Source organism: Triturus cristatus, chromosome 11 (assembly GCF_964204655.1).
Source record: "Triturus cristatus chromosome 11, aTriCri1.1, whole genome shotgun sequence".
Taxonomy (NCBI): domain Eukaryota; kingdom Metazoa; phylum Chordata; class Amphibia; order Caudata; family Salamandridae; genus Triturus; species Triturus cristatus.
The window spans coordinates 1,061,737,803-1,062,247,720 of record NC_140594.1 but is presented as its reverse complement, the minus strand read 5'-3'; the positions used below and the strand labels follow the sequence as shown (position 1 = coordinate 1,062,247,720).

Here is a 509,918-nt window from a genome sequence, read left to right as displayed (position 1 = left end):
AAAATGTGAGCCCCTAAGGTTGCTTCGCTGTAGGTCACTTTACCTTTTCTAGTTTTTGTGTTGTACTTTGGGACTTGGTTACATTTTCAGAGCTTGAAAGTTCAATACGATCAGATTTCTCTGACTTAATTTTTGAGCACTTTGTAAATGCAAAATATACAACAGGTTATTAACTAATTTGAAGGCCTGCATGTGCAGAGCTAAATTGTTTTAAATTGAGTGAGAGCCGAGATACCTTTAGTAAATGTGGTCCCTTGTTTTCTTGATCCCGTTAAATTGTGCTGCAAAAAAGCACATAGCTGGTTGAAAATGGAAATCCTGACTTAAGAACGCACCTAGGTCTAATACAGATTTAAAAGTCCCAACTTCACAGAAGAATATCTTCTTCTCATCACTCCTACAATTCCAAACCTCTCAGCAACCCTTCTCTCAAAAGCAAGCCGTATATAGAATAGCCATAGATAGGCTTCTAAGCAAGCTTTTCAGCAAGGGCTCCATCCAGTGTCCGATTATCCTAGCCTGCTAGTTCTTCTTGACACAGCTGCCATTAGTTCTTTATCTTCCTGTGGAATTTCCTGATCATTGAGAATGGTTTTCAATCCTGGAGACTGCTGTGCAAGCAAGATTTTTTTTTTAGTCCTTCCTCAGGCGATGAGTATATTTCAGCTGTCTTTTCTTCAGGATTATACACATTCTCTTTCGACAGGACGGGCAATCTTCTTTTATAGCGGCAACTCAGTAGTAATTGGTGGTAACCTCAAAGCCTATCACTCTGACGTCCCTTGCCGTTGTCGCCCCTTCAGTAAGCAATTCCTTTACATGACGACTATATCTCGGAAATCAATATTTCGAAATGGGAGAGGAGAGGCTTCAATCTTAGCTGCCTGAGCTCCCAAAACCCCTGAGTGTACACAGTCTAATGACGTGCCTCCTTTCACCATTGAAAACCCGCCTCCCCCCTGAAACTGACCATCTCGTCACCCCTACCACCTGGTGCAAGAAACAAGTGTGTGTAGATCTGCCTCTAAGTCTCTTCCTTACAGGTTTTTTTAAATGTGATTGATGAAGCGAGATAACCAAAGTACCATGTGATATAAATGGGGTAAAATACCGCCTCCTGTATGTTATGAGGATATTGCTAGCTACTGAGGAGTTCCGTGACCATATAGAGGAATGAGGCTGAAGGGGGTACTTTATCTCTCATAATACATGGTCACACCATCACCTGTCAAACTGTTTAAATTGTTACTGTGTTGCTGCTTCAAATTAAATAAATAGGATGTTTGCAGACATGAAGAATCTGTAGCGCGCAATTAAACACACCAAAAAGCATTAACATATATGTTGCAAAAATAATTTAGAGCTTGTTCGAGTAAGCAGAGTAAAAATGTGTTCGAGGCATATGAGCTGCAGATCACACACTTAGGATAGTAGATCGCCATCTGGTGTTGGGCTCGGATGCTTGCAGGTTGTTGTTGTCTTCGGAAGAAGTCTTTGGTCACGAGATAGGTGACTCCTCCCTTGGACTACAGTGAGCATGGGCATCCACCCAATCCTCAGATTGTTTTTTTCCGCCATTGGGTTCGAATGTAACTTTTCCAACTCCGGTTGAAAATCTCAAATACAAGCTTTTCGAAGCGAAAAAACTTCTACAACTACATCGAAGCACCTTCACTCGACATCGAATTCATCGGCTCTATTCCGGACGTCGACGCGGGCTGCTGGGCCTATCCACGCCGTGAGGCCTACGGCTCATGGTAAGGACGGCGTTTAAAAAAATGCCCTCAGTGTGGAGCAAAATTTCCGCACAGTGACCATCACAAAGTCTGCAACCTGTGCCTATCACCGGAACACGACGAAGCCAGCTGTCCAGCCTGTGCAGCATTTCGATCCAAAAAGACTATTCGGGATCGAAGAGCTCGCGCCATATCATGGCACACAGACCAGCCCCGGAACCAGTAAACATCTTCGATGAAGGTCCCGATGTCCCAGAAGACGATTCCGAGGAACTTCAAATCATCTCAGAAGCAGATGACTCAGAAGACCCCATTACTCCGGGGCAACGCGTGAGTACCACTACCCCTGCCCCAACCCCTCCAAAACCAAAGGCATTGGTCAAGACTTTGCCAGCTGGCCTCAGTCGAGACCGAAAACATCCTTCAGAAGCCCCGCCTCTGGGCTCGGCTCCGAAGAAACCTAAGCCTTCCGGTGGCTCGAGCCCGAGTAAGACGCATGTCATTGTACCTTCGGCACCGAAGACAAAAGACCTCTCTGCATTGAAATTGGATCCGACACCTTTGGCACCGAAAACATCGAGGCCCATAGATAAACCGGCACCGAAAGTTCCCAAGCCGAAAGATTCAACTTCGGCACCAAAACCTTCATCGGCACCGAAACCACCGACTAAGGACTATAATACACCTCCTAAAGCCAAAGACTACCGATCAACCAAAACCTCGATCGGAACCGAAAAAATTGGCGCCAAAATCTGTTCCTGAAGAACAAGAACTTTTCCATCCAGATCCAACACAAAAGAGGATCTATATTAATCCAAAGATTGAACATGTCACTGCAGTGCCATGTAAGAAACGGAAACTGGACACCTGCCCCAGTTCCTATAAAAAAGAAGGACTCGGAAACATCGCCTATTCCTCCTTCCTCTCCCATACAACCTTCTACCCCACCCCCTCTGCCTACACCACCCTTACCTCTACCATCTCCATCACATACACCACCTCCACAGGAGGATGATGATGACCTAGGGGGAGGGGGTGATCCTTATAATACTAATGATCTGTTCACGGATCCAGATACCGCACTATTGGATGATTGGGCATACCCTCTACCAGATATACCTGACCCTACACCATATCCCTCCAAACCATCACCTCCAGATGACCACCTGGGGTTTGGACAACTAGTAAACAGAGCAGCACTTTACCATGGCGTCACCATGCACTCTGATGCACCCGAGGAAGACTTCCTCTTAGACACTTTTGAACAGTCTCAGAAGTCGGTACACATTTTACCTATGCTTAAAGGGGTGATTCAACACGCCACAGAAGTATTTGAAGACCCTGTCCGTGCCAGGGTGCTTAACCCAAGAATTGAGAAAAAATATAGACTTGCCTCAGAAGATCCTTGTTACATCAAAGGACAGCTCCCTCTGGATTCTTTGCTCGTTTCCAACGCAAGGAAACGCGCCAACTCCCAAACCACGAGAGATACACCACCCCCTGACAAAGTATCCAAACTATTAGAAGCCTCGGGCAAACGAGTAGCAGCACAAGCTGCTACTCATTGGCGGATTGCCAACACCCAAGCCCTATTAGCACGCTACGATAGGGCTCACTACGATCAGTTTGAGAATCTGCTACAACACCTGCCAGACCAATACAAGACCCAGGCAAATGACCTTGTACAAGAGGGAAAACTTATCTCAAAAGCGTCAATTAAATGTGCACTTGACGCGGCAGACACCGCCTCTCGAGCACTAAATACAAGTGTACTCCTTAGACGCCATGCCTGGCTACGCATTTCAGGCTTAAGCCAGAAGTACAAAGTACCATACTTAGCCAACCTTTTAACCAAGAGCAGCTGTTTGGGCCAGCAGTTTACACTGCACTTGAAAAAAAGACACCGAGACTGCCAAGTCCATGGGAGCATTGCAGTCTCCACAACCACGCGGCTCCTTTCGACGCTCCTTCTACAGAGGAGCCTCCAAGAATATGGGAGCAGACACCTCTACGTTCAAAACCACTACACAAACATCCCACAGTAGAGGATATTTTAGAGGAGGATATAGAGGAAACAACAAGGGACGAGGTCGAGGCAATACCAACACACGTACCTCCCCCGCCACAAAAGGGTGACTTTCCTCCACTCCCCCAGACTATTCCACTCCAGTCGGGGGAAAGACTCAAACAGTTCCTACCTGTCTGGAACTCCATCACAACAGACAAGTGGGTAAGACAAATTATCCAGTATGGTTACTGCCTGGAACTCACCACTACCCCTCCACACATACCACCCAAGCAGCTTTCCATGTCACCAGACCATCTTGCGCTTCTCTAACAAGTTCTCTCATTGCTTCAAAAACACGCAATAGAACCAGTTCCCTTACAACATCAGGGTACCGGGGTATACTCACTGTACTTCCTAATCCCCAAAAAGGACGAGACTCTAAGACCAATACTCGGGCTCAGACTCCTAAATCTGTACATAAACTCAGATCATTTCCACATGATCACTCTTCAACAAGTGCTCCCACTACTACAACAAGGCGATTTCCTTGCCACACTAGATCTCAAGGACGCTTATTTCCACATTCCCATACATCCTGCTCACAGGAAGTACCTAAGGTTTGTGGTGGACGGGGTAACAACTGCGCCCAGAGTATTCACCAAATGTCTAGCAGTAGTAGCAGCGCATATCAGAAGACAACAAATTCATGTCTTCCCGTATCTAGACGACTGGCTAATAAAAGCCAACTCATTCAACAAATGCGTTCTACACACTTACCGAACTATTCAAATCTTACACAACTTGGGATTCACAATAAACTATCACAAATCTCCTCTCCAACCCTCCCACATACATCAATATCTGGGAGCCACCATAAATACCTCCAAAACCCTAGCATATCCCAGCCCAGCTAGGGTAGCCAATATACAAGCTCTCATCGTAAAATTTCAAACCCAACACTCTCTTCCAGCAGGAGTGTTCATGCAACTCATAGGCATGATGGCGTCCTGCATCTTCATTGTGCCTTATGCAAGACTTCAAATGCGTCCCTTGCAAGAGTGTCTAGCACGTCAGTGGAATCACGCTCACGACAACTAACAGATCTGGTGTTAGTGGACAGCCGCTCACATTGCTCTCTAAAATGGTGGAACACAATAAACCTGTCCAAAGGGCGGCCGTTCCTCGAGCCTCTTCCACAAATAGTGCGAACAACGGATGCATCACTCACGGGATGGGGAGCCCATCTCCTAGGACATACCACTCGGGGCAAATGGACCACTCAACAGAAAGTGCACCATATCAATTACCTGGAACTACTGGCAGTATTCCTAGCACTAAAATCATTCCAAATACATCTCCAGAACAAAACTGTCCTCATCCAGACGGACAACATGACAGCCATGTATTATATACAAAAACAAGGAGGCAGACATTCTCTCCAGCTGTCCTAGCTAGCACAGAACATTTGGAGATGGGCCATTCCCCAGAACACCTTCCAGGGGTTCACAATCAGATTGCCGACCTGTTAAGTCGACAGACTCAACAGATCCACGAATGGGAATTACATCCACAAGTCCTACTCCCCTTTTTCCAAAAATGGGGCCAACCAGACATAGATCTGTTCACCACACACGAAAACGCAAAATGCCCAACCTTCGCCGCCAGGTTTCCCCACCCACAGTCCAAGGGCAATGCGATATGGATGAACTGGTCTGGCACATTTGCGTACGCTTTTCCGCCTCTCCCACCCATTCCATTCGTGGTACGCAAGCTCAGGCAACAGTCCCTCAAACTGATCCTAGTAGCCCCCACATGGGCACGCCAGCCCTGGTTCACAACACTGCTGGAACTCTCTCTAGTTCCACACCAAAAACTGCATCTCTCCCTGTCCTTACTAACCCCGAACCATGGAGAAATAAGACACCCAGATCAACTGAATCTAGCGATCTGGCTCCTGAAGTCCTAGAGTTCGGTTACCTCAACCTACCACCAGACTGCATGAATATTATAAAAGAGGCCAGACGACCTACCACTAGAGTTTGCTACGCTGCAAAATGGAAAAGATTTGCCATTTACTGCACTAACAATGATATACGCCCACTGGATGCATCCATACAGAACATCATTTGCTACTTACTACACTTGCAAAGATGTAATTTAGTGTACTCATCCATACGTCTCCACCTAGCAGCATTAGCAGCCTACTTGCAAAATCGACAACACTTGTCACTATTTAGAGTACCTGCAATCAAAGCCTTCATGGAAGGCCTTAAGAGGATTATTCCTCCCAGATTACCACCCTCTCCAGTGTGGAATCTAAACATTGTTCTTACAAGGCTCATGTGACCCCCATTTGATCCTCTGCATAAATGCAAACTACAGTTCCTCACATGGAAAGTGGCTTTCCTTATTGCTATCACACCCTTAGATGGGTAAGTGAGATCCAGGCTTTAACCATATAAGAACCATTCCTACAATTACACCGCAACAAAGTGGTTCTTAGAACAAATCCGAAATCCCTGCCAAAAGTCATATCTCCGTTCCATCTTAACCAATCAGTAGAGCTACCAGTGTTCTTCCCAAATCCGGACTCGGTAGCTGAAAGAGCTCTTCATACCTTAGACGTTAAAAGAGCTCTACTTTACTACATTGACAGAACCAAAACATTCCGCAAAACCAAACAATTGTTTGTTGCTTTCTCTCCACCACATAAAGGCAACCCCATTTCCAAATCCGGGATAGCCAGGTGGATAGTTAAATGTATCCAAATATGCTACCACAAGGCTAAACTCTCACTAACAGTTCCCCCTAGAGCGCATTCCACATGCAAAATAGGGGCTTCCATGGCATTCTTAGGAAACATTCCCTTAGAAGATATTTGTAAGGCAGCCACATGGTCTACAACACACACCTTCACTAAACATTACTGTGTTGACGTGCAAGTAAAACAACAAGCTTCTGTAGGTCAGACTATCCTTAAAACTTTATTCCAAACTGCTGCAACTGATACAGGTGACCACCGCTAGGGGAGACACTGCTATATAGTCTATCCTAAGTATGTGATCTGCAGCTCATATGCCTCGAACGGAATATGCTACTTACCAGTATCCATCTGTTCTTGGCATGTAGAGCTGCAGAGCCACGCACGCCCACCCACCTCCCCGGGACCTGTATCTGTTCCAGCATAGTCTTACTTAGACATTACACATGGACATCTCTCTCTCTTTTTACAAACTCCATCATTTCCCATCATGGCGAAAAACAATCTGAGGATGGAGTGGATGCCCATGCGCACTGTAGTCCAAGGGAGGAGTCACCTATCTCGTGACCAAAGACTTCTTCCGAAGACAACAACAGATGGCGATCTACTATCCTAAGTGTGTGGCTCTGCAGCTCTACATGCCAAGAACAGATGCATACTGATAAGTAGCATATTTTTTAATTTTTTAAATGCTGTGGCTCAGAATGTCTGGAAACATGCATAGGGATTCTCTTTCCTGTAATTACCCACAACATGCCAAAAAACATAGTGCCATTAATATCTCCTTTTTGCCGATTGATTGCTGTTCATGTAGAAAATCAGATCAGAAGAAGAAACAGCCAGGTTTCATTTTCATTGTTTAATTATGCTACATGTATTGCCTTTCCTGTTCAATGCTGGCTCTTGCAGCAAGCAATGTGATGTCAGAACTCCTTTGCTACAACTGATAACAGTTTAGCAGCTTTGTCATTTGTTTATTACAGGCGACTAGAGAAGTCACAACTTTCCTGAAATAAGGAAATTAAAGACAGGGATTGAAAATTTATAATATAAAAAAACCTTGATAAGAGAATGTTGCTATTTGTTTGCTTTCAGTATTGAGCCGGGTTTTCCTGGCTTTTTACATATTTTATTACTTTCACAGTCTATAGAATGCTCAGGTGGATTCATCTGCAATAATGCAAATGAGGCGAGTTCTAAAAATGTAACTGGGACACTAATTTCATGTCTTCGCTCTAAGCATTTGGTGAGAGCCTCTTCGGTATTCCGAACATGCGATTGAAACTGGTCACAATAAAAGTTTGTTGAGATACTATATATCGACAGATGCAAATTGTGTGATACTGTCATATGTCCTCTCTGGAAATTAATCACCAAAACCAAGGTATGATGTTCCAATTCAAATAATACTTCTAAAGTCTGTTTATGTTGACCGGAAAAGAGAAACTATTCTGGACTATCCCAGAACAAAGGGGCATCCCTATTTAGGAGACAGGGACACTCACTCACTGAATTAGAATGCTTCATTGGATCCTGCTCCTAGTCTGGTGCAAATCCCCAATGGACATCCTTTACGGAGCTCTTTGTAGAGATCATTTTCATCCGTCGTTCAGCATGACCTAGAGAGCAGTTGAACTTCCCCACTTTAAGGTGTTCTCTTCTATGCAGATGACTAGATAGATGAAGATAGGGGCCAATGTGAAGTACTAACATTACCTATAGAAACCCTAATACTAATTTATTAGACAATCGGTTCCATGATAAGGTTCAAAACAGACAACAGGAAACTCGCGACCATGATTTTCATTAGTCTCAGATGGAAGTAACATGTTTCTTGCCCTTAATGACTGGTGTAGGGCCCTTGGGATTGCTGGATAGCCCTAATTTATCATTAGGTGGGAAGAACTATAGCAGTGAAAGACCCATAACATTCCTCTCCAATGTGGGAGTATGATGCAACAACAAGACTGCTAAATTCAGATGAAATCACTGGTCTGCTGCTGGAAAGAAAATTCTTTACTCCGACTGGACCAAGCCCATTTTCCCTGAGGCCCTAACAACTTCTGGCTAGGGCTCCACTAATAATACATATGAATTACCTGTCAGTCACCTTAAGGCTCGCAGTAGACTGGGGAGGGCTCCCAATTTTGAGGCTTACTATTTAGACGGCTGGTTGCACTAATTGGCTCGATGGCTCTCGGGGTGGCTTTGGATTAGACTGGGGACCTGCATCTCTTGATCCCAGAACACAAACTGAATCTGCAGGCTAGTTGACTGGCCTGATCTGAAGCCTCTGGGACATAACTGGCTTTCAACAACCTTGCACCTGGACTCTGCCACCCTGCCAAGTGGTGCCACCCCAGTCCTGGATCCTTGGAAGTGGGCCTATGGTGCTTAACAACAGAACCAACGCATCGTCCCTGGTGAGCAGCGCGTCCTCCAGCCAAACCAACGCATCTCCTGGGCTGAGTGGCACATCCTCAAGCAGAACTGATGAATTGCCGCTATTGCGTGGGTTGGGCCCGGGGCAGATTGGATATACATTTTGGTCTTGTTTATTAAACTAAGCTCTATTTTCTAACCTGGTGTGAAGTTTTTGTGTGGCGTTTTCACTGTCTTTACTGGTTGAAGTATTGCCCAGATACTTTACAAATTACCTCTAAATGTATCATGACTGCTCTGTGCCAAGCTAACAGATGGTGAGCACAGGTTAATTAAGGATTTGCTAGTGCCTTACCCAGACTCTGATTGTGGTTGCTGCTTGACTAGGGCTCACACCCCAGTCAACTAACAACCCGATTTCTAACGGATGTATGTCGTTACAACGCACACTTTTACAACGCATGCACTTACAACGCATTTTTTACAACGCAACATCCACTACAACGCATTCCATTACAACGCAGGACACTACAACGCATTTTTAAAAACTACCTTTACAACGCATTCCATTACAACGCATACTACCTTTACAACGCATAATATTATATTGGATTTAAGGTAAGTGTTGGATAGTATAGGGGTAAAAATTACTATTCTAACTCCAGGGGGTGCAACAGTAGGGCAAGTGTTGGATAGTATAGGGGTAAAAATTACTATTCTAACTCCAGGGGGTGCAACAGTAGGGCAAGTGTTGGATAGTATAGGGGTAAAAATTACTATTCTAACTCCAGGGGGTGCAACAGTAGAGTAAGTGTTGGATAGTATAGGGGTAAAAATTACTATTCTAACTCCAGGGGGTGCAACAGTAGGGCAAGTTTTGGATAGTATAGGGGTAAAAATTACTATTCTAACTCCAGGGGGTGCAACAGTAGGGCAAGTGTTGGATAGTATAGGGGTAAAAATTACTATTCTAACTCCAGGAGGTGCAACAGTAGGGCAAGTGTTGGATAGTATAGGGGTAAAAATTACTATTCTAACTCCAGGGGGTGCAACAGTAGGGCAAGTGTTGGATAGTATAGGGGTAAAAATTACTATTCTAACTCCAGGGGGTGCAACAGTAGGGCAAGTGTTGGATATTATAGGGGTAAAAATTACTATTCTAACTCCAGGGGGTGCAACAGTAGGGTAAGTGTTGGATAGTATAGGGGTAAAAATTACTATTCTAACTCCAGGGGGTGCAACAGTAGGGCAAGTGTTGGATAGTATAGGGGTAAAAATTACTATTCTAACTCCAGGGGGTGCAACAGTAGGTTAAGTGTTGGATAGCATAGGGGTAAAAATTACTATTCTAACTCCAGGGGGTGCAACAGTAGGGCAAGTGTTGGATAGTGTAGGGGTTTTAATGTAATATTATGCGTTGTAATAGTATGCGTTGTAAAGGTAGTATGCGTTGTAATGGAATGCGTTGTAAAGGTAATTTTTAAAAATGCGTTGTAGTGTCCTGCGTTGTAATGGAATGCGTTGTAGTGGATGTTGCGTTGTAAAAAATGCGTTGTAAAGGTTGTTCCCCATTTCTAACAGATACCAGTTGATTCTGAGAGCTGTCATGTCCCATATACCTCCAGGCTATCAGCCTAATTTCGGAGGAGCTCTCTAAATGACTACAGGTCCAATGACATGATCTTACTGGCCCGACCTCGGACGCCTTCCTAGGGGAGGCACTGGGGCAGTGCAGCTAAGCACTTTGTGTAGCAAAGCAGTTGATTCACCACATCACCTCACTAGAGCATCGAAAGGGGCCTTCAGTTATTATGATGGATGGCTGTAGACAATGGTATGTGTAAAATGCTAAAAAAAAAAACAAGTAGCACTAAATTCTGCCTACACCTGGAACTAAGTAGTGCTGCTTGTAGCTGGTATGAAGAACTGTTTCGACTGGGCACGTAGTAATAATAAATGCAGGTAGTTTGTTTTTGGGATGTGGGAATCTGAATGTATAATATACATATTTGTTACAACTCCATTTAAGAATATGGACAGCACTGTTCACTCACCATAATACTATAATGTAACTACTCTAAGTGGAATAATGCAACTACTGACAAAAAAGGGTTTTGGAGAAAAGATGAGGAACTAAGGGGGAGTCGATGCCTGTCTCAACACTGCTTTTTAAAGCTCATTTCAGCGAATTCATGAGCTTGAGCAGACATTATATTAAAACTGTACACAATGAAAAACAGTGCCCTTGCCCCTCCTGAAGAACAAGTTGCTTGTATACTCTAGCCACAGATTCCTTACCTTTAGAATATCTCCAAGCACCAGACTAGATCCAAAAGCTTTTTCAGCATAGCCCTTGAGCACCAGTAAGTGGCGTCTTGCCGCTAAGTCTCAACTTCACCACCCCTGGAACCGACGACTGGAGTCTCATGTAAGCTCCACCGTCAAGTTTATTTCTGGACATTGTCTGCGTCATTTGATGCAGAGCCCAAACACTAATTGTTTGTGCCAAAGTACAGACCTCTATTTTGGGACAGTTTTAGATAAATTTAGACCATTCCACAGAACAGGGAGATGAGAGGGCAGGAGGTCGGTGAGGAATCTGCAATTAGATTAGAGTATCTACTAGAAAAGCATTATCGAAGTTAGGCAAGTCGTTCTTCTGATTGATCCTAAGCGCAGATTCCTCACCTTTAGAAAAGGTAGCAAAGCTGTACCTTCTCCGGTGGGGTGGGGTGGGGGGGGGGGCCTCTGGAATGACTGGCCAAATTGTACTGTAGGACTGAATAGTCAAAATAACCTAATCGACGGATCTGGCTGTCGAGACAGTAATGCTTTGTGAACATGTGCATTGATGCCCTCTTGGCAGCTTGACAGTGATCCAGGATAGGCACTCCCTATGCTAACGTAGTGGTAGCAGCCTTTCCCTGGTGGAATAGGCCCTTGAACCTTCTGTAGGCTGTTTTGTGGCTGACACAGAGCAGATCTTGATTCAGAGGACTTTCCATCTGGACAAAGTCTGTTTTTGCATTGATTGCCTTTCTTTGCACCTGAGAAAGCAACAAAGAACTGATTATCTATGATGGTCTTTGGAATGATTGATGTAAATGCGAGTGCTCTTTTGTGTGTCCAAACGATGGAGTTTCTCTTCCAAGTGCTGATGGATTGCCTGACATGAAAAGTCACATCTTTCAGGAGAAAGGCTACTCTAGTCGGCAGCATCAGTTTATCAGGGATTAAGGTGGTATAAGGTGGCTTGACACACAGGGCTCACAGCTCACTCACACAGTGAGCTGATGCTATTGCGATGAGAAAGACCTTTAGGGTAGGGAAATGTATGGAATAGCAGTTTAAAAGGAGTACATTAAAGAAAGTAAGGACCAAATTGAGGTCCCACTATGGCATCACAAAAGGTTTAGGAGGAAACCTATAGAGGGCCAATCCTTTGACAGAAAACATCACAAAATGTGATTTGAACAAGGACAGTTGGTTCAGAAAATGTCAAAAGGCCTGACAGAGAACCTTTAACTGTGTCCACAGCAAGTTCTTAAAATGCCAACGACAGAACAAACAGTAATACATCTGTCAGTTTAGCTTGCGAGAAGTCAGTGTTTCAGGTACCACACCAAGGCACAAACTTTTTCCAGTATAAAAAGACTTTGTAGAAGGAAGCTTGGCCGACAGGTTGGTATCCTCTACTCAGAGGCAGATCGAACCCAACTGCGGCCACTCCGTCTCCACACATGAAGGTGTAGGTTGCACAGGCCTGCATGTTAGACAATGCCCTGCTTCTGCGACAGAAGGTCCCTCTGAAGTGGTATTTGAATAGTAGGGCAGAAGCTCACGCCCAGAATTTTCGGGTACCACACACTTCCAAAAGTGTTGACACTGCTTTCTCTTCAAGAACAAAATATCTGCCAATACTGATAATGAATTTTAATTAATAATCCAAAATCGGTGCGAGAAAACTCAAACAAACCACGCCGTCACTACCTAATAGTGTTTATTTAAAGAATATCTTTTCTTGTTCATTTGTATTTTTTGTCCATAATTAATTTGAACACAAGTAACACAAACAGTTTTTTCTCTCTAAAACAGCACAATCCTACAAAATTTGCGACCATGACTAGCCAAGAATTTGGCATATCTTAACATTAACAAACATACTAGATCATTCATATACCATTCCTCATTCATCAAGCAAACACTCTCACATATCTAAACCTTGGTACCGTATATCTTTTCAATTTTATTGACCAAGGGCCTAAACCAAACAAGGACAACATTAAACAACTTGTTTAAGTGTACCTAAATTCTACTAATGATAATTGATTTTGTAATTAGTATACAATTGTTTTGAAATGCACACCAAGAACCGCATTTAAACCATTGTTTGGTATATCAAAAGAAAAGGTCTACGCGTTTCGAACCCACTGCTTTTTACAAGAGGTTCTCCTCAGGACCAAGATACTGTGGAGTAAAGAAAAGAAGAAAAGTTTTATGTTAAAAAAGTCAACCATCCTCTTGGCTATTACGAATATGGAAAGAGGACTAAATATGTGAAACATAACATCACAAAAGTGGAAAGAGATGCTATAGCCACACAAAAAAATGATTCATCCATCACCATAAAACAGGCGGATAAGGGGGGTTCCATTGTGGTCTGGGGGACCCCAGAATACACAGTGGAGGTGCTTAAACAACTAAATGATCCGGCCTGTTATAAACGCATTCGTAAAGATCCCACGAGTGAACTCCAAAGTAACCTTTTTGCCTTTCTTCGAAAAAGGCTTCGAGCAAGGGTTCTTGGGGCCCTAAAGAGTATAATTTCTTACAAAATAAGCATCCTCGAATTCCAGTATTGTATAGTTTACCCAAAGTCCATAAGAATGAGACTTGTCCGCCAGGAAGGCCGATTATCTCAGGGTGCGATTCCCTGAATGAGCCTATTTCAAAATATGTGGACTATTTTTTTTAAACCATTCATGGAGGAGGTTCCATCAAATCTCCAGGATACCACAGACTTCATCAATAAACTTGAAGATGTTACTTTTGAAACTAATAAAGATATAATGGTGACACTTGATGTCACTTCATTATATACTCAAATCCCACAGGACGAAGCTAGGGCTGTTTTGGCACATTTTCTGGAAAAAAAGATCAAAACCTGTGAGGGTTCCTACAGAATTTATTGTTGAACTTGCAAGAATTGCTCTACAAATTTTTTTTGTCACCTTTGGAAATGAGTTCTTCTATCAGACAAAAGGTGTAGCAATGGGTTGTACATTCGCTCCAGAACTAGCGGTTCTGTACATGGCAATGTATGAAGAAAAGTTCATATATAACAACAATCCGTTTAAGCAATTAATTACAACTTGGTTGCGGTTCATCGACGACATTTTCGTGGCATGGTCAGGAAATGTTGAGCAATTAATGCAGTTCTTTGATTGGCTCAACCAAAGATCACCGGACATCAAGTTTAGCATCAATCATTCATCTCAAAAGATACCTTTTCTTGATGTTGAGGTCTATCCAACTGAAGGGGGCCTAGTAACTACATTATACAAGAAACCTTCAGATAGGAACAAGGCCTTGTTATTTTCGAGTAATCATCCTAGGAGCCTAAAAGAGAACGTGCCCTATGGACAGTTTTTAAGGATTCGTCGGAATTGTTATTACAAGGACGAATATACTGCACATGCTAATATCCTTGTTGAAAAACTAAGAGATCATGGCTACCCTAAAAAATTTGTGAGGTCAGCGATGAAGAGAGCCAGGTGGACTCCTAGAGAAACACTATTGAACAAGAAAGAAAAATCTCCTACAGAGCGACAAGTATTTGTCACCACTTTTTGCCCGAATTCTAATCAACTCAAAAAAGTCATCAATCAGAACTGGCATTTGTTAGAGAACTTGGATCCAGCTCTGGCGAGTAAACCTCTATTTGCTTTTAGAAAAGAAAGAAGTATATCTGATCAGATAGTAAGGGCAGCAGCCAAAAGAAACCCCGAACCAACATTAAGACAAATGATGGGTTTAACACAGGTGATAGGACACCACAAGTGAGGCACATGCATGTGCTGCCATCAAACTATCAAAGGATCATTATTTTCTCATAAAGGTATTCACTGGAAACATGAAACCTTCTCAAATTGTAAGACCAAGTATGCAATTTATGGGATTGTATGGCCATGTCGTACATAGGCAAAACAAATCAAGAGGTCAGACATCGAATAACCCAACATAAGTCTCGAATCAGTAAAAATGTGGAAACTGCTCCGCTTGTCAATCATTGGCATAAGAAAGGACATACAAAAAAAGATCTATCCTGGAGGGTCATTTCTAAAGTAGAACGTGACCCTAGAGGAGGTGACTTAGATTTAAAATTATCACAACGAGAAGCAATGTTCATTGTGAAATTTGACACTGTGATTACAGGCTTGAATGAACTTTCAGAAATATATAAATTATAAGGAGTCAATTTGTGGAACTTTTTGTTCATGTTGAAATATATTTCTCCTTTTTCAACCTGTTTCCATTTTTGAGCATTGGGCGACTAGTGTTATTCATTCTGAATTAGTCACGACATACATTTGGTGTGGTTTGAGTTGATTCATGAATTCCTGAAATGCTGTCATAGAATCCAGTGTTATTACATGCGGGCTGCAAAAGTGTGTTTACTTTAAATAGAATTTGTTTATACAAGATGTCAGCCACGGTGGAGTGTTGTGACACCTTTTCAGATTTAGATTCTTTGCAATGCGTAAGAAGTTCCGGTTACACGAACCAAGTTGGTGAACTACATTTCCCATATATCCTGTTTTCCCCACAATCCTTAATGAATATCAGACGAAAGTGCCAATCGGTGAAAACACACGCTGCGTGTCCCAATCGTTTCCCCGCAACGGATTTTGAATCCGCCTGTGAGCAGGTAAGCCGCGGGTAATACGGATGATATTTTGTGAGGTCCCCGCCCCACCTTTCATTCCAACTAAGCCGGTCTGCGTCTTAAAGCCCGAAACCGGTCCTAGGATGCTTGTTTCCAGTCCAGGGAGGACCTGGCTTGGCAGTTCGGGCTGGACAGTTCCCATGGGGCACAGGGTCAAGACTGATTTGCATATGGCTGGGTTCAAACTGGAATGGCATGGTGAGCAAAAAAACGATGGATTTAGGCCCAGATCTCTGTACTGGGGTGAATGTATGACATTGTTCTGCATTCTGTCCATCAATTGTTGTTTTTGCATTTGTCACCCCGAGTGGGAAGGGTATGCTCAGACGTGAGTCCCTTGCTCTCCATGCCACTGGAATCAAGCTATCCTGGCTGACGAGGGCTGAAAGCCCGAAACCGGTCCTAGGATGCTTGTTTCCAGTCCAGGGAGGACCTGGCTTGGCAGTTTGGGCTGGACTGTTCCCATGGGGCACAGGGTCAAGACTGATTTGCATATGGCTGGGTTCAAACTGGAATGGCATGGTGAGCAAAAAAACGATGGATTTAGGCCCAGATCTCTGTACTGGGGTGAATGTATGACATTGTTCTGCATTCTGTCCATCAATTGTTGTTTTTGCATTTGTCACCCCGAGTGGGAAGGGTATGCTCAGACGTGAGTCCCTTGCTCTCCATGCCACTGGAATCAAGCTATCCTGGCTGACGAGGGCTGAAAGCCCGAAACCGGTCCTAGGATGCTTGTTTCCAGTCCAGGGAGGACCTGGCTTGGCAGTTGGGGCTGGACTGTTCCCATGGGGCACAGGGTCAAGACTGATTTGCATATGGCTGGGTTCAAACTGGAATGGCATGGTGAGCAAAAAAACGATGGATTTAGGCCCAGATCTCTGTACTGGGGTGAATGTATGACATTGTTCTGCATTCTGTCCATCAATTGTTATTTTTGCAGCAACGGCGCCAGTCAAAAGAATTGTACCGTCGGAATACATACAGAGATCGGTCATTCTACTTAAAAATTAAATGGCAGGTATGTCGTTTTACCATTGGTACGTATTCTGTAGTAATATTTAGTGACCTGACATACATTTGAGATGCCTTTATTCTCAGTTGCAGCTGCGGGCTTACTTACAAATGATTTAAGTGAAGAGAGACAAAATAAGTCTTCCGAGGCGGATGCCTCGACTTGTATCGTGAATTGCCCTGCTATTGATATAGTAAGTGACATTTTGGAGTCCTTTGTCGTTGGCAACTCAATGACTAAAACTGACATTGTTTGATTTTGTAGACATTTAGTTTTATTTTTTATTATTATTTTTTTTGTAGTGGCTCAATATTAGACAATTGTGAAACATTGGTGAGCGTCGATTCGGTAAGAGCTTTCCCCAAATGGTGGTTAGAGGTATCTCAATAATGGTGTTGCGTTTTAGGGTGTCGAGGTTCTTTTTTAAAGTAAAACTTTTCTTCTTTTCTTTACTCCACAGTATCTTGGTCCTGAGGAGAACCCCTTGCACAAAACAGTGGGTTCGAAACGCGTAGACCTTTTCTTTTGATATACCAAACAATGGTCTAAATGCGGTTCTTGGTGTGCATTTCAAAACAATTGTATACTAATTACAAAATCAATTATCATTAGTAGGATTTATGTACACTTAAACAAGTTGTTTAATTTTGTCCTAGTTTGGTTTAGGCCCTTGGTCCATAAAATTGAAAAGATATAAGGTACCAAGGTTTAGGTATGTGAGAGTGTTTGCTTGATGAATGAGGAATGGTGTATGAATGATCTAGTATGTTTGTTAATGTTAAGATATGCCAAATTCTTGGCTAGTCATTGTCTCAAATTTTGTAGGATTGTGCTGTTTTATTGAGAAAAAACTGTTTGTGTTACTTGTGTTCAAATTAATTCTGGACAAAAAATACAAATGAACAAGAAAAGATATTCTTTAAATAAACACTATTAGGTAGTGACGGCGTGGGTTGTTCTTGATGCTAAGTGTCTCAGCCTTACTGATTAGAGCCATACCCATTTTTGTTCTTGTTGACACTGCTTTCCCAGCAGTGACGAAGAGCTCGAACCCATTGCTGAAAGACATCCTGTGCCACTTCCGGGTGTAGTGCTAGTTTTGTTCCACAAGGCATCATTCTACCGAGTTCATCTGCCCTGGCAATTAAGGATCCTGTCAGGTGGTGTATGATAGGGGAGATGCCCCGGCGAGTAAGCCAGGTCCGAAGGCACAGGGCCTCTTGGCACTGAGCCCAGGACCCCACCCACCCTGCCTATTGCAGTATGACATGGTAGTGTTGTACGTGATGACATGAACCAGCCTCCCCTTGATTAATAGTACGAATGCTTTTGACACCAAGTGGATGGCCGGAAGCTCTAGTGAGATAATATGGTATGTCTTCACCAGAGTCCTCTGATTTTCACCTCTCCCAGATGACCTCCCTAATCCAGCAGTGATGCGCAGGTCACCTTTGGGTGGGGTGGAAAGGAGAGTATGGCCAGTCACTGTCCAATAGCGATCGAGCAGCAACCAATGCAGGCCTTTTGCAATCTCCATTGAAACTTAGATGGAGTCCAACAAGTTCCCTTGGTGCTGGGCTCACAGAACCTTCAGATCCCACTGCAGAGCACGCATATACTACCTGGCATGGTCTACAAACAGGATACTGGAGGGGAGTAGGCCAAGAAGAATCAGAGCCATCCTCACTGAGACTCTGGATCATAGCCTGAAAGTTCTGGACTTGTTCCAGAAGGAAGGCACAAAAGTGCACCGTATCCAGAATAGCTCCAATGAAAGGGAGCTTATGTGTAGGAGTCGGGGGTGATCTTGCAGGATGACGCCCCGTGGAAATTTGCCATTTTCTGGAAGTGGTCTGAAACGGACTATGGTGAGTCTGTCTTCAGCAACCAGTCGTCAAGGTATGGTATGATTGTTCTCCCAACCAAAGGAGTGCTGCACCACCCCAGCACGTTCTCCGAGGGGTACTAATGAGACCGAGAGGGGGCATGGCAAACTGAAAATACATGTGGCCCACTTTGAACTACAGGTATCGCTTGTAGGATGGGAATATGGAAATAGGCATCCTGCAGGTTAACCACCATCCAGTCTTTTGGATCAAGGGAAGATAAAACCTAAGCCGTCACAAGCATCTTGGATTTGTCCTTGCACAGGAAGTTGAGAGGTCAAAGATCTAAAAAATAGGGCAAAGGCCCATTTTCAGCCCTTAGAAAGAACTGGAGTAACACCCAGTTCCATTTCTCAGAGGCAAGGACCATGCCTATGGATGCTCTCTTTAAAGAGCCTTAATTTCCTGCCAAAAAATAGACAAATGGTCTTCTGAAATCCACTCTGAAGAAGGTGGAATAGATGACAGGATGGAAAGGAATAGTAGGGCGTAGCCCTGTTGGATTATCTGCAGCACCCCCTTGTCAGATGTTTTGGGCTGACACCGTTGAAAGAAAAAGAGTGATCCTGTCTCCCATGGGATGTTTTTGTGTAGCTAAGGGCAAGCTAAAGCTGCTTGGATGCTGCTGCAGGAGGGGACTGGGAAGTAAATTGCCTCTGCTGGCTTGGATGCTGCCTGCCAAATCTCCTATACCGACTCCAAAAGAACTGTGGTGTTGGGCCTTGATTTTTGTCTGTAGGTGTAGATCCAAGCGATGCCTCAAAGGGTAAAAATTGTTGAGCAGACTTCTTTGCAGAAGTGGAAAGATGAGGGAGCGCTCAGTAGCTCTACTCTCTTTAGAGTTCTCAAGGGCAGTGTACGAATTCTTGACAAGGAGCGAGACCTGTCAAAGGGCATATCCATGAGTGATGCCTAAAAGCCACCCGAGAAGCCCATGGATCTCATTTGTGGGTGGTGCCAGTGTACCACACCATGTTCGAGCGCTCTGCCTAAGCAGTCTGCCGTGTACAGAGCTGATCAGATGACATGTTTTGCCACATCCTGGCCACCTTTTAATGGTCTGTGACAAACTGGCATGGAATTTCCCTGGGACTACTGGTAAGATCTCGGCAAGAGTACCATAATGGGTGGGAGTACCTTCCCAGGATGCAGCTGGGGTTGACTGACTTGATGTCAAGGCAAGTGGAAAAAAACATGCTCCTACTAAAAGCCTCAATTCTTGTCTCTCTGTCCTAGGGGACAGCGGAAAAATAACTTTGGTTAACCCTTTTTGGAAGTTTATACTACCAGATTCTTAGGAAGAGTGTGCTGTGTTAGAAAAGTAGTATCACCAAGGGCAATGTGCCATCTGTCTACATACCGATGGACAAGAGCAGAGTTTTGTCTAAGTGCCCATGAGAGTGTAGGTCAGGGCCCCATAGAATGGCAGCAGCGGTTCAGATGAGTATTATCCAGGTTGAAACACTTCCATGAGGATACTAGTTTTTTCCTCAATGGAAAGTAATTGTAGATCTAATATTTAGGCATCCCGTCTCATGATCATGGTGAATGAAGCAGACTCTTGCGTTAAGGAGGGACCGGGTGGTGTGTGGGGGCAGGACGGGAGGGACCAAACCAGTGTCAGGAGAAGTATTCAGCCCACTGGCCTCTTGCAGGTTCATATTTAAATTGTCATCATATTGTGGGTAGTATTTATTGCTATTATCGCCATCTGCCAATTAGCTTTTATGAGAATCCAATCAGTTGCTGGAGCACTGGATGGTGGCCGATAGGAAAAGGTGCAGTCATATCCGAGTCAGAATGTATGGGAACCAAGAATGTAGGAACCAAACATGGTCAAGGTTTAGACGGATTTGGCTCAGTCAGCCAGAACCATGGGCATGGCATTGACAGTGTCAGTGCTGGCATCAACACAACAGGAACCTGACATGGACTATAGTGCCGGTTGTGAAGTTGGCACAGATGGTGCTGAAGGCGGACCTGCCGGCCATTTCCCGTCTCAGTAGATCGAAGGCACACCAAAGGGAACCTGTACGGTTAAAATGCTGAAAAAGGCCTCCTTTAGCACCTAAAAATTTGTTTTTTAACAACTTTTATTAGCATTTTCATTGTTTCACCCAGCACAATTCCAATTTTGCAGAGGCAATACGTTATCCCTTTTTTCCCCCCTAATGTCTTATTAACTTTACCCCAAAAAAAATTCCCTCTCCTTTTTCCTCCACCCTTCTCACCACCAGAGAGTAATGCTGCGGATTGTCCAGCAAGGTCTTGGTGTTGTGCGGGATCTACTTGATCATTTCTATCATGGGTCCATCTTAATGGGTAGTGTCCTCTTTCATCTCAGGGGCACCACAGCCGTAATAATCCTAAAGAGAGTGTCAACCCACTGTTTATCGCACTAGGGGCTCCCTCAAATCCACCTAGGAGAGAATTTGTTTTTCTTTTGTATAAAAGACCTTTCACCCACTGATTAATACAGTGGCATGCTTCATCATAGAGGTCTCCCTGATACAGAGTTCATTGGGGTGTGCTTACGACCTCATTGGAGCACTAGGTATATTTGGAGGGATCTTGGTAAATAAAATTGTACACTGCGTTTGAATATTAATGCAGGTTTGTGTGGCAGGATTAAAAACAAAAGGGGATATCTTCGAGGTGTTAGTCCTCAAGCATCTACTGCAGTGTACGTGTTTCAGCCAATTTTTTCACCAACTTATGGTCATGAGTTTTTCCTCAGGACAGTTTAGATCCCTAGATGCTACAGAATCCTTATGTAATTATTTGTTCCAAGCAGAAAGTTTTGCCCAGTCACAATCACACCAAACATTCATACAAACCTATCTTGAAGGACTTTCTTTGAGTGACAAAAATTATCATGTTTTCTTTACAGTCATACTCGTATGTTACTGTGCCATGCCGGTAGGACTTAACATACTGTTACGTTGTGTATTGGTGTATAGCCAATAGAGCTGTTCCTCTCCAGACACAGACTTGGCAAGCGAAATGGTATGTCGCAGATAAGCACCACAATCTTATGTCATTGCTGTCTGGCTTGGGAATTCGGGGTGCATCGGGATCAGCTGCGGAACTGGCTCCTCAATAGAACACTGGGAGTGAGACCGCAGGCCACCTTGACCGACCTGTCGCAGGACCAGTCCCGGAGAGGGTGAATAGATCTGTGCCCTGACATTGAGCAGTTGCGGTCTTTACGCAGCTTCTGACCGTGCTCGGCGACATAGATCTTGGCTTCACAGTCCCAGATCACCTACGGGTAGCTTAGGGCACACTTCTCGCAGGACTCAAAGTTGTGGCACAACCCCAAGTACAAGAGACACATCTCATGGGGATCTATCATAGAAATGTAATTTGCTTGTGACTTTCCCTACAAGACTTGGGGATTTTAGAAGAGGACATGCCTATTCCCTTGCATTCTGGAAAGAATTTACAAAAAAAAAAGCTCACCAACTGTTAATGGAGTACACCGTGTAAAACCCATTCATATTTCAAAAGTTCGCAATGTAAAACTCCTTCGTGGTGCATTTGTAAGAGAGTTCACAATGAAAACCTCCTTAGGACTATATTGTCATTGGGTAAAACCATACAAAGCCCTTTTCTGCTGTATTTGGCAGCAGGTCTGAGTGAACAATTTATTTTTCATTTATGAACAATGGAACTACTTAATAAGAGGAAGGACACAACTGATGACCAATCAAATGCCTGAGGAGAAAAAGATCATTGTGGAGCAGAGCCAAAGTCCAGTCTGATACTGGTTCATAGTAGGGAATATTTAAAATAAAAAAGTGATTTTGTGAAACGTTCAATGCACTGTCAGATGTATAAGAAACTATCCATGGTCGATTCCAATGTGTACCGGGTCTGCTTTTTTTTATTCCTACCTCTGCTGTGCTTTTTATATCTCCCTACTTGAGTTTAATATTTTTTCATTTAGAGATGACAGAGAACAGCTTTGAAATAATATCAGTCATCAATGTTTTTGATACAGAGACCTCTGGGACTTATTTGGACCTCTTACGCTAGGTCTGCCAACCCCACTTAACTCAGAGGCTGGGTACAGTGGCAACAACTTCCACCGCCTCCAAACATGAATGTGTTGGCCACTGGAGGAACACAACCTATCACTTCTACTACAAGGGTTTTGTGGAGCTGGTCTGCTAACCCCCTGTATGCCCTTTACCCGCAGTACTAGGAAACTGCCCGGCTGGGATAGATTTCCGGAGGTTTCATGCACTGCCTGCTGGAGCAACCACGTCTGTTAGAGATCCCTGCCTCTAGGGCCTCCCTTAGCAGAGACTTGCTACTCTTGCTTATTCCTAAAATCGTGGTGAAACAGAGGAACACATTTTATTACCAGCAGAGCATATGGTGAATATTATGCATTTTAAAAAAAATCACACAATTTAATATTGTACTCAAGAAATGTTTTTATTGCATACAGATGTGTATTAATATACAAAGGAACATGGTTTAAAAATGCTTATAGACAAATTTCGCCTTACAAGCTTGTTTTACAGGAGCACTTTACACATTTCCTTTTTTTGTAACTGACATTTAAACAAAAATGAATTACTTTTCTTGACAGCCGAAGGATGAGAAAATTAAATTTTACTTCTTGCATTCACAAGAGGTCAAATAATATATATATCTTTCAGGTTGTGCATAGCAGCACTGTAAATGTATATTTTTTATAAAATAAATACTTGCTAGGTCCTCATAAGCAGGGGCTTTAAGATATGTGGAGAAAAAGAACAAATGTAACTTAAAAAACAAATTTCCTCAAAGTTTGGCGGCCAACATTTTATTCATAAAAATGTTTTCCCTGTTGGTAATTTGTCATTTGGAGAATCCAGTGCATTATTACAACTCATTCACACAACACAGATATTTCTTGAAAGGAGGAGGTAGGGGACTTGTAACTGATCAGGGAAAAAATCTCTTGCGAATTGTGGGGTGTGGATTGTCTTTATACAGGAAGGTGCCTTCCTGCACAAAAACAATCCTTAGAGGCATTTTCCTCTTTCTGTGTATGCTGCAAAATGCAGCAGATGTGGCAAGAGGAAATAACAATGAGAAACAAAGATTTTTTTTCCCCCGGTATGCCTCACTTGGGAAGGCGTAACATTTTGATGCATTCCCAGGTTTAAAAGTCTTTGTAAATCTGAGAACGTGCCAACATCCATAGGTGGATGCAGGGGAATGCCCATGCCACACCAATGGAGCTCTTCCCAAGTTGAAATTTAATGTAAGGCAGCGCAAACAGCTGCCTTGCGTTCCATTTCTTTACAAAGCCACGCAAGGCCATACAAAGCAGGCCTTGTATGACTTTGTAAATATAACTGAAGCGGTTGCGTTGTCCATGCGTCGCCTTGTCTGATGCAAGGATAATGCAAAGGCTTCAAAAATATGAGCCCAGGGTTTTTAAAAGCCCATTCCCACATGAAAGTAAGAACAACTGAGGCATCTTCCTTTCACCTATTTTTGACTTTTTCTGCGTGCACTACTGGTGCTGCCAGCAACGCTGGACGACTTTGAGCTTTGAGAAGATGATGACGAACCACTTGGAGGACAGACAAAAGGCATCTCTACAACTTTAACTGATGCTTGCTGATTTGAACTTGTACTGCTTTTAGAGGTAGAAGATCTGAAACAGAAAGTGATAAAGCAAAAGTTTAAATACACTTAGTTCACAGTTCAAAACAACTTTATTCGGTTTTAAATGTTAAAACCATAAAAGTATAGACACAAATTAAATGACCTGATTCTACAAATAATAGAGCAATGTTAATAAAAGTAGATAATATAGTGATTTATAAAGCAAGAATGTATTCACAAACACTTGCCTAAAACAACCCCGCATTAATCACCAAGGCGCTTTCTTATGCGAATTGCATGCCAAATGTAAGTTAAAACTGTAAAACAGACTTATTGAGTTTAAATTTTGTAAGAAGTTCAGGGCTATGTGGAATGTCTAATCTTGGTTTCCTTAAGAAGAAAAGTAATACATTTAGTACTGGGAATCTTATAAAAACTACAAAAAAAAAACAAAAGTGCGGTATATCTTGCGTGCCATTATTTTCACATGGGCAAGGGTCCAATGAACTTCACCAGGGTTGCAATGAAACAATGCAGCAAGCCATATTTAATCATATCTTTGTTGTCTATTAAGCAGCCAAGCCAGGTAAGGTTGCAATCCTGGCTCACCGGTTAATGAGCAATAACACATATTAGAAACTTTCTGTCTGCCAGCTAGACCTCTTTCCTCTGCAAAATGCTTTAGGCATAGGTGCTTAAGTTCTGTCTTGTGTATTTGAGCATAAGTCATGGGGTCGTCAAAAAAATATGTCTGCTCCACACAGCCTCAGGCTTAGTCCACGTCCTGTACCACACAGCAGAGGTTGGAGCGTGAAGAGATCTTCTATAAATGGCACTTCAATTTTGCCACTGTGACACAAAACAGATGCGCAGCAGGATGGAGCTGACACCATCCTCTGCAGGCAATCATTTTGTGCCATTTGAAGCATGCCCCCACCCCCTCCAGCTCAATAAGTGGCCACCAATATACATTTTATCTGATAAATGGTTCACACTTCCTTCACAGGTGGCATCCCCAACTTGTGGGAAAATACATAGGGACATATTTAGGATCCTGTCACACAACGCAGCGCTGCACCCAAAGTTGCTGCGTGACAGCGAGAGAGGGGGAAAGCTCACTATATACAGAGGTATGACACTCTCCTTCCCCCTCCCGGGTGCAGGCACACAATCAGGCTGCTGAGCAACACACACACACCTTTGTATCATGATGCAACGGTGTCTGCGTGCGTCTAGCATAGGTTTTGTAGTGGAAGGGTACCATATCACTACAAAATACTATGCTTAGACAAACTGTAGAGCTTTTCTTACCTTGTATGTGAGCTGTACAGTGCAGCACATGTGTAAAGTAGGAAAAGATAGAAGAAATAAAAGTGCTTCAAAGTGGCATTATTTGTTGGTGCAAAAAACTGTCTGCGTTTGTTAGTAGATAGTTATACCCCCAAAATAATGTTGGTACCGTGGGAACGCCTATGTACCCCCTCATGTAATGCGCCTCGGACACAGAATAATGCAAAGGAGTGGTTTGTGTTACCCGTAGGCAACTTTCCAGCGCAAAACAATTTTTTGCGCTAGAAAGTAAATCCAACAAAAAACGTTTTGCACGGGTTTGCTTCACTTTTGAGATACAAACTCAGCGCAAAAGGTACATTAACTGACCTTTTGGTCATGCCAAAGTTTAATCTGTTGTTTGCAAATGTCTGCTGCATTGAAAAGTAACCCCAAATAAGAAAAAGTGCTTAGCTGTTCAACCGGAACATTCTGAATACAGAATTAACAAGGATCCATCAATTCATCAATTAGTAGATTTGCAGAGTGCTACTTGTCACACATGAGGGTATCTAAGCACTGGCAGGGTCCAGTTGATTAGCTGAATAGCCAGGTCTTCAGGGACTTTCAGAAATCTGGTAGAGATGGGAGGTCTGTAGATAAAAGGGTATCTTGTTCCATGTCTTTGCTGCTAAGTAGGAGAAGGAGCAGCCTCCACATCTGCTACGGTGGATTCGGGAGTGAGGGTTAGAGATGCGGAGCTGAGGTGTCTGGTGGGCTGATGGACGTTCAGGTTGTGGTTCAAGTAGGCGGGTCCAAAGTTGTGTGGGGCCTTGTATGCCTGGGTCAGGAGCTTGAACTGGCATTTCTTTCTGTACACGTAGCCAGTGGAGTTTCCTGAGATAGGGGAGGAATGTGGGTTCATCTAGGGAGATCCAGGACTAGTCTGGCTGCGACGTTCTGTATGGTGTGTAGTCGTCCAAGGAGGTAAGCTGCGATTCCTGTGTAGAATGCGTTGCTGTAGTCCAGTCAGCTGGAAATGAGGGACTTGGTGATGGTGCTTGAGTTCCTAGCATGGTCAGTGGAGGTAGGAGTAGTTCTGAGTGGGGAGCTTTTGTTTCCGAAAACCAGTACCTTCCTTCATCCAGTTGGCTGTCATGCAGTTGTGGAAGTTGGTCTTGGTGGTGTCTTCAAAAAGGGAGAGGATGAGTTGTGTGTTGTCGGTATAGGATATAATATTGAGTCTGTGGGTTTTGGCGATATGGCCAGAGATATCATATAAGTGTTGACGAGTGTGCGGCTGAGCGAGGATCCTTGGGGTACTCCACAGAATAGTTCCTTGGGTTCAGCGGCAAAGGCAAACGTTTTGCATTTTTCCAGGGAGGAAAGAGGTGATCTCAGAGCGGCTCCTTGGACGCCTATGTTGTGCAACTTTGTGATGAGTGTGTGGTGGGAGACAGTATCGAAGGCTGCTGAGAGGTGTAGGAGGATCAGAGTCGCAGTCTCTCCTCGGTCGAGTAGGGCTCGGATGTCGTCCGTAGCCATGCTGAGGGCTGTCTCGGTGCTGTGGTTGCTGCGGGATCCGGAATAGGAGGGGTCGAGTGGGAGGTTCTGTTCCAGATGTGAGGAGAGTTGTTGGTTGCTGGCTTTTTCTATACTTTGGCCAGGAACGGAAGTAGGAAGATCATTCAGTAGCTGTTGAATTAGCTGGGGTCTGCTGATGGTTCAGTTGATCTTAAATTCTAAATCACACAAGAATAACACAAATATGTCTAATAAAGTTTGCAGAACCTTTTGTGTGCCTGCCAAGATTGCGTCATCTGCTTTAAGGAGAGCAGAAACAAGGCAATGCCCAATTTGTGGCATATTACAGCACCTCTCTACCAATTGCCCCTGTAAATTGTTAATGTACAGGGTGAAGAGGCAGGGAGACAGAACAATGCTCTGCATCCCACCTCTGCAATATGGAACATGTTGGGGCAGTCCCCATTCACTCCATACCTGACCCATGCTGTGGTCCCAGTTTAGATTACTCTCAGAATGTTTAGGATGCTGCCATCTACCCCATGCTCTCGATCAAGTGCCACAATGTACTGTGCGGGACACAGGTAAAAGCGCTTGACAGGTCGATGAAGGGAAGGTATAGGGCACCCTTTTTTGCAATCTTATAGTTGTTGAGCAGGAAAGATAATTTAAGACATTGTTCGACTGTGCCAATGCCCCTCCGGAACCCATATTGTATGTCTATCCATTCCTCCAGCTTCACTAATAATATTCTCCCCTTACCCTTGGCCATTGCATCCAATAGAGAGATCAGCTGATAGCAACTGGGATCACTGCAATTACCTTTCTTGAATAATTGTGGATTCTGACCAAGTTTCCAATTTACAAGCTCTGCATGCAGATTTCAACATATTTGTAAGAAGTGGACCTCAGAATTCAAAATAAGCATTACAAAGATCAGATGAAATCCCATTGGGCTCCGGGACGTTAGCCTTGGAACATTTAACTATGGCATTGATCAGCTCTTAGAGGGTCAGCTCAATGTACCCCCAACCCTCAGATAGCCCAGGAAAAATAAGGGGAGACTCACAGAGCAAATTAGTCCACATATCCACACCAGGCTGCCAATATACTCATCGAAAACAGGCTATTTACTCGCAGGCTGGAATTGCCACCTCAATTGAAGGGGCCCCCGTTTCCTTAACATCTGGATGGTTGATCACCGGCCAGAATAATGTATCACCCTTAACATTGCTGGTTTTCACTAAGGCATCCCAAGCCTCACCCTTCATGATTTTCTTCCTCCTGGAGAGTGCTGATTTATATCTCCTCCTGCATTAAAATTACCTCATATCATATACAGTATTTGTAGAGCGCCGCTTATCACCCATGAGTGTATCCAGGCGCTGTGCTGATGAGTCAGTCGAAGAGTCCGGTCTTGAGTCCCTTCCTGAAGTGGGTCAGCGAGGTTGATGTGCGGTGGTGGAGGTGGAGGGGAAGGGGAAGGGTTGGATCTTGGTTGTGTATTCAGTGCGGCCTTTATGGTCGCCCTGGCTTTAGAGCATTTGTGATCAAATCATCAATTTTTAGTTTCCCCTTTTCCTGTGATGTTACCCGTTAAGGCCTCAGTAATATGCCTTGAAATCTCAGCAAAGGCCCTCTTGATTTCCTCATCTCCTGCGTTCTTATTCAGGGAGATACTAAGATTTCTCCGATAACCCCCGACATGAAGCCCTCTGAGTTAACAGTTTCCCATTTAATTCAGAGGCTGTTTTTTCTGACTGTCAATATCCTTAACTATATGGGACGGCTGAGAAAGCCCTACCCACCCCCCACACCACTGAGCTGACCTCCATACTTTTAGATTTCAGGTCACCATGACAGATGGGGTGTGTCTTAAAGTATGTATGTAGAGACTAACTTTTAGGCTCCACTTGTGCTGACCTACTAGCCGCTATCAGTGTAAGATAGTAGTTGTATCTAGTGCTTTTTACGAATTTTAACTTCATTTTAAAAAATATGATCAGAGCCTTGTAGGCCACTCTCACACAGCCTCTCTGCCTTCTATTTTGGCTTTGTGCCATTGTTGCCTCTTCCGCTGCATTTCGTGCCCCGCACCCTCTCTGTTCCACCACGGGACTTCCCGTTTGAGTGGAGAGAGCGAGCGAGCACGAACCCACCCCACTTGCGAGTTTGGGGAGGAGCTACAGGAGTCAGCAGTAAAGCTGCTCCCTGGCTCCTATTTAAGATGCATGACTCCGCAGATGTACATCTGCTGGGACAGACATTGTTTTTTAGAGAAGATTTATCTATTCGGCTAAGGAACTCCTAGGTATTTGACTTTTGAACAGGGCTCACTGCTCAAATAACTCTTGTGGCATGTCGGGGGCCTTTTTTAATATGGAGGGTCAGTTTTCCAAAGCTCTGAGGCAGAAGGCAGTTATACAGCCTTTCCCTGACCAGGTGCTTAGGAATTACATTCTAGATACTTCTCCTCCCCCCTCCGACATTCTGCCTATCAAGACGGCTCAGTTGTGGAAATGCTTCTTGGGTAATGTTAGATCTTTGCCTAACCATGCTGCAGAAATCTAGGACTTGCTTACTTCTGAAACACCTGACCTCGGGTTTCTCACCGAGACATGGCTCAAATCTACCTCTACACTCTCCATTACCGTGGCACTCCTGAGAACTATCACATCCAAAGGATTGATAGGGAGAACAGGGTGGGCGGAGGTATTGCCATTGCCCATAAAGATTTTATCAAGGTATCTATACTTGAACATTTCTCTGAAGATAAGATAGAGATCTGTATTTTTAGAATTGATCTCTCGCCCCATGACTGCTGGAAAGGTGCCCTTGTGTACCCCCCCCCCCGACCCCTCTGTGTTTTTACGCTCCAACTGATGGCATTGATCTACCCCCCCATACCATTTCTACCAAATACTTTCTTTTGTTAGGGGATTTTAATATACATAGTGAAATTGCCTCTAACGCAGAAGTTTCTCTGCTTCTTGCCGATTTGGCAACTATAGGCCTGGAAAAGACTATGTTATGTTATGTTAAAGTCTCTTGTAAAGCGTACGCACACCGATTGGTTCTTGGCGCTGATTCTAGGATATGCTAATGAGGCCCCAAGCCATTCCGCAGGACATACGCTGGATCTTATCCTGACCAACTCACAGCACATTCATATTGAGGCCCCCCGCCCTCTAGTATGGTCCAACAATTCACTGATTGATTTTCAATTTTTTGGGGCCAAGGTGGAGTCCACCCCCTCCAATATCTCCTATAGTTTTAGGAGACAATGGCGTAAAATTACACCGGACACCTTCATGAACACATTTTTGGGACATTTGAATTGGGAATTGAGGAGTACCAACGTTTGCTTGAATGATTACCATAATGCGGTAAATTCAGCTATAGATAGTTTGGCCCCTGTGAAACGTCAACTTAATGATACACAACGGCCATATGCTGCCTGGTATTCTCAGGAACTGCATAAGTAGAAACCCCTTTGCAAAAAACTGGAGAGACATTGACGCCACTCACACGGCCAGAATGATAAAGAAACCTGTAAGACTTCCTTAGCTCTCTATCAAAAGAATTTAAATAATGCCCGCAGAGCCCATATCGATTTATGGCTTAACCAGGCAAGGAATTCCCCATAAGAATTATTTCAAATTCTTAAATCTTTCACTAACCCGAGGGCCTGCACCAATGATATCCCCCCGTCTTAAGAACTTTTTAAACATAGTTTTTATTCGTCAATATACACATAAATTGCAGGCCCCTGAAATCCCAGAGGTACCTGCCGAAGCATTACAAACATAATATCATTGACGTTTTACATTAGAAAAATAAATGAAGAGGCAATTCATATGAAAAACAGACCCCCGACCCCCCCCACCCCAAACTCCCGGATCCCCCCCCGACCGCACCAAACCATGACCAACAAGCAACATCCTGCATGAGCATAGACTAGACAGTTCTGACCCCGGGCCCAGATTAAGCCTTCCCTCCCCAGGAAAACTAAAGGGACCCCTCTTCCCGCTCCTCCGGGACTGGCTCCAGGGGGATACCTCTGTAATCAGCCCAACGCTTCCATATCTTATAATGTTTACGTGGACACCCCCTGGCTGCAAATATGGGGAGCTCCAAACCCATTCTAAAGTGCACACCCCTCTTCCACACATTCAGAGAGGGATCCACCGGAGCCTTCCATGCCCGTGCGACATCCCTCTTGGCCAGCGTGAGGCCCAACAGTAGCAGGTGCCTCTTATATATGTTTCCTCCAATATCAGCCATGACATGCAGGAGTGTCAGCTTAGGGTCCGTGGGAAGATCCCAGCCCAGCACCTCAGATAGGCAGGACAGCACCCCTCTCCAGAAACGGGATAATGAAACACAGAGCCACACCGTGTGAATGAAGGAACCCTTCTCCCGCCCACATCGGAGACACTCCGGAGATGCGATCAGCCCCGCCCGCCACAGCCTCCTACGTGTAAAATAAACCCTGTGCAAGTATTTAAATTGAATAAGGCGTAGTCGAATGGCTATGGCTGCCCCCCGAGGTGAGGCCAGCGCCTCCATCCAGTCGGTCTCATCGAGGGGACCAACATCCCCCTCCCATTTCCCCTTTAGATACTGGAGCGAGGAGGAGCTGTGAATGACGAGCGTTCGGTATATCTTGGAAATTTTCCGCTCTTGGAGGTCCCCCATGAAGAGCTTCGCTTCCACGGGGCTAAACTCAGTTATGGAATCCAATCCCGCTAGGCTGGGGGAGAGTGCATGGCGGAATTGGAGGTATCTATAAAACTGTGTGCAGGGCATGCTGAATTCTTGTTGTAGATCTTGAAAGGACTTCAAGGTGCACCCCCGTACCACATCGCCTTTGGTGGAGATGCCTATCCGATCCCACCCCTCAAACCCGGCAGGGCCGCCATCTGTGGTAGTCGCCCATTGTGCCACAGGTGGGTTTCCCGCGTGAGCATGTTCCACCACCCAATTCGTGTCAGCGCCTGGCGCCAAATCTGAAAAACAACCTGCGTCACCGGTGGCAACAGTGCCCGATACGGGGCGGAGTATAGCAGGGTATGTAGTGTATGTGGGGCCATAAGTCGCCGTTCCACCCCGTAAGCCGAATCCCCCCTATCCCCATACCACCACTCGTTCAGGACCAACAGGTGGGAGGCCTGGTAGTAGGAAAGCATATCTGACGTGGCCAGCCCCCCCTCGTAGGTTGATAGGAAGCACGTCCGCAGGGCCACCCGAACCGCCCCACCCTCCCACAGAAACTGACCCAAGGTCGAATTCACCTGACGGAACCAGCCCGGTGGAATAGTATAAGGATGATTCTGTAGCTGGTACAGAAGACGGGGAAGGGCCGCCACCATCTTAAAGATCGCGGACCGACCGAATATGGTGAGCGGCATGCGAGCCCACAATTTGATGTCTTGGCAGATACGATCCCATATGGGCACCACATTACGCTCCTAGGAAACCGCCGGGGTAGCTGATAAGAACACCCCTAAATACCTAAGTCCCGCCGCAGCTATCCACACCGTGGAGGCCCACCCCTGCAACTGAGTCGGACCCCCCAATACCCACAGGGTAGACTTCTGGGGATTCATGAAAAGACCCCAAGTCTCTCCAAAGAGCTGCATAATACGGAGTAGCCGGGGCCCCGTGCGGTCAAGATCTGTTAGAAAAAATAGGACGTCGTCCGCATAGAGAGCTATGCGATCGAACAGTTCATTCTCCCACTCAAAGCCGGAAATTTGCGCGTCTATCCGCACCCAGGCTGCCAAGGGTTCCATGGCCAGGGCAAATAAATAGGGGGACAGGGGGCACCCCTGGCGTGTTCCACGTCGTACGGGGAAAGTCATTGAGGTTGCCCCCACTACCCTAACCAAAGCCGTAAGCTCCGTGTATAGAAGCTGCATGTAGGATATGAACCGCGGACCAAAATTCAAGCGTTTCAGCAGCAGGAACAGATATCGCCAGCTAAGGGAGTCAAATGCACGATCCATATCCGCCAACAACAGGGCTGCTGGAACCCCCAACCGCTGCACCGCGGCGATCGCAACGTGGGCCCGCCGAATGTTATGCCACGTTGCGCGGGATGGCATAAAACCCGCCTGGTCCGGGTGAACCAAAGAGGTAATGTATGGCAAGAGGCGGTTAGCCAGGGCTTTCGCCAACATTTTTGTCTCCACGTTAAGGAGGGAAATTGGACGATACGAGGCGTGTTCCCCCGGGGGTCTGCCTGATTTGTGGAACACCACAATTTCCGCATGCCTCCAGTCCCGAGGTAACAGCCCACAGTCCCAAGCCTCCTCCACCACCGCCTTATAATGTGGACCTAATTGGAGGAAATACTTCTTGAAGAACTCACTCAGGAACCCATTTGGGCCCGGGGCCTTACCTGGGTTGAGGCCACCCAGCGCCTCCCCGAATTCCTCCACGGGAGATCCAGTTTAGTCTGCGCCGTCTCTGATAGAGCCGCTCTATGTCTTTTTCCGTGAGACATTCACTGGGGCTATACAGGCCTGCATAGTATGTAGCGAAACTATTAGCGAGCGCACCCGGGTCCGCAAGCGGTGTGCCCTCCGGATCTACGATCCCTGGGAGATCCTGGGTATGATATATGCCCTGGCACAACCTGTGCAGGATCGTGCCCGATTTATCCCCCCCATTGGTATACTCGGCTCCTAGTGGCTAACCAGGCCTGACGTGCCTCGTCGAGCAAGAGAAAAACGTCTGCTGTGCGTAGAGTAGCTGCCGGTGAGTCACCTCTCCCCCATCCTCCCGGCCCTTACGCTCCAATTCCACGACTTCGGCCTCCGCTTGAACCAGCCCCTCTCGGCGCTTGCGGCGGGCCGCTGCGCAGTATGAGATATCAGCCCCGCGTAGTGTTGGTTTGCACGCCTCCCACAACATGTCCGCCCTAGACACGGATCCCACATTCTGTGTCAAGTATTGATCTAATGCAGTAGTCATATGTGCCCTGTAGTCACTTTGTTGCAGGTGCCACACCGAGAGCCGCCAACGGAATGGCCGGCCGCGCCCCCCATCTGGAAGACAGCAGACACTGGGGAATGATCCGAAGGCCCTCGCGGAAGTATCTCCGCTTCCTCCAATCGGGACACCGCGGCCCCAGAGTGGAAAATGTAGTCGAGGCGGGAGAAGGAGCCATATACTGCAGACAGGTAAGTGTATTCACGGGCATTGCTGTGGCGGCGCCGCCAGGCATCCACCCATGCTAGGCCACCGACCAGTGCATTGAGTTTCGTAGGCCCACCCTCCCCTTGCCCCCGGACTGTCAGTCTCTTGAGAGATCCATCACATCATCCAAGCCCCCCCCATAATCCCCAGAACATCCGGGATGTCCGCCCAGAGCGCCATAAGTTGTTCAGCAAATGTCCAGGACAAGGAGGGGGGGGGGGGCGTACACACTACCAAAAACTACCTGTTCTGCCCGATCTGCCCCTGAGCGAAGATATATCTCCCATGTGTGTCTGTCCAAGTCCGATGATGCGTGAATGGGACCCGTTTGTGTACCAATATGCTTACGCCCCTGGAGCCCTGAACAAACCCTGAGTGAAACACTTGAGTGTAGCCATAGCGCTGGAGGCACAGGACTTTCGTCCCCAAAAGGTGCGTCTCCTGTAGGAGCAGTACATCAGCAGCGGCCCTCTTTGCATATTGCAGGATAGCCCCCCTCTTGATCTTGTCCAGGGCGCTCCGGACATTCCAGCTCAACACTTTTATTGTGGCCAATCGCCCACTAGCCCCCCGGGAATCCGCCGCCATGGGAGGTATGACAATAGTATGGTAGCAACAAAGAGACTCCGATGTCTGCCGCTGCCCATGCTCAGCTCTGTACAAAAGTGCGGTCAACACCCAAACTAAAACCCCGGCTAACCAACAAACCCCCCACCCCGCCTCCCCCACCCCATACCTCACAAACACTGAAGTACCTGTCACGGTGAGAGACATCCCAAGGCCCCAACCGTGGACCTCAGGAGTTCCCAACCAATGGATCCCCAACCTGCCTCCCACAACTAAAACACAGAATCCCCACCCGCAACCTGCTACGGTGGTATCTGCCCTTCACAACAATCTCCGGGGCCAAGGCAACCCCGCGCACAGAGGAAGTTGAACCAGCCGAAGGCTAGCACATGAGGCAAAGCAAACATAACTCGAACCCAGGTAGCTCCCGGGCCCTCAGGACCCAGACGTCGGACGACCAGTTGCCAGGCCAACCCCATGCAGGGCCCCCCCGGACTTATTGCGACGGCGAGATCTGGATTGCCATTGTCTCTTCGATAGTCCCTGCGAATGATTTCCTGACGTCTCATTCTGGGACAAGTCCGACTCCCTACCAGGGGGTGTATGAGGGCGCAGCTTTACTGTCTCATCCGTCCATTTGAATACTTCCTCCGGCAAATCAAAGAACAACGTACGGGACTCATAGACAACCCTCAGGCGAGCTGGATAGAGAAAAGCGTAGGAGAGATGGAGTTCTCGCAGCCGAGCCTTGGCTGCCAGGAAACATTGGCGCTGCTGTTGGACCATGCGCGTGTAATCCGGGAAGACGAGGATGCGGGAGTTGTCAAAGTGAAGAGGCTCCTTCTCTCTGGCTTGGCGGAGAATGACGTCCCTGTCATGATAATTAAGGATTCTAGCGATGATTGGCCACGGACGGGCACCCACTGGCGGCTTCTGGATAAGTGCCCGGTGTGCCCGCTCCACCACGAAACAGCGGGACAGTGACTCAGGCGGAAGCCAGCCCTCCAGTCATTGGGAAAGAAAGCGCTCCATATTGCTCCCCTCGCAGCCTTCCGGAAAACCCAGAAAGCACAAGTTGTTTCTGCGGGCCCGCCCTTCTGCATCCTCGACCCTGCCCGCTAGGCCCCGCTGGGTCGACTTCAAGGCCGCAACCTGCTGGGTCGACTTCAAGGCCGCAACCTGCTTCCTCAGCGTCGCCACCTCATCCTCAACCCCCAACACCCTAGCTTCAGTCTCCGTGATGCGGGCAACCGCATTGCGCAGATCCTGGCGCAGCAGCATCACATCCGACCCAACTGCCCCAATCTTGGCATCCAGCATGTCTTGGGATTGCGTTATAGCTGCCAGGAGAGCTGCGTTATCCGGCGTCGCGGCCGAGGAGCCCCCCGCGGCCGCCCCCGCCAGGCCCGGGCCCGTGAATTTATCTATCGGCCCCTGCTTCGCCGCGCCTCCACCATGCTTGTCTTTGGTCGTCGTCTCAGACCCCGCTCCAAGGCCACAGCCGTGCAAAACCAGACGGGCCCGAAGGTAAGTCTCCTCTGCCACCTACAATGCCGCTTCCGGGATGCTGCCCCTGAGAAGAGTCAAGAGCGCCAACCATCTGGTGGGAGCTATAGGGATCAGGGTCCTGGCCTCCCCGCCCAGGCGCCAGGCCGCCGCCGCCCGATCTGTGTGCCACAGGCCTTCACTGGACTAGGTCCAATCACCACCAGCAGGATCCAGGCGCCACCTCTAGGATAATGCCCCGGGGGGGGGGGGGGGGCGCGACATCCGCACCCGCCCAGCCGGCCGACTGGGTCTAGCCACACCGTCTCAGGGGTCAAGAATGCTGCAGTCTGCCCTGTCTGGGCCCGATCTCTGTCGGTCCGTCTCGGCAGCCCCCAACAGGTCCCCTCTCCCCCTGCGACCCAAAACGGCCGCCGAACCCCCGCATCACTGGTGTAGGTGTGGGGGGAAGCGGTGCACAAAGAGCCGGGGAGCGACGCTGACGTGGGGCCCACAGCCTGGCCGGGTCACTCACCGCACCTCACCGCCTCGTATGCCCCTCCGGGCAAGGGCGCTCCAGGAAGCCACCACAGGACCCCTCCAGGCTGGGCTGTCTCTTCTGCCTCGGGGCGCCGCTCCGCCGCCAGCCGCTCACACCCCGCCCGGCGACTGCTAGGCTCAATGCGGGTCCCTGCCGCTGCTTCATGCGCGAAGGCCAAGCCCCGCCTCCCGCTCACTGGAGGCCGCGGCTCACACCGCCGCACCAGGCCAGAAGCGCCGTGCGATCATCCGGCGGCTCACAGGCGACCCCAGACCTCCAGGATCACTCGGGCTGCCGCCGCTGCCGGTCACACCCCACAGCCTCGAATCAGGGCGCCTCAGCTCCAGGAAACAGGATAAGTAGACGGATAGATGTAACGGGCGGGCGGGAGCCGGCTCAAAGCACGTCCACCATCTTGACTCGCCAAGTCACGCCCCCCATCACTAATCATTTTGAACACAAAATCAATCCGATTTATGATAAATTCACAGGAGCCCGGGATTCTCCGAGTGAAACAATAAGTCATACTCTCCCTACCTTGGACAATGTCCAGTTTTTGGATAATTTTACCCGGCTCACAGTAGGCACAGTTGAGGCAATGTTGAAAGCATCCAAATCAGGGACACCTATGGATTTAATTACAGCTAGGGTCTCTTCCCTGCTACATAAACAACTGGCTCCCTCTTTCTGCACGTTACTCAATCTCTCTATGAGGGAAGGCTAACTTCCATTTGAATGGAAAGCTGCACAGATAATCCCCATTCGAAAAAAGGCGAATGTCCCAGTAATAGAGTTATCTAACTACCGCCCTATCTCCCTTCTGCCCCTACTGAGTAAACTCTTGGAAAAACACACCAATAAATTACTCTCAGAATACATTGAGTCTATATGATGTCTTGATTCCTCACAGTCTGGCTTCAGACCAATGTACAGTATGGAGTCAGCACTGATTGCTGTTACAGACAACATAACACATTCCCTTGATAATGACCAGGCGGTCTTGTTGGTGCTGTTGGATTTGTCGGTAACTTTCGACACAGTATCCCGCCTTATTCTGCTCCAGAGACTTAAGGAGATCGGGATCTGTGGACAAGCCCTATCATGGTGTTTGAGCGTCTTATCCCACTGATGACAGACCATTAATCTTGGATCCTTCCGCTCCCGAACTATGGAACTTACCAAGGGAGTGTCACAATAATCAGAGAATTCGGCTTCACTCTGATTTCATATGCTGATGATTCTCAGCTTTTGCTATCATTCAATATGAACACTCAGTCTTGTTTCTCGGAAGGTATGAGAGCAATTGCTCCTTGGATGATGGAGACTATTATCCAGCTGATTGCTGAGAAAACAGAGATCATGCTCTTTGGTGATGCCCATTCGCTCTGGTCTCCAGAGTGGTGCCCCCCTGAGTTGGTTAATGCCCCTGCTCCTAACCTGGGCATCCGGTTAGACCAGACACTCACTATGAAAGATCAGGTGGTGGCCACTGCTGGTTCTTGTTTGTATAGATTTAGCTTTTTGCGCAGAGGTTTTCAGTTTCTTCCTCTCTGTGTGCGAAAAAAGCTTGTTCAGGCACTAGTGATTAGTTGCCTGTACTAATGTAATGCCCTCCTGATTGTGGCAAGCAAATCTTCCTTAAATAGATTCCAGGTGGTGCAGAATACTGCTGCCAGACTTGTTAGGAACTCACTAGCCAGAACAACCTCTCTCCCCCTCTTGCGACAACTTCATTGGCTGCCTATACGCAAGAGAGTTAAGTTCAAGATATGCTGCATTGCGCATAAGGTTTTGAATGCCAAAGGACCCGGTTACGTTACTGAAAAACTCATCCCCTACCAGCGAAATAGATCTCTACGATCAGGAGAGAAATCCCTGCTTGTGATTCCCCGTTTTTGAAAAGCTTGTATGGGTGGTAAAACCTTCTTCTATTTAGCCCCCTACTATTGGAGTCAACTCCCGATCCACCGTCGAAAATGCCCAGACTATCTTCCTTTCAGGAAACTTCTTAAAATAGAGCTTTTCTGAATATTTTCCCTCTGGTCTGTTCCAGCTGCTTTGTTTCCCACAGTGCTGGGATACCCCTTCGGGGGTGATTCAGGCGCTTTATAAACTTAAACTTATGGACAAAGGGCGCCATAGGAAGGCTGACTTCACTGGCAAAGGATAAGTTATATTTGACCAAAATTTGACTTATCATGTTACCATAGTCATCATGGGTGAAATGAGTTTGGCTATTATCTGTTGTGTCGGCGAGCCCAAAAATGTCCTTGGTCAGTAGTTGACATAAGTGAGCATTAAAGTCACCTTCCCAAATGACATATAAATCATACCCTTCTTTAAGTTTCATTGCTGCTAAACCTGCATGCAACCTGTGGATAACATTTAATTTATCTGTGTTAATAGCATTGTTATAAAAATGTACACAGACCAGGCGAAGACCCCCAGAAAATTCTCTAATGCAAAAATTTGATAGAAAAGTCCACCATCTAAATATGTATACATCCTCCCTTGGGCCAGGGTAGAAATGGAAATCGCCAAACCCCTCCTTAGCCCTCCCCAATTTAGAAGTCTAAGTAGGCAAATGGTATTTTAACCATTCGTATGAAGAGAGTCAACTGTCAATTTTTTTTGAAGGCATAAAAGCATATAGTCTGAAATGAAGTCACCTCATGCCACATTATCCAAATTGCTTTTCAGGCCTGAAACATTCCAGCATAACATGCGTAGCTCGGGACCAGAGACCTCGTCACAGATATTGGACCCAGGCCTCTGGGAGTTTAGCGTCCTGTCCTGCTATCTGGGTTGTTGAGTTCAGCCATAAAGGCCTGTTTGGGGGATGAGCTCTACAGGACCCCTCCCCCCCCAAAAGGGGTAGTCATCTATTCCTTAAACTATGGTTCTGAGTGCAGTAAAGAACCCTGCATAACTCCTTCGTCTGTACCCCACTTGAGTTCGTAACGTTCGCATCAATGATGTCACATGCAGCCAGTGATTCTAGACCATCAAAAACACTCAGACATGAAAACTGATTGGAAACTGGATAGCTAAACCATGACTACAAAGGTTGCTGTGATAGAAATCTGTTAGAGATTGTTGATTTCAACATATGGTTCTGATGAGCTTTACAGAAATTGCCCAGCACGACACCCATCATTTGGGAGAACAGTGGGCCTGATAAATTCTACCTCTTTCTACCATCCCTACCATGTCTGGAGATCTAAAATTCAAGTCTACACAGTCGCCTGGACAAGACTTTTTTGCCTCTCCCCACCCAGCTCACTCTCCGTGCTGTTATGATGTCATTATAAAGATCAATAGCGAATCCTACCTTATTCCCCAAACAGTGAATGACCTTGTTCTTCAAATCTAACCAGCTCTCTCTTTTCGTCTGTGTGCAAGGCTAGACACATTCTTCAAAGTTAATCCCTGGTAAGGTCGCTACAGATATTTGTGATGCTTCTATTCTGGCCTCAGTGTTGGTAATTATTCCCATAGCACCCGAAAAGAAGTTGGCCAGAGTATTGGTCTGAGCGGTGGTTTATCAACAACGGTGTAAGTAAATTTCCTCTTACTTATGTTTATGAAGAAAAATACACTGGCCAAGAGACGTGACCCAGCATCCTCCGGGCTCTGACAGGCAGAGACGGCCCTGCTCCTCACATGGGCAGCACCCAGACATGTCCCGAGTGCTGCGGGCAAATGGATCGCGCTAATTAGCACCCACAGGTGGGAAATGACCTTTACAACGCGGGCTGAGCCATGCGTGCCGTTCCCACGCAAGCGGAACCACGCTTGACTTAACCACACATATGTTTTAACCACGCATATGCATGGTGAAGGCAGTGCGCCGTTTAGATGCGTGGATGTGCGGGCTCAGGAAGAGGAAGGATTGGGAGAGGGAGCTCTGGGACATGGTCTGGTAAATGGGGCTGGGACTAGGTTCTGAGGGGTGGGGGGTAGTTTTTAGGGTTCGGGGTAGGGTTGTTGTCAGGGCTCTGGTTGTTTTTAGGGCTGGAGGGGTTGAGTTTGTTTTTAATGCTCGGGTCAGGTTGTTTTTAGGGCTGGGGTGGTCGAGTTGTTTTTAGGGCTTGGGGGGTTCGGGTTGTTTTTTAGGGCTCAAGGGGGGGGCTTGGGTGACATCTTTACCACACAAATTCCTTTAGCCGGTCATGCCTTTTCTACGAAATTGCATGGTAAAGGCATGCGTGTAAAGGAATGCGTTGTTAAGACACATTCTTTGTTCGGGCAGCGTTGTAGAGGCATGCCTGGTTTAGCCATGTGTGCCTCTGTCATACAACCCCCACAGGTGTTTAACAGGGCAGGCGCTCCTCCACTGGTCCTCCTGACAGCAAGTCACACTGAATGATAGAGTCTTGGGCCCGGCCAGCCCTTCTCCAACAATGCAGAAAAGAATCTTAGTTAATTATTAAACACCTTTGCTATATTGCAATCAGAGGAGTTGAAAATTGAGAAAGCTGAGCCCTAAAAAGGAAAAAAAAACTATTGGAGAATAAAGTAGCTGATTTGTTTTATAAGCAACTTTTGATTCTGAGCAATTGCTGAGATGTGTCCCAGTGATCCGATGATCATTTGCCTTTCCTTAATTTGCTAATAAAGTTAGCTTCTGGGAGGGGTAAAACAGTTTTTCCTATAGGTAGGTGGTTTAGATGCCTGTTTTAATCATTCTTTTGAAGACCCCACCAGCCTTATGCCTTCCTCCAAAAAGTTTTTGTGGTGGTATAGACAGGTGGAAACCTTACCTCCCACACTCAAGACACTGATTGAAACCCACTAACTGTTTTGAAGAAATACTGATTTGGATTTACAATGCTTTATTCTACGAGTAGCTCTCTCTTACTATATTCTTAGGTGTGAATTACTTCAAAAGTTTTAGGCTCTATTCACAATGCACTTTCTGTGACAATGTGTTGTACTGCATACTTAGGCTTGACTTACTCATCAATTTCATGGGGTCAGACATGCTTACTCGTGGTAAAATATGAGGGAGTATCTTACTCCTGAAAATTCTTACGTCTGGGAAATAAGACACAACTAGTCACAAAAATGTTTTGTTAACCAGGCCTCGAGTAATGTACCCCTAAAACAAGAGACTGCAACTCACAGGAACAAATATGTAAATCGAGTACATTTTTCTTTGAAGCAAAACCATGGCCTTTTACATGGAAATTTACTTTATATGTCATCTAGACATTTAGCAGGCATAGATGAGCAATAACCACATTTGTAGTGACAAAATCAGCTGATGTAACGTCAACTCCTAAAACGTCGACATGTTAAGTTTGACATATAACTAAAAATTTCAGCTGATATCTTTATAATGATATACCTGCCCAAAATAGTTTTGATCATCAATAAAGTACTTTGTGAAGGTAGATACTCATTTAGAAGAACACCGGAAGGGTGGTGGTGTTCTCCCAGACATACACTGTGGTAGCTTGGCTCGAGTGGTCAGGGGTCAGGCACCGTGCTAAGCATACGTCATACCCACACAATAACCATGCGTGCATCCGTTCCAAAAACGACACTACACCTTAAAAATTATACTGAAAATATATCTCTTTATCTTCTTTTCTCTTAGTTGCTGATTAAATAAATAATAATACAATCACAGTACACAAGGCTTTTCCTGTGGGAGGGTAAGTCAAATAAATAATACTTCAACGATTCAATAAATAAGGTAGATCATAAATAATCAAGGCATAAATATAAGTGCATTACATAAAAGGCAATTAAATATTACGAGGCAATAAATACTGCGAGACAATAGATACTGTGCGACAATAAATACTGTGAAACAATAAATACTGTGAGGCAATAAATACTGTGAGGTAATAAATAGGATTAATACAATAAATACAGTGCTTTCAATAAATAATAAAAGCCAACAGTGACACTTGAAAATCAGTTCACATTCCTGAGGTACTATGGGATGATTTGACCCAATCCCAGCTTGTAGAGATTTGGATGGCCTGAGGGGTATACTCCCTGGCTTGGACAAGGCTGAGGCCTAAACTGAGGTAGATCAAGGGGGAATCTAGAGATCTGGCTCTCCCACACTACACAACCCCTCTGTATTAGTCTCAGCTCACCCCTGGCACTATCAAGCTGGTTCCAGCACCTCTCTAGCCTCTAGGATGGTCTCTTAGGGCTTCACAGGGCCTTCGGCACCCTCTATTCCACTTACTGCCCTTTTTATGAAGTTCCGACGCCGCTGGAGTCGTGTCGACGCCGTGAGGCGGCTCCGGTTCGATGTCGGCGGCCTCGGCGCAATGACAGTTCTTGACGACGCCGGTAGGCGGTTCCGGTTCGATGTCGGCGGCCTCGGCTCGATGTCGACCTCCGGTTCGTTGACGTCGGCCAGTCTTGGCTCGATATCGACTTCGGGCGGCTCCGGTTCGATGCCGGCGGCCTCGGCTCGATGTCGACCTCCGGTGGCTCCGGAGTGCGATCTCCACTCCCGACCTCCGGTGCTCCTTTCCTCAGGTTCCGGCGACTCCGGAGTGCGACCTTCACTCCCGACCTCCGGCACACTTCACCTCGGTCTCCGGCGACTCCGGAGGGCGGACTTCACTCCCCCGTCGACGCCGCACACTCGACCTCGGGTGACTTCATCCTCGACCTCTGGTACTCTCCACGCCCTCCGTCGGCGCCCTCTCTCGACCTCTGGCGGCTCCGGGTACGACGTCTGCTTTCCAGTCAGCGCCGCTTCTCCACCTCGGGCTCCAGGTCTCCAGGCTTCTCGACGTCGGACTTCAAGAAGTTACCAGTAACCAGGTCAGGAACTTGCTATTCTTTACTTTTAAGGCCTGTTCCTGCTGTCCAGGTCCTTAAGATGGTTTCTCTTGCTTTCTCCCACACAGGGCTCCAGGCTGGGCTCAGTCAGTAGGGACTAGTATCAAGGGTGGGTTTATGGACCCCACTCCAGGCACAAGTTTCCACCCCTGCTGCCTCACTCCTTCCTCCTTCAGTTCTGTGCTCCTCTCTCTTCACCAGTCAGGTGCCAACTGCCAACTCCAACTGTCAACTCTGACTTAGCTTCCCAACATTCTAAACCTGCCTCTCACTGTCACAGGGTTCTGGAATGTTCTGGAAGGTGCTGGTAGGTTCCAGTGATGTCACAGGTGACAATGGGTGGCCACCATTTTGTGTTTCAGGCCCTCAGACAGAAGTTCCAGGGGTAGATAAAATGGCTCCCTGAATCTGCATCAATACTAAAAAGTCTGGTGGTTCCCAAAAAGGAAAAATACTAACAGGGTTTGAGGCAAAAGTGGGACAAAATAAATAATGATGAGGAGGGGCCACCCAAAGGGCTGACAGGTCTAACACGCGTCCCCCCCAGCTGAAAGTGGGGAGAGCTACCCAACCCCTTGGGAGTTCTCATCACTAAGGCGGAAATACCTTGAGAGACCGTCTGCATTGGCGTGGTCCACTCCAGGCCGATGTTCCACCTGAAAGTCCATTCCCTGTAGGGAGATAGACCACCTCAACAACTTGGGATTCTCCCCCTTCATCTGCATCAGCCAACGAAGGGGTCTGTGGTCGGTCTGAACTAGGAAGTGCGAGCCAAACAGGTATGGCCGCAACTTCTTCAGAGCCCATACCACGGCAAAGGCTTCACGCTCTATGGCACTCCACTTCTGTTCCCTGGGAAGTAGTCTCCGGGATAGGAAGACCACGGGTTGATCCAGACCCTCTTCATTGAGTTGCGATAACACTGCCCCAATGCCATGTTCTGATGCATCTGTCTGGACAATGAACTTCTTGGAAAAGTCTGGGGCCCTTAAGACCGGGGCCTCGCACATGGCTTGCTTCAGCTTCACGAAGGCCTGCTGACAAGCCTCCCTCCAGACTACCCGTCGAGGTTGTTTCTTGGACGTGAGCTCCGTGAGGGGGGCTACAATGGTTCCGTATCCCTTCACGAAGCGGCGGTAGTATCCGGTGAGGCCCAAAAATGCTCGGACCTCAGTCTGAGTCTTGGGGGGTTCCCAGGCCATGATGGCCTCGATCTTCGCCTGGAGGGGTTGCACCGCTCCCCTACCCACCAAGTGTCCAAGGTACACTACCGACCCCTGCCCGATCTGGCACTTGCTGGCCTTGATCGTTAACCCAGCTTGTCTCAGGGCCTGGAGAACAGCTTGCAGGTGACGCAAGTGATCCTCCCAGCTGTTACTGAAGACGGCTATGTCATCCAGATAAGCAGCAGAGAAACTCTCCATTCCGGTGAAGATCTGGTTCACCAGACGCTGAAACGTGGCAGGGGCGTTCTTGAGCCCAAAGGGCATCACACAGAACTGGTAGTGACCCTTGGGTGTGGAGAAGGCTGACCTTTCCTTGGCTCCATCAGTCAGCGAGATCTGCCAGTACCCAGAAGTAAGGTCAAAGGTACTTAGATATTGGGCAGCTCCCAGCCGGTCAATCAATTCATCCGCCCTAGGGATCGGATGAGCATCAGTTTTGGTTACTGAATTCAGTCCCCGGTAGTCCACACAGAACCTCAGTTCCGGTTGGCCACCCGGTGGTGCGGCTTTTGGTACTAACACCACCGGACTGGACCAGGGGCTGCTGGAAGGTTCGATCACTCCTAGCTCCAGCATCTTAGTGACTTCACTGTTAATGCTGGCCTTCACCTTGTCTGACATCCGGTAGATCTTGGACTTCACAGGTGGGCTGTCTCCTGTGTCCACATCATGGACGCACAGGTGAGTCCTACCCGGAACAAGGGAGAACAACGAAGAGTACTGTCCCAGGACCTGGCGGCAGTCCTCCTGCTGTTCAGGAGTTAGAGATGGGGAGAGAATCACTCCCTCCACCGACCCATCCTTCTCTTGAGACGCAAATAAATCGGGGAGAGGCTCGCTTTCCGCGTCCTCTGCTCCGTCAGTCACCATCATCAAAATGACTTCGGGCCTCTCGTGGTGGGGTTTGAGGCGGTTGGCATGCAGCACCCGTAGGGGCTGACGAGGGGTCTTAAGGTCCACCAAGTAGGTAGCCTTACCCTTCTTCTCCAATACCTCAAGGGGTCCTGACCAGCGATCCTGGAGGGCGCTAAGCTCTCCTGGTTCGATCACCCACACCTTCTGGCCAGGCTCCAACTCCACCGGGTGAGCGTTGTGGTCATACCACGCCTTCATTACTGCTTGGCTGGCCTCCAAGTTGTCAGAAGCGTGCTTCCACAACTTAGCCATTTGGCTCCGGAAGGCCAGCATGTAGCTCACCACATCCTGGGGAAGCTTTCTGGGAGTTCTTTCCCATCCGTCTCTCACCAGGCTGAGAGGTCCACGCACAGGGTGCCCGTACAAAAGCTCGAAGGGGCTGAAGCCCACTCCCTTCTGTGGCACTTCCCTGTAAGAAAACAATAGGCAGGGTAGGAGGACGTCCCATTTCCTCCGCAGGCTTTCAGGCAGACTTCTGATCATGCCTTTCAAGGTTTTGTTAAACCTCTCCACCAGACCATTGGTCTGGGGGTGGTAAGGAGTTGTGAACCGGTAGGTCACTCCACACTCCTTCCACATCGCCCGCATGTATGCTGACATGAAGTTGGTCCCCCTGTCGGACACAACTTCCTTGGGAAAACCCACTCGGGTAAAGATTCCCATCAGGGCCCTAGCCACAACAGGTGCTGTTATGGTCCTCAGAGGTATTGCCTCTGGGTACCGTGTGGCATGATCCACCAGAACCAGGATAAACCTGTGACCAGCTGTAGTAGGCGGATCTAATGGACCCACAATGTCGATGCCCACCCTTTCAAAGGGGGTGCTAACGACAGGAAGTGGTTCCAGGGGAGCTTTCAGCTTCACCCCTGTTTTCCCACTGGCTTGACAAGACACACACGTCCGGCAGTAGGTGTCGGACGACACTTTCATCTGAGGCCAATAAAAGTGGGGGACAAGACGGGCAAAGGTCTTGTCTTGCCCCAGGTGTCCTGCCAAGGGGATCTCGTGAGCCAATTCCAGTAGGAAGGCTCGGTAACGTTGAGGGACTACTAAGGCTCGTGACGATCCATGTAGGGGTGCCTTGGGTTCACTGTAGAGGAGGCCATCCTCCCAGTAAAGGTTGTAGTTCCCCTCAACGTTCCCTGCTGCCTGGGCTTCGGCCTGTCGCCTCAGTCCCTCAAGGGTAGGGCACTCCCTCTGGCCCTTGCAGAATTCCTCCCTGGTCGGCCCTCCCTCCACGTGCCACTCGGCCGGGATGGGTAGGTCCTCCAGTTTGGTAACATCCCCCACCGCGGACTCCTGGTCCACCACCTTCGGTGGCCTATCCGTCACACGGGGCGCGGATGCCGAGGCAGGCTCCTCCTGTCCTCTGTTCTTCCCTTGGTCGGCAGCCGGCTGTGCCTTTGTTCCAGGCTCCAGTCGAAACAAACTCCCTCTCCGGGTAGTCGCGGACCCTGTGCTAACACAGGCCCAGTCAGGTGTACCCAGCATCTCAGCATGAGTCCGGTATTCCACCTCCTTCCAAGCATTGTGCTCCATGTCATTCCCCAGTAGACAATCGACCGGCACGGCAGGGCTTACGGCAACTCGAAGTGAACCTGCAACCCCCTCCCATTCAAAGGGAACCTCGGCCACCGGATAGTGGCCGGTTCTGCTGTCAGCTATCGCGGCTGGGTGGAGTACATCGGGAATTACCTGCTCTGGAGACACCAGTTGGCTACGTACCATAGTCATACTGGCTCCTGTGTCTCTCAGAGCCTCCCCTCTTTGGCCGTTGATGGTGACCCACTGCCCATACTTTATGGTATTTGCGGGCACCTGGATCTTAGGAACCATCTCCCGTTCTCCCAGGGACACTAAAGTGACACCCGCCCACTCCCTTCCCTTAATTAAAGGCATCTCCTCCCCGAGCACTACACTAGCTACTCCGGGGGTCTTTCCTCCAATGGGAGGGGGTGGTCGTTTTGGGCACTTCGCATCTCCCTTATAGTGTCCAACGCCACCGCACTCGAAGCAATGGACAACCCTTGGCTGCTGACTCTGGCCAGGATTAGGGTTTCTGGGTGGGTTAGCCCTAGGGGTGAATCCTGTTCCCTTACCTTGGAAATTATTTTGGGGGCCTTTGGAGAACTCCTTTTTCTTTTCCCCTCCCTCTTTCTTCTGGGGGGCGCCCTGTCCGGCCTTTTGAGTATCCCCTCCAGTCCCCCTTGTGGACACCCGGGTACTAGCCCAAATGTCCGCCTCCTCAGCAAGCTTACGGGGATTGGTCAGCTTGCTATCCACCAGGTGCTGACGCAGTTCAGGGAAACATTTTTCGAGCAGGTGTTCCTTCAATACTAAATCAAACAACCCCTCGTAGTTCCTCACTTCACTGCCCTGAATCCAACCCTCTAATGCCTTCTTTGCATAATCCAGGAAGTCCACCCAATTCTGTGTGCCCAGTTTGTGGCTACCCCGGAACTTCTGTCTGTATTTCTCGGGTGTTAGTCCAAACTTTCGTATGAGCGCCACTTTCATGGTGGGGTAGTGGGTCTGCTCATCCTGCTCTAGGGCCAATAATGCATCCCTACCAGCTGGAGGCATGTACCTGTACAATCCCCCTCCCCAGTACTTCTCTGGAACCCCATGGGCCCTTAATGAGACCTCATAGGCCGCTAGCCACTTGGCAATATCGTCGCCCACACCATAGCTAGCCACTATGTCTTTCGGCAAATAGGGTTTGGGTTCCCTGGTGAACTCTCTTTCTTCGCTGCCACCATTAGGAATAGGGTGTGCTCCGGCTCGTAGGATCTGGAGATCTATCTCCCTTAACCTCAGCTCATGAGCCATCCTCTGTTCCTCCTTCTCTTTCTCCAGCCTTGCTAAGTCCCATGTGAGCTGTCTTTTCTCCCTCCGGTCTGTTAACTCCACTTCAGACAAGCCACCGCTAGAGGCACTGCTGCCCTTCCTAGAAAGTGTCCTGGGCCCCGCTAACAGGTTCCCCACCTCAGGTTGGTACAAACCAGCTCCCTCACTGTCGGGCTCTCTATCCCTGTCCTCCTCCTCAGCCTTGCTTTCTCGTCGTGCCTCCTCCCAAGCCCTTAAGCTGGTTTGGAGTGCACCCTTCTTTGCTCCTGGGGGACAATACACCCCCTCCCGCTGACAAAACTCCCTGAGTTGGGCCACAGTGTACGTTTCTAAATTCTCCAGTACAAACTCCATCTTGCCCACTCAGGTCAGAGCACAGTTATTTGCAGAAGCTATGCAGGGGGGTACCTTTTATAATACCTCCTCCCACCACCAGAGTAAATTTGAAAAAAAGACAAAAACTCACAATTAGGAAGTCCGCTTGGAGAAAACTCCCGGTGTAGGCCTATGGACTACCCACAGTTATTGTCGAGTATACGTAGGCACAGCTCTATCCCACCGCTGAACACCAATTATGTTAGAAGAACACTCCCACACCGGAAGGGTGGTGGTGTTCTCCCAGACATACACTGTGGTAGCTTGGCTCGAGTGGTCAGGGGTCAGGCACCGTGCTAAGCATACGTCATACCCACACAATAACCATGCGTGCATCCGTTCCAAAAACGACACTATACCTTAAAAATTATACTGAAAATATATCTCTTTATCTTCTTTTCTCTTAGTTGCTGATTAAATAAATAATAATACAATCACAGTACACAAGGCTTTTCCTGTGGGAGGGTAAGTCAAATAAATAATACTTCAACGATTCAATAAATAAGGTAGATCATAAATAATCAAGGCATAAATATAAGTGCATTACATAAAAGGCAATTAAATATTACGAGGCAATAAATACTGCGAGACAATAGATACTGTGCGACAATAAATACTGTGAAACAATAAATACTGTGAGGCAATAAATACTGTGAGGCAATAAATACTGTGAGGTAATAAATAGGATTAATACAATAAATACAGTGCTTTCAATAAATAATAAAAGCCAACAGTGACACTTGAAAATCAGTTCACATTCCTGAGGTACTATGGGATGATTTGACCCAATCCCAGCTTGTAGAGATTTGGATGGCCTGAGGGGTATACTCCCTGGCTTGGACAAGGCTGAGGCCTAAACTGAGGTAGATCAAGGGGGAATCTAGAGATCTGGCTCTCCCACACTACACAACCCCTCTGTATTAGTCTCAGCTCACCCCTGGCACTATCAAGCTGGTTCCAGCACCTCTCCAGCCTCTAGGATGGTCTCTTAGGGCTTCACAGGGCCTTAGGAGCCCTCTATTCCACTTACTGCCCTTTTTATGAAGTTCCGACGCCGCTGGAGTCGTGTCGACGCCGTGAGGCGGCTCCGGTTCGATGTCGGCGGCCTCGGCGCAATGACAGTTCTTGACGACGCCGGTAGGCGGTTCCGGTTCGATGTCGGCGGCCTCGGCTCGATGTCGACCTCCGGTTCGATGACGTCGGCCAGTCTTGGCTCGATGTCGACTTCGGGCGGCTCCGGTTCGATGTCGGCGGCCTCGGCTCGATGTCGACCTCCGGTGGCTCCGGAGTGCGATCTCCACTCCCGACCTCCGGTGCTCCTTTCCTCAGGTTCCGGCGACTCCGGAGTGCGACCTTCACTCCCGACCTCCGGCACGATTCTCTTCAGGTTCCGGCGACTCCGGAGTGCGATCTCCACTCCCGACCTCCGGCACACTTCACCTCGGTCTCCGGCGACTCCGGAGGGCGGACTTCACTCCCCCGTCGACGCCGCACACTCGACCTCGGGTGACTTCCTCCTCGACCTCTGGTACTCTCCACGCCCTCCGTCGGCGCCCTCTCTCGACCTCTGGCGGCTCCGGGTACGACGTCTGCTTTCCAGTCAGCGCCGCTTCTCCACCTCGGGCTCCAGGTCTCCAGGCTTCTCGACGTCGGACTTCAAGAAGTTACCAGTAACCAGGTCAGGAACTTGCTGTTCTTTACTTGTAAGGCCTGTTCCTGCTGTCCAGGTCCTTAAGATGGGTTCTCTTGCTTTCTCCCACACAGGGCTCCAGGCTGGGCTCAGTCAGTAGGGACTAGTATCAAGGGTGGGTTTATGGACCCCACTCCAGGCACAAGTTTCCACCCCTGCTGCCTCACTCCTTCCTCCTTCAGTTCTGTGCTCCTCTCTCTTCACCAGTCAGGTGCCAACTGCCAACTCCAACTGTCAACTCTGACTTAGCTTCCCAACATTCTAAACCTGCCTCTCACTGTCACAGGGTTCTGGAATGTTCTGGAAGGTGCTGGTAGGTTCCAGTGATGTCACAGGTGACAATGGGTGGCCACCATTTTGTGTTTCAGGCCCTCAGACAGAAGTTCCAGGGGTAGATAAAATGGCTCCCTGAATCTGCATCAATACTAAAAAGTCTGGTGGTTCCCAAAAAGGAAAAATACTAACAGGGTTTGAGGCAAAAGTGGGACAAAATAAATAATGATGAGGAGGGGCCACCCAAAGGGCTGACAGGTCTAACAAGCAGGCATAGATGAGCAATAACCACATTTGTAGTGACAAAATCAGCTGATGTAACGTCAACTCCTAAAACGTCGACATGTTAAGTTTGACATATAACTAAAAATTTCAGCTGATATCTTTATAATGATATACCTGCCCAAAATAGTTTTGATCATCAATAAAGTACTTTGTGAAGGTAGATACTCATTTGTTAATCAACTCTAGTAGGTATGTGGTGGGGCTAGACCACACCTCCACCCTTCTTTTAAACAGTCTTGCACTAGTTCTGTCAGACTTGTCAGTAATTTGTACAAATAGAGTGTGTTGCTTCTGTGGATGTCTAAGGATCAAAACAGGCTGTAGGCCATACTGAAATCAGTCATGAAGGTATGCACTCTGATCCAGTAATAATTTCCCCCAGCAATTAGGCAGCTCTAGATTTCAATGGACACACTTTGGAAGGAGCTGGCTCCAGACATTAGTGCAATGTCTTTATTCAGGCCAAAACAACATCTAAAAAATATTTATCTTCACCTAATATTTCATGATGCGTTTTTACCATGATACTGCTCTACCCTCTTGAAACCCTTAGTTCTAAATTATATTGTTAGGTATAACCTATGATCCCCTAGAAGGAACAAGAGGAATGTGTGGGCTGTTTACGTTTGCGTCCTTCCAAAAACATGTAAGCATGTAAACATTATCCGTTTGCACTGTGTTCCTTGAAAGTACTTATAAAAAAATTAATTCACAAGGTATAGTCGAAAAACTGAAATAACCCTCAACTCTGGCTGTGGCACAAGAACAATTGATGGTGGATCTACAATGGCGTCTGGTCGACACGTGCACAACCGTTATTAAGGGAGGCTCCCTTTATCAGTGGGGGAGCCATGACACAGGAAGAGAAAACCAGTGACACAGATCGGAGCAAACTGCAAAAAAGGCTCTTGTGGTCAGTAAAATGAAACACGGTGTGAACTCAGATGCTTATAAGTGCTCATATGGTCTGGTTTCCCACATTTATTAAAAAGAGAAAGGAAAGTGTACTTACTTGTAATCCTAGTTCTGCATCATAGGTATCTTCATGGCAGTCATAAACACAAGAATAATTTCAACTGCTTGTGAGATGACTCTAGTAATGTTGTGTTTTCTGGCTGCTCTGCTTGTCACGTCATGGAATGTTACCAAATTATAACTGAAATGCTACTACATCATCCACTGCAGAGATCGTTGTGAGGACTAAGTTGAGCATTTCTGATGAATACCATCTTAAGTCAGTTGCGTCCGGCATTAATCGCGGGCGGGGTCGGGTGGGCGTGGGTGGCGGTAAATTTAATAATTAATAATAAAAAAAGTACCTGTCCGCCGGCCGGGCCCGCGTTTTCTCAGCTCAGGCTCTCCTATCCTGCCTGGAACAGGATGCAAACAGCCTCCCTCCCCTCAGCCAATGACAACACTGCAATGGCAGCGTTGTGATTGATGGGGACGCTGCCCAGCCAGGCGCCTATGGGGAGGCCATTTGCTCCATGTAGGTTGCATTGCAGTCTGCATGGAAAAAGGGCAGCGTGCGCATGACTGGTTTGGGCGGCCCCAGAAGGCCGACCAAACCAGTCATGCTCACTCAGGAGTGGGCACACCACTCCTCCCCTGCCCAGCCCTGCTCATACAGCAGCACCACCCGCCCGCAACCAAACACTTCTGCTTTCTTGCAGTGCCAGAAGCAGAAACATAAAATTGTAGTTTTACCATTTTATGTTTCTGCTTATCGCACTGCGACAAAGCAGTGGGGCAATTCTCTTCAGCCCTAGTGGAGAAGCAGCCCCTGTCTCAAGTCCAAATCGGTATTCTGACTAGCAATATGATGGGTCCTTTTGGATCTAGACCATGGGATTCGAAGGTGTGCTTATAAATCTAGATTTTATCTGGACATGCCTTCGCTCCTCATCTACTGACCTGCTCCCCCGATTCTTGCCACCCATGCCTTTCTCATAGCTTTGGGTGGCCTGGAATACCTTGAATTGTCACACCTGTATGAGTGCAGTGGTTATTTGTTATGTTGGTACTGTCATTGGCAGCACTGCTGCACAAAAGCTGCAGTGGCCTCCAGAGAAGGGCAGTGGCAATTAAATTAAGCACTGGGTTGGTAGATGGAGTACTACAAAATGCAAATTAGAAACACCTGTTATATAAAGATAACAAAACATTGGGATGAAGCAATATACAAAAACATATTGTTCTAACGCTTATAAAAAATAATGCTTTTTTATTTCTTTCCTGTGTCATGCCAACCAAAAGTCTTTTGGTCAAGCACCTCAATTGTGGACAAACTCATTAATAGTTTCTTCACAATTTTAAAAGGATCTATGTGGGACCTTTTCAGTTGACTACGACAAACAAACCCCGATGAATAAGTTGTAGTGTTTTTTACCTTCCGGAAGACAATGAGCTCCGAGCAGTAGAAAGGGCCGAACTTCGGACAGAAAGCGGGGCAGAACTGCGGCGGCTGCTGGGAGTGGATGTTATCGTCGGCAACTCTAGATCAAACTACAGAGGAAGCTTGTGTCACAAATTTGCACATATAAAGCTTTACAACTTGTCACAGTCTTAATAGTATTTCAGCCAGAACATTAATTCTTGCAGTGGACAATAACTCTTTCCTCAGTAACCTGGGAACTCTTTTGAACTCCACACAGAAAGGGGACCATCGTGGTTGATGGTCAAATGATTTTCTTTTTATGCGACTAAGAGGGTTTTGAGTTTATTGTCCTCTGAATTCATGGTGTGCACCCTCAGACCCCATTCAGCCACCGATAACAGAGTATAACTTTGAGAGTTCTCTCTTGGCAGTCCTCACCGTGTCCTTCCTGCTTTAAAAAGACTGTTATGCTTCCTGTGATATAAAAAAAAACCCTGCTGCTGATCATCATTCCACCTGTAACTGATGTGAGAAGGTGGCCTGATATATGCTGTCCACTAGTTTTAGTGGGCACCTTGTATCAGTCCAAACAACCCCTTATGGTGATAGGTTAAAGACAACCTTATGTGAAAGCTATCCTAGTGGTAGTAATGGAGAGCAGCCTTCAGGCTAAGTCTTGAAGGAATGTAAAGCAGCTTGTTTTACCAGTCTATAATCTCTTGAATGATCAAATGAAAAGACAACCACACCAGATATATATTCAAAATATATGTATTTAAGATAAATCACACCCCTCTAGTCTCTTTATGAGACTGGAGTTCGAAGTACTTCAGTTACAAGTGTTTAAGCATCAGTAAAAGCACAAATACACGTTGGGCCCTAGGGGCGTACCAAACCATATACTAAAATAGTGGTATAAGAACGACGACTGAGATAGGCAAGGTGCCTATCACCTCTAGAATCGCTGGCACCCCAAGGAACCACCCAAGTTAGGGACGTCGGGGACCCACGGGAGCCGTATGCAGTGTGGAAACACAACCGCGGGTTCCTATTACTTTCTATGGGGAATGTCGCAGTTGGAATTTTAAAGATTAGGGACACTTCAAATCGAACTAGGACCAAACCCTTTTGGACTTAGACAGTTCTAGGGCTAGCACCCTCGAGAGTACCGGAGTACTTGAGTTACCTCGCCCAGGGAAGCCGGGTGCATAGGTGCCTTTTGGTGTCAGGTCACGTCGTCGATTCCAAGGGAAGCCTGCAAAGAACTGCTGCTGCCGCGAAGATGAGAAGTGTCCGGAGAGATCCAAGCCTGGATCTAGGATGTAAAGAACCTGAAAGCAGAGCGGACAGAGTCTGGGTCACTTGCCAGTGACCTAGGGCAGGATGGACCAATGCCCACAGATGTCGGGTGCTTCAGGTGAGTTGTCGAGTGTCTTGACTCTTCAGCCACGAGGTCCAGGAGGCGTCGACAAAGTCCACGAGCCGGATTCGAGCTGTCCCACGAAGTCTGACGAGTGCTGCGGTGTCGGCGACCAGAAAGGACCCAACAAGCCTTGGCAACGGCAAGTCTCAGGAAATCAGAGAAAGGACTGCGGTGCAGACCAGCAAGGTCTGATGGACTCACCCAGCGAGGGTAAGTAAGCACAAGTCTGGAGCAACCAGAAAAGCACAAGTAGAAGTGGAGTTGCCTTCGTGGGGACCTGCTAGCCAACGGGCTAGTGATCGCGAAGGAGCCTCAAGCGGTCGCACTTGGAGCTGGCCCACGGGTCACTTGTGGAGTGAAGGCCAACAATCTTCGGTGCAGGAGGTGCTCAAGGCTGGGGCTACTCGGAGCCCAAAGCACAACTTCGAGGATGACCAGGAAGGTGTTGTTGCTGCAAAAGTTCAATGTGTCCAGGGGTCACGGTTCCACGTTACCCACGATAGCCATGGGCCTCAGCTTTGCTGTGGACTCAGGGTAGCCTCGGGGAAGTCTGGAAATCCACCTCTGGTGATGCAGAGACTTTGGCGTCCGGCGGGAGCTTCAGCAATGCAGACCGGTCAGTTGCTTCTTTGGTGCCTGCCAAGCAGGAGAGTCACTCCTTGACCCTAAGGGAGATTTCTTCCATCTTCTAGTCGAGATAGAAAGTCGAAGGTCCAGGATATATGTTTCAGAGGTTCGTCCAGGGTAATCTAAAGTCCTAGGGACGGGGTTCCTATACTTATACTAAGTTTAGGGGATGGACTACCTCTAAGGCGTATAATCAGAAGGGGGACGTCAGAGCGGGTTATTTATGGAGGTCCTGTTCCTATGCTCCTCGGTGCATCAGTGTATATCAGAAGGGAACAGTTCCTCTCTTGGGGTCTGAGTAGAGAGTGTCAATGGCTTTCTACACAAATGTAGGTGGTATCTGGGGGGATCTGACAATCCAGATCATAATGCCCTCACACACCTGTTAGGGTGTCATGCTTAATCATTGGGCGCTCCTCGTCGGACCGGCGCTGCAATGTCCAACGGGCCGGGTGGCATCTTTATCGGAGATCTTTTTGATCTGGGAACGCCGTATTGTGAGTGAGGTGTGTGGGGCAATAAGAGGACAATGTCTTCTAATGTATGTGGAAAGTGATTTAAAATAGGCTCTAACCTTGTTGATTCTCTTTAATAAGCATTCAAGGTAGCGGCTAATTAAAAACAGTGAGGCTACGTTGATGAGTTAGGGTATTCTGATAGCCTTTAGTTGATTGGGGTCAACATGTTTCGTGTCTTGTGCTCAGAGATAGAGTGACACTTCTTCAGGACCAATGTGTACTGCCCCTGAGTGGTCAGTGTGGGGATGTGGACTCCCCTTCTTAGAATCACAACCCTATATTTTAGGGTATTGGATTTGACGTTCCACCTCCTAGAGGAGGAGTGGAATACCTCATAGAAGAGGAAAGGCGACCTGACCACTTGAACGGGTTTGCCACTCGAGGAAGCGGGTCCGTAATAGATCCTGCTAGTCTTCACCTCTTCTGGATACCTCTAAGGCTCCACCTATGGGTGGGCCTGGGGTGGGGGTGGTTACACCCCTTCCCCTTTGTCCAGTTTCGCGCCAGAGCAGGGGCTGAGTGCCCCTGCAACCAGTTTGAACCGGGCTATGCACAGGGACACCTTGTGTGCCCCAGGCAGTGTCTCAAAAGCATTCACTGAATGCACCCACCCTGCCCCAATACACATCAGCCTGTCTGGGGAGGTGGTTACACCTCCCTGTGACAGGAAACCTATTGTCCAGGCCTCCCCTGCCAGAGTTTCCCCCAGCAGCAGGAGGCCAGACCCGTGTCTGTGGCAGTGGCATCCATTTTGTGATGCCAGGGCTTTGAAAGGTTTTAACTGGGTTAAGCCAGTGTGAACATGTCTCTCCCTCTAGAAGGGTGGAATGCTACCCCCGCCGCCAGAACTGGCGGGGGGGGGGGGGGTAGTATTCCAAAGCGTTTGACACCAAACACAACATGTTTTGATGTAGCCATTCCAAAGATGGCATTTACCACGAGGTTATAATGCACTTAAGAGTATATGGTATGGGTGTATCACAGAACAGCCATAAGGAAGTATTTCCGAATGCTGCAGAGGGGCTCAGCTCATGCTTGGGCACCCTCTCACATAAAACCAAGCACTCTGCCTTCAGGATTGTCAAGGCCTGCCATAGGAGTGGCTTATAAGTTTATATGTGTCTGTATAAGGTAGTGATATAGGTAGCCTATTCCACAGTAAGGGGTGCAAGCACATCCTTACCCAGGTTGCAGTAGCAGACCTGTGGTGTCATTTTGGAGTGCTTCCCAGGGGTGGCGTAATACATGCTGCAGCCCCTGGTAGGCCTCTGAGGTAGCTATGCCCTAGGAACATAGTATACCATATACTAGGGGCTTATAAAGCACTCCAGAATCCAATTAGATATGTACCTAATGTACATGAAAACCATTTTAGAGAGGAAGCAGCTAGGCTGTGGTCCTGATTAGCAGGGCCACAGCCAGACTAAAGTCGAAAAACAGTGAAACACCAGCAAAAAGTGGGGCTACCCATGTGAAGCAGATCCTACTCTCCTACAACTGACACTCCAGTTCCTAACTTTGTTGGTTTTCCTAAAACGTGGTGTCCCACAAGGATCAGTTATGATTCTCCCCAGCCTCTTCATGACTGTGTGACTTTACTTCCGTCTTTCATCTTGTCCTACAACCTCCAAGCTGGCCTTTTTTTAGTTTTCACTCTTTCACGACCATCCTCCTATCCGAAATGTCAGGCTGCTTGCTATCAGACACCCATGGATGGCTTTGTGTACACTCATGCTGCAGTCTTCCAAAACTGAAATAGTCTAGGGGGCATATTTACAACAAAATGGCGCGGCGTTGCAAGCAATTTAGCTGCGCCGCGTCATTTAAAAAACACAGGGATGCGCTGTATTTACAAGAATACGGCGCACCCCTGTTTTCCCCTGCACCGGCGCTAAAAAAGCTGCCTTGTGCTAGCGCAGGCAGCTTGCACCATGGTGTAAGTGTGCCTGTGTTCCAGGGATGATTGTGTTTGTGCAGGAAGGGACACCTTCCAGAACAAAAACAATCCTTAATGGTGTTTTGCTCCTCTATGTGTGCTGCAGAATGGGGGCGTGGCCAAGATGGCCGCCGAGACGGACGCGTCCTGCTGAGGCTCCGGGATCGGGCTTTACCCTCGCCCGTTATCAGCCCGCCTGGGGGAGCCCCATGACCCTCTGAGGCTGTCCTGAGAAGCGGGGAGCCCAGCGCTGCAGACCCGGTGGCAGAGCGGCTCTCTGGCGCGGGAGCTGCTCGGACGAGGAGGCGCCGGTCCCAACATGGCGCCCGCCTGACGCTGCCGCGGCCGCTGACGACCTGCGGGCCCGGGACCGAGGCACTGGTGGTGGCGATTCCGCTCCCCGGCTGCATGCCGCGGGAGCAGAGTGCCTAGAGTGAGGGCGATGATGCGGAGGGCTACAGGTTCCGGGGCTGCGAAGGTGCCGGTGGGCTCCCCGTGAGTCCCCCCTCCCCCCTGTGTGGCGGACACTGGCGACGAATCGGAGTGCCGACGGCGCTGTGGAGTGGAGGGATTCGACGAGAGGGCGCCGATCGGCGAGGACTGCCGCCGCTGCCAACCAATGCGGCGGTGAGGCGACCTGAGGAGGACCAGGAAGCGGTCGTGCCGTGAGATCCCGGCGGCTGGAGTACAGGTGGGCCCGCGCGGCGGTGATCCGGAGTGGTGGCGGTGCTCTCTCCGGGGGGGGGGGTGACTCCCGCGTGGGGAGGCCTCCGGTGCAGATCACGAGGGTGCCTGCCTGACCTTAAGATGGCGGCCAGTGGCGTCCCGGCCTACTGAATTGATCGGCGAGCTCAAGGGGAGCTGCGCGCCTGCTGCTGCGACCCGGAGGTGCTGCCCGGCTCCCGCTCGGACAACGGCGGAGGCTCCGAGAGATACAGAGACTGTCTTGGGCTCCCAGGCACCACTGACCCAGCGGCGGAGCCTGGTCAGGGGACACGCGGCGGAGAACGCTGGCCGTAGCGGACAAGGGACTGGCGGCGACGCCGTGGGAGGCATCTGCCGCTCGAGCGGTTGCTCTGCCCTCCGCGGCCCTACCTGCCCCACGAGTGATACGGCCCGGAGACACCGCCGGTTGGGGGCGAGAGGCGGCGGAGTGCCAGGGGGTCCGGGACCGGCCACAGCCACATCAAGTCCGGAAACTGCGCTTGTTCCACGCCTGCGACAGCCCTCTGGGTGGACGTTATGGGCAAGTCCAGGACGGGGCAGTCGGCCCCGGGGGCGGCGGCGGGGGTCCAGGCCGGCACGCATGGAGGGACCTCGGTGGCCGCAGGATCGGATGGGGAGCCTTCCTTGTCGACCAAGCTGGATCAGGTTCTGGTGGCGATTGAACAGTCACGTCTCTCATTGGAGCAACAATTGGGCACCCTAACCACGGACGTCAGTCTCCTCCGAGATGACCACCGTACGCTAGCCGATAGGGTCACAGACCACGCCAAAGCAGTCGCTGACATCCAACCTATGGTGGACACACACCGGGACTCGATGCAAGCTTTGATGAGTCGCATGTCCACCATGGAAGAACGCGTTGATGACTTGGAGGGGCGGTCTCGACGCTGCAACATCAGAGTCCTCGGGCTGCTGGAGGGAATCGAACGGGCAGATGCGGTGGAGTACGTTGAAACCTGGACAAAGTCGTTCACCCCTGATGAAGGCCGCACAGCCTACTTCTCAGTTGAGAGGGCGCTCCACGTGCCGGCTCGTCGGCCGCAGCCGGGTCCCCACCCCGCCCGATGCTGGCCAAATTCCTCCACTTCAGGGACCGGGATGCGGTACTGCGAGCGGCCAGGCAGGCGGGCCCACTACGCATCGAGAATAAAACTGTCATGATCTTTCCCGACTATTCACGAGCGGTCCAACGCCAGCGCGCGTCCTTTCTGGAGGTGAAACGGCGCCTTAGAGCAGAAAACATCCAGTACTCTCTCCTATTCCCGGCCCGTCTGAAGATTATCCACGGCGGCGTCACACACTTCTTCACGGCGCCAGAGGAGGCGCACGACTGGGTAGACCAGAACTGTACCGGGGACCGGAGGACCGGGCGCCCGCTCGAACAAAGAGCGGCTGCGGGAGGACGCAGGAGGCAGCGCTCGCGGAAGAGGCACCGCCCAGGCACTCCCGGGGGCCGTCACGCACTCTGGGGTCACCAGACTTAGAGCAGATCGTCCAGGAACGGCGCCAGGCCCTCAAAGCGGCGGCGGGCCTTTGCCCGGCTTCCCCGGCAACGGACTTGGAGCGGGCCCCCCATGTCTTCACGTCAGAGGAGGAAGAGGACAGTGAGGCGACACAGTCCGGGGTGGACTCGGGGGCCCTGCCCTCAGTCACCCCGCGGACAGCGGACGACCTGATATGATGGGTTCTGTGTAGAGGGCCACACATTCGCAGCCCGGTGTGATGCTCCCCACCCCATGCAATTGCAGGCCCGGCGCTCCTGGCGTTTTCCCTGCGGCCCGGGACACTTTCCTCCCCAGAAGCGCCCACTTTCCCCCAGTGGCTAGCCATAGATACCGCGCACAGCCCGCTTGTAGAGCCTACAGCAGACGCTAGCCGACCCCCCTTTCCTAATAGGTTCATGCTCCCCTGCAACTTGGGAGTCAGTTTGGACGTATCGCGCTTGGCGATGGGTCCCTTGTGTTGGGGCAAGTTACGTTCGCCTCACCCTAGTTTCCCCTTCCCCTTCCACGTACACTTTCTGCACTGTGTCCCTGCCCACGCACCGATAAGATGCCACACCGCTGCGCTGGACCCGTGGGGGTGGGACGAGGGGATTGGTACCGGGGGGGGGGCCCCGGGGGGTCCCGACTGCCCAGTCCTGAGACTTGCACTAGACACATGTCCTGATGGCACAAGCAGGTAAACTTACACTCCTTACACTAAATGTGCGAGGCATGCATACAGCGCGCAAGCGGTACTCCGTATACGCATACATTAAGCGCCACCAGGCACAGATTGCACTCCTGCAAGAGACACACCTGGCGGCGGGGGAGGTGACAAAGCTGCGCAGGCGCTGGCGGGGGGCCCTTTATGCCACAACTTACTCTGCATTTGCCCGCGGTGCTCTCATATGGGTGCGCCCGGGAGTCCCCTTTCAGGAATTGTCACACGTAATAGACCAAATCAGTCATTATTTCAGAGAGAATGCTGGCACCGCCAGCACCCGAGCCTCAGAATGGAATGCTTTTAAGGTGGTAATGCGTGGCAATTGCATTCGTCATATTACGGGGGTCCGGCGGGTTCTGGAGGGGGACATTCAGCAGACGGAAGGGGCACTGGCCGCACTTACTAAGGAGACGGACCCTGCGAAAGCCACGCCGGCTGCGTTAGCTAGTGCTGAGACTGCGTACGCAGCAGCGTTGGCAAGCATGCGTCGGTTTAATTTCGCGGCATACGCAGCTAGGGCCCATACGGAGGGCGATCGGGCGGGCGCCCTGCTGGCGTGGCTCATAAAGCGGGATTCGAGCCTCCCGACCATCACGGCCATACGCGACGTCCAGGGCACCCTGGTGTACTCGCAGGGGCAGATACTCAAGGCCTTCCAAGAGCATTACATGCGCTTGTACACTAGCCCCCGGCCCTCGGGGTCGGCTTCCGCCCCGGCTGACTTCCTGGATCGGGTTCAGCTTCCCCGCATTGACCGGGATACGCGCCTGGACCTCGATCGCCCTCTCAAGGCGGCAGAGATTCGGCACGCCATGGAGGCGCTGGCCACCCACAGGGCCCCGGGGCTGGATGGCTTCCCCCTTGAAGTTTATCAGACTTTTGCGTCCCAGCTGGTCCCCCAGTTGCAGTTCCAAGCGGCTCTAGACGTGGGAATCCTACCGCACTCCATGCGCGAATCCGTTATAGTATCCCTCCTTAAACCAGATAGAGACCCGCATCAGCTAGGCTCCTACCGACCCATTAACTCTATTGTCGGCGGATTATAAAATCTACGGAAAGGCCCTGGCGGACAGGTACACCACGATCCTCCCGCGGCTTGTCTACCCCGATCAGAGTGGATTCGTGCCTGGTAGGCACACCTCTTCGAACATCCGGCGGCTGTTTCACGTGCAGGACCAGGTGCAGGAACGGTTCCCTCGGGCAGCGTGTCTGGTGCTGGACCTCGAAAAGGCGTTCGACACGCTCTCTTGGGCCTATCTGTTTCAGGTCTTGTTACGCATGGGTGTCGGGCCCAAACTGCTGGCCTACACTCGGCTCAGCTACTCCTCGCCCAGTTCCAGAGTGCGCATAGGCTCTCTCATCTCGGACTCCTTCCCAATCCGGCGCGGTACTAGACAGGGGTGCCCCCTCTCCCCCCTACTATTCGCGTTGGCGATGGAGCCGCTGGCAGCCCTGCTGCGAGGGGGGGGGCAAGGAGTGGGGCATCCCGATAGGCGATTATACCCACGCAGTATCACTGTACGCTGATGACGTACTCATATATGTCCGGGACATCACGATTGACCTGACCCCGATATCACGATTTCGCAGAAGTGACGGGCCTTAGGGTGAATTGGGCCAAGTCCACTGTTTATCCCTTAACACAGGTCGTGCCCCAGGGTCCGATACGAATCGGAGGCATTGCAGTCTCGTGGAGTCCCCAAGCGGTTCGATATCTCGGCATTAAGCTATTTCATACGCCGCAAGATATCTATGAGGGGAATTACCGCAAGATGATGGGTAACATCCGATCCTTAGTCCATTTCTGGAAGGGTCTCCACTTGGCTGTTCCGGGAAAGATAGCCGTTGCGAAAATGATCCTGGTGCCGCGCCTGCTCTATCTCTTCTCCAATCTCCCGGTGGTTCCCCCGAGATCCCTGTTCCGGGAATTGGATACCCTGCTCGGGACCCTCATCTGGGGCAACGGCTGCCGGCGGATAGCCCTGGCGAAACTGCAATTGCCCCTTGATCAGGGCGGGTTGGCGGCTCCCTCATTCGAGGCGTATTTCCTTGCTGCCCAATTACAATGGGTGTCGCGTTGGACGGCGGGCAGGGCGCAAGAGGAGCTGTGCACGGCGACAGGGCGGATTCCAATCCCCGCTGTCCACCGCATGTTGCTACCGGGGGCGATACCGCCGACATCCCGGCCCCTCCAAGTCATGACGGCGCGTGCCTGCTTGGCGCGTGTTCATCGACTTGGCCGGGGTATTCCCCTGTACTCCCCGTTGTTGCCATTGGTGGGGCTACCTAGGGGTCGGGCATACTATACGGAGCAAATGATGCAGGTGTGGACGGATCACGCGGTAACAGAGGTGGGGATGCTGTTCTCCGGGGAGAGCCTGCAACCCTTTGAGGCGCTGGTCGGAGACTTCGAGCTCCCCGGGGGCCAATTCCTGCGGCATAGACAGCTTCTCATGGATTGCCGTAGGCAGTTGGGGGGGATTGATGCAGAGCCCCCTCCACACCCGGTCATCCATGCGATACTCCAGATGGGGCCCGGCCGCCATCTAGTCACATGGATATACAAAGCGGTGAGAGCCCTGCGGAGTCCTACGCTGGCGACCCTTAGAGAACACTGGGAAGATGACTTCCAATGGCCCCTGCATGATAGGGAGTGGACGAGGGCTCTGGAATACACCAAGAAAGTGTCCCGCAACTATCGGTTTAAGAACATACAGTTGCATTTCCTGCATAGGGCGTATCTAACCCCCGAAAAGTTGCAGAAATATTTCCCCGAGGGGGTGTTTGGCTGCCCTAGATGCCTGGAGCCTGCTGCCTCGTTTAGGCACATATTTTGGTACTGTCCGACGCTCTACAGTTACTGGCACACAATTCACGCTGCCCTAGAAACGGTTACAGGGTTTCAGGACCTGGGCACATGGGAGGCGTGTGCGCTGGGAATTCATGGACGGCATAAGCGGCAGAAGGTAGAGAGAGGTTTGCCTTCTTAATGTTGATCCTCACTAAACGATGCATTGCTATGCATTGGAAGGCGCCAGGGGGGCCCCCCATAGTGGCATGGGTGGGGGCTGTCAGGAAGTGGGGCAAGGCGGAGGAAACCACACTCAGAACGGAGGAGGCCCGTGGGATGCGCAAACACCTGATCTCCATGCCCTGGGCCATGTTAATGCACACATTCACGCTGGAAACTGAGGCTGCGGCGAGCTTGAGACTGATAGACCCCTCGGGGGCGTCCACCACTCCAGAGTCCACCCTGGGTAATGCGCAGGCAGGTCCAGCGCCCGGTGTCTCGCAGAGGTTGTCACCACCACCACCCGCCCGCCATGCCCCCTCCCCATCTCCGCGATCACACCGGCCCTCTCCCACATGATGGTCCAGCTCGAAAGCGCGCAGCTACCGGTACTCCCGATGGGCGACACAGTGCACCCCCTTTCCCTGGTTTTCTACCCCCAGTTAGTTCGTGGTTACTCAATGGCCGCACTTCTATAGCCTCTGCGACGCCCCTCACAGGGGGTTCAGTCACATTGCACGGCACCCCTGCGGCGAGGCGATCATGGCGCACTCCAGTAGGGCACACCCAGAGGCTGGACCCGGGCACACATCTGCAGCCCCACTCAGGACAGCGAAGAACGGCCTGAAGGGCCGAGAGGCTGCTAGATCGTAAGAACTGTGACTGGGCGCACTTGAAATGTAAATCTATGTGATAATGGCGATATCGCATGTGCCTGTGTGTTTCACTATCTATAAATGCCAATAAAGAAAGTTTAAAAAAAAAAAAAAAAATGTGTGCTGCAGAATGCGGCACACATAGAAAGAGCAAAAAACTAGAAGAAATAATAGTATTTCTCCTCGTTGCACCACTCTAACACCTCCTTTTCAAACTCATTATATTTTGGCGTTGTCTCAGATTTACAGATCCTTGTAAATCTGGGGCAGTGTCAAAAAGCAATGGGTGTTGCGTGGGAACGTCCAAAACAACACCCATTTCACCACCTTTTGCCACAGAAACTGCGGTAGGGAGGGCCATATTTACAAGGCGGGGTTAAGTCATGCCAAGTGGCTTAGCGCCGCCTTGTAAATATGGAGTAGAGCATTGTGCCACTGGTGCGTCAGAAAAAGTGACGCTCGGTGGCACAATGCCCTGGTTTGTGCAACCACAACACCCATCACCACGTCCGACTTCTTTCCCTTCCCACCCGACATCCAAAAACCCTCACCCTCTCTGCAAGAAACCTTAGAATTCTACTTGGCGCAAAAACGTATCTCCAAAACTGCCATGTCTGTAAGATTTCAGTTTCTACACACGTGCAAAATCCATTTTAAATCCCATTCCACAGGTAATGGTCTGTCTATGGAATGTGTGGTTTGTTGCATGCACTATTTGCGATGAAGAGAACACAATGGTTGTGATCAAAGTCCACTGGGTGAGGCAGTACTTACTAGGGCACTTTTCGTTGTAGGCTGTCTCTTTAGTTTTTGCTGGCATAGTGTCTGTCTACTCAGATTCAGTTAAATCAGAATTGAGAAGAGCTGGAGGGTGCGCCCACTTTATCTTCTAACCAGTAAAATGGTTGCCCATTGCCAGTGTATGCATTAGATGTTTGTAAAGTACAACATTGTGTTGGCATGCTCTAGAATGCAAGTCAGCAAATTAATAGCGTGTGCTGTCTGATGGGTAACGTGGGGACGGGTCCAACCAATACGATGCTCTTATAATGGCTTTTGTGGTTGTGATGCAAGCAGGGTGGAGTGGTGCAACAGTTGCACATTCGGTTTGCGGTTGGTCTTTGGAAAGCAACAGGGTACAACAATCTGTATAGCCTTTGGCATTGTTTTGTGCATGGGAAAAGTTGTGATTGTGCTGGGACATCTAGACTTATCTGTTTCATTGCTAACACCCTTGGTTGTGCGTTTTGTTTGTGGTAAATGCAGGGTTACACATTGTCCAATGTTTGCCCAATTGCACTGTGTTGGTCGCATAGGAGACTGGTGTAGTGTACCTACTGGATTATATTTTTCAGTAAAAAAAAACAGGAAAACAGCTGTAATTATCACAAAACTCGGAATTCCGATTCAGGCGCAATCCCCTGTTTGCAACTGAATCGGGATATACATGGTATTCAGAATCAAGGCCCATTTGCCTCATTTTGCCTTTCAGCTAAGCCTTGTCAGCATATAGGATAAACAGATGCCTGAAGGCCGGTGTTTCTGCTGAACCTCTGAACTGGATTGAAAGCAGAATTTAAACTTTGCCAGGTGGTGGCACCCACTTATATTACTGAATGACATATGTATTTTTATCTGCAACTCACATACCTGAAATTAGTTTGGTGAAATACCATTCCTGCACTATATTTCTTTAATCGCAGGTTAAAATTAAAGTTACTTGACCTACCTGGTATTATGGATGTGGTGTCAATCTAGAAAGGTCCATCAGGGTCGTAAACAGCCCAAATGACAAGGGCATTGTTCTCCGAGAGATCTTGGCAGATCACAAGATTCATGTCTAGTGGGTGGTTACCTCAGCTGCTCCAAACGACCAAACACATTTTCTTTGATTATTAACAGGTAGGAAAAATTGACGTGACCCATAATGGCAGGAATAAGAAATGTAGTGTGCAAACATTTGCAGCTCAGTCCAAATCCCCTGGATTGTAGGACACATTAAAAGGAGTGTATGACAGTTTCTGAAAAGCTCTAGAGGTGGCCCCTTGCTGCTTTGAAAACTGCACCAACAGGGATATAGATTTTCCCTATATAAGTGTCACTCTATAGACAGGAACACTGCAGTTCATTTGGAGAATTCTTTATCTCCCCTGCATAAGAACAGAAGAAGTATTCTTAGTAGACCTTCTCTGACTGAATTGTAATACCAGATTTTTCCGACTTTAGCTTTCTGATCTACCTTTAAAGAAAGACGTTCTCTGCCTGTCTGAAATCACTGACTGAGTGCACTTTCTCAAACTTTTTGTGGGTGTTGAATAATATATATATACATCCTATGCTTAAAGATTTTGATAGAAAAACAGATATTTGAGGTGAGCAGATCTAGAGTGTCGCTGGTGTTGAGAGTGCTCCATACAGGAGCTGCTTTCCACCTAAACTTAAGAACTACCCAGAGTTCTCTGCTTCTTTTTTGCATAATTTATTCGTCACTCTATGCCTGAAAGGGTATTTCTTTGACTTATACTGGGTGCTCCCTTGTGTCTGGACAAAGCTATACCTCTCTGAGAGCTCTAATTAGAGCGAAACACTGTGTCAGGGGTTGCTTTTACTCATTTCAGGTTGGCTTGATTGGTATTTTACCAACTCAAAGCTGTAATACTGTGCCTGGAGTGGTAATTGGCTTTTGTCATTTTACAGCTCGGCAAGGACAGCACTGTGCTAGTCCTATGCTTAAAGACTTTGCTGTACAAATGGCAAAAGACTTTGTCCTTTTCTATCTCGGCGTGGATGGCACTGTGCTCATCCTATGCTTAAAGATTTTGATAGAAAAACAGACATTTGAGGTGAGCAGATCTAGAGTGTCGCTGGTGTTGAGAGTGCTCCATACAGGAGCTGCTTTCCACCTAAACTTGAGAACTACCCAGAGTTCTCTGCTTCTTTTTTGCATAATTTATTCGTCACTCTATACCTGAAAGGGTATTTCTTTGACTTATACTGGGTGCTCCCTTGTGTCTGGACAAAGCTATACCTCTCTGAAGAGCTCTAATTAGAGCGAAACACTGTGTCAGGGGTTGCTTTTACTCATTTCAGGTTGGCTTGATTGGTATTTTACCAACTCAAAGCTGTAATACTGTGCCTGGAGTGGTAATTGGCTTTTGTCATTTTACAGCTCGGCAAGGACAGCACTGTGCTAGTCCTATGCTTAAAGACTTTGCTGTACAAATGGCAAAAGACTTTGTCCTTTTCTATCTCGGCGTGGATGGCACTGTGCTCATCCTATGCTTAAAGATTTTGATAGAAAAACAGACATTTGAGGTGAGCAGATCTAGAGTGTCGCTGGTGTTGAGAGTGCTCCATACAGGAGCTGCTTTCCACCTAAACTTGAGAACTACCCAGAGTTCTCTGCTTCTTTTTTGCATAATTTATTCGTCACTCTATGCCTGAAAGGGTATTTCTTTGACTTATACTGGGTGCTCCCTTGTGTCTAGACAAAGCTATACCTCTCTGAAGAGCTCTAATTAGAGCGAAACACTGTGTCAGGGGTTGCTTTTACTCATTTCAGGTTGGCTTGATTGGTATTTTACCAACTCAAAGCTGTAATACTGTGCCTGGAGTGGTAATTGGCTTTTGTCATTTTACAGCTCGGCAAGGACAGCACTGTGCTAGTCCTATGCTTAAAGACTTTGCTGTACAAATGGCAAAAGACTTTGTCCTTTTCTATCTCGGCGTGGATGGCACTGTGCTCATCCTATGCTTAAAGATTTTGATAGAAAAACAGACATTTGAGGTGAGCAGATCTAGAGTGTCGCTGGTGTTGAGAGTGTTCCATACAGGAGCTGCTTTCCACCTAAACTTGAGAACTACCCAGAGTTCTCTGCTTCTTTTTTGCATAATTTATTCGTCACTCTATGCCTGAAAGGGTATTTCTTTGACTTATACTGGGTGCTCCCTTGTGTCTGGACAAAGCTATACCTCTCTGAAGAGCTCCAATTAGAGCGAAACACTGTGTCAGGGGTTGCTTTTACTAATTTCAGGTTGGCTTGATTGGTATTTTACCAACTCAAAGCTGTAATACTGTGCCTGGAGTGGTAATTGGCTTTTGTCATTTTACAGCTCGGCAAGGACAGCACTGTGCTAGTCCTATGCTTAAAGACTTTGCTGTACAAATGGCAAAAGACTTTGTCCTTTTCTATCTCGGCGTGGATGGCACTGTGCTCATCCTATGCTTAAAGATTTTGATAGAAAAACAGACATTTGAGGTGAGCAGATCTAGAGTGTCGCTGGTGTTGAGAGTGCTTCATACAGGAGCTGCTTTCCACCTAAACTTGAGAACTACCCAGAGTTCTCTGCTTCTTTTTTGCATAATTTATTCGTCACTCTATGCCTGAAAGGGTATTTCTTTGACTTATACTGGGTGCTCCCTTGTGTCTGGACAAAGCTATACCTCTCTGAAGAGCTCTAATTAGAGCGAAACACTATGTCAGGGGTTGCTTTTACTCATTTCAGGTTGGCTTGATTGGTATTTTACCAACTCAAAGCTGTAATACTGTGCCTGGAGTGGTAATTGGCTTTTGTCATTCTACAGCTCGGCAAGGACAGCACTGTGCTAGTCCTATGCTTAAAGACTTTGCTGTACAAATGGCAAAAGACTTTGTCCTTTTCTATCTCGGCGTGGATGGCACTGTGCTCATCCTATGCTTAAAGATTTTGATAGAAAAACAGACATTTGAGGTGAGCAGATCTAGAGTGTCGCTGGTGTTGAGAGTGCTCCATACAGGAGCTGCTTTCCACCTAAACTTGAGAACTACCCAGAGTTCTCTGCTTCTTTTTTGCATAATTTATTCGTCACTCTATGCCTGAAAGGGTATTTCTTTGACTTATACTGGGTGCTCCCTTGTGTCTGGACAAAGCTATACCTCTCTGAAGAGCTCTAATTAGAGCGAAACACTGTGTCAGGGGTTGCTTTTACTCATTTCAGGTTGGCTTGATTGGTATTTTACCAACTCAAAGCTGTAATACTGTGCCTGGAGTGGTAATTGGCTTTTGTCATTTTACAGCTCGGCAAGGACAGCACTGTGCTAGTCCTATGCTTAAAGACTTTGCTGTACAAATGGCAAAAGACTTTGTCCTTTTCTATCTCGGCATGGATGGCACTGTGCTCATCCTATGCTTAAAGATTTTGATAGAAAAACAGACATTTGAGGTGAGCAGATCTAGAGTGTCGCTGGTGTTGAGAGTGCTCCATACAGGAGCTGCTTTCCACCTAAACTTGAGAACTACCCAGAGTTCTCTGCTTCTTTTTTGCATAATTTATTCGTCACTCTATGCCTGAAAGGGTATTTCTTTGACTTATACTGGGTGCTCCCTTGTGTCTGGACAAAGCTATACCTCTCTGAAGAGCTCTAATTAGAGCGAAACACTGTGTCAGGGGTTGCTTTTACTCATTTCAGGTTGGCTTGATTGGTATTTTACCAACTCAAAGCTGTAATACTGTGCCTGGAGTGGTAATTGGCTTTTGTCATTTTACAGCTCGGCAAGGACAGCACTGTGCTAGTCCTATGCTTAAAGACTTTGCTGTACAAATGGCAAAAGACTTTGTCCTTTTCTATCTCGGCGTGGATGGCACTGTGCTCATCCTATGCTTAAAGATTTTGATAGAAAAACAGACATTTGAGGTGAGCAGATCTAGAGTGTCGCTGGTGTTGAGAGTGCTCCATACAGGAGCTGCTTTCCACCTAAACTTGAGAACTACCCAGAGTTCTCTGCTTCTTTTTTGCATAATTTATTCGTCACTCTATGCCTGAAAGGGTATTTCTTTGACTTATACTGGGTGCTCCCTTGTGTCTGGACAAAGCTATACCTCTCTGAAGAGCTCTAATTAGAGCGAAACACTGTGTCAGGGGTTGCTTTTACTCATTTCAGGTTGGCTTGATTGGTATTTTACCAACTCAAAGCTGTAATACTGTGCCTGGAGTGGTAATTGGCTTTTGTCATTTTACAGCTCGGCAAGGACAGCACTGTGCTAGTCCTATGCTTAAAGACTTTGCTGTACAAATGGCAAAAGACTTTGTCCTTTTCTATCTCGGCGTGGATGGCACTGTGCTCATCCTATGCTTAAAGATTTTGATAGAAAAACAGACATTTGAGGTGAGCAGATCTAGAGTGTCGCTGGTGTTGAGAGTGTTCCATACAGGAGCTGCTTTCCATCTAAACTTGAGAACTACCCAGAGTTCTCTGCTTCTTTTTTGCATAATTTATTCGTCACTCTATGCCTGAAAGGGTATTTCTTTGACTTATACTGGGTGCTCCCTTGTGTCTGGACAAAGCTATACCTCTCTGAAGAGCTCTAATTAGAGCGAAACACTGTGTCAGGGGTTGCTATTACTCATTTGAGGTTGGCTTGATTGGTATTTTACCAATTCAAAGCTGTAATACTGTGCCTGGAGTGGTAATTGGCTTTTGTCATTTTACAGCTCGGCAAGGACAGCACTGTGCTAGTCCTATGCTTAAAGACTTTGCTGTACAAATGGCAAAAGACTTTGTCCTTTTCTATCTCGGCGTGGATGGCACTGTGCTCATCCTATGCTTAAAGATTTTGATAGAAAAACAGACATTTGAGGTGAGCAGATCTAGAGTGTCGCTGGTGTTGAGAGTGTTCCATACAGGAGATGCTTTCCACCTAAACTTGAGAACTACCCAGAGTTCTCTGCTTCTTTTTTGCATAATTTATTCGTCACTCTATGCCTGAAAGGGTATTTCTTTGACTTATACTGGGTGCTCCCTTGTGTCTGGACAAAGCTATACCTCTCTGAAGAGCTCTAATTAGAGCGAAACACTGTGTCAGGGGTTGCTTTTACTCATTTGAGGTTGGCTTGATTGGTATTTTACCAATTCAAAGCTGTAATACTGTGCCTGGAGTGGTAATTGGCTTTTGTCATTTTACAGCTCGGCAAGGACAGCACTGTGCTAGTCCTATGCTTAAAGACTTTGCTGTACAAATGGCAAAAGACTTTGTCCTTTTCTATCTCGGCGTGGATGGCACTGTGCTCATCCTATGCTTAAAGATTTTGATAGAAAAACAGACATTTGAGGTGAGCAGATCTAGAGTGTCGCTGGTGTTGAGAGTGCTCCATACAGGAGCTGCTTTCCACCTAAACTTAAGAACTACCCAGAGTTCTCTGCTTCAGTTTTGCATAATTTATTCGTCACTCTATGCCTGAAAGGGTATTTCTTTGACTTATACTGGGTGCTCCCTTGTGTCTGGACAAAGCTATACCTCTCTGAGAGCTCTAATTAGAGCGAAACACTGTGTCAGGGGTTGCTTTTACTCATTTCAGGTTGGCTTGATTGGTATTTTACCAACTCAAAGCTGTAATACTGTGCCTGGAGTGGTAATTGGCTTTTGTCATTTTACAGCTCGGCAAGGACAGCACTGTGCTAGTCCTATGCTTAAAGACTTTGCTGTACAAATGGCAAAAGACTTTGTCCTTTTCTATCTCGGCGTGGATGGCACTGTGCTCATCCTATGCTTAAAGATTTTGATAGAAAAACAGACATTTGAGGTGAGCAGATCTAGAGTGTCGCTGGTGTTGAGAGTGCTCCATACAGGAGCTGCTTTCCACCTAAACTTGAGAACTACCCAGAGTTCTCTGCTTCTTTTTTGCATAATTTATTCGTCACTCTATGCCTGAAAGGGTATTTCTTTGACTTATACTGGGTGCTCCCTTGTGTCTGGACAAAGCTATACCTCTCTGAAGAGCTCTAATTAGAGCGAAACACTGTGTCAGGGGTTGCTTTTACTCATTTCAGGTTGGCTTGATTGGTATTTTACCAACTCAAAGCTGTAATACTGTGCCTGGAGTGGTAATTGGCTTTTGTCATTTTACAGCTCGGCAAGGACAGCACTGTGCTAGTCCTATGCTTAAAGACTTTGCTGTACAAATGGCAAAAGACTTTGTCCTTTTCTATCTCGGCGTGGATGGCACTGTGCTCATCCTATGCTTAAAGATTTTGATAGAAAAACAGACATTTGAGGTGAGCAGATCTAGAGTGTCGCTGGTGTTGAGAGTGCTCCATACAGAAGCTGCTTTCCACCTAAACTTGAGAACTACCCAGAGTTCTCTGCTTCTTTTTTGCATAATTTATTCGTCACTCTATGCCTGAAAGGGTATTTCTTTGACTTATACTGGGTGCTCCCTTGTGTCTGGACAAAGCTATACCTCTCTGAAGAGCTCTAATTAGAGCGAAACACTGTGTCAGGGGTTGCTTTTACTCATTTCAGGTTGGCTTGATTGGTATTTTACCAACTCAAAGCTGTAATACTGTGCCTGGAGTGGTAATTGGCTTTTGTCATTTTACAGCTCGGCAAGGACAGCACTGTGCTAGTCCTATGCTTAAAGACTTTGCTGTACAAATGGCAAAAGACTTTGTCCTTTTCTATCTCGGCGTGGATGGCACTGTGCTCATCCTATGCTTAAAGATTTTGATAGAAAAACAGACATTTGAGGTGAGCAGATCTAGAGTGTCGCTGGTGTTGAGAGTGCTCCATACAGGAGCTGCTTTCCACCTAAACTTGAGAACTACCCAGAGTTCTCTGCTTCTTTTTTGCATAATTTATTCGTCACTCTATGCCTGAAAGGGTATTTCTTTGACTTATACTGGGTGCTCCCTTGTGTCTGGACAAAGCTATACCTCTCTGAAGAGCTCTAATTAGAGCGAAACACTGTGTCAGGGGTTGCTTTTACTCATTTCAGGTTGGCTTGATTGGTATTTTACCAACTCAAAGCTGTAATACTGTGCCTGGAGTGGTAATTGGCTTTTGTCATTTTACAGCTCGGCAAGGACAGCACTGTGCTAGTCCTATGCTTAAAGACTTTGCTGTACAAATGGCAAAAGACTTTGTCCTTTTCTATCTCGGCGTGGATGGCACTGTGCTCATCCTATGCTTAAAGATTTTGATAGAAAAACAGACATTTGAGGTGAGCAGATCTAGAGTGTCGCTGGTGTTGAGAGTGCTCCATACAGGAGCTGCTTTCCACCTAAACTTGAGAACTACCCAGAGTTCTCTGCTTCTTTTTTGCATAATTTATTCGTCACTCTATGCCTGAAAGGGTATTTCTTTGACTTATACTGGGTGCTCCATTGTGTCTGGACAAAGCTATACCTCTCTGAAGAGCTCTAATTAGAGCGAAACACTGTGTCAGGGGTTGCTTTTACTCATTTCAGGTTGGCTTGATTGGTATTTTACCAACTCAAAGCTGTAATACTGTGCCTGGAGTGGTAATTGGCTTTTGTCATTTTACAGCTCGGCAAGGACAGCACTGTGCTAGTCCTATGCTTAAAGACTTTGCTGTACAAATGGCAAAAGACTTTGTCCTTTTCTATCTCGGCGTGGATGGCACTGTGCTCATCCTATGCTTAAAGATTTTGATAGAAAAACAGACATTTGAGGTGAGCAGATCTAGAGTGTCGCTGGTGTTGAGAGTGCTCCATACAGGAGCTGCTTTCCACCTAAACTTGAGAACTACCCAGAGTTCTCTGCTTCTTTTTTGCATAATTTATTCGTCACTCTATGCCTGAAAGGGTATTTCTTTGACTTATACTGGGTGCTCCCTTGTGTCTGGACAAAGCTATACCTCTCTGAAGAGCTCTAATTAGAGCGAAACACTGTGTCAGGGGTTGCTTTTACTCATTTCAGGTTGGCTTGATTGGTATTTTACCAACTCAAAGCTGTAATACTGTGCCTGGAGTGGTAATTGGCTTTTGTCATTTTACAGCTCGGCAAGGACAGCACTGTGCTAGTCCTATGCTTAAAGACTTTGCTGTACAAATGGCAAAAGACTTTGTCCTTTTCTATCTCGGCGTGGATGGCACTGTGCTCATCCTATGCTTAAAGATTTTGATAGAAAAACAGACATTTGAGGTGAGCAGATCTAGAGTGTCGCTGGTGTTGAGAGTGCTCCATACAGAAGCTGCTTTCCACCTAAACTTGAGAACTACCCAGAGTTCTCTGCTTCTTTTTTGCATAATTTATTCGTCACTCTATGCCTGAAAGGGTATTTCTTTGACTTATACTGGGTGCTCCCTTGTGTCTGGACAAAGCTATACCTCTCTGAAGAGCTCTAATTAGAGCGAAACACTGTGTCAGGGGTTGCTTTTACTCATTTCAGGTTGGCTTGATTGGTATTTTACCAACTCAAAGCTGTAATACTGTGCCTGGAGTGGTAATTGGCTTTTGTCATTTTACAGCTCGGCAAGGACAGCACTGTGCTAGTCCTATGCTTAAAGACTTTGCTGTACAAATGGCAAAAGACTTTGTCCTTTTCTATCTCGGCGTGGATGGCACTGTGCTCATCCTATGCTTAAAGATTTTGATAGAAAAACAGACATTTGAGGTGAGCAGATCTAGAGTGTCGCTGGTGTTGAGAGTGCTCCATACAGGAGCTGCTTTCCACCTAAACTTGAGAACTACCCAGAGTTCTCTGCTTCTTTTTTGCATAATTTATTCGTCACTCTATGCCTGAAAGGGTATTTCTTTGACTTATACTGGGTGCTCCCTTGTGTCTGGACAAAGCTATACCTCTCTGAAGAGCTCTAATTAGAGCGAAACACTGTGTCAGGGGTTGCTTTTACTCATTTCAGGTTGGCTTGATTGGTATTTTACCAACTCAAAGCTGTAATACTGTGCCTGGAGTGGTAATTGGCTTTTGTCATTTTACAGCTCGGCAAGGACAGCACTGTGCTAGTCCTATGCTTACAGACTTTGCTGTACAAATGGCAAAAGACTTTGTCCTTTTCTATCTCGGCGTGGATGGCACTGTGCTCATCCTATGCTTAAAGATTTTGATAGAAAAACAGACATTTGAGGTGAGCAGATCTAGAGTGTCGCTGGTGTTGAGAGTGTTCCATACAGGAGCTGCTTTCCACCTAAACTTGAGAACTACCCAGAGTTCTCTGCTTCTTTTTTGCATAATTTATTCGTCACTCTATGCCTGAAAGGGTATTTCTTTGACTTATACTGGGTGCTCCCTTGTGTCTGGACAAAGCTATACCTCTCTGAAGAGCTCTAATTAGAGCGAAACACTGTGTCAGGGGTTGCTTTTACTCATTTCAGGTTGGCTTGATTGGTATTTTACCAACTCAAAGCTGTAATACTGTGCCTGGAGTGGTAATTGGCTTTTGTCATTCTACAGCTCGGCAAGGACAGCACTGTGCTAGTCCTATGCTTAAAGACTTTGCTGTACAAATGGCAAAAGACTTTGTCCTTTTCTATCTCGGCGTGGATGGCACTGTGCTCATCCTATGCTTAAAGATTTTGATAGAAAAACAGACATTTGAGGTGAGCAGATCTAGAGTGTCGCTGGTGTTGAGAGTGCTCCATACAGGAGCTGCTTTCCACCTAAACTTGAGAACTACCCAGAGTTCTCTGCTTCTTTTTTGCATAATTTATTCGTCACTCTATGCCTGAAAGGGTATTTCTTTGACTTATACTGGGTGCTCCCTTGTGTCTGGACAAAGCTATACCTCTCTGAAGAGCTCTAATTAGAGCGAAACACTGTGTCAGGGGTTGCTTTTACTCATTTCAGGTTGGCTTGATTGGTATTTTACCAACTCAAAGCTGTAATACTGTGCCTGGAGTGGTAATTGGCTTTTGTCATTTTACAGCTCGGCAAGGACAGCACTGTGCTAGTCCTATGCTTAAAGACTTTGCTGTACAAATGGCAAAAGACTTTGTCCTTTTCTATCTCGGCATGGATGGCACTGTGCTCATCCTATGCTTAAAGATTTTGATAGAAAAACAGACATTTGAGGTGAGCAGATCTAGAGTGTCGCTGGTGTTGAGAGTGCTCCATACAGGAGCTGCTTTCCACCTAAACTTGAGAACTACCCAGAGTTCTCTGCTTCTTTTTTGCATAATTTATTCGTCACTCTATGCCTGAAAGGGTATTTCTTTGACTTATACTGGGTGCTCCCTTGTGTCTGGACAAAGCTATACCTCTCTGAAGAGCTCTAATTAGAGCGAAACACTGTGTCAGGGGTTGCTTTTACTCATTTCAGGTTGGCTTGATTGGTATTTTACCAACTCAAAGCTGTAATACTGTGCCTGGAGTGGTAATTGGCTTTTGTCATTTTACAGCTCGGCAAGGACAGCACTGTGCTAGTCCTATGCTTAAAGACTTTGCTGTACAAATGGCAAAAGACTTTGTCCTTTTCTATCTCGGCGTGGATGGCACTGTGCTCATCCTATGCTTAAAGATTTTGATAGAAAAACAGACATTTGAGGTGAGCAGATCTAGAGTGTCGCTGGTGTTGAGAGTGCTCCATACAGAAGCTGCTTTCCACCTAAACTTGAGAACTACCCAGAGTTCTCTGCTTCTTTTTTGCATAATTTATTCGTCACTCTATGCCTGAAAGGGTATTTCTTTGACTTATACTGGGTGCTCCCTTGTGTCTGGACAAAGCTATACCTCTCTGAAGAGCTCTAATTAGAGCGAAACACTGTGTCAGGGGTTGCTTTTACTCATTTCAGGTTGGCTTGATTGGTATTTTACCAACTCAAAGCTGTAATACTGTGCCTGGAGTGGTAATTGGCTTTTGTCATTTTACAGCTCGGCAAGGACAGCACTGTGCTAGTCCTATGCTTAAAGACTTTGCTGTACAAATGGCAAAAGACTTTGTCCTTTTCTATCTCGGCGTGGATGGCACTGTGCTCATCCTATGCTTAAAGATTTTGATAGAAAAACAGACATTTGAGGTGAGCAGATCTAGAGTGTCGCTGGTGTTGAGAGTGCTCCATACAGGAGCTGCTTTCCACCTAAACTTGAGAACTACCCAGAGTTCTCTGCTTCTTTTTTGCATAATTTATTCGTCACTCTATGCCTGAAAGGGTATTTCTTTGACTTATACTGGGTGCTCCCTTGTGTCTGGACAAAGCTATACCTCTCTGAAGAGCTCTAATTAGAGCGAAACACTGTGTCAGGGGTTGCTTTTACTCATTTCAGGTTGGCTTGATTGGTATTTTACCAACTCAAAGCTGTAATACTGTGCCTGGAGTGGTAATTGGCTTTTGTCATTTTACAGCTCGGCAAGGACAGCACTGTGCTAGTCCTATGCTTAAAGACTTTGCTGTACAAATGGCAAAAGACTTTGTCCTTTTCTATCTCGGCGTGGATGGCACTGTGCTCATCCTATGCTTAAAGATTTTGATAGAAAAACAGACATTTGAGGTGAGCAGATCTAGAGTGTCGCTGGTGTTGAGAGTGCTCCATACAGGAGCTGCTTTCCACCTAAACTTGAGAACTACCCAGAGTTCTCTGCTTCTTTTTTGCATAATTTATTCGTCACTCTATACCTGAAAGGGTATTTCTTTGACTTATACTGGGTGCTCCCTTGTGTCTGGACAAAGCTATACCTCTCTGAAGAGCTCTAATTAGAGCGAAACACTATGTCAGGGGTTGCTTTTACTCATTTCAGGTTGGCTTGATTGGTATTTTACCAACTCAAAGCTGTAATACTGTGCCTGGAGTGGTAATTGGCTTTTGTCATTCTACAGCTCGGCAAGGACAGCACTGTGCTAGTCCTATGCTTAAAGACTTTGCTGTACAAATGGCAAAAGACTTTGTCCTTTTCTATCTCGGCGTGGATGGCACTGTGCTCATCCTATGCTTAAAGATTTTGATAGAAAAACAGACATTTGAGGTGAGCAGATCTAGAGTGTCGCTGGTGTTGAGAGTGCTCCATACAGGAGCTGCTTTCCACCTAAACTTGAGAACTACCCAGAGTTCTCTGCTTCTTTTTTGCATAATTTATTCGTCACTCTATGCCTGAAAGGGTATTTCTTTGACTTATACTGGGTGCTCCCTTGTGTCTGGACAAAGCTATACCTCTCTGAAGAGCTCTAATTAGAGCGAAACACTGAGTCAGGGGTTGCTTTTACTCATTTCAGGTTGGCTTGATTGGTATTTTACCAACTCAAAGCTGTAATACTGTGCCTGGAGTGGTAATTGGCTTTTGTCATTTTACAGCTCGGCAAGGACAGCACTGTGCTAGTCCTATGCTTAAAGACTTTGCTGTACAAATGGCAAAAGACTTTGTCCTTTTCTATCTCGGCGTGGATGGCACTGTGCTCATCCTATGCTTAAAGATTTTGATAGAAAAACAGACATTTGAGGTGAGCAGATCTAGAGTGTCGCTGGTGTTGAGAGTGCTCCATACAGGAGCTGCTTTCCACCTAAACTTGAGAACTACCCAGAGTTCTCTGCTTCTTTTTTGCATAATTTATTCGTCACTCTATGCCTGAAAGGGTATTTCTTTGACTTATACTGGGTGCTCCCTTGTGTCTGGACAAAGCTATACCTCTCTGAAGAGCTCTAATTAGAGCGAAACACTGTGTCAGGGGTTGCTTTTACTCATTTCAGGTTGGCTTGATTGGTATTTTACCAACTCAAAGCTGTAATACTGTGCCTGGAGTGGTAATTGGCTTTTGTCATTTTACAGCTCGGCAAGGACAGCACTGTGCTAGTCCTATGCTTAAAGACTTTGCTGTACAAATGGCAAAAGACTTTGTCCTTTTCTATCTCGGCGTGGATGGCACTGTGCTCATCCTATGCTTAAAGATTTTGATAGAAAAACAGACATTTGAGGTGAGCAGATCTAGAGTGTCGCTGGTGTTGAGAGTGCTCCATACAGGAGCTGCTTTCCACCTAAACTTGAGAACTACCCAGAGTTCTCTGCTTCTTTTTTGCATAATTTATTCGTCACTCTATGCCTGAAAGGGTATTTCTTTGACTTATACTGGGTGCTCCCTTGTGTCTGGACAAAGCTATACCTCTCTGAAGAGCTCTAATTAGAGCGAAACACTGTGTCAGGGGTTGCTTTTACTCATTTCAGGTTGGCTTGATTGGTATTTTACCAACTCAAAGCTGTAATACTGTGCCTGGAGTGGTAATTGGCTTTTGTCATTTTACAGCTCGGCAAGGACAGCACTGTGCTAGTCCTATGCTTAAAGACTTTGCTGTACAAATGGCAAAAGACTTTGTCCTTTTCTATCTCGGCGTGGATGGCACTGTGCTCATCCTATGCTTAAAGATTTTGATAGAAAAACAGACATTTGAGGTGAGCAGATCTAGAGTGTCGCTGGTGTTGAGAGTGTTCCATACAGGAGCTGCTTTCCACCTAAACTTGAGAACTACCCAGAGTTCTCTGCTTCTTTTTTGCATAATTTATTCGTCACTCTATGCCTGAAAGGGTATTTCTTTGACTTATACTGGGTGCTCCCTTGTGTCTGGACAAAGCTATACCTCTCTGAAGAGCTCTAATTAGAGCGAAACACTGTGTCAGGGGTTGCTATTACTCATTTGAGGTTGGCTTGATTGGTATTTTACCAATTCAAAGCTGTAATACTGTGCCTGGAGTGGTAATTGTATTTTGTCATTTTACAGCTCGGCAAGGACAGCACTGTGCTAGTCCTATGCTTAAAGACTTTGCTGTACAAATGGCAAAAGACTTTGTCCTTTTTTATCTCGGCGTGGATGGCACTGTGCTCATCCTATGCTTAAAGATTTTGATAGAAAAACAGACATTTGAGGTGAGCAGATCTAGAGTGTCGCTGGTGTTGAGAGTGTTCCATACAGGAGCTGCTTTCCACCTAAACTTGAGAACTACCCAGAGTTCTCTGCTTCTTTTTTGCATAATTTATTCGTCACTCTATGCCTGAAAGGGTATTTCTTTGACTTATACTGGGTGCTCCCTTGTGTCTGGACAAAGCTATACCTCTCTGAAGAGCTCTAATTAGAGCGAAACACTGTGTCAGGGGTTGCTTTTACTCATTTGAGGTTGGCTTGATTGGTATTTTACCAATTCAAAGCTGTAATACTGTGCCTGGAGTGGTAATTGGCTTTTGTCATTTTACAGCTCGGCAAGGACAGCACTGTGCTAGTCCTATGCTTAAAGACTTTGCTGTACAAATGGCAAAAGACTTTGTCCTTTTCTATCTCGGCGTGGATGGCACTGTGCTCATCCTATGCTTAAAGATTTTGATAGAAAAACAGACATTTGAGGTGAGCAGATCTAGAGTGTCGCTGGTGTTGAGAGTGCTCCATACAGGAGCTGCTTTCCACCTAAACTTAAGAACTACCCAGAGTTCTCTGCTTCAGTTTTGCATAATTTATTCGTCACTCTATGCCTGAAAGGGTATTTCTTTGACTTATACTGGGTGCTCCCTTGTGTCTGGACAAAGCTATACCTCTCTGAGAGCTCTAATTAGAGCGAAACACTGTGTCAGGGGTTGCTTTTACTCATTTCAGGTTGGCTTGATTGGTATTTTACCAACTCAAAGCTGTAATACTGTGCCTGGAGTGGTAATTGGCTTTTGTCATTTTACAGCTCGGCAAGGACAGCACTGTGCTAGTCCTATGCTTAAAGACTTTGCTGTACAAATGGCAAAAGACTTTGTCCTTTTCTATCTCGGCGTGGATGGCACTGTGCTCATCCTATGCTTAAAGATTTTGATAGAAAAACAGACATTTGAGGTGAGCAGATCTAGAGTGTCGCTGGTGTTGAGAGTGCTCCATACAGGAGCTGCTTTCCACCTAAACTTGAGAACTACCCAGAGTTCTCTGCTTCTTTTTTGCATAATTTATTCGTCACTCTATGCCTGAAAGGGTATTTCTTTGACTTATACTGGGTGCTCCCTTGTGTCTTGACAAAGCTATACCTCTCTGAAGAGCTCTAATTAGAGCGAAACACTGTGTCAGGGGTTGCTTTTACTCATTTCAGGTTGGCTTGATTGGTATTTTACCAACTCAAAGCTGTAATACTGTGCCTGGAGTGGTAATTGGCTTTTGTCATTTTACAGCTCGGCAAGGACAGCACTGTGCTAGTCCTATGCTTAAAGACTTTGCTGTACAAATGGCAAAAGACTTTGTCCTTTTCTATCTCGGCGTGGATGGCACTGTGCTCATCCTATGCTTAAAGATTTTGATAGAAAAACAGACATTTGAGGTGAGCAGATCTAGAGTGTCGCTGGTGTTGAGAGTGCTCCATACAGGAGCTGCTTTCCACCTAAACTTGAGAACTACCCAGAGTTCTCTGCTTCTTTTTTGCATAATTTATTCGTCACTCTATGCCTGAAAGGGTATTTCTTTGACTTATACTGGGTGCTCCATTGTGTCTGGACAAAGCTATACCTCTCTGAAGAGCTCTAATTAGAGCGAAACACTGTGTCAGGGGTTGCTTTTACTCATTTCAGGTTGGCTTGATTGGTATTTTACCAACTCAAAGCTGTAATACTGTGCCTGGAGTGGTAATTGGCTTTTGTCATTTTACAGCTCGGCAAGGACAGCACTGTGCTAGTCCTATGCTTAAAGACTTTGCTGTACAAATGGCAAAAGACTTTGTCCTTTTCTATCTCGGCGTGGATGGCACTGTGCTCATCCTATGCTTAAAGATTTTGATAGAAAAACAGACATTTGAGGTGAGCAGATCTAGAGTGTCGCTGGTGTTGAGAGTGCTCCATACAGGAGCTGCTTTCCACCTAAACTTGAGAACTACCCAGAGTTCTCTGCTTCTTTTTTGCATAATTTATTCGTCACTCTATGCCTGAAAGGGTATTTCTTTGACTTATACTGGGTGCTCCCTTGTGTCTGGACAAAGCTATACCTCTCTGAAGAGCTCTAATTAGAGCGAAACACTGTGTCAGGGGTTGCTTTTACTCATTTCAGGTTGGCTTGATTGGTATTTTACCAACTCAAAGCTGTAATACTGTGCCTGGAGTGGTAATTGGCTTTTGTCATTTTACAGCTCGGCAAGGACAGCACTGTGCTAGTCCTATGCTTAAAGACTTTGCTGTACAAATGGCAAAAGACTTTGTCCTTTTCTATCTCGGCGTGGATGGCACTGTGCTCATCCTATGCTTAAAGATTTTGATAGAAAAACAGACATTTGAGGAGAGCAGATCTAGAGTGTCGCTGGTGTTGAGAGTGCTCCATACAGAAGCTGCTTTCCACCTAAACTTGAGAACTACCCAGAGTTCTCTGCTTCTTTTTTGCATAATTTATTCGTCACTCTATGCCTGAAAGGGTATTTCTTTGACTTATACTGGGTGCTCCCTTGTGTCTGGACAAAGCTATACCTCTCTGAAGAGCTCTAATTAGAGCGAAACACTGTGTCAGGGGTTGCTTTTACTCATTTCAGGTTGGCTTGATTGGTATTTTACCAACTCAAAGCTGTAATACTGTGCCTGGAGTGGTAATTGGCTTTTGTCATTTTACAGCTCGGCAAGGACAGCACTGTGCTAGTCCTATGCTTAAAGACTTTGCTGTACAAATGGCAAAAGACTTTGTCCTTTTCTATCTCGGCGTGGATGGCACTGTGCTCATCCTATGCTTAAAGATTTTGATAGAAAAACAGACATTTGAGGTGAGCAGATCTAGAGTGTCGCTGGTGTTGAGAGTGCTCCATACAGGAGCTGCTTTCCACCTAAACCTGAGAACTACCCAGAGTTCTCTGCTTCTTTTTTGCATAATTTATTCGTCACTCTATGCCTGAAAGGGTATTTCTTTGACTTATACTGGGTGCTCCCTTGTGTCTGGACAAAGCTATACCTCTCTGAAGAGCTCTAATTAGAGCGAAACACTGTGTCAGGGGTTGCTTTTACTCATTTCAGGTTGGCTTGATTGGTATTTTACCAACTCAAAGCTGTAATACTGTGCCTGGAGTGGTAATTGGCTTTTGTCATTTTACAGCTCGGCAAGGACAGCACTGTGCTAGTCCTATGCTTAAAGACTTTGCTGTACAAATGGCAAAAGACTTTGTCCTTTTCTATCTCGGCGTGGATGGCACTGTGCTCATCCTATGCTTAAAGATTTTGATAGAAAAACAGACATTTGAGGTGAGCAGATCTAGAGTGTCGCTGGTGTTGAGAGTGCTCCATACAGGAGCTGCTTTCCACCTAAACTTGAGAACTACCCAGAGTTCTCTGCTTCTTTTTTGCATAATTTATTTGTCACTCTATGCCTGAAAGGGTATTTCTTTGACTTATACTGGGTGCTCCATTGTGTCTGGACAAAGCTATACCTCTCTGAAGAGCTCTAATTAGAGCGAAACACTGTGTCAGGGGTTGCTTTTACTCATTTCAGGTTGGCTTGATTGGTATTTTACCAACTCAAAGCTGTAATACTGTGCCTGGAGTGGTAATTGGCTTTTGTCATTTTACAGCTCGGCAAGGACAGCACTGTGCTAGTCCTATGCTTAAAGACTTTGCTGTACAAATGGCAAAAGACTTTGTCCTTTTCTATCTCGGCGTGGATGGCACTGTGCTCATCCTATGCTTAAAGATTTTGATAGAAAAACAGACATTTGAGGTGAGCAGATCTAGAGTGTCGCTGGTGTTGAGAGTGCTCCATACAGGAGCTGCTTTCCACCTAAACTTGAGAACTACCCAGAGTTCTCTGCTTCTTTTTTGCATAATTTATTCGTCACTCTATGCCTGAAAGGGTATTTCTTTGACTTATACTGGGTGCTCCCTTGTGTCTGGACAAAGCTATACCTCTCTGAAGAGCTCTAATTAGAGCGAAACACTGTGTCAGGGGTTGCTTTTATTCATTTCAGGTTGGCTTGATTGGTATTTTACCAACTCAAAGCTGTAATACTGTGCCTGGAGTGGTAATTGGCTTTTGTCATTTTACAGCTCGGCAAGGACAGCACTGTGCTAGTCCTATGCTTAAAGACTTTGCTGTACAAATGGCAAAAGACTTTGTCCTTTTCTATCTCGGCGTGGATGGCACTGTGCTCATCCTATGCTTAAAGATTTTGATAGAAAAACAGACATTTGAGGTGAGCAGATCTAGAGTGTCGCTGGTGTTGAGAGTGCTCCATACAGAAGCTGCTTTCCACCTAAACTTGAGAACTACCCAGAGTTCTCTGCTTCTTTTTTGCATAATTTATTCGTCACTCTATGCCTGAAAGGGTATTTCTTTGACTTATACTGGGTGCTCCCTTGTGTCTGGACAAAGCTATACCTCTCTGAAGAGCTCTAATTAGAGCGAAACACTGTGTCAGGGGTTGCTTTTACTCATTTCAGGTTGGCTTGATTGGTATTTTACCAACTCAAAGCTGTAATACTGTGCCTGGAGTGGTAATTGGCTTTTGTCATTTTACAGCTCGGCAAGGACAGCACTGTGCTAGTCCTATGCTTAAAGACTTTGCTGTACAAATGGCAAAAGACTTTGTCCTTTTCTATCTCGGCGTGGATGGCACTGTGCTCATCCTATGCTTAAAGATTTTGATAGAAAAACAGACATTTGAGGTGAGCAGATCTAGAGTGTCGCTGGTGTTGAGAGTGCTCCATACAGGAGCTGCTTTCCACCTAAACTTGAGAACTACCCAGAGTTCTCTGCTTCTTTTTTGCATAATTTATTCGTCACTCTATGCCTGAAAGGGTATTTCTTTGACTTATACTGGGTGCTCCCTTGTGTCTGGACAAAGCTATACCTCTCTGAAGAGCTCTAATTAGAGCGAAACACTGTGTCAGGGGTTGCTTTTACTCATTTCAGGTTGGCTTGATTGGTATTTTACCAACTCAAAGCTGTAATACTGTGCCTGGAGTGGTAATTGGCTTTTGTCATTTTACAGCTCGGCAAGGACAGCACTGTGCTAGTCCTATGCTTAAAGACTTTGCTGTACAAATGGCAAAAGACTTTGTCCTTTTCTATCTCGGCGTGGATGGCACTGTGCTCATCCTATGCTTAAAGATTTTGATAGAAAAACAGACATTTGAGGTGAGCAGATCTAGAGTGTCGCTGGTGTTGAGAGTGTTCCATACAGGAGCTGCTTTCCACCTAAACTTGAGAACTACCCAGAGTTCTCTGCTTCTTTTTTGCATAATTTATTCGTCACTCTATGCCTGAAAGGGTATTTCTTTGACTTATACTGGGTGCTCCCTTGTGTCTGGACAAAGCTATACCTCTCTGAAGAGCTCTAATTAGAGCGAAACACTGTGTCAGGGGTTGCTTTTACTCATTTCAGGTTGGCTTGATTGGTATTTTACCAACTCAAAGCTGTAATACTGTGCCTGGAGTGGTAATTGGCTTTTGTCATTCTACAGCTCGGCAAGGACAGCACTGTGCTAGTCCTATGCTTAAAGACTTTGCTGTAGAAATGGCAAAAGACTTTGTCCTTTTCTATCTCGGCGTGGATGGCACTGTGCTCATCCTACGCTTAAAGATTTTGATAGAAAAACAGACATTTGAGGTGAGCAGATCTAGAGTGTCGCTGGTGTTGAGAGTGCTCCATACAGGAGCTGCTTTCCACCTAAACTTGAGAACTACCCAGAGTTCTCTGCTTCTTTTTTGCATAATTTATTCGTCACTCTATGCCTGAAAGGGTATTTCTTTGACTTATACTGGGTGCTCCCTTGTGTCTGGACAAAGCTATACCTCTCTGAAGAGCTCTAATTAGAGCGAAACACTGTGTCAGGGGTTGCTTTTACTCATTTCAGGTTGGCTTGATTGGTATTTTACCAACTCAAAGCTGTAATACTGTGCCTGGAGTGGTAATTGGCTTTTGTCATTTTACAGCTCGGCAAGGACAGCACTGTGCTAGTCCTATGCTTAAAGACTTTGCTGTACAAATGGCAAAAGACTTTGTCCTTTTCTATCTCGGCGTGGATGGCACTGTGCTCATCCTATGCTTAAAGATTTTGATAGAAAAACAGACATTTGAGGTGAGCAGATCTAGAGTGTCGCTGGTGTTGAGAGTGCTCCATACAGGAGCTGCTTTCCACCTAAACTTGAGAACTACCCAGAGTTCTCTGCTTCTTTTTTGCATAATTTATTCGTCACTCTATGCCTGAAAGGGTATTTCTTTGACTTATACTGGGTGCTCCCTTGTGTCTGGACAAAGCTATACCTCTCTGAAGAGCTCTAATTAGAGCGAAACACTGTGTCAGGGGTTGCTTTTACTCATTTCAGGTTGGCTTGATTGGTATTTTACCAACTCAAAGCTGTAATACTGTGCCTGGAGTGGTAATTGGCTTTTGTCATTTTACAGCTCGGCAAGGACAGCACTGTGCTAGTCCTATGCTTAAAGACTTTGCTGTACAAATGGCAAAAGACTTTGTCCTTTTCTATCTCGGCGTGGATGGCACTGTGCTCATCCTATGCTTAAAGATTTTGATAGAAAAACAGACATTTGAGGTGAGCAGATCTAGAGTGTCGCTGGTGTTGAGAGTGCTCCATACAGGAGCTGCTTTCCACCTAAACTTGAGAACTACCCAGAGTTCTCTGCTTCTTTTTTGCATAATTTATTCGTCACTCTATGCCTGAAAGGGTATTTCTTTGACTTATACTGGGTGCTCCCTTGTGTCTGGACAAAGCTATACCTCTCTGAAGAGCTCTAATTAGAGCGAAACACTGTGTCAGGGGTTGCTTTTACTCATTTCAGGTTGGCTTGATTGGTATTTTACCAACTCAAAGCTGTAATACTGTGCCTGGAGTGGTAATTGGCTTTTGTCATTTTACAGCTCGGCAAGGACAGCACTGTGCTAGTCCTATGCTTAAAGACTTTGCTGTACAAATGGCAAAAGACTTTGTCCTTTTCTATCTCGGCGTGGATGGCACTGTGCTCATCCTATGCTTAAAGATTTTGATAGAAAAACAGACATTTGAGGTGAGCAGATCTAGAGTGTCGCTGGTGTTGAGAGTGTTCCATACAGGAGCTGCTTTCCACCTAAACTTGAGAACTACCCAGAGTTCTCTGCTTCTTTTTTGCATAATTTATTCGTCACTCTATGCCTGAAAGGGTATTTCTTTGACTTATACTGGGTGCTCCCTTGTGTCTGGACAAAGCTATACCTCTCTGAAGAGCTCTAATTAGAGCGAAACACTGTGTCAGGGGTTGCTATTACTCATTTGAGGTTGGCTTGATTGGTATTTTACCAATTCAAAGCTGTAATACTGTGCCTGGAGTGGTAATTGGCTTTTGTCATTTTACAGCTCGGCAAGGACAGCACTGTGCTAGTCCTATGCTTAAAGACTTTGCTGTACAAATGGCAAAAGACTTTGTCCTTTTCTATCTCGGCGTGGATGGCACTGTGCTCATCCTATGCTTAAAGATTTTGATAGAAAAACAGACATTTGAGGTGAGCAGATCTAGAGTGTCGCTGGTGTTGAGAGTGTTCCATACAGGAGCTGCTTTCCACCTAAACTTGAGAACTACCCAGAGTTCTCTGCTTCTTTTTTGCATAATTTATTCGTCACTCTATGCCTGAAAGGGTATTTCTTTGACTTATACTGGGTGCTCCCTTGTGTCTGGACAAAGCTATACCTCTCTGAAGAGCTCTAATTAGAGCGAAACACTGTGTCAGGGGTTGCTTTTACTCATTTGAGGTTGGCTTGATTGGTATTTTACCAATTCAAAGCTGTAATACTGTGCCTGGAGTGGTAATTGGCTTTTGTCATTTTACAGCTCGGCAAGGACAGCACTGTGCTAGTCCTATGCTTAAAGACTTTGCTGTACAAATGGCAAAAGACTTTGTCCTTTTCTATCTCGGCGTGGATGGCACTGTGCTCATCCTATGCTTAAAGATTTTGATAGAAAAACAGACATTTGAGGTGAGCAGATCTAGAGTGTCGCTGGTGTTGAGAGTGCTCCATACAGGAGCTGCTTTCCACCTAAACTTAAGAACTACCCAGAGTTCTCTGCTTCAGTTTTGCATAATTTATTCGTCACTCTATGCCTGAAAGGGTATTTCTTTGACTTATACTGGGTGCTCCCTTGTGTCTGGACAAAGCTATACCTCTCTGAGAGCTCTAATTAGAGCGAAACACTGTGTCAGGGGTTGCTTTTACTCATTTCAGGTTGGCTTGATTGGTATTTTACCAACTCAAAGCTGTAATACTGTGCCTGGAGTGGTAATTGGCTTTTGTCATTTTACAGCTCGGCAAGGACAGCACTGTGCTAGTCCTATGCTTAAAGACTTTGCTGTACAAATGGCAAAAGACTTTGTCCTTTTCTATCTCGGCGTGGATGGCACTGTGCTCATCCTATGCTTAAAGATTTTGATAGAAAAACAGACATTTGAGGTGAGCAGATCTAGAGTGTCGCTGGTGTTGAGAGTGCTCCATACAGGAGCTGCTTTCCACCTAAACTTGAGAACTACCCAGAGTTCTCTGCTTCTTTTTTGCATAATTTATTCGTCACTCTATGCCTGAAAGGGTATTTCTTTGACTTATACTGGGTGCTCCCTTGTGTCTTGACAAAGCTATACCTCTCTGAAGAGCTCTAATTAGAGCGAAACACTGTGTCAGGGGTTGCTTTTACTCATTTCAGGTTGGCTTGATTGGTATTTTACCAACTCAAAGCTGTAATACTGTGCCTGGAGTGGTAATTGGCTTTTGTCATTTTACAGCTCGGCAAGGACAGCACTGTGCTAGTCCTATGCTTAAAGACTTTGCTGTACAAATGGCAAAAGACTTTGTCCTTTTCTATCTCGGCGTGGATGGCACTGTGCTCATCCTATGCTTAAAGATTTTGATAGAAAAACAGACATTTGAGGTGAGCAGATCTAGAGTGTCGCTGGTGTTGAGAGTGCTCCATACAGGAGCTGCTTTCCACCTAAACTTGAGAACTACCCAGAGTTCTCTGCTTCTTTTTTGCATAATTTATTCGTCACTCTATGCCTGAAAGGGTATTTCTTTGACTTATACTGGGTGCTCCATTGTGTCTGGACAAAGCTATACCTCTCTGAAGAGCTCTAATTAGAGCGAAACACTGTGTCAGGGGTTGCTTTTACTCATTTCAGGTTGGCTTGATTGGTATTTTACCAACTCAAAGCTGTAATACTGTGCCTGGAGTGGTAATTGGCTTTTGTCATTTTACAGCTCGGCAAGGACAGCACTGTGCTAGTCCTATGCTTAAAGACTTTGCTGTACAAATGGCAAAAGACTTTGTCCTTTTCTATCTCGGCGTGGATGGCACTGTGCTCATCCTATGCTTAAAGATTTTGATAGAAAAACAGACATTTGAGGTGAGCAGATCTAGAGTGTCGCTGGTGTTGAGAGTGCTCCATACAGGAGCTGCTTTCCACCTAAACTTGAGAACTACCCAGAGTTCTCTGCTTCTTTTTTGCATAATTTATTCGTCACTCTATGCCTGAAAGGGTATTTCTTTGACTTATACTGGGTGCTCCCTTGTGTCTGGACAAAGCTATACCTCTCTGAAGAGCTCTAATTAGAGCGAAACACTGTGTCAGGGGTTGCTTTTACTCATTTCAGGTTGGCTTGATTGGTATTTTACCAACTCAAAGCTGTAATACTGTGCCTGGAGTGGTAATTGGCTTTTGTCATTTTACAGCTCGGCAAGGACAGCACTGTGCTAGTCCTATGCTTAAAGACTTTGCTGTACAAATGGCAAAAGACTTTGTCCTTTTCTATCTCGGCGTGGATGGCACTGTGCTCATCCTATGCTTAAAGATTTTGATAGAAAAACAGACATTTGAGGAGAGCAGATCTAGAGTGTCGCTGGTGTTGAGAGTGCTCCATACAGAAGCTGCTTTCCACCTAAACTTGAGAACTACCCAGAGTTCTCTGCTTCTTTTTTGCATAATTTATTCGTCACTCTATGCCTGAAAGGGTATTTCTTTGACTTATACTGGGTGCTCCCTTGTGTCTGGACAAAGCTATACCTCTCTGAAGAGCTCTAATTAGAGCGAAACACTGTGTCAGGGGTTGCTTTTACTCATTTCAGGTTGGCTTGATTGGTATTTTACCAACTCAAAGCTGTAATACTGTGCCTGGAGTGGTAATTGGCTTTTGTCATTTTACAGCTCGGCAAGGACAGCACTGTGCTAGTCCTATGCTTAAAGACTTTGCTGTACAAATGGCAAAAGACTTTGTCCTTTTCTATCTCGGCGTGGATGGCACTGTGCTCATCCTATGCTTAAAGATTTTGATAGAAAAACAGACATTTGAGGTGAGCAGATCTAGAGTGTCGCTGGTGTTGAGAGTGCTCCATACAGGAGCTGCTTTCCACCTAAACCTGAGAACTACCCAGAGTTCTCTGCTTCTTTTTTGCATAATTTATTCGTCACTCTATGCCTGAAAGGGTATTTCTTTGACTTATACTGGGTGCTCCCTTGTGTCTGGACAAAGCTATACCTCTCTGAAGAGCTCTAATTAGAGCGAAACACTGTGTCAGGGGTTGCTTTTACTCATTTCAGGTTGGCTTGATTGGTATTTTACCAACTCAAAGCTGTAATACTGTGCCTGGAGTGGTAATTGGCTTTTGTCATTTTACAGCTCGGCAAGGACAGCACTGTGCTAGTCCTATGCTTAAAGACTTTGCTGTACAAATGGCAAAAGACTTTGTCCTTTTCTATCTCGGCGTGGATGGCACTGTGCTCATCCTATGCTTAAAGATTTTGATAGAAAAACAGACATTTGAGGTGAGCAGATCTAGAGTGTCGCTGGTGTTGAGAGTGCTCCATACAGGAGCTGCTTTCCACCTAAACTTGAGAACTACCCAGAGTTCTCTGCTTCTTTTTTGCATAATTTATTTGTCACTCTATGCCTGAAAGGGTATTTCTTTGACTTATACTGGGTGCTCCATTGTGTCTGGACAAAGCTATACCTCTCTGAAGAGCTCTAATTAGAGCGAAACACTGTGTCAGGGGTTGCTTTTACTCATTTCAGGTTGGCTTGATTGGTATTTTACCAACTCAAAGCTGTAATACTGTGCCTGGAGTGGTAATTGGCTTTTGTCATTTTACAGCTCGGCAAGGACAGCACTGTGCTAGTCCTATGCTTAAAGACTTTGCTGTACAAATGGCAAAAGACTTTGTCCTTTTCTATCTCGGCGTGGATGGCACTGTGCTCATCCTATGCTTAAAGATTTTGATAGAAAAACAGACATTTGAGGTGAGCAGATCTAGAGTGTCGCTGGTGTTGAGAGTGCTCCATACAGGAGCTGCTTTCCACCTAAACTTGAGAACTACCCAGAGTTCTCTGCTTCTTTTTTGCATAATTTATTCGTCACTCTATGCCTGAAAGGGTATTTCTTTGACTTATACTGGGTGCTCCCTTGTGTCTGGACAAAGCTATACCTCTCTGAAGAGCTCTAATTAGAGCGAAACACTGTGTCAGGGGTTGCTTTTACTCATTTCAGGTTGGCTTGATTGGTATTTTACCAACTCAAAGCTGTAATACTGTGCCTGGAGTGGTAATTGGCTTTTGTCATTTTACAGCTCGGCAAGGACAGCACTGTGCTAGTCCTATGCTTAAAGACTTTGCTGTACAAATGGCAAAAGACTTTGTCCTTTTCTATCTCGGCGTGGATGGCACTGTGCTCATCCTATGCTTAAAGATTTTGATAGAAAAACAGACATTTGAGGTGAGCAGATCTAGAGTGTCGCTGGTGTTGAGAGTGCTCCATACAGAAGCTGCTTTCCACCTAAACTTGAGAACTACCCAGAGTTCTCTGCTTCTTTTTTGCATAATTTATTCGTCACTCTATGCCTGAAAGGGTATTTCTTTGACTTATACTGGGTGCTCCCTTGTGTCTGGACAAAGCTATACCTCTCTGAAGAGCTCTAATTAGAGCGAAACACTGTGTCAGGGGTTGCTTTTACTCATTTCAGGTTGGCTTGATTGGTATTTTACCAACTCAAAGCTGTAATACTGTGCCTGGAGTGGTAATTGGCTTTTGTCATTTTACAGCTCGGCAAGGACAGCACTGTGCTAGTCCTATGCTTAAAGACTTTGCTGTACAAATGGCAAAAGACTTTGTCCTTTTCTATCTCGGCGTGGATGGCACTGTGCTCATCCTATGCTTAAAGATTTTGATAGAAAAACAGACATTTGAGGTGAGCAGATCTAGAGTGTCGCTGGTGTTGAGAGTGCTCCATACAGGAGCTGCTTTCCACCTAAACTTGAGAACTACCCAGAGTTCTCTGCTTCTTTTTTGCATAATTTATTCGTCACTCTATGCCTGAAAGGGTATTTCTTTGACTTATACTGGGTGCTCCCTTGTGTCTGGACAAAGCTATACCTCTCTGAAGAGCTCTAATTAGAGCGAAACACTGTGTCAGGGGTTGCTTTTACTCATTTCAGGTTGGCTTGATTGGTATTTTACCAACTCAAAGCTGTAATACTGTGCCTGGAGTGGTAATTGGCTTTTGTCATTCTACAGCTCGGCAAGGACAGCACTGTGCTAGTCCTATGCTTAAAGACTTTGCTGTACAAATGGCAAAAGACTTTGTCCTTTTCTATCTCGGCGTGGATGGCACTGTGCTCATCCTACGCTTAAAGATTTTGATAGAAAAACAGACATTTGAGGTGAGCAGATCTAGAGTGTCGCTGGTGTTGAGAGTGCTCCATACAGGAGCTGCTTTCCACCTAAACTTGAGAACTACCCAGAGTTCTCTGCTTCTTTTTTGCATAATTTATTCGTCACTCTATGCCTGAAAGGGTATTTCTTTGACTTATACTGGGTGCTCCCTTGTGTCTGGACAAAGCTATACCTCTCTGAAGAGCTCTAATTAGAGCGAAACACTGTGTCAGGGGTTGCTTTTACTCATTTCAGGTTGGCTTGATTGGTATTTTACCAACTCAAAGCTGTAATACTGTGCCTGGAGTGGTAATTGGCTTTTGTCATTTTACAGCTCGGCAAGGACAGCACTGTGCTAGTCCTATGCTTAAAGACTTTGCTGTACAAATGGCAAAAGACTTTGTCCTTTTCTATCTCGGCATGGATGGCACTGTGCTCATCCTATGCTTAAAGATTTTGATAGAAAAACAGACATTTGAGGTGAGCAGATCTAGAGTGTCGCTGGTGTTGAGAGTGCTCCATACAGGAGCTGCTTTCCACCTAAACTTGAGAACTACCCAGAGTTCTCTGCTTCTTTTTTGCATAATTTATTCGTCACTCTATGCCTGAAAGGGTATTTCTTTGACTTATACTGGGTGCTCCCTTGTGTCTGGACAAAGCTATACCTCTCTGAAGAGCTCTAATTAGAGCGCAACACTGTGTCAGGGGTTGCTTTTACTCATTTCAGGTTGGCTTGATTGGTATTTTACCAACTCAAAGCTGTAATACTGTGCCTGGAGTGGTAATTGGCTTTTGTCATTTTACAGCTCGGCAAGGACAGCACTGTGCTAGTCCTATGCTTAAAGACTTTGCTGTACAAATGGCAAAAGACTTTGTCCTTTTCTATCTCGGCGTGGATGGCACTGTGCTCATCCTATGCTTAAAGATTTTGATAGAAAAACAGACATTTGAGGTGAGCAGATCTAGAGTGTCGCTGGTGTTGAGAGTGCTCCATACAGAAGCTGCTTTCCACCTAAACTTGAGAACTACCCAGAGTTCTCTGCTTCTTTTTTGCATAATTTATTCGTCACTCTATGCCTGAAAGGGTATTTCTTTGACTTATACTGGGTGCTCCCTTGTGTCTGGACAAAGCTATACCTCTCTGAAGAGCTCTAATTAGAGCGAAACACTGTGTCAGGGGTTGCTTTTACTCATTTCAGGTTGGCTTGATTGGTATTTTACCAACTCAAAGCTGTAATACTGTGCCTGGAGTGGTAATTGGCTTTTGTCATTTTACAGCTCGGCAAGGACAGCACTGTGCTAGTCCTATGCTTAAAGACTTTGCTGTACAAATGGCAAAAGACTTTGTCCTTTTCTATCTCGGCGTGGATGGCACTGTGCTCATCCTATGCTTAAAGATTTTGATAGAAAAACAGACATTTGAGGTGAGCAGATCTAGAGTGTCGCTGGTGTTGAGAGTGCTCCATACAGGAGCTGCTTTCCACCTAAACTTGAGAACTACCCAGAGTTCTCTGCTTCTTTTTTGCATAATTTATTCGTCACTCTATGCCTGAAAGGGTATTTCTTTGACTTATACTGGGTGCTCCCTTGTGTCTGGACAAAGCTATACCTCTCTGAAGAGCTCTAATTAGAGCGAAACACTGTGTCAGGGGTTGCTTTTACTCATTTCAGGTTGGCTTGATTGGTATTTTACCAACTCAAAGCTGTAATACTGTGCCTGGAGTGGTAATTGGCTTTTGTCATTTTACAGCTCGGCAAGGACAGCACTGTGCTAGTCCTATGCTTAAAGACTTTGCTGTACAAATGGCAAAAGACTTTGTCCTTTTCTATCTCGGCGTGGATGGCACTGTGCTCATCCTATGCTTAAAGATTTTGATAGAAAAACAGACATTTGAGGTGAGCAGATCTAGAGTGTCGCTGGTGTTGAGAGTGCTCCATACAGGAGCTGCTTTCCACCTAAACTTGAGAACTACCCAGAGTTCTCTGCTTCTTTTTTGCATAATTTATTCGTCACTCTATACCTGAAAGGGTATTTCTTTGACTTATACTGGGTGCTCCCTTGTGTCTGGACAAAGCTATACCTCTCTGAAGAGCTCTAATTAGAGCGAAACACTATGTCAGGGGTTGCTTTTACTCATTTCAGGTTGGCTTGATTGGTATTTTACCAACTCAAAGCTGTAATACTGTGCCTGGAGTGGTAATTGGCTTTTGTCATTCTACAGCTCGGCAAGGACAGCACTGTGCTAGTCCTATGCTTAAAGACTTTGCTGTACAAATGGCAAAAGACTTTGTCCTTTTCTATCTCGGCGTGGATGGCACTGTGCTCATCCTATGCTTAAAGATTTTGATAGAAAAACAGACATTTGAGGTGAGCAGATCTAGAGTGTCGCTGGTGTTGAGAGTGCTCCATACAGGAGCTGCTTTCCACCTAAACTTGAGAACTACCCAGAGTTCTCTGCTTCTTTTTTGCATAATTTATTCGTCACTCTATGCCTGAAAGGGTATTTCTTTGACTTATACTGGGTGCTCCCTTGTGTCTGGACAAAGCTATACCTCTCTGAAGAGCTCTAATTAGAGCGAAACACTGAGTCAGGGGTTGCTTTTACTCATTTCAGGTTGGCTTGATTGGTATTTTACCAACTCAAAGCTGTAATACTGTGCCTGGAGTGGTAATTGGCTTTTGTCATTTTACAGCTCGGCAAGGACAGCACTGTGCTAGTCCTATGCTTAAAGACTTTGCTGTACAAATGGCAAAAGACTTTGTCCTTTTCTATCTCGGCGTGGATGGCACTGTGCTCATCCTATGCTTAAAGATTTTGATAGAAAAACAGACATTTGAGGTGAGCAGATCTAGAGTGTCGCTGGTGTTGAGAGTGCTCCATACAGGAGCTGCTTTCCACCTAAACTTGAGAACTACCCAGAGTTCTCTGCTTCTTTTTTGCATAATTTATTCGTCACTCTATGCCTGAAAGGGTATTTCTTTGACTTATACTGGGTGCTCCCTTGTGTCTAGACAAAGCTATACCTCTCTGAAGAGCTCTAATTAGAGCGAAACACTGTGTCAGGGGTTGCTTTTACTCATTTCAGGTTGGCTTGATTGGTATTTTACCAACTCAAAGCTGTAATACTGTGCCTGGAGTGGTAATTGGCTTTTGTCATTTTACAGCTCGGCAAGGACAGCACTGTGCTAGTCCTATGCTTAAAGACTTTGCTGTACAAATGGCAAAAGACTTTGTCCTTTTCTATCTCGGCGTGGATGGCACTGTGCTCATCCTATGCTTAAAGATTTTGATAGAAAAACAGACATTTGAGGTGAGCAGATCTAGAGTGTCGCTGGTGTTGAGAGTGTTCCATACAGGAGCTGCTTTCCACCTAAACTTGAGAACTACCCAGAGTTCTTTGCTTCTTTTTTGCATAATTTATTCGTCACTCTATGCCTGAAAGGGTATTTCTTTGACTTATACTGGGTGCTCCCTTGTGTCTGGACAAAGCTATACCTCTCTGAAGAGCTCCAATTAGAGCGAAACACTGTGTCAGGGGTTGCTTTTACTCATTTCAGGTTGGCTTGATTGGTATTTTACCAACTCAAAGCTGTAATACTGTGCCTGGAGTGGTAATTGGCTTTTGTCATTTTACAGCTCGGCAAGGACAGCACTGTGCTAGTCCTATGCTTAAAGACTTTGCTGTACAAATGGCAAAAGACTTTGTCCTTTTCTATCTCGGCGTGGATGGCACTGTGCTCATCCTATGCTTAAAGATTTTGATAGAAAAACAGACATTTGAGGTGAGCAGATCTAGAGTGTCGCTGGTGTTGAGAGTGCTCCATACAGGAGCTGCTTTCCACCTAAACTTGAGAACTACCCAGAGTTCTCTGCTTCTTTTTTGCATAATTTATTCGTCACTCTATGCCTGAAAGGGTATTTCTTTGACTTATACTGGGTGCTCCCTTGTGTCTGGACAAAGCTATACCTCTCTGAAGAGCTCTAATTAGAGCGAAACACTATGTCAGGGGTTGCTTTTACTCATTTCAGGTTGGCTTGATTGGTATTTTACCAACTCAAAGCTGTAATACTGTGCCTGGAGTGGTAATTGGCTTTTGTCATTCTACAGCTCGGCAAGGACAGCACTGTGCTAGTCCTATGCTTAAAGACTTTGCTGTACAAATGGCAAAAGACTTTGTCCTTTTCTATCTCGGCGTGGATGGCACTGTGCTCATCCTATGCTTAAAGATTTTGATAGAAAAACAGACATTTGAGGTGAGCAGATCTAGAGTGTCGCTGGTGTTGAGAGTGCTCCATACAGGAGCTGCTTTCCACCTAAACTTGAGAACTACCCAGAGTTCTCTGCTTCTTTTTTGCATAATTTATTCGTCACTCTATGCCTGAAAGGGTATTTCTTTGACTTATACTGGGTGCTCCCTTGTGTCTGGACAAAGCTATACCTCTCTGAAGAGCTCTAATTAGAGCGAAACACTGTGTCAGGGGTTGCTTTTACTCATTTCAGGTTGGCTTGATTGGTATTTTACCAACTCAAAGCTGTAATACTGTGCCTGGAGTGGTAATTGGCTTTTGTCATTTTACAGCTCGGCAAGGACAGCACTGTGCTAGTCCTATGCTTAAAGACTTTGCTGTACAAATGGCAAAAGACTTTGTCCTTTTCTATCTCGGCATGGATGGCACTGTGCTCATCCTATGCTTAAAGATTTTGATAGAAAAACAGACATTTGAGGTGAGCAGATCTAGAGTGTCGCTGGTGTTGAGAGTGCTCCATACAGGAGCTGCTTTCCACCTAAACTTGAGAACTACCCAGAGTTCTCTGCTTCTTTTTTGCATAATTTATTCGTCACTCTATGCCTGAAAGGGTATTTCTTTGACTTATACTGGGTGGTCCCTTGTGTCTGGACAAAGCTATACCTCTCTGAAGAGCTCTAATTAGAGCGAAACACTGTGTCAGGGGTTGCTTTTACTCATTTCAGGTTGGCTTGATTGGTATTTTACCAACTCAAAGCTGTAATACTGTGCCTGGAGTGGTAATTGGCTTTTGTCATTTTACAGCTCGGCAAGGACAGCACTGTGCTAGTCCTATGCTTAAAGACTTTGCTGTACAAATGGCAAAAGACTTTGTCCTTTTCTATCTCGGCGTGGATGGCACTGTGCTCATCCTATGCTTAAAGATTTTGATAGAAAAACAGACATTTGAGGTGAGCAGATCTAGAGTGTCGCTGGTGTTGAGAGTGCTCCATACAGGAGCTGCTTTCCACCTAAACTTGAGAACTACCCAGAGTTCTCTGCTTCTTTTTTGCATAATTTATTCGTCACTCTATGCCTGAAAGGGTATTTCTTTGACTTATACTGGGTGCTCCCTTGTGTCTGGACAAAGCTATACCTCTCTGAAGAGCTCTAATTAGAGCGAAACACTGTGTCAGGGGTTGCTTTTACTCATTTCAGGTTGGCTTGATTGGTATTTTACCAACTCAAAGCTGTAATACTGTGCCTGGAGTGGTAATTGGCTTTTGTCATTTTACAGCTCGGCAAGGACAGCACTGTGCTAGTCCTATGCTTAAAGACTTTGCTGTACAAATGGCAAAAGACTTTGTCCTTTTCTATCTCGGCGTGGATGGCACTGTGCTCATCCTATGCTTAAAGATTTTGATAGAAAAACAGACATTTGAGGTGAGCAGATCTAGAGTGTCGCTGGTGTTGAGAGTGTTCCATACAGGAGCTGCTTTCCACCTAAACTTGAGAACTACCCAGAGTTCTCTGCTTCTTTTTTGCATAATTTATTCGTCACTCTATGCCTGAAAGGGTATTTCTTTGACTTATACTGGGTGCTCCCTTGTGTCTGGACAAAGCTATACCTCTCTGAAGAGCTCTAATTAGAGCGAAACACTGTGTCAGGGGTTGCTTTTACTCATTTGAGGTTGGCTTGATTGGTATTTTACCAATTCAAAGCTGTAATACTGTGCCTGGAGTGGTAATTGGCTTTTGTCATTTTACAGCTCGGCAAGGACAGCACTGTGCTAGTCCTATGCTTAAAGACTTTGCTGTACAAATGGCAAAAGACTTTGTCCTTTTCTATCTCGGCGTGGATGGCACTGTGCTCATCCTAAGCTTAAAGATTTTGATAGAAAAACAGACATTTGAGGTGAGCAGATCTAGAGTGTCGCTGGTGTTGAGAGTGCTCCATACAGGAGCTGCTTTCCACATAAACTTAAGAACTACCCAGAGTTCTCTGCTTCAGTTTTGCATAATTTATTCGTCACTCTATGCCTGAAAGGGTATTTCTTTGACTTATACTGGGTGCTCCCTTGTGTCTGGACAAAGCTATACCTCTCTGAGAGCTCTAATTAGAGCGAAACACTGTGTCAGGGGTTGCTTTTACTCATTTCAGGTTGGCTTGATTGGTATTTTACCAACTCAAAGCTGTAATACTGTGCCTGGAGTGGTAATTGGCTTTTGTCATTTTACAGCTCGGCAAGGACAGCACTGTGCTAGTCCTATGCTTAAAGACTTTGCTGTACAAATGGCAAAAGACTTTGTCCTTTTCTATCTCGGCGTGGATGGCACTGTGCTCATCCTATGCTTAAAGATTTTGATAGAAAAACAGACATTTGAGGTGAGCAGATCTAGAGTGTCGCTGGTGTTGAGAGTGCTCCATACAGGAGCTGCTTTCCACCTAAACTTGAGAACTACCCAGAGTTCTCTGCTTCTTTTTTGCATAATTTATTCGTCACTCTATGCCTGAAAGGGTATTTCTTTGACTTATACTGGGTGCTCCCTTGCGTCTGGACCAAGCTATACCTCTCTGAAGAGCTCTAATTAGAGCGAAACACTATGTCAGGGGTTGCTTTTACTCATTTCAGGTTGGCTTGATTGGTATTTTACCAACTCAAAGCTGTAATACTGTGCCTGGAGTGGTAATTGGCTTTTGTCATTCTACAGCTCGGCAAGGACAGCACTGTGCTAGTCCTATGCTTAAAGACTTTGCTGTACAAATGGCAAAAGACTTTGTCCTTTTCTATCTCGGCGTGGATGGCACTGTGCTCATCCTATGCTTAAAGATTTTGATAGAAAAACAGACATTTGAGGTGAGCAGATCTAGAGTGTCGCTGGTGTTGAGAGTGCTCCATACAGGAGCTGCTTTCCACCTAAACTTGAGAACTACCCAGAGTTCTCTGCTTCTTTTTTGCATAATTTATTCGTCACTCTATGCCTGAAAGGGTATTTCTTTGACTTATACTGGGTGCTCCCTTGTGTCTGGACAAAGCTATACCTCTCTGAAGAGCTCTAATTAGAGCGAAACACTGTGTCAGGGGTTGCTTTTACTCATTTCAGGTTGGCTTGATTGGTATTTTACCAACTCAAAGCTGTAATACTGTGCCTGGAGTGGTAATTGGCTTTTGTCATTTTACAGCTCGGCAAGGACAGCACTGTGCTAGTCCTATGCTTAAAGACTTTGCTGTACAAATGGCAAAAGACTTTGTCCTTTTCTATCTCGGCATGGATGGCACTGTGCTCATCCTATGCTTAAAGATTTTGATAGAAAAACAGACATTTGAGGTGAGCAGATCTAGAGTGTCGCTGGTGTTGAGAGTGCTCCATACAGGAGCTGCTTTCCACCTAAACTTGAGAACTACCCAGAGTTCTCTGCTTCTTTTTTGCATAATTTATTCGTCACTCTATGCCTGAAAGGGTATTTCTTTGACTTATACTGGGTGCTCCCTTGTGTCTGGACAAAGCTATACCTCTCTGAAGAGCTCTAATTAGAGCGAAACACTGTGTCTGGGGTTGCTTTTACTCATTTCAGGTTGGCTTGATTGGTATTTTACCAACTCAAAGCTGTAATACTGTGCCTGGAGTGGTAATTGGCTTTTGTCATTTTACAGCTCGGCAAGGACAGCACTGTGCTAGTCCTATGCTTAAAGACTTTGCTGTACAAATGGCAAAAGACTTTGTCCTTTTCTATCTCGGCGTGGATGGCATTGTGCTCATCCTATGCTTAAAGATTTTGATAGAAAAACAGACATTTGAGGTGAGCAGATCTAGAGTGTCGCTGGTGTTGAGAGTGCTCCATACAGGAGCTGCTTTCCACCTAAACTTGAGAACTACCCAGAGTTCTCTGCTTCTTTTTTGCATAATTTATTCGTCACTCTATGCCTGAAAGGGTATTTCTTTGACTTATACTGGGTGCTCCCTTGTGTCTGGACAAAGCTATACCTCTCTGAAGAGCTCTAATTAGAGCGAAACACTGTCAGGGGTTGCTTTTACTCATTTCAGGTTGGCTTGATTGGTATTTTACCAACTCAAAGCTGTAATACTGTGCCTGGAGTGGTAATTGGCTTTTGTCATTTTACAGCTCGGCAAGGACAGCACTGTGCTAGTCCTATGCTTAAAGACTTTGCTGTACAAATGGCAAAAGACTTTGTCCTTTTCTATCTCGGCGTGGATGGCACTGTGCTCATCCTATGCTTAAAGATTTTGATAGAAAAACAGACATTTGAGGTGAGCAGATCTAGAGTGTCGCTGGTGTTGAGAGTGCTCCATACAGGAGCTGCTTTCCACCTAAACTTGAGAACTACCCAGAGTTCTCTGCTTCTTTTTTGCATAATTTATTCGTCACTCTATGCCTGAAAGGGTATTTCTTTGACTTATACTGGGTGCTCCCTTGTGTCTGGACAAAGCTATACCTCTCTGAAGAGCTCTAATTAGAGCGAAACACTGTGTCAGGGGTTGCTTTTACTCATTTCAGGTTGGCTTGATTGGTATTTTACCAACTCAAAGCTGTAATACTGTGCCTGGAGTGGTAATTGGCTTTTGTCATTTTACAGCTCGGCAAGGACAGCACTGTGCTAGTCCTATGCTTAAAGACTTTGCTGTACAAATGGCAAAATACTTTGTCCTTTTCTATCTCGGCGTGGATGGCACTGTGCTCATCCTATGCTTAAAGATTTTGATAGAAAAACAGACATTTGAGGTGAGCAGATCTAGAGTGTCGCTGGTGTTGAGAGTGCTCCATACAGGAGCTGCTTTCCACCTAAACTTGAGAACTACCCAGAGTTCTCTGCTTCTTTTTTGCATAATTTATTCGTCACTCTATGCCTGAAAGGGTATTTCTTTGACTTATACTGGGTGCTCCCTTGTGTCTGGACAAAGCTATACCTCTCTGAAGAGCTCTAATTAGAGCGAAACACTGTGTAAGGGGTTGCTTTTACTCATTTCAGGTTGGCTTGATTGGTATTTTACCAACTCAAAGCTGTAATACTGTGCCTGGAGTGGTAATTGGATTTTGTCATTTTACAGCTCGGCAAGGACAGCACTGTGCTAGTCCTATGCTTAAAGACTTTGCTGTACAAATGGCAAAAGACTTTGTCCTTTTCTATCTCGGCGTGGATGGCACTGTGCTCATCCTATGCTTAAAGATTTTGATAGAAAAACAGACATTTGAGGTGAGCAGATCTAGAGTGTCGCTGGTGTTGAGAGTGCTCCATACAGGAGCTGCTTTCCACCTAAACTTAAGAACTACCCAGAGTTCTCTGCTTCTTTTTTGCATAATTTATTCGTCACTCTATGCCTGAAAGGGTATTTCTTTGACTTATACTGGGTGCTCCCTTGTGTCTGGACAAAGCTATACCTCTCTGAGAGCTCTAATTAGAGCGAAACACTGTGTCAGGGGTTGCTTTTACTCATTTCAGGTTGGCTTGATTGGTATTTTACCAACTCAAAGCTGTAATACTGTGCCTGGAGTGGTAATTGGCTTTTTTCATTTTACAGCTCGGCAAGGACAGCACTGTGCTAGTCCTATGCTTAAAGACTTTGCTGTACAAATGGCAAAAGACTTTGTCCTTTTCTATCTCGGCGTGGATGGCACTGTGCTCATCCTATGCTTAAAGATTTTGATAGAAAAACAGACATTTGAGGTGAGCAGATCTAGAGTGTCGCTGGTGTTGAGAGTGCTCCATACAGGAGCTGCTTTCCACCTAAACTTGAGAACTACCCAGAGTTCTCTGCTTCTTTTTTGCATAATTTATTCGTCACTCTATGCCTGAAAGGGTATTTCTTTGACTTATACTGGGTGCTCCCTTGTGTCTGGACAAAGCTATACCTCTCTGAAGAGCTCTAATTAGAGCGAAACACTATGTCAGGGGTTGCTTTTACTCATTTCAGGTTGGCTTGATTGGTATTTTACCAACTCAAAGCTGTAATACTGTGCCTGGAGTGGTAATTGGCTTTTGTCATTTTACAGCTCGGCAAGGACAGCACTGTGCTAGTCCTATGCTTAAAGACTTTGCTGTACAAATGGCAAAAGACTTTGTCCTTTTCTATCTCGGCGTGGATGGCACTGTGCTCATCCTATGCTTAAAGATTTTGATAGAAAAACAGACATTTGAGGTGAGCAGATCTAGAGTGTCGCTGGTTTTGAGAGTGCTCCATACAGGAGCTGCTTTCCACCTAAACTTGAGAACTACCCAGAGTTCTCTGCTTCTTTTTTGCATAATTTATTCGTCACTCTATGCCTGAAAGGGTATTTCTTTGACTTATACTGGGTGCTCCCTTGTGTCTGGACAAAGCTATACCTCTCTGAAGAGCTCTAATTAGAGCGAAACACTGTGTCAGGGGTTGCTTTTACTCATTTCAGGTTGGCTTGATTGGTATTTTACCAACTCAAAGCTGTAATACTGTGCCTGGAGTGGTAATTGGCTTTTGTCATTTTACAGCTCGGCAAGGACAGCACTGTGCTAGTCCTATGCTTAAAGACTTTGCTGTACAAATGGCAAAAGACTTTGTCCTTTTCTATCTCGGCGTGGATGGCACTGTGCTCATCCTATGCTTAAAGATTTTGATAGAAAAACAGACATTTGAGGTGAGCAGATCTAGAGTGTCGCTGGTGTTGAGAGTGCTCCATACAGGAGCTGCTTTCCACCTAAACTTGAGAACTACCCAGAGTTCTCTGCTTCTTTTTTGCATAATTTATTCGTCACTCTATGCCTGAAAGGGTATTTCTTTGACTTATACTGGGTGCTCCCTTGTGTCTGGACAAAGCTATACCTCTCTGAAGAGCTCTAATTAGAGCGAAACACTGTGTCAGGGGTTGCTTTTACTCATTTCAGGTTGGCTTGATTGGTATTTTACCAACTCAAAGCTGTAATACTGTGCCTGGAGTGGTAATTGGCTTTTGTCATTTTACAGCTCGGCAAGGACAGCACTGTGCTAGTCCTATGCTTAAAGACTTTGCTGTACAAATGGCAAAAGACTTTGTCCTTTTCTATCTCGGCGTGGATGGCACTGTGCTCATCCTATGCTTAAAGATTTTGATAGAAAAACAGACATTTGAGGTGAGCAGATCTAGAGTGTCGCTGGTGTTGAGAGTGCTCCATACAGGAGCTGCTTTCCACCTAAACTTGAGAACTACCCAGAGTTCTCTGCTTCTTTTTTGCATAATTTATTCGTCACTCTATACCTGAAAGGGTATTTCTTTGACTTATACTGGGTGCTCCCTTGTGTCTGGACAAAGCTATACCTCTCTGAAGAGCTCTAATTAGAGCGAAACACTATGTCAGGGGTTGCTTTTACTCATTTCAGGTTGGCTTGATTGGTATTTTACCAACTCAAAGCTGTAATACTGTGCCTGGAGTGGTAATTGGCTTTTGTCATTCTACAGCTCGGCAAGGACAGCACTGTGCTAGTCCTATGCTTAAAGACTTTGCTGTACAAATGGCAAAAGACTTTGTCCTTTTCTATCTCGGCGTGGATGGCACTGTGCTCATCCTATGCTTAAAGATTTTGATAGAAAAACAGACATTTGAGGTGAGCAGATCTAGAGTGTCGCTGGTGTTGAGAGTGCTCCATACAGGAGCTGCTTTCCACCTAAACTTGAGAACTACCCAGAGTTCTCTGCTTCTTTTTTGCATAATTTATTCGTCACTCTATGCCTGAAAGGGTATTTCTTTGACTTATACTGGGTGCTCCCTTGTGTCTGGACAAAGCTATACCTCTCTGAAGAGCTCTAATTAGAGCGAAACACTGAGTCAGGGGTTGCTTTTACTCATTTCAGGTTGGCTTGATTGGTATTTTACCAACTCAAAGCTGTAATACTGTGCCTGGAGTGGTAATTGGCTTTTGTCATTTTACAGCTCGGCAAGGACAGCACTGTGCTAGTCCTATGCTTAAAGACTTTGCTGTACAAATGGCAAAAGACTTTGTCCTTTTCTATCTCGGCGTGGATGGCACTGTGCTCATCCTATGCTTAAAGATTTTGATAGAAAAACAGACATTTGAGGTGAGCAGATCTAGAGTGTCGCTGGTGTTGAGAGTGCTCCATACAGGAGCTGCTTTCCACCTAAACTTGAGAACTACCCAGAGTTCTCTGCTTCTTTTTTGCATAATTTATTCGTCACTCTATGCCTGAAAGGGTATTTCTTTGACTTATACTGGGTGCTCCCTTGTGTCTAGACAAAGCTATACCTCTCTGAAGAGCTCTAATTAGAGCGAAACACTGTGTCAGGGGTTGCTTTTACTCATTTCAGGTTGGCTTGATTGGTATTTTACCAACTCAAAGCTGTAATACTGTGCCTGGAGTGGTAATTGGCTTTTGTCATTTTACAGCTCGGCAAGGACAGCACTGTGCTAGTCCTATGCTTAAAGACTTTGCTGTACAAATGGCAAAAGACTTTGTCCTTTTCTATCTCGGCGTGGATGGCACTGTGCTCATCCTATGCTTAAAGATTTTGATAGAAAAACAGACATTTGAGGTGAGCAGATCTAGAGTGTCGCTGGTGTTGAGAGTGTTCCATACAGGAGCTGCTTTCCACCTAAACTTGAGAACTACCCAGAGTTCTCTGCTTCTTTTTTGCATAATTTATTCGTCACTCTATGCCTGAAAGGGTATTTCTTTGACTTATACTGGGTGCTCCCTTGTGTCTGGACAAAGCTATACCTCTCTGAAGAGCTCCAATTAGAGCGAAACACTGTGTCAGGGGTTGCTTTTACTCATTTCAGGTTGGCTTGATTGGTATTTTACCAACTCAAAGCTGTAATACTGTGCCTGGAGTGGTAATTGGCTTTTGTCATTTTACAGCTCGGCAAGGACAGCACTGTGCTAGTCCTATGCTTAAAGACTTTGCTGTACAAATGGCAAAAGACTTTGTCCTTTTCTATCTCGGCGTGGATGGCACTGTGCTCATCCTATGCTTAAAGATTTTGATAGAAAAACAGACATTTGAGGTGAGCAGATCTAGAGTGTCGCTGGTGTTGAGAGTGCTCCATACAGGAGCTGCTTTCCACCTAAACTTGAGAACTACCCAGAGTTCTCTGCTTCTTTTTTGCATAATTTATTCGTCACTCTATGCCTGAAAGGGTATTTCTTTGACTTATACTGGGTGCTCCCTTGTGTCTGGACAAAGCTATACCTCTCTGAAGAGCTCTAATTAGAGCGAAACACTATGTCAGGGGTTGCTTTTACTCATTTCAGGTTGGCTTGATTGGTATTTTACCAACTCAAAGCTGTAATACTGTGCCTGGAGTGGTAATTGGCTTTTGTCATTCTACAGCTCGGCAAGGACAGCACTGTGCTAGTCCTATGCTTAAAGACTTTGCTGTACAAATGGCAAAAGACTTTGTCCTTTTCTATCTCGGCGTGGATGGCACTGTGCTCATCCTATGCTTAAAGATTTTGATAGAAAAACAGACATTTGAGGTGAGCAGATCTAGAGTGTCGCTGGTGTTGAGAGTGCTCCATACAGGAGCTGCTTTCCACCTAAACTTGAGAACTACCCAGAGTTCTCTGCTTCTTTTTTGCATAATTTATTCGTCACTCTATGCCTGAAAGGGTATTTCTTTGACTTATACTGGGTGCTCCCTTGTGTCTGGACAAAGCTATACCTCTCTGAAGAGCTCTAATTAGAGCGAAACACTGTGTCAGGGGTTGCTTTTACTCATTTCAGGTTGGCTTGATTGGTATTTTACCAACTCAAAGCTGTAATACTGTGCCTGGAGTGGTAATTGGCTTTTGTCATTTTACAGCTCGGCAAGGACAGCACTGTGCTAGTCCTATGCTTAAAGACTTTGCTGTACAAATGGCAAAAGACTTTGTCCTTTTCTATCTCGGCATGGATGGCACTGTGCTCATCCTATGCTTAAAGATTTTGATAGAAAAACAGACATTTGAGGTGAGCAGATCTAGAGTGTCGCTGGTGTTGAGAGTGCTCCATACAGGAGCTGCTTTCCACCTAAACTTGAGAACTACCCAGAGTTCTCTGCTTCTTTTTTGCATAATTTATTCGTCACTCTATGCCTGAAAGGGTATTTCTTTGACTTATACTGGGTGCTCCCTTGTGTCTGGACAAAGCTATACCTCTCTGAAGAGCTCTAATTAGAGCGAAACACTGTGTCAGGGGTTGCTTTTACTCATTTCAGGTTGGCTTGATTGGTATTTTACCAACTCAAAGCTGTAATACTGTGCCTGGAGTGGTAATTGGCTTTTGTCATTTTACAGCTCGGCAAGGACAGCACTGTGCTAGTCCTATGCTTAAAGACTTTGCTGTACAAATGGCAAAAGACTTTGTCCTTTTCTATCTCGGCGTGGATGGCACTGTGCTCATCCTATGCTTAAAGATTTTGATAGAAAAACAGACATTTGAGGTGAGCAGATCTAGAGTGTCGCTGGTGTTGAGAGTGCTCCATACAGGAGCTGCTTTCCACCTAAACTTGAGAACTACCCAGAGTTCTCTGCTTCTTTTTTGCATAATTTATTCGTCACTCTATGCCTGAAAGGGTATTTCTTTGACTTATACTGGGTGCTCCCTTGTGTCTGGACAAAGCTATACCTCTCTGAAGAGCTCTAATTAGAGCGAAACACTGTGTCAGGGGTTGCTTTTACTCATTTCAGGTTGGCTTGATTGGTATTTTACCAACTCAAAGCTGTAATACTGTGCCTGGAGTGGTAATTGGCTTTTGTCATTTTACAGCTCGGCAAGGACAGCACTGTGCTAGTCCTATGCTTAAAGACTTTGCTGTACAAATGGCAAAAGACTTTGTCCTTTTCTATCTCGGCGTGGATGGCACTGTGCTCATCCTATGCTTAAAGATTTTGATAGAAAAACAGACATTTGAGGTGAGCAGATCTAGAGTGTCGCTGGTGTTGAGAGTGTTCCATACAGGAGCTGCTTTCCACCTAAACTTGAGAACTACCCAGAGTTCTCTGCTTCTTTTTTGCATAATTTATTCGTCACTCTATGCCTGAAAGGGTATTTCTTTGACTTATACTGGGTGCTCCCTTGTGTCTGGACAAAGCTATACCTCTCTGAAGAGCTCTAATTAGAGCGAAACACTGTGTCAGGGGTTGCTTTTACTCATTTGAGGTTGGCTTGATTGGTATTTTACCAATTCAAAGCTGTAATACTGTGCCTGGAGTGGTAATTGGCTTTTGTCATTTTACAGCTCGGCAAGGACAGCACTGTGCTAGTCCTATGCTTAAAGACTTTGCTGTACAAATGGCAAAAGACTTTGTCCTTTTCTATCTCGGCGTGGATGGCACTGTGCTCATCCTAAGCTTAAAGATTTTGATAGAAAAACAGACATTTGAGGTGAGCAGATCTAGAGTGTCGCTGGTGTTGAGAGTGCTCCATACAGGAGCTGCTTTCCACATAAACTTAAGAACTACCCAGAGTTCTCTGCTTCAGTTTTGCATAATTTATTCGTCACTCTATGCCTGAAAGGGTATTTCTTTGACTTATACTGGGTGCTCCCTTGTGTCTGGACAAAGCTATACCTCTCTGAGAGCTCTAATTAGAGCGAAACACTGTGTCAGGGGTTGCTTTTACTCATTTCAGGTTGGCTTGATTGGTATTTTACCAACTCAAAGCTGTAATACTGTGCCTGGAGTGGTAATTGGCTTTTGTCATTTTACAGCTCGGCAAGGACAGCACTGTGCTAGTCCTATGCTTAAAGACTTTGCTGTACAAATGGCAAAAGACTTTGTCCTTTTCTATCTCGGCGTGGATGGCACTGTGCTCATCCTATGCTTAAAGATTTTGATAGAAAAACAGACATTTGAGGTGAGCAGATCTAGAGTGTCGCTGGTGTTGAGAGTGCTCCATACAGGAGCTGCTTTCCACCTAAACTTGAGAACTACCCAGAGTTCTCTGCTTCTTTTTTGCATAATTTATTCGTCACTCTATGCCTGAAAGGGTATTTCTTTGACTTATACTGGGTGCTCCCTTGCGTCTGGACCAAGCTATACCTCTCTGAAGAGCTCTAATTAGAGCGAAACACTATGTCAGGGGTTGCTTTTACTCATTTCAGGTTGGCTTGATTGGTATTTTACCAACTCAAAGCTGTAATACTGTGCCTGGAGTGGTAATTGGCTTTTGTCATTCTACAGCTCGGCAAGGACAGCACTGTGCTAGTCCTATGCTTAAAGACTTTGCTGTACAAATGGCAAAAGACTTTGTCCTTTTCTATCTCGGCGTGGATGGCACTGTGCTCATCCTATGCTTAAAGATTTTGATAGAAAAACAGACATTTGAGGTGAGCAGATCTAGAGTGTCGCTGGTGTTGAGAGTGCTCCATACAGGAGCTGCTTTCCACCTAAACTTGAGAACTACCCAGAGTTCTCTGCTTCTTTTTTGCATAATTTATTCGTCACTCTATGCCTGAAAGGGTATTTCTTTGACTTATACTGGGTGCTCCCTTGTGTCTGGACAAAGCTATACCTCTCTGAAGAGCTCTAATTAGAGCGAAACACTGTGTCAGGGGTTGCTTTTACTCATTTCAGGTTGGCTTGATTGGTATTTTACCAACTCAAAGCTGTAATACTGTGCCTGGAGTGGTAATTGGCTTTTGTCATTTTACAGCTCGGCAAGGACAGCACTGTGCTAGTCCTATGCTTAAAGACTTTGCTGTACAAATGGCAAAAGACTTTGTCCTTTTCTATCTCGGCATGGATGGCACTGTGCTCATCCTATGCTTAAAGATTTTGATAGAAAAACAGACATTTGAGGTGAGCAGATCTAGAGTGTCGCTGGTGTTGAGAGTGCTCCATACAGGAGCTGCTTTCCACCTAAACTTGAGAACTACCCAGAGTTCTCTGCTTCTTTTTTGCATAATTTATTTGTCACTCTATGCCTGAAAGGGTATTTCTTTGACTTATACTGGGTGCTCCCTTGTGTCTGGACAAAGCTATACCTCTCTGAAGAGCTCTAATTAGAGCGAAACACTGTGTCAGGGGTTGCTTTTACTCATTTCAGGTTGGCTTGATTGGTATTTTACCAACTCAAAGCTGTAATACTGTGCCTGGAGTGGTAATTGGCTTTTGTCATTTTACAGCTCGGCAAGGACAGCACTGTGCTAGTCCTATGCTTAAAGACTTTGCTGTACAAATGGCAAAAGACTTTGTCCTTTTCTATCTCGGCGTGGATGGCATTGTGCTCATCCTATGCTTAAAGATTTTGATAGAAAAACAGACATTTGAGGTGAGCAGATCTAGAGTGTCGCTGGTGTTGAGAGTGCTCCATACAGGAGCTGCTTTCCACCTAAACTTGAGAACTACCCAGAGTTCTCTGCTTCTTTTTTGCATAATTTATTCGTCACTCTATGCCTGAAAGGGTATTTCTTTGACTTATACTGGGTGCTCCCTTGTGTCTGGACAAAGCTATACCTCTCTGAAGAGCTCTAATTAGAGCGAAACACTGTCAGGGGTTGCTTTTACTCATTTCAGGTTGGCTTGATTGGTATTTTACCAACTCAAAGCTGTAATACTGTGCCTGGAGTGGTAATTGGCTTTTGTCATTTTACAGCTCGGCAAGGACAGCACTGTGCTAGTCCTATGCTTAAAGACTTTGCTGTACAAATGGCAAAAGACTTTGTCCTTTTCTATCTCGGCGTGGATGGCACTGTGCTCATCCTATGCTTAAAGATTTTGATAGAAAAACAGACATTTGAGGTGAGCAGATCTAGAGTGTCGCTGGTGTTGAGAGTGCTCCATACAGGAGCTGCTTTCCACCTAAACTTGAGAACTACCCAGAGTTCTCTGCTTCTTTTTTGCATAATTTATTCGTCACTCTATGCCTGAAAGGGTATTTCTTTGACTTATACTGGGTGCTCCCTTGTGTCTGGACAAAGCTATACCTCTCTGAAGAGCTCTAATTAGAGCGAAACACTGTGTCAGGGGTTGCTTTTACTCATTTCAGGTTGGCTTGATTGGTATTTTACCAACTCAAAGCTGTAATACTGTGCCTGGAGTGGTAATTGGCTTTTGTCATTTTACAGCTCGGCAAGGACAGCACTGTGCTAGTCCTATGCTTAAAGACTTTGCTGTACAAATGGCAAAATACTTTGTCCTTTTCTATCTCGGCGTGGATGGCACTGTGCTCATCCTATGCTTAAAGATTTTGATAGAAAAACAGACATTTGAGGTGAGCAGATCTAGAGTGTCGCTGGTGTTGAGAGTGCTCCATACAGGAGCTGCTTTCCACCTAAACTTGAGAACTACCCAGAGTTCTCTGCTTCTTTTTTGCATAATTTATTCGTCACTCTATGCCTGAAAGGGTATTTCTTTGACTTATACTGGGTGCTCCCTTGTGTCTGGACAAAGCTATACCTCTCTGAAGAGCTCTAATTAGAGCGAAACACTGTGTAAGGGGTTGCTTTTACTCATTTCAGGTTGGCTTGATTGGTATTTTACCAACTCAAAGCTGTAATACTGTGCCTGGAGTGGTAATTGGATTTTGTCATTTTACAGCTCGGCAAGGACAGCACTGTGCTAGTCCTATGCTTAAAGACTTTGCTGTACAAATGGCAAAAGACTTTGTCCTTTTCTATCTCGGCGTGGATGGCACTGTGCTCATCCTATGCTTAAAGATTTTGATAGAAAAACAGACATTTGAGGTGAGCAGATCTAGAGTGTCGCTGGTGTTGAGAGTGCTCCATACAGGAGCTGCTTTCCACCTAAACTTAAGAACTACCCAGAGTTCTCTGCTTCTTTTTTGCATAATTTATTCGTCACTCTATGCCTGAAAGGGTATTTCTTTGACTTATACTGGGTGCTCCCTTGTGTCTGGACAAAGCTATACCTCTCTGAGAGCTCTAATTAGAGCGAAACACTGTGTCAGGGGTTGCTTTTACTCATTTCAGGTTGGCTTGATTGGTATTTTACCAACTCAAAGCTGTAATACTGTGCCTGGAGTGGTAATTGGCTTTTTTCATTTTACAGCTCGGCAAGGACAGCACTGTGCTAGTCCTATGCTTAAAGACTTTGCTGTACAAATGGCAAAAGACTTTGTCCTTTTCTATCTCGGCGTGGATGGCACTGTGCTCATCCTATGCTTAAAGATTTTGATAGAAAAACAGACATTTGAGGTGAGCAGATCTAGAGTGTCGCTGGTGTTGAGAGTGCTCCATACAGGAGCTGCTTTCCACCTAAACTTGAGAACTACCCAGAGTTCTCTGCTTCTTTTTTGCATAATTTATTCGTCACTCTATGCCTGAAAGGGTATTTCTTTGACTTATACTGGGTGCTCCCTTGTGTCTGGACAAAGCTATACCTCTCTGAAGAGCTCTAATTAGAGCGAAACACTATGTCAGGGGTTGCTTTTACTCATTTCAGGTTGGCTTGATTGGTATTTTACCAACTCAAAGCTGTAATACTGTGCCTGGAGTGGTAATTGGCTTTTGTCATTTTACAGCTCGGCAAGGACAGCACTGTGCTAGTCCTATGCTTAAAGACTTTGCTGTACAAATGGCAAAAGACTTTGTCCTTTTCTATCTCGGCGTGGATGGCACTGTGCTCATCCTATGCTTAAAGATTTTGATAGAAAAACAGACATTTGAGGTGAGCAGATCTAGAGTGTCGCTGGTTTTGAGAGTGCTCCATACAGGAGCTGCTTTCCACCTAAACTTGAGAACTACCCAGAGTTCTCTGCTTCTTTTTTGCATAATTTATTCGTCACTCTATGCCTGAAAGGGTATTTCTTTGACTTATACTGGGTGCTCCCTTGTGTCTGGACAAAGCTATACCTCTCTGAAGAGCTCTAATTAGAGCGAAACACTGTGTCAGGGGTTGCTTTTACTCATTTCAGGTTGGCTTGATTGGTATTTTACCAACTCAAAGCTGTAATACTGTGCCTGGAGTGGTAATTGGCTTTTGTCATTTTACAGCTCGGCAAGGACAGCACTGTGCTAGTCCTATGCTTAAAGACTTTGCTGTACAAATGGCAAAAGACTTTGTCCTTTTCTATCTCGGCGTGGATGGCACTGTGCTCATCCTATGCTTAAAGATTTTGATAGAAAAACAGACATTTGAGGTGAGCAGATCTAGAGTGTCGCTGGTGTTGAGAGTGCTCCATACAGGAGCTGCTTTCCACCTAAACTTGAGAACTACCCAGAGTTCTCTGCTTCTTTTTTGCATAATTTATTCGTCACTCTATGCCTGAAAGGGTATTTCTTTGACTTATACTGGGTGCTCTCTTGTGTCTGGACAAAGCTATACCTCTCTGAAGAGCTCTAATTAGAGCGAAACACTGTGTCAGGGGTTGCTTTTACTCATTTCAGGTTGGCTTGATTGGTATTTTACCAACTCAAAGCTGAAATACTGTGCCTGGAGTGGTAATTGGCTTTTGTCATTTTACAGCTCGGCAAGGACAGCACTGTGCTAGTCCTATGCTTAAAGACCTTGCTGTACAAATGGCAAAAGACTTTGTCCTTTTCTATCTCGGCATGGATGGCACTGTGCTCATCCTATGCTTAAAGATTTTGATAGAAAAACAGACATTTGAGGTGAGCAGATCTAGAGTGTCGCTGGTGTTGAGAGTGCTCCATACAGGAGCTGCTTTCCACCTAAACTTGAGAACTACCCAGAGTTCTCTGCTTCTTTTTTGCATAATTTATTCATCACTCTATGCCTGAAAGGGTATTTCTTTGACTTATACTGGGTGCTCCCTTGTGTCTGGACAAAGCTATACCTCTCTGAAGAGCTCTAATTAGAGCGAAACACTGTGTCAGGGGTTGCTTTTACTCATTTCAGGTTGGCTTGATTGGTATTTTACCAACTCAAAGCTGTAATACTGTGCCTGGAGTGGTAATTGGCTTTTGTCATTTTACAGCTCGGCAAGGACAGCACTGTGCTAGTCCTATGCTTAAAGACTTTGCTGTACAAATGGCAAAAGACTTTGTCCTTTTCTATCTCGGCGTGGATGGCACTGTGCTCATCCTATGCTTAAAGATTTTGATAGAAAAACAGACATTTGAGGTGAGCAGATCTAGAGTGTCGCTGGTGTTGAGAGTGCTCCATACAGGAGCTGCTTTCCACCTAAACTTGAGAACTACCCAGAGTTCTCTGCTTCTTTTTTGCATAATTTATTCGTCACTCTATGCCTGAAAGGGTATTTCTTTGACTTATACTGGGTGCTCCCTTGTGTCTGGACAAAGCTATACCTCTCTGAAGAGCTCTAATTAGAGCGAAACACTGTGTCAGGGGTTGCTTTTACTCATTTCAGGTTGGCTTGATTGGTATTTTACCAACTCAAAGCTGTAATACTGTGCCTGGAGTGGTAATTGGCTTTTGTCATTTTACAGCTCGGCAAGGACAGCACTGTGCTAGTCCTATGCTTAAAGACTTTGCTGTACAAATGGCAAAAGACTTTGTCCTTTTCTATCTCGGCGTGGATGGCACTGTGCTCATCCTATGCTTAAAGATTTTGATAGAAAAACAGACATTTGAGGTGAGCAGATCTAGAGTGTCGCTGGTGTTGAGAGTGCTCCATACAGGAGCTGCTTTCCACCTAAACTTAAGAACTACCCAGAGTTCTCTGCTTCTTTTTTGCATAATTTATTCGTCACTCTATGCCTGAAAGGGTATTTCTTTGACTTATACTGGGTGCTCCCTTGTGTCTGGACAAAGCTATACCTCTCTGAGAGCTCTAATTAGAGCGAAACACTGTGTCAGGGGTTGCTTTTACTCATTTCAGGTTGGCTTGATTGGTATTTTACCAACTCAAAGCTGTAATACTGTGCCTGGAGTGGTAATTGGCTTTTGTCATTTTACAGCTCGGCAAGGACAGCACTGTGCTAGTCCTATGCTTAAAGACTTTGCTGTACAAATGGCAAAAGACTTTGTCCTTTTCTATCTCGGCGTGGATGGCACTGTGCTCATCCTATGCTTAAAGATTTTGATAGAAAAACAGACATTTGAGGTGAGCAGATCTAGAGTGTCGCTGGTGTTGAGAGTGCTCCATACAGGAGCTGCTTTCCACCTAAACTTGAGAACTACCCAGAGTTCTCTGCTTCTTTTTTGCATAATTTATTCGTCACTCTATGCCTGAAAGGGTATTTCTTTGACTTATACTGGGTGCTCCCTTGTGTCTGGACAAAGCTATACCTCTCTGAAGAGCTCTAATTAGAGCGAAACACTATGGCAGGGGTTGCTTTTACTCATTTCAGGTTGGCTTGATTGGTATTTTACCAACTCAAAGCTGTAATACTGTGCCTGGAGTGGTAATTGGCTTTTGTCATTTTACAGCTCGGCAAGGACAGCACTGTGCTAGTCCTATGCTTAAAGACTTTGCTGTACAAATGGCAAAAGACTTTGTCCTTTTCTATCTCGGCGTGGATGGCACTGTGCTCATCCTATGCTTAAAGATTTTGATAGAAAAACAGACATTTGAGGTGAGCAGATCTAGAGTGTCGCTGGTGTTGAGAGTGCTCCATACAGGAGCTGCTTTCCACCTAAACTTGAGAACTACCCAGAGTTCTCTGCTTCTTTTTTGCATAATTTATTCGTCACTCTATGCCTGAAAGGGTATTTCTTTGACTTATACTGGGTGCTCCCTTGTGTCTGGACAAAGCTATACCTCTCTGAAGAGCTCTAATTAGAGCGAAACACTGTGTCAGGGGTTGCTTTTACTCATTTCAGGTTGGCTTGATTGGTATTTTACCAACTCAAAGCTGTAATACTGTGCCTGGAGTGGTAATTGGCTTTTGTCATTTTACAGCTCGGCAAGGACAGCACTGTGCTAGTCCTATGCTTAAAGACTTTGCTGTACAAATGGCAAAAGACTTTGTCCTTTTCTATCTCGGCATGGATGGCACTGTGCTCATCCTATGCTTAAAGATTTTGATAGAAAAACAGACATTTGAGGTGAGCAGATCTAGAGTGTCGCTGGTGTTGAGAGTGCTCCATACAGGAGCTGCTTTCCACCTAAACTTGAGAACTACCCAGAGTTCTCTGCTTCTTTTTTGCATAATTTATTCGTCACTCTATGCCTGAAAGGGTATTTCTTTGACTTATACTGGGTGCTCCCTTGTGTCTGGACAAAGCTATACCTCTCCGAAGAGCTGTAATTAGAGCGAAACACTGTGTCAGGGGTTGCTTTTACTCATTTCAGGTTGGCTTGATTGGTATTTTACCAACTCAAAGCTGTAATACTGTGCCTGGAGTGGTAATTGGCTTTTGTCATTTTACAGCTCGGCAAGGACAGCACTGTGCTAGTCCTATGCCTAAAGACTTTGCTGTACAAATGGCAAAAGACTTTGTCCTTTTCTATCTCGGCGTGGATGGCACTGTGCTCATCCTATGCTTAAAGATTTTGATAGAAAAACAGACATTTGAGGTGAGCAGATCTAGAGTGTCGCTGGTGTTGAGAGTGCTCCATACAGGAGCTGCTTTCCACCTAAACTTGAGAACTACCCAGAGTTCTCTGCTTCTTTTTTGCATAATTTATTCGTCACTCTATGCCTGAAAGGGTATTTCTTTGACTTATACTGGGTGCTCTCTTGTGTCTGGACAAAGCTATACCTCTCTGAAGAGCTCTAATTAGAGCGAAACACTGTGTCAGGGGTTGCTTTTACTCATTTCAGGTTGGCTTGATTGGTATTTTACCAACTCAAAGCTGAAATACTGTGCCTGGAGTGGTAATTGGCTTTTGTCATTTTACAGCTCGGCAAGGACAGCACTGTGCTAGTCCTATGCTTAAAGACTTTGCTGTACAAATGGCAAAAGACTTTGTCCTTTTCTATCTCGGCATGGATGGCACTGTGCTCATCCTATGCTTAAAGATTTTGATAGAAAAACAGACATTTGAGGTGAGCAGATCTAGAGTGTCGCTGGTGTTGAGAGTGCTCCATACAGGAGCTGCTTTCCACCTAAACTTGAGAACTACCCAGAGTTCTCTGCTTCTTTTTTGCATAATTTATTCATCACTCTATGCCTGAAAGGGTATTTCTTTGACTTATACTGGGTGCTCCCTTGTGTCTGGACAAAGCTATACCTCTCTGAAGAGCTCTAATTAGAGCGAAACACTGTGTCAGGGGTTGCTTTTACTCATTTCAGGTTGGCTTGATTGGTATTTTACCAACTCAAAGCTGTAATACTGTGCCTGGAGTGGTAATTGGCTTTTGTCATTTTACAGCTCGGCAAGGACAGCACTGTGCTAGTCCTATGCTTAAAGACTTTGCTGTACAAATGGCAAAAGACTTTGTCCTTTTCTATCTCGGCGTGGATGGCACTGTGCTCATCCTATGCTTAAAGATTTTGATAGAAAAACAGACATTTGAGGTGAGCAGATCTAGAGTGTCGCTGGTGTTGAGAGTGCTCCATACAGGAGCTGCTTTCCACCTAAACTTGAGAACTACCCAGAGTTCTCTGCTTCTTTTTTGCATAATTTATTCGTCACTCTATGCCTGAAAGGGTATTTCTTTGACTTATACTGGGTGCTCCCTTGTGTCTGGACAAAGCTATACCTCTCTGAAGAGCTCTAATTAGAGCGAAACACTATGTCAGGGGTTGCTTTTACTCATTTCAGGTTGGCTTGATTGGTATTTTACCAACTCAAAGCTGTAATACTGTGCCTGGAGTGGTAATTGGCTTTTGTCATTTTACAGCTCGGCAAGGACAGCACTGTGCTAGTCCTATGCTTAAAGACTTTGCTGTACAAATGGCAAAAGACTTTGTCCTTTTCTATCTCGGCGTGGATGGCACTGTGCTCATCCTATGCTTAAAGATTTTGATAGAAAAACAGACATTTGAGGTGAGCAGATCTAGAGTGTCGCTGGTGTTGAGAGTGCTCCATACAGGAGCTGCTTTCCACCTAAACTTGAGAACTACCCAGAGTTCTCTGCTTCTTTTTTGCATAATTTATTCGTCACTCTATGCCTGAAAGGGTATTTCTTTGACTTATACTGGGTGCTCCCTTGTGTCTGGACAAAGCTATACCTCTCTGAAGAGCTCTAATTAGAGCGAAACACTGTGTCAGGGGTTGCTTTTACTCATTTCAGGTTGGCTTGATTGGTATTTTACCAACTCAAAGCTGTAATACTGTGCCTGGAGTGGTAATTGGCTTTTGTCATTTTACAGCTCGGCAAGGACAGCACTGTGCTAGTCCTATGCTTAAAGACTTTGCTGTACAAATGGCAAAAGACTTTGTCCTTTTCTATCTCGGCGTGGATGGCACTGTGCTCATCCTATGCTTAAAGATTTTGATAGAAAAACAGACATTTGAGGTGAGCAGATCTAGAGTGTCGCTGGTGTTGAGAGTGCTCCATACAGGAGCTGCTTTCCACCTAAACTTGAGAACTACCCAGAGTTCTCTGCTTCTTTTTTGCATAATTTATTCGTCACTCTATGCCTGAAAGGGTATTTCTTTGACTTATACTGGGTGCTCCCTTGTGTATGGACAAAGCTATACCTCTCTGAAGAGCTCTAATTAGAGCGAAACACTGTGTCAGGGGTTGCTTTTACTCATTTCAGGTTGGCTTGATTGGTATTTTACCAACTCAAAGCTGAAATACTGTGCCTGGAGTGGTAATTGGCTTTTGTCATTTTACAGCTCGGCAAGGAGGAGCACTGTGCTAGTCCTATGCTTAAAGACTTTGCTGTACAAATGGCAAAAGACTTTGTCCTTTTCTATCTCGGCATGGATGGCACTGTGCTCATCCTATGCTTAAAGATTTTGATAGAAAAACAGACATTTGAGGTGAGCAGATCTAGAGTGTCGCTGGTGTTGAGAGTGCTCCATACAGGAGCTGCTTTCCACCTAAACTTGAGAACTACCCAGAGTTCTCTGCTTCTTTTTTGCATAATTTATTCATCACTCTATGCCTGAAAGGGTATTTCTTTGACTTATACTGGGTGCTCCCTTGTGTCTGGACAAAGCTATACCTCTCTGAAGAGCTCTAATTAGAGCGAAACACTGTGTCAGGGGTTGCTTTTACTCATTTCAGGTTGGCTTGATTGGTATTTTACCAACTCAAAGCTGTAATACTGTGCCTGGAGTGGTAATTGGCTTTTGTCATTTTACAGCTCGGCAAGGACAGCACTGTGCTAGTCCTATGCTTAAAGACTTTGCTGTACAAATGGCAAAAGACTTTGTCCTTTTCTATCTCGGCGTGGATGGCACTGTGCTCATCCTATGCTTAAAGATTTTGATAGAAAAACAGACATTTGAGGTGAGCAGATCTAGAGTGTCGCTGGTGTTGAGAGTGCTCCATACAGGAGCTGCTTTCCACCTAAACTTGAGAACTACCCAGAGTTCTCTGCTTCTTTTTTGCATAATTTATTCGTCACTCTATGCCTGAAAGGGTATTTCTTTGACTTATACTGGGTGCTCCCTTGTGTCTGGACAAAGCTATACCTCTCTGAAGAGCTCTAATTAGAGCGAAACACTGTGTCAGGGGTTGCTTTTACTCATTTCAGGTTGGCTTGATTGGTATTTTACCAACTCAAAGCTGTAATACTGTGCCTGGAGTGGTAATTGGCTTTTGTCATTTTACAGCTCGGCAAGGACAGCACTGTGCTAGTCCTATGCTTAAAGACTTTGCTGTACAAATGGCAAAAGACTTTGTCCTTTTCTATCTCGGCGTGGATGGCACTGTGCTCATCCTATGCTTAAAGACTTTGATAGAAAAACAGACATTTGAGGTGAGCAGATCTAGAGTGTCGCTGGTGTTGAGAGTGCTCCATACAGAAGCTGCTTTCCACCTAAACTTGAGAACTACCCAGAGTTCTCTGCTTCTTTTTTGCATAATTTATTCGTCACTCTATGCCTGAAAGGGTATTTCTTTGACTTATACTGGGTGCTCCCTTGTGTCTGGACAAAGCTATACCTCTCTGAAGAGCTCTAATTAGAGCGAAACACTGTGTCAGGGGTTGCTTTTACTCATTTCAGGTTGGCTTGATTGGTATTTTACCAACTCAAAGCTGTAATACTGTGCCTGGAGTGGTAATTGGCTTTTGTCATTTTACAGCTCGGCAAGGACAGCACTGTGCTAGTCCTATGCTTAAAGACTTTGCTGTACAAATGGCAAAAGACTTTGTCCTTTTCTATCTCGGCGTGGATGGCACTGTGCTCATCCTATGCTTAAAGATTTTGATAGAAAAACAGACATTTGAGGTGAGCAGATCTAGAGTGTCGCTGGTGTTGAGAGTGCTCCATACAGGAGCTGCTTTCCACCTAAACTTGAGAACTACCCAGAGTTCTCTGCTTCTTTTTTGCATAATTTATTCGTCACTCTATGCCTGAAAGGGTATTTCTTTGACTTATACTGGGTGCTCCCTTGTGTCTGGACAAAGCTATACCTCTCTGAAGAGCTGTAATTAGAGCGAAACACTGTGTCAGGGGTTGCTTTTACTCATTTCAGGTTGGCTTGATTGGTATTTTACCAACTCAAAGCTGTAATACTGTGCCTGGAGTGGTAATTGGCTTTTGTCATTTTACAGCTCGGCAAGGACAGCACTGTGCTAGTCCTATGCTTAAAGACTTTGCTGTACAAATGGCAAAAGACTTTGTCATTTTCTATCTCGGCGTGGATGGCACTGTGCTCATCCTATGCTTAAAGATTTTGATAGAAAAACAGACATTTGAGGTGAGCAGATCTAGAGTGTCGCTGGTGTTGAGAGTGCTCCATACAGGAGCTGCTTTCCACCTAAACTTGAGAACTACCCAGAGTTCTCTGCTTCTTTTTTGCATAATTTATTCGTCACTCTATGCCTGAAAGGGTATTTCTTTGACTTATACTGGGTGCTCTCTTGTGTCTGGACAAAGCTATACCTCTCTGAAGAGCTCTAATTAGAGCGAAACACTGTGTCAGGGGTTGCTTTTACTCATTTCAGGTTGGCTTGATTGGTATTTTACCAACTCAAAGCTGTAATACTGTGCCTGGAGTGGTAATTGGCTTTTGTCATTTTACAGCTCGGCAAGGACAGCACTGTGCTAGTCCTATGCTTAAAGACTTTGCTGTACAAATGGCAAAAGACTTTGTCCTTTTCTATCTCGGCGTGGATGGCACTGTGCTCATCCTATGCTTAAAGATTTTGATAGAAAAACAGACATTTGAGGTGAGCAGATCTAGAGTGTCGCTGGTGTTGAGAGTGCTCCATACAGGAGCTGCTTTCCACCTAAACTTGAGAACTACCCAGAGTTCTCTGCTTCTTTTTTGCATAATTTATTCGTCACTCTATGCCTGAAAGGGTATTTCTTTGACTTATACTGGGTGCTCCCTTGTGTCTGGACAAAGCTATACCTCTCTGAAGAGCTCTAATTAGAGCGAAACACTGTGTCAGGGGTTGCTTTTACTCATTTCAGGTTGGCTTGATTGGTATTTTACCAACTCAAAGCTGTAATACTGTGCCTGGAGTGGTAATTGGCTTTTGTCATTTTACAGCTCGGCAAGGACAGCACTGTGCTAGTCCTATGCTTAAAGACTTTGCTGTACAAATGGCAAAAGACTTTGTCCTTTTCTACCTCGGCGTGGATGGCACTGTGCTCATCCTATGCTTAAAGATTTTGATAGAAAAACAGACATTTGAGGTGAGCAGATCTAGAGTGTCGCTGGTGTTGAGAGTGCTCCATACAGGAGCTGCTTTCCACCTAAACTTGAGAACTACCCAGAGTTCTCTGCTTCTTTTTTGCATAATTTATTCGTCACTCTATGCCTGAAAGGGTATTTCTTTGACTTATACTGGGTGCTCCCTTGTGTCTGGACAAAGCTATACCTCTCTGAAGAGCTCTAATTAGAGCGAAACACTGTGTCAGGGGTTGCTTTTACTCATTTCAGGTTGGCTTGATTGGTATTTTACCAACTCAAAGCTGAAATACTGTGCCTGGAGTGGTAATTGGCTTTTGTCATTTTACAGCTCGGCAAGGAGGAGCACTGTGCTAGTCCTATGCTTAAAGACTTTGCTGTACAAATGGCAAAAGACTTTGTCCTTTTCTATCTCGGCATGGATGGCACTGTGCTCATCCTATGCTTAAAGATTTTGATAGAAAAACAGACATTTGAGGTGAGCAGATCTAGAGTGTCGCTGGTGTTGAGAGTGCTCCATACAGGAGCTGCTTTCCACCTAAACTTGAGAACTACCCAGAGTTCTCTGCTTCTTTTTTGCATAATTTATTCATCACTCTATGCCTGAAAGGGTATTTCTTTGACTTATACTGGGTGCTCCCTTGTGTCTGGACAAAGCTATACCTCTCTGAAGAGCTCTAATTAGAGCGAAACACTGTGTCAGGGGTTGCTTTTACTCATTTCAGGTTGGCTTGATTGGTATTTTACCAACTCAAAGCTGTAATACTGTGCCTGGAGTGGTAATTGGCTTTTGTCATTTTACAGCTCGGCAAGGACAGCACTGTGCTAGTCCTATGCTTAAAGACTTTGCTGTACAAATGGCAAAAGACTTTGTCCTTTTCTATCTCGGCGTGGATGGCACTGTGCTCATCCTATGCTTAAAGATTTTGATAGAAAAACAGACATTTGAGGTGAGCAGATCTAGAGTGTCGCTGGTGTTGAGAGTGCTCCATACAGGAGCTGCTTTCCACCTAAACTTGAGAACTACCCAGAGTTCTCTGCTTCTTTTTTGCATAATTTATTCGTCACTCTATGCCTGAAAGGGTATTTCTTTGACTTATACTGGGTGCTCCCTTGTGTCTGGACAAAGCTATACCTCTCTGAAGAGCTCTAATTAGAGCGAAACACTGTGTCAGGGGTTGCTTTTACTCATTTCAGGTTGGCTTGATTGGTATTTTACCAACTCAAAGCTGTAATACTGTGCCTGGAGTGGTAATTGGATTTTGTCATTTTACAGCTCGGCAAGGACAGCACTGTGCTAGTCCTATGCTTAAAGACTTTGCTGTACAAATGGCAAAAGACTTTGTCCTTTTCTATCTCGGCGTGGATGGCACTGTGCTCATCCTATGCTTAAAGACTTTGATAGAAAAACAGACATTTGAGGTGAGCAGATCTAGAGTGTCGCTGGTGTTGAGAGTGCTCCATACAGAAGCTGCTTTCCACCTAAACTTGAGAACTACCCAGAGTTCTCTGCTTCTTTTTTGCATAATTTATTCGTCACTCTATGCCTGAAAGGGTATTTCTTTGACTTATACTGGGTGCTCCCTTGTGTCTGGACAAAGCTATACCTCTCTGAAGAGCTCTAATTAGAGCGAAACACTGTGTCAGGGGTTGCTTTTACTCATTTCAGGTTGGCTTGATTGGTATTTTACCAACTCAAAGCTGTAATACTGTGCCTGGAGTGGTAATTGGCTTTTGTCATTTTACAGCTCGGCAAGGACAGCACTGTGCTAGTCCTATGCTTAAAGACTTTGCTGTACAAATGGCAAAAGACTTTGTCCTTTTCTATCTCGGCGTGGATGGCACTGTGCTCATCCTATGCTTAAAGATTTTGATAGAAAAACAGACATTTGAGGTGAGCAGATCTAGAGTGTCGCTGGTGTTGAGAGTGCTCCATACAGGAGCTGCTTTCCACCTAAACTTGAGAACTACCCAGAGTTCTCTGCTTCTTTTTTGCATAATTTATTCGTCACTCTATGCCTGAAAGGGTATTTCTTTGACTTATACTGGGTGCTCCCTTGTGTCTGGACAAAGCTATACCTCTCTGAAGAGCTGTAATTAGAGCGAAACACTGTGTCAGGGGTTGCTTTTACTCATTTCAGGTTGGCTTGATTGGTATTTTACCAACTCAAAGCTGTAATACTGTGCCTGGAGTGGTAATTGGCTTTTGTCATTTTACAGCTCGGCAAGGACAGCACTGTGCTAGTCCTATGCTTAAAGACTTTGCTGTACAAATGGCAAAAGACTTTGTCCTTTTCTATCTCGGCGTGGATGGCACTGTGCTCATCCTATGCTTAAAGATTTTGATAGAAAAACAGACATTTGAGGTGAGCAGATCTAGAGTGTCGCTGGTGTTGAGAGTGCTCCATACAGGAGCTGCTTTCCACCTAAACTTGAGAACTACCCAGAGTTCTCTGCTTCTTTTTTGCATAATTTATTCGTCACTCTATGCCTGAAAGGGTATTTCTTTGACTTATACTGGGTGCTCTCTTGTGTCTGGACAAAGCTATACCTCTCTGAAGAGCTCTAATTAGAGCGAAACACTGTGTCAGGGGTTGCTTTTACTCATTTCAGGTTGGCTTGATTGGTATTTTACCAACTCAAAGCTGTAATACTGTGCCTGGAGTGGTAATTGGCTTTTGTCATTTTACAGCTCGGCAAGGACAGCACTGTGCTAGTCCTATGCTTAAAGACTTTGCTGTACAAATGGCAAAAGACTTTGTCCTTTTCTATCTCGGCGTGGATGGCACTGTGCTCATCCTATGCTTAAAGATTTTGATAGAAAAACAGACATTTGAGGTGAGCAGATCTAGAGTGTCGCTGGTGTTGAGAGTGCTCCATACAGGAGCTGCTTTCCACCTAAACTTGAGAACTACCCAGAGTTCTCTGCTTCTTTTTTGCATAATTTATTCGTCACTCTATGCCTGAAAGGGTATTTCTTTGACTTATACTGGGTGCTCCCTTGTGTCTGGACAAAGCTATACCTCTCTGAAGAGCTCTAATTAGAGCGAAACACTGTGTCAGGGGTTGCTTTTACTCATTTCAGGTTGGCTTGATTGGTATTTTACCAACTCAAAGCTGTAATACTGTGCCTGGAGTGGTAATTGGCTTTTGTCATTTTACAGCTCGGCAAGGACAGCACTGTGCTAGTCCTATGCTTAAAGACTTTGCTGTACAAATGGCAAAAGACTTTGTCCTTTTCTACCTCGGCGTGGATGGCACTGTGCTCATCCTATGCTTAAAGATTTTGATAGAAAAACAGACATTTGAGGTGAGCAGATCTAGAGTGTCGCTGGTGTTGAGAGTGCTCCATACAGGAGCTGCTTTCCACCTAAACTTGAGAACTACCCAGAGTTCTCTGCTTCTTTTTTGTATATATATATATATATATATATATATATTACCTAGGTAGTTATAGTTAGGACCACGTTTCCATAGGAAATCCGCAACATTCTATTTTGAATAACTTTTGCGCCGGTCGACGAATCCTCGCGAATTTTTCAAAATAGGTGGGGCGCTACGCTCCGCTCCTACCGTGAAAGTCTCGGGGGGTTTCTTCAAGCGGGGGCTGAGATAAAAGGGGGTCCCAAAACGCGTTTTTCCCATGCATTTTTCCATAGGACCTTTAGACACAGCTACAGCCCGAACGGCTGAACAGAATTACTTGAAATTTGGCAGAGAGGTAGTCCTCAGGTCAAGGAAGTGCCTTTTGTAGGTTTGGTGTAAATCTGTTCAGTAGATTCTGAGAAAATAGCCTTTAAATCAATATATATATCTGAGCCAGCTTACGGTGCGCTTACGGTGCGCTTACCGTACGCGTACGGTGACGTGCGCGATTCTGATTGGCTCTTAGATCTTAGTAAACATTCGAATCGGCCGAAACCAGGAAGCGGCGGCCGCCATTTTCTCTCTCGCACTCTGAATAGGGCAGCATAAATGAAGCCCAAAAATGGGTAATGGGGCAGTATATTGAAATAATAATCACCCAGCAATGATATACGGGCCCCCAAACAACCCACAAGGCCAAAAAAAAATTTTTTTTTTTGTTGAAAAATCGCCGATTACGCTTACCGTACGCGTACGGTAAAAAATTTTTTTTTTTTTAAAAAGTATCCACACTCTCCCCACCCCATGTGCAAATGGTGCCCGAAGGGCACCATTTGTGCATGGCGTATGAAATAATTGAAATTAATAAACAAAACATTTCACAACGATGCGCATAATATGTCCCCCACGTGCGCACGGTGCGCGAAGCGCATCGTGCGTACATGGCCCATCTCGCATAATGTGGGCACGCGGTGCGCGCAGCGCACCGCGTGACCACCATGCGTGCATGGCACTAACTGCGTAAAGTGGGCGCGCGGTGCGCCAAGCGCACCGTGCGCGCACGGAACGAACTGCGTTAAGTGGGCGCGCATGCCACAAATGGCGCAAAGTAAGTTAGCATTTAAAAAACCGTACAAATTCACTGAAAAAACCATAGGTTTCACACACGTTATAGTTAGGAATTAGCATTTAAAAAACCTTGCAAATTCACTGAAAAAACCATAGGTTTCACACGTTATAGTTAGCTGTACATTTTACTGATAAAAAACCAATGAAATTCCCCCGTTATAGTTACTGTAGGCAACTATAACTCACGCGACCGTAATCCTCTGCTGATGACATATGTGTCTTTATGAAAAAAAAATATTTGTAATATATGTATAGCTAAAATTTAATGGAAGAAGACATGGGCAAATAAGTGTCTAAATACAGTATTAGCATCAGCAGAGGATTGTGGTCGCGTGAGTTATAGTTGCCTACAGTAACTATAACGGGGGAATTTCATTGGTTTTTTATCAGTAAAATGTACAGCTAACTATAACATGTGTGAAACCTATGGTTTTTTCAGTGAATATATATATATATATATATATATATATATATATATATATATATATAATGAAATTGGCTTTAACTTAACATTGTTTTTTCTTTTAATTGTGTCTTTTAAATTGCTGGTCATTGCATTGCCCAGCTCCAGCCAAACAGCAAGTCTTGAGCTTGGTCCATGCAAGGGTTGAGATTAGGATAATTTAGGGATACCTTTGGGATATTTAGGGATACCTTTGAAGAGTTTTGTGTGGGGGTTAGCTATTGTACATTAAGGGGTATTGACCGCTGTCCAACCCTCAACGTGCTTTGTAAGATTTTACAGTGGTCATGTGAAGAGGACTAGGTACGTCAGCACAATATCTAGGCTGAGAGACCCAAATCTGTTTGATGAGTCTTTGCTTGCAAAATAGTAATACAGCACTTTGGGAAAAAGCAAGGAATTAAAACACCTGTCTTAAGTTATTTTGTGAAAGAAGGAACCACTTAAGGCACCAGGGCAAGATTGGTTCCCTGTGGATACCCAATTTCTTTATCATATTGAAAGGGCAGAAGACTAAGGAAAGGGTGATGATGGAAATGATGGAAAACTACGTTTCAGCTTCTTTGTCATGTTTAAGTTTAGCTTGAGATGACTCTGAGAGACCTAGAGGTTGACTTTGAGTTGGCATCCACTCAAACATTGGTGAATGTGATGGGGTTTTGGAGACTTAGAGGATCATGTGTGTGTGTCATCAGTAGATCTGTAGCAGATGTGTCCTGTTGGCTTGATTGGGAATTACATGTGCTGAGCTACATATTGACCACAGTAGCTGTAATGATGAAAGTCACCTGGAATCTGTGAAGATGATACATCCCTGTCCTTTTTGCTTTGTCCATAATAGTTTTTTTTATTTTCATGGACCCAAATCACAAACAATATCTTAAGCTGCTGATGCGAATCTCTATGGCGCACCTTTGGTGTGCGTTATGACTGGGGAGACCCATCCTGTAGTCTCAAGATGGTAAGTTCCTCCTAAACCACTTGCCAAGGCCCTGGCTGCTGGTGGCATTTACTAATATTTTAGGCGCACTACTTATATCCAGTGTTCACGACCTCTGGCCTCTCCATGTAAATTAAGTCTGGATACCTATGGCAAACGAGGCTCTTTCACAATTACCTTCAGAGCACCTATCATTAGTGTTACACTAAGATGACAAAGTGTACTTTTTCAAGGTGAAACCGTGAGCACAAGATGAAGAAAGGCTCCTCTGCATATCCTTCCCCTATGGATCCTTTGTTTCTAAGTCCTTTCTGAACAGAATATATAAATAAGGTAGTTACCCATGGAGAATGCAATTGCACAGTGTCACTTAGGCACCAACCCAAACCAAGCTGCCCTTCTGGGAGAAGATACATAGCTGTTGCCCTTTCTAAATGTGCTTCTCCACAAACCGGGTTGGTTGGAAACACAAACTTCCAGAATGTACTGGCAGTTACTGGGAGTAGGGTGCTGTCCAAATGCCAAGGGATGTAAATCCAAGCTGGAGCTTCTCTTCAGCATAGCAAAGATCTACACCAAATCTTCTTGCAAATACCCTGCTGTAGTGCTTCCTGAATGTGGAGCATGTATGATTAGGCATTTCCTCAAGGACAACTCTAAACCTGAAACCCTGCTGAAGCTCTGCTAGCCAGGGCTGTTGCTGACAATGCTGTGTGTAAGCACCCAGCCATTCTAGAGTCCTTTGACATGGACAGAGAATCCTAAGAAGCACTCTCTACCCTTCAGCTGGAGGATGAGTGCCCAAGAAACTATAACCTACAAGTAACACTGAACTTCATGGTGAATACACTTGGCGGGCACAATCGCTCACTATATCAACCTTTGCATTTGTGCCTTTATTTATTTTTGAGCCCTCTCCCACTTGTCCTTTCATACAACCCACAAGCTCCACTTGGTGTGGTTTATTGTGAGCAAGGGTCCATCTCCAGCCTAAAAGGGCCTGGTTACCAGAAACAAATCTCTGAGGCACATCTGAGCACCCTTTAACACTGGATTGCAGTGTAGATGTACAGCACCAATTGGATTACCTGCTAGCCACATTCTGCAACCTCAAAGGTGGTCTTTCTGTTCCAAGGGTGTGCCAGTGTGCCTTTGAGCTAGCTTACAGACAAACTGTCCCCATGTGTTTTTTTTTGGGCGGTGGGGTGGGGGGGCAGTTTTATATAGCGCGAACTAGACCCGAAGGTATCAGAGCACTTTACATGAGCACCAGTTTCATTACAGACAGACACATTCGTTTTTGTTAGGCATGGGGAGATTACGTGATTTGCCCAGCATCACAGATTGTTGAGTGTCCCTGCTGAGACTTGAACCCGGTTCCCCAGCTCCCAGGTCAACAGCCCTAGCTGTTTGGCCACATTCTCTCCCCAGATGGTTCAGACAGCTGTCTACTATCTCCAATCAGTTGCAAGGTCTGACACTTTTACCGTGAGGCTGGTGACTCACAGTTGATAGATCCACCATTCCATGAGATATTCATTTTGCAAGGGACTAGCAGAACCTATCCCTAACCTGGGAAATAAGTATATTTTCACACTTTCATAACTTCAATCCCTGCACACTGAGACACTTAACTTTGCTCCTGCTGGACCCTCTTGCATTGTCATATTTGGGTGAGCTTTTCATCATTTAGGTATTATTTTTGCTACATTTTTTCTGTATTTTATAGTATTATTAAATGAATGTACTTCATAAAATAAATCCTTCTTTGACATTCTCATCTTTGTTGCAAAAATTATAATTGTGTTGTATTGTATCTTGGCTCAGTTCTCACACTGCCGCCTTTGCAAGTGTAAGGTTGTGCCTGTACCGCAAGGATCGGGAAAAGTCTTACAGTAGGGGCGGAGCGGAGCTAAAGGAAGAAGAGGATGGATGGGAAAAGTAGCAATGAAAAACAAAATACCCAAAAAGATCAAGAGCATCAGTGCTAGGCCTATGTTATTAATTCAATGATGACAAGAGAAACAGTTTCAAATCCACAACATCCAGAGAAAAAAGGTAACCGACAGGGTTGCACCTATGTACTGGATGGGGTGGAGGGCATGGAGCTCATGGCGCCATACTAGTATGAAAAGTATCAACACACACAACATTATACTAGCAGCAAGTGCCAGGCTATCAACAAAGCTGGGACTGAGCCAGGATTCAAGAGTAAGTTTAATTATCTTGTACAGACCACTACCTTTGTATCTACAAGCGTTATATCATGGAAATAAGCAGGCTGAAAATAAACAACGAAGAAAGGTGATACTACCAATTTCACTTTAAAGGCTATAAAAGCCTGTATGCAGGGTAAACAACCTGTTATATTTAACAAGCAGAAAACTATATCATTAGCATGCTAAAGTAACTAGAAACCTCATGTTCTCATCACTTGAAGGACCATGACATATCCATGGTCAGGCACAAAACCTCTTTGATAATGTTTTGAGACAAGCTATTGACGGAAATCTAATCATTGACAGGCACAAGGCAATCAGAAATGTTTATAACTTACTGCCAATGTCATACAAAAGACATCCTCAGAAACATCATGACCTTTCTCATTCACCTTTCAAGTGAGCAGGTGGGCAGCTGAAGGCCAGGTGGAACACCTTTCACAACATCTACTGACTGTGAATCAGAATGTCTGAAACGCGATACATCACGTATCGTTGATTACCCCACCAGCCTCAGGACCACTAGCAAGAGGGGCATCCAAGAAATCATGGAGGACAGTTCAGATAACCAGCTAGCTAGAAAGGTAGCCCTAAAGCTCTCCTTCTCAAAAATTCCATAAAGCAAATAATTTTTTGTGGTGACTGACAAAGGTCCACTTGAGGAATCTCTAAAACCACAAAAATCGTACTCACTGCCTTGTGACCAACAGTCCATTTGTGGGATGATTCGGAATGTGCTTACAATGTTTACTTTGTGTTACTTTCTCTGCTACATGGACACTTTGTATGGTGATGCTATATGAACATACTCAGAATCATGGGGCCCTTGCTATGTTGCATAACGTGAGAAATAGTTAATAAAAAATCTGTTCATATAATACATGGTATCATTTTTTAGCATTTGGAAAGACAATATGAAGGGAGGGCGCGGAACCGTTCAACGCTTCAAACAATTTATATGTGTTGTGCCTTTGCGTTGAAGTACTCTCCGCTTAGGAGATTGAAATGACTGGTTCAACTGTGAGGATGCTCCTTCAGAGAAACCACAATGTCCATTAAATTGTTTGAGGGCCCCATACACAAAGATTTTGCTGTGATTTACTCTTATAGTACTCCTGACTTAGTCTTGGAATTCAGTAGTAAGCAAGGAGTACAAGATGCGCTTACTCATAGCAATAATCTTGTGAATCAGGCCCTAAAGTTTGAGACGAGTGAAACATCGGTGCAAAGAAATGAGAGAGACATTCTCATCTATGGACTTTCCGCTAAACACCACAGCTTTGGATTTTAAGGAGTGGTCCCATTTACGCTTATCTCTTTGGGATTGCATCCAGACGATCAAAATGGTCACAGTGCCATGTTTCAGTTCCTTTTTTGGAATGATCCCGGTGGGTGTCCTGAGACACCTACTTCTCAAATTGAATAAGATGATCAAGGATTACGTCTGGGATGGACAGAAACCCTGCCTTGGACTCTTTAAACTGGGTCCTGATAGAACAGGGACTCTTGGACAGCCCGTTCAACCCTGACCTTCTATACAAAGCCCTAGCCCCGGGTGAATGCACCTCTAATACTCTACTACAGAAGACGGTTCAGGTCTGGGACGTAACACACAAAAATCTTAACGTACACGCTTATTTACACAAGAAGGCCCAAATATGGGACAACAAAGCATTTAGAATAGGTGGAGCGCCAATTTACTGGGGACTTGGCTCACCAATGAATCCTTAAAGTGGGCCAACTGCTTCACAGTGGGACCTTCAAATTGTTTCCCTCTTGCCAGGAGGAATTTCACCTCAACGCAAGTCAATGTTGGCGCTACCAGCAAAACTGCAGCCGCTGCCACTCGCACTCCCTAGGTCCTCTGCCATGACTATTTACACCTCAGGAGCTCCTATATTGGAGTTGTCTCAAGACTGTATAAAACAAGATCCCTCTGATTGCTTCTGAAGGATAAGTGGTGTGGTAGCTAGCCAAAAACTACCCAGATGAGGACTGGAAGGAACTCCCAAACACCCACAATAGCAGTCTATGAGAGGCGTGCCTAAAGCGAGGTTTCTTCAAACTCCTCCAGGATTAATATTGGTCCCGGTAGAGACTGTGTTGAGTCAACCTGGTCCCCAACGCGGCCTGCATATCCAAGGATATTTTGAACACCTGATCTATGTCTGTGACTCCCTCCAAAGCAACTGGACCCAAGTTATAGACGCCATGAACACTCCCAATGCTTTGAGACTCTGCATCTCAATCAGGAATGAATCTTTCTTCATGGCTTTACAAGAGATTACCTGTCACACCAAGCAGTGGATAGACACAGCACTCTCGGTGGCCACCATGGCCATTTTAAGAAGATGAAACAACACTTTCCTCCGATGCACATGGACTGGATGAGTGTCATGGTGGTTGCCACCTTCCACGATCAGACCATTTACTGCTTTCAGGGCTAACTAGACCTTTTCGAGGACATATGGTCCCCCTTTCTCTGACACCAACCTTGCTGACTATCCCTGCTGCTTCTCCCCCTTGCTCCCTCTTCCATCAGTGGAAGCACTGCCCGGAGCCGATGTGACACCATGCTAGGGCCTCATGAAGTTGTACTCCACCTCTCAGGTCAGATTGGTTCATGTTTATGATATTGTACTGTTTTATATGTTCCTCATGTGCCGAATGGTTGACTCTGTATCAATTAGTCTCTCTTTGTTTTTTCTTTGGACTCTTAGTTCCGCCTTGGCTGTTACTTGCTTTTATAACGTAGTATGTGTTCTCTTTACTGCAGTCTCATTTAATTAATTTTCATGTTTAAGTCACTTTCTTCTTCTACATTGTACTTGATTTGAAATATATAATAAAGGATGATTGACAAAAACCTTCAGTCAAAGAAAAGAGTCATAGACCGCAAAAGAAATACAGTTTAAAGAATGAAATGCCTGGTATACATTTCAATGGGCTAATCAAAAACAAGACCTGAACTAATTGCTTTGGCAGGTTTCTGTCTCAAAAGAGCATGGTCCCCATTTCAATGAACAGTCGCTGATTCAAAAAAGGAAACTCCTAACCTGCAGGAACATTCAAATAGTTTCAACAATTTTGAGTACAATGTATACTAGCTGACATGACATCCCAAAACATATCTGAACTGAAATATTTTAAATACAGTTAGGAGCAACCTCAAGTAAACTAATTGGACGGGAAAGGAATGAAAAATCGATTGATCTAGGAGTCTATGGTGGTCTATGGTGAAGAAAAAACTGCTACAGCTGCAATTTGTAAAAGACAGACCTGGTTCCGCTGGCAGAAACTCAGCAGGTTCCTCACCTCTTAATGGATTGTGAACTGTGTGCTAAGTGAGGTGGTAGCCCTACCAGTTTATAGCAGAGCTCTCACTTTGCTGATTACCAGATAACATCCATATTTGTTTCTTTTCATGCATACACATATTTGTTTTCATTATTTTATAAGCAAACAATCAAGTAACATACAACTTGAATAAACAAGTTTTGATATTTTAACATACACACTTAACAACTTATCGTAAAGTTTTGCTTTTGTCCTATTCTTAACAGTGACCAAATCCATTCCACATGGCTCTATTTGACATGTTTTATCAACTTCTTTCAACTTTTTCTTATTGCATATTGCATAAACAGATAGTAAATAAGTGTAATCAAGGCATTTCAAGTTTTTAATAGTAAAGAAAAGCAGTATACCTGTTGAAAGTACAACTCCAGGGCTGTCAATAAATCAGGACATTCTTCCGATGCTTCAACCAACATCTTGTTTATGGATCTGTTAAATTCTCTCAAGTCACGGAGATCTATGTCTTTTTCTTCTTTTGTTGCTCCTTTGCTTTTCTTAGCTGACCGGATTTCTTTAACCAGTTTAGCACACTGTTTTAGGACGGAATGTAATTAGTATTCAAAAGAAACGAATTAAGTACAAATAATTATTTAAACAACTGAAGTCATCGGTCTAAAAAAGAATTTCTCGTGCATTGTCAACTCTCCAACCTTGGTTTTATGCGAAGGAGTTTTTTGTCTGAGGTTTTACATCTGTTGTCTGCCATCTTTGATTCAACTTTGCTAACAAGGACAATGAAGGCATGGCTGCCTCCTTTGTGAGGGAGGTAATGGGCAGGTTCATGCATCTATAAAGCATTCCAATCCTAGAGAATTCCATCATCATAAAGTGCCTACACAGACTTCGAGGGATACAATGTGTTGGGGATTTTAGCATAAACAATATATAGCCAAATGGCCTATTGCACCATTCATATTGATTATATGTGACTTTAACTCATCAATACCAAGTATACAATTTCTCAGAGCTTAATGGGATTTGTCCTACAAACCATCCGCAAGATTAACCATTCACCCAAACAGTTTGTTGAACAAATTTGCTCACCTGAGCATCTGCTCTGTAATCTCTTTCCAGGCAATAATGTTTCTGTAATGTGGTCAATTGCTCACCAAAAAGAAAAATACAACTGCTAATGCCAGGGCAAGAGATGAATCTAAAATACCAAAGTTTGTTGAAAATAACAATGAAAAATTAATATGTGAACTCAAGGTCATGGATAATTTTTCTTCCCCTTTTAGGAGCAAGGATTCCTAAGCCCCTTTATTTTCATACCCAAACCAATTCCTAGTACTCTGATGAAGTGCAGGTGCATTACTTACCTTTTGCTAAAACCATATCTAGTAGATACTCTATCTAGCTGCAGATTCCTTACCTTAGAATGATCCCCAGATGTCAGACTGCATTCGGAAAACTTTTCATGAGCAGCACCCCTGCGCGCTGGTAGGTGGCGTTGTTTGGCTCCATGTGGCATCGTCGGCGTCATCCGAGCCGGTAGTGACGTGCACAGTGCTTCTATAGACGCCACCCCAGTGCTCCGACGTCAGTTTCTTTTTGCAATTTTCCACACCAGAAGCATGGGGCGACGAAGAACACTGACACCTGATGTGTGTAACTAGTGTCCTAAAAAGGGGAACAGCCCTTAACTCTAAAATCCATTTGCACAGAGGGAAGGACGGGTGGATCGGTAAGGAATCTGCGGCTAGAGTATCTACCAGATAAAGTGTTACCGAAGGTAAGTAACTTGATCATCTGATAGAGACTTCTAGCCGCAGATTCCTTGCCTTAGAATAGATACCCAAGCAGTACCTTTCCAGAGGTGGGTCTGCGAACATAATTTAAACCAGAAAGTCCTGCAGGACAGAACAGGCAAAGTGCCCATTCCAACGGACCTGACTGTCCAGGGAGTAGTGTTTGGTGAATGTGTGCAGTGTGGCCCACGTTGCTTTCTGGCTTTGCCACTGATTGCTGTAATTAAGGTGTCTTTGTATCTTGCCTATGTGTGTGCCATTGAGGTTTCTTTCCTTCCTCTTCCTCACTTGCATATGTGAGTTTGGAGCACCATCTCCTCTTTGCCTTGCAGGCATTTATGTCTTGGAGACACGGTTTTGTTTTTTCTTACCTGAATTGCGCTCTTGTTCATGTGCTTCATCTCCCTCCCTTTTGGGTATTTTTCTGTCTTCTCTCTGCACTTTTCCTATCCCTGCCCACCTAATCTCACTTTGGTGTGTATGAATTCCCTCACCCTGTACTCCTAATCTCCCTGCAATAGTGCATCACATCTATGTCCCTTCCAGTAACCATGAAGAATTATCAGTTTAAACACATCCTTCCTAGTTCCCAGTAAAGAAACACGATTCCCAGAAAGAGCACATCATAGCAAGTTACTGGGAAGCACACATCCTTGCCAATATACTCCTTATCAAAAATCATTACCAGTTTCAGGTAAATCCAAGACATTATTAGTTGCCAGCTGCCAGAAATTCAAAATGGTCTGTGGGCACCTAGACTTCCTGATGTGAGATTCCAGCACAGGAATAGAACTAGAAGCAATAGTATAAGCTTCTCCCACACACTCAGAACAGGTAATACACAAGTACCATCTGTATCTGCATATGCACACATCCAAAAAATAGGTGGAGTGGGCAAGAGTAGTGTATTTTTCATGCTCATGCTCTCACATGCCCACACCCACAGGGATAGGTAGCAGCAATGTTATGTTATGCAGAATTGTGGAGTGCACTATGATCCTGGAGGGTATCTTGGTGCTGAGCAGGTGTGAACCAGTGAGAGTACTCGAAAAACCAGGTCTTTAGCTTCTTGTAGAATTCAAGAAGTGAAGAAGAGTGGCTTATGTGTAGTGGCATGTAGTTCCATGCTATAGGAACGATGTAGGAGACGTATCGACTGCCGGATGTTTTTTTGTATATGTGGGATGTGTGCAAGTATGAGTCTGGATGATCGGAGGTTTCTGGAAAGTTTGTGAAAGCAGATGAAATTGTTGAGGTATGCTGAGCCAGTGTTAAGTAGTGCCTTGAAAGTGAGGGTGAGGAGTTTGACTGCTCATTTGTGTATAGGGAGCCAGTGGAGCACTTTCTGGTGTGGTGTGAGTGCTGTGTGGGAGGTTGAGAGAGATTCTGGCTGCCAAATTCTGAATGGTCTGCAGCATTCTGTTGAGTTTGTTTTGCTGATCTCGGCATAGAAGGTGTTTCTGTGGTCTAGCTTGCTTGTGACAAGGGTGTGTGTGTGATGGTTTTCCGGGTATTGATAGGGAGACATTTAACAATCTTTCTCAGCATCTTCAGGGTATAGAAGCATGAGGTGGTGACAACATTGACTTGGGTGGTCATGTGGAGTTTGCTGTCAGTGACGATCCTGAGTTTCTTGGCGTGGGTAGTAGGGGTGGTTGTTGGTCCAAGCTCTGTTGGCCACCAGTGAAAGAGCTCTTCCCGATTTCACTATTGTAGGTGTTCAGCTTTAAACAGTTGGTCTTCATCCAGTGGGCGATTTCAGTCATGCAGCATTGAACTTAATCTGGTTACTAGGCGCCTTGTCCATGAGGGAGAGAAGGAGTTGCGTGTTGTCAGTGTAGGAGAGGACGTTGATGTTGTGAGAGCGAATGATGCTGGCTAAGGGGATGAAGTATGCATTTAAGAGGATCAGGCTCAGGGAGGATCCTTACAGAATTCTGCAGATGAGGTTGCGGGAGGCCGAAGTGGAAGGTACCAAACTGACTGACTGGTTCCTTCCAGTCAGGAAGGAACAGATGCATTGGAGTGCAGTGCAGGTTTCACTCACACACAGAAAAGTTGCTGCATGGGAGGCAGTGGCAGTGCATGTTTTCTGCAAACAAAGAACAGGTGTAGCATGGAGAGCAGTAGTGCATGCTTCCCTCAATAGGCACAACTGGGGAAGAGGCAGCGAGGATACTTAAATCCTTTTTGAGTCATAGTCTGGTTTCAGGGGTTGGTGGTCTCTGTAGCTAAACTAGCAAGGGTCTACAAGAGGTATGGATGATCCGGGCAAGGGAAGCCAAAGATGGCCTACAAATGTGGGGAGAGTCCTAAAAATAAAATAAAATAAAATTTGCCATTCTGACACTCCCCTATCATTCATTCCTTAATTGCCAAATAGTCCCACACTGTTTTTTGTGGGGTTGTGATCTCTGTCCTGCTAAAGCAAAAATCAAAACACTATACTGATTCTGGCATTTGCAATCTATAGTAAATAATAGAGCTTATGAATGGAACCTTATATTTAGAGATACTCCGGTCCATTAAATGCAAGAAGAAATGAATTATATATTCTAACCAAGATTACCTATGCATTGAGATTAACAAATTAATGAACATTGTAGAAAACCAAATAAGGATCTGCAATTTCATTACATTTCCCTAAAGACTGGGTAGAGTTAGTAGCCTGTTTGACTACAATTTCAGGGCTGAACCTAAAATATTAATTTGTTTAATGATTTGAGATACCAAAGGTGGTAGTTAAAGAACATGGGAGCATGAATTATTAGAGCCTTAATGTGAGTAGAAAACATTGTGAATAATTGGAAAGTCTCGGTGATGGAGAATCTTTAATTAGTTCATGGGTAAAAACATTAACATCATTAACATCAACAATACATTTTACATTCCAACCTGCATGCCCTATTTCTCACAGATCCCATCTCCACCAATGATCAGACAGTATTGACTCTCCCTTCAAGCTACACTTTCCTCTGCAGCCCTAGCTCCGTACCAACACATTACCAATATAACACTCTCCAGCGACCTTTAACCTGTAAATTGGGCAAATCCTCTCACTGTTATACAAAACCCCTTGTGAACACATTGACCTGGTCAGCTACCATGTTTTCACTTACCATCCTTTCATGGCAAAGTCTTAAAAACATCAGAGGTACCCTAACTCGTAACCACTGTCAAAAGATCAAGGAAGAAGAAGAACAGTGCAGTTCTTCTTTGACAGCGCTCATCCGCGGCAGGGCTTTTTTACAGATCTTTTGACAATGGTTATGACACTGATCATTGAATTGACTCTTCTTTGACCTGCTTTCCTGAAACTTCTAAAGTAAAGCCATTTGGTCCTGATGATGACCCTGTATCAATCATCTGGTGTTGAAACGTCAACTTATTACATGTGGACTGCTATTTCAGGAATTGATTTACACAGTGTACTCTAAGTTTGAGTCTTGTTACAGTTGTACCAATATTGTATATAGCACTTGCACACTTTACTCACTCATGTCACTATTCACTGCACCGTTTTTTGTTTGAGCACCTACAGTATCAATTAACAGTCCTGGATTTGTTATATTGATACAACAAATTGACAATAAATTGTGTTTTCATACTGTACTAAACATTTGTTTGAGCAGTTTTTGCTAGCCAAGGGAGGCTAGGTCTATTCCGATCATTGGTTTGTATTTTGACAAGTAAGCTGCAAGCACGCCAGAGGCACAGCTATGGTTCAGAAATTAAAGAGGAGAGTGCGTGGTTTAAGGGATGAAGGAAGAGAAAATTAGAGCTTTCTAAGCCTTTTGTCAGGCACTATAAGCATCAGATGCTTCTGACACCCACCTTATGAATAAATATTTAGATCTCTGTGACCCTCCCAAACTTACCAGTTAGATGCTTTGCTATCCAATAAAAAAGTGCTAAAGACGATTGGAAACATAAAGCTGACCACATTACCAGGCACAGACAGCTTTTCAATCATTCTTACAAGATCTTTGCACTGCAGCTAGTCACCCTGTTAACCATATTATTTCATGGCTTTATTTATGAACCGAGGGGTTACTCCATACATGTCAAAGGCAGCAATTTAATTAATTGTGAAACTGTGCAAGGATCCCTCTCTGCGACTGATATTGCTCTATTTCATTACTCAAAATCAATGTGAAAATGTTCAAAATAGCCTGGGTTAGCAAGCTAGATGAGGAGACGCCATCTCTGAGGCACACAGATCAAACGGGGTGCATTCAAGGGACCAATGCAAGCAGTGATACCAAAAAGAAATCTCACCTCAATGATTTAGTGAGAGATCGAGGGAGAGACACTGTCCTTCTCTCACTTGATACTGAGAAAGCTTTGACTGGGTGGACTGGAGCATGATGGCAGACACTTTGCAGTCACTACAAAGCATTGTTGGCCAGAACTGGGCTAAATTGGCAGTGCTTAAAACGGGTTGTGATTCAGAGAGGAACATGTCATGTCTCTCCCCCTGCTATTTGTGCTCACCCTGGAATCTCTCTTACAGAAAATTCCAGATAACCTTTACTCAAGGTTATGCACTTCTTAATGGCCTTGTTCAAACTCATGGCATTTAATGATGATGTTCTAATAACTCTAGCACACCCGTGGTGTCCTCTGACAGAGCACCTTTCTAAGTTAATGAGTTTTAAGAGAGTCACTGGCTTCTGGGTTAAACTGCCCGAGTTCTAAAAGCTTGATACTGGCCGGAGGCACAAGACTTCTGCAGCAACTACAGGTTTTCACTCCCTTTTGTTGCATACATATGGACTCTGCCATTTGGTCTTAGGTTGAACCTAAACCTATGCATCTGAGCTGCAGAAATTTCTCTGCCTTATTGCGAGTGGAGGGAGCTGGGTTCAATCATGGTGTCACCACATGCTCTCCTCGGTGGGTCAGATTGTGGGCCCTGAAAATGATGAATCTACCCAAGATCCTTTCTACTTCTCAGGCCTTACCACTGCCTCTAAAACAGGATCGCATCTCTCGTCTTCAGGTGCTATTCAACACTTGCATTTGGTCCTACAAGCTGCCGAGAAAAGGCAGGTAGCAATGCACTAATCATCCTAACTGGGAAGACTGGAGGTGCCTCACCTTATACACTATTAATGAACATCACACCTTAGGTAAATTATGGAAAGACTGTGAGAGTAAATGGATAAACTCTGGTGCTTTATAGACCAGAATTTGGTCAATCAACCAGTAGGTAAAGTCGCCTGGGTCTTGCAAATCCAACAAGGGCGAAATCTGTATACGTCTCCATCTATAAATGTCACGTTGATAATTTGGGACCAACTCACAAGTGAGGCAACTTGACCACACACCCTGGCAATGAGGACTTCTCCCTTTGAAGGGAGAGAACCCTCCTCGAACCTTGAAGGGAAGGGGGTTGCTTTAGGCTGAGAGTTCTACTTTACCTGGGGTTCAGCAGGTCCTTTCAATACATCGAAAGGGTGCATGGCTTCCCAGAAACAGACCTCTTCCATTAAATACAATTGATGCACTAAAGTGGTAAAGTAGTGAGCAACTAGAGACATCATGCCCATCAAAGGATTTCATCAAGAGCTCTGAAAATACTGGAAAGAACAGCTAGGGATCACCTTTGATGAGAAACATTCAGGGAATGTTTTTCTCTGAGCAAATAACTACACTAGACATGCCTAGGGGAAAGTATCATTGATGCATTTATCAATGGCATTACACCCTGGCACAACTACACTCTTTAGACCTGTGGTGCTTAACCGTTTGACTTCTGTAGACCTCCACTTAATTATTACAGGAATCTGAGCCGTACACTGAATCATGATTGGAATCCAGAGACTCCCACTAAGTCATTATTGGGATCTAGGGAGCCTAGCCTAAACAATTTTGATGATTTGAACAGCAAAACAATACACAAAAAAACAGCAATATGCATTCATCAAACAAATAACAAAATATTGTATTTAATTCACAAACAAATATAAAAGGAATGAATATTAAAGGAAATGTTGGAGCTTTTCTAAATGTAATTGTGGTCACCTATCGTCCATACTATATTCTGTTTGATGTACTTGCTCTGCTCCCATAAATTAATCCGAGCATATCAAGTTAATTCTTAGTCTCCAATTTCAAATTCCTTCACATTTACAGAATGTTTTAAAATGTTCAATTGTACATTTTGCTTCTTTATTTAATACGTCATTCTGTTAATGTTATTTAAATTTCTAAGCACTTGCGGACCCCCTGAGTAGACGTCGTGGATGCTCACTCGTCCCTGGACCACAGCTTAAGAACCACTGCTCTAGACTGAATAAGAGCCCGGGGACTGTTGAAGGGAATGTGGAGTTCAGGTTCACTCCTGCATATGTTTAGAACTGTCAGAAACTGGAGAGGTTCTGGACAGACATCTTAGAGGGGAGTAAGTATGCTTCAGGAAGCGAGATGAAGAGATGCCCTAAGATGGTAATTCTGGTTTGGCTATCACAAATATCATACCCTCTACACTCTGACTAGGATACAACTATCCCACACTTACTGCTGACTGCTATAAAAGGGATCTTATCACTATGGGGTAAGGGCAAGGCACAGAGAATTGAAATGTGACTACAGAGGATTTGGAAGTTACAGGGCCATGAGAAACTGATCTCCAATACCTAACCCAAAATGTATATTGAATAAGATGTGAAACCTGGTACTTGTTGGCCGATGAACTGCAGGCACTGAGCGTATTGCTAAGAAGGGAATGGGACTGACCTTTTTAGGTAGTGCGATGGGGAAGAGGAGGGAGCTATTAGTACCTATATTGGTGAGATTTTCCTTTGGTGGGTATGTCGGCCCTACTGTTGTATGGGTGATTTAAAAAAAAAATGATTGAAATGTAAAAAATGTTTTGTTCAATTCATTATGCAATCAACAATAAAGATGCAAATGGGCTTGCTGTTTCTTTGTTCAATGCAAGTTTAACTGGTCGATTTATTTTCTTGCCAATGTGAAACAAGATATTAAGATAGACTCTTCCAAATTCCCCACGACAAGCATTGGCCGTACAATATTTAGTCTTAACTTGGAGCCTCTAGGGGTTCTACAGTAGAAATATACATAACCCTACCTTAGTCAGCCAACTAACACAGCTATGCCATCGTTAGCAATAGAAATAATGTGATTAAGATACCACATAAACAATATTCAATTCTAGATGTCTTCCACCTACCTGACGTTACAAGCAAGGGTTTCTTAGTAATAGGGCCAAACTACAAACACAAATCAAAGAATGGGTCAACCCCTTGCACCTCAATAAGCTTCTCAGAAACCCTTTTCAAAGCATCAAATCATATCTCCAGGTATCAAATTCTGCTTCACTATGTTGGTGTGGCCACGGAGAACCCCCAAACTTTTACATCCCAAAAAAATACCTCAACTGTACGTCCACGGATTGATGAATCAATGTGTTTCTGTAATAAGGCACCCAAAACATATCAATAATGCTGTCAATTAAATATGGGCCCACTCAATGATTGAGTTCAATATCATGAATACAATTTTATAGATTTATTACATAAATTCAAAAGGTGTGACACAGAAATCATAAATGAAAGTTCATAACATCGGTGCCATGAAGACTCTCAGTTAATGGGACAAAATCTAAATAATTGAAGTCTCAAATGAGAGCAAAATAAAGGAGAAAACGGACAGCATCCCTAGCATTATCCGAAAAGTCTTAGGAAAACTCTGTCTCCACCAAAGTCAGGGGTTTATATACAAATTCTGCATAGGAAATCATAGACTTCTGCATACTCATGGTGTGAGAAAAAGAATCGCATCCTCAGCAAATTAGACCACAATTTACAAAAAAACGTAATATTGCCTTAGCATCTTAGCACTATCCCACAACATGAATACTAATTCCACCCGCTCCATGCTAATGTCACCGGGAGATGGCAGGACAGACGAGTTACATGAATAACAGTTTGCTATCGTGAGAGGATAAAATACAGACAGCAAGCCGAAGGGTCTTGAGAAAGGCAAAGTATTCTTTGAGACCAGAAAGAACAATGTTAATGGAAATAAACAAACATAACTCTGCTTGACTGCATGCTACAGAAATATTTAACACTGTACATGTATGGGGAGACATACATTTTGAACAAAATGGCTAATGGGCTATATTGAGGCCTACTTAACATAGGCCAGAAAAAACACACTTTAGTGCATCATAGCAAATTTGTTTCAAATCCATTAGCACCATGTCAATGTGTACATGTACAATTGAGTAATAAGGAGGTTACATTGTGCTGGGTGTGATCAACTTTTTTGACTTTTGGAGATTTCTGGACTGAATGTCGAGCTTCTAGATAATTGTATAATTGGGTCCCAAGGAATTTATCCATTTGACTTTATTTTCACAGTCTGTTTTCATGAAATAGAAAGCACTTGCCGATTCTATCCAGACATAACGTCAACACACTATTATGTGTACCAAATAATGCATAACGTTGGTTTATGGAAAAACAATATGTCCAGTGAGAATTTGCATTGTATCATTTTTGGTGTATATATTTATCATCATGATTGGTTTCTGGACGTCCGGGCACTATGCCGACTTTATCCTTTTGCTCAGAAAATACCTTTTGCATTTCTGTCTTTCAGTATGTGGTTCAATTAGGATTGCATATAATACAACAGTAATTTCTGTTTATAAGAGCTAACATTTGGTTTTTTTTAGACAGTACATGTTTAATTATCAGCTCTTTTTCAGCCACAAGTATAGCGCTGACACATAATCATGTGCACTAATTAATGCGTACTGTTGGTCTATGGAATAATATCATATCCAGTGGGATTTTCAATTTTCATTTATACCATTTTGGTGCATACATTTATCATTATGAGTGTATTTTGGACCTTGAGAAATGGCCGCCAAAGTCACAGATACTATTTGACAAACATTTAGTCTGTCCTTTGTTTCACCAGCTATGTAATACCTCCTATTGTTTGCAACAATTTGTGTGATCAAGTCAGTGTGACTGACGAAACGCATAACGAATAACAAATAAATCTTTGGTTTACCTTCTGAGTGCGAGTCCTTCTGTGAAGAAGACGCTGTGTGTTATGTCCAATTGAGGATACATACACACTCTGCACTTTGTTAATAATACACACAAATATAAAATGCACAAACCACAGACTTATTGTATCCCATATTGACAAGGACAATGTCCTAATGACCAGCTACCCAGCTTCCACACTCTTCCCCTCTACCTTTCATGTAGCCACTTAACTGATTAGTGGTTAATGCAAATTCAGCCACATCGTTTTCTCTTGCAGAGACACCACTACCCACCATGCTCTGGCACTCATCAAATGCAAATTACTCTACATAATCAACAAAGCCATGAATACCTACAAGCAGATTACTTGGCTGAACTTACATCGTCTGTAGCATCAATCTTTTGGTACTGGAATACCCTAAGCTCTCAAAATACTCACTTAAATGGATTACGTTGATATTAAACGTGTGTGGGTTTGTGCGAGCGTGTGTGTGTGTATATATATATAAAATCACAGACCACCTTCTGTAGACTTCATTTCACTATACTTACCTGTTTCAATACTCTTTCTAGTTTTTGTTTCTGCTCTTCTATTTCTTTATTTAACTGTGTAGAGTGAGCCACCTTCTCATCAACTATGTTCTGAATTGAAGCCTCGTCTTTCAACATACAGTCAAGTGTATTTGTCATGGCCTAAAAGAAAATATTAAGGCGTTAATGTTATAATAGTGAAATATAAAAATGTTTTTGCTAAGCATGTGATCCAATACTGACTATTTCCGTGATGACGACCAGATTTATAATAATCAATATACAATTCTGCAGGGCATGTTGATTAATCTCGAGAGAACCGTCTTCTCAGTTTTGGAGTGTCAAAACTATAAAAAATAAAGTATTGGTTTTTAGTAAGGTTATTATTAATGATAAGGTAAACGTATTTGGTTTTAAGTAAAGTAGTTTCCATTTTATTCAATCCACTGAAGTGGTGTTCTTTTCTCTAACTTCATATTTAAAGCCTAAAAAAGGCAAATACACAGGAACACAAAACCCTGCTAATTTGCATTCCTGCACTGACAGCAAGGTGAACTATAGTCATTTGTGAGGTGACAGCTCATGTTTCGTTTATGCATGTAGGTTCTCTGAATTAACATTCATCCAGCACCTACACCACGCACCCAAGCAGTGGAAGCATAATCATTAATATACTGCAATTTTCTGCTCATGTGTAAGACTTCCTAAGTGCTTATTTCATTGAAAAGAAAATCTCTGAAAAAATAATTTTACATTGTATGTCCAAAGTCACAATTCATATTTGTGTTGTTAATGTTCTGAAAAGAATGATAAGTCATGAATTAGATTAAAAGGTAATAATTTGGTTTGAAATGTGGGTAGTATAACCCATAAGATTTGAAAAAGCAATTACCGAGACAACAAACAGTAGTAAGGGAAATCAGTTAAAAACATTTGAAGCAGATAGTTTTGGTGTCAAGGTTAGGACGTGAATGAGTTTCCCTGTTAAGGGTAGAGCTGTATTGGCTAAAAAGAAGGAAGAAACATTTTAAATATTTTCATTCAGTGAGATCTGAAATTTGTTGCCACATGAAAATGCACTGCCTGACTCTAAAGCTTTTGATGAAGACTGAATTATACCGCTACCAGAGCCAAATCAATGGACAAAGCAAATACCATAGAAATAACACAGTAAACAAGCAGAAATCCTTCCCTTTAGCCTGATGCTGCATCTCACACAATAGCAGGGTCCACAGTACCACTTTGCACATCACCATGCATGATGCTTTGACAAACAAATGATGCAAGATGCATTCATAAAGCCAATCCTTAAAAAGAAGTGCTAAGTAACTAGTAACTTTAGTTTGCTTATGGACGTGGATTATCACATTTAAGAAGTCATAAATCTATTATATTGATACACTATGCAGCCATTTTTTTTTCACTTTATTTTAACAATGGTGAGTCAAATCACTGGTTTTGATGATCTAAGCAGATACGTTGATGTTAATGGACAATATTTACTGTCAACTCTCTTAAATATGGATTTTAATTACAGTCAAGACTCACCTCTAACGTGATACAATCCCAGCATATTTAATTACAGTGATTTAATGACAATCACATTTACTAAAGGTCGAAAAGTATTATCAAATGTAAGAATGCATAAAAAAAATCAAATTCAACCCATTCTCGAATGCTCAGAGAAGTTGGCATCTGCTCATCCTTGCATCAATCACCGGTTTCACTCAACACTCATTCTGGTACAAGGTATTTATATCCCATCATTTATATTCTGGACATACCAATAAACAAGAAGCTATTGGCTGTTGTATTCAGAAAAGGGTTGTACAGAAACATTTAAAGACTGAGTAATGATAGCAAAGCGTGCCAACTTAATCTCCACAGGGAAATCACACTTTTGTTACCTGGATGTCTTCTTGAAGCTCCTTAATTTGTCTCCGTTTGTATCTGAACTTCTCTTCAGCAGCTCTTTTCTGTTCCTCTAATTTAATTTTTTCTTCATACTCCTCACCTGCAATGCAGGGTCATCACTGTTATATTTGAACATTTCCTGGCTCAGACCAAAACATATTTAGAAATGTACATTGATGTATACTCATTTACCTGTATCAAACTTTTTGTTCCAGTTAAGAACAGTACACATATTTGACCCATGGGAAGCATGACGAGGATTATAAAGAAATCTATTCCAACGTGACACAATGAAGCGTTGGATTTGCTAAAATGGTACTGGCTATATATGGATATGGGAAACATGGGATTGGAAGGATATTTGTTTAAATGGGTGGAGGTGATGTATATAAAACCCCGTGAGCTTGGTAGTTGGTAAAAGATCATTGATTCATCGAGGGACCATCAACAGTAGTTGTCATCACCGGTGTGGTTATGATCAAAGTGGTCATCGTCAACATCGTAGTCATCAGAAAAGAGAGCCACGGAGCTTCTCTTAACAATGATGACGGGGCACTGCCTGTCAACTGGGCAGTCTACTTTTTCATCAATGGAGGGGTCTTCCTTAGAGTTGCCACATTTCCCAAAGAAAAGTACAAGGTATTCATGTTTTAAGATTCTATAAAGGCTCTGGCATGATTCCGAAATATAACTCTATATAAAAGCATCTGTATTCACTTTAAACATGGCTTTTATGTGTTAGTGTACTTTAATTATTAGTTATGGATAATTAAGGCAGCTTTAGAACACATTTTAAAGTGATTTTTTCTCATGTTTACAGTTTAAAGCATGTACTGATAAGGGGCAAAAATACCAGCCTAAGATGATTTTTATACTGTCCAGAACATAAAAATACAGGTCAGGCCAGTAAAAAACTGGCCAGGAGGCAAACCCAGTCTTCCTAGATGACGATTTGGGCGGGACTACTGAAACGGTATCACAAGAGCTGGATTTTCATGCCACTTTGAATGCAGGTTGTTACTAGCATTTTCCTAAAGTCTTCTATGACAAAGGCTTGATTGTGTCCTTTGCCAAGGTGGATGTCTGTACTTCTGAAGTAAATTGCAGCTGAGAAAGTGCCACATGCTTCCTTTTTTGTAAAAACTGTGTGGAAGTGCCTAAGGCAGCACTTTTCAGAGAATCAGACACAAGCCATCCTCTTTGAAAGTTGGAATTTACTTCTTCTCAAGAAGATAGAGAGCCAACCTCCTTTCCCAGTCCTTAAGTGTTGTGGAGGGAAATGCCTTACAGATATCACAGCGTGAAGCCTTGTGTGAAAGAATAAAGACACTGAATTCACTGACAGTGAGGATAGTCAACAGAACTTGCAGAGCGATCTTTTTCCAATTTCTGCCACAGTTACAGCAGTGAGGGTTCTCTTAGGCCAGAAGATGAAAACACGGAACAAATCCTAAAAAACTATTTAGTTTCTGGAAGCTGAAATTAGAACCAGCTGATGTTCAAGGAAGACCAAGTAGAAGTCTAGACGTAGCAAATGTATGGTCAAACATAGGTAAGAACAGAGACTTTCTTGGGGCCAACTTCACACATGATGTGCAGTAGATATCTGAACTATGGTGGCCTCTAGGGGGAGTAGAGAGCTCAGACCCTTCACCTCCTTGTGTGAAATTTGGGTTGTCTCAAATTAGATGGATGTGCTAACAAACACTATTGATGTGCCTACGGCCATTTTAACACAGTTGACTGATATTTAAAGTTACTGGAGATTCGCATCCTGACAACGGGCAATGACTCATGTATGGGCATCGATGAAAGATCCAATACTGGAGGAGTAATACTCTTCTTCAAACCAACAAGAACAAATACATTCCAGAGCAGTAGAACAGTTAAAAAATGCATATAAAATAAGTCTTGCCTACTTGTTTCAGTGACTTTCTTAAATGACTTCTTGTATGTATCATTACAGCTGTTTATTACTTGCAAAGTATTTTCTAAAGCTCGAATTTCTTTTTCAGCTTTGCGAATCTTAGCATCTAGCTCATCTCCTTCACACTGAAGTTCTTCTTTTTCCTGAGCAGCCTATACAAGAACAAAAATATAGTTTTGTTAAGAAATGCTGTCTAATCCGCATGTTTTATATTTATCAGCAAGTATAACAGTAGTCATAAGACGTTATGAAAACAAATCAATGTGTCAACTGAAGCTCAAAATGTTTTCCATTGGCTAACACCATGCAGGTATCTTGAGCCACACAAAAAAAGATCAATCAAACAAGTTAAAAGGGAGTTAACATTTGATTTTGGTCCATTAGAGGGAGGATGGAGACAATTTAGGATGCAGGTGTACAGTTTAAAATCGATATACTTTTAACCACAGTGCGTGGCAGTCCCTATTGTGAGTTAAAGGTCCAGGAAAGCTATAGTGTTGCTACAGGAAAGTTTTAAAACCTACCACCCATGAATGGAATTTTCATTACGATAGAATTTCTGATACGTCAAGAAAAGAAGAATATAGCAGGGTAGTGCAATGGAACTGCGGACATAGTAACTATTTTTGCTGAGTTACAAGCTTACAGTAAAAATTGTAATGCAGACTAGAATAACAAAAATGAGACAGCGTGTTCCTGAATACTTAGTAATACAGATCGTACAGGGAAATTGCATGAGCAGATTTAACAGACTATCATTGATACAGCCCAAGGGCTGCTACTTTTTCAGAGAGCTTCAAAATATATTATTAGATTGCAAAACATGCATGCCCTCTTTTATTAATGCTCAGGCAGCTAAAACAACAAATGGTACTATATAGCATAAAAAGATGGTACTATCATGGTTTCTCTTTTCCTTAAGACATGTTTTTACATTACAAACAGGTGCTTGTGCTCATTAAGGTTTTGATCTTGGCCATGCCAAAATTTCCTACATGTTTGGCACCATCCATACTTAGATAGCTCTCTAGCTTTTTTCACGGATAATCACTAATTTGTTTTACTTCAATTGTATTCTGGTTGGGTCCCCTACCTTGCTATTAGACTTATCACCTTATCAGGGAAAACAAAGACAAAATTAGTGTGCCACTTCATAAGATGATAAAACTTAAAGTGCAATTGAAATGCGTTTTTCACGTTCTCAACGTTTCTATCTATAAATCATAAGTAGATATATAAGTGTTCTATGGGAAAGTAAGGGGGGGTTTGGTGTGTGTGTGTGTTTACACAAAACAATAATTTACATACATAGTGCACAATACAAATTGAATTTCATTGGGTCTCTTAATATGGGGGCAACACAAACACATCCCAGTTTGGTCTGGTAAAATCATGGCAACAAACGACCAATCATGTAAAAACACATGATATTACAAACAACCATTTGCAATGCAACAGGTCTCGCATTTACGTGAGTTTGAACTAGTGACATTGCAAATGACAATGCCTTTTACTTTGGTCCCGTTTTTAAAACATAAATAAAAGGCATTGTTATTTACAATGTCAATAGCTTAAACTCGTGTGAACGCGAGACCTATTGCATTGCAAATGCTTGTTTAGAACTTGTGCCCTGCTGCAGTCTATTTACCAACTGTTGTATTATTGAATTACCCAGATGCATCCATAAAATGCATCTTTTATCCTGAATTTTGACAGTCTTTGTCCATAATTTTGCCTCTATGGCAGGTAGACAACATTGAGGTAGTGGGGAGAACTATCACTTATCTCTTGACACCAGCCCCCTCCTTACATGGGGAAATATATTTTTAGCTGGAAGGTCTGGAATCCCCTAATGCTGTTGCAATTGTTTGTATATATAAATGCTGTTCTACCGTGCTCCGGGTTGTATCGGAAGACAAAACGGAAGCGATATCACGTGACACTGACTCCAGGAAATTGTCAAATGAAGTCCTTCTTCAGTTCCCGTGGCTCAGGGGTCTAATTTTAGTGATGTAGTCACTTCCTAGGGCCGAGTCCTCTTTTTATGTCTACCCTGCTTGTCAGTGGCGTGGGTTGCTGTATGCATTATCCAAGGGCACACGCCGAGTTCAGCCAGTTGCAGGAGGATGGCTCCAATACCTTTGCTTTCTGTTTGGCTTCTCAGGGCAGTGTGGCGGGGCGCGCTGGAGGCTGAACTGCGGTTCTTTCAGGTCCTGGGGCTGCACCGACCACCTGGTGAGTGTGTGTAGTCTGTGTGATAGTGATAGGCAATCATCTGGACCCAAACCGATTAACAAGATTGCTTGACTTTATTGGCCACAGTGGTCGAAGTCTCTTTCCAATCAGACTCTTCCCTTTATGATGCTCACGGTGTCAGTTTTCACTTTTAATTTTCTACTTCAAATAACGCGTGGAATGGGAATAGTCTCTACAAAGTGAAAACGACATAACTGCTTCATCAGTGTGTAGCTCCGCATCTTTTTACTCACTTCTTAACAACTAAGAAATGAAGGGCAGATTCCGATGGAATACACAAATGAGAACAAAGTGTGCATCCAGTATTTTTCACTGACTCTAATTATGTGGTAATACAGGGCCAAATTATACGGCAGGCTAGACCAAGTTATATGGCAAGGAAAGGGAATTTATGTGTTTTTTGTTTTATCTTGCTACTGTAATATTTCAACACCCGCCTTGAAACCGGACGGATTGAAGCTCTGTAGAAAACGCAAATGTGTAATGAGAAAGAAAACTGCAAATTCAACAGATCCCGCAAAAAATGTTACTCAACAAATAATGGTTTTGTCTGTCTTGGAAGCACCTGAAAGACTCCCTTTTATCACTGTGCTTTCTAACTGTTAGAGTAATAATTTGCGTGTGGAGCCCACACATACTGTTCCTATAATAAACAAGTGGCAGTGAAAGGGATCGCGAAAGCGATTGCTATTGTAAAACAAACACGCCCACGAGTGGTGCACGCGCCACAGCGAAACATGTGTTTCCACATGGCCTTTGGTACGCGTAATAGATACCAATAGGCCATGGGCGGAGCAATGTGCCCGCCTTTGGCCAATTGCGTGCTGTCTTTCATAAAAAGACACACGCAAAGGCCAATAGCGTGGCACAAAAGGAATCGCACACGCACAAGCGTGTGCGATTCCTGGCACTATTTTGAAACCACGTACAAGAGGTCTCTCGCTGCGCGAGCAGTGCTGCGCACTGCAACGCTAGGCTCGAGACCTAAAAAACGGATATTGGACTATCACCACCAGATAAGAATTACTTCCCACACCGAGGAGAATGGGAGGCCGTGTTACAGAGGTGTTACCAATCAAACAGAGATCAGCTCGAGAGGATGCTAATTAACATCAACCTACACCACACCACAGCAACATGAAAGACCTAGACTAGAATCAACAACCTGAAAACTCAGCCCCCTGCTTGTCTCGCGCACCGCACACCAGAAACAATGACTTCCAAAAAAAACCATCTAAACAGATATTGCTACCCCCACATTATGTATCACAGGGACCACAAGATTACTTAAACAGAGGAAATTACCTAAACCTAATGGCAGCCATCCCAATGTTAAACCACCTGTCCTCGCCGGATCTGCTAGCAATAGAGTTCATTAATCAAGGGGATAATAACCAAAATGAGAAAACGCTCTCAACTTGGAGGACTGCAGAGATCGTCCCACTAATTCGAAATGCCACATCGCAGTTTGAGGCTTGGGGTGTAATGCTACCCATCACCTCTCCTACACCGGCAAAATATTAAGTCAGACAATCACGAGCCAAAGCTAAAGACATATGAGAAAAACCATAAAGATTCCAGCAGGACTAGGATAGACATATGAAATGTATTACGCACTAGCAAATACAGAACACCACTCTCTCATGGAATCTAGCAGGTGCAAAACAAGAACTGCGGGACAACTCAACACCTGACCACTGGAAGAATCACAATATAGTAGCTCTTCAAGAAACATGGCCGATTACTCCAGTTCAGGTTGTGGGGTATATTCTTCACTTTGTGAAACCTATAAGACCCCAACAATACGGTAGACCAAAAGGCAGTCTTGCCATCTATATCTCCACTGCATTAAACATCGTATCAACCCAAATGTCCGCCACAACAACAGATATGCAAATAATAAAATTGGACTTGGGAGACAAGAGAGTGGCAAATACTATTATCGTATTCAAAATCTACGCACACCCGAATCAAGAGATCAAAAAAACTCTATTGAACAATCTGATAACTGCAATAACCGAGATACGGTTTGAACATCCAGCATGGGACATAATAGTAACTGGTGATTTTAGCTCAAATTTAATACACACCCCAGAAGAAGACGACAACATAACAGCAGCAAATGTAATATCAGCAGTTACACCTCAAGACCGTCTCACCCCCAAACCACACGATGCAAACGGACAGAAATTAGTGATAGACCTAGAACATCTAGGGTTGCGAGTATTAAACGGAAGAATTCAACAGGACAGACCCACGACCTACACTTATCACAGCCCTAAGGCCCGCTCCATAATAGATTATACAATCCTTACTCTGCCGTTGCTCGCACAAACAAATTAATTTTCAATCAGATACTCTACTGAAAGTGATAATTCATGTCAACATATTGAGCTGACAACCTCTTTTTCGAGGCACACGATAGTGCCACCAGAAGCAGGGTCAGTAAAAACGATTAACCTAAAACTCCTAAAATGGACAAGCAGGTCCATCCCAAAAATAGTCTTGAGGGCAAAGGAACTAATTACAACAGATGACCCACAGGAGGGCCTGGACCACCTTCCTAATACATTTATTAAAGGAATCCCCCGCAAACAAATCAGCCTAGACCCATGAGGGTAGGTTGTGACAAACATCTAAGTAGAACAGCAATGAGCCTAAGAAAAGAGCCAAGAAGAGCAATCACATCCACAAGGGCCACTACTGTTCCTGAAGCTATATGTGAACAAATAAAAAAACTGAAGCTGCCGTATAAAAAACACATTTGGGAAGACAAAAGAACACAAACAGATAATCTATGGTCAAAGCTTCTATTTAATGCCAAAAGATCAAATACAAGAGCCTTCTGGGAGTTACTTAACGGCCTCACGAGACTGGCAGAGGTAATCAATAATGTCTGTGTAACGGAGTTAGCCTGGACATGCCACCTAACCTCCACCTCTGATACACCAATTGACAAAAGGATTGAATCCCTGGACAGATCTAAACACTCCATTGTTAAAGACCAAAACACACTGATACAGCCTTTGCCAAGAAACTTGACCACATCCATTGCATCTGTTAAAACAGCAAACCCAATAAATCAGTCTCATCCACCAAATAGTACAGTCGGGATATCTAAAGAATTAGGAATCTACCTATATTGTACAATGGCAGTAGAACAGCCACCACTACAATACTCAGAATAAAATATTTCTAAGGTTATTAGTGTGGGCAGATTAGACGGGGCACCTGCTCCAAACTGGATACCTCAAGTGATCTACAAACTGGACCCTAACTTCTGGGCCATCCCGCTTTCTCGCCTGTTTCATGAGGTTGGTAACACAAACAGTGTTCCAGAGAGTTGGAGAGGCTCAATAATTAATCCTGTATACAAAGGAGCGGACCGAGCAGATCCAGCTAATTACCGAATCATCGCACTTACTAGACTCAGAAGCAAAATGCTATGTTTCGCTGAGCCTTGCCGACTTGTTAGATTGGTATTAGACTAATAAAAAAATCCCTCACAGCCAATCTGGATTCTGCAAAGGCGTTGGTACCACTACTAATATATTCGCCCTAGGCTTAATGGCTGTATCTATGTTTCATATACTTTAAAGCGGCATTCGATCGAGTTAACAGATGCCTACTATGGTATAAACTGAGGCAGTGGGGTCTCCCGGAACCAATACTTAAAGCCTTATTACAATTATACACAAATACTTGGATGCAAGTCAAAATAGCAGACGGCAAGATACTCACTAGGAAGATTTATAAAAATGCAGTGTCAAAACAAGGGTGTGTCCTGGCCCCACACCTGTTCAACCTTTTTATGGCTGACCTCTCCCCAAAGTTAAATTACGTGAATTCACATCCACCACGCTTGGGCACTCTGCCCATCACCCATCTATCTTACGCGGATGACATAGTGTTACTAAGTTACGCACGAATAGGCCTTCAAAGGGCGATCAATGAACTGGCGCAATTCGCCATGGTAAACATGATGGAAATAAATACAACAAAAGCCATGATTATAAGTCGTCGCGCACAGAAACATCTGCCATTAAAAATCAGCAATACAATATTGGTAGTGGTCAGCAGCTACAAGTATCTAGTTGTGCTCATGGACAACAGTCACACTTTTCGAAAACATAATGAGAGCATAACGAAAAAAGGAAATGGATTAATATTTGCCTTCTGCTCAATGGCAAGGACCCTAAAAGACTGCATCCCGGATATCCGTTAGAGCAGGGAGGCCGGTGTTAATTATACAGATTTTAAAACCTTGCAGCATAATCAGTATATAATCTGATTAGGATCTCTAAAATCAACAGATAACGTAGCTAAGTTCATAATGCCTGCTTTGACAGTTATTTCATTCATTCAAATAGTATTTCTTATATAAAGGGATCTACATCAATAAAACCCTCCACCTTAAAATATAATACGGTGGCTCTAACGGATTTAAGAAAAGGATCCACACATTTATAGAGGCTCCTTCAGTGAGGCCCTAACGGTGGTGAGATATTTTACCTCCACAGATTATGTAATTGAATAGATATAATCCATCTCATAATCAAGATTTTATGAAAACTTTCTGTCCTGAAGAAGGTGAAAATATCAAACTAACACCGAAACGCTGCGTCGACTTTTTTAATGTTTTAAGGTTTTTTATACAATTAGATTGTAACCTATAGCGGGAGGAAGGCCACAAATGATAGATGACTGAATATATAATATGATATTGTTTTTTCTGTAGTAAACTGCTTTTTTAATATATTCGTGATTGAATTGAATAGTATCTCTGTGAAACTGTATGCTGTACTGTGTCATTGTAGACAATAGTTAGAGAAAGGTTTTTTGAGATAAAGGCACTTACTGAGGAGAAAAATACCTTCAGAATTATTCATCATTCGTATAAAATATTTGGCCCAGAGAGAGGTATTCTTCCTCTCATACATTATGATATAGGGACTTTCTGTGTTTTTTAGTCTAAGGACCCTAAAAGTCCCATCATTTACTCCGTTGTTAGAAGTTATCAAAGCAAAACTCCTACCAACAGTGGCTTACACAAGCTAAATCCAGCAAGGGAAAGACACGGCAACCCTGGATGCAATACAAAATACGGGCCTATAAAACAATATTCTCCTTACCCTGCAACTTCTCACCGGCGCAGGTGAGGTTGGAATTTGGGTTGCAGCAGCAGTACCTACACAGAAGCTATATAACAATAAAAACATGGTACAAAATCTGGCCCACCCGGCAAAATACAATCAACAATGCCGTCTGGATGAGGATCCCCAGTCTGTATCCTCCAAATATTTACAATCATCTCTAAAACTTACAAATACTACCAGTCTTCGGCAACTAAATCTCCCATTCTTTGTCTTTCAACAAACACTAAAGAAAGCGGCCATAAAGCACTCCTTAACGGAAGATAAAAGAAGATTAGGTAAGCGATCCCATGCACGGATGGTCTTGCAATCATACATTAAACTGCAACTGGCAACATATTTGGGTCAGACGTACTCCCCATATTTAAAAACAAAGTTTCTAGCATTACGTCTTGCTTCAATACCATTGAACGCTGACCAACCAAGCTGGCACTACAAAGGCCCGAAGGGATGCATCCTTTGTGGTGCATCATAGCAGGATTTCATCCATTTAATATGCATCTGCCCAATCTTAAAACCACATCCTCTGCTATTGCTGAAAAACTGTTCAACGCAAGGGGCATTCTTACCTGTGGATCAGCAATACTGAAATGTCTTGATCCGAAGGAACCACAGCTCAACTGTAATCTAGTAAAATACTTGCTGGGCACACATACGTATATGCAACATATGCTTTCAGCCTATAAACTATTTTAAAATGATTGCTGTTGTAACCAGAACAGTTTTATTGCTTTTTTCTTGTTTCAGTTTCTGCAGGGACAGAGTTGACATATGTACTGGTAGATCATAGGCGAACTTCCCAGAATAAAGTTGGTCTTCAAGGCCCGGGCATCAGTTAAGGAGGTAAGGCACAACAACCTTTGCAATCCAATTTGCTGTTCGCCTTCTTTTGCACACAGTTAGAAATTTTTAACAGTGGGCAGGGAAACTGGAAAGTAAAAACTAGGGAACTTTCAAGAAGCATTATCAAAGCCACTAGGTCTCACCTTTAAAATAAAAGTGTGACCTAGTAGCTTTATAAATGCTCACTTGCTTTGGTCTTCTGTACAGCTAAAAGCATTCCATAGCAGCCGTTTGTCCAGGTACATATGTGCAGAAGTTTGAAATACCATTTGCAATGTTTTTTGTCAGAATATACCAAAAACAATTATTCTAAGATGGCCGCAGTCCGTGGGCATGCATGCGCACGCACTGGCAGCCATCTTGCAATGATTTTGTGATAGTTTAACAAAAAGCATTCCAAGATGGCTGGCTGTTTGCACCCATTTTAAAGATTCCATTAACAAACAGTGGGATAATGGCCCAGATTACAAAGGGTTTCACCGCAATACCGGTCACAAGATACTACGTACAAGTATACGTCCTAGTAGGGTTATGAAACAAAAACAGGACTCAATTTTAAGGGTATTCCAAAAAACGATGAAGGCAATAATCATCGGCCCCTCCTCGTGATGGTGACTGCAGGTTAAACATGGCAGGCTTCCCCTGGAGACCTTTTAAAATAAGTGACTTTTGGAAATGAAGTCCGAGAGGGATTTGTGAGAGGAGTCCCGGTATCTAGGATCTTGCAACGGGTATTGTGGTCACACATATTACAAAGGGAGGATCTACCTTAACACAATACAGTAATCATTTTCCAATTCCTTCCACATGTTTGTGCACCAATCCCAAAATATAATCCAGGTGCCAACATTACAACCACTTTTTACATCAGCACAGAATTCGCAAATAAGTGGCTGCGTAACTGGCACCCGATTACAGTTCTCATATCTATGACCTGGGAACAATTGACGAATGACTCAACCCTTTACTACGTGCGCAAATTGTAATTTTGAGCAGTTTACTCCGCAATTTCCTGCAGGTTGTCCGTGCAGTAATCGCAGGGTAAAACTCACAAGTTTGATGCAATTCACACCACATTTGTAATCCTGTTTCGGGTGCAAATGCAAGTCTTCACCCATAAATGGGACGCGCAGCCGGATTGTGTTCATGGCTTAAGCGTTTAAGTGTGTTAATACCTTGATGATATAATAGGCCTGAGTCTTCTCCTCTTCCCCTTCTGGTGGCATCATGGAAATCGTCACAACTTCATATCGCTTCCGCATTTTATCAATTTTTGCAAGTCTATCATGAAGTTCCAAACTGTTAAAAAAAATGGTAATGACTTATTTAGAATAACTGTGTTCAATAACATTTTCAGAATTAGACGTCGCTACACAACTCAGTTTAAGGTAGGCTTAATGGAAATATTAATTTGTAATCAGCAAAACAGCGGAAAAGCAACTATGAACATTCCAGCAAAACACACAAAAACACATCACCCACATACCCAAACTATACGCTTACTTCATTGGTGCTCCACATTGCTTTGCCATTTTCAATACTTGCTTTGTATGTTCTATTATTTATTCATGTAGTACCATTATTTTGAACGTGGTGTAAAGTAAATTAGAGTAAATGTGTAAAGTGAAAAAGTGGTCTGACATTATTTGAGCTAAAGTGCAGGTAATGTACAATAGAATACATTTCTAAAGCGAACAGCTACCTAACAAGGTGTCCCGGCGCTGGTGAGAAAAAAGTCCACATTGTCTACAGACAAAGGCGCGCTTAAAAGAAGGTTAGAGCAGAAGCATAGAGAAGGGTTTTAAGTCCATTTCTGGAAACCATTTCAGATGGACAGCTTCTCAAAGCGAGAGTTAAGGCATTCCACAGTCTGGCCGTCAGTAAGGCAAAGGAACGCCCCCCTCTTCTGGATTTAACAATGCAAGGGGTTTGAAACAATTTGAGGTTGTTGGAATGCAGGGAGCGCGAGTGATAAGAAAGCTTGAACCAGCGCCTAAGATTGAGGGGTCCCCTTAAGTAAAGATTCTAAAGGCAATAGTAAGGGCCTTAAACTGGATACTTCTGCTGATCGGTAGAGCTAGCCATATATTTATTCATGTTTTATTTTTCTTGATATGTGGTTTTATATAATGTGAACTAGAGCGGAGATGTGTCAGAATGTCAGAACACAAAATATTGGATAGAACTCAATATTTGACATTCCTTTCGGCATTTTACACTTTTTGACAAGCATTTTACCTAATGCAGTTTGTAATTAATTTAAATAAGTTTTAATCTTATAACTCCTTTTGCTTTGTTGTTTTATATTAATTGTGTCATGCTCAAGGTATACTCCAAAAGCATTATTAAATGGATTGATTGACCTAGAGCAGTACTATCATTAGGTCCAATTATAGCTTAATAACGAGAAAACCAAAGAATATATAAGCAACATGACCTGACAGTCGGTGCTGCAAGAGCAAGTAAAAATATTTTTAAATGACATAGTGGCACAAGGATACGGTACATTTGCAGGATCTTTTTGATTAGTACTTTCAAGAGCATAGTGGATGGGAATTAATGTAGCGTAAATTAAGAGGAGGGAATACAGTAGAAAGAAAATCGGAAAATCCTTAGGTCTTATACTCAGTACTACGGTAGGTTCAGGTGAAGTGTCCTTTGAACAGCGGTGGCCAAAGAGCTTAAACCTTAAATCAGTGGAGGCTGAATGGTGGAAGTAGGAGTTCCAATACACGGGATGCAGTCTGAGAAGCACTAATGGGCTTTTTCCATTCCGGAGCTAGAGTAGACCAAGTAAAGAGGTTCCTTGCTGCTATAGATGTTTAATTCCAGAGACAAATATTTCAGGTGACTTCCTGTGAACCAGGGTATAATCCAGACTTTAGCTAACTAGGCCAAGTGATTGCCAAATCTGGTGCAGATCTGTTCAAGGGGTCAAAAGTTACAGACCAATACATAAGACACCTTTTCAATAGAAAGTGCAGCTAAGCCATAACTACACAGCAGTGACCACCACTGTGAATATATATAAGATCCGGTTCCATATCAAAGGCAATTTTAATAAAGACGTGTTTCAATGAAACATAGCCTTTCTCAATTTTTCAAATCGCCATTTTGAACGCCATTGCGCATGCTCAAAATATATTTCTATTTAGTAAACATGAAAGAGAAACTATCACATTATCGATGTTAGCACAATCATACATGCATTTTTGTAACCATTTCATTTTACTGCACGCTTAGATATAATTATAGTCCACATTTCATAGTCTCTATGCACCGTAATAGGCTATTTCCAAATAATAATGCACACGATTCGTATTCTGAAATATCAAAGTTCCATTAATGTTGAAGAAAATGAACGTTTCATCAGCCACAATCAGAATGAAGCAAACACAAGGAGATGATGGACGGAGCACTGAACCTTTTCAGACACTCACCCCTAGTCACAGATCTGGATTGAATCCATCATCATTCTTTAGCACACTTCGCCACCCCAGTTCAGACACAGCTATATGCAAATCAGTCTTGGCATTGTGCCTCATGGTAACAGTCCAGCCCGAACTGCCAAGCCATGTTTTCCCTGGCCTGGAAACAAGCATCCTGGGACCGGTTTGGGGTAACACCCCTCTTCAACCAGGCTAGCTTTAATCCAGTGGAAAAGTGAGCAAGGGACCCACGTCTGGGCATACCCTGCCAACTTAGGGTGAACAAAGCAAACACAAGGAGATGATGGACAGAGCGCTGAAACAGGATGCTTGTTTCCAGTCCAGGGAGGACCTGGCTTGGCAGTTCGGGCTGGACTGTTCCAACAAGGAACAGGGTCAAGACTGATTTGCATATGGCAGGGTCCAAACTGGGGTAGCGTGGTGACCAAAAGAATGGTGGATTTAAACCATACCTTTGTAACTGGGGGTGAATGTTTAAATTGTCGAGCATTCCGTCCATCAACTGTTTCTTTTGCATATTCGCCCTAAGCGGGAAGGGTATGCCCAGACATGGGTCCGGTGCTCACTACACCACTGAATTCAAGCTAGCCTGGCTGATGAAGGGTGATGGCCTGAAACTGGTCCCAGGATGCTTGTTTTTGGTCCAGGAAGTACCTAGCTTGGCAGTTCGGGCTGAACTGTTCCCACAAGGAACAGGGTCAAGACTGGTTTGCATATGGCTGGGTCCAAACTGGGGTGGTGTGGTGAGCAAAAGAATGATGTATTTAACCCAGATCCTTCTGACTGGGGGTGAATGTTTGCATTGTCCAGCATTCCGTCCATCAACTGTTTCTTTTACAATCAGAATGAAGGCACACGCCTGCGACTGTATTCATTGTGCTGTGTCACTAATAGCATTTAAATGAAACTTTTTACTGCCTGATGCACCAATGAATTGCATGTCCCCAGTCTTGTGCCATAAGGCAAATGCCTCGGCTAATGAATTGTTCATTTTTGAGAGAAAACTGTTTTATCATGATTTTCCCATGGAGGTTATGGAAGGTGCTGCAGAAGCTAAAATGAGAGCATATATTCTGTAAATTCACACTATCTTTCTCAGTCATTTGAGAATAAAGTCTGACATTCTCAGTAAAACATGTACTTCCAATAGGAGCAGCCAATCATGACTGATGTAATATGTGATGTCATAAGCAAAACCTTGCAGGGCGTAAGTTATAGTTAGCTCAGGTAACTATATGCTGAATTTCATTGGTTTTGCACAACTGAATTCTGAGCCTAACTATAACTTCTCTGTAACCTTTGGTTTTTTCAGTGAATATATATAAAAAACATGAGCAGGGCTGAATGAGCTGCTCACTCCTTATAGGAAACAGTGTGAGATCTCTACGAAATCACACTGTGCCACCAACTTCACATCAACATGTGTTCTTATCTTACTTCATAATTCACCCCAGATGTACATCACCCTGTGCCCCCTAATGCGCAGAGCTCTGTGCCCCTGAACTCTGCTTCCATGATGACAACACCCAATGCTCACTTAATGAACAATACCTAGTGCTCCCATAAAGTACTATAATACACACATGTATTGAAAAGATATATGGGACCAGAAAGATTGGTGCTTGTGCTAGATAAAGAATTGCTAGAATTGCTACTCCTAAATGAACATCATTCTATCCATGCATTGTCTGAAATCCTTAAGAAGATAAAATCTCTCACTACTATTACTTACATTCAGTTTATAATGTTGACATTTAATCTACGGCACCATACCCATCAATATGACAAATCGAAAGCCCCATAGACTCAAATAGGTATTCATACCTTCTTAGGAAATTACCTTATGCCTTGCCGTTCCTGTTCCACAAGTCTTAGCTGTGCCTTTAACATCTCCTTGTGTACCCCAATTTCTTCAGTTCGTTCTTTCATTGCATTCTCTAACTGCAGCTTTCTTTTTGCCAATGAATACACATTGTCTGCCTTACTATGCAGCATGTCGCGGAGCCGTTTAGTTTCCAGTTTTAGAATATTTTCATCAACCATTAATTCCTAGTAGCAAATGCAATAAAAAAATACTACATATTTCATTGTCTTTCTTGTTAGCTGTGCAATTTAGTAATTCCAATACTGCAGTAATTTAACAGAGTGCTTGAGCTTTTAAATAGTGTGATAGTACATTTCAAATATGAATTTAAATACGACCACAGATCATAGAAACAATTTCTAGTTAAACAAGTCACACAAATGTAAAGTTGTCTTGAGAGCGCCAACAGCACACCACCATAGGAGAGACATACCAGATGCAGGATTTCTTGTCTTTCAACAGAACAGCCACTTACCACAGAAACTCTGATCCTACTTGTAAGTAAACAGGCTTTTTGCCGGTTCCTCCTCACATTTGCTCGCCATTTTGAGTACTGGGTACTGGCGTAAGGACTCTGAAATGCCCTGAGCCCTGCTCAACAGGACTCAGTACACGATTAATTGGCTTGTCCCCAATTGGCATAGCCTAACTTACTTGTAAGTCCCTAGTATATGGTACCAGACCCAAGGCCTGTAAGTTAGAGTGTCCTTGAGAGACTTCAGCGCTTGTTGTGCCATGCTGAGTGGGACAAAGTAAAACATGGCTCCCAGTCTGCCACTGTAGACTGGAAGGGCAGTTTTAAACTGCTAACCCGACTTTGCCATTTAAGGTAATGGCAAAGCCCAAACCTCCCTTTTAAGGTCTTGCCTAGGCAGCTCACATGCGCTGCTCTAAGAAGGCCTTTAGCCATCGGTCTTCACTTTTAAAGCACTGCACTCGTGCTCGTGGCGGCATCCACCTTGCGGGAGCGAGCAGCGGCGCGCCACAAGCACGAGTGCAGTGCTTGAAAAGTGAAGCCTGCGCGTGCACGCACGCACCACTCCCGGGCTTGTTTTCTTTTCGCTGACGTTTCCAATTTGCTGCTTGGATTGACATGCTGCTCTCCCCTCCCTGCTCTGCTGCACTTTTCTATTCATGCCACTGGGTGTCGCTGCTCTTCTCACAACAGCTACTTTTCCCTCCTACACTCACCATTAGGAATCAATGCCCTCCTTCCCGCAAGTCTCTTTCTCTTTGCTACTGGTCTCTTCCCTCGCACACGCCTGACATTTCTCCGCTCGTTCCCTTGTCCTCGCCCCTTGATTCCTCCCCGTTGCCTCTTACCTCAGTACTGGGAGTTGGGATGGGAGCTGCATGTCAGCGCTTTCTCTTGTTTTAAATGCATTTGAAGGGGTCAGTTTTGTGCACTCCGGGGGCTACAGGAAACGGTTGAAGTTAATGATTCTCTGGACTTGCATTGGCTGAAGTGGATCGCCAGAGAGCAGCAGCAGGTGGTCACCTACAAGCCCAGTGAGCATAGAACCCCGTGGAGGCAGCTGTGGTCTGTGCATGTGGACGCGGTCACTAATCCCACATCTGTCTAGACTGCGCGCTCTGTGCCAACCAACCCTCTATTGTTCCAAGCCTCCCAGTTCCTACTCGTGGCTCTGTAAAATTAGAAATGATCAGCCGTCTGTACGTACGCGTGTGTGTGTGTGTGTTCTCTCATTCACTCTCTCGCTCTCTCTCTCCTTTTCTCCAGATATGCACATACAGTGTATATATATACACACACAATACATACATATATATCTCATATGTATCTATTAAGCTGACAGCTGTCATGTGGTACATCTCGGACTTAGTTCAATATCTGCCCCTGGGGCTGGATTCGATGTCTTTAGCAGTATATCTAACCACAGTTAACCTGATCTGCACCCCTAACCCCTTCCCCACCTGTTGCTCACCTTTCTCCCCCCGCAGGGTGGATTCGCAAAATGCTATGAGCTGACCGACCTGACCACGAACAAAGTGTACGCTGTGAAGATCATCCCGCACACTCGAGTGGCCAAGCCCCACCAGAGGGAGAAGGTGGGTGTTTTGTTTTCTCTCGTCCTGTGTTTCTGTGGACCCCTGAGGCGTCCGTGCATGAATTAATCTGTCCCGTCTCCTCGCTGCTACCCCGTGGAGCCCCTGCCTGTGGACTCTTGCAGCGCCCATTCATGAATTAATGTGCGCTCCCTTCCCTGCCTCCTATTAGGGTCCTGTGGACCCCTGCAGCACCCATGTACGAATGAATCTATCCGGTCCCCTCACTGCCCACTCTTGGGGCTCATGTGTGTTTCCGTGGACCATAGAGTGCCCGTGCATGAATTAATCTGTTCGGTTCTCTCACTGCCTCCTCTTGGGGTCCTTGTGGACTCCTGCAGCGTCCGTGCATGAATTAATCTGTCCCCTCTTGGGACTCCTGTGTGTTTCCGTGGACCATAGAATGCCCGTGCATGAATTAATCTGTTCGATTCCCTCGCTGCCTCCTCTTGGGGTCCTTGTTGACTCCTGTAGCATCCGTGCATAAATTAATCTGTCCCCTCTTGGGACCCCTGTGTTTCTGTGGACCCTGGAACTCCTGTGCATGAATGCATTTGTTCGATCCCTCTTGGGGCCCCTATGTGATTCTGTGGACCCTGCAGCGCCCCTGCATGAATGAATCTGTTTGGTTCTCTCGCTGCCCCTCTTGGGGCCCTTGTGTGATTCTGTGGACTTGCAGCCCCTGTGCATGCTTCGATCTGTCCTTCCTCCCTCTTGGGGGCTCTTTGCACCCCTACATGAATTAATCAGTCCGGTCTCCTCACTGCCCTGTCCTTCCTCACTTTAGGCGCCTGTATGTTTCAGTGGACCCCGCAGCGGCCGTGCATGAATGAAACTGTCCGGTCCCCTCGCTGCCCCTCTTGGGGTCCCTGTGTGGTGTGGTTGACTCTATGCCTTGGTACTATATTTTGAAGTCCCCCTTTCCACATCAAGTCCCCCTCCTGTGTTCGTGCCCTCCTCGCCCCTTCAGTATTTGTCTGGTTACACCCGTGTACTTAAAACGCTATTTAGCAGCAAGTCACACTACCTGCAAGGTCTGTGAAGTACAATGCCTTGGGATTGTCTGTTTATTTGAAAATAATCGACTAAGGCTTGGGCTTCGAGGGCTAGCGTTCAAGCAGGGCTCGAGGCGGCGCTTGGTGACAGTCACTAGGATTAGGTTTCGGATATGGCGAGCTCTGCCTGCTCATTTGCATGCCTAGATTTGCATTTGACGGCTCTGCGCTAGGCTGGGAGCGAGCATTGCTCTCCAGGGAGAGGCCGCATTCCAGGGTCCTCTCCGCCTTGCATCCGAGCGCGCATTACAAGGCGATAATTGCATCGTGGGAACTCTGGCGGCTTGGGCACAGCACTGCGCCTCGCTCCGCCGGTATGCCAGTCAGCCTGAAATGCATGCATGCCTTTGCCACCCTGCAATTACTCTCGGTGTTGTGTTTGGCTCTGGAGTGTAGCTGTGAACCGGGCGCTGTTGTACCTCAGACGCCCAGATTTTCACACGCACTCTTAAGATGCATCGCGGCCTTCCTTCCTCGAGGTTCGGGTTCACAGCCTCCGAGTACAGGTGGCAGACACCACCCGGTATATTACTAAAGCTGCTTAGCGGTGAAGAACGGTGAAACAAAGGTGCCACTTGCACTAAAGGAAGCTAAGACCGCCTCCCTACCCTAACCCCAATACACTGATTTCCCCTTTTGTGCTTTATGGAATTGTAACAATGCTGAATATATTGTTCTTATGCATTATGCTGCTCGTATTGGCTAGAGTACTGCACCTTAGAGCACGTTAGTTAAAAATAAACATTTTAAACTATACAGTGGCTCTGATTACTCATGTTGTGGACAAGTAGGAGTGTGAACGAAAGAGTGTTCTTGTTTCCCACTATTTCTGAGAGTTTACTAAATCGCATGTTCTAGGTTGTCTAATCATTGGTAGCTTCGCTGTAGTACGGAGAACGAATGAGACACTATTGCTAGTCGGATTGGGGTTCTGGGCACTGAGGTGGCTTTTTTGGTACACAACAATACACCGAGGTCCAGGTTTCCTGCGCATAGTTCTGTGCATGAGCAGAATCCCTGCAACATGGCGCCCATAACGTTTGGTCTGGTACTTATTTACGAGACGCTTTAGTAGTGCTTTTACTTGTCCACAATACCCTCACTCCTGCTTTCCGGTAAACAGTGGTGATGGCATAACCTACCTTTATTGATACTTTATAGGTCTTTTCAAGCTTGATATTATAAAATGGTTTTCTCATTCATATGAATTACGAACCTATTACGCTGCCATGCTTTTAAGTTGTATTCCTTTTCTTAGTCCTTATGGCTGAAGTCGATATTGCGGCCCATAGCCGCACACCAGTCCGTCATCATTTGGCAGCATATGGCGTGCCAGACGAACAAGTTACTTACCTTCGGTAAGGCTTTTTCTGGTGGATACAGTATCTGCCTGTGGATTCCTCACCTTGTGAATATCCCCTGAGCCAGCAGCATTCGGAAACTTTTGTAGCTCTCCACGCCGACGAGGACGACGTCACAGAAGCACGGCTCCGCTCGCGGCTCCACTGACATCACTGGATCCATAAGAGGACCTCGTCGGCGTGATGACGTCAGTTCCGCTCCTTTTTTCCGTGCTTTCGAGGCACACAGACAGACAGACACCGATATATATACAGTATACACAGTACATAATATACATACCAACACACACAGTGTGAAGGACAAAGCAGGAAGGCAAAAGAAATAGCACACTTCCTTTGACAGTAATAACTAAATTTCGAAACATCATCACTATTGTAGGTATACAAGGGTGGACAACGGGGAGGCGGGTGGGTCAGTGAGGAATCCACAGGCAGATACTATATCCACCAGAAAAAGCGTTACCGAAGGTAAGTAAATTGTTCTTCTGATGGATACATCTGCCAGTGGATTCCTCACCTTGTGAAAAGATTCCCACAGCAGTCCCACTCCCGGAGGCGGGTGTCCACCCTTCTATACCAGAAAGCCCTGAAGGACGGAATGAGCAAAGTGTCAGTCCCTCCTCACCTCGGAATCCAAGCAGTAATGCTTCGCGAAAGTATGGAGGGAGGCCCAAGTTGCCGCTCTACAAATATCCTCCACATGAACACCTCTAGTCAAGGCAGATGTAGAAGGCTTTGCCCTGGTAGAATGAGCCCTTATACCCTCTGGAGGTTCCTTACCGGCCAAAGAGTAACATATCTTGATGCATAAGATAATCCGTTTGGAAAGTGTGCGCTTGTGCACTGCTCTGCCTTTCCTGCAGCCAACAAAGCCCACGAAGAGCTGGTCATCCACTCGAACGTCTTTAGTCCTATCGAGGTAAAAGCTCACCACCCTCTTAGGGTCCAAGCGGTGAAGCCGCTCCTCCTCCTTGGAAGGGTGAGGGGGGAGGATAGAAGGTAGGAAGGGTAATGGACTGCCCAGATGGAAAGGAGTTACCACCTTAGGCAGAAAAGCAGCTCTGGTCCTGAGTACCTGTTAGACCTGTCAGCCCTTTGGGTGGTCCCTCCTCATCATTATTTATTTTGTCCCACTTTTGCCTCAAACCCTGTTAGAATTTTTCCTTTTTGGGAACCACCAGACTTTTTAGTGTTGATGCAGATTCAGGGAGCCATTTTATCTACCCCTGGAACTTCTGTCTGAGGGCCTGGAGCACAAAATGGTGGCCACCTGTGACATCACCAGCACCCACTGGAACCTACTAGAACCTTCTGCAACATTCTGGAGCCCTGTGACAGTTGGAGGCGGTTTAGAATGTTGGGAAGCTAAGACAGCGAGTTGGCAGTTGGAGCTGGCAGTTGGCACCTGACTGGTGAAGAGTGAGCAGCAGAAACCTGAAGGAGGAAGGAGTGAGGCAGCAGGGGTGGAAACTTGTGCCTGGAGTGGGGTCCATAAACCCACCCTTGATACTAGTCCCTACTGACTGAGCCCAGCCTGGAGCCCTGTGTGGGAAGAAGTAAGAAAAACCATCTTAAGGACCTGGACAGCAGGAACATGCCTTAGAAGCAAAGAACAGCAAGATCCTGACCTGGATACTGGTTTCCCTGGAGTCCGACGTCGAGTAGCCTGGAGACCTGGAGCCCGAGGTGGAGAAGCGGCGCTGACTGGAAAAGCAGACGTCGTACCCGGAGCCGCCAGAGGTCGAGAAAGGGCGCCGACGGAGGTCGTAGAGAGTACCAGAGGTCGAGGAGGAAGTCACCCGAGGTCGAGTGAGCGGCGTCGACGGGGGAGTGAAGTCCGCCCTCCAGAGTCGCCGGAGACCGAGGTGAAGCGTGCTGGAGGTCGGGAGTGGAGGTCGCACTCCGGAGTCGCCGGAACCTGAGGAGAGAAGCGTGCCGGAGGTCGGGAGTGGAGGTCGCACTCCGGAGTCGCCGGAAACCTGAGGAGAGGAGCACCGGAGGTCGGGAGTGGAGATCGCACTCCGGAGCCGCCGGAAGTCGACATCGAGCCAAGGCCGGCCGACGTCATCGAACCTGAGGTCGCCATCGGACCGGAGCCGCCCGAAGTCGACATCGAGCCAAGACTGCCCGACGTCATCGAACCGGAGGTCGAGATCGAGCCGAGGCCGCCGACATCGATCCGGAACCGCCTACCGGCGTCGTCAAGAACTGACATTGTGCCGAGGCCGCCGACATCGAACCGGAACCGCCTCACGGCGTCGACACGACTCCAGCGGCGTCGGAGCTTCAGAAAAAGGGCAGTAAGTGGAATAGAGGGCGCCTAAGGCCCTGTGGAATCCTGAGAGACTACTCTAGGGGCTAGAGAGGTGCTGGAACCAGCTTGATTGTGCCAGGGGTGAGCTGAGACTAATTCAGAGGGGTTGTGTAGGGTGAGAGAGCCAGGTCTCTAGAATTCCCCCCTTGATCTACCTCAGTTTAGGCCTCAGCCTTGTCCAAGCCAGGGAGTAGACACCCTCAAGCCGTCCACCTAACCACAAGCTGTGCCTGGGCCAAATCAGCCCATAGTAATCTCAAATGTGATCTGATTCTATAAGTGTCACTGTCAGCTTTTAATTATTTATTGAGAGCACTGTATTTATTGTATTTAACTTATTTATTGCTTCACTGTATTTATTGTTCCACAGTATTTATTGTCGCACAATATTTATTGGTTTGCAGTATTTATTGCCTCAGAATATTTAATTGCCTGTATGTATTGCACTTATATTTATGCCTTAATTATTTATGATCACCCCTATTTATTGAATCATTAAGACAGTATTTATTTGACCTGCACTATTTAAAAAGCCTTGTATATTGTGATTGTGTTATTATTTATTTAATCAGCAACTAAGAGAAAAAGAAGATAAAGAGAAATATTTTCATAATTTTTACGGTGTAGAGTCGTTTTTGGAACGGATGCACGCATGGTTATTGTATGGGTATGACGTATGCTTAGCACGGTGCCTGATTCCTGACCACTCGAGCCAAGCTACCACTGTGTATGTCTGGAGAGACCCCGTTACCACCAACCTCTTCAGGCGTGGGAGTGGGGTTTTTCCAACATTAATTGGTGTTCAGCGGTGGGATAGAGCTGTGCCTACTGTGGTAAATATTTAAATTACCTGTACTATTTTTTATGCGGTAAAATACAATAAGAATAACTCAGTAAAATAAGAGGCAGAATCCGTGGTATTAGAGGTTCTAAAAAGGACTTTATTCCTTACAAAGGAATGATGGTTCGAACCAGGCAATCGAGTTCCGTCACCACGAAGGTTCAGGAAGGGATCAGCAATACATTATAGACAAGTAATAATATATATATGAAATGCATTACAGTAAGACAGATGCAGGAGGCGTAACAGCTGATAATACAGATAAGAATACACATACGTAATGAAAAAGGCGTAATAATAGGCGTGCATAAAGGCGTATACTAGAAACGTCATTTAAAATGATGTCACAAATGGGTGGATCCATAAGAGAATCCTGAAAAGTCAGCAAAAATTACATGGCAGAGATGCGCGCGCAGTCGCATGACGTGTGATTGACGTGTAACTAGAGGGTGAAGGGAACTTGACATTTAGCCCTACATGAGGAGACAGAAGTCTGGGGTGTCAGGACAACCTAGTCCTAAATCATATCTAATATCTTGTGTTTAAAGAACTATATTATCTAGAAGGAAAGGTCTTCTCGGACAAATCCTATTCTATACTGACTGCTAGTGCGTGTACAGGCGTCTAAGTGTCTACATGAGATGCGAGGGGGGCATGGGCCTTCCATGGTAACAGGGACTATGAATTACTTGCATAAAGACAGTGAGGCCGGGCCCTTTGCTCGGTAGCTGGAAGGATGTTTACCTAAACTACTAGACAGGAATGCATTGAATGAGGAGCGGAGCAGATAACTTGAAGGCTGAATACAGTTTTTGGCAGGCAACAGGCCGCGTCAGGCACCGTTAGCCGCGCAGGGAGTGAGACAAAGTTCATGGATACAGATGCAGGTCCAGGCTGGAGCATTCAGAGGCAGAAGCAGGAAAAAGCTCGATGGCAGAATTCAGGGCCTACCTTGCCAGAGCTGGAAAACGTGAAAAGTATACCATATAAAGACGGTGGCAAGGCATACTTAGGTACGGAATATCTGGCCCATTCATGGCAGATATGAAAGAGTACATATTAACGTTGGACACAATTGTATTTGCGTCTTCATAGCTTGAAGTGGAGGGAACATACATGTACTCGTAGCATGTACATGGAGCCGTTGGGGTCTAGATAGGGGACACAATTGACCATAAAAATTCATATTTCCTCATTCCCTCCTTGTCCCCTACGGACCCTCATGAAATATCGATCTTCAGGAATCCATCAATCTGTTCATGTAACATCATTTGCTCTTCTTTCTTCTTCCGGGATCTTGAATGAAAATTTGAACGTGGAATACACGATGTGGCACACAGGCCGCAAATCGCTGGTCCACATTCTAGACATAGGCAGCAACTGAATACTATGAGAAGGCCAATACCTAGGACGGATAGGACTTTCCATCCCCAGGCTGACAACACGCTCCAGAACCAACCGGACCATGTCCAGGTGCCTGCATTCTGATGTATCTGGTTTGCAATCTTGTGAAGACGAGTTATGGCTTTATATACGGATGGCGCGTTTTCTGGAATGAAAACACAGCAACTTGATCCGATGACCCTACAAGCTCCGCCCCTATCTGCTAGGATGACGTCAAGGACAAGACGATTTTGAAGAACAACAATCCGCATCGCAGACTGCTCCTCTGTTAAGTTGCCTAGGGCAGATGTAGTTTCATTCACTACTGCTTCAAGGGTTCTGGTTAATCTACGTATCAGTTTACTGTTTGAGACAACACCTATGTAAGGAAAGAGACCTTTATTGAAGTCGGTATATTGTTCCCATGCTGTTTCGGTGTAGTCAACAATCGGGGTATCTCTCTGGGGTCTATGGTGTACTAGATTGTTATTTCTATGATAATCAGGAGGGGCTAGGAAAACAGGTGGCAGAAGGAATGCAATGTAACAGGTACCATCCCAATCTAGGGGTAGGCGTATATATGCGGTGTGACCACAGATGAAGTAGGAGTGACGGGAAGCTCTAAATGTAGACTTGCCTTTATCACTGAATTCGATCACAGTAGTACATTTACTATGACCCAGGTGTACTGAACCATTCTTTCTTACACAGAATTCACCTTTGACTGGTAATACGGACATAGCAGGCAAGACTAGTGTAGCTTTGGATTCAACATTTAGAATCATGAGGTTAAGTGTAAAATTACCTAATCCATATACTTCATTTTCTAGGTCAGTTCCTGTTCTTTTGGGAAGTCCCTCCTTGTTAGGATAACAGGCTTTAAGCAAAACTAAGTTCAGGTTTCCCCATACCCAGTTGCTCTGGTATACTACAGTGTTTGAATCTAAAAAGTTAATTAAACTAAACCATGCTCCACAGGAACCATTGTGTGTGAACGGATATGGAAAGAGAGGCAGAACTCCTTTGTATTTCTGATAGGGAGGGAGTCGGCCACATATCCAACAATTCGTAGCGTTGCTGGTCTGATGGGAATGATGTAACATACTAATGAATGTGTTGTTGCGCAGTGCAAATCTATAGGACAACTCATGTGGAGGTAGTTCACTAAAAGAATGTTCGGCTGTAACATTGTAAGCACGCTTGAAAATAGGGTAATACATGTGTAATAGTATACTTGCGACAATGATCAGAAGACTTAGAAAAAACATAATTAATAATGTCACTATACAGTGACTACGAAGTGATTTACAGTACGCATGTTTCTTGAGCTGTTTCTGTCTATTTCTCTCTCTATTTCGGTCTAGAGGATACATGTCAGAGACAAATTCAACCGATTCACCTTGGAGAGGACTTAAACAATCAAATTGTCTGACTTGCTAGACCTTAGTTTCAGTTTATAGTTCTCTTTTTCAACCAGGGGGAGTTTTGAGTCTGTCGGTGAGGGAATGCAGGGCTGAACGTTTAAATCCGATGGTAGTCCATGAAATTTCTTGATATGGCTCGAGTGCAGCCACCCTTTGCGACCCTCAATCTTCACGGCTGTCCTCGTGGTCAGTAAAACGAGTTTCGGTTGTTGCCAGCGAGGCTCCAACGGGCTCCTCCTGTCGAAGTTTCTCACAAGCACCAGGTCACCTGGAACCACTTCATGAGGCTTTACCTCGGTGTTGTCGGGAAAGGCTGCAGCTACCTGTGAACGGCAAGATTGTAGTGCAGACATCAAGGAAGCCAGGTAATCTGTCAGCATATTACAATCAACATCAGTTATTTTACGAGGTATAGGCGTCCCCCACATATTTGGTGGCCTACCGAAGATCACCTCATACGGGGATAGCCCTGTTCGAGAATGTGCTACCATTCTCATGTAAAAGAGCGCAACTGGTAAGGCTACTATCCAGTCGACACCTTTGTCTCTACAGATTTTGGACAATCTAATTTTCAGAGTTTGATTATGGCGTTCCACGAGACCTGCTGCCTCGGGATGTCGGACACAGTGGAATTTCCATTGATAGCCTAACAGAAGTGAAACGTTTTTCATTAGCTCGGATGAGAACGGTTGGCCGTTATCTGAGTACACGACTCGGGGCATACCATACCGTGGGAAGAATTCTCGAACTAACTGTTTGGCAGTAGTCGGGGCAGTGTAATCTGAGACGGGATACGCCTCTGTCCAACGGGAAAGAGCGCATACAACTACGAGGACATATTTGAATCCTCGACATCGTTCCATCTGGATATAATCCATCTGGAGGACTTCAAAAGGGTGATCGGGAGGTTGAAATCCACCCTGCTCTACAGGTACGCCTTTACCTGGATTGAACTGACAACAAATCATACAAGTTCGGACTTTCTGTTTGGCTGCAGCTCGTAAGTGTTTGTTGAACCAAATGTGTTGAATACTGTCTAACATGGCTTTTTCTCCTAGATGTGCTGGACTATGTATTGTGTTAATGATAACTTGAACCATTGAGTCGGGGAGAAACCATATAGATTTTCCCTTCGTCATCCATCCCTGATCTGTCTGGATCCCTCCTAATTCAGTCCATTTCTTTATTTCCTCTGGTGTAGCATGTGTCTGTATGTCAATTACATCAAGAGCGGGATCCTTAACTGTCATGCAGTGTGTCGGCGTCGGAACTATTGTCTTTGTCAAGTCAGTTGCAGGAGTCTGATTCTGTGCTGTTTGTTTAGCTGTTCGGTCTGCTAGGTCGTTACCCTGGGAAATAATATCGGTGATTTTTGTATGGGCTTTGCACTTCATGATAGATATTGAAGTAGGTAGATGTATTGCATCTAATAGAGCTTGAATGAGGGGACCGTGTTGAATGTTGGCACCGTGAGAAGTCAAATAACCTCTCTCTCGCCAAAGGACTCCAAAGTCGTGTACGACTCCGAAAGCATAACGTGAATCTGTGTATATGTTAACTTTTCTATTCTTGGCTTGAATACAGGCTTGTGTCAGAGCAATAAGCTCTGCTGCTTGAGCTGATAATGTGTCGATACAATTTGTTTCAATGACTTCGGTGTCTGTCGTGACTGCATAGGCGGCCACTAACTTTCCTGTACTTGTTCTCATACATGAACCATCTACATAAAGTGTCAGGTCGGGGTCTGGTAATGGGACATCTGTCAAGTCTTGTCTAGGTTTCGTCGTAATAGTAATGACTTCAATACAATCATGTGCCAGTGGGTCTGTTCCACTTAAAGGCAAAAGTGTGGCGGGATTTAATGTACTACAACGTTTGATTTCTATGTGTGGCTGAAACAATGTCAATTCGTAACCAGTCAGTCGTGCTATAGTCAAGTGTTGTGTTTGTGTCCGGTTCAAGAGAACCTCTACTGCGTGGGGTACTTGTACTGTCAATTGATGTCCTAATACTATGGAATCGCTTTGTCTAATCGCTAGAGCTGTCGCTGCAACTGATTTCAGACACGCAGGAAGAGCTTGAGCTACGGGATCTAACGTGCTAGAAAAGTAAGCACATGGCTTGTGTGATCCTGCTTGTTCCTGCGTGAGTACTGACAAAGCAGTACCTTCACGTTCTGTAACAAAGAGTGTAAAAGGCTTACTGTAACATGGTGTCGCTAAAACAGGTGCTTGGCATAAAGCTTTCTTTAAGTCCTTAAAAGCTTGTGTATGTTCTGGAGTCCAAGGTAGGACAGTCGATGTCGCTGCCTCCTGTGTTGTCAACTGAATGAGTGGTTTAGCTAAAAATGCATATTGGGGGATCCACTGCCTACAGTAAGAAGTGAGGCCTATGAAGGCCCGTACCTCCTTTTGTGTCTTGGGTGGTGGCATGTTTACAATTAACTGGATGCGGTCAGGTGTGAGCTGTCTCCCCCATTTGGACAGCAAGTGCCCTAGGTACACAACTTGCTGGGCACAAAATTGCAGCTTCGAAGGGGACACCTTGTGCCCCTTGTCGGCTAGGAAATGTAAAACCGTCAGTGATGCTTTTTCACATTCGGGTTCGCTTCGGGCGGTGATCAGCAGATCATCGACATACTGAAGCAGTGCAGTGTTAGCAGGCATGTGGATACTGTCAAGTTGTCTTTTCAGTGCTTGGCTGTAGATGCTAGGACTTTCTGTAAATCCTTGAGGTGCGCGTGCGAATTTAAAACTTCGTCCATTTAAACTGAATCCGAACAAATATTGGCTTTCCGGATCGATTGGGACGCTGAAGAAGGCGTTCTTGAGGTCAATTACAGTAAAGAACGTTGCCTCAGAATCAATAGCTGTCAGTACTGAAGAGATATCTGGGACCACGGGGTATTGTGGTACAATGCATTTATTTAATTCTAGCAGATCAATAACTAATCGATATACTGGTGGTGCTTTTGGATCAGTTCGTTTAAGAATCGGAATAATCGGAGAATTACATACATTGGAGTCAGTTTCTACAACCACTCCTTGTGCAATGAGCTCGTCAATGATTTGCAGTAAAGCCACTACAGCATCTGGCGGTAACTTGTATTGTCGCATTCGTGGTAGTACCACTCCTGTTTTGAGTGTGACTCGATATGGTGTAATGTGCATACAACCTACATCAGTGGGGCCTTGCGCCCATAAATGTGCAGGTAGATTCTGTAACCGGTGATCCATGTCTCTAGACACGTAGTGACCTTTAAAGTCACGCAAAAATAGTCGTACTCCGTCCGGAGAGCAACATATTATAGCTCCTAGAGCTTTCAATGTTTTTATACCTAACAAGTTTTCTGGGCATGATTTCGTAAGCAATAGATCTGTAGTCCGTGTTAATGGACAGACTGTAAATGCAAGTGGTTGCGATACTTCGTTAATAGTGGGCTTTCCTGAAAAACCAAGGGAAATATTTTGTGAGCCTGAGAGGGGTGCCCCTGGAACTTCATCGTGACTTATAGTTGTTCTGCTTGCCCCTGTGTCGAGTAGGAACTTTCTGTCTTTCCCTAATACTTGACTCTGTATATAAGGACCCTCTTGATCTACAGGGACCTCAATAAGGGGTAAGCCAACTTCCCTCTCTAGGCTATTTCATGTGTAGCGCTGATACTCTGGATAGTCATTTTGTGCATACTGGTACATCTGTTGTGTCGTGTTCTGTGTTGCAGCAATAGGCTGTGGCTGTTGTTGTGGTACGGTCTGTTGTGCAGCTTGCATAGGCTGTATATTCTGAGGTACTTTTTGTTGGATCTGATCCTGTCTAGGCGGACGTGGTCTCTCCTTGGTTTTACCCGTGGAGATATTATGTTTCAGAACTGCACAATCGTTTATATAATGACCTGGCTGTTTACAATAGTTGCATGTCCCTTTAACGGGAACCGCTGAGTTACTTGCCGCACCCTTTTTATGACCATCAGCTGGAACTGACTGAGCGACAAGCATTTTCATTTTCGTGTCTTTCATACGTCTTTGTTCGTGTTCTTGTTCTTCTCTAATTCTATTCTGGTGATACTGTAACATTTGTAACATTTGCGAAGGAGTGTTAGCTTGCCAAGTGCTCTCAACTTTCAATACTCTGTTTTTAACCTGCGGCAGGGAATTCTCGACTAGTTTTGTTACAAAAAGATGTGGATATGATTCACTATTTGCTTTCAGGCCGCTATTAATACCAAAACATTTTTCAAATCGGGAATAAAAATCACTGGTGTCTTCCTCGGGTTTCTGTTTACAGGCTGAGATTGCTCCCCAATCTTCCTTTTTCGTAGTTAATAAACGTGGCAATACTTGCACTAATAGACCTGGCAATGCTTTTGTTTTGTCCCCAAGCCCTACGCCTGCAGTTCGGTTATTTTCTTCATTTTCTAATGCGGTCCAATCAATCTTTTGGTCTCCCACCTCCCATTCTTTTTCCTTGAGTTTCTCATAAATACCGGCAGGCAATAATACTTTCAATATTTTCATAATGTCAGGATAGGTATAATCACCCATGAGTAACATGTCCTTTAGTTCACGGTGAAAACCTGCTGGATCTTTGTCATGGCTAGGCACTAATTTTTTCATTTCCAATAGTTCTATTTTGGTTATGGGCGTGTACACAAACACGCGTCTAAACGTATTGTCATCATTTCTGACTGGGTGTACTTCGCGTAAGGGGTTCTGTCTGTCCATGTGATACGTTTTTCTTTCCACGGTGGGAACTGAAACATGTTCTGGGCATACGAAGACAATGTACTGGTGTCGATATTCTAGAATTTCTTTAATTAAATCAGTACCTGAACCTCTCCATTTATTCGTGAGTAATTCTATCAGTATATCAGGTAGGGGACCAGGATCGGAGTGTTGGCTTCTATACAATATAAGGAGGTGTTGTATCATGTATATACCAGCTAAACGCTGTTCGTCTGGGGTAAGATTCAGAAACGTGTGTGCTAGCGCATCATCACTATATTTTTCAGAACTGTCAGCCCATTGTACTGCTGACCTGGCTAATTCTTGTTCATCCATAGAATCAAGCATATGATACCCCCTTCGGTCTCGGAGTAATTTATCAGCAGCCTGGAATAGGTGTTCAGGGGACCTCGTATTTAACATAGGGGCTTGAAAATGTCTGTTACATTCTGGACGTATCGGACGTATTGGATCATTAAGGTATCTGGTATTGTTACAAGATCTTCCCCTACCTACATAAGCTATCGTTTCTAATTGTCCCGTGGACATTTCTGATTCTTCCTCCTCCTCTCCCTCTGATTCAGTTTTGTCTGCCTCTAATCTTATTTTATGTATTCGTTCTACTTCTTTGCGGATCTTTCGGCACATGGCTACTATACACTTCTGTTTATCATGTTTCCCTTCTGATATATTCTGACCCCATCTGGTAAGCACTTGCATTTCATCCTGATCCACCTCAGGCCTATCTCTGTTTCTGATCAAGCAGTTTATGAGGAAGCTTAACAGTAGTTTCTGTATATCTACTTTCTGGTATTCCATGGCTTTGTCAATACTTTCAGGGCCTCGCCCTGATTGGACAAAGTGATATATATTGTCCAGATGAGCAACCATTCCTGGTAGTGTCATTAAATATGTGGACGCTCGTCGTATACGTAGTGATGACAGCAGCATTCTGTCATTTTTACCGGGCACTGGATCATATCTACAATCCACAAGATGTTCCTTAAACCTATCGGATCTTGCTGTTTGAGGTGTATGTTGGTATGCTAAATCTCTAAAGGACAATTTATTTCCTTGCGGTGGCGTGGAAAAAATCGCTGTCGCACCTCCTGTTGCGCCTTCTGAGGTGCTAGGCGCGAAAGGATTTGTTGAATGTAAAGTAGAGACGGTAGATGTAGGAAGAGTGGTAGAAACAGATGAAACTGTTGGAATGTGAGGAGGAGTTTGTTGTTGCGGAGTTGGGGGCGGATGATCTTGGGGTTGAGCACCATCGACAGGTGGTGTGTGTGGTGGAACATTAACATATTCGGGAGCTACATCGTCTAAATAGGAAGAAAGGAAAATATCTTTTGCGGTTTTGGGATGTGCTTTAATCGGGAGTAACGGAGGTGGCAGATCTTTTGGTACCTCCAAAGTGGCCTTAGGCAAACCCTCGGCCAGAAGAGGATACATACCATTCATAAGAGTGTTTCGTTGTCTGTCTACTTGTTCTGTTTTTACTCGGGTACCTTCGTCAATTAATATGTTTTCTCGGGCCTTTTCGGAATCTTCCCTACTTTTCTCTTCTTTTCTGAGCGCTTTCTCTGTGCGTCTATGCGATTCTTTACGCCATAGTTCAATGGCATCTTTCTGTGACTGTCTGGCTTTCTTTTTCCATAACGCTTCTTCTATTCTCATGATGCAATCTGCATCCCATGTTCCGGCAGCGGGCCATCTCTGACTCTCTGCTAAATCCTTGGTGTAGTCCTCCCATAGATCAAGATATAATACGGCATCTAGGCCATGTTTATGGTACATAAAGTACCCTGGAGTGTCCCTAGGTGGGATAGGAACAGCTTCCTCGAGTATCCCTTTTCTAGTTTTTATCTGTCTTAATTTTGAAAATAACGGCATCTTGAACCTTGCTACTTAATTCTTACTCGGTTTTTGAACACAATAATTACAATAAACACAATAATGAAGATCAAACAATCACTCATACCACGACATTTAAAACATATCAAAACTTTTAGAACGAACAATAATAATTAGAATAAAACTAGTTAACTGCATGATACTAAATATACTATATACTATATGTACTGCTAAACAGTACAGATACACTGCTAAAACAGTGCAGACCAGGTCTGTGTACCCAGACCCGTCTTGACCGGCACAAACTAATGTGCACGTCTAGATACGTCCCCAGCAACGGTACTCACCGGGAAGCACGGAATGGAAGGCCTCGGAAGTCTGGACTGGACTAGACCAAACTGGACTGGACTCGACTCGTGACTTAGATACTTCGGAACTTCGGAATCTGGTGGGCCTCTGTATACCTCGGATCTTGCTCTCTCAGCTAGGCTCTGGTCGGGATTCTCCGCACTCCTCACCGCCTCGTCTGGGTGTTGATCGCAGCCTCAGTCGCCCCCGTTGGCCTGAGGGAGATACAGGAAATCCTGCGGGTACGCGTAATTGTCCGTCCGGCTGTGGCAGGAGACCGGGTCTGCAACGCACCTCCGGCGCGTGGGGTGTGAGAGGTGTCCCTGTTCGGGCGCCAATTTATGTGGTAAATATTTAAATTACCTGTACTATTTTTTATGCGGTAAAATACAATAAGAATAACTCAGTAAAATAAGAGGCAGAATCCGTGGTATTAGAGGTTCTAAAAAGGACTTTATTCCTTACAAAGGAATGATGGTTCGAACCAGGCAATCGAGTTCCGTCACCACGAAGGTTCAGGAAGGGATCAGCAATACATTATAGACAAGTAATAATATATATATGAAATGCATTACAGTAAGACAGATGCAGGAGGCGTAACAGCTGATAATACAGATAAGAATACACATACGTAATGAAAAAGGCGTAATAATAGGCGTGCATAAAGGCGTATACTAGAAACGTCATTTAAAATGATGTCACAAATGGGTGGATCCATAAGAGAATCCTGAAAAGTCAGCAAAAATTACATGGCAGAGATGCGCGCGCAGCCGCATGACGTGTGATTGACGTGTAACTAGGGTGAAGGGAACTTGACATTTAGCCCTACATGAGGAGACAGAAGTCTGGGGTGTCAGGACAACCTAGTCCTAAATCATATCTAATATCTTGTGTTTAAAGAACTATATTATCTAGAAGGAAAGGTCTTCTCGGACAAATCCTATTCTATACTGACTGCTAGTGCGTGTACAGGCGTCTAAGTGTCTACATGAGATGCGAGGGGGGCATGGGCCTTCCATGGTAACAGGGACTATGAATTACTTGCATAAAGACAGTGAGGCCGGGCCCTTTGCTCGGTAGCTGGAAGGATGTTTACCTAAACTACTAGACAGGAATGCATTGAATGAGGAGCGGAGCAGATAACTTGAAGGCTGAATACAGTTTTTGGCAGGCAACAGGCCGCGTCAGGCACCGTTAGCCGCGCAGGGAGTGAGACAAAGTTCATGGATACAGATGCAGGTCCAGGCTGGAGCATTCAGAGGCAGAAGCAGGAAAAAGCTCGATGGCAGAATTCAGGGCCTACCTTGCCAGAGCTGGAAAACGTGAAAAGTATACCATATAAAGACGGTGGCAAGGCATACTTAGGAACGGAATATCTGGCCCATTCATGGCAGATATGAAAGAGTACATATTAACGTTGGACACAATTGTATTTGCGTCTTCATAGCTTGAAGTGGAGGGAACATACATGTACTCGTAGCATGTACATGGAGCCGTTGGGGTCTAGATAGGGGACACAATTGACCATAAAAATTCATATTTCCTCATTACGCATACTCGACAATAACTGTGGGTAGTCCATAGGCCTACACCGGGAGTTTTCTCAAAGCGGCCTTCCTAATTGTGAGTTTTGTTTTTCCAAATTTACTCTGGTGGTGGGAGGAGGTATTATATAAGGTACCCCCCTGCATAGTTACTGCCAGTAACTGTCCTCTGACCTGAGTGGGCAAGATGGAGTTTGTACTGGAGAATTTAGAAACGTACACTGTGGCCCAACTCAGGGAGTTTTGTCAGCGGGAGGGGGTGTATTGTCCCCCAGGAGCAAAGAAGGGTGCACTCCAAACCAGCTTAAGGGCTTGGGGGGAGGCACGACGAGAAAGCAAGGCTGAGGAGGAGGACAGGGATAGAGAGCCCGACAGTAAGGGAGCTGGTTTGTACCAACCTGAGGTGGGGAACCTGTTAGCGGGGCCCAGGACACTTTACAGGAAGGGCAGCAGTGCCTCTAGCGGTGGCTTGTCTGAAGTGGAGTTAACAGACCGGAGGGAGAAAAGACAGCTCACATGGGACTTAGCAAGGCTGGAGAAAGAGAAGGAGGAACAGAGGATGGCTCATGAGATAAGGCTGAAAGAGATAGATCTTCAGATCCTGAGAATCGGGGCACACCCTGTACCTAACGGTGGCAGCGAAGAACGAGAGTACACCAGGGAACCCAAACCCTACCTGCCAAAGGACATAGTAGCTAGCTATGGGGTGGGTGACGATATCGCCAAGTGGCTAGCGGCCTATGAGGTCTCGTTAAGGGCCCATGGGGTTCCAGAGAAGTACTGGGGAGCGGGATTGTACAAGTACATGCCTCCAGCTGGTAGGGATGCATTATTGGCCCTCGAGGAGGATGAGCAGACCCACTACCCCACCATGAAACTGGCGCTCATAAGAAAGTTTGGACTAACACCCGAAAAGTACAGACAGAAGTTCAGGGGTAGTCACAAACTGGGCACACAGAATTGGGTGGACTTCCTGGACTATGCAAAGAAGGCACTAGAGGGTTGGATTCAGGGCAGTGAAGTGAGGAACTACGAGGGGTTGTTTGATCTAGTACTGAAGGAACACCTGCTCGAGAAATGTTTCCCTGAACTGCGTCAACACCTGGTGGATAGCAAGCTGACCAGTCCCCGGAAGCTTGCTGAGGAGGCGGACATTTGGGCTAGTACCCGGGTGTCCACAAGGGGGACTGGAGGGGATACTCAAAAGGCCGGACAGGGCGCCCCTCAGAAGAAAGAGGGAGGGGAAAAGAAAAAGGAGTTCTCCAAAGGCCCCCAAAATAACTTCCAAGGGAAGGGAACAGGATTCACCCCTAGGGCTAACCCACCCAGAAACCCTAATCCTGGCCAGAGTCAGCAGCCAAGGGTTGTCCATTGCTACGAGTGCGGTGGCGTTGGACACTATAAAGGAGATCCGAAGTGCCTGAAACGACCACCCCCTCCCATTGGAGGAAAGACCCCCGGAGTAGCTAGTGTAGTGCTCGGGGAGGAGATGCCCTTAACTAAGGGAAGGGAGTGGGCGGGAGTCACTTTAGTGTCCCTGGGAGAACGGGAGATGGTTCCTAAGATCCAGGTGCCCGCAAATACCGTAAAGTATGGGCAGTGGGTCACCATCAACGGCCAAAGAGGGGAGGCTCTGAGAGACACAGGAGCCAGTATGACTATGGTACGTAGTCAACTGGTGTCTCCAGAGCAGGTAATTCCCGATGTACTCCACCCAGCCGCGATGGCTGACGGCAGAACAGGCCACTATCCAGTGGCCGAGGTTCCCTTTGAATGGGGGGGGGTTGCAGGTTCACTTCGAGTTGCCGTAAGCCCTGCCGTGCCAGTCGATTGTCTACTGGGGAATGACATGGAGCACAACGCTTGGAAGGAGGTGGAATACCGGACTCATACTGAGATGCTGGGTACACCTGACTGGGCCTGTGTGAGCACAAGGTCCGCGACTACCCGGAGAGGGAGTTCGTTTCGGCTGGAGCCTGGAACAAAGGCCCAGCCAGCTGCCAGTCAAGGGAAGAACCGAGGACAGGAGGAGCCTGCCTCGGCGTCCACACCCCGTAGGACGGATAGGCCACCGGAGGTGGTGGACCAGGAGTCTGCGGTGGGGGATGTTACCAAACTGGGGGACCTACCCATTCCGGCCGAGTGGCACGTGGAGGGAGGCCCGTCCAGGGACGAATTCTGCCAGGGCCAGAGGGAGTGCCCTACCCTTGAGGGGCTGAGGCGACAGGCCGAAGCCCAGGCAGCAGGGAACGTTGAAGGGAACTACAGTGTTTACTGGGAGGATGGCCTCCTCTACAGTGAACCCAAGGCACCCCTACATGGATCGTCACGAGCCTTGGTAGTCCCTCAACGTTATCGAGCCTTCCTTCTGGAGTTGGCTCACGAGATCCCATTGGCAGGACACCTGGGGCAAGACAAGACCTTCGCCCGTCTTGTCCCACACTTTTATTGGCCTCAAATGAAAGTGTCGTCCGATACCTACTGCCGGACATGTGTGTCTTGCCAAGCCAGTGGGAAAACAGGGGTGAAGCTGAAAGCTCCCCTGGAACCACTTCCTGTCATTAGCACCCCCTTTGAAAGGGTGGGCATCGACATTGTGGGTCCGTTAGATCCACCTACTACAGCTGGTCACAGGTTTATCCTGGTTCTGGTGGATCATGCCACACGGTACCCAGAGGCAATACCTCTGAGGACCATAACAGCACCTGTTGTGGCTAGGGCCCTAATGGGAATCTTTACCCGAGTGGGTTTTCCCAAGGAAGTTGTGTCCGACAGGGGGACCAACTTCATGTCAGCGTACATGCGGGCGATGTGGAAGGAGTGTGGAGTGACCTACCGGTTCACAACTCCTTACCACCCCCAGACCAATGGTCTGGTGGAAAGGTTTAACAAAACCTTGAAGGGCATGATCAGAAGTCTGCCTGAAAGCCTGCGGAGGAAATGGGACGTCCTCCTACCCTGTCTACTCTTTTCTTACAGGGAAGTGCCACAGAAGGGAGTGGGCTTCAGCCCCTTCGAGCTTCTGTATGGGCACCCTGTACGTGGACCTCTCAACCTGGTGAGAGACGGATGGGAAAGAACTCCCAGAAAGCTTCCCCAGGATGTGGTGAGCTACATGCTGGCCTTCCGGAGCCAAATGGCTAAGTTGTGGAAGCAAGCTTCTGACAACTTGGAAGCCAGCCAAGCAGTGATGAAGGCGTGGTATGAACACAACGCTCACCCGGTGGAGTTGGAGCCTGGCCAGAAGGTGTGGGTGATCGAACCAGGAGAGCTTAGCGCCCTCCAGGATCGCTGGTCAGGACCCTTTGAGGTGTTGGAGAAGAAGGGTAAGGCTACCTACTTGGTGGACCTGAAGACCCCTCGTCAGCCCCTACGGGTGCTGCACGCCAACCGCCTCAAACCCCACCACGAGAGGCCCGAAGTCATCTTGATGATGGTGACTGACGGAGGAGAGGACGTGGAAAGCGAGCCTCTCCCCGATTTGTTTGCGTCTCAAGAAAAGGATGGGTCGGTGGAGGGAGTGATTCTCTCCCCATCTCTAACTCCTGAACAGCAGGAGGACTGCCGCCAGGTCCTGGGGCAGTACTCTTCGTTGTTCTCCCTTGTCCCGGGTAGGACTCACCTGTGCGTCCATGACGTGGACACAGGAGACAGCCCACCTGTGAAGTCCAAGATCTACCGGATGTCAGACAAGGTGAAGGCCAGCATTCACAGTGAAGTCACTAAGATGCTGGAGCTAGGAGTGATCGAACCTTCTAGCAGCCCCTGGTCCAGTCCGGTGGTGTTAGTACCAAAAGCTGCACCACCGGGTGCCCAACCGGAACTGAGGTTCTGTGTGGACTACCGGGGACTGAATTCAGTGACCAAAACTGATGCTCATCCGATCCCTAGGGCGGATGAATTGATTGACCGGCTGGGAGCTGCCCAATATCTGAGTACCTTTGACCTTACTTCTGGGTACTGGCAGATCTCTTTGACTGATGGAGCAAGGGAAAGGTCAGCCTTCTCCACGCCCAATGGCCACTACCAGTTCTGCGTGATGCCCTTTGGGCTCAAGAACGCACCTGCCACGTTTCAGCGCCTGGTAAACCAGATCCTCACCGGAATGGAGAGTTTCTCTGCTGCTTATCTGGATGACATAGCCGTCTTCAGTAACAGCTGGGAGGATCACTTGCGTCACCTGCAAGCTGTTCTCCAGGCCCTGAGACAAGCTGGATTGACGATCAAGGCCAGCAAGTGCCAGATCGGGCAGGGGTCGGTAGTGTACCTTGGACACTTGGTGGGTAGGGGAGCGGTGCAACCCCTCCAGGCGAAGATCGAGGCCATCATGGCCTGGGAACCCCCAAGACACAGACTGAGGTCCGAGCTTTTCTGGGCCTCACGGGATACTACCGCCGCTTCGTGAAGGGGTACGGTACCATCGTAGCCCCCCTCACGGAGCTCACGTCCAAGAAACAACCTCGACGGGTAGTCTGGACGGAGGCTTGTCAGCAGGCCTTTGTGAGATTGAAGAAAGCCATGTGCGAGGCCCCGGTCTTAAGGGCCCCAGACTTTTCCAAGGAGTTCATTGTCCAGACGGATGCATCAGAACATGGCATTGGGGCAGTGTTATCGCAACTCAACGAAGAGGGTCTGGATCAACCCGTGGTCTTCCTATCCCGGAGACTACTCCCCAGGGAACAGAAGTGGAGTGCAATTGAGCGTGAAGCCTTTGCAGTGGTATGGGCTCTGAAGAAGTTGCGGCCATACCTGTTTGGCTCGCACTTCCTAGTTCAGACCGACCACCGACCCCTTCGTTGGCTGATGCAGATGAAGGGGGAGAATCCCAAGTTGTTGAGGTGGTCTATTTCCCTACAGGGAATGGACTTTCAGGTGGAACATCGGCCTGGAGTGGACCACGCCAATGCAGACGGTCTCTCAAGGTATTTCCGCCTTAGTGATGAGAACTCCCAAGGGGTTGGGTAGCTCTCCCCACTTTCAGCTGGGGGGGACGCGTGTTAGACCTGTCAGCCCTTTGGGTGGTCCCTCCTCATCATTATTTATTTTGTCCCACTTTTGCCTCAAACCCTGTTAGAATTTTTCCTTTTTGGGAACCACCAGACTTTTTAGTGTTGATGCAGATTCAGGGAGCCATTTTATCTACCCCTGGAACTTCTGTCTGAGGGCCTGGAGCACAAAATGGTGGCCACCTGTGACATCACCAGCACCCACTGGAACCTACTAGAACCTTCTGCAACATTCTGGAGCCCTGTGACAGTTGGAGGCGGTTTAGAATGTTGGGAAGCTAAGACAGAGAGTTGGCAGTTGGCACCTGACTGGTGAAGAGTGAGCAGCAGAAACCTGAAGGAGGAAGGAGTGAGGCAGCAGGGGTGGAAACTTGTGCCTGGAGTGGGGTCCATAAACCCACCCTTGATACTAGTCCCTACTGACTGAGCCCAGCCTGGAGCCCTGTGTGGGAAGAAGTAAGAAAAACCATCTTAAGGACCTGGACAGCAGGAACAGGCCTTAGAAGCAAAGAACAGCAAGATCCTGACCTGGATACTGGTTTCCCTGGAGTCCGACGTCGAGTAGCCTGGAGACCTGGAGCCCGAGGTGGAGAAGCGGCGCTGACTGGAAAAGCAGACGTCGTACCCGGAGCCGCCAGAGGTCGAGAAAGGGCGCCGACGGAGGTCGTAGAGAGTACCAGAGGTCGAGGAGGAAGTCACCCGAGGTCGAGTGAGCGGCGTCGACGGGGGAGTGAAGTCCGCCCTCCGGAGTCGCCGGAGACCGAGGTGAAGCGTGCCGGAGGTCGGGAGTGGAGGTCGCACTCCGGAGTCGCCGGAACCTGAGGAGAGAAGCGTGCCGGAGGTCGGGAGTGGAGGTCGCACTCCGGAGTCGCCGGAAACCTGAGGAGAGGAGCACCGGAGGTCGGGAGTGGAGATCGCACTCCGGAGCCGCCGGAAGTCGACATCGAGCCAAGGCCGGCCGACGTCATCGAACCTGAGGTCGCCATCGGACCGGAGCCGCCCGAAGTCGACATCGAGCCAAGACTGCCCGACGTCATCGAACCGGAGGTCGAGATCGAGCCGAGGCCGCCGACATCGATCCGGAACCGCCTACCGGCGTCGTCAAGAACTGACATTGTGCCGAGGCCGCCGACATCGAACCGGAACCGCCTCACGGCGTCGACACGACTCCAGCGGCGTCGGAGCTTCAGAAAAAGGGCAGTAAGTGGAATAGAGGGCGCCTAAGGCCCTGTGGAATCCTGAGAGACTACTCTAGGGGCTAGAGAGGTGCTGGAACCAGCTTGATTGTGCCAGGGGTGAGCTGAGACTAATTCAGAGGGGTTGTGTAGGGTGAGAGAGCCAGGTCTCTAGAATTCCCCCCTTGATCTACCTCAGTTTAGGCCTCAGCCTTGTACAAGCCAGGGAGTAGACACCCTCAAGCCATCCACCTAACCACAAGCTGTGCCTGGGCCAAATCAGCCCATAGTAATCTCAAATGTGATCTGATTCTATAAGTGTCACTGTCACCTTTTAATTATTTATTGAGAGCACTGTATTTATTGTATTTAACTTATTTATTGCTTCACTGTATTTATTGTTCCACAGTATTTATTGTCGCACAATATTTATTGGTTTGCAGTATTTATTGCCTCAGAATATTTAATTGCCTGTATGTATTGCACTTATATTTATGCCTTAATTATTTATGATCACCCCTATTTATTGAATCATTAAGACAGTATTTATTTGACCTGCACTATTTAAAAAGCCTTGTATATTGTGATTGTGTTATTATTTATTTAATCAGCAACTAAGAGAAAAAGAAGATAAAGAGAAATATTTTCATAATTTTTACGGTGTAGAGTCGTTTTTGGAACGGATGCACGCATGGTTATTGTATGGGTATGACGTATGCTTAGCACGGTGCCTGATTCCTGACCACTCGAGCCAAGCTACCACAGTGTGTTGAGGAGGACACCACCACCCTTTCAGTGTGGGAGTGCGTTTTTCCAACAGTACCATTCTTTCAGCATGAATGGTCAAGAACGGGGGTTTCGAACTCAGAGCTTGAAGCTCACTTTCCCTCCTTGCCGAGGTAATGGCAATGAGAAAAACTGTTTTGAAAGACAACAGCCTTAAGGGACACTTGTGCAAGGGCTCGAAGGGAGAACCCATCAGGTAAGTTAAGACAAGATTTAAGTCCCATTGAGGCAAAATAAAGGTAGTAGGCGGAAATTTGTTGGTAAGGCCCTTAATGAACCGCAACACAATAGGTGACTTAAACAAGGACAACTTATCGGGCAAGCAAAGGAATGCCGACAAAGCTGATAAATATCCCTTTACAGTAGCTACAGAAAAGCCCTGCTGAGCAAGAGAAAGAGCAAACTGAAGGATGTTGGATAAACGAGCCCTCAATGGGTCAATAGACTTCTCTCCGCACCAAAGAACAAATTTAGACCACCTATAAGAATAGATAGATTTGGTGGAATGTCGTCTGGCAGACAATATTACACCTACCATGTCAGGCGGGAGAGAAAAAGAATTCAGGTTGCCCCGTTCAATCTCCAGGCATGAAGGTGTAAGCTCTGGAGGTGGGGGTGTAGAACCTGCCCCTCCGACTGCAAGAGGAGGTCTGCCCTCAGAGGGAGACGGAGCAGAGGGCACGAAGAGAGGTGGAGAAGATCTGTATACCACACCCTTCTTGGCCAATCCGGGCGATCAATATAACTTGAACCCGGTCTTGGCGAATCTTCCTCAGAACCCGAGGAATCAAAGGCATGGGAGGAAACGCGTAAAGGAGATGCGAGTCCCATCTCAACTGAAACGCGTCCCAAAACGCTCCCTGCATCGGATACTGGAGACTGCAGAATGACGGGCAGTGAGCATTCTCATGAGTGGCAAACAGGTCCACACGAGGAGTTCCCCACATCCGGAAGACGTGACAAACCACCTCCGGATGGAGCCTCCACTCGTGGTCGGCAGAGAACTGCCGACTGAGACTGTCTGCACGCACGTTCAGAACCCTGGCCAGATGATTTGCCATCAGACAAATCTGATGATCCTGAACCCAGGACCAGAGACGCAGAGCCTCTCTGCAGAGACAATGCGACCCCACTCCTCCCGGCTTGTTGACATTCCACATCGCGGTAGTGTTGTCCGTCAGGACTTGAACCGACTGACCGCGAAAGGAAGGGAGGAAGGCCTTGAGTGCCAAACGTATCGCCCGCAACTCCAAAAGGTTGATGTGAAGCAACCTTTCCTCTGGAGACCAAAGACCCTTGATCTCCAGAACCCCAGATGCGCACCCCACCCTAAAGTGGATGCATCCGTTATTACTGTGGCCACCAATGGAGGTAGATGGAAGGGCTTTCCTTGAGACAAATTGCGCTCCACAAAGACACATCCGCTGCAGCTTCTCTGGAGATCCTGACTGACTCCCTGAGATCTCCATTGTGCTGATACCACTGCCTGCGGAGGCACCACTGGAGCACCCTCATGTGCCAGCGTGAATGGTTGAACAACAGAATGCAGGAAGCAAACAGACCGAGCAGACAAAGGACCTTCAGAACTGGAACGACCGCTCCATTGTAAAACAAGGGAATCATTTCCTGTACGTCGAGAATTCTTTGAGGAGGAGGGAATGCTCGACACACAGTAGTGTCCAGTACCCCCCCTATGAACAGGTTGCGCTGAGAGGGCACCAGGTGAGATTTGGGCAAGTTTATCGAGAACCCAATTTGTACAACAGCTGGGTTGTAACCTGCAGATGATGAAGCACCTTCTCCGGCAACTCCGCTTTGATTAGCCAGTCGTCCAGATAGGGAAGAACTGGAATCCCCGATCTTCTGAGATGGGCTGCCACCACTGCCATCCCCTTGGTGAAGACTCGAGGTGCAGTAGTAAGACCAAACGGAAGGATCGCAAACTGATAATGTTGCGACCCTACTGTAAAACGGAGATATTTCCGGTGCGACTTCAGGATGGAGAAGTGGAAATACGCATCCTGCAAGTCGATTGTCACCATCCAGTCCTCCAGTAGCAGTGCTTGAAGAACCTGCGCAAGGGTGAGCATCTTGAACTTCTCCTGCTTCAGAAAAAGGTTCAAGATCCTGAGATCCAGGATTGGACGTCGTCTGCCATCCTTCTTCGGAATCAGGAAATACCGGAAGTAGCATCCCTGACCACTCTCCTGCTCTGGAACCACCTCTATCGCACCCTTTTTTAATAATGTAAGGACTTCCGCCTGCAGGAGAAGAAGGTGATCCTCCGAGCAAGCACCTTGGCAAGGAGGGTCATTCGGAGGGAATTCCCGAAAGGGAAGAGCGTACCCATTTTCTACAAGATCTAGAACCCAAAGGTCTGTAGTGACCGATTCCCAATCTTGTAGAAAATGGGTAAGCCGACCTCCCACAGGACCAACATGATCCAGAATGGTGGATCTAGGGCTGCTTTGCAGTGGTGGGAGGGAGGGAGAAAGAGGAAGAGGAGGAGGAGAGCTGTCGACCTCGAGCACTACCCCTGATCCTGCCCCTGTAGCTCTTATACAGGGTATTTTGCTGCTGCTGTTGCTGCTGCTGGGGCTGCCTGTAGGTCCGAAAGGACGACCTCCCAAAACCTCTGTATCTCCCGTAAGAAGAACCTCTAGGCCAGGGGTCCTCATAGTATGGCCTGCGGGCCGCCAGCGGCCCGGCAAGCCTTCCTTGGCGGCCCGCAGACCTTGCAGACATCGTACCTGTGCAAGCACCGCCGGTTGCAGCAGCGTGGAGCTATGGGGGCCGGGTGAATCTTTTAAAAGCCATTCACTTGTTAATAAGGCTTTGTTGTATTTCACCTCTTCTTAGCGCCCCTGCATCTCCCCTCTGAATGAGTGGAGATGCAGGGGCGCTAAGAAGAGATGAAATACAACAAAGCCTCATTAACAAGTGAATGGTCTTTAAAAGACCTGTGAAGTACTTGGGTGCGGCGGCTGTGTGCGTTCCAGGGAAGCTGACTCCGTGCGGGGTGAGGTGCGTCTCCTATCTCTGTTTCAAGGCACGTGTTTGACATTGAATATTGCAAACTTCCATCGTCACCAGGAAGTAGCCCGTGCATTATAATCAGTGCACATATTCCGCAGTGACAAACCACCGCTTCCCGAGCCATTGCAGAGGTTGTAAAGTTTCCTCAAGCAAAATCTATCTTTGTTAATAAATTGTACAATGTTTCTAGGCCTCCTTTATGGATAAATTCATTGAATAATATCAGTAACAGAATTATTGTCATAATAAATGAAATCTTCCGAATACTGTTCATAGACAAATCTTAACGTAACCCAAACATATATATTTAATTCCTTTTAACGACTTGCTGGCATCCACGTTCATCTTCAAATGTTCATGAATGTATGTTATTTAATCCACCCTAAGGACAGCTGCTTCACGTTTCATTCGCAGTGTAAAGGAAGCTATTGTAAGTGATCAGACTCCAGAATGGTTTGGTTGTTTTATTCTGCACATAATGGTTTCCTTTTTTGTATGTCAGAAAATTGTGCCAACATCTTTTTGCCTCTCGACATGCAGCTCTGCGAGAAAACTTGTGCTTCCATTGGATTAGGGCAGTTGTGGTGTTCCCAGGATTCCCTGAGCACAAGAAAAACAAAAAATATCAAAAGACCATATGTCTGCTAACTTTAAGCGGGAAATAGGGATAGTCAAGAGCGCCTCTGGGAGCAGGTGTGCCTCAGCGGTAAAGTATCCGGGATTTACATCAGGAGTTTTGGGGTGAATTTGTTTCTACGAAAACATTGTGTGCCTTGATAGTAGGCAATTCCATGAGCAAAAATTTCTCAGAATATTGTTAACCAATATTCTTCATCTTAAATATACACAAAAGAGGTAAGGTAGGGGTATAGTACAGCTTGAGCAGAATGAGTGAGCTGCAGAGCACAGGGGAGAGCCACAGATAGGAATGAGGAACTGATTGAGAGAGAGGGAGACAGGGAGAGAGAGAGGGAAGGAGAGAGAGGGAAGGAGAGAGAGGGAAGGAGAGAGAGGGAAGGAGAGAGAGGGAAGGAGGGAGAGGGAGGGAGAGAGAGGGAAGGAGGGAGAGGGAGGGAGAGAGAGGGAGGGAGAGAGAGAGAGGGAAGGAGGGAGGGAGACAGGGAGAGGGAGGGAGACCGGGAGGGAGACAGAGAGGGAGGTAGACAAACGCAGTGAGTGAGGCAGAGGGCGAGAGAGAGATAGAGGAAGAGAGAGAGATAGAGGAAGAGAGAGAGAGAGAGATAGAGGAAGAGAGAGAGAGAGAGATAGAGGAAGAGAGAGAGATAGAGGAAGAGAGACAGGGAGAGAGTGATAGAGGGAGAGTGATAGAGGGAGGGAGACAGAGTTAGATAGATAGATAGATAGATAGATAGATAGATAGATAGATAGATAGATAGATAGATAGATAGATAGATAGATAGATAGATAGATAGATAGATAGATAGATAGATAGATAGATAGATAGATAGATAGATAGATAGATAGATAGATAGATAGATAGATAGATAGATAGATAGATAGATAGATATGTGTGAATGCCGGGTCTGGTGGCTCAGTGGACGAAGGCGTCTGCTGCAGGGGCCTGTGTTCAACCTCATGGTCACCTTTTTTTTTTTTGCTCTAGCCCCGCCCCCTCCCACACTGACCCCGCCCCCACCGGTGCGGTCCTCGGCCACAAACCACACTGTAAATTTGGCCCCCGAGAGAAAGTTTGTGAGTACCCCTGCTCTAGGCTGTGCCTGCAGACCCAGACATTTGGCCGTGGCTTTGCTGTCCTTGAACATTTCCAAGGCCGCATCAGCCTTTTTCCCAAACAGCCCTGAACCGTCAAAAGGCAGGTCCAGAAGCGTTGCCTGCACATCAGGGGAGAACTCAGAAGATTTCAGCCAAACACTCCTCCTTGTGGTGACTGAGGAGCCCATAATCCTGGCAACAGAGTCCGCAGTGTCCAGGCCACTCTGGATAACCTGACGCGCAGCCGCCTGAGTGTCTGACAGGACTTCATTAAAGTTCTGCCTGTCCTCCTCAGATAACTTAGGAGCCAGCTGTTTAGCAGAATCCATGAGAGCATGGATATAACGGCCCAAGAGAGAGGTGGCATTTGTTGACTTTAAGGCCATACTCGCCGAGGAGAAAACTTTCTTGGCCGACTGGTCGAGCTTTTAGAGTCCCTGTCACTAGGAACCTGTGGAAAGACCCCGGAAGACCTCTTTGAGCAGGCAGCCTGAACCACCAGACTTTCCGGAGAAGGATGAGAAGTAAGAAAGTCTGGATCACCTGGAGCCGCCCTGTACCTTCTAGCTACAGTCTTAGAAACTGCAGGAGCTGAAAAGGGCTTACGCCATACCTCGATGACTGGTTCAGTGATAGCCTCATTAAATGGAAGTAAAGGCTCTGTCACGGTGGAGGGAGAATGCAGAACCTCAGTAAGGGTGTTAGGTTTAAATTCAGCAGTTGGTAGCTGTAAATCCAAAAGCTCTGCTGCTTTCCTAAGGACCGTGTGGTAAGGAGCCACATCTTTAGAGGGAGTATCAGATGGAGGAGTAATCTCCCATTCTGGTGACAAATCAAGGCCACTAGCCTCCTTCAATTCCTCAAACAAGTCATCCAACTCCATAAGCTCCCCCTCTTCCATCTCTTCAACCTGGTACCTTTGTTCCTCCAGAACCCTTTGTGCTTCTCGCCTGGACCTAATCCTCAGGACCGGCGTCGGCGGCGCCGCAACCGACTCCGACGGAGCCGGAGTCGGCGTCGAACACAGATCCGGAGGAGCAGCCGGAGTCGAAAGAGGTCGAGCTGGAGCCGGAGAAGATGGAAGCGGCGTCGACGTCCTCGGCGTCGGGAAATGCCAAGACGGCGTCGCTGGGAAAAATGGCATAAATGGAGCCTGAGCATAGGCTTGAGGATCCCCCAGATTAAAAGCCATTGGACCCATGGGACCCGAAGGTGCTCCAGAGGGGTACATCGCTCTCGTAAAGACGCCATACATAGCATTTAAATAATGTGATGGGTCTTGTCCCGGGCCTGGAAAGGGGGGGGTAAGGCTCAGATTGAGGCATTACCGGACTCTGGCCAATCGGCGCTGACGGTGGAGCCAGCGGAGTCGAAGACTCATCACGAGCCGGAGCGTCTTTGTAGGAGAGTAGGGTCTGCTTTCTATGTTCACCCCCACTTTTTGCTTTACTGGTTTTCGACTTAGATGTGGCTGTGGGCCTGCTAATCAGACCCACAGCCCTGCTGTTCTCTCTCTAAATTAATACTATGTACTTTAGGTGCATAACCCATTTGGATAGGATCACCTTATTGGCCCCTGTACAGTGTACCCTAGGTACCCAGGGCATAGGTGTACCCTAGGCCTACCAGGGGCTGCAGCATGTATTATGCCACCCCTGGCCTGGCCTTCCATTTTGACACAACTGGCTGATCACTCAGCTGGGGCAAGGTCGTGTAATCACCCCTTGCTTAGGTGTAGTATTCCTATACCTAACTTACATATAGACACATGTGTACCTATTAGTCACTCCTATGGCAGGCCTTGACAATCCTGGAGGCAGAGTGCTTGGTAACATGTGAGATGGTGCTCTAGCATGAGCTGAGCCTGTCTGCAGCTTTCGGAACCTTGTCCTTATAGCTGTTCTATGATATAGCCTACCATATACTCTTAAAGTGCCTTATAATCTTAGACGGTTATGGTAACTATGGTTTGGCTTTATCAAAACATGTCGTGTAAGGTGTCTAACACTAGGGAATAATACCCCCATGCCATTTCTGGACATGAGAATATTATTCCCCCCTTCTAGAGGGAAAGACATGTTAAAATCATACTTCAACTGTTAGCCTCTGACCAAAGCCTCAGCATCACAAAATGGATGCTGCTGCCACGACACAAGTCTGACCTCCTGCAGCTGGGAGTGATCCCAGCCAGGGAGGCCTGGACAATAGGTTTCCTGCTTGGGGAGGTGCTAGCACCTCCCCAGACAGCCTTTAGTGTATTGGGGCAGGGTGGGCTGAAAGGAATGAGACATGCCTGGGGCACACAAGGTGTTCCTTGCATAGTCCAGTTCAAACCGGCGCTGGGGCACTCCAGCCCCAGCTCTGGCGCGAAACTGGACAAAGGGAAGTGGGTGTAACCACCCCCTCCCAGGTCCCACCCATAAGGCGTGACCTAGCAGGTATCCCAGCCCCCCAGATTAGTATAAGAGTGGGAGTTGGGCCTCAAGACTTTAGATTATCCTGAACCTGCAAAACTGAACAGAAACTCTGGACCTTCGACATTCGACGAAAGAAGAAGACTGAAGAATCTCCCTTGTAGCCAAGGAGTGGCTACCCTGTGCAAACAGGCACCATCAAGAGACTACCCTTTGCTTTGCGACCGTTCTACGAGGAACCGACTGCAGAGCCCGACCAGAGCCTTGACTTCCAGACTTCTCCGACCCTCATCCACATCTGCAGCAGAGCTGAGATCCGTGGAGGCGACGAGCGACGTGGGACCGGCTACCTGGGAAAAGTGGCTAGTAACTTACATCGCAGCTTCTGAGGTACCCTCGAAGTTGTGCACCGGGGATTGAGAAGCCCCAACCCCAAGCACCATCTGCACCGAAGATCAGCCCCCCACACTCCACGAGTGCTGCGTGGGGCCCTTCAGCATTTTCCTGCTTGCCGCGTCTGTCTGGTTGCTTGCCCGCTGGCTAGTGGCCTCTGTGACGACGCACCCTGAAATCTTCTGCGCTGGTTTGGCTCCTCCAGACTGGCTCCCGCTTCTCTGCAAAGAAGAAGCACCCCAGACCTTCCTGGTCTGCACCAGAAGCAAGTCCTTTGTTCTTCGTGGGTTCCGCTTGCCAAGGCTTGGTGAGTCCTAGTCCAACTTCGACGCCGCCGACAGCAAGAGCCTTCGTGGGACAGCTCGCCTCCTGGTCCTGGTCGTCCTCGACGCTTCCTGGTCCTCCTGGCTGCAGCGACAAGCTTCACCTTCACCTGCAACTCTTCACGACATCGCCTGGTTCCTTCCTGGTTCCACGTGGTCACGGGCTAGTGACCTTGACTCTGTCCCTTCTGCTTGCAGGTTTCTTCTCTTCTTGATCCCAGCCTTGGGATCCACCGGACACTCTTCACTGACTGCCTGTCAGCATCTTTCTTCAGGCATCCATAGGAGTCGACGACGAAAACGACGCATCTTCACCCCTATGCACCCGCAGCCTGTGGGCTAGGTAACTTGGGTACTCCGGTGCTCATCAGGATAGTGACTATCCTAGTGTCTAGTTTTCAAGTCTCAACTTCCTAGCTACTCCGGAAGTGTCCTAAATCTACCGTTTTCTAAACTGTACTATTGCTATTGACTTTTACGCATTACGCGTGAGTGTTTCCACTCTGCACACGAATCCCGTGGGCCTCCCACTTCCTAACTAACGCTAGTGTAGTGTAGCCCCAGCGATTCCCTAGGCCTAGGCCTATTCTATTTCCGTGACAGTGGTTCTTATACCACTTACTTAGTATATGGTTTGCGTGGCCCCTAGGGCCTAACTGTATTACTTACCTGTGTGACTTACTGTATGCATTAATAAGACTGTGTTGTACTTACCTCTAATCTCATAAAGAGTGCTGAGGGTTTGCTTAGAATAAATACACTTTATTTTATATATATATCTGTTGTGGTGTCCTTTCATTTGGTATTCAAGGGATTATATATGGTATCACAGCTGGCTTCACATGCCATTCAGACTTTAGCCTAAGACTGCTCTTGTCCATGCTACCACTAGGATAGCTGGTCTATAAGGTTGACTTTACAACCAATCACCATAAGGGTATTTGGACTGATATAAGGTGTACACTATAACTAGTGACATCATACATCAGGCCAACTTCTCACATTGGTGAGCAGCGGTTGGGATCTGAGCTTGCTGTTGTAATACCATTGTAATCTTGAGATACTAAATTGAAAGATCACACAGATATTGTCTAGGTACATATAACATAGATTATTATACTTAAGTCCTACTGGACTTTGTAGTTGTAGGTTGAAGGGAGTAACACACCCTGACTACAACTACTAGAGAGGTTTAGTAGATACAACTAGTGTAGGTAGGTGCACACACCACACCCTCACTAGATCATGTCTCTGAGAGTAGATCAAGTAGATGCTCTCTCAGGAGGATCAGGTCTGCAAAAGATCCCCTCTAGATATGATACCTTAACATTCCAGGAGATGAGACACTTGTGTACCTCCAGAGGAATAAAACAGGGTGCAAACCCTACCCTCCTTCAGTTAAGACAACTCCTAGAGGAGTATGATGCTCATAGGGAATCTCAGGCAGGTGCCCTAGGCACAGAGGAGGGTCTACCCACCACAGAGGAGTCAGATGGGGCTTCAGATGGGGAGGTAGACAGCCAGAGCCAAGTAAGGAGACTTAGCCAGGCTAACTTAAGTTTACATGGGAGTTTGCATGGGGTCCCCCCATACAGACCCACAAGTAGGCATTCACAGAGAAGCAGGAGGGACAGATCCCCTTCAAGGGAATCCATCCACTCCCATGTCTCTAGCATCTCTAATGCTTCCTCTCACAGGGGAAGGACTTCACCTGAGAGAAAGGAGCATGCAGCCAGAATGAGGGAGGCTAATCTGAGGATTCAGAGGGAAGAACTTGCCCTTGCCAAAGAGAAGCTTGCTCTGGCTAGAGAGCAAAAGTTAAGTGGGTTAGAACCCACTGGTGGCAGCAACATTCCTAGAGATAGAGACAGGCACTATGATAATAGAAACCTGAGCAAGATTGTCCCTCCCTACAAGTGTGGGGATGACATCCACAAATGGATAACTGCTTTGGAGAGAGCTTGCAAAGTACAGCAGGTACCCCAAAGTCAGTGGGCAGCTATCTTGTGGCTCTCCTTCTCTGAGAAAGGAAGAGACAAGCTCCTCACAGTTAGTGATGAGGATGCAGATAATTACACTGTCCTGAAGAGTGCTCTGATTGATGGGTTTGGCCTAACCACTGAACAATACAGGTTGTTGTTCAGGGATACCCAGAAGACACAGACTCAGGACTGGACTGACTTTGTAGATTGTGCCACTAAGGCTCTGGAAGGCTGGCTAATGGGAAGTAAGGTTAAGGACTATACAGGATTGTATAATTTGATCATGAGAGAGCAAATACTTAACAACTGTCAAAACCAGCTATTGCATCAACACCTGATTGATTCTGATCTGACTTCTCCCCAAGAATTGGGAAAGAAGGCAGATAGATGGGTCAGGACTAGAGTTAAGCAGAAAAACCAGAACCAGGGCGGTGATCAGAAAAAGGCAGACCAGAAGGGTAATGAGCAGAAACAAAAAGACCAGAAGTCTTCACCAGGCCCCCAAAAGGCTCAGGGGGAGGGTGGTTCCAAAAAGGATAAAAAGAAAGATGGCCAAAAGAAACCATGCTGCAACTATTGTAAGTCCAACTCACATTGGTTTAGTGAGTGCACCAAAAAGGATAAGCCCCCAGCCACCATTGCCCCTAAGGCAACTGTACCCCCTAGTTCAGCTGTAAGTGGTGGTTCCCAGCAAAAGGGTGTAGTAGGGTTAACCCTGGGAACTGAGGAGGATTCTGGCCTAGTCAGAGTACCTACTCAGGCTGTTCTGATCTGTGATGGGGACTTAGCTTTGTCCTCTACTGTAGGCCCCAGTAACCTGGGCAAGTACAGACAGACACCTTTTATCAACCAAAGAATGGCTCAGGCCTACAGGGACACTGGAGCTAGTGTCACAATGGTGACACCTGCTTTTGTGGACCCTGGACAGATCATACTAGGTGAGAATTACCTAGTGACCAACGCTAGCAATGCCACTACCTCCCATAGTGTGGCTATTGTTAACTTCTCCTGGGGAGGGGTAACTGGCCTCAAGAAAGTTGTTGTTAGTTCAGACCTTCCTGTAGAGTGTTTACTGGGCAATGATCTTGAAACTTCAGTTTGGTCTGAAGTGGAGTATAGGACCCATGCAGAAATGCTGGGGATAGATGCACATGTCCTTGCTGTGACCAGGTCACAGGCCAAAAAGTGCCACACTGAACAAGTGCTGGATCCTGAAACTATGGACCAGTCACAACCCAAGAGAAAGAGCAGTAGGGTTAAGGCTGTGCCTTCCCCCCTGCCTCAGGTGGTGGATCAGCCCTCCCAGGAGGATGATTCTGAGAGCCCTGAAGGAACTGTCCTAGAAGAACTTGAACCTGATCAGGTTGAGTTTCTTGGGACAGGGGGACCTTCCAGGGCAGATCTGAGGCAGGCTCAATTAGACTGCCCCTCTCTTGAACCCCTCAGACAGCTGGCTGCTGCTGAGGCTGCAGGGAATGCTCAAGGTACCCATAGAGTGTATTGGGATGAAGGGCTACTGTACTCAGAGGCTAGAGACCCCAAGCCTGGTGCATCCAGGAGGTTGGTCATACCACTGAAGTTCAGAGGCTTCCTTCTAACCTTGGCCCATGATATTCCCCTTGCAGGACATTTAGGCCAGAACAAGACTTGGGACAGGCTTGTCCCTCACTTTCACTGGCCCCATATGTCAGAAGATACTAAGGAGTTTTGTCGCTCCTGTGTCACCTGCCAAGCCAGTGGCAAATCAGGTGGCACCACAAAGGCCCCCCTCATACCACTACCTGTGGTGGGGGTCCCCTTTGAAAGAGTGGGCATAGATATTGTAGGACCAATGGACCCACAAACAGCATCTGGGCACAGATTCATACTGGTGATAGTGGACCATGCCACCAGGTACCCAGAAGCAATTCCCCTGAGGACCACAACAGCTCCTGTTGTGGCAAGGGCCCTGCTTGGAGTATTCTCCAGAGTGGGCTTTCCAAAGGAGGTCATTTCTGACAGAGGTGCCAACTTTATGTCAGGATACTTGACTGCAATGTGGAAGGAGTGTGGTGTTAACTATAAGTTCACCACACACTATCACCCACAGTGCAATGGGCTTGTTGAGAGATTCAACAAGACCCTAAAGGGAATGATAAAAGGATTACCAGACAAGTTTAGGCGAAGATGGGACATCCTTTTACCCTGCCTTCTGTTTGCTTACAGAGAGGTCCCACAAAAGGGGGTTGGCTACAGCCCTTTTGAGCTTTTGTTTGGGCATCCTGTAAGAGGACCCCTGTGTTTGGTGAAGGAAGGATGGGAGAGACCTCTCAGACAACCCAAACTAGACATAGTGGATTATGTACTTGGTCTCCGCTCCAGGATGGCAGAGTATATGAAGAAGGCTTCTAAAAACCTTGAGGCAAGCCAAGAACTCCAAAAAGCTTGGCATGACCAAAAGGCTGTACTGACTGTTTACCAGCCAGGACAGAAAGTGTGGGTGTTGGAGCCAGTGGCCCCAGCAGCACTCCAAGACAAATGGTCTGGACCCCACACTATTGTTGAGAAAAAGGGAGAAGTCACCTACTTGGTGGACCTTGGGACTCCCAGAAGCCCCCACAGGGTGCTTCATGTCAACAGATTGAAGGCATATGTTGACAGGGCAGACATGGGGCTACTCATGGCTACAGATGAGGGGCAGGAGGAAGAGAGTGACCCTCTCCGAGACCTGTTGACTCAGAACCCTGATGATGGCTCAGTTGATGGTGTGGTCTTTTCTGACAGCCTCACTGTCCATCAGCAACAGGACTGCAGACAAGTTCTGCAGGCCTACAGACATATGTTCTCTCTGACCCCAAGTCAGACAAACTGGTGCACCCATGAGGTGGACACTGGTGACAGTCTGCCTGTGAAGAGTAAAATCTACAGGCAACCTGACCATGTCAGGGACTGCATAAAAGTTGAGGTACAAAAGATGTTGGAGCTGGGAGTCATTGAACCTTCAGAGAGCCCTTGGGCTAGTCCTGTAGTCCTTGTGCCAAAACCTCACACCCAAGATGGTAAGAGAGAGATGAGGTTTTGCGTGGATTACAGAGGTCTCAATGCTGTCACTAGGACAGATGCCCACCCAATACCTAGGGCAGATGAGCTCATTGACAGACTGGCAGCTGCTAAGTTTTTGAGCACATTTGACCTAACAGCAGGCTACTGGCAAATCAGACTAGCTGAGAGTGCAAAGGCCAAAACTGCTTTCTCGACCCCAGGAGGACATTATCAATTTGTGGTAATGCCCTTTGGTTTGAAGAATGCACCTGCCACTTTCCAAAGGCTGGTGAATCAAGTCCTTACTGGGTTGGATGATTATTGTGCAGCTTATCTTGATGATATTGCTGTCTTTAGCTCCACCTGGGAGGATCACCTGGTCCACCTGAGGAATGTTTTAGAGGCCCTGCAAAAGGCAGGCCTCACTATCAAGGCCACTAAGTGCCAGATAGGGCAGAGCAAGGTTGTATACCTGGGCCACCTAGTTGGTGGGGGTCAGGTTCAACCACTGGAGAGCACGATCCAGACCATAAAGGACTGGGCTCCTCCAACTACCCAGACTCAGGTCAGAGCTTTCTTGGGCCTGACTGGGTACTACAGAAAGTTTGTTAAGAACTATGGGTCCATAGTGACACCACTTAATGACTTGACCTCCAAGAAGATGCCAAAGAAAGTTCAGTGGACAGTAAGCTGTCAAAAAGCATTTGATGACCTGAAGCAGGCCATGTGCAGTGCACCTATTCTGAAAAGTCCAGACTACTCCAAAGAGTTCATTGTCCAGACAGATGCTTCTGAGTTAGGTGTGGGAGCTATTCTTTCACAACTGAATGTAGATGGTCAAGACCAGCCCATTGCTTTTATAAGTAGAAGGCTGACCCCTAGAGAGAAACGTTGGTCAGCTATTGAGAGGGAGGCCTTTGCTGTGGTTTGGGCCCTGAAGAAGCTGAGGCCATACTTGTTTGGCACTCACTTCAAGATTCAGACAGACCATAAGCCCCTCTTGTGGCTAAATCAGATGAAGGGTGAAAATCCCAAACTTCTTAGAGGGTCCATTTCCCTACAGGGGATGGACTTCACAGTGGAACATAGACCTGGGACTGACCATGCCAATGCAGATGGACTCTCCAGATATTTCCACTTAGAACATGAAGACTCAACTGGTCAAGGTTAGTTTAATGTCCCTAAGTTTGGGGGGGGGGTTGTGTAGGAGAGTAGGGTCTGCTTTCTATGTTCACCCCCACTTTTTGCTTTTGCTTTACTGGTTTTCGACTTAGATGTGGCTGTGGGCCTGCTAATCAGACCCACAGCCCTGCTGTTCTCTCTCTAAATTAATACTATGTACTTTAGGTGCATAACCCATTTGGATAGGATCACCTTATTGGCCCCTGTACAGTGTACCCTAGGTACCCAGGGCATAGGTGTACCCTAGGCCTACCAGGGGCTGCAGCATGTATTATGCCACCCCTGGCCTGGCCTTCCATTTTGACACAATTGGCTGATCACTCAGCTGGGGCAAGGTCGTGTAATCACCCCTTGCTTAGGTGTAGTATTCCTATACCTAACTTACATATAGACACATGTGTACCTATTAGTCACTCCTATGGCAGGCCTTGACAATCCTGGAGGCAGAGTGCTTGGTAACATGTGAGATGGTGCTCTAGCATGAGCTGAGCCTGTCTGCAGCTTTCGGAACCTTGTCCTTATAGCTGTTCTATGATATAGCCTACCATATACTCTTAAAGTGCCTTATAATCTTAGACGGTTATGGTAACTATGGTTTGGCTTTATCAAAACATGTCGTGTAAGGTGTCTAACACTAGGGAATAATACCCCCATGCCATTTCTGGACATGAGAATATTATTCCCCCCTTCTAGAGGGAAAGACATGTTAAAATCATACTTCAACTGTTAGCCTCTGACCAAAGCCTCAGCATCACAAAATGGATGCTGCTGCCACGACACAAGTCTGACCTCCTGCAGCTGGGAGTGATCCCAGCCAGGGAGGCCTGGACAATAGGTTTCCTGCTTGGGGAGGTGCTAGCACCTCCCCAGACAGCCTTTAGTGTATTGGGGCAGGGTGGGCTGAAAGGAATGAGACATGCCTGGGGCACACAAGGTGTTCCTTGCATAGTCCAGTTCAAACCGGCGCTGGGGCACTCCAGCCCCAGCTCTGGCGTGAAACTGGACAAAGGGAAGTGGGTGTAACCACCCCCTCCAAGGTCCCATCCATAAGGCGTGACCTAGCAGGTATCCCAGCCCCCCAGATTAGTATAAGAGTGGGAGTTGGGCCTCAAGACTTTAGATTATCCTGAACCTGCAAAACTGAACAGAAACTCTGGACCTTCGACATTCGACGAAAGAAGAAGACTGAAGAATCTCCCTTGTAGCCAAGGAGTGGCTACCCTGTGCAAACAGGCACCATCAAGAGACTACCCTTTGCTTTGCGACCGTTCTACGAGGAACCGACTGCAGAGCCCGACCAGAGCCTTGACTTCCAGACTTCTCCGACCCTCATCCACATCTGCAGCAGAGCTGAGATCCGTGGAGGCGACGAGCGACGTGGGACCGGCTACCTGGGTAAAGTGGCTAGTAAAACTTACAGCGCAGCTTCTGAGGTACCCTCGAAGTTGTGCACCGGGGATTGAGAAGCCCCAACCCCAAGCACCATCTGCACCGAAGATCAGCCCCCCACACTCCACGAGTCCTGCGTGGGGCCCTTCAGCATTTTCCTGCTTGCCGCGTCTGTCCGGTTGCTTGCCCGCTGGCTAGTGGCCTCTGTGACGACGCACCCTGAAATCTTCTGCGCTGGTTTGGCTCCTCCAGACTGGCTCCCGCTTCTCTGCAAAGAAGAAGCACCCCAGACCTTCCTGGTCTGCACCAGAAGCAAGTCCTTTGTTCTTCGTGGGTTCCGCTTGCCAAGGCTTGGTGAGTCCTAGTCCAACTTCGACGCCGCCGACAGCAAGAGCCTTCGTGGGACAGCTCGCCTCCTGGTCCTGGTCGTCCTCGACGCTTCCTGGTCCTCCTGGCTGCAGCGACAAGCTTCACCTTCACCTGCAACTCTTCACGACATCGCCTGGTTCCTTCCTGGTTCCACGTGGTCACGGGCTAGTGACCTTGACTCTGTCCCTTCTGCTTGCAGGTTTCTTCTCTTCTTGATCCCAGCCTTGGGATCCACCGGACACTCTTCACTGACTGCCTGTCAGCATCTTTCTTCAGGCATCCATAGGAGTCGACGACGAAAACGACGCATCTTCACCCCTATGCACCCGCAGCCTGTGGGCTAGGTAACTTGGGTACTCCGGTGCTCATCAGGATAGTGACTATCCTAGTGTCTAGTTTTCAAGTCTCAACTTCCTAGCTACTCCGGAAGTGTCCTAAATCTACCGTTTTCTAAACTGTACTATTGCTATTGACTTTTACGCATTACGCGTGAGTGTTTCCACTCTGCACACGAATCCCGTGGGCCTCCCACTTCCTAACTAACGCTAGTGTAGTGTAGCCCCAGCGATTCCCTAGGCCTAGGCCTATTCTATTTCCGTGACAGTGGTTCTTATACCACTTACTTAGTATATGGTTTGCGTGGCCCCTAGGGCCTAACTGTATTACTTACCTGTGTGACTTACTGTATGCATTAATAAGACTGTGTTGTACTTACCTCTAATCTCATAAAGAGTGCTGAGGGTTTGCTTAGAATAAATACACTTTATTTTAAATATATATCTGTTGTGGTGTCCTTTCATTTGGTATTCAAGGGATTATATATGGTATCACAGCTGGCTTCACATGCCATTCAGAGTTTAGCCTAAGACTGCTCTTGTCCATGCTACCACTAGGATAGCTGGTCTATAAGGTTGACTTTACAACCAATCACCATAAGGGTATTTGGACTGATATAAGGTGTACACTATAACTAGTGACATCATACATCAGGCCAACTTCTCACAGTCTTCAACCGGAGCCGGCGAATGCATCAGGAGAAGCAGGATTTGAGACAGGAGAGGGAGAAACATAGTCCTTACGACATCGAGGAGTAGGCAAAGTCGATCTCGGAGCCGCCTCCTTATCCGAACGGCGTCGAGATCCATGCCTCTTCTTCTTTTTATCCTTCTTAGACTTAGAAGCATGACCCGACGTCGACTTCGACCCCGACCTCGAGCGTCTTCGACTTCTCTTCTCTTTTTTCATTCTCGCTATAAATAACTTAGCTTCTCTTTCTTTTAAGGCTTTTGGATTCATCTTGCGGCAGCAAGAGCATCCCTCGATGTCGTGATCCGACGACAGGCACCAGACGCAGTCCTCGTGTGGATCCGTGATGGACATGTGCTTACCACACTCTCTACACGGCTTGAATCCAGACTTCTTATTCGACATCTTGGAACAAGAAGCAAGAAAAAAGAGAATCACCAGCAGAAACACAAAGTAACTAGCCAAAGCTACGGAGAGTCCCAGAAAACCATTAGCGTCGATGGCGCGGAAAAAAGGGAACTGACATCATCACGCCGACGAGGTCCTCTTATGGATCCAGTGACGTCAGCGGAGCCATGAGCGGAGCCGTGCTTCTGTGACGTCGTCCTCGTGGGCGTGGAGAGCTACAAAAGTTTCCGAATGTTGCTGGCGCAGGGGATATTCACAAGGTGAGGAATCCACTGGCAGATGTATCCATCAGAAGTTGGTATTGCACTAATGTTTGTGGTTTGAGCCAATTCGGCTTTCCACTTTGAGGTATTTTACTCTTGGGTAACATTTCCGGCAGTGAACGGTGATGATAATTTATTCCATACATACACTCCCACTGCAATACCTGTAGCATATCGGCCATATACGACTCTCGAGGTTCCGATTTCAGCATGGCAACACCGTATTTGGTTTAATGGCGCCCTCCCCCACACAGTGACTCCGGTCCATTTAGGCCCTTTGTCGATTCAAGGTACCACTTGGCCAGTTTTGGCCAGGTACACACAACATCCGTGTTAACTAGCAGCCACTATAGACGAATTGCGTGTCTTGCACACCTCCTTGATTGATGTGCATAGGGCTCTAGTACAATACGTATTCCGCAATCTCCAGATGGGAGCACCTGGGGTTGCAGCGCAACCAGCTGGCCCGGCCGGGATGTCTATTAGTCCTGTCATGGTTAATTCGGTTATGGGCAAGCGACCACAGAATAAGGATGATTTACCTTACTGGCTTGCTGAGAAATTTTACCAGCTGGAAGCGGTATTTCCTAATACCTCTCCTGTGGAGAAACACAGGATCTTAACAATAAGTTTGCAGAAAGACTTAATACCAGAGGTAAACGATTGTGAGAATTGGGTTAAAGAGTTTGCAGCAGTGTATGCGAAGAGTTTTGGCACACCATCTATGACTGTGCTGCCCTCCGTGATTAAGTGTGTTCAGGATGAGCACGGCCTGGAGGTGGCAGTGGAGTTGGGGATGAATCTTGTCGGAGTGTTTGACGTAGTTGCTGATCTCATACTTACGCCGTTTGAGACGACACGGAGCTGGCGATGCAAGTACCGCAGTGCTACCGCCTCCCATGACCGCCACCGAGCCAGTTCCCAACTGCGGCTCGGCTTGCGGCTGCCATCATGGGACTTTCATCAATTGCTGGAGACGAGCACGGAGACTCCACCTGGATGGCCTGCCTAACGGTCCGGAGTACCGGCGATTGCCCTGTCTGCGATTCACCACACCGCACAACTGACGGTGAGATCGGGGGTGGGCATGGCTCTTTAGTGACAGCTCCGGGAGGACTTTGCGGACCGCCATCTTGAGACGGGGTCTCTCTCCACTTCAGTCTGACCCCGATTCCGAGTTTAAATTTAAAGCTCCTATTATCTGCCCCAAATGGTTGACCCAACTCTCCCGCCGGAAAAAAGCATTCTTTGATTCCTTGGTTCCCTTGTTTTCTGGGCATTATTTCCCCTCGATACAGACTTCCGTCCTGCCTGGCTCGCCTGACCCTGATGCCGTATCTAAAATTGCGGATTCCACCGCTTTGCTTATCACTGCCTTTGTGTCTGACAGGCGATCTTGATCTTTAGGCGGTTATTTTACTTACAAAGAGAACCAAGTAAGCCCTTCTCTTGCTTTCTTCCTTGCCTAATGCTATCAAGCCCTTTCACATCACCAACCTCCGTCCTGCCTCAGATGCCTGACCTTAATATGTCGGACCTACCTGCAATCGACCACCACCAAATTGGCCTTCACCCACCCCTTTCTCGCTCCACCGGACTGCAGCAGAGAGAGAAGCCCCGCCAACGACACCGGACTACATGGACTGGCTCACCGAGCTTACGCCAGCGAGGCTATGGATGCTCTCCCACCATCCTCCCCCACTCGGCTCTCCCATCATGACACTGAATATGTGATTCATCTATTTGCTTTGAATGTTTTACTAGTAACGGATGTAACTTTTTAACCGATATTAATTTCGTAACATTTTGAACCTCATGTACAGCACTCTGATACCTTCGGGTCTAGCCAGCGCTATATAAAACTCATAACCCTTTAACTCACTTTTTACTTCTAGCCCTTTCACTTTAGACCTTGAGGGTAACTGATTTTTTTAGCTACATTTTGGCAGACTACTCATTTTATTTTCTTGGATTTTTCCTACTACCTCCTACGTTAGCTGCTCTAGGGCAGTAGGCATTGTTACCAGTGTACCCACTATCATTTCCCCCATTCTGCTGTTTAGGTCCTCCCCTTCCGCTCAACTGTCCCTTAACTGTCTCCATGAATGTGCCCCTTGCCAAAGCACTCCCTCTCCCCTTGTTGAGGAGGGATCCAGCATTTTAGGCCCGGAGTCTCAGATTCCTCTCTGAGAGAGTCCACAGTGTTAAGGGATTCACACATAGCGGAAAATGCCTAAACGGCCTCCTTTAATGTGCCCCTTGCCAAAGCACTCCTTCTCCCCTTGTTGGGGAGGGATCCAGCATTTATGCCCTGGAGTCTCAGATACCCCCTCTGAGAGAGTCCACAGTGTTAAGGGATTCTCACATAGCGGAGGTTTGGGACTGTTCCCATTAGCGCTGGGATCTCAGCACCGTACACCGTGAAAAGGTGCTCTATCTGAAACCTTTTTGATGATCTCCCCTAGGCTGATACTTTAACCCTCTGATGTACTTCGGCGACCGAGCAACCTTTGGCTGATGACCGGTGGAGTTGCCCTACGCAGCTATTGAGGAGTTTGGCTCTGGTTCTCCCCCCCCTTGGCCGTCTCCTATCCATCCGATCGTCAGACTCTGTCTCTTTCCTCATTGCACTGCTGTGTTTCCTACCCCCTCCCGCACCTCTTCCCTCCCTCACTCTTTATTTTCCTCTTCTATTCCTTCCCTCTCTCCCCCAAATCTCTACCCCCTGCCTGCCTTTTCTTCCCCATACCTGAGCCATGCCTTTGTAACTCATGTATCTCCAGTAACTACGTACCTGAAACTGTTGTAACTATGTAACTATGTTTTGAAGCAATTGTACCTCCTCATGTAAAGCGCTCGGATACCTCTGGGTTTAGCCAGCGCTATATAAAACTTTTCAAATACATAAAAATAAATAAAATAAAAATAAAACAAATAAATACTTGCAAACATCAAAGGGGATGCAGTTAACTTTCAGGTGTCTAATGCTTTGCGTCTTGTCCCAGAGGAAGAGAAACTTCGAGTGTTACCAAAAATGATTGCAGATGCCTAGAAGACCACTGGACGCAACAGTTTGGTTTGAAGCCTTTTGCTAAAATACCGGCACAACAGCAAACTCCGACGGTGCAGTCTAATAAAGACGACCGTCCTATTTTTCCTAAAAGGAATTGGAAAAATAAAAAGCAGGGAAGCAACAACAGAAACAAGGGTCACGAGCAGCATCTCCGGTACCCGAGCCCTCTGAGCGCACTTATGATTTGCACGACCGTGCGAAAATTAGGTCTCCTGACAGGTTTCAGGTCCCTGATCAGCATTCTCCTCGTTCTTCACTGGAAACATCGCGCTCACAAGCCGGTGGAGGTGATCGCCAGGATCGCGGCAGAGGTCGAGGTGCCCCGCAGGGACGCGAGCCACCTCGACAGACTGATTTAAAGATAAGCAGGACAATTTTCCCCGTCAGCGCCCTCCGTTTCAGAAGAAGAAAGTTACTGCTTTAACAGCAATCTATGCCACAGACGGTGAGAACCCGCCTTCGGAATCTAAATTGGGCAGTAACACTGCTAGACAGCGCAGCGGGGTTACCATAGTGCAGCAAGCACTACGTCCATTTCTGGAGGCAACAGCAACTGACACTTTCATCTCAGTAGAAACTGCTGATACCTGAGTGGCTCCCCCTGATAGATTATATGAAATTTTATTTTTAATTGAAGGTGATATACAACATGTTATTAAAGGGATTTTTGGGGAAAATCGGACTTCTTCGTATGACATCTTGTTAGCTGAGGCAGACTGGCCCCCGCCTTTTGTTTTAGCCGCTCCTCGAGGAGAGGAGGTAATCCCCCCTAGTTTTTCACTTAACATATCCATGGAGCAAGCAATGGCTTTTGCGAAAGAGTGGGCTTTGGTGCTTGCACTGGCTCTGTACCGTACTCAGGTGGGCTGGGATAAAACCTCTCCGCCTCAAGAGATACCATTGCGGTCTATGCCACAGCCACAACCCCAATATCCCCTCCGGCGGGAAGCAAAAGCACTCATTTCTGAATCTCTTGAGCAATTAGAGTATCAAGGAGTGATTGAGACATGTGTGTCACCGATGAATAACCCTCTTTTTACAGTAACCAAACCAGATGGGTCGTACCGCTTTTTTTTTGGATTACTGACATTTGAACTCTCATTGTCATAACTGTGCAGTTCAGAATACCCATAGCTCAGATCTTGTAGACAGTCTTGGGCGTAAAAAAATATAAAACTACACTTGAACTGGCTTTTTTAGCCACAATCTGTCCTCTATAAGTAGTCAATGGACAGCATTCACCTTGGGCGGTAGACAAAAACAATTTACAAGATTAGCCATGGGCTACAAAAACAGCCTGGGCGTTTTTGCCGCACGTGTTGTCTCTTTGTTAGACGACATAGACCCTGATGCGTACTCGTACGTTGATGATATTTATCTCACGGACGACGAATTATGGCCGCATCTTTGTCACGTGGACCGCATCATAGTTTTGCTTGCAGACTACGGTTACAAATTTAACTTTGCAAAATCACACATTGCAGAGTATACAGTGTTGTTCCTGGACTATGAGCTCAATAATGAAGGTAGAGGCCTGGCGTCTCACTTCTTGGAGAAATGCGCACATTTGCGCTCTCCTACAACCCTGAAAAAATTGCAATCTTTGCTGGGATTCTTAAACTTCGGATGAACTTACATTCCCGATTATGCCCAGCATATCAAGCCGCTGTATGCCTTGATACAACCTACCTGTACAAAAGCCTGCTGGCTTCCGGAACATTGCGCTATTCTGCAATCCTTGCAGTCTGATCTTCTTGAATCTAAATACTTGTTAACGCGTGATAACCACACAAACCTGGTGATAAGAATTGTGCCAGGGGCAGTGGGTTTCACCTACTTGACATTTAATGAAGGTGACACAGTACCTATTGCTTACAAGTCACATTTGTACACTTCGGCTGAACTGCGTTTTTCAACGGTTGAAAAAGTATTGACCGCAGTCCAGATGGCGATCCTGAAGGAACCTAAACTGGCGCAAGGAAAACGCATGATGGTTGTAACACCATATCCTGCTCTTGAGGCTGTGACAAATCCAGCGTACCAAACTCAAAAGCTTTACATCCGCGTTGGATACAATGGGCTACTTCGTTGTCATCATCTGATGTCCCCTATAACTTTGACTCCTCATTGCAAACTCAGGAGTTCTTACAGTATGAATTTGTTCATCCTACTCCTCTGTCAATGCGACCGCTCGAGGGCTACCATTGTATCATTTATACCGACGGTTCTGCGCAACCGGCGACCGGATTAAAACATTCTCACTTGGCAGCATGCGCTATAGTGGCAGGTACCATAGTGAACGGTGAGTTCAAGTCCAGTGTCGTGCACACGCAGGCACTAGGGGACTGTACAGCCAAGTTAGCGGAGCTGCGTGCTCTGGTGCTAACACTGGAGTTTGCTGATCCTAATGGGACTACCTTGATTGTGAGTGATTCTTACTACTGTGTACAGTCTTTTAATGACAACTTATTCTTTTGGTCTCAGAATGACTAATCGTGATTCTAAAGGCAGCGCAATTAAGCATAAAATGCTTTGGGTTCGAGTTGCAGAGCTGAAAGAACGTCTGCCTCTCACACAAGTGATTCATACTCTTGGCCACCAGCGTGAAGGAGTACACGCAGTTGGTAATAGTTTGGCTGATGAAGCAGCTAAAACAGCAGTAGCCACATATTCAGTAGCAGCAGTTACAAGATCCATGACTGAGATCGATGATGACATCTTGGCAGCTATAGCTGCTACAGAGAAGGGAAGTAAGTACCCACAGGGTTTCCCTTTGAAATACTCTTATCATTTAAGTCTCGATAAAGTTCCCTAAGTGAGAATTAATGACGTTGGTGACAGGTTGATTCCCAACGAGGACCGCAGACTAGCATTGATAACAGCAGCGCACAAAGGCATGGCCTCGGCTCATGCAGGCGTTTCGGCGACTGTCTCTATCTTGCAGCAACGTTACTGGTGGCGTGGGTTATATAAACAAACCAGTAATTATGTGCTTTCTTGTGACATTTGTCAGCAGATTAAACCTTCAACAGCAGCATGCCCGCCACAAACAAAGCTGTACATTTCTAATAAACCATTCAATTGTGTTTATTTAGATCACTGTGGTACGTTTTCTTCAGATACTGCGTATACATTTATCTTAGTTGCAGTTTATTCGTTTACACGTTTCTTTGGGTTTGGCAACAACGCAGTGCTGACACACGAACTGTCATCAGGGATTTGCGTGTCTTTGTGGGAATTTTTGCATGTGGCACCTTTCATTCAGACCAGGGTCCAACATTCGCCTCTAAGGCGTACAAGGATGTCATGAGGTCTTTGGGGGTGCAAGTCAAATTTTCGTCTCCATACAGGCCTGAGTGCAATTCGGTTGTGGAGCGAATGAACCGTGACTTAAAGCAATCCTTGACAGCTAGAGTTATAGGTACTGGAAGGAACTGGTTTGCCCATTTGTATAGCGTACAATGTGCACTAAAGAATCTCCCTAGAAGATCTCTGGGTGGGTGGACCCCATACAAAATGCACTTTGGCATGAAAATGTTTGTTCCGGACCTTGATTGTCTAGACATGGCGGCGACAGCCGCATCCTTTGACATAGATAATCATTCTGATGTGTTACAGAAACTACAGGTGACTCGAGACAGTCTTGCAAAGGAACATTTACCCTCCGCCGCTGAAGTGACGTTGCAGATTCCGGTAGTCGGCTGGCTACCCAAGATCGGAGACCTGGTCCGTGAGAAGGTGGAGAACAAGAAAGAGTTTGGCCCCTCTTATCGTGCACCTGTCCCAGTGCTTGGCGTGAAGGGTACTCGTACAGTAATTTTACCACCACTTCCTGGTCGCAAAGACAACAGATACATCTTAGTGGACAATGTCAAACTACAACGCCTGGCCGATTCTACATAGTATGACACCTGCTGCTTCCTGTCCAACAATATCCAGGAATACAGTTTTGGCCAATTCCAACAACATCAGGCCTGACACTGCCATAGAGATGCCAACTGCTACTGATCCTTTGCTAAACCCTTCGGCTTGCATTCTTCTTGAAGAAACTGAATATGCGTATCCCACTACAGAGTCATTGCCTGGTTTACAAGACAACACTCTTAACCAGTCACATTTTTCTTTTGACACTAACTCCACATCATCGAGTACCCTGTCCAAATGTTCTATTTTTGTCACCTGGTTTAAAATAAATTATTTGATTCCTCCTTGGACATACATTTGGTTGATGCTCATCACCATTTTTTTGTTCATGTCGTTTGGATTTGTAACGTTTTTCTTCCTTTTAATAAATGGTCACTACCTCACTGAACGCTCTGCAGTAAAAGTAATTGATGGAACTTTGGCACCGCACTCCTCATCACACATCATGAAAAGGGACCAGACTTTTGTCAACATGTCTGCCAGGCCAGTTGCTAATGGAATAGTTTGGGATGGAGTAAACTACCAAATTCATGGCCCCAATGAGGTGGTTAACGTTCCGAATGTACTTCGTGTTTCTATGGGGGATGTAGTGAAATACGATCTGATGATTGGGACGTACAAGCTGTTCAATCTTTATTTTGTGATTTAAAGTATTATGCTTCATTTGATGCTGAGGATTTGTATTTAAATACTGCAAATTATGCTGATTTATTTTGTTACCAGCATTATGGCCATCATTGCCTGCATAAAGCTGCATAAAGCTAATACATTTAGAAATGTTTTAATTACACACAATGGGAACATTGCCCAGCTCACATTGAAGGCAGTTCGAAAACACTTTTGAAAAAATGTGTATATTTCACTGATTTCAATAAATCCAATCCGGATTCATTTTATTTTACATTTAATACTACGTCCAATTCTAAAGTCATGCTCACCCACACTAAACTAGTGTATTCCAAATTCTTTATTGGTCAACGGGCAGTGGGTGGCTATGAGCTGTGGAAGGATACAGTAGGTCTTAAGTCTGTTTGGGGTTCTAAATTCTGGCAGATGCAAGGCTCTGAAGCTTTGCATCGTGCGTGCCATATCCCAAAACAAATCCTATTTTTGAATAGTTCGAATTATCAATCAACCTATTTAATTTTAGCCACTGCAAAACAAATGAATGCACATAAAATACCTACACTAGCTCCTTATGAGAACTGGATAAATCATACTGATTTGGCCATTGATGATTTGCAATTGTTGCTTACCAATATTACTTTTAATATCTCTAGCCTGGACACCCAGGGTTGGTTGGTTTGGCAAACAAGTTCAGATTCTTGCCAACGCCGTTTTCTAGGCAAGGCCCCAGGATACATTCAGGATAGACCTGATTCTCGTTTTTCTTACTCCCATTCAGTAGGAAAATTATGTCAAAATTGGTTGCAACACTCGACCCTTACGTCAGTTACACGGCATTTGTCATTGTTGTCAAGTGACGTTGACTTGACATATTTTATAAAAGGGCCTGCTGGTCCTAGATCAAAAAGATTTATTTATGCCACTTACAATGAAATCTGGAAGCTGTCCCAAGTTGAAGCTGCTTCGCGTCTAAGGGTAATAGACCAAGCTAATTTGGAAAAACTGCTGGCTGTTGTTGATAATAGTATTAACACTCTTTCTTCCCGTATTTATACATTAGACAATATTGTTTCATCTGTTGTGGATATTGTTCATGATGAAGTATCTGTTTTGTATCATGGTCAAAATCAATTGCGTTCAATTATGCAGTTTGCATTGCCATTGCAAACTTTGAAGATGGGGAAAGTTCCTTGGGATTACATGAACACGTCATCGTTATTTAGGCCATTTAACTTAACACATAGACAACAGTTTATGTCCATGAAGGATTCCACATACACTTACTTTTTTCTGTTGCTGAAACTAATTCAGCAGTGTGGCTCATCCATGGGTAATAACTGCCATTTTCCTTGGTTAAAATTAGTTCATGTATGAAACATTATCCCTTGGGCCACTATGAACCTTCAGGTAGTGCATTTCTTCACAAGAGAGGGAGAGAGATAGAGAGAGGGAGGGAGACAGGGAGAGAGAGAGGGAAGGAGAGAGAGGGAGGGAGAGAGAGGGAGGGAGACAGGGAGAGAGAGGGAAGGAGGGAGAGGGAGGGAGAGAGAGGGAGGGAGAGAGAGAGAGGGAAGGAGGGAGGGAGACAGGGAGAGGGAGGGAGACCGGGAGGGAGACAGAGAGGGAGGTAGACAAACGCAGTGAGTGAGGCAGAGGGCGAGAGAGGGATAGAGGAAGAGAGAGAGATAGAGGAAGAGAGAGAGAGAGAGAGATAGAGGAAGAGAGAGAGATAGAGGAAGAGAGACAGGGAGAGAGTGATAGAGGGAGAGTGATAGAGGGAGGGAGACAGAGTTAGATAGATAGATAGATAGATAGATAGATAGATAGATAGATAGATAGATAGATAGATAGATAGATAGATAGATAGAGATGTGTGAATGCCGGGTCTGGTGGCTCAGTGGACGAAGGCGTCTGCTGCAGGGGCCTGTGTTCAACCTCATGGTCACCTTTTTTTTTTTTGCTCTAGCCCCGCCCCCTCCCACACTGACCCCGCCCCCACCGGTGCGGTCCTCGGCCACAAACCACACTGTAAATTTGGCCCCCGAGAGAAAGTTTATGAGTACCCCTGCTCTAGGCTGTGCCTGCAGACCCAGACATTTGGCCGTGGCTTTGCTGTCCTTGAACATTTCCAAGGCCGCATCAGCCTTTCTCCCAAACAGCCCAGAACCGTCAAAAGGCAGGTCCAGAAGCGTTGCCTGCACATCAGGGGAGAACTCAGAAGATTTCAGCCAAACACTCCTCCTTGTGGTGACTGAGGAGCCCATAATCCTGGCAACAGAGTCCGCAGTGTCCAGGCCACTCTGGATAACCTGACGCGCAGCCGCCTGAGTGTCTGACAGGACTTCATTAAAGTTCTGCCTGTCCTCCTCAGATAACTTAGGAGCCAGCTGTTTAGCAGAATCCATGAGAGCATGGATATAACGGCCCAAGAGAGAGGTGGCATTTGTTGACTTTAAGGCCATACTCGCCGAGGAGAAAACTTTCTTGCCCGACTGGTCGAGCTTTTAGAGTCCCTGTCACTAGGAACCTGTGGAAAGACCCCGGAAGACCTCTTTGAGCAGGCAGCCTGAACCACCAGACTTTCCGGAGAAGGATGAGAAGTAAGAAAGTCTGGATCACCTGGAGCCGCCCGGTACCTTCTAGCTACAGTCTTAGAAACTGCAGGAGCTGAAAAGGGCTTACGCCATACCTCGATGACTGGTTCAGTGATAGCCTCATTAAATGGAAGTAAAGGCTCTGTCACGGTGGAGGGAGAATGCAGAACCTCAGTAAGGGTGTTAGGTTTAAATTCAGCAGTTGGTAGCTGTAAATCCAAAAGCTCTGCTGCTTTCCTAAGGACCGTGTGGTAAGGAGCCACATCTTTAGAGGGAGTATCAGATGGAGGAGTAATCTCCCATTCTGGTGACAAATCAAGGCCACTAGCCTCCTTCAATTCCTCAAACAAGTCATCCAACTCCATAAGCTCCCCCTCTTCCATCTCTTCAACCTGGTACCTTTGTTCCTCCAGAACCCTTTGTGCTTCTCGCCTGGACTTAATCCTCAGGACCGGCGTCGGCGGCGCCGCAACCGACTCCGACGGAGCCGGAGTCGGCGTCGAACACAGATCCGGAGGAGCAGCCGGAGTCGAAAGAGGTCGAGCTGGAGCCGGAGAAGATGGAAGCGGCGTCGACGTCCTCGGCGTCGGGAAATGCCAAGACGGCGTCGCTGGGAAAAATGGCATAAATGGAGCCTGAGCATAGGCTTGAGGATCCCCCAGATTAAAAGCCATTGGACCCATGGGACCCGAAGGTGCTCCAGAGGGGTACATCGCTCTCGTAAAGACGCCATACATAGCATTTAAATAATGTGATGGGTCTTGTCCCGGGCCTGGAAAGGGGGGGGTAAGGCTCAGATTGAGGCATTACCGGACTCTGGCCAATCGGCGCTGACGGTGGAGCCAGCGGAGTCGAAGACTCATCACGAGCCGGAGCGTCTTCAACCGGAGCCGGCGAATGCATCAGGAGAAACAGGATTTGAGACAGGAGAGGGAGAAACATAGTCCTTACGACGTCGAGGAGTAGGCAAAGTCGATCTCGGAGCCGCCTCCTTATCCGAACGGCGTCGAGATCCATGCCTCTTCTTCTTTTTATCCTTCTTAGACTTAGAAGCATGACCCGACGTCGACTTCGACCCCGACCTCGAGCGTCTTCGACTTCTCTTCTCTTTTTTCATTCTCGCTATAAATAACTTAGCTTCTCTTTCTTTTAAGGCTTTTGGATTCATCTTGCGGCAGCAAGAGCATCCCTCGATGTCGTGATCCGACGACAGGCACCAGACGCAGTCCTCGTGTGGATCCGTGATGGACATGTGCTTACCACACTCTCTACACGGCTTGAATCCAGACTTCTTAGTCGACATCTTGGAACAAGAAGCAAGAAAAAAGAGAATCACCAGCAGAAACACAAAGTAACTAGCCAAAGCTACGGAGAGTCCCAGAAAACCATTAGCGTCGATGGCGCGGAAAAAAGGGAACTGACATCATCACGCCGACGAGGTCCTCTTATGGATCCAGTGACGTCAGCGGAGCCATGAGCGGAGCCGTGCTTCTGTGACGTCGTCCTCGTCGGCGTGGAGAGCTACAAAAGTTTCCGAATGTTGCTGGCGCAGGGGATATTCACAAGGTGAGGAATCCACTGGCAGATGTATCCATCAGAAGTTGGTATTGCACTAATGTTTGTGGTTTGAGCCAATTCGGCTTTCCACTTTGAGGTATTTTACTCTTGGGTAACATTTCCGGCAGTGAACGGTGATGATAATTTATTCCATACATACACTCCCACTGCAATACCTGTAGCATATCGGCCATATACGACTCTCGAGGTTCCGATTTCAGCATGGCAACACCGTATTTGGTTTAATGGCGCCCTCCCCCACACAGTGACTCCGGTCCATTTAGGCCCTTTGTCGATTCAAGGTACCACTTGGCCAGTTTTGGCCAGGTACACACAACATCCGTGTTAACTAGCAGCCACTATAGACGAATTGCGTGTCTTGCACACCTCCTTGATTGATGTGCATAGGGCTCTAGTACAATACGTATTCCGCAATCTCCAGATGGGCGCACCTGGGGTTGCAGCGCAACCAGCTAGCCCGGCCGGGATGTCTATTAGTCCTGTCATGGTTAATTTGGTTATGGGCAAGCGACCACAGAATAAGGATGATTTACCTTACTGGCTTGCTGAGAAATTTTACCAGCTGGAAGCGGTATTTCCTAATACCTCTCCTGTGGAGAAACACAGGATCTTAACAATAAGTTTGCAGAAAGACTTAATACCAGAGGTATACGATTGTGAGAATTGGGTTAAAGAGTTTGCAGCAGTGTATGCGAAGAGTTTTGGCACACCATCTATGACTGTGCTGCCCTCCGTGATTAAGTGTGTTCAGGATGAGCACGGCCTGGAGGTGGCAGTGGAGTTGGGGATGAATCTTGTCGGAGTGTTTGACGTAGTTGCTGATCTCATACTTACGCCGTTTGAGACGACACGGAGCTGGCGATGCAAGTACCGCAGTGCTACCGCCTCCCATGACCGCCACCGAGCCAGTTCCCAACTACGGCTCGGCTTGCGGCTGCCATCATGGGACTTTCATCAATTGCTGGAGACGAGCACGGAGACTCCACCTGGATGGCCTGCCTAACGGTCCGGAGTACCGACGATTGCCCTGTCTGCGATTCACCACACCGCACAACTGACGGTGAGATCGGGGGTGGGCATGGCTCTTTAAGTGACAGCTCCGGGAGGACTTTGCGGACCGCCATCTTGAGACGGGGTCTCTCTCCACTTCAGTCTGACCCCGATTCCGAGTTTAAATGTAAAGCTCCTATTATCTGCCCCAAATGGTTGACCCAACTCTCCCGCCGGAAAAAAGCATTCTTTGATTCCTTGGTTCCCTTGTTTTCTGGGCGTTATTTCCCCTCGATACAGACTTCCGTCCTGCCTGGCTCGCCTGACCCTGATGCCGTATCTAAAATTGCGGATTCCACCGCTTTGCTTATCACTGCCTTTGTGTCTGACAGGCGATCTTGATCTTTAGGCGGTTATTTTACTTACAAAGAGAACCAAGTAAGCCCTTCTCTTGCTTTCTTCCTTGCCTAATGCTATCAAGCCCTTTCACATCACCAACCTCCGTCCTGCCTCAGATGCCTGACCTTAATATGTCGGACCTACCTGCAATCGACCACCACCAAATTGGCCTTCACCCACCCCTTTCTCGCTCCACCGGACTGCAGCAAAGAGAGAAGCCCCGCCAACGACAACGGACTACATGGACTGGCTCACCGAGCTTACGCCAGCGAGGCTATGGATGCTCTCCCACCATCCTCCCCCACTCGGCTCTCCCATCATGACACTGAATATGTGATTCATCTATTTGCTTTGAATGTTTTACTAGTAACGGATGTAACTTTTTAACCGATATTAATTTCGTAACATTTTGAACCTCATGTACAGCACTCTGATACCTTCGGGTCTAGCCAGCGCTATATAAAACTCATAACCCTTTAACTCACTTTTTACTTCTAGCCCTTTCACTTTAGACCTTGAGGGTAACTGATTTTTTTAGCTACATTTTGGCAGACTACTCATTTTATTTTCTTGGATTTTTCCTACTACCTCCTACGTTAGCTGCTCTAGGGCAGTAGGCATTGTTACCAGTGTACCCACTATCATTTCCCCCATTCTGCTGTTTAGGTCCTCACCTACCGCTCAACTGTCCCTTAACTGTCTCCATGAATGTGCCCCTTGCCAAAGCACTCCCTCTCCCCTTGTTGAGGAGGGATCCAGCATTTTAGCCCCGGAGTCTCAGATTCCTCTCTGAGAGAGTCCACAGTGTTAAGGGATTCACACATAGCGGAAAATGCCTAAACGGCCTCCTTTAATGTGCCCCTTGCCAAAGCACTCCTTCTCCCCTTGTTGGGGAGGGATCCAGCATTTATGCCCTGGAGTCTCAGATACCCCCTCTGAGAGAGTCCACAGTGTTAAGGGATTCTCACATAGCGGAGGTTTGGGACTGTTCCCATTAGCGCTGGGATCTCAGCACCGTACACCGTGAAAAGGTGCTCTATCTGAAACCTTTTTGATGATCTCCCCTAGGCTGATACTTTAACCCTCTGATGTACTTCGGCGACCGAGCAACCTTTGGCTGATGACCGGTGGAGTTGCCCTACGCAGCTATTGAGGAGTTTGGCTCTGGTTCTCCCCCCCCTTGGCCGTCTCCTATCCATCCGATCGTCAGACTCTGTCTCTTTCCTCATTGCACTGCTGTGTTTCCTACCCCCTCCCGCACCTCTTCCCTCCCTCACTCTTTATTTTCCTCTTCTATTCCTTCCCTCTCTCCCCCAAATCTCTACCCCCTGCCTGCCTTTTCTTCCCCATACCTGAGCCATGCCTTTGTAACTCATGTATCTCCAGTAACTACGTACCTGAAACTGTTGTAACTATGTAACTATGTTTTGAAGCAATTGTACCTCCTCATGTAAAGCGCTCGGATACCTCTGGGTTTAGCCAGCGCTATATAAAACTTTTCAAATACATAAAAATAAATAAAATAAAAATAAAACAAATAAATACTTGCAAACATCAAAGGGGATGCAGTTAACTTTCAGGTGTCTAATGCTTTGCGTCTTGTCCCAGAGGAAGAGAAACTTCGAGTGTTACCAAAAATGAACGCAGATGCCTAGAAGACCACTGGACGCAACAGTTTGGTTTGAAGCCTTTTGCTAAAATACCGGCACAACAGCAAACTCCGACGGTGCAGTCTAATAAAGACGACCGTCCTATTTTTCCTAAAAGGAATTGGAAAAATAAAAAGCAGGGAAGCAACAACAGAAACAAGGGTCACGAGCAGCATCTCCGGTACCCGAGCCCTCTGAGCGCACTTATGATTTGCACGACCGTGCGAAAATTAGGTCTCCTGACAGGTTTCAGGTCCCTGATCAGCATTCTCCTCGTTCTTCACTGGAAACATCGCGCTCACAAGCCGGTGGAGGTGATCGCCAGGATCGCGGCAGAGGTCGAGGTGCCCCGCAGGGACGCGAGCAACCTCGACAGACTGATGTAAAGGAAAGCAGGACAATTTTCCCCGTCAGCGCCCTCCGTTTCAGAAGAAGAAAGTTACTGCTTTAACAGCAATCTATGCCACAGACGGTGAGAACCCGCCTTCGGAATCTAAATTGGGCAGTAACACTGCTAGACAGCGCAGCGGGGTTACCATAGTGCAGCAAGCACTACGTCCATTTCTGGAGGCAACAGCAACTGACACTTTCATCTCAGTAGAAACTGCTGATACCTGAGTGGCTCCCCCTGATAGATTATATGAAATTTTATTTTTAATTGAAGGTGATATACAACATGTTATTAAAGGGATTTTTGGGGAAAATCTGACTTCTTCGTATGACATCTTGTTAGCTGAGGCAGACTGGCCCCCGCCTTTTGTTTTAGCCGCTCCTCGAGGAGAGGAGGTAATCCCCCCTAGTTTTTCACTTAACATACCCATGGAGCAAGCAATGGCTTTTGCGAAAGAGTGGGCTTTGGTGCTTGCACTGGCTCTGTACCGTACTCAGGTGGGCTGGGATAAAACCTCTCCGCCTCAAGAGATACCATTGCGGTCTATGCCACAGCCACAACCCCAATATCCCCTCCGGCGGGAAGCAAAAGCACTCATTTCTGAATCTCTTGAGCAATTAGAGTATCAAGGAGTGATTGAGACATGTGTGTCACCGATGAATAACCCTCTTTTTACAGTAACCAAACCAGATGGGTCGTACCGCTTTTTTTTTGGATTACTGACATTTGAACTCTCATTGTCATAACTGTGCAGTTCAGAATACCCATAGCTCAGGTCTTGTAGACAGTCTTGGGCGTAAAAAAATATAAAACTACACTTGAACTGGCTTTTTTAGCCACAATCTGTCCTCTATAAGTAGTCAATGGACAGCATTCACCTTGGGCGGTAGACAAAAACAATTTACAAGATTAGCCATGGGCTACAAAAACAGCCTGGGCGTTTTTGCCGCACGTGTTGTCTCTTTGTTAGACGACATAGACCCTGATGCGTACTCGTACGTTGATGATATTTATCTCACGGACGACGAATTATGGCCGCATCTTTGTCACGTGGACCGCATCATAGTTTTGCTTGCAGACTACGGTTACAAATTTAACTTTGCAAAATCACACATTGCAGAGTATACAGTGTTGTTCCTGGACTATGAGCTCAATAATGAAGGTAGAGGCCTGGCGTCTCACTTCTTGGAGAAATGCGCACATTTGCGCTCTCCTACAACCCTGAAAAAATTGCAATCTTTGCTGGGATTCTTAAACTTCGGATGAACTTACATTCCCGATTATGCCCAGCATATCAAGCCGCTGTATGCCTTGATACAACCTACCTGTACAAAAGCCTGCTGGCTTCCGGAACATTGCGCTATTCTGCAATCCTTGCAGTCTGATCTTCTTGAATCTAAATACTTGTTAACGCGTGATAACCACACAAACCTGGTGATAAGAATTGTGCCAGGGGCAGTGGGTTTCACCTACTTGACATTTAATGAAGGTGACACAGTACCTATTGCTTACAAGTCACATTTGTACACTTCGGCTGAACTGCGTTTTTCAACGGTTGAAAAAGTATTGACCGCAGTCCAGATGGCGATCCTGAAGGAACCTAAACTGGCGCAAGGAAAACGCATGATGGTTGTAACACCATATCCTGCTCTTGAGGCTGTGACAAATCCAGCGTACCAAACTCAAAAGCTTTACATCCGCGTTGGATACAATGGGCTACTTCGTTGTCATCATCTGATGTCCCCTATAACTTTGACTCCTCATTGCAAACTCAGGAGTTCTTACAGTATGAATTTGTTCATCCTACTCCTCTGTCAATGCGACCGCTCGAGGGCTACCATTGTATCATTTATACCGACGGTTCTGCGCAACCGGTGACCGGATTAAAACATTCTCACTTGGCAGCATGCGCTATAGTGGCAGGTACCATAGTGAACGGTGAGTTCAAGTCCAGTGTCGTGCACACGCAGGCACTAGGGGACTGTACAGCCCAGTTAGCGGAGCTGCGTGCTCTGGTGCTAACACTGGAGTTTGCTGATCCTAATGGGACTACCTTGATTGTGAGTGATTCTTACTACTGTGTACAGTCTTTTAATGACAACTTATTCTTTTGGTCTCAGAATGACTAATCGTGATTCTAAAGGCAGCGCAATTAAGCATAAAATGCTTTGGGTTCGAGTTGCAGAGCTGAAAGAACGTCTGCCTCTCACACAAGTGATTCATACTCTTGGCCACCAGCGTGAAGGAGTACACGCAGTTGGTAATAGTTTGGCTGATGAAGCAGCTAAAACAGCAGTAGCCACATATTCAGTAGCAGCAGTTACAAGATCCATGACTGAGATCGATGATGACATCTTGGCAGCTATAGCTGCTACAGAGAAGGGAAGTAAGTACCCACAGGGTTTCCCTTTGAAATACTCTTATCATTTAAGTCTCGATAAAGTTCCCTAAGTGAGAATGAATGACGTTGGTGACAGGTTGATTCCCAACGAGGACCGCAGACTAGCATTGATAACAGCAGCGCACAAAGGCATGGCCTCGGCTCATGCAGGCGTTTCGGCGACTGTCTCTATCTTGCAGCAACGTTACTGGTGGCGTGGGTTATATAAACAAACCAGTAATTATGTGCTTTCTTGTGACATTTGTCAGCAGATTAAACCTTCAACAGCAGCATGCCCGCCACAAACAAAGCTGTACATTTCTAATAAACCATTCAATTGTGTTTATTTAGATCACTGTGGTACGTTTTCTTCAGATACTGCGTATACGTTTATCTTAGTTGCAGTTTATTCGTTTACACGTTTCTTTGGGTTTGGCAACAACGCAGTGCTGACACACGAACTGTCATCAGGGATTTGCGTGTCTTTGTGGGAATTTTTGCATGTGGCACCTTTCATTCAGACCAGGGTCCAACATTCGCCTCTAAGGCGTACAAGGATGTCATGAGGTCTTTGGGGGTGCAAGTCAAATTTTCGTCTCCATACAGGCCTGAGTGCAATTCGGTTGTGGAGCGAATGAACCGTGACTTAAAGCAATCCTTGACAGCTAGAGTTATAGGTACTGGAAGGAACTGGTTTGCCCATTTGTATAGCGTACAATGTGCACTAAAGAATCTCCCTAGAAGATCTCTGGGTGGGTGGACCCCATACAAAATGCACTTTGGCATGAAAATGTTTGTTGCGGACCTTGATTGTCTAGACATGGCGGCGACAGCCGCATCCTTTGACATAGATAATCATTCTGATGTGTTACAGAAACTACAGGTGACTCGAGACAGTCTTGCAAAGGAACATTTACCCTCCGCCGCTGAAGTGACGTTGCAGATTCCGGTAGTCGGCTGGCTACCCAAGATCGGAGACCTGGTCCGTGAGAAGGTGGAGAACAAGAAAGAGTTTGGCCCCTCTTATCGTGCACCTGTCCCAGTGCTTGGCGTGAAGGGTACTCGTACAGTAATTTTACCACCACTTCCTGGTCGCAAAGACAACAGATACATCTTAGTGGACAATGTCAAACTACAACGCCTGGCCGATTCTACATAGTATGACACCTGCTGCTTCCTGTCCAACAATATCCAGGAATACAGTTTTGGCCAATTCCAACAACATCAGGCCTGACACTGCCATAGAGATGCCAACTGCTACTGATCCTTTGCTAAACCCTTCGGCTTGCATTCTTCTTGAAGAAACTGAATATGCGTATCCCACTACAGAGTTATTGCCTGGTTTACAAGACAACACTCTTAACCAGTCACATTTTTCTTTTGACACTAACTCCACATCATCGAGTACCCTGTCCAAATGTTCTATTTTTGTCACCTGGTTTAAAATAAATTATTTGATTCCTCCTTGGAGATACATTTGGTTGATGCTCATCACCATTTTTTTGTTCATGTCGTTTGGATTTGTAACGTTTTTCTTCCTTTTAATAAATGGTCACTACCTCACTGAACGCTCTGCAGTAAAAGTAATTGATGGAACTTTGGCACCGCACTCCTCATCACACATCATGAAAAGGGACCAGACTTTTGTCAACATGTCTGCCAGGCCAGTTGCTAATGGAATAGTTTGGGATGCAGTAAACTACCAAATTCATGGCCCCAAAGAGGTGGTTAACGTTCCGAATGTACTTCGTGTTTCTATGGGGGATGTAGTGAAATACGATCTGATGATTGGGACGTACAAGCTGTTCAATCTTTATTTTGTGATTTAAAGTATTATGCTTCATTTGATGCTGAGGATTTGTATTTAAATACTGCAAATTATGCTGATTTATTTTGTTACCAGCATTATGGCCATCATTGCCTGCATAAAGCTGCATAAAGCTAATACATTTAGAAATGTTTTAATTACACACAATGGGAACATTGCCCAGCTCACATTGAAGGCAGTTCGAAAACACTTTTGAAAAAATGTGTATATTTCACTGATTTCAATAAATCCAATCCGGATTCATTTTATTTTACATTTAATACTACGTCCAATTCTAAAGTCATGCTCACCCACACTAAACTAGTGTATTCCAAATTCTTTATTGGTCAACGGGCAGTGGGTGGCTATGAGCTGTGGAAGGATACAGTAGGTCTTATGGCCTGTTTGGGGTTCTAAATTCTGGCAGATGCAAGGCTCTGAAGCTTTGCATCGTGCGTGCCATATCCCAAAACAAATCCTATTTTTGAATAGTTCGAATTATCAATCAACCTATTTAATTTTAGCCACTGCAAAACAAATGAATGCACATAAAATACCTACACTAGCTCCTTATGAGAACTGGATAAATCATACTGATTTGGCCATTGATGATTTGCAATTGTTGCTTACCAATATTACTTTTAATATCTCTAGCCTGGACACCCAGGGTTGGTTGGTTTGGCAAACAAGTTCAGATTCTTGCCAACGCCGTTTTCTAGGCAAGGCCCCAGGATACATTCAGGATAGACCTGATTCTCGTTTTTCTTACTCCCATTCGGTTACTACATATTCAGTAGGAAAATTATGTCAAAATTGGTTGCAACACTCGACCCTTACGTCAGTTACACGGCATTTGTCATTGTTGTCAAGTGACGTTGACTTGACATATTTTATAAAAGGGCCTGCTGGTCCTAGATCAAAAAGATTTATTTATGCCACTTACAATGAAATCTGGAAGCTGTCCCAAGTTGAAGCTGCTTCGCGTCTAAGGGTAATAGACCAAGCTAATTTGGAAAAACTGCTGGCTGTTGTTGATAATAGTATTAACACTCTTTCTTCCCGTATTTATACATTAGACAATATTGTTTCATCTGTTGTGGATATTGTTCATGATGAAGTATCTGTTTTGTATCATGGTCAAAATCAATTGCGTTCAATTATGCAGTTTGCATTGCCATTGTAAACTTTGAAGATGGGGAAAGTTCCTTGGGATTACATGAACACGTCATCGTTATTTAGGCCATTTAACTTAACACATAGACAACAGTTTATGTCCATGAAGGATTCCACATACACTGCCTTTTTTCTGTTGCTGAAACTAATTCAGCAGTGTGGCTCATCCATGGGTAATAACTGCCATTTTCCTTGTTTAAATTTAGTTCATGTATGAAACATTATCCCTTGGGCCACTATGAACCTTCAGGTAGTGCATTTCTTCACGAGGTGTGGTCTTTACCATTCACATACAGATGTTTTCGGGATGACAAATAGAGGTGTACCCCACTGGGGAGTCATGTGATTCCTCGCCTGATCATTCTCTTGTGTGTAAGAATATACAATTGCACAGCGCATGTAATTTAACAGCACCGAATTTGGCGTGTCTTTTAAAGGGTCATCCAGTACCAACTATCACACCTACGTTTACCTTGCTAGCAAACGGTAGCTATTTGCTTTTAAATAATGAAGATTGCTGCGGCTTGCTTGCTGGCATCGCTTACTTTGTAACAGTCTCAAAACGTGTGGTTTGCTGTAAAAATGTGCTTTTTCCTCCCCCGCATGGGAGGCTTGACATCTCGATTTGGCCTTCCATTCTGACCTTAAAGGCAGAGTTCAACAAATTGAACAGAATAAGAGCATTATAGTCCCAAAAAGAAGTTGCTCTCACATCTGCCCGTGAGACATTCGTCCTTCACGTGGCTAACACCCGTACAGAGGTACATGCGCTTCTTAATACCGATCTCCCACTACATTTCGGTGCGTTGATTCACACTATCTTCAATGCTTCCAACACTACAGGCATTGCCCATTTTTTTAAAGCTCTGGTCTCTGGCCTTGTGACCTCTTTTCAAACTATATTTGGTGTGATACCAGAATTTATCCATTCTATTTTTTCCAGTGTCTTCGGTGGCTTGCCACTATTACTTGCCCTAGCCGCTGGGAGTCTGCTGTTAATTTGCTTGCTCCGAAATGGATGCTCTTCCTGTGGCACCAAACAGCCGAGACCGGCTGCTGCTGCTTCGTAGTCGTATGCTTGAATGCTACGGTACTTTACCACTGGCCACTCTGAGCGTGGCTTATGGATTATCCTTTCGGTTTGGTTATTTCACTTGCGTGCAACCAGTCTTCCACTACCTGGAATGTTCATTTGAATGGGTATTGGATCTTTGCCTCTCCAATACGGTGTCTCCTGCCCCGGATTATGACCTGCTAATGAGTCCTCTAGTGGCATATGAGCTGGAATGTTCTGGTGTTGGGATTATGGCCAGCGCGGCTGCGCTTGGAGTTTCAGTGGAATGGGATGTCTGTGCAGCTGCACATTATTTCCTACAACAAAGTTTTCTTGAGGAACACGCAAGTTGTCCACTGATGGTGCTAGAAGCTCCCGTTGTTGATGAACATATATGTTCATTCTCTTTGCTGGAATGGATGGTTACTCTCTTTTCTGACGATATCAATGACTTCCTCTTGGAGGCTGTTGCAACTTACTGCTCATACACCTTAATGGATTAACGTGGATGACTTCCATCAGCTGCCGGATATTTTTTGTAATGGTTTTTCTTTTTCACTTTTTTCTCTCTAATCGAGTTTTTACACACGAATTAGTGCACCATTTGACTCTTTGTCCAAATATGACTGCTGCTCTTAATTCTTGCTCACTCTGACTTGAACTCTGTGTTCTATTGAGTCCACTGTCCGTTGGCCTGACCAAGAGGAGGGTGTAGTAAGAAAATGGGGTTAACTGCAGACATTTCTAAGTTAGCATAAGTAGTATATGCTTGGCTGCCATTCTGCCGCTTTTGCACATGACACTACATGACTCTGTTCTCGTGAAATACTTTGCTGGCGCTGCTTCACATAAGAACTGTCTACCTTTCACATATCCAGCTGGGCACCGCACTCTCTCTCTGCACAGCGTGTTCAAGGTCGAATAACAATGTATGCTGTTGATTCACTTTGGTCAGTCCCACGCACATAGACATAACATGAAGCACAGCGGCCCAACTGAAACTCGGGTGCTTTTAATATGGCATTACATGCATTAGAAGGCACTTGGAGAAAACCTTTCCACCATAGAAGAGCTGTGCTGATCCGGGGATGTAATTCATTGCATCTGATCTCGTAGGTATGGGGTCTCGCTGACAAAGCCCAGAGGTCTTCTATAAGTATTTTTAACTAGCTCATAAGCACGGGGCGGGTGGTAAAAGGCGCTATAGTTTCCACTGTCATTATAATATGATTTCCCCTTTTGTGCTTTATAGAATTGTAACAATGCTGATTATATTGTTCTTATGCATTATGCTGCTTGTACTGGCTGAACCTTAGAGTAGGTTAGATAAAAATAAACATTTTAAACTATACAGTGTCTCTGATTACTCACGTTGTGGATAAGTATGAGTGTGAACGAAAGAGTGTTCTTGTTTCCCACTATTCCTGAGAGTTTACTAAGTCGCATGTTCTAGGTTGTCTAATCAGTGGTAGCTTCGCTGTAGTACGGAGAACGACTGAGACACTATTGCTAGTCGGATTGGGGTTCTAGGCACTGAGGTGGCTTTTTGGTACACAACAATACACCGAGGTCCTGGTTTGCTGCCGCATAGTTCTGTGCATGAGCAGAATCCTGCAACATTTTGCGATGTGCAAGTGCAGTAGATGATAGCTCTTCCCCCTCATTAACTTAGAGTGGCCCATACCGCCAACACCTAGTTACCATCAATTGTTCTTTTTGCATTTGTCCCCCCAAGTGGAACGGGCATCTCCAGATGTGGGTCCTGCTCTCGTCATGCCACTGGATTCAAGCTATCCTCGCTGATGCCTCACCTAGGATGCTTGTTTCCGGTCTAGGGAGGACCTGGCTTGACAGGTCGTGCTGAACTGTTCCCATGGAGAGCAGGGTCAAGACTGACTTGCATATGGTTGGGTCCCAACTAGGAGGACGAGGTGAGCAAAAAAAACAATGGATTTAGGCCCAGATCTCTGTACTGGGGTGAGTGTTTGACATTGTTCAGCATTCCATCTATCAATTGTTCTTTTTGCATCTTTATAAAAGTGGCATTTTCAGAATTGTGATTAGAAATCCACTTTTACTATTGAAGAGGGTTTTTAAATACAATTTTTAGACACCAAACTCAACCAGTTTTGCTGCTCCCAATTTGAAGGTATCGCTTATTAAATGTTATAAATTAACTCCAATGTTATCCTATGATAGAGGTAGGCCTTGCAGTAGTGATAAACAAGTTTAGGAGTTTTTCACTGCCAGGACATGTAAAACTTAACCTTAGACTGTCAAGTCAAAATGGCAGTTTAAAACTGCACACCCACGCTGCAACGGTAAGACTGAGACATGTTTAGAAGGGCGAATTAAGTGAGCGGCACATTCAGTACCACAGGCCCACTAGAAGCATTTAATTTACAGGCCCTTGGCACATGTGATATCACTCTACGAGGGATTTACAAGTAAATCAAATGTGCCATTTGGGTATAAATCAATTCCACCATGTTTTAAGGACATAGCACAAGTACATTAGCACTGGTTAGCATTGGTAAGACCCCTAAGGCCAATAAAAACGAATGTAGCAAAAAGTAGAGGGCAAAGGCAAAAGGTTTGTGGGTGACCCTGCAGAGAGGGCCAGGTCTAACATTTCTCATTGATGAAATTCACATATTCAGTAATAAACAGGTGTAATTGGAGTAGCAATACCCAATAATAATGAACACTTGATTTAGAGTGAATATACTTAAGAGTTCTTGGAGAGCCCGAACTATATCTACAGAGAGAGAAAGTTAAAAATACTCCATAATAAGAGCCTGTATGTCATAAGAGAAAGGCACACAACAGCGAAGCACATTCACAATGGCTAGCTGTAATTTAGGGCATTCATGTGGGTTGCTCCTCTGTTACTCCTGGGTGGATTCTCTACAGCATTTATCATAGCTTCCATTAATGAGTACATTCATGTGGGTTGCTCTTCAGATACTCAAACCTAACCAAGATTAGGAAATGTTGCCCTCTTTAGGACTGTGGGAAAATCCACGTTTCTAGCTATTGCTCAGTCTATCACATTCCAGGCATAAGTGCAGCTACACGAGCGGAGCAAAACTAGGAGTGCATGCTACAGCACATCATACATGACAGCAAAACACTTCCCTTTTAGGCCACACATATAAACCACAACCTTTCAATTAGACACAACAGTAAGTTAATTTACCACTCTGGTCAATTAGCACAACCCTGAAATTCTTCATTCAAGGGCTGTAATTAAAACACACACAAGGTGATGGGAGGAATGATTACACATAGTGTAGTTATTTTATCCACCAAGCCATATGCAAATCAACCTTAATCCAGCTGTAGCTCTAATAGGAACAGTCCAGCCTGAACTGCCAAACCAGGTGCTGTCTGAAACAGAACACAAGCAACCCCAGACCAGTTTTGGCCTATCTGGGATTCTTCAGAAGGTGCAGCTTGGTTCTATGGGCACAGTGAGTATGGGACCCCCACATTGGGTCACTCTGGAACAATATGTCACTTTAGATAAGACCCAGTCATATGCAAACCAGCCTTCGTCCAACTTCAAAAGGAATATTTCAGCCAAACTGCCAATCCAGGTCCTCCCAGAACCAGAGGAAATGCAACCCAAGAGTTAGGCTTCTTCAGTTGGGTGCAGCATGGTCGCCCTGTAATTTAACACACTTCCATCCAAGCATACCCCCTTGGAATGGCATAATACCTGTCCGTTAATGTGCTTCATTGCCTTTTTAGGGTAAAGTCAAGACTGAAGCTAATGAGGAAGAAGGAAGGATTATCACAGGGCCCTACTTTTGCTCTTGTTGCACTGAAACGTTATCAGTGTGGGTGTGAGTATTGTCACAGGAGGGCTAGATCAATTGGTTGAGTTTGAAAAAGTACTACCTGAATACCGCTAACTGTAGAGTATGTTTGAAAAGGTATGTTTTTTAGATTTTATATAAACTGTCTTTGTAGACCTGTCCCGTTTGTTCAAGAGCGTTCATGCTCTTACACATAGTGCTTCTCCTCTCTGTTCCTTTCCCTTGAAGCTACTGTGTCTAATAAAGCTAACATGGCCAGAAAGTAGATACCTGGTAAGATCGTATGGTGCTCCTGTGTTTTTTGGGTAATTAGGGCTATGTTCCACAAGGTATTAATGTAGTCTTTGATGCACTGAAAACCAGTGGAGTGTCGATGATCAGTGTTAGGCATTTGTGCCTTTTGAAATTGATGCACTTTCAAGCTGCCTGATTTTGGAATCTATGAAGTATCTATATTTGGTAGTTTGGGAGGTTCATGTATATATCACTGGAATAGTCCAGCCCAGTCCAGATAGCATCAAGGATTTTAGAGTTCTACTTAACTGTGATCAATTGCCGTAATTCAGTATACAGAGTGGCATCGTTAAGAGATCAATTGGTGGTACTCACAGTCCTTAGTACCATAGACATTGGATGAAGACAATACAGAATCAAAGAGGAAGCTTAGGATTTTTGCCAGAGTCAGCAGGTAGGTGGTTTGTTCAGTGTCTGAAGGCATGAAATGGCAGGATCTTAATATTTCTGCAGCCCAGTTAAAGAATTTCATTTTTAAGTCATCCACAAATACACAGCTCTTTCTCATCCACTGACTTACTTGTCAATGGCATGAGAAGACACGGAAAAGAAATTTCATTAACTCCACAGGGCATTCAGATTTGTAGACCTATCACCCAGTCTGAGGTGGATCTGAGTATTATCTGCTTATATTTGAAGCTGTGAATAGTAACATTTAAGGTTAGCTATGTAGATTATGTATAGTAGCAGGAAAAAGCTGGGTTCATCATGAACTCCACGGATAAGCCTCAAGTAGTTAGTGTTAACCAATCCAATTTCAACTAGATTATTTTAGTTCTTTAGGAAGGTTTGGGCCATTTCAAGACACTTTCATTGATGCCTACCCAGGTTTGGAGTAATTCTTTTAGACATTTGATATTTAAGGACGGATAATAAACCAGCTGCCCCTCCAATCACTCATTGACTGTATCTTTGCCTTTGAACTTGCACAGGGCTCCAAGGAGTTTTGGCTATGTTTGGTGCTATGTAAAAAGTGCATACATATATTTGATGGTATTCAATTTCATAGGAAGAAAAATGGCAAGATGTTTAAAAAGTTGTTTTTCATATTAAGACCTTAGTATGTCCTTGTGAATATTGACTCTGCATTCTTGACCGGTTGACGCAGTGATTGGCAGTTTGGAGGCAACAGATCCCCTATTGGTAAAGATGCCAGTTATTTCCTCATCTAAGGTGCTTCTCCACTTTTTTAACCAGATGTCAAAGGGTTCGGAATTAAGAGTCTGTTTCTATGGTAGTATGTTAACAGTTTAATCTATGGTAACAACACTATTGCAAGACATATACTCATTTTTTTTGTAATAATCTTTTATTGGCATCTTAGGGATGGACAGAGAAGCATCCATTATGCAAACTAAACCTATAGATTTTAATAAATAAGTGATACCAAATCAACATTCAAAACTCCGGTCATGAGTTCCTAATATCTGTAGTTTTTAATAGGATTTAGAGAAATACAGCTGTCGCTACTTAATACTTGTCCATATTATGACACTGACATAAATACATTCTGTAATAATTGTTTTATTTACCCAGTGCAATAGGGGGCATGGGTCATAGTATTGCAACATTGAGCTCGTGCTTTAGACAAGATATATGCATCTAATAAGTAGAAAAATTCAGTGGTATGAATTTGAAAATTATAGAAAACAAAAATGCAACACTATAGCACAAAATCAAATGATGTTATTTAAGAGAAGTAGACATACTCCAGAACTTGTACCCCCTTAATCTAAAGCCAAAGCACTTTCCGTTGTATTACACGTTGATCACACAAATTGAAGTAGAAAATAATCTACTTGTTAATGGTATCAATTACATTACCTGCTGTACTGGTTAATAAAATTAAAATATCCATACCTGCTTAGCGACTCTGATCTTTTTAAGTGCTTTGTCCGACATGGCATTGAACAGAGTAAGTTCTTCCGTTCTGTTGACAAGGCAACTCTTCTCATGTGCTATTTTCTCTAGCTCTCTTTTGCCATGTGCAACATCACCCTGTTTAAACATACAGACAGAAGTCATGAGATTCCCAGAGTAATACATTTTTCAAATCAAAATGTAAACCAAACTGTCTTTGTAAAATAACAATGGGCCAGGTGGCCTTTTAGGTTCTATACAGTTTCTCAGTCAACTATTTCCAAGTTATGAAGTGGATGCCTGGAATGGACATGTTTCAATAAACTGTATAGGCTTCATAGAAGTATGTGGAAGTCAAATAACTGGATGTGTCTGGTGTGGTGATCTACACATACCAGCTATCATCTTTGATTGGCAAACTCCTCTCCTCAGTCCGATTTCTACACTGATATTATTTGCAAATCTCTAAATTAATATTATGCAGAATATATTAAAGCTAGCGAAAATATAAATGACTATTCACAGTGGAAGGTCTATGCAAGTCTAAATTAAATGTTCATGAAAGCCTAGAGAATCAGAAGCATGTATGTGTGAAGTTCTGTGAACTCACATTAAATATTTTAACATGAGGGAGCTATGAAGCTATGTGCTGTACAAAGGCCCTATCACAGATGCATTTCTTGTATACTTCTGCAATTTGGTAGAAGTTCTTATTGATGCTTTGCTGCTGCTTCCAGGGTGTGAAATTCCTTTTCTTCATTTTTTAGGCCTCTCTCCCATTCTCAGTCTCTACTATTAGAGTACAATTTTTGGGACACCTCTACACTGTTTTGATTTGTAATATGAAAGGTTTTACTGACGGGCATTTGTTTATGTTAACTTCTTGCCATTGTATAGATTTTACTTTAAAAATATGCTATATTGTAAATTAACTGTACTTTTTATTTCTATTGCATTTTGTACTGTTTTAATTTTTTTCTGCAGAGCTCCAGTTGCCGTTTTTGTCTCGGTTGATGCGTTGTTAAATATACAAATGCCTAGTAAGATTTACAACAATAAATATATATCTAAGTATTCACTTTATTTTAATGTTAATAAGCCAGCTTGATTCCCAAGTTATTTCTCTGTAGGAGAGATGACAATTGCATTTTATTGAAAAGGAGAAAATAAATTAGATGAGGTTTTTAATGTGAACCCTTATCCTTGCAAATCAATGTTCCAGAAAAAAAGGAAACCACTTTGATATGAATCAGCATGGATTGAATGGGTGCTGCCTAAAATATGTATTTGTAAACTATAGTTCTGATTTTGCATAAATGCACACATTATGGCACCTCAATTTATTTGAAATATTTTCAAGTCAATATGTTTTAAATCAGTAAACAAAATTCACTAAAACACCAAACCTGAAGTTTATTGTGCTGGATGTTTAAAAGAGTTAATGCACTCTTTTTGTCACCACATATTCTTGTAAGTTCTGCCACCTTTAATTCCAGTGCATGCTTTTCATCTTTATTTCCTTCTCCTTTTAAACGAGACAACCTTCGCTCTAGTTGCTGAATTTGAAAATCCTGTGTAGCAAAATAGAAAACACACACATTGTCAATTTTTAATGGAAATAAATAGTAATATAGCTTAAAATTATAACAAAAGAAATTAGCCCAAGCTACTTTAAAAAGACTGAGGTTGACTGAGGTTGACTGCACACGCCTGAAAGTAGATGTCTTGGAATTCATAGATACCTTTTTTCCCAGCTTTCAAAGGGCTCCCTCGGGGGTGCACCGATTATCTGCCACTTCACTGAAGATCACAGTCAGTTCGGCTCCTGATGGCCTCTTTGTCTATGCATCTAGGGGGCATATGTATCAAAACCCGAATTTGCGAATCTCAAATAGCGATTTTTTGAGAATCGCTATTTGAGAATCGCAAAATGGGATGTATTCAAAATATCGCTAATATTTAGCGATTTCTTAAAATTCCTTAATTGCGATTAGCAAATTGCGAAATCGCAATTAAGGAATACCTGCCCATTCATTTCTATGGGCCAGGAGACCCATAGGAATGAATGGGAAGTAATTCTCAAATTGCGATTCGCAATTTGCTAATCGCAATTTGAGAATAATTTCAAAGGTGCAAGGGTGTCAAGATGACACCCTGATGCACCCCTGAAATCAGCATGTGTGGACATATGGCGCACATACATGCCCTAAGGGCATGTATGTGCGCCACGTGGCACTTATTAAAATTTAAAATAGTGCATTTTTAAAAGAATTCGCAAATTTGCGATTTCTTACGGATTTTTCGCAAAACTTTGTTGCCTGTTGCATTTCATTTAAGAAATCGCAATTTGCGATTTCTTAAATGCTTGCGAAAAGTTAGGAAATCGCAAAATTAGCGATTCCTTAAATTTGCGCTGAAAAATGGCTCATACATACCGTTTAGCGATTTTTTATTCGCAAACGCTGTTTTTTGCGAATCGCAGCGTTTGCGAGTAAAAAATCGCTTGATACATATGCCCCTAGGTCTTTAATACAGAGGCAGAGTGTTTCCTATTTTGCAAGGTGCCCCGCCCCCATGCAAATGAGGAAACACCCTTTTGTGATTGTGTTGCCACTACGTGCATGTGGTGCAATCTATATAACAGAAGGGACAGTGCAAGTGTCTGCTGCTTCTTCTGTAATACTAGAGTGCTCTGGGGAAACAAAAGGAGGCCGTACAAAGCAGCTGTGACCCACTGGCACTTTTGGTATTGCTGTCCCCGGTTGGGAATTGACTACGCAGTTAGGAACGACTAGAAACGTATCACAAAAAAGAAAGTGATTACTATTAAAACATTTTAAGCTTTCATCTGTGAGTTGGCCTAAAAGAGATTGGGATTTGCCCCCCTTACACACACGCCACCAATTGTCATACCCAGTTCATGCACAATGCAATGTTGTAGAGTAGAACTTCTGTTTATACAGAATGGTTCAGAGGGTTTTGTGAAGAACGGAGAGCAAGGTCTAAGAAGCACCATGAGTGTCATTTTTCCTCACTCTGCCGTCTTGCTCTTCCTCCTTCCCAACTGGTTGGGAAACAGATACCCAAATCTAGTCTTGGCATAGTGGTCAATAGGTCTTTGTAACCTTGTTTTTCCAAAGGCATACTAGTCCCAGCCAGATAGGTTTTGCTGATGTAAACACCATGGGTAAATGAAGACGCATTTGAAGGTGGAATATATAAATGATTTATAGTTAACTGCAAGTTTTGCCCTTGTGTGAGCATATTGGGTCAGGTCCATCAAATGCCAGCCTGGAGATGAAGCAACCTTTCCTGAATTTGACACCTCTCTAATTGCTTCAAAAACTGCAAGCCAGACTGTTGGTCACCTTCGTTCAAGGACTATTGAAGACTGACCCCCACCTCCATAAAATGCATAATGGAACCCTTCTTCCTTAGGTAAACTCCTGCTACTGATTCCCTGGAGGGAGGTTTCAGCAGGTAAGAACTGCTACAATGATCTCTCTTCAGCTTCTTCAGCTCCTCTGGAAAACGAAAGCAAAGGGATGGATTTGGTCAACAGGGTATGTCAGGCTTCAGCAATCACAATAAGAGCTGGTAGTTCTAGCTCTACAGTGCTATTAGGAATGTACAGAAACGAACTGGGGATTTCATTGTACTGCTTTATTGAGCTTTTAGAGAAAGAGAACAGGGATGACATAGAGAACATTCTAAAGGCATAATAACATTGAACAAAGCCATTTCATAGTCTCTCTCTGGGGTGTTCCTCCAGGCTCCACTTGATGATACTATCCCCTAAAGCCAACCAAACAATTCTAGACGTGTAATTAAACTTTGATAACCACAAGGAGTGCCCCAATTTCCAAAGCACAGACTATGATAGAAGCCAGCAAATAGCCTTTATTACTTGCCTAAAATACAACAGCAATTGCAACTTCGAAAAGAGCAACAACCTACTAACAAACAGTATTTTAAAAGGCAGAAACAATTTCTTACCATTTCCTTTTGTGGTAGAGCAAAGCAAAACACAATTAGCTTTGAAATATTTTTAAGAATTGATAGAAATCAGATTACGTTCTTCTCCATCATCCATACCTCCAACAGAGTTGAAACATTTGCTTTTGAACTATTAGGTACATAAAGTTTGAATCCTTCGTACAGCAGTTTCACAAACTCCAAACAAGGGCATATGGTCCTGTTCCTTTTAGGTATAGAAAAAGAAGTGCGCCTCAAAATTACCATTAAATTCTAATTCTGATATTCACCACCAAATGGGTGAAAAGGGAAACATTCAAGATGCAAGCCCCCCCCCCCCCCCCATCATATCTATCCTGGTCTCCATCAAGGAGACTGGATAGCTTTTAGAGAATTACAAGAAGCTACTTCCACATACCAATATTCAAGAATCCCATGAAATTCTCCTAGTTCCTAAAGGGAGCTTTCACTACCAAATTCAAGTTATTCTGTTTAGCCTCAGATTAACCTCAAAGGTGTTAAGAAAGTACATGGCCACAATAGTAAAAGCAATAATGTGGAGAGACTTCTTCGTCTATCTGTATGTGGATGGTTAGTTCAACAGGAACAAGTCAGTGCTGTATCGTCTTCTAGGCTGGGGCTGCAGATCTCTTTCAAATCATCCTCTAACCAGTTCAGAGAATACAGAGTTTTGGGGACACAATTGATTCATATATGGCATCTGTCTCTTTTGTAGAACAGAACGTAATTTCTGTGCTGAAAATACTTTTTCTAAAGAAGAATAACTCTATTTTTCAGACCAGAGTCCTCTCACTTTGACAGCATGGTCTCCTGCATCTTCCTAGCATCCAATACCAGTCTGCAAATGCATCCTCTTCATAAGTGTCAAGACGTCCAGTGGTTGCAGCAGACAGGAGACCGTGAGGGGAAGATTAAGGTGCCTAGCCGTGCTGTCCAATCTCTACCAGGGTAGTGCAAAGATTGGAATATGCCTCAATGAGTTCCATTCTGGAAACCTCGGTCAAAAGCTGTAATGGGTGGTTCAATGAAGAATTGGGAGAGCACAAGAGGGAACACTCTGCTCATGGGAAGCGGTCTCCGGTGCAAAAGTTGTACCTGGTATGCTGGAGCTGAGGAAATTTCACCTAGCTCTAAAATCATTCCCTCCACCAATATTCACATCACCCATTCTTTTTCAAAAGGCCAACAGAACCACAATTAATTACTTAAAAACATTGGGCAGCCAGAGCACTGTCAAGAGAAGTAGAGACAATCTGACACTGGCCTCTTGTAAGGAACATCAATATGGTGGAGGCACATATCTTTAATCTCAAAACCAGACAAGCTCTGCAGAAGCAGACAAGAAGACAATGAGTGGGTGCTAACTGACACCTTCCTGCAAGACACGGTGAGAGCTACTTATGTCTTTACTAATCCTTTTATACAGAACTGCTGCTTCATATTGACATTAACGTGTTTTATACCACATATATATTTATTTCTACCACAGAAAAAGTAATTGCAAAAACAAAGTAAAGTATCAGACTACAATAAAGAAAGAAAAGTGTTAGAATTTTAGCGCAGAGGTAAGGTTGGAGGGAGCGGTTGAGTTTGTCAGCAATGGTATTTCAGGAACAACCTGAAATTTCGAGTTTTTAAATACTGCCTGAACTTTAGAAGAGAGGGGTGACTCTTAAATCAGGAGGAGAGACCATTCCAAAATAATGTAGCTGCCTTGTGAAAATCTAATTTTGTGCCTGAGAGCTTGTTATTCACAGTCCCTTTTGGTTTCAAGGGAGAATCCTTAAGTGTCTTGCTTTGTAAGCCAGACACCAACACTGAAATGTAATTCTTCATTAAACTGCTAGCCAACTTAAAAAAGGGACGACGTCTCGCCAAAGAGAAGAGGATTGATTCAGAGGTGGATGAAATGATTGTGGAATGCCTGTTAATAATACACTCCCAAAATGTTTCTGCACAGTGACAATAGCATGTGCTGCAGTTGGATGGGGACAGTTAAGTATTCTGTATTTTGAAGAGAATGAAGGTACTAACTGAATACTTTTGCTATGATGGTGATGAGTGGACATAGTTAGAGAGTGGAGCCAAGAGTATAACCTAAAACTTTTACTGAGAAGAGATGGAGGGAGGAAGCATCTGTCTTTAGCTCATCACTGAGCAAGGGATCAAATTTGTTTTTGTGTCTGGGTAAGATGAGGAGGAGCTCAGTTGTTATGTGGATTTAGCAGCAAAAAGGTTGAATGACATTGAAGTTTGTTGCTTTGTCAAACACGAGCTAAAGATATATATCACGTTGACTGAGTATGTTTTCAAGTAAAGTTGAGTGTCAGATGGATTCCGATGAATGCAGATAACTTGAACGTTAAATGTTATACTCAGCTGATTAAGATAATGGCTTCCATTCTTAAGTGCTAGGTTCGTACCTTAAGGAACACTGCTTGGCATCAGAGCTTTAGGTATTCTTCCCAATTGTAACCAACCCTAAATACAGTCAATAGAGGTTTGGAAGATATGACTGCAGACACTATTACAGGCCTACTAGAAAAAACAAATGAACATTTACTCGAAAGGCCAAAATTAAAAATGTCACAATAGGGGAAATGAGTTTAATTGAAAATGATCATAACACCAAACCAAGAGTATAACTATCAAAAACTATATGCCATTATCATTATACTGGGGCTTAGATGACTGAGCTCTGGAATGTATTATATAGCAATACTTTTCTCAAAACCTTCCCAAAGAAATAAGTGATAACGAAGATGATCTGGCATACATCTATAATTCCGGTAAAATTCCACCTACTGGTAAACGCACAGTTTAACATTCATTGGAAACTAATACTATGCTTGTATCTCCACACCTCAGCCATCTTTTGGAATAATACAAACATAGTGATTGGGGTACGCCCATCTTGTGACCCTGCTGAAATCAATGAGACTTGTAGTAATATGTGAGTTGATAAGATACTGTCATCTTTATGGATTTGAAAGATACGTTCACTTCTCTCAAAGAGAGAGAGGTTTTGGATTGAAACATTGTGTACAAGGCATGATGAAAACTATTCAAAAAGTTCAATATCTTCTCCTACTCATAGGTTTGTAAAAGAAATTGGGCCCGTTTAAGGTCCATGTAACAAAATGGCTTTTTCTCCAAGTCTACAGTGTTGACTACTGGCAAGTGTAACTGTCATTCACTACAGAAGAACATGGAATTACACTTTATAAGTTCATGATAAATATCATGGAGAAACTGAATTAAAGGGAACTTCCAGTGTGGGGAAAGCAGTTCTCTTTGCCCAGCACTGCCTTTCAAATAATTGCCAGCATTTCTAGAATGTTTGTTTGTTTGATGATGTCAACTGGGGTTTTGAGATCAATTGTGGCATCATTGACCGGATTGCCCCTTTAAAGTACAGCTATTGTAAAAATCTTTATAACTAGCATTTTTCTCCTAAGCACTTCTTCAAGGTGTGGCTTCATCCAGTTTCAGATCATCAAATGGACTACGGTATTGTCAATGTTTTGTGGAGCAGTGTTCTCATAACAGAATAGTAGAGTATTATCTGGAATGAAGAGTCAGAAATAAATGCATATACATTCGTAAGAGATCCAACATTTGGTATTATTCATGACTTCATTTCAAGCATTCACAGTATTAGGATACATTGGAAAAGAAAAATTGCAATCTTTTTGTTATAGAGATGGAGAACTCCTAATGCACTAGACTGGATAAAAGAAATGATGTGATTGCACATTTTAGAGATCAATATAACAAATGGTAGTCAACAAGAAAATATGGTTTCCACTTCTAATATACACACGGGAATCTCTGTAAACTAAAACTGTCTAATAGAAATCCTTCATAATTGAATTTTAATCTTTTAAAATTAACTATTACTTATTCATTGTACTGTTTCTTAAGACTGAATGTTGGCTGAAAAATTGAAGAATTAAATAGTTATTATGTATGTGTATATTCTTATACATCACATCACATTACATATGTATGTACTGAAGGATGAGCAAATTTAAAAGAAGACCTTATTATTTCTCTCATGGAAATTATGGGAATACAGAATAGAAATATAGTAATAGTAAACTTAAATTTTTTATACTTCTATTAATGATTTCTTTACTACTGTTTTGGCACTATTACGTTGCTTAGATGTATCGTAATACGAATACTCTTGGTTATTGACTACATATCCTTATCTCTATAAATTTGCATATATATATATCATTTTTTTTTTAATTAATAAGGTCATGTCAATGTTACTGCATCCTGATTAAACAATAAGAACATTTTACAAAAAATAAATGAGGTGTAGAGCTTCGCATTAAGGAAGGCAACCTGCAACTCACATAAACAAAACTCTACACATGGGTATATTTGTTAAAATTCATGTATGCCCAATATAGTAGCAGATGCAATTATGTATACCTGGTTATAAAGGATTTTTTGTTGCTTTAGAGCATTCTCATCTAGTTTATGCAAAAAAGAACTGCGATTTCTCAAAGTTGCGTGGCTTCCACTGATTTCTGAAAGAAGAGTCTTCTCTTTTGTGTTCTGGTTATGCAACTCTTGAGTTTTTTTGAAATGCAGCTCCCGCAATTGTTTCAACTGAAATTCAATTTCCTGAAAACAAAAATAAACTTTGGGGTAAGAAATGGAGCCGTATAACAATAAACATTAAAAAAAAAACATACACATCTACAGCATATACGGAGTGAGAGGTAACAGATCAGATAAGTTATCTTTACGTTATAAGGCTAGTGAATTGTTTACATACACTATGACTCCTAGCAAAGACATATCTGTAATATTCTCATACTCAAGTTGTAAGAGTTGCCCTGAACATATTACAGATCTACAAAAGGAAGCACCTTTCTCATCAGACATCAAAATGTACTTGCCCCTTGAGTGAAGGATTGGCTTAGTTTATGCCATTAGTTACATATGGTGAGAACCAGCAATCTTTTTTGGGGACTGTGACTTATTTTTCCTAGTCAGACTTTGACAGTGAGCGTAAGACAGACCAAAAAGAATGAACGAGGAAGAGAAAGAAAAGAAAATGATGACTAATAGAGAAAGCAGGGATTAAAAACAACTTGCAAGAATGAGATAAAGTAACATAATAAAGTAAAATGGCACAATAAAGAGGCATGGGATGAAATCAAAACTAGGCAGCCTTGGTATTCAGCAATTATGCATTCAGCAGCAGGCTCCTAAACTTTGGGTCATGCACTTAATTTTCAACCAATTAAGAAGTAGCTGGAGGTTATTATTTACATTTGTCAACTGTGACACTTGAAGTTAGATGCCCAAAGTGGACTGTTGAAGCCAGCCACATACAGATATCAAACACTTGTATTTACAGACACCTGTAGGAAATTGCACATTGAACATTCTGTGCTAGCACTAATTTGATTTCTGTGTTGATGGTGCACAACATAAATTGAAAGCAACAGGAAAGCATATTATTGACACATGGCTAAGGGACCATAACAAGCTTGATGCAACATGGATATCAACTCTCAGAGAATCATTTTCTAAGTTTTAATATTCTAGGTCTTCTTTTCTGTAATTTTGACAAAACAAAACAGAGTTTCTGAATGACAGTAAGACTCTGTTACATGCTGCAACTATTCCAATCACTCCCCCTTTGCTCTCTGCATTCAATGAAGGTGTGTTTTTGTGTTGTGCATGTTTTTTAAAAACACATTGTGGTGATGCACAGTATTATATCTGTCAATGGGATTATTTACTGAAAAAATCAAATGTACACACATACATATGTATGTATACACACACACACACACACACACTCACACTCACACACACAAACACGTTATCAAAATAAACTGGTTTGCTTCATGAAAATGTTTCTGTACCATCACATATTGTTCCTCCTGCTTTAGCATTTCCTCTATCTGCTTAGCTTTTTCTTCAACACTTAGCGTAGACATATTCGTACATTTCAGTTTTTGTGACAGCGCATCATTTTGCTCCTTTGCAACTTCCAATCTAAAGAAAAAAATATTTTAGCAAAATTGTTAGTTTTACTGATAGAGTTAATGGGAATTTCACTTCAACAGCCTTTCAGAGACACCAGATAAAAATATAAATGCCTGTCCAAGTCATCCCCATCTGGCATAGGTAAAACAAACATGCAACCGAATCTACACTTAGGAGCAGGTTAAAAAAATAAGAAATGATTCAGATTGACTACTTTAGGAATTCTCAAACATTCCCAGTCCAGTAACCCTCCAGACGCAGGTTTACAGGGGTACTACAGGGTATATCACGTGACGTGTTGCCCAGGTTCCCGTTTTGGACAGAACTGAGGTGTACAATACTGGATTGGGATAATGCAATCTGATGAGCAATTGTATCCAAATGTGCCATTACACATATCACTTCCACTAAACAATGTGAAAGTGATCTGTTCCTTTTCATCCCGTGGAAAGGGAGCTAATTCAGCTCTGTGATGGAGTAAAACTCCAACCATTATTAGGTTAAGAAAGGATCAGGTCTGAATTTATGAATGCTAACAAATTCACAAGTAGGTGGTGTTCATATTTATTTATTTAAAGTTTTGTTTAGCGCGAACATGACCCAGGCGGGTATCAGAGCACTTTACATAAGGGTTGAGGGAGACATTGATCGAACGCTATGGGAGAAATTTAAGTCAGTATACATCAGTGACGGAGTGGACTGGACCATTACATTGGCCAGTTAGCAATTACAACAAGATAGATAAGGAATGTCAGTGGACTGATAGCGGGCGACAGTGGGCCGTATCATAGGCCAGGTGGCACCTTTGACAGGTAAAAACAGGCAGGGCGACAAAGGAGCAAAGCTTCTAGTTCAGGTTAGTGTTCATCAATAGAGCTTTCACTTGCCTTTTGAAGGCAAGAGTTGAGGGAATTAGTCTTATTTCCACAGGTAGGGAGTTCCATATTCTCGGGGCAATACCAGAGAAAGTACGTTTGTAGGTTTTCAGTTTTTTGAATTTCTTTGGCTTGAGGAGCAGTGTGCTGGTGCTCCTTGAGGGCCTGGCGCTACCAGATAGCTCAAGCTTATTTGTCAGGTAGATAGGGGTATTGAAGTGTAGTGCTCTATGGGTCATACACGCAATTTTTAACAGGATCCTTGCCTCAAATGGGAGCCAGTTGAGCGCTTTAATGTCAGGAGAGATGTGATTCGATTTCTTGGAACCCGTGATAAGTCTAGTCGCAGCGTTGAGAGTCTTTTCGGGCGATGTTTGGCTTTGTCATGTTGAGATTTGAAGAAGGTTGCTTTTGCCGTTCTGATGAGTTTATTGTATCTGCTCCTTTTTTGTCTAAGAGTTCTGAGTAGATCAATGGATGGAGCAGCTCTCCAGGCGCGTTCTGCTAGTCTAAGGCTGCGTTTGTCCGTATTAAGGCTGTCATTGAACCATGGTTTGGAGTCTTTGAAGGGCTTTCTTTTTAGTTGAAGGGGAGCAGTTGCATTCAGGGCAGAGAGCATGGCGTTGTTGTAGTGATCAGTGAGGTCGTGAAGGTTTGACATGTTAGCAGGGGGCAGTAGGGAGGTAGTGCAGTGAGATTTGATCTCATTGATGTTGGTATTATGGAGGGATCTTTTCCAATGCTTCTGTTTTAGAGGTTGAGATCTGTTGGAGTTCCAACTTTCAAGGATACGGAAGGTGCTATAGTGATGGTCCGACCAATCACAGGGGAGAATCGAATCAAGTTGGATGGAATTGGGATTTGCGATGATTAGATCAAGGGTCAAGCCTAGGATGTGAGTGGGACTGTCACAGTATTGGGTCAGGAAGAGATCAATTAGGAAGTTTTTGAGAGTATTAACCTCCTGGTCATGTGGGTCATTCCAGTGGAGGTTGAAGTCTCCAAGGAAGATATGGGGGTAGTGTCGTCCCAGGTTGGAGGAGATGGTTTCCATGGTATGTTCAATAAAGGGGGGATTGTCTCCCGGCGGGTGATAGAAGATGAGCAGGCTACAAATGGGTCTATGCTTGCTTGAGATATCTATGCATAAATATTCGCAGGAAGAGAGCATAGCTGAGGGGGACTGTTTAGCTGTAAGAGAGCTGAGGTAGATGCAGGCTATGCCTCCTCCCGTTTCTTCTCGCGATCGAGTCTGATAATGCCGTGGCTGGGCGGGACTAGAATGTCAAGGATGGGGCCTGATGAATCAGTGAGCCAGCTTTCGGTGAGGATTAGGTCAAGTTCCTGAGCCTGGATGAGATCGGCAAGGTCTGTGGCATGTTTTACCGCTGATCTACAGTTAAGTAGCAGGCATTTCAGGTGTGTTTTGTGTTCAATGTGTGATGGTAGTGTGATGGGTATCTGTATGAGATTGTTGGAGTTTAGGATATTGGTGTTGAGTCCAAGGGCTCTATGCGGGTTAGGTGTGATGCATTTAATAGCCTTCGTGCTGTCTTGTTTGTGATTTTTTGTTTCAGGGGGGATATATAGGGGAGGATTGTGAGGATCCATAGGGGTCAGATATGGTCAAAAAGAGGGCGTTGTACGCTTGGAGGAGGGCAAGAGTATCAGCTTCTGAGAGCTGATTGTTGGCTCTGGCGAGTCTGGATGGGTTGTTGGGGAAGGGGGTGGTAATCTTCGAGTTCTTGTCTGAGGTTTTGAGCTTGGGGTGGGTCGGTAGCGTTGTGGGTGGGCCCGGGGGCTTATGTGGGTGCTGGAGTGGATGCAGGAAGTCCTGCGATGATTTGTGGGAGGCTAGGTCAAGGGCCAGGCCAGCAGTGGTGTTAATGAGATTTTGAATGGCTGTTTTGAGCTTGAAAAGTTCCTGATTTATTTCCTTGAGCTTAGCAGCTGGATCTGCTGGTGGTACGTGGTTCGTATGGATGGGATGTGAAGTGGGGTTCACTATGGTGGACGTAATTGAGTTGAAATAAGGAGGATGGGGGGGGGATAGCTTCAAAGGAGGATTTACGACTCACATGGCGAGGAGAAAATTGTGACCGGAAGCTAGGGTTAGGGGGCATTGCTATCCTGGAGGAGAGAGGGCTGGCCAGCTGTGGGGAAAGGGAGTTATGTGGAGGAGAGATCGTAGGGAAGGGAGAGAGGGGGGTGTGGGCGTGGAGGTTGGGGCTAGGGAAAGAAGCTTCTTCCACAGTGCTGGGGTGCAGTTGATTGGTGGTGATGGGGCAATAGCGCGTGATCATGTTGGCCTCAAGTTGGGGATAGTGGAATGTCGTTCCTCAGGTGAGTAGGGGTGTCACTATGGTCAAGTGATTTTTTAATGCGGTCAAATATTTCATTGAAGGTGGTCAGGTTGCGTTCGGTGGCCTGAATTAGTATAATCCCATTGTTATAGATGGAGATAGTAGCATTTGCTCTGAATGAGGGTGATGTCACAGTGGATAGTCTAAGACCGTGGGGAAATTTCTTAGCTGCGGAGATTCTGAGTAAAGAATGGAACGCAGTTCTCCACTGAGCTCTTCTTTTGGTATGAAAGATCAGGTCGCTAGTAATTGCCCCTTTCTTTTGACAGAAATAGGGGTCAGAGATAAGGGTTTCTGGGTTAGCTTTGAGTAGTCTATGTTTTAGAGATTTAATAGCATTTTTGGAGAGGTTGGACGGGTAGTGTGGCAATTCAAGCCTGATTTCTGGAGTCTGGAATCCTGTCTAGGCTCACCGGGGAGGGGGGGGGGGGAACGCATGTTGGGATGGGATTATGTCGTGGGTAATATAGGGGAGGAGGGGGTATACTGGTACCTAGTATATGAACCTTGGTGATAATGAGTCATGCAAGTGGTGGTGTTTCGGGTGTGGGGAATAAGGAAGGCCGAAGACGTGCGCCTTTTGGGTCAGTTTGCTATTGACCTTGTGACCATGTTCTGTGGGCTCAGTGTTGAGCTGCGGTCATGTGTGTTAAGAGGGAGCATAGGTGGGGGAGAGGGTTATGGAGATGAAATTGTCTATTACTGTTCGAGGGAACCAGGGGGAAAGAACTTAATAGAGGGGAGCTGGGACAGCCAATAAATGGTCCTGGAGCATACGTAAAGTAGACTCCATCAACAGTGAGGGGCGTCCATTTTTTGACAATTCAAGTATAGATAATAAGAGAAATCCAATTCTTGAGCTATCAGAAGCTTTAGTGAGAATATAGCGATATCAGGAGCACCCACATTTTTGTTAGATTCACATCAAATTGTAGGAGAGATCAGCGCAATTTTAGCGCTATCATGAGCACCATTTTTGTAAGCGTCACAGCAAATTGTAGGAGAGATCAGCCATGACGAGTTAGAGTTTCTGATGAGGGAGGACATGACCATTTAGGCGCCAGAAGCGAGTGTATGGTGAACATCCATAGCAAGCGGCCATTATAACCAGTTACAATTAGACTGGGATCAAGAGAGGGATCTGGGCGGTTAGGTGCGAGAGCGAGCGTTGAGTCGCCGCGTCTATCGCATTAGCCAGAGGGAAGCGGCCATTTCAGTTCAGGTACAGGCGTGAAGTGAGCACCCTCAACAGGTAGGGAGCGGCCATTTTAGGGAGATCAAAATCAAAAACAGTCAGCCCTGTGTGGGCCCTTACTTCGTGTGCGATCGTCATCTTGAAGTCTTCCTGTGCTACGGTCCAGCTTGCGTCTAACGGGACCAGAAGCGCTGTGAGCACGCACTCGACGGCAAGCATCGATCCTCGGGGGAGGGCGGAGTGGCAACAGGCACGGAAGCAATCGATCCGAAGCTCGTGAAGCTTCGGCGCAGACCCTCTCAGCATTGGAAGTTCAGAGGGGGCAGGCGGGGTCAGAGAGTAGCAAACCGCAACAGCAAAAGAGAGCGTGGCGGTGCTCCTGGTGGGCAGCAATCCGGTGGTAGAGTTGATACTATGGTTCAGAGGGGAAGCGCCCGTTGGTTCAGTGAAGGTTCAGTGATGCGGAGTAGCTGTTCCGTGAAAGACCCGCATCCCCTTCCTAGGGCCGGGGGGTGCAATCTCTCACAGCAGAGCCACGACCACTGTGAGAGCAACTTTCAAGGCAAACTACACCTGGGTCTGCCCACCAAACCCTTCCCACCCCCTCCACCTCTCTTTGCACCAGAATTGCACCTGCAGTTTACATGCCACTCGGCAGAGCTTAAAACTATTTATGACTGTAAGGAATCCACCTGTGAATTCCTGAGCGGCATAAAGGAAGCCATTTTGGGACTTAAATGTGTGTTGGAGGCAGAAAATGGCTGTCTGAATCAGTCTTTTACAACGGATTTTCTTTGCAGCATTTTCTAGAATTGGGAAAATGTATAGCATGTATCAGGTTTACCCAAAAATACACTTTTTTCAGAGTAGTGCCAAAATGTACCCCTTCCTTCCATCAAAATTAACTCACATGTTCATGCATGATAAACCTAGTTGATCCATAGGACTCCTGATATTAAGATGCATGAAAATTGCACATAAACCATGAGATGGACATAAAGAGATATTTATTTTTAGGATCCAGCATATGAGAATTGGACTATGTGTACTTTTGTCTTGCGTTCATTCTGGGTCCTAGAGTTGGGTTAAAGAAAAAATGTGGCTCTAGAAAATCTGCTGGAATACTGTGCCTGGAGTGGTAAAAGGCTTTGTCATCTTTAGGTCTCGCCTGAGCCAGCGCATGCGCTACTCTGGCGAGACATTTAGTTAGCGGCTTTTTGAAGTGCTACCAAAGCGGCCACCAGCTTGCGGTCACGTGCACAAGCGCGCGCGCCATGATCTGCCTCTTACGGCTGCGTGTGCATCCCTCGCGTGCTATGCACAGAGCGCGTCATCGTGATCGCGATCACGATCACTTTCACCGCGATGACTTTCGCTTTCACGGACGCGCGGCGTTATTTTTACGGCCGCGCGGCCAATGCTTGTTTAGGGTTGCCATCTGTATTTATTGTTACCTTAACTCCACTGAAAATTTCTTTTTCCAGTTGATTTCCAAATTTTTTAAGTGAGAATCATTCACATAAGGCGTAGACCATGGCTTTCCAGTCCTTGTATGTATAGCTTTCACATTTGTTGAGTGGGGCTCATATTTAATTTTGTGTTTATTTCCTTGGATGACTTGGACTTCTTTTATGGTCCGTACACTGTACGTGTTTACATTTTTAGAATGAATGTGCGTCCATCGTCCAAGTCTGTATTTGTGAGAGCGAATGCACATACAGTCTGGCGAGTTAACTAAATGTGCTTTTTTACAGCTTTAACTGCTTGGCGTCATTATTAATGCATAGAATCAAAACATGCATTATGGATTTAAATACTGCATATGCTATGTTTCTGTATACTTAATGAGGGCGACTTTACTTATTCTACGGGTTCACAAACTATAGATAAATCCAATCTCATTTAAATTCCTTTTTTCCCCTCAAATCACAGTAACAATTTCCAGCGTTTTTAGAAGCGCACCGGTCTTCCAAGCGGTTTATCTGCATGTGAAATCTGATCAAGGCGGACACCCAGAGGGGTTTATTTCACTCCTGCTATAAGGCCTCCACAACACTCAGTGCTCTTTAAATGTTACATGAACAAAGAAAAGTTGACACTGGGTTAAATGATTTTCTATATCCTTCCTTCTAAGTGATGTCATAACCGGTGTTACTAATACCCAGTTTAATGGGGCTCAGTTACCTACACTGGAAGGATTGAAGGTACAGACTGCCTTGCTGGGATTTGAACACATGACCTGCATGTCAGCAGCAAGCCATCAACGATCTATTCGATGACTTATCAGTTCTTTTACTTAATGCATGTGTGATATGCATGTGTGTGCTTATTATATGAGCCAGTATTGCACCCGTGGCAGGGATCTAAGTACAGTCTGCAGGTCACAGTTTGGATCCCATTGATGGCATCTCATCTTCTCATCCTTCTAAGACTGATACAAGGTATCACTGGGTCGACTAAAAGACATTTCTTAACTATTGTGGTCCAAAAACTGCTGTAACAAGAGGTACATAAAACACAACAAATTATATTTCTGTTAAATGATGAAAGATGTCAGTGAAAGTAAAGGTTTCAATTGAGACAAGTTCCTCAAAATGGAAAGTCTCAGATGTATTGAACACATCTGTTAAGGTACTTTATAAAACGTTATAGCACTATACAATGCATAGGGCCATGCAGTGGGTTGCGGGACAATGGTGATCGTTGAGGGGTTTGCATAAAACTCTGAACATTGTAACTAATGTACCACTGGTATAATGCGCCACTTGCTGTGGCTAGCCAACAGTGCCATATTGGAAGTGGGAGCTGCTGGTACGCCCCTTTTTACTGGGGCAGAGTGTGAAGCACTACAGGCAAAAATATATTTTTGACAATAAATGTTTTCCTGTGGGGCTGATAATCCTTCCACCTTTCCCATCTGCACCCATTGCACCCTTAACTGTTATTGGAAATCTTGTATTATGTGAATAGCGATGACTACACAGGGTTGTGTAGGGCACAGTATAGATGTATCTTTTTATGTTTGTTTAGCAGAATGAACGTGCATGCAATACTAGGATTGTCCTTAAAAACGATGTTTTTTTCAAGATCTGTTCACTTTAGTTATCTCTGGTAAATGTGATGTCATGGACATACTGTATGTCTGTAGTTGTTAATGTGAGTGTGTATTCATGGTTCTAAAAGTAAATTTTTTGAGGCAATTTTATACTGGTAAATTGAGTTGTACATTAATTTATTCATATTAATTTAATATGAATCCACATTAGTCTGTCCAAATGTACATTCATTAAAGCAAATGTACATTTGATTAGTCAGAGATCTGTATGTTCCAGACAGCTAACAAAATGGACTTCTAGCCGACGTCGTTATGTCAAGTTTGTAGGCTAAAAAATTAAATTCCTTTTTGAGTTCAAAGTGGTGAAAGAACACATTTCTCACTAAAATATAGCGCTAAATGTTGGATTTACATTTTCAGTTATTTCCCCAACATTTTGTGTAATTACACAACTTTTGCACACTCCTAATTTTAATGATAATGCTAATTTAGAATATAACAAGCTGATATGTGTAAATATGTTGACCACAATAAAGAGAAGAACCTACCAATATCATTACCCTCATCATACCAGATATATAGTGGATTTACTACTCAGTTGATACAACAAGAATCTTTTGCATTGCCTGTCTGCCACTCTCTATCGCCTAAATATATGTAGTTTCCCAGCACACTTTACTTACATGTTCTTTACTTAATGGCAAACATCATATTAAGTTGTGTGTTTAGAATTAAACGCAATGTACTTTTCGACCAATTTGAAGTAACAGGACAGTCTATGAAAATATGCAGAGAATCTGCAAGTGGTTTCTGGGTCTGAGATTTACAATTTTTTTTAAACCAGATTTTTCCATCTTTTTAGGTGTCTAGTTAATTCCCTGGTATGTTTTGTAAATGCTTCGGCATTCTAATTATGTGATGTTATACTTTCGTTCAGTCTCCAATCACTCAGTTTTTAAGAATAGATGGACATTGTCTTTAGTTAAATGTATATTAATCTTGGAGCTGGAATTGGTTTTCCTGTTTTAATTGATCTCAGTGCTAGCAGTGAAACAAAGAAGCAATTACAGGACTTGGGTATTCACTTCCTTTCACTACATAATAGTATTGTGCAATGTTACGCAGGCATATACTTCTTACTGGGGAAACGGATGTCTCCTTTTCAGTTCTGTGAAGTGTAATATTTTCTTTTGTCCTGATTTGCTGAATAGTGATTATGCTATAGTCTTTTCAGTTTCTCCAAACAGCAGGTTTGTTTTATACAGGAATATAGAGTTTTCCCCAGAAAGAAGCATCTTGTAATTGTAAGTCATACTCCCGTAGTTTCTTCATTCAGGTTTTAAAAGTGTGCTTCATGAAGAAAATGGTGTCTCTGTCTCTGTCATCTGGGTTAATTTGCTCATATATATCCCGTGTGATGGGAGGGTGCGTTGGTCTTCTCTTCAGCCAGGGTTCCTTTCACCGAGCTCTGGGAGAGGGTAATTGCAGTTTTGACAGGAGCTAAGTCTGCTATCATATGCGTACTTCATGCAGGAAAGCCCTGTTTATGTATCGTGCATGTAGTGAGCGTTCAGACAGCTTATATGAATGTGTGTAAACCTCAGAGCTCCCAAGACCCACTCAAAACGTGTGCTGATTTAAACAAGCATTGGCATAGCCAATAGGTCTCGCCTTTGGGACCTTATGTGTTTAGACATGCAACAGTTGATATTGTTGCACCAAGGATATTGTGCTGCATAACTAAATACTTATAAGGTCCCAAAAGCGAGAGCTATTGTCTATGCCAATGCTTGTTCAACTTGGCATGAATGGCACTAGCTAATCCCATTCTAAAAGACTTCGCAGTAAAAACGGCAAAAGGTTTTGTCCTTTTCTAGCTCGCTGTTGATGGCACTGTGCTAATTCTATGCTTAAAAACTAAGCCAGAAAAACAGACCTTTGAGGTTCACAGATTCAGAGTGTCAGTGGTGTTATAGGGTGTTCCCTACAAAGGAGTGGCTCTCCATCAAAACGTAGGAATTACCCAGAGTTCTATGCTTCCTTTTTTGCATAATTTATGCAGCACTCTAAGCCTGAAAGGGTATTGTCTTGACTTATAACTGCAGCTCCTTTGTGTCTGGAAAAAGCTATACCACTCTGAAGAGCTCTAATAAGAACAAAATACATGTGTCAGGGGTTGTTTTTATTCATTCCAAGCTGGCATGGATGGTATTTTACCAATACAAAGATGCAATACTGTGCCTGGAGTGGTAAAAGGCTTTGTCATTTTCAGCTTGGAAAGGATGGCACTAGCTAATCCCATGCTTAAACACTTTGCTGTAAAAATGGCAAAAGCATTGTCACTTTCTAGCTGGTTGGATGGCACTGTGCTAATCCTATACTTAAAAACCTTACTAGAAAAACAGACATTTGAGATCAGCAGATTCAGAGTATTGGTGGTGTTATGTGAATAACCATAATGATTGGCACCCCTGCCTATCTGAGAACAAGCCCGCCATCTTTGTAAACTCTTGACACACACGCAACCAGAACATTATCAGACTGGAGACGAGAAGGTGAAGAATGGATAGGGCTAGACAAATTACCTTCTCTATCTGGGCATCCAAGATCTGGAACAACAGCCTCTTATCCATCAACACCACTGTGGTAATCAAATAACAGAGTAAAGGTGCACCCAAAGAGGGAGGAGTAAGTATGATGTTTTATTTCCATTGACATCCCACAAGCAGGGTTGGGTAACACTGCCTCGGGGCACACACTCTAGATTCAAATCTAAGCATCCTATGACAGGACTTTGTGCAGAAGACAGAATACAATGTCAAATACCTTCCACAGGTACGTAAGACTTTATAAGCCAATAACAACCACCCACACCCTTCTTCAATTTAGGAAAGAGCAGAAGCTACACCCATTAAAAGTACACAACAATGTGATACAGAAAAGTCAACATTCCCTCTCATAACCCAGCACACCTCACTTACATTCACTCTCATACTGTATCTCCTTGCCCATGCACAGTACTCTGGTGCCTTGTGACTAGGTTTGCGATATATAAATACATGCCAGATACATGCTTCTCACTGAACAGTACATGCTCTACCAGGTCATGATTAACGACTGCAGCAATTAGATGATAGTGAAACAGTGATATTGAGTTCCTAAAGCAAGTGCTTGGTGGGTTTTAATAAATAACTGCAAAATGTGCTGCTCATGTACCTTTGTTTCTTGTCCTGGGTTTCTTTCTTCAGGTTTGCTACTTGTAGTCTAATGGATTCCAAGTCTCTGGCTGTTCGATCCACAGTAGCTTTTAATGTATCCAGCTAATCAGAGGTAAAACAAAATAAAAAGTTATGCATTATTGTCTGTTTTTCCTTGCTATTTTCTCAATTTCTGAACTCAAAGTTGCTTACATCACCCATATAAAAATCAATAGTGAACAATATCTCACAGACTTTAACCTCCACACCCTAGCCACAAAACCTGTCAGAGCAAACCTAAGTGCACTTAAAACTACTCAACAGCACAACACCAACTGTAGTATACAGCAATGACAGTGGTAAGCACAGAACAAGGATTGATATTCAAGCAGAGACTGCAGCTATTCTACAATCCCAGATTGCTGGCAAAAACCAATGACTCCATCCTTCCAGGGTTCCATCATTCAGATCGCCCTGGGCAGGCAAGTAAAATCCTTATGTATTTTTTCACATGGGTAAGCAGCGGCAACCAGATAGGGGTTAAACAACTTTTGGGATCATGAATCTCCTAGATTTACATTATTCAGGAATGCAAATCCGGCACGTGTGATAGCCTCAAGAAACTTGCAATTGCTCTCCTAGCTGCCATTTGCGCAATTTAACGTCAGTTATTAATTTTGCTTCTTCATTTCAGTATATCAGAGCTTTAAGCATACCATCCACAACAAGTATAAAAAGAAGTTCACTGCATCAAGTAAAGTATTTTGATCATAAGAGGGCACATTGTAATAGATATAGTCCACCAAGATATAGTGAGGATTGTTTATGATCAAGCAGCTATTAAAATCACATCTCACTCCCAATTTAAGATTCTGAATGTACCCTCATCAGCATCACAAAGACTAGGGACCAGATGTACAAAGAATGCAGTCAGTAAAAGTTGTTTAAAAGTGCGCACCAACTTTTACTGAATCTATTCTGTTTTTGTAAACTGACCAATGTGCTAATAGGTCGATTTGCAAAAACCCAATTCGTAGTGGGTTGCAATTCGACTTATATTATGAATATTAATTAGGCAGGTCGCAAATTTCAACTCACTATGAATCGCTGCCATCACAGGTTAGGTAGCTTGCTGGGGTCAGCATACAACCATGTGTGTGACTGCTTTTAAATAAAGCAATCTTTTTGTACATTTTTTTTATAAATAAACCCTGGCTGCATTTAATAAAAAATGAAATGTTCAACTAACATTTTTAGTCCACGGGACTACTGCCTAGTCTTAAAAATGTTTTTTTTTACATTTAGTTGGTGATGGGGTCCGTTGTAGGCCCAATCCTGCTTGCCAATGCTTTACACCTACCTTTCAGTAGTCGGTTAAGACTTGGGGCCTATTTACGATGTCGGTCGGAAAGCCTCCAACCGACTGTCGCATGGTAGGCTTAATGTTCAACCGCTGTATTATGAAGAAGGCGGTTGGAGTTTAAACCGGCTGGGGAATACAGCACGGTTCAAGAAGCCCATCGGCCAGTGGGAAAGCCATCAGGACTATGATGTTGGTGTCTGACAGCCAATCCATCTTGGCCTTTCTGACATGGATTGGCTGTCGGAAACTGACTTTGGGGGCCCCTTCCTACCGGCCCTCTGCATTTGGCCCTGAGGGAAACCTATGGTGCCCCCCTAAACATCACGGTGCCTGCCACACGGTGCAGGGATGTTAAAAACAATAAATATTTAAATGGGAGCTTGTGCTGCGTGCGGTTTCAGTTTGCCGCACAAGCTCCTGTTGAAAACTGGTAGAGGGCGGTGTGCGAATGTTAAAGGGCTTGATAAATCTGGCCCCTCGTTCTCAAAACCAAGATTAATTTCCTGGATGTAAGAGCCTTTAGAAATGGCAATCTTTCACCAGAACACTCATGGGACAATATGGGGCACCGACTGTCCACTGCAAAAGTAGACTGTTTTGTGGGAGAGCTTACAGAATTGGCAACTTTTGAACCTGGGACCAATAAGATAATTAACAATGATACTTCATTCATGGTGGCAAAAGGGAATGGACTCCCAGGCTATAATGAAGCTTTTTGTGTTTTAAGTTTACATAGAGAAAAATGTTCCTTCCTCTGAATGGGTGTTGCTGGTAGGAGATGGAGTTCTCTGGGCAGACTGTGCACATTAAAGACCTATCTAAGATTTACTGAGTGATTGTATTCAATCGGTGCTCTGATGGTCCTGTTACTAATCTTGATTTGTTAGGCTTATCTGACAAAAAAATGTTAATTATTGGCGTAAATCAAATCATGGATATTGGTAGTGTGCTAGGCAGGGAGATCCACCTCTCTTCAAACGTTCACTTGCTAACCACAATACTCTAAACTGTAATTCATGAAATGCTCATAGACTCTGTTGAAGAATATATTAGGATCTTGATGAAGATGATGTGGTTAAAGGCACAATGTTTAATTTTCAAACCCCAAATTGATATTTGAAATGAAAATTATTAAATTTTTCCCCACACACTTGTAGTCTAAACTCAGTTCTCAGCGACTATGGACTAAGAACCTATTGATCAGACTGAATCCCCTTCTTTGCAACGGAGCTCTTTTAGGAAATGGTCTAGCAGAAAGTCTTGAAACATGATGCAGAAAATTACAGACAGAAAAGTGGCTGAAGTTGGGTGTCAGTGTACGAGTGTTTGGTTATAACAATCTGAGATGTGCCAGACAACGTACCAGAGACTGAAAAGCTGTTTTCCTGGTGTTTCCCCTTGTGCCAGTTACAGTCAAATCCAAGCAATCAAGCATGCATCCACCAAAGCTTCTCAACTACTAGAAATCCCAAAGCTGAAGTAACACTGGATTGAAAAGTAACAGTGACAATGATGAACCAACTAGGGCTGAGATTTCTCCTGGGAAGATCTGCTCTCTCACCGCTATGATTTATTTTATTTGACTTTTTCCGACATTTCAATACAGCAGCTTATTGCTTTCCAAAGCCAAAATGCCCAATGCCACTCCACTTCTTCCCTTTTCAGTGATATCCGCATAACGGAAATATGAAAATGTATTTCAGAGAAACCACGCTAGGTTAGGGCATTCTTCAATTCTTAAATGAGCGGGTGCTGGAAGATCATCCTATATGAAGTGGCTATGTTGTTAGCGATTTCTGGGAGACTGGGAGCACTTATATGCATTGTACTTTTAGGATGACTAGTAGGAAAGACGAGGCGATTGCCAGCAAATGCTGGACACCCATGAAAACACGCGGAGAATCGGCATGCCAAAATGAAGCAATGTCCAATGCATGTAAACTGTCAATGGAAGAGAAGTCCAATATAATATTGCTTTAGTTTTCAGTATAATTTTCTTACTTACCTCAGCTAGTAGACTATTTCGGTTGGCTTCCTGGTCTTGATAATCAAGCCGAAGTCTCGTTGCCTGACGTTCTTTAACAGCAATTTTCTTTTCGTATTCCACATTATTGTCAACCTCGCTTTTCAGAAACTGGATGCGCTCGTTAACCAGCATCTCTTTTTCTCGGAGGTCCTGCTTTACCTGGGCTAGAAGCTAACAAGATTAAAACAATGCATACGTTTAGCATTGGCCCATTTAAAGTCAATTGAGCAATTTCCAACATAAATAAAGTGGTTACTTCTTTTTTTTTAATGGACTTTTTAATTTTCATAACAAACTGATACATTTAAAAGTTCAGACAATTTGCAATTGTTTCAATCAAATTTGGTTAAAATGTAAAAAGAGTACCCAAGTTCTGTATTAAAAAACGGAGACTCCCCTAAATTCTACGTATATATCGCTTTTCAACGGGTTTAATCTATTCTGTGTTATCATGTATTGAAGCTGGGTACACCCATGTAAAACTATTCATACTACAGTAAGTATTGTCTGCCCATCCTTAATTTAACACCTAAGCTTTTCAAACAAACCTATAAGGCATTTTATCCTGCTAATTCGGCAATCTAATGTTGTTCTGATTCTGTGAATAAGCTTTTTTTTTTTTTTACTATCGTATAAAAATAAATAAAAACAATTTCGACAGTCATTGTCTATGTCATACGTATTTAGAAGGCATATTTCTACACCTGATGTTGCAAGGCCACACCAACATGCTTCATGCAAATCATTGACACACATCCCTTTGAAGTTACGTATTCAGAAGCTATAGTTATTCCTTGACTTTTGAAAGATTACAACATCGCAGTCTTTGCTACATTAATCTGAAACTTTATAAAACAGAGCCAATTGTATCAGCACTATGCTTTTACGCTAGGCAGAAACAATCACTGAATCCAAAGTTATCACCTATGTGTACCACTGTAGATGCCTTTAATGGCAACACAACGAACACGGGAGTGCCAATACTGATACACCATTTGATATTCCAATGAGTGCCTGGAACAAATCTAGAGCACCATTAAGCAGTCTTTTGCTAAATTTGCATTTTATTCAGACTGATTCAACATTTTTAGGTTCCAAATTAATTCATTCTTTAGGAAACCAAATCACTTACAACTAAACTAAATATCTAAAAACAAAGAATTACCCATGTATTCATCAAATTACTAACACATAACACCAATCTTACTAACTACTATCATATCACAATCATTCCACATACATCACCCGTACTGAACTACAGTCATACGCAAGCCAATCTTTCCAAAACCTGACCAAAATATTTTTAAATTAAAAAAAGTCAGGGGCTAGCACCAAACATCACCTAGTTCAAAAGATAATCCATTATAGTGCAAACATTACATTTTTGAATGACTTTATTCGATATAAAATATCATAAAAGTATGTACATTATCAGGTCATCCTAAAAAATCCATTATGATACAACATAAACGTTAAAAAGTAATAAAAAATAGAATATGTACAAATAAAAGGCCATAGAAAACACTTCATATTATAGCAGGGACAAATGCTCATATATCTCCAATAGCCAAACTCTTATGAGATCTTAACAGTTTAGTGCGTATCGACCAGGCACACCCCAGAAATTTGGCTACCCCGCACACCACCACCAGGGAAGAGACATCGGTCAAAAGGAAGCGTAGTGCCACCCTATAATTCCCAAAGCCCAAATTCCTACAAATAGGGCTTAGCCACTTCCTCCTTGCCGCCCTGTAAATCGGGCATGCAATGAGGAAATGGGGAATGGATTCGCTAGGGACAGAACACACGGGGCAGTCGGCAGATATTGGAATCCGGCAATTCCAACCTGCTACCAAAGTATTAAGTGGGAGAGTCCCAAACCATTGTATTTAATCCAGATATTGCTCAGATTTGGCCACCAATTTATGCTCAAGAAACTGGTTAGTAAGAGTACCTCGGTTGGGATTTCTAGCTTCCTCTCCCTTCACCCAGACCCAGTATGCTTTTTTGATGATTTGCTTTGCAGGTGGGGTCTGATTGAGCCAAGCCTCCCCATAGCCAATGTCTGTAACCAACCGCTTTAAATTACAGATCCATTTGATCTTATTGCCTGTGTTTAGCTTGATAATCTCGTCCAAGGCATCAGCATAGCTAGCCAGTTCGGGGGTGCGTCTCAGGCGGACCCAAAAAAGCAGTGGGCGTAGTCTTGCAATGTCCCTAATAGAGTGTTTACACAGATCCATACGAAGTGGTAACAAGGGGGTGGAAGGAGGGAGGGAGACCAAACCTCTCAAAAAGTGGTTCTCTGATTTCTCCAGGTCACATGTGTTCTCAAACCCCCATAGCTCCGCCCCATATAATGCTGTGGGTAGAGCCTTTCCGTCATAAACCTCAAGGGCCGCGACTATTGGTCTACTAAAGGAGAGCCGCTGTTTCCTTAATATAGCGCCCGCCACCCTCTTGTGATTGAGGTTCATTTTGGCTAAATGGTCATTCCATTTCATCATCTTGGTGATCCTAATGCCCAAATAATCAAAGGAGTCTACGATATCTAATGGCATGCCATTAAGTGAAATGTAATTCTTAAAGCGTTTAGAAGGGGATAGTGCCATTAATTTTGTTTTAGAAGTATTAATTACTAAGCCCCGTGCATCACAAAACTGGCTGAACCTATCAAGCAGCTTTTGGAGACCACTTGGGCTTTTTGACATCAAAAGGGTGTCATCGGCAAAAAGGAGGGTGGGAGTTTTCTCCCCTGCCAGGGCTGAGGCATCTGATGGAACCTCTCTCAAATAATCAACCACCCCGTTTATGTAAAGGGAAAACAGGGTTGGGGCCAGCACACAGCCCTGGCGAACTCCCCTGTCTACCGCCACCCTATCTGTCAGCTGACCCTGATTGCCCCACCTGATTTTTGCATAATTCAACTCATGGAGGCGCATGATAATATCAAGGAACAGAGGTGGAAAGCCCAAATCGGACAGCACCGACCAGAGTTTGGAACGAGGGACCAGGTCAAACGCGGTCTTAAGGTCGATAAAGGCCAGATATAAACTACCTTTCCCAATAACAACCGCTTTCCAGTAGATCGTAAAAAACCGAAAGACCTGTTCCATCGTGCCCACCCCGTGTCTAAAGCCCGCCTGGAAGTGGGAGAGCACATTAGCTTCATCCAACCAAGTCCTGACCCTCATAAGGAGGACCCTGCCAACCACCTTCTGCATTACATCAATTAGGCTTATCGGCCTATAATTGGCAGGCTCCTCCCTATTCCCCTTCTTGAATATGGCTACCACTTCGGCGCCTTTCCAGGAGTCCGGAACAGGATGGCCTCTAGCGATTAGATTCAGTATGGGCAGAATAAGATCAGCCCATATTTTTGGTTCATGGAGAAGAAGATCGCCCGGAATGCCATCAGGGCCTGCCGCCTTCCCGGATGTTAGCCCTGTAATGGCAGAAGAGACCTCACTAAGCTTAAAAAGATCTAGTGCACTAACAGAATCAGAAATCACATCTAATGGAGGATCCTCAGAGAGTGAAGGGGGCTTGTCACTGATAGAATGTAAATGACTGTTAGCCTCACTGTACAACCCAGTGAAATGTGTGTGCCACTGTTGTGATGAGATATGGTTGGGGATCGGAGCCTCACCCATACGGCTGCCTTTATCAATAAGTCCCCAAAACAGCGTGGCATCCCGCATAAGGGATGCAGATCTAAGATCCTGCCAGTGCGCTTCCTCCCATTTACGCTTAGCTAGCTCAATTGTCTTAGCGTACTCTTTCCTAGCATATCTAACAAGAGAAATATTGTTACTTTGGAGGGCTACAGTTAGCATACGTCTCTTCTCCCTACATTCCCTTGAGTACCACAGATTAGTGGACCCAGTAATTGGTTTGTGCGTGCGGGACTCTGGTATGGTAAGGAGACCCATTTTGTCAATAAAATCTTGATAATAATGTATGAGGGGAGAGTTCTGCACACCCATAAGGGGCTCTTGAAGTAAATCAAGCTCCAGGGACTTCTGCTCTACCAAGATTCTTATTTTGCACAGTATATCCTCGTCGTGTGCGACCTTATGCCATTTAAGGCGTCGATTACAATGAGAAGGGACTACCTCTTTTGTTGACAGTTTTGTTACGTTGGCGGGTTTGGAGACTGACCAGGAGTTGTTTAGAAGCATACAAAGCGGATTGTGGTCGCTATCCTGGGTTGGTAAAATTTCCATATCCACTAAGTCATGCCAGAGCTGTATGTCCAGCAAGATATAATCTATCCTAGACGGGCAGCTAGATCTATTATATGTATTGGCCCCGCACAAATCGGAGCATGTCCTGCCGTTTACGGCTCTGAGGTTATGCTCCAGTGTAAGGGCACACAATTGTATAGCTTTTTGAAACCATTTCTTGATTGGAGCCAAGCTAAGAGGGGGGATTGCAAATTTAGTATCCTGATCACCAATACCCAAAACATCCACAGTGCAGAGAGGTTCGTAAGTACAGGTAAAATCCCCAGCCACAATGGCAACTGAGTTGGGGTTAATTTTGGATAGCTCCCTCTCTAATGTTGCTATGGTTGAAGAGGATTGAGCCCCAGGAGACCCTCTAGCATAGACATTAAAAATTTCCAGATTAAAACCATTTTTAGGGCCTTTCACCGTCAAGTGTAAAATATCGTTTGAGGGGGTTGAATGGAAGGATGCTAACCAATTTAAAGAAGCATTTAGCCAGATATGTAGCCCCCCCGCTGGTCGGCCTTTCCCTGTTCTTATAGCTGGAATAAAGTGGGTGGCAAACCCAGGCTTGTGGAGGGGCACCGTGCTCCAAGTCTCATGGAACAAGCAAATATCTTGGCAGTCTATAAATGTGTTCCACTCTGGGAGCAGCAGTTTTTTTGATAGCCCAACAATGTTCCAGGAGAGCAAACGTAGTGACCCTTGAGTGTTGTCCACAGTTCCAGTACCTCCTGCACTTGTATGGCTGTTATGGTCAACCGGTGAACTCCCCCGCTCCACTTGCCCTACCCCCCTGAGATTTAGACAGGGGGGCTATGTCGTCCTTTTTCCCCCTCTTATTTTTGATATCGGGAGCTGATAGTGAAGTTTTATCCAGTCAATCTACTGTGCTTAAACCGGACTCTATTTCTTCCCCATCTGGTGACCATAATGGAGAATTGCGAAATTGAATAGCCGAGATTCCTGGCGGAGAAGTACGAAATTCAAGTGCCACCAGATTTTCGGCTATTTCAGCATTGAATACCTTAATCTCAATGCAGTCTGTCCACGAGCCATCTTTTTTAATCCTCGTTACCTTTGCCAGATCCTCCCGTATTACTGACCTACAACCCCTCACATATCTTATCCAGTGGATTACTTTATTGTGGAGGGATTCTTGGCAAACATTACATGTAAAATGTCATTATCAAATAAATCTATATTAATCCAGAAAGCACTAAACTGTTAAATGCATAAACATTAATATTGTCTGGTGAACAATGAAAAACAATAGGTCGACGCGTTAACTGTAAGAGAACACATGGGTCTTTCCGGCTACCTACAAGAGACTATAATTCCCCAGAGGCATTCTGCCTTTCCCAACATGCAATGGGCGGAGTCTATTCATACCTGCCCCGTCGTTTATGTCGAGGACGTTTCTCTTGCGCCATTCAACTCTGTGAAGTGATAGAGACGGGCGTATGAAAGTTAAATTAAGGTAAGCGTCAGCGACACGCTGCTCTTTCCAGTTGCCCTTTGTAGTTTTAGCTTTTCAATTATAGAAGGGTCGTCCGCTAATCAGTGATATTTTGCATTTCTTAGAAGCGGTCTTCAACAAAAAAAACACTGAGGTTTATACAACTGGACGTAATGTTATAAGTCTACCGCCGCTACGCCCGAGTTAACGCGCGTTGTTCAATGAAAGGTAAAGACCACAGTTTATGGTTCTTAGTTTCTTGAACAAAGACAACAATAGAGTTGGCACACTTTGATAACGTTTTCTGTTGTCCACAGCGGCACAATTGCTACACAACTGGGACAACATCAGTAGTGCACCTTTCCATTTGAAAAAACATTGATTATTCTACATGTAAGTTAACAAGTAATGGGCTTGAAACAATTTCTTTTTGTTTTTTCACTCCCTTCCCTTCACATTGTCCTCTTTCTTACAAAAAAGCACTTGTTAAGGCTCATTCCTCAAGCTTGTTGTTTTTTGAATTTGCAGATAGAGTTTTTGTTGTTTCATCTATTCAGTACGAACTTTTTTTAGGCCTTCCCTAAACGCTCAGAGGTGAGTTTGCAGAAACTAGAGGTGCTTTGAACTTAGACAGCTGTGCTGTCAGTGATTTGTGAGTCTTAAAAATTAGTAGTCATTAAGGTGTTTTTGTGTTTTTTTACAGTTATTCTGGTCCTGAAGAGAGCCCTACATCAAGTGGGCTCGAAACGCGTCGACCTATTATTTTTCATTGTTCACCAGACAATCTTAATGTTTATGCATTTAACAGTTTAGTGCTTTCTGGATTAATATAGATTTATTTGATAATGACATTTTACATGTAATTTTTGCACTATAATGGATTATCTTTTGAACTAGGTGATGTTTGGTGCTAGCCTCTGACTTTTTAATTTAAAAATATTTTGGTCAGGTTTTGGAAAGATTGGATGGCGTATGACTGTAGCTCAGTACGGGTGATGTATGTGGAATGATTGTGATATGATAGTAGTTAGTAAGATTGGTGTTATGTGTTAGTAATTTGATGAATACATGGGTAATTCTTTGTTTTTAGATATTTAGTTTTGTTGTAAGTGATTTGGTTTCCTAAAGAATGAATTAATTTGGAACCTAAAAATGTTGAATCAGTCTGAATAAAATGCAAAGTTAGCAAAAGACTGCTTAATGGTGCTTTAGATTTGTTCCAGGCACTCATTGAAATATCAAATGGTGTATCAGTATTGGCACTCCTGTGTTCGTTGTGTTTGATTAGGCTCAGCCTTACTGATTAGAGCCTGGACCCTGTAATCGTTTCTATTTAATGGCAACACAGCATAGTTAAAAACAATCTCAGACCCATCGAAACCCCAAATAACAAGCACATTGTGGGGTTCCTGCAGCTACTGAATTCTTTCATAGGCTCTATGAACTCCCTAGAAATTAGCATGATCTACTCAGAATCACACACAGTGGTCTTAGGGCCCAGAAATGAATACCAGAGAAAATGCTTTGGAGAGGGAACAGAACTAACTAGTGTGCCCACTTTTTCCTACCTGGGGCTACTCTTTGATAAAAGGGGTTCACGGGCCCTGCAAAGAAAGGCCAAAAGGAACACAATGTCTAGACTCTAGAGCAATAGGGGTAGTGTTTGCTTTTGCAAAAAGGTTTGGGGCTGAACCCGTACAGGCGGTGGTTCAAGTATATCAAACAAAATGCATCTCTATTGGCAGTTACAGGAGTGACATATCGGGATATAAGGGATTTACAGAGCAGCAGACAATAGAAAGCTAATTTCTAAGGAGGTTACTGTTGATACTTCAATCTGTAGCTACCTATATAGTCCATAAAGGGTTGGTATGAGGCACATCTCTGATATGAAGGCCCTTGCCCATTTGACAAGGTGGATCAGAATCTGGTTTAGTGCAAAACTGGGTTTGAATCAGACAATCATTAAGGACTGTCTACTCTTGGAGAGGGGTAATAATATTCCATGGCTTAGTTATATTAAGATTTGAATGGAGAAGTTGGGTCGTTCAGACCTATTTGAGCTTCCAGAATGGATAACCAAGAAAGAGCTGCCCTAGATAAAGAAACATTTCCTCTTGCTTGCATATGCCAATAGAGAAAATAGACAACTTTCCAAACCCTTATTAAGGGCGTATATTCTTTTAGAATCATGTCCTACAGTAGAGCCTCCCTGAAAACCATGGAATCAAAAATAGCCAATAAGAAGGAAACACCCAACTTTGCCAGAAATGCTTCACTGTTAATAATAGAGATGGCATCAAAAAGTTACTCTCTGACATCCAAGTATTGATGTCACATGGCTATGTCAAGCTGACACCGATTAAAACAGAATTCATACCAATTGCTTGAGAATCTCGGAAGCAGGGCTTAGTCTCTGAAATAAATTAAACCACAATTTACCACTAATGGAAAATCTCCTGCCTTACCAACTACCACCTCTCCTTCAAAACCCATGATGACAAAAAAACACAACCCAGCTTGGAAGCAACCAAACAGAATCAAGCTGTACTTCTCTGAAGTGGATTTCAGAACCGTCGTCCAAGCCATGGTTGTGTCCAACCTGGCAAATGGGAGAGCACTGTGTTCTTTATGCCACCATAGCCATACTGCAAACATTGTTAGTTGGGAAAACAGAGGAAAACATCCCATCATACCTCTTCCACCTTGTGGACCAACACACTCCAACATTGCATCATCTTCAGGGCCTGTTGCAGCACTGCATCACTTACAAAAGCATGAAAAGAATGGCCCCTTTCCATTGGTAAATTTAAAAAAACACAACCCAAGGAGCATCCAAAATATTGCTGTACTGCAAGCCAGGAATTGCAAAAAAAATAAAATACTCATGGAGGAAAGCCTTCTCCTATAAAGCACTGATGGCCGGCAAAAGCATCCATTCGCACATCATGCATGCTTCATCCCTTGTGCAGTTTTGAAAAGAGCTAGGGGCATATCACTTCAAGGAGCACCTCATTCCTCAAAAATAAGGAGCCTACAAATGCCGCTCACAGGGGACCCAACGTAGAAGAATCTCATCCCTCCCCCGCCTGCTTGAAGTCCAATAGTTCAAATTATTTATCAATTTCCTTGTTTTGCTACCAACCTCTATGCACACTATATAAATTCCAACATATTACATACATACTGATTATGTTAGCATGTACTTAACTTGTCAAGGGAAAGTAAGCCAACCAGGAGAAAATGGATTGCCGATAATCCATCAAGTACCAGGATTGGCAGGTGCAGGGCAAAATAAAATGTAAACTCGATAAAGCAACCATAGTTGGACCAATATAAATTAAGTGATGCATGTCTGAATTATTCTGGATTATTAACTTTGGTCCTAAATGACCGGTACAAATGATTGTAAAATTGCTGTAATTCATCTTCCGGCCATATTCTATTTGTTAGCACATATCCCATTTTCTATATAGCATCACGGCACTTAAAAATATCATGATACAAGTACTTTGTTTCAAACCGTGTGGATTTCGAACAAGATATATTCCAGCCCAGTTAGTGCTGCACAAAGTAAAGTATTTTGCCAAAACCAAATTTCCAATACTCACCATTGGTCACCATCTGCACATGTTCATGTCTCAAGTACACGCCACATGGAACACTAATTTATATGTGGCTATACAATGTATCTGGGTCATGGAAATCTAAAGAGACATTTGATGTTATATAGAAAACAGGTTCTGAGCTAATATAGAAAATATAGTCTCCTGATGCATTAAGATGCAATGACTATTATTATAGTACTGAAAGGATTGTCTCGACCCAGCTGTACATAGATGTAAACGTAGATTTATGTGTGACATAGAAAATACAGAAACTCTTGTTCCAATAATGGTGTGTACTTAGGACACCATGTTGACAGCATTTGGTAATGACTGTAAATGCCAGACATTTGGCTTTGATGTAATATCTCTGTTTTTATCTAAATTTCCTTCTATTCAGGATATGTTACTGTAAAGTTACAAGTGGTGTAAGGGTATAAGCACTCGCATGACAAGACTATCTAGCACTGATATATAGGAATAACAAGAGGGTAGACTATGATATTAAAAGAGATCTCTTAAGTCGCATCAAGAGGGTTTGATTTTCCTAGAACGCCTGGAGTCGATTTGCTTTGCTGTTCTTAATTTTATTACCCAGGCACGGATTTTAAGGAAAAAATATGCACCATGAATTCATACGTTTGATTGCTGGGTTTTAAGAGCTGTTATTTAATATTTAACACTTGATTTTAATGCTTTTAATGTATTGTGGCATCTTTAACTGTTTTAAATGTGTGATTCTATAGTCTCACATTTGACCGAATAAAGATATTTATTGATTGACTGATTGACAAATCCATATTGTGAAAGAAAAATGAAAATTGGGAAAACAAAGAATGCTAATCTGATGGAAAGGACTTTTGTTCAAGAACACTTATTCTCAATTTACTACAGCTCATGCATTTCCAATCATTAAGCAATTGTTTTGTATCTCTGCCCATGTCTCAGACAGCCCAAGTATAGGAAGAAGTATTGCGGCTAATTCTCATATGGAAAAACACCAAAGTATTTTCTTTAACCAATGAAAACTATTAAGAGTGTGAAAAAAATGTGTGTCTTAGCTGCTCATTGTTATTTTACATTGCATGAAGTCAACAAGTGATAGGAGAGGTACCTGGGATGTGGACGGTTAATGCATTGTAATGTGTTGTTCTTCAAAGAAGTGAGTTTTCAACACTTTCCTAAATATTTCTCCAGATCCTGATATTCCAGATCCTGGGCATATAGATGGAAAGGCCTGCTGCCTTGCTTTTCTTCATTTTTTTTACACTTTTTAGTCTGCAGTCTGATGGTGTACTGGCTGCGGGGGTGCTGAGAGCCACCAGAGATATTGAGCTGGTCTGCAAGAGAAGCAGGGGTGCAGGTTGTGATGGCTTTGTAAATGATGACGCTGGTTTTGAGGCTGATGCAGGCCTCTAAGGATGGCCAATGGTGCTGCGTCAGAATGGGGGGTGATATGATGACAATGCTTCAGGCCCTGGATAGGTTTTACTGTGGCATGTTGGAAGCCATTAAGGGGGCCACTGTTGAGCCTGGGAGACCATGGAGGAAGGCATTACCACCATCCATAAGCAAGAGTATAAGGGCTTGAACAGGACTTCTGAAGTCGCTTTCTGGAAAAACTGTTTCACTTTCTTTAGAGGAGAGAGCTGGTACCAGGCTGTTTCTGTGTTTTTTTATCACGGAAGAAGGGGTAAACTTCAGAGGCTATGCTTCCCTTAAGGGCTTTAGTTAGGTCATAATTTGTCTGGACCTAGGTGTGGGAAACACCCCTTCAGACCACAGGCATCAGCCTAATATAATGTATGTAGCTAGACCGTTGTGGCAGTCAAAGACAATATTATAGTAAGTCAGTGGTACATTTGTAGTAGGATATATCTGTTTTTTGGCAATGTGTTCCTTGTGGGTGAGGTTGGTGTCCAGGATGAATCACAGGGACTTGGTAATTGGTGAAACTATGGGTTCGAAGCCATCAAGGATCATGTAATTGAGCCTGGTTTATACTGTTTCTTGTTTGTTGTTCTTGGCAAATAACAGGAATTCTATCTTGGCTGGATTAATCTTCAGGTAAATCCTGACATCTAGGTCTGGATGAAGTTCGGACAGTGCATGAGGCATTGGATGTCTGAAGAAGAGGAGGAGACTTTCATATAGAGGTGTATATCGTATGTATATTGATGAATTGTGGTGCTGGTATCTGCGAGAAGTGCAAAAGAAACAATTGATGGATAGAATGCTGGACAATGCAAACATTCACCCTAGTCACAAGGATCTGGGTTAAATCCATCATTCTTTTGCTCACCACACCACCCCAGTTTGGACCCAGCCATATGCAAATCAGTCTTGACCCTGTTCCTTGTGAGAACACTCCAGCCCGAACTGCCAAGCCAGGTCCTCCCTGCACCGGAAACAAGCATCCTGGGACCGGTTTCAGGGCATCACCCTTCATCAGCCATGCTAGCTTTAATCCAGTGGTGTAGGGAGCACGGGATCCACGTCTGGGCATACCCTTCCCACTTAGGGCGACATATGCAAAAGAAACAATTGATGGACGGAATGCTGGACAATGCAAAGATTCACCTTAGTCACAAGAATCTGGGTTAAATCCATCATTCTTTTGCTCACCACACTAGTCACAAGGATCTGGGTTAAATGCATAATTCTTTTGCACACTACACGTATCTGCGAGTAGAGCACCAAGCACTTCCATGTAGAGGTTGAAAGTGGCAGAAGACAGTATGGAAACCTCAAGGCCTCCACAGAATATTGGGATCTTTTGAGTCTGGGAGGTGTTTATGTGAACAAACTGGTGTTGGTTGAAGAGTTAGGAGGAGCACTGGGAAGGACATTGCCAGTGAATCCCATTCAAGAATCCAGGGTGCGTATGAGAGGGATCTGGTCGACCTTGTCACAGGCAGTTGAGGGGACAAACAATATCAGAAGGCAGGAGTCATCTTCAACTGTGATCAAGAGGGCATTATATACTATGTGTAAGACAGTCATTTCCCTGCTGCAGCGTGATCTGGAACCAGACTAGTAGTTGTGCAGGTGGTGGTTAGAATTGATTTGATCTTGTTTATGAACATAGACTCCTTTCTCAATGATCTTACCTATAAATGGCAGGTGTGTGTCAGACCAGCAGTTGGCGAGGCCATCACGGTCAAGTGTAAGTTTCTTTAGTAGTGAGAAGATATGGCCTTTCTTGACAGCTTCTAGGGAGATGCCCCGAAGGAGGAAATGTATTGACAATGGTGGGTGGTGGTGGTGGTGAGAAATTGTCCTTAGAGAGAGCTTTGATGAAGGAATAGGGTAAGACATCATCTTCATACGATGTGGCTTGGAGGGAGTTGAGTATGTCAGCGAGATCTGCGAAAGACAGGGCTTTGAAAGCTGAACCATTGTGGGATTCCAGGGGACAGGAAGGGTGTAAGAAAAGAATGAAGCTTTGAGTTGCTGATGTGCTGTCAGATCTTCTGTGTTTTTTCAACGAAGAAGAGATGGATGGCATTGAACTTTTCTATACACTTAATAATAGCGGGGTCTGGCATTCTCAACCTTGAAATTTTCTTCCATTTTCCATAATTTCTCAATCTTCTTCAACTCTGTTTTATTTGCATCACTGGTAGATTCATAGAATTAAGTTATTCTTATATTACTCTTTCATTATGATATTGTACCTCTGAATGTTTACAAAATTCAACTTCCCGCTAGGCTATTTATTCAAATATATACCCACTTTACATCACTTCTTAGTTCTTAGAAAATAGCTGACTGGATTTCATGAATATATTTGTGGCTCGCAGTTAGTTTACCTATGCACGTAAACACACCAGTGACTTCCCTGTGGTGAAACCCCCTCTAACTGTAATTGTTTTTAGATGAAAATCACCTTTCTTATATAGTGTGGATTCTTTTTTTAGGTCATGCTTGCCTGGTATTCTGCCACCCAGGGAAAGTGATAAAGCAGACTTAGTATAATTTGGTGTGTGCTGCAAACCAGAAAAGAAGCTGTGTTTGGCTTCCACAGCCTGCCTCCTTGTAGTGTCCCTCCTTTTTTATGTTTTATGCAGTAAACCCCCTGCACATTCATAAAGCTAGGAAGAGGAGGGTGTGCGTTCACCATGGCAAGGGGTGGAAAACTTAAAATCTTCAAACTAATAAAGTTAATGGGTCTCAGGCTGTGTTTCGAAAAGATGTAAATCCTCAAATGATATAAACGAGCTTTGATTGTCTCCCAACATCCCCCCAATAATGCAAAGCGATCAGTTGCTTCCCAGCTAAGCTCATACTATATAAACATCTACACATACAAACATGCGCATATATTAGAAAAATGGCTTTGTACACTGAGGTACAAGGCAAAAAATCATAAGTAACTTAATGGCCAGATCTGCTATGAATGTTCACATCTAGAGCTGGGCAATGTGACAAAGTTTTGCTGACAGAGGATTTTTAGACACTGAACTCGGCAATTCTGCCCAGCTGAAATAGTGATTAACTATATGAGTGAAGAAGGAAAGGCCTTCCATTTGGGAATTTTGTTTTTTTAATGTTTTTCGGTCATTTTATTGAACTATGTGATGTATATATTTGTAATATTTATGTTTTCAATTAAGTAATCCTATGAATAAACAATTGTATTTGTACTTGCTAAAGCATTCTTCACATGCAGGCTTCAGCTTACTTTTTAAACAATCAGAAAGGGTAGGATGCAGCTAACGAAATATATTTAAATACAAAATATGATAAACCATAATTGATGCCCCTATTTCACAGAAGTTTCAAGAGTAAAGACCAGTTTGGTTTTTACTCCCTCTTACTTCTGTGAAATGCATGAAAATCTGTGTGCAGTCTAGTTTATGGATCACAAATAAATTGACATTTGTACCTCCATTTGCAATGGCCTTGTAAAACTGTATATGTTTACATCAGACTACAGTAAAACCTAACACTGCCCACTCTCCCAAGCACAGTCTAGATTGTGCTGACAAGAGAGCTCTACGAGCAGTTTCTATCAGTTTCTAAAAAGGACAAACTGCTAACCAAGGCATGGTTATCAATCTCCTGGTCCCTCTTCTGCATCTGCTGGATTGTGCCTTCCCACTGCCTGATCAGCTGCTGTCGCTCAAGGTGGGCCCGGCGAAACGTTTCTGCAGCTATATCCAGTTCCACCTGCAGAGGAACAACACATCACGTTATCCTTCTGTACCTGGTTAGAGGTAATGTTTTACAGAGAACTCCATGTCTGTTGACTCACCTGGGCTGAAATTGTTTCAGTGAGTTCGTTGTCCAGAAGTTTTCGTTTGTGATTAGCTTCTGTCGTCATCTTTTCTATTTGGAGGGATAGAGTCTGGAAATGTTTTAATTTATAAATTATTGAAAGTAGAAAAATTATATAAAATAAGAGACATTCTCTATTTGATACTACTACATAAGTGTTTTTATGCTTAATTAATTGGCCATATATTAAACAGCCTTTAAGGTGGCAAAATAAGCCAGGATACATAAATGTGTTAAGGGTTCTATACTCACTTAATCACCTTAACAAGTATTGGCAAAGCACTTAGGTCTGGTGTTCATGTGCTAAACCATATCAAAAAAGGCATGCATATATGCTGTTGGCACAATAAAGCCAGGCTAATACTAAGAAAAAAAGTAGCAAAAAAGAATTGTGTTTTTTCTCAAAGATAAATAATGTGACAAGCAGAGAAATATTGCGTGCATATTCCAAATTTAAAATAGTCCCTAATTCATTCCAATGGAAGCACTCACTAGAAGGTGGATGGATACACCAAACAGCCAATAGAATGAGGTCAGAGAAATATACTCCTCTGGGAGGAGCCGAAGCCCACTCTTTGTTTGTGTTAAAGAACTGGTAAAAAAAATATATTTACTAAACTAGCTACCCCAGCAAGCCAAATCTAAAAATGATTAACATACATATGAAATGCATTTTTTTTTTTTTCAGTAATTAAAAATGTTGCAAGATATTGTTCTTTCAAAAGGAGGCAAACTGTTGTACTCAAGAGCTTTGCTTCAAAGTCACATGACTATCAAACCAACTACATTATTCGATTTTGACACATCATTTGAGCTTTCAAATTGAATACACCTTTATTTCATTTTTTAAATGAAATATAGAAGATAAACTGGTACACAGGGATCCTTCTTGCTTTAGTATCTATTCAATATTTCCTCAATGAAATTCACAAAACATACCAATAATTGCTGTTTGTGGATTCGCGGGGCAAAGGTAACATGACTTAAAATGCTTTCCAGATTGCACTGAAGCAATATAATGGTATTGACATGTAATTCCTTGGCGACTATATTGAAAATCATACACAGGTGTAAACGTCTGCAAAAGAAACCTTGTAAGATTATAATGCTGGACATGGGAATCACCTTTGTGGAACAGAATGGAAATATATTTATTAAGAAGAACTGCATTCACCCTGAAAGACATCTTGGTGCTATGAAAAAAACTTTTTTTAAAACTATTTTGGCAAAGTACAGATCACAGTCGGGCCTGATTGGCCGTAGCAGGCATTGAGAGCTTTCCTAGGAGGCTGGAAGGGTGGGGGCCGAATTTGCAGTGGTGGGGGGTGTTTTTGTTACTGGGGGCAAGATCTGCAGTGGTGCTACTATATGGCAACCAGTAACAAAAGCAGCCAGGGGCCTGTTCCGTCAAAATTGCCAGGGTTGTTTTGGGTTCCCAGTCCGGCCCTGATCTCAGTACTTGCACAATGTTTAGCAGAATAAAATAATGTCCAAGCCTTCCTTAAAGAGATATAGAAAATGACAGATTTAATACGAAGAGGAAGATTATTCCAAATTTGGTGTTCTAAAAAAGATAGAGTGCAATCCTCAACTCTGGTCTTCATTACGAGTGGCATTGTAAATGGTAAATGCTAATGAGAAGGAAGGCTTCCAACCAGATGATAGTGCTAAAAGCCTGAGACAAATGGAGCTTTCTCAGTGCCATGCAAGGCCATAAAGATCAAAAAGAGGTTTGCTTTACCAGAAGCCAATGTAACATGATTCATGGTTGAGACACACAATCAGTTTTCCTCACACCACTTACTACTCTGATACCGAAGTTATGAATTCTCAGAAAGTTTTTCTAAGAAGCATCAGAAAGTCCTAAATATATGTTTCAATAATCCATACTAACAAAAAGACACATGCTGAAGCCACCTGCATGTGAAATTGTTTTGTTAGGAAATTCAGAGTTTTCATTAATACTTTAAGCTGAAAATACTCAAGATGATAAAATAGCCTTAAATTGATATTTCATGGACAGCTTGGCTTTAAAATAGACCCCGCAGACTCCACCCTAGAAGAGGGTGAGAGGGTGGAGTCTAACGAACTAGACCAGATGGAATACTGAAACACCCGACAGTGTGCTTTCCTATTAACGAGATCTCCATCTTATTAATGATTAGTTGGAGAAAACTGAAAAAAGATCCAACACTGAACTGCTGATAGACACAATCGAAGATTTTTGCCTGAGGTCCCACCATTTTTCTATGGTTTAACCATATGATCAGCTGTGGGTTGTTGTTGCAGGAGATGACTGAACATCCACAGGATCTAGTGAGGGATACAGGAGGACAAATGCAAAACAGTGTGGTAGAAAGGGAATAGCCTTGGGGCACTCAGTGGGTCACCTTTTGAATGGAATAGTGGAAAAGGGGAGAGCAACTGATTAGCAGCAGTCTCTCAAAAAAGAGGTAAACTAGGCCAAAACATATCCTCCCAAACCAAGGTCCCTGAGACACTTGATGTGGATGTCATGATGATACACAATAACAAACGCCACGGATATTTCCAATAGGAGGATCACATGGCATTACAATGCCCTGCAAAGGCTACATCATCCTAATGAAAAATGTAAGGGATATGGTGGAGATGACACATGAAGCATCACAGGATTCTGGTGTATCTCAAGTAATGTAACTTTCTCTTTGCCTCTCTTTAGGAAGAGGTGGGAAAGCCAATTGTTTTTAACTTTCTGTTCCTCCTATGCCAGGGGGTTGCTGATCTGGATTGAGCATGTGCCCCCCTTCCAGATTTCAGCCATGCACGTAGAGAGGAAAAGGTAAGCTGTAGTTGCCAGGCACGTGGATGGCCACCCCATGTCATATAAAAACATACACACCTAGTAGGTTATAGAATTTCTACCTGACAAAGCAAGACTAGGAAGCGATTTTGGACCAAAGGCAAATTGAAATGAGCATGAGACAGTGTTGCCCATTGCTGCCTCTGCCATTCGTCTGTGCAGTGCTGGAGTACTGTTCTATTTCAGAACTCTTGTGGTGGAACATCAGCCCTTGTCTAGGCTTGGCAGAGCATTTTATCACCATGCTGGTGGCTGTAACTGCATCCTCTGCTACTGTGGTTGTTATCCTCAGTCCCTTCAGGATAGGGACTCCCTTCGCTCTGTTCTAATCTGGAATTTTAACAGGAGAGTTGCCCTTGGCAAACTTAATTTATTGCTTAGTGAGGGAGGGTTGGGTGTGCCCGAGATAGAGGCATATAACCTCGCTCTGCACCTCCAAATTGCAGTATGATGACATGTTCCCTGAATAGGATCTGCTGGTGAACAATGTTTCATTTGCAACACCATTGTCGATACTGCTCTGAAAGTGTGGCTGAGACAGCCACCCCCAAACTCTCTAAATTGGCGACGGTGGCTCAATATTGCTAGAAGATGTCCTATGATCAGACCCCAGCCTACATGCATGTGACAGCCCTGTGGTAATTGCCTCACTTTCCACTATCACGCTTGGTTCTGGCATGCAGATGAATGTGTGGAAGTGCCACGCATGTAAATGGCGTATGCAGATCAGGTGTACTACAGTCCTACAACAAGAGCAGACCGAGCTTTGGCATTGCCATCAGTCAGTCAGTTCCTTGTCTATGGCTGGGTGACAGGTGCAATCCGTCACCCTGACAGATGGGGCAATGAGGCACAGGAGACTGACATACCTGGTGCAGCACAGACTCGGCTTCACACAGGAGGGGCTGAAACGGCAATCACTCTTCTTTTTTGGCCATAGTTGATGATGAATGTCCCCAAGCTAGATATCCACTATGCTAGGTGGACAAAGAACTTGGGAAAAGAACCTCATGGATGAATAATGTGGAACAGTTTTGGCTACCCTGACAGGATCTCACACAATGCACAATTCAAAATGATGCAATTCAATTACTAATATCGTGGCAACCTCCTGCCCAATGGAATTTGCAGTATATATGAACCGTCATTAATCAAACTGATGGTGAAGGTCTGTTCGATATAATGTGGTGTCTCTGAGTCTGCAAACAGATAATATGCCTGAACTGAATGGCAGACCAGATTTGCTTCAACCTGGGGTAGAGGCGGGGGACTGGGGAAGATAGATCATATGTTTTGGGCTTATTTAAGCACTGAAAAAGAATATTAGAGGGGTGCGGATTTGTTGACGCTCTGATTCTGCTTGCCACACTGACACTTTCCATAGAATGGAGGTAGGCATATGTCCCCATGGTTGCCAGCATAAAATACAAAATGCTAAACATTAGTGGCTGACACACTGGAATTTCAGGACTTCACTAGAAAGTAACCAGCTTTAGTACTTGAGCCCAAAGGAAGTAGTACGACATACTCCCATAGACAAGTGGTGCTCCCCAACACAACCAGACAGATAGTAGCAGTCCATTGAGTGGTTGGTTATTGCTGAAGTCTTTGGGAGACTGTTGGAGAATATGGACACACTCAGACGCCTACATAAAAGAGACAGGTTAACCTTTTGATGTGGATAAAATGCTCAAGTATGATCTGGGATCTGAAGCTCTTGAGAAGTGTACCGGGTTAGTATTTTGATTTCTGAAAGTGGCGTCATTCTTCTGTTTGCTATCTGCATTATTCTGTTGTCTGTCGCCTGCATCGTGCAGTCATGAGTACAACCTGATGTGGAACTTACATTGTTTTTTTTTTTTTGTTTTTTTTAAACCGTTTATTACAATCTCGAATATATACAGGTATGGGCCTACAACCTTCCGGCCGGCCGCTAAAGTGACAGCAATTAGTGACATATATACAATAAGGCACTTGGCGTTACAGAGACGCTAGCAGGAGGTATCAACAACGTGGGCCACATGACTCTGAGCCCACAATACGGTTTCGTTTTATACAACACTAACAACATAAAACCACACCCGCAAGGCAACCCGAGAACAAGAGTGACAACATATGCTCCTCAAATGGGGGGACCCCAACCCTACACTAAAAATCGAAGGAGGGGAAGGGAAATAGGTCCGGGACTGGGAAAACACTGTGCCCGGGATTGGGGGAGGGGGTCATCTAGGGGGACGGAGCTGGTGAAGCGGGAGGCAACAATGGCGGCTCGCAAATACCCCCGCGGTAGGCGTTCCAGGGGCCCCACACCTTCAGCCACGCCCCAGGCTTACCCCGCGCCACATACACCACTTTCTCTCGGAACATGCACCAATCCATGTGTTCTTTCCAGGCCGACACTGCCGGGGGCCTCTGGGATCCCCACAGTTGAGCGATGTCATGTTTAGCGATCATATAACCCAGCGTCACCCATCGCGTCTGTGGAACCGAGTAGTCGGTTGGTTCCCACACATTCAGCAGGCATCTCCTTGCTTCAGGCACCAGCACGACATGCGTAACCGCTCGCAGGACCTCATGCACACCACGCCAGAATCGCTCCACCCTCGGACATTCCCACAGAATATGTAAAAAAGTCGCCAATGCACCGCACCCACGCCTACACAGTCCATCCTCGGCATAGCCCATACGCAGAAGCCCTGGCCCCGTCATGTACACCCGGTGAAGTATCTTAAGCTGGACGAAGCGAAGGCGAGCCGGGATGGCCACCTCCTTCGGGGAGGCCACCGCGGAAATCCAGTCCTCGTCGTCCAGCTCCAACCCATCGGCAACCCAAGCCTCGCGGAGCCCAGTCAGTAAGCCCGAGCGGTCATTAATCAACTTCTTGTAGATGAGGGAGATCGTGCTGTCTGGAACGTGGCCATCTAGCACTCTATCCTCCAATGGGGAGGATTCCGGGATGGCGGCCACGTCTGGGAAGACTGAACCCAGAGCGTGACGGACCTGCAGGTATCGAAAGTATTCACTGCCCTGCAGCTGAAACTCCGCCTGCAGTGTCTCAAATGTTTTGAATCCTCCCCTCGTCCAGAGGTCCCCCACTGTACTAATGCCTATCGTGTCCCACCTATCGAAGCCCCTCGAGGTCCATAGGGAGCCCAACCTCTCAGACGCATACAACGGTGACGCCCGGGTCAAACGGTCCTTCCATCCCATAGCTGCATTGGCCGCGTGCCATACTCGCACCATGACACGCGTGGGTCCCGTAAGGCGGGAATCGGGCAAGCTAGTGTAGAGCGCTCGATTATAATCGCCACCGGGCAGGAGCATCTTGTCCATTTCAAATGCCGGGTTTAAGGCGGGCCCGTAAAGGCCATGATTAATTGCAGCTAATTGGGAGGCCCAGTAATACCGCTTAATATCCGGGAGGGCAATCCCTCCGTCATACCACGGGAGCGTCAACTTTGCCAGGGCTATACGCGGCCTCCCGTCCCAGAACAGGCGGCGCTGCAAACTCTCCACCTCACGGAAGTAACGCGCCGGGACCAGATCCATCGAGTTCTGGAGAGCATACAAAAAGCGCGGCAAGGACATCATCTTGAACAATGCCGCCCGGCCGAGCGGTGAAAGCGGCAAGCGCCGCCAGCGCGCGACGTCCTCCTTCAAGCGCTGGAGGGGGGGAAGCAAATTCCGCTCGTAGCGGGCCACCGGGTCCAGCGTAATATAGACGCCCAGGTAACGAAACCCCTGCGAGGCAATCTGGATCGAGCAGCCCTGCGGGAGAACAGGAGCCTCCCCGGAAAGCACATAGATACAGGATTTAGCCCAGTTGATGACAAGACCTGAGTTACGGCCAAAGGAGCGCAGAACATCGACCAGGACAATCAGTGATTTACGCGGGGAGGCTAAGTACAACAGGATGTCGTCGGCGTAGAGGGACACGCGGTCCTCATACTCAGGGGTCCAACGGAGACCACGGATAGAAGGGTGCCACCGCAGCCACTCCGCCAGGGGTTCCAAGGCCAGTGCAAACAGGAGCGGCGACAGGGGGCAACCCTGTCGCGTGCCCCGTCCCAGCACGAATGGGGCCGAGACTCGACCATTCACCACCACCTGCGCCAATGGGTCAGAGTACAACAATCTGACCCAGCTGATGAATCCCGGGCCAAATCCAAATTTCGCCAACATCGCCCAGATGTACGGCCACTCGAGCGTGTCAAACGCCATGGTGGCGTCCAAGGACGCCAAGATGGCCGGCTCCCGCACGAATGGAACACGCGCGAGCACCCCGTGCAAGCGCCGCAAGTTAAGAGCCGTGTTGCGATGGGGAATGAAGCCGGACTGGTCTTGGTGGACCAGATCGCCCACCACGCCGACCAGCCGGTTGGCAAGCACCTTGGCGAGGATTTTAGGCTCCGCATTCAAGAGCGAGATCGGCCGATAGGATGTAACCCGGTCTCGCGGTCTCCCCTCCTTGTGGATAACCACGATGGTAGCTAGACGCTGGTCCGGCGGGAGGGAGCCCCGCGAGTGGGCCGCAAGGAACATCGCACGGAGGTGGGGTGCCAGTACATCCGGTCGCAGCTTATACAATTCGATAGGAAGGCCATTCGGGCCCATGGCCTTGCCCGAGGCGACCGAGCGTATGGCGAGGGCGATTTCATCCGAGGTGGGAGCGGCATCCAACGAATCCCTGTCCTCCACTGAAAGCGAGGGCAGCGCGATGTCCCGCAGCAGGGCATGGGAGTCCTCCTCCGAGCAGGGGGAGACCGGAGAATATACCTCGCGGAAATAATCCGCGAAGCAAGAAACAATGCCTTCCGGCTCAGTAATTCGTATACCATCCATCCTCTCAATCAGCGGGACCACACGACTAGCTCTCTCCTTCTTATCCAACCACGCAATCAGTTTGCCAGCCTTATCACCCACATCATACAGTCGCCCCTGTTGCTCTCTGCTAAGGCCCCTGGCCGCCTCCGTGACGAGGGCCCTATAGGCCGCCTGTTTAAGGTGCAGAACATGCAGCGCCGCGTCAGTCACCCCACTCCCCAGATCGCCCTCCAATTCAGTAATTTCGGCCTCCACCCGGGTCACCTCCTCCTGTGCGCGTCTGCGGGCATGGGAGATAAAGGAGAGGGCCTCCCCTCTGAGAACTGTTTTAAAGGCTTCCCACAGGGAGATAGCCGACGGAACGGACCCCACATTCTCCTCAAAATACCGTTGCAATGATTTAATCAGGTCAGCGCGAATAGTGGGGTCACGCAGGTACCAAGCATTGATTGGGGCTACCCTGCCCTCTCCCCTCGGGAAGACACCCAAGTGCAGCAGGAGCGGGGAATGATCTGAGATACCCCGCGCCAGATGGCGCACCTCTCCCACCCTCCCAGCATAGGCCGCAGGGACAAGGACATAATCAAGCCGCGAGAGGCTACCATGGGCACCCGAATGGAAGGTGTACTGCAGCTGGGTGGGATGCTTTAAACGCCAGCAGTCCACCAATCCCAGTGTGTCCAAAAGGCCCGCTAACCACGCCTGTGCCCGGGGGAGGTCCCTAGGGGGATGACGATCCATAGTCCCAGAAGCCACCGCATTGAAGTCCCCCCCAACCACCAGAAGCCCCCCCCGGGAGGTCAAGAAGGAGGCGTCCCAGATCTGCAAAGGTGGTGGACTGTAGCCCCGGTGGGACGTACACAGAGACAAAGACAACTACCCTGCCCTCCATCCTCCCCACCAAGACAGTGTAGCGTCCCCTCTCATCATGGCGCACCTCGTCTATTTCTAGCGGGAGCGAGGTCTTGATCATGATGCCCACCCCCCGCGAGCCTGATGTGAAGCCCGAGTGGGCCACCAAGCGAAAGCCACGGCGATTCATGGCACAAAAGGAGTTACCAATAAGGTGTGTCTCCTGCAGAAAGACCACATCAGGCGAAATCCGTTTCAAATACTGCAGGACCACACCCCGCTTGATCCTATCACCCAGTCCGTTAACATTCCAGGACAACAAAGTCAAATCCCTACCCCCCATCACATAACGAAGCCATCATTTGTCCCCCCCAGAGCATCTCAAAAACAACAATACAATAACGGGTTTGCCTTGCGGTAGAAACGAACCACACCCCACCCCAACCCACCCAACCCAACAGAACTTCCCCCACCCTGCACCCCTGCATGAGCCCAAACAGCCCCCCCAAAGTGCAGTGTGCCTGTCGCCCCATAGAGAAGAAAACTAACTAGTCCCCCAGAGGAGGAGGGAGATCCCCCAAGAGACCCCACACGACCTCCACAGGAGGGGAACTTACCCTAACAGTCAATAGTGACAACAACGCAGTCCAGAGCAAGGCCTACCATTAGTCCCTCAGTCCTGATCCGGCGGGCCCTCCCCACCAACCGCACCCCCCCCCACCCCCCCGGTCCCGATCACTTCGGGTCGATCAAAAAAGTGCGTGTGGCCCTCCACCTCCACTCTCAGCTTGGCTGGAAAAAGCATCGCATATTTGAGATTCAGGTCCCTTAGGCGACGTTTAACACCGAGAAAGCTCAGTCTCTGCTTTTGGACTGCCGGAGTGAAGTCAGGATAGAAATTGATGTCCATATTGTCAAGTTTGACCGGCCCTTGTAGCCTGGAAGTCTGTAGGATAGCGTCTCTGTCCCGAAAATTGAAGATCCGGGCGATGAGAGGCCTCGGAGGGGCTCCAACCTTAGGCCTACCCCCGGGGACCCTGTGGGCACGCTCCACTGCAAAGAATTTACTCAGCCCCCGAGGCTGAAGATGGGTGAGAACCAGGTCCTCGACAAATAGATCCGCTGCCTCCGCCTCGCGTCCCTCCGGCACCCCGATAATGCGGACGTTGTTCCTCCGGGCCCGACCCTCGGAATCCTCCAGCCGACGATTCATCAGGGCGCTCGCCTGGCCAAGCCTGCGCACCTCCTGTTGGAGGGCCGCTACGTCCGTCGTGAGGCCCGTGGTAGAGTGGGCCAAAGAGTCGACCCGGTCGTTGGTTTTAGACAAATCAGCCCTCACGAGGCCCACGTCCACGAGGACCGAGTCAATCTTCTGCGCCAGAGTGTCGAAGCGCTGGTCCACCGAGGCCTTCATCTCGGCGATGGCACCCATGACGTCTCGGAGGGTCAGGTCCGTGGGCAGAGCGGAAGCATCAGTCGGGCCCGTAGGGGACTTACGCGGCGCCTCTGGGGATCCCTTCTGGAGGGTGTAGCGGTCCATACTGTTGGATTGCTGGGCCGCGCCACGGCGGGTCGATTTTATCTTAGCCCGATCGCCATCTTGTTTTGTGGACATAGTTTCAATCCCCAAGACGAGTCAATCTCCTCAAGAAACGGGGGGCCGACAATCCCGTTCAAGGGGTCCAGGGGGGAGCGACCACCGCTCCGCAGGACGGACCGCAGCTGGCGGACCGGCAGGGCACCCCAGCGAGACCGCACCACCGCACACCGCCCCGCAACCCAACCTCGCCTGGCAGCAAGGAGGGCGCAAAAGCGGAAGTGAAAGTGCGGGGTACGCGAGTCACCCAGCCTTGCCCGCCGCTGTTGTTCACTTTGTGTCCGGATCGCTCCACAACTCCAGTACGGGGGGCCGGTGTGGAGAAGGCCGCAAACCTCAATCGATGCTCCTGACGGTGTCCGAGGTCCGATTTAAAAACGGAAAACGGGCGTCACCTCTGCTCGGGCTCACAAATACAGTTCCCTCATCTGGGACAGGATTCTGTCAGGATTTATGCAGGAGGTCGCGGAGGTCCTCGGGAGCCTCGCACCTACGCGGCCATCTTGGTTGCGCGCTAGGCTCCTCCCCGGAACTTACATTGTTGACCCCTGGGGTAGATACTTGCTTTGTAATGGCTACATAGAGGAGGCTAGTTCCTGTACGAGATGCCATCTGCTGAAGCTGAATTGAGGATCATCCCCAGAGAATAGGGCAAATGAACATTGAAAAGTCCTTTAAGGTGAGGGCCTGATCATCAACAGAGTGTTAAAGGACAGCTCTCAACATCAAATGTCAGCTTGATTCTGAAGAAACACACACTGAAGACTAAGATCTTAAAAGAGGGACAATAAAATGAAGTAAGAACATATAAACATCGGAAAGAGCTCTTTTAGGTATCACAGACATGGTCAGCACAACTTACACTGGGAAAATCTATGTAAACGTCAGTAGCTTGGATGCTGAATTTGCCTATACCACCATTAGTAGCACCTCCTACTTGTTGGTGGATTTGGTTGACTGTGAACCAGAGCAGTGACCTTATTTGGAATGAATTTTCAAGTTTTACTTTTAGTAATAAAAAATCCACTTTTAAAACAGTGTTTTATTTCTAATAAAAGTTAACTCACAAAACCCTTTAGTTATATTGAGGTATGGTGAACGAGGAGAGCAGCCCAACGTATATTTCTTAAAAATGTTTAATCCGTACAGCTGTGTTTATATACCTTTCTTTTATATATGAAAATTAGGCAAGGAAATAAATCCCAACATTAGAGTGGTTAATAAGTGGCCACGAAAGCATTACAAATGTTATGTATTGGGTTTTAGATATGTCATAAAGCATACATACGTGCATATATAAGTGCAGGTAACAACAGAACAAAAGGGTAGGACCCAGGGTGCACCAAGAGCTGAAAAAACATGTGCTGCAGGTATTACAAAGAAAATGCAACAAAAGCAATGACAATGCAACAGCCGATAAAGGATGCACCAGCAGATGGGGCAAAGGGGTTCCCGGTGCAACTAGGAGTGGGAGGGCTAGGAATCTTTAGCGTGGGTGGTCATGGGAAGGAGGATTGAAGGGTTAAGTGGGGATTGGATCTGGGAGGGTGGGGTTTTCAAACAGATGGACATGCGAAGGAGAAGATAGGATTTTGCCTCCCGGCCAAGGAAGACCTCTGAAAGCAGCGCAGAGAGTAGCGTAGCGGGGGCAGGGCATATATGGACTCATATTGATGCCTTCAATACCACATTGAAGGCATCAAGCTTGTCTTTTAATATGCATGTGATGAGCTCATGGCCAGCGTCTCTGAAGTTCCAACTGCCAGCACATGTGGGTGTGGGGGTTCTCTCCAATGCCAGAGAATGCATTGTTTGACTACGGCAAGAGAGGTAGCTAACCATTAGTATTCATGTGTCATCAAATCAGGCAAGTCAGTGATGTCATGTAGGAGGGCCAACGGGGAGAGGGAGAGAATGGGAAGAGACTGTAATGGCAGTCAGGATCAGACAGAAGCCCAGTATCCTGCAAGCACCAAGGATTGGCCACAGAATATGATATAGGTCACAGCGCTCTGCAGTACATATCCAACAACGGTCGTGGGGTAACAGTTTTGCCTGTTTAAGTTTCCACAGTGACCAGTACAGTCATGAAGTATTTTGAAGTATAGGGACTTCAATCTGGATTTCCTGATCAGCTAGGAGAGTCGACCACTCTTCAGACGACTAAGTCTTACACAGCACTAGCTGCCACACCAGTCTGGTTGCATTGTAAGAAGGGCCAGAATGAAGGCATTGAAGAATAGGTGAGACAGGAAGCTCCAGAGGTTGAGTCAGTTGGAGATATCGCTACTAGTCCGTGGCCCGAAGTTCAAATTCCATCCGCAAGGCAGGAACAATTTAAGCAGCTCACTGGCATACATTTGGCCCAATCACTGGAAACCTTTTGAATGCCAGGATGCCCAGCAGAACAATTTCCCATCAGTGCAGAGCACTGCATTGTGTCAAAGTGGTGCTTTATGATGTGGTAATTGTGGGATGCCAGCGAGTCTATAAGCCTCTTTTCAGGACGCCACCATCCTTACACGGACAGGACTGGAGGCCACCTTGCATTCGGAAGTGGCCAGGTATATCATCAGTGAGAGGTGAGGATCACTGATAAGATGTTGTTCAAAACATACCCATGGTGGGGCCTCCCATGATGGGCCCTCATATGCATCCAGCTGCAATAAGCGAAAGGTCAAACTGTAAGATCTCATATGGGGCAATTGCAATCCCTCAGCAGTCGGATCGGCTCAGAGGTGGGGGGCTCAGAAGTCTCGTTTGCGTCTGCTCTAAATATAGGATCTGATGTCTGCATTTATTCCTGTCAGTGGTTTGCTAGGGTCCCGAAGAGGAAGCATGCCAAAAAGATAATGAAATCAGGGGCTACTGTCATTTTAATGCCCAAAGGCAAAGGTTAAGGTGTGACCACTTCAAGAAAGCTCTCTTTATAAGCTCAATAAATGGAAAGAGGTTATCTTCTACCATGCGAGACAGATCTGCATTTATTCTGACAGGAAGGTTGTGGAGACCCGTAGAGACCCACCTTTCATCATAGCCGTGGATGCATCCAGGTAGATTGAGAAAAAGGCAGTGCCTCGCACTTTGATCAGTTGATTTTGTAGCCTGACAACCGGGAGAAATCACAAATGATTGACCTTGCTGCAGCTATGGACTCGCATGAATGGGACAGGAGTAGCAATATATCGTCTGTGTAAAGGAGGGCCTTAACCTCTCATGAGGAGGTGAGGTTTCCACCCACATTGTGCACCTGGTGGAGTGCCTGACGCAGGAGTTCCAAGGGCAGCAGCAAGAGGATGCAGTACAATGGGCAGCCCTGCCAAGTCAGATCGGGATAGGATCTGACAGGAATGCCCCACATGAGACATCTGACAGGAATGCCCCACATGAGACATGGCCCATAGACTGTTCGTATAGGAGGCAACTTTCCGTTCGAAGTTCTCCCCCAGTCTCATGTGAGGCATGACCTGAAAGAGATAGCGCCAGTCCACCCGGTTAAATGTCTTTTGAGTGTCTAGTGAAAGCGCCAGGAGCTCGGATGGATCATACTTTGATTGCCATAGACAGCAAGCCAGGGTCGCAGATGATTGCCGGAAGTGCATTCTGGCACAAAGCTGACCTGAGACTCGTGGATAAGTTGTGGGATAACCTTATCCAGAAGCATCGCTAGTACTTTAGACAAGATCATCAAGTCCACGTTGAGGAGAGATATCGGGCGTTAGCTAGTGCAGTCTAACTGGTCCTTGTTGTCTTTAGGGAGGAGGGCAAAGTGGACTGTTTAGCTATTGTTCCCAAGGAGCCCTGGGCCTCCGATTCCTGAAACACCTGGGTCAGATGGGGCACTAGGATGTCCTTCCTTACTTTATAGTCTTCCCCCAGGAACCCATCCTCACCTGAGGATTTGCCTGTTGGGAGGGCCAAGATGGCTTCAGCCACTTCCTCCACCGTAAAAGTGCCAGATAGAAGGGCTGTACCCTCGTCCAACAACAACTGGAGGTGCAAAGGGGCCAGAAAAGCGTTCACCTGTGGCTCCCGGGTCTGCTGTGTAGAGGAAGGTACAGTAGAAAGTGAATAGATTTACAATAACGTTGGGATGTGCTAACAGGTTCCCCGTCGAATGGCAGATCGTCGAGATGAACAAGAATTGTTCCCTCTGATACGGGGAACAACCTTTACAACGCAACTGTTACAACGCACTACACTTACAACGCATTTTTTACAACGCATAATCCATTACAACGCACTACACTTACAACGCATGACACTACAACGCATTGTTAAAAACTACCTTTACAACGCATTCCATTACAACGCCTACCATTACAACGCATAATATTACACTACACTATCCAACACTTACCCTACTGTTGCACCCCCTGGAGTTAGAATAGTAATTTTTACCCCTATACTATCCAACACTTACCCTACTGTTGCACCCCCTGGAGTTAGAATAGCAATTTTTACCCCTATACTAGCCAACACTTACCCTACTGTTGCACCCCCTGGAGTTAGAATAGTAATTTTTACCCCTATACTATCCAACACTTACCCTACTGTTGCACCCCCTGGAGTTAGAATAGTAATTTTTACCCCTATACTATCCAACACTTACCCTACTGTTGCACCCCCTGGAGTTAGAATAGTAATTTTTACCCCTATACTATCCAACACTTACCCTACTGTTGCACCCCCTGGAGTTAGAATAGTAATTTTTACCCCTATACTATCCAACACTTACCCTACTGTTGCACCCCCTGGAGTTAGAATAGTAATTTTTACCCCTATACTATCCAACACTTACCCTACTGTTGCACCCCCTGGAGTTAGAATAGCAATTTTTACCCCTATACTATCCAACACTTACCCTACTGTTGCACCCCCTGGAGTTAGAATAGCAATTTTTACCCCTATACTATCCAACACTTACCCTACTGTTGCACCCCCTGGAGTTAGAATAGTAATTTTTACCCCTATACTATCCAACACTTACCCTACTGTTGCACCCCCTGGAGTTAGAATAGCAATTTTTACCCCTATACTATCCAACACTTACCCTACTGTTGCACCCCCTGGAGTTAGAATAGTAATTTTTACCCCTATACTATCCAACACTTACCCTACTGTTGCACCCCCTGGAGTTAGAATAGTAATTTTTACCCCTATACTATCCAACACTTACCCTACTGTTGCACCCCCTGGAGTTAGAATAGTAATTTTTACCCCTATACTATCCAACATTTACCCTACTGTTGCACCCCCTGGAGTTAGAAAAGTAATTTTTACCCCTATACTATCTAATACTTACCTTACATGCAATGTATTATTATGCGTTGTAATGGTATGCGTTGTAAAGGTAGTTTTTAAAAATGCGTTGTAGTGTCATGCGTTGTAAGTGTAGTGCGTTGTAATGGATTATGCGTTGTAAAAAATGCGTTGTAAGTGCATGCGTTGTAAAAGTGTGCGTTGTAACGTCATACATCCCTCTGATACAGCTTTGCGGGCAAAAGGTGATGCACCTTTACCCCATGGTCGTACCATCGCCATTTCAACTTAATCAGGGCCTTCTCAGTTGCTCTGAAAAAGTGTGAGTTTAGGCGTATTTTGAGAGGCGTCAAGTGTTAGGCCATGTATTGTGCAGAGAGGGTATGCACATTGCTTTTCACAGCAATATTGCTGCTTGGCCCTCGCTGATTCAGCCATCATCTGGCCGCCAACAGTGGCTTTACTGGCCGCCTAAAGCAGTGTTTTTCAACCTTTTTTGGGCAAAGGCACACTTGTTTCATGAAAAAAATCACGAGGCACACCACCATTAGAAAATGTTAAAAAATGTAACTCTGTGCCTATATTGACTATATATAAAGTAATTCTCTTGAATAGGAATCAAATAAACACAAAGAAAGTATTTTATAATTACTTTATTATGAAATAGTAAGTAAACAGAAATATGAAAAATTATAAAATACTTATTTGATCAGTGCGCAACCTGGGCCTGTTTGGCTGAACACAAAGCTGATATTCTGGCTGGAATCGAAGAAAGACACACACGTAGCTCTTCGTCAACAGCTCTCAGTCTCTCTCTGTATTTAGTTTTTATAGCAATCATGCTTGAAAAGCTCATCTCACACAGATATGTAGTGGAAAATGGGAGCAATGTCAAAATAGCTTTGTTTGCCAGAAGGGGGAACTCCTTGGCAGTATCCAACCAAAAACTATCCAAAGGTAGATCAGCAAATCTTGGCTTGAAACCACGATTTTGCCTCAGTTCAGTTAGTTCCTCCTGCACCTGTAAAGTCATGTCCTTTCCACCAACTGATGCTGAGCTATAAGGGTCCCTAACCCAGTCAAGGCATTCAGTGGAGACTGAAGAGAAATAAAATGACAACTTCTCCTCAAGAGTTTTTAAATGTTTAACTATTATCTCACACAGTGCAGCAGTGTGAACACCTTGCCATTGCTTGGTGAGTGTGAACATTTCAAGATTGCCACTTTCCACGTGTTGATGCCAGAGTTGCACCTTTGAACGGAATCCATTTATTTTATCTGTACTTGTAAGCAGGTTTTCATTTCGGCCTTGCATTCGTGTGTTCAGTTCATTCAGATGATGAAATATATCTGCCAGGTATGCCAGCCTTGCACACCACTCATCACTTGCAAGCAGCTTTGCGTAATCTGACCTCTCATTTGTCAGAAACACTTTAAGTTCCTCCCGCAGCTCATACACACGAACCAAGACCTTGCCACGCGACAACCACCGGACCTCCGTATGAAACAGCAAGGTTTTATGCTTCGCTCCCATCTCCTCACACAAAGCTGCAAATATGAGACTTTTCAGGGGTCGTGACTTTACAAAGCTTACCATGCGCACAACATCATCCAACACATGAACTAGGTCTGCTGGTAAAGTCTTGGCTACGAGGGCCTCACGGTGTAAAAAACAATGCGTAACAATCACATCTGGATTTCTTTCCTTCACTCTGCTTACAAAGCCTTTGGTGCGCCCGACCATGGCTGCAGCTCCATCGGTGCAGACACTTGTGCAGTTTTCCCACTTAAGTCCTCCTTGTTCAAGGTATTCTGATGTGACCCGAAAAATGTCTTCTCCTGTTGTTTTTTCTGGCAATGCCTTGCAAAAAAAGAAGTTTTCTCTAATTGCATCACCATCAACAAAACGCACATTGGCCAAGAGTTGAGCATGTCCACTGATATCAGTAGACTCGTCAAGTTGCAATGCAAATTTCTCACTGATACGGATCTTTTCCAAAACCACACTTTCGATGTCTGCAGACATGTCATTAATACGTCTGGAAATTGTGTTGTCTGAGAGAGGGACTTTGGCTATTTCCTTAGCTGCTTCAGGTCCGAGCATCTCCTTTACAATAGCTTTGCAGGCGGGAAGTATTAATGTCTCTGCCACAGTGTGCGACTTTTTTGACTTGGCTATAAGTTCAGCAACTTGATAGCTAGCTTTAAGAGCTCTTTCATTTACCTTTGTGGTTTTTCTCATGAAAGTTGCCTGTTTCTCCATGTTTTCACGCAGGCGAACAAAATAGTCCGCATTCTTGTTTTGAAGCGAAGGGTGTTTAGTTTGGAGATGGCGTTTAAGTTTGCTTGGGACCATAGCACTGTTAGCTAGCTTTTCACCACACACCACGCACAGTGGAGTTGGTTTGTTTGCATCTCCGGTGACAGTAAATCCAAATGAAATATAGCTTTCGCTATATTGCCTTGTGCCAGAGAATTTGCTTGAGCTAACCATCTTTGCTTTCTTTTGATCCCCACTCATACTTGGGCTCTCATCTGGCTCCAAATTTTGTTCAGAGTCCAGTTGTTTCCTTTTCAAAAACGTGTCCATGACTGCAGTATCTCACTGTCACTCAGTACTAGGCCTACACAAGGACGCTGCACCTGCAAGTTACCTATAAAAGAAATTTAAGATTTGTATCTATAAGGAGCAAATTGTGACTGGATGGTTTCTCAGAGAGCCCTTGATGCCAATTTTGAGGTTAGCAAGTGCTTTAACTACAAACGTTACGTCTGCCCAATTCATTAGTAGTACTCATTGTGTATTAAAGACTGATATGAACCACAGTACTAGTATAACGCTTGCTCGTCTAGTCTGGAGACAAAGGTTAGTGCTGCTACAACCCATGCGGAATTCTCCAAAGATAGTTAATTTCTGCAACAGATATTGGGTGACCATGTAAATTAAACAGACACTTTTGTAAATACATCTTGCCTCAAGCAGCGTGGTATTGTCACATGTGTATTAAATTGATGGAAGCCTGGCTGCATCACTCAAAACTGCTCTCTACCCACAGACTAGGTGCGCAATAGCTTTCCTTGATACATGCAAGCTTATGATCACACCATAAATCTATTCCACAGGAGTGAAAACCATGAACCACATCACAGAAGCACATCTGGAACTCACTCAAGGACATGCGCTGAACCCCTCATACTTCAGCTTTAAAAAAAGACCTCCTCTGAATCTACTCTCTTCTTCCCCTTTACTGATGATCCTTTGTGTCCCCCCTAGCTCTCTCCTCTCCCCACATTACACATCCACCCTCTTACCTGTGACCTGCCCCCCTTTCTACCCTCTCCCCATGTCCTCTTTCCATTTCCCCCTCATCTTTCTTCGATCTGTTCTCCTACGTTTCGCTCTTCTACTCTTTAACATTGCACCCCTCCTCTTATATTCCTAAGCGTTGCATTTCACGTTACTCTGCACAAGATTTTTTTTTTGGCCCCCCCACATTACTGAACTGGTTGAGCGCAACCTGGGTGTTTAAAAAAAATAAAAAATTGTATTACATTTGTAAAATTGCTTTACCTTATTCCCTCCTCTTGTCCTACCCTTATTCCCTCCTCGCATGTACATTTTCTTTCCAATGGCCCTTTTTATTTCTAATTCAATTGTGTTATTGACTGTCTGTGCTTTGCCCAGAGCAAATGTGTTATCTCTTGTTCTGTGTCTGCTCCTGTAAAGCGCTCTGATGCCCACGGGTCTAGCCAGCTCTATAAAAAACCTTTCAAATAACATAAATAAACTAACGTTAAAAACCGGACCCATGAGCATGGCCACACCAAAACTGCTCTCCAAGAAGCGTGTGCAATGGAAACCTTTGCATGGGTCCAACCATGTACCAAATAAATGAGGCTCTGCACCAAGGTATGGGACTCCCACCAAAGAGTAAGAGGTCTCGCGTTCAGCAGAGTTCACAGCACTCGAAAGTGCCAGTTCTGTGACATCAAGGACACATATACGAACTCTCCAGGTACTGCCTCGGCTCGACGTAGCAACTGCACCTGAAAACGACCCTTCAAAGCACAACGGCTTTGGAATGTTGCCTGCACTAAATCAAACCCGCTGCCATTCAGTGCACCTCCCAGGGCAGTGACACGTAAGGATCAGTGGATTTACAAGATTCAGATTGTGATGGGGGAAGGGGAATTGAACAGAGTGGCACCGTGCAAGAATGCTAAATATGTCTCAATCTATACTTGTTTCTAAAGGCCTTTCCCTGCTCCATCCTAAAATCAGTAATTGACTTGAATGAACAACTTCATCATGTCTTGCCGGATATCTGTCAATGCTAAAACGAATCGAGCAGTAAGAGATTGCTTGCTTTGGCCTCACACAGAGCTGCGGTGGCTGCAGTCTTGCTAGTGAAAGCAATACCGCAGGCAGCTGCTGCACGTGCAAAGGGGCAACACCCAAGAAAGAACCATACAAATGGCATACATGTCCGCTCTTGTCAGCTTCCACTTCCACTCGGATGCTGGATGTGCAAATGCAGGTGTGCAGAAACGTTAATATTATCTTTATAGGAGGGACCACCTTCAAAATGGGGTTCAATATTGAATATTGCATTTTGTTGCAGCAGCTGCTTCTAAGCGCTGTAGACTGAGAACCAGCAGAGGTCCACTCCGTGATGAGCTTTTACTCAACTCCTGAGGGGGAGCAGGCTGAGAAACTTCCAGAACTTGAAATTCTAACAAGAGATTGGTAAAAAATACAATGAGGGTGCAAATGAGTGAGACTCACCTCACGCTGCACCTGCGGCCTGGTCTGGATCCGGATGCGGTCTCTCAGTGCCGACTCCCGCCGAGTCCTGGTCTCCGTCCGTCTCCTCCTGCTCCGGTCCTCCTGGTGACGCGACGTCTTCTTCTCTCCGCTGCTGCGCACACTGCGCTCGGGCGGGAAGGAAGTCGGAAGATACTGTTCTGTGATAGGTCCAGGCTGGAGTCTGGACCAATCACAGCCCGGACATCCGAGGAGCGCCAATCAAACCCCCCCCCCCCCCCCCCCCCATACCCAGGATACAGTCTGGCGCCCGCCGCCCGGCCTAGTGTGGGAAAATTTGACATTTTTAAAAAAAATCTTTCGAATGTTTCAATTTTTCCCACGTTTTCCCACGGCACACCAGGCAACATCTCGCGGCTCACTAGTATGCCGCGGAGCAGTGGTTGAAAAACACTGGCCTAAAGAACCTGGTCCACCGAGCCCTCGTAGTCAGAGAGATAGGAATGAATGTGTGCTCTAAGCTGAACTTTATTCTCTGGTGACCTGTTGGCAAACGCCTGCATTCGCCATAGCTTGGGGGCAGCACAGTGCAACTAATCTTGAGGTCCAGTGGGATTGGGCCATGGCCTTCTAGGCCTGCCTCCAGGATATCGCAGTGATTAACATGCGGAAGCAGTTGTTCATGAAGTAGATAATAGACTATGCAAGACTGTGTCCCATTCGGGCAGGAGAAAAGAGAATATTTCCTGGAGCTCAGATGCAGCAGGCGCCATACGTCCCACCAGCGGGTGGTCCCCATGAGGTCACCTATTAGAGCTCTGTCATTTTGGGTGTGCTTATCCCCACACCCCGTACTATCCAGAATTGGGTCCAGTGTCAGGTTCCAGTCCGCACCCAATAGAGTAGCCATCTTGCTGAGGGAGGACAGAAGCCTAGAGTGCTGTGCCAGGAAATAAGTTTTGTCTGTGGTGATCACATAGACCGAGCACACAATGAATGTCTTGTCCCGAATTCTCAGTTTGGCCAGTACCCAATACCCTCCTTATCCAACCAGGTTCTAATAATTTTACACATGAGGCTTTTCTCAATAAGGATGGCCACCCGCATTTCTTCAGCAGCAACTTGAGGAGGAGACCTTGCCCTGATCATTGGCAGACCAGCTACTGCTGATGACGGAGCTCACCCATTTAAGTTTGAGCTTGGAGTATTCCACCTCACATAAGAGCGTCTCCTGCAGCAGGGCTAAGTCAGCATCTTCTGAGCAAAGATAGTGTAGCATCTTCTAGCACTTTACGTAGTGCGTATGCCACTGACTTTCATAAAGATCATGGTCAGTGGGACGTGAGACGTGTGACATATGGAAGTATGTATTGGGCCTGGGAGGTGATCAAGGAAGAGACAATGAAGAGTAGCTTGAGATCCATTTGAGGAGAAAGAGGTGATAGGTACCACTAACTTTGGGCTCTGAGCTTGATCCTGTGCCGCTGATGCCGGGGTGGCACCCTTGTCCATAACCAGGAGGGCGTGTGGGTGACAGGAGTCACAAGCCTAGGGCAGAGGCCACAGCCGCCCGCCACCATTAAGCTTTGTAGGTGTGTGGTAACCCTATGTGGCCCAGCTAGGGTGCCGAAAAGGAGCAGCAAATCGAGCAGGGCCCCAAATCCAGGCTCACATAGCAGGCATGGAACAAGTCCACCTCTCGCCCACTAGCCTTGCAGCCCGAGGGAAGCTGAGACATCCGCCAGACACCGGCACCCCAGCAAGGGCACAGAAAAGGGGCCAGCACAGCTTAACAGGGAGTCAAGCCCCCCCCAACTTCACCAATGGAGCATAAAACAAGAATACAATCTGGCATTAACAGTGGGTACAGTAAAGTGAGAACAACATGCAAAAGACAACGGTCACGTCGCAATAAACCATGGATGACAGGAAAGTACAAGGTAAAGCATATGGTCAAGTCCCTCCGCCGTTGTCGAAATCACTTGCTGCCTGCTTCAAGGGGGGGCCGTGATTTGTACTGGTCTCGAACCTTGTGGAGCACCTCCATGACCTGAGGCAGACCCGCGTGATTCAATTCCCTCCTCAGCGTTCCCACCATGCACTGGTGCCTGGGTTCACATCTAGAGGTCTCCTAGAGGGGAGTGAGTCCTCTTGATGCGAAGCCATGTGCCCGCCTCTAGAGGCCACATCCATGGTGTAGTCCCTGAGGGAGTCCAGGAACAAATCAAGGTTGCTTGTGTCTGTGACCTCTGTGTTTTCGATCCAATGTCACCACCATTCGTGCAGCTTCTAGTAGGCCATATTTGAGTTTCAGGTGACTGCTTAGTGTCAGGAACCTCTTGTGGATGCCATTGGTGGCTGCGGAAATGTCAGCTGAGAAGGATACCATTGATATGTAAAGGTTCAGGCATCTTCTTGGCCGCCGTGAAGATGGACCTAGTGTGTTGGTGATGAAGCGCACAGGCTATTATAGGTCTCGAGATGCTGGACTGTGAGACGTGGTGGGACCAGACAGTGGGCCCCCTGATATTCCAGAGGTGTCTGCAAGTAGAGACGGAGAAGCTCCGGTATCATTTTAGTGTGATAGCCCAGCATGTCAGTCTGTGCCACCCCCTCTGGAACCTCATAAATCCCAAAGTTATCTCTATGCGCCTTGTCTTCTAGGTATACCAATTTATGGAGCAGGAATTTTATGTCTTGTCCCCAGTCCAGTAGTAGGGTGTATTGGGAGTCCAACTCATCCAATCTTTGATCCACCTTGTCCAAACTGAATGTATAGAAGACCTCTCTTGCCACATGGTCTGTCATCTTCACATCGTTCGTAGAGAGTGTGCCGCCAATGGCAGAGATTTCTTTGAGGAGAGCTTCCATGTGGTTGCCAAAGGGGGTCAAGGAGGCAAGTTGTGTGGGAAGATACGAACATCTTTCAGCCTCAAATAGAAGGAGGCTGGCTGCTTCCAGGACGACATGCATAACTGCTGCGCCTGCTGGTCGATGCCTCTATAACCAAGGTATCCCTGGAGTGCCGGGGTCAGAATAGTAGGTGGTAGTAGGGTCGGATCCCAAGGGAGACGAGACCAGTGAGGCACGAGGATCAAAGCGGGGCCACACCCAGCCAATAGACACCACGCATCACTGGCAGAAGAAAGACCAGCTGCAGTCAAGAATATTCACACTTCACCACATCCACCAGGGCCAAGCAGGGAGAGGAGTACCCTCCAACTGACTCAGTGCCAGGAAGCACCCCTGTTCCACCAGTTGGCTCTTCAAACATCGAGTGGGGGCATCTTATGAGAGAGGGTACCATCAGTGTGCAGGTTCCCCCAGCAATCAGGGAGCACCCTCAGCCCGGAGTCGAGTTAATAGAAGTAGGGGTACGTGAGGTCCCCAAGGATGGAAGCCTACTCCTAATCAGAAAGGTGCCTCAGTGGGGTACTGTACACATGTTCTCCGCAGGGGCCATGGGGCAAAGGAACCCTGAGAATCAATCCCGCTCCCCCGCAGGTCCAGGAGAGCTGGTAGGCACCTTCTAGGCCACCCAGCAAGGCCTTCCACCCGCTCATTCAGTAGGAGTTCCTTCACTGGCTCTCTGCAGTCACCACATGTGTGGAGAGGCAAACAGTCATCCGGCGGTTGGGTCACAGCCAAGAGGAGGGTGCAGTCCGGCTGAGTCAGCACAGAGGTCATAATCCCGTACAGCCATCACAGCGCCATTGCTAGTGCCCAAATCCTTCCTTCAGAGCAGCGGAGTGTGCAACACAATACCCCAGGGCGACAGCGACATCTGTAAGCCCTTGAGGCGCCTGGACGGTGAGCGTGGGGGCAGTGCCGGCATGTAGCACTAACAAGGAGCGGCCATCTTTGGAATCTCCAAGTTCTGCCTCCGATTCCTTCATTTCTTAAAGGTTTGGGACAACATTTATTTCAGAACACATGAGAGTAAAGTGTGAAGTGAAACACATGCCACAGATTTCAATAAAGACACAAAAGGATCTTGATCTAGTGAGAAATTACTTTAGTAGATTTTCAGTAGTGCAATTCCGACATACTAATAGATAGTTAAAACTCTAATATTTTTCTACTTTGGGTTGTACCATTTTGTTTAAATATATTAATAGTAAAACAATCTTTATGGAGGTGTAATTTGAAGTACATGCAGAGCAATGTGTATTCTCCATGCACACTATGTTTTTAACAAAATAAGTCACGCTCATTCTTTTTCTTAGTCATCTATGACAAGAAATGTCATGTCCACAATTTATAAATATTCCTCATAAATACTGTGTACAATTTATGTACCGTTTTCAAGATTATTACCAACCTTGATTTTTCCATCATCTTTCAGGGCATACTTCTGGATAACAGCAGAATCTTCATCTTTGCGTGCAGATTCCTCCAACCAAGCCTCCAAGGCTTGTTGATCCCAGTTAAGCTTGCATTTTAATTCCTCCAGTTTTTGAGTAGCTTTGAAAATCTTATTCTGGAATAATTACAGTAAGTAAAATAAGACTTATCATACAGCTTAGAAGTATAAATGTTTATACAGTGCTTTTTTATGCTAAGGCTTCAAAGCACTAACACACAAAATCGGAACTATTGTTGTGAGCACAGCCAGGGTTTCAAACTACAGAACTTCTACACACTGCAGCTAATGGAAAGGGGGTAGATTCCAAAAAGGAGGATGCCTGAGATTATGTTATTAGTGCACATGTACAATAAATGCATTTTCAGTGTTTTCAAACATTCACTCAAATCCCCTTCACCTATCCTGTAACAGCAATTCATGATTTTTTATCTTGGATTAGGAGGGGCAGGTCACTGAAATGCTATTATTTCAGGTGCAAAGCTCTTATGTAAAGTAAAGTAATGAAATAAACATATCAAAAGACACAATCCTTTGGGTTAAGTAAGTCAAACACAAAATTCCACCATACGTAATTTGTGTAACATAGTTAAAGACTAAACATACCCTCTTAAGTATTGAAAAACAGTCATTTCATATTATCACCTGAGGACCTTGCAGCTAAAAAGGGGTGTTTCTTGTGGTCTATTAGTGGTTTGAGACTATGCAGGCTGGCTTTCTATATTACTAATGAAACACAGATTGACTATTTTGTACAACTGTTCAAGACATACTTGAAGATTCTCACCTTAAGGCAATAAGAAAACAGAGGATTACACTTAAGTCCAATACTAGAATAAACAGATAGAAAGACAGATAGATAGATATTCACTAAAAAACAAAAAGGTTAAAGTAATGTTACAGTTAGGTGTTGAAATCAGATCAAAACTAACTGTTACAAATCAAAAACAACCACTGAAGTTTAACAGTTCTAGTCTATTGCGCTAACTATAAATTGCGCCATGCACTGCTTATGACCTCACATATTATGTCAGTCATGACATGTTAAACGACAGCAATGATAACATCACTGATATGACGTCACATTAACCTTTGTTTTATATATGTGTGTGGGTACATACACACACACAAAAAAAGGTTAAAGTATATTATAGTTAGGTGAATTTTTCAGTGACAACATTAACGTTTTGAACTAAAATAAAGACACAGAAAGTCACCAGTTATAGTTAGCACAGCTAACTGTAACTTGCGCCACGCCATGCACTACTTATGCATCACTCATGATATCTTAAATGAAATAACTGATGACATCACTGATGACATCATCCAAGGGGTGTGTTAGTTTGTTTTATAATTTAGATAGTGGCAGGTGACTACCATATTAAATTTCTACCTAACTTTGTACAGCCTGTATCCAACTAATCGGTACAAGTGTTTACAAAACACATGTGCTCCTAATGCACCATTGGTGCATGGAGGTATTGAGCACGTTATAAATCTTTGTTTTGAAGAGTAACTCTGTGTGCAGGTGACCGTTGACTTGTGTTAATTATGTTCCACACAAGGTTTTTGGTTCTGCAGAAAAAGATTCCAACAGGAGAAAGATTCTACGTACTACATACTAAGTATTGTAAGCAGCCTTAAGTTATTGGATAGAATTATTATTATTAGAAACTTATAATGCGCACAGCTACCCCGAGGGGTTTCCAGGTGCAGAGCGGGTAAGGAGGGTGCAGAATAGCCGCGAATTAAAATACATTTAAAAGTCAGGTCTTCAGGCCCTTGCAAAAAGAAGGAGTGGAGTGCAGTTCCTCAGAGAATCTGGAGGAGACTTCCTTAATTTCGGGCCTAGATAACTAAAAGTATGCCCTTTCATGTGAGACAAACTGAACCTAGGCACCGTGAACAAGGCCTGATGTGAGAATCTCAGGGAATGAGAAGGATGATAGGAAAGTACCAAATCCTGAATTGTAGTGAGGACCAAGTACAGCCTCCGCCTTAAACATGTAACAAAGTGCTTTGAATTTGATACGATTAGAGATTGTGAGTTAATGCAGCTCATAGAAAAGATTCAAAACTGAAGCAGATTTGGGCAGCCAGTAAAGAACCTAGCACCAGCGTTCTGCACTTACCGTAGCTGACGGATAGTGGCTTTGTTAGCACCCAAGTACAGCACATTGCCATAATCTGATCTAGAGATGATTATTACCTGAATCACAGTCCTTTGCGCAGAAGCAGGGATCAACTAAAGGATGTTTTTTAACCACTTGAGCACTGCAAAACAAATGGTCGTCACCTTAGCCACTTGCAACTTCAAATATAATGTGTGTCATCCAGAAGGAAGCCCAGGTTCTTGACCTTTGAGAATGGAGTGGGCAGAACACCTAAGGAAACAGGCCAATGTTGTAGACCGCAGCAAGCAGGGTTCTTGCCTAAAATCATACCCTCAGTTTTCTCCCCATTGATCTTGAGTTGTTATTCATCCACAGGGAGATAAAACTCAAGCCCAAACTGAGATGAGAAGGTCCATGATTGTGAGCAGATGACAGAGAAAAGATGATCTGGGTGTCATCTGCATGATTAAAATGAGACATGGCACTCCGCTACTTCATCCGCCAAAGGGTGGCTATAGCTGTTAAACAACATCAGACTCAGCACAGAACCCCGTGGGACTCCAGAGAAAGGCTTATGTTTTGGACCTGGCAGTGGAAGAAAATACCTGAAAAGACAGATCCTTAAGAAAGGATCAGTGCCACTCCAGAGCTAGGTCATCAAGGTCAAGTGCCATCAATCCTTCCACCAAGATGGAGTGGGACACGGTATCAAAAGCTTCACACCGGTCCAATAAAATAAGAGCAGCTGTTCCTCCCTCATCCAGGCGGTGCCTCAGAAGCTCAGTTACACTCAAAAGGGTGGATTCAGTACAGTGTCCAGCCCTGAAGCCAGACAGAGATGTATGGAGAAAGTTCCGAGCTTCCACAAATGAAGTAATCTGGCCGTTGACATGTTTCTCTAGAATCTTGGAGAAAATGAGTAACACGGAAATGGGGCAGAAATTTGACAAATTGTCCAGGTCAGCTTTTTTCAGGAGTGGAAATAGATTCCCGGTCACGTAGGCACCTTCTACCCCGTATTTGATGTCCAAGTGTCAATAAGATCTGTTGCAAACTGGCAGGACGGGAATATAAGAAAGGAGGGAAATTATTAATAATAGTCGAAAACCCCACATGAAGAAAGAGAGGAAGGGGTCTGAATTCGCGATTTTAAATGAAAGAGACATATATCAGCCCGTCTCCCTCTATCATTGGATGTGAGAAATAGAGGTCTGGAGAATATCCCAACAAAGAAACAGGGATGAATATTTGAGAGTGAGGTTTAACAACTCCTCAACACCTGACTGCAAAAGGATACCTGCAGCCGATACTGCATAGATACCTTGGATTCAGAACAAATTCTTAAACTGCTCTGGGAGATATCGTCCGTTGTCCTGAAGAAGGTGGTGTTTAAGCAGTAATACCCACTGAAACGCGTCGACGCTTACTGTTAACAGGCATACTGTAGGCTGTGAAAGACATTTGTTATTATTGTTAAATTAATTTATACGAAATTCAAATGTCATTATAAATAATTTTGTCTCATGTATGGGCCTGTTTAGGTGATTAGAAACTATCTTTCTTGCAGGTTCTCCCAGTACTGTACACATTTGTGTGGTTTTTAATTTCTGGTCACAATAGCTGCTGAACAGTGTTTTTACATTTTTCTTTTCTATTTTATTAATTCTGAAATAAAGTACTTTTATTTTTTAAGGCTGGCCTTTGATGGTGATAGTATTATGTTTTGGTGATATGATTACATGTATGAATGTATGTGCTTTGGTGAAATAGGTTGCCCAAAGGGGATTTCTTTCTGACTGTGGAAGAAACATAGCATGTTTCCACATCTGGCCGAAAAACCAATCCCAAAGTGAGTCATTAAGAAGATCCATAATCATAAGTAGCAGGCTGGAATCCAATTGCATGCGAGGTGGTAAAGGTTGCAGCGGGCAGCCTGACTTTATAGATTGAAGAATAGATTTGAAAACCACAATGTCCAAAGGGGACCATGTACTAAATTTTGATGACTGGTCAGCAGTAGTCCAGGAGCCTTGACAGACTATCAGAGATAGGTTCTGGGTATCAGTATTTAGGGCAATGTAATTCAACTGTACACTGTGTGTGCAGTCACTAGTCAATTGGGCGTGAATTTTTCCACGTTTTTAGTAAAGAACAAGGCAAGCTTCTCGCACTGAATTTGAGAAAGCGAAGGAGAGGTAGGAAGATTACAGGAGTCAGATAATTCCTTAACCACCTTAAAAAGCATTCTGGGACAGTTTTGAGCACTTAGAATTTTAGTTGGATAGAAAGCTGCTCATGCAGATTTACAGAGTCCATGATATTTTTTTAACGCTACACAGTAACTGATTTTGAGGTCCTCTGCATGACAATTTCTACTTAACATAGAAGACTGTGTGTAGCACGTACTAACCTATGTACATGTGCTTGTTTTGTTTCAGAAATTGGGCTATCTGTAAAGTTTTCACCACAGTATGAAGGCTGCAGGTAGTATAATCTTTACCGACTACAGGCCTTGGTTATTTTAAGTGAAGAATTGTTCTTTGGACAAGTTTTGCATAGAGCATACACTGTGTTTAGTAGATACTTTTGACTACTCTGTGCTGTATTTCTCATGAGAGTTTCACTGTCTGCAAAAAGTGTGGTGCAGAGTAAACTCTCTCCATAGAGTAAACACTGTTAAAAGTACCCACTTTTCTACTCATATCTACTTCATTTCTCAATGTATGTTCCGTGACTGTCAGGTGTTTGAATATGGTAAACAGTGTCTGTAATAGGGCTTTTAGTTATGCAAAGGGCTTTAGTATCTGGAATAACTTGGTTTTCCCTGAACAGCTGTATTCAGATTGAACACCGTGTGCAGGATAGACCACCCTTTCCTCTGTGGTTCATAGTCAACATAAATTCAGCTGGTCATGAAGTTTATGGTATAGGGTAAATGCTGCAAATAACACAAGCTTGCTTTTTACCTATGGGGGTTGTATGTATGATAACAGTAAAGATGCTTCATATTATTCTAATCTATTCTGCACTTACTTCCCTAGTTCTAATGGTATACCTGTTTAAAGAGCAATGTATAAAAAAGAACATTGGATGATGCCATCAGTGATGTCATCAATGATGTCATTTAAGATGTTATGAGTGATGTCATTAATGATGTCATACAACATGTCATGAGTAATGTCATATGTGAGATCATAAGCAGTGCATAGCTCCGCTAACTATACCTGGTGAATTTCTGTGTCTTTTTTTAGTTCAAAACGTTAATATTGTCACTGATGAATTCACTTAACTATAACGTTACTTTAACCTCTGTTTGTTTCAGTGAATTTCGAGGTTTTTTTTTAACATAAAGTAATATTTGATTACGATACGTAAATCCTACCCCGTGCCGCACACGGCATATATTGTTTTTTTGGAAGTTTTCAGGTGAAAAACTAACACATATGACCGGCCATGGCGGCCGTATAAGATGACAATCCAACATAGGTAGCATTCAAGTGGTTATTACATTTATCACATTGTCTAAGCCATGTAAGAAAAAAAAGAACCCTTCGGACCACAAATAGACTTAGGCCCTGTGAACGCACTCACCCCCATGTCTTCTGCCATCCCCAAGTGCAGAAGGGAGAAAAAGTCCCACCCCATGCATCCGCCCAAGAGGTCAAACCTAGTGGATATGAAAAGAGCCGTTGTTGGTGTCTTGGTCCACATCTACACACGTGAGAATGAAGGAAAGTGGGGCTCCTCCAACCTTGTCAATGAAAGAGGCCTAGGCCTCTTCAACGAATTCGGAGGACCACCACTCAACATATACCGGTTTCCATTTGCTGTCATACAGTAGATGAGTGCCATTGATATTGCTTATCAAACGTTCCATAGCAAGTATGGTTAATAATCTATGATACCACTGAGTGAGTGATCGACATTCCGCCTTTTTACAGTTGTGAGCTATAGGCAGTTTTGCTGCCCCTAGGTATTGTAAAATCATATGCCACTCGTGGTTCATCAGGGCCTCCAAGTCTGCAGGCTTAAGATCCAGGAGCATTACTATTGGCGCGGAGGAAATCGGGTAGCCTAAGACAATGTGTATTAGTTTAGAGAATTCCTCAAAAAGGATGGAGCACCAGGCAATCCAACCATATGTACAGTGCTAAACCCAGTGCTCCACATCCCATCCAGCATATTGGAGAAGGGTTATTATACATCTGGTGTAGTCTGTAGGGGGATGGTGCCATCCATACCATATAATTTAATGTATTTCCCATCCCTGCTTTGAGATGGAGGAAGAGTGTATGTCTCTGCTTAGCCTCCCCCCACTATTTATTTGTGATCTGTGTTACAGAATGCATTCCCATTCCCGGTTATGTTGCAATGTTGGTGGGACGCCATGCACCTATAACATCTTATAGAGACTGAAAACTGTCCCTCTGGTGCCTACGAATTTGGGGAATAGGTACTCGAATGGTGTCTGGGCTCTAATGGCAGCTGCAGTTCTGATGGATACAGAGAGGTTGTTCCAGATCCTGGGTGCATAGATGAAATGGCCTGTTGTATTGTTTTTTCTTTTCTTTTCAAACTTCTTAGTTTGCAGTCTGATGGTGTCCTGGCTGTGGGTGTGCCGAGAGCCACCAGAGATGGTGAACTTATCTGCAAGATAAGTGAGGGTGCTGGCTTTGATGGCTTTGTAAATATTGCAGCTAGTTTTGAATATGATGCAGGCTGGCAAGGAGAGCCATTGGAGTTCCATCAGGGTGGGGGTGATGTGATCCTATTTCTTCAGGCCCTGGATGAGACAAGTTGCAGTGTGTAGTATGCCCCAAAGGGGTGCCAGTGCAAAGTCTGGGAGGCCATAGAAGAAGGCATTAACACTATCCAAATGCAAGAGTACAAGGGTTTGAACAGCAGTTTTGAATTCCCTTTCTTGAAAAATCGACATTTGGCCACATGGTAGCTGTTTGTCCTAACTGAAATGGCTATTCGGAGAAGAAGGAACGTTTAACTGAGATCGGTGGTTGTGGAATTCACTTATCCCTTCTTAAGATTATAAAACTATTTCAATACTAGTAAGCCATATGAAACGCGTGGACTTGTTACCACCGTGGTTCCAAGATATGTGATTAAACCACAATGGAAAGACCATAATTTGCCTGAGTTTGACGTATGGTGGTCTTCATTGATCTGGTCCATCCTAACAGAAGGGGCGATGTGGAAAGACCTAGAGCAATACCGGCCAATTTCTGTTGGGGAGAAACGTTTACTGTCGCTACTTAAGACATTATTGAAGTACAGGTAATAATAGCTGCGGTTTAGGAGGCGAGTGATTAACTGAGGTAAATAAGTACCCCTCAGTTATATATTGAAAGATTTTTGTTTGTATTTTTTCCATCTCTTGGAGAAAACAATTACATTCTTGAACATACTTCCAGATTTGAGCTGTATATTGAATTTTAATTTTTAAGGCTTGTTTGGCTGAAACAATAAACTATCTACTTCCAGATCCATACCGAATATGAGAACACATTTTCTACATATTTTTACAATCGTTATATGCAGATTTGGTTGGGTTTCAGGAAATCTGCTTTTCTGTACTTCTTTTGCAAATCAAGATAATAAAGCCTAAAATAGTTACGTTTTTCTCAGCTTTTGTGCCACAGAAGAGGACAATGTTTAACTATATGTACCAAAACTATTTTCTGTGTCTAGGGTAACAACAGGAATGCTTAAACAAACGTACTTATAACTGGCGACTATAATTACTATGCAATTAATGAAATACTAAAGCTTACTTCTTGTGAGTTTTTCTTCTCTCTCAAAGCTACTAGCTCGTTTTCTAGCCTCTGTATCTCCTGTTGAAGACGCCCAACTTCCCTATCGGCCAATATTTTGAAGTGTTCTTCGGTTTCCGTTTCTTTTTCTCTAGCTCTGCAGAGAGACTGTAAAATAAACAGTTCACCATCATTTCATTTACGCGTTTTTTGTTCAAAATGCAAATTTGAGCCAAATGTCCGAAACAAGCCCTGTTGCTAAGGCCAAGCACCACGACACCAAACAGACATGACCTCTGAGCGGACATTTTATAGAAATGCACATGCAAACGACACATATAGCATAGATAGGCATTGCAGCTACAACTCACACCAATGACTAAACGCAACCAAATGTCTCTAACCCAACCACAAACATACATGTTGACAGTTAATGCTTCACAATCAAATCGGAGCCTTCACCCATTTTGTTGGTAAGAATAAAGTACCAAAGGTGAAAACAAGTCACTTTACCACCTCACAGCGCTATTAAAGACATTTCACACTAGATGCACACAGACAACCATGTTGACCTAGCCTACACAGCGCCAGACATCATTGTAACAATTAAGATAAGATAAGATAGTATTTGTAGAGCGCACTAAACCCGTAGGTGTCAAGGCGCTAAGCAGACACAGTAGGAAAGGGGAGCACAGCAGCAGATTAACAGGAGAATAACCAGGTTTTCAGGAGATTTCTGAAACCCGAAAGGGAGCTAGCATTGGCGACGGCAGGGGGGAGAGAATTCCAGACCTTGGCAACGGCAACCGAGAAGACGCGGCCGCCCCATCTGGATTTACGAAGTCTAGGCACAGCAAGTTTGAATTGTGTGGATGATCTCAAGGTCCTCCATGGGGTATATCGATGGAATGGAGAATTGACACACAACTCTATTTTTCATTCGGTCGCTAACTGGCGAGACGCAAAGGCTGTACAAATGGAAAACACCACCCATGTATAGATTTACCACAACATATTATAATAAGCATGCTGCCACCATACCACATGATGACTAACAAAACATCAATGAAAATACGAATGAGTAAAAAGTCGCTCTTCCCTATCTCTCATACAAACTATCACCTTAGTCCCTACAAGAAACCACTGTTCAGCAACAGACAGCCTAAAAGTCAGACTGAAGCCTTTGTGTTGTTCAACACAGACAGCATAGCATATCACACTCCAATTACAAACACCCCACCAGAGTACATTCAACACAGCACCATGGCCACACAATGTTAAGACAATAGTGTTTCAACACGACTAAACCCATGCATAATACTCCAACCTGCAACATTAAGGCCACACAGCCTGTGTGATCCTAAGAATGATACACCAACACACATTCTTGGAAACCAGGCCAGAGCAGTGCAATAAAGCAAATGATACTCTCATCAGTGTCAGAAGCGTTTCAGACAGATTACTGGCTCTCTCAGTCACACAAGTTTTGAACCTGTTGTCAGCAATTTGATTGAACACAGATTTCTCTATAGATTTAGTAAAATATAAAAACAGCATGCACCAAAAATCTCAAAATGCTGTTCTCATATGGCTGCCAATTAGAGTGAAAAGAATTGCATGCGTTAGTATTTTAATAGAAAGATATGTAGTATAACCTATACATAAACTATGCCATGAACACAAGCCTGGAATTGGAAGGGATTGACATGTCACTGATGAATTGCCACCATGTCAACAGCAAGGTTAGCGCTCTAGATAGTCAATGGCTTTCTCGGGAAGCGTAATCTGGTGGCCAGGAAGTGGGAGAGGACTGGAAGGAAGAGTGGAAGGGAATGGAAGACCACAAACACATGTGGGAGAATAGCTAACTCACCAGTTGGTCCAAATGTGTGCATAATTAGGGAAATGATTCTTGAAAACTTCCTTGGGCCTCCAGAGTATCTTTACACCTGCAACCATCAATCAATCAACAGGATTTATAGAGCGCTGCTAATCACCCATGAGGGTATCCAGGCGCTACAGCCTTGCTGCAAATGGCGGGATCAGATGAACAGCCGGGTCTTGAGTCCCTTTCTGAATTCCTGAAGAGAGGGTGAGGTCTGGTGGTGGAGGGGGAGACTGTTTCAGGACTTTGCGGTGAGGTAGAAGAAGGAATGTCCTCCACTGTTGCTTCGGCGGATGATGTGTGCGAGGGAAATGAAGGTGGTGCGCAGGTGTCTGGAGGGTTGGTGGAAGCTCAGGCAGTAGCTGATTTATGCTAGTCCTTAACTGTGAAGGGATTTGTAGGTGTGGGTCAGCATCTTGTATTGGCATCTCTTGTGGACGGGGAGTAACTTGAGGTGTGGGGTAATGTTGGTCCATTTGGGGAGGTTGAGGAAAGGTCTGGCTGCTGAGTTCTGTATGGTCTGCAGTCTCTTCAGGAGGTGAGTGGTAACTCCTACGTAGATTGCATTGAAGACAATATGTCTGGTGCTGACTGGGAGCCATTTGAAGACAATTTGGAGCATGCGGAGAGTGAGGAAGAAGGAGGAGAATATTGAGTTGATCTGACTTTTCATGGTGTTTGCTGTCCAGGATTATGCTGAGGTTCTAGGTGCGGTCTGTAGGAATGGGTGAGGCTCCTAGTTCAGCAGGACACCAAGACTCGTTCCATGAGGAGGTGTTGTTCCCGAAGATCAGTACTTCTGTTTTGTCAGTGTTGAGTTTGAGGTATGTGTTTTGCATCCAGTCAGCGACGCTGGTCATGCACAGGTAAAAGTTTCCCCTACTCGTGGATGGGTCTTCAGATAAAGAGAGAATGAGCTGGGTGTAGTCTGCATTGGATATGATTTTCAGTCCATGGGTTCTGACGATGTTGGGCAGGGGGTTCATGCAGACATTGAACAGTGTAGAGCTGAGGGACGAACCTTGAGGGACACGGCAGATGATGTCCTTGGATTATGAGGTGAATGGTGGTAGGCGGATTCTCTGGGTTCTTCCGGTGAGGAAGGATGTGATCCACTTGAGGGCGTCTTCTTGGATTTTAATCTGATGAAGCCTCTTGATTAGGGTGTGGTGGAACATGCTGTTGAATGCTGCTGACAGGTCGAAGAGTATCAGGGCGGCTGTTTCTCCCCGGCCTAGGAAGGTTCTGATGTAATCGGTGGCAGCGATCAGGGCGGTTTTGGTGCAGTGGTTCATGTGGATTCGGATTGGGATTAGTCCAGAATATTGTTGTTCTCCAGTTATTCCATAGGTTAGCCACCTTCTGATATTACAAACAGTGGTGAAGACAACAAAGAAAGGATAATAAAGAGGTCTGCACTATGAGTACACATCGAGGCCTGCGCTTAGTCAGAGAGCCATTCACTTACTGCAGACACATTCAGGCCACACAGTGAAAGAAACCCTCAACCAACTGTCAGCAATAGCAACTCTTGCCATATCCAGTGAGAGAGTGAAAGAGAGCGAGATAAACCACCATTTTGAGGTCAGGTGCTCCCACTGCACACCGATAGAGGAGCCATTGCAACATCAAGCAGCCCGGTTTGAGACTAGGCGCCCCATTGACTTGCATGAGACCTGCCATTTTGGAGTCAGGTGGTACCTAGAAACAATCAAAGCATCACAAGTAGAACACAGCACGCAGACACCAGAACATGAGTAAGAAAGTACCTACAAGTAAAACAGAGAATAAACATAATTATGTCCACACAGACAAAACCCGAAAAAAGGATCAGATTAATGTCTCTGACATCCTGACTAGTCGTTTTTGACTTCGGGTAGCAACATGGGACTAATATTTGTGGAATGGCTGGACGACTATGACAATTATATCAAGGCTAAACAGACAAAAAGAGGAGAAAGAAATATCAACAAAGAAGAAATTCATAAACAAAGACGTTCACAAATTCCTCAATGAATTGACACTAGCCCAGTCAGCTACATACCACAACGTATGAGAAGCAGTCAACACAAAATTTCTACCCAAGAAAAAAGTCGATTATGAACGATGCACATTCAGTGTAGCATCCCATGAAAAGCGTGAACCAATCAGTGAGATCAACATAAGGCTGCATCACCTAGTCAAATGCTGAAAATTCAACAAATTCACAGATGAAAAGGCCATCAGGTTGCAACTCAAACAAGGCTGAAAGTCAGAATCACTTCGACGTCCCTGATTTAAAAGAGTTGCATATTAGAAGGAACTGAAGAATTGGCTGCGTACATGATCAAACGGAAGCCCAAGTAAAAAATATTGAAGTTTGGGGAAGAGGAAAAACAAGAACAAAAATTCTGGCTACAGGTCCACGCACACAAGAAACCATATGTGTGCCACTCTCAACAACCAAGGTCAGAATTGGCGTAAACGCACATGCAAACATCACAGTTCTGACAGAAAAAGGGTAAGCTATTGCCAAGTCTACCCATACCTGCACTTGGGCACATGACCGCAACTGGACATGAGTGCTACAAGTGCAGAAAGGACAATCACTTTGAGAGTATGTGTAACTGAAGCATTAAAGAATACAAATGAACTCCCAACATTACATCAAGCAAGAGCAATGCGGGACAAAATTAGCAGCTAATCCAGGTCCCGCACAACCACACACAAAACAACCAATTCAAGGAGACCAGTATCCAGAAGCTCGACCATCAGATCAACCTTGTTGTACTACCAAGAAACTGACAAGTACCTGTTCATGGATGTCTATGATGACAGCACATGTTATAGGAAGTTCACAGCAATGCTTACATACAAAGGTCACTCTGTAGAAACTGAAATACATTTAATGGATGGTCCAAGTCCAGCTGAGTGCTTCCACGGTTTGCTCACAGCTTGACAGTTGAAATAGATTGCCATCCTCTGCATGGTAGAAGACATTCCACCCACAATATGCAGACACCCAAAGCTATTCACAGGATTTGGAAAAATGAAAGACTTTAGAGTACAGCTGCACCTCAAGAAACATGTCAAACAGAAAGCCCAGAACCAATGAAGAATGCCTTTTCACCTTTAAAAGGCAAATGAAAAAGGTATAAAGGAGCTCTTAACAGCAGACTCCATTGAAAAATCTCAAAGCCAAACTCCCTGGGTATTCCTTTTATTGGCGATACCTAATGCAGTATGGACAGCAAAGTGCAAATTTGTGACAACATGAAACTGCCAAACACGACCTTTCAACAGGACAGGTACCCTGGCCCAACCTGGTAGATATGAACACACTATTCAGTGGTGTGCAAATATTCTCTATCAGTAGGCAAATTACATGGTGAGATGTAAAACAACGAATATGCCATACAATGGAAAGAGTTTAGATTAAATCTGGTATATACTAACAAATCTTGTCAAGCAGATGCATAAACTCAAACTGAAAACTAACATGTGAGCTCTTGACAAAAAATACAATGGGCTAGCAAATGTAAATAGTAACTACCACATACATAGCAACACTTAGCCAGCAAGAAGAGAAACAAAATGAAGCGTGTGAGGAATGAGTAAAGGAGAACTTGGAGATTGGCAAAATGTGCACCACAAATCCATCACAAATACATGCCAATCACAACATTGCGGCTTGCTATGATTGCAGTGGGGTTAGGAGGCCTCTGCATCAAAAAATGAGGAATCATGTACTGGTAACAGAGAGGTGCCAGAAAAATAACATCAGCCATTAAGGTGTGTTTACATACTTATCAAGTTCATACTGTGAGTAAGTATTTGATTAGTATAGCCAAGGTGTTGCTTTTAATGCAAAAAGCTTTCATTTATAGATGTCTTCTGAATTCAGCATGTGGTCCCTGCCACATGCTGAAAACAATGCAGGTCTTGCATTGTAATGAAATAATTCACTGGGAAATGAAATAATACAAGTACCAGCCGAATGCTGTTTTTAGAGACAAATACTCCTCTTAAGCCTCCTCTCTATATAGAACCAGAATGACAATAGCTCTGGCAAACAACTAAACTTGTCTCTAGCCAGACTTAAAAATGGTACACTAGCAAACATTTTGAGAAAGAAGTGTACAATAAACGTGATACACTAAAGGCAAAAAACATTTAGTGGAAAAGCTTAACAGGTAAACCTGATGCATGGACAATCTTCTGACTGAAATACCAGATAATTTTGTAAAGTAAAACAATGGGTCACCAAAAACCAGGTGTTTTTTTTTATAAAGTAAATGTATTTTTCGACTTGGTACTTCAACTGCTCTTGAAGAAATGAAGACAATGAAGAAAACATTGGGTAGCAGTTCTCACATTTGAGAATGGATTGTTACCTGGGTGTATGTAAGCTCCTGACGGACATTTTTCAGGTGTGCAGACATTGCGTTAATTCTTTCTTCGAAGTCTTTCAACTGATTTTCCATACTGGATTTTTCTTTCTGACTCCTCTGAAGCTGCAAGTAGACATTTTCACAAGGTAACTAGTACATTGTTCAAAACTGTGAAAACACTGCTTGCCTCCCCACCAAAATAGAGCACTATGTATCATCATTTACAATTGATAATTTGAAGATGATAAATCTCTGTTTTTGAATCCTCAAACGTTTTTGGAACCATAGGATTGTGAATGTCTATTTGTGTTGGATACATCATTCTAATGCAAAGGGAAGTACTGACATGCCATCCCCCTGAAACTACCGCCCCAACTTGCAACTATCTTTCTTTTTAAACCTTTAGATTATCTTGTGTAGAGACATTCCCCAATCTGTCTTTACAATCACAAGCCGCTAAACCCTGGATTCTTGGAGCTTTACTGCTTAGAAACTGGCATCACTCATGTATAAAATGCTGTCATCTCGGCCCACCAAAACAAACTATCATCCATCCTTATTTAACTCAACCTCTCAGCAGCATTTGACATCCCCAGTCTACTCTTAAGATAGACAACCACTGACATTAACAGCACATTGCCCAATATTCAGCCCACCGTCCCCTCGTTTTTTCCTTGCATTACCCATACTTCCACCTCTTTGCAGATTAAGCTCAAATGTATTCCCCCTTCTTCTGTCCATTCTTCTGGTCTTCAGGCCTTTATCTCAGATGCCTGTCACTGGTTGCCCTTCTGTCCCTCATACCGATCTTCTCTTAGACTAAAGTCCTGAACTTTCATGCCTTCACTTCAGCAAACTCCCTTCCAGGTTCCATTTGCATCCCCCATGACACACTTACATCATCCATCTTTCCATAGAAACCTTGGAGTCATCTTCAATACCATCATGAAACATGAAGCACTGACTCCAAGTCACCACTTCCTATTCTGTATGGGTAAGGCTCTAATTGAAAAGCGTGCTCAGATGTCCTGCTTGCTCCATTCAGAGCAGCACTCTGCATGGAGACACTACCACCATTCCTTCCAATTCCACAACCCAAACCTTTGTCAGTCTGCCCCTTAATAACTAGAGTGCCAGCAATGTTTATAACATGTACTATGTATAGATTGTATATTGCTTCCTTATTCTCCTTGGCCTCTGTCGATCACACATTCAGGACCACATTTATCCCCAAACTGCTTGCGCTCAAAAGGACATTGTTCATTTTTCAACACATTACTTGCTGTTTTAAAAGACAATTAAGATTGATGAGTTGATACATGATTATGATAGAGCTCTCTATATTTCAAAGAATTAGAGTGTCCAAAGGACAAAAAGGAGGATGTTAACAGATCTGAAGCAAGGATTTTCTGAGGCCTCTGCAAAACTAATTATTGTTGTTTGGGTACTCACATTTATTTCCCTAACAACAAGTCGAATTTGGAGGCCAGTTGTTGCATTTACTCTTCTGTGTCCAATTGGGGTGGTGCCATAAGGTACCCGTCTAGAGTGGCCTTAATGTTTCACCAACTGTCACTCAACATTTCACGTCTGGCTATCATCCATGTGTACAGAGAACTAGGGCAAACTTTCATTCAATCAATAATGAGGGTAGAGTGGTGGTATCATTCAATTTTCCCAGTGGTAGACAGCCATCTTTAAATGCGCCGATAGAGGCCATCTTTAAAAACAATATGAAGGCTAGGCTATTTGTTTAAGTTCTATAGGGGCTCAGTATGTCGCTGAATATGAGATGATTGGTGGCTATTCAATACACTATGTAGGTAAGTATAGGTATTTCTATGGCACAAACCTAGCAAGAAGGTAGCAGGTTGATGGTCAAGGTGGTCATTTAAATCGCTATGGAGGGGTGAAGAAGCCACAGAATGGCTGCTATTTAATACGCCATTGGGGTAAGGGGTGGCAGTTGTTGGTGCCCACCGAAAGAACTTTCATACTATATAGCACGCTATCACTCAGCATCCTATGGAGGCAGCCAGTCAATGTGCTAAAGAAGCATGCTATTTAAAGTGACATCCTTGCATGCTCCTGGAAGGGTCTCACTCAATCTGCCTGGGGAAGAGGTTATTGTCATCCCATTTTGGGAGAGGGCTTTTGCTAAAAGTGATATGAGGTGAAGTGCTGCCATGAGGGTACGGCTCAAGAGAAAAAACTAGGAACACAACAACAGAGGCACATTCAATGTCCCATAGAGGAATGTCACTTAGTTCGGAGGACAAGGATAGCTCAAAGAGATGCAACTACAAATAAACAAGTCAGAACCACCAGTTACTCAACCATATTGGAGAACTGCTATTCACCCTCAAAGCACTGAGGAAGAAGGACTGCAATCACTACTAGGCTATGATGTGACTGAGGAAATGAACAGCCCAACACCATGGGAGTCACTAATAGCGATAGTCCCAAAGAAATACACTGGGAAAGATTAACTTCTCATGGGCATGACCTACAAAGGCAATTGAATATGAAAGGGACCCACAGCCTGATATCAATGATAAGAATAAATAACTCAAAGGGATGAGGATATTATCTAAATGTGACCTCCACAAACGATATATCACCAATTGCAGCTAGAATAAAGCTCCAAATACATAACAACATTCGCAACACAAAACAATGTTTAGTTACAAAAGGCTCAGCTTTGGCATTTTGTCAGCAGAGGAGATTTTCCATATGGTGATTCAGAAAAATATGGCAGATTGTCCTTTTTTTATAACTTTTTTTAATTGCTTTTCCCAAAAAACAGCACAGGTATGTTGTATACATCCGACAAGATGGAAATAAAATCCTTGCAATTTTTACTACATACAGGGCAAAAAACCCAATTCTGCTAAATATCTCACTCCCACTGGTCATTGCACACTTAAGCAATTGTGTGTATTTGTCAGTGTTTCCCAAGAAAGTGCTGAATCCTGATCCATAGCTCCAAAATCTTAGATAATTTTCTAGACACCCAGTGAACTTGTAAACCGTTTTTCCCACTGACGCACAGCCAGTCTGCCATTGTGGATGGTGGTCCTGCTCCTCCAATATCTAGCTATTTCACGCTTAGCCAACAACAAACCATATCCCACCAAGATCTTGGAGCTAGTTATGCCATCCCAGTCATTCATCACCCCTAGGAATACAACTTTTGGATCTAGTACTACTTGAGGATTCACTGCAGTCATTATCTCTATTTGGATCTGCCGCCATAAGTCTGCATTTATTGGAGAACCCCATATAAAGTGTAAAAAGGTGCCATTTTCATTGGCACGTCGTGGACAACTAGGGAAGTACCCATATACTACAATCTAGTCGGAAATATGGCAGATTGTTAAAGCATTCAACTATACTGACAATCAGTAGTGGCTCTTGTGCCGGCAGAGTGGCTGGACAGGGGGTGACGGATGACTCACAGCAAAAGAGACACAAAAAAATAACAACTTACCTCCCTTGCCGCTCTTCTGCTCCGTCCTCACCAGCACAGGCTTCCAGAATCCTCTGCGGCCAACCCTGATGATGCTCTCATTCTACTGGCATGCTGCTGGCAGCATGAAAGTAGCATCAGGATTGACCTGACCGATTAAGTTTTGCGCTCCCAATGAGATGGGGGCCTATGCTTTCTGTGTCTAACCCGGCAACACAGCTTGGGTTGGAGACAGCTTCGGTGCACATATCGGTTTGGCCGTCCTGATAAGGCCGGTAAAACCCACATGTGCACTGAAAACAGTGCCCTGCATACCACTTCCACTCGATGACAGCCCCCAATTAGGCCCCGCCTCCAAGATTCAGCTATTGAAATAAAAAACAATAATAATAAACACGTTTATTATCGTTTTATTTTTAAAGTTTTGAGGCTGGTGGGGGAGGCGACGCTCCTCTGCATAGCAAAGGAGCTGCCACTGGTGACAACATATTAGTGCTGGAAGTCACTAAAAAAAGAACGCGATGAAGCATTGCGCAAAGTCTGTATTGTGCTCCAAGAAGCAAACATAATACAAAGCAGGAACATGAGTTTCAAAAACAAAAATTTATCATCTATGGACACAAATTCTCTAAGAAACACAATCAACCAGAAAGCACAAAATTAGCTACTCTTTATGCAACCACTGCAACCAACAAATGTAAGCACGCGCTGGCTTCCCAGGGGTGACAAGTTACTGAGCTAGATACAGAAAAAACTACGGCACAGTGAGCACTTCTCTACAGGAGCAGACAAAATAAGGACATAAATGTATATTGCTACATTCATCATCATCAGGAGTGAAGCTTTCAATGCGGAACAACTAGTGTTCCTCCACCCATTGTGGGATACTGACCATACAGAAGATGCCAGTCCAGCATGTCTGGGTGCAATATTGGTGCAACACAAGAAAGGCACAGAGACACCCAGGCACTTCATCTCATACACCAACCATACCTGTGTCATGATGAACATGGTTATTCAGAATCAGCTTGGCAGCCTCGTGAGAATGTGAGAACTACCGTCTGTTTTCATAGAGGACCCACTTCACAGTTGACACGACTCACAGACACTTCTCACAATCTTTGGAATTCCCATGGAGAAAATGCCATCAAGGACTGACCGTTTAGGTAGTAGACAAGCATACCCTTACACCATTGTCCACAAGCCAGGAAAGGACCAGAATCCAGCATACTACATCCCGAACTCCCTGAAATGTGCAAAGCATGAACAGCCAACTGCAGAGAAACACCTAATACTTACCTTGACAATTGACACGCCTTTATCCCACTCACTCAGTCAGATAAGATATGTACAAGACAAAGACACAAATCTGAGACATGTCAAACTCCGACTCGGCATCCAAAAATTGAGAAATGCCGAAGATCCCGGTCGGCTCGATGGAGCCCTGGATATTGAAGAAATTAATGCATTCCGTAACATACAGGATCAGCCCTTCCCTGGCACAGTGTGGCAGTTGATTGACTGATGCAGATCGTTCGATCCCACCCCTCTACTCTTCAGCTGAGTGAGGCACTGTTAATTGATTCCTTTGTTTCTGCTGCTTGAGAGAAATGTAAAATCTTGGCACAGCAGGGTGACAAAAGGCCTGGGCACTGAGCCAGAGAAATATGACGATCAGGAGGACCCATAAGTTGTACAGATATTGTCTTGGAACTCGTAGATTTGATTTTCCAGCACATTTTGATATATCACTGGACTTTGTAGGGCAACAGGAAGCGAAACTGCACTATAAGGCAGTTTCCCACCTATGTGTATAATAAAGTGTCACTACAGAGAAAACATTAAATCACAATGACTTTCCCTATTAATGTTAACTAACATTATATGGCCTACTCAAGGTCAATATCTAATCCTGCAGAGTCCCGTCTGCGCCAGGCTACCTGTGCGCAGTTACCGGGCTGCGCACCACAGTAGTCTCACCAGTGCAGCCCACACACATGGGCACACATGTGCTCAAGGGTAACCAGCCAAGGGCCTTTACTCTTGGTGCTTCGCAGCGGTCTTATTGTAAAAGGCAGACACTGGAATTAAATACTTGAAACATAAACATGACAGTGGACCCCCTAGCACAGATCGCACCTAACCTATATATCCCTAATTACTCAAACATGAAATATACCTGAAATGTGCACTCAATATCAACACCTGCTGTCAATGTGTGATCCAAAAGAAAGGACTACGCAAATGTAAAACACACAGTAAGGTGCACCTAACTAGATCTGTAAAGGAATAAACAGTCCAAAAGGAGGGGTTTCCAATCTATGTACAAATCATCTTTGCATTGTCTAAGTTCTTTCAAAACTCTTGTATATATGTGACAATCAGACAGCCAACGTGTTTCGTCCAACACACTGGACTTCTTCAGGGCAAGATGTAAAATAGATAGGATCACAACTTGTGATATAGATATATATAGTGGTACAGAGTACCAAGCAGATCTGAAACATAACATCAAAAGTGTCCTAAGAATGATTTGCTCGCCAAGTATATCAAGGTCTACAGTTTGGATCACCAATATATCTGCCAGTGGCCTATTGCAAAACCTTTAAAATTGAGAAAAATGTGGGGTCAGTCTACCCCAGAAGAGCACCAGGATCAGTACCCAAGAAGCAGGTGTACTGAAGATCAAGCAAGTATCAGACCGTTACGCGGGCTTCTCAGGTACTGATCCTGGTGCTCTTCTGGGGTGGACTGACTCCACATTTTTCTCAAGACTGTGATCCCCGAAGCCCAGTCGGGCCATGATCCTGGTCAAAGCCTGCGTTTGTCATTGTGGTTTGTGTCAACATGTGGATGGCTGTATTGCTCACAGAACATCAGCATGGGCGTGAATAATACCACAAGCATAGGATCGGTGTATGCCTGGTCACACTAAGCCCAGAAAATCCTCCCGGGCTTGGCAGCACCAAACCTGGAGAATCAGCAAAAGCGGGCCTCAACTGTCTGCTTTGTGACCAGGCTCTTGCTCCCATTTGCTCAACAAGTACAGAAGCTCACTGTATTTCATGCTTGAAGCAGGGCCGCCGGATGCGCTGCTCGCAGTCAGACACTCCATCAGCCAATGAGGGGATCCCATATTGAGTTGCCAACAGGGCGCCACCTCCCAGACGCATGAAAAGGGCAAGTAAGCTGAGAAGATAGTGGGACAGCTGCCTACAGGACTGATAAACCACAGTAGTAAGAAACAGTAAAGCCTGAGCTGTTGAGAGACTGAATTCAAGCATATTTGAGTAAAAATTTGCACCCTAACCTTAATCACGCTGATATACTATCCTGAAGGGGGAGAGCGACCACCTAGATCAGATAGTGAAGCACGGTGTAGGGGAAGTAGTGAATATAGGAGCTGCCATGTCGAACAGTGCCAAGGACACTAATTTGTGTTCAGACTATATTTGTGTGGTATACATTGTAGTGTGCATTAAAGTACTTTTTTTTTTTTTTAAGTCAACCACGGGTTAGACATTCATTTTCTGCACTGCTGTGTGATTGTTGACCTTCCCCACACTAGATCCCTGAGATGCCTGTGACTGTTCACCATCGCTAACACTCAGGGTAAGGTGCTTTAGGGTTTGCACTTGGCCCAGTTTGCAGGGTTATAGGTGGACGGGTCTCTAGACTTCAAATGTATATATGGCGTCAGTTCCCACACTTCACAGGCATACTGCCCCAGTTCCCACAGCCGAGGTCAATTAGCTAATTCTTGCGCCCGCCACTTACTCCCCATGAAGTCATTCAATGGTTGAGTGAAGGATTCCTTACATTGACCACTATCCCTTACTTTATAAAGTCCTGACACATTTTGGAAATATGCTCTCTCCATGCCACTGGAATCAAGCTATCCTGGCTGAAGAGGGGTGGAACCCCCAAACCGGTCCTAGGATGCTTGTTTCCAGTCCAGGGAGGACCTGGCTTGGCAGTTGAGGCTGGCATGTTCCCATGAGGCACAGGGTCAAGACTGATTTGCGTATGGCTGGGTTCAAACGGGAATGGCATGGTGAGCAAAAAAACGATGGATTTAGGCCCAGATTTCTGTACTGGGGTGAATGTATGACATTGTTCTGCATTCTATCCATCAACTGTTGTTTTGCATTTATCACCCCGAGTGGGACGGGTATGCCCAGACATGGGTCCCGTGCTCTCCATGCATCTGGAATCAAGCTATCCTGGCTGAAGAGGGGTGACACCCCGAAACCGGTCCTAGGATGCTTGTTTCCAGTCCAGGGAGGACCTGGCTTGGCAGTTCGGGCTAAACTGCCCCATGAGGCACAGGGTCAAGACTGAGTTGCATATGGCTGGGTTCAAACTGGAATGGCATGGTGAGCAAAAAAACAATTTATTTAGGCCCAGATCTGTGTACTGGGGTGAATGTATGACATTTTTCTGCATTCTGTCCATCAGCTGTTGTTTTTGCAATATTGGACTTCTGCCACACACCAGTTGAATTGTAGGACTTGTTGTTAACCTTGGAAGAGCAGATCAAAATCCTCTGTTCAGTGTGAGGATATTTAATTACCCATGTTTTAGTAATGTTACTCCCGGGGATATTTTGTAGCTTTTGTTCCACTTTCTTGTTTTGCGATTTTCATTTAGGGGCCGATTCCAATCCTGGAAAAAGGCTGTACAAATCGTTGTATGGAGCGTTTTTCCCCGTACAACTCGTACCCGGTAAACTTTTCTTACAACCTAGGAAGTACGATTCGTACAGAAAGCCTCTTTCCATACAAATCGTACAAAAGACCATACAGCTAAAATAAACCGACGATTCTGATCCAGAACAGCTTGCACGCGACGTCTGTATGTATTTAAGCAGCGGTTTCCAGCCCAGCAAGTACGATTCGTCCCTACGGCACTCCGTACGGCTCTTTTCTTACGGGAGCCAAAAACAGCTGTAAAAGCAGAGTCCCCAGGGGTACAGGCATACACCCCCCGTGCGTTGTGTATGTACGGTGCGTACCACAACATCGTGTATGTACTGTGTGTACCCCCAACTTTGCGTACCCAAACATCGCATACCCCAACATCGCGTATGTACGCACCGTACATACGCGATGTTGGGGTACGCGATGTTGGGGTACGCGATGTTGGGGGTACGCACAGTACATACGCGATGTTGGGGTACGCACCGTACATAGACAACGCACGGGGGTGTATGCCTGTACTACTCGTACCCCTGTACGACTCTCCCCCCGGGAACAACTTTTCCCGGGATACGAGTCGTACAAAGTTCGCTTCGTAGCGGATAATGGCATTCCCAGTGTAAGGGACGTTTTCCGTACATATCGGAAAGCCGGTCCGGATCGTACTAGTACGGTTGGACTGCATTTTTACAATTTGTATGGAAAAGTGTCCGGGTCCGTCTGGTACAACTTTTCCCGATCCGATTTGTAAGGATCGCGCCAATCCGTACAAATCGGATCGGGAAAAGTTGTATTTTTCCCGTACGAATCGTACTTCACGGGTCGGACGGGACTTGTACGATTTATATGGAAAAAATGTACCGATAGGAGTCGGGCGGGAAAAAAAAATACAGGATCGGAATCGGCCCCTTAATGTTAAAAATGTGATTTGCTGAGTTAATGATGTATCTTTATTTATTAGTTACAAATGATAAAGGTCCGAGACCATGTAAACTAAGCTTGTGAGGGGGCTGCAATATATATCTTCGCTCCTGGATGGAAAACGCCTTACACCAGGTCCAGCTTTTAACAATTTACTAGGCAGCTAATGACATATACATGCACACAATTTTAACCATCAATAGCCTTATGAAGTTCATTATGGTCTGACAAATTCAGCTAATCATTACCCAAATACATATGGAACAATGGTAAAGTCACTATATGCTAATGTGACAACAGGATCCAAAAATTGCCGATCTCAATTTAGTATCAGCCTATTTCTTCTCAAACGTAAAACTGTATATTGGAACAGTATTTTTATTGTGTGCAGTGGCTATTTGGGTTTTTGTTCACTTTTTATATGCATTAGACGTATTACAGGCACATTGTAAAATGATATTTCAAAGTTTGCATAATGATACACCCATTTGAGTGTAAGTTACCCTTGTATATTCAAGAACTACAGGCTTTTTGATACCCTTTACTGGACTAACCTGAAATTGTTCGAAAACAGCACAAGTTTGGTTATTTAAATTAATACAAATATAAACCGCAAGCTGTTATTACTGGATATTTTCACGGAATTACCTAAGAACCCTATTTTCACATTAAACTAAATGCATCTATAATTAGTGCATTTTAATAAACGGACGTCTTCTTCTTCTTCTTCTTCTCGTGATACCATGTTTACGAGTAGATTTTAATATTCTCAATGTATTCATATGCATCTCTAAGCAACAGGCGCGCAGCTACTGTCACTCACTTCATCTTCCAGTGCTTTATTTTCTGCGTTGGCCACAGGGATGGCGAAGCAGTCATCCCAGGCAATCTCTGCAAGCACGGCGCGGCTCATGGTGGCGGTGGGCGCCCAGTGGGTGACTTTAGTAGACAGCTCTGTACACACCGCTCTCTCCAGCACCAACGCTGCGAGCTGAAGGATTCGATTCGATCAATTGTTGGTGCCGGGGAGGCCATAGCAACCGCTCTTGGTTACCGAGAAAACCGGAAGTGTCCGAGGAGTAACACTTCCGTTATGTCTGAAGCTTCTTGGAAGGACAGGCAGTGTACAAGACAGCAAAACTGGCCAAATCACAGCGGCCATCTTGGAAGAGTATTTGCTCCTACATGGAAATTTTTGTGAGGCGCGACTTTCGCACAAAAAGCATATTTTAAAAGTAGTTTTTTTATATTAATTAATTCTTTTATCTCAAACATCAAATGCAGTTTTCAATCAATCAAAACCTATTGTCACTTCACCCTGGAGTTCATTTAAGGAACGCAGGAAAACAGGCATTATACGTTTGCTTTCATTGTTCTTTGTTTTGCGTGAATGACGAAAACCTCAAACAAGCATTTGCAATGCAATAGGTCTCGCATTATAAAAGTGTGAGCAGTTGGCATTGCTAATAATAATGCAACACTAGCTATTGGCATTGTAAATGATAATGGCATTTATTTATGTGTTTGTTTTATAAAATAGATAAAAAAGGCATTGTCATGAACAATGCCAATAGCTTAAACTTTTGCAAATGCGAGACCTATTGCATTGCAAATGCTTGTTCTACTATGGTTTGTGTCAACCTGTTTCGGTCACTAGTTTGTGGTCAGTAGGTCTGCAGCTGGTGATGCCTGGCTGTGTTGGGATGTTCGCCAATGGTGGTGCATTTTCCTGCACCATTAGTGTTTGTGCAAAGATGACATGGTCTGGGCTAATGACCTCATAGTCCAGTCTATGGAAGCAATGGTCCTGGCAAGTGATAAGATAGTCACAGCCATTGATGTAATAGTCCAGGCAAGTGACATAATAGGGTTTCTGACAATATTATCTTGACCTGGCATTAATGGTCCGTCCTCCACAGACTGGTTAGGGATGCTGGTGATTTGAGCTCTCCAGTTGCCTGGGGAGGGCTGCGATTGTGTCACTGTTGGGTAAAATCTGAATTCTGGGGCAGAGTCTGACGCTGTGCTCCCCTGTTGATGCCCCCTAAAGGTGGCCTTGAGCATAAACAGGCAGGGCCTGGGCCTGGTTTGATCCTACACCAACCCTTTACTGTACTCACAAGTGTTACACAGCGGTCAGTGGAGCCGGAGCCGCCGTCCAGGACTGCAGCTGCCCCTGCAGCAGGGGCATACCATCCATCACAAGTGAAGGGGGGTTTGTCACCACCTGGTACGGGGGATGCTTTCCCTCTGCAGGCATGTGAACAATGCCAGCAATGCTCCTGTGCCGTTAATTACAGCATCCTCGCCACTAAAAGATGGTTAGTAATAACAGCGCCCCTTCCGAGACTATAATCCCTCCTGTAGTATTGAATCTATTGTCTATATCGCTTTCTGCCTTTCTGAAGAGGCAAGCGGTAATTTACTATAATACCATAAGTAACTATTTACATTTATACAATGATGTCAGTCTCCCATAGCATGTAAAGTGTGCTGACGTCTTATTGGACCAAGTATGTGCTACAGAAAAATAGAATAAATGACATTTATTGTTGAAAATATATAATTATTTTGTAGAGTACAGCAACTGGAAGCGGACGGGGGGTAGTGGGCGACAGGGAGCTTGAGGTGGGGGGTTGTGGGGACAGGGAAAACGCAAGTAAAGCTGATGTGTAGGAAGCAATGAATGAGGCAGACAGAAGGCAGCAACAGCTCGAGGGCTGGGACAGTTTTGTAGGATGCTTGGCGGGGGCGGTGGAGCGGAACTTGTTGTTGTTAGTGGGGGCTGGGGTGGTTGAAAGAGTGGCGCTCACATTTGGTTGCTGGGATTAACAAGCCCAGCGGAGCGTGGCGCGCGCGCTTGGCGGGGGAGCGGACCCTTTGAAGTGCTCCCAAAAGGATTGCATGGCTAGCACGCGCACAATCACGCGCATCGTGCCGCCATGCAATCCGCTTTTTGGGAGCACTTTTCAAACCCCACAATAGTCTCGCTTTGCGATCGCTTACGCGATAGCAAGGCGAAACCTAAAAACCATGCTTTTGTTTCTTTCCTAAAAATAGTAAGAACTCTCCAATTGCCGCACTGCCGAATACTTATTAGAAAGAAAGCCTATAGTACGTGAAAGTTGAAATAAATAATGCCCAGAGGTTCTATTTTAGTAAAAACCATGTTGAAAAAAATGTAATACAAACTGCTCCTGCTAAAAAGACTTTCTTTACAGCGGAGGCTAAAATGCCATGAGTTAGGGAAGTTATGCATTAAAATGTGCAACGTGTTCTGCGACAGTAAGTGTATACGAAAGAAGCTTAAATATACAGTAAACTATGCCGGCAGAGCGTATGTCTCCTCAACAATGAAAGTAACGCCACCCTGTTCTTCTGTGTAAATGTAGAAGATTGACTCCGCTAATTTGTTTATTGATAGCAGCAGCATACAAGAGCACTAGCAGCGAGCACGTTTCAAATAGATGTATTACTGTAGCTGCAAAGACAGCAAATCAGTGTTTAGTGTAAATATTTACTTTTGTTGGCACTTAAAAATAACCACTTTATAGGTACTTTAAATGTCCAGTGTGCGACAGCGCACTACTTCAGACGACAATAGGCCGGTCTTTGCTACAGTTTGATGTTATAATTATTAAAACGGTGTAAATGAAACAGAATCCCCTACGAGCATTACATAAACAGCCTCAAGATAACTAACTGTAACTGTTCAGAACGTATCTATATTAGCACTGGTATGTTTTTTCGTTAATATCGTACTGAATTTCAGAGCACACTTAGTATTACAGCAATGTAGCATTTTGTGTGTGGCAAATACATGACTGCAAAAACAATTTAACCGAGGGAACAAGCATGAATACAGAGTAAGAACCAACTGCAGTTAGTGCCTATGTCACAGCAATGATAAACGTCACCCCACCCTGGTTTTCCGTTTAAATTTATGAGACTAGTGCTTTATAAACTGCGCACCACTGTACCAGCACTACTGGCTTTGTAAATAGTTGTAAATTGCATAAGATAACATAAGCAACAACTACGAATTCATTGTATATAATATGGAAAATACTTGTGTTGTTACGCGTTAGGGTGTGGCGTAAGGCTAAAGCTGCCGCCTTTGGCGCAGAGAAAGTAGGTTCGCGCCTGATTTGGGCTCAACATCATGTTATTGTGTAATGTAATCAAGCGCTTCAAGTTTGCACTAAAACGCTTCAAGTTTGGACTATAGCAAAAGAGAATAATGATTCTTTTTTTAACTTGGATCAAAAACAGTGTTGCAGAGTTAAGTTTTATATATTAATTGGTCACCTTGAGGCTCAAAATGGAGAGCGCAAAAGGGACATGCCTCGGGACCTGCTTTTAAGGACTGCTGGTGCGAAGCCCCGGTCCAGACCCGGCCCACTTAAAGCACTAATCCTGTTTTCTTTATGTGATGTGCTTTAACTTATGATGCGGAATATAGATGAAAGAGAATATCTTTATTAGGCACTAAAGTGATATGCTGCCAAACAGAAGGAAACCGCATTTGTGGTTGCAAAATGTGTTTGGCATCAGAAACACAGCATGTTTGTGCCGAAGATGACGCAACACCGTAAAAATGTAACATTTTGTGGGTGGCTAACACGTAATTGCAGAAACAATTTACAGAGTGAACACGCATAAATACAGAGTAAAAACCAACTGCAGTTAGTGCGTATGTCACAGCAATAATGTTAAATGTGCTTGGTGTTCTGCGACAGTAAGTGTATAGGAAAGAACCGTAAATATACAGTAAACACCGACGGAAGAAATGTACACACAAAAAAAATCCCAAACACGGCAAAGGGAAGAGAAGTAATAAATGTAAAAGTCACACTGTAGTTCCTCAGATGTCGGGATGATTGAGGTTATTGTTAACAGATGCACGTCCCCAGAGCATATGGTGAGCACTTTGATGTCCTCAGTGGCCGCGCGGCTCACTGAGGACATCAAAGCGGCCCCGAAAGTGATCAGGCAGTGCTTTTCAGGCTGCCAAATGGTGCGCGCGCCTGGCGCACATGCACTGTATTTGGAGGCCTGAAAAGCACTGTTTGCACTTCCAGATCCCCCTTTTACAAAAGCTCTCGCGAGAGCAGCGCTAAAGCGCTGTCTCAGGCGAGACCTAAAAAGCACGCATTTTTAGCCTCTTGAATCCTGGGGCTTGCACTTCCATTCAACAGTGTAAGCCCGTTTTAGGTCCCGAGCAACGAGAAAATAAACAAGCATTTGAAATGCAATCGGTCTCGCCCATGGGACCTATGCAGCACATTAGCCTGGGTGCTGAAACATCTACTTTTCTTTAACATGGAGGGAAAGTAAGCACCAAACTGCGTGACACGCTAGGTATGAGAACACATGGAGAGAAATATTGCCTTTCAGCAGGAAATGGTATAGTCCAAAGCTCTGTTTTTACTATAAAATCAGGGCCTTCGGTGGTTATATCACTGAAAATACAAGATTTGAAAAAAATAGTATTGTCTACGGGTGCTCGTGAAAGACCATTTCTATGGACTGGAATGTAAAGAATGCTAACGTGATTCTGGAATTTTACTGACCTCTGCTGGTCATTTTCTATCAAGACAGTTAAATAGAGGCAGTGGAACAGAAAAAATGTCCCTAAGCGGAAGCAGACAAGTCCTAGGGCTGATCTCCAGAGCCCACAAAGTACATACACATATAAGTATATACTAAAGTATATAAGTATGATAAAACTGGATTCTTATCGTATCTTACCATCTCTAAGAATCCTCAGGTCGACTGAACCTTTTTTCCTGCTGAATAGTGTGAAGGGAAGAACATCCAATTTCTCTATATAGCCAATTAAACTTAAATGTTATACTCCAAAGATCACTGACTCCGAATTCCAAATTTAGGGGTTTATTACACAGCTAAAAATAGTTGCACATACAAGCACCTCATCACGAGGTTAAGAAAATAAATGGGCACTAATACAAAGAATATCCTACGCGGGAGTCTCATCCGACTCAGAATAAGGAGAATAGTTAACTCCAAAAGCATCAGGCAACCAATAACTGCTCCAATCTCTATGTTAGACTTCATTAACCTAAAAAGAAAAGCAATTAGTCTATCCCTAAACTTTCTCTAAGGTGACATCCTGTAACGTCCTGGCTTTCTCGGGGTTGGGACAAACAGACGACGGACCAGAGCAATGGAGGTTAAAGATGGTTTAATAAACATATAAACAAATACAGACAACAAAGAATAAAGGGACTGGAATCACCAGTTAAATACGATACCCATTCACAGCTCTCCTAACCGTCCTCCGCATGCACACCGGACCCGGTATGCTCCAACGGATGGCACAGTGCTAAGCAGTGGCCGACAATGCCACTCTACCGCTGTGAAGGGTAGTTCCAAGGTTGTGGAATTTACAGGGGGGCACTTGGGAGTCACCCGGCCGGGCTCTCTACCACCTGGGAACAGCCGCTCTACCAGTATCCCCCAGAGTACTGCCACAACACAAGACGCTGGGAACACCTCCTAGTGTGCGTCTCTTGTATATGGGTTTAAGTAATGATACCCAAGGTGGTGCAGAGAATGGATGGGAGCAGCCGCTCTACCTATCCCAGTTCTCCTACTAGTGTCGATGGCTAAGACGCGGAAACACCTCCTGGCGAGCGTCTTAGCTCTAAGCGTGTGTTTACCCAAGTAACGAGGGTTGGGAGCTTCGGCTCGCACCAACCTCGTTTTCTCCAAATTGTCAGGCCGTTGGGAGCTTCGGCTCTACCAACGGTACTTGTGCCCAATGACGTTGAATACGGCTCTCCGAACGGGACAGGACACGGGCAGGAAGCGCACGCCAGCACCTCTCCTCCGCTCCTTAGAATGCTCCTTCCGCCGCTCAACTCTCCAACGGGTTCGTGTACCTCAACCAGGTACGCCGGCAAAGATCAGAATATCCGACGCCGAGTCCCAGTGATCTTCTCCTTAAGTAGTACTCTCGGCGTTGTATAACCATGACTCTTGAGTTGCATAACACGAAAACTAGGCGTTACCCTTGGTGTTATGTAACCGTTATGTAACCAGAACTCTTGAGTTGCATAACACGAAAACTAGGCGTTACCCTTGGTGTTATGTAACCGTTATATAACCAGAACTTTGAGTTGCATAAGGCAATTTTTGCCGGAGGGCATTCTGGGAGTTGTAGTCCGCTCTCCTCCAAGCGCACCAGGTTCACGGAATTGGCATCGTGGGAGGGAATCCATGTGCGGGAGGGAATTCCTGACACATCTCTACTTAGCATTATTCCCAGGCAAGAGAGAAAAGGTGTCAGTAGTGAAGACTTCCTTAGAAGTACACTCACTTTGCTTAAATCAATAGCCAAAGCTATAGAGCTTGTTCTGAGATGCTACTTCTAGCTTCCCATCTAATCCTCAACTGCTTCACCCTCCGGGCACTGTCCCTAATACAAAATCATAAAACAGTAGAACATGCCCTTGTCACACCTCTTCGGCCAGGTCTTCCTTCTGTATTTTTCCATCGAAACTCTTACTTCATCCAAAGGCTGTTGGAGTGAACTTGGGTCCCAGGCACCTTCTCCTCTGAAAATATCGTATCTGCATTCCAGTGTACTCCCATGGTTGCTTCTCCTACCATCCTAACTCCTAAAACAAAGGGTTAGTCTTCCTAACAAGCTATGTGTCCTTGCACCTGCAACAGAATTTATTATTTAAAAGTTTTATATAGCGCTAGCTTGACCCGTGGGTATCAGAGCACTTTACATACACACAGTAAAGACAAGAGAAAATTGCATTACATAGTCGGAAGGCGGTAAGGAAGCAAAACAGAGATAAAAATACAACATGAAAAATAGGTAAACAGAGCAGGGGAGGAAGAGAAAACAAACAAAGGTGGCTAACACAGTCCGGTCACCAACTATCCTTGAATGTCAGGAGAGAGAGGAGTCAACTCGGATATTGAAGTCTAGGTTCAGAAATCTCAGCTCATCCTCATTTGGAGGGTGTTACCATCTTTTGACTCATCTTCATCCTCCAGACAAAACAGAATGCTTCTAATGGACATCAGTGGACCCGCCCGGTTAAAAAAAATCCTCATCCTCAAAAAATGTTTCCCCTTAGTCGGTTTAAGTGGGGCCACCTCCGGAACAATCGAACGCGTCGACTGGAGACCGGTGTTTTAAATGGATGGGTACTGTCCGGTACTGAATACCTACTTCTGAGCATTGCTACACTACATTTAATGGGAGAGTACTGACACTTAAGAGCAAACAGATTACTCTCACTTAAAGCACTATAGAGAGATTCAAAAAGGCGCAGGGATATGTCATTAACTTTGAGATGCGCTCATATTTTATTACCTGTAGGCTTGGCACTTGGACACCTCTCCCAGTAGGTTCCTGAAGTCCAGGTTTTCATACTGCTCGCACTTGAGCAGGGAGTACAACGTGGGCCCGTGCAGGCTCAGCGACTGCTTTAGTAAGTCCTTGTCCATGCTGCAGAGACGACGACATAAATCCCTCCCGAAAGGATCAACGAACTTGGGCTAACCCGCCTTATACACGCAGATATTTAAAAGCACTTCAGCAAATCCCCAGCACTCGTAATTATTACAATTTCAAAACGTTTTTAGATGTGTAAGTCAGGAAAAAATCATTAACATCAAATTTTCTATACGAGGTTTTTCTTCCTTGTCCTTTATTTTCAATGGAACATCCTAGTCACAGCCAACACGTGTTTCGTCGTGTGGGGACTTTGATCCCACGACTTCCTCAGGGCTATTTTCTATTCGATAGGATCTTTGTTATGTGGTTAAAATTCCAGACCACATGGGGGTCAAATCCAGGATGGGGACAGTCAAATTCTACGGTCTCTTAAACAACGAAGCGTACGTTTAGCGCTGAGCCAACTTTTCAGTTGGTATCCCGTTGTCCTAATCCTCCCATCCGACCGATGCAGTGGAGCCGACTGCATCGGTCGGATGGGAGGATTAGGACAACGGGATACCAACTGAAAAGTTGGCTCAGCGCTAAACGTACGCTTCGTTGTTTAAGAGACCGTAGAATTTGACTGTCCCCATCCTGGATTTGACCCCCATGTGGTCTGGAATTTTAACCACATAACAAAGATCCTATCGAATAGAAAATAGCCCTGAGGAAGTCGTGGGATCAAAGTCCCCACACGACGAAACACGTGTTGGCTGTGACTAGGATGTTCCATTGAAAATAAAGGACAAGGAAGAAAAACCTCGTATAGAAAATTTGATGTTAATGATTTTTTCCTGACTTACACATCTAAAAACGTTTTGAAATTGTAATAATTACGAGTGCTGGGGATTTGCTGAACTGTTACGTGGAGCTCTTGCTCCTCTTGTAGAGTTGGTGGTTTCTCTACACCTTACAGCACCGTCATATAAATGAAAATAGACATATGAATGTGAACTTCCCTTGAAGCGCCAACATACCTATGACCAATACGACAACATTTCGATTAATTAGATATTTAAAAGCACGACTAGATCTGCGTATGACTGTAACACCGATTTCAAACGCAAGCAACAGAAACGTATAATCAAAAAACTTTCCACTTGCAGAATTTGCTAACTGCTCCTAAGTGAGAGCCTTCCCAAGGGAACACTTTTCGGTCTACAATATTCAGCTAACATAAGAAACAAATAGGCCTTTCTCTTAAATGTAGATGCGATCAGGCCTTTACACATTTAATCACACAATTCTAAATCCACACTATAAGCATTGATTTCATTATACTTCATACATGAATAAGCAAAATTACATGTGCTGACTTTAATACGGTGCACGTTTAAACCTAATGCATCACATTATACGTGAACTAATTCAATATGCATCTTCTAAAATACTTTTCAGATTAAACACTACATTGATCTTTATAAATGACATGATTACATTTCTATTCGCACTATTATATGCTGCTTTAGTACTACATTTCTAATGACCACACGTTAATACATTCCTTTAGATGTGCGGGTGCGGACTGCCTGTGATTATGATGGAGCCCAACAATTTTCGAATAACATGGCGCTCTATCAAGTATATACTAAAGTATATTCAAGAGTTCTTGAATGCTCGACCTAATAAAGTATATAAGTATATACTAAAGTATATACAAGAGGTCTTGAATGCTTGACCTAATAAGGGGTTTAGGACACATGATGTGCAGCAAAAGAGCGGACATCAATCACTAGAGATGGCTTTAGCCAAAACCTTTTGATTTGAAAAAAATAATAATATATATTCATACATGCCAAAATTTTATTTTAGAAGATGGAACCGGGTCTCCCCTTCTCCCCACCACCCTTTTGCATCATTTCTTCTCAAGTTGTACTCTTTCCCTTGTAGGTCCCTGCATGATTACTGTTTGCTATTGATAAGGCATGTTGTGGGGGATCACAGGAGAATCCTTACTGGTAGGGCCTTCTGCCCCATCCATGTATACCGCATACCACATCCTGCAGTGGCCTGCTCTACTGGTGGAATTGGTAGTCTTGAACCCTACTGTTGGAGTTTTCGTTGCTATCTAGGGGCCACGTATGCGCATACATGACAACATTTTTGAAGGGGAAAGTGGGAGATTTGTAAAAAAATAATCACAAGAAGGTATTTCTCCCATTGACTTCTTCTGAGGCCTGAGTCGGGTCTATTGTTATGTACTGGGACTAAATGAAAATAAAGTTTTTTTACCTTACCCGTCAGGAGCATGAAGAAAGTGCTATGGCAGGCAGAGGGAGCGTGACAGAAATTTTGTGCAGTGGCCTGCAGGAGCAAGTTACTGGCAGTGCATACTCTAAGTCACACAAGATCAGTTCCTGTCTACAGGAGCTGGGCGAGGAATTGGGTTTTTGCATACAGGAATCTGGAGGCAGGAGACTTGCTTTGAAATCGGTAGTCTCGCGCCTGAATTGGGAGGGTAGGCATGGATGAGCATACTTGTTCTTCATAGCAGCCAAGGTTTCAGATTGCTATGTGTGACATTTTCATAATTTCAGTGTAATTATGAGTGACATTCAAGGACTATGAGTGACAATTTCTTGCAATCAAAATCACGCAATGAAGACAAGGAAAACATAAATATAAAAAATTACACCCATTTGAGCAGTAAGAAACCTTAAGAATATCTTAAAACTGCTGCAAAGCACTAGAAATGGAAGGGCATTAATCTAGTGCTCTGTTTAGCTAGGCTCATGATCATTATGCACTAAAAGTAAATTAAATAAGGATTGGAGAAGGTACTAGTGACACTTACTAATCTGTAATGAGCAGCACGTGACTGGACAGACAATAAAGAATCAAACATTGCAGTGAGTGTGTTTAATTCTTGGATCACCCTGACCAGCATAGCTGCCAAGTTATCAGCGTGCTTATGTATAACATTTTGGTGATATCAGTGTGCTTATAAGAGACATTATACTGCCAAACGAGCAACACTTTTTCGCAAATAAATCAAAGCAGTGACTAGTATTTTTGTGCTTCTCTGTGAATTTCCAATTATTATGCAAGGTAAAAACCCACCTTCTGTAGTTAACAAGTGAAAACCAGTCAAGGCTAGACAAATGGAAAACCTTACAATACGAAGAACTCCTCAACGTGTCCCAAATGACAAATACATGAAGATGTAACAGAGACAAGCATGTGCCCCTACGTTTGTTGTACCTGAAATAGCTTTCTCATAAAATGCCACTAGATTACATAATTTCATCACAAGAAAAACCTAGAAGTTCCTCCCAAATCAAAATAACTTAAGAGTTCTGTTGAAAACATAACTGCCCACCCGACCTACCATCTGAGAGGCACCAGTGCGGATCTCAGCTGGTACTATTAATCAATAAAGATTAGAAACCATCTGAAGTTTGGTAAAGCACATCAATCGATCTTAATCACTCATCCAAAGTACCATAACCAACACCCTATCAACCATCCATGCTCAACAATTAAAAAATGCCTCAGGCCTATCATGCTACATAACTACTAAAATAAGTACTTTAAAAAATCCCTATTAACAACTGCTCCATGTGTTACCTCTTTAATAGGCCGTGATCTTGCACACATCTTTGAAATCATGCAGCTTGAACTGGCAGTGCCATATCTCAATGTACACTGCCCTCTTCTCCTGTTTTAATTTTCCCACCTTGACTGCCCCTCCCTCTGACCACATTTTGCTGCTGGAGCCACCCAATTTACGACCCGCTGGCTTCTTTCATAGTCATACCCCGTTCACATAACACTGTCTTCTGGCTCTATCAGCCCTCATTAACCCTCTCTCACCAATGCAGCCTTTTATTTGAGGATAAGGGCCGCACAACTAGGCAGATTCTGGCGGTGCTCCAATCAGCTGCACAAGACTCCGCAGACGAGCTTCTGGGGTGTGCGCAGGGGGCTGTGGTGGAGAAGGGACATCACTGTACTCAGCGTGTTTCAAGGACATAGAGAGCGGACTGAGGGTTTTCAGAGTAACCAAGAATTGAGGAAGCAAATGGGTAATGGGGATCCCCAGAGGTGGTGTTGGGTGGGCACAGTAGATAGGTGTAAGACCTGGCATCCTTGGCGTGGTTCCCCCTATCTTTTTGCCTCTCCCTTCTGAATTTTTGCTGTGTGCTGGATTTCATTTTTGCTGGTCTGGACGCTTTGGGCACTTTGCCACTGCTTATCTGTGCCAAAGTGCAAGTTCTCCCTATGTAAATTGTGTCTATGGATTGGTGTTTCCATGATTGGCTTATTTGATTTACTTGTAAGTCCAAGGTACAGTGCACTGTGTGTGTCCAGGGTCTGTAAATCAAATTCTGTTAGTGGGCCTACAGCACTGATTGTGCCACAAACAGCCCTTCAAAGGTGTCTCAGGCCTGCCACTGCAGTGTCTATGCGCAGTCTTAAACTGCCATGTCAACCTGGCAAGTGCCTTTTCTTACATGTAAAACACCCCTAAGGGAGGCCCAAGGTACCCCCATAGTCAGTGTGCAGTGTATGGGAAAGGTAGGACATGTACTGGTGTGTGTGACATGCCCTGATAGTGAAATACAGTGTATTTCGTTTTTCACTACTGAGAGGCTATCTGTCCCACAGGGTAACATGGTAGGATATTTTTAACATGTTAAAAGTATAACTTTCCCTTGGGACAAGATAGAGAAATTGAGTGTAGGCTCTCTGAACTCATAATTTAATAACACATGTTTTAGTAAAGATGGTTTTTAATTTGGTGTTTCAAAATGGCTCTTTTAGAAAATGGAAATGTTCTTGCTTAACAATCCAATGTTCCTCTGCTGAGTTGTGTACTGACTGTGTGGTTGTTGAGTAGAGGATGCTTGCTGTAGAGGCAGACCACTGGGTCAGCACCAGGGTCCACAAGGGGTATGCGGGAGACTCAGACAAGGGTGGACAGGGTCCCAAGCAGAAGAATGGGGGGACAGGGGTAAAAAGGGGCCCCGAAATAATTCCCAAGGGAAAGGTTCCCAGCCTCCGATGGTAAGAAGCCATGGGTCTCTACAGTGAAGCCTGCAGAGAAGGGTCACCACAAATGTTATGCTTGTGATTCGGTGGGTCACTTCATTGGGGATCCTAAGTGTCCTAAGTCTACACCTACACCCACTGGTGCACCGCCCTGTAGGTTGACTAGTGTAGCATTGAGGGAGGAGTTGGGCCCACCAGAATAGTGGGAGCCAGCAGAACCGACCCTTGTCTCACTAGGGGACAGTGAGATGGTCCCAAGGACCCACCTGCCCGCAAACACTAAGAAATACAGGAAGTGGGTGACCGTTAATGGCCATAGGGTACAGGCTTTGAGAGACACCGGGGCCAGTGTGACAGCTGTCAGTTGTCGGCTGGAGTCTGAGGATCAGGTGATCCCCAATGTATTTCACCCAGTAGTGTCAGCTGACAACTCAGAGTGCTGCTGCAACGTGGCACAAGTTCCCTTTGAGTGGGGGGGGGAGGTCTCAGGTACCTTGGAAGCAGTTGTGAGACCAGTCATGCCTGTTGACTGTCTGCTTGGTAACAACCTGGAGAGTTCCCCTTGGGAGGAGGTCTTATCTGGAGATGTTGGGTCTGCCTGAGTGGGCTTGTGTGACCACTTGGTCAATGGCAGCCAGTAAGGGCAATCAAGAGTACATGGAGCCTGAAAGAGTGGCCCAGGTGCCTGGCAGCAAGAAAAGAGGCAGGGGGCGTGGGAAACCGTCCCCAATGTTCCCCTGGTCCAGGAGGAGGCAGACCTTGACGGGGACGCTCTGGAGCCTACAGGGGCTGAACTAGGTCCCTGCCTGAGCTGATCCATTGGCAGCAGGAAGGGGGCCCCACCAGGGGGCCCAGCAGGAATTCTCTTCTCTTGTTGGTTTGAGGCAACAGGCTGTAAGCCAGGCAGCAGGTGATCAGTCTGGATCACATTGGATTTACTGGGAGAATGGTCTCCTGTATAGCAAGCCTAAGGTTGCTGATCCTGGGTCAGCCCGTGTGCTGGTGGCACCCCGGTGCTTCAGAGCCTTCCTACTGGGTCCGGCTCACGATGTGCCTTTGGCCGGGCATTTGGGGCAGGACAAGACATTTGAAAGGCTTGTCACCCACTTCTTTTGGCCCCAAATGCGCAAGCAATCAGATAATCATTGTAGGTCTTGCCAGTCTTGCCAGGCAAGTGGTAGGAGTGGGAGGAAGTGTAAGGCTCATCTCCAACCCCTTCCTGTAGTCAGCAACCCTTTGAGAGGGTTGGTATTGACATTGTGGTTGCCCCTGGATCCGTAGACAGCCATGGGCAACAGGTTCATCCTGGTCTTGGTGGACCATGTCACCCGGTACCCCAAGGCTAGCCCTCTAAGGACCATGATGGCCTCTGTGGTGAGCCGGGTGCTTTTTTTTGCATTTACTTTTTTTTTTTTATTATTTATTTTTATTTACAACTCCAGTTAATGCACTTAAAGAAAATAGATACATGCATACATCTGTTATCGAGCACAAGATAGTACTAAACATAAAAAGGGGGGGGTTACAAAAATTATTTAACAAATACAGATTACATTACTTGTATAGTTCAATTCATTATATCGAATATAATCGAATATTTTAATTATAGTGATCGTCTATTTTAATTAGTACATTTTTGATTTAAATCATTCTAATGGTTATACTCCAGGTTTCAATTGGGGCCCAGATCTTAATGCCACGTGCTCTGGAATGTCTCCCTTTCGTAGCATGAATAGCTTTTTCTTGATTATATATTCCCAAAAAACGGGCTAACCACATTTGAAAGCTCGGTGGATCTACATCTTTCCAGTGTGCCGCTAATATTACTCTATATACTGCAGTACCAATAAACAAACAGGACTCCTCTTCTTTGCTAAGTTTGATTTTGTTGTCAAAGCCAAGATTATATAGAGTGGATGATTCAGCTACTTTATGCCCGAACACCTCTTCCCAAAATTCTGAGAGCATTTTTTTTAGTGGGGTTAACTTGTCACACTCATAGAACATATGTATTAAGGTGGCAGGGCCGTTTCCACATCTAGGGCACTCGTCATTTGTTCTTTTGCCCCAGGCATATAGTTTAGCGGGGGTGTAATACAAATTATAAATTGTTTTATACAGCTGGGCCTTTAGATTCGAAGATAAGAGCAATTGCGATGTTAATAACAGACATTTATCGATGTCAACATTTGGGTTGGCTAGTTTCCCGGCCCATGCCACCTCCGTTCGTTCTAGGTCGTCTGGCAACTTTTCAAGAAAGAGATTATATATAATACCGATCTTTGTTCTCTGTTTATTTATAGTCTCAAGTAAGGGGATTTTTCCCGGTGTGATCATAGGAATTTTTAGTTTCAAAATAGTATTAACTTGAATAAATTTAAGGTAATCATTTCTACGGACCCCAAATTTCTCCTGTAGTCTTATAAAGCTGGCAGATGAATCTTCACCCTGGAAGTCCCATACAGTAATGATCCCTTTATTTTCCCACTTTCTAGCTAGGGCATCATTGGCTTGTGCTGGTAATATTGAAGAGTGCCATAAAGGCGAGTATCTGTTGATTTTAGGGATTGCCATATGTTTACATATTGTGTTCCATGTCTTCCATGCACTACTGATAATTTTAAATTTAGTTTTTTTGAAATAGCTAGGCTGTAGTTGACTCAATAGTGGTCCTCTAGCCGTCCTTCCAATTAAGAGTTCATATATAGATGGTATTCCTATATTCCCTATACTAGGGGTACTCACAAACTTTCTGTCGGGGGCCAAAATTACAGTGTGGTTAGTGGCCGAGGGCCGCACTGGTAGGGGTGGAGTCAGTGGGGGCGGGATCAGTGGGGGGCGGAGCTGGAGTTAAAAAAAACCTTTCAAAACATCTGTCTCCCTCTCTCTCTTTCTCCCTCCCTCTCTGTCCCCCTCCCCCTCTCTCCCTCTCCCTTCCTCTCTCCCTCTCCTTCCCTCTCCGTCTCTCTCCGTCCTCCGTCTCCCTCCCTCTCCCTCTGTCCTCCGTCTCTCTCCCTCCTCCGTCTCCCTCCCTCCTCCGTCTCCCTCCCTCCTCCATCTCCTCCCTCCTCCGTCTCCCTCCCTCCTCCCTCCCTCTCTCTCTCCCTCCCTCCCTCCCTCTCTCCCTCTCCTTCCCTCTCAGTCTCTCTCTGTCTCCCTCCATCCTCCGTCTCCCTCCGTCCTCCGTCTCCCTCCCTCTCCCTCTGTCCTCCATCTCCCTCCCTCCTCCGTCTCCCTCCCTCCCTCCTCCGTCTCCCTCCCTCCCTCTCTCTCCCTCCCTCTCTGTCTCCCTCCCTCTCTGTCTCCCTCCCTCCCTGTCTCCCTCCCTCCCTGTCTCCCTCCCTCTCTCTCCCCCTCTCTCTCCCCCTCTCTCCCTCCTCCGCCTCCCTCCCTCCTCCGTCTCCCTCCCTCCTCCGTCTCCCTCCCTCCCTCTCTCTCTCCCTCCCTCCCTCCCTCCCTCTACTTCCCTCTCCGTCTCTCTCCGTCTCCCTCCGTCCTCCGTCTCCCTCCGTCCTTCGTCTCCCTCCCTCTCCCTCTGTCCTCTTTCTCCCTCCCTCTCTGTCTCCCTCCCTCCCTCTCTGTCTCCCTCCCTCGCTCTCTCTTTCCCTCTCTCTCCGTCTCCCTCCCTCTCTCTCGCTCTCTCTCTGTCTCAATCACTCTCTCTCCGTCTCTGTCTCCCTCCCTCTCTCTGTCTCCCTCTCTGTCTCCCTCTTTCTCTGTCTCCCTCTGTCTCACTCACTCTGTTTGTCTCCCTCTCTCTGTCTCCCTCCCTCTCCCTCTGTCTCCCTGTTTCTGTCTCCCTGTCTGTCTCCCTCTGTCTTCCCCCTCTCCCTCTGTCTTCCTCCCTCTGCGCACTCTGTCTTCCTCCCCTGTCACCTCACCTGCTGCTCTCACTCCCTGCTGCCCTCCGTCACCTCACCCTGCTGTCCTCGTCACCCTTTGTCACCTCACCCCAGTGCTTAATTTGTAAAAAAAGAAGTGCCAGTGTTCAAACTTTTTCTTAAATGGCCCCCACCCACTGCCGCCGGCCCCACCCACCGTCATCCTTGGCTCCAGTGATATGCGTTCTATATTGTGGCCTAGATAATTAACAATGGAAAAACATTATAGGCTAGTAAATCAAAGACAAGAGAGGCTCATGTGAAGTGTGCATGCAAATTGACACTTCGACCTTCATTCATCAGGCATGAGATTAGTTCAGGGGTGATGAGCAGAATTGACATTATGCACAATGACCACAAGTTTCTGGAGAGCGTTCTAGCAAGCACAAACTCAAATCTCAAAGACACATCGTACGTGCCAGGCACTCTATCAGTCTGTACACTTAGCTGACTTGAGCCTCTTTCGCTCTGACAGGGAGTGCCGACTGCACTCAAAAGCGACTCCGGGGGTCTGAGAAGAACGGCATGGAGGTCTGAGATGCAAGCACTAGTGAAGCCATAACAGGCTCTGCTGGTGCAGCTACAAATGAACGTGCAGCAGCTTAAATAGAACACACTGCGTGCATAGAGAAACAAATCCAGGGCAAAGGGCAAGCAGGGTAGCACGACCCTTACAGGAAGGGCAACACTACTCATCAACAAGGAAACAGGATAGCCCGCGTAGATGCTTGCAGCACAAATTAAGCACTGCCTCACCCCGGCGCTGAGACAGCTTCCGGGAACACACACAGCCGCCGCACTCAAGTACTTAACAGGTCTTTTAAAGACCATTCACTTGTTAATGAGGCTTTGATGTATTTCACCTCTTCTTAGCGCCCCTGCATCTCCACTCAATCAGAGTGGAGATGCATGGGCGCTAAGAAGAGGTGAAATACAACAAAGCCTCATTTACAAGTTAATGGTCTTTAAAAGAATCGCCCGGGCCCCAGAAGCTCCGCGCTGCTGCAACCGGCGCTACAAAAAAAACACAGATATGATGTCTGCAAGGTCCGCGGGCCGCCAAGGAAGGCTTGCCGGGCCGCTGGCGGCCCGCGGGCCGTACTATGAGTACCCGTGCCCTATACGATCAGAGTCAGATGAGGTACTGAAGAGGGGTGCCATTTGTTGAAAAAGCGCAGCCCATAAATAAAATGTCATATTAGGGATCGCCAGCCCACCTCTATCCTGGGGCAGTGACAAATATTTCAGGGACCTCCTGATTTTCCCATATTGCCAGATAAACTTGGCGATTTGTGATTCTAAAGTTCTAATAATATAATCATCAACCAATAGTGGAATAGCCCGAAATAGATATAATACCCAAGGAAGTATATTAATTTTTATAAAATTTCCCCTGCCTATGATAGACAAGTGTAGGCTATTTATATGCTGTAGATCTTTACTGATGATACTGACTAATGGGTCATAATTTAATTTGCAGATATCTTACATTTTTGTGCTTATTTGTACGCCTAAATATGTTGCTGTTTCTGCTTTTCTTGGGTCAGCATAATTTATATTATCAGTGCATAGAATAATCGTCTTATCTTTATTGAGGGAATATCCAGAGTATTTACCGAATAGCAGCGTAATTGCCTCTATTTCAGCTATAGCCTTACACGGGTCTGATGTTAATACAGCTATGTCATCCGCATAAGCGAGTATTTTTGTTTCGTATAGGCCCACTATTACTGGCTCTATTATTTGGCTCTGAAGGAGCTTCACAATTAAGAGGTTAATATACATAGCAAACAAAAGGGGGGAGCAGGGGCACCCTTGCCTGGTTCCTCTTGTTATATTAATGCCCCCAGATTCAATACCCATTATTTGAAGTGTTGCAGTTGGATTTATATACATCGCCTTAATAGCTTTTAATAGAGTCGACCCGAAGTTGTTCCGGATTAGAACCCCCCATAGATATTCCCACGACACCCGATCGAAGGCTTTCTCGGCATCTAGAAGGATCATCGACATCCTGTCCCCTGTGCCAGCCATAATATCAAAAAGTTAGATAACCCTTTGAGTATGGTCAGTGGTGTCTCTACCGGGGATAAAGCCGTGTTGCCAGGGGGACACTAGATGTTCGATGACCCTCCCGAGCCGATTAGCCAAGATCTTAGCGTATAATTTTGAGTCAGAATTAATCAAGGAAATTGGACGGTATGATGAGGGTGAATCTGCGGGTTTGCCTTTTTTGTGAAAAATAATTATATTAGTCTCTTTCCAGGAATCTGGTGGACTCCCACTCCATTGGATACCAACAAAGAGATCTTATAAAAATGGGAATATTTGTTCTCCTAGAATTTTATATAGTTCTAATGGAATTCTGTCAGGGCCCGCTGCCTTCCCTGAGGCTAGGTTTGTCAAGGTGGTTTGTAATTCTGTAATGGTAATTTCTTTATCAAGATCTTCCTTTGTTATACTATCAATAGCACTATACCATCCTGTATTAGCTGTAAGATTGTTCCAGAATGTTTCTATTTCGTCCGAGACAATTATATTATCATTTTTATACAGCCTTTGATAGTATTGTCGAAATATCTCAACAATCTCTTCAGGTTTGGTATATTTATGACCTTCCGCTTTAATAGTTGTGATTGTATTATGGGAAATCTGCTGTCTCGTCCGCAAAGCGAGATGTTTCCCAATCCTTTCACCGTTTTCATACGTATTATTTTTATGTACTCGGTATGTTTCTGCAGCTTTCTGTGTAAGCCCCATATTAAGGTCAGTTTTCAATAGTAGTATTTGTCGAAGTGAGGTCTTCCCCTCCTCCCGGCGGGCTAATAATGCCGCATGTTCCTCTTCTGCTCTAGCTAACTTCATCATCAGTAGGCGATGTTCATTATCTCGCTGTTTTTTAGTTCTAGCAACATAGCTAATTGTTTCTCCCCTCAAGGTAGCTTTGAAACAATCCCAGACTATCCCTCTGGAGGCACTGTATCTATTTATGTCAAAAAATCCTTGAGCCCATTTGGTGATGTAAGTTATATAATCTCTATTGACGAGGAGTTTCCTATCAAAAGTCCATTTTGTGTGTTGTCTAGTGAATCCCATTAAGTCAATTGTAAGAGTTAGGGCATTATGATCGGAAATTGTTTTGGGATATTTGAAGATTGTGGCTTGATTAGACAGGTCCCTTGTAGTTAATATATAGTCTATTTTGACATATTTATTGTGGGGTTTTGAAAAATGTGTATAGCCTGGGTCCGGATAGTTTTTTAAATCCCATATATCCAGTTGGCAAATGGAGTTGAATACTATTGGTTTACGTCCTGTATATATTTGTTGTGTTTGCTTCCTAAATGCAGTCCCTAATGATATATTAAAATCACCACAGAATATGAGTGGACCAGGCCATGATGCTAGTTCAAGTTCCAAATTTTCAAATATGAATGGATCGTCTAGATTTGATCCATGCACTGAGCAAATAGTTATTCCCAGTGCCATCTTCACAATGACCCATCTCCCTTGGGTATCTACAGCCTTTCGTATGACTTTTCCTAGAGGATTCTTAGCTATAATGGCTACCCCATGGATGTTTGATGTTTGGGAAGTACAGGCCAATAAGTTATAACCATAAATATTGAATACATCTCTTTTCTCCCAAGGGAGGTGGGTCTCTTGAAAGCAAATAATATCAGCAGAATTTTGTTTAATAATCTCGGCTAGGCGAGCTCGTTTATTCCTGTCATTCAGCCCTGCTACATTCCATGTGCATATTGTTATCTTCCCCATTGTAGTTTGCGAGTCAGTCTCTTACATACTTGTCTTCGCAACAGTTTTATTGATTTCTCTTTTCGTATTTTAAGGGTATTTCTATTTTCTTGTGCTATTTTTCTTAATACAACTAATTTAGTTATTACAATTTTTTTTTCAATTTCAATATCATATAGGAGTTTTTTTATTATTTATTTTGACCCTCCGCCCTCCCATCCCAGAACACCCCTCCCTACCCCAATCCCTCCCTACACCCAATGTGAGGCTTTCAGACTCTATGAGAGTCTGGTTGTGATGAGCATGCACCAATTGGTTAGAGCTGACCCCCATTACATTGTATTTCTTCAATCCATTTCCGTTTTTATGATACTGATTCTGGACTACTTCAGTTTTATTTAAGAGATATTTTTTTCCCCCCCTTTTTTTTTTTAATCTCGATTTAAGATTCTATATCCCTTAATATAACAGCCCCATACCACACTAATCCTTGTAATTCATATTTATTTAAAGCTTTTTGTTGAGTCCCTCCAAGTATTCTTTTGCTTTTATCTCAGAAGTAAAGAAATTGATTTGGCCATTATAGATTATTTTAAGCCGTGCAGGATTATTCAGAAATGCTTGCGCTTGAATATCCTGAAATGGTTAAATTAGCTGACGCAATCGCCACCGTCTTTCGACGGTGGTGTGGCAAAAATCTGGGCGAACAAAATATGTAATCCCATTTGCAGAGCGTTTCGACTCAGGCCTCGCTTTTTCAAAGACAGCCTGACGAAGCTGAAAATTACCAAAAAATACAAGAATGGCACGGAGGTATACTCCTGTGTTTGCTTTCAAATTGAAAGGTACCCGATGGGTGCGTTGCACCTCTGTTTCCCAGTTCCAGTGCGTAAGTTCGGGCAATGATTCACGTAGAAGATTCACAACAAATGAATGGATATCTCCCCCTTCAATATTCTCGGGAACCCCCAAAATACGTAGGTTATTTCTATGTTGGTGATTTTCAAATTCTTCCAGCTTCCATCTAACATCGGCAAGCTCGGCTTCATGTGACTCAACCATTTCTTGGTTCTTGGTAATTCCTGCTTCATTAGAGACTATTCTAGATTCCAGGTCGGTTATGCGATCTCCAAAGGTGCTGCAAGTCTTGGACAATTTTCGGACTACCCCTTGTACTTTACGAAGGGCAACCTGTGCCTTGTGACCGTCTTGTGAGGTCTCCTCACGATGTGAAGATATTGCTTGCAGAGCAGTGTCGAGAGTCACAGGTGGTATATCTATTGATGTTACATGATTTAATTGCTGTGTTAGATCAGCTTCACAGAAGGGACTAGTGAGTTGGTTTGTGGGGGTATAGTCCCATGCCAGGTCCGTCTCATCAACGTGCTTTTTTTCCCCCCGCTTTCGCATTGTTTTAGGTCTAGCACTAGCAGTTTGTGATTTCTCACCACTGGCACTCTTGTCGGTCTCAGATGATGTAGAGTTATCTGACCACTCTACTTCGTCTACTTCGTCTGAAAAGGAGAAAAAATCAGTGGGGTCCTTTTCTGGGTCTATATGACCATCATTATCCAGCGTTTCATTCATTTCCGTGATCTCCCTCCTTTCCAGGTCGGTTGCAATATTATTCTCCATATTCTCCATATTTATATTCGGGTCAGGGCTCTGCACCTGTGGTTGATGTTTTTGTTTTAAGTGCTGGGTTCGAAAGTCTGGGGTCAGTTTTGGTTCTACTTCGATCTGGTGGGATTTTTTAGGTACCTGTATATTTATATTAATGTCGGTATCGTTGGAAATGGAAATGAAGGTGTTATTTTCAGGACTTGTACTTAAATTTAAACTATCGGCATTGCTGCTTAGTGTCAAGATTGAGGGAGGCGCGAGCATACCTGCATTCGCCCTGTCGGTAGTCTCAGGGGGAGCGCCGAGATCGCCTCTACTCCCCAGGGCTCCTCCAATGCCATCCCTCGCTGCCGATGGGAGCGCAACACTCACCGCACCCGGAGGGCTTGCATGATTGAGATCTGCGGCCGGGACGTCCTTCTCCGCCTGCCCTCCAGTATACACCTCAAGATCTGCAGCGCAGGGCTCATCCACCTTCCCGGACCCCCCGGGCCCACTCTTCCCGGTATGAACCGGATGTACAACCGCAGCCTTGTGCAGCATCTCGAACACCGAGGGGCCGGACGGGTTTCCTTTCCGGGTCGCTGCTCCTCGGCGTTTCGGCATCACGACGGTCCCACCATCACTTATGGTTTTCTCTCCGGCCTCCACCGCGACCCCGCCTGGCTTCCCCATGGCTTCTCGTTGAGCTACTCTTGCGGCTCTGACCCGAGCCGCTGCCGCCGCTGCATTCTTGGGAGCCATATCGACCCCAGCTTCGTCTGCACTTGCACCGTCACAGCTGTAAGTATTTCGAACGCTCCTTTCTTTTGCCAGCGCTTTCCACAAAAATCGAGAAACGGTCAGACCGATCACCGTCCCCAAGGCGGTTAGTTGATTCTGTGGAAGATTAAATACTGCCCGCCGATTGGGACTGTTACCTCTTATCATTTCCGACGTTTCTCTCAGCAATTCTTTTTTTTTCCCCTCGTTAGTTCAAAGTAAGTTCGGGGTAGATTCCTTAGTATCCTTAGTATTCTTAGGTCCTGAATAGCATTTCGATTCAGTTCATCATGGGGAGCTCTGATCAGTCGTGTGCACTATGGTTTAGGACAAACCGCCATCTTTCCTCCCCTATTGATTGGGGGAGGTCTCAGGTACCTTGGAAGTAGTTGTGAGACCAGTCATGCCTGTTGACTGTCTGCTTGGCAACAACCTGGAGAGTTTCCCTTGGGAGGAGGTCTTATCTGGAGATGTTGGGTCTGCCTGAGTGGGCTTGTGTGACCACTTGGTCAATGGCAGCCAGTAAGGGCAATCAAGAGTACATGGAGCCTGAAAGAGTGGCCCAGGTGCCTGACAGCAAGAAAAGAGGCAGGGGGCGTGGGAAACCGGCCCCAATGTTCCCCTGGTCCAGGAGGAAGCAGACCTTGACGGGGACGCTCTGGCGCCTACAGGAGCTGAACTAGGTCCCTGCCTGAACTGATCCACTGGCAGCAGGAAGGGGGCTCCGCCAGGGGGCCCAGCAGGAATTCTCTTCTCTTGTTGGTTTGAGGCAACAGGCTGTAAGCCAGGCAGCAGGTGATCAGTCTGGATCATATTGGATTTACTGGGAGAATGGTCTCCTGTATAGCAAGCCTAAGGTTGCTGATCCTGGGTCAGCCCGTGTGCTGGTGGCACCCCTGCGCTTCAGAGCCTTCCTACTGGGTCCGGCTCACGATGTGCCTTTGGCCGGGCATTTGGGGCAGGACAAGACATTTGAAAGGCTTGTCACCCACTTCTTTTGGCCCCAAATGCGCAAGCAATCAGATAATCATTGTAGGTCTTGCCAGACTTGCCAGGCAAGTGGTAGGAGTGGGAGGAAGTGTAAGGCTCATCTCCAACCCCTTCCTGTAGTCAGCAACCCTTTGAGAGGGTTGGTATTGACATTGTGGTTGCCCCTGGATCCGTAGACAGCCATGGGCAACAGGTTCATCCTGGTCTTGGTGGACCATGTCACCCGGTACCCCAAGGCTAGCCCTCTAAGGACCATGATGGCCTCTGTGGTGAGCCGGGTGCTGATGGGGATCCTTTCCCTTGTGGGGTTATCCAGAGAGGTGGTATCCGACTGGGGCACAAACTCCATATCAAAGTATATCACGTCCTTTTTAAAAAAAAAAAACATTTATTTATTGATTTTCTTCGGAAACATCGTACATTACAGTTCTCAGTCTTGGTGGGTAATAACATACACAAGGAGTACACATTCAACATTCTTGTCTCATACCTATTGCGAGTGCAGGGGTAAGTGTTCCATTATAGACATTGCAACACCTTACATCAGATCATTTCCTCCCCTAAGCCGTCACGTATGGCCAGAGGCATTGCACCCAACAGATACAATTATAGCGATTACAACGAAACACACATAGCATCTATTTGCATACAATGGCAAGAGGGACAGTGGTATTTACAAAAAAGACATCAGATAGCATTATATCAATATTTCGGAGCCCCACTCCTAATGGTGCTCAGCAGCCAGCCTCTTTATCAGATTGTACGTCAGGCACAGGCTCCACAGCCCGCTCTAGGAGGTAGCTCTTGAGAGGACCCCAGATATCCTTGGGTCTAGAAGCGTGTGGCAGCGTTTCAGCATAAACTGTAAGCTGTTCCTGACAGTATGTAAGGCCGTTCAACCATTCCTTAAATTTCGGGGCACGCCCGCCACCCCATCTACAGGCCACTCTACATTTTGCCAACAGTAGTGACATAGTTATGTATCGGCGATATGACTTGGGTACTTGTTTGGTGTAGCCCAAGAGTGTCACCAGGGGAGTACATTCTAGCGAGATTTTAGTAATCTCTTCTAGTGCTTCAATAACATGTATCCAGTATTCTTGTATCTTCGGGCATTACCAGGCCAGGTGGAGAAACCCGGCTCCTGGGCTATTGCATCTCTTCCTCAATTTAAACCGATACAGCTTGGAAGGGGTATAATATAAGCGCTGTAAGAACTTATAATGTATGACGCAGAGTCTGCAACTAGCAGAGATATGTGCAGTCTGCTGGCAGCAGTACTCCCATTGTTCATCAGTTTCTTCGCTTCCCAGGTCTGTGTTCCAGTGCGCGCGAGACGCATTAAGGGATTCTGGTTGTTGTGTATGGATATTATGATAGAGTGTAGATACCAGGTGACTTGGCACCTTGACGCCCAGTATCTGGTGGAGTGGGGTAAAGTTTGCAGGCTCTTGAGGGAATACTGGAATAAGGGAATGCATTCCCTGCTGCAACAGCACATTTAAAAAGAGTTCTAGGGGAGTGGGCTGCATCTCTTGGAATAATTGATCAGAGGTGCGAAATGTACCACTCTGTACGAGGTCCCCCCATTTAGCAATTTGTATGCGCATGCATAGTTTGCGGAAGATCTTCTCTTGGAGTAAAGGCATATGGGGGATATGTCAGGGGCAACAGTGACGAATACACCATAGGAGTTCCTAGGAGATCTGCTATGCTATGACATGCATCGACTGTTCATGTGATGGTTATGGGCGCTATGTCTCGCGTGCGGGTAGATGCGTGTATTATACCATCCAGAGGGAGAGGATCCGCTAGCCAATGTTCAGCCACCACCTGAGGCATGTATCGTGGGGGGTTAACCCAGTAGTAGGCATAATGGGCCTGGGCACACATGTAATATAATTCCAAATCTGGGATGGCAAATCCTCCCTGTGCATATGGCTTCGTGAGTGTTGACCATTGAATCCGCGGTTGCTTGCCCCCCAAAAAAAGCTGTATCAGTTCTTTGCGAAGGGTCTTGAAAAAATAGTACCCGGGGTTATAAGGTATGTTCATAAATAAATAAAAAAATTGTGGGAGCACTACCATTTTTATCAAGGAAGCTCTACCTGCAAGCGAGAGAGGTAAGGAAATCCAGCGTGTGACATTACTGATAAGGCAATCTATGGTTGTACTGTAGTTGAGACGGATCAGTTCGTCCCTATCGCCAGTGAGGTAGTCCAAGGAAAATTTAGTGGCCGCAGGTGTTAGGGGAAATTCTTGTGACTTCCCCCAGTTAATATTGATCCCAGAAAGTTTTCCAAAAACAATGAATTCCCGCAGCAGGGGATTAAGATTTTGCTGAGGGTCTCTTATGTATAGGTTGATATCATCCGCAAAAAAGGATTATAAGGGATATCAGGATTTGACGGAGGTTGCACTGGAGGGCCTTATCGCGATGGTGTTGGCGCAATTTGCATGCCAGTGGTTCGATTGTGAGGGCAAACAGCAGGGGTGATAACGGTCAGCCCTGCCTAGTGCCCCTCGAGATAGGGAATGAAGCAGACAAATGGACGTTTATTAATACCTTAGCCGTGGGGTTGTGATACAATAAACGTATCCAGTTCACGAACAAAGGGGGGAAACCCATATGCAGTAATATGCCAAAGAGGTAGTCCCACTCTACTGAGTCGAATGCCTTAGTGGCATCTAGGAACACTGCGGCTAGTGGCAATTCAGGGGCGACATTTTGAAGAATTGAGAAGAGTGTCCGGAGAATGTGCGTGGTGGCTCTACCAGGAATGAAGCCTGACTGGTCTGGGAGTACAAGTTTGTGCAGTAAAAGCATTAAGCGATTTGCTATGACCCTCGCTAATATTTTCGTATCACTGTTTATGAGCGACAACGGTCTGTATGAATCACAAGAGAGTGGAGATTTGCCGGGCTTCAGTAGGGATGTGATCAGCGCCTCTCTCATCGATGGGGGAAGCGTGCCTCCTTCCATGAGCTCCTCATATAGCTCTTTTAGTATGGGAGCCATAATATCTATATATGTTTTTTTAAATTCGGCTGGAAGGCCCTCCAGTCCAGGTGCCTTGCCTGACTTCAATTGCATTATCGCCTCTCGCAGTTCATCTAGTTCAAAGGGGGCGCATAGAAACTCCCTCTGTGTATCTCCTAGCTAGCCAAGCGCTACATCCCCTAGGAAGCTGTCTAGCTCAAAAGAATCTCTTCGCTTGGAAGTGTATAGCGTGTTGTAATGTGCGGTAAATGTTTCTAATATGTCAGCTGTATCTCGGTGTATCACCTCCCCGGGCCCTGCGATTTCCAATACATAGTTAGAGAAGCGAGGTTTCTTTATAGCCTCTGCTAACGCTTTCCCCGTTCTTTCCCCTTCTCCATATCTGCGGGCCACCCAGTGCCTCCCCCCCAAGATTTGTCTCTCGTGCCGCAGTGTCTGCAGATGCCGTCAGCTTCTCTTGGAAGTCAATTCGTGCCTGCCCCACCTCTCCCGTGACCATTTGCGTCTCTAGCGTTTTAAGTTCTTTATCCAATTTTTGCAGTGAGCCCTGTATATCTCTGAGTACCCCAAAACTCTTTGAAATGCAAAACCCCCTAATTGTGACCTTAAAGTGTCGTACTTTAATATTCAAGACCGCGTAGGGGACAGGGCCCTACCCCTGTCTATCCTGGTATTGGCGAACCGCAAATGGTTAATGCGGTATGTACAAGTGCTTTGTATACCGTTCTAGCTATGAATGCACTGTGTACACGTTATTCTGCATCACTACGCGGGTTCCATTTTGGAAGCGGTGGCCATCTTATGATTGCCCTCACATAGGCTATAATGAAGCAAATACGGGCCCCACAGCACATTTGCCTTTCCATGACTCTTCTGTGACCTGGGCAGCTTGGCTCTGCTGCCCCAGGTCAAACTGGTCTCACGAGCTCCCCTTCCTCCGGCCACCTGTGATTAGCATCAGGGCTTGACACGCCATAAAATCCTTTCATCCCACACAAGCCTCTGGCTAATCTCTTTCACACCTGGCTGTTCCTGCTTTATGGCTTGTTTCCCAAAACAGGAGATGCTCATGTTTATTGGGGCCTATCGATATCTGATGTGGGATCTGAACCTTGCTGTGTAAATAATTGTGGGCTGGCTTAACTGGAATGTGGGATGGTCATCATGACTCTGCCTTTTCGTTTGAAATGTATACATGTAATGGCCATATCATAAACCTAGGAATGTATGCCTGAGGCAGGGAAAACTGTATTTAAGATGAAGTCCGTTTCTATGATTTTCAGCAGTCTCCTGAGAACATACACGCTGTTGTACTTCTAGGATACCTGTAATTGGTCTGCAGCCAATAAACGAATCTTTGACTTCACCCAGAAGACTCTGTGTTTCTGTAAGTCCGGAACAGGGAGAACCCAGAAGTCATAGGGTGTGTGCCCCTGCACCGCTGGGCTTAAAATACCCAGTACTTCAAAAGGCCTTCCATAGTGTTTCCACATTGGCTACAGATCCCTTGTTTCTTTGAAAGAAGTCGTGGATCTCATCACCTAGCTCACTTTGAAATGCGGTATCTAGTAATGCCATAGGCTTCAGCCTCCAACTGCGTCTGGGCATGTCATACCCTGGTGGCGTGATTGTGATTTTCACTGGTGAATGATCCGAGAAGGTTCTAGCCAGATGTGTGACATCTTTTATGGATGGAGCGAGGCCCCTCCAGAGTAAACAATAATCAATCGAGAGAGTCTTCTGGTGACGCCATCGATCATCAATATTCAGTTAAGTATAAGTGGAGCGTCTCCCAATTTGTTTAGTATCCTTCAGGATCGTTTTTGATTTGGTAATTTGGAGTTTGCAAACGCCAAAGCCAGAGGACTCGTGTATTCACGAGACTATCGTAATCGATAATCCTTTGAAGTTGGGATCTAGACTAGTGAGCGAAGATGCCTGGTTCTAGAATATTTGGTAGATTGTTCTGTTTGGGTTGTGGAAGAGATTTCCAGCTGGAGGAATCATGTCCGGTTCCTCCGGTTGGAACTCCAACTTATGAGCTCTATGTAAAGCATGGCGTAGGCCCCATTGCATATAACGAAGTGTGGATCCACTACACCAGAAAAGACGGTGTTTTAAAATGGCCCCAAAATGGTAGTTTCGATACCGATATTTTAGATAATTTGGAAATTAAATTGTTTAAGAAGAAAGCCCGGCCGGCGATGTTTGACTCTTTCCGCTTATGGCGGAAGGAAGCCAAACAGAAGGAAATTAAGCTAGCAAAAAAGAATAAGAGAGAAAAAGGTATGACAGTAATGCAAGCAGCTGTACAATTCAAAGACAATGAGGAGGAACAGATGAATGAGCAATTGCACAGGCAGCGTAAGCTAGGGATCGACAAATGTTACCCAGCTTTACCACACTCTAAGCAGAATGAGCTAGAAGAAAAGGAGAAAGATCCCCTGATGTCGCATTTACTGAGTTCGCCACCCCCGTATGCCCAAAATGCCACGGCGCCTCCCCAGCTTGTGAATATGCCACCTCCAGTTAATGTACCACAAGTCTTACCGCAGCTGCCAGCTGCTCTGCAGCCGGCTCCTATCCCTATAGCGCAGCCCTCTCAAGGGCCGCCAGTTGTGTTTCCAACTGCCCCCGCGCTTCCTGCGACTTTGTATAGTTCAGCAGTTGCCTCCCCTGACACTCCTCTTTGCACTACTCCAGTACCTGTTTCTACATCCTCTTTTCTCCCCTCTGTTTATCCCCCTGTTTTCGCCTCAACTTCTCCTTCAGCGCGACAGCGTTTAGCTAACGTGGTTACTACGTTAATGTCGCCTCTTTTTGAGTCATCTAGTGCGACTCCTGGTTTACAGCGTAAGCAATTGCGCAGTCAATTGCCTAACCCCGATGAGAAAAAGGTAATAGACCGTATGGCGCGTAGATGGATTGTTTTCCCTTCACTATATGATGTGGCATCAGTTGTCAACGTTTTTCATCAATGGGATGCCCCAAAACAGAGGTATGTTTTTGAGAAAATGTGCGAAATCCTCTGTGAGGAATTGGATGATAATGGTAAAGACCCGAGCCCGCAGGAGTTGTGTCCAGTGAGATTTGATTTTGCAACTGGTACAATAGTGGATCGCGACGTAGATAAAGCAGTTGCGGTTGTATTGTCCTTCAGGAATGATGATTGTCAACAGTCATTGTTTGAACAAGATGTCCTTGTGGGAAAAAAGGTAAAAGCGCGACAATACCCCATGAGAGAAGTTCCCCCGGTGTGGAAGGAAGCAGTTGCAGCCGATCCTAATAACGGTATTGCTGCAATGCCAGCACATTTTCAGCGTGTTTGGGTGCATGTTCCATGGAAGCGCTCTGAGGTGTTAGCGCTTAAACAGACATTGCCTGATCCCCGTAAAAACCCTGCAGGATATTATAAAGAGTTGTCGCAGACGGCAGGATCATGCGTTATGAATCTGGCAGACATAGACATGTTGTTTGGTAATGTTGTTCCACAGCCCCTATGGGGATCAATTCGTAATGCAGATCACGACGCAGAACTAGGTGCTACATGGGCTGACATCATTGCCGCTGACGCTAGACAGACTGGTGGCGCGAAACCTGAGCCTTTAATAGCAGAACTGCCTGGTAGAATCATCACGTATATGAAGACAATAATGCCCGCGATGCGCGTAAATTGGGACAAACTATCTGCATGCAAGCAGAAGAAAGATGAGACAGTGTCAGACTTCTTTACTAGGTTTGAAGAAACGTTTATTGATCACAGTGGGCAAGATATGAGTACTGAGGGTGGCCAACGGTTATTTGTGGATAAATTTGTGCAGAATTTACTTCCTGATCTGTGTAAAAAGTTAAAAGATTCAGAAAGTTCTTGGGCTGTTTCCTCTTCAGCGCAAATACTGGCTACTGCACAGTATTATGAAAACAGAGATAAAGACGAGAAAGATAGAACAGAAAAGAAAACGAAAGAACTAAAAACAAAGGTCCTTTTACAGCAGGCCTATCCGCCACGTGGAGGTCAGAATAATTATAGGCAACCCCAAGGTGTCTATCACCAACCCCAACAATTTCAGAACAGTCAGCAAATGAATGGGTATTATCAACCACGTGTCCCTGTAGGTCCCAACCAATGTTCATACTGCAAAGAGGAAGGTCATTTTAAATATAGTTGCCCTAAATTAATGCAGCGTAACAGTAATGCGTATGGCGCAAGAGGTAGAGGTGGTCAGCAAGCTCCTAGAGGCAGAGGGCGTGGAAATGTTCCCCAGAATGCGCGTCCTCTTCCGCCTCACAATGCCATAAATAGCTTTGATCAGCAAGCCAGCGCGACTAGTAATACAGCTCAGTACTACAATAATGATTATTATGCAGAAGACGACAATGTAGAAAGTAATGATTACTAGGACAGCCGTAGACAGAGAGAGGGAGTTGTTTCAGTGCCAGTGGATCAGAGCGGACCGTATGTTAAGGTGACTACAGCAAATATAACGGAGCCCTTTCTGCTAGACACTGGTGCTGCAAAGAGTTCAATCATGCATTCAAAACTCCCTGGCGCACCTTTGTCTGGCGACATAAATGTTTCAGTAGGTTTTTCTGGCGCCCCAGTTAGAAACCCGATTTCTAGTCCCATGTCACTTTCTATTGGACCTTGCGAGCTGAAAGCACCCCTGATTCTAACAACAGGTTGTGGTGAAAATTTGCTAGGGTTAGATTTGTTAAAAAGATTGCATGCTACACTGTATTGTTCACCGTCAGGAGTACAACTTACATTAGGCAGGAAAGTTATTTCCCCGATGTACTTGTCTAAAAATACAATACCGCCTGAATTATCATCCCTTCCGGATGTCCTTTGGGCTACTGGTCCCAATGATGTGGGCCTCTTGGAAATACCGCCATACGTGGTAACTTTAAAGGCTAATGTTAGACTGCCACGTATTCCCCAGTACAAGATCTCTAATGAAGGTCAGAAAGCATTGTTAGAAATTGTCAGCGATTTGATTAATAAGGGCGTAATTGAAGAGACAAGAGGCAACGTTTGCAACAGTCCGATTTTGCCTGTCTTAAAACGAACGGACCCTTCACAGCCACCTGTTTACAGATTTGTGATTGATCTTAGAGAGGTTAATAAGATTGTTGTGCCACAGTTTCCAGTTGTCCCTGATATAACTGCCTTGTTAACGATGATTCCAGCCTCTGCTGCATGGTTTTCAGTGATCGATTTAAAGAATGCATTCTTTAGCATCCCAATTGCAGAAGAGAGCAGAGACATTTTTGGCTTCAGTCTGGGAGGCCGAAGCTTCCGCTTCAAACGCGCTCCCCAGGGCTACTGTGAAAGTCCATCAATATACAGCCAAGCTTTGAAAGCGCAGCTTGATGCACTTGTTTTACCGAGTGGCGCTATCCTGATTCAGTACGTTGACGATTTACTGATCGCCGCGGATACTGAAAACACCTGCAAAGAAGCCACATTGTCATTGTTGCGTCATTTATCTGCTTTTCATCACAAAGTGTCTCTCTCAAAGCTGCAATATTGTCGACAAGAAGTGACCTACTTAGGTCATCTCTTGTCGAAGGAGAGAAGGAAGCTGACCCCAGAGAGAATTCAAGCCATTGCACAGTTGAGTGTGCCAAGAACACAGAGAGAAGTGCGTGCTTTCTTGGGCATTACCTCATACTGTTGGCACTGGATCCCAAATTTTTCCTTGTTGGCAAAACCTTTGTTAGCATTAACATGCAAAGACACACCGAATCCTATCCCATGGTCTGAAGAGTGCCAGAAAAGTTTTGTGGAATTGCGTAATGCATTGTGTTCAGCTCCTGTGTTGGGTACCCCTGACTACAGCAAGCCTTTTACATTGTATGTTCACGAGAAAGATGGTTGTGCGTTATCAGTGTTAACACAGCCTTTTGGCGACAGACCGCGCCCATGCGCATATTTTTCATAAACCTTGGACCCTGTAGCGAGGGCATTGCCAAGCTGTCTGAGAGCGACAGCTGCTGCAGCTATGTCTATCCGACAATCTGCTGGTCTGGTAATGGATAACACATTGATTGTTATGGTTCCACATGCTGTAGACACATTATTAAATAGGACCAAGACACAACACTTGACTAGTGCGCGATTATCTGGTTATGAGCTCACACTGTTAGCAAATCACATACACATAAAGAGATGCAACACGTTGAATCCAGCTACGTTATTGCCAAATCCAGCAGACCTAGATGGGATTGAGCAACATGACTGTCTGTTCAGAACAGAGGAAGAGACGAAAGGGAGAGTAGATCTGAAAGATACTCCCCTGACTGAGTGTGATGGTACTTTATGGGTGGATGGTTCGTGTTTCAAGCTCCCTAATGGTGACACGACTGCTGCATATGCTATCACGACTTTACACACGGTTGTGGAAACTGCACGTGTGCCACACAATTCGGCCCAAGCAGCAGAATTAATCGCCCTCACAAGAGCATGTGTGTTGTCTGAAGGAATGAGAGTGAATATATACACCGATAGAACGTGGGTTCCTGACGTCGCATGGAGCTAAAATTCAGAATGGCAAGTTGGTGAATGATCTCCTTGAGTCGCTGACCCTACCGTTGCAAGTTGCGATCATGAAATGCAGTGCGCACAGGAAAATCACCGATTATGTTGGACGTGGGAATGCGTTTGCTGATGAGATCGCGAAAGAAACAGCACAGAATGTAAAGACTAGAATGTATGTTGCAGGCCCCGCAAGATGGGTTGATGATGTTGGAATGTGTGAAAACACAATAGAGAGTGTGAAGTCCCTTCAAGCTGAAGCCACAGAGAAAGAATTAAGCAAGTGGAGAGAAAGTGTGGGTAAGTTGGATGAGAATGGTTGTTGGACTGATTTGTCCGAACATAGGCGATGGTTGTTACCTGATGCATATGTGCTTCCAGTAGTTACGATGGCACATGGAATGGCACATATCAGTACGAAATGTATTTGTAAGTTGTTGGCTCCAGTATGGCAGAATGCTGGAATTCCCAAGTGTGCAGAGAATGTGGTCAGGAATTGTATGATATGCTTGAAGTATAACCCTGGTAGGGGAACCCCAACTCCAGCTGGTCATTTTGCACCCCCATCATATCCATTTGAAGTTTTGCAGCTGGACTTTATCCACATGGAAAGGTGCAACAACCTGAAATATGTGTTGGTGGTTGTCTGCGCTTTTTCAAAATGGGTAGAGGCCTATCCTCTAAAAGATAACACTGCCCTATCTACAGCCAAAGCCCTTGTGAAAGAATTCTTCCCTAGGTTTGGAATGCCAAGAATGATGTGGAGTGATAATGGAAGTGAGTTTGTGGGTAAAGTGATGAAAAATGTGTGTGAGGGGCTGGGTATAAAACAGAAGTTCCACGCTGCAAATCACCCCCAATCAGCTGGATTAGTAGAGCGCTACAACGGCGCTCTCAAACTTAAATTGGCCAAAATCCAGGCGAGCACCGGTCTTAAATGGCCTGACGCTCTGCCTTTAGCACTCCTGTCCACCAGAATGACCGTACACTCACGAGTGGGACTTAGTCCCTATGAAGTGGTTTTTGGCCGCCCGGCCAACGTATGGGGTGTACCAAGGCCTACGAAATTCAGTGAGATCGAGCATCCAGTACTACTCGATTACTTGTATGATTTGACTGTTAAACTGCGTGTTTTGCACCAACAGGTACATGATACTCTTCCTCAAGCTTCTGAAGCTCCTGGACACCCTATCGAACCAGGCGCGTGGGTTTTGGTGAGAAATTTCCAGCGGAAAGCCAACGATGAGCCTCGCTGGATCGGCCCCCACCTTGTACTTCTGTCAACGAGATCAGCGGTTCGAGTGAAAGGCAAGAAGAACTGGATCCACGCCACCCACGTGAAGAGGATCCCTTTGCCTCTGCCATATGACCAGTGGGTCCAGGAGGGTATCGCCAACTCTGAAACAGACATTGTACCTCGTTTTGTACCATTCAGTGATGCACGCATAAGAGACACAGCTTCAGACCAAGAGAACAGCGATATTCTGCAGGAAGCTGTGCCACTGTCAAATCAATTGGACACCACAGAGCCTGAACTCTTGTTCCAAGATCAAACAGCACCTGGCTGTCTCCGCTATAATTTGAGACCAAGGCCTATGGACGAATAAAGATTTCCTTTTTGACATTATATCTCTCCCATCTGAAGGACTTTCTTGATTTTTGTTTTTCGAACCACCATCCGGGTTCAGCCGCAGGGTCGCGGTGCCAAGACTTTGGGGTACAGGCCGAAGACGTTAGGTCAACGGTTCTGGTTGGTCTAGGGCGTTCCCTGGACTGACAGGCGTACTCCTTAGCAGAAGAAACTCATCCGCCGCGAGCGGCCCGATTAGAGGATGGAGTTTTGTAAGATGGAGAGATCCGCTGAGGAAATGAACTTTAAAGCGAGAATATGTACGATAATGAAAAGTAAATGTTTTGTGTTTTTATGCCTGTTTATATTGTGTAGTATGATAATGTTTAATGTAGGATTTGTATTTTTCTCCTCTCAAAAGCCCATTGCACCCACTGTACAGCCTATACCTCTTTCTACTGCCTCCTCACACTCTTTTCACCCTCTGCCTGAACACGAACAAACCAGACGATCAGAGTTTGTAAATAACTCGTTTATCCAGCTCTTGCACCAGCACCAACTAGTAATGAATACAACCAATTGCTGGGTGTGTGGGTTAATGCCACATACCATTAATAAGGGTATTCCCTATTTGGTGCTGCCATTTAGTTACAATGGATCGTCATGGGCATTCCAGACCATGTTTCTCTATGCTCTAGAAGTATACTCCCCTCGACAACCGCGTTCCATCAGACCTATCACCAATAATAAGGCTTTGATGAAAGGAGTTGCCGATATGAGCAGAGATATCGATGCATACTCGTCCATACCCAAGGAAGAATTGAGACCTTATGTAGGATGGAACGCAACGGGGTATAGTATTAGTCTGGGTGAAAGACAGCGAAAAATCTCATCCCCAATCTGGGTCGTACCCCACATAGGTCGGTTCTGCTTACAGGGTAATGGTCAGAATCCTAGAGCTCAACTAGGGAGAAGTGACTGTACTGAAACGTACACTTTCCCGTCACAGTTTTCCCCTGCGTTTTTGGCTGCCAAGGGCACATATTTCATCTGCAATGACCGAGCATATACATGGTTGCCCCCTGACTTCTCGGGCACATGTTATATTGCAAACTTGCTACCGCCAACATTTACTGCTGCCTCTGACTATCACAAGACCAGAGTTGTGAGAGGCGTGATTAGTAAGGATGATACTGCCGGTCAGGAAGCAGGAGACTTCTTCTTGGGTTTTCTGCCGTTTTGGGGACCCATGGTAAATAGTAGGAACCTGAGACAACTGACTCGTGTGGTTGAATCCACTGTCAATGTCACGGCTGGTGCCCTTGGTAATCTGACCGCTGAGCTCCAAGCGGATCGCCTCATGACTTTGCAGAACCGCATGGTTCTAGACGTTATTCTTGCAGACCGCGGTGGGGTATGTAAGGTCATCCAATCCAGTTGTTGCATTTTCATACCAGATAACGCTCCAACAGTCTATCAAGCCATCTCCAAACTCCATAAAATATCTGAATCCATACACGTGGATAAGGGAGATTGGTCACTGGTGGGGTGGTTCTGGGAACTGATATCTGCCTGGGGTTGGAAAGTTCTGATGGTCATTGGAATGATCTTAGCCATTCTTTTCCTGTTCTGTCTGTGCATACAGTGTGCTCCTGCGATATGTGGCCTCTGTGCTACCTTATGTGTAAGGAAACCTGTATTGAGGGACGAACTAAGTAATAGGATGATGCTACAGCAACATCTCCATGACTTCGTGAACATTGACCTAGACTCTGATTAAGATGAGTATAGTTATTGCCTATGTAAGGGCAAAAGGAGGGTCTGTCGTACTTTAATATTCAAGACCGCGTAGGGGACAGGGCCCTACCCCTGTCTATCCTGGTATTGGCGAACCGCAAATGGTTAATGCGGTATGTACAAGTGCTTTGTATACCGTTCTAGCTATGAATGCACTGTGTACACGTTATTCTGCATCACTACGCGGGTTCCATTTTGGAAGCGGTGGCCATCTTATGATTGCCCTCACATAGGCTATAATGAAGCAAATACGGCCCCACAGCACATTTGCCTTTCCATGACTCTTCTGTGACCTGGGCAGCTTGGCTCTGCTGCCCCAGGTCAAACTGGTCTCACGAGCTCCCCTTCCTCCGGCCACCTGTGATTAGCATCAGGGCTTGACACGCCATAAAATCCTTTCATCCCACACAAGCCTCTGGCTAATCTCTTTCACACCTGGCTGTTCCTGCTTTATGGCTTGTTTCCCAAAACAGGAGATGCTCATGTTTATTGGGGCCTATCGATATCTGATGTGGGATCTGAACCTTGCTGTGTAAATAATTGTGGGCTGGCTTAACTGGAATGTGGGATGGTCATCATGACTCTGCCTTTTCGTTTGAAATGTATACATGTAATGGCCATATCATAAACCTAGGAATGTATGCCTGAGGCAGGGAAAACTGTATTTAAGATGAAGTCCGTTTCTATGATTTTCAGCAGTCTCCTGAGAACATACACGCTGTTGTACTTCTAGGATACCTGTAATTGGTCTGCAGCCAATAAACGAATCTTTGACTTCACCCAGAAGACTCTGTGTTTCTGTAAGTCCGGAACAGGGAGAACCCAGAAGTCATAGGGTGTGTGCCCCTGCACCGCTGGGCTTAAAATACCCAGTACTTCAAAAGGCCTCCCATAGTGTTTTCACATTGTCTACAGATCCCTTGTTTCTTTGAAAGAAGTCGTGGATCTCATCACCTAGCTCACTTTGAAATGCGGTATCTAGTAATGCCATAGGCTTCAGCCTCCAACTGCGTCTGGGCATGTCATACCCTGGTGGCGTGATTGTGATTTTCACTGGTGAATGATCCGAGAAGGTTCTAGCCAGATGTGTGACATCTTTTATGGATGGAGCGAGGCCCCTCCAGAGTAAACAATAATCAATCCGAGACCACGTTGCAGCCTGTGTAGTATAGTGCGTACCTTCTCGAGTAGCAGGATGAGTATGGCGCCAAGTGTTAATTAAGCCCCCTTCCTCCAAAATCCCCTGCAGGATTCTCTGTGCTTTAGTGTAATGATGCGATGCTGTATTAGATCTGTCCAGGGCCGGATTGAGGGCAACATTAAAATCCCCCCCAAGATTACATGGGTGGAGCCTATGCCCAAAATCTTGCCCCAGAGATTGGTAAAGAATTCAGGAGCGTCAGTGTTAGGGCCGTAACAACACACCAATGTGACCGATTCCACGCCTAATCACCCCCATGCAATTGTGTATCTCCCCTGTTGGTCTATCATCGTGCCCACTGGTGTGAAGGGTGTCTTCTTTTTTATCAGAATGACGGTGCCTCTTGCGTAGGAGGAATACGATGAAAATATCTTATGATCTGCCCATTTGCTGGCAAATGTGGTGGGCCGCTGCGGATTGATATGGCAACATTTATCTGATGCCGGTCCAAGTATGCCAGTATCTGTTTGCATTTTCGCGGGTCACCCAGCCCCCGAACGTTCCATGACACTATCCTCAGATGTTGTGTGTTCAGTGAGTCAGCCATGCCCTCATGCCTGTTATGCCTCTTAAATGACATGCCTGTGGTCACTGCGATGAGAACATGTGTGTGCGCAATATGTCGTCCATTGTGCTGTTTTGTACTGTTATCAAGAATCATAAGAACAAGCCCCCCATCCTCCCCCTCCCAGTGAAGCATCCCAATCATGCCCGATATTCCTGTCCCCTCCCCCTCCCGTTCCCCGTTAACTTGAACCATAATAACAGACATTACACTACTAATCAAGATAATCACAGTGTAAAGATTTGCAAGGGGGGTCTCCCGTAGGGGGAACAACCCTGGGTGGCGCACAGATACTCCTCTCCCTTCCGGGGAACCGAGATGGATACATCAATCCCCTTCAGTACGTGAGGGTGCCTGGTGTCTTTTGGATTGTGATACCCATCTCATGGCTATTCAGTGCCAAAGTGTTCAGATTCTTCATAAGAGCGAATGCAGAGTATGTGTCTATGCATTTCTTCCTATCAGTGAGGCGTCTCTATTTCCCATGTGGTACTATTATGACCTTCTCTCGTATATACAGTTAGTCTAGGTTCTGTGAGTTGGGCCTCAACGCATCTTCTGTAGCATGTGTGGCGGCTTTCTTTCGCTTGAGGTGTTTTAGAAACTCTTCAACTTGCTGGGGTTTCGTGTAAAAAGTCTGTTTCCCTTGATGGGTGACTCGAAGGCGGGCTGGATACAGCAGAGCATAATCTATTTGGGCTTGTCGTAGCTTTTGCTTCACATGGAGGAATTTATTCCTTTCTTCTTGCACAGTTGCTGTGAAGTCAGGGTATATGGTGAACGGTACCCCTTAAAGTGCAGTTGTTTCTTCTCCCGTGCCAGTTTGAAGGCAACATCTCGGTCCCTGTAATTGAGGAGCCGGGCGATGATGGGTCGAGGTGCATTGCCTGGTGGAGGCCTCGGGCCTAAGGAGCGATGTGCCCTTGCAACTATGAAGTGAGGGGAGAGAGAGTCCGCCCCCACTACTGCCAATAATAGTTTTTCTATATTGTCCTCCATTCTGCCCGTGTTTCTGGTATGCCTAGTACTCAAATGTTATTTCTGTGACTTTTCGCTTCGATGTCCTCATTCTTTGCTGCTATTAATTTCAGTAGTTTATCCATTTGCACTACTGAGCCCTGCATGTGAGCAGTCGTATCCTACATAACGGATATGCGACGTTCAGTCTCTTTTATGCGCTCTTCATGGCCATTAAGTTTGCGTACAATGTTGTCCATGCGTGTGGTCACGGCATCCATTTTGTTGGCGATGGTGGTTAAGCCCTAACGGACCTCCAGCAAGATTGCTGTCATGTCTTCTCCTTGAGGGCGCGGAGATTCTTGCATTGTTAGTGTAGTTCCGCTTTCCACTTCTGTGTGCTGCAGGTGGGCACTTTTTTTGGTATCAAAGTTGAGTCGCGGCTGTCGTGCGTCTGGTTTCCCCATTATTGAGAACAACGTAAATATGACTCTGACCCCCTAACTGCAGGGCATTAGACGCTTTTCACTTTGAGGTGTAGTAACACACCTCAAAGTAATGATGTGGCTGCCTCCAAGGAAAGACACTGTTGCCCCTATGCCTCTCGGGCTCTGTCCCTGTGCGACCGGCAGCGATGCAGCAGCAGCGCACTCACCACACCTCTCTGTGTGTTACAGTCGCAGTATGGGGGCCTACACACCACCTGGGGACCGCGGCACTCGAGTCCACATTTGCGGGATGTAGTTTGGGGTTAGTTGTTCGCCCAATAAGCCCAGCCACAGTGTGATATGTCCAGATGATCTCCCCAGTTTTATCTTTAAATCTGCACCTCTGGTGTTTACTACGATATCCTCTAGGCGCTACGCCTTCGTTTTGGCGCTTCTGTTCAGGAGTTGTGATACGTGCCCACCTTTAGGGGATCAAATAACTGCCTTTCGTCGCTTTAGATTTCCTCCCTGTGAGACATGTGGTGTTACAGTAAGACAGCCCCTATCACGTAATTTGAGTCAGTCCGCTTATTATGTATGTACCACCGTCGTCGGAGGGGGCCTTATGTTGAAGGTTCCGCCACCGATGGCCGATTTGCCATCCGCTCTGTGCTGCTAGGTTGCTATGTCGCCCCTTCCCAGTATCGTAGTGGTGTGGCTGCCTCCAAGGGAAGATACAGTTGCCCCTATGCCTCTCGGTCTCTGTCCCTGTGCGATCGCAGCAGCACAATCACCGCACCTCTCTGTGTCTTGCAGTCACAGTATGGGGGCATATATGCCACGTGGGGACCACGGCACTCGAGTCGCGGTCCGTGTCCCGCCACAGCTCCAGACCGCCCAAGGCTTCCCTTTGGTATAATCAGCAGTGTTCAATTACTTTGCCATTCCCGCACAGATTTCCCTCAAATCTTCACCGCTGGGTCTTCGTCGCTCGAGGAATTAGAATCTGCCACTTGTTTGTTTATGTGGCCATCTGGGCAGGATCTTATGGAGGATTTCGGCACCAGGCTGCGGCAGCCTCACAAGGGATTGGCCATTCCGCTTTTGTGCCACCTAGCGCCCCCCAAGTATATCACGTCCTTATGGAAGGAGTGTGGTGTTACCTACAAGTTCAAAGCAAAACCAAAGGGGATGATGGACTGAGTGTTGAACATTGCAAACACTCACCCCCAGTCAACTGATCTGGGTTTAATCCACCATCATTCTTTAGCTCACTCCGTCACCCCAGTTCAGACATGGCCATATGCAAATCAGTCTGACCCTGTGCCTCATGGGAACAGTCCAGCCCGAACTACCAAGCCATGTCTTCCCTGGACGGGAAACAAGCATCCTGGGACCTGTTTCGGGTTCATAACTCTCATCAGCCAGGCTATCTTGAATCCAGTGGCAAAGTGAGCAAGGGACGCACGTCTGGGAATATCCTGACAACTTAGGGCGAACAAAGCAAAACCAAAGGGGGTGATGGACGGAGTGTTGAACATTGTCAGCACTCACCCCCAGTCAACTGATCTGGGTTTAATCCATAATCATTCTTTAGCTCACTCCGGCACCCCAGTTCAGACATGGCCATATGCAAATCAGTCTGACCCTGTGCCTCATGGGAATAGTCCAGCCCGAACTGCCAAGCCATGTCCTCCCTGGACCGGAAACAAGCATCCTGGGACCGGTTTCGGGTTCATATCCCTCTGATGAAATATGAATTTTTATGATCAATTGTGTCCCCTATCTTAGACCCCAACGGCTCCATGTACGTGCTACAAGTACATGTATGTTCCCTCCACTTCCAGCTATGAAGACGCAAATACATTTGTGTCCAACGTTAACATGTCCTCTTTCAGATCCACCCTGAATGGGTCGAATATTCCGTTCCTAAGTATGCCTTGCCACCGTCTTTATATGGTGCACCTTTCACGTTTTTCAGCTATGGCAAGTTAGGCCTGAATTCTGCCATCGAGCCTTTTCCTGCCTTCTGCCTCTGAATGCTCCAGCCTGGACCTGCATCTGTATCCATGACCTTTGTCTAACTCCCTGCGCGGCTAACGGTGCCCGGCTCGGCCTGTTGCCTGCCAAGACTGTATTTAGCCTTCAAGTTATCTGCTCCGCTCCTCGAAAAATACATTCCTGTCTAGTAGTTTAGGTAAACATCCTTCCAGCTACAGAGCAAAGGGCCCGGCCTTACTGTCTCCGTGCAAGTAATTCATAGCTCCTGTTACCATGGTAGGCCCATGCCCCCTCGCATCTCATGTAGACACGTAGACGCTTATACACGCACTAGCAGTCAGTATAGGATAGCCTCTGCCCGAGAGACCTTTCCTTCCAGATAATACAGTTCCTTAAACACAAGATATTAGATACGATTTGGGATTAGGTTGTTCTGACATCCCAGACTTCTGTCTCCTCATGTAGGGCTAAATGTCAAGTCCCCTTCACCCTCCAGTCACACGTCAATCACACGTCATGCTGCTGCACGCGCATCTCTGCCATGTATTTCTGCTGACATTGTAGGATTCTTTTATGGATCCACCCACCTGTGTCATCCTCATAATGACGTTTCTAAGTACACGCCTATTGTAACGCCTTTTTCATTACGTATGTGTATTCTTATCTCTCTTCTCAACTGTTACGCCTTCTGCATCTGCCTTTACTGTAATGCATTGACTATATATATGGTAACCTGTCAATAAAGTATGCTCGATCCCTTCCCGAACCTTCGTGGTGACGGAACCCGATTGCCTGGTTCGAACCAATTCCTTTGTAAGGAATAAACCCCTTTTAAAACCTCACATATCACGGATTCTGCCTCTTATTTATTCTGAGTTATCCTTATTGAACTTTACCGCATAAATTAAGTACAGGTAATTAAAATTTACCACATAATTGGCGCCCGAACAGGGACTCCTCCCCCACCCCACGCGCCGGAGGTGCGTTGCAGACCCGGTCTCCTGCCACAGCCGGACGGACAACTACGCGTACCCGCAGGATTTCCTGTACCTCCCTCAGGCCAACGGAGGTGACTGAGGCTGCGATCAACACCCAGACGAGGCGGTGAGGAGTGCGGAGGATCCCGACCAGAGCCTAGCTGAGAGAGCAAGATCCGAGGTATACAGAGGCCCACCAGGTTCCGAAGTTCCGAAGTACCTATGTCACGAGTCGAGTCGAGTCCAGTCCGGTCCAGTCCAGTTCAGAGTTTCCGAGGCCTTCCGTTCCGTTCCGTGCTTCCCGGTGAGTACCGTTGCTGGGGACGCATCCAGACGTGCGCATTAGTTTGTGCCGGTCAAGACGGGTTTGTGTACACAGACTCGGTCTGCACTGTTTTAGCAGTGTATCTGTACTGTTTAGCAGTACATCCAGTATTATGCAGTTAGCTAGTTTTATTCTAATTATCATTGTTCGTTTTAAAATGTTTTAATATGTTTTAAATGTCGTGGTATGAGTGATTGTTCGATTTTCATTACTGTGTTTATTGTATTAATTGTGTTCAAGTCCGAGTAAGAATCAAGTAGCAAGGTTTAAGATGCCGTTCTTCTCAAAACTAAGACAGATAAAAACTAGAAAAGGGATACTCGAGGAAGCCGTTCCCATTCCACCTAGGGACACTCCAGGGTACTTTATGTACCATAAACATGGCCTAGATGCCGTATTATATCTCGATTTGTGGGTGGACTACACCAAGGATTTAGCAGAGAATCAGAGATGGCCCGCTGCTGGGACATGGGATGCAGATTGCATCATGAGAGTAGAAGAAGCATTATGGAAAAAGAAAGCCAGACAGTCACAGAAAGATGCCATTGAATTATGGCGTAAAGAATCGCATAGACGCACAGAGAAAGCGCTCAGAAAAGAAGAGAAAAGTAGGGAGGATTCAGACAAAGCCCGAGAAAACGAATTAGTTGAGGAAGGTATTCGAGTAAAAACAGAACAAATAGACAGACAACGAAACACCCTTATGAATGGTATGTATCCTCTTCTGGCCGAGGGTTTACCTAAGGCCACCCTGGAAGTACCAAAAGATCTGCCATCTCCATTGCTTCCGACTAAATTGCACCACAAGACCGCAAAGGACATTTTCCTTTCTTCCTATTTAGATGATGCAGCCCCCCAATATGTTAATGTTCCGCCGCCACGAACACCACCTGCTAACGGCGTTCGACCCCGAGATAATCTGCCCCCACTTCTGCAGCAACATACTACTCCTCCCGTTCTAAACCTTCCGCCTGTTCCTCCACTCCTTCCTGCACCTATTCTCCCTACCTTACACCCAACAAATCCTTTTGGACCTAGCACCTCAGGAGGTGCGACAGGAGGTTTTCATACGCCACCACCAACACATCGATTGACTTATAGGGATTTAGCACACCAACGTACACCTCAAACAGCGAATTACGACATACTTAAGGAGCCTCTTACAGACTGTAGATATGATCCAGTACCCGGTAAAGACGACAGAATGATGCTATCATCAGTACGTCTACGACGAGTTGCGAACTATTTAATGATACTACCAGGAATGGTTGATCATCTAGACAAAATATATCACTTTGTCCAAACAGGGCAAGGTCCTGAAAGTATTGGCGAGGACATGGCATACCAGAAAGTGGACACGCAAAAACTGCTGTTACGCTTCTTCATAAACTGCCTGATAAGAAACAGAGATAGGCCTAGTGCAGACCCGGAAGAAATGAAGGCACTTAACAAATGGGGTCAGAATATAGCAGACGGAAAACATGATAAACAGAATAGTATAAAAAATATGTACCGAAGGATCCGAAAAACAGTAGAACAAATACGTGAAAGAGAACAGCCTGAAAGAGAACTAGATGCAGATAAGACTGAATCCTCAGAGGAGGAGGAACAACCAGAAACGACAACAGGACAATTACAATTACCAGCTAGAGAAATGATAGCTTATGTAGGTAAGGGAAGATCTTTTAATAATTCAATGCGTCCGATACGTCCAGAAAGTAAGAGAATTTTTCAAGCAGCCATGTCAAATCCAAAGACCCCTGAACACTTATTTCAGGCTACTGATAAAATACTTCAAGAACGAATGGGGTACCATGTACTCGATTCTATGGATGAACAAGAATTAGCCAGTTCAGCAGTACAATGGGCTGACAGTTCTGATAAATATAGTGATGATGCGCTAGCACACACGTTTTTGAATCTTTCACCAGACGAACAGCGTTTAGCTGGTATGTACATGATACAACACCTCCTTATATTGTATAAAGGTCAACACTCCGATCCAGGTCCCCTACCTGATATACTGATAGAATTACTCATGAAGAAATGGAGAGGTCTAAGTACCGATCTAATTAAAGTAATTCTAGAACATCGGCACAGATACAGTGCCTTCCTGTGTCCACAGCTTGATCCAGCTCCCTCCATGGAAAGAAAAATGTATTACATAGACAGACAGAATCCCTTACGCGAAGTACACCCAGTTAGAAATGATGATAATACTTTTAGACGCGTGTTTGTGTACACGTCCATAACTAAAATAGAACTATTGGAAATGAAAAAATTAGTGCCTAGCCATGACAGAGATCCAGCAGGTTTTCACCGTGAAATAAAAGACATGTTACTCATGGGTGATTATACCTATCCTGACATTATGAAAATATTAAAAGTATTATTGCCTGCCGGTATTTACGAGAAACTCAAAGAAAAAGAATGGGAGGTGGGAGAGCAAAAGATTGATTGGACTGCATTAGAAAACGAAGAAAATACACGAACTCCAGGCCTAGGGCTTGGGGACAAAACTAAAGCATTACCAGGATTGTTAGTACAAGTATTGCCACGTTTATTAACTACGAAAAAGGAAGACTGGGGTGCAATCTCAGCCTGCAAACAGAAACCCGATGAAGACACTAGTGATTTTTATTCCCGATTTGAAAAATGTTTTGGTATTAATAGCGGCCTGAAAGCAAGTAGCGATTCATATCCACATCTTTTTGTAACAAAATTAGTCGAGAATTCCCTGCCCCAGGTTAAGAACAGAGTATTGAAAGTCGAGAGCACTTGGCAAGCTAATACCCCGTCACAAATGTTACAAATGTTACAGTACCACCAGAATAGAATTAGAGAAGAACAAGAACACGAACAAAGACGTATGAAAGACACGAAAATGAAAATGCTCGTTGCTCAGTCAGTTCCAGCTGACGGTCATAAAAAGGGTGCGACACAGTCCAGTAATTCAGCGGCTCCTGTTAAAGGGACATGCAACTATTGTAAACAGCCAGGTCATTATATAAACGATTGTGCAGTTCTGAAACACAATATCTCTACGGGTAAAACCAAGGAGAGACCGCGTCCACCTAGACAGGATCAGATCCAACCACAAGTACCTCAGAATGTACAGCCTATGCAAGCTTCACAACAGACCGTAGCAGTACCGCAGCCACAGCCTAGTGCCGCAACACAAAACACGACACAACAGATGTACCAGTATGCACAAAATGACTATCCCGATTCTCAGGGATACACATGAAACAGCCTAGAGAGGGAGGTTGGCTTGCCTCTTATTGAGGTTCCCGTAGATCAAGAGGGTCCTTATGTACATAGTCAAGTATTAGGGAAAGACAGAAAGTTTTTAATTGATACAGGGGCAAGCAGAACAACTATAAGTCACGACGAGGTTCCAGGGGCACCCCTCTCAGGCTCACAGAATGTTTCCCTTGGATTTTCAGGAAAGCCTATTGTTAACGAAGTATCGCAACCTCTTCCTCTTGCAGTTGGTCCATTGACACGGACTACAGATTTATTGCTTACGAAATCATGCCCAGAAAACTTGTTAGGTATAAAGACACTGAAAGCTCTAGGAGCTGTAATATGTTGTTCCCCAGAAGGGGTACGACTATTTTTGCGTGACTTTAAAGGTCACTACGTATTGAAAGATATAGATCACCGGTTACAGAATGTCCCTGCACATTTATGGGCACAAGGCCCCACTGATGTAGGTTGTATGCACATTACACCATATCGAGTCACACTCAAAGCAGGAGTGGTATTACCACGAATTCGACAATACAAGTTACCTCCAGATGCTGTTGTGGCTTTGCTGCAAATCATTGACGAGCTCATTGCACAAGGAGTGGTTGTGGAAACCGACTCCAATGTATGTAATTCTCCTATCATTCCAATTCTTAAACGTACTGATCCAAATGCGCCCCCGGTTTATCGATTAATTATTGACCTGCGCGAATTGAATAAATGCATTGTACCACAGTATCCCGTGGTTCCAGATATCTCTTCATTATTGACAGCTATTGATTCAGAAGCAACGTTCTTTACTGTAATTGACCTCAAGAACGCCTTCTTTAGCGTCCCAATCGATCCGGAAAGCCAATATTTGTTCGGATTCTGTTTAAATGGACGAAGCTTCAAATTTGCACGCGCACCTCAAGGATTCACAGAAAGCCCCAGCATCTATAGCCAAGCACTGAAAAGACAACTTGACAGTATCCACATGCCTGTTAACACTGCCCTGCTTCAGTATGTTGATGATCTGTTGATCACCGCCCGAAGTGAGCCCGAATGTGAAAAAGCATCACTGACGGTTTTACATTTTCTGGCCGACAAGGGGCACAAGGTGTCCCCTTCCAAGCTGCAATTCTGTGTTCAGCAAGTTGTGTACCTTGGGCACTTGCTGTCCAAAGGGGGGAGACAGCTCACACCTGACCGCATCCAGTTAATTGTAAACATGTCACCACCCAAGACACAAAAGGAGGTGCGGGCCTTCATAGGCCTCACTTCGTACTGTAGACAATGGATTCCCCAATATGCATTTCTAGTAAAGCCACTCATTCAGTTGACAACCCAGGAGGCAGCGACATCGACTGTCCTCCCTTGGACTCAGGAACATACACAAGCTTTTGAAGACTTAAAGAAAGCCTTATGTCAAGCACCTGTTTTAGCGACACCATGTTACAATAAGCCTTTTACATTATTTGTCACAGAACGCGAAGGTACTGCCTTGTCAGTACTCACTCAGGAACAAGCAGGTTCACACAAACCGTGTGCTTACTTTTCTAGCACATTAGATCCAGTAGCCCAGGCTCTGCCTACGTGCCTGAAATCAGTCGCAGCGACAGCTTTAGCGATCAGACAAAGCGATTCCATAGTATTAGGACATCAATTGACAGTGCAAGTTCCACATTCCGTGGAAGTTCTTTTAAACCGAACACAGACCCAGCACTTGACTATAGCACGACTGACAGGTTATGAATTGACATTATTTCAGCCACACATAGAAATCAGACGCTGTAGTACATTAAATCCTGCCACACTTTTGCCATTAAGTGGAACAGACCCATTGGCACATGATTGTATTGAAGTCATTACTATTACGACGAAACCCAGACAAGACTTGACAGACATTCCATTACCAGATCCAGACCTGACACTTTATGTAGATGGTTCATGCATGAGAACAAGTACAGGAGAGTTAGTGGCCGCTTACGCAGTCACGACAGACACCGAAGTTATTGAAACAAATTGTATTGACACCTTGTCAGCTCAAGCAGCAGAGCTTATCGCACTGACACAAGCCTGTATTCAAGCCAAGAATAAGAGAGTTAACATATACACAGATTCACGTTATGCATTCGGAGTTGTACACGACTTCGGAGTCCTCTGGCGAGAGAGAGGTTATTTAACTTCTCATGGTGCCAACATTCAACACGGTCCCCTCATTCAAGCTCTGTTAGATGCAATACATCTGCCTACTGCGATATCTATCATGAAGTGCAAGGCCCATACAAAAGTCACCGATATCATTTCCCAGGGTAACGACCTGGCAGACCGAACAGCTAAGCAAACAGCACAGAATCGGACTCATGCAACTGACTTGACAAAGACAATAGTTCCGACATCGACACACTGCATGACAGTTAGGGATCCCGCCCTTGATGTAATTGACATACAGACACATGCTACACCAGAGGAAATCAAGAAATGGACTGAACTAGGAGGGATCCAAACAGATCAGGGATGGATGACGAAGGGAAAATCTACATGGTTTCTCCCCGACTCCATGGTTCAAGTTATCATTAACACAATACATAGTCCAGCGCATCTAGGAGAGAAAGCTGTGCTAGACAGTATTCAAAACATTTGGTTCAATAAACACTTACGAGCAGCAGCCAAACAGAAAGTGCGTACTTGCATGATTTGTTGTCAGTTCAACCCAGGTAAAAGCATTCCTGTAGAGCAAGGTGGATTTCAACCTCCCGATCACCCTTTTGAAGTCCTCCAGATGGATTATATCCAGATGGAACGTTGTCGAGGATTCAAATATGTCCTCGTAGTTGTATGCGCACTTTCCCGATGGACAGAAGCATATCCAGTCCCAGATTACACTGCTTCGACCACTGCCAAGCAGCTGGTTCGTGAATTCTTCCCACGGTATGGTTTGCCCCGTATCGTGTACTCAGATAACGGTCAGCTGTTCTCATCCGAGCTAGTGAAACACATTACACTCCTGTTAGGCTATCAGTGGAAATTCCACTGTGTCCGGCATCCCGAGGCAGCAGGTCTCGTGGAGCGTCATAATCAGACTCTGAAAATTCGACTTTCTAAAATCTGCAGAGAGAAAGGCGTCGACTGGATAGTAGCTTTACCAGTTGCGCTCTTTTACATGAGAATGATAGCACATTCTCGAACAGGGCTATCCCCGTACGAGGTGGTCTTCGGTAGGCCACCAAATATGTGGGGGACGCCTATACCTCGTAAAATCACTGATGTTGATTGTAATATGCTGACAGATTACCTTGCTTCCTTGATGTCTGCACTACAATCTTGCCGTTCACAGGTAGCTGCAGCCTTTCCCGACAACACCGAGGTGAAGCCCCATGAAGTGGTTCCCGGTGACTACGTGTTTATAAGAAATTTCGACAGGAGGAGCCCGCTGGAGCCTCGCTGGCAAACGCCGAAATTAGTACTTCTGACCACGAGGACAGCAGTGAAGATTGAGGGTCGCAAGGGTTGGCTGCACTCGAGCCACATCAAGAAATTTCACGGACTGCCTTCTGATTTGAACTCTCAGCCCTGCCCTCCTCCACAGACTGACTCAAAACTCCCCCTGGTCGAGAAAACTGCTTCCCAGGAATATAAACTGAAACTAAGGTCTAGCAAGTCAGACAATTTAATTGTTTAAGTCCTCTCCTAGGTGAATCGGTTAAATTAGATTCTGACATGTATCCTCTAGACCGAAATAGAGAGAGAGATAGACAGCAACAGCTCAAGAAACGTGCATATTGTAAATCACTTCGTAGTCACTGTATAGTGACATTATTGATTATGTTTTTTCTAAATCTTCTGATTATTGCTGCAAGTATACTGTTGCACATATACTACCCTATTTTCAAGCGTGCACATTCTGCTTTCAATGTTACTGCCGAACACACTTTTAGCGAATTACCTCCGCATGAGTTGCCCTACAGACTTGCGCTGCGCAACAACACATTCATTAGTATGTTACATCACTCCCATCAGGCCAACAACGCTACAAATTGTTGGATATGTGGCCGACTCCCTCCCTACCAGAAATACAAGGGAGTTCTGCCCCTCTTTCCGTATCCGTTCACACACAATGGTTCCTGTGGTGCATGGTTTAGTTTGATAAATTCTTTGGATTCAAATACCGTAGTTTACCAGGGCAACTGGGTATGGGGAAACCTGAACTTAGTTTTGCTTAAAGCCTGCTACCCTAACAAAGAGGGACTTCCCAAAAGGACAGGAACTGATCTAGAAAATGAAGTATATGGATTAGGTAACTTTACACTTAACCTCATGATTCTGAATGTTGAATCCGAAGCAGCACCAGTCTTGCCTGCTATGTCAGTATTACCAGTCAAAGGTGAATTATGTGCAAGAAAGAATGGTTCAGTACACCTGGGTCATAGTAAATGTACTACTGTGATCGAATTCAGTGATCAAGGCAAGTCTACATTTAGAGCTTCCCGTCATTCCTACTTCATTTGTGGTCATACCGCATATATACGTTTACCTCTAGATTGGGATGGTACCTGTTACATTGCATTCCTTCTGCCACCTGTTTTCCTAGCCCCTCCTGATTATCATAGAAATACCCATCTAGTACACAATAGACCCCAGAGAGATCTCCCGATTGTCGACTACACTGAAACGGCATGGGAACAATACACAGACTTCAATAAAGGTCTCTTTCCCTACATAGGTGTTGTCTCTAATAGTAAACTGATACGTAAATTAACCAGAACCCTTGAAGCAGTAGTGAATGAAACTACTTCTGCCCTAGGCAACTTAACGGAAGAGCAGTCTGCGATGCGGATTGTTGTTCTCCAAAATCGTCTTGTCCTTGACGTCATCCTGGCCGATAGGGGCGGAGCCTGTAGAGTCATCGGATCGAGTTGCTGTGTTTTCATTCCAGAAAACGCGCCATCAGTATATAAAGCCATAACTCGTCTTCATGAGATTGCAAGTCAGATACACCAGAATCCAGGCACCTGGACGTGGTCCGGTTGGTTCTGGAGTGTGTTATCAGCCTGGGGATGGAAAGTCCTATCCTTCCTAGGTATTGCCCTTCTCATAGTATTCAGTTGCTGCCTGTGTCTACAATGTGGGCCAGCGATTTGCGGCCTGTGTGCCACATCATGTATTCCACATTCAAGTTCTCATTCCAAATCCCGTAAGAAGAAAGAAGAGCAAATGATGTTACATGAACAGATTGATGGATTCATGAGGATCGATATATCATGAAGGGTCCGTAGGGGACAAGGAGGGAATGAGGAAATATGAATTTTTATGATCAATTGTGTCCCCTATCTTAGACCCCAACGGCTCCATGTACGTGCTACAAGTACATGTATGTTCCCTCCACTTCCAGCTATGAAGACGCAAATACATTTGTGTCCAACGTTAACATGTCCTCTTTCAGATCCACCCTGAATGGGTCGAATATTCCGTTCCTAAGTATGCCTTGCCACCGTCTTTATATGGTGCACCTTTCACGTTTTTCAGCTATGGCAAGTTAGGCCTGAATTCTGCCATCGAGCCTTTTCCTGCCTTCTGCCTCTGAATGCTCCAGCCTGGACCTGCATCTGTATCCATGACCTTTGTCTAACTCCCTGCGCGGCTAACGGTGCCCGGCTCGGCCTGTTGCCTGCCAAGACTGTATTTAGCCTTCAAGTTATCTGCTCCGCTCCTCGAAAAATACATTCCTGTCTAGTAGTTTAGGTAAACATCCTTCCAGCTACAGAGCAAAGGGCCCGGCCTTACTGTCTCCGTGCAAGTAATTCATAGCTCCTGTTACCATGGTAGGCCCATGCCCCCTCGCATCTCATGTAGACACGTAGACGCTTATACACGCACTAGCAGTCAGTATAGGATAGCCTCTGCCCGAGAGACCTTTCCTTCCAGATAATACAGTTCCTTAAACACAAGATATTAGATACGATTTGGGATTAGGTTGTTCTGACATCCCAGACTTCTGTCTCCTCATGTAGGGCTAAATGTCAAGTCCCCTTCACCCTCCAGTCACACGTCAATCACACGTCATGCTGCTGCACGCGCATCTCTGCCATGTATTTCTGCTGACATTGTAGGATTCTTTTATGGATCCACCCACCTGTGTCATCCTCATAATGACGTTTCTAAGTACACGCCTATTGTAACGCCTTTTTCATTACGTATGTGTATTCTTATCTCTCTTCTCAACTGTTACGCCTTTTGCATCTGCCTTTACTGTAATGCATTGACTATATATATGGTAACCTGTCAATAAAGTATGCTCGATCCGTTCCCGAACCTTCGTGGTGACGGAACCCGATTGCCTGGTTCGAACCAATTCCTTTGTAAGGAATAAACCCCTTTTAAAACCTCACATATCACGGATTCTGCCTCTTATTTATTCTGAGTTATCCTTATTGAACTTTACCGCATAAATTAAGTACAGGTAATTAAAATTTACCACACCTCATCAGCCAGGCTATCTTGAATCCAGTGGCAGAGTGAGCAAGGGACCCACGTCTTGGCATACCCTGCCAAATTAGGGCGAACAAAGCAAAACCAAAGGGGGTGATGGACGGAGTGTTGAACATTGTCAGCACTCACCCCCAGTCAACTGATCCGGGTTTAATCCATCATCATTCTTTAGCTCACTCCGCCACCCCAGTTCAGACATGGCCATATGCAAATCAGTCTGACCCTGTGCCTCATGGGAATAGTCCAGCCCGAACTGCCAAGCCATGTCTTCCCTGGACCAGAATCAAGCATCCTGGGACCGGTTTCGGGTTCATAACCCTCATCAGCCAGGCTATCTTGAATCCAGTGGCAAAGTGAGCAAGGGACCCACGTCTGGGAATATCCTGCCAACTTAGGGCGAACAAAGCAAAACCAAAGGGGTTGATGGGAGGACCACTCCTTACCATCCCCAAGGGAATGGGCTGGTTGAGAGATTCAACCACACCCTCGAAGTCATGATTAAGGGCCATGTAGAACCCATAAGGTGCAAATGGTGCATCCTCTTACCATGCCTGCTATTTGCTTGCAGAGAGGTGCCACACTAGTCCTTAGGTTTCAGCCCCTTTGAGCTCCTGTATGGGCATCTTGTAAGAGGACCTGTGAGTCAGGGTCAAGGAAGGCTGGGAGAAAACTCCCAGTAAACACCCCCAGGATGTGTACAGCTACATGCTGGCCTTCAGAAACCAGACTAAGCGCTGCAGACAACTCGCTCAGGTGAATCTGGAAGTCAGCCAGGAGGAGATGACACTCTGGTATGATCAGAATGCCTCTCTTATTGAGTTTCAACCTGGCCAGAAAGTGTGGGTCATGGTCCTGTAGAGCCTTGCACTCTTCACGACAAGTGGACTGGGCATTTTGAGGTGGTGAAGCGCAAGAGTGAAGTAATCTTTCTGGTGGACTTGAAGTCTCCCAGGAACCCTTTGCGGGTCCTACACAGGACCCGCCTCAAACCTCACTTTGAGAGGTCCGCTATGAACATGCTCCTAGCAACAGATGATGGAATGGAAGAGGAGACTGGGCCTCTCCCTGACTTCCTATCTGCTAAGGAACATGATGGGTCAGTGGATGATGTAAACGACTCTCCCGCCCTGACCCTTGAACAGCAGAGGGACTGTCGCCAGCTGTTGGGGCAGTTTGCCACACTGTTCTCCCTAACCCCAGGTATCACCCAGTGGTGTGTCCATGATGTGGAGACTGGGGACAGTCCTGCTGTTAAACACAAGATTTACCTGTTAACAGACAGTATCAAAGCCAGCTTCAAGGAAGATTTTCCAAGATGTTGGCACTGGGGGTGATTGAGCCCTCAAACAACCCTTGGGCCAGTCCAGTGGTCTTGGTCCCAAAGGCTGCTGCACCCAGTGCCACCCCAGAACTCAGGTTCTGTGTGGACTACCAAGGGCTCAATTCAGTAACAAGGACTGATGCCCCCCTTCTCTAGAGCTGATGAGCTCATAGATCAGTTGGGAGCTGCCAAGTGCCTCAGCACGTTTGACAACATCTGGGTACTGGCAGATTGCCTTGACTGATGTGGCCACAGAGAGGTCTGCATTCTCAACCCCCGAGGTTCACTACCAGTTCCAGGTGATGCCCTTTAGCTTGAAGAATGCCCCTGCCACCTTTCAGAGGTTTGTTAACCAGGTGTTGGCTGGTCTGGGGGATTTCAGTTCCACCTAACTGGATAACACTGCAGTGTTCAGTTCCACATGGGAAGGACATCTGCAACACCCCTGGGAAGTGTTAAAGGCGCTGTAAAGGTCAGGCCTCACGATCTAAGCCAGTAAGTGCCAGATCGGGCAGGGAGCAGTGGTGTACTTAGGGCAGCAGGTAGGTAGCGGCCAGGTGGTGCCCCTACAGCCTAAGATTGACACCATTCTGGTTTGGGAACCCCCTCAAGACACAGACCGAGGTTAGAGCCTTTTTAGGACTAACTGGTTATTACAGGTGGTTTGTCAAAGGATATGGCAGCACTGTTGCCCCATTGACTGAGCTGACTTCCAGGAAGCAGTCCAGGAAAGTGATCTGGACTGATACCTGTCAGACCGCTTTTGATGCCCTGAAATCTGCCATGTGCTCAAGGAACCAAACTTCTCACAGGAATTTGTTGTGCAGACAGATGCTTCAGAGCATGGTGTGGGGGCAGTTCTCTCGCAACTAAACAATGAGGGCCTAGAGTGACCTGTAGCCTTTATTAGTAGGAGGTTACTTCTCCCAGAACGGAGGTGGATTGCGATTGAGCGTGAAGCTTTTGCTGTGTTCTGGGCACTGAAGAAGCTGAGGTCCTATCTGTTTGGAACTCACTTCTGGGTTCAGACCGACCACAGGCCTCTCAGATGGTTGATGCAGATGTGGGGTGAGAACCCAAAGCTTTTCAGGTTGTCCATTTCCATACAGGGGAGGGACTTTACGGTGGACCACCACCCTGGTACAGATCATGCCAATGCTGATGGTCTGTCCAGATTCTTACGCATTAGTGATGAGAACTCCCCAGAGGCTGGGAAGCTCTCCCCACTTTTCAGCCAGAGGGTACATGTGTTAGACCTGGCATCCTTGGTGTGGTTTCCCCAGTCTTTTTGCCTCAGTCTCCGGAATTTTTGCTGTATGCTGGATACATCCCTAAGGTAGGCCCAATGTACCACCATAAACGGGGTGCAGTGTATGTGAAAGGTAGGACATGTACTGGTTTGTGAGTTGCCCTGATAGTGAAATACAGTGTATGTTGTTTTTCACTATTGAGAGGTTATCTTTCCCTTAGGGTAACATGGGAGGTAATTTGTAACATCTTACAAATATAACTTTCCATTGGGACAAGATAGAGAAACTGAGTTTAGGCTCTCTGAACTCAGAATTTATTAGCACCTTTAGGAAAGATGGTTTTTTAATTGTGTGTTTGAAAATGCCACATTTAAAATGAGCAACAACCAAAGGAAATGATGGACGGAGTGTTGAACATTACAAGCACTCACCCCCAGTCAACTGATCTGGGTTTAATCCATCACCGTTCTTTAGCCCACTCTGCCACCCCAGTTCAGACATGGCCATATGCAAATCAGTCTGACGCTGTGCCTCATGGGGACAGTCCAGCCCGAACTGCCAAGCCATGTCTTCCCTGGACCGGAAACAAGCTTCCTAGGACCGGTTTCTGGCATTTCAGCCGTCTTCAGCCAGGCTTGCTTGAATCCAGTGGCAAAGTGAGCAAGGGACTCACGCCTGAGCATACCCTGCCAACTTATGGCGAACAGAGCAACAACCAAAGGAAATGATGGACGGAGTGTTGAACATTACAAGCACTCACCCCCAGTCAACTGATCTGGGTTTAATCCATCACCGTTCTTTAGCCCACTCTGCCACCCCAGTTCAGCCATGGCCATATGCAAATCAGTCTGACCCTGTGCCTCATGGGAACAGTCCAGCCCGAACTGCCAAGCCATGTCTTCCCTGGACCGGAAACAAGCTTCCTAGGACCGGTTTCTGGCATTTCAGCCGTCTTCAGCCAGGCTTGCTTGAATCCAGTGGCAAAGTGAGCAAGGGACTCACGCCTGAGCATACCCTGCCAACTTATGGCGAACAGAGCAACAACCAAAGGAAATGATGGACGGAGTGTTGAACATTACAAGCACTCACCCCCAGTCAACTGATCTGGGTTTAATCCATCACCGTTCTTTAGCCCACTCTGCCACCCCAGTTCAGACATGGCCATATGCAAATCAGTCTGACCCTGTGCCTCATGGGAACAGTCCAGCCCGAACTGCCAAGCCATGTCTTCCCTGGACCGGAAACAAGCTTCCTAGGACCGGTTTCTGGCATTTCAGCCGTCTTCAGCCAGGCTTGCTTGAATCCAGTGGCAAAGTGAGCAAGGGACTCACGCCTGAGCATACCCTGCCAACTTATGGCGAACAGAGCAACAACCAAAGGAAATGATGGACGGAGTGTTGAACATTACAAGCACTCACCCCCAGTCAACTGATCTGGGTTTAATCCATCACCGTTCTTAGGCCCACTCTGCCACCCCAGTTCAGACATGGCCATATGCAAATCAGTCTGACCCTGTGCCTCATGGGAACAGTCCAGCCCGAACTGCCAAGCCAAGTCTTCCCTGGACTGGAAACAAGCTTCCTAGGACCGGTTTCTGGCATTTCAGCCGTCTTCAGCCAGGCTTGCTTGAATCCAGTGGCAAAGTGAGCAAGGGACTCACGCCTGAGCATACCCTGCCAACTTATGGCGAACAGAGCAACAACCAAAGGAAATGATGGACGGAGTGTTGAACATTACAAGCACTCACCCCCAGTCAACTGATCTGGGTTTAATCCATCACCGTTCTTTAGCCCACTCTGCCACCCCAGTTCAGACATGGCCATATGCAAATCAGTCTGACCCTGTGCCTCATGGGAACAGTCCAGCCCGAACTGCCAAGCCATGTCTTCCCTGGACCGGAAACAAGCTTCCTAGGACCGGTTTCTGGCATTTCAGCCGTCTTCAGCCAGGCTTGCTTGAATCCAGTGGCAAAGTGAGCAAGGGACTCACGCCTGAGCATACCCTGACAACTTATGGCGAACAGAGCAACAACCAAAGGAAATGATGGACGGAGTGTTGAACATTACAAGCACTCACCCCCAGTCAACTGATCTGGGTTTAATCCATCACCGTTCTTTAGCCCACTCTGCCACCCCAGTTCAGACATGGCCATATGCAAATCAGTCTGACCCTGTGCCTCATGGGAACAGTCCAGCCCGAACTGCCAAGCCATGTCTTCCCTGGACCGGAAACAAGCTTCCTAGAACCGGTTTCTGGCATTTCAGCCGTCTTCAGCCAGGCTTGCTTGAATCCAGTGGCAAAGTGAGCAAGGGACTCACGCCTGAGCATACCCTGCCAACTTATGGCGAACAGAGCAACAACCAAAGGAAATGATGGACGGAGTGTTGAACATTACAAGCACTCACCCCCAGTCAACTGATCTGGGTTTAATCCATCACCGTTCTTTAGCCCACTCTGCCACCCCAGTTCAGACATGGCCATATGCAAATCAGTCTGACCCTGTGCCTCATGGGAACAGTCCAGCCCGAACTGCCAAGCCATGTCTTCCCTGGACCGGAAACAAGCTTCCTAGGACCGGTTTCTGGCATTTCAGCCGTCTTCAGCCAGGCTTGCTTGAATCCAGTGGCAAAGTGAGCAAGGGACTCACGCCTGAGCATACCCTGCCAACTTATGGCGAACAGAGCAACAACCAAAGGAAATGATGGACGGAGTGTTGAACATTACAAGCCCTCACCCCCAGTCAACTGATCTGGGTTTAATCCATCACCGTTCTTTAGCCCACTCTGCCACCCCAGTTCAGACATGGCCATATGCAAATCAGTCTGACCCTGTGCCTCATGGGAACAGTCCAGCCCGAACTGCCAAGCCATGTCTTCCCTGGACCGGAAACAAGCTTCCTAGGACCGGTTTCTGGCATTTCAGCCGTCTTCAGCCAGGCTTGCTTGAATCCAGTGGCAAAGTGAGCAAGGGACTCACGCCTGAGCATACCCTGCCAACTTATGTCGAACAGAGCAACAACCAAAGGAAATGATGGACGGAGTGTTGAACATTACAAGCACTCACCCCCAGTCAACTGATCTGGGTTTAATCCATCACCGTTCTTTAACCCACTCTGCCACCCCAGTTCAGACATGGCCATATGCAAATCAGTCTGACCCTGTGCCTCATGGGAACAGTCCAGCCCGAACTGTCAAGCCATGTCTTCCCTGGACCGGAAACAAGCTTCCTAGGACCGGTTTCTGGCATTTCAGCCGTCTTCAGCCAGGCTTGCTTGAATCCAGTGGCAAAGTGAGCAAGGGACTCACGCCTGAGTATACCCTGCCAACTTATGGCGAACAGAGCAACAACCAAAGGAATTGATGGACGGAGTGTTGAACATTACAAGCACTCACCCCCAGTCAACTGATCTGGGTTTAATCCATCACCGTTCTTTAGCCCACTCTGCCACCCCAGTTCAGACATGGCCATATGCAAATCAGTCTGACCCTGTGCCTCATGGGAACAGTCCAGCCCGAACTGCCAAGCCATGTCTTCCCTGGACCGGAAACAAGCTTCCTAGGACCGGTTTCTGGCATTTCAGCCGTCTTCAGCCAGGCTTGCTTGAATCCAGTGGCAAAGTGAGCAAGGGACTCACGCCTGAGCATACCCTGCCAATTTATGGTGAACAGAGCAACAACCAAAGGAAATGATGGACGGAGTGTTGAACATTACAAGCACTCACCACCAGTCAACTGATCTGGGTTTAATCCATCACCGTTCTTTAACCCACTCTGCCACCCCAGTTCAGGCATGGCCATATGCAAATCAGTTTGACCCTGTGCCTCATGGGAACAGTCCAGCCTGAACTGCCAAGCCATGTCTTCCCTGGACCGGAAACAAGCTTCCTAGGACCGGTTTCTGGCATTTCAGCCGTCTTCAGCCAGGCTTGCTTGAATCCAGTGGCAAAGTGAGCAAGGGACTCACGCCTGAGCATACCCTGCCAACTTATGTCGAACAGAGCAACAACCAAAGGAAATGATGGACGGAGTGTTGAACATTACAAGCACTCACCCCCAGTCAACTGATCTGGGTTTAATCCATCACCGTTCTTTAGCCCACTCTGCCACCCCAGTTCAGACATGGCCATATGCAAATCAGTCTGACCCTGTGCCTCATGGGAACAGTCCAGCCCGAACTGCCAAGCCATGTCTTCCCTGGACCGGAAACAAGCTTCCTAGGACCGGTTTCTGGCATTTCAGCCGTCTTCAGCCAGGCTTGCTTGAATCCAGTGGCAAAGTGAGCAAGGGACTCACGCCTGAGCATACCCTGCCAACTTATGGCGAACAGAGCAACAACCAAAGGAAATGATGGACGGAGTGTTGAACATTACAAGCACTCACCCCCAGTCAACTGATCTGGGTTTAATCCATCACCGTTCTTAGGCCCACTCTGCCACCCCAGTTCAGACATGGCCATATGCAAATCAGTCTGACGCTGTGCCTCATGGGGACAGTCCAGCCCGAACTGCCAAGCCATGTCTTCCCTGGACCGGAAACAAGCTTCCTAGGACCGGTTTCTGGCATTTCAGCCGTCTTCAGCCAGGCTTGCTTGAATCCAGTGGCAAAGTGAGCAAGGGACTCACGCCTGAGCATACCCTGCCAACTTATGGCGAACAGAGCAACAACCAAAGGAAATGATGGACGGAGTGTTGAACATTACAAGCACTCACCCCCAGTCAACTGATCTGGGTTTAATCCATCACCGTTCTTTAGCCCACTCTGCCACCCCAGTTCAGACATGGCCATATGCAAATCAGTCTGCCCCTGTGCCTCATGGGAACAGTCCAGCCCGAACTGCCAAGCCATGTCTTCCCTGGACCGGAAACAAGCTTCCTAGGACCGGTTTCTGGCATTTCAGCCGTCTTCAGCCAGGCTTGCTTGAATCCAGTGGCAAAGTGAGCAAGGGACTCACGCCTGAGCATACCCTGCCAACTTATGGCGAACAGAGCAACAACCAAAGGAAATGATGGACGGAGTGTTGAACATTACAAGCACTCACCCCCAGCCAACTGATCTGGGTTTAATCCATCACCGTTCTTTAGCCCACTCTGCCACCCCAGTTCAGACATGGCCATATGCAAATCAGTCTGACCCTGTGCCTCATGGGAACAGTCCAGCCCGAACTGCCAAGCCATGTCTTCCCTGGACCGGAAACAAGCTTCCTAGGACCGGTTTCTGGCATTTCAGCCGTCTTCAGCCAGGCTTGCTTGAATCCAGTGGCAAAGTGAGCAAGGGACTCACGCCTGAGCATACCCTGCCAACTTATGGCGAACAGAGCAACAACCAAAGGAAATGATGGACGGAGTGTTGAACATTACAAGCACTCACCCCCAGTCAACTGATCTGGGTTTAATCCATCACCGTTCTTTAGCCCACTCTGCCACCCCAGTTCAGACATGGCCATATGCAAATCAGTCTGACCCTGTGCCTCATGGGAACAGTCCAGTCCGTCCATCACCACCCTCTTTTGTACCGCTATTCGCCATAAGTTGGCAGGGTATGCTCAGACGTGAGTCCCTTGCTCACTTTACCACTGGATTCAAGCAAGCCTGGCTGAAGACAGCTGAAATGCCAGAAACCGGTCCTAGGAAGCTTGTTTCCGGTCCAGGGAAGGCATGGCTTGGCAGTTCGGGCTGGACTGTTCCCATGAGGCACAGGGTCAGACTGATTTGCATATGGCCATGTCTGAACTGGGGTGGCAGAGTGGGCTAAAGAACGGTGATGGATCAAACCCCGATCTGTTGACTGGGTGTGAGTGTTTGATTGGTTCTGATGCTCCGTCCATCACCACCCCCTTTTGTACCGCTTTGTTCGCCATAAGTTGGCAGGGTATGCTCAGACGTGAGTCCCTTGCTCACTTTGCCACTGGATTCAAGCAAGCCTGGCTGAAGATGGCTGAAATGCCAGAAACCGGTCCTAGGAAGCTTGTTTCCGGTCCAGGGAAGGCATGGCTTGGCAGTTCGGGCTGGACTGTTCCCATGAGGCACAGGGTCAGACTGATTTGCATATGGCCATGTCTGAACTGGGGTGGCAGAGTGGGCTAAAGAACGGTGATGGATCAAACCCAGATCTGTTCACTGGGTGTGAGTGTTTGATTGGTTCTGATGCTCCGTCCATCACCACCCCCTTTTGTACCACATTTAAAATGAGAGCATTTTCTTGCTTAGCCGTCCTAAGTGCCTCTGCTGAGTTGTGTATTGACTGTCTAGTTTTCGAGTGACAGGGACTGAGGATATGCATTCACTGTAGACAGCCACTGGGGGGTGGGGGGTGAGGTACGTACTGCCTTTCCTGGATGACTCAGGGCTGAGCTGAATAGACCTGGGCTGCATTTAAAGTAATGGAAGGAGTTTTCCTTGCACCTTAATAGGTCCTTTCTCCGGTGCACAATACTGTCTCCACCTCCTGCCAGGTAGCTGGACCAGAGAGGACAGAACTGATTTGGACTGAGCTAACAGACTCTCTGCCACAAGAGAACAAAGGAAAATGTGGTATAAAAATTGGAGCTTAGACCACAGGACTTTAGATTACTTCTGGACTCAAGGGGAACCTCTGCCAAGGAGAAGAGCCGGGAAAGCTGAAGGAGAAGTACTGCCCCTTTGCTGTGTGCTGTTTGGGGCTGGCCTGCAGTGGCTGTTTCTACCAAGGAGAGGACCAAGACTTTGCTGTGTGCTGTGTATCCTGCTTGAAGAATATCTCCAAGGGCTTGATGTAGCGCTTGCCTCAGGTTCTGAAGTCTCAGGGACACAAAGACATCCTTTCCTCTGTCATCCTGCAGTTGGAACTACTGTTGTACCTGCCATAGAGGGAAACTGCAACACAGAAACCCGGAGAGCGACGCTGCTATCTGCAACGAAGCCATGGGCCCTGCTCGTGAAGTGCACGAGGCACCTCCCCGACATGCACCGCAGCTCCGATGCCACACCGTACCGACTCTGACGCCATCACCGAGGCCGCTGCCTGCACCGGAGCTAAGTGCACCGCTCGTGACACTCACGACGCACTGCCCCGACTTGCACTGCAGTCCCTACCTCACTGACGCCCGTGCTTCATCATTGCGGAGCCGATACCTGATGTGGGTGACCTCCTGAATCCACCGACCACCGCAACATCACATCCCCAGCAACAGTAAGAAACCGACGCTTCTCCTCCCCTGCATCGCAATAAAGAACCAATACCTCACCTCACCTGTGGGCGTAAGCATCGCCTCCCCAACGCCGTGCACCGTCATTGTTTTTACCCTTTTCCAAGGTACTGTTCTTTGGAGTCCATGTGACTCAGGGCCCGATGGCGCTCGCCTCGCAGTCGGTGTTGTCCTTTTGGATTTTCACCAGCCACGATGTCGTAATAGCAGCAGGTGGAGCTATCAGTTGCTACAAGCTTTATTTTTGTGAATAACCTATTTTTTTATGATATCTTGATATATTTATGGTGAATTTTTGCCGTTTCATTTAGATAAAGAATTCTTATTTTCCTAAACTGGTGTGTTGTCCATTTGTAGTGTTTGTAGCCGCTCGCAGGATTGGTCAGTTGCTGCTCATATCCTGATACTCCCGAATCGCCAGTGAGGAGCTGATGGGGTTTTAAACAGGAAAGTGTGCCATCGACTCTGGGACTTTTCCGTCGGGACTGCGAGGACCAGTGCGCTTTGCGCTTTGAACATCGCCAGCACCTGGGGCCCTCTTCCCGACCCCTCCCCCGCAAGGAACTTAACGCCTCGCGGCCCCCGCTTCGCGGGAGCCGCTCGCAGGCTTGGTCATTTGCTGCTCATATCCTAATACTCCCGAATCGCCAGTGAGGAGCTGATGGGGTTTTAAACAGGAAGGTGTGCCATCGACTCTGGGACTTTTCTGTCGGGACTGCGAGGACCAGTGCGCTTTGCGCTTTGAACATCGCCAGCACCTGGGGCCCTCTTCCCGACCCCTCCCTCTGATTATTTAGGGCACGCCCACTCCCGCGCGAGCGGGGCGCAGACCGGGGCGAAGCCCGGGCAAAGGGCGGGCCCGTTTAAGCCCGTTTAAGCATGGACAAGACCGGGCCCCCCCCTTTTTGGCTCCTGCATAGTCCGCAGGTCGGGGACCGAGGCATCGACATCAAAGGACACCCGAAGTAAAACCATGCCAGTACATCCTATGGTTGCAGGTACTCTGGACAGCTTCATTATTAGGGTAATTCCGTTGTAGATAACGAGTTGAATATGCTAGAAAGACGCCTTTCAGATAGGATTGATAGTACTAGAAGATCCTCGTTGGGTTTACTTGCATCTGTTAGGTCTCCTGCTAAGTTGGATGATTCACATACTGCTCTTATGGATAGTATTGATCAAACAATTGAATCTGTCCTGCAAGATCTTAGGACTAGTACATCCTCACGCAGAGATTCACTCCAGCCTATACTTGAGTGTATCCCTCCCCCTACATTGGAAGTAGCATCTGATGTGAGGAGTAATCCTATGCTGTCATGTCTACAAGGGCCGCGTGAGGGTGCAGTCCCTAAAAGGAAAGGAGATAGGAAGCCTAAGGGGGGAAAAAAGGCTAGAATGGATTGCCCCTCTGCCAATCTACCAAGTACGCCATCTGTAGCGGCCACTCGGGCAATTCCAAGTCCTAATGTAACATCTAATTTAATCCCCGCGCAACCCCCCCTCCAATTCCAGCCTCCTTCTTCTTTAATCTTGGGAACAGGGTCTGTAGGGGGGAAGGATTGTCTTTTAAATGCCCTAACAAATGTGCTGAAGGGATTTCTTACCCCCCTGATGGCCAGATTCAACACTATCGATGCTAGGCTTAAAGAAATAGAAAGGGTTACAGGGGCTATTGCGAATCCTTTAGGGATTAATGGTATAATTCAAAGTGTGGCTCCGAAGAATAAGGGAGATCCCCTGCTGTTTACCTCTTCTAATTCTGCTGGTATGACTAAATCTTCTATTGCAACTAACTCTATTCCAGCAGGAATATTACCACCTATGTCTAATCCTTCACTTCCCATTACTGTTACCCCTCTACTTTTACAAAGCCAATCACCCTCCCCGGTAAGGAATCCTAATCAGTTAGCTAAATTAAATCCAATAGAACCAGGGAAGACCCCCAAGGATACTGATGACCGTACTCACCAAGAAGCGGCCAGTTTAAGATGGAAAAATGCAGTAAACCTTCCCCCTGAGGCAGCGCCCTATGTAATCATTTTAAGTGGTGTCCCAGAGCCTACTAACTCCGCCTTAGAAACCTATGACTCTCTGAAAAATAAAGTGATCAGTTGACTGAATACACATAGGCCTCTGCCCCCAAATATGAGAGGTGATGTTTTGATGGTCAGGAGGGTCGCTTGGCTAGGAAACACTATAAAGAAAATTAAGGGTGATTGCATCTTGGTGAATTTTAGCAATCCACCGATTGTCTCATATATCCGTAATTGGATGGATAATACGGGAGGTACATCTATCAAACCCCTCCCATTATCTTTCTATTATTCTCCAACAAACACCCATACCCAGCTAGGGAATGCTGATGATTGGATCAGGGTCGGACCCACCCCAAAAGGCAGAAGGCACATGCACATTCGTTTTGATGTGCCCACACGAGGTGACTACTTTTGTACCAATAGGTACAGCTGCCTTGAGGAGGTTGATTGACTGTGTCGGGAGGATGGTATTTGCGGTGATGTTGGTGGGTCAACGTCCCCTGCCCAGTCACAGTCCCTCCGTTCTGCCCTTGCCGGTGCCCACTTAACACCTATGATGAATCTTAGTGAAGCTGATGTGTGTAAAAACCCCTCTGTCACCTCAAATGCTCAATTTGTACTTAAAATTCTTTCCTGGAATATAGCTGGTCTTTCTAACAAGCTCACCTGCCCTGTATGGGGTTCATTTATAGACCTTCAGCATATATGCTGTTTCCAGGAAACATGGGCAAGGCAAGAGCAATTTCGCTTGGGGTTTGCTTCTTTTTCAGTCCCGGCCAGGTGGGGAGGAAGGGGTCGACCGTCAGGAGGTTTAACTATCTGGGTTGCCACCCATTTGGGCTGTAGTGCCAGTGTTCTCGAAACAGGATCTGATGATGTCCTTTGTTTGCTATTGGATTGGCAGATAGGTCCTAAATTAGCGGTGATCAATGTGTATTCTAGACCTATGAGCCTATCTACGGAATCAGGGGTTATTGAGGTCTTATCCACTGTTTTAACCAAGATCCCCGAGGGTACTATGTTCGTTATCGGTGGAGATCTTAATTCCCACTTCGAACCACTTGAGGGGCTGCTCGATGCTATAAATCAGGAGGAGGATGATATATGAAAAATCCCACATGTGGTAGGCCCAATGATAAGGTCTTGGGCTCCTCTGGCCATTCAAATCACTTCCCTAACGATGGCCCATTCGATCAGGGCGTGTAATGGTCGAACAATATCTGATAATCCTTCTAGGCCTACGTACAATAAGCCAGGGAGAGAGGCTCGACTAGACTACATTTTCGTTCAGTGTAAGGAGTGGAATAGAGTCCTTGATTTTAAGGTGATATCTAGGGGAGAGAGTGATCATAATCCCCTGATATTAGATTTTTCCTTACCAGGTCCGTGCACGGGTGATTCTTTATCCCTATCCAAATCTGTTGTATCCAATAGAGCTATCCTGTCTAACAACAGACGTAGAGTAAGATGGGCTAAACTGGCTAGCAACTCAGAGGAATTGTCTCAAGTTTATGCTAGGGTTAGCCCAGTTTTGGATGACGTAGTTACTCTTATTGAGCAACAATCCTTCCCTGATTCCTATGGAAAACTGGGTGAACTCAATAAAGCATTATTCACTAGTTTAATAGATATTTTGAATCCTTCAGTCCCTTGTGGGAAAAGGCCATGTAGAAGGTATCCATGGTATAATAGGGCATGTAGATTGGCAAAGAGTGAATTGTTGGATGCACTAAAAAACAATGTAAATAGGGATGTCATCCAACATAGGAGACGAGTCTATCGGCAGTTAATTCACCACGCCAAGCTTGAGTGGGGCGACGAAAATTGGGCTAGGTTAACATCCGCCCTTGCGGGTAGGGATGCGCGGAGATTCTGGCAGATTGTGTCTACTGGCTCAGTGGAATCTGATCCAGCAGTAAACCCGAATATTGCCCCAGAAGTATGGGAAGACCATTTTAGCACCCTCTATAAGGGGGACCATTTCTGTTTGGAGGTCCCAACGACTGAATTATTGCCGAGTGGCGCTGCTGGCCTAGAGCCGGTTAGTTTTACTCTGGGTGAGGTTCAAGATGCTATATCCATGCTTCCTGCGGGCAAAGCACCTGGGTTGGATAGGGTCCCCGGAGACCTTTATAAACACGAACCTAGAGTCTGGGCGCCCTATCTTCTAATAATATTTAACGCAATCGCTGGGGGTATGTCAGTTCCTTCCACTTGGCTGGGTGCAGAGGTAGTCCCTATTTTTCAAAGGGGGTCGCCTCTGCTCCCAGGCAACTATAGGCCAATTAGCCTAATAGATGTTGCCCAGAAACTTTTTGCAAGGCTAATCCTAGACCGCCTCTTGGACTGGATGGAGGAATTTGAGATCCTGAGCCAGTATCAGGCGGGGTTCAGAAAGAGCGTATCAACTACTGATCAGATTTTCAGATTGAGTATGCTCTTCTGGAAGTCAGTCAAGGTCGAGGGGGGATCCCTTTATATTGTCTTTGTAGACCAGCGTGCGGCCTTCGACCTGGTCCCACGTAGGAAACTTTGGATTGTGTTACGGGAACTAGGTGTGCCAGCACCTCTTTTGCAAATCATAATCCGACTCCACACCCATAATTTTGCAAGGGTTAGATGTGGGAGAGAAGGAAATTTATCATCCAGCTTTTCCGTTGACAGGGGGGTTAGGGAGGGGTGTGTTTTGGCACCAACCCTGTTTTGCCTCTATGTAAATGGACTTATCTCCCATCTGAATGCGGTCCCCAATAGAGACGCTCCAAGACTGGGTGGCATAGGGATCTCAGCTATTATGTTTGCTGATGACACCCTGTTACTCACTAAGACACCAATGGGTGTCCAGCGAGTTTTGGATGGTTTTGTCTCTTTTTGTCATGATCGGGGGCTAGAGATAAATACGGCCAAAACGAAATTTATGATTTTTAATCCTCCAAAGACATCCCGCCCAAACCCGGTTATTCATGGTGTTAGTTTAGAGAGAGTTCACACGTTTGAGTATTTGGGATTGACTTTAAACGAAAAATTGACCTGGGTCCATCACCAGACTAAATCTAATGTAAAGGTAATCCAAAAGGTTGAGGGTATTACTAAACTATGGAATAAATCCATGACAAAACCCATTGGATCGCCACTTGAAATTTATAAAATGCAGGCGCGTGGGGCAATAATATATGGCGGTGAATTGTGGGGACACAATTGTGCCCCTGAAATCATTGCGACGGAAAACAAGTTCCTTAGGAACTTGGCTGCCCTACCTACGAGTTCACCTCTTCTTCCTCTCAGGCTTGACCTGGGACTAAGATCAGTATAGGAGGAATTAGGCTTAAAGCCTTTAACCTTCTGGAGGCGACTCTGGGTAACCCCCGAACTCTCCAATTATCGGCGCAAATTTACGGAACTATTTCAATATCAAATTGTATGGAAAATTCCATGGCTAAAATATATAAAGGATGAATTTGAGAGGTTGGGTTTTTCGGTTCTGTGGACAAACCCGGAAGAGGCCTTTAGAAGTATATCTCGCAAAGACTTGGTCACAACGTATTATGATTGTAATTGGTCTGCTTCCCTATCGAGTTGGAGACAGTCCTGGACGATATTAACCCCATTGGCCTTAGGAAATTATTTCTCCAATGGAGATATAATGCTTTACCAATTAGAGCTCTTGCCAGTAGATGGCACCCACCAACCACCAAAAATTGCCCAGCCTGTACTGAGGAGCTGGAGAATGACATTCATGTTATGTTTTTTTGTCCTTCCTATATGAAATCTAGGAAAAAGTGGATTATTCCCATTTGCAGAAATTGGGGGTTTAGGCATCATTTGCACGCCTATCGACTATTGAAATCCGACTTATCCCCTCTAACTGTTTTTGCTGTTAGCAAATATTTAGCTGCTGTGTGGAATATTAGAAGAACTTTTGTGACATAATGAGACTTTGTTCAGCATACATGAATTTTCCATTGATGAGCAAGATTCCCTCTTGATGTATTTTATTGCCAATGAAGAGGTTTCTTTATTTCTTTTAGAAGATGTATTTTGCTTAGTTTTTTTAGAAAGCTATATTGCAGTGTGTAAAGATTTGTTTATTTATATTGTGATCTCTTTTATGACTTTATATGGTCGAAATAAAGATAATGAAATGATATCTTGATATATTTATGGTGAATTTTTGCCGTTTCATTTAGATAAAGAATTCTTATTTTCCTAAACTGTTTTGTTGTCCATTTGTAGTGTTTTCACTGTGTTACTGTATTTGTGCACAAAAGCTTTACACACTGCCTGTGAAATAAGCCTGTCTGCTCGTGCCAAGCTACCAAGGGGGTGAGCAGGGGTGTCTAAGGGCGTAACTCACTTACCCTGAGTAGAAGCAAGGGTCCCTACTTGGGTAAAGGTGCAAACCATTGCCAACTAGAGACCCCCATATCTAACAATAGGGAGAGGGGAGGGGGAGGGTGGATGAGGGCATTGGCAGAGACGCAGGTGTAAACCTGAGCCTCTTCAAGGCTTCCTGTGCGAAATGCTGGAATATGCGGCTAGGGGTGTAGGAATCCAGGGAGAAGACTGGTACAGAGTGACACTTGACTTACACTTTCAGCCGCGAGTACCATTGCCAGTATGGGCCAGCCGGCACCATTCAGATCGGACACTCCGGGCTCATGCAGCATTGGCTGCACTGGGCTGCAGTACAAGCTGCCAAACAACTTTAAACTATGCTGCGACCGCCCGCTTGCGCTGGTTCGCCTATTGTAATTGATCAATTAAATCATGAGACTGAAGCCTCGTGAGACCTGACATCAGCGATTGCCAAGATGTATGGTGAAATATTGTAGCCAGCCATGAGTTGAGCCACGTCCAAGACTGAGGCAAGCTGACAGCTAAGAGATTTGTCAGTCAGTGGAGGTGCTAATTAGCAGCGTCCCGGCAGACAGCTTAGGCGCTATAAATGCGTGACAACGCATTTCAGTGCCGTGATGTGGACAATCATACTGAAATGCGTTAGTCTGATGCCTGATGCGTGGTACTTGGCAGGGCTGGTTCTTTAACCAGGAGTAGAATGATGTTAGCACCAATGATTCTGGACATATTTGTGGACTTGTCATGTGACCATGTCTTTTCAGTCACTACATAGGCACAGGGCACTCCTCTTTAAATGCTACTGAACTGTGAAGAACTATCGGATACTTCAGGTTCACAGTATTCAGGGCACGCATGCAATGCATATGACCAAAAGAGATCCTGTTCAGATAGTATTGTTTCAACTAACCATGCCATGTACACCATTGCTACATGCATGCACATGTTAAACTTTAGCCTGCAGAGATTATTGGCTGACTTTGACCCATTATGAGGGACATGTCATACAGATTGCCACACCCCACATGTAATAGGCAAGGGCACGCAGTGTGTAAGAGGCAGGAGTTTGATTTAAGGTGCACAGCGTCTTTATTTTTTTTTACTGGGTATTTATTTATTGTTTCACCTAACAGCCTTACAATAAGAACATGCAATATAAAAACAACACAATAAAAGTATGTGCACAGCAATCTATCAATAAATGCACCAGAAACATTCAAATGCAAGTACAATAAGGTGCTAAACATACGTATTTCCATCAAAGGCATACAACCTGAAAAGGTGCGCATTACCATCAGATGCAACATCCTAGGTGAGAGAAAAGCATATGCATCACTATCAGTTAAAAAAAATCATAAGAACACTTGGGAATTATCTTTTTCCAGATGTAAACAATCTGCCAACCCACCTAGGGACTAAAAGTGCAGTGCAACAAATGGTCCAAAATTGCGCAATTTATGTATTAGATAGCAGCATGTTCCATTATAGGAAACGGCCAGGTTCGTAGAGCCTACCTACTTAAACATATTCCTATACATGTCATCTGATTATTATATAATGCCATTGCTGGTTTAACACATCAGGGGCCTCATGTAGGTAGCATACCAGTTACCACTTCTAAAATACCGAACGTTACCGAATCGGTATTTAAGAAGTGGTAACTCGTATGTAGGTAATGAGTCGGTATTTTTTACCGATTCGTTACAATTCGGTAATTACCGAATCGGTATTTACCGATTCGGTAATGAGGCATACCTTCCCATTGAGGGGAAGGTATGCCTCATTACCGAATCGGTAAATACCGATTCGGTAATGGTAGAGAACATGCAAGGGTGGCAGGGTGTCACATTGACACCCTGTTGCACCCCTGATTCGGCCATGTGTGCACATGTGGCACACATACATGCCCTAAGGGCATGTATGTCTGCCACATTGCACACTGCTAAGCGCTTCAAAATGCATACACACATACATTAATTATTTACCACCAACTATAAGTTGGTGGTAAATACCGACTCCTAAACACACCCACACACTCCCCCTACATATCATTTCTGGAATCGGAATTTACCGATTCGGTAAAATTACCGAATCGGTAACATTACCACATCGGTAACGTTACCGATTCGGTAATTTTACCGATTCGGTAGTTTTACCGAATCGGTAAATTCCGATTCCAGAAATTGACCCCCTACATACCAATAGCCAAAATACTGGTCGGTAACGGTATAATTACCGAAAATCGGCCGTTACCGACCGGTATTTGGCTACCTACATGAGGCCCCAGGTATGTGTAAGTTTCCCTAGAAGTAAGTGTGGTGGTGTGTGTATAACTGTATATGCAAGTAAATGTATGTTTGATTCTTTATTAGCATGAGTCACTATGTGTGTGAGTGACTCTATGGATGAGTGGCATTGTGTAACAGGATGTATAGGTGTATGCGTACATATGATGAGTGAGTACATGTATGAGTGACTGTATAGGGCTGTTGGTGAATGAGTGGATGTGTATGTGGATCTTAGAATTACTGAAGAGTTTGTTGTAACTGGTATTGGTATGTCCATTGTTTTGAAAATTTTAGTCTCTATTTTGGAATGTGTGTATCAAAGGTTATATTAGGGTGAGAGGAGGTCTGCCACTTTATCACAAGGATGATGTCATCAGTGATGTAATCAGTGATGTCATTTGAGATGTCATCAGTGATGTCATGAGTGATGTCACTGACCATGTCATGAGTGATGTAATATGTGACGTCATCAGCAGTGCATTGCGGGCGCGCGAGATATAGTAAGCTGAACTAACTATAACAGGGGAATTTCAATGGTTTTGTACAAGTGAAAAGTCCAGCTAACTATAACACCCCTGAAACCTATGGTTTTTTCAGTGAATTTCTGAGGTTTTTTAAATGCTAATTCCTAACTATAACGTGCCTGAAACCTATGGTTTTTTCTGTGAATTTCAAAGGTTTTTTAAATGCTAATTTCTAACTATGCCTACAGAGATAGGACATGTGAAGAAAGAAGAAAAAATGCACAGGAAGAAAAAAACAAAAGTGCAGAAAGAAGCAACAGAAGTCCTCAAAGACGAAGAAAAGTGCAGGAAGAAGGATAACGTGCAGAAAGAACAAAAAGAAGAGCAGAAAGAATCCTTGTTGCAAAATCATCCTGTACCCTCAACTTTTTCAGACGGATACTGGTGGTAACTGAGTCTGTCTAACCAGTCCTAGAGCCAGTGCTATGTTAAAAGACACTTAGAATACAGTGAAAACACCTACATACACTAGGGAACATTATGCGTTGGGGTCCCCCTGTGATTAGCATGACCTCCTCTGTAAGCCCCTAGTATATAATAGGGCAGGGGGATTAAAACTACCTCTTAAAACAGGCCACAGGGCGTTTTTGCACACCTTAACTCAGGCCCCGTCCCCTCCCTTCACCACTGTGTAAACACGCCCTGTGTTCGTTTTTAGTTGGGAGATTAAGTTCATTTGAATCCTGAGGGTCCCTAGGGTCCAACTAGCCCACTAGGTACCTCCAGTAAGTGCCACAGAGCTGCATTGCAGAGAGGTGTAAAAAGTGGCACGGCCTGGACCACCTCTCTACAATGCAGCTCAGTGGCGCTTACTGGAAGCACTTGGTGGGATAGTTAGCCCCCAGGGGCCCTCAGTATTGAAGGGAAATTATATCCCCAATTTAAAATGTGCCATAGTGCGTGTTTGCACACGTCACCTCAGGCCCCGTCCCCTCCCTTCACCACTGTGTAAATGCACCCAGTGGCTGTTCTAAGTTGAGAGATTAAGTCCCCTTGAATCCTAAGGGTCCCTAGGGTCAAAGTAGACCACTAGGTACCTTCAGTAAGCGCCACAGAGCTGCATTGCAGAGAGGTGTAAAAATGGGCTTGGCCTCAGAACACCTGTCTGCAGCGCAGCTCCATGGCTCATACTGGAGATGCCTGTTGGGCTAGTTGGCCCTCAGGGACCCTCAGTATTGAAGAGGAATTAATTCCCCAATTTACAACTCGCCAGGGGGCGCGTTTGCAGAGTGCTGCAAGGAGGGGGCGTGGCCTCCGGCACGATGCCAGTCTTTTATTTATTTTAATTTTTTAAGAAGGGGGGCTGTGTGGTTCCCCTTCTTATTCTAATTTATTGGCCCTGATGACCCCATCCCCCAGGGCCTGTCTCCTAATTATATTTTTTTGACCCCAATCCCCAGGGCCGGCCACTGTTTTTTATTATTTTAAAAAAATATATATTTATAGACACACCCAGGACATGCTGGACAAACCGTACGTACCTATCACCATGACGATTTGCGTGATATTCATTAAAAGGCGACTATGCATACAATGAATCCACGTGGAATGTATTTACACCACTAGTGAAGCTCTGACATGTCTGATGCCCTACCGTGCCTAATCCCGGTAGACACCCTTGTCGTTTATTTATACAAACATGGGTAGCTGTTGACGGGCACATTTAATACACATGCACACCAAGCCATTCAAAGGGGATTCGACAAAAATTCGACCCAAACTATTCAAGAAACCCCCCTCACGGTTAATAAAACACACATCCACTGCCGGATGTGTAATACTTTTTATTTTACTCTCTGGAAAGGGGACGAACATCACTTGAGAGTCACAGCACGCTCCTGGCAGAGCCCAATGCTGTGTTACACCCACCATTGCCTGCCGAGTGCCACACACCTCTGTGTTGTATTCCACCAGCTAGTGCATATGCTATGACACTCTCTAGCCCATGTGCACTGTAACACCACCCCGTGAATATGTCATGCCGCACTTGTCTTCGCACGGGTTATATTGCCCCATCTAACGTGCCTTCCTCAATGCCTATGTTATAACGCACAGTGCTATGCCATACATATTACAATCTGGGATCCATATCTTTGTCACTGTGCATATGCAACGTTACACTCCCCAGCACATATTTTATATTACAACTTTAGAGAATAGTTAGGTTACACAACACTGCCCTGTGCATATTACACTCCAAGGCGCATATCGCATAGCACGCGCTAGTGCCCGTGCTATCTCGCGCTCTCCAATGAATCTGTCATTGCGCACAATCTATTGCATATTATATTTCACGCCCGGTTCATCTTAAATCACACTTTTTGCTGCATAGTTTATACCATACACTATATCTAGTTTTCATTTTCAATCGTGCTCTCAGGACTATGTTCTATATAACACTGTGTTCACCTACCCTTTTCACGGGCATTACATTTTGCGATAGGGGGTGGAGGGTCAGGGGGTGTTTCTGCCAAGTGAGCCCGGAGTCACAGTCACAAACGTCATCTTCTTCCTAAATAAAAGTGAGATTATGCTGCATACTTGTTCATATTTTAAGTAGTTCGCACAGACACACGTTTTAAAAACAATAAAGTTCCTAATACCCGCCTTCTCTGAACAGTTAGCTTGCTGCCCCATCCCCCTCCTCCCTATCCTCTGTTGTGTGAATCCATGGACTAGCCTCCTCCCTCCTGCCATGCATGGTCTGATGTGCTGCCACTGCCCTCAATTTAGTATGATGTACCAGTCCACCCCTCCTGCCCTCCATTGCCCAATTCTATGCCCCATCATTGACCTCCTGCTTAAACTCTGTGCTTAGCTTGCTGCCCCTATTCTCCTTCCCCCTGCCCTCTGATGTCTTTGTGCATGCCCCTGCTCCATCCTTTTTGCCCACCATGTTCCATGGACCTGCCACTCCTATCTACTCTGAGTGTTCTGTTGAGCTGCCACTCCCCTCCCACCTGCCTAGCATTGTCAGATGACTGTAACCTGTCTCTGCCACCTCCACCCTGCCTGTCCACATGCCATGCCCCTATCCTCTTCCTCCTGTCCGACATGGTCCATTGTACTGCCACAACCTTCTGCCCTCCCTGGTCTGTTGTGCTGCAACTGCTCCTCCTGCCTGCCCCGTGCGGTCTGTTGTGAGGCCCCTTCCCCTAAACGTGCACTGCTCCTGACCCTCCCTTCTATCCTCCATCGTCCTTTGTGCATGCCCCTGCATCCTCCTTCTTGCCCATCATAGCCATTGTGCTGCCACTAACCCTCCCACTTGCCATGCATGGTCTTCTGTGCTGCCATGGCCCCTCCCACCTTCCCTGTGTGGTCAGTTAGCTGCCCCTGACCTCCTCCCACCTTCCCTCCATGGTCTGTGTGTATGCCATCACAGTCTCACTGTTGCTCTTCACGGTGTGTCTTGCTTCTAGTGCCCATCCTGCCTGACCTCCATGGCTATCTTGCTGCTCCTGCCCTACCCCCTTGCCCCCAGCCCTCTGTTTACATGTGCAGACCCCTACTCCCTCCCTCCTGGCTTGTCTGTTCCATTGTAATGCCCCTGATCCGTCCCTCCTGCCCTTTATGGTCTGTTATGCTGTAGCTTTCTCTCCTGTCTGTCCATTATGGTCAGCTAGCTACCATTGCCTCTTGCCCCTCTGTTCTCTGTTGTCCATGTGCATGGTCCTGTCCCCTCCCTCTTGCTTTCTATGGATTGTTGTGCTGCACTCCCGTCCCGCATGCCCTATGTGGTGTATTGTGCTGCTGCAAACCCTGATGCCTGCCCTGCAGGGTCAGTTTGGTGTACCTCTCCATGTCCCTCCTGTCCTCTGTTATCCAAGTCCATGTCCCTACCCCATTTCCTTCCATGATCCAATGTACCATACTTGCGAACATTTTGAACTTGGTAAGAGGGAGATTTTGAAAAAAAACTGGGGTATTGATTTTCCCCTTTGAGTTACATTGAAAAAGAGGAGATTGTAGACAGGAGACAGATCAAATAAAGCCCATTTGAGCTTAAAAACATTGGACGTTTCCTGGCTGAATCGGGTCTGTTGGCATGTATAGTTGTACTACCATTGCCTCTTCCTTCTGCCCACAATGGTCTATTACATTGCCACAGCCTCTCTTGCAAGTCCTGTATTGTTGGTTTGTTGCCCCTGCCCCCCTTTCCACTGCCCTCCATAGTCTGTTGTGCTGCCACGGCCCTTCCTGCCTGCTCAGTGTGGTTAAATAGTTGCCTTTGCACCCTCCTACCTGCCTTCAATTTTCAGAGTCCGTGCTCCTGGCCTCAGCCTCTCAACAGAATCCTAATGAACAACTAGATTGCTAACATTCTATATTTATTACAAAAGTGTGGAACGCCTGACGTCATCTTGATGTAATCAAAACTGTAATACCTAGAGCATTTCCTTTAGAAATTACATATATGAGAGGGTCTTATTGGCATCAAAATTATGGTTAGTGCTCTAAAAGACTAAAATAAGGACATATTTTCTGAGTTTTCAAATAGCGACAAATTACTTTTAAATTATTTATCTTTATGTTTTTTTATCCAGTTGACCACTTGATTAAATGTTGCACTTAGGGGAGAGGATGTGGTGTTACTTCCAGAACTGCAGACTTTGTAACTGGGGAACCAGGTTGGAGTTTCTGCTTCAGCTCGACATTCTGTGATTCTGGTCAAATCACTTAGTCTCCCTATGTCTACAACCAAAATGAATTTGTTCTTGTGTGATGTAACCAATGCTCATGTAAAGCAGTCCAATACCTGACAAGTCTGCACTATATAACACTGCAAAAACACAAAATAATAAGTGTTTTGCACACTTCTGTCATTGGGCTATATTTGGGCTACATCTGGGTGATTTTGGGCTACATTTGGGCTCTTTTGTCTCCGGTGGCCATCTTGGGAGATTTATTTGTTATGAAGTTTCCTAATTTCCTCATGTACTGCAGTCTCCTCAGTAGGAAATGCTCCTCATGAAGGTATTCAGATATGTCACACATTTGCCATAAATTCTGAAAGTTAGCACTCTAGTTGCTCATTAGATCACTGTAGTAAAACTACTGTTCACCATGGAAGTCTGCTCCTGGTATTAAAAGTGCATGTTTCAGTCTGCATGTCAGAATTTTTTAATGAAATAGAAGAGGATTTGAGAAGTCACTCAAAATGTGCCCTCATTTTCTTTCTTCAGCATTAATCATAATTTCTATGGCAAAATGAACCCCCTCATTGTGTTCCTTTTTAAATTAAATGTTTTAAGTGTTACCAGTTTATTCCAATCAAGATGGCTTCAGGTGTGCCATACTTTTGTCATAATGAAGACAGTAAGCGCTCTAGTTGTTTTTAAGAACACTCTGGGACATTCTGTCATTGGGCTATACTTGGGCTACATCTGGGTGATATTTGGGCTACATTTGGGCTCTTTTGTCTCTGGTGGCCATCTTGGGAGACTTATTTGTTATGAAGTTTCCTAATTTCCTCATTTACTGCAGTCTCCTCAGTAGGAAATACTTTCAGTTTTTTACTTTGATTCCATCAAGAAGGCATTCAGATGTGTCACACATTTGCCATAAATTCAGAATGTTAGCACTCTTTTTGCTCATTAAATCACTGTAGTAAAGCTACTGCTCACCAGGGAAAACTACTGCTGGTATTGAAAGTGCATGTTTCAGTCTGCATGTCAGAATTTTTAATGAAATAGAAGAGGATTTGAGAAGTCACTCAAAATGTGCCCTAATTTTTCTTTCTGCAGCACTAATCATACTTTTTATGGAAAAATGACCCCCCTCATTTTGTTCCTTTTTAAATTAAATGTTTTAAGAGTTACCACTTTAATCCAAGCAAGATGGCTTCAGGTGTGCCATACGTTTATCATAAGTAGGACTGTTAGCGCTCTAGTTGTTCTTTGGAACACTCTGGGAAGCTGCAGTAGAACACAAAGGAATCAACTGACAGTCTCTGCCCTTGTTGGATGTACATGTTTTACTGAGAATGTCAGACTTAATTCTCACATGACTGAGAAAGATAATGTGAATTTACAGAAAATAAGCTCTCAGTTTAGCTTATAGATCACCTTCCAAACCTCTGTGGGAAAAGCATGAGAAAATATTTTTCTCTCAATCATGATATCCCAGCAGAAGGCTTTTTCACATGGTGAAATCACCTTAGAGCATACCACAATTCCTAAAATGAGTATGGTACCATCAACAAATGATTTATAATGTAACTAAAGTCTTAAAACCTTCTATTAACTGCAATGCTTTTTAATGAGGTGCTATCATGTATATTGGTCCCAAGATGGCTGCCAACACTTCTTGGATGAAGTGCTGACAGCCAATCAGATCTCAGGATGAGATGTGTGGTTAGGCTCCGCCCACATATATATATGATTTTACTTTTGATTTTCTCAGGAACTACTGAACAGATTGACACTAGACCTGCAAAAGGCACTTCCCTGACCTGAGGACTACCTGTCTGCCAAATTTCAAGTAATTCTGTTCAGCCGTTCGGGCGGTATTTTGGACTAAAGGTCCCTATGGAAAATTGCATGGGGAAAACGCGTTTTGGGACCCCCCGTTTTTCTCAGCCCCCGCTTGATGAATCCCCCGAGACTTTCAGGGTAGGAGCGGAGCGGAGCGCCCCACCTATTTTGAAAATTTTGCGAGGATTCGGCAACCGGCGTCAAAGTTATTCCAAATAGAATGTTGCGGATTTCCTATGGAAACACGGTCCTAACTATATCTATCTACTGGCGACCGCCAGTAGATAATATATATATATATATATATATATACATATACATACATATATATATATATATATGCCTGCTCAAAAGTGCCCGTCTGGCAAGGAGCACTCAAACGCCGGTGAGGTGCTGAAAGCATTTATTAGATATGCGCGCTGGTCTGAGAGTCGATAATTGCAGCTTTAGCCATATATCAATCGTCTGACGCGTTTCGGAGTATATCGTCCTCCTTCCTCAGAGGCTTAGGGCATTTACGTGTGCGTGAAACTTCCCTTCATTTAAATTCTGAATGTATCGTCCTGTATGGACTGCTCCGCTACGCCATCGTGGAGCATTCTGGGCATTGCAGTTTCAGCTGTGAATATTCCATTAATGGTAGCGCTGCTAAAATGGTTTGTTTCAGCCCGTGGATGGGCCTCAGCTCCCAGATGCACGCTCAATCCTTCACCAGTGTTCCAATTTAGCATACCAGTAGATACCGATCCACATGGCTCCCATTCCTCCCGGGGGGGGTGCTTCCTCGGCGGCAGAGCAGCCGCCTAAAATGTCTGCTCAAAAGTGCCCGTCTGGCAAGGAGCACTCAAACGCCGGTGATGTGCAGAAAGCATTTATTAGGTATGCGCGCTGGTCTAAGAGTCAATAATTGCAGCTTTAGCCATATATCAATCGTCTGACGCGTTTCGGAGTATATCGTCCTCCTTCCTCAGAGGCTTATGGCATTTACGTGTGCGTGAAACTTCCATTCATTTAAATACTGAATGTATCGTCCTGTATGGACTGCTCCGCTACGTCATCGTGGAGCATTCTGGGCATTGCAGTTCCAGCATAGAATATTCCGTTAATGGTAGCGCTGCTAAAATGGTTTGTTTCAGCCCGTGGATGGGCCTCAGATCCCAGATGCACGCTCAATCCTTCACCAGTGTTCCAATTTAGCAGACGTCAGTATTTAAATGAAGGGAATTTTTACGCACACAGAGAGAATTTTTCCCAGATGTTTTAAAGTTCGACATTAACAAACTCCCACAAACATAGAAACTACCAGCACCACAATACAATTGGCAGGTAACCCACCTGAGAAAAATAAAAATCAAAGCGAGCTGAGGTTTCATTTGTTTGTGATGTCGAAATGTGCAGCCTGTGATCAAGGACTTGTGAGAGTCCGAAATGGGTAAGGAAAAAATGCATGGATTCAAAAAAATATATACTTTGCTTGTATTTTAAAGGAAAACCTCACGAGGAGTGCAACTTCAATTTTGGGACAGAAGCGGAGTGATATGTAGGACTTGCTAACTTTGGTATTGGATACAACTACAGCGCGGCTACCCAGTATGGAAAGGACACTCACCTGAGTTGAAATGCCATAGGGGGAGAGAGGATGCAGTATCTTGCTGCATGAGGTGTTTGCTAGCTGGGACTTTTTTTCACAATTTACTTCCTTATAAAATAATGGGTTAAAGTGCAAACCACGGCCAGCAGGACTGGAAAGCCACTTGGTTTTTAAAATGAAAATTCATTGTAGTTTCACTTACTGTGGCGAGCATGGAAACCTGGCATGGATCGGGAAGGAGCAGCGCAAAAGTGAGAGGGGAGGCTGCGCTTACACTCAACTCCAATCAGAGTGGACTGTGACTTCTTGTTAAACCGGTCCCCCAGGTGGAATTGTAATCACTTGATGGAACATGGCACTCAGGAAAGCCGTGAGGCTGAAAAGCGTCTGCCCAGCGTTTCTATTAACATTGATCCTGAACGTATTAATTTTGGCATTAAACCCAGTTAACAGCACTGAGCATGTGTCTGACGCGTTTTTTAATAGGAAAAGAGGACTGGAGACTAAATATATATTTCCTACGGACACCAGTAGGTAGTTATAGTTAGAGCCTAGTTTCCATAGGAAAAGCATTTTTTGATTTGCCAAAAACTATGGCGCCGTTTGACGAATCCTCGCAAACATTTCAGTATGGGCCGGACACGTCAGCTGCTGTCCTGCAAATTTCGGAGTGATCCGTCAAGCTGGGGCAGAGAAAAAGGGGGGTGTCCCAAAACACTTTTTCTCAATGTTAATTTCCATAGAAAAGTTTTGAGGCGGCTACAGTCCGAACTGCTGAACAGAATTACATCAAATTTAGCAGAAATGTAGCTCCTGGTCCAGAAAGTGTTTGTTAAATGGTGTAAATCCGTTCAGTAGTTGCTGAGAAATTTTAAGATTTCTAAGCTATACAACTGTGGCTGCGGTGAATCCGCGAACCCTCCCGTTCTCGTGACTGAGATCTGATTGGCTGCCAACACTTCAAACCAGGAAGTGTTGGCAGCCATCTTTTGACTTGGTTGAACTGAGTTACAAGCAAAAACGTAAAAAAAAGAAAAGGGGGCAGGGTAGAAACACCCTGACCCCTTAGGCCTGTTCAGAGGGTCCCAGAGGGACCTCCAGGGTTAAAAAAAGCATAACAAAATATATTGACGGGATTCGCAGTGGATCCACGCGGTGGATCCACGAATCTGGTGCTTCGTTTACTTTAGGCCCCCGGGTGGGCCAAATCCTTAGGGCAATTAAAAATAAAGATGCAGGGGCTGGCGTGGGCCCGTGCAGCTCTGGGGACCGTCACCTCTCCGGGGCTAATAGTTTTAAGTGCGGGGGGCCACGTGGGCCCCCAGCAGCCCCACGGACTGCCACCTGCCTGGGGCTAGTATACTAAAATGCGGGGGGCCATGCAACCCCCTCTGCTGCCCCAGGGATCACTACCTCCCCGGAGCTATTTTAAAAAGTGGAGAGCGGCTGCGAGTCTCCCCGCACGGCCCCCCTAGGGTCGTCCCCAGCAATGGCCTGGGGTGCCCACCCATGGACATTGCAGTTTGCTATGGGATGGCTCCCGCCATCCAATAGCAAACAAGTGCTCTGGTTTGAATAAGCGAGAGCAGTTTGCTCTCGCTTGTTCAAAGTGGAGCTCTTTGCTTTTTATACCAAGGGAGCTGATGTCTGCAGCTGCCTGGGTGTAAAAAGCAATACCAGCTCCCGCAGGGAGCAGGAGCTGGCCAGGACCGCGGGGGCTTCAGGCTCCCACAGGGTACCCAGGGAGATGCCATGCCCCCAGGGTGGGGTCCCCGGGCCGGAAATGGCACAGAAGGGGGGGCACATGGCCCCCCTTTCTTTTTCTTAAAAAAATAGAAATGGCCAGACCCCGTTTCATCTAATTAAAAAAAAGATAAAACCATGGGCCAGGCATCCCCGGGTACCAAAAGGATCAAGGAAAGGGGGGGCCACACAGCCCCACTTCCTCAAATAAAAAAAAATCGGAAGCCGGCAACTACCAGGGATCCTCAAGAGCCAAGGAGACTTCATCCCCCAAATTGTAGTGCACCAGGAGGTGCATTCGCAGAGTGGAGGAGAAAGAGAGCGTGGCCACCGAAAACCTCTTGGCAAACCCACTGTGTGGGACTTGCTGGAGGTAACAGATGGGGTAGTTGGCTCCCAAGGACCCTCAATAGCCAAGGGAACTTCATCCCCCTACTAGTAGTGGGATAGGAGGTGCATTTGTAGAGTGGTGGAGAAAGGGGGCATGGCCTGCTATCAGATCTCAGCAATCCTGCTGTATGGGACTTACTTGAGGTATTAGGAGGGGTAGTTAGCCCCCAAGGAAGTCCTTCCGGGCCAACTACCCCTCCTGTTACCTCCAGTAAGTGCCACACAGCAGGATTGCTGAGAGGTTGTCAAAGGCCATGCCCCCTTTCTCCACCACTTTGCAAACATGCCTCCTGGTGCACTACTAGTTGGGGGATAAAGTCCCCTTGGCTCCAAAGGGACCTTGACGGCCAAGAAGCCCTCCTGTGACCTCCTGTAAGTCCTACGCAGTGGAATTCCTTAGAGCTGGTCGGAGGGCCAGCCCCCTTTCTCCACCATTCTGCAAACTTGACTGCTAGTTAAAAAACCTTAGAAATTCACTAAAAAAAACTAAGGTTACAGGGACGTTATAGTTAGGAATTAGCATTTAAAAAACCTTCGAAATTCACTGAAGATAACCAAAGTTTACAAGGACGCTATAGTTCAGAATTAGCATTTAAAAAACCTTAGAAATTCACTGAAAAAACCAAAGGTTACAAGGATGTTATAGAATTTTAAAAAACCTTAGAAATACACTAGTATATATATATCAAAACAATACTCTTTCAGGCATAGAATGATGCATAAATTATGCAAAGAAGCAGCAGAGAACTCTGGGTAGTTCTCAAGTTTAGGTGGGAAGCAGCTCCTGTATAGAGCACCCTCAACACCAGTGACACTCTAGATCTGCTCACCTCAAATGTCTGCTTTTCAAACAACGTTTTTAAGCATAGGATTAGCACAGTGCCATCCATGCTGAGATAGAAAGGGACAAAGTCTTTTACCATTGCTACAGCAAAGTCTTTAAGCATAGGATTAGCACAGTGCTGTCCATTCCAAACTGTAAAATAACAAAAGTCTTTTACCACTCCAGGCACAGTATTACAGATTTGAATTGGTAAAATACCAACCAAGCCAACCAGAAATGAATAAAAGCAACCCCTCACACGTATTTCGCTCTTATTAGAGCTCTTCGAAGAGGTATAGCTTTGTCCAGACACAACGGAGCACCCAGTATAAGTCAAAACAATACCCTTTTAGGCATAGAGTGAGGCATAAATGATGCAAAAAAGACGCAGAGTATTCTGGATAATTCTCAAGATTATGTGGAAAGCAGCTCCTGAATAGAGCACCCTGTATACCAGCGACACTGTAGATCTGCTCACCTCATATGACTGCTTTTCTATCAAACTCTTTAAGCATAGGATTAGCACAGTGCATCCCTGCCGAGATAGAAAGGGACAAAGTATTTTGCCATTTCTACAGCAAGGTCTTTAAGCATAGGATTAGCACAGTGCTGTCCATTCCAAACTGTAAAATTACAAAAGCCTTTTACCACTCCAGGCACAGTATTACAGCTTTAAATTGGTAAAATACTGCCTAGCCAACCTGGGATGAATAAAAGCAACCCCTAACATGTGTTTTGCTCTCATTAGAGCTCTTCAGAGACGTAAAGCTTTGTCCAGACACAAGGGGGCACCCAGTATAAGTCAAAACAATACCATTTCAGTCATAGAGTAATGCATAAATTATGCAAATAGAAAGCAGAGAACTCTGGGTAGTTCTCAAGTTTAGGTGGAAAGCAACTCCTGCATTGAGCACCCTCAACACCAGCTGCTTTCCACCTAAACTACCCAGAGTTCTCTGCTTGTACGTGACATTGGTTCCTCAAGACGATGTGGTGTAGATGATGCATCGATGTCGAGAGAGTGCTGCGTCAATTCTTCAGCATCGATATCCAAGCGCTGGGCTGAGGCGCTGCATCTGTCGAATGGCATGCAGGGCCGAGCTTCGTCGGAGTCGGAGTGGGGCATCACAGACTTCAGAGAGGCGGTGCTCGAGACTCACATAGCGGCGTTTCCACAGGTGCGCTGCGGCACAGTCAGGGTTGCGTTGAAATGTGACGTTGTTGCATTGTGCACTTGGTGATCAGTGTCCAAGGCTTCGGTGCTGTCAGGGTTCGGGTTACAAGAACCCATGTGCTGCCCTGCATATTCGAAACACCAGTCAAACAATTCCCGAGCTCCGTATCAATCTACCGGAGACCTCGGGTTATTGTGACTAAATGCCAAGCGATTGGACGGGCACGCCTAAAATGGAGGCGTGCCAGTGCAATCGCTGGTCTAGCCTCTCGCATCTGGTCGTGAACGCAAGGATAGGACCAGGTGTGAAGTGCGGCGGCAGTGTTCCAAGCCGCGCACTTCACCTACGCTTTTTATGAGAAAACACCGCATCCGTAGTCAGTCAGATTTAGTCCTAGAGTTTTTGCCAGTTTTAGGTGCAGGTTAGAGGTCCGTTTCGTTCCCCTCGTCGGTCAGTTAGTGAGGCAGTTCCCCATGAATATTAAATATTCACTTTATAGCCCGCATACCTACCAAAGTCCAGAGCAGTTCTGAGGTGGCCGTCTTCTCACAGCAGGTTTGGCTGAAACCCTGGACACAGCTGAGACATCAAACCACAAGTATTCTCCTGTTGGAGAAAAGAGTATAGTGTGCATAAGAGTATAGATATGTTTACGCTAAACATGAGAGAGTTACAGTCGTCTAGTGAAATACTCACCACAATACAAGTCTTCTACCCTGTGGAGTTTAGAACGCATGTAAAAAAGGAAAAGTCAATTAAAACTTCACTTCAAATAATTTGTTATCAATAAAACTTATGAAGAGGAGCTAACGCTTTAGGCTTAGAGGGTAAGGAAGCCAGAGTTTAGCAAACAGTTCAGAGAGAGCGAAGGAGGGAGATTTTAGGAGGCATTAATGATATCATTTGTTTTCCAGTTCACCCACTAAGAGAGAGAGTAGAGAGAAAAGCAAATTGCAGACAAGTGAAAGAAAGAAGAAGAAGTGAGAGAGTGGAGAGCCGAAGACAAGCCAGGCAGTCTCTTCTCTGTCCCCTACTCCTATCCCCTGGCAGGGTTCACGTGACCTCCTGTGCAATTGGGGGTTCGTGGGAAGGCCTGTAGGGAGAATTGGACAATTCTCGACATTCTGCTTCTGAGAGTACCAGAACTAGAAGTGAGTACGCATTGAGCACTGACAGGTGCAGGCAGTGGCGATGTGTGTATTCTGCAGGGAGGCGTCAGTTCTGAACTGACGCTTGGAGTCAATGCATCGGTTTCTTATTTGCAGCACCAAATTCACCTCCAAGGGCCCAGGACTGTCAGGACAGGGCTCACAGCAGAGGAACCTAGGTTCTAGTAGCAAGAGGCAGGTGAAGTCTTGATATTCATGAGACTTCAGTAACAGGAGGGAAGCTCAGTCAAGCCCTTAGAGAAACTTAGAAAGCAGGATGCAAAGAGTAAAGACCAGTCCCCTCATTCCCAGGAAGGAAGTAGTAGGCCAGCAAAGCAAGCAGCAAATTGGCAGTCCCTCCTGGCAACACAACAGCTCTTCTTCCTGGCAGAATGTCCTCAGCCCAGAAGTATTTAGAGGTCCAGTAATTATACCCATTTTAGCCTTAGAAGTAGGAAGACTTCAAAGAGCCTTTGTAGTGCACAAGACCCTGCCCTGCCTGGCCCTGGCTCCAGACACACTACAGGGGGGTATGCAGATTTTTGTGTGGGGAAAAGCACAGCCCTATTCAGGTACAAGTGTCAGCTCCTCCCACAGCTCTAGATCAGGAAGGGTCATCAGTCTTCCCAATAGGAAGATACACTTGTAAGAGGTTACAAGGCAGCTCCAATGCTAACCTATGGGAGATATAGGCATTGTTGTAGTAAATAATGAATTCAGCAGTGTAAAACAAGCACTGCACCCTGTCCCTGTGGCTACCTAGGGCCGACCTTAGGCATGCCTTACATGTAAAAAAGGGAAGGTTTGGGTCTAGCTTGTTGGCGAACGTGCTCATTGCTCCAAGTGACACTGGTCACTTGTTACCTGGCCCCACCGCTCATGAAGCTATCAATGATTGCTTTTGTGCAAAATAATACAATGTCACTATGGATTTGTTAAGCAATGTCAACAGTTTACATTTTTAATGTGACAATTCATCCATGAAATATGTCACTACTAAACATCCATGCATGTAAAATATTCAACAATTTGCTATGTAGTGAATTCAAACAAAACAACTAAAGAACAATGTCCTTTTTGACAATTGAAGGTTTGGTTTCCAAACTTATATTTGTTGCCCAATGCATTTTGGGATCTCTATCCCTTCTTCAGGGGTCACTGTAAAAAATATAAACAATATAAACAGCAATTAGGGGGAGGAAGTATCACAAAATATATAATTCAGTTCAGGTGTTCAAGATGACCAAGTAAAGAAAACTCCCAAAAGTTTTCATGCTTAGTTATAAACTATAACTAAGCATGAGAACTTTTTGGAGTATTCTTTACTTGTTCATCTTGAATAGCTGAACCATATATTTTGTTTTAACGAGTTTTATGCTCTTTGCAACCGCAAACGGGCCTGTTCATGCCCAGGTCTTGCCGCCCGCCAATGCAAAGCTCTGGTGAACCCTACTCCTCACGCCACAGCGACTAACTGCACCTCCCAGCAGCACGAGATCTAAACTTCGTGCTACAGCATCGACCACACGAGGAGACCACAAAATCCAACCTCTAGCAACAACAGGATCTTCTCGCTACAGCAATGACCATCTGCGACGCCAGGTCTGCTTTTTGTGCTACATTGACGACCATCCACAATGCTCTCCCTGCTTCTTGCGGCCTTTTCCACTGCAAATGGAACTATTCGTGCTGGACTTTTGAAAGTAACTCTTTCGTCGTGACTAACCTGGTCCCTGTATCCATCCCATGCTCCGTCGCAGTCAGCCAAAACTTGTGACTTTTCCCCGGTCTTACATGACCAGAAAGCCGCGAGTGGTGCTTTGTGCTTTTAGGTGCCTCACGTATCTGAAATGTTTAAAATTACGTATCTACGGTTTTACAGATTGAATTTTTGTCATTTTGGTGTTAAATAATTGATTACATATTCCTCTATTTTCCTAAATTGGTGTGGGATTTTACTTTGTGAAGTGCTGCATACATACTTTACACAATGCCTCTAAGTTAAGCCTGCCTACTTTTGTGTCAAACTGCCATAGGGTTAATCCAATATTAGCCTCAGGAGTAGACATGGAACTTCTGTAATAGTCCATCCAATAGGGGGAATACATGGAGAAAGACAGTTAAAGAATATCCAATCTTTCGTCCCCAGTACAAATCGATCTTCAACGGCCTAGGAGATTGAAATGACACAGAAATAATGGATGCCGGCAACTATCACATTTGTGCTCCGTCCGGGACCGTGAGAATTTGTGTCTCCTGTAGATCCGCACCGATTCAAGTGCTGGATGAAGGGCAGATTTGTCCCTTGTGTTCTTTATCAACTGTAGACCACACAGGTCTGATGATTTGTACTACGGATGAAAGATTTGATATTCTTTAACTGTCTTTATCCACGTATTCCCCCTATTCGATACATGAGTTCCATTTCTACTCCTGAGACTAATATTGGATACACCTAGGACCCTTACCTTCGGATGATGATTATATGATTATATTCTCAAACATTTTGGGCCCTGAAGAAGTCCACCTTTATTAGGACGAAATGCGTTGGTTGGTTTTCCTTCTAATAACCTCTTTAAAGTTTTTGGATATACCTTGCACTAACAGAGACACTGTGAGAGTGGTGCACCACTGTTTTCTATATTTATCTGTTTTTTGTAATCTAGGTTGGCACTCTGTGGGCAGAGGATGTCTACAGAGAGTGCACACATTTCCAAACAGACGCTGTCATTGATATATTCTCTTTGGGGAGATAGCAGTGAGGGTGCGGCATCTAATTCTGGTCCACCACCCATTTTTTCTTCAAATACCATTGGGTTAAGCCAAGATTCATTCGGTGTTTGCTTGTGATTCACCCTGACAGAGAATGTGGTTGCTGCTTGAGCAAATTGAAAGTGCCGAACCATCATGATGTGAGCAAAGAAATACATGTGCAACAAAACAGAAATAAGATTTTAGAATTGTCATACAGCCATACCATCTAAGCACAACCCCACTATTTGAATATTTTTCCTGCCCCATCTGACCTAATGTCATTCGGAGGTGTCAGAACAAACTAATTACAAAAACAGCAGTGAGCCATTGTGATTGTATGCAGTACTGCAGAAGATCCTTGGGAAAATGATAAAATCCTGAGCTCATACTAGGAAGTCTTCTTCAAGAACAGTGCCATTCAAAAATAAACCAGCACAATTTGCTTGACTACAATCAGAAGAAATATTAAACAGAGCACGATCATGATGAGACATCCATTTTGAACAAGATGGAGTTGAGGCCTAACTGAGGCCTAGTTAGCATAAGGTAGGAAAAAAAACCTTTAACAGGTCATATTAAAGTTGTTACAAAGTCAATTGTATCGTATCAGTGTACTGATGCGAATTCAAGTGTAGATTATTTGTTCATCACTATTAAAAATGCACATTCTTAATTAATGCCAAAAGATTGTTCATCTTCTTAAAGTATTTTGACCGACCTTAGGTGTTATACTCAATTTCATTTGTCAATAATTGTTGCCGAAACTAGTATTAGGACCAGAAATTCCACATGATGCTATCTAACCCTTTTCAATGTGTAGTAAAATATAACATTTAATTCCTTGATTGACATGCATAATCTTCCAGTAAAATTTGTTAGATCTTCAGTGTGCTTTAAAACGCGCTATCTGCCATGTATTGGCCAACACATGACTCCAGTGCACATTATTACTAGAATAACTATATCAAAGAGAGGATGTGGCGTCACTCTCAAACAAGAAGGGGGAAGGGAGGGGCTTTTACAATAATAAACCAGCTTAGTACTATTGTAGGTCCAGCATACATGCCCAACAATCAATATTAACAAAAGGGTATGCAGTTCCTGATGATAACGCAGTGTGTGTTAGAATCACTAGGTCCCAAGGTGATGGTGTGAAAACGGTCTGATTGAACGGAGTAGAAAGTACTCCTTCTGGAAAAGAAGACCCTCACACACCCAACAAGCGGGTGTCTTGCTTCATCACCGGGTCTTTGCTCCTTATCGGGCCGGCAGTGCAATGCCCGATCAGGCACCCCGAGGGGGCCTTCCTGTCGGAGATCTTTATTTCCAAACGCCGGTGAGTAGGTGTGTGGGGAAAACAGTTAATTAGGATAAATGGTGTAGGTGCAAGTGAAGTGAAGGGTAAGTGTACTAAAACAGGGTAGGTGATCCTCTTCAAACAAATTTAATAAAGTATGGTCAACACCCTGATTAAAAACAATCCGCACATCTCTCACCATTAGGTGTATGAGTAATATGTGCTACAGAAATAAAAGAGGTCAACATGTTTCTTGCCTGGGTTTATATTAAATGGCAATTCTTCAGGACCAATATATACGGCTACCTGCACCTTTTTGGTGGTGGCCACAACCTCTAAGAGGTGTCAATGGTGGCCACACATACAGCACCCTAAAAACGTGTGGTGCCGTGTATACCAAGAACACACAACCTGTGAAGAAAACACATAATTAAAATCATTGTTATTGTAAACGATTTGAGGCATCTGGTTTAGTTGAGACAACAAGTGATGTCAAACATAAAACCGTGGCATGCGTCGATTGTGAGCAGATATTATTAGGACTTTATAAAGGCAAACAGCAGAATCTCAATTGGAAACTTACTCTACATTTTTATATTTTTAACCAGCATGATTCCTTTGATTATCAAAAACAATCTAGGAAAAACAATCTAGGAAAAAACTCACCCCATTAGGCTGTGGAGACAATGTGGCCAGGGTAGGAATACACTAAATACTAGTGTCCTAAGGGAGGGAGGTAGATAAAAACAAACAAACAAACAACAAATGCATCAGGTCAATAAGCGTCAAGTGCACTCAAAATAAGTTGGAGAACCCATGTGGTGGGATATCTCATGGGGAACATAAGCATATAAAATGTAGAACTATCACCCAATCACACGAGGGCGGAAGTTTGCTACAGTGGTCAAACAAACTCGAAAAATGCTTAAACTAAGGCCAGTCAAGTACTAATGGAGCAAAGGATGACGCAGCCAGTAATTCCTGTATAACAGCGCCAGTGCATGGCAATTAAAATGTGGCAGGCCTAGTCTCAGCATATATCAAGGAGGCACACAGCGGTTGTGGCAGCCGGTAATTATACAGATCAACACAAGAATATGGCGATTGAGAACAAAGCTGGACTAGTTTCAGCGTGGGTCAAGAGAGCACTAATGCATCCGCCGTCAACAGTGCGTGCATATCCCGTATACGACCAGTCTCTCCTGTGCAACGCTATGTCAGCTGCGACTAAAAAACCGCACACTAACTCTCTAAATAGTACAGCAACTAAAAGGTATACTCACGGTTGCGTTGTAGTAACGTTACCGTAAACCTAAGACCCCGCCAGCCGCTCAAGTCTGGTGATGGTCAGGTCGACTGGCTCACAGAAATGGGAGCCGGTCGGCGTGCTACGTCGGTACGTCTAGGGCGGTCACAAGTGGATGAGGCGTGGCCACGTCCCAACTACTAGACCGCCAACCGTGACGGCTGTACAGACGGGTGGGGACGCTAAAAGGGATACTATGGAAACTAGTGTGTAGGCAGGGCTCCCTCTCGCTAGCGTGCGTGTGACGCGGTCGCTGACAAAGAGGGCGTGGACCCCATTAACCAATGGGTTGATCCCCTCGGAATGGTTTACAAAAATTGTTATTGGATGGGAGGTTGCCATAGAAATATGTTGGTGACGAGTGCTGCCATAAACGAACAGACCGTGCACTCGTTTGTAACGTTTGTTTGGTATGAAATCTATGGCACCTTATTTGATTATGTCTACCTGCGCGCTAAGTACTACGGTGCTAAGTAAGTACTAGGCGCGAGGTGATGAGATGAAACGCTCAGCGGAAGTCCGCAAAGTGTTAACAGCCCTTTTGCTCGAGAAGGAAATCAAGACCCAAAAGTATGGGTATTAATATCATTCTTGTATATATGACTAAACCCATACTCCAAAAATTGATGAACAACAGAATAAAGGCCAGGGCCAGCAGTGGTTGTTCTAAGTGTCGGAGTAGCCTCACAAAATGTGCATGTGTTGTGAAGAAATAAGGCTCATAGAGTAGAAAAGTATATTAGAAGGTCAAGAGGATACTAGCCTGAGTCAAGTTAGACTACTCCACGGAATGTCCTCGTTCAGGCCAGTGGTATCAGCAGTCAATCTCAGGACCCAACGTTGTTCGAGCCTGAAGATGTGGCGTCACTGCCAGAGCTGCAGACTTAGGAATTGGAGAACTAGGCTCAGGTCTGGGCATCAGCTCAACATCCCGTGATTCTGGGCAAATCACTCAGGGCCAAATGTATCAAAAATCCATTTTGCATGTCTTAAATAGTGTATATTAGGTAATCGCTATTTAAGGAATGCAAAATGGTATGTAAGAAAATAGCGATTACCTAATAGCGATTCCTAAAGATTCGCAATTAGGTAATCGCGATTAGGTAAAACTACTCCATTCGTTCGTATGGGCCTAAAGGCCTATAGGTGATAATGGTTTTGCATTCCTAATTTGCGATTACATAATTGGTCATTACAAATTAGATAATGCAATACCAGGGGGGGGGGGCAGGGGCCTAGGCCCACACTGAAGCACCGCAAAAATAAATGTGCATATGTAAAGTTCACAGATGCCTTAGGAGCATGTGTGTGCTACATGGCACTTTGAAAAATGCATTTTTCAAAATGTGCACATAGTTTCCATCGACTTGGAGTCAATGGTAATAGCATTTCCTAAATGCACAGATTGCCTTTATAAAATGCTTACGACATGTGCTAAGGGAATAGCAAATCAGCGATTCCCTATTTGTCGTCGCAAATCTAGGTAATCACAATTTTTGTGATTACTTAAAATTGTCACTGCAAAGCCTTTCATACATCTTGAAAGGCTATTTTTCATTGGTAAACTAGCAAAATTACCGATTCGCACCGCTTGCGAATGCAAAATTGTTTGATACACGTGATCCTTTATCTCCCCGTGTCTGAGAAAGAAAAGAATTTGACCCTGTGTAATGTAACTGGTGTTTATGTAAAGCGCTTCAATACCTTCGGGCCGTGTTTGCGCTATATAAAACTGCGAAATAAATAATCTGATCACCCAGAAGCAATTTTGAGCAAGAGGCTGAATTTGGCTTCGCCTCCAGCATTTCAAGTGTCAGCCCCTCTACACCCGAAATTTGGGTCTAGTTGCGCCCATGTTCGTATGTATGCATGAGGCCCATATGAAGCCTGTCTTTATGTCGAAGTGAAATTGAGAATCGCCTGTTACTGGGACATGAACCTGTTTCTAGGTCGAGCCTGGACAGCTATGCGTTGCTCTGCAAGCCATGCTGTATTGGAGTATGTACTTGAAGCCCCAACCACTCTCGGCCCATGTTTGTCATTGGCTTGTGTCATTGTCCTTCTTAAATGCTGGCTTCTGATTTGTTATCAGGCTTGTTAGTCCCTCCTTAGTACCACCTTGTCTTCATTTGTAACCTCCCATGAGAACTGACCCTTTTACTCCTGTGTTACACGGTACCTCTTTTTTAGTCTCTCTGTAAGCACTATTTTATTGAATGAGTTTCTCTTACTGCATGAGGGCAGGAGGGTCTCTCATGCACAGTTGTGAACACCGGCTTGTTTATTTAGGGGAGCTCTTCGGGGGCCATGGGAGACAGAAGAGGGCAACTCAGCGATGCCTTCAAGCATTTGGAATGCAATAGGTCTTGCATTTTCAAGAGTATAAACTATTTGTTGGCTTTGTAAATGACAATGCCGTTTATTTATGTTTTAAAAATCAAAACATAAATAAAAGGCTTTGTCATTTACAATGGCAATAGCTCAAACGCGTGTAAATGTGAGACCTATTGCATTGCAGATGCTTGTTTCTTCTTATCCCACAGCGCACGTCTGCTGTTCACGCTTTTAAAATGTTTCATGCTTTCGATTAATTCGGTTACACCAATTTACTTTGTCCTTTGACATAAAAAAAATACATGTTAAAAATGACCACTCACAATGTATCAGCTCAGCCTTAGTTTAGATAAATCAGATGTTAAGTTTGGTCCCTTAACCCCTTCTGTGCCCATGAAGAGATGGTCTCGTCATGGAGCACAGTCGCGCTGTGCCCATGACGAGACCATCTCGTCATGGGACCCACCCTTGGGGGAAGCGCTGGCGCTCCCCCCGTGATTCCGCGATCTTTTTTTTTTTTGCCGGGGAGGCAGGGGAAGACCTTCCCCTGCCTCCCCCCGCCCCCCCTGCCCGCGTCATCAATGAAGTCAGCGCGCGAGCCGCGCTGACGTCACCGGAGGCTTCCCCTTTGCTCTCCGAGGCGCTGGAAGCCATTTGCTTCCTGCGCGTCGGAGAGTAAAGGTCAGTTTTGGGGCTGGGGAGGGGGTGTTAGTGCATCTGTGGGGTAGGTAGGGTGGGGGCACAATGTTGGGGGGTTGGAAATGTTTTTGGGAACACTCTGCTTTGTTCCTGCGCTTGGATCGTCCAAGCGCAGGTGATTTTATGTGCAATTTACAACAAAAAAAAACGCTCGTTTTCGTTTCTTTGTCGTTTTCGAGCGTAGGGGTGCTGCTAGTGCTGGAGCAGAGTTTTCTGTTGAAAATCTATTGGGTTTTTAAGCTCTGGTTTGTCTATTTGTCGATAATAAAAATATTAATTCATAACTATTAATTATTTGTTTTGTGTAAATGTTCTGATTAACCAATCTGAATTAACAAGAGAAAACTATACGTGGGAATGCGTTCACGTTGCTTACTAATAATGTGCATGTTTTATTAAATAAATGTTGTTGAGTGCAGTTTGTTTTAAAGCACAAAATGCTTTTGAATTGTTGTGTACTAATGCTTTTCTGTGTTGCAAAGGCTAGATAATTACATACACATAAGGGTATTAGTGGGGTTAACACTGTTTAATCACTATGCTGTGGTAACGTTGTTTTTGTCTCTTTTAATTAAGATGGTACGTTTTGGCCTAGTTAAAGATGGCTGCCGTTTAAAGCCTGAATTCAAGTAGTCGAATTTTGATGAGAAGGACTTGCTGAACATGGTCGAGAGTCATCTGACCACATTCTTCGCCTGGTTTAGAAATTTTCCGTGAGGACAGCAGCTCTGGGCGAACATCCAAGTGTCCTTGGAGGACAAAGGAGCCACAATGAACTTTGTGATTATAGCGGTGGCTTCGTGATGATTCTAAGGAAGTGCATTTCAAAAAGAAACATTTGCAAATTTGAGTCCTCTTCTTCCGTCTTTTTATTTTTGTGATTTTTCTGAGCGGAGATTTTCCAAATGTAGCGATGCTACATCCTTTCCTGTTCGCTCTGCTCAGCGGTTCAGCCGGTTTAGCGGATATCTAAAACATTTTATGTTGCTTTCTTTTGTTAAATTTATTATAAATATACTAGACTAAAGAGGGTCTGTGTCTTTGCGTTTTGAATTTTGAGGCCACTTCTTCCCAAACCTGCGTTGGTGAGGATCGATGCTGTGAGGACGGTGACTTGGGAGACTTCTACTGAGAGACCTGACCGACCCATTCTGACATTTAGCTAGAATAGGTAATTATGAGAATAATGATTTACTTTGATTGATTTTTCTTTGACTAATTTTAGATAAAGTACCTTAATTTTAAATACAGTGTTGGTGGTTATTTCTTGTCAATTATTGAGTACTCTATTTTGATTATTGTTGTATAGATTGTTTAGATCATGACTCAGGACAGTTACAATTAGGTCTTATCGACCTCAGTGTAGATGCAGGGTGTTTAGGAGTTTTTCTTTCCACAGGTTCAGTGCTGATAGAGTATTTGAGCGTATGTTAGTAAAATGGGCCCAAGTGTATGATGAGTGTATGTGCGTGTAACTGTGAAATTACTCTATCCGTGGAAGTAGGGAGAATTTGTACACCCCGATCTGCACCACTAGCGTGGGATGGGGGTGGGGGGCTAAATAAAGTAAGCATTAGGGGTTGCAAAGTGGCCAGATTGATTGTATGTGCATTCAAATACACCAGAATTATTTTGTTTTCCAGTGTAGTGCTACTTTTGAACAGCATTGTTTTTCCCCGGGGGCAAAATAAAGTTAGACAGAGGGATTGCAAAGTGGCCAGATTGATTTATTTTACATCTTGTGATCGGTGGGTGCTGGCAGGGGGGTGGGGGGTGAAACAAAATAGGTCAGAGGGGTTGCAAAGTGCCCTGTTTTTTTTTTTTAGTATGCAAATACACCAGCATCACAGAGTTTGCCAGTGAAGTGCTACTTTAGTTTACTCGTGTAACGTTGAAGAGCATTGTTGTTCCCAGGGGGGTGAAATGAAGTGAGACAGAGGGGTTGCAAAGTGGCCAGATTGATTTTATTTGCTTCCAAGTACACCAGCATCAGAGTTTGCCAGTGAAGTGCTACTTTCGTTTACTCGTCTAACTTTGAACAGCATTGTTGTTCCCAGGGGGGGCGAAATAAAGTAAGACAGAGGGGTTGCAAAGTGGCCAGATTGATTTTATTTGCTTCCAAGTACACCAGCATCAGAGTTTGCCAGTGAAGTGCTACTTTCGTTTACTCGTCTAACTGTGAACAGCATTGTTGTTCCCAGGGGGTGCGAAATAAAGTAAGACAGAGGGGTTGCAAAGTGGCCAGATTGATTTTATTTGCATCCAAGTACACCAGCATCAGAGTTTGCCAGTGCAGTGCGACTTTCGTTTTCTCGTCTTCCTTTGAACAGCATTGTTGTTCCCAGGGGGGGGGGGCGAAATAAAGTAAGACAGAGGGGTTGTAAAGTGGCCAGATTGATTTTATTTGCATCCAAGTACACCAGCATCAGAGTTTGCCAGTGAAGTGCTTCTTTCGTTTTCTTGTCTTCCTTTGAACAGTATTGTTGTTCCCAGGGGGGGCGAAATAAAGTAAGACAGAGGGGTTGCAAAGTGGCCAGATTGATTTCATTTGCATCCAAGTACACCAGCATCAGAGTTTGCCAGTGAAGTTCTACTTTCGTTTTCTCGTCTTCCTTTGAACAGTATTGTTGTTCCCAGGGGGGGCGAAATAAAGTAAGACAGAGGGGTTGCTAAGTGGCCAGATTGTTTTTATTTGCATCCAAGTACACCAGCATCAGAGTTTGCCAGTGAAGTGCTTCTTTCGTTTTCTCATCTAACTTTGAACAGCATTGTTGTTCCCGGGGGGGGGGGGGGGAATAAAGTAAGACAGAGGGGTTGCAAAGTGGCCAGATTGATTTCATTTGCATCCAAGTACACCAGCATCAGAGTTTGCCAGTGTATTGCTAATTTCGTTTTCTCGTCTTCCTTTGAACAGCATTGTTGTTTCCAGGGTGGGAGAGTGTACTATTTCTGGAGGTACTGCAATACCTGGTTGATGGGTGAATTGGAAAACACAATGTGCACCATGGTTCTGTGTTTATGGATGTGGTCTACCATACTGCTTATGTTTTGTAAGGATGTAAGCAATGGACAGTGAAACGGTTCCCTTCAGGGCCCTCTAGTCATGTCCATAACTTTTCCAGTGAAACCACTCGCTGATTTCTGAATAGTTAGTGAGCGATCGTTTAGGTAACCATGTTGTTTCTGCTTACATTTCACATGCTTTGCATTCCCTAGGAGTGTTTTTTGTTTTTTTAGGCAGCGTATTACTCTTATCAAGTGCATAATTTGAATTGAGCCACATCCAAGTGTTTATAGCGGGCACAATTAGGTTATAGCTGAAGGCAGTGCGAGTTTCTCTCAGTGGGCAAGTATGGCGTTCAGTGGGGATGTGGCACTATTGCCGGAGCTGTTGAATTTGGAAATGGGGAACCGGGTTCTGCATTCATGACCAGTCTACCACACCACTGTACTGAGGGAGCACATTCCCATGCTACACCGTAGAAGGCCCCACTAGACCTTAGAAGGCTTGATGTCTTAGCACAAGCAGGTGTACTGTAGTGGTGTCAACTTACAAAAGAGTACAAGTAGAGGTATAAAAGTGCAATAAATGGCAGACACGCAAAACACAGGAACACACTGGGTAGGCACTTCTACGGGCATGGAGAACAGAATTTCCTATAATGTAAAGACTTCCTTCACACAATAGAGAGGGTGAGAATTAAGTTTGGAAGTGTCTTTGCAGGAGGAGAACTTTGAGGTTAGTTTTGAAGGACTGGAAAGAGGGAGGGGGTGGTCCGGAGCTGAGGCTCAGTTCCAGATTCTCGCCGCGTTGCTTGTAAAGGATTGGGCCATTGATCTTTCCTTTTTGAAAGTGGGAGGGTCAAGCAATACATTTTGCGCAGTACGTGATGGTCTAGAGCATTATATGCATATGTTACAATAAAGTTTTTTTTCTTTTTATTCTAGTCTAAAGCTTTTTGACGGTGGCTGTTCTGCAGTTTTGTGTAGTTGCATTGTGTTGGTAAGAAATTTTTTGTTGTTGTATTTACACCAAATGAGTAATAATATAATGTCTGAATGAATTTTTTTGTAAGTGATGTCATAATGGCGGCATATTTAGTTAGTGGTTTGAGCATGAAATTCTTTGTGATGTGTTTTGCATAGTCTTATGTGTAATTGCTTTTCTCTTTCTTTTTTAGTGGGATATTGTTGATCCATAATGTGTCTGTACAGAGTTGGTGGTGGTGAGTAGTTTAGCTGCCTCTGGCAAGTGAGTGGTATTGTTTTGGAGTATATTTGAGTTTTTGATAAAGGTGCTTTTTGTTTTTTACTTATTTTACAGAGTTTGTTGTTGTTGACTTGTTTGACAAGTTACCTTTATTAGTAAGCAATATGGCTAGCCGTAGGATGACTGCTCAACAGGTGGTTGGTATGCTTCTTGAATCTTCCTCTGAGCATGATTATGAGACTGACAGTGCGTCTGAGGGAGAGGAGGGAGGGGAAGATTCTGGCAGTGAGTTTTCTCTCAACATGGAATCATCGGATAATGAAGGTACTCTCAGTGCAGATGAAGGTACTCTTGGTGTGGATGAAGCAACTCTCAGTGCGGATGAGGTGCCTGTCTTAGAGGAGGAAACTGCTGTGCCGATGGTGCAAGAGGCATCTGGATTGCAGTCTGAGGCTGCTAGGCTTCCTACTGGAAGTGCTGGACTTTGGGTTGATCCAAACATGGTGCAGCCGGTGTTGCCTGCCTTTAGCGGTGATGCAGGGTGTACAGTGAATTGTGAAAACTTTTTGCCTATACAGTTTTTTCAGTTGTTTATGGATGATGTATTTTTGGGTGAGATTGTTGAGCAGACGAATTTGTATGCTGAACAGTTTTTGAGGAACAACAGCGACAAACTTAGGCCCCAGTCTAGAGCTACCCGGTGGACTCCCACATATCTGGAAGAGATGAAGAAGTTTCTGGGTTTGACTTTATTGATGGGTGTGGTAAGGAAGCCAACCTTGGCTTCATATTGGTCTACTAGCCCCTTGTTGGCAACTGCCATATTTCCTGCAGTTATGACTCGTAATCGGTATTTACTTTTGCTACGTATGCTGCATTTTGTTGATAATTCTATGGCGTCGCCACGAGATCACCCTGACTGTGACCGTCTTTTTAAGATTCGGCCCGTTCTTGATCACTTAGTGGATCGATTTTCTGAGATCTATACTCCAGGGAAAGAAATATCTATTGATGAGTCTTTGGTCTTGTTCAAGGGCCGTTTGGTTTTTAGGCAGTACATCCCTAGCAAGAGGGCACGCTATGGAATTAAGCTGTATATGTTGTCTGAGAGTAGGACAGGATATGTTTTTAATTTTCGTGTGTACACTGGTAGAGATTCTGCTATTGACCCCCCAGGTTGTCCGTCCACTTTTGGAGTTGCAGAGAAAATTGTGTGGGATCTTGCTAGGAGACTGTTAAACAGAGGCCACCATTTGTACCTTGATAACTTCTATACTGCTGTGCAATTATTTAAGGAATTGTATAAAGTGGACACTTTTGCATGTGGCACAATCCGCTCTAACCGTAAGGCTTATCCGAAAGAGCTTGTTTGCAGAAAACTTCAGAGGGGGCAGTGCAGTTCCTTGCGTAGTGATAAACTACTAGCTGTAAAATTTGTGGACAGGAGGGATGTGTACATGCTGACTACCATCCATGATGAGAGAACTTCACCTGTGACTGTTTGGGGTCAGGTTGCTGAAGTGCGCAAACCTGTGTGCATTCTAGACTACAATAAGCACATGGGTGGTGTTGACAGAGTAGATCAGAGGTTGGAACCTTACTCTGCTATTCGGAAGGCTTATGTTTGGTATAAGAAATTGGCCATCCATTTCTTCGAATTAGCAATGTTCAATGCTTTTATTGTGTTCAAGGAGTGTTCTCCTGCGTCAAAGTTGACATTTCTTCAGTTTCAGCACTCTGTGATAGCTAGCCTTGTTGTTGTGGAACAGGCAAGTGTTCCTAGATTTGGAGTGGTGGAGGATGTGGTTCGATTGAAAGATCGCCACTTTCCTGATTTCATCCCTCCCACACCGGCAAAAGATTTTCCCACTAGGAGATGCAGAGTCTGTTGGCGAAGAGGTACGCGGAAGGAGATTCGTATGTATTGCCCCGACTGTCCATCTAAACCTGGGCTGTGTGTCCCTGCTTGTTTTAGAGCGTACCATACTCAAAAGAATTTTTGGGAGCATTCATGAGTGGTAAAGTTAACTGATTGGTTTGTAGTCTTTGAAAAATTTGATTCTGTTTCAAGGTTGCCGTTAGTGCAATGTGTTTAGTTTCTGATTTTGTGTTTGTAGATTTGTATCTATTTGTGATTTGTTTGTGTTTCTATTTTTGTCTAAAAAAATCCTAAATGTGTTGGCAGTGTGTGTGGACTGGCACGTCTTTGGCGGTGTACGTGGAGTGGTGCTTGGCTGGCGGTGTGCATGGACTGGTGCTTGGCTGGTGGTGTGCGTGGACTGGTGCTTGGCCGGCGGTGTGCGTGGACTGGTGCTTGGCTGGCGGTGTGCGTGGACTGGTGCTTGGCTGGCGGTGTGCGTGGACTGGTGCTTGGCTGGCGGTGTGCGTGGACTGGTGCTTGGCTGGCGGTGTGTGTGAACTGGTGCTTGGCTGGCGGTGTTGGTTGAACTGGTGCTTGGCTGGCGGTGTGCCTGGACTGGCGCTTGGCTGGTGGTGTGCCTGGACTGGCGCTTGGCTGGTGGTGTGCCTGGACTGGCGCTTGGCTGGTGGTGTGCCTGGACTGGCGCTTGGCTAGCGGTGTGCGTGGACTGGTGTTTAGCTAGCGGTGTGCGTGGACTGGTGCTCGGCTAGCGGTGTGCGTGGACTGGCGCTCGGCTGGCTGTGTGTGAGTAGTGACTTGCTGCTGGTCACTACACACACTGCTAGCTGAGTGCCACTCCACGCAATCCATCTGCTTGTGTAGTTGCTGCGTCAGGAATGTGGGCGTGTGAAAGTGATGGGCCCTTGAGTGGCGCTGTGTGCTGGTGTGAGTTTTGTTATGTGATGGGCCCGCGGCTGGCGGTGTGAATGGTTTTGTATGTCTCACGCGTATGAAAGGTGTATGAATGGCCTGTAAAGAGGTTGGTGCCTTGTCGTGGCTTTACAGCTCACGAGCTGTGAGTCAATGGTTCAGTTTCTTGCCCTTTCAATTATTAACAGTGCATTTCATTTTTGTGAAATCACTTGCTAATACAATTGTATAATCTAAACCATCACTCACCCTCGTGCCAAATCCAACCAGTATGTGTGCGTGCTTGAGGATTAGATGGCTGTGCAGTAATATTTGCCTTTCTGAAGCAGGGTGTACCTTGTCCCTTTTGTGAATTTTGTAATGTGTTGTTTTTGTGCCTGATGGTGCGAATGGTCTTGTGTGTATCACGTATGAAAGATGTGTGAATGGCCTGTAAAGCGGTTGGTGCCTTGCCGTGGCTTTACAGCTCACGAGCTGCGAGTCATTGGTTCAGTTTTTTCTCCATTGAATTATTGACAGTGCATTTCATTTTTGTGAAATCTCTTGTTAATAAAATTTAATATACTGAACCATCACTCGCCCTCGTGCCAAATCCAACCAGTATGTGTGTGCGTTTGAGGAATAGGTGGTTGTGCAGGATTCTTGGTCTTTTTAGTTTCTCTGCCAAGGTGTATGTTCCATGTAAAAATAACCCACCAACTGTAGATATTGTCATAAACCCATGGGAGTTCATGGTGATGTCTCTCTTATGCATTACAAAAAAGTTTTTTATCCTAAATGTCCTGCAAACCTCACAATATCTGTCACATTGTCCATGCAATATTGTGCCGAAATTCTCACGTTGTAGAAACAATGTCAAAACGTTCTGGTTTTGCAAGGGGGTCAACTGTCTTTTTGGCCTGTGCTCGGCGGCCATCTAGGCAAACCTACCAAACCCATACATTTCTGAAAACTAGACACCCGGGGGCTTCCAGGGAGGTATGGCTTGCGCGGATCCCCCAACGTTTCCTTACCCAGAATCCCCTGCAAACCTCAATTTTAGCTGAAAAAATCACTTTTTTCACACTTTTTTTGTGTGGGAAAGTTGTGGCATCACCGGGCTCACTCAAATTTCACACCTCCCAGCGTTCCCCTGGGTCTCCCGGTAAAAATGGTGCCTCACTTGTGTGGGAGGCCCAAGTACCCGCGACAGGCAAGGGCCCCAAACGTAGTGATGCGACATCAACATTGCCTATCTCAAAACCACCTGGTTTTGCAAGGGGGGTCTCTTGGCTTTTTGGCCCGGGGCACGACGGCCATCTAGGGAAACCTACCAAACCCATACATTTCTGAAAACTAGACACCCGGGGGCTTCCAGGGAGGTATGGCTTGCGCGGATCCCCCAACGTTTCCATACCCAGAATCCCCCGCAAACCTCAATTTTAGCTGAAAAAAATCACCTTTTCCACACTTTTTTGTGTGGGAAAGTTGTGGCATCACCGGGCTCACTCAAATTTCACACCTCCCAGCGTTCCCCTGGGTCTCCCGGTAAAAATGGTGCCTCACTTGTGTGGGAGGCCCAAGTACCCGCGAAAGGCAAGGGCCCCAAATGTAGTGATGCGACATCAACATTGCCTATCTCAAAACCACCTGGTTTTGCAAGGGGGGTCTCTTGGCTTTTTGGCCCGGGGCACGGCGGCCATCTAGGGAAACCTACCAAACCCATACATTTCTGAAAACTAGACACCCGGGGGCTTCCAGGGAGGTATGGCTTGCGCGGATCCCCCAACGTTTCCTTACCCAGAATCCCCCGCAAACCTCAATTTTAGCTGAAAAAATCACTTTTTCCACACTTTTTTGTGTTGGAAAGTTGTGGCATCACCGGGCTCGCTCAAATTTCACACCTCCCAGCGTTCCCCTGGGTCTCCCGGTAAAAATGGTGCCTCACTTGTGTGGGAGGCCCAAGTACCCGCGACAGGCAAGGGCCCAAAACGTAGTGAGGCGACATCAACATTGCCTATCTCAAAACCACCTGGTTTTGCAAGGGGGGTCTCTTGGCTTTTTGGCCCGGGGCACGGCGGCCATCTAGGGAAACCTACCAAACCCATACATTTCTGAAAACTAGACACCCGGGGGCTTCCAGGGAGGTATGGCTTGCATGGATCCCCCAACGTTTCCTTACCCAGAATCCCCTGCAAACCTCAATTTTAGCTGAAAAAATCACTTTTTTCACACTTTTTTGTGTGGGAAAGTTGTGGCATCTCCGGGCTCACTCAAATTTCACACCTCCCAGCGTTCCCCTGGGTTTCCCGGTAAAAATGGTGCCTCACTTGTGTGGGAGGCCCAAGTACCCGCGACAGGCAAGGGCCCAAAACGTAGTGAGGCGACATCAACATTGCCTATCTCAAAACCACCTGGTTTTGCAAGGGGGTCTCTTGGCTTTTTGGCCCGGGGCACGGCGGCCATCTAGGGAAACCTACCAAACCCATACATTTCTGAAAACTAGACACCCGGGGGCTTCCAGGGAGGTATGGCTTGCGTGGATCCCCCAACGTTTCCTTACCCAGAATCCCCTGCAAACCTCAATTTTAGCTGAAAAAATCACTTTTTTCACACTTTTTTGTGTGGGAAAGTTGTGGCATCTCCGGGCTCACTCAAATTTCACACCTCCCAGCGTTCCCCTGGGTTTCCCGGTAAAAATGGTGCCTCACTTGTGTGGGAGGCCCAAGTACCCGCGACAGGCAAGGGCCCAAAACGTAGTGAGGCGACATCAACATTGCCTATCTCAAAACCACCTGGTTTTGCAAGGGGGGTCTCTTGGCTTTTTGGCCCGGGGCACGGCGGCCATCTAGGGAAACCTACCAAACCCATACATTTCTGAAAACTAGACACCCGGGGGCTTCCAGGGAGGTATGGCTTGCGTGGATCCCCCAACGTTTCCTTACCCAGAATCCCCTGCAAACCTCAATTTTAGCTGAAAAAATCACTTTTTTCACACTTTTTTGTGTGGGAAAGTTGTGGCATCACCGGGCTCACTCAAATTTCACACCTCCCAGCGTTCCCCTGGGTCTCCCAGTAAAAATGGTGCCTCACTTGTGTGGGACGCCCAAGTACCCGCGACAGGCAAGGGCCCCAAAAGTAGTGAGGCGACATCAACATTGCCTATCTCAAAACCACCTGGTTTTGCAAGGGGGGTCTCTTGGCTTTTTGGCCCGGGGCACGGCGGCCATCTAGGGAAACCTACCAAACCCATACATTTCTGAAAACTAGACACCCGGGGGCTTCCAGGGAGGTATGGCTTGCGTGTATCCCCCAACGTTTCCTAACCCAGAATCCCCTGCAAACCTCAATTTTAGCTGAAAAAATCACTTTTTTCACACTTTTTTGTGTGGGAAAGTTGTAGCATCACCGGGCTCACTCAAATTTCACACCTCCCAGCGTTCCCCTGGGTCTCCCGGTAAAAATGGGTCCTCACTTGTGTGGGAGGCCCAAGTACCCGCGACAGGCAAGGGCCCAAAACGTAGTGAGGCGACATCAACATTGCCCATCTCAAAACCACCTGGTTTTGCAAGGGGGTCCCTTGGCTTTTTGGCCCGGGGCGCGGCGGCCATCTAGGGAAACCTACCAAACCCATACATTTCTGAAAACTAGACACCCGGGGGCTTCCGGGGAGGTATGGCTTGCGTGGATCCCCCAACGTTTCCTTACCCAGAATCCCCTGCAAACCTCAATTTTAGCTGAAAAAATCACTTTTTTCACACTTTTTTGTGTGGGAAAGTTGTGGCATCACCGGGCTCACTCAAATTTCACACCTCCCAGCGTTCCCCTGGGTCTCCCGGTAAAAATGGTGCCTCACTTGTGTGGGAGGCCCAAGTACCCGCGACAGGCAAGGGCCCAAATCGTAATGAGGCGACATCAACATTGCCTATCTCAAAACCACCTGGTTTTGCAAGGGGGGTCTCTTGGCTTTTTGGCCCGGGGCACGGCGGCCATCTAGGGAAACCTACCAAACCCATACATTTCTGAAAACTAGACACCCGGGGGCTTCCAGGGAGGTATGGCTTGCGTGGATCCCCCAACGTTTCCTTACCCAGAATCCCCTGCAAACCTCAATTTTAGCTGAAAAAATCACTTTTTTCACACTTTTTTGTGTGGGAAAGTTGTGGCATCACCGGGCTCACTCAAATTTCACACCTCCCAGCGTTCCCCTGGTTCTCCCGGTAAAAATGGTGCCTCACTTGTGTGGGAGGCCCAAGTACCCGCGACAGGCAAGGGCCCCAAACGTAGTGAGGCGACATCAACATTGCCTATCTCAAAACCACCTGGTTTTGCAAGGGGGGTCTCTTGGCTTTTTGGCCCGGGGCACGGCGGCCATCTAGGGAAACCTACCAAACCCATACATTTCTGAAAACTAGACACCCGGGGGCTTCCAGGGAGGTATGGCTTGCGTGGATCCCCCAACGTTTCCTTACCCAGAATCCCCTGCAAACCTCAATTTTAGCTGCAAAAAATCACTTTTTTCACACTTTTTTGTGTGGGAAAGTTGTGGCATCACCGGGCTCACTCAAATTTCACACCTCCCAGCGTTCCCCTGGGTCTCCCGGTAAAAATGGTGCCTCACTTGTGTGGGAGGCCCAAGTACCCGCGACAGGCAAGGGCCCAAAACGTAATGAGGCGACATCAACATTGCCTATCTCAAAACCACCTGGTTTTGCAAGGGGGGTCTCTTGGCTTTTTGGCCCGGGGCACGGCGGCCATCTAGGGAAACCTACCAAACCCATACATTTCTGAAAACGAGACACCCGGGGGCTTCCAGGGAGGTATGGCTTGCGTGGATCCCCCAACGTTTCCTTACCCAGAATCCCCTGCAAACCTCAATTTTAGCTGAAAAAATCACTTTTTTCACACTTTTTTGTGTGGGAAAGTTGTGGCATCACCGGGCTCACTCAAATTTCACAACTCCCAGCGTTCCCCTGGGTCTCCCGGTAAAAATGGTGCCTCACTTGTGTGGGAGGCCCAAGTACCCGCGACAGGCAAGGGCCCAAAACATAGTGAGGCGACATCAACATTGCCTATCTCAAAACCACCTGGTTTTGCAAGGGGGGTCTATTGGCTTTTTGGCCCGGGGCACGGCGGCCATCTAGGGAAACCTACCAAACCCATACATTTCTGAAAACTAGACACCCGGAGGCTTCCAGGGAGGTATGGCTTGCGCGGATCCCCCAACGTTTCCTTACCCAGAATCCCCTGCAAACCTCATTTTTAGCTGAAAAAATCACTTATTTCACACTTTTTTGTGTGGGAAAGTTGTGGCATCACCGGGCTCACTCAAATTTCACACCTCCCAGCGTTCCCCTGGTTCTCCCGGTAAAAATGGTGCCTCACTTGTGTGGGAGGCCCAAGTACCCGCGACAGGCAAGGGCCCCAAACGTAGTGAGGCGACATCAACATTGCCTATCTCAAAACCACCTGGTTTTGCAAGGGGGGTCTCTTGGCTTTTTGGCCCGGGGCACGGCGGCCATCTAGGGAAACCTACCAAACCCATACATTTCTGAAAACTAGACACCCGGGGGCTTCCAGGGAGGTATGGCTTGCGTGGATCCCCCAACGTTTCCTTACCCAGAATCCCCTGCAAACCTCAATTTTAGCTGCAAAAAATCACTTTTTTCACACTTTTTTGTGTGGGAAAGTTGTGGCATCACCGGGCTCACTCAAATTTCACACCTCCCAGCGTTCCCCTGGGTCTCCCGGTAAAAATGGTGCCTCACTTGTGTGGGAGGCCCAAGTACCCGCGACAGGCAAGGGCCCAAAACGTAATGAGGCGACATCAACATTGCCTATCTCAAAACCACCTGGTTTTGCAAGGGGGGTCTCTTGGCTTTTTGGCCCGGGGCACGGCGGCCATCTAGGGAAACCTACCAAACCCATACATTTCTGAAAACGAGACACCCGGGGGCTTCCAGGGAGGTATGGCTTGCGTGGATCCCCCAACGTTTCCTTACCCAGAATCCCCTGCAAACCTCAATTTTAGCTGAAAAAATCACTTTTTTCACACTTTTTTGTGTGGGAAAGTTGTGGCATCACCGGGCTCACTCAAATTTCACAACTCCCAGCGTTCCCCTGGGTCTCCCGGTAAAAATGGTGCCTCACTTGTGTGGGAGGCCCAAGTACCCGCGACAGGCAAGGGCCCAAAACATAGTGAGGCGACATCAACATTGCCTATCTCAAAACCACCTGGTTTTGCAAGGGGGGTCTATTGGCTTTTTGGCCCGGGGCACGGCGGCCATCTAGGGAAACCTACCAAACCCATACATTTCTGAAAACTAGACACCCGGAGGCTTCCAGGGAGGTATGGCTTGCGCGGATCCCCCAACGTTTCCTTACCCAGAATCCCCTGCAAACCTCATTTTTAGCTGAAAAAATCACTTATTTCACACTTTTTTGTGTGGGAAAGTTGTGGCATCACCGGGCTCACTCAAATTTCACACCTCCCAGCGTTCCCCTGGGTCTCCCGGTAAAAATGGTGCCTCACTTGTGTGGGAGGCCCAAGTACCCGCGACAGGCAAGGGCCCCAAACGTAGTGAGGCGACATCAACATTGCCCATCTCAAATGTCGCATCACTACGTTTTGGGCCCTTGCCTTTCGCGGGTACTTGGGCCTCCCACACAAGTGAGGCACCATTTTTACCGGGAGACCCAGGGGAACGCTGGGAGGTGTGAAATTTGAGTGAGCCCGGTGATGCCACAACTTTCCCACACAAAAAAGTGTGGAAAAAGTGATTTTTTCAGCTAAAATTGAGGTTTGCAGGGGATTCTGGGTAAGGAAACGTTGGGGGATCCACGCAAGCCATACCTCCCTGGAAGCCCCCGGGTGTCTAGTTTTCAGAAATGTATGGGTTTGGTAGGGTTCCCTAGATGGCCGCCGTGCCCCGGGCCAAAAAGCCAAGAGACCCCCCTTGCAAAACCAGGTTGTTTTGAGATAGGCAATGTTGATGTCGCCTCACTACGTTTTGGGCCCTTGCCTGTCGCGGGTACTTGGGCCTCCCACACAAGTGAGGACCCATTTTTACCGGGAGACCCAGGGGAACGCTGGGAGGGGTGAAATTTGAGTGAGCCCGGTGATGCCACAACTTTCCCACACAAAAAAGTGTGAAAAAAGTGATTTTTTCAGCTAAAATTGAGGTTTGCAGGGGATTCTGGGTAAGGAAACGTTGGGGGATCCACGCAAGCCATACCTCCCTGGAAGCCCCCGGGTGTCTAGTTTTCAGAAATGTATGGGTTTGGTAGGTTTCCCTAGATGGCCGCCGTGCCCCGGGCCAAAAAGCCAAGAGACCCCCCCTTGCAAAACCAGGTGGTTTTGAGATAGGCAATGTTGATGTCGCCTCACTACGTTTTGGGCCCTTGCCTGTCGCGGGTACTTGGGCCTCCCACACAAGTGAGGCACCATTTTTACCGGGAGACCCAGGGGAACGCTGGGAGGTGTGAAATTTGAGTGAGCCCGGTGATGCCACAACTTTCCCACACAAAAAAGTGTGAAAAAAGTGATTTTTTGCAGCTAAAATTGAGGTTTGCAGGGGATTCTGGGTAAGGAAACGTTGGGGGATCCACGCAAACCATACCTCCCTGGAAGCCCCCGGGTGTCTAGTTTTCAGAAATGTATGGGTTTGGTAGGTTTCCCTAGATGGCCGCTGTGCCCCGGGCCAAAAAGCCAAGAGACCCCCCTTGCAAAACCAGGTGGTTTTGAGATAGGCAATGTTGATGTCGCCTCACTACGTTTTGGGCCCTTGCCTGTCGCGGGTACTTGGGCCTCCCACACAAGTGAGGCACCATTTTTACCGGGAGACCCAGGGGAAGGCTGGGAGGTGTGAAATTTGAGTGAGCCCGGTGATGCCACAACTTTGCCACACAAAAAAGTGTGAAAAAAGTGATTTTTTCAGCTAAAATTGAGGTTTGCGGGGGATTCTGGGTAAGGAAACGTTGGGGGATCCACGCAAGCCATACCTCCCTGGAAGCCCCCGGTTGTCTAGTTTTCAGAAATGTATGGGTTTGGTAGGTTTCCCTAGATGGCCGCCGTGCACGGGGCCAAAAACCCAAGAGACCCCCCTTGCAAAACCAGGTGGTTTGGAGATAGGCAATTTTGATGTCACCTCACTATGTTTTGCGCCGTTTCCTGTCGCGGGCACTAGGCCGACCCACACAAGTGAGGTACCGTTTTTCTCGGAAGACTTTGGGGAACGCGGGGTGGGTGGAAAATTGTGGATCCACGCAGATTCCGGAACTTTCCACGACAGAAATGTGTGGAACATGTGTTTTTTTTGCAAATTTTTTAGGTTTGCAAGGGGTTCTGGGTAACAGACCCTGGTGGGAGGCAGTCAAATCACCCCATCCTGGATTCCCCTGGGTGTCTACTTTTCAAAAATGTATAGGTTTGCTAGGTTTCCCAAGGTGCCCGCAGAGCTAGGGTTCAATAACTACAGCTAGTCATTTTTCCAAAAAAGGGTCTTTTTTCACTGCGAAATTGAGGTGTGACCAGGTTGCGTTTTGCGCCGTTTCCTGTCGCGGGCACTAGGCCGACCCACACAAGTGAGGTACCATTTTTCTCGAAAGACTTTGGGGAACGCGGGGTGGGTGGAAATTTGTGGATCCACGCAGATTCCGGAACTTTCCACGACAGAAATATGGGGAAAATGTGTTTTTTTTGACAATTTTTTAGGTTTGCAAGGGATTCTGGGTAACAGACCCTGGTGGGAGGCAGTCAAGTCACCCCATCCTGGATTCCCCTGGGTGTCTAGTTTTCAAAAATGTATAGGTTTGCTAGGTTTCCAAGGTGCCCGCAGAACTATGGTTCAAAAACTACAGCTAGTCATTTTTCCAAAAAAGGGTCATTTTTCACTGCGAAATTGAGGTGTGACCAGGTTGCGTTTTGCGCCGTTTCCTGTCGCGGGCACTAGGCTGATCCACACAAGTGAGGTACCGCTTTTCTCGTAAGACTTTGGGGAACGCGGGGTGGGTGGAAATTTGTGGATCCACGCAGATTCCGGAACTTTCCACGACAGAAATGTGGGGAAAATGTGGTTTTTTTGCCAATTTTTTAGGTTTGCAAGGGATTCTGGGTAACAGACCCTGGTGGGAGGCAGTCAAGTCACCCCATCCTGGATTCCCCTGGGTGTCTAGTTTTCAAAAATGTATAGGTTTGCTAGGTTTCCCCGGTGCCCGCAGAGCTAGGGTTCAAAAACTACAGCTAGTCATTTTTCCAAAAAAGGGTCATTTTTCACTGCGAAATTGAGGTGTGACCAGGTTGCGTTTTGCGCCGTTTCCTGTCGCGGGCACTAGGCCGACCCACACAAGTGAGGTACCGTTTTTCTCGAAAGACTTTGGGGAACGCGGGGTGGGTGGAAAATTGTGGATCCATTAGATTCCGGAACTTTCCACGACAGAAATGTGTGGAAAATGTGTTTTTTTTGCCAATTTTTTAGGTTTGCAAGGGTAAGTAAGTAAGTAATGTTTATTATTTAGTTAATTAAAACCATAATAATCTAAAACAGGTAGCAAAAGCACAAAATTACAGTGAAGAGTTAAAAACAGCAATTTAGTATAAAATCGTTTTGTTTTTTAAAAATTCAAGCAGAAAATTAAACATCATTTGTCCAACTTCTGACCCTTTTTAGCAATGCTTTTTGAAGGCTTTAAGAAATTTGATCAGTCTACTATGCAATGGAGGGTCTGAGGGGCTTAGGCATGCCATTATTGCGGCTCTACAGGATCTAATTCTTCTTTCATTGAAACTTGTCTTTAGAAAGATTACACGTTCAACCCGCAATTTTTTACATGTGCAGATTATATGAATAAAGTCTTCTTTATAGTGATTGCACAGCCGGCACGATATAGGGCCTGTGTGCCGCCAAGCTGGCTGCTCAGCCTGAGATGGTAATGTTCCAAAACGCAGTGCCATAAGTTGTTTTTTTATATTAATTGAGTAAGTTTCACATAAATAAGCTGCCGGTGCGAGGGACTTATAGTGGTTTATCACCATCCAAGCATGCGACCTTGATCTTAGAATATTTTTGTCCCATAGCAATGAATGAGTTTTTGAAGCTTTATTTACGACTTGTTTGAACGATTGGTATGGTAAGTTTTTGTTCCATATTTCCGTCGTACATGTGACCGAAAGGGATTTACAAAGGTATTGATTAAAAGGAGAAGAACTATCTTGATTAAGTTCAGTCCAGATGGCCTTGTTGATTTTTGATTTTACAGCGTTTAGCTTAAAGCGGTACCAGGTTTTCACCGTCTCATACCTTCTGCCAACGACTTCATTTATGAGACCGAATTCCAGCCGGACCTGAGCTGGGGAAGCTGACCTTGGAATCTGGAATACTTTTTTGTAAATGGAAGCTATTAGTTGGTTTAGGAGCTCTCCATCCTCGCCATGGAACGCCGCACTGGCATATGTTAGAGTTGGCAGGATTTTTGCCTTCATTACGGTGAGCAAGGGTTTATAAGAAGGGCCCTTCAGTTTTTTGGCTAATAGGCTGAACGCAAATATTAGTGCACTTGTTCTCTGAGACATATATTTTTTGTGCTCCATAAGATTTCTTGTGTTGTCGATATAAAAGCCTAAGTATTTGTATTTTTTTACCTCCTCGAGTTGGACTCCGTTGAGCCAGATTGTCTGTTTTCTTAACTGTTTTTTCCCAATCACCATAGTTTTTGTCTTAGTTGTATTTATTTCAAGTTTGTTTTCTGAAATGTAGATTGACATTTCATTCAGGCATCTTTGCAGGCCGATCTTAGTTTGGCTCATTAGTACCACATCATCCGCGTAGGAAAGATGCGAAAGTCTCAGTTCGCCAAGCTTTGGTGGGTGGGAATTAGTGCAATCTAGCCTTGGAGAGAGGTCAGATAAAAATAAATTAAAAAGGTGAGGGGCCAGAACACACCCTTGTTTCAAGCCTCTGGTGGTTGTCAGCTTCCTTGAGAGTCTGGACCCATCACCTATCTTAATTCTTAGCCAGGTGTTTGAATAAAATAACAAGATGCCTTTTAGAAGCCTCTCGGGGATACCCCAGGCTCGCAGCTTTTTCCACAGAAGATGGCGATCAACGCTGTCGAAGGCAGCTTTTAGGTCTATGAAGCAGAGGTAAAGATGCAGTTTCTTCTGCTTACACTTGTTTGTAATTAGCGAGAGACCTAAAATGTTTGTCATCGTACCAAGGCCTTGTCTGAAGCCCGTCTGGTTTCCCGGAATTAGGTTATGGTCATCAGACCATGCCTTAAGCTCTTCAAGTACCAGGGAGGCATAATATTTGGCCTCTACATCCAGCAGGGCTATCAATCTGTAGTGCGCTGGGTTTGCTCTGTCTCCTCCTTTAAATAAAGGTGTCAAAATCGAACCTTGCCAGTTTACCGGTATGATGTTTAGTTTCTCTATTTCTTGGTATAAGTTGAGAAGGTGTTTGCCCCAAAACGGAATATCATATTTAAAAATTGCTTGGGGGATTCCGTTGGGGCCAGGTGCGCCGTCATTTCTGCCTTTCTTAATTACTCTTCTAACTCCTTCAATTGAAGTGGACGAGTAACTTATGGCTGGGATCAGAGAGACATTTTCCTCCAGTGGATTTCTGACCACGTTCAGTTGCTCCTTCTGTTTTGAATTTGCGACGTCAACTGGGCTGATGCTTTCCAATAACCCAGTGGGCTTCGCATGAACTGCCCCTTGATCGTCGGTGTTTCCCGCTGATAGTTCTAACAAGGGAGCTTCCCAAAATCTCCCGGATAGAAATTCCACCCACTCAAATTCTTGTATGTTTGAGGATAACACTGTAACTGGTCGATTCAGGTTATTTATAATGGTCCAAAACTGTTTTGAATTGGATTTTTTTGAGCTACAGAGGAGTTCGGCCCAGAATTTGTCATTGCTCTTTCTTTTTTCTTCCCAAATGTCTTTTTTGTAACATTTCCTGAGCTGTCTCACACTGTCCCATGCTGCTGTGTCAGGAGTTGTTCTTTTTAGCGTCCTTATGCATTTTTTGAGTTTGCGTTTCATGATTCGCAGACCTAACGTTGTTGTTTTTTCCTGGCCGATGGGCTGTTTTTGTCCTGAAGCCATTAATGATTTTAACTCAGCTGTGAAATTTTCCCATGCTTGTATTTTATCCTGGGCTCCAATTTTGCTAATAATTAACAAGTTTTTTATTTTAAGCTGTAATGTTTCAATTGTGTCGTTTGACCATTTTAGACGTTTTAAATCCACTGTGTGTATGTTGCCATCAATAGTTGTATTTACTTGATGTTTGGTAATTTTTGACCTAAAGTGTATCAACTGGTATGAATGGTCACTCCTGGTTGTAAACTCTATCGAGAAGTGAGATAGGGATGGTATCAGCGAAGCTGAAATTGCTGTATAGTCCAGTCTTGACCTTGTCTTCCTCCCGTGGAATGTAAACTTAGGGGGGAAGTCATCTGCTGTTCTACCATTCAGAACTCTGAGCCCAAGAAACTCTAGGGCGTTAACCAACCCTTGACCTATGCGGTCCACTTTTGGCCTTATTAGCTGGAATTGATGTGGGACGGACCAATATATATTGTCTGCTGAGATAGATTCGTCCTCATCCGGGGTATGAATTAGGTTTGAATTAAAGTCCCCTGTGAGTATCAAGTCCCACATGGGAAAGGTGCTCCGGATGTTCGTGATGATATCGATTAGTTGTTTATTGTGGGCCAATTTTTTCCTGACCGAAGGATGTGTATATGTATTTATCAAAAGGACGATTTGTAATCTGTTAGCAGGCCCTAATGACAATTTGATTAATTGAATATTTGGTCCTTCTGAATCCAGTTGTTCACTCACAATCTTTAACTCCGAAGAGATATAGACTGCCAAGCCCCCTTTAGGACGACCAAAGGTTTTGGTTTTGGTTGCTGGAACTGTATAGTAGATGTAATTTGCCAGTGGGAGTGCTTCTAGAGCCCAGGTTTCCTGCAAGGCTATTATATCATAATTTTCCCATTTTCTTGGGGGTTCACCGTTCTCCAACCATTTTTTTGCCCCCGCGATGTTCCACGAGAGCACCTGTATGTTGCTTGAGTCTTGAGTTAGTAATTTATTTTCTGTTGGTCAGGGACATGCTTTCGAAGTTAGCACTCCAGGCAACCATCCCCAGTTGTCCTTATTCCTGTGCATTCTATTTAGCCTGTCATTTTGTTGCTCCTCTTTCTGTGTTGTAGGGAGGTTGCCACCAATTGCCCCTTTGAGTAATGTTTGAATGTTAGGTGTGTTATCATTTCGCCTTTGAACTTTTCCTTTACTACGGTTAAGAGCGTTGTTTAGAGGGCCGGGATAGCGGGGGGTCGCTGGTTTTAGCAATTTAATTCCCCATGCTTCAAATTGAACCTTAGAATCCATGATGTGCTGCGCGTCTTCTTCAGTCAGCCAGGTGGTCAGTGTTTGTTCCTTACTCTTTTGGTGTTCCATTCCTATGAATTCTACTGTCAGTAGATTCACTGATGTTAAGTATTTTAATGCCGGAATGTTTGATGTTAACTGCAAGATGTTCCCTCTATTTAATATATCGTGCGGTCCTTTTGAATCATATTCAGGGATTAGCAACAATTGCCGTTCTGTTGGTGCATTACAATGGCCTGCCAGGGTCGTTGGGTGTTCTTCCTTATTTCCAAATGTAATTTGTTTTAAGTCACCTGTGATTTCGACTTTTATATTGGCCCGGTGGGGCTCGAGATCCATCGCCGGTTGCTCAACCTGAGGGTCGTCCACCCAACATCCGGCACTCGAGGAGGTTTCTGCTTCCTGTGCCCTACTCCTTAAAATTGAGTCGGCTTCTTGTATTAGTTGTGGTCTCTTTTGGTTTACCACCAATCCGTTGGTTCCCCCTGGTCTAAGCATTTGGAACTTTGGAATGACCGTTTTCAGGATAACTTTCGTGCTGTCACCGTGTTTTTCATTCCCCATCTTTGGAGTTTCTTGGTTTTCACCATGTTTTTCGTTCCCCATGTTTGGAGTTTCTTGGTTGACAGGGAGTTTCCATGTTTCTCTTTGACCATCTACAGAATCTCTATTGATGTCATCAACCGAATCTGATTTATGTTGACCTTGATTAATTGCAGCTTTGTTTCTACTGCATTTTTCTTCAGGGCAATTTTGAGCTAACAAGTTACTAATCGTAGCACGTTGTTCGCCGTGACTTCTCGCATCTTCAATGATTGTATCCATTCCTTTCCCTTTTTTTTTTTTCTTTGAGCTTTTCTTCTTTGTTGTTTGTTGGGTTCCAGTAAGAACTCCAGCTCGAGACTCCTCTTTGTTAGGGCCTTGTTTTTTTTTTTTTTCCCTCCCGTTCCGTCTGCTTGTTTTTCAGTTTCTGCCGGGTCTAAGCAAGCTCGGGTCACCTCTTTATTTGGGCCTTGTTTATTATCACCCATTCCTTCTGCTTGTTTTTCAATTGCTCCCAGTTCTAAGCAAATAACACTATCGGTGAGGTCATCTGATGAACTAACCGAGGCTGTTGCTGTAAAACCAATCTCTGGTAAGCGAAACATTGGATAGATCTTTGTTGTATGCTTCTCTATAGGCAGAGACAATTTGTTCCGTGCTTTCCTGTCGCGTTTTTTTTGTTTGCGTGATAATTTTGGATCTTTGAAGCTAGATCTGTCCTGATTGTCTGTCTGTTTGTCTGCTTTTATGTCATTGTGGTGCTTTGGGCTTGAAAGAGCTTTATCGTTATCTGCTTTTACCTTTGTCAATTCCTTTTCTTTAGTTATGCCCTTCTCACCCAAGGTGGATTTATTAAGTTGAATTATCTGATCTAGGAGTGTTGGCAACAAGCTTAGTTTGTCTATTATTGGACTGCATGCGCACTGAACGGAATATTTTGCCTGGGCTCTGGAAATAAGATTGTTCATACTCTCCAGTTTAGTATTGATCCCTGCTATTTGTGTTGCTATAATGTTCATCAGATCTATTTGAATGTCCATCTTATCGTTTTGCATGTTGAACGCTGTTATTGTTGTCTGTAGTGTGTTCAATAAAGATTTAGATGTCTCCGAAAAGGAACTATGGTTATTAGCTGTTTCTCCTTGTTTCAACTGTGAATTTAAATTTTTGGTCTCCTTTGTGTCTTGATCTTGGTTAAGCTGATGAATATTATCGTCCCTGCTGAAGCTGGTGTTGGAGTACCTTTGATAGCTATTTGATCGCAGGGCGGTTTCCTGTGGCGTTATATTATTTTGGGAATTAGCATGATGCATTCCTCCCGCTATAGCAGGCATTTCGGATGCCGTTAATTGCATGGTGGCTTTGTTTGGTGATGACATTCTTAGAATTTGACGACCGTTGTCAATACATTCTTGGTCGTCTTGGTCCGGCTGGTGCACCTGAGCGGCTATATGAAGCCTTATTGGTCTGGTATTGTTTATTACAGGCTTCGGGGTGGACGATGACATTTACCCTCTGGTTGTTTTAAGTGTTGTTATTGGCGAGTAGGATTTTTCACAGAGACTTAACGCCCTTTGGTCAGAGATTGTTAAACCTACTGTCTGATTCATGCGGACTGTGGGGTTAATTAGTTCTGTGTTGTATTCAGAGGTATTGTATATGGTACCCTCGTTGTTTAACCTGTATGCCAGTGCTATGTCAGAGCACAGGCTCAAGACTTCTTTAGGTGCCGTTCCAATGCTGGTGCCGTTCGTCAGCTCCTCCCTTTCTGTCGCTGACAGAACGATCTTTTCCTCTTCCAGGCTTGGTTTCCGTAGAAGCCACTGTTTAATAGTACAGGCTGAGTTATGTACCGCTTCCTTTTGAGGCTTATATTTTCCATTCCAAGGCAAAGAATGTGTCTGAGGGGCTAGAGGAGTCATAAGGCCTGGGATCTCCGCTGTAGTTGAGAAAATGGCTGCACCAGGATCTTTCAGCAATAACAGTCTGGCGCCATCCTTTGGGTTTCTAAACATTGTTGTAATCGGTGATATTAAAGGGCTTTTTTGCTTGATGATACAGCTTTCTGCTTCTGTTTTTGAGCCTTGTTTTTTCTTTTTCTTACTCTGCCTGTCGATCTTAATTTTCTGTGTGGGGGTCTGTCTAACTCTCCCCGATCTCATCTCCCTGGGTTGTCTGACCTCTGGGTTTTTTTTTTTTTTTTTGTCAGAGATAGCAGGTTGGGACTTGACTGGTTGACTGTTTATGAAGTTATGCGGACAGACTCCTTGTTGGTGCGCCTTAAATTCTCAGAGTAGCTGATATTGATCGTTATCAACTCTGTTGGATTTATCAGGCCACTACGATTTTTTTTTTTTTTCCGTTTTTCCTGCAGTTTATCTAAACTTTTCCTTACTTTTCCTTGCTGATCTGAGGCTCCTGTTGACTGCAAGGGCCGGATGCACTAAGAAGGGCTAGCCAGAGATGAGAATGTGGCGTGGATGAAGAGGGGGCAGTCTGAAATCCTATACCCCCACAGAGCCTCTGCCTTCACTTCGCCTCTCGATTCACCTCTCCTTGCCCCTCTTTCAACACATCATGGTCTCAGGGTTATTCAACGTCTGGCCCTTGCAGCGGTGACTCCGCACGGCTCACTACTCCTCACCCCCGGCTTTGGCTGCCGTCAACCCTCCTGCTAGGCTTAATTCACTTAAGTCACTTAAATTGCACTTAAATCACACTTACTCTGGCATGCTGGTAGGTCCTTGTGATATCGCGATATATGCAGTAGATTTGCCGCTGCCCCCTTATTCTCAGGGATCACCGTCTTGCGGCTCTCCCAGACCAGGCTTGTACCCGTGGGCACTTCACGACGTCCACGTTCTCTGCTGCTCACTGCTGCTGCCGCTGCTCTGCTGCACTATCAGCAGCTCCTGCAGTTCCTGCTCTTTTTTTTTTTTTTTTTTTTTGGGGGGGGGGAGACTCTCGTGGTTCGTGGCTCCTGCTGCTGCTGCGGGGAAACTGGTGCGGCTCCTACCGCTGTGGCACTGATGCGGCTCCTGCCGGTTCTGGCTCCTGCTGCTGCTGGTGCGGCTCCTACCGCTGTGGAACTGATGCGGCTCCTGCCGGTTCTGGCTCCTGCTGCTGCGGCGGGGGCACTGGTGCGGCTCCTACCGCTGTGGCACTGATGCGGCTCCTGCCGGTTCTGGGACACTCGTCGCGCGGTTTTCAGGGCTCCGAGGCGAACCCCTCGCAGCACAGTGACTCCTTGCAGGCAACCCCGCACCACCCCCACTCCAGTCCCGCTACCACACGGCGGTGGCAGAGAACCGCAGGCCGGCAACGAAAAAGCAGGGAAACCGCAGCGGCAGCTTCTGGCTCCGACTGGGAACAGCTGACCGGAATTCTCGCGATGAAACGCCTCCGCCTGAACACCTGAGAGAGACCCGATTCAGCCTACGGATCTTCTGTCTGATTAAAGACAAAGGTTTGCAAGGGATTCTGGGTAACAGACCCTGGTGGGAGGCAGTCAAGTCACCCCATCCTGGATTTCCCTGGGTGTCTAGTTTTCAAAAATGTATAGGTTTGCTAGGTTTCCCAAGGTGCCCGCAGAGCTAGGGTTCAAAAACTACAGCTAGTCATTTTTCCAAAAAAGGGTCATTTTTCACTGCGAAATTGAGGTGTGACCAGGTTGCGTTTTGCACCGTTTCCTGTCGCGGGCACTAGGCCGATCCACACAAGTGAGGTACCGTTTTTCTCGTAAGACTTTGGGGAACGCGGGGTGGGTGGAAATTTGTGGATCCACGCAGATTCCGGAACTTTCCACGACAGAAATGTGGGGAAAATGTGTTTTTTTTGCCAATTTTTTAGGTTTGCAAGGGATTCTGGGTAACAGACCCTGGTGGGAGGCAGTCAAGTCACCCCATCCTGGGTTCCCCATGGTGTCTAGTTTTCAAAAATGTATAGGTTTGCTAGGTTTCCCAAGGTGCCCGCAGAGCTAGGGTTCAAAAACTACAGCTAGTCATTTTTCCAAAAAAGGGTCTTTTTTCACTGCGAAATTGAGGTGTGACCAGGTTGCGTTTTGCACCGTTTCCTGTCGCGGGCACTGGGCCGATCCACACAAGTGAGGTACCGTTTTTCTTGTAAGACTTTGGGGAACGCGGGGTGGGTGGAAATTTGTGGATCCACGCAGATTCCGGAACTTTCCACGACAGAAATGTGTGGAAAATGTGTTTTTTTGGACAATTTTTTAGGTTTGCAAGGGATTTTGGGTAACAGACCCTGGTGGGAGGCAATCAAGTCACCCCATCCTGGATTCCCCTGGGTGTCTAGTTTTCAAAAATGTATAGGTTTGCTAGGTTTCCCAAGGTGCCCGCAGAGCTAGGGTTAAAAAACTACAGCTAGTCATTTTTCCAAAAAAGGGTCCTTTTTCACTGCGAAATTGAGGTGTGACCAGGTTGCGTTTTGCACCGTTTCCTGTCGCGGGCACTAGGCCGATCCACACAAGTGAGGTACCGTTTTTCTCGTAAGACTTTGGGGAACGCGGGGTGGGTGGAAATTTGTGGATCCACGCAGATTCCGGAACTTTCCACGACAGAAATGTGTGGAAAATGTGTTTTTTTTGCCAATTGTTTAGGTTTGCAAGGGATTCTGGGTAACAGACCCTGGTGGGAGGCAGTCAAGTCACCCCATCCTGGATTCCCCTGGGTGTCTAGTTTTCAAAAATGTATAGGTTTGCTAGGTTTCCCAAGGTGCCCGCAGAGCTAGGGTTCAAAAACTACAGCTAGTCATTTTTCCAAAAAAGGGTCATTTTTCACTGCGAAATTGAGGTGTGACCAGGTTGCGTTTTGCGCCGTTTCCTGTCGCGGACACTAGGCCGATCCACACAAGTGAGGTACCGTTTTTCTCGTAAGACTTTGGGGAATGTGGGGTGGGTGGAAAGTTGTGGATCCACGCAGATTCCGGAACTTTCCACGACAGAAATGTGTGGAAAATGTGTTTTTTTTGCCAATTTTTTAGGTTTGCAAGGGATTCTGGGTAACAGACCCTGGTGGGAGGCAGTCAAGTCACCCCATCCTGGATTCCCCTGGGTGTCTAGTTTTAAAAAATGTATAGGTTTGCTAGGTTTCCCAAGGTGCCCGCAGAGCTAGGGTTCAAAAACTACAGCTAGTCATTTTTCCAAAAAAGGGTCATTTTTCACTGCGAAATTGAGGTGTGACCAGGTTGCGTTTTGCGCCGTTTCCTGTCGCGGGCACTAGGCCGACCCACACAAGTGAGGTACCGTTTTTCTCGAAAGACTTTGGGGAACGCGGGGTGGGTGGAAAATTGTGGATCCATTAGATTCCGGAACTTTCCACGACAGAAATGTGTGGAAAATGTGTTTTTTTTGCCAATTTTTTAGGTTTGCAAGGGATTCTGGGTAACAGACCCTGGTGGGAGGCAGTCAAGTCACCCCATCCTGGATTTCCCTGGGTGTCTAGTTTTCAAAAATGTATAGGTTTGCTAGGTTTCCCAAGGTGCCCGCAGAGCTAGGGTTCAAAAACTACAGCTAGTCATTTTTCCAAAAAAGGGTCATTTTTCACTGCGAAATTGAGGTGTGACCAGGTTGCGTTTTGCACCGTTTCCTGTCGCGGGCACTAGGCCGATCCACACAAGTGAGGTACCGTTTTTCTCGTAAGACTTTGGGGAACGCGGGGTGGGTGGAAATTTGTGGATCCACGCAGATTCCGGAACTTTCCACGACAGAAATGTGGGGAAAATGTGTTTTTTTTGCCAATTTTTTAGGTTTGCAAGGGATTCTGGGTAACAGACCCTGGTGGGAGGCAGTCAAGTCACCCCATCCTGGGTTCCCCATGGTGTCTAGTTTTCAAAAATGTATAGGTTTGCTAGGTTTCCCAAGGTGCCCGCAGAGCTAGGGTTCAAAAACTACAGCTAGTCATTTTTCCAAAAAAGGGTCATTTTTCACTGCGAAATTGAGGTGTGACCAGGTTGCGTTTTGCACCGTTTCCTGTCGCGGGCACTGGGCCGATCCACACAAGTGAGGTACCGTTTTTCTTGTAAGACTTTGGGGAACGCGGGGTGGGTGGAAATTTGTGGATCCACGCAGATTCCGGAACTTTCCACGACAGAAATGTGTGGAAAATGTGTTTTTTTGGACAATTTTTTAGGTTTGCAAGGGATTTTGGGTAACAGACCCTGGTGGGAGGCAATCAAGTCACCCCATCCTGGATTCCCCTGGGTGTCTAGTTTTCAAAAATGTATAGGTTTGCTAGGTTTCCCAAGGTGCCCGCAGAGCTAGGGTTAAAAAACTACAGCTAGTCATTTTTCCAAAAAAGGGTCCTTTTTCACTGCGAAATTGAGGTGTGACCAGGTTGCGTTTTGCACCGTTTCCTGTCGCGGGCACTAGGCTGATCCACACAAGTGAGGTACCGTTTTTCTCGTAAGACTTTGGGGAACGCGGGGTGGGTGGAAATTTGTGGATCCACGCAGATTCCGGAACTTTCCACGACAGAAATGTGTGGAAAATGTGTTTTTTTTGCCAATTGTTTAGGTTTGCAAGGGATTCTGGGTAACAGACCCTGGTGGGAGGCAGTCAAGTCACCCCATCCTGGATTCCCCTGGGTGTCTAGTTTTCAAAAATGTATAGGTTTGCTAGGTTTCCCAAGGTGCCCGCAGAGCTAGGGTTCAAAAACTACAGCTAGTCATTTTTCCAAAAAAGGGTCATTCTTCACTGCGAAATTGAGGTGTGACCAGGTTGCGTTTTGCGCCGTTTTCTGTCGCGGACACTAGGCCGATCCACACAAGTGAGGTACCGTTTTTCTCGTAAGACTTTGGGGAACGTGGGGTGGGTGGAAAGTTGTGGATCCACGCAGATTCCGGAACTTTCCACGACAGAAATGTGTGGAAAATGTGTTTTTTTTGCCAATTTTTTAGGTTTGCAAGGGATTCTGGGTAACAGACCCTGGTGGGAGGCAGTCAAGTCACCCCATCCTGGATTCCCCTGGATGTCTAGTTTTAAAAAATGTATAGGTTTGCTAGGTTTCCCCAGGTGCCCGCAGAGCTAGTGTTCAAAAACTACAGCTAGTCATTTTTCCAAAAAAGGGTCATTTTTCACTGCGAAATTGAGGTGTGACCAGGTTGCATTTTGCGTCGTTTCCTGTCGCGGGCACTAGGCTGACCCACACAAGTGAGGTACCGTTTTTCTCGTAAGACTTTGGGAAACGCGGGGTGGGTGGAAAATTGTGGATCCACGCAGATTCCGGAACTTTCCACGACAGAAATGTGTGGAAAATGTGTTTTTTTTGCCAATTTTTTAGTTTTGCAAGGGATTCTGGGTAACAGACCCTGGTGGGAGGCAGTCAAGTCAACCCATCTTGGATTCCCCTGGGTGTCTAGTTTTCAAAAATGTATAGGTTTTCTAGGTTTCCCAAGGTGCCCGCAGAGCTAGGGTTCAAAAACTACAGCTAGTCATTTTTCCAAAAAAGGGTCATTTTTCACTGCGAAATTGAGGTGTGACCAGGTTGCGTTTTGCGCCGTTTCCTGTCGTGGGCACTAGGCCGATCCACACAAGTGAGGTACCGTTTTTCTCGTAAGACTTTGGGGAACGCGGGGTGGGTGGAAATTGGTGGATCCACGCAGATTCCGGAACTTTCCACGACAGAAATGTGTGGAAAATGTGTTTTTTTTGCCAATTTTTTAGGTTTGCAAGGGATTCTGGGTAACAGACCCTGGTGGGAGGCAGTCAAGTCACCCCATCCTGGATTCCCCTGGGTGTCTAGTTTTAAAAAATGTATAGGTTTGCTAGGTTTCCCAAGGTGCCCGCAGAGCTAGGGTTCAAAAACTACAGCTAGTCATTTTTCCAAAAAAGGGTCATTTTTCACTGCGAAATTGAGGTGTGACCAGGTTGCGTTTTGCGCCGTTTCCTGTCGCGGGCACTAGGCCGATCCACACAAGTGAGGTACCGTTTTTCTCGTAAGACTTTGGGGAACGCGGGGTGGGTAGAAATTTGTGGATCCACGCAGATTCTGGAACTTTCCACGACAGAAATGTGGGGAAAATGTGTTTGTTTTGCCAATTTTTTAGGTTTGCAAGGGATTCTGGGTAACAAACCCTGGTGGGAGGCAGTCAAGTCACCCCATCCTGGATTCCCCTGGGTGTCTACTGTTCAAAAATGTATAGGTTTGCTAGGTTTCCCAAGGTGCCCGCAGAGCTAGGGTTCAAAAACTACAGCTAGGCACTTTGCAAAAAAGGGTAATTTTGCATTGTGAAAATGTGGTGTGACCACGTTGCGTTTTGCGCCGTTTCCTGTCGTGGGCACTATGCTTACCCACACAAGTGAGGTACCATTTTTATCGGGAGACTTAGGGTAATTCAGATTTGTAAAGGAACTGTTATTATCTATTGACTTTCCATGCATTTCTGCTTTCCAAATGAAAGATATTGTGTAAAAAAGAAGTCATTCTAAAAAATGACTGATAATTCTCATGCTAGTATGAGTATTCCCAATTTCAGAAATGTGCAAATATCTACTGTTTCTAAACTCTATATTTTGTTCCCATTTCAGAAATACATAGGTGTCTTTCATACCGATTTTTCCATGTACACTTTTTTACAGAATAATTACTATATACCCGGTACTTAATAAAAAACCATTGCAAGTTACTACTCAGTTTTTGGCTCTGGGTTCGTCGGGTTCTTGGTGAACCTACAAGTCTTATATATCCCCACAACCAGTAATGTCCAGCGGATGCAACGGTATATTGCTTTCAAAGAGCTGTCATAATTAGAAGAAGTTACAGGTGAAAACGTTGACACAAAAGGCTGTTTTTTTCAACTAAATTTCAATTTATCCTACATTTAACTGTTTGTTTCTATAAAAAAACCTTGATGGATCTACACAAATGACCCCTTGCTGAATTCAGAATGTTGTCTTCTTTTCGAAAATGTATAGCTTTCCAGGATCCACTATTGCTTTTGTACCCATTTCAGACACTAACTGGAAGGAGGTCAAAAGCACAAAAAATTGCAAAAATAGCCTATGTCCCAGAAAAATGCCAAAACTGTGTAAAAAATGTTGGGTTTTTGTCAAAAGTCAAGTATCCCCGAAAAGCTGGGAAAATGGTGATTTCAACCCCACAAACCCTTTTTTGATAACATTTGCATGGAAAAACCCAGATGCTTTCATTTGCAGCCCGTTTTTCCCATTTTTCCAAAAAAAAACAAAATTTTGCTGTATTTTGGCTCTTTTCTGTGACCCCTCCAGGGGAATCCACAAACCCTGAGTACCTTTAGAATCCCCATGATGTTGGAAGAAAAGGACGCAAATTTGGCGTGGCTACCTAATGCGGTCAAAAAGTTACAGGGGCCTAAGCGCGCACTACCCCAAATAGCCAAAAAAAGGCCTGGCACAGGAGGGGGAAAAGGCCTGGCAGCGAAGGGGTTAATCAATTAAGAATTGATTGTTTGTAAATATTTGAGGCTCACATATGTGATAAATGTTAAAAAATAATCTGGACCAGTAGATGGTGCTCTCTGCTTAGCAGTTTCGCATATGCATTTTGTGATAGTTCTCCATCATTTTAAAGTTAGGCTTTTGAAACCTTGCAATATGAAGGCCAATAATTACATTTTTCAGGAGCTGTCATGAAAGCCTCAAGTGTCAATGCAGTTTAGCAACCTTTTTCTGAACCCCGCAATAATTGGGATGTTAATTGGATAATTACCCTGTATTCAGCCTCGGTCTTCATTTACAACGCATGAACCGTGGCTCTCTAAATGTGATGTTCTGTGCCACCCATTGTAAACATTCGGATCTAAACATTCTGTACATTAATAAGGTCATAGTCAGTAGATTATAATGTGTCCATGTAGGAAGGTGAGGCAGGGGTCGGAGCACGTGTATTAAATGAACATAGGCCAGTGCTTAATTTGTGAAAAAATAAGTGCCAGGGCTCTAGTTAGGAGGCCTCTGCGGCTTGCACCACACGCTGCCACTTCGAGCGCTGCCAATGACAGTACCTACAAAACTACTAACCAGCACACTGCTACAAATGTGATAATTTAGCCTAGTCCAGGCCCCCAAAGCCATAAAAAAATAGCATGGGTGGCAGGTATTGGTTGTTTTTAATACATACTGAATTAATAAACAATTGCTGACCTGCTCATCTCTGAATTACAGAATTACAGTAGGGCAATGCCAGTCTAGCATGTGATATTGTTTAAAATGTGTGATGCTTCTGTCCTCTGTTCTATGCATGTAATGGTGGCAGTGAAAATTGTGTGGAAAGTGGAGAACGGCTAAGAAAAGCAGGGCCTGGTTATATAGATTGCACAAGCTCAAAAATGAATGTTTGCACCATTGTGGGGTTTGAATTTTGGTGCAGGTCTTGGTGCAAAATTGTTCTATTTCATTCAATGTATTGTACTGTAATTGCATTTATATAGCGCTTACTACCCCTGACGAGTCGTCGAAGCGCTTTACTTAAAGCACCATACTGCTCCAGATTTCAAAGTCAGTGCTTAATCCAGTAGTAATTGGTTCTTGCGGGTTATCGAAATTAATTTTGTGCTTTCAAGGAAGCATTCCATGCATTTTTTCCAGTTTCTTTGTGGTAGATTAAATGAATTGGGGGTTAGATGTGATAATTAGGGGGGGCTATATGATGTAATGCAATTGATTTGTTGGATTAAAAGATTGCAACATTAGGTTAGGTATTTTTAGATTGTAGGGAGTGCTTTCAAAGATGGAAAGGCTGTGATCTATTAATTAAGTTGTGTGCAATTTGGAGGAATACAATATCAGATTTTAAGTCAGCTATGCAGGCAGCATAGAGTATTCCGAGAGAGAAGGAATGACGAAGATGGAGGAAAAGAGGGTAATTTGAAAGAAATAAAAATTGCAACAATTGGTCCTTCTAAAGTCAAGGTCAATTTTTCCTGTAGTGTTTCATGGACATAGAGGGGGCTTTTTGAAATATGCACTCTGGGAATGCAAAACAGGAGAAAGAAACACTGTTTGCCTTTGAGATTGCACTGCACTTTGCCTATTTTTAAAAAGAAAACTGGTTTTTAGGATCAGATTACTTTTAAAGTGTTTACTGTTGAAAGATAAAATTGTACTGCTGCTCATAATGCCAGGGCACTTGCGAGATGAGAGCTGTGCGTTAACTGGGAGGAGAGGAAAAGGAGCCTTCCTGGTCGGACAGCTAGAGAAGCCATTTTTAGGTCGTGCATTCAAGACCTCTTGTATATACTTTAGTATATACTTATATGTGTATGTACTTTGTGGGCTCTGGAGATCAGCCCTAGGACTTGTCTGCTTCCGCGTAGGGACTTTTTTTTCTGTTCAACTGCCTCTATTTAACTGTCTTGATAGAAAACGACCACTGGAGGTCAGTAAAATACCAGAATTGCTTTCTGCTTGCTCAACTGCCTCTATTTAACTGTCTTGATAAAAAACGACCAGTAGAGGTCAGTAAAATACCAGAATTGCTTTCTACTGAGGGACTTTCTTTTTTTAATTTTTTTGGGCAACTACCTCTATTTAACTTTCTTGATAGAAAACGACCAGCAGAGGTCAGTAAAATACCAGAATCACTTTAGCATTCTCTAGATTCCAGTCCATAGAAATTGTCTTCCACAAGCACTCATAGACAATAATATTTTTTTCAAATCTTGTATTCTCAGTGATATGACCACTGAAGGCCCTGAATTTATATTAAAAACAGCTTTAGACTATACGATTTCACGCTGAAAGGCAATATTTCTCTCTATGTGTTCCCATACCTGGCGTGTCATGCAGTTTGGTGCTTACTTTCCCTCCATGTTAAAGAACAGTAGATGTTTCAGCACCCAGGCTAATGTGCTGTATAGCTAAATACATATAAGGTCCCAAAGACGAGACCGATTGCATTGCAAATGCTTGTTTGGTCAGTACGTGCTGTGGTGGTCACCGGGGAACATGTTTAAAAGCGGACATGCTGAGCGGAAGCGACAGTAGGAGGTCGGTCCGTGAACAGCACGGTTTTCTTTTGTACATTGCACTTTACCTATTTTTAAAAAGAAGACTGGTTTTTAGGATCAAATTACTTTTAAAGTGTTTTACTGTTGAAAGATAAAACTGTACTACTGCTCATAACGTCAGGGCACTTAGGAGGTCGGAACTATGTTGTTACCCAGGAGTGGAGGAAAAGGAGCCTTCTGGGTCAGACAGAGAGAGATGCCATTTTTTGGTTAGTGCGTGCTCTAGTGGTCGCCGGGGCTCATGTTTAAAAGCAGACATGCAGCGCGGATGCGCTGCTTGTGCACCAAAGGGAAGCCTATCTGCGCCCGTCAGCGTCCTGGGAGTGTCCAACACCAGCCATGCTGCTCGAGAACACTCGTATGGTAAGCTGTACATTAGGTATAGCAGAGATTTGCTTATGAGCCTTGCTCCGGCTACTAAATATCAAATGGAGCCATGGGATTCCTCTTCCAGGCTGAATGTTAGCTGCATAGATTGCACCTCACTGTTCTGAGCGGAAAGCAAGTTTGTAACCCGGGCGGTCCAACTAGGAACGGTGGTACTCTAGTTCATGGTGCATTGATTAATGCACGTTTGATGCAAAAACGCGCTGACAATATTTATGATCTTCTAGAGGAAGGTAGTCTTGATCTTTTATGTATAATGGAAACTTGGCTATCTGATGGTTCTAATCCCTCTATTGTTAATGCCATTCCAAAGGGTTTTAAAATGTATAAAAAAGACATCCAGGTGGGGAAGGGTGGCAGTATGGCCTTTATCCTTAGAGAGGATTGGTGCCACCAACTCTTAGAGAGGAATGATCCTTTGGGTGCAGAAGCCATGGTCTTCTACATTTCTCTATCGCTCCAGCACTTAGTAGCTGAGGTTTTTCCATAGAGGCCACTGGGACCTGCTGGCTCTTTTCTGAAATCATTAGATAAAGCTATTACCCATTTAGCTCTAAGATACTCACATTTAATGCTTTTAGGTGATTTTAACTTGCACCTGGACAATTTGACTGACACCGAGACTTTGAATTTTAAAGAAATTATGAACCGATACATAGTGAAACAAACTCATCAAGGTGGTCATACACTGGATAAGTCTGCTCCAATGTTGCAATACAAATGGAGGATCCATAGCCCCTGATTTGGTGGGATCACTTTCTAATTAGGTTCCAGAAAAATCACACCCTGCTCCAGTTGGGTTTGACCCATAGCAGTAAAGTTTTTATTAAGATTGATCCATTGGAATTCACGAATGTTCTAAAATAACATATCCTGGCCTTGTCAGGCATACTTGAGGAAGATGTCACAACATTTGATAATTGGAATAAAAATGCTACAGCCGACCTAGCACCGGTTCTCCAGAGTAGAGTAAATAGCAGGATGCCTTCCAGCCCATGGTTCTCAGTCTCCCTTAAAACAGAAAAAAACAGCTGTAAGGCGCTGGAATGAAAATGGAGGAAGGAATACAATTTAGAAGATAATGAGACTTATAAACTAGCACAAAAAGAATATTATTTCTCAATAACCAAAGCTTAACAAGTCTACTATGAGAAGCGAAATGAAAAGGCAGGGAATAGATTGAGAGATATTTTCTCTATAGTTAAAAGTTTTATGGCCCCATCTGCATGTGTCTATTCCCATGCGGTCTCGGCCGATTGATGTGAAAAGCTTGCTAGTTTTTTTGTAATACTAACATTTTAAGCATTCAGGCCAGTTTGTCATTAGTTCAAATACCTGTTGTAGATTCATTGATAAATCAACAAACCAGTATGAACTATTATTCTAAGATAAAGTTGAGCACCTTTAAGACTATTTCGCTGGATTGCTCTTTGCCAGCTCTCAAGGCCACTAAATCTGGCTCTCCTGCAGATCCGTGCCCCCCTAAAATACTGCCATTTGGGGCTAACATTATCAATCCGGTGGCAAATTGGATTTTAAATACATCAATAAGGACAGCTACAGTCCCTAGTGCATGGAAGCAGGCAATGATTCTTCCACTTCCAAAAAAGCCGACAGCGGATCCGGCCAATCCTGCTAATTATAGGTCAATTTCTCTGTTACCAACCCTATCTAAAATCTTAGAGAAACAGGTGAATATACAGCGGGTCCAGCTTTTTGAAAGCAAATAACCTGCTTCACCCAAGCCAGCCAGGCTTTAGAGCCCGGTAAAGTACAGAAACAGCACTGGTGGAGGCATCAGAATATGTGAGAGGAACCCTGGATGCAGGGAGTGTGTCAGTATTGATTATGCTTGGCCTATCGGCAGCATTCGATATGGTCCCCCACATGATGCTGTTCGATCGTCTTCAGGCAATTGGAGTTACAGGGCAGGCTCTGGACTGGCTAACATCATTTTTAGCAAATAGGAGCCAACAAGTTTGGATTCCCCCATGCTCCCCTAGTCCACGTGAGGTATTTACGGGAGTCCCTCAGGGCACTGCCCTAAGCCCTACACTTGTTAATTTATATCTTACCTCTTTGGCTCAACTAACAGAAGAAATAGGAGTGAAAGTGATCTCTTACGCTGATGACACACAACTGCTTTTCTCTTGGGCTGAGGGGGCTGAGTTGAAGGGCACACAGAATAAAACTTGCATAACTGCAGTTTTTCATTGGTTGGCAACGGCTCAACTCAAATGCAATGAGGAGAAAACACAAATTCTCTTCTTTGGGAAGATTACACCAGATTTCTGGCAAACCTTTTGGCCAGAGGACACCTCTCCCCCAGGACCCCTGAAATATTCAATAAAAAATCAGGGTATTATATGTTGCAATGCACCTCTTTAGGGATTATGAGGTCCCTAAAGAAATGTCTGCCTCTTCTATCCTCAGCAAAGAAAACAGTCATCTTGGCGTTGATAACATCCAGAATAGATTATGTAATTCATTGTACTTTGGCTTACCAGAATACCTAAAGTACAAACTCCAAGTGATCCAGAATGCGGCAGCCCAGCTCTTATTAAATGTACCAAGGTGAACACGTATTTTGCCACATCTACGCGCACTCCACTGATTGCCCATCAGGGAAAGAGTCAAATTTAAGGCTCTCGTATGGGTACATAATGCTGTATATCAAACGGGCCCTCCGATCTTAGAAACAAGATGCAGCTTTCATCACCCTACAAGACAGCTGAGATCTGCCAATACATTTCTGGCCGAGATCCCCAGGATTCAGCGAGAAGGATAAGGAGGAAGATCATTAGCATACCTGGGCTCGACAGCATGGAATCAGCTTCCACTGGAGCTGCGGACCATGAGTGATAGAGCTATGTTCAAGAAGAAACTTAAAACCTGTTTATTTGTACAGGCTTAAGTCTTTTTGTTTCTGACCTTGCTGCTTTTCTGCCGGGACACTCCTTGGAGTATCTGTACACGTAATAAATTGCATATCATATCAGATGGTGCTATATTAGGTACTTTTGATAGGCACTAGAAATAGGCGAATGATCTGTGCGCTGCAAGCCTACCACTAAACCATTTGTTTCCACAAAAGCAGTTAAGATCAGCTAAAAGTTTGGAATTTTAAAGTGATGGCTAGAGAAATATATAGGGAAACATAGACACCGTTAGGATACACTACTGTGAAATCAGCAACCTGTGAGAGAAAATACAGGGTAAACAATGCAAAGACTGAAAAAGAGGCCCCGTGATTTCTGCAGTGGATGTGTTTTGATGTTTTCAAGATCTGTGGAGCACTGGTGGGCTGTGTGCAGACTTTTTCTTATCTAGAGATACCACTAGATTCTGCTCTCAGCTGGGGTCATCTACACATGTTAAGGCAGCTTCTCCAGGTCAACTGAGACTGCGCACAGATTTGCGGCCAAGCTGCACAGGTTTGCGGCCAAGCTAGGACAGACAACAATCACAGAGATAATTATAATTTGCAAGGGCCTGATTCACAAAGGGCCTCAAACACTCACGGTGGAGTCCTAAGTGGCGTAGCTAGGCACACTGCCGCCCGTGTCGGTCTCTCCCTTTGCCGCCTGAGGCCACGCTGAAGAGCAGGGAGTTGGGGGGGCAGGTGTTGGCGACAAATCCTCTGTTTGCCGCCCCTGCAGCAAACGCATGTAAGAGAGGGGGGAGGAGCTGCCCCCAAAACTCGTGCCATCTGGGACGGACTGACCCCCCACCCCCTTCTCCTTGCTACGCCACTGGGTGTCCCCGCAGTCTTGGAAGAGTCTCTGCATTCGGGGGAGAATCTCCGCAATGAGAGACTCCCTCCCGACTGCGGGGTCTCTGCCACAAGTGAGGAGTGCCTATGTGAATCAGGCCCCAAGTGTCTATCTGGGCAGCGTATGATTCTGACATGTGGGGGTATACAGACATAAGTAGTCTACAAAAGGTCGAAAATGTATTTTGCAAAGCGTGTTGGCGGGACCACAAAGCTATTCTACTTATATCTTCCATGCTGAATTGGGGGTCCCTTATATAGAGGACTTAAATAAAATATACCTTTTAATGCTATGAACATCAGTCAATAAGGGCAAAATCTGGGGTCAGTCTAACGCAGCCAATAATATGTGAGTGTTTGCTTATGGATAATGTGGCATGAATCCTGTGGTTTCTTTACATGGAAAAGTATTTTTGCCTCCTGGGGACCCCAAACTATTTACCAGTCCTGATTTAATTAGTGTCTCAACCAAAGAGACTGTTAAGCATCTGTTTTTTTAAACATTTTGGAAATGCTAGAACATTGCGAGAATTTTGTAAGCCATCAGTGAGAGTACATTCTATTTTCTCAGCCATGGCAAAGATGGAGCCTTGCCTCCATTTTGTGCTTAATCTACAACATAGATTTTATTTGACTCATTTTAGACTAAATACTGTGCAGATTTTAGTGTCATTTCCTAATTTTGGCCCCTGGAACTCTGAATCTTTGATCTGTTCCTGCGACAATAAGTCACCTCAGAGCACATTGCACATTATTTTTTTTCTGTAAATGTGTATAGTATTCCCAGAAAACAATCAGACACATGCATCAACGTTTTTTACGAGCGCAAATGGTGTGATTTGCAAAAATCGTTCGTTTACTCCTGCGAAAAGGGCTATTGCGATGCATCAAGGTGTAAGGCACCCGCAATTTAAGAAATCGCAATTTATTGCGATTTCCTAAATTGCGATTGCATTTAAGCAATCACAATTTGCGATTCCTTAAATGCAATGCAATAACCACTTTTAAATAGCAATTTCGCTATTTGGGGCCGCAAATTTCTGAGCAATTGAACTGGTCGGTAATTTGCTACAACTTTGAAAAATGCACTAAAGTGCATTTTTCAAAGTTTCATGTTGCCCACCACACACATGCCCTTGGGGAATGGATGGAATAGATTTAATTTCGAGTACATTCAAAATTAGGAAGAGCTTAGAGTTGATTATTTTCAAATCATCCTTGCAGAGCAGAATATTTGTTGTTTTAGTGTCCTGTGCAATATTTTGATGTGTTCAGTTTTTACCGATTTATATTTTTTAGTACCAATTAAATATTTTTAGTTTCTTATGTAATTGCTTACATGAATCTTTTATGTCTAAATTGTGCTGAATAAAGAATTTTATTGATTGATTGTCATCTGATTTTCAACATTAACATTTTTCTCACAGTATAAAATTACAAGAGCAAGTATGCATCATGTTTGCTGGGAAGGTCTTAGGTTCATAGAAGCTGTTGATCCTAGGGAGAAGCTGACTTTGATCTCCGATTCCCCCACACACCAGTGTTTCATCCTGGTTCTATCATTTTATTTCTCTTTGTTTCAATTACATCATTAACCAAGGTGCCAATTGTAAGGGGGATAGATAAGTACAGAACTTTTAGGCAGTTTAGAGTTCATTGCTAAACCCTACACTTCAGCATGTTTTCTCTGTAGTGGGCATAGTAAGTAAGTACAACTTTATTGTTCAATTACTTAAAACGTACAATACATCACAATATAATCACAGAATAAACGTCGTCAATGAATACCTTAGGAAAATACTTCATCAATCAATTGGAATACCCAAGATTTGCTTAATTAAACCTCAAAGGAGAAATCGTTTAGCTGAGTCATTGGTGTCACAAGATAATAAGGTACAACTTTGAGCCACCAGCTATGGAATAAAATACTGCCCTCTTTACCCAGTAGAGTAGTGGCAGAAGAGTACTTTAATGTTAAACTGTTACAGAGCATGGACATTTTTCCTGTTTAATTTAATTGCATTTAAAATATCCTTGCAGGCAATGCTATATCCATAAATGTCTAACTTCTTCAAAATTGTAAAAACAAATTGCTAGGTGTCTTCACTAAAATTCCTCCTTGGTATTAAAACTGTTCTTATGGTAGCAAAACTATGAATATACTTCCTGGTTTAGCATGATCAATCATACTTAACTTTAGCATTCGTAGTTAAGAATAAAACTATTAAAATTCAGACTGAGTAAATCACCAGTTCAAATAATTTTTAAACACACTATAAATGGGTGCATGGGCAGCTACAAGTACCACTGACAATTACCATTATAACTCAAACTCTGCTAGTTGTGACTCAGCAATAGACATAAACTTTGGAATTTCCCACAAAATATCAAATCATCCCCTTGCCGACATGTTCAAATGGTATTTCAAATAAAAAACAATCAAAACAGTCCTTTGCGCTCCACCATTGGGGCTAGGCAAGTAGAGACAATATGACAAATGCCTTCCTTACAATAATAGTGGGCATAGTTTTGTCTACAATGCCAAGCTTTCATTTAGTAGGGTCCTGTCACCAGCACCTAATAAGGTCTAAAATTAGGGCTGATATGTATCTTCACTGGCAGTGCCTGATTTTGGTGACATCCCATTTGGCAATTACGGTCGCAAAACACTCGCAAATTACCGCCCTCTTCAAGAGGGTGATAATGGATAATGGAGTCGCAGATGGGAAGGGGTCCCCTTCCCCTTTGCGACTGGCTCCTAAAATATTTTAAAGGGCAGGCAGTGGACCCAGGGACCACTACTTGGCCTTAAAAAATGAAACAAAAAGGTTTATTTTTTAAATGCATCCTGTTTTCTTTTAAGGAAAAGGAACTGCATTTTAAAAAAAACTGCTTTATTGAAAAGCAGTCCCAGACATGGAGGTCTGTTGAGCCCAGCAGGCCACCATCCCTGGGAGGGCCAACCATTCCCAATGGGGTTGAAAATTACGAGTGGCTCATTAATATTCATGAGCCTCACATTTTGCGACCCCATTGGGAATCGCTAACAGTGTCTCTGACACTTTTGTTCATTTGCTTTTGCTACTCACAAATTGTGACTCGCAATTCTTTGCAATTTACGAGTCACAAAAGCAAATGGTTGTACATCTGGCCCTTAGTCTTGCGGGACCGGGTCAGTGTTGAAATATATGGCTGATCAGGATGGAGCGTGAGTCAGATACAAGAAGTGGATTGGGCTTGATTGGGCCGAAGGACGCTCCCCTTCCAGGCCCTCGACAGGGTTAAATCGTCCGATCGCACAACATCAACATCGTCTCGTACGCCAACGACACCCAGCTGATCCTCTCCCTCACCAAGGATCCGACCACCGCCAAAACCAACCTCCACAAAGGAATGAAGGCCGTCGCAGAATGGATGAAGACCAATCGGTTGAAACTGAACTCTGACAAGACGGAGGTCCTCATCCTCGGCTACACCCCCTCCACCTGGGACGACTCCTGGTGGCCCGCTATGCTGGGAGTTGCACCGACACCCACCAACCACGCACGCAACCTGGGGTTCATCCTGGACTCAACACTTTCTATGACCCAGCAAGTCAATGCTCTCTCCTCCTCCTGCTTCAACACCCTCTGCATGCTTCACAGGATATACAGATGATCCCCACCAGAACCAGAAGGATGGTCACCCAGGCCCTCGTCAGCAGCAGGCTGGACTACGGCAACGCCCTCTACATGGGAGCCATGGCCAAACTCCAGAAAAGACTTCAACGCATACAGAACGCCTCTGCACACCTCATCATCGACATCCCCCGCCACAGCCACATCACTGCCCACATGAGAGACCATCACAGGCTCCCCATCAACAAGAGAATCACCTTTAAGCTCTTCATCCATGCTCACAAAGCACTCCACAACAGCGGACCAGCATACCTCAACAAACAACTTACCTTCTACACCCCGAACCGCCAGCTTCGCTCCGCTGACCTCGCCCTTGCCACCGTCCCAAGCATCCACCGAAAGACCAGTGGCGGCAGATCATTCTCCCACCTCGCCGCCAAGACATGGAACACCCTCCCCACCCACCTGCGACCGACCCAAAACCTTATGACCTTCAGAAGACTTCTCAAGACCTGGCTGTTCGACAAGTAGCAGCACTCCCCCCCTTTTTTTCAAGCGCCTTGAGACCCTCAGGGGCGCGTAGTGCACTCTAGAAATGCTTTGATTGATTGAATAAAGAACCTAGGCCTCAAATTTGATAGTGTTCTTTCCCTTCAACCACAGAACCAGGCTCTGATAGGTTTTTGCTTTGGGATGCTTCAGATGTTGAAAAAATTCCTGCCCCTTTTGTCTGAATTTTCCAAAAGAATGATAATCCAAGCACTAATTAGATTATAGGAATCCAAGCACTAATTAGATTATGGGAATGCTCTCTACCTAGGCCTTCCAGAGTACCTTCAGATGGTACAGAACTCGGCAGACCAGTTGCTTCTTAATCTCCCCTTGAGAGAAAATATGTCCTCCCATCTGGAGGCCCTCCGCTGGCTTCTCATTAATAAATGGATACTGTTTAAATCCATGGTCCTGGTACATAAAGCTCTGCATGGCTCAGGTGACAGCTATCTGAGGGAGAAGATCCAAGACTACATTCCTTCCAGAACTTTATGTTCTTCTTCTGAACACTTGGCTGGAGTTCCAAAAATCTTCCAGCTCAGAGCAGGCAGCAGATCCTTCTCATATCTGGGGTCGGTTTTATGGAATAAACTCCCTTTGGAGCTAAGCACCACGCTTGATCTCTCCACCTTCAAGAAAAAACTAAAGACTTAGCTCTTTCTACAATCTGCATAGGTCATCGCTGCAATTACCGTTATGTCTGTTTAGTAATGCGACATTCTTTGAGTAGCTGCATGCTGTATAAATCTTAAAAACATAACATAACATACTACAGGTGTGTTTGTTTCACCTTGATTACTGATCAGTATGAGCACATATGCATGACAACTTTAAATTTCAATTGTGACTATTGATATTGGATATAGTACAGGACTCGCACCAGACAAGGGGAAATGTTACATGCATGTGTATGTTTGTTATTACTAATTTTGACAGATATTCGTGTGACTGTTAAATTCTGAGGTAGAGGTAGCACCTAACATTGCACTCATCCCTATGATGTGTGTTGCATGTGTTTTTAATGTTTGCACTTTCATCCTTTCTTTAGACACACCGGTATGGAGACTTTTCCATTTTTATTCTGATATCCTATTTTTGAGAAAGTGTCCATTTTTGGGAAGGCAGCTTGAACCAACATACATGCAATGCAACATAGACGTCAACATTACAGAATTCTGCATTGCACATTAGTATGCTATTTCTTGCATGAGCGATTTATAAATGCATGAGTCCTGTGTGCAAATGTTGACAGAGAAGTCAGTGGGTAACAGGTAAGAATGTGACCTACAGTTGATTGTGTCTACGACAGTGTTGGTTTTGTTTGTCATCAAGCAGCAGCGGCAGGACTTGGTAGGCAAGATACATGGCAAAAAAGGAAGTGTAAAAGTGAGAAAAGATTAATTTAAGCCTTAAATCCCTTCCATTCCGGCAACTCAGGTGTGGGGGTTTGACAGCCATTGTCATTTCTGTGGGAAGACACATAGGGATTGGCCCAGTGGAGAAACTGGCTGTCCGCTCTCCAAAAGCAGTTTTTGCCTATCCTGCCATTGACGCAGTCAAGATTTCCTGGGGGTGATGGTGAGACCAGTTCTGCCAAGATATAAATCAGGCCCTCATTCCCCTAATGGATTATTTTGAATGTGAATGGGCAGGCTACATTGGTCAGAACACAGGCGCCACACTAAATTCCAAATACCATGGTGGAAGGTCTGACAGCACCAAAAACAAACAAAGCAATAGAAGGATGGCACAATGCCTTCCAAATCGCACTAGGCAGAATTCAACTTACAATATACAAACACCAAGAACTTAGGGGCTCATTTCGATGGTGGAACGATCGCCACCACCAGGTCGGCGGTGGCGATCGTTCTTCCATTACAATGAGATTTATCCACCGCCATATTAGGATGGCAGTGGGTATCGTGGCGGACAGAAAGTGCGTCCACCGCTTTTCCACCGGTGGCAATCGTTACGATTGCCTGCCGGGTGGAACAGAGCCACTAATATGGTGGCGGTGCCTAGCAGGCAACGTCCGCCATATTAGGATGTGGGTTTTGGAGAGGCCTTTCCATGGCGGACATGACGCCATGGAAAGGATGGAGGGGATTGGCTTTGGGGGCCTGTTGCAGGCTCCCTTTGCAGGGTGGTGCACTGGGGGGTACCCCTGCAGTTTCATGCACCAAGTGGCAGGCAATGTGTGGTGCCTGCCACATGGTGCAGAGAAATGCTGTGCATGCTCTTTTACCATTGCGGACGGTGCTGCAGCCAGCAGCACCGTCCGCAATGGTAAAAGGACAGGATGTGCCCGCCAGTATGGCGGGTGCATCCTAATTGCACTGGTGGGACCGACACACATCTGGCGGGTGGTCCGATCACCGTTATGATGGCGGGCAGACTGATGTCTGGCTGCCATCATAATGAGCCCTTTAGGGTCTGATTAGAAGTGTGGGGTTCTTTGATTGCTGCACTTGTGGTGCCACAGCAGTGGCCATCCCCTGCCTGCCATATTATGACTTTCAAAGTCCTACCGGTGGTGGACCGCCGCCTGCGCCAGGGGACTGCTGTTCCCTGGCTCTGGTGCGGCGGCGGCCCAATGTACATGCTGAGCTGGACTGGTACAGTCCCACTGAGCATATTACGAGTTCCCTCCCCCGCCAGCCATTTCATGTCGGGCTCCCCACCATGTAAAGGCGGCGGTGAAGGGACAAAAGGGACCCTATAGGGCCCTATGCCCACTCCTGCAATGGAGATACATTCAAGGGGCACAACATGTTCCCCTCTGTCTGCTTGCACCCCCAGTTCAAGTACGGCATGGACGTCACCGTCCATGCTGTGCTGGAACATTTTTACCGTTCCCATTGCGGTGCCTGTTTTTCTGGCACCGCCATGGGAAAGGCAAAAGAACCATCCACTTGCACGAGTTGAACTTGTAATACGGTCAGCGGTCCTTATACAGCTTTGGCACGGCCACTGCGCCAAAGTTGTAATCAGGCCCTCGGAATGGAACAATTTGTTACTGAAATTGGCCCTAAACCTAACAAATTAAAAACATATATGAAATGCTACAATGCAAATTCCGAATCTTTGTAAATAACAAAGGACTAGACTACTTAGAAGTAATAGTCAAATCTGTCTTTTACAACACATATAAACCTACCAAAGACCTCACAAACTACAACATGCTCTAAACCAATAAACCAAATAGTTCTTTTTACAATAATTATGTGAATAGTTTATTATATAAGTGAAATAATTATATACAATCAAAAAAGAAATAAACACTGATATAATGAAAAATATACTGTTCCCATGAGGCACAGGGTCAAGACTGATTTGCATATGGCCAGGTCTAAACTGGGGTGGCATGGTGAACAAAAGAATGATGGATTTAACCCAGATCTCTTGACTGGGGGTGAATGTTTTGATTTGTTCTGCATTCCGTCCATCAATTGTGTGTCTTTTACATTTGTTTACCAAGCATCTAACCAACTTAAAAACAAATTCAAACCATCCCATTAAATAAATACACCACATAATCCAAACTACTCCATGTAATAATAAAATTAATACAATATAAACAGTATATAACATTTGACACCAACAACAAAAAATCAATATAAAACTTACCATTTTGCAGCTGTAGATCTTAATCAACCTCTACATAAACAATATATTAATAATATTATTATTGTTATAATTTAAAAAAAGAAGAAAACAATTTAAAAAAGCCCCAAATAAATTGTAAAAAATGTAACAATCCATTTAAAATCCCTCATAATAATCCAAAGTGTGTAGTTTCCATAGTAAATCCAGGAAACCCGAGAAAAAAGACAATCTAAGTAAAAACAATTGGTTTATAATAAACCACAATATATTTCCTTTAAAATAAAATGATAAACTTTAACTTCCCATTGAATTTTTTCATAGATAAAAGCCTGTAAAGAAATATTAAACACCAACCCATACAATACCTTACATTCCCAGATGTACACAAACATTACACTTAATCACCAAAACATAAGTAACATTACCTATTTTAACAGAGCATAATCATACATTAGTAAAACATTGTAAACAAAATAGTGCAACATACTAAGAGAAACACATTTAAATATACTTTTAACTCTAAAACGACACTATACCCAACTTTTAAATATTCATAGGAGCACCGCTACCCTCAAAACCTTACTAACAATCCTGAAAAAAAGAACTTACCTGTTCTGAGGAACAGCAGCACCTAAACGCAACTCGGTTACTAGAAAAAGACCCAAAACAAAACGAATAGACTGCAAAATACAAGGCAGCGTTAAAAAAATATTGCCACCAAATGAAACTAAAAAAAGACTATCCCTCAATAAAAATCAATAGGATATATATTAGAAATGTTTGTTGAATGATAAAAAAAGGAAAATAAAATATTACAAATGTTAAACATTCCATACAAATTTGTAAGAAATGTGGCAACATTTGTAAAGTATTTATTACATTTTTTGTGTAAAATATAAAAATCTATTTAATAAATACTGATTAAAAACATGTTAAATAATGTTTAAAAATGTATTAAAAAGTTTTGAAATGTGTAAAAATTGTATTTAATGTACAAATAAATGTGAAAATATACATTATACAAATATGTGTAAAATATAATTTTTTTGTATTTTTTCAAATAAAAAAGAAAATATTTCATTTATTTGTCTTTAGATATATTTAACATAATGTTAAACTGTACAATAAATAAAATATTTGAAAAAAGAAAATTTGGAAAATATATGTGACATCTTATTAATATTATACTAACTGTTGTGATAATTGTATATATTAAAAAGTTGACATTTACTATTCCTACTCCAACCTAAAGCTACTTGGGTAAGGTGTTGCACACTAAAAGGGTGTGTCCTGCTCCGCCTTTCAGATAATAAAGAGTTCTACAAATTCCACTTCCACACGGTGGCTCACACATGGCGGAGCAGGAGACATGAAACACAACAACACAGAGAAAAGGGTTTCTCTTTACAAAATACAAAGACTCTCTTTTTAGAATAAGGCTTGGGGTTTCATTTATGCAATGCTCTCTAACAGAAAGGCTTTCCCAGATGTCAAATGGACCACATTCAAATGTATATAGAGATATATATTTATATGCAAGCAATAATAACACACTTGGTAAATGCAACAGTTAAATGCATGCATAATACTTATGAATAAACAAGCAACAAATAGTACTGGACGTCCTACTAGAGATAATCAGAAATATATATATACACTAAATACATCAAATGATTACTTTGGAGGTGCACTCTGACTCATTCAGACATCACAAAGAAACCACCTCAAATGACCACAGCCACTGGAACCATGCATCACAATGGCACTAGTCAGAAACAAATCACCTCACCCGATTGTTTACTCGGCTTCCTTGCCAACTCAAGCTGGGGGGCCCGTTCACAGCTGGGCTTTGACTCTCGACCAGGACTCTGGTTCCGTTCGTCTTACAGCAGTACGTCTCCTCTGTAAGTGAGCTCCCACCCTGGCTGTCAACAACCCTCAGCTTTATAGTCTCAAAACATGCACTAGATGGTTCGAGAGTCTTCCCCTCTGCGCCAAAGAAACTTACTGGAACTTGCCAGTTTCCTGGCAAGCATTCCATGGTAGGAAGGAGTTCCCACATTCCCTCTACATTCACACATGTTCCAGCCTTTATCTTGACGAAGCTTACAAAAGCCTTCCAGGGTACATTAAACAATTTCTCACAAAATAATCTATGAACGGCATTAACCCAAAATACTTGCAAGCCTGTGCGCGCAGAAAAGCTCAAGCAAGGCAGAGTTAGAATTCAGGATGACATGAGGCCATGTCAAAGCCACTAGTAAGAACTTCATAATTCTTCCCAATATACAACATAATGCACATTTGTGCACCACTGCTTATAGCATCACATACTTCATCTCTCAATGTACAACACAGTGCACATTTGTGCATTACTGCTCATAACACTGCACTTTGAGACCAAAAAGTACATTCCACACCTCTCTCTCTCTCTCATGCTTTCAAATGCACATCCCACACGTTCTGTTCTTGGCAAGGCTGTTCTACTGTGTGACAGCTCCCACTGTAAGACTGCAAGATTACAAGAACAAAACCTTCAATAGAAACAAGGTATATGCAGGACGTCGTATATTCATGCTAGGATTAAATAACGCACCAAAGTCAATTAAAATGATGGTAGTCAAAGGTCATCACATGGTGTCAGACCACAAGAGTGCCTCTAGCACTACAGGGTGACTTTTACTATTCCTACTCCAACGCAAAACAGCTTGGGAAAGGTGTTCAACACTAAACAGTTTACATTTACTATTCTCACCGCAATCTAAATCAACTCATAGAAGGTGTTGGTAACAAAAGGAATTGTTTTGTTGGTCAGAAAGGGACTAGATTGTCAGATTGAGGGAAAAAAGGCAGACACTAAGGGCAGGTGGCTGATAGTAAACATCAAGATAGCTGGCCTCATATATAATGTTATTGGATATTATGGCCCAAATCAAGATGATGTCGGCCCACTGGACGAATTAGCTAAAGAGATGATGGGTCTCACGGGTTTTATAGTTTTTGCTGGAGACTTTAATACAGTATTGGACCCTAGGCTAGACCGATCGGCGAGCAGTAGAGCTCAGGTAAATACTAAAATGGCATCTAGATTAAGAGGTTTGATGGAGCAATTTGGATTGTGTGATGTGTGGCGACAGAGGGCTGGTCAGAATGTTGGGTATACTTTTTACAATAAAAAATATCGCCATAAGTCTAGAATTGATTACTTCTTAATCGATGCAAGATTACTGGGTAAAGTAAAACAAAGTATGCATGTTGGGGTACATCTATCTGACCACTCGGCGGTTATTTTAGAACTTGTAATCGGGACTCGCGATTTGGATTCAGTATGGAGGTTGGATCGCACAGTTTTATATGACCAGGAGGCAATGCAGTCCCTTCAGCAGGAACTTGAAATTTTTATTGAACATAATCTGGGTACGGCTAGAATAGATATTGTCTGGGAGACGACTAAGGCTTTTTTGCGAGGTAGATTAGGTGCCATTGGGGCTAGCAGAAGAAGAAAGTATTTTCTTGAAGTAGAAAGTTTGGAATTGGCAATTAGGCAGGGTGAAGCAGCTATTGTAAACAGGGGGAGAGTTCAGAAGGAAGTGATTGTTCAAAAATTGGTAGAGCTGAAAGAGAAATTAGCCTCTGTAGTCAATAATCGGGTAAAGGAAAAATGGGAGGCTAGCAGATTAGCTCACTTCGAATATGGGGAGGGTACAAGTAAACTACTAGCCTGGAAAGCTAGGAAAGACCGGATTAGGAACACGATTAAAGAAGTGAAAGCAGGTGAAGCGGGAGCCACAGTTACAGAAACAAAGGATATTGTGGAAGCTTTCTTTAAATATTTTGCAGAGGTATATAGGGAAGATTTGGTCCCAGATATGAAGCTGATAGAGGACTGGTTAAAAGTTTTAAAGCCCTTGACTGAGGATTTACAAACATTTTTGGATCAAGAGATTAGCCAGGGGGAATTAGACGAGGCCATCAGACAAGCTAAGATAGGCAAGGCACCTGGCCCAGATGGCCTCCCGGTAGAGGTGTATAAAACTTTATCCGGGAGCTTGTCGTTGTTATTATCTAAGGTATTTAACGGGGTCTTTCTTGGCAGTGCAGAGCTTCCCGCTTCCTGGAATCAGGCCAATATTATTGTTATCCCTAAATCTGGGAAATCGCCAAGATATATGGAATCATACAGGCCTATCTCACTTTTAAATAGTGATTATAAACTTTTTGCAAAGATTTTGGCAGATAGGCTGGCTAAGGTGATCCCCGGTATAGTTCACGAAGATCAAAAGGGGTTTATTAAGGGCAGGTATCTTAAAGAACTAACATTTTCCCTGATAGCAACTATTGATGTTGCTACCGATCAGAAGCTTGCTTTGGCGATTGTTGCTCTTGATGCCGCTAAGGCTTTTGATCGCGTTAACTGGACTTTCCTGAAGGCTTTACTTATGCATCTGCGATTGGGGAAAAAGTTTGGCCAATCTTTAGTATCTCTCTACCGGTTTCCCACTTCAAGAGTACTAGTTAATGGAGTATTAACCAAGCCTATTAAGGTAATGAGGGGCACGAGGCAGGGATGCCCTCTGTCCCCTCTCTTGTTCGACCTTTATATCGAGCCATTGGCTTGTAAAATCAGGGAGGCAGACAGTATTCCTCCTTTCAGATTCCAGGATTGGACTAGGAAGATTGGCCTTTATGCTGATGATATAGTTATTTTAACATCGGACTTGAATCAAACACTGGATACGATAGAAACAATTACGAATTATTTTGGTGAAGTCTCAGGGTATCGTTTGAATACTGACAAAACGGAAATCATGTCTTGGAACCTGGCAACAGAGACTATAACTCCCAAAAGGCAGATTAGATATTTGGGGGTCCAAATAACTCAGGATATAACGCAAATAGCCACAACTAACCTGGCTAAAATTAGGAAGGATATCTCTAGTCTAATGAAGGGTTGGAACCATCTCCCATTAATTATCTTTGGTCGAGTTAATTTGATCAAGATGATGGTGCTGCCGAAGTTAACTTTCTTATTTGACTCTATTCCTTTCATGTTTGAAAAAAATGGGTTGGCAAAATTGCAGAGCGAGATTGGGTCATTTATTTGGTCTTCCAAGGGATCTAGATTATCGTGGAAAAAAATTAGGAGGAAGTATATGAAGGGGGGATTGGCAGCCCCGGATTTCCAGATTTATTCTTGGGCTTTTTTGCTCAAAAATTGTAGAGTGCTTTTGGGTAGTCCAGGGAATTCAGTTAATGGGGAACTATTTTCTGCTCTGTTGAATATTGAGGGGGTCAAACAGGCTGGCTTCATGTATAAATTTTCGGACCCAAAATACTTTAAAAAAGTAAGATTGAAGATTTTGAGAGACTTGGCTATGGTTTGGTACCGGGTCAGAAGGGCCACAAAAATTCCTTACTTTAGTGCTGGTGCACCAATCTGGGAAACTCCGGGCGCCCCAAGCTGGACGGCAGATGCATTGGCAAAGGCTTTAAAATCAGAAGGTCCCCAGAAATGGGGTGATTTATTTGTTGATGATACTCTATTGCCATGGTCTGACTGCGATTTATATTGGGGTGCTAAGTTTTCTAAATTTAAATATGTTCAGATTCAAAGCTGGGCAATTGGAAAAAATCATCTCATTGGACGTCACAATGACTTTGAGGAGAAGCTGGCATCGGATGTCTGTATTAAAAAAGAGGTGGCGATGTGGTATTGGGCCATTGTTGAGTTGGAAGATGGCCCTTTTCTATTGCCGGAGACCCTCTGGAGAGAGTGCTTGCCGAGGATTGCGACAGAAGAACAATGGCAAGTAACTATGTTGATTCTATATAAGTTGGTAAAGCCTGCGAATTTAAGAAGGAATCACTTGTTCACTCTCCACAGGGCATACTGGACTCCAAAGAGGTTGGCCAAATTTAAAGACGATGGTAATGTAAGATGCCCTAAATGCAACAGCCTAAATGAGGATGACATTCATATGTTTGTTACATGTCCGGCGATCAAGTCTTTCTGGGATGCTGTAAGTAATTGTTTGTCAGTGATCCTAAAGCAAAGAATAAAGGTAAGCTCTGAAACCATCATCACAGGCAGACTGGATTTACAAGGTAAGGGCTTGGACTTGAAGTTTCTCCTGAGGCGGAAGCCGGGAGACTTAGTTGCTATTTTAAAATACTTCGCTCACTCCATTGTTTTATATTGTGCAATTTCTTCTGAGGCGGAAGCCGGGAGACTTGACTCGAATTTTAAATACTTGTTTTTTCTACTGTTTAACTTTGTGCACTGTGTTTTTACCTGCATCTCTGGCCGTCAGATCTTGTGTGCTGGACCGTGCCCTCCTCTCACCCTGGTTGAGCACCGCTATCGGGATCCTCGCTGCCTCAGCCAGCGCGGTGACTTTGGCGGACATCTTGGGTGGGGCGCGAGTGCGGAGAGCGTTCTAGCGGTCTAGTTGACTGGCTCAGCAGGACTATAAGTCTGCATGCCACCGCGAGCGCGCAGCGGGCGAGCGCAGCGGGCGCGCCGACAGCGCGCCGAAGGCGCGCTAAAGGCAAGCCCGTCTGCGCCCGTCCGCGACCGTTCGGGACCAGGGGCCATGACCCCTGCCCCCCAGTCGTACCAAATAAAGTCCTACAGCGCTGACGATCTACTAAAGTTGCGCGACCTTAGGAATACAGAATGCCTGCACTCTTTACACGTCTTAGATCTCCCCGCGATCTGCCCTCTATGTAATCATGTGTTCTACAGTTCTCTGACTACCCCTTTTAAACAAGTCTTTAAGCTGCTGCTCCTTAACTGTAGATCTTTACCGAAGCACCAGCTCGAATTCAAGCTGCTGTTGGAGGAACACAAACCCGACGTATGCTTCTTGACAGAAACCTGGCTTACGCCACACTCTGACCCAGACACCGTTGCAGCCTTGCCTCTGGGCTTCCAGATTTTACGCAAGGATCGCTTGACTGGTAGAGGAGGCGGCCTGGCAATCGTTTATAAGGAACAATATTCCTGTAGAAGTATGACCAGTGTTATTCCCGATTGCGAAAGCCTTGCCTTCGGTATCAACTTTTCCCCCAATACCTGCTTCTCGGGCACCTTGGTCTACAGGCCCCCGGGCTCCTCGAGTCAGTTCCATAAGGCCTTGCCTTCGCTCTTAGCTGAAGACGTCACCACATTTTCAAATTATACAATGTTGGGTGACCTTAACCTTCACTTCGATACTGTTCATGACCACATCGCCACTGAGCTGTTGAATGATCTAGCGGCTCTTCAACTGGAGCAGCTGGTTGATTCTGCCACTCATGCTAAGGGCCATTTACTGGATCCTGTGTTCAGCAACTGTCCCGACCTTAAGGCTGAACCCCCTATTGCTCTGCCATGGACAGATCACCTGCTTGTCCCCCTTTCGTGGTCTACCTATACCTCTCCCCGGGCTACTCACCAGGAAAAGAACTTCAGGAACTGGGCAAAACTCCCTACAATACCCTGGTCTAAGTGCCTCGCGAGTTCACGTCCTTGCCCCAATAGAGATCTCAATGTAGCCAATCGGGAATATGAAGAATGGATCTCGCGTTCTCTTGAGACCATCCTCCCCCTCCAAAAAATTACCACCAAATGCTTGCAAAAGTCCGCCCCTTGGTTCTCTGAGGAACTCAGGGAAAAAAAGAGGGACTGTAGGAAAATTGAGAGGCGATGGCGACTTGATTTTCTTTCAAGTGAGAAAATACGGTATAGAAAGGCTATTAGAGCGTATAAAAATGAGGTTAAACTCGCTCAAGCTACCTATTTTTCTGCTCAAATCCTGCAGGCCAAATCCAAACCTAAGGAAATTTTTAAAGTAGTAAAAAGCCTTATCAAACCTCCCCCGCCGCCCATATTACTGGATAACACTCTACTACACTGTAACAACTTAGCAACGTTCTTCCATCAAAAAGTTCTTCAAATATATTCCTCCTTCTCTGCCGCTGACGCAGATCAGACTTCTCAAACTCAGCCCTGCCATGTGGAATCTCCCCCCCAACCCATGGCTAATTTGGAATGTTTCCCCATATTGGAACAGGACGCTGTTGAGTCACTAGCACGACAGGTGAAATCTGGATCTCCCTGCGACCCTGCCCCTCCTAAGGCCATGATGTCGGTTATTCAGACGGTCCTTCCCACCATCAAGGACCTTCTCAACGCCTCCCTTATGGCAGGCGTTGTCCCAGCACCTTGGAAGCGGGCCATGGTTCGTGCCTTGCTTAAAAAGCCCAATCTGGACCCCGACGACTTCAGTAATTATCGCCCCATCTCCCTGCTCCCATGGATAAGTAAAATCTTGGAGAAGCACATCAACATCCACCTTATGGCTTTCCTGGAGGCCAATCAGCTGCTAGACATCACCCAGACTGGCTTCCGACCAAAACATGGGACGGAGACTGCCTTACTGGCGGTAACCGAAGAAGCCAGGAGGATGATGGATCAGGGAGGATCAGTGGCAGTGATCCTCCTTGATCTAAGCGCAGCTTTTGACACAGTGAGTCATGACGTGCTTCTCCGTCGTCTCTCTGAAACAGGAATCTCGGGCAAGGCTCTAAGTTGGTTCACATCCTTTCTAAGCAACAGATCCTTCCGGGTCTTTGAGGGAGACACTGTCTCCACCAGTAAACCTCTCACCTGTGGGGTCCCGCAGGGCTCATCATTGAGCCCTGCACTGTTCAATATTTACATGCGACCGCTGGCTGAGATCGTCCGCCCATTTGGCATCAAAATAGTTTCTTACGCGGACGATACTCAGCTAGTGGTATCCCTTGCACAGGAGAACAACGGCCCCATGCAAAAAGGACTAAGGGACTGTCTGGAAGCTGTGAAAGTGTGGATGACAAGATCTTTCCTCAAACTCAATGGGAGCAAAACAGAGCTGATGTTTCTGGGACCTGCTGTCCCCACTTCCTTCGACCCTTTTTGGCCACCCTGCCTTGGCACCCCGCCTGTCCCTAAGGACAATATAAAAAGTCTGGGCATTTGGCTGGATAAGGCTCTAACACTCAACACCCAAGCCACAAAGTTGTCTGCAACCTGTTTCGGCCTGCTTAGGATGCTTAGGAAAGTGCTCCCATTACTACCCATGGAGGCCAGGCAAGTCACTATACAGGGCTTGATACAGTCTCGACTTGACTTCAATAATTCTCTATACCTAGGCGCCCCCGAATACACCCTCCGCAAGCTGCAGACAGTGCAAAATTGTGCTGCCCGCACACTACTCCAACTACCCCGGAAAATATCAGTAAAACCCGGACTGAGGAAACTGCACTGGCTCCCGGTCCGTCAAAGAATTTTTTTTAAAGCGCTGTGCATTGCTCATCAGGCCTTCTGGGATACTGGCCCGGCAATCTGCCGGAACCTCATGTCTCATTATCATCCCACAAAGCACCTCCGATCCAGTCAGGCCTACTTAGCAACTGTACCAAGAGTTAGAAGAATGCGGTCTGGTGGCAGGATGTTTTCATTCAATGCCGCCAAACTTTGGAACCTCCTGCCCCCTCAACTCAGATCCAACTCCAATCTCTCTTCATTCCGTAAACTCTTGAAAACTTTTCTTTTTACTTTCCAAAATTAGCTTCCCGAAGTGTTCCCGGCCAGCCCTCACTCCATTCTTCAAGTAGCGCTTGGACGCCTTCTGGCAGCAACTGCGCTTTATAAATCCACTTTTCATTTCATTTCATTTCATTTCATTTCATGATAAAACGAAGTTGGTGTTTTATGCTATTTTGTTGGCCCGTAGGGAAATCTGTAGACTTTGGATTTCTCCTGATCCCCCGACAGATTTGACCTGGATCAGAGTCATGAGAGCTATAGGTAAATTGGATATGGCAGCTCCCCAAAAAAAGAAGAATAGATTTTGGACTTTATTTTTTGAGCATTATGGGTGAGGGGTTGGGCTATAGGATCTTTAAGTTTGGACTATCGTAAAGACGGAAAAGTTTGGTCCTATGATTAAGTTGCTTCTAATCTCTTGGAGGATATCTGCTTTGGAAGGTCTGGGTTAAGATATGGCATCTTTCCTCCCCTCTGCCTTCTAGTTAGCAAGATCTTTCGCATATGAGACGATCAACACCCTAGGGCGCCACAAAGAGAGAAAGGGTGGGAAGCGGCACATGAGGACAAACAAAAAAAAAATAAAAAATAAAAATAGAAGGTGTTGGACACTGAAAGGTTGACATGTACTGTTTCTATTCCAGCCTAACCATATACTATATACTATTCCCACTCCTATCTAAACCAACTTGGGAAAGGTGTTGGACAGTAAAGGGTTGATATTTACAATTCCCACTCAAGCCTAATCATTTTTGGGTATCATTTTCTATCACCACTCCAATCTAAAACAACTTTGGGAAGGTGTTGGACACTAAAGGGGTGACATATACTATTCCCAATCCAGCCTAACCATATTGGGGAAGGTGTTGTACACTAAAGGGGTGACATTTCCTATACCAACTCCAATCTAAACCAACTTATGGTAGCTGTTGGATACTAAAGGGGACACATTTACTATTCCCACTTCAATCTAAACCAAATTAAAGAAACTATAAAAAACTACAATTTTTTCCAGTTCTAAATACAGCTTTTTACTTAGAATATTATATTTAAAAATGCAAAATACATTATTATTAGAGCAAGTTATCAAAATGTAATAAATGTTTAAAAAATTAAAAAATATCAATATCATAAACCACTATTTTCAACTACTACTATTTATATACAAATTTCATTTAAAAAATGCTTTATTAATACAATTTTGTAAATATCATTATCTACCTTTTATAAACTTTAAAAAAAACAATGACAGATATTACAAATGAGCAAATCTACAAAATAAATTGTATAATGAATTTAATACATTTTTACATTAAATATGCAATGTAAATAAAACGTATATAGTGCGTGATTACCCGTGGGTGTCTTGTCGCTACCGTTCAAAAAGAAACCACCACAGCCTAACCAGAGATAAGTCTTGATTACCTGTTCGAGAAAAATCCAGGTTTTTAACATTTTCCTAAACTGCACTAGATTGGATTGCAATCTTAAATTTAACAGCAAAGAGTTTCAAAGTTTGCTGGTGCAGAAAGAAAAGCTCATGCCACCCCATCTTGCTTTATTTATTCGTGGGATGACCACTAGTTTGAACAGGTGAATGCCAAACAAAGATTTTTTGAAAATATTCAGGTCCTGTCAGACATAGGGGACGATTAGGATGTCGGTCGGAAAGCCTCGGACCGCTAGTTGGAAGCTTTCCGACCGCAGTCGGAGCCTTTCCGACAGACACAGTCGGTTTGCGGTCCAACAGCTGAATTATGATGTCGGCGGTCGGATTGTAAACCAGCCGGTCATTCCGCACAGTTATCCCCTATGGAAAATGTTTCCACCGTTGGGATTACGATGTCGGTTTCCCACAGCCTTTCCATGTTGGCCTTTCCGACACAGAATGACGGAAATCAACTTTGGGGCCCCCTTGCCTCCTCGTCCTACTGTTGGTGGCCAAGGGGGTACCTAGGGTGGTTCCCTGTAAATCCCTGCACTGTGTGGCAACACCATGGATGACAGGTGACTCCTTCCTCCTCAGTTTGGTGTTGAGTGTTTTTTATGTGTTCCCAGGGGCGTAGTGTCAGTGGAGGCGAGGGGTGGTGTTTGCGGTGTTACACCCCCCCAATAAATGTATTTTATATGGTAAATTGTTGGGTACAGGTGCTTTCAGATATGGTGAGGTGTCTGTCAGATTTCAACAGGAATGTTTACATAAACACAAACAGCAACGCACACACACTCTCTCCCGCTCTGCTCAGAAAGGCTTTAAAAAAGTTTTTTTTAAACAAAATATTGGCCCAGATTCTGAACTGTGTCACGCAATGCATCACAGCATTCAAAGAGAGTACAGTGCCTTGTGTGACAGAGAGGGAGCAGGAGAGCGCCATATTCACATAGAAAGGGCCATCTCCTCTCCTCTATGTAATGCCAGCGCTCATTTCAGCTGCTGATCGGCACTCGCACCCCTTAGCCCAATAGTACTAGGGTGCGTGCATGAGCATATCATAGGTGTTGTACAGGAAGGGTATCCTGCCTGTATAAAATACTATGCTTAGACAAGTGAAAAAGCTTTTCCTACCTTATATGCGTGCCGTACAGTGCAGCCCGCATGCAAAGCCAGAAAAGCACAGAGAAATTAAAACATTCCTCCATTTACTGCCTGTCTTTCAACTGCATTAATTTTTGCCACTAAACCCTTTTTACTGCTGTTTGAGAATAGGGTTTAGCATCAACAAGCATGGGTGGTAGCACCGGTACGCCCATGTACCACCCATGTAACGCTCCCTTGACGCAAAGTAATGCAAAGCAGCGTTGTGCGCTGCTTTGCGTTGTTGCCTTTCCATTACTTTTTTTTTTTGTTTTACTTTATTTCGGTTGTTAAGACCATAAAAGTACAGAGAGAGGCAAACATGAGGTACAACTACTCAATTGTGGCTGTAAAAGTATAATTGATTTAAGACAATGTCAAGGTGCTTTGCTGGGGTCGTAGAATGGTAAATCCAGGGAGATCGTATCACAAGCCACCTTGGGGTTTAAAGAGTACACATGCAACGAAAAAGTAAAAACTTAGTGCGTCAATAAAATTAGAGAATTTTAGACATAAAAGGCTTTAAAATTTAGATTAAACCATTAGATTAAACCATTAACAGATGGGGACATTATGTGCACTTGTGGCTTTGATAGCAGATTTAAAAGAGTCTAACGTCTATGCCACATTGAAATTAGGAATCGGGATACAGCGAAAACAATGGGGGTGCAGGTGTCAGTTTTCAGGACTCTAAATACCTCACCACAATGCATGAACCCTAGATTCCCGCACAACTGGATAAACCAACGCTGCCTGACTAGTTAGTAGCCAGGGCAAAAGAAGAAAACGTGAAGCTCAGACTCTTCCTCACAGTTGCAGGCAGGGCACCCTCGCAAGGCAGTCTTTGACCATTTACATGAAAAAGCACGAAGCAGCAGGGTACCATGTCTAAATTGGACATATAATTTCCTTGCCAAGGGAGGTTGGATGTCATCCAGGAAGGGCTCAATTATGTATTCATCTTTCTTTAACAGAAATTCAGTGGTCAGATGTCCTGAGGTTGAGTTCCGTTGGATGGCTGCAAGTTTGGACATTTGACATTTGATAGATTTTTACTAGTCAAGTCAAGTCAATTCAGCTTTATTCGGTGTGAAATGTACAACCATAAAAGCATACTACAAAACCCCAAAAATATAATATATATAAAAGAAAGACAATTAATATATACACATTTTACAAAGTACCAATAGTTCATTAGAGGGAGCACACGTAATTTATCAGTGAAAATGTTAAAATTTCCTCCTAATACATGGTTAAAATATATACACTTAAAAAATACACAACTATATAACATTTAGGGGTCGATTCTGATCCGGGGCCGGACAGCCCTCCGAGAGCTGTCCATAGCCTCACCTTGCGACCGTCTCGTCCCGGGAGCCGGTCTGTCCGGGCGATGAAGTACGATACGCATAACTGACACAATTCCGTGCGACACGTAGGCTGCGATTCCAGCAGCATTTCCCGTACGAGCTGTACCTCCGAACGCCGATTCGAGTCTCCCGAAAGCAGTTCTCACAGCAGTTTCCGGCCGGACAAGTACGATGCGCAAATCCTATGCACCGGACGGGTCGCCACTAGCAGCACGTCACAGCATCCGGGAGAGCTTCATATCAGGTCCGATTCGCGCCACAACACGATCCACGGCTACGAGACGGACCGATTCTCAACGTGTATGAGACAGAGCAACGAGCAGTAAGTACAAGACGAACCAACGATGAATCCCATCGCGCAGGTCATCCCAGTTCTGTACATCTATGACCGGATCAGGAACAGACGCGCACAACGCAGACAGTCAGTCAGAAACACGCAAAATGCTACACACACATAGGGAGGGGGTGACATCCCTTCCACCAGCAACAGCAAAACCACAGGGGTAGCATAATCCCCACTACCAGCAGTCACCACATTTGGGGGGGTGGTGCCCATCACCACTACCAACCACAATCATAGGTGGCTGTATGCCCTCCTCCACTGCCCTCCCCACTCATAGGGGGCTGTATGTCCTGCACCACTCCCCTCCCCACTCATAGGGAGCTGTTTGTCCTGCACCACTACCCACAACTCACAGGGGGATTATGCCCTGCACCACTCCCCTCCCCACTCATAGGGGGCTGTATGTACTGCACCACTACCCTCCCCACTCATAGGGGGATGTATGCCCTACACCACTCCCCTCCCCACTCACAGGGGGCTGGATGCCCTGCACCACTCCCCTCCCCGCTCATAGGGGGCTGTATGTCCTGCACCACTACCCTCCCCACTCATAGGGGGCTGTATGTCCTGCACCACTACCCTACCCACTCATAGGTTGACCAAGCAAACCATCCCCCCAACATCTTGGCAAGATCATATGTTTGTGTGTGCAAAATGGCCACAACACAGATCCCGACAGTGAACATACAATGTGACTCACATCACATGTCTGCCCAAAAGGTTGTTGTGGGGTTACAAAAACATGATTTCTAGGATCATTGTGGTAATGGGGTCTAAACCTCACATCACTACAGTCAGCAAAAGGTGAGTGTGGGGTCAAAAAACCAGCATTGTCGGATCATTGTGGTAAAGGGGTTTAAAACCCCCATCACTACAGGGACCAAAAGGTGAGTGTGGACATAACAAGAGCAGCATCCCCAGACCAGCATTTGTGACTACTGGACCCAACACCACAACCAATGTAGTGGCAATGTGGTGATTGTGTCACTTACAAACATAGATATGAGAGGCAAAGAATGCTGTGTATCACAAGAACTTCCTCTGCCATGTGCAGACAAGCATTGGCCATGACCCCTGACAGTGCCAACAGTGTACAATTAGACTATGTGAAAAGTGAGCATCGTGATGCATACACACATATCTCTACAAATAGACACACAAACTGCGGAATCCTGTGGAGACTGTCGATGTTAGGTGACAAAGTCATATACCATGGCAGCAATGGGTCATACCAAACATGATCAATGTGCAGGATGATGACCTACAAGACGCATGGACACTAGGGACAATCCCACAAACAACATCCCCCCAATGGAACGCTAAAGCCACACCAATGCAGAGGCGCAGATGCACAAACACAGACAGGCAGCCACACACTGAATATCATACACAACACATGTGTGTGTCACAGTGTCCCCAGGCTAGTGCACAACGCATGACGGTGGGTTGAACTACAATGACACACATGTGTTCACAGTGCCATACAAAAGTAAGTCTTTGACTGGGCACAACTTTGGGGGGGCAAGCAGGCCTTGTCAGGTAAGCGGGATCACAAAGGATTCATGTGACACAAGGTAGGTGGAACAGCAACCAACACAGCAAGAGACAGACCCAACACAGCACTACCCTCTAGTACCCTAATTTGTGTTGACATTAGCCTGCACGCCAATCCCACTGTTACGAAAAAGCTAGGTTTTCAGATGTGCGTCCTGGGTCATGTGTCCGGGACCACAAACTCACATCACACGTCCATGAACACAAATCACTGCCCATGGCCTGCAAACAATGGGCAAAAAGTAGTCATGGGCCTAGACATGAAACAACTCCCATTTGGCCACCACCAACACCACACACCTTGATCTGCAACAATGTGCATCAGCTAGGCACACAGGGACTGGTGATATTGCTTATGCACACATGACAATCCCAGGGGTAGTGGGGGGATCCAAGGTACCCACAAATCCTCGCACATGGGCTGACAACAACACCTGTGAAGGTCTACCACACTGCACAACATGCGGCACATCGACATAACGTGAAAACTACACAATTCATTCGAAATCCTGCCACACACCTACACCAATGTTGAACCAAAGGAGAGCCACAACGCACAAATGTCGACACCTTCCAACATAGCAGCAATGACCCTGATGATAGGGAGTAGTCACACACACCCACAAGTGAGCCTGTCACTGACAGATACCGCATAGGGAAAACAACATGATGCTGGTAACACATAAGTGCCAATGGTAATCTAGAATGTGTCCCACGTGCATTGGACAACATCCCTGGAATTTACTACTGAAACAGCCAGGGATGACAGTCTAATTACCAGTAATTTGTCATGCATCTACATCCCAGAAAAGGCAGGGCAAAGAAGGTAGATGAACAAAGGCCAAGTCAGCAAGTCCACAAAACAGGTACATCTGTCTGGAACACATGCTGCGTCAAAACATGAGGTGAACACACACAGACATGCTTACACAACACACACCATGTGCCCAGGCAATGTCATGGAATGACACAATGCCAGGGAACTGCACTCCTGGGGAAGGTCAGCTGTGCCAAATTTTGTCTGTGCAGGCTTCTGTGATGCCAGCATGCCAGCACAACACTTGCCCAGTGATCCAACTATTACAACTCAAGAAAAGCTATGGTCACAGAAGCTTGTGTACGGGAGTCTTCCCAAAGTCATCTGCACATATGCAATACACATGTAGTGCAAGTTGGACTGATGACACAGATGACTTGTGTAACATGGATGCACAAACATGCCTGTCCAGTGGAGATTGTCCAAGTCAGGGAATCTTTCCATGTGCCCAAATGTAAGCACAACCTATGTGCAACAGCGTATGCTGAAGATGCGAATTAGCAACCACAAAGAGAAAATCATGCCCACAACATGTAGCCAACATCACACCCTGAAATTGCAGCTGAGGATGTCATGGATACATATCTGAAAAGTACACAGATTTCATGGACCACATGGAGTACATCCCATCAAAAAATAATTCTGTTATACCTTTGTAACACTTGTGGGACACCCCCGCGCCGCACGGCCACCAGCTGCTGCGTGTGCTCCTCTGCCCTGCCTAGCTGCCTCGCTGCCTGTCGCGCTGCCGCTGACCACGCCCCCTCCTCCGAGAGGCGCGGTCCGTGCCTGCCTGCCGGCTGATCGTTTTTGGTGCTAATTGTATTCCCTTGACTGTGTGACTTGTGCTTCTCCTTTCAGTGTAACCGTGCCCGTGTTTTTGTTTATTTTTCTGGTAACTGTGCCCGTGTCTCGCTGTCTCCTCCCTGTCTGCCCGCCTACCTCGCCGATCCTCGCTCACCCTCCCCGCTTCCCGCCACCGCCGCTTAGCCCCGCCCCTTTTTCCTTCTGTATCCCTCCCCGCTTCCCGCCACCGCCGCTTAGCCCCGCCCCTTTTTCCTTCTGTATCCCTCCCCGCTCCCGCCTCCCAGCTGCCTCGCCCACCCGCGCACTTGGCCTTATATGGCGACCGTGCGACGCAGGTGAGTGTGACCCACTTGTGGGACACCCCCGCGCCGCACGGCCACCAGCTGCTGCGTGTGCTCCTCTGCCCTGCCTAGCTGCCTCGCTGCCTGTCGCGCTGCCGCTGACCACGCCCCCTCCTCCGAGAGGCGCGGTCCGTGCCTGCCTGCCGGCTGATCGTTTTTGGTGCTAATTGTATTCCCTTGACTGTGTGACCTGTGCTTCTCCTTTCAGTGTAACCGTGCCCGTGTTTTTGTTTATTTTTCTGGTAACTGTGCCCGTGTCTCGCTGTCTCCTCCCTGTCTGCCCGCCTACCTCGCCGATCCTCGCTCACCCTCCCCGCTTCCCGCCACCGCCGCTTAGCCCCGCCCCTTTTTCCTTCTGTATCCCTCCCCGCTTCCCGCCACCGCCGCTTAGCCCCGCCCCTTTTTCCTTCTGTATCCCTCCCGCTCCCGCCTCCCAGCTGCCCCGCCCACCCGCGCACTTGGCCTTATATGGCGACCGTGCGACGCAGGTGAGTGTGACCCACTTGTGGGACACCCCCGCGCCGCACGGCCACCAGCTGCTGCGTGTGCTCCTCTGCCCTGCCTAGCTGCCTCGCTGCCTGTCGCGCTGCCGCTGACCACGCCCCCTCCTCCGAGAGGCGCGGTCCGTGCCTGCCTGCCGGCTGATCGTTTTTGGTGCTAATTGTTTTCCCTTGACTGTGTGACCTGTGCTTCTCCTTTCAGTGTAACCGTGCCCGTGTTTTTGTTTATTTTTCTGGTAACTGTGCCCGTGTCTCGCTGTCTCCTCCCTGTCTGCCCGCCTACCTCGCCGATCCTCGCTCACCCTCCCCGCTTCCCGCCACCGCCGCTTAGCCCCGCCCCTTTTTCCTTCTGTATCCCTCCCCGCTCCCGCCTCCCAGCTGCCCCGCCCACCCGCGCACTTCGCCTTATATGGCGACCGTGCGAACGCGCAGCGGTCACGCGCAGCGGGCGCGCCGATTGTGCGCCGAAGGCGCGCCAAAGGTAAGCCCGTCTGCGCCCGTCCGCGACCAGATCGCGACCAGCGCCAGGACCCCTGGCCCACGAAGACCCCGACCTACCCGCCTGACGTACTCCGCCGCCACCCTCATCGCACTCAACACCGGCCGACTCCCAGACTGCCACCAAGCCACACCACGACTCACCCACGGACCTTTCAGCTGCCACGCCTGCAAGTTCTCCTGCATCCGGACCTGCCCCGCACCAGCAGCCGCCAAGCCAAACACCAGCAGCACCCACCTCAAGTGCATCCTGCTCAACACCCGCTCCGTCCACAGACACGCCGTGGAACTCTGGAACCTCCTAGACGCCACAGCCCCTGACGTTGCCTTCCTCACGGAGACCTGGATGAACGCCTCTTCAGCTCCCGACATCGCCATCGCCATCCCGGAGGGCTACAAGATCGTCCGAAGGGACCGCAACTCCAACCAGATGGGAGGAGGCGTCGCCATCATCCACAGGAACACCATCCGTCTCACGACCAGCACCGACAACTCCCTGACCACCGCCGAACACCTGCACTTCCAGATCCACACCGACCCAAACACCACCCTCAGAGGCACCCTGATCTACCGACCCCCGGGACCACGCACACAATTCAGCGAGGACATCGCCGACTTCGTCAGCCCGCATGCCCTCCCCTCCGCCGACTACATCCTCCTGGGGGACCTTAACTTCCACCTGGAGAACAACAACGACTGCAACACCAGCACCCTGCTCGACAACCTCGCCAATCTTGGACTCAAGCAGCTGGTATCCACCCCCACCCACCTCGCCGGACACACACTCGACGCCGTCTTCTCATCCTGCAAAGACATCGTCTTCAGCCACGCCACAGAGCTCCAATGGACGGACCACAGCTGCGTCCACTTCACCTTCAAGAGAACGACGACCCACCACCACCAGCAACAGGCCGCCCGCAGAAGCTGGAACAAGATCACAGCAGACCAGCTCGCCACCTCCCTGAGCCAGCACCCCCCTGCCAGCTCAGCGAACCCCAGCCAGGCCGCCAACAACCTCACACAGTGGATCAGCAACTGCGCGGACGAACTCGCCCCGCTGAGGACCCCGCCCAGCAGACCCGGCAGCAAGAAAGCCCCGTGGTTCACCGACGAACTCAAGAGCTCCAAGAAGAACTGCCGAGCCCTCGAGAAAGTCTGGAGAAGGGATCCCACACCGGACAACAGGACCACCTTCAAGCTGGCCACCCGGAAACACCACCAGCTGATCCGCGCCGCCAAGAAAACTGCTTTCAAGGACCGGCTGGACAACAACGCACACAACTGCAAGGAACTCTTCAACATCGTGAAAGAGCTCTCCAACCCCAGCGCAGAAAACAACGACATCACCCCATCGCAAGACCTCTGCAACTCCCTCGCCTCATACTTCCACAACAAGATCGCGGACATACACAACAGCTTCAGCAACCAACCAACGCACACCAAGACCGAACAACCACCCCTCACCACCACCCTCCAAGCCTGGACTCCGATCAGCACCGAAGACACCATCCGCACGATGAACTCCATCCACTCCGGATCACCGACCGACCCCTGCCCTCATCACGTCTTCAACAAGGCTGACGCTGTCATCGCACCCCACCTGCGAGACATCATCAACACATCCTTCGACACCGCCACCTTCCCTGAGAGCTGGAAGCACGCCGAACTCAGCGCGCTACTCAAGAAACCCACAGCGGACCCCACCGAACTCAAGAACTACCGCCCCATCTCGCTCCTCCCGTTTCCAGCCAAAGTCATCGAGAAGACCGTCAACAAGCAGATGGCCGCCTTCCTCGAAACGAATGGATCCCTCGACCCCTCACAGTCCGGCTTCCGAGCCAATCACAGCACCGAGACCGCCCTCATCGCCGCCACCGATGACATTCGAGCCCTGATGGACAACGGAGAAACAGCGGCCCTCATCCTCCTAGACCTCTCCGCAGCATTCGACACTGTCTGCCACCGCACCCTAGTACAGCGCCTCAGCAACGTCGGAATCCAGGACAAGGCGCTGGAATGGATCATCTCCTTCCTCGACGGAAGAACACAGAAAGTCCGTCTACCACCGTACAAGTCAGAGGCCACCGATGTCATCTGCGGCGTCCCTCAAGGATCCCCGCTGAGCCCCACCCTCTTCAACGTCTACATGAGCCCCCTCGCGGCCATCGCACGGCAACACCACCTCAACATAATCTCCTACGCCGACGACACCCAGCTGATCCTCTCCCTGACCAACGACCCCGCCGCCGCCAGAGCCAACCTACACGAAGGGATGAAGGACGTAGCCGAGTGGATGACGACCAGCCGCCTGAAGCTGAACTCGGACAAGACGGAGGTCCTCATCCTGGGCTCCTCACCCTCCGCCTGGGACGACTCCTGGTGGCCTCCCGCCCTGGGCACCGCACTCAAACCGACAGACCATGCACGCAACCTGGGCTTCATCCTGGACTCCTCCCTCTCCATGACCAGGCAAGTCAACGCCGTCTCCTCGGCGTGCTTCAACATCCTACGCATGCTACGGAAGATCTTCTGGTGGATCCCCACCGAGACCAGGAGGACCGTCACCCAGGCCCTCGTCACCAGCCGACTGGACTACGGCAACGCCCTCTACGCCGGTACCACCGCCAAGCTCCAGAAGAGACTCCAGCGGATCCAGAACGCCTCAGCCAGACTCATCCTCGACATCCCACGAACCAGCCACATCTCCGGACATCTGAGAGACCTTCACTGGCTTCCCGTCAACAAAAGAATCACCTTCCGCCTCCTCACCCACGCACACAAAGCGCTACACGACCAAGGCCCGAGCTACCTCAACAGCCGAGTCAACTTCTACGCTCCCAAACGCCACCTCCGATCAGCCAACCTCGCCCTCGCCGCCGTCCCCCGCATCCAAAGAGCGACCACAGGAGGAAGGTCCTTCTCCTACCTGGCCGCCAAGACCTGGAACTCCCTCCCGACCGACCTGCGCCTGACCCAAGACCACCTCTCCTTCAGGAAGAAGCTGAAGACATGGCTGTTCGAGCAGTAGCGGCACCCCCCCACCCCCAGCGCCTTGAGACCCTACGGGTATGTAGTGCGCTCTATAAATGTCACTGATTGATTGATTGATTGACCTGTACTGCAGCAAGTCCATGACAATCATCATCAACATCATGTACATTTGATGCAACAACACTGGATAACAACAATTGACTTTATTGGGGACATAACTCTTTGAAACCGTTTAGACCACAATGTCAAAAGGCCAATGGCCAGTCCATTTCTGGAGTCCTCACAGGGTGAGATGTGACAAGTCGTCAACCATTGCTTGCCTGCACTGCTGCTACGAGCAGGGGACATCTCCCCTTGAAGGGGCATACACAGGGGCAGGCCAGGCACCGCAGTAACAGGATCAGGGGACAGCAGAATGGGGCAGGGGAGGGCTTGTGGGTGCAGGAGTGTCATTGGCAACTGCAGCAGAGGTGTCTAACACAGTGGGCGCCGTCACCACAGCAGGGCCCAAGTCCAATGGGGTGTGTGCTGACACCAATGCAGGTCCCAAGTCAGACGGCTCCACTGCAGTGGGCAGGTCAGATGGTTGGGACGGGGTCTCCACTGCAGTGCAAAACTCCAAGGGAGTGTCATGGGGATCAGGTGAGGTTGGCAGGACAGAGGGGGGTGGACACGGTCCCCACATCAGTGGCAGGGACAGGCTGAGCATGTGAGGTGGGGGTGGAAGTGCATGTGTTAGGAGGGGATGGCCTAAGCATTTTGGGGATGCGGTATTGGTGTGTGGGGGAACCAGGGGCAGGGTGTGGCAGGGGGACCTGTGGAGTGGTGGCCTGGCGGCTGCAGGACGGAGACTGTGACTTTGAGCGGTGGGATTGGGGGGGTCTTGCTCTTCCTGCTCCGGGGGGACTTGCGGATGGGGGCCTCAGTGTCTGGGCGCCTGGGGGAGGGTGTCTGTGTGGCAGAGGAGCTCCCCCCTGTGCGTGGTGACTTCCTCTTCCCCTTGTGCTTCTGAGTAGATGGATCGGTGGGGATGAGGCCAAGGTCACAGAGGAAGAGCTGCTTGTAAGGGGGGGTTGCAGGTGAGGCAGGGGAAGTACTTTTGGAGGGAGAGGCATCTGATGTCTGCGGAGTGCTCGTGGATGCCTGTTTGTGCATCTGTGACCCATCCCCTGTGTGTGTGCCATCAGTCCCTGGAGTGTGCATGCCTGTGGATGTTGATTTTGACTTGCGTGAGTGTGTGCTGCCTGGGTCTGTTGTGGTGCATGCCGGTGCTGGTGTGTGTGTGCGTTGGACAGGTAGGGTAGTGGGGACTGTGGGTATGGCAGAGGTAGGAGGGGTGAGGGACTGTTAGAGGAGGGACACTGCTGCCATCTGTGTGGAGGCCATGGACTGAATGGTCCGATGTAGGGCAGACATGTTGGATGAGATGCCCTCCATGAAGGACACCAGTTGAGTCAACATCGCTCTCTGTCCTACATGGAGCTGCTTCAGTAAGTCCACAGACTCCACACCCAGGGCAGCAGGGGAGACAAGGGCAGGGGGTGCAGTGCCTGGACCAAAGGAGACATGTTCCCTCACACAGGGGCCTCCATGGACATCTGGGATGGCAGCAGATGGGAGGGTGGAGATGGTGGTGGTGGCGGGGACAAACTCGCTAGGTGTTGTCTGGGGTCTGCTGACACCCGCCTCCACAAGGGAGTCCTCCCTTTCGATGCTGTGTTCCTCAGCAGAGGTGTTTGTAGCTGAGGTCTCCTCTATGTGGCTCCCCTCACCCTCTGTGCCAGTGGGTTCCTCAAAATCCTCTGAAGCTGACCTGGTCTGGCTGTGCGGCTCCTCTTGGTCCATGGAGCTGTCTCCTCCAGAAGCAGTAGATGTATTTGCAATCGATCGGGATAAACAGATTCACATCAGTCACCTGTTTCACCTGACACATCAAAGTCAGTACAGCACATCACAGAGTACGCCTTGGCATCAAGTGCCAGATATTGCTAAAAGTGAAGACATTTTTTGGAAATGACACCTGTCAGTCTGCCAGTCAACCATGCCCCTCATATCCTGCCCCTCCATGGACCCATCTGTCTGGGACATGTTGTATGCCACTTCTCATATGTGTGTACAAGCACCACATAGACATATCTCAGTACTGTAGGAATCGTGATTTAAATCTGCCAGGACTAACACATGCCATCTCCTGCTACTGACTCAGTACATGTGTCATGCAAAGGGATGGCCAAAATCATTGTCAGTAAAATGGATATGCTTCACTCACAAGACACCATGAGGTGCCCATGTCCTGATGGTCAATGCCACAATAGAGTGCATGTTGTACAACTGACATCACTGCGGGATACACATCAGCAAGTGGAATACCATGCTACGGCCCAGTATGGCTAAGCAGCCAGCACTGGCTTCAGTCTCAGGGGCAGTGCATCCAAAATTAAACACTCTGCACTGTCACACCATTAACATGTTTGAGAATTTAAGCCCTGCAGATGTCAAGTGCACAGGTACACCCAATGCTACCCACATCTTCAGGCATCTGATGATCACACGTAATACAAATGCAACAGATGACTGACTGCAAGCACCAATCTGTAAGCATGATGACATCACAGCATGATGAGAATGAATTGAGCCTGCCTGCACTGTGATGTACAATACAACATTATGCACCGTCAAGTGATTCCACACCTATGCATGAACCCATTGTGATGATCCATTGGCCACACGTCAGCTAGCTGCACAAACCAAAATGACCAACACCACAGGAGTCTAAGAGGCTAGGCCACCTCACAATGACACCGATGCAGACACCATATAGCACACTTCACAATGCACTAATGTTAGGCTGACACACAGGAGTAGAAGAACAGAGTGTACTTCATGTCCGGAGTAGGCATACCTGTCCAGGAACATGTGCAACATGGGATAACCCTGGACACAGGCATGTGTCAATGCATGTGTGAAACACATGATGTACATTTTTCTGATGCCCCTAAATTGTCATTGCTGCTACATGGCTGTGTGTCAAATACCCCTGGCACATATGGTGTGCCAAAACATCAATTGGAACACATATTAATTGCCCACACAGAGTACATGTCTTTTTTTCTGGTAATGTGCAGACACATGGAAATCATGTGCCTCACTCATGAAGACAAAACAATGCACCGGTAGCAGATGCTGTTCACAACGTTAAGTTTGTACAACAGCAGGGACCCACAACCCAAGTTACACAAGTCACAGACTGAAAGGGGCACACCTGTGTATCTGATGAGGTTGGGACATGACCTAATTTTGCCATATGACTCCTGTACAAGCAGACAGGAGATCTGTGGAAGTGTAACCAGGATGAGGGAGTGCAAAGAGCATGTGAGACATTGGACACAGAGAATGCATGCACTTACCCCCTCCTTGCTGCTGTCTGGCCTTTAACTGCCCATCCAGGTCCGGGAAGACAATCGCCAGAATCCTGAGCATGTGGGGGGTCAGTGTCCATCGTCAGCCCCTTCTGCGAGGAGGCGACAGCTTCAGCTGGACTCTGGCAATCCTCTGGGTCCAGCCACAAAGGGCATGCCACCTCTTGTGGCAGTTGCGGTAGCGGCGTCTGTGGACCCCCACAGAACGAACAGCCCGGGCAATGGTCAGCCAGATCTGCTGCTTCTGGTGGGCATCAACCTGTGAGGATGACAAGGATAGAAAAAGTCCTTTACCACACATGCCACACAGCTGGATATACATGTCTTTCTCGCAAGGCTATATGATGGACACAGGTAGTGCAGATATGGTGATTGACAGATGTCCTGAATTTTCAACAGGTAAAACATTGCCTGAGTATTACAACCGTGTGAAAATGTACTTTTCATGCACAGTACCTGTCCACTACAGGGACCTACACACCCTGGGGGTATAAACTACTCAGTGAGCACGCTAGACACTGTTGAACACAATTTCATTGGTGCCAGTCAGACAACATACACAATGAATAAGGGATGTGGAGTGCACACTCACCTGCTCCCCTGGTGTCCCATACAGCTTGCTGTACTGTGGAAGGAGGCTGTCCAGCAGGGCCTTGTTCTCCTCCTCTGTGAAGGCTGGGGCCCTCTCCACAGTACGTGCCATTCTTGGAGCCAGAGGATGCAGAGACAGCAGCAGTGGTAGCAGAGATGTCAATCTTGCGCATGTAGTGCAGGCAAGTGAGCTCCCAGGTGAACAGACAGACATATCTGTGCTGCACAGGCAGATTCAGTCCCATGTGTCAAAAGCGATAGGTCCAACACGTTTGCATCCTATGAATCTGGCCAATCCATCGCATTGCACGCCTCGTACACGCCTTCCGCATTGTTTGAAATATCCAAAAGCATTGCAATGATGAGTCTGAAACATTGTTGCAGGCAGCCAATGGATTTTCAAGAAACCGATTCGTACCAGGCTCAAATCCATGTCAGTTCCTATTGAAGACATTGTGCAAGGCGTGCGTGCAAGTCGTGCGTGCGGCTCCGTCCACCCACGTCAGTCCCCATTGAAGACATTGTACAAGGCATGCGTGCAAGGCGTGCGTGCGGCTCCGTCCACCCACGTCAGTCCCCATTGAAGACAATGTGCAAGGCGTGCGTGCAAGGCGTGCGTGCAAGGCGTGCGTGCGGCTCCGTCCACCCGCATAAGTCCCCATTGAAGACATTGTACAAGGTAGGCGTGCAAGGCATGTGTGCAGCTCCGTCCACCCGCATCAGTCCCCATTGAAGACATTGTGCAAGGCGTGCTTGCAAGGCATGCGTGCAAGGCGTGCGTGCAGCCCCGTCTACCCGCGTCAGTCCCCATTGAAGACATTGTGCAAGGTGTGCATGCAAGGCGTGCGTGCGGCTCCGACCACCCGCGTCAGTCCCCATTGAAGACATTGTGCAAGGCGTGCGTGCAAGGTGTGCGTGCGGCTCCGTCCACCCGCATCAGTCCCCATTGAAGACATTGTGCAAGGCGTGCGTGCAAGGCGTGCGTGCACGGCTCCTTCCCTAGGTGTCCAACTCGTCTTTCGCATTGGTCACCCGGGTCAGTCACCATAGAAGTAACTGTTTAAGGCGTGCAACACACCATAGCTTACCATTGACCCATGGGCACAACAACAACAATACAGTCTGTGACACAGTAACTCAAAGTGCATGTCCGGCTGCATTGTCTGTGTGTGTATGTGGGTAAACATGTGATTTTGTATGTTTCACTTAGTGGCACCCAATCCCAGGCAGGGCAGGTTGTCATGGGGACAGATACAATTGTTGGCTGGACACATAACCACTGTGTTTGACAACAGTACATTTCAGTGCATGAGGCATGTACACAGTTCCCGGTGTACATTGTGTATGTCATGTGACATACACCCTGACTCTTCAGTGGAATGGTAGGTGCCTCACTGGGTGTCACATTGCCACATATGTGATGTTCATCCACAGTATATGTGCATTTCCATGCAGAGATGAGTCAGATTTAATGTGCTCAATGTCAAACGTTCACAACATCCCTGTCTATTGTCAATGTGAGTTGATGTTGCATCTGTGTGTCACAGACATCCATATGTGAGCTGGCAAGAAATCAGGGGGCACTTCATGTGTGTGTCATGTGTGTGTTGTGTTGTGCATATGGGACGCCACATCATGATGGTGTCCATGTTGCGACACAAGGTCCCTGTGTGTCTGTCAGGAACCTGTGATGTGGGGTAGACATCTGTCCTCACTAGTCACTGTGGTGTGTGTCTGGTATGTGAGACTCGTACTGATGTACTGTGACGGAGCCCATTGATTGCTCACAGCACAACAGGGATCTTGTTGTGTGGCCTTGTAGAGCTGAGATGTCAAATGATGGGCATGTATCTGATATGTGTGTCCATACCCAAGAGCACACACATCATGTTCTTGTGTCCTGTAATGTGGTATCATGTGCTATTTGTCATGTACACTGGCACATAGATAGGGGGAATGACAAACTGTCTTTGCTCTTCTATGTACTGCAGGAGACCACATGTCCACAGACCATTCCCGGACCTGGAAACCATGGTTGAACGTGACTGCATGCGACGGTACCACTTCACCAGGCCACTGATCGAAGAATCGGCGGAGCAGTTGGCCCCACATCTGCAACCTGGCCGGACATACCCTACAGCGCTGACCCCCAAGGTGAAGGTGATGGTACCGGTACTTTCCAGCACACTGTTGCTACTGCTGGTGGGATGTCACAGACTATGTTCAGCCGTGTGCTTCGGGATGTGTTGGAGGCAATGTTTCATTTCCTCGACCAGTACATCCATTTCCCCAAAGCACAACAACTAGCTGACATCAAGTGGGACTTCTATGCCCTGGGCAGGATGCCACATGTCATTGGCTCCATCGATGGGACACATGTGGCTTTGGTACCACCGCAGGCACATGAGCAGACGTACCGGAACAGGAAGCATTTCCACTCTATAAATGTTCTTGTGGCTTGTTTGGCGGACATGACCATTTCATATGTGTGTGCAAGGTTCCCGGGCTCAACGCACAACGCCTACATAATGAGGAGTAGTCGCATCCCAACGATGATGGCACAGATGCAGTACCAGCGTTCCTGGCTTGTTGGTGAGTACTGACTGCTTAGCATTGTGTGTGTTTGCTCAAGTTGATTAGCACCCTATTTTCACGCTCAACTAATGTGGAATTGTCTCTCTGTAGGTGACTCCGGATACCCCAACATGCTGTGCTCAGGAACCCTGTGACACCAGCGGTGATGCCCTACAATGGGCACATGGTCGGACCAGGAGAGTAATTGAGCCAACATTTGGTCTCCTGAAAAGCAGATTACGCTGCCTGGACAAGACAGGAGGGGCCCTTCCATATGCACCTGCGAAGGTGTGCAGGATCATCATTGTGTGCTGCATGCTACACAACCTGGCAGTGTGGAAGCGGTTGTCTCTCATCCAGGATGACGATGACCAACCTCCGCCAGCCACGGAGGATCCTGGCCTGGGGCATAATGTCAGTGATGATGAGGGTGATGGTGCTGTTCGGAGCCAGCTGATCCAGAACTTCTTCTCATGAATGTCAGTATACAGGTATGTGTTGTCAAAGTATTGTGTTGGCATGACCTATGTTCGTGGTGCACTGGTGCTGATTGAGTGTGGCTGTATGCTACTTGTCAGGATGCTTGCTGTGATGTGTCCTTTCTGGTAGTCTGTACTTCCAAACAGTGTTTACCTGATTGTTAGGATATGTCTGGGTAGTTAGTGTTTTGTTTTGGGCATGTATATTGTTGTTGTTTGCTGTAAATCTGTGTTTTTGATTGTGTTTTCTGTCTGTCCTTCACAGGGTACTTTGGATGCTGTGTGGTGTGGTCTGAACCCCAAGACACAGATCCTTGTTCCAGAGTGCAAGTACTCGTTGTCACAACCAATGATGTGCCACACACTCCTGGACTTTCATCATTCACCACATGTTTAATTTTCTGATCACTGTCACCTGAGGTTAACATGCATCAGTTGTGGAATTCTCACAATGTGAATATTTCATAAACCTGCCCTTCACTTTGTGATGTGCTTCATGTGTAGCCACACATCCAACAGTAATTCGCATCCTGTACCTGTGGGCTGCTTGCCAATGACCCAGGATGGATGTTGTGTGTGTTCATTCCACTGTATTTCCTGTTGACATCAGTGCTGAAGAGGAGTTAGGGGCCCTGGTGAGTATGTGTTGTGTTGTCCTAGTGGTGTGTCTCCCTCATATGTGTCACATTCACATGACTCACATAACGGTGTTCGCATTGCTGTACTAGTTTGCATGCACAGTGTTCCTTAGCAGCTCATAATCGCCATGGCACAAAGCAAGTAGGAATCACGACAGAGGCAAGTATTGTGTGATTGTGAAGTTATTTCCAAACATGTGTAAGGATGGTGAACGGAATTTGAAGTGCTGTACAATGTGATGGTAATCTAAAGTTCACAGGTGAGTTGGTAATCTTGGTAGTTGAAATGTCCATAGTAGAATCCACAGTCATTTGGTGCATTGTCACAACTTTGACCCTCCATGTCAAGTAGGTGATTTGGATGTAGTTCGACAAGGTCAACCGGTTCAATCAATCAATAAATCAATCAAATCAATCAATCAATCAATCAATCAATCAATCAGTCATTTGTAGAACGCACTACATACCCGCGAGGGTCTCAAGGCACTGGGGGGGGCGCTACTGGTCGAACAGCCAGGTCTTGAGTAGCCTCCTGAAGGTCAGCAGGTCTTGGGTCTGTTGTAGGCTCAGTGGGAGGGTGTTCCAGGTCTTGGCGGTGAGGTGGGAAAAGGATCTCCCGCCAGTGGTTGTTCTTTGGATGCGAGAGACGGTGGCGAGTGCGAGGTCGCCGGAGCGGAGCTGGTGGTTGGGGATGTAGAAGGAAAGTCGTCTGTTGAGGTAGGCTGGGCCGGTCTTGTGGAGTGCCTTGTGTGCGTGGATGAGGAGCTTTAAGGATATCCTCTTGTTGATGGGGAGCCAGTGCAGGTTTCTCAGGTGGGGGGTGATGTGGCTGTGGCGTGGTACATCGAGGGTCAGTCGTGCAGAGGCGTTTTGGGTGCTTTGCAGTCGTTTGATGAGCTTGGTCGGGGCTCCCGCGTAGAGGGTGTTTCCGTAGTCGAGTCTGCTGCTGACGAGGGCCAGGGTGACTGTTCTTCTTGTATCTGTCGGGATCCACCTGTAGATCTTGCAGAGCATGTGGAGGGTGTTGAAGCAGGAGGAGGAGACGGCGTTGACTTGCTTGGTCATAGACAGCGTTGAGTCAAGGATGATTCTCAGGTTGCGTGCGTGGTCAGTGGGTATCGGGGCTGCCCCCAGTGCCGTCGGCCACCTGGAGTCGTCCCAGGCTGAAAGGTTGGAGCCGAGGATGAGGACCTCCGTCTTGTCCGTGTTCAGCTTCAGTCGGCTGATCTTCATCCAGTCGGCGACGGCCTTCATTCCTTCGTGGAGGTTGGATTTGGTGGTGATGGGGTCCTTGGTGAGGAAGAGGATCAGTTGAGTGTCGTCGGCGTAGGAGATTATGTTGAGGTCGTGCTGTCGGGCGACATGTGCGAGCGGGGCCATGCAGATGTTGAACAGTGTCGGGCTGAAGGAAGATCCCTGGGGTACGCCGCAGATGATCTCGGAGGCTTCGGATCGGAATGGGGGAGGCAGACGCTCTGGGTTCTGCCGGAGAGGAAGGAGGTGGTCCATTCCAGAGCCTTGTCTCGGATCCCTACGGCATGTAGGCATGCGCGTAGTGTGCGGTGGCAAACGGTGTCGAAGGTGGCGGAGAGATCCAGGAGGATGAGGGCCTTAGTCTCACCGTTGTCCAGCAGGGTACTGATGTCGTCAGTGGCGGCGATATGGGTAGCCTCGATGCTGTGGTGGCTGCGGAACCCTGACTGGGAAGGGTCCAGGATTCTGTTTTCTTCGAGGTATCGGGTTAGCTGTCTGTTGACGATCTTCTCCATCACCTTGGCTGGGAATGGAAGCAGAGAGATGGGCCGGAAGTTCTTGAAGTCTCTCTGGTCCGCCTTGGGTTTTTTGAGTAGGGTTTTGATCTCTGCATGTTTCCAGCTCTCTGGGAAGGTTGCGGTCTCGAGAGAGAGATTGATGACGTTGCGCAGATTGGGTGCGATGGAGCTGCTGGCTTTGTTGAAGATGTGGTGCGGGAATGGGTCTGATGGGGAGCCAGAGTGGATTGTGCTCATGGTTTTGATGGTGTCATCGATGCTCACGTTGGCCCAGGCTAGCAGGGGGTCGTGGTCGATGGTGTGCGGAGAGTCTGTTGTGTGGATGTCTGTTGGGGCTATCTGGGTGTTGAAGATGTTGTGGATGTCTGCTATCTTGTAGTGGAAAAAAGTGGCGAGGGAGTCGCCCAGGGCCTGCAACGGCGGGATGTCGTTGGTGTTGAAGCTGGGGTTGGAGAGTTCCTTCACGATATTGAAGAGCTCCTTGCTATTGTGTGCGTTGTTGTCGAGGCGGTCTTTGAAGGAGGTCCTCTTGGCAGTCCTGATGAGGTGATGGTGGTTGCGGATGGCGTCCTTGTGGGCTGCGTGGCTGTCTGGAGTCTGTTCACTGTGCCATTTCTTCTTTAGTTTCCGGCAGGCTCACTTGGAGGCTAGGAGTTCTGTGGTGAACCAGTTGACCCTCTTGCTGGTATCTCTGTAGGAGGGTTTCTTCAGCAGGGTGAGGGTGTTGGCGCAATCGTCGATCCAGCGTCTGAGGCTGTGGGCAGCGTCGTCGGTGTTGGGGGGTTCGGTGGGTGGGCTGAGAGCGAGGGTTGCGTGTAGTTGGTCTTCGGTGATTTTGCTCCAGCAGCGTTGGGGATCTGTTGGGTGCGGTGGTGTGTGGTGGGTTTCTGGAAGGTGAAGTGGATGCAGTGGTGGTCGGTCCAGAGGAGTTCGGTGGTGTGGCTGAAGGAGACATGGGAGCTTGAGGAGAAGACAGGGTTGAGCGTGTGGCCGGCGGAGTGGGTAGGGGTTTGCACACAAAGGAAGATAACAGGAGCAGGTGTTGGGTTCCTGGGGGATATGCATGGCCATCAGCGTCTCAATTCTCCTTCTTCGGACGACCCCTCTTCTTTCTCGGGAACCCTCATGTGCAGGCTGCTGCGGTGCCGAGGACTCTCCGCCAGAGTCCTTCTCCCTCCCTGTGGTTGTTGCGGATGTTGTGGCAACAGATGCTGTGGGCGCACAGGGAGGTGTGGTCAGGTTGGTGCTGATCTGGCGGAGGCATGTCAGTATGTCCCTATGCATCGTTGTTAGTTCATCCAATTTGTCCCACTTGGACTCCACCAGGGCCATGTGGGAGTCCAAGCAGGCATGATGGGCAGCCGGCTGTTCTTTGAGTTCCTTGAGGATCCCCACGACCTGTCCAAACCCTACGGTGCTTTCCTGGTACGCATCTATGATGCATTCCAGGTGTGGCTCATCATGCAGTCCAGCCCCCTTGGCAGGCTGTGTCCTCTGCCTGCCCACCCTCCCACTGCCCCGACCCACATGGGCAGGACCTGCCGTGGCTGGCCCAGCTGACACTGGGCCCCCTTGAGTGTTTGCGCCAGGGGTGTTGTCCCTTGCTTCCGGGGTGCCCTGTGTACCTGTTCCATTGTTGTTTTGTGGCCTGGGCCTGTCAGTGTCGGCATGGGGACTCTGTCTGGTGTCCGAAGTGGCAGGAGTGGTTGAGGGGGGTGCTGATGTTACCGCTGCTGGGGCTGCACGATGGCTCACGCCAGACGTGCCAGGTCGGTCAAGGTCGTCGTCCAAAGAGGACGGAGAGTGATTCACGCCGGGGAGCTCAGGGTCCGCCAGAGTCTGGGACGGGGACTGTTCCTCAGGACCTGCTGTGTCCCCAGCATCCCCTGTGTTTGGAGGAGACACACAATGTATGTTATTTTCTACATACCTCAATGTTTCACACAAATGACATTTGACACTGAACATCATTATGAGAGTCTGTACGTTGCATTGTCCTAAGTTGTGACAGACAGAGGTTGATATTGCTGAAGCACTTTGTAATGGCAACCTGAAGCATTTCGATGTGCAGGTCAAGCTGTGTGCATGACCAGCTCATGTATTGATCAATTGTCTGTAGATGCCCATTGCCACTCAGGTTCCATCACATGCCTGATACTGCTGAATTATCTTTGTCCACAATTGTGCTTGAACAATGACATATGTACAATTACACTTGGGGTATGTGGCGAGCTTGGGGCATGTGTAGTGTTTCTTTTCTTTCCTCTGTGCGTCACATTGGTGTGTCTGTGCAATATGGTTGTAGTACGGTATGCCTGAGATCCAATGTGAGATACTAATTTGTTGTCTGTGTTCCCAGTTCACATCTCTTTTCATACAATAATGGTGTTAGTATAGCTAATGAAGTTGGTGTTGAGTTTTGTATGTGCTAACGCCTTCTATCTTGTCAAATTCATCCATAGTGAGAGGGATTGGGCACAGAAGCTCTCTTGCTTTTCAATGCTCATGACAGTGATGGGCAGAGGTGTGTGTTACAGTTCAGCTGCTGTGAGTTGCATGCCTCCTCAGATGCAGTCCAGGTTAGTCATTGTGTTTGGGGTCTCCATGACAGTGAATGATGTGTTGTATGAATGATACGTACAACGCAGAGCGATGTGGGATTGAAATGCAGCTCACAACTGCACATTTTTTTAATGACACCATGCTACAGTGTCAGCTATGTGTGTGTCCATTTTAGTCACTGTCAGGTGTCCACTGTCAATGATGTATAGGTGACATTGTGTGTGCTTGTTGCTATGTGCTATGTCTACATCTCCCCAATTGTCATCTACAAGACACACCTTCACAGCCAGGTCAGGGGACACCACAGGGACACTGCATCTCCAGAGAGTGGGAGGATACCTACAGTTCCAATGGCTGTGAGTGTAGATGTGTTTGAGTTGGCCAGTGCATAGGTGTGACTTGCAGACAATTCATACATCATTACCATGTGTCATCCATCTTGCCAAGGCATTTACTTTTGGAGTGACTGGTCCCAAGGGTGCACTTTGTTCTGGCTGAGAGGGTGTGCTTTGAGGCGGCATTGATGGCATTTGGAGTCATTGCAGGGCCTCCTTCACCCACAGAGGCCAGCTAATCCCCCACGTGTCATGCTTCCATTGCAGGGAGTCACAATTTATGTTCAGGATGTCTGGCATTGGTGTCCTGTTGTCAGTTAGATGCCAAGGCCCAGCATGGCCTTGTGCTCCCCACAGCAGGGCCTAGTGTCAGCCATCTTGGCAGTACTTTTGCACACCCTGTGAGGTGAGCATGGTTCAGTGTGAGCTTGCAGGGACATGTGGGTGGGGGACTGGTGGCTGTGACTGCAACTCCCATCATGCTTTTCACTCCACCCACCTTCCCACAATACCTGAGCTTCCTTCCGGTGAATATTTTTCCATCTGTGGTGGTTTGCCTGTGCTGACAGTTTGGCAGGCAGTGGTGTCCTGGTGTTTGTTTGCACTCAAGTCCCAAAAAGCCCATGTCCTTCACACAGCAGAACCCAGTGTGGTAACTCTTTGTGGGATATTTCAATGGATTCTGAGGGAATGCATTAGACCAGGTGGGTTGGGTGTAGTTTGTGTTAAGGGGGTGTGTGCAAGTGCCTACTGGTAGTTGTAGTCAGAGCTGGCAGTCCTCCTCCCCCAGTCCAGACCTCCCACCATGCAGCATGCCTCCATTGCAGGGAGTAGTAGTCACCTTTCAGGATGTCTGGCATTGGTGTCCTGTTGTCAGTTAGAGGCCAAGGCCCAGCAGGGCCTTGTGCTCCCCACAGCAGGGCCTAGTGTCCGCCATCTTGGCAGTACTTGTGCACGCCCTGTGAGGTGAGCATGGTTCAGTGTGAGCTTGCAGGGACATGTGGGTGGGGGACTGGTGGCTGTGACTACAACTCCCATCATGCTTTCTGCTACATGCACATTCCCAGCAGCCCAACCTTCCTTCATTTTGACTCAGCTTTCCTGTGAGGTGATGTGACAGTGGTGGCAAAATGGATGACAGTGTTTGTTGGTTATTTATGGTCATGCCTTGCAGTAATAATCTTTAGGTTTGTACATGTTAGGACGTAGTTCCGTATTACTGTGGGATGGCAGGTATTGTGTTTGTGTAACTGAAATACACATCACAGGATACTTGCCTTTCCGTTGCTATGGCTTTGCTAGCGGTAATTTGTTTCACAGTCCCCTTGACAGTGTTATATGATTGTTGCCACACAATTTTGAGGGAATTGGTTGTGTACTCACCAGGCTCTAGTATTCCTTTTAATACATGTATGCTCTCCGGTGGTAGGATGGCCGCACCTTCTCCTCCCAGCACCTGAAGTGCGTTGGTTTGGCAGGAGGGCCACCGCCAGTCTGCCTGCTCAGGGTGTGTTCCCTGTCGATGAGCTTCTTGACCATCCTGCGCACATCATAATACCTGTTCTGTATATCGTCCTTTGTGCGCAAACAAGGTGCTTGAGCGTTGACCTTGTCGACAATCCTCTCCCACATCTTGGTTTTCTGTGACATGGGGGTCTGTTGGACCAATGTGCCAAAAAACTGTGGCTCTACCCTGAGTATTTCGTCAATCATAACTTCCAACTCACTATCTGTGAACTTTGGATTCTTCTTGGGGGGCATGGTACTGGGTGGTTCTGGGGATTGATGGGGGGTGTATGTGAGTGTGGTGGGTGTGAGTTTGTCAGTGAATATGTGATTTAGTTTTTGAGTGGGGCAAATGGTGCAGTTGTGTGAGTTGTGGTGTGTCTCTGCAATGTGGTGGTGGTGTCTGCTGTCTTATGCCTATAGTTTGCAAAGGATCATGGTAGGGATTTCTTGCCTTTGTATAGGTGGAGTTGTGAGTGTGTCTTTGTTCCTTTTTCTTATTTATTTTTTTATTGGCTTTGTCATTTGTTTTTTTCTGCTTTTTTTGTGACATTTACTTTGCTTTTGTTGTGCATGATGGATACGTTCGTTTGACCGTGTCGGACGCTGCCAGTGGCTCGCACGGGGTAACCCGAGTCTGTCACACTGACATTCTGCTGTTTTCGACGTTGTCGTACGCGTCGGACGCAGAGGGGTCTGTTGTTTGCTAGTTACTATTTGCTGTGCGTCTCGGTTTTCATGATCGTGCTCCGTGTCTCAATTCACACGTTTTGCATTGTACTGCGTGGCTACGTTTCGGTCGCGTCATCTCCTGGTGCGTGTCGGTCAATACGATTCCCGGTCATTTTACGGGCGAATCACTGATTTTCGTACGGTTCGGTCGTTCGTATCGTGTTCCGTGTGAGTGGATTGTAATTCATGCACGTTGCATCGTACTGCGCGGGTCATACGGCGCCGGTCCGTGTCGGTCGGTCTCTGTTCCCGGTCCATGTCGGTCGGTACGTTTTACGGACAGAATCGGCCCCTTAATATACAATTTTTCATGTTTTAGAATGTACTTATTCTACAGGCTGTTTCTTAAATTAATTCAGTGTTAAACAGAACTAGATATTCACGTCAGGTTTCTCATATAATAATGCATCTAGATATGTTAGTTCTCTTCTTCACCTGACTGCTTTTACAATAAAGCGAATAACTGAACACACAGTTTTCATATTGTTCAAGCTACATAGGAATATAAAAGCCTGTTTATAATCAAAGAGCCTGTTAGTTATGAAAAGTGGTTTTAAAACAGTTTTCCTAATATCACTGTAGAAGGTACAAAATAACAAAAGGTGCAACGTGGACTGTGGGGTGTTTCCATTACACGGGCAGTTCAGTAAATTATAGGACCACCTTTCCTTATCGGAAAATGCAATTAGGTGATGTAAAGTACCAAGTCTAAGCCTTGTTAGGTAATATCTGTGTTGGGCATGCCTTACTAGGGTTAGGTATGTTTGTATACACTCCACCAAGGGAATTTCACGGAAAGTAGTAACACTTCGCTTCTGTCTTGTATCATCATGTCTGTCTTGTTCACTAGCTAGGGTATATCTCAACTTCACATCTTTCTTACTTATATCCAGAATAGTTTTTATTAAAGTTTAACTTGCAATATTTAAATAGATTAGAGATATGCTCTAGCCAGGGAATTTTTTACATTGATCGAGGGCCAAACAGTCCTTTATCAGATCAGTTGTCAAGTTGGTCTCCTTTTTGGCCCATAGCCTATGCCAGAATGTAAGTCCTGCGATGTTTATAAAATCACTAATGTATGATACCGACAGTTCTTTATGTATTATAAAATTGGCTGTGGAATTCGGGACAGCCAATACTCTTTTTAAAAATGTATTCTCTTGTGTTTGAAAGGACGTAACATTTGCTCTTCCCCATATCGCTGACCCATGGCATACACCCGTCACACGCTTAGTTCGATATAGGGTGAGAATTTTCCTTATGGGTTTATTTCCCATTTTCGCCGCAAATCTGAAAATTCCTTCAATTATTCTTAGAAATTTCAGATTGCATGAGTCGAGATGTGGTTTCCATGAGTCCTTACTGTTAAAAAGAAGACCTAAATAAGAGAACGTTAGCACTCTCCCTATAACTCCTCCTCCAGCGTGATGTTTTTTATGCTTCAACTTAGATTTCCCACATGTCATTACAAATGTTTTAGTAAGGTTTAACTTTAAATCCATATTTGACATGAATTCAGCGAACTTCTCAATTAGATTTTGTAAGCCATTCGCTGTCCTCGATAAAAGGACAGGGTCATCGGCATAAAGTAAAACTGGAGTGTTGCGTGTTCCAACTTTTGGGGTATCTGTGTTTTCATTTTGTAAATAGGTATCTATATTATTAATATATAAAGAAAAGAGCAGTGGCGCCAGTACACAGCCCTGGTGTATTCCCCTTGTAACTCTAAAATCCTTGTTACATTCACCCTTTCTTCCAAAACGTACTCTAGAGGTTAAAAATGAATACATTTGGGACAAATATATAATGATATCAGTGGGTGCTCCTTGCTCATTCAGGGTTTGCCACAATTTGGTATGATTGACGAGGTCAAACACACTTGTTAAATCTACAAAGCAAAGATGAAGAGTCCCCTCCTTAGCAAGAGTATATTTTCCTGTAAGTAATCCCAAATGTAATCACTGTTCTACCGTTCAATTCCCCTTCTGAACCCATACTGAGCTTCGGAAAGAATATTATGTTCATTTGCCCATTCTTCCAACCTCTCCAGAAGAATTTGTCCCATTAATTTCGAGGTTGAGTCCAGAAGGGATATGGGTCTGTAACAATTTGCCTTCCCTCTATCTCCTTTTTAAAAAATTGGTACGATAATGCTTTCTGTCCAAGATGCAGGCAGAAAACCCCTTATCGCTACGTTGAAAACCTTTAATAGGATCGGTGTCCAATAATCTATATTACATTTAAAAATATCGATGGGTACCCCAACTGGGCCAGCGGCTTTTCCGCTAGCAATTTTATGGAGGGCGATTTTAATTTCTTCGGAAGTAATTGGTAAGATTTCTACGGGGTCAACTAAAATTAAATTACTATTCTTTATTTTACTATTTTTTACTGCTTCTGGATTAAAAATACTCTCAAAGTGGGTGATCCAGTCTTCAGGGAGAACAGCTATTGCTATTCTCCCTGTTGCATTATCTTTAAAAAACGGGTGATCAATTGTTTTCCAAAATAGGGATGCATTTCTTGTTTCTGTGGCCTCTACTAGGCTTGCCCACGCTTCCTCACGTATTTCACTTTTTCGTTGGTTTAAGGTTCTCCTATAATCCCTCCTTAGGTTACTAATTTTAATGTTATCCCTGAGTTTTATTTTTAGGGCTGTTTTCAGATCTCTATTTAATTTGGAGAATTCTCTATTCAACCATCTTGGGTTATTATCACAGGCCTTATGCTTCTTTTTAAGTGTTGAATCACCCGCTATCTCCATAGTAATATTACTATAAGCGTTTATAGTTTCTACAACTGTTGAAGAGTTATTCATGCAGATACTAATTTTCTTTTGATTTTCCCTTTTAGGTTATTTAAAAAGCTTGTTGGATCTACACTTGACCACTTAATGGATACTCCATTTTTTCCTTGAGGCTTTAGTTCTGAATTTGAGGCTTTTCCCCTCAATTTTTGTGAAAGGTTAAGCCTCAATGTCAGTATTAGTGGGTGATGGTCGCTATGCAGTGTTTCTTTAATTCAGCATTTTTCCACCAAAACCATGTATTTTATAGATATAATTAAATGATCAATACTTGATGCTGATCTACCTCCTACATACGTATGTTTTGCTACTTCTCCCTCTAGAATTTCGGGTTCTATAATCGCTAGATTATATTTAGAAATATTCTTATTTATTTCTTCCCCATAAGCGTCATGTGGGAAATGGGGAATTCTGTCTCCAAAGCAATCGCTGAACCCACATTGTTCACCTACCAAAATGGCACAAATTTCACAGTTAAAATCACCCGCCCAGATAAGTATATACTCCCCTCCCAATTCCTTTATAAAAAGCTCTAGATCTTCCTCTAGGACCTTAATTACCATTGGTCTAGTAACATAAAAAAGATTGTTATAAAAATGTATTAACACCATTGTCTGTTTCCCTTCGAATTAAGTTGTATCAATTGATAGTATTGTGATGTGGTATTGACTTCCTTTACTATTAGAGGCGCAGTTACAGCTATTAATGTCGCTAGGCCTCCTTTTGCTTTTCCCCTTCTAGACGGGCTAGCATTACTACAAATTACTTTAAAACCATTAATAAAAAAAGGTTCAATAGTCCATGTTTCCTGGATCATGATTCCTTCACATGCCTCTATCGTTTCAAGCCAGTCGTCATTAGTTATCTTATTTTTAACTCCTGCTACATTCCAGGACATGATATTAGAAGTTTTGTGATTTTGTACAATGAAATGGTCTTGGCAGCCCCCTCCATCTCCCTAGGAGTATCGTCCCTGATAATAGGGGAAACATTTTGTACATTAATAGGTATTTGTGGACATAAGCCACCTTCTGGCTTGTTTACCATCGGGGTGTGTAGATTTTTACTAATTTGGAGTGTGAGATTGCAAAGCACACTTCCTCTGGTTAACTCCAAAGACTAAGCTTTCCCAACCTACTGCATTCATCCTTGCTGTATGTAAATTAAGGGATTTTATCTGCACCCGGGAGACTCAATAGCTCTTTTAATTCTGATTGGTAGGCTGCCAGTTCCGGCGTCAACCACAGTCTACGCCAAAAGGTTAGGGGTCTGAGACCAATCTCACACCCAGTTGGTCTGATTCCTTGATCCAGTCATAGGGGGAATAGAGGGGTGCTTAGAGGGGAGACCCAGGATCCGCCTCATAAAACAATTCTCTACTTTACTCACGTTGCTACAAGAACAATGGCCCCATAATTCCACCCAGTACATTGCCGCACCCCTGGCTTTCACCTTATAAATCTCTACTGTAAGCCCAGCTGGTTTAGTGGAGGAGTTTCTGAGTAATTTTGTAATACCCCCAGTAGTTTGGTCTAACTTAAGCTTGGCTTTGGCTTTTTGTGGCCCCCACTCCATATTTTCTGTCAGGGTGACACCCAAATATTCATATACCGACACCCTTCCAGAATAGTGCCATCTAGATAGGATGTCTTGGCTGGGTTGAAGACTATAAACTTGGTCTTCTGGGTGTTGATCTCCAGCCCACTGTTGTTACAGAAGGTGACAAAACTATCTAAAACCCTCTGGATACCCATAGGTGGTTTTGACATTGAAAGGGTGCCATCCGCAAACATCATTGCTGAGACCTTTGTACCTGCTAGCTTAGGGGCATTGTTGTCTTGTACCTCAGTGAGTTGGGCAACCAATGCATTGACAAAGAGGCAAAACAGGGTAGCTACGAGCATGCACCCCTGCCTTACTCCCCTGTCAACTGGAAATCTGGAAGTTAGTTCACCTCCTTTCCCACACCTTACTTGGACAAAGTTTATTTCATGCAATCTAATGAGCATGCTCAGAAGATGGCAGGAGATCCCCATGTCTCTAATTACCCCCATAACTTAACGCTGGGCACCAGATCAAAAGCCGTCTTCAAATCCACAAAGATTAAATAGCGGCTGCCACCCTCCATTCTCACTGTTTACCAAAATATGAGTTGCAGTCTATATATTTGGTCAACGGCTTAGTATTTTGTGTTCTTCCATCCAACCCTGGAGGCGATCCAGAAGTATCCGTGCAAATGGTTTTTGCATGACATCGATCAAACTGATCAGTCTATAGTTTGCAGGCAGGAGTGGTGAGCCCTTTTTAAAAACTGGGACAATTTCAGCCCCTGCCCATGTTTCGGGGATCGACATCCCTTTCATGATAGCATTGAATAGAACCCATAGGTAGGGTCCCCAAATTTTCGGTTCTTCCCTGAAAAGGTCCCCCGGAAGCTTATCCAGTCCCGGTGCTTTGCCAGAGGGAAGCTTATTGATTGCATTTAGGACTTCAAGCAGGGTGATTTCGGCAGCTTCTTTGTAATTGGCTCTTGGTGCAGTCGTACGTGGTCATCACAAAGGCCGGGTACTTTCTTCGTGGTATATAGAGCCTGAAAGTTTGATCCCCATGATTCTGCTGCTATGTTTGGTTCTATTGCTAAATTGCCTTCACTACTGCCCGTGTTAACCATGGACCAAAATTCCCTCGTGTCTTTGTTGGATAGGGCGGTTTTAAAGCATCTTTCTCTTTTTCACGTAAGGAGAGTGAGAGAATGAATCGGACAGTTGCGTTCTCCCAAATCAACTTTTTTTCACTAAAGGCAACTGTTGCCTGCGACTGTGTTCCCCTCAGGGGCTACAGTTCCTTCTTTGAGACGTTCCTACGGTATTTTTGTCAGATGGAATATCAAAGATATTGACGGAAACGCCTCACTCACATAATAGTGACATGCTTCATCATAGGCGTTACCTCCACACCCAGATAAGATGGTACTATCTGGGCGGACTCAACCACTGATATACTGGGAGTTCTTATAAGTAGGTCACTGGTTAAGCAGGCGAACCAGATTTTTGATACATACACTAAAAATCCCTACAAGTGTACCTCCTCTTGATTCTTTATTCTGAGGCACTTGTGATATCATTAAAAGCCTTGCGTTGTTTTTTTTTTTAACATTAGTGTGTTCAAATTTACCCTCTACTAATTGCCAACATGTTTCGGCCCTCCCTAAGTAGCCCAATCGGGTCTGGGGCCTTCGTCAGGGCGTGGTGTTTTTAAAGCCTACTTATGAGTCCCTGCTGGGGCTTAACACATGTATTACATGCACACCAATAGTGAGGCCTAGTGCACTCACCTGTACTTCTTGTATTCGAACTCCAGTAGTATTTCTATAAGAAGTAAAAAGATTCTTTAATATACACTCTAATATCTAGTTATCTGCTACATATCTTTTGTGCATATAACGTGCTCATAATCATTACAATGATATTGAGTGACTCAATGCCACCTGACTCAGTGCTCACTGTTAACTCGCGTGTGAGACGATTTTTTGTATTTTAATCTATACACATGCCATCTCAATTGTGCTGGCCCACTCAAAAATGACTTCCACCACCTTCAGTGATATTTAAATCCATATCTTTTGTGTTTAGAAGGGGCTTCTTGGTTGTTTGGGAATCATGGTGATTGTACACCCTTTCAGTGAAACATCGGTGTACAATAAACTCAATTGGACTTCATATAAAACCAGATACACCCTTCATCTGAATGTTTGTGCTCTTATCCAAAAACTATAGCGCCGATTTTTGTGCTCTTTTTACTTTTTCTGTGGATTCAGCTTACTTTTGAGTACACACTAGTTAGTAAATTTCTCACCTACTGGTGGATGCTAATAAGCATCATGCAGGAGACGTGTGTCAAAGGTGGCGTCCTGTAGTCACACACTACACGAAACAAAAGGTGTTTAGTTACTAACAGAGCTGTGTCTCATACATCCTGTTTGTATGTGTGTCTAAGGACTGTAATTTTGTTTAATTGAAAACCGGATCCAATTCTGTTATGTTGCCACATACCCTTCTACAGTAAAACCCGGTGGAGTAAGAGGTTCGCATATGTTCTACCGACCCTCTTCCACTGTAGACTATATGCTCTTTACTGCTCAATTTTGTAGTGTTTGAAAACCCATTTTTACGTTTGAACGCAGGATGTTTGTATACTCTGAACATCCGATGATTGCGCCATTGATTCTATGTATGTTACAAGGTTTTTTTGAATCATTCACTATTCTTCTATCTGTCACAACCCTGTATATTGTGCGAGGCTGGTGGGGCCACCCCGACGCTATTACTCCGGTGAAAATACTAAACCGTTATAAACCCAATCGTTGGTGCTTACATGGAGCGCCCGTTTCCAAACCCCTTGTTCAATCTTGTGGGTCTGTTACTTCTTCAATTCTAGTACCTAACTTGAATCTACGTTGAAACTCCAATATAGAAAGCGGTTATGACTTACTTCGTCAAGGTACCGCCACCGCCGATCCGCCTAGTCCACACATCGCCTGCCGTCGAATGTTGAAGGCATTTACTCGGCTTGTTTAATACTGGTCTCCCGATTGGTTGTTCGGTAAATCTATCCCGTCGCGTCTTTCCTCTATCGTTTCTCGGAGGACTGCGGGGCTGACGGGATGTATTGGTTTTGCATTTTGAGTGATCATGGGTATTGTAGTTTATTAAAGTTTTAGGCTCATTTTTTCAGAGGATTCCAACTTTATTAAAAACAGGGGGCAGGTAGCGATTTTTGTTTTCCCCTCATATGTATTAACGCTCAATGTTTTTGTTTTATGCAGAACCACTTTATTCTAACGCGGCATTCTTGATTCGCTCTCATGTTTCTTGACGTGTTTGAACACGTATACATTGATGAATTAAATCAACCTGGATTTATTATAAGAGTTTGACCTAGCAAGCTAGTGTCATTGTATTATCGAGTTTTATACTTAAAACCCCATTGGTCTGAACCATGTTAAATTTCATTCTCAGCTGGTTGTGTTGTTCTAAATTATACTCCATTCTGTTTGTCTGGCTCAATGCACCCCACGTTCGTTACCCTCATGGTATTCGGGAGCAGGCCCACAGTATGTAATGCGTTGTTGTATTTACAATTTTATGTTTGTAAATTTCCACTGGACCACAAGCTTCTGCCTTTAGATTATGATGATTTGAAACTACGTCAAGGTTATCCAAGGTATCTCTTCGTTCAACCCTTGTGTTGTGCTAGAAAGGCGATAGATCCATCGTTGTTCCAATTTGAATAGTTGTTTTTCAGTGCTATTATTTGGTAGTTTTTCAATCACTGTCCATGTAAAATCATTTTCACTGTGCTTATTGGTTTGGAAATGACGCATCATTTACGTGATCGTTTTTCTGCACCTAAATGTGCACCGATGTTCATTAATTCGGACTTTGACCTTCCGGGAGGTCATTCCTACATACATCTGATTACAGATGCAGGTCATCAAATACACCACATTCTTGCTGTTACAGTTACTGAAGGTGCGTTGCTCCCAGGGGGTTTGTAGACCCACATTGATCGTCTTACTGGTGTTTGTTAGCCGACACACATTGCACGATCCACATGGGAAATGTCCTACCACCTCTGGTAGATTCCATAATGTATTCTGTTGTCCTCGCTTTGTTAGTTGCTTCGGGCGAGTATGGACGACAGAGTCTTTTATCGATTTCCCCCTTCTAAATGCAAACAACGGTTTTTCCAACTTTAGGCCCCCTGAGTTCAAGGTTTTCCAATGTCGTAAGACAATTCTCTTTATTTTGTTTGATTCTGTTCCAAACGTGGTAACGCATACAATTCTTTTTTGTTCAGATCTTTCTGAAGGTTCCAAAAGTCCTTCTCGATTGTTGTTTTTTGCCCTTTTGTAGGCTTGTTTTACGAGTCTCGTAGGGTACGTTTTAGTCTTTAACTTCTCAGATAGTTGTTTTGCATGGATTTCATATCTGGCTTTGTCTGAGCAGTTTCTCCTTAGTCGCAAAAACTGCCCCACCGGCAGATTGTCTTTCAGAGCCTTGGGGTGGAAACTGTCATATCTTAGTAGATTGTTTACATCAGTTGGTTTGTAAGAAACTTCAGTTTCCAAAATCCCTTCGCTTGCCCAGATTTTTAAATCCAAGAATGTTATTGAGTCTTTTTTCAGGGTCATGGTAAATTTCAGATATTCATCCCTAGTGTTCAGCCATGTTAGGAAATCTTGTGCTTCATTTTCATCTCCTCTCCAAATTATAAAGATGTCATCTATGAATCTTATCCAAACGTTCAGATTCATCTGGTATGGATTCGTCTCGTTGTAAATGAACGTAGTCTCAAAGTCATGGACATAGAGGTAGGCAATACTGGGGGCACAGGTCATGCCCATGGAAGTTCCGTGGGTTTGTAGGAAATATTCACCCTCAAATTCAAAATAGTTTTTAGTTAGGGCTAGTCTTGCACAGTCCACCATGGTTTTAAAGCATCCCATCTATTCAATTCCCAGGTCTGTTTTGCTAATCAGTTGGCTTCTTTATACAACACCCGCATGTGTTTGGTTAGTGGTTTGTCTTTGGCTTTAATGGCCTCTAATAAAGGCCGTTTTGTCTTACGACAATTATCATTAAACCAGGATTGAGTGATCTGTTTTTTCGCATTGCAATATGTCTTTGGGAAGAATATATCAGCCAGTTGAGAAACCAGGACCGCATGCAAATCTGCAACTTTGTTGATGGATACTGGGTTGTCCGCCACTGCGGCAGCTTCTCCCATTTCTAGTAAGACTGGGACAATTACTGTGTATAATGCGGTCAGCTTTTCGGGTGACTGCTGAATTACCCCCAATTTTATTCTTCTACTAATACTGGTAAGTATTAAATTATTATCAGGGGGTTGCTGCTGACCAAGGCAATTCCAAGGTCCGGCATCTTCAATTCCATGAACAAAGCGTTGTGATCACTATCATGCCACTGATAGACACCGAAATCAAGAACCCTGTGCCACATCCTGGTCTCCACCAGGGTGTAATCCAGGAGAGAGGCTTGACCTATTTTATTAAATGTTAGATTGCCTTTCCATTACCAATTTGAGCTGGTTTGTTGAATTCCAAAAAGGTTTAGTGTCGGTTTAGCGTTAAAACCCGACGCTAAACCTATCAGAATCTAGGACATCGTGCTTTCTCTCACTTACTACCCCCATCAATGCGCATTTGTCTCACCTTCCACTGCCGCTTTAGCCCCTCCCATACACCCTGCTTGTCCTATAATGTATATTAACATTATATGCCAGAGTGATTGTTGGAAAATGTGAAGCTCACACCTCCCCAATCTTTTTATGCCCCTGTGTGTTCCATAGGTTATAATAGAATGAATATACCTTTGGTCTCAGTGACCATAATTCCATTAACAACCTTACCCTGGTGTCATATGGCTGTGGTGGATAAAGAGCTGCACCTTTTTTACTGATGAATTTAAGAAAAGCTTGTTGAAGATTGAAGAGGGGATTATGTGGTATGCTGCTCACAAATTGTGTTTTATTATGAAAGAACAAAATGTCATGCAACCTTGACTTTTCTTTTTTTTTTTTTTTTTTTTTTTTTTGAAACCGTTTATTGCAATCTCAAATATATACAAGTATGGGCCTACAACCTTCCGGCCGGCTGCTAAAGTGACAGAAGCACATGACATACAGACTAATAAGGCACTTGGCTTTGCATAGACTATAAAGCAGGAGGTATCAACAACGTGGGCCACATAACTCTGAACCCACAATACGGTTTCGTTTTCTACAACACAACAACATAAAACCACACCCGCAAGGCAACCCACGATCAAAAATGACGACATGTGCTCCTCAAGTGGGGAACCCCAACCATCTAAAGAAAGCCAGAGGGGGGGAGGGAAACTGGTCCAGGACTGGGAGAACAATGTGCCCAGGGCTGAGGGAGGGGGTCAACTATGGGGATGGAGCTGGTGACGCAGGAGGCAACAACGGCGGCTCGCAAATACCCCCGCGGTAAGCGTTCCAGGGGCCCCATATCTTCACCCATGCCCCAGGCTTACCCCGCGCCACATATACCACCTTTTCTCGGAACATGCACCAATCCATATGTTCTTTCCAAGCCGACACCGCCGGGGGCCTCTGAGATCCCCACAGCTGAGCAATGTCACGTTTAGCTATCATATATCCCAGAGTCACCCATCGCGTCTGCGGAACCGAGTAATCAGTCGGTTCCCACACATTCAGCAGGCATCTCCTCGCTTCAGGCAACAGCGCGACATGTGTAACCGCTCGCAGGACCTCATGCACACCACGCCAGAAGCGCTCCACCCTCGGACACTCCCACAGAATATGTAAAAAAGTCGCCAAAGCACCACACCCACGCTTACACAATCCATCCTCGGCATAGCCCATACGCTGAAGCCTTGGCCCCGTCATATACACCCGGTGGAGTATCTTAAGCTGGACGAAGCGAAGGCGAGCCGGGATGGCCACCTCCTTCGGAGAGGCCACCGCGGAAATCCAGTCCTCGTCGTCCAACTCCAGCCCATCGGCAACCCAAGCCTCGCGGAGGCCAGTCAGTAAGCCCGAGCGGTCATTTATCAATTTCTTATAAATGAGGGAGATCGTGCTGTCCGGAACGTGGCCATCTAGCACTCTATCCTCCAGGGGGGAGGACTCCGGGATGGAGGCCACGTCTGGGAAGACGGAACCCAGTGCGTGCCGGACCTGCAGGTAGCGAAAGTATTCACTGCCCTGCAGCTGAAACTCCGCCTGCAGCGTCTCGAATGTCTTGAATCCTCCCCTCGTCCAGAGATCTCCCACTGTACTGATGCCTATCATGTCCCACCTCTCGAAGCCCTTCGAGGTAACCTTGACTTTTCTTGATGACAAAACTTCAAGAGCACTTCTATCCTTTTACTATTTTAGACAAGAGCATTTTCCTTTCATGGCATTGTGCAGTATTTCAATTTAATTTTGCAGAACATCTTGTGCTAAAGCACTGCCTAGCTCACTCAATACCTCTCAATCAGCAGACAGTTCAATGTTTTTGTGCGCAAGTGATTATAACATTGACGACAGACTTCAGTCTTACCATTACCAATTTGTGGAGTCATAAGCTTATGTGACCAGAAAGTTACCACGTTAGCCATCATTTCAAGGTGTTCCAAGACTAGGCCTGGGCGAAATTTCAATTGCACCGGGTTAGTCGCAGTAATGTCAGTAATTCTGTGTTGGGGCATATCATCAAGGCCATGCGATAATTATCGCTCAGCGCTCTTAGAGCGAGGATAATTATCGCCGGCCAACTCCGAATTTTATCGCGGAGATAGCGTGCTATCAGCAACGCTTATCTCCAAAGCAATAAAATTCAGAGCGCAAGCTGCCAATTGTGCGATTATCGCTGGAAATACAGTGATAATCGCACAAGGTATGGCGAAAGCTTGCTGATAGGGCTAGGCATACTTAGCCGTGATATCCACCTTACATAGGATATCATGGCTAAGTCAGTTTTGAAGCAGGCGTAAGGAAAGTAGCGATAACAGAGGTTATCGCTACTTTGCTTGTCGCTCTGCAGGTTAGCGTGCCCATTGATAATTGGAGAAATGTCGCTTAGCAACATTTCTCCAGTTATGTCAGGGCAGGAACGCCCACTTTGCATCTCATTAGAGATGCAAAGATGGGCGTTGGGGGAAAGGGCGATAATGCAAGGATTCACGCAATAGCGTGACCTTGCTGATTAGGCAATAAAATTATCGCTGCTTTCCGTACGAAAACGGACTCTAAAGTGGCGATAATGTTATCACCGGGGCTTGATGACATACCCCTGTTACTCTTTGATACAGAATTACAGATAATTACTTGATTACTCCTGCTCGTGTAAATTGGAGAAAAAAAATCCTCCTCCGCGCACATGTAGCACACTGCTTCGGCTGCTCGCGCTTACTATCAATGTTCTGTTGCATTTAGCGCTGTTTCTTAGTGCAGAAATGCATCCTCACATGCTAAATGCTGAGAATAAACTTGGGGAAAATACTACCCCCAGTAGCACATTTAGCAAGCGTAAGTGGCTGCTGGTGCTTGCTATCTGTGTGTAGTTGCTTTTATGCCTATTTCTTATCACAAAATGCAACATTTTGGACGAGAGGGGGCATTTTTGCGCTAGTAAATAGCACTAAACAGAATTCTTCTTCTTGCGTAATTCTTAGGTAATCCTGCGTGATTGCGCTACACAGAATTACGCAAGTTACACCCATCCCTATTCATGAAATGGGTGGGGACTGGTCTGCTTATGCCAGGGTAATGCCGCTTATGCACCATCACAAATCTACTAGGCCCCCCAATGTCACCTGATTTGAATGTAATTGGAATTGCTGACTTCATGTGAATGAACAGGCACCCCCGCGCCTAGGGAAGGGGCGCCCTTAGTTGTGCCACGGGGCTGAGCCTCCTCCGGTGCCCCTGGACAAGGAAGGGGGTTGGCTGCCTGTGGTGATGTCATCGTGAGGCACAGACAAATGAAATCTAGCAGAAACGAAACCTAGCAGGTTATTTAAGACTGTATCCCGGGAGGTTTCGTTATCTTTGTCCCCTCGGACTACAGCCTGGGTTACAGGAATGTCGTTGACGCGGAGAAAGGTGTCCTGTTGGCAGCGAGCGGAGGTGGCAGGCTGAGTTGGAGGGGGCCGTGGCGTAGTGTAATTACTATTACGTTTATTTATTATATATATATATATATATATATATGTCGGACGTGAAGCAACGTACTAGTCTTCCTAAACTGAGGACAGTCCTCTTTCCATCGTGTGTGCCTCCTGACGTCACTGGCCAATCCGGTGTCGAGGATGGCTGTGACGTCAGGGGGCGGCGGGAGGAGGGCAGAAAGAGCGCGAGGACGCTAGCCGGCGGTTGTTGTACCCGCTGCTCCTCGTGGGCCGTAATATCGAGTGTAATCAATAAAAGAGACTCAGATGTACCTGTAACCTGTCTCGCCTCCCTCATTCATGCCACTACAAATGGTGACGAGGGTTAAAGCTATAATTACGGCCCACGTGTGATTCCTTGATGCTGGATGTGCCGGTGTTGCTGAATCGGCGCCGTCCTCTCCTCGCTTGATCCTGCGCGCTGGACCCCATCGCAGATGATTACTTATACCTGCCCTTGCCTGCTGTGAGGATGTGCTGTTCTGCCCCGACGACCCCGTGGGCTGCCTTGGTGAGCTGCTGTGGGGGGAGCGCTGTCCCTGCTGGTCCATGGTGCTTCCAGTCCCCTGAGGCTGTGTTTGCTTGCTGCTGCGCCTGGTTCCTGTCTCCCTGCACCCGGGGTGCCCTTCTGAGCTGCGTGGGAGCTGTCTTTGTGCTGCGCTCCTGTTCCACGTGTGCCTGATCGCCTGCCATGGCGCAACCCATCAACATATGTGTGCCGCCCCTCTTTCTGGACTCCCCTGGTAAGCCGTGTATGAAGTGGAAGGGGTGGCTGCGCGCATTTGAGAATTACATCGTCTCCATTGATGGTGAGGGGTACAGCCCTGCACGCAAGAAGTCGCTTCTATTCGGACTGTTGGGGAAAGCCGGCCAGGAGGTTTTCGACAGCTTACCCGTTTATGCGGACCCTCCGGGGGCCCTTGTCCCTCTAGATGTGTACCAGGAGGCGGTTAAGCGGCTCGAACTGCAATACTCTGAGGAGGGTAATATCATGGTGGGGCGCCATAAATTTGCTTTGCGGAAGCAGGAGGAGGGTGAGACTATCGAGGAATATATTGCCTGTCTCCGTGTTTTGGCGCAAGACTGTGAATTCGCGGAGATGACTGATACCTACCTCAGGGACCAGGTGGTGTTCTACTGCCATTCCAAGAAGGTGCAGGAACGGTTGCTTTCTTGCAGGAACCCTTCGCTGAAAGATGTGGTGGCCATTGCGAAGGCCGTTGAACGTTCCATGGTGTCCACGAAGGAACTTGCGAGCACAAGTCAGGCTTCTAATGTGTTCTTTGTGCAGGACAAGCATAAAAATGCATCCAAGGCCCCAGACAGGGCGGCGAGTGAGAGAGGGGGGGGCAGGAAGCCGTTCGCTTGTTTTAGATGTGGGTCGAGGGACCACCTAGCGGATAGCAGGTCTTGCCCAGCCCTGTCCAAAAGTTGTTCTAAGTGCAGGAAAGTGGGCCACTTCGCGGCAGTATGCAAAGCTAGGAGACCTGGCGGGGGCATGAAAGTGAGCTCGGTGAGCGACTGTGATGCTGATGCGGATGCGGACATTGTACTGTCCATTGATGCCGAGGATGGTAGAGTGAAGGGGCCTATTGGCTCTGTCCTGATCGGTGCAGTTGAGCTGCCATTTACGGCTGATTCTGGTTCCCCTATTACCCTGATTTCTGATACCACGTATGATTTGAAATGGCAGGGTGTGAAATTGCATGAGACAGATGTGAATCCGAAGGCCTT

The 509,918-nt window shown here is 45.4% G+C and overlaps 1 protein-coding gene across 1 annotated transcript; it reads right to left on the bottom strand.

The window, feature by feature from the left end:
- Positions 1–23,158: 23,158 nt before the first annotated feature.
- CCDC39 (coiled-coil domain 39 molecular ruler complex subunit) lies at positions 23,159–320,627 on the bottom strand. Its single transcript, XM_085635382.1, has 20 exons — positions 320,385–320,627; positions 310,478–310,597; positions 304,241–304,387; positions 296,299–296,457; positions 271,813–271,905; positions 271,599–271,727; positions 257,242–257,433; positions 253,893–253,996; positions 243,065–243,197; positions 241,614–241,808; positions 234,581–234,745; positions 233,175–233,312; positions 162,118–162,326; positions 158,004–158,127; positions 148,569–148,728; positions 146,643–146,749; positions 144,757–144,897; positions 133,772–133,951; positions 53,750–53,865; positions 23,159–24,393 (listed from the first exon to the last, which is right to left on the bottom strand). Exons 1-20 carry the CDS (start codon positions 320,472–320,474, stop codon positions 24,225–24,227), a joined length of 2,871 nt encoding a protein of 956 aa, XP_085491508.1. The 5' UTR covers positions 320,475–320,627; the 3' UTR covers positions 23,159–24,224.
- Positions 320,628–509,918: the final 189,291 nt, after the last annotated feature.

What these genes read in the sequence shown, in the direction of transcription:
- CCDC39 (XM_085635382.1), bottom strand. Translation starts at nt 320,474, where the DNA reads ATGAGCCGCGCCGTGCTTGCAGAGATTGCCTGGGATGACTGCTTCGCC. An exon ending in AGCTTCAAGAAGACATCCAG is followed by an intron (nt 144,898 to 146,642) that starts GTAACAAAAGTG and finishes ATTTTCTTTTAG; the next exon opens with GCCATGACAAATACACTTGA. An exon ending in TAGAAAGAGTATTGAAACAG is followed by an intron (nt 133,952 to 144,756) that starts GTAAGTATAGTG and finishes GTCCTAAAACAG; the next exon opens with TGTGCTAAACTGGTTAAAGA.